The 528,657-nt window shown below is 48.3% G+C and overlaps 14 protein-coding genes across 19 annotated transcripts; 5 read left to right on the top strand and 9 right to left on the bottom strand.

Annotated features, from left to right (window-relative positions):
- The first annotated feature begins 10,186 nt into the window (after nucleotides 1–10,186).
- LOC131561415 (solute carrier family 2, facilitated glucose transporter member 5-like) lies at nucleotides 10,187–17,628 on the top strand. Its single transcript, XM_058810700.1, is given in 13 exon segments — nucleotides 10,187–10,211; nucleotides 10,214–10,392; nucleotides 11,293–11,391; nucleotides 11,847–12,007; nucleotides 12,091–12,215; nucleotides 12,463–12,608; nucleotides 12,689–12,821; nucleotides 13,168–13,355; nucleotides 13,478–13,588; nucleotides 14,734–14,835; nucleotides 15,444–15,519; nucleotides 17,041–17,168; nucleotides 17,389–17,628. Coding segments are annotated over 13 exon segments (1,713 nt in total).
- Nucleotides 17,629–33,265: 15,637 nt separating this feature from the next.
- POLL (DNA polymerase lambda) lies at nucleotides 33,266–44,369 on the bottom strand. Its single transcript, XM_058810545.1, has 9 exons — nucleotides 44,359–44,369; nucleotides 43,285–43,428; nucleotides 42,735–43,032; nucleotides 41,957–42,119; nucleotides 39,124–39,447; nucleotides 38,440–38,613; nucleotides 37,415–37,543; nucleotides 35,296–35,464; nucleotides 33,266–34,998 (listed from the first exon to the last, which is right to left on the bottom strand). The coding sequence occupies exons 2-9, from the start codon at nucleotides 43,397–43,399 to the stop codon at nucleotides 34,634–34,636; spliced, it is 1,737 nt and encodes a 578-aa protein (XP_058666528.1). The 5' UTR covers nucleotides 43,400–43,428; nucleotides 44,359–44,369; the 3' UTR covers nucleotides 33,266–34,633.
- Nucleotides 44,370–44,795: 426 nt separating this feature from the next.
- DPCD (deleted in primary ciliary dyskinesia homolog (mouse)) lies at nucleotides 44,796–51,921 on the top strand. The gene is made up of 6 exons (XM_058810751.1): nucleotides 44,796–44,873; nucleotides 45,118–45,198; nucleotides 45,782–45,906; nucleotides 46,697–46,830; nucleotides 50,467–50,569; nucleotides 51,731–51,921. The coding sequence occupies exons 1-6, from the start codon at nucleotides 44,810–44,812 to the stop codon at nucleotides 51,833–51,835; spliced, it is 612 nt and encodes a 203-aa protein (XP_058666734.1). The 5' UTR covers nucleotides 44,796–44,809; the 3' UTR covers nucleotides 51,836–51,921.
- Nucleotides 51,922–52,950: 1,029 nt separating this feature from the next.
- Nucleotides 52,951–112,483, bottom strand: FBXW4 (F-box and WD repeat domain containing 4). Of its 2 annotated transcripts, XM_058810521.1 has the most exons (9): nucleotides 112,102–112,478; nucleotides 101,157–101,252; nucleotides 98,254–98,439; nucleotides 96,952–97,084; nucleotides 94,354–94,448; nucleotides 66,781–66,846; nucleotides 54,240–54,380; nucleotides 53,948–54,089; nucleotides 52,951–53,696 (listed from the first exon to the last, which is right to left on the bottom strand). In XM_058810521.1, the coding sequence occupies exons 1-9, from the start codon at nucleotides 112,350–112,352 to the stop codon at nucleotides 53,580–53,582; spliced, it is 1,227 nt and encodes a 408-aa protein (XP_058666504.1). In that variant the 5' UTR covers nucleotides 112,353–112,478; the 3' UTR covers nucleotides 52,951–53,579. The 2 variants fall into 2 exon arrangements, with proteins under 2 accessions (XP_058666504.1, XP_058666505.1); XM_058810522.1 differs by lacking the exon at nucleotides 66,781–66,846 and having other exon boundaries at nucleotides 112,102–112,483.
- A 26,015-nt stretch (nucleotides 112,484–138,498) lies between these two features.
- Nucleotides 138,499–147,359, bottom strand: FGF8 (fibroblast growth factor 8). Of its 2 annotated transcripts, XM_058810611.1 has the most exons (6): nucleotides 147,210–147,359; nucleotides 146,458–146,578; nucleotides 146,337–146,373; nucleotides 144,121–144,301; nucleotides 139,816–139,922; nucleotides 138,499–138,875 (listed from the first exon to the last, which is right to left on the bottom strand). In XM_058810611.1, the coding sequence occupies exons 2-6, from the start codon at nucleotides 146,487–146,489 to the stop codon at nucleotides 138,594–138,596; spliced, it is 639 nt and encodes a 212-aa protein (XP_058666594.1). In that variant the 5' UTR covers nucleotides 146,490–146,578; nucleotides 147,210–147,359; the 3' UTR covers nucleotides 138,499–138,593. The 2 variants fall into 2 exon arrangements, with proteins under 2 accessions (XP_058666594.1, XP_058666595.1); XM_058810612.1 differs by lacking the exon at nucleotides 147,210–147,359 and having other exon boundaries at nucleotides 146,458–146,613.
- A 12,234-nt stretch (nucleotides 147,360–159,593) lies between these two features.
- Nucleotides 159,594–163,157, bottom strand: NPM3 (nucleophosmin/nucleoplasmin 3). Its single transcript, XM_058810806.1, has 6 exons — nucleotides 163,115–163,157; nucleotides 161,475–161,560; nucleotides 160,655–160,774; nucleotides 160,348–160,441; nucleotides 159,819–159,938; nucleotides 159,594–159,703 (listed from the first exon to the last, which is right to left on the bottom strand). The coding sequence occupies exons 1-5, from the start codon at nucleotides 163,155–163,157 to the stop codon at nucleotides 159,847–159,849; spliced, it is 435 nt and encodes a 144-aa protein (XP_058666789.1). The 3' UTR covers nucleotides 159,594–159,703; nucleotides 159,819–159,846.
- Nucleotides 163,158–164,633: 1,476 nt separating this feature from the next.
- OGA (O-GlcNAcase) lies at nucleotides 164,634–186,765 on the bottom strand. The gene is made up of 16 exons (XM_058811011.1): nucleotides 186,311–186,765; nucleotides 182,731–182,782; nucleotides 182,312–182,409; nucleotides 180,932–181,062; nucleotides 180,123–180,294; nucleotides 179,161–179,259; nucleotides 178,732–179,016; nucleotides 178,061–178,219; nucleotides 176,425–177,035; nucleotides 175,847–176,021; nucleotides 172,252–172,337; nucleotides 171,290–171,394; nucleotides 169,611–169,696; nucleotides 168,525–168,717; nucleotides 167,579–167,738; nucleotides 164,634–166,900 (listed from the first exon to the last, which is right to left on the bottom strand). The coding sequence occupies exons 1-16, from the start codon at nucleotides 186,495–186,497 to the stop codon at nucleotides 166,764–166,766; spliced, it is 2,736 nt and encodes a 911-aa protein (XP_058666994.1). The 5' UTR covers nucleotides 186,498–186,765; the 3' UTR covers nucleotides 164,634–166,763.
- A 3,629-nt stretch (nucleotides 186,766–190,394) lies between these two features.
- Nucleotides 190,395–233,108, bottom strand: KCNIP2 (potassium voltage-gated channel interacting protein 2). Its single transcript, XM_058811013.1, has 9 exons — nucleotides 232,991–233,108; nucleotides 195,100–195,199; nucleotides 193,859–193,979; nucleotides 193,414–193,483; nucleotides 193,246–193,316; nucleotides 192,633–192,740; nucleotides 192,243–192,347; nucleotides 191,926–191,988; nucleotides 190,395–191,605 (listed from the first exon to the last, which is right to left on the bottom strand). Exons 1-9 carry the CDS (start codon nucleotides 233,061–233,063, stop codon nucleotides 191,558–191,560), a joined length of 759 nt encoding a protein of 252 aa, XP_058666996.1. The 5' UTR covers nucleotides 233,064–233,108; the 3' UTR covers nucleotides 190,395–191,557.
- A 7,041-nt stretch (nucleotides 233,109–240,149) lies between these two features.
- Nucleotides 240,150–362,827, bottom strand: ARMH3 (armadillo like helical domain containing 3). 2 transcript variants are annotated; one of them, XM_058810571.1, is made up of 26 exons: nucleotides 362,638–362,827; nucleotides 355,728–355,839; nucleotides 355,204–355,260; nucleotides 354,932–355,078; nucleotides 353,047–353,154; nucleotides 352,122–352,214; nucleotides 351,176–351,250; nucleotides 350,441–350,527; nucleotides 347,147–347,203; nucleotides 346,127–346,170; nucleotides 344,530–344,590; nucleotides 343,533–343,579; nucleotides 342,792–342,867; nucleotides 340,082–340,175; nucleotides 335,182–335,283; nucleotides 330,696–330,754; nucleotides 329,320–329,385; nucleotides 328,167–328,236; nucleotides 326,639–326,699; nucleotides 323,977–324,065; nucleotides 311,183–311,265; nucleotides 310,563–310,689; nucleotides 307,846–307,921; nucleotides 273,856–273,934; nucleotides 248,190–248,306; nucleotides 240,150–242,496 (listed from the first exon to the last, which is right to left on the bottom strand). In XM_058810571.1, the coding sequence occupies exons 2-26, from the start codon at nucleotides 355,827–355,829 to the stop codon at nucleotides 242,404–242,406; spliced, it is 2,070 nt and encodes a 689-aa protein (XP_058666554.1). In that variant the 5' UTR covers nucleotides 355,830–355,839; nucleotides 362,638–362,827; the 3' UTR covers nucleotides 240,150–242,403. The 2 variants fall into 2 exon arrangements, with proteins under 2 accessions (XP_058666554.1, XP_058666555.1); XM_058810572.1 differs by lacking the exon at nucleotides 248,190–248,306.
- On the top strand, nucleotides 362,727–366,876 carry HPS6 (HPS6 biogenesis of lysosomal organelles complex 2 subunit 3). Of its 2 annotated transcripts, none has more exons than XM_058810569.1 (2): nucleotides 362,727–362,807; nucleotides 363,300–366,876. In XM_058810569.1, the coding sequence occupies exon 2, from the start codon at nucleotides 363,301–363,303 to the stop codon at nucleotides 365,746–365,748; it is 2,448 nt and encodes an 815-aa protein (XP_058666552.1). In that variant the 5' UTR covers nucleotides 362,727–362,807; nucleotide 363,300; the 3' UTR covers nucleotides 365,749–366,876. The 2 variants fall into 2 exon arrangements, with proteins under 2 accessions (XP_058666552.1, XP_058666551.1); XM_058810568.1 differs by having other exon boundaries at nucleotides 362,785–363,023.
- A 2,216-nt stretch (nucleotides 366,877–369,092) lies between these two features.
- LOC131561466 (prominin-1-A-like) lies at nucleotides 369,093–379,567 on the bottom strand. Its single transcript, XM_058810770.1, is given in 27 exon segments — nucleotides 369,093–369,214; nucleotides 369,575–369,592; nucleotides 370,518–370,630; nucleotides 370,899–370,988; nucleotides 371,085–371,153; nucleotides 371,425–371,505; nucleotides 371,865–371,918; nucleotides 372,030–372,119; nucleotides 372,251–372,322; nucleotides 372,568–372,711; nucleotides 373,045–373,129; nucleotides 373,352–373,443; nucleotides 373,595–373,718; nucleotides 374,189–374,341; nucleotides 374,597–374,756; nucleotides 375,027–375,090; nucleotides 375,392–375,466; nucleotides 375,545–375,735; nucleotides 375,981–376,070; nucleotides 376,484–376,547; nucleotides 376,693–376,813; nucleotides 377,214–377,419; nucleotides 377,649–377,704; nucleotides 378,723–378,925; nucleotides 379,125–379,198; nucleotides 379,302–379,328; nucleotides 379,364–379,567. Coding segments are annotated over 27 exon segments (2,772 nt in total). The 3' UTR covers nucleotides 369,093–369,162.
- Nucleotides 379,568–381,877: 2,310 nt separating this feature from the next.
- Nucleotides 381,878–407,270, bottom strand: LDB1 (LIM domain binding 1). 2 transcript variants are annotated; one of them, XM_058810318.1, is made up of 11 exons: nucleotides 407,175–407,270; nucleotides 387,880–387,982; nucleotides 387,240–387,284; nucleotides 386,954–387,029; nucleotides 386,621–386,723; nucleotides 386,270–386,442; nucleotides 385,917–386,039; nucleotides 385,663–385,746; nucleotides 385,226–385,349; nucleotides 384,668–384,816; nucleotides 381,878–384,304 (listed from the first exon to the last, which is right to left on the bottom strand). In XM_058810318.1, the coding sequence occupies exons 1-11, from the start codon at nucleotides 407,197–407,199 to the stop codon at nucleotides 384,074–384,076; spliced, it is 1,236 nt and encodes a 411-aa protein (XP_058666301.1). In that variant the 5' UTR covers nucleotides 407,200–407,270; the 3' UTR covers nucleotides 381,878–384,073. The 2 variants fall into 2 exon arrangements, with proteins under 2 accessions (XP_058666301.1, XP_058666302.1); XM_058810319.1 differs by having other exon boundaries at nucleotides 384,674–384,816.
- A 7,345-nt stretch (nucleotides 407,271–414,615) lies between these two features.
- On the top strand, nucleotides 414,616–424,759 carry PPRC1 (PPARG related coactivator 1). The gene is given in 14 exon segments (XM_058810578.1): nucleotides 414,616–414,643; nucleotides 414,646–414,938; nucleotides 415,057–415,212; nucleotides 415,609–415,722; nucleotides 416,090–418,826; nucleotides 419,238–419,291; nucleotides 419,671–419,731; nucleotides 420,081–420,166; nucleotides 420,333–421,131; nucleotides 423,182–423,355; nucleotides 423,522–423,585; nucleotides 423,801–423,922; nucleotides 424,058–424,209; nucleotides 424,512–424,759. Coding segments are annotated over 14 exon segments (4,944 nt in total). The 3' UTR covers nucleotides 424,616–424,759.
- Nucleotides 424,760–471,199: 46,440 nt separating this feature from the next.
- Nucleotides 471,200–504,754, top strand: LCOR (ligand dependent nuclear receptor corepressor). The gene is made up of 5 exons (XM_058810687.1): nucleotides 471,200–471,279; nucleotides 484,650–484,782; nucleotides 489,312–489,599; nucleotides 492,440–492,533; nucleotides 495,298–504,754. Exons 3-5 carry the CDS (start codon nucleotides 489,362–489,364, stop codon nucleotides 496,265–496,267), a joined length of 1,302 nt encoding a protein of 433 aa, XP_058666670.1. The 5' UTR covers nucleotides 471,200–471,279; nucleotides 484,650–484,782; nucleotides 489,312–489,361; the 3' UTR covers nucleotides 496,268–504,754.
- Nucleotides 504,755–528,657: the final 23,903 nt, after the last annotated feature.

Below are 528,657 nucleotides of genomic sequence, written 5' to 3'. Positions count from 1 at the left end.
GTAAATTGGAGAAAGTTTGAGGCTGGGCTGAGAAGGAAAGCTGGACATTGCTCCTGTCCTTCCATTCCTTCTCCCTCAGAGAGGCAGTAGATGGATACTGGAAAAGGGAGCTGTTAAAAATTTCATGGAGCTCTCAAGTGCCACCCTAGAGTGACACACTACACAAACGTTCTGGCCATGACTATAAGACTTTGCCTCACTTGAATGAGCAAATGCACACCCTGGAGATCGTGGTTGAGTAAAATGAGTTGGCCATGAGGACAATCATTGCATTTAGCAATGACTCCAGGCCAGTTCTGCAGCATTTTTGGGACTGGCTCCCTAGAAGGGGTTGAGGAGTTTTTGGTCTGCTTCTGCAACCTATGTACTGCCTTGCAGTTTAGGGACACAGGCTGATTAGTCCTTTTGCTGATAGCTGAGATGGGTCTTTGCTTTCTGGCTGAGACTTCTGCTAATTGTCATTGTTTAGAAGACAAAAATAGCCCTGAAGAGTAGGTACATGAGAAACAATTTGCATGTCTGAACTAGACAGAGGTCTGGGGGCAAACAGCTCTCTTCACAGAGCTGGAACAAATTGCAGCTGGCCTGCATTTAGATTAGAAGTGACTCTGTAAATCAGCCCCTGGCCATTCCAGGTTTAGGCACAGATCTTCTGCTGTAGGTATGGAAAAATCTCCACTGCTTTAGTGGGGAGTTGCTCTTTTCCCACAGCAGGAAATCAAGGTCCTTTGTCTATGGGCTGGAGGGCTGCCTGCTAACTGGCTTTGTTAACACCCTCTAAACTTGGCAGATGGGATTTTTTTTTTATAAGTATTTCTCATCAACTTCACTTGGCTGGGGAAGCTGTTGCATTGTTTCTAATTGCTTGGGATGTGCTATTTCCACCAATGAAATCTAGCAAGGAACTGGTCCAAGAGTCCCCAGAGAGCAGTCCAGAGGCTTGAGTAATTTAGGTAGGACAGACAAGAAAGCAGTGGAGTTAGGGAGGAGGGCAAAGCTGGTACTTGGGTAGTACCTAGTGCGTTTCCTGAAGCACACGGGCAGCAGTGTCAAGCATCTCAGAGCATGTGATGACACACTCCACTTTTCTGTTTGAACTATTCCTGTAAAAGGGTCAAACAGTTTAACAGCTCTGCTCAGGTAACAGTGACAGAGTGACTTACCTCTGCAGAGTCATAAATAAGTTCTGAGTCACCATGTTTATCCACAACTAATTTTAAGTCCAGGAAGGCTGTTTTGGCTTTCAGGCAGCTCTACATATCATGAATACTGCAGTCCCAAAGCCACAGTGGCAAGGGAGCAGAGAGAATCAAAGTTCACATCCCAAACTTGGTTAAATTCAATTTCTGAGTCTTAATACTATTTTAAGAGTCTCTCTAAGTTCATGTATTACAAGGTCTGCAGCATGGCTGCATATCAGCAGGGGTTTAAACAACCTTGGGTGAAGATTTAATAATTATTTTCCTCGGTTTGGTCATCCTCTGTCTTTTCCATTTCTGTTACTGTAGAAAACAATGATCTGTTACTCCAGCTGCTGAAGGCTGCAGAACTTCCTAATATTTTAAATACTTCTTTGTGGCAAATACCTTCAAGGATGTGTTGTATTTTTGCTGGTTGAGAGAATTTGGGAGAACTGGCAGACTGGCTGGCCAAACACAAGAGATACCACCACTGCAAATTGTCCTTGTTTGTCATAGCCCTGCTGCTCTATGCTGCTATTCTGTTGGGTCTTCAAGTGGTACCATACTTGGTACAGTGCTGTATAGAGCTCTTTAAGGTACATTTAGCTAGCAACTGCTGGAATCCATTTTTGGCACATGGTAAGAAAGGTGTGTCACCCTCAGGAAGGGACTTTGTGTAGGTACTTCAGACAGGACTGCAGAAGGGTGAGGATTCCTACCCCACTCCCTGAGTTGTACAAATTTTCTGATGGCTAAGAAGGAAACTGAAGTTAACTGATCTAACTTGAACTTGAAACTGCCACAGCCTGACATTTGGTGGTGTTTATTGTGCACCCAGGGAGGAGCAGTCTGGTAAGTAGATCTCCCAATGTCAGAAGAAAGTGGCTTTTTCAAACTCCCTTCCCTTCCCTTAGGATATGTGTGCATGTGTGTGTGAGTGTTCAAGAGTGCATGTGAGAGAGAGGTTTCAGCATGAACAGGATGGATAATTCCTCAACCAGATTGGAGTAATTGCAGAGTTTATAATGAAAAGAACTAAAACATGCCTGCTGAAAGGAGATTAAAAGGGCTGAAAGTATCTGTGGGCTTTAAGTGTTGCACATTGCTTTGAAATGAAATACCTCTGCTGCTTAGAGATCATCACTTCTCCCACAAGTAGGAAGCTCATGCTAACCTTCCACCTTGGATTATGGCATGGAAGGTGCTGGAGATGTGGGACAATCTGTTGTGGCCACACCATCTCCTGCGTGTGACTCCTTTGCAATAGGGCACAGTTTTGTGCAAATATTTCTCGTCCTCAGAGGAACACAGCTTGCTTTCAAATATGCAAACAGAAAATGGCGTGAAGGAGATTACAGTGAGATAACTTCTACAGATGTCTCCTCTGGAGCAGCTCCCTCTGCTCCCTTAACATTCAAGGACAGACACATCCACTGTTGGAATGGAAGGATTCAGGTGACAAGTTGAGAAGTCTGTGATCATCAGAAACATTGAAATGCTTTATGCTTGTTCCTAAACTGGAAGCTGACTTGGACCACCATGCTCTACCTACCCACCTCCTGCTCCAAAGGATCCTTTTTTCTTTTTCTTTTTTTTTTTTTTGAACACTGAAAAAGCTGGAGAGTATCATGCATATTTCTCCACTCCCAGCTATGTGTATCTGCCCCTTCCACATGTCCCTTCCTCAGTCTGAGCAGAGCTCCAGGCTTGGTTCTGAATTTTTTGGCATCCCACCTCCATTGGGAAGCACCTCTCTAGATTGGGCTCTTGCCTAACTTTGTTAGTTTTCTTTAACATGATTTTATATCTGCCTTTTGTGGCTTATTATTCCTTAATTCACTGGGAAAGGGCAATATTTGCATTTAATAAATCACAAATACTAGCAGCTCTCCTTTGCTAGAGAAGGGAACAAGAAGGAATGTCCAGTCTTCCTACTGCAAGCTTGCTCTTAACTGTGGGAGGAGAAGGAGGAGATGACCCAAGTGGTTGAAAACCTGGCATATGTGGGGATGGAAATGGATCTCTACAGAAGTGGGGATGGTGCTGAAAATAGATCTTTTAGCTTGTGTAGTTGGCTGTGAAAAATTGAGGTTTTCCATGATCAGAAGTCATCAGGAGGTGATGAAGTAAGGCCTCCAACTGTTGAACTTGCCAGCTGATGCCCCTTTTAGGATGCAGTGGAGACATAAGGAGAAAGGGATGGTCTAAACTATGACTGCCAAGAGAAGAATGAGCTTTGCCAGGGTCTCCAAGTGGCATGCATGATGCATTTGACATGCTGAGCTTTGCCCTACTGTTCCCCCCAAAATGATAAGCAGCAACTTCCCAGAAGGAGGGGGGAAACAGCAAGTGACCTAGCTGTCCTCAAAGGAGGTCTCCATATGAAATTTGTCTATCCTGCTGGAAACTGGGTTGATTGGCAAGAGGGGGTTACAGTCTTTCTGCCCCGCTTTTAATTCAGAGATGGGAGCAGCAGGTCCCTTGGGTGTGTTCCTTCTCCAAAATCCCAGTAATGTGTTGAGAGGAATGGCTACCTGCTGAGACTGAGCATTTGGCTTCCCCTCCATTCCCCCCTTGCCCCATTTTTTTTAAAGATGAGGTGTAGCCAAACTACTGGGCAAAATTCCCAAAGCAAATCCCATGGGGGAGCCTTGGCACACTGCCAGAATAGTTAATCCTTTGACTGGTCAGAAAACTGTTCCCATGTGTTTGTGCTTGTTCCCAGAGATCGCTGGGCCTCCACGTATCTTGTCCAGCAGATAACCCATGGGAGTTGGCAACACTGGTTGATCCTTGGGGTTGTTAAGGTAATACTCTTAAAATCAGAGGGATTCTGACGTACATGGATGTGCAGCACCTTTGGATACTATAGACAGCTCCTAAATAAGTCCCCTTTTTTAAGAGCCCTGAGAGATACCTTGATTTCTGCTCAAGCAGGAGCCAAGTGCAGCTGTGGCCAGAAAATCAGCATGAAATACAAGTCTTCATCCCAGAGCAGCTGTGCTCGTTCCTGTGCAATGAACAGGTTTTTGCCTTCACAGGCAAAGTGTTTTAACCTCCTGGCACTGGAGCACTGGTTTACCTCTGAGCAGAACTCCCCGTACAGGAGGCAGGTCAGTGGGCTGTTGGCAGTGGCTTTTACAAGGAGCTACCTATGAAATTTTTTGGGCAATTCAGTGTGAAAATCTGGAGCTGCTTTTGAGTGTAAAACTTTGCTTTGGCTACTGTGTCTTTATCATGCAGGCACTGCAGGACTTAGCCTAGCCCCAGTTTTAGCATGGCAGAACAATAGTGTGGACCTCAGCAAAGTGTATTGTCCTGTTTCTTCCCATCATTTTCCATCACTGCATTTAGGAGAGCTGCATGCCTGCCAGGCCAGCCTGTGCTGCATCACTCCAGCCTGCTCAGGCTGGGGGGGCTGTGGAAGTGGGAGAGGTGAGAAAGAACATGGTTTCTCCAGAGTTTTCTGTTTGTTACTCTGCTATATTTGTTATCTGGATTCTTAAGTAATGAGTGCTTTGAATTTTGTGATTATGTTACGGTGATGTGTAGTTAATGTACTAATGTTCACTTGAGCTAGGATCATGGTAACAGTGTGGTTTGTTTTTTTTTTTTTTTTTTTTTTAACTGTTCAGAAAATAACTTAAATACAAAGATTAAGCTGTGAATCTCTCCTGTTTTCCTTTTGGGGGGAAAGATGCTGTCAAAATACCAATCCTGTATCTTCCTCAAACCCATGTGTGTGGGTCACACTTCTGCTACACATGTACTGTACACAACATCTGCAGTGTGAACACTTGGCAGTGCTGGGGATGGAAGGTGGACAGCTTTGCCCCAAGCCTGAGGTGGTTGCAGCTTTACTGGACACAGAGTCTGCAGTAGCCAGTCCCACCTCAGAGCTGCTGCTCATTGACAAATGCAACATGAAAGACTGCCCTGGCAGTCAGAAAAAAAACCACTTATTCCTAAAACTACAGCATACTTTTTAATTAACACTCTCTCCATTCATAGTTAATGGCCTCTGGCTGGGGCAGATGAGTCTGCCCTGTGAGCCAGAGAGTGGATGGCACTGATAGAGAAGAGTTGGAGCCATCCTGCCCATTAAAAAAGTGCAGGGGAAAGCCTGCAAAGATTTTGTGTTTTTCTGGGTATTGTTGCAAGATCCTGGTAGGAGAAGCACAAATTTGTTTTATAAGCTAATCAGAATCCTGCTGTTCAATAATGAGTGAGTAATTGACATATCACAGCACCACCACACAGCTCCATGGCTGGGGATGCTTCCACACTCACCGCTCGCCCAGATCAGAAGGCAGGCACCCTCGCCCTCAGAATACCTTCCTCTTAAAAGTGCTCCTTGGATAGCAGCCTTGGATCTTCCCGTTTGACTTAACAGTCCCTTTTAAAACAAAGGCCACCGCAGTTTTAAGATCCTGACTCCAGGGGTGGTCAGAAAACAAACAAACCCCTGCACTCCCAACATCTCTCTCCCTGCTGGCTCCATTCTTGGCAGCCAGCAGGGGACTGGAGATTGGGAAGGCTCCTGCTTTTCTCAAGTGCTGGGAGCTGGATTCTTGTCACTTCCAATCTCCATCTTTCTTTGTGACAGGGTTCCCAGCAGCCCCGTGCTTTATTTGGCAAGGCTTTGGTGTTCATATGTATGTGTGGGTGTGCACACATATATAATAAATATTTTATATACATACTTATATATAATATGTAATATATATATTTGCACCTCTTTAACCTTTTCTGTTTCCTCTCTGCTATTTCTTCCCATCCAATAATAGATTTGGAAAAGGAGCTGCAGTGACAGGCTACATCCATTGTTTTGGATTGGTCTGTAACACAGAATGCAGCTTGATTTCAACAACCTGTGAGTGCCAGCACACACAAATGAGACCTCCATACCCACAGTTTCAGTTGTCTGTGTGTACCCAAACAACACACATGCTGCCTGCTCCCATGAGAAACAGGTTCTCTTTGTGGGTTATTTCTAGATGTTCCTTAGATAGCCCTTCCCCTTCTCCTTGATGTTTAAAGATGAGAATCAGGGTCTTTATTCCAGATTTCTAGGACTAGGACAGTGCTGTCCTGCAGGGCATGAGCTGGAAAACTTCTCCCAGGAAATATGGACTGGAATCCAAAAACTCAAGTACTAAAGAGAGTCTTTGAGAAAGAAAAGCAATCTCAATTGTAAATTTCCACTGGAAAACAATGAACAGCTTATCTTAAATAGATTCAGTGGTTAATTACCCTTTCTGTTTAAAAATGTGTGCCTTATTCCCACTTCAAATGAAGAAGGAAAGTAATGTTTGCCATAGCTTCAAATTAACAGCGTTTGATCAACCTACAGCTTTAAAATGAAATCTTCTCTTGTTTGCTGGTTTTTTATTGTTGTCTTATATACATGCTTTCAATAGTATAGTATGGTACTTTTTGGAAAGGGGGAATTGGCCAGCTTAGATTAGCTAGGATAGAAAGAATGTAATTCTTACAATAACTGTTTAGGATGAGTTTAGCAATTGGGGGTTTGAAGAGGATGATGAGCTCTCAGGAGAGAAGGCAGCGTGGCCAAGGAAACAAAAGGCCCTGAGCAGACAGACATGCTGTAATGCTGCCATATATTTCTGTGGGTGAGCTGTCTGTCCTGGGAGTAAGGGCTGTTCCTGGCTCCAGCAATGTCCTGGCCCCTTTTGTTCCAGGGCAGCGTGTGGCACAGCTTCCTGTGCCATGGCACACATCAGTGCCCAGGATGTAGAAAGGATTCAATGTTTTGAATCATAAGATGGGAATAAGGTGGGAACAATAAGGTGGAATAAGAATAATTTTTAAAAAAGGAAAACTAAGCTGCTGCATGCACTCTCCCATGCAGTGGGCTGCAGCCATTAGAGATCTCAGCCTGACCCCTTTGCCAGGTGATCCACGTCCAGCAGTGCATATCTGTGAGCACCAGCCACTTTGCTTTACCCTACAAGAGCTCAGACCATATTCATTATATCCTCAAGAGACATACTCTTTGTTTCACTTCCATGTTACCTTCCCATCCTGAGCTTTCTCTCCAAAATTATTTGCTGACATGCACCTGGCTGTAGGAGCTGCTAGAAATCTCCAAACCCACAGAGAGATTGCTGAGCTGTGAGGCTCATCAGCCTCACCACTGAAGAGGATAAGGAATATGAGCAGGGACACCTGGGCTGGAAAGGTCTCACCTGTCCAGGTAAATAGCCTGCCTGCAGATGGAGAACAGTCAGATGGGCTCTCCAGTGCAGGCAGAGACAGGGGCTGAGCAGGGCTTTCACTGGGGACAGCACTGACCTCCACAGTGGAGGCCACTGTGGTTTGAAGAAACTCAAGCCCCTGGTTAACATCACACAGCTGATGTATCCAAACTCCCTGTGCCATGCCCCAAGCACCCTGCTGGCATTTACCAAGGTGGATCAAGGAAGGCTTCTTCTCCAAGGGGCGGGAAGGTGGGGAGGTGCCAGACCATCTCTGTTTCTGCAGTGTCACCTCCCAAAGGGCAGCCCTGGCCAACTGCTCTGACCTTCAGAGTGGCACCGATGTCTGTGAGCAGCTCTGCCTGCCCATCCTGTGCTGCCCAGCTCCCTCTCCTCCAGCACAGGGAAAGGGCTCAGTGACTGCCAAGCAATGCATCTTTTTGCCTTTGCATGAGCTGCTTATTGCTTCCTTGTGGAATTTATCTAGTTTGGACTAGATGGTGCTGGGCAAACCCCAAGAACCAGCAGTGGGACCACATCCTTTCCAAGGGATTTCTATCTCATCTTGAAAAAGGGGACAGACCTCCCCGTGGGGAGCTGTCAGCTCAGGGAAGCCCTCAGGTGTCCCAACTGCTTCTCCATCCTCCTGGCCTCAGCAAATGCCATCACTCTGCAGGATGTGTGCTGGAACCAGCTACACCTGCTGCTCTGCCTCTGCCAGTTCTCACGGGTTTCTTTGTGTGCCTCAGGCACTGTCAGATGCCTTGAGGAAGGAGCTGTGTGAGCACCCCATGACATGGAGTGCTGGGGCAGGAGCTCTGGGAGTGACGATGGGTGGGGATCAGGGTGGTTTATGGGCTCACAGCCACTTTCCCAGCTACAGAGAATATTTTAGCCAGGGACACCTTGCATGGAGGCAGGGGAGGAATGCCTGTAAAATATGAGACAAGCTCCCTTGCAGCTCAGAGCAGTGGCTGTTTCTCACAGCCCTTGTCTATCGTGTGCCACTATCACCAGGTCAGGTCACAGGAGTGTCTCCAATTAACCCAGCCCTCTGGTGAGCCTCAATTGGCACTCCAGGCTCTCCTCCTCCCCCTTCTTGCACTTCTTGAGTTTCTCACCTCTACATCTGCTGCTAAGCCTTTGCTCCCAGCATCCTAGCCACTGCTGGGAAGCAGTGACCATAACCCATATTCACTCCCTAAATCAAGGCAGCAGCCATCCCCTGCCTTGGAGCTGTCCTGAAGATGTCCCTGCTTGGTGCCCAGCATCAGGCTGTGTGGCAGGAGGAGGGGCTGTGGCTGCAGGGACGAGCAGGGGGCTTGGGGACAGGTATGGGCTTCAGGGCAGAGGAGCTGGGAAGTTCAGGAAGGTTTTTTGGTAGGTACTTGCTGGGAGAGTACCAGGGTGGGGGAGGGATGGCTGCTGCTGCTTCCTCTTTCCAGAGACCACTGGACACATTTAACCCTCCACATGCTGCTCCCAGAGGTGAGCCATGCACCTGAATGACCAGAGTTGGAGCAGGCTGCAGGACACAGCATGGCCTGGCTCATCATCCGGTCCCAGGTTTGCTGCTTTGCTTGGGGTGAGTCCTGGGCATGTTTAGGGCTGCCCTGCAGCACTGCAGGTGCTTTGGGCATGGCTGGGACCCACAGGCTGCGTGTTCTCTTGCTGAGTCATCTCACCATGGTTAGGTCCAATAAAATGGATCTCCATCCTGCTGCTCTGGGAATGAACCAGGACCATCCCCAGAAGGACTGAGACTCCTGCAGGTCTCCCCCACTGTGGCCCTGTCACCAAGGTCTCTGCAGCCACCCAGCAGCACCTGCACAAAGGTAAGGGTGGTGCCCTGATCCAGATGTGAAGAAGCTGAGTCTGGGCAAGACACAGGAACTCCTGAGCAGGGGCCAGCCCTGGGAAAACAGAACACTGGCAGCTGGCAAGGGCTGGTGGCTGGGGGAGAGGCCCGATGCTTTCAGAAGAGCTGGAGGCTCATGGGCAGGGGGAGACCAGAGCTGGAACATCCTCCATGGCAGAATGTGGTGCCTGGACTCTCCCACAGCCCAGACAGCCCAGCTGGGGCTGGCACTGCAGGCCTGGGGGTGCCCGTGGGGCTCTCCCAGCTCTGCTCCGCTCTCCTGGCCCCGCGGGACCACCCTGAGTGGGGCCAGCCTGTCGGGACCTGTCCCTTTTAAGCCCTTGGAGCTGTTGCCAGCCGTGGCTTAGTGGGGTCCCCATCCTTTCAACTGGCTGTTCGGCAAATTAAGAGCTTGCTATTAGGCTGCTAATTAAAGCAACTTCATTAGCAGCAGGGGAGGCAGCTCCTGGCCGCAGCAAAATTGGATTCCTCTGAGCTGCCATGAGCCGTTCTCTCCTCTCCGGGGCTGGGGGCTGTGTCCCTCCGTGCCCGGGGAAGCAGCTGCCTCCAGCCCTGGCCGGGGGCTGCAGCCGCTTCCCGAGCGCGGGGGATGGGGCACATTTACCCCGCTGGGAGAGGGGCCGGGGGTGATGGGGGTGTCGGGTGATGTGGGGCCGCCCCCGCGCCGCCAGCCTCGGGGATGGGGCAGTGCTGCTGCCCCACTTACGGTTCCCGGGTCTCTCCCGTTTAGAGGGGACATGCCAGAGCTCTCAGAGGTGGCAGAGCATCTCGAGCATCACCTCAGTGGTTCCGCTGCCCCGGGCTGGGCCGTGACCCCTGCGCGGGCTGAGCAGTCCGGAGGCGCTGCCCCTGCCCCCGGCGAGGGGAGAGGCTCCCGGACTCCTCCTCCGGCCGCTCAGGCGCCTCCAATGAGCCCCGGGGGCTGCCCTGCCCTGCCTTCCCTTCCCTCACCTCCTCCTTCTTCCATCTAAAAATGGGAGAGACCGGCCGGGCCGCCGCACCGGGGCTGCCTTCCTCCCGCTCTCCTCCTCCTCGTCCCTCCCCGCGCTCCGCCCGCAGCCTCTCGCCGCCGCTCGGGAAAGGGACCCCGCGGCCCGGCGGGGACATCACCGGGGTGAGCTCCCTGCGGGCCGGGAGGGCTGCCCGTCCCTGCTTCCGTCTGCCCCACGGAGCCCCTGTGCCCCGCTAGCCCCGGGCCTGACACCCCTCGGCCTGACATCCCCCTCCCTTTTTTCCCGGCTTGGAATTCCTGATGGGATTAGGGGGGATTTGCTGTGCGTGAGCCGGGAGCTGCTGGGTGCTACGAACCCGGCTACCGTGCGGGAGGCTCGGGCTGTGGGAGCGGGGCTGCTCCTGGGGACACAGGCTGGTCCCATGTCCGCACCCTGCGGGGACATCCATCGCTCCGGACATTCACTGCAGCACCCCGGGCTGTCCCTGCAGCTGGGGCTGCTCTGAATGCTCTGAGCACCCCGATCCCGGGCCGGGCTGGGTCACAGCTGCGGGGGGGCTGTTCCCCACAGCCCCCGGCTCTCCGCAGTGAGGAGCCCAGCAGGAGCGGGAGACAAAGGTGTTGGAGGGGATGAGGGTTCAGGAGATGGGTCCGGGTGGTGTTTTGGGGTGCGCTGGGACCTTCCGCGGGAACATTTCAGCGGTGTTGGGCCACTCAGAGCAGCGCCACTCAGCTGCTCCACTGAGGTAGAGGGATCGGTGTCCCTCCTTTTTCCATCTGCTGCCCCTCCCAGCTGGGCAAGGGTGCCCAGGTTACCCAGACTGGGTCATCACCACGGTAAAAAACCTCACACCACAGCCACAAGACCAGCCACGAGGAAGCTGGATCAGCTGGGCTGGGTGCTGGGCACTGGCAGGAAGCAGTGCTCAACACAGGATTCCATTGCATTGGGGTCTTTGCACTGGGCCAGGGTCATCCCTGCTGGACAAGGGGCAGTCCGTGACACCTTGGCTCCTGACTCTGCTGGCCAGGACTGTGCTGACCCTTCTTCCTCTTTCCCAGCATCTCACCTTCCCCCTGCTGTCTGTCACCCTTCTGGTATCCTTTGGCTCCTCCATGCTCTATGGCTACAACCTTGCTGTGGTGAACTCCCCGGCAGAGGTAAGGGATGGGCAGCCTCTCTGGGAGCAGAGAAAACAGCCCTGCATCCCTCCCTTGGAGGGGGGAGGGACAGCTGTCCAGCAGCCCCACATCAAAACACTGGCACTTCCTTTGAGCAGTCACCCAGAGAGGAATGGCAGGGGAAGGACATCAGTGTCCATGTTCATGTACTCCAAACTTGTCCCCCTGGGAAAGCAGGGCCTGGAAAGGTGGCCACAACCTCCCTGCTCCAGCTTGAGTGCTCTCTTTGGTATCCCTAAGCCATCCTTAGGCCTCTCAGGTGCTGAGACTTGCTGAGCAACCAGATGCACATCCCAGTCATCCCCAAACACGTTCTGCCCTGCATCTCCTTTAATGCTGTTAAACCCACAATATTGTCCCTGTAGGTCCTCTCTTCCCTTGCCTTCCCCTTTCTGCCGGCACAGCTGGTGCCCGTGTGTGTCTCTGCCCTGCAGCACATAAAGACTTTCTACAACGCCACGTGGTCCCAGCGCTATGGGCACGGGCTGGGCCCTGCCCCTCTGACCCTGCTCTACGCCCTCACTGTCTCCATCTTCGCCCTGGGCGGCCTGGGGGGCTCGCTGCTCGTGGGGCTGCTGGTGGAGCGCTACGGCAGGTAAGGGTGTCCCACCAGGGCCAGGGTGCTCCAGAGGTGGGGTGGGACTGGAGGAGCTCCCTGCTGCTGCTTGTGCCTGCCAGGAATGGGGCTCTGAGCCGCAGCGCTCTCCTCGTCCTCCTGGCCGGCGGCTTCATGGGCTTCAGCCGGGAGCTGGGATCCCCCGAGATGGTGATCATCGGCCGCTCCATCACGGGCATCCACTCAGGTGGGTGCTCCCTGGGCTGGGCACAGCCCCTTCCTCATGGCTCAGTCCCCTACAGCCATTCCTAGGGGGATGAAGAGGGCTTTGTATTCCCCACAGGCTCTGTGGAGGGGTTCTCTGGTACAGCCAGGGCCACCTCCAGTGCCACGGGGTCCCCACTGTGAATGATGCTGGACATGGGAGGAGATGGGCCTAGGGTCTGGCTTCTCCCTTCTGCCTCTGCCATCCCAGCCCCTCCTGTGCCCCCCAGGTATCTGTCTCAGTGTGGTGCCCCTCTACCTGGGAGAAATTGCTCCCAAGAACCTGCGGGGATTTCTGGGCCTCATGCCCAGCATCTTCATCTGTCTGGGGGTTTTCTCTGCCCAGGTCCTGGGCCTGCCAGAACTGCTGGGCAAGGTGAGCACAGTACCCCAGCCCCCTCATGCTGGACACTGCTCTGCTCTCTCCATGACACATCCCATTTCAACTCCTCCCAGGACAGGTTCTGGCCCCTTTTCCTGTCAGTGGTGGTTGTTCCTGCCTCACTCCAGCTCCTGCTGCTGCACTGCTTCCCTGAGAGCCCTCGGTACCTGCTGATAGAGAGAAACGACATCTGTGGGGCCACCAAAGGTGAGGGGGTATCCATGGGCAGACTGGCTCTGGAAGGTGCAGGGTGCTTTACAAAGGTCCTGCAAGACCAAGGTGCTTCCTCATGACATTCTTGCATGCCCATACCTGACAGCCCAACGCAATCCTGATGGTTCAGCCCTTCTGTCGCACCTGGTTGTGCCACAGCATTTCCACAGTGCCCACCACTGTGGTGTGAGGACTTCCCCATTTCCTATGGATGCTGAGCCCCACAGAGAGGCTGCTGGGGAGGTTGGGCCAGGGTAGAATCAAGCCCTTACCTGGTGCCATACCTGTGAGCATGTGCCCTGTGCTGGGGACACGTGTCCATGGCCCGCTCTGCCCACAGCCCTGCAGCAGTTCCTGGGCAGCCCCGAGGTCCAGGATGTGATCGAGGAGATGCAGGAGGAGCAGCGATCGCTGTCCTGCATGGAGATGGCGTCGGTGTGGCAGCTGCTGCAGGAGCGCTCGCTGCGCTGGCAGACGCTCTCGGTGGCGGTGCTGAACGCCGGCATGCAGCTCTCGGGCATCGACGCCGTAAGCCCCACGCACTCCTGGCCCGGCACGGCTGTGCAGGCTCTGAGCTCACACCTGGCAGGGCATTGGGCATTTCCCTGAGTGCCCCATCCCCCTGTTCATGCTGTGTCCCCTCCTGGCAGATCTGGTTTTACACCAACACCATCTTCGAGAACGCCGGGATCCCCGTGTCCCAGATCCCCTACACCACCATGGGCACCGGCGCCATCGAGGTTGTTGCCGGGCTGATCGGGGTGAGTGAGGGACAGACAGATGGACGCAGCCCCTCCGTGCCAGAGCCCTCTTGGCAGCTCCCAGCACCACCAAACGAGGGGACAGAGTGGACCCCACAATATCATCTGTGCCCCTTTTCTGGGGGGCAAAGGATTTGGCGTGGAAATGGGAGATGGGATGAGACAGGCTCCATCTAGGAGTCACGTCTAGGAGTGGTGAGATAATTTTAGGGTATCAGGGAGGTTGGGTAGAGATGGCAGACAAAGAAAAGGTTGGAGATGATGGAGGGGACTAGAAGTTTGTTCTGGCTCTCGCTTTCATTGTCCCTCTGTTAGCAGAGTCACATGTCTCCCTTTCCCCCCGCCCCCAGCCAAGCACTGGCCTGGCCCCAGGCTAGCAGCCCCCCCAGCCCAGCCAGCCCTCATTTAGCCAGAGAGTTAGCACTGGGCCAGGCAGATTTATGGCCCTTGTCCCATCTGCAAGTGTCACCCAGGGCCAGCCCAAGCCACCCGGCACTAAATCCACTCCCTGACAATTACAGAGATGGATGGGGGTGGCTGCTCCCAGAAAGGAGGGAATGAGTGGGGGGCTGCTCCACTCTCCCACAGCCCAATCCAGAGCAGAGTGGGGTCCGCTGCCTCTCTGAAGGGTACCCCCTACTCCCCTCCCCTTTCTGTGGGGGTGTCCCAGCCCCCCAAAAGTCACCTAGCATAGAGCCAGATTGCTTGGGAGCAGCCCCACAAATGGCCCCTGATGGACATGCTGAGATTGGTTATAAAATTACAGGCATTTGTTCTGCTGTCAATACGCTGCCTGCTCCCACTGCCGCTGTGCTGCCTGCCCACACCCTGCTGTGCCCACTGCCCCACAAACACCCCATTCCCCAGCTCCTCTCCTGCCACTGATGCCCATGTGGCTTGTGGGTCTCCCCAGCCCTGCACCCTACCCCTTGCTCTCTGGGACCCATCTCCTGCCCCATGCATGCTCACCCCTGGCATTTTCCATGCCCCAGCCCCAACCCTGGAACTCTGAGCTGGGGTTGCCCCCGATCCCCAGATACCACCAGGAGCATCCTCCCACCTGCAGCTGGATCCGGGGTTCAGGGCTGGTCCCACCCACCCTGGAGCTGCCCAGCACCCTGTCAGTCTTTGCTCTCTCCTGGCAGTGCTTCACCATCGAGAGGGTGGGACGGCGGCCCCTCATCATCACTGGCTTCTGTGCCATGGGTGTCTGCTCAGCTGGCATCACCATCTCCCTGCTGCTGCAGGTAGGGCCTGGCCACTGCCCCCCCTGGGCAGTATCTGGGGCTCAGTGCGGGAGGGATGGCTAGAGTCCTGGGGGAAGGAGCGTGTGTGGAAATGAGAGGTGAGCTGGCTCTTCCAAGTCATGCTTTCCCTTCAAAGCTAAAGAGAAGGTAAATTTAGCACCAAGAACAGCAACAAAAAAAAGAAAATACAAATCCCTAGGAGAAAAATCCTGCTGCTTCTGGTAGCTGTTTTCCAGAAATCTTCCCAGGGAGGCAGATGTGAAATGCCAGGGCAGGTACAGGGTCCTTCTCCTGCTGTCCGCTTCCAGAGGATGCTCCCGTGGCTCTGGGCATTCTGCACCATCACAAGCTGCTGAGCTTGGCTGAGGCTGACCCTCAGCAGCCTTAGCCCAAACCACCCATTGCTTGTCTGCCTCTCACCAATGTGTCCTGTGTGGCCGCTGTTCCCAAGAGCCACCACCAGGCCGAGGGCACGCCTGAAGCCGTGTCCCAGGGGTGCTGGGTCAGGGCCAGCCCCAGCAGTGTCCCCAGCCCGGTGTCCCAGGGGTGCTGGGTGTGGGGCTCAAGGCCAGCCCCAGCAGTGTCCCCAGCCCGGTGTCCCCTCGCAGGCTGCCCTGCCCTGGATGCGCTACGTCAGCGTGGCCTGCGTGGTCGGCATCATCGCTGGCTTCTGCATGGGACCAGGTGGGTCTGGGCTGCGGGAATGGGGAGCACTGGGGTGGGAACGGGGTGGGAATGGGGGCTCCAGGAGACCAGCGGGGTTTGCAGGCAGGTGACAGGAGCTGAGCCTTGGCCCCGTCCCCGTGGTCCAGCCCTGGTTTATGATGCTGTCCCTCCAAGTGAAAGCCCACCACAAACCCCTCCAGCCCCACACATCCCCAGGGCACACTCTACCCCTCCTGCTGGGCCACGCTCCAGGAGGAAGCAGAGTGAAGCCCTGGCAGCCTTCCCCAGACCTCTGTGGAGGTGTCCCAGCTCCTGTCACAGTGCAGCTGGTGAGAATCGTCCTGCCCCTAATGGGGTGCAGGCTCCAGCAGCCAGGAGTGAAACCTGGACTGGTTTACCCAGTTGATGTATTAGCAGAGCTCTTAACAGATCTATAATTCATCCTCAGCCCAGACTTTATTCACTGTAATTACATCTTTAATTAGGATTTTAATGGCTCATTGTTCACAAACAATGATGAATAGGAGTTTTAAAACAAAAAAAATATATATCTCTGTTCTGGGCGAGCTGTGAGTAAGAGTCCGTCAGGGGCCCCACTCCTCCCTCGCTTCTTACACTTGGTTTTTGGTTCATCTTTTCCCTGCATTTATAAAGAGGTCCAGCCACCCCAATTTGAGGCACCTGGGACCCCAGGCATGTCACCATATCAAAAACAATCCCTTGCCAGATTCCTGTGTGTCCTGTGGGGTACTCTGGACCTTGGATCCTACCCCCCAACACAGGGACAGTCCTGGGACCCAGGACTTCTGGCTCAGTGACACTTGGCTGGAGAGGCTAAGTCCTTCTAGAAGAAATAGCCACACCCTGTGTCCAGTTTTCAGACCCCTTACAAGTTGGCTTGGGAAACACTTCCATATATTCTGGGTTCTTTCACTCTGCATGGGAAAAGCAGGTTGGAAAATAGCATTTCTGTGTCCTGCAGGAGATTGTGATGCTCAGAAAAGTGGTTGCTTCTTTCCTCCCTGAATCAGTCACAGTTGCAACAGAAGCTGATTGATATAAGGAAGTTTTCTAAACTGTTTTGATCAAGGGAGTCGGGAAAGGGCATTATTGGAGGGTGCCAGGAAGATGTTTCTCTATGCCTGTGATCTCCATGAGATTTAATATATCAGCATTTATAAACATTTTTGGAAAATGAGGATCCACATGAAATGTTCCACCTTTATTTTGACTCAGTCTGAAACTTCTTAGTCATGTAACCTGGGGAACTGGTCTGAGCACCCAGCAATGTGCCAGTGTGGTATGCCAGGGGACATCACATCACCCCCCATAAGACATATCCCAAGGGACACCAAGGGTAGGACACTGCTCCACCACTCCCTGTCTCCTCCAGCTCTCCCAGCACCACCAGTTTGAACCATGAGCCTTGCTGGGCTCCAGCCCCTTGGCCACAGGACTGAGGTGGGCAGAACCTGGTGGCCCCAGGGGTACCTGAGTCACCCTGTCCTCCATCCCTTGATGTGTCCCCTCCCTCTGCAGCTGGTGTCCCCTTCCTGATGACAGCTGAGCTCTTCACGCAGTCCCACCGCCCCGCTGCCTACATTGTGGGGGGCTCTCTCAACTGGCTCTGCAACTTCACCATCGGCTTCATCTTCCCCTTCCTGCAGGTACCAGTCCAGAGGGGCCCTGGGGGACAGAGGGAACGGACACAGCCCTGCTGCTCTCCCAGGATGGGGTGCCAAGGCAGGGATGCCTGTGCTCTTGGCTCAGCTCAGTGCTGGTCAGAGCCAGCCCAGGGCAGGGGGATGGGAGGGGGCTCTGCCTCGTGCCATGCCCAGTTTAGGAGTGCCAGGCAGTGTCTCTGCCTCATCCTGCTCTTGTCCCCAGATGTCAGCCGGTGCCTTTTGCTACCTGGTTTTCTGTGGTGTCTGCCTGCTGGTGGCCCTGTACGTCTACCTTGTCATCCCTGAGACCAAGAACAAGACCTTCATGGAGATCAGCCACATCTTCGCCACGCGCCGCTCTGTGCTGTCCGTGCCAGCCCAGCTCATTGGCATGATGAAGCTCGATGGCTACGGGACCTTGGAGAGCAGCTCCCTGGAGGGCTCAGGCTCCAGCCTGCCCTGATCTCAGTGGGCTGGGGGGATGGGGATGGGGATGGGGATGGGGATGGGGATGGGGATGGGGATGGGGATGGGGATGGGGAAGGCTGTGGGAGCCAATTTGTTCCAACCTGGTCATCTCTGGGTCTCCCAGGACATTTCTCCGTGGCACAGTCTGGGCCCAGGATGAGCCCCATTGATGCACCAAGGCTGCACTGACTGCTGGGCATGATCCCATGCTGGAAGAGATGCACCCAGAGAGACAAGGGGACCTCCTGAACCAGGGGGTGCTCATTACTCCTGGGTGTGGGGCCTTGGCAAGGGCTCCTGGCAGGAGCTGTTTAATAAAGAGCATTGTCACCAGAGCCATTGTTTGGCAAGTTTAGCCTGAAATGGCAGCAAGCAGGAAGGTGCTGAAATGGGCAGGTGCTTCTCCAGCATCAGGGAAGATTAGAATGGGAAGAGAGGCTTATCCTCCTCCCCCCTGTGACTGGCTGGAAGGGTCAAAGTCACCCCACATTTTCTAGGAAGGGTGGTCAGGATGGTTCCCAGGCTCTTGCATCTCACCCCAAGTCAGTCATGCAAAGCTGGAGGCTGTTGCAGAAGGAACACAGAGCAGCTCTGAGCTGGGGGTGACTGTCCAGCCACTGTGCCCCTCCAGAGGCTGCTGGGAGCCCTTGGTGCCCGGCCTCGTGTGCTGGCCCCACAGAGTGCTCCCATGGGAACTCTGCACACTTCCAAGGGATCCAGGATAAACCTCATCCCCTTACTGCACCCCGTGAATTGCTGTGGCCCCAAGGTGCTCTCCAAGCACAACCTCTCCCATGTCTCTGCTCTGAATCCTGGGGCTGTGTTTGGAGGGAGAGGCTGTCCTGTGTCCCAGGACCCACCACAGCAGCTCCCACAAATACCCTGGTAAAACATGGGATTCCCAGACCTGCCAGGAACTGTGATTTGCAGGAAAACTACAATATTTTGTTCTGGTGAGAGGTAAGCCCAAGTGAGGGGAAAGGGGGCTGTGTGGCCAAAACACTCTCTTGCCAGCACAAACATCATTTTGTGCAAATAGTTTAGCCCTTTTTTTTTTCCCAGTTTCCCTCTCTGTGACAGGTCCACAGCTTGGTGTTTGGTGTTTGTGGTCACTTAGTGAGGAGCCCACCCTTCCTGCACCCCTTGGCAAGGCCTCAGGGCGCTGCTGGGTGTGTGTGGGTGCTGGGCCCGTGGGGACAGGGCCATACAGGGTCCCCAGAGCCTGCTCCCATCCCTGCCATCCTGAGCCAGCAGCCTGGGGCTCTGGAGCGTGCTGGGCTGTGCACAGGCCAGCAGTGAGAGCAGGGTCAGGCTCTGCAGCCCCGGCGCTCCCCGCTCGCCTCCCCCGCGCCGGCAGCAGAACAGAGCGGTAAATATGTGCAGCATTACATATGTATAATGGAGTGTAAATAACCCCAAAAAGTGCATTGTAAATAGACTCCAAGTTTATCCTTTATTAATGAGGCACTGAGTGCCCTGCTGTTTTAGAGCAGCGAGACTTTGATAATATCAAAACCTAAATTACACTTGTGTCTCTCATTCCCAGCAAACGACAGCATCATTTCAGGCCTCTTTGCCACTTGTATTTATTTATTCTGGTATTTATCTATCTCTCCCACCCAGCATGTGGGGCAGCTTGGAGGATGCCCCCTGCCCTCCATGTGAGGGCAATGGCCCCCCTGGGACCAGCCCCCCATTCCTGATGATCTGGCATAGCCAAGGAGTGGGAATGTTGCCTTATGGCCAAGGAGTGCTCTAAGTGGCCAGAGAGATGGGGCAGACCTGGGAAATATGGGGTCAGGACCCATTTCTGTCAGGGTTTTAGATGCCACCAGAGCCAGAAGTGACCTCTTTCCAAGGACTGGGGGTCACTGGAAGAATTCTATGGTAGCTTTTGGATGCATTTGTTCCTGGGGACTCGTTTGAGGGTACCATGTCAAAGGACATGTCCATCCTCTTTTCCATCAGGGCCTGGGGGTGAGGAACCCCCATGCTCATGGAACACTGGCAACCATCAGTTTTTTCTGAGGCTATTTGGGGCACGATTTTTTGGGAGATTGTAGTTCAAACTGCCTCATGCCACTGACCTTTTACTCTTGCAAAAGAGGGATTTGGGCTTCCTCTCTGCTTGTCTTGCCAGGGAGACATTCCCAGCTGCTCCACTGCAGGCTTCTCAGCAAGGATATGGCTGGGTGGGCTCTGAGCTGCTTTTCCTTGTCCAAAGCTGCTTCCCCATGTTGAAATCCAGCTCCCTGGATTGAGGTCTCCAAAAGCACTGATTCTGTCTGGTGAGGATAAGGCTGTATTCTCTAGTAGTGTCCAAGTAGACCTTCAAAAACTGGAGAAAGTGCCAAGAAGAGTCTGAGAAATTACTTGGGCAGCTGGAAATGCTGTTGATCCTTTTAAGGTTTCCAGAAACAAAGAGGAAGGTGGGTCTCTCCAAATGCACAAGTGCCTTCTCCTGGTGTGGCCAGTGCCAAAGGCTGGGTGGGTTCAAGGCTGAGGTAGTCACAGGGAGGGCTGGGGCTCAGCCCTGGACAGTGTGGAATGGGAGACCCTGGTTCGAACTCTCCAGATGCTTTGAATGGTGGTCCTCAAGGAAATAGTCATGGCCCATCACTGGATATCTGCAAATCCTCCATGAACCTCTCTAGGCTTGAGCTCACCTGGCTCAAGGTTCTGGGTCACATCTCAACTGGAAATCAGATTAAGACTTGCTGGAGACACCCTGGTGTCCTTGTGCAATCACTGGGGATTGGTGAGGCCATAAGTGGCTGCAGAGAATGGTCAGACCAGAACACTCACACCTTGCCAGTGCCCTCATTCCCTATGGCTCCTGGAGGATGGATGCTTTGAGGCTGAACTTCTCACGCTGGTTTCACCAGGTGTTCTAACAGCAATCTGTCCCTGTCACCACCACAGGGATGCCTTCACTCCCCACAAACCTCACCTGACTGCAGAGCTCCACCAGGGACCAGTTTTGACTGAGGGAGGTTCCTGTGTGCTCCACGTCCCCCCATATTCCATGTGGGAAAAGCAGTGCTGGAGCAGCCCCACAGAGCTTGGTGCAGAATTGTCCCTGCCTCTGGTCTCACTAAGGCTGTCCATGCTCCCAGCTTAGCAGCCACAGGAGAAGGGTGCTGGACACAGGGAGCATTGCCTGGGGTCGGCTGGGTTTGGAAATAGACCCCGTGTTTGCAGCCTGGGCTCTGGATGTGTTTGAGACGTTCAGAGATCGATTCAGGGACTTGAAGGTGGATGAGAGGCTTGACCTGGCCCTGCAATCCATGCCTGCAGCCCAGGAAGACAATCATGGCCTGGGCTGCATCACAGGAGGTCTGACAAACAGGGCAAGGGGTTCTGTCCTCTAGTACACTCCAATGATTCCCAGCTGGAATACTGTGTCCACCTCTGGGGTCCTCAGCACAGGAAGGACATGGGCCTGCTGGAACAAGTCCAGAGGAGGCCATGAAGGTGTTCAGAGTGTTGGAGCACCTCTCCTGTGAAGACAGGCTGATTTGGCTGAGGTTGCTTAGCCAGGAGAAGAGAAGGCTCTGGGGAGGTTTCACTGGATAAAGGGGCTGCAAGAAACTGGAAAGGGACTTGGTAGAAGGGGATGTAGTGATAGGACAAGAGAGACTTGTTTAAACTAACAAAATGCAGGTTAGATCAGATATTAGGCAGAAATTCTTGACTGTGAGACTGGTGAGGCACTGGCAGAGGTTGCCCAGAGAAGCTGTGGATGCCCCATCCCTGCAAGTGTTCAAGTTGGCCAAGTGGCTGCCCCAGACCATGGGCACTGCTCATATAATATCTGCCAGGATACAAGTCACCCAGAAGGAAAAAATTGCACATTCAAAATTAGGACACCTCCTCCTAAATGGTGAAAATTCCTCTCCTGTTTTGACATAGCAGAGGAATATTTCAGTACCATCCCAGGGAAGGGTGATTCTGCCTGGGAATGGTGATTTCATTAAGGAATGGTTCCTCTTGGAGCCTTTTTTTGTTTCTCCTTTGCCTGGTGGTGTCAGGAGTTTCCCAGGGAGTGGAACGAGGACACAGAGGCAGTGCAGGTGTGTCCACTGCAGGTGTCACAGCCCCGTGGACACTTTTGTGCTATGATAAATTTGGCTCCCTCGTGGCTGGAAGTCATCCCCCAGCAGGACCTCCCCAGGCTGAGACCACATCTCTCATCTCCTTAAAGTGCAGAGCCAGGCCCAGCCTGCAGTTCTCATGGACTCTGATCAAGAGTCTTTCTGCAGGTAAAAATCTAAAATGGGTGGGATTTTTTCTGTGTTCTGGATAGCAGGCACTCAGCTGAAACCCAGCACTTCAGAGGGATGGAGAACAATGATTCAGATCTTTTAAAAGCCTAAAATATTTCCCTGGCACCAACAATACCCACTCAACTTCAGAAAAAAAAATATATAATGAAAAATATTTACAGTTGGGTGCAGGAGAGTGTTTCTTGCCCTGTGAGAAATATAACAATTCTGTATGGATGCCTGAGGCCCGTGGCTGGTGCCCTGCAGTCTCTGCAGCAATTGTGGGGTGCCAGGACGGGCCCGGGCCTGGTGGCCGGAGCCAGGGTGCCCGGCGGAGGGTGCACCAGCAGATGGCACTCCCAGAATTTATTGCTACAGCAAGCTGCCTCTCCGAGAGCAGTCATGTAGGAGATGTCCTATTATATGGGCAGTTGACTTTAATAGTCATTGTGTGCTTAAAGCACAGCAAAACAACAGTGGGAAAAAAAAAAATCCCCACTCCACTTGGATGGCCCTTTTCCCCCCAGCCCTGCTAGTCTATTTGTACAGTAAATTAAAAATATGAATCACTTCTCTCTACTGCCTCCCCAAACACTCATCCTGTCAGGCTCTGTGTTGTCTTCATTTGTATTACCTTAATTTAATGTTAATTATGTTCTTCATTTACAAAGAACAAGCATTTACACTCCCTGTCTGGGGATTTTCCACACTCGCGGTCTCCACAGACGGGAGAAGGAGCGGATAGGATGGAGCGGGGCCGGGCGGGGCCGGGCGGGGCCGGGAGGGGCCGGGAGGGGCCGGGAGGGGCCGGGAGGGGCCGGGAGGGGCCGGGAGGGGCCGGGCGGGGCCGGGAGGGGCCGGGAGGGGCCGGGAGGGGCCGGGAGGGGCCGGGAGGGGCCGGGAGGAGCCGGGAGGGGCCGGGAGGAGCCGGGAGGGGCCGGGAGGAGCCGGGAGGGGCCGCTCCCGGACGGGGACGCGAACGGGGCTGCCCTGCCCGGCGATCAGCGTTGTTGCCTTTCGATTTATGAAACCGCATCACTTCCTGTGCTCAAATCCCCCCTAATAAATCCTTTTTAAAAGGTCCTCGGCCAATGCAGGGCAGTGATTTATGGCGGGGAGTGGAGTGGAGGGAGGTTTGGTGGCAGAGTTTGCTGCCGGGGGTGTTGCGGATGTCACAGGGTTGGGAGCCTGAGCGCTGCTGGGCAGTCCTAAGAAAATTTCCTGCAGACTTTCCTTTTCCCTGGTGTCTGCAGACTTGTTGGATGTTGCTGGTGGTAGGATGACCTGTTTGATGTGGAGGGTCCACGGCATGGATGAGCACTGCAAATCCTTGCTCCATGCCTCAGTTTCCCCACCAGCATCTGGAGAAAACCACCCCCTCCTAGCTCTACCCATCCTCAGGGCTCACAGTGAGCCAGAGGCTGGGGTGCACTCACAGAAATGACTTATGGGGATGTGTGTGCAGCAGTGTGTGTTCATGGGCACACATATAAAGGACCCAGGTCTCTAAAAACACCCCACACCTCACCCCTAACCTGACTTTCCCATGCACAGAGCCTTTGACTGGAACGAGGAAGGAGAGAAGAGAAGAAAAAGAAGAAAAACAATGGAAGAAAGAGTGGTGAGCTTTCCTGGGCTATGGGACATGTTTCTCTTCACAGGCTGCCCTTGACCATCCCTGGGATGGGGGACATGGGGGTGAAGGCTCTGTGCAGCCACATTTTCACACCCTGAGCCCCCTGCCTGCACTCAGCAGGGTTTCAGCGAGCGCTGCCCACGCCTGCCTGAGCCCCGCCATGGCCTGTTCTTCCAGCACTGTGTCCAGCCACAGGTCGGGAACATCAGGGGATTTTCCCAGGGAACCTGAGGATGGGATGTGAGCAGAGGAAGCAGCATCTTTGGTCTCATTTGTGTAAGAGTTCCTGGAGTCATATTTTTCAGTGCAAATTGGGGTTGCACCAGTATATCATAGGAGCTGGGTATATCTAACTGAGATGCCCATCCCCAAATCTTAAAAAAACCCAAAAAAGATAATTAAAAAAAAAAAATGTGGCCCTCCAAGCCTTCATGTTCCGTATGACACAGGAACCCCAGAAAAGTCCAGAAAACAAACTCCCACTGCTAGGAAAACCCAAGATACCACACACCCGTTCTCCCAGTCACCACCACCCATTTCCATGGCAACAGCCACACATTCTGGTGTGGGGACCTGGGTCCCCTTGTCACTACATGGCCTCTGGACCAGGGCAGGTCTCTTCACTGGTTGCTTGGGGGGAACATCCCCAAGTTTTACCCTCTAGACTTCTGCCACAAGGCCACCTTGCAGCTGCAGAGCCCTGTCCCAAACCCTGTTTGCAGGGGCTGCAGCCCCACAGCCCATCCACACCCCACTCCTGCCCTTGGCCAGCTATGGAGCAACCCCACTGCAGGGCTTCCTTCCCCTGCCTCATCCTTCTGCCAGGTAGATTTGAGACCACCCCATGACAGAAGTGGCCCCACTATTCCCAGTGGGATACGCACGCCCCCGCTCCAGGGGGATGACAATCTCCTCCATCCTCCGCTGGCCATGCCTGCGCCCTCCCCACGTGCTCCCATGTGCTCTCCCTTATTAACAATGACCTTTCCACCATGCTCACCGCTGATTCCCCAGTCCCAAATATCTTTTAAATGGGTTTCAGGAGCTGATGTGAGCTCTGTTAAAAGGCCACCGCGCCGCACCCGCCCCACACCGCGCCCTCCTGTGCCACGGCCCCCTGTCCCCACGCAGTGCCACCCACACACACACTCACACTCTCACACTCTCACACTAACATTTTAATTAATGAAAACCCCTTTTTTTTCCCCCTCCCCTCATAAGCGCTTTAATGTGTGTTCGCAGCCCGGCTGATCCCCACAGCCATGGAAATATTAGGTTGACGGATGTGGTCTGTCGCCAGCGCTCCCTCAACGGGTCTGCCTGTCAGCTCGGCGATGATGACATTAACACGGGAAGAAAGTGATGACAAATGCCCGTTATCAGGGAACGAGGCCTGTGACAAATCGCACGGCGCCTCGCGAGCAGCCCCATTACGCTGTAATAAAAAAAGATGGATGGCTCAGCGCACCGGGGCCCCGCGCTAATGCGATTTCGCCTGGTCTCTCCGGGTTCTAATTAAGGCAGAAAACGGAGAATGAACAGGAGTCCCTGGTGCCCGGCTCCCACCTAGTGCCCCCCTCCAATGCCCCACGGGGACGGGCACTCGCCCTCAGGGACGGTGTCCCCCAGTTGCCCTGGTGGCCCAGAGCCTTGGGACAGGGCTGTGATGGGGATGCAGATGGACAAAGAGTGCAGATGTCGGGGGTGTGCAGGACAGTGGAGCTGGGGATCCCTCAGTCCGAGCCTGCCCCTCTTGCCTCTGCCAGGTGGGCTCAAGGTTCGCCCAGTCGGGGCGAAGGGAGGAGGGGGGACACGGCCACCGTCAGATGCGTCACTCGGAGACAAATGTCACCTCCACCATCTGCTGCAGCGTGTGAACGGCGGGGGAGCCGCGCGGCAGAGAGGGGACGGGGGGGACAGCGTCACCCCGGGAACAGGCTGTGGGGCAGGGACACCAACACTGCCATTGGGGTGGCCAGTGACGGGGCTGAGCGGGGTCCCTGGGATGATCACGGGAAGCAGGGATTGGTTTTTGGACAGGAGCGGGAGAAGGCAGCTGTGGGGGGGGTCAGTCCCTCCAGGAGTTCTGTGCGTCCACAGCCGCTGAGCACACCGATGGCTGTGCCCTTGGGGACAAGGACACGACCGCAGCTGCCACTGAGGTGGGAGCACCTGCTGGGGGAAAGGAGGAGCCAGCCCCTGACGGGGAGCACAGTGGGGATTAACACCCCACAACACAATGGGGTGCCCAGACTGTGCAGGCAGGCACTCTCCCCACTGTCGCCACACCTCCCCCTGCCACCCAGCTGCCTGCACACCCCTCACCCCCTCCCAGCCCCCCAGCAAGGAGGTAGATCTGGTCCCCCCTCCAGCTCTGCCCACCCACATCCCCGCCTCCTTGGCTGCTTGCACCTGGACAGAGAGATGTGCAAGTGACAGCTCATTCCCTGTCCTCTCCCCAGAGATCTGAGGAGCACTCACAGATGTGAGTCACACATGTGGGGTGTCTCAGTGAGCTGTGGAGACACCCAGCAGTGCCTCCAGTCCAGCTCCTGAGAGGAGCAGTGGCACTGCCACCAGGGCCCTCTGTGTGCCTGTACCCATCCCTGGCTGCACCTTGCAGATGTGCTGGAGGGCCACACCAATGGAGTTCTCCCATCTTTTCTACATGCAGGGAAGGTCTGGGCAACCTCCAGACCTGATGAGGGTGGTGCCAAGGGGATGCAGCCCCACACACACCCTACACCCCACAGAGCAGAGCTGCGCAGAGCAGCATCTCCTGCTGCAGGTCCTGGCCACATCCAGCACATATTTACCTCATGCCAGGCAGTCTACAGGCTCAGGTTCTCCATTCATTTGGCTTTGTGTCATACATCTTAATAATTCCAGGCAGGACACAGCAAGGTATGGGGAGCAAGTGGCACAGGGACCTGTCAGGGAATGTCACTGTCCTTGGGTGGTGGAGGAGGAGGCTGGGACAGAGGCTGGGAACCACATTGTGCTGCTCTGAACATGCTTTTGAAAGTACTTTTCCTTTTCAATGGAGAGCTAAGTTTGTTCAGGAAAGATCCCTGAATGATTCCTGTCATGTCCTGGGGAATTTATTGGTCATTTCAGGAAGCTTTTTAAGGCTTACACTTATTACAGCTCCCCATGCTCCTTTCACCTGCCCAGGCCTTCAAAGGGGCTTTGACAAACTTGAATTATTCCTGGAACAAAACTGATCCTAAATGGCAGCCACTGTCAGTGGGAGCATCCCAGCTCTGCTGTAAAAGCTGCTAATCTGAAACCAGACTCACGAATTTGTTGCCATCAACTTTTGTATCCCAGATTTAATTTTAGGCCTATTCAGAGTGAAAGCTGAGCAAAGTCCTCCAACAGCTTCTTCTGGATGAAACTCAGTCTCTGGTGCTGACTATCAACCTAGATTAAACCTGCTCTCCTGGATCCAGCAGGAAATGTAAGTGCAGAGGCCATGGAAATTATTTTGAACAAATCACCTTTGCTGAGAGCCAGCTGGGAATGCACCAGGTTCCTGTTCTTGCAGCAGGTTCAGCCAGGGGACTTCCCTCCTCATCTGGGAGAGCTCTGGATGCTGCACTGGACCTGGCAGAGCAGAGCTCAAGGGTGATGCTGAAGCATTAGCCTCAAGCTGCTGCTGCCTGAACCCAGCTTAGCCCGAAGAAGGACCCTAAAAAGGATAAATCACCCCTGTAACATTGCAAGAGCAACCTACAATGGGGTCATGTGGAGGACTTGACAAACCTGTTGGGGAGGGTTGCTCAGAAGGATGGGAGCTCTCACTGCAGCCCTGCGGAGTCAGTAACCCTCCTTGGCTGGGAAATGGGAGCAGGAATGGGGGCTAGCAGGTGGGAAGCACAAGTGGCAGTCTGGACACCAGCACAGCCTCCAGTGTGTGACCAGCAGCAGGAGCCTGGCAGGACTGTGAGAGATGCTCTGCACCTGTGCGATGGCCAGGCAGGGCCAGGAGGGGCTCACAGAGCCCTACCCAGCCAGGGGTTGGGGTTGGCAGCCTGCACACCCCAGCCCTTGGCTGTACTGTCCACCAAAAATGAGCCCATCCCAGCACAGGCAGGCAGTACAGCTTATCCCTGGGAAAGTCCTAATGCCCTGCTCAGATTTGTTTTGCTGTTCTCCCCCTTCCCAAGGAGAGAGCAAAAGCAGGGTCAGCAAAAATGTTCTCCCTTACTGCTGGACAGAGGGGAGCTCAGTGTGTGGCCAGGAGTGGCATTGGGTGCCTTTTATTGCACCCCCAAGGGCTCCCCTCAGCCAGCTTAGACCACCTAGGCTGGCAGGTCAGGCTGGCATCATGCTAGGGTGTAGAACAGCTGCCTGGTGGGTACATGAATACCCAGGTTTACAGCCATGTTCAGGTCTCAGCCCAGCAGTTGGTGCAGGCAGGGAGGGGGATGGCAGCTGATGGAGCTGTCCCCAAAGCTCAGCTCCCACAGCCTGGCTGGATGCTGGGCTGGTCACCCACAAATATCCTCACTGCCAGAGCACACAGGGAGTGTGCTGAGGTGGGGCTGAGTGACACATGGCCGTGCACAGGGGGGGTCTGGGACCTGGAGCTAAACCTGTCACAAGGGAACGGGGGGGTGCACCCCCACAGGAGATTTCTGCACCCCAAGACTCACAGATCAAGCAGAAGGTGAAAGCCACAGACCAAAAGGGGACATTTCAGGCCCTCAGCTGTGGCACTGCCCTCTGCTGTACCTGCACCAGGTCCTCCTGGTTCCTCACCCCGAGTCCTGGGCAGGAGCTGGGCTCAGACACCTGGGGCCCTCCCTGGCTCTGCAGCTATGTTCATGAAACCATCAGTCCATGTGTGTTCAGTTTCCCCCAGCAAGGAGCCCTTCTCCAGGCTTGGTACCACTGACCAGAGCATCCTGTGGTTAAAGCAGAAGGAGAGCATGGTCAGAAAGAGAGCTCAGGAGCAGGGGATGGGGTGGGGGGTACACTGGGAGCTGCACCTGCTTCACCCCTGCTGTTCAGTGCTCTGGGCAGCTGTGCTGTTGGAACTGGGATCCTCAGCACCCCCTGCTCTGCATCCCCCCTGCCTGACCCACACCAGCCACTTCACTGCAGCTGTAGCTCCACTGACCTGCCATTAGTTATGATGCCTGAGCCCAGGCACGAGGTCAGCCAGGCTGGCCCAGACATAAATCAGCTCCCTATGGGCAAGGAGACTTGGGGACAGCAGTGACAAGTGCCCACCAGTGCTGTAGGACCCTCCCACCCTGGCCCTGGGATGATTCCCAGGGATGGAGGCCTTACCCCCATCACATCCAGCCAGGCTCCTGGGGACCTTGCTGTCCCACCAGCAGCTCCTCAGGGTGAAGAGGAGCACTGTGTCCCAGGGAGGGACAAGGGCTTGCCACACAGAGAGGCAACGAAACAGCAGGGCTGAGACCCTAAAAGCCCAAAAAGAGGATTGAGGGCCAGCTCAGGAAGTGTCCACCACAGACCTGGGCACCCACAGGGCTGATGTGATGAGAGGTGACACCACGGGGCTGAGGGGACAGGCTGGGGCCACTCCCGCTGCAATGCCAGGGGAGGATCTGGGTGAAGAGAGCTTTCTCTGCCGCTTTGGGCCTCCCTGAGCTGCCCAATAGAGCCCAGCCCGGCCCAGCCCGGCCCAGCCCGGGCTCCCTCTGCTGCCCGCGCTGCCATCCCCGGTCCTCCAGCTCCCTCTGCTGCCGGCCGGGACTGCGGCTGATGGAGCCGGCCGGAGCAGCATCTCAGCCGCCCCAGGTCCCCAGCAAGGTCTCCAGGCACGGACGACAGGGCACCAGCATCTCCCGCAAGCCCCCGATCCGCTCACCTGCAGAAAGGTGCGGGCAGAGGAAGCTCCCGGCACGCTGCGGGACACGGGACAGCCGGCCCCAAGCAGCTCCGGTGCAGTGGGCAGCCTTGCCAGGACCAGTAGGTGGCTGCAGACCCTGGAGATCCCCTGGAGGGATGGACTGTGGCAATATCTCAGCCTCAGTCCTAGACTGACTCCACGCCGAGACTGCAGCTCCAGTGCAGGCATTTGCAAGCAGGTCCTTCCAGCCTGGGTGATTCCTTTTCTCTGGGCAGACATGTGTGTTCATGCCATGCACACTGCAAGTGTCAGGAGCTGCTCAGCAGCCAGTCTGTTTCTTTTCAAAACTTGACATAAGCAGGTAAATTACCCCCAAGTAACACATTTACCACAAGAGGAAAAATGTCGGTGCTGCTGCTGCCACCAAAGCAGGAGCTCCTGCCTCCCATTCCCCACGGTGACGGGGAGCCTGAGTTACAGCCCTGTTGGAGACACAGCAGGGCTGTAAATGCCTCTCTTTGTGCTGCTTTCCAGCCCAACCAGAGCCCATTGATCACCGGGACAGGAGTGAAGCCAGCGAAGAGAAGCAGGAGCTGGGATGGTGGAGACATGCACCCAGAGCCATGCCAGGAGCTGGACATGTCCAGGGATGCTTGAATCTGGCCCTCTGCATTCTTCTGCCTCTGTGAGACCCCTGGTCTAATGACACAGACTGCTTCTTTCACCCCTTGTTTGGCCAGCAACTGCAAATGGATTTAAGTCAGGAATCCACAGCACTATGGAGGAAGGTCCCTGTGCCAGTGTGGTGCAAGCACAGAGCCTTATGGCACACATATTTGGTGTGAAAAAAGGCTGGTTTGGGGGTGAGAACTGACCCTTTACTTGGCCACAACTCACAGCCACTAAATGGTACCAAGGATGCTCAGGAACTGGGATGTTATTTGCTCCTAGAGAAAAAGAGACCCTGCCCAAAGGAAAAACAGCCTCAGAAAATGCAAGGAGGGAAACTGAGGCACAGAGTGCCCATGTGACATGCAGAGACATCCTGGGTTTCAGCCAGGGCCTCAGCATGGGAAATCCTTTTACAACCTCAAGCATTTGCTGTAGCACAGCCAGTGCTGAGATTCAACCTGAGCAACCACAAACTGCTCTGAATGAGCTTCCCCCAGGCAGGCAAAGGAGGAGCCCTGTGCTGTGTCTGACCTGCACGGGGGCACACTGGGGACTCACAGTCCCTATACTGCAGCAGCCAGGCACATGGCTGCTGCCCCCATGGCAAAGGCCCTCTCTGGCACCCTGAGCCCTGCACAGAGTCGGGTGGCCTCACACAGTGGTTAGGGATGGCCAAGGGGCTGTGCAGAATTCTGAGGACATTCTGCTCATGAGATCCTACAAGGCAGGATGTTTCCCATAGCCCAGGCTGCAGGGAGCAAGGGAAGGTGCACCATCACTGCTGAGCCATGGGGAAAGCCATTTGTCTAGCAAGCATGAAGCCCCTGTGCAGACCTCTCCCATGGGATTGGGGTCACAGTCCCTTCTCCAGATGGTGGGGACGATTCTGAGGGAACACTGATTCCTGGCTTTGAGACACAGGCTCATGCAGACCACAAGACATGACCATGGCATCCTCTACTGAACATGGCCCAGCATCCTGCCACGTATCCATGCCATGTTCCCATCAGGGCAGCTCGGCCATCACCCAGCTGGATCTTATTCCAGACAGAGGAAACTGCTGGAAACAGGGGCTGCAATACAAACCATCACAGCAGGACCTGATGCATGCCCTGCTGCATTCCTTGTTCCTGCTGCCCACTGGCTGCCCAGGCAGGGCTCACTCTGCACCCACTGGCCCTGAGGGTGCCCTGCAGGGTGCTGTGCCCTCCAGGCCTTCTCCAGCCAGGCTTCCCCAGCAGCCCTTCCCTGACGCTCCGCACCAAGCCGACGTCACCCGGCCATCAATAGCGCTTGGTTAATTAATTTGATGGGAACAGCAGGGACCACACTTTGCATTTAGTGAACTTCTGAGAACTTCCAGCCTCATCTTCATAATTGGCCTCATAAATTCGAGGAAAGAGAGAAATCAGCAAAGCCAGAGCAGCGCAGGAGGCAGGAGAGGCCCTGCATGCGGGAGGGCGGGCGAGTGCGTGAGAAGTGACTCTATTTGGTGTCCTTATTTAATTTTATTGCACAGATCCATCTTCGCCCGCCCCCTCCCTGCCTAGCCCTCTCTCTCCCGCTCTCCCTGCTGAGTTCACCTAATCATGATAAATTCATATTCATTTCACTGCCTGCTCCAACGGGGGGAGCAGCAGCTCCCCTACATTCGCCCAGCCATGCTGCCATTAGCAAATATTTACTCATGAGCACAAAGTGCTGGAGTTGGAGGCCAAACTACCCTCCCTGCACCCCCTTCCTCCAGCTCCCTTCCAGGATGAGCAGGGCAGGTAAGGATGGGTGTCCTTCCCACAGCATAGGGAGCAGTGTGGGAAGGGCTACCTAACACCCAGAGCTTTTTCTTTGTCCAGAGATTTTCTTCCTTTTCAATGAAAGAGGCAGAGAGATGATGCTTGTTGGGGGGACAGGAATTGCCTGAGATCCCAATCTAGACTCACCTTCAGGGTACAGGGATGGCAGAGTGGGAGCAAGGGGCATCAGAACCTGAGGGCCTGTCCCAGCTCCACGACTTTCCACTCAGTCTCTAAGTGCTGCTGCTTTTTGTTTTATTTTTAATTTTCAGGATGATCAGACTCACAGCCAGGGAGAGCGGGAGGGGGTGTGCTGGGGAGGGGGAATAGCTGAAGCCTCTTCCTGGGAAGCAGAAACCAGGCAAGACCTCATTAGAGATGCCTAAAACCATGTTTGCTCTCCCTGCCTGCACTGATCCTGGGGACTCAGCACCCACCTCTTCCCAGACACCCCAGGACCCCACCCCTTGTACCTTCTTGCCAAGTGGGGCATGCTGTGGTTTAGAAGAGGCAGGAGGTGGGCTGTTATAAGGGGGTGGTGAGGGATTAGAGGTACAGAGAGGAGCATGTGTGGGGCAACTCTGTCCCCTCTGCCCAGGGCAGGGCTGACTTACAGTGGCACGGCCCAGCCCCTCATGTTTCTCCCCTTGCACCAGGATGAGGGAGAAGCAACATCCAGAAAGGTCACCCTCCAGCTGCTCTGGACAAGCTCCTTGTGCTCCTGCACTCCTGCCCCTTTCAACCCCCACACCTACACCCAAGAGAAATGGTCCTTATCCATCCGTGATCCACCTGGCTGCAGTTAGCCACATGAGGGCCCTCTGCCCCCTCCAAAGCTCCTGGGCAGGGATTTGTGGGGTGGGAGGGGACAGACAGACATCAGGCTCATTCCCTCACAGAGCAGGGGACCGGTGGGATTTCTGCCCCAGTGGCCTCTACATGACACATATGTCCTAGGGCCACCCCCTGGCATTTCCCAAGGGGGTGGGCACAAAGTCTAGCCCAGCCTCTCCCTAAATAAAAGCAGGACAAACAGCAGGGTCAGGTGCTGCTGCAGCACCCCTTTGCTACCTGGGTGTGAACTGTAGCCCTGGAGGAGGGATGACAAAGGGGAAGGAGTTGGGGGCAAGCAGTGCCTATTTCCCATACCACTGCTGATGCCTTCAGCACATGGTCCCACAGAGAAGCAGCCTCAGTGCTCCAGGAACAGCAGCTGCCTGCCCTGAGAGCCAGAAGTGTGGTCCAACAGTGTGACTGTGTGTTCTCCACCTCCACTGAAACCAGAGAAATGGACCGGCACAGGAGCTCCTGGTAAGCCACAGGAGAAAGTCCCAACAGTCACAGTGCAGAGAGCAAAAAGACAGAGACACCAAGGGAAAAGTAAGAAGGGATTTAGTTATTTATTTATTACACTTCAAATTTCAAAGCACCAAAACATGCCAAAAGACATTCATTTCCCCCAGGTGTCCAGCAGAAATGTTGGGTTGACAAATGCCACTGCTGGGGTGTAGGTCACCCTAGCAAAGCCCCAGCCCTGCTGGTGCCCAGGAGCCACAGAAATGTGCAAACCCACCTGGTTTGTGCCTGCCCTAGCAGCAAACATGCAGCTTTGTCACTGTACCTGGTGGGGCCAGATCCCCCACAAGGGAGCAAGAGCCCTGGGGGCCTGGCACAGAAATGCCCACCATGGCACCTCTGCCAGGAGCAACCACTGCAATACCTGTAACAGACAGAGCACTCAATGTCCCTGGGAAATTCATCTCCACAATATAAAACAGTTGAGGTTTCTTGAGATATAAAATTCACTCCCATGGAACTGGTGGGACCAGCCACATGCACCTGTATACACAAACACACACACACTTTCCCTGATCAAAGACTAGATGACTCCATGGCTTCCACACATAAAAAAGGGAAAAGTTTTGCTTTGTCCCAGTTCCAAATTAACTATTTCCTTGTGCTTTTTTCTGTCTCCATGCCTCCTACAGACAGACACACAGTGCTGCTGGATTACATTCAGTGCCAATACATTCAAATCTCTCCTGAGCACAGCTCCCCAAGCTGTGAGCTCTGCTCCTCTCCTGCACTAAGAAAGGAGGTCTTGGGCCAGACCAGGGCTCTGAGTAAATCTGGAGGATCCTCAGAACATGAGGCTGGGAGCAAGCAGGTACAGAACCTCAGGTCCCTATGTCTCTTTCAAGACTCATCTGGCATCAGGGAAAGCTGGAGGCAGCAAGAGCAGCCTGGCCCTGTGCAATGGGACCCATCAAAGGACACACCAGCTCAGACACAGCAGAAGGACACAGCAGCAGCACAGGTTAACCCCTTGAGGCTCCTGCAGTAGCAGCTGCCAGCAGTAGTGAGGAGGAAAGGCCTGTCACAGAACCAAGCTAGACCTCTGCTACCTTCATTCACAGCTCAGAACAGAAATTTCACAGTGTCAGTGCTCAGATACAGAGGAAGATGCACGCCACTTCCTTTGTTCCCAAGCACTGTCAGGGGCTGGATCACAAGGTTCTGCAACCCAGTCTTCCAAAGTTGGGGAGAGCAGGGCCAGGGTAGCTGATTGGCAGCAAGCCCTTCTGGTAGCCACACCAAGAGAGCACTTCCAGTGTGGTTCCAGCCCACAGCCTGAGCTGAGGAAGCCACAGAGCTCTGCCCAGCAGCCAGGCCTCACGCTTGCAAGGAGCCCCAGTTTGCTGGGAGATGTTCCTCAGCCTGCAGGCACCACAGAGCCTTTCCACCTCTGGGGAAATCAGATCCTTCCAAGCAGCAGCACAGCACAAGCCCAGGGTGACGCGCGGGCCTCACCAGTCCCGTTCGGAGGGCTCGCGGTAAGGCAGCCCCAGCAGAATGAAGACATCTCTCTCGGTGGGGGTGGGCAGAGTGTGCCCAGGGGCCACCTTGGCACCACCAGGGCCCCGCACCACGGCCGAGCTGAGCGCGTGCTCCGACAGGCTCATGCCCTTGCTCTTGGCCAGGGCGCGCATGGAGCGGTTGAAGTGAGCCGAGCCCGTGAAGTAGAGCAGGGCGCAGGCGAACTCCCGGTACGGCACCACGATGACGTCCAGGCGGCGGTGGCGCCGCGCGGGCCCCGGCAGGCGGCACACGCCCAGGTACTTCTGCTGATCACCATTGTCCTCCTGACTCACCAGGTCGTCTGTAAGGAAGCCTGCGAAGAGAGAACAGGCCAAGAGGAGCTCAGGGGTAGACGGACACCTCCATGCTGAACTCCCCACTGCCCAGAGAGCAGCAGAGGTGTCCCATAACGTGCTGTGGGACACCAGTGATAACACACTGAGCTGCAGCAATAGTCCCTCCTTAAAACTACAGCTGAGCCAGGTCCAGTAATTTTAAGGACAAGATGTCCCATCCTTAGGAGTAGTGATCACCTATCCTTCAACGAATGCCATCCACCTCATTGCCTCCTTGCCATGGCCATTCTAAGAGCAGCTTCCTGCCCTCTTACCGCTCCTGCGGAGGCTGCTGAGCAGCTTGCTGAACACGCCACGGTGAGACTGCCCATCCGGGTGAGTGACCAGCACATCCACATCTCCACACGTGGCCTTCCCCCGACGGTAGGAGCCACAGGCAACACACACGAGGCCAGGTTTGATGGCCAGGGCAGCTTGTCTGACCTTCAAGAAAGAGGATGAGGAGTCAGAGACCATGCCCTTTTCATTAAGGCAGCAAAGGATCTCGTGCCTGCCTTGAGGCCTGTCCTGCATCTCCAGATGCAGGCATGGCACACTGCCCCACCAAGAAGGCCGGCCTGCTGTCAGGGGAGGAGTGAGCCAGAGCGGCCTCCACCCAGTCCTGCAAACATCCCGCACAATGCCACACCATACAGTGATCAACCATCAGTTCTTGGGAGCACTGGGTTGGGACAAGCAGGAATATGAAGGGGCAAAGTACTGCACAAGCTTTCAGAGCCTTCAGTTTCTGAAACAGCATGAGATAAGAGGTTTTTCAGCAGGCCTACAAGAACAAGGCTCACCAGCTCTGCCCACAAAGCAAATCAGTTCAACAGGTGATGGTCACAGGCCCTGTTTCAAAAACAGAGTTGGGCTTGTGAAGTCTCCCCAGCAGGATCCAACACAGCAGAAAATCTGTGAGTACCCCTTGGAGTTCACTCCTGCAAGGAGCACTGCCTCTGCAGGGGAGCTGGGCTTCCTGACCCAGAAAAAGCACAGTTGTCCCAGCATTTTAGACCAAAGGGATGCCAACATGCTGCTGCCAGCAATCAAACACATAATAAGAACTTCCCCTATTACAGTCTTCTCCAAGCTGGACCCCAGGTCCTGTTTTGTGCAGACAGTGCTAACTCTGATGGCTTCATTCATTACATGTTTAAGAAAGGCTCCAAAGTCTCTGACAGGCCTAAAGTATTCTTGGCCTGATTGTGCCAATCACCCTGCTGGCAGCAAATAATGAGGGGCTCAGCAATTCCTGGTGATGGGGCCATCACAGAGGCTGGGGTTCAGCAAGGCAGTGTCCGTGCCCACAGCCCCTTGTCACTCTTGGGGATCATCCTTCATTAGCAAGAGATAAACCCATTAACCTTTGCCCCAAAGGTGCTCCAAGAAGCCACAAGCCTTTCTCATGCGGAGCAAGCCCTCCTCTGGTGTTTCTGCCCCCCTTCTGGCTTTAAATGAAGATTTCTAGAAAACTCCCAGCCCCACCCGAGAGCCTAAAAGCTCCTCAGATCTCACTGTGACAGGCAGCACAGACAGTGACTAATCCCTCATTCTCTCTCCAGGGCCTGGATCAGAGGTGTGTGTGTGTGTATGGAGGGCAGCACAGTAATCCCATCAAGATAACAATAGACCCACTCCCAAGAGCCAGCTCCTCAGGCCAGCCTGCCTGGGAAAGGGACCACTCACCACCAAAATGGCTAATCCGGCCCACAGGAGTGACACCCCAGCAGGAGCCTGGCAGGAAGGTATTCTTCATGGCCAGGCCCTGTGGCCGAGTGACAGGGTCACACTGGCTGCTGCTTCCATGGTGACTGGAGAGCACGGGGGTAGCAATGACAGTGTGTCCCCCAGTCTCTCTGCTCACATTAGGGTACACTGGCTTAGCACCCCACAGTCATGGAGTGCCACAGCATCCTACAGCAAGCAGCACTCGTTTGCAGCCTGGATCCCCTTTGCTTCCACCAAGGATATCCACCCTCTGTTCTCTAACTGACAACTAGACCACAAGGTGCTCACAGCTCCCTTTGAAGGAGCAGCACCAGGGACACCTCAGCTGAAAGCAGACACTCCAGACATGATGAGAGACAAGAAAGCAGAGCTGGGAACCTGCTTATCCCACCATGCCACATGCAGCCTTCTTCAAAGCAGTGTGTAGGACTAACCCCAGTGAAGTATCCTCCTCCTTGCCAGGCACTCAGACTGAACTTTCTTATGAGGCAAGGTAGAGGTCTTGTGTGCCCATGCCCAAAAAGGGTTCCCCAAGCACTGACCCCAGGCAGAGGAGAGGCTGAAGAGTTCAGCTCTAACACAAGGGCTATTTTCATAGCATGTACTCTCCTGTCATGTCCCAGCAGGTACTGCACTCTGAGGGCCTGTGGCCAAGCTACTCACAGTCTGCTCTATCTCTGCAGCTTCCTCCCGAGGCATGCGCTCCAGGAAATCCGCATAGTGCTTCAGCCCCACGGCCTGCTGGCTGGTCAGAGCGGCCTTGCTGCGGATGTCATCCAGCGTCCGGAAACCCTAGAGCAGACCAGGTGTGATATTCACACATCTGCCACGACTTTGCTCTTCACACACTTTCCACCAAGATTTGGTAAGATTGTATTTAGCCTGTCTCAAGTTCAGGCCTAGTCACAGCTTCTGAGATCACATGTAAAGAACACTTTAGGGCTGGTTCCTAAAAGAAGGGATTTAGGCAATGGCACTATCCATGCACACCTCTAATGTCCACCCCTCCACTGCTCTTAAGGCATGGTGTCTCTATACCCTGAAGGAAAACATGCAATGCAGGTAAAAGAACAACACCCACAACATCCCAATGAAGGAAAGCTGACAGCATGAACACAAATGTGTTTTTAAGTCAAGAATCCAGTCACAAACCAAACACTACAGGAAACCAGGCTTCAATAGCTCATGCTCAGGAGACAAACTGTTTTTAAAGAAGGAACCCACCCAGTGGGTTGGGCTGCTCCTGTTGGCACAATTATTTCAACCTCATTCTTCTAACTTTGAGACAAAATGGATGGCTACTCTGACAGCTACAGGCCAACAGTCAGCAACTGCATCAGGAGGTCTCATGGCCAAGATGTCCTGATTCAAGCCTGGGTCATAGCAACATCATTGCCATGACTACTGTGACATGAGCTCCAAAAAGTGATGCTAGAGCAGAGGCAGAATGTCTCCCATTCCTCTTCTCCACATCTTTGTCCTTTACCCATCCCAGCACAACTAAAGTCTCAGCAGGGTGCTGAGACACAATGGGACCCAATCTCATAGTTCCTCCCCAAAAAAACAGATTTAAATCTGACCTGTAGATATCAGCAATTAAAAACTATTTGTGAAAGTAAATCTCCTACACTCAGCAGCAGTCTTCAAACCATAACCAGAGAGCATCTTGTGTAAGGCACTGAACTTACCTGCTGGTACCACATCTGAGCTGTCTTGACCCCTGCTCCCCAGATGTTGGAAAACAACTCCAGCACAGGCACACTCTCACTGATGTGATCCAGCTTGCGCAGGTGCCCACTCTCCAAGATCTCCAGGATCTTCTCTGCCATCCGCTTCCCAATGCCAGGGATTTTACAGGCTTCCTGGAAAGAAACCAGAGCTGCTACTGGGAAAGCAAAGATCATGGACAAGCTGGGGAGCTGCTACTGACTCTGAGCCTGGTTAGTCATTTGATGACTGAAGGTTACATGGCAGGACTAGTCTTGCCTGGCGGTCTCCTCTCTAGCCCAGGCTTACCTTGGCTGATCAATTCAATTGGAAAAGGACAAGCCTGCAGAATGGGACTGAAACATGAACACACTGAACTGCTGGATTGCCACAGCCCCCAAGACTCATATCCAGCCAGTTTTACATGTTATCACTATCAATGGCCAGTTGCTGTTGATGAAGAGGAAGGTGAAAATGTCCCTGCATTGTGTCTAAGGAAGGCATTTATCTTGAGAGTGTCCAGATCTGGCCCTAAAAGGCTCAGATTCCATTTTTCTACTGTTCTGCAAACACTATGTGTGGTCAATAATTCTCAACTTGCACTTGCTATACAACTTCCATGGAAGGTCCATCTCCCTGCTCCACCTCCTGGGGAGGTGTTTTACCTGGTAGGAGGTGACTGGTTTGTGGTAGCTCTTAAGTGCATTGATTGCTTTGGAGTAGCCCAGAGCTCTCCACTTGTCCCCCTGGACAGAGTAAGCCTTTGCCAACACTTCCAGCTTCTCTGTGATGCACTGGTTGTGATTTTCCTTCTTGGTGTCGGAAGACTGGGCACAAACCCACTTGCTGGGAGGCTGGACCACTGTGTCAGAGCTATCACTGATCTCCTCTGATGATTTCACAGGGTAGTGGCCAGAAATCAATGCTTCCAGGTCTCCCTGGGTGACACCAGCATCTTCTCCTTCACTGTCTTCATCATCAGAGTATTTCTTTAGGGAGAGATCAGAAAACAGCTGTGTGAGAATAAGTACATGCCTAATACAAACCCTTGGCACAAGCTACTCCTGAGATTAGGAAAGCAGAGCACTAACCACCCTCCCTCCTGGGCACAGCATGCTCCAACTGCCACCCCTAGAACTGCACACCACAGTTCCTCACACCTCAAGCTACACATGCACATCTCACACTGCACAGGAGACTACACTGCTGTCTACCTGTGATTCAAGCACCCAGGCTCCTCCTACAGCCAAGGCCCTGAGGTAAGACACTGAATAAGTGAGCAACTGCTGCCAGCAGCAAGGTATGACAATGCCAAAATCCCTGACTGGCAGAGATGCTGACTCCCTACTCCCACTGGAAAACCTTTAGCTCATCTGGTGGCAGCATAGGCACATCTCTCACATTCAGACTCAGAAACTTCAACCCCATGATGCAGATGGCAGCAGATAGGCACTGAACTTTGTTTTCAGTTTACAGACACAAAATCTTAACAAGAGTAGTAAATTTAAACCCGCTCATGTTCCCCATGGCTATCTGCAAGAGAAAAGGGGAGGAAGGAATGACACAAAGGACTCCACATTCCTCAGTGACGGAAGAAAGAACCAATGTATGCATTTGCTGATACCCTCAGCATTAAGAATCCTCTGTGTAGACTTAAGAAACAATGAGCCTCGGCTTCAGGTAATGAACAAAAGGGGATAGAAGTGGAAAGCCACACAGGGACTTTGGAGACTGCTTTGCTCACTGGGGTCCCCATCTCCCCTGATGTATAAACACAGGAGTCTATGAAGATCCAAGAGCTTGTGGAAGTAACTCTGAGTGATGCAGGGTTGTTTGGGATCAGTCCAACAATTACATGCAGCACACCATGTTCTGTTATGAGTTTCAGCAGAGTGTGAGCCTAAGAAGAGCCACATCCTTACAGCCTCTGGTTCTGCTGCCTGAGAAGGTAGGAGGTCTGAAGACACATAGATGGGATCTGTTTTGCAGTCTTGTTTTATAACTTCGAAAACTGGGTAAGATTGAAGATTTGATAGATTTAATTAGTTTAATTTGTCTTGAAATGCAACTCCCTTCAGATGCTGCTCTCTAAGGGCAGCAAAGCCTCAAAAGGCTCAGATAAGTCAGTAAGCCCCTTAAAAGCATATAAAGGAGCATGTTATCCATTCACAACACAGAGAGCTCTGCAGCTGGAGCTGGAAGTAATTCCCATCCTCCTGGCCAGCAGTGTCACAGAGGTGAAACAGCCCTTAAACCCCTGACTCCCTACACTTTGTCAGCAAAGCTGATGGACTCTTTACAACCACATGTGCAAAACCAGCTAGTAGCAACAGGCTACTTGAGAGGGAGACAGGCAGCCTGGGGTGACAGCTCTGGGTTCACAGAGTAACTGGCACTGCTTACAGAGGCTGCCTTGCAGAGAACCACTGCATCTGCATGCCAGTCAAAAAGTGGTTGCTAATCTGACCGTAACAGGATTTCTTCACAGGAGTTTACATCCAAAGGCAACACTCCCAGATCAGTCTCTGTTTAGTACAAAACACTGACACCCATCATCTCCTAGAGAAAAAACCATCCACCCAAGCTAGAAAAGACTTTGTGCTTAAAAACGACTTCTAAACTAAGTTTCAGCTTTACTGCTGCAGCTGGGTCTCAAGTATCCCACTCCTCCCCAAATCACATATCCCATTCCTCCTCAAGTCACACACATCTAAGCCTGGGACAATGGATTTTACTGAAACATCTACAAATGTGGCTTTTGTGCCCTCAGAGAGCTGCCAGGTGAGAGTAATTTCAGGCTTTGAGCAACAACATTTTGGACTGTGTTGCCAGTAATACAAAGCAGCTGCTGGGGATGTTTGAGGTAACTTTGCTACAGACAGATTTGAATTACACAAATGCCCAAGAAGAACTCAGCAAATTTGAGCAAAAATGCAGAGAAAGGCAGGAAAGCTAACAGCGGGCCATAGATGCTGACTCACAGCAGAAGCCACTAATAACCCAACACAGATATTTCAAGAACACCTCCATGATCCTTCTGGTAGCAACCTGATCCACTGTACAAACATGTGTCTGAACAGGGTGTTTGCCAAGGAGTGGAGAACTGACCCATATGGCTCAGGCAGGAGCATGGGATGAAATATCAGAGACAGCTTCCTGAAAAGAAGATATTCTCAGACAGGGAATATTCCTCAAAAGGACATAAGTGTGTATCACCATAGTGAGCCTTGGCCTGATCAGAGCACCAGGACAGCTTCAGCTGGAAAGTTCTGATGGCAACAGCAATTTAGGGCCACTGTTTCTATTCTTAGTACCTAAAAAGGACAAAGAGAAGCAGTAACCATGCCCACAGCCCGAGTCTGGCTCACTGGAACATCCAAACACCTTCCCTTTGCTGAGAAAATCTCACATGGTATCCCTGCAGGGATGCTCTTAGCCAGGAAAAGCAGCAAGCAGGATCTGCTCACAGGGAGATGGATCTGTGCAGGAAATCCTCACCTCAGCCGGTCGCTGCTGCCCAAGGGTGCCCAAGCCTCGCTGTGAGGAATCCAGCTGTGATTCAGTGCTTGGTTTCACTGCTCCCTCCTCTGCTGGGGGCTGCAGTTTTTCTCTGTCCAGGATCTGCTGCTGTTCTTTCTGGAATTCCTCCTCCTCCAGGTACCTGCCATGGATCAGATGTCTCAGTACAGAAGAAGGAGGACTTCTCAACCCCCAGAAGTTTGACCAAGAAATCCTTCTGCATGTTTTGGGATGGACCAAACAACCCACATGAATTGTACTCTCTCAGATCACAGATTAATTACTCTGGCTTTAGCTCAACTCCCCAGTTAACATCTACCTTGCTGACCTGCAACTTCCACTCCTACCTACCTCACTCTTAGACTCTCTTTCCAAAACATTGCCAAAACATTCTGATCCTAATCTGTGCCTGCTGTTCCATTTTTTATTTCCTCTTGTGCCTAGTTTCCAATTTCTCTCTACCTTTCATCTGCAATAAATAAGAAACAGTATTTAATCCTCGGTATTTTTAAGAGATATCTTGTTATCACTGATGGATCAGGAAGAGGTGCCTTTAGCACCTGTAGCAAGTGACAGGACTTCTGGCAGTACTTCTGGGCCCTATTATGTGTTTTGCTACCACACAGAACTTTGAGTCAGGCTCACAGAAGCCACAAGGAGTTGCAGTCCAAGATTTTGAGCAGAGCTCAAACTGTAGTGCTGTTCAGTTTATTTCAGAGGAAATGCAGGGAGGAATAGCAGAGTGGCATTTGCCTACCTGTGAGGGATAAAGACGCCATAGCCAGCAGTGCTCAGCAGCTTCTGGTCCCTAATGCAGGCACTAAGCCAGGCTGCCTTCACCAGCTGCAGCCCCGGGGGCAGCTTGGTGAGCCTGAGGAGCCGGAGGGCGCGGGGGCAGTCCATGTGCTCGGCCACAATGACGTGTGTCACCTCGGGGCAGAGCTGGCTGTGAACCACGCCCCCGTTGTGCACAATCTGCCTGCGGAAGATCTCGGCCCTGGCCAGGCCAATGCCGGCTTGCAGCACGAAGGCAACGACTGGTTTCAGCCACTCTGCTAAGGAAAGCACAGGGACACAGTGACAACAGAAACCCCACCCAGCAGGGCTACATCTCTCACACAGGACTTGGTGGCATCAGCCCTGGCAGGCAGTCCTGGGGGGCTCCAGCAGGACACACCAAACCAAACTGGCCATGACCACTACAGAAAACACACTGAGGGCCAGAAAAAGCCCATGGGGAACAGCACTTGCAGTTAACACACCGAGTGTAAGAATTATATCCTGCATCACAGGGACACAGGACTTACCCTCTGGTGTCTCTGTTCCTTGCTCCTTCAGGATCTTTGGAGGGATGCTTTTCTCCGAGCCATCCCTCACCTTCTTTCTCTTGGGAAAGGCTTTGACAATCCCTCGTGGCTCCATAGGCCTGGTGGGAAAGGTAGCAGCAATTGCTAAATACAAATAAGAAAGAGGAAGGTTGCTAAGATCTTACCTAACCACAACTCAAGATTCACTCATGTTGTTCACTGTCTTTGTTGTTCTGAAGTTTTTTGTTGTTGCCTTCCAAAAATGCTCAGCTTGAGGGAGGCAACCAGAATCAAGAATGGCAGCCCACAAGGTCAGGAAAACCAAAATCAGAAAGTCACTTAAGTTAACCATACCTGAATGGCTTAGAAACCTCTACAGCTGAGTTCTTACAATGCAAAGCATTCAACTATTTTAACAGTTTAGAGCTTCTATCTGCTCAGCCTAAAGAAGCAACTTTATTTCCCAGGCATTTCTTAAAGCACATTCCCAAGAGGGAAACACTTCTCCTGCCAGGGCTGAAATCCAGTCACCTATGAGACAAAACTCTGATTGACACCAAGTGTTTCACACAGCCACAAGAGGAAAATTCCCAATTTGGCTTCATCTGGAAATAGCAAATTACTAAAGATTAACTAGCCAAGTTCAACATGGGTACAACTGTAGCTTTACCATGACAAGCCTTGCAAATGCAAACTTTGGAGCTTGAACTACCAGGACACAAGGAAGCTCAGTTTTTTGTAGCCCAAACAAGCCCCAAATCACTGTATATCCCAACAGCTCCCTCCCTGTGGCTGCAGCACTGAGTTCACACCAGCTTGGTTTCCTCTCTGTGCAGCACTCCGTGTTTCTCTTACAGTTCTCACACACAGTCCACCACAAACCTATCCCACCAAAGCTGGAAGAGCTGAAAATGGTCCCATCGGGCCATGTCTTCCGGCTATGGTCACCTTCTCATCTGAACACTAAACATAATCCTCTGAAGACCAACCCAGAGCTCGACTCAAGTCCTCACTTCTGTGAGGAAGAGTTCAGCTCCATGGGAACAGAAATCCCGCTACATTTCTAAAACTCACCTTCGCTGAAACGGTTCAGTTTTCAGGACGTTTTAACAAAAAAAAAAAAAAAAAAAAAAAAAAAAAAAAAAAGCCCTCTGGAAACAGTAATCCTTTCTATAAGATAAAGCAAAAGCCCCCACCAAAAGCCCGCCAAGGTTCAGGGTGCCCAAGTCCGTTGCAGGGCTGGGCAGTGTGTTTCTGCAGGCTGTATTTGAACTCCTATAAACCACAACGCACCGAACCTGCCTTGTCAGCCTCCTCAGGCCGCCAAGGTCTCAAGGCCACCAACCCGGGACTGGCAAGAACGACCCCCCAGACTCGCGGCTGTGCCCGGGGGAGCCGAGGGGAAAGGCCCCGAAGGAGCGCGGGCCCGGGGCCGGGCAGGGCCGCGCTCGGCTCGGCCGGGCCGGAAGCGCTTCCGGCCGGCGGGCGGAAGTTTCCGCGTTGCCGCGGCGACGGCGCGGCCGCTATGGCGGTGCCGAGCTGGCTGGAGCGGCTGCGGGCGGCCGGCAAGACGGCGCTGGTGCAGGACGGTAACCGTGGGGCGAGGATCGGGATAGCCGCGCAGTGAAGGGTGGTCCTGCAGCGAGCGGGCGCGGAGGGGAGCGCTCCTGGGCACAGCCCCGCAGCCCGGCCTCCAGGGAAGGACACAAGGCCGTAACGCGGGCGGTGGGACGGGGTCCCGAACCATGGAATAAGGCCCCAGGCAGTGGGACAGAGCCCTACACCCAGGGATAGGTGTATCCCGTCTCCTCTCACCACCTGCCTTGCCTCTAGGGAAGCGGAAGATCCACTACTTGTTCGAGGATGGGAAGGAGATGGCCGAAGAGTACGACATTAAGACTGGCCAGTTAATAAGTAAGTGTTGCTCTGCAGGGCAGTGGGTCTGTACCACCTGGTCAGGAACAAATCATCCCTGCCTATTTTGGGAGACAGACATGCCTGTAGCAGAATTTTGTAGGATCCAGCTTGCAGCCACGGTTCTGTGACTTTCATAGCATAGCAGACCTTGCTTTTGCCCTGGATCTCCCCCAAACATCCCCTCTGTCACAACACACTAGGATGGACTAGATGGGATTGCCAACATAGGTGCCAGGCACCAAGTCTGTACCACATGAAGGGCTGAAATACGCTTTTTGGTGGCTTCTGCTACCACAAAGTGTTTGTTTATGGCTCCTGTCCAAAACCACATCAGCTGCAGCACAGCACCTGTCGCAACCCCACCATGGCTTCAGCACCAAGTAGCAAAAGAGAGGCATTCAGCACAGGATGTCTGACCTAGGAATAGGCCAACTAGCAGATCAACTCACACCAAGATCGAAATTACTGGAATTAAGATACATGTATTCATATAATCTCAGTGTGCTGGGCAGCTTTTGCAGTCAGTTGCTGGAGTTATTGAAGAGCAGAAGAATGAAAACCCTCCTTCTCTCTTCCCCAGGTAGAAAATGGCGAGAGAAGAACACCCTTGGGGGCACGGGCAAGTGGCAGGTGGAAGTGGGAGAGCCAACCTCGCCACTCCTGGGAGCACTGGAGTCAGAGCTTATAACAGAGAGCAGCTCAAATGTATGTAAGGGTCTGCAGGTACCACTGCACCTAAAACTGCCTTGTCTTGTCCTTACAGCAGTAGTTGGTAGAGTGCAGATCACCAAGAGACAGCCTTAATGCAGCCAGCACTCTGCTACAAATCACCCCAGAACTGCAGGGCTGCGTAGAAAGAAGGAACAACTTAGGTTTTTTAGGAGTCTTCAAGACATTTGTAGTTTCCTTAAGAAACGAAACTGTACTGCTGTGTTGGCCAACTGCTATCCTGTCTTGAAAGAGCAGGGTGACAGGAAGGCCAGTGCCAGGACAAGTCAGGGGATAGAAAACAAAGGTGATAGCAATGAAAGGCACAGGCAGTGCATAGCAGGCTGCTCCCTAATAGGGCACAGCTTGTTTCATCTTCATACCCCTCTAGCTGAGGGCACAGCTGGTTTAGTCTCTCTTCATCTTTTCAGAAGCTGTGCTTCTGAAACACAAGCACAGCTCTGCACCACAAACTGGGGCAGAGCTAGCACTGAATCCAGCAGGTTCCTAGAGCAGGCAGAGCTCAGTATTTGGTTGTCTGTGACCCTGTAACCCTGTACTGGCAAGGCTTCCTGAGTAAACACTTTCAGCCTCCTGCAAGCAGTGCCCTGGGCAAAGGCAGAGCAACTTTAGCTGTAGGAAGGTGGTACTCAGGCAGCTTCTTGAGTTACTCCAGTGTGAAAGAACAGCTATCCCCATGTGGAGTCTCACAAGGTAGTAGAGGAAGGAGACAGGGAGGAGAGGAGACAGCTGGAGGGGCCTTGCTAAAGGTACTTGTTTGCTGTAGCCTATCTTCATGAGGAAGGATACCGTGAGCAGCTTCCAGTGGCGGATCCGTAACCTCCCCTACCCCAAAGAGGTCTACAGCGTCTGCGTGGAGGAGGAGCAGCGCTGCTGCGTCATCCGGACCACCAACAAGAAGTCAGTAAGGACAGCACTGCTGGTGCTGACAGTCCCCTGGGGTGGGCTGGCACAGGGGGCAGGCTAGTGATGGCACAGGGGGCTGTCCCCTCTTCTGTCCCAGTGTGCAAGGGCTCAGGGGCCTCACCTTGCAGCACATGTCTCCTGCTGCCCAATTTCCACTCTCAGCTGCCTCAGACACATTTGCAAGTAGGGCCCCCCAAGCTCTGCATTGGCCATTGCAAACTCATCTTGGCTCCTGTAGGGTGGTGCTTGCAGTGTTCTTACCCTGTCAAATATCACTTTCTCAGAAAAATAAAGTAGGAGCCTTGCAGACTTCTTGAAGCTAGAATATTCCATTTTCTCTCTCTGATTTTAGTCACTGCATCTCAGAATGCTGCGGGATTCAACATGGACAGCAAAATCGTGGGCACCCAAACAGATCTCCCTGCATAAACATGTCCAATAGTCACAGTGCCAGTGATATGATCTGGAGGTAGCAAGCAAAAAAAGGCAGACTGAATCTGGGAAGGAAGCCCCACAGTGTTCTGCCAAGAGAGATTTGAGATGGGAGGATGAAAACAGAAAATGCTGTTAAAGCCACATCTTGCAGTGTCAATACATGGCATCTCACATGGAATGAAACACACACCGTGTCCCAAAGCATCTACAGCTTCAGATAAGCCAAGACGAGCTGTAGTATTGGGAAGTGAGTGCACAGAACGAGCCTTGGGAACACAAGGGAAGCTGATGGAAGTGGCTCTAGGTGGTGCTGTCGGCACAGAACTGCGGCCCCTCTGCTGCCGAGGGCTTCGCGAAGCGGCACCCGCGAGTCTCCCGGCAAAGGGCTGCTGAAGCTGTGCACATCAGCACACCTGGGGGCTCAAAACCAGAAGGCTGGGAAGAGGAAAGGTAACCCATAGAAACAGCAAGAAATTACACCTCTAATACAGAAAGATGTTGGCCTAAATGTACACAGAGGGATTCACGGAACAGTGGTGCTTTAGTAGGGAGACCCACGTAGCAAAAGATGAATGAGATTCCCATCAGCCACACATGGATATCCATGGAGCTAGGACAGGAATGGAGTACTTGATCCTAAATCCAACCACATACTGTCACAGACAGGCTTATCTGCTCCCAGTCCTACTGATAGTTGTGTGTATGTGGGAATTTCCTGCTTAGGTGCCATAAGGTTATAATGTACCACTGAGGCTTTACCTATGCCCTACCTGACTTCCAGTTCTTTTGTACTGCTCTCAGGAGAGTCTTCCATGAGCAGCTCACACTTGTTCTCTCACAGACTGGTGCCAGAGGACCCCACAGCAACTCATGGCCTGTGTCTGACTTTTAGACTTTTAAGGACTAAAAGTCTAAAGGACTTTTAGAATTAAAGCTGAAAGCCACCTCACTGAGGACAAGAATGACGTTGCTGTCAGTAGGGAACAGGGACAGACACCAGCACTAGCACGCTTAGTACAGGCTCCAGGATATCTTAGATCATTTCTCCTGGGTCTCAGCCAGGGCAAGGCACCACTCAGCAACTAATTCCAAGATAGCAACAGCAGCATGGAATCCACAGAGAGAGCGCACATCACTACAGGAGAGAAAGGAAGCCTCGGAGCCTCTCCAAGCCTTGGAAGTCAGCCATGCTGCTTCTGAGCAACAGAGCTGTGCTGACCGCCAGCCAGAGGCACAAGTAACAGGATGGGCTGCCAAGTCACTACTAAGTAGCTCAGCTCTAAATTCTCAGCATACCAGTAGCAGTTTTCCCTACGGGCTAACAAAAAGTGGGTTTCCAGTAGGAAAATAATAGAGGTGATTTCACATACGGACTGTGGATCACGGGCCAGGACTCGGGCTCAGAGTGTAATACTGCCCCTTGGCCATGGGGTGAGAGGAGAGGGCAGAGAATCAGCTTGCATTGGCTGAGATAACCACTCATCAGCTACCTCCCCAGCCCAGACAGGAGCTCTTCACTTCCACCAGTCACTCTGTTCCCTCTGGCCACGGCAAGGGCTGCTCAAGTGGGATTTGCTTAAAACCTCTTGCTGTAAAATAAATCCATTAAACTGAACTCTAAAAACAAACCTAGAAAGCCACCTCCCCAAACACCAAACCTGATTCAATTATTGTAGTGAGAGGCAGTGGTAATGTTAGGAGGAGGAGGGGTTGGCAAGGCAGATCTGGTTTCCTTTGATCTTGTCACAGATTTTAGTTTGAGGCCAGCCAAAGCCATTCTTCTCCCCTTCTCCTTAGTCCTGGGGCAGCAGAATGCTGCTGTTTCATTGATGACTCCCAAGGCCCTTTGAAACAGTGGGTTTTTTTCTGTGTACTGCTTTTTTTTGTCTAATCGGTAAGAAGTTAACACTTCCTTAACATGTCTTTGTGTTCATCTAATCTCTGCTGTTTAACCTTTGACATCTCCCTTATTATCCATGTCTGCCACCTTTTCCAAATACCGACAGCAGTGACAACACAGAACGGTTTGAGCCCTGCGGTAACAAGCCGTGTACATTCCTCCCACTGCACCGGGAAAGCCATTTGCCCTTTGTAGCTGTTTTCACCGTGACTTGGAAAATAAACTGCACTTTGGGCAGAGGTAGCTCGAGAGGCCAAGCCTCACACACAGCCAGCTGAATTGAGAACCACCCCTCATGGTAACAGCCGCTACCTATTCCCATTCTGCTACAGGCACCTCAGTACCAGCTATAGGCTAATTCCTTGGAGAGGATTGCCCACAAGAGTGATGGAAGAGACTAAGAACCCAGCCCTGCCTCTGGGTGGGCACAGGACCACCAGCCAGTGTATTTGGTACAGCCCCAGAGAGAAGCTGTAGATGCAAGGCAAACAATGCCAAGCACAGAAGATCTCGGGCAAACACAGACACAGGTCTACTGCATTCTGGCTCCACAGTCTTAGAAAATCTCTTACCTGGCAAAAACCTCTCTGTCCTCTGCTTGGTTGTGAGAGGTTACTGGAAGACTGGGATAGAAACCAGGGAGAGAACTAGGAGAGCTCTAAGTGCAGAGGAGCACCACAGCCACCATGCAGGCTGCATGGAGACGCTGCAGAGCAGAGGCTCAGGTGGTTGTGGGCAGTTACACCTGGAGATCTGTGCCCGGGGTATGCATGAGCACCACCATGCCACCAAAGCAAGAAGCTACCTAGGAAGTGCAGCAAGAAGTTAAAAAGAAGGGTTTAGGAAGGATTGCAACACAAAATCACAGAGGAAAGTTACATGGCACAAGAGCTTTGACAGCTATTTTGACAAAAGCTAAAGTAAGCTGTTACTTAGAGGGAATGAGAGGCCATGGACAAGGAAAAAGACAAGGAACACCTTGGTAGGGCTGAGTAGTCTAACCTTAGCTGGCACTACACATACAGGCATGCTGGAGGGACCAAGCCTGCTGTCACACACCAGAACTCTTCAGGACTTTGCCAGCTCTGGTTTCCAGTTTGGAGGTTGGTTTCTAGTGCTCCTGCTAACCTAGGGGCATCGGCAGGCACACAACATGGCACAAGGGCCTCCTGCCAACCCTGAGAGGTCTGTTGTCCTCATGTACACTTTGTAGACCAGCAGGCTGTGTCTCAGCACTCCTAGTGGCAGAATAGAAACCCCACCTTTCTTATTTCTGTCTCCTCTCTCATTTGTAGGTACTATAAAAAGTTCTCTATTCCTGATCTGGACCGATATCACCTCCCCTTGGATGCAGCTGCCCTGAGCTTCACCCATGCCAACAACACCCTGATCATCACGGTGAGGTTTTAACCATGCACATCAGCACTCTGCCCTTCTCTTTATGTCCACAAAGAAGCTAAAGTTCTTACATGTGGGGAAATGAAGCAGAGCTGAGGGTCACCCATGCAGCTCCTTCTCTGTCACACAGACAGTGGGAGTTTCAGATTACACTGGGCGTGCTGACACTAGCCAAGAGATCCCAGGTGGCAGGAGAGGCCCTGCTTGCTGCTCAAGGTGACATGCAGGTGGAAGAGTGTCTGCCGTGCCCTGTTTTCCATGTATTATCTCCCTCAAGCCTGAGCAAGCCTCCACTCTCAGGGACATTAAGTTTCTCTTGTCTCAGAGCATAAAAGCCCAAGGACCTGCTGCACTTTGAGGTCTCAGAGTCTTAAAACAGTACAATAAAAAATAATCACCTGCTGCTTTGTGTCAGAGAGGGAACACTTCCAGACACATGGCAGAAGCAAGACACTAGGAACATGGACACACTTGCAACTTCTTGTTGCAAGGAGCAGACAGATGCTTTTGAGCAACAGGTGTTTGCCTTATTCAGTGCAGACTCAGCTACACAGAGGGCACACCCTCCATGAGAAACCTGGCAGCAGACCTGGGCTGCACGTGCAGAGGAGATGGGCCAAGAGGAGCACCTTGAGTCCTCCTGAGCTTCTGTTTGCTACTGGCCAAACCTTGCAAAAAGCACCTGCATCCACCACTAAGCTGCAGCTGGGTGAGAGGCCTCTGAGGGGAAGACAGAGGAACTGCAACTCTTCCTTCTCTCTGCATTAAAAAAAAAAAGAATGCATATTTTATATACATATATATTTTATATATATATATATATATATATATATATATAAAACACTTGTGATCATACAGTCAGTGAGCACAGCAAGGATCTGCTTGCCAGGATATTCCAGAGGGGTTGGTGGGGGCTAAGATTCCACACCTAACTGGAAAGCTTTACTTGCACCATAAAAGACACTCCAGAACTTGGCAAATGCCTTTAGCCTGATGGCACCACCTCTCTAAATGGGCTTCAGAGGCTGCTGGTAAGGGCAAGGCCTCCCTTGGCAGGAGGGCCCTTGCTGGGCTGGCAGCAACAGGCTGCAGTTGGTCTGCTTGGAGCAGAGGCTGAACAGAAGTTCAGGAGCGCTAAGGGCATTTCTCTCTGTCCTACAGTACCAGAAGCCGAAGGAGATCCTGGCTGCAGAAGAGCAGCTGCAAAAGGAGCTGAAGAAGATAAAGGCAGCTAACAGTGGGGATGGAGACTGTAAGACCCAGTAGGCAGTGGCTGCTAAGAGGTTGAGGTGAGGGGCAGCTCTCTGGCACAGCTTCATGGTGTTTATTTTGCCTTATCTAATAAAAATGGGTTCTGTTGTTAACAGAGTAATTTGAAGGAATCTCTGTAAGCCTAGGAAGATGGCAGGGCAGTTGACCTGTCTGCTGCCCTGGCCTGCTGATTTATGCAGACATTTCATAAAACTGTAGATTGGTTTGTGTTGGAAAGGACCTTAAAGGTCATCTCATTCTAACCTCCCTGTCATGGGCAGGGACACCTTCCACTAGACCAGACTGCTCAAAGTCCCATCCAGCCTGGCCTGGACCATTTCCAGGGATGAAATAATCCTTCTGTGAATTGTGGGAAGCTGTAGTTTGCAAAGGAAGCACACCACATCCACAACCAGCAGCCCTGTCCCCATCCAACATGACACCTTGGGAATTCCCCATCTGCCACCATTGCTGAAGGCAGTAATGTTTGGAAAACAAGAACTCCCTCCTCACAGCCATTACTTGCCTGAGATGAGCTTGGGAGCAGCTCCCTCCTGTGCAGTTATGCAGCTCCTCCATGCAAGTCAGGATGCTCTGGTGACTTTGCTATCTCTGCAAACAGCATCAATGTTTAGACCTGAGTGGGCACAGCCTATGAAACAGGGTAAAGAGGAAGACATGCAGCTGCTTCCTTAGTGCCAGCCATCCACAACGTGACAGGGCCGTGCAGAGGGCAGGGACCAAGATGCAGCTGCCTCCATTGGCATGGCACGGAGGGGAAGCAGTGGCAGAGCCCACTTGGATGTGTCTACAGGACCCCAGTAAATCACATCCAGGTGTTCATACTAGTCTGGTTTGCTGCTTCATTAAGCAGGCACCAAATGGGTCACAGATCCTAATTTTTGAATTCTTGTTTGAAAAAGTGACAGGAAATCCAAACTCCCAGGAATCGCCTTCAATGCAGCGGTGTCACAGGGTCTAGCCAGGGAGAGAGATCTATAAGACATGGAGACAGGATCTGAAAATAGGTCCAACCTCCCCCACCCACCCAGGCCCCTGCAATCAGCAGGTAACATCACAGCCCCTTCAGAACTTGAAACAAAACATACAATCTCTTTTGTTTCCTTTCAGTTTTATTTAGCAAAACGCGACCATTTCAGCCCTGCCAAGTGCATAGCCTGACCTGACGGCCAGCTTGGGGAGGCACACTGAAAGCAGGGCTGGCTCTGCCTTTTAGCTCAATTGTTGCTCTTGGCTGTGAAGGACAACACAAGCAGCTGTCAGAACAGCAAGTTAAGGAGAAAGGTGGGCCTTGCTCCAGGCACCCTTCCCTTCCACCAAATCAGTTCACCCCACACACAGCCTAGTCTTGTTTCACATGCTTAGAGCTTGGCTGATCTCCAACTGACCAGCACAAAGCTGATGGGGCATCCTGGCTCAACCTGCCCCTCAAATGATGTATCCACAGGAAAAAAAAGGAAGGAAAAAGAAAAAGAAAAGAAGTAACACAGTTAATAAAACAATTCCTGACTTGCACAAAATAAAAAGGGTAAAGACAATTGGCCTATTATTTTCACTAACAGGCAGGTACGGTTGAGAAAGTTTGGCCCTTTGTGCACTCTTCATTGTAGCTTTCTGGCAGGCAAAAACGTCCCTTCAGAAGCCTTGTGGGCCTTTCTCACCTCTCCTGCCCTGCAATTCCCTGAGCCAAGTGTCAGCTCTGCTGAGTTGGGGTCACCAGAAGCAGCTGTGGTGCTCTTTACGAGGCCGTGAAGTCCAGGACGTGCAGGGCTGACGCCAGGGCAGCGTACAGGTGGGTGGTACTGAAACGGAGGCAGTACACTGGGCTGCTGGTGGGTGAAGACAGGTGAAAGCTCTGCAAAAAACAGGAGAATCAACCTTTCAGAAACAAGGTCAGCCCAAAGATGCTGGGTGGTGTTACAGATCCAAAGGCTGAGATGTCTGAGAAAGCAGGTTTTCCCTGCATATAGGGTAGGTTTGCCATGGTGGACTAGCCCCAAAGACAGCCCAGCAGCCCCTCTTTCTTCTTCCCACAAGGCATGCACACTGGGCTGCCAGAGAACACTGAGAAGCTCTGCTGCTGCTCAGTCTCCCACTGGTGCTCACCTGCAGGCACCGAGTCTGCCGCTTATCCCAGAGGCGCACCACACCGTAGTAGGAAGAGCCGCTGGCAATCATATGGTTCTTATCACTCCTTATGCAGTACAGGGCACTGTCATGGGGCTCTTCCCACTCCTGGACGCACTTCCTGCAAGGGCAACACAAACCAGAGCAGGGCTGAGCCTCCATTCCTCCATGCACTTTGCCTGAAGGAGCTAATTCAGTGAGAGCTGAGTTCCCAGACGCTGCACAAGGACAGTGCAGGAGCCTCACGTGGGCCCCAGCAGGGCAGGCTCACCTGGTGCTGGTCCGTATGTCCCAGTAGCGGATGTAAGTGTCATACCCACAGGAAAGGAGAAGGGAGGGCGTTTCGTAGAACACATCCAGAACTCCAGCTCCACGGTGGAAGTCGGTCCCTAAACAGGTCAACAGCTGACCACTGCAATGAAACACATTAGGGGAAGAGTCATTCAGAGCGAAAAGCCCTTCCAGTTCAGCTGGCCAGAGCAGAGATGGTGTCACAGAAGTCTTCCAGATCTCATTTCTGTGATATAACAGAATACAAAAGCCCACATAGTTTTTGTCTCCCACCCCCAGCTTCTACTATTGGTTGGGCCATTAACCATGAAGGGTCATGAAGGGTGACCAGCAGGAGTCCCAGCTGGAAGAGGAAGAGCCAAGGTACAGGTGCAGCTGACCCCCAGCAGAATGGGAGAAGTGACCAGTATTCTGAATTATATGGCTCCACTTCCATAGGAGACAACTCCCAGCTTAGTGAGACTCCAAAGAGTCTACAAGAGCCATTTACATGTTCAATCCCATCCTATACTGTCCTTCAAAATACTGTCTACTGCGGTATTTCCCTAGATCTTTGACACACAGCACAGATCCACAGGCAAATCAGACTCTCCCAACCCAGTCTGCCATGGCTGCTCTCCTCACCCCCCTCCAGTTATACCACATCCTACAAACACCATATCTGGGGCTAAATGAAATAGGTCACAAGCAACCACCCCAATGATCAATCATCTGGAGATGACTTTCCAAAGGCTAGATTTTTCTCCTTTTCCTGACCCCTTCCTCCTTTTTAATTCCTTGCAGTGAAAGAGCAAAAGCAAGATCTCCATGAAGCTGTATGCTGAGTGCTTTGTGGTGGTATCACTCTGCTGCTTGTTTATATGCAAACCAGCAGCTCACCTGGTGGATAGTGTCTGGTGAGGTCCCAGCCTGCCAGACTTCAAGAAGAAGCTTGAGCCTCTTCCCTGGGTCACACGGAATGGCATCAGGTGCATGGCAAAGCCTGTCCCAGTGTCATTCCACCTGCTGCAGCAGCCACTAGTATTCAGACATGACAGACTCTTGGGAATGGAGTGGGCAATCTGCCCAGCTTCTTGAAATGGCCACCTATTGCAAACCCTCCTTTTTTTCCTTCTCCTTCTCCTCACACCCTTTACATCAAAAATGCTGGACACAATAAAACTTGAAGCACCTGCTTTTCAAACTCTGCTGCATGGCCACCCCTCACCAACAGCCTCCTGTTTCTCAGGACAATGAAGCAGTCGTGAAAGCCAACAGCACGGATCCCGCAGTGGGGTCACTCTCAGCATCTCCCTCCATTATTTTGTTACATTCTGCTCCTTGATCCAGCATCACACAGTTCTGAGGCACATCGCCAAATGCCTTAATTCTGTCTGTAATCTGGGCTAAAGCCCTCATCGGGGGATAAAGACCACACAAAAGGAGAAATAGAGTCCTGGGAGATGTTAAAACAAGTAAACACCTTTGTGTCAGGAGAGAGAAATCGCTGATAAAGCAGATTAGCGCCTCGAGCCCTGGTGTCCCCAGATCAGAAGGCGAGCCCTGGCCGATCTTTGCAGCCAGCACGCTTCTATGATCACAGAGCTGGCGGCATGCTGGGGCCAGCCTGTTTCCCCACAGTCACTCTCCAAAGAGCAGATTATGTAGAATAACAATTTCTTTGTGGCTGTGTAATTCCCTCCGTGACCGTGGCTGTGGGCAGCTACATTGGACCTTGATGCCAGGGCCCTAGCAACCATTTAGAGAGGCCAACCAGCCCTAGCAATGGCCCCCCCATGCAAACCTCTCGGACAAGCTTTAACATCAAGTGCATGAATTAATCCCCCCCAACATGAATCCAGGGGTGCTGGCTTATTGGACTTTGTGTTTCTCCAGGCAAGGAATCGAGGGGATTCCAGGCTTCAGCCCTTTGCAACCTTCTCACAATACATTAACCCTTGGAAGGTTACTTGTAAACCAACTCAGCAGTAATTCTGCACCTGTCTGTGGGTTGAGAGACTGAAGCACTCATGGTTTGAGCACCATGAGCAAGAGCAGTGGGGTTTGGCTGGCAAAGGTGAGTCATCAGATCCACTCTGAAGTGAGACATGGATGGACATGAGTGCTCTGGCACTCCCCCACCCTTCCAAGCACACAGATCCCCTCCATCTGCCATTCTGCAAAGCCAGCAGAACAGATAGACATGCACACAGCCCTTATCAAGGCTTCTGCAAAACCTTCTTCATCCTACAAGATGTATGTGTGGCCCAGAGTTGTAAGACACACAATAGAGGTATGAGGAGGAGTCAGCTGCTCTCCCAGACAAGAATCCTTGGATTACCTGTGAGATGCATAAGAATCTTCTGCCAGTTGCTCAGGCAGGGGCAAGGAGTTACTCCCAAGAGGTGAGCTACCCCAGCAAGCTCTAGGCAGCACCAGCAGCTTGGACCCTCAGCACCACCCAGGTGCTTCACTCCCAGTGTTTCTCCTTGCCTTCACACCTCACTGCAGTGGTAACCAAGCACTTCAGCAGAGTCACACCAGTTTTCCTCCCTCTGCTTACATTTCCATCCCAGGCAACAAAAATGAAAGAAAAGGCAACAAAAAAAAGGGAAGCAGAAAAGAAAAGGATTGGCTTTTCTCTGTAGGCATAAAATGAGCACAGATACTTGCAACTTACTGCAGCAAAGTAAACCTTGCTTTGCTGGTTTGTTAATCAGTTCAGTTCTCCTGGCCCAAGAACAGGTCAGCCAAAGCAGCTCTCAGGTGGGATCTGCAGCCTTTGGAAACAGGAGCAGCTCTTTGGCAATTTACAGAGGCAATGTGGTAGTTGCTACAGTGAAGCACTTAACCATCTGGCACCAGGGGAAAATTTACTGTGCTCTACACTGGGGACACAAAAAACCCACCAATGTGTTCTGGCATGGGCACACTTCAGGTGAAAAAGATGCAGAACACTATTACTATTTCCCCTTTATTCAGCAGGTTAAGGTGTCTCTGGACAGCTATCACCATGCCAGCCTAGCTCTATGTGCTGCAGCATACATAGCCATGCTGAACCCATGCTGGGAAGGGAATTCTGCCACCACAACTCTTCTAGTCTTGGGATCACAAGTTAGTGCCCACAAATTGTCCACTCTTGGTTATCCCAAATAATCCCTCCCCTCAAACCTCATACCTGAACAGCTTCCCCCTTTCTTGGGAGCAAAACTCACAGCTAATCCTTAATAACCCATAAAGGATCAAGATAACCCATGAACAGAGAACAGAACAGCAGCACCTACACCAGCACATCACCAATGGTTTCTAACAACTTAGACAGACAAAGATACCTTCTCCACGAGGGACAGAAAGAGATGGCATAGCTGTCTTGGACCTTTTCCCCAGCAGCAGCCAAACACAGCAGGAAACAGCCATCTTCTTTAATCGGTGGTCCGTTTTTCACCTAAACACCTTTCAAATCCCAGTAGGCTGATCCTCAGTATTTCAGAGGCCCTGTCCTTGTTACAGGCTGTGAAGGTTGCTCAGGAAGTGTCTGTGAAGAGCAAGCGAGCCCAAACGTGGAAGGACCACACCATGTCCCCACCCTGCCATGCCCCTCCAGCAGTAGCAAGTAGCTGTTTCACTCCCAGGTCTTTTTCAGGCAAGCCAGGTAGGAGATGTGCAGATGGTAGGAGCTTTGCTTGTCTTTGTACTGAACGGCCTGGGCCAGATAGTGCCCACGTTCAGTCCCAGTGCTGGGTGGCACCAAGAGAAACAACTCTGCACCAGTGGAGCTCGGAGAGGCAGAATCACAAATGTGACAGTGCAAGTCTTCTGGAAATACCACTCTAGAGCAAGAACTCTCCATTTCAGCCCTTTAACCACAAACCACCTGGGCCAATCCAGCACCTACAAACACACAAGTAAGCCTCAAGTGCTGAGGAATCTCATAATATTCCTAATTTTTCATACTTCCTGTTAAGCATCTAGATAGACTGAATAATATTGGCACTAATCCAATACCTGCCCACAAGGAATAGAGCCAGAGCAAATCCAGCAGCCTATTTCATCCCTAGTACAGGAAAGCTGTGTTGGCACTAGTCTCCAGACTCCTTGGTGATAGAACAAGATGTTTAAACCAAGTTGATGTGCCTGGTAAATGTATCCAACTGATGAGTCCAACAGTGAAAGGCATTTTGTTCAGACACTATAGAGAATCCTTTGATTCATCTCAATCAATTTCCAAGTTCTTCAAGACTTCTAAAAATTACTTTTTAAATCAAATATTTATTCAGGATTTCCACATTTCACTCTTTCCTTCCCATGCTAGAAATCTAGCCATGAGCATAGCTCTCCTGATACCTCCAGAAGACAGGCAGCCCGAAAGCAAAGTAAAGGGAAGAAACAGTCTGGTTTCTTTAAGCTGTTGTTCTTTTTTTAAAACAGCTTCAAGTTTTATTCCTTCTCAATCACTAATATGAAGACAAAATAAGGTCAGTCATGGCAGAGCCCAGATGGTTTCTTTCCAGATAACCCATGGAAAGTTGCTTCACCAAGTTAAAGTTATACATGGCCTCCCAAGCCACTGAAACTATTTGCATGGCCATAAAAGCTCAGGATCTCCCCGAGATCTTTCTCAAAGTCAGAGTCCAAAAGAAGTCTGCACCTACCTCCCTGGAACCTGCCCATTTGCTGAGTATCTTGCCCAGCTGTCTCCAGTGCACAAGAAACTACACTCCAAAAGCTGGAATGAAAAAACATTTTTCTCCCTACCCTCAATTTCTCGTGACCCAAATTTACTAAAATTGATATTATATAAATATGCAAACTCTAGGAAACTGCTGAATTTTGAACGTCTGTTGAAAACAGAGATGTGCAAAACTGAGGACAATTCACTTGCTCTGGAATCCTCATCTGTGAACTGTGATCATCCACCAAAGAGGAGAATCTACTGCACATAAGCAGATGACTGTTCAGAAACCAAAGAGAGCTGTAAACCAGTATTTCAGCCCAAATAACTATTTGAAACAAGACAGGTGGGAAACATATACTTTAAAAAAAAAAAAAAAAAAAAGGTATAAAGAGTCCTGTTCAGTTCCAAACACTGGGATATTTGATCTGAGTATCAAACAACAAAAAAGGAAAAAAATCCTTTTAAAAATAATTATCCCAAGTGTAGCATTTGCACAATTTCTGTCACCCAATTAGGAGAGTGCACCAAAACCAAAGGGAAGAGCTGAGCTGCTGTTCTTCTAGGTGCTTTGCAATAGCAGCTGAGGCACTGAGGAGATGCAGCAATTTATGCTAAGAAGGGAAAGGCTTGATCAAACAACATCTGTATTGTACACAGGGATCCTTAGCAAAGTTATTCTTCTATCCTATCCCAAAGTTGCCCCTGCATTTAGACCAGGCTACTAATTCCTGCAGGGAGGTGTGGGATTGGATTGGGGAATTTTGAGGGAGCACCTCCAAGTGAAATGGCTCAGAGATGCTGTTTCAAGTGATTTTCAGGGCAAATGCCTCTCTCTGATTCCTCAGTGCAGCTGAAGGGACTCGAGGCAGTAGGGGGGAAAGACACCAACGATGGTCTGAGATTGTGTTGAGAGGAGAGACAGAAAAGGGAGTTTTGCCTTCTTTTCTTCTGCTTTCTCTGAATTGGCCCACACACATTTTAAATGGTCCAATAAAAAGATACAATTTCTTTACCTTTCCAGCTCTGGGACCCTGTGAGTTTTTGTTGTTCGGGTTCCCGTAAGGTTAAGTTCAGAGGATAAACTGACACACTGGGCTATGGGAAAAAGCCAGTTTCTTCAAATAAAGCCACAACGGTGCAAAAGAGACCCTGCTGGGGCTTTTATTTGGGAAAACAAACAGAAATGGCAGCAAGCCCTTCTGCTTTACGAACCAATTTAACTATAAAACCAATGTTCTCCCTCTCAGGGGTGAGGAGGGGAGAGAGACAGGACATGACAATAGTCCAAAACGTTGAGGGGGGAAAAAAAAGAAGATAGGACAAAAAAGGTTGTCTATCCCCTTTTCTTTCTTGTCCACGGCTCCTTTTCTTAGCACACGTGTGTTCTTGTAAAAACGATTAGATTGCAATTTGTATAACATGGTGACCCCCAAATTCAGACATTTAACCCCTTTTCTCTGCAAAGAATGTCAAGAATGTCTTCTCTGTCTTTCTTTCCAACGGGAGGAGTAGGGGGGAATTCTCAAACTGTGATTTCTTGGAGGAAGAGAAAAAGAGGGAGGCGAGGAAAAGAAGCAGGGAATTCTCAAAGCCTCTCGCCTTTCGCCCCACTTGTGTGGGAACAGGCGGCTGTATTGCTCCCTTTCTGGACAGAGCTCTGCAGGTCTCCTTTACTGGGGAGACAAAAAAATTGAGAGTCCAAATCAAAACAAAGCCATCTGTTTAAATGAGCTACCATTAGCCAGTGACAGAGGGGGTTCCTCATTCACTCCTTCCCATTCTTCTCTCTTGCCTCTGTTGATTCTCTCTCAACCCAGGGAAAAATAAAGATTACTTTTGCTTTGGCTCAGAGGGATGAAACTGATTGATGTGCTTGGAGTGTCCAGCCCCCACCCATGCTCTCTGATTGTTCAGGGCCTTGTAAAGTTGTCATAAATATGCCTGAACAAGAGTTCAAAGGCTGCAGCATGCCCTGAACATGCACACATCCAAAAGGCAGGAGCTGGCCTTATGGTCCTTTCTAGTGGGACAGGGCCAAGACTGCCATGGGGAAGAAAGGATTTAGGATAAACACCTGTATGTTCTTCCTCTTACAATGATTTTACATTTAGGTTAAGATGGATCAGAGCCCTCTTAACAAAAAGAATGGAGAAGATGCCCAGCTTATGTGAGAGAGTTCAGAAACACAGTGTCACAAAATCAAAGCCCAAGCAGAAAGCAGTAAAGAACAACAAGGCCTCAGTTTTGAGAAAACATGCATACCATGGGAATACATTGCACAGACAAGACTGAAACTATCCATTATAGACAGGAGACAGAGTTCTGAACACAACAAAGTCTTCTAAAAGGGACAGTTATCCAAGGAACCATGACTTAAGAGGCTCCTGGCACCAGCAAGCTTTCTCCATAACAGGCTCAAGCTGGCCATGGGCCTGGAGTCCTGCTTCCAACAACACTCAAGAGCTCAAGGTCTGGATTGGTCATTGTGATTTAAAACTGTATTCAGCCAAGACAGAGATGCTGAGAAAGAAATGCAAGTCTGAAAGGAATAAGAAGCCTCTTTCCCACAAAACCTGGAGGAGCTTCCTTGGTGAAAAAAAATGCCTGGCATATGAATCTATAGAAAAGCAGGGCTGGAAAGGGTATTCCACATCTACTGCATTAACTCTGCTGCTCCCCAAATCCTGTGAAACTGGCATCAGTGACAGGGCTACATTTGCTATTGCTTGTCTTTCCTGTTATCAGATATATGCACCCACTTCTCTGTGACTGGATAAATCCAGTTTAAATGTCTGGGTGAAAGAGACACCCCACACTTCTTGGAGTCAGTTACCTTTCCTTTTGATCTACCAACTCCAGTTCTGAATATATGTGCTTCCTTCACCCAACAGCTCCTTTGGTGATTAAATTAGAGGGTCTCAAACTTGCATAAACCTTGGAGTTCAAAGTTGGGGAGAGAATGCTCTTCTGCAGAAATTATTTTAGAACACAACATTAAGAAGCCTTGAGCCAAGCCTCTACATTTAAAACTTCTATTGAAAACATTCAGCAAGACTTATAACCAAGAACTAGACCTGCAGATTTTCATTTCACTCACCTACTTCCACACAATTAAAAAACTGGAACACAACAGATGACAAAGTCAAGAAGGACTGGATTTAAACAGGAAATCATCAGTAGTGATCAGCTGACCATAGTGTTCAGTGCTATATGCTTCAACTCTCAATTACACTTGTTTAAGATCAGCACAGGGAGCACAAATTTTAACTCCATGGGCTCTGAAGAGCCACAGAAATGGATGCAGATCAACATAAGCTAAAAGTTGAAAAGACAGCAACTCATTCTTGCCCCCTCCACGGCCCAGACAGATGTAACCTAGCAATGGACCCATGGAAACACACACTAGAAACACAGCAGCAGCACATTAGCAAACTTCAGCCAGCTGCTTAAAGATGGTAACACTCATGCTGGCTCTTGGAAAGAAAGGGCAGAGTGCAACAACACTACAGGCAGAACAGATTAGTAACCTGCTCAGCAGCTGCCTGGCTACCTCAGACTCCTTCCCAACCCTCTGCTGAGGGCACCATCCATACACCTGAATCTCCCTTCTCCTCCACTCCCAAGTCCCTCTCATGAATCCTCTACCTCCCACCTCCCCAAAAGCTGCAGACATCAAAGGCACCTGCCTTGAACACCTGAAGAGCAGGGGGGCCTGACAGTCAAGAAATGCAACTCTGTATCTTCCCCTTCCATGCACTATTTTTTTCTTCATCTCTTTGAAAAAGGTGGCAGAGATAAATGGAGAACAAAGAAACAAGAAAAAGCCTCAGCTCTGGCCCACACCCTGCCTGTTACTTAAGGGGGAAGGAACTCTTCCGAAAGAGGAGGAAAAAAATGTGCTCTGACACAATGGCTCAAAAGGCCAGGCAGCAAACCGGGCCACTTTGTACTGCTAACAAGGGAAACCTAATTACAGGAAGAGGGCAAAGAGGGACAGATAAAAGGGATACAAAATTTCAACATCTGTTGCCATAAAGGGATAAGAAGTGGGGAAACGCAAAGTGTCAGTTTGGTGTCAGTGACGGCATAAAGCTACTTTCAAAGGGCTCAGGAGCAGGAGAAAAACCGAACAAGAAATTAGAGGGTTCTTAAAAAAAAAAAAAAAAAAAAAAAAAAAAAAACCCACAGAAAACAAACAAACAAAATCCCCACTCTGCCAAAAATACCTTCAAAAGGGGGGAGGAGTTGGACAAAGACTGGCTATTTAAAAGGCAGAGGAGCAGAGGATCTGGGTGGCTTGCAGGGCACAGCTAACTTTGGTTGTTTTCAGAGCTCTTGTGCCCTGTAGCATGTCATGTCACAGGAAAGAACACTGTAGGATTTGTGCATTTAAAGTGTTTATAGCATGAAGACTACCATGTAAGACAGATCACTGGTCCATTTCAAATATCAAGCTTTGCAGAATAACTCCAAGAGCTGCTGCAAAGAGACCTATGGATTATTCTATCTTACGGAGAAGCATCCTTGAGACAGGAGCATTTGTCACTTAATGACATGCAAGACCACCCCAATAACATGGGAAGCAACAGTTCTCTGCAGGCAAATGACAAATGCTGGCCTTGGAGCTGTCAGTGGTGCATGACCCTCATCTTCCAAGGAGTTTAAACTCCCAAAGGCAATAGAAAGAAGAAAAAAGAGGAGGAGGATCTGAATAAGGTTTCCTTTTCTCTTGCTTGCCATTAAGTGGCTGTTCTGTTGAGCCACACACTCACACTGGCAAACAAGACAGGACGGTCTGAATAGAGAAAGGCAGAAGTGAGCAGAGGAACCTGACCTGCAAGAGGGGCAGCTGCCATCATATCCTTCACTAAAGGAAGGACAAGGGTACTTGGAAGAGGACAAGGAGTCAGCAAGTTCTGATCCTTGATGCAAGGACACAGGTTAGTATCGTGTGCCCCATATCGCTCACTGTTCCCCTTGCAGGCCTCTAATCACTGAACTTACAGCTGCTTTTACATACACACACCTTGATCCAGAGTGGGAATTAGTGCACAGCAACTTCCCCACATCTAAAAGCAATCAGATGGCACAGGGTAGCATGTGAGGGGTGAGAGATGTCCTCCACAAGTGCAGCTAGCCAGCTTCAAAAGCATATGAAAAAAATCTAAATCCTCCTTCATTACAGGAGACAGGGCCAGGTGTAGCAGCAGCTGGAATTTCAGCCATCAGAGACAGTGTTTTGGCATTATGCAGTCATTTCCCTGCTTTAGACTCCCTTGACAATTGCTTGTTGCTGCCTGTTGTGGCTTTGATCCAACGCCATCATCTCAGCAGAGACAGAAATGAAAGACAGTTGTGGGAGCGGGATGCAGCAAGAGGTGTTTCCTTTCCCCACTAAAAATTTCCTCTGCACCAAAAGCAGTCAAGCTCTTTTCAAAGCACAAGACATATTTACAGGTGAAGACATTATCCCCTTCCTCTTGGAGGGATGAGAATGGCTGCCCCAGGGTCAGGGAACAGCGAAGGTCATAAATACAAAACATACCATGACCAACAGTGACAAGCACCAGCCAAGGACTTATCTGGCCTGGAACTAAGATGATCAGTACACAAAAGGTTATTTAAGCTTTAAATCCTTTTGTAGCACGTTCCAGATCTCAGCTGTTGGGTAAAAAGACCACCTACCCCAATGGAAGAGAATGGCACAGAAACTGTTGTACTGTTACTTACTCACCCCTCTGATGCAAAGAAAACTCCCCTAACTGAAGTAGCTGATCCTGGACAGCACTAAACACCTCAGTGGTGCTAAGGATCCTCTGGTTTTCCAGAACACATCTTATGCATCATTCTACCCTTCCCAATTTTTTTTTTTTGACAGAAATTACCTGGATTCTGTTCTTAGACATCCTTGCCATGTTCAGCCTCTTCGGGGCAGCCTCTGGGCCCTTTTGTGGCCACAAGAAAAGGGTAAGCAGTGAACTCAAAAGGCCCTGGTTCTGACTGCCAGATGTTATCAGGACACATTAAGCTCAGGAGGAGTTTTTAAGTCCTAGGTGGCTCTAAGATTTTAAGTTTTCATGCCACACTCTCAATCCTGGAGTCTGACCAGGGAGACAACATTCAAAAGCCTAAAAGGAACAGAAGCATTCCCTACAAGATCCCTTCTGGCAGTCACTGGAGCCTTTGAAGATGGATCCAAAGCTCTGCTGGGAAGATGAACAGTTTATGGAGAGTCAAGACCTGGAAGGATAGCTCTGTACTCCCTTTCTATGAATAATAACATCAAGCTTCACATGCTAGAGTCCCAGCCATGCTTTCTACTCAGCCTCCCACCCTGCACATGCTGACGAGTCTACCAGCTCACACACAGGTCCCTGCAGAGGAAAAGACCCAGTGGCATGGTGCATTCCAGCTGTGACAGGTGAAGAGGGAAGAATAAGTTTGACACTCTAGCCATTTCAACAGAGGCCCAGTGGCCTAGGTTGCCTTGGCTTTTTTATTTGCCTGTCACTCAGGCTTTTACGTTATTGAAAGATCAAACTCCGCTGTGCTTGTTCATTACCTTAATCCTATTTTCTACACAGCTTTATTATCTCTTCAGGCTTCCTTGGGAAAGGCTGTCAGAAAGGTTGGGGCAGGGGGGAGAGGGTTACCCATCTCCTCACCCCTGTCAGATGCCTCTATTCAAGAACAGCCAGAAGACTTGATGGGCAGGGGTATCACAGTACAGCCTGCATCCTTCTGGGGTACTCCAAAGGCACCACTGGATGGATCACTAAGAAACATGCACCATAACTAATGCACTGGAGTTCTTTCCTGCTCCAGCTTGACCTTGTAGGATGCATTGTTGGAAAGTATTTTTGTTACTTCAGAGAAAAAAAACTGCTGGTTTAAATTTGTATTTGATAGAGTTGACTTAAACAATCTAAACTATTTAAACTATAGATTAGAAGGTAACTGGTCTCAGACCTACCCTGTGCCCACACCAATCCTCCTCCATCCCCTTTCCCCAAATACAGCTCTACTGATATCCCTCAGGCCCCTTCTGCCATTGCTCACCTCACTTCTGACAGCACTCCTTTGGATAATCTGGGCCATGCCACTCCTACCCAGAGTGTCGTGGTCCTGGAAGGCAGGGCTGCCATTCCAATAATCCTGTGAAATATTTGCTATCTGTCCATCACTACACTAAGACCCTCAGGCTGAGAGTTTCAAATTTGTCAGCAGCTGAGTTCTCACATCAAGATTTGAGAACATTTCCCCAGTTGCTAAGGTCAGCACCTTCACCAAACAGGAACTACTCAAAGACCCCAAATCAGAGGCCACAGCAATTAACTTCCTCAGTGCTCATTAGGATAAAGAGAAGACAACGAGCCTAAGTCACTTCCATAGATAACCTGTTGCCACACATCACCTCTCTGAGCTACTGGAATTGCCAGGCAGGACAAGGTGACTTCAGAGCCTGTGTTTGCCTCTGGCTTCCCAGTACCAAAGAGAAATGGGTGAATGGGAGGATAAGGATCACCTTCCTCATCTCCTCTGGCTGAGGCATCAACAGAGACAGATGAAAAGGAGGGTGTAATGGGTATATTTTGACTGTATACAGGTAATGGGAAGAAACCAGGATGGCTGTGCCATCAACTGGAAAAGCTGAGAAGAAAAGCCAAGTTACTGAACCAGAACCACCCCCCACATACCCCTTTCCACACCAGTTTGCTTTGTCCCCCACTCCTCAACACATCTCATCTTCTATCATCCCTTGCCTCCATTGACAACATGAATAATACCCTTTTGCAGCATTTACAATATTGCATTGATATTCACTTTTCTTGTCAAGTCCCTCCCTGTAACCTGGAAGCTCACTCACCTCTCAAGGTCCCAGATTCTCAGAGGTGAGATGTGTCCACAGCAGGCTGTCCCTGTCACAAATGAGCTGTTAAAAAAAAAAACAAAGAAACAAACAAAAAACACTTACTAATCCTCATGTTCTGAATAAAGTGCATGAGCAAGACAGAAAACAGATTACAAGACAGAATTGAATTCTGGTTCAAGATTATTTCAGCATGTGCCACCATATTTCACAAGGGACAGGCAGCAGCAAAGGGAGAGCTGCCAAAGGACTCTCACTAGCTGAGCTTCCCAGATGCAGGAGGTCACAACTGCAGAGAATTCGCAGGACATAAAATGTATTTGTAAATACAAAGGGAAAACATAAACAGGAACATCTGTAAACAACATTTTCAAGTGGGTCAGTACAGTACTTAGCATGTTTCATATACAGTCAGTGCTGTAAGCTGCAGAAAGACCCCATGGAAAATTTACTGTTATTTCCTACTTCATGTCTCACTTCTGCTTGTTGGCAACTTCTGAGTGCAATCATGAACTGGCTGCAGCATCACAGGCCTAAAGAATCACAGAATAGAGGTCTCTGGTCCAGCCTGCTCAAAGCAGAGCCAATTTCAAAGCTGGATCAGGTTGCCCTCCCAAGTGCTCAGACACTCTGTAAGAGGCAGCAATATTTGGCTCCATTTACACCCTCCAGCAGGGCCCATTCCAAAGTCGTCTTGGCAATGTTACATCCCTGCTGCACATGCTGGCTCCAGAGGTCACCTGACACCCACTGGCCTCATACTAGTTCATAAGACAGAACAAATCCTTAAAATCAAGCGTGAGGAACATGGGTGCTGTGCTCTCCAAACCACACTGCTTGTTTGTGCCAGCTGGCCATTCTCAGTCCAAATAAGAGGAAGCAGCTCATCCAAGGATTTCTAAGTAAGTTACAAATTACCTCTCACAAAGCCATATTTATTGCAGCTACTGAGAATAAAATGCCAAAACTACGTTTAAGTCAATGCAACAAGGATAGCATGAACACAGGAAATGGAACCTGCTTTAAATAAAAGCCATTTCAATGCTTTGCCTAAAGAACTTTTGCAGTATGATACAGAGCTAACAGCTGAAACATGAAAGCAAAATAAGAAAACAATGTCATGTCTATAAAAATAGCAGTTAGAGTAGTTTTTAACATTTCTTTGATCCCCTACAGTATTCTTTCTTTGGTAGTCAAGGTGTCTGCAAGCTTCTTTTGTACCAGGAATGGATTCTTGCAGCAGCCTTGACTTCTGTGAGAAGCACTACTGCTGCTGCAAGAAAGCACTCAGCAGCCAAGTGGTGAACACAGGCTTAACTCAATCAAAGCCAGAGAAGGACCAGATGGAAGCAAGACTGGAACTCAGGACTCCTCCTACTCCTTTCTCTGTGGTTTAGCTGAGCAACTGGTTTCTCCAAACAATAAGGCCAAAGCAGCACTGATAAAACACTCTGCAAAAGAGGCAAGCAGATAACATCAAACCATCTAACCACACCATGGAGGTGTCCACAAGTTCTGTGAGCTTAGCTGCCCTTTAGGCTAGAAAAGGCCTGCAGAACTAGAGCTATTTCAAAGTGTCTCCAACCAGGATGTCTTACATGCAAAATTCCAGGTTCATTGGCAGTGCACATGCAATCAGCCAAAGCACCTGTAGCACTGGGCTGTCCCTACAGCCAGGTGCTGCAGAGTGCTCACATTCCTCTTCTCCATGTAAGTCCCTGACCAAAGTCTGAGAGTCTATGGAAAATCCAATTCCTGTTGCTGTGCAGCAGCTACCATGATCAATTAAGAAAGTGTGCAGCATTTCATCTTTGGAAACATGGTTTCTGCTCAATGCCTACCTTCTCTCCACCATAGTCCAGGACAGGAGCGAACATTTCTCTTTTGCCAATGGCACCCACCTCAGAGGAAAACAAGCAAAAGACACCCGCTTTGGCAGCTTGTCGGTCAAGCCCCATGTCTGGAAAGCAGCACTTTGGTCAGGAGGTCCCCCAGCTACAAAGCTAGGTGTTGGGTTTTGTCACCCCTCCCCAGCCATAATCCATTAATAACTACTAAAGTCAATTACTGTGGTTAGAAACACAATAGCAGTCAGGGAGTCAGTCAAGCAGGCAATTGGGTGCTTAAGAATTTTCTTTTGGGGGACAAACTGACTCTGTCCCAGCAGAGAACGCTCTCACGTGGGAGACAGATCCCTTTGTGCAGAAGGTATGCACAAGGCTTTGATGGTTGCCACAGGTCTAAATTACCATGGAGGCACACCAACAGGGAGAAAAAGGTGGGAGGAACAGCTAGGTTTAATCCTCCCTCATGCTGTCAGTTCTGGACTTCAGCTCTCCCTCCTTGGTCCTTACCCCCCACTCCTCAGAGAGAAAAAGAAAAACAAAAAAAAAAAAAGAGAGAGAAAAAAGCATTAGATAAAGAGATTTTTCTCCAGCATCGAATACAGGCCTCAGGGCCACAAACAAGTCTCTTCTGGGTAAAGCTGACTCCATTCAGTCAACAGGAATTTTGTCTCATACTTCAGTGGGATCAGGTTTGCAGGCCTTATCTTTAACAGCCTGAGCCCATTAGCAAGCAAAGATAAGACTTCTCCCACAAGAGCAGGCCACCTTCACTGCAGCATTAGAATGCAGCATTCACAAGACAACGTGCACAAGAAGAGGTACCAATAAGAAATTATTGAAGTCTGAGAGTGAACTGACCTTAAAGTCTGGATTCTAGGGCACGATACAGGGCCCCTCACCTTGAGTCTGATCTGCAGGCACACACCTTGAAGCCTCAGGTGTCTCATAACTGGGAGCCTCTCACAGGTGACAGTTTTACTTCAGGCAAAAGAGCAACAGAAGTCAGCTCTCCTATGTCTAAACCAACATGCAGATTGGAGGAAAGCATGTAAAGCTTGGCTCCAAAACTTCTGAAACCTCATTTAGTGTGGAAGATCAGGCTGAAGCCTTCTATCAGGCTTGCTTCTTTTCTATCTTCAACAAGGCTCTTTTGTCTTAGAGAGCACAGAGCACACATAAGAAAACACTTCAACTTAGAAAAGTGCAGCTTTTTCACAACCATTGTTGCCAGCTGCCCAAGAGAAATGACTGAAGCTGAGTTATTAGCTTATAGAGTATCATTCATTTTGCCACATTACATTCTACAGCAAGACTGAGGAGAGACTAGATTGGGAAGAGAGAAGTACAGGATACCCTAAATATATTAATGCAGGCATGACTCATCTACCTGAAGTATATACAACACGCTGATGTGCACTGACTCTGAGCAGATGCATCTACATCCACAATAAAAACTGCTATGGCCAGTCTCCAGATGGCCTTGGAGATGTAAAGCCCCTTCCCCACTACGCTTCCTTCTGTCCTTTGAAAGCTGCTGGCTACCACAAATACAAGCTCCCCCTAATAGGCCCTTCTAAGGGGAAAAAAAGCACCAATCTAGGTCTTCCATAACAGGGCATGTTGTCCTCACAGGGATCATCTCGGAACTAAAACCAAGCCAAAAACCAAACCAGAAAGGCAAGAATTTTGCACAGCATTGAGATACACATACTTCATAAACAGCATATTTTTGTTGTCCAACACAAGGAATCTTCCAACTCATCTGATACTTTGATGCCCTCTTTTTTTATTTGAAACTCCCTACTGACAGAGAGGAGAGGAATAAACAAGAGGGAAAAAGAAAAAAAAAAAAAAAACCAGAACAACCAAGAGCCTGCCTCTCCAGAAGCCAGACCTTCTCTCTGCTGCAGAAGAGACGTTCATTACACATCATTCCCCCACAACAGAAGCTGGGCCAGGAAATGAAAGAGAGCACACATCCTGGCAGTGCTGTTGGAAGAAACACAAGAACTCTCCATCTGACTGAACTGTGGTTGTTGAAGATCCCATGGCATTTCTGGCAACAACAGTAGTGCTCTGGCTACACTCCAGCTGCAATAATCCCATAGCTGCTCCCAAGGTGCCAACTACAGTTTGACTCATGTAGCATCCCTCTTTACCCCATCCTGGCCAGACCATTGCCAGATGTGAACAAACCAGAGGAACAGAGATAGATGCCCATTAGTCCTTTTGGAAAGAAGCTGTTTATCTTGAGGCTTGGAAGCAGTATCAGCTCCAGGAACACAAGTCACATTGAACCACACATATTTTCCCCACGATCAACTCAGCCTCCAGAGTGGGTCCTGCTTGAGCTGGGAATCCTGCAATGCAAAGTCATTGAAGGAACCTGGGTAAAACAGGTCATTTCCCATCTCAATACATCTCTGTGCCCCAGGCTTGTGCCCTTCCCTGTACTGTAAACAGATTGCTTCTCTAGTTCTATTCTGCTCTTCAGGGATTTCAAATCCAGAATCTGCTTGACACGTGCAAGAGCCCATTCCTTCCTCCTGGCGCTCTCCCCCGCCCCCTGGAATTGGACATCGTTGTTCCATTTTGGAAACTATTATATATGGAGATTCACTGGACTGGGAAACAAAGAAGTTATTACTTGACAGAGCCCTGCAGCTGGGAATGAGGAAGGTGGGGGGAGAAAAGGGGGAGAACCAAGGGAGACAGGATGGGGCAGTTGGTAGCAGTATTATGGAAGCAATCAACAGAAAGGACAGCTCAAAGATGGGAAACATCTACTTTAAAAAGTCTCAAGTGAGATGAGAAAAGAAGGAGAAGAGAAAGCAAGTCCAAAAGGGAGATAGGAGAAGAGAGAGAGCAGTTGGTGCCGATGGTGCCGCGGGTTAAACGCATGGGTCTGTGGGTTTGTGTAGCCTTTGATTCAGCCCTGACACGCTTTGGCAAGGGAGGCCACCGGAGCTGTCAAATCCTTCACCAACGTGCCCATCAATTGTATTCAGCTCTCCCCGACCCGCACTGGCATTTTAATTACTGTTGGGTAAACTAATTTGTACAAATGAAGGCAACTCTGCCTAATAGAATATGCAAGCTCTCTGACCTCTGACAGGCAATGACACAAGATACAAAGGAGGCAGAGGAAGGCTTTTTATCAGAGCCTTATTACTCTCTATTACTCCAATTAGTTAAGCTCCAGTGCTCCTAATTGGGGGAAAAAATTGCAATTAAATCAATTTTTGATGGGCTGAAAGTGGGTTACCGAACCGCCCTGCCTGTGAAACACTGATATTATAGCAGCAAAGGTCAAAGTCTTTGTCGGCACCTGTGGGGCCCCCACCTCCCCTCTCCAAGCCCCTCTGTGCCCCCCAACACACACACTCAGCTCGCTAAGGCGAATCATTAGAACATGTCATGTCTTATCGCGGCCGCCACCATCCCGCCAGCCTCATCAGTTGACATCATTATGAAAGGTAACTCCTCCGGCATGAATACAGTGCTAAGGTCACACAAACTTGATGGAGTCCCTGCTGAAGAGCAGATGCAACAGTAACAACATTGTGAAGGGGAGAGGAGGAGGTCAGAAACCCTGCACAGGGAGTTTTGCCACCTCCAGCATGAGACTTCTCCAACAGACCAGATCCACACAAAGTGGGAGAGACAGAGTGCAGGGGAGCAAGTGCTCCTTCTGCAGGGGCATTTAATTTGCAAGGAGAAAAAAAAAATAGCACAGCATCAGTTTAGCAACTTCTTTATGAGCAAGCAGGTACCACAAATATGCAAGAAATCCCATCTGCCTTAGATTCAGGCAATGCTGGACAAACCCAGGACTGGGTGGTCATGCTGGGCTGGTGTTGCCCCTTCACTGTCCCAGACCAGTTCCTTTGTACTTCTCACAGGATGACCAGAGACCTGAACCAAGCATCTTCAGTATCTCAGAAGTCAAGCCAGCTGGATTATATGTTAACATTCTGTAACCATAAATTCAACAAAAATCAACAGGTAAGACAGCACCTAAAGCTCACCCTGAGCAAGCAGAAGATACCCACTGCAGCACAGCCTCACCTTTGTTGAATAACCTTACCGAAAAGACCCAGCAGCTGAAGGCAAATAGCCAGGCTTGTTCCAGAAACAGACTGGAAAGCTCTGGCAGGTTTGCTGCTGCTTCTTTGAGCTCACGTGCATGCTACAGCATCCCCCAAGGCACCAGTCAACTCAGAGTTAAATTATGCTCCTGATATACCTCATAAATGTCACACAGAGAAGGTACAGAAGAGCTCTGCCACACCCCACCATGGACTCAGCACAGAGAGAAAACAAAATGCATAGAGAAGACCATGAACCCTGCAACACTGACAACCACTACTTCCCCAAGAAGAAATCTTGTGCTCTTGCAAGGAGCACCAATGACACATGTATGAACAGATGCACTAATAACTCATTCACATGCCACCTCAAGTGGACCACTGAAAAGTGGTCCCAAAAAGACAGCATTTACATTTTGTCCTGAAGGGCACTGTAGAGATGCTGGATTGAAATATGAAGTCACCTCTGAGGCAGAACTCCAGCTCACGAGATAGAAGAAATGCTCATGTCACTTCCTCCCATCTCATACACTTCATGCCTCATGACAGAGGGAAAATCAGCTTCACCTCTCCAACCTCCCTCCTTGGCCTCTAACTTCATGTCTTCCTCCAGACTTCAGAGATACTCAGGCTGAAGAGCAAAAAAAGCTTTTCTTATTCACATAAGCCCAATTCCTGGCATGGTAGACAGATCACGCCTACTCTAGCAAGCTGCTTTAGCAGATGTCCAACCTAGACACCTCCATCCTGCCTTCACTTCTTTGCAGTTTCACCCCATACTCTGTGCCCAAGTTACCTGCAACCTTGATCAGTGTCCCTTCAGCAGCCCTGCAGCAGGTAAGTTCTGTGAAAACAAGCCACCAGACAGAGAGCACAATCCTCATTTCTGGAAAAAAACTGAGCTCAATGACATAAAGACAAAGATTCCAGACAGGACAAACACATGCACACTCTTCCACACTACAGTATTGAATGGAAAATACCCTTGGTTAGAAACTAGTGATTCAATCCACAAAACAGTCCTGATGTTCCTAGGCATGTTCACATCTAAATATCAATGCTTTCCCCACTACTCCACATGACACACACTTTTAGGAAGAAACAAATGTTCAAAAGAGGACTACATTCAGATTAGCTCTATAAGAGTTGATTTAGGATCTGGAGTGTTCTTGTACAAGAGGAATATTTGAACAGTGCTTTTCACAATGCTGCTGTCATTTTTCAGAACTTCAAACAGAACTGCTTTTGTAGCTACAAGTATTTGACATCAACCTGCTCTTTTATTAAAAGTCTTGAAAATCTATTTTTAAAAATGCAAAGTACATATTTACATGCTATGTCTAACAATCTTTATCTTTCCTCATTTCCCAAACCTCTGGGCTTGCCAGGCATGGAGTAGTTGTTCGTGCAGAGGTCTTTGTACAGAAACTCCTTATCACTCGAGACCAAATTTAAATCCCAAATGATGCTCAAGTTATTACTGTGATTACAGGAAAAAAGAGACTCCTTAGCCATAACAGAAATTTAATCCAGAACATAATTCAGGCACTGATCTGAATAACTTGTACCAAAACTGATTTGTCTGTGCATGCCTACCAGGCCTTTCTGTGAGCAGAGCTCTCTGCAGGCAACCACTGGGGTTACATCTTAGAAGCTGAATAACAAAGAAACACGACTCAACTGAGAAATCACTTCTGAGTCTAAAATCTGGGCTGTGCAAGAGATACAGCTCTCTATTCCTACAACAGAGAGCTTTCTGTGAAAAAAGAGAAGGGGAGAAAAAAAAGAAGAAAAAGGACAAAATCTAGAGACTTTCAGGTCAGTTTGAGACTAGGGAATTAACACCACTACAGCACAGTTACATCAGCTTATCAGTAATCAGAACAAAATCTCAAAGAAAATATTTAATGCTCAGAAGCTATAACATTAGAAATTCAAAGAAAGTGGCTACTAAGGTACATTTGTGTTTTGAGGAGTTTAAGGTTTATTTGGGTTTTTTGTTTCTTTTTCAAGTGCGGGTGAAATAACCACATCTGGTGTCTCAACTTCCTTACTCACACAAAGCATTGTCTCTTCCAACATCACTACAGAAATCTCAGCCATCTGTAGCAACTTCATCCTATGCTCTACTCTTGCTCTACTCCCCAGAGCAGCCTTTCAAATACCAATGGGCAAGACTCCTGAGAGGTACCCACCAGACAGCAAGCTCTACCTCCAACTGCTGCACACGCCATCTGCAATACAGTACATGGGAATTGCAAGATAAAATCCCTGTCTTGAGAAAATTCCCTGGGTTTTTTTGAATGAATTGAAAGGAAGGAACAGGTGGAGCTGCTGACTGAGGAGCAGAAAAACATGATCCCTGGATGAGATACATGCACAGTATTAGACACTGGACACCATTTGTACCTACAGACCATCATGCACCTTGGGTAGATCTCTGAGGGCCTGGCACTCAGTTCTTACCAACCTGCTTACCCACTTCCAGCCCTCACACCCATCACATTTCCCCTCTCTACTCTGGTCAGTACTCATATCCTTCCCCCTCGCCCCCATGGGGAAGACACCCTGAGCTCAATCCCTCCCAGACCCAGCAGCCCCCTTGAGCTTGGGGCTCTGGGCCCACACACAGCCTTACAAGAAGCTCTGAACTCCAGCCCTCACTTCCTCAAAGCCTGCCCAGGTGTAAAGCTCCAGCGATTCCTTTTTCTTTGCCATTTTCCCTCCCTCCTCCCTCTCCTCCTAGCCCCACCAACATTTTCAGGCCACACAGTGAGCAGGGAGGCTGGAGTACATGAGGACCACTGCAGCAGTCGTGCTGTTTCAGGCCCCCCCAACTCAAGACAATTTCTAAGAGCCATTTCTTATCCTCCTCTCCGTGAAATTATTTCTGTTAATTGCCTGGTGGGAATCAGTTATAGGTGGGGGAGACTCTCCCCACACACACACCCTGGCCCCTAATTGGCTTATTGAAGTTTTAACGGGGCTTTCACCTGGAGAAGCTGGTAATTATTCCCTTCATTCCCCTCTTGCTCGTACCTGTAGCTTCACACTTGGGGCCTGCCTGGCTCCACGGGGGGGACTTTGTTCCCTCTAACTACAGGCCCGACACAAATGGGCCCAGCAGCAGGAAAACAGGCAAAGTGGTAATTTTCGGCCTGGCGTAATTAGCCAAGGTTCTTTCAGCCCAAACTGCTGAATGGGGAGCGGGCTGCTGGGGAGGGTGCGCCATGTGGGAATGGAGGACCGGGCAGACAAAGAGCTCTGGGGGCTCCGATGTGGGCTGAGCAAGAGGAGGGGTGGGAGCGGGACACTGCGCCTGGCACAGCTGGGGCATGGCCAGCACTGGGACACACAGCCCAGGGCATCCTTCCCCCAGCCCGTGCAACAGGCCAGTGCAGGATGCCAAAAAGCAGCAAAGGAGAAAAGAGATCCAGCGATGCACAACAGAAGCATGTGAAGGGGTGCGATGCATGACACATTCTTGAAGGCCTGGTGCAGCCTATCCTCCCAGGACAGGATTTCTAGTCTAGTACCCTCACACTGAGATTTGGAAAGGCAACAGACCCAGGGAGAATAAGCTGGCCAGTGCAGGTCCCGAATAGGATAGCAGGAACTGTGAGAAGGACAGAGTGAGGACTTCTATTGCTGAGAAAAATCATCAAAAAGTAAGTCAATTCCTCCAGCATCTGCTCCAAAAGTCAGGCAACAACCATAACCAGAAGGACAGCAAAAAAGGCTCCAGGTTCTCTTTTTGCTGAGGCATCTCCCATTAGCAAACCAAAACTGTTTTTCAAAGTGGGACTTCACTTGTGTCTCTCTGCTACAAGGCTTTGGTTTTGTAAAAAACTACCAGGAAACCTGCTCCACGTGGGTTCAAAAAACCTGGCCACGAGTGTATCTCTCCTGTGTTAAATCAGACTGATGTCAGATGTCCCACAAACCAGAAACCAGCATCCTGTGTATGGCAGGCTGCCTCTGCTGATCCTCAGAACTTGTTAGCATCTACACTTTTTTTGAATTATCACCATTGCCTTCAGGATAGAAATGCTTGTCCTGACTTGTCAGGTCTTGTAGACAAGTTAAAGCTGCTGCTCAGCTGGATTAATCATCACAGCTTCAGTGCAATGGGGTCTGGGGGATTTTTTGTTTGATTTTAAAGTTTTAAAAACTTCACCTTGTGTCTCTTATGATTGCAATATGCTACCAGAAAGCAAGAATTGTCATAATCTAAAAGCTTGGTCCTGATTCTGCAATGAAGACCAGGTGAAGACCCAGCAGGGAAGTGAAAAGATGCCACTATTATCAAAGGACAGGTTACACTGGAGTGCGGAGCAAGCCCTAGGAGATGATGCAATTACAACAATCCTGACAACAAGGAAAGGAGACCCTCAGGGACTCCAATTGAAGGGAGGGAGCAGGCAGGCAGCACAACCCCCAGGGCACAGACTTTTCTGAGCGGCCTAAAATACAACAGTGACACAATGCTGCAGCAGGTTGCAAACTAGAGAAACAAATTGCCTGGTTCAACCCCATGATTCTGGTTTCTTTTCAGGCCATATCTATTTCTATCACATTTTATGAAAGACTCTTCCAGAAAGGATCATTTTTCAATTTCAATCCTATTTATTTCAGCCTCACCCAAGATGCCTTAAGTACTTGTCACAGATAGAGGAAGTCAGGCAGATACTGTGTGCCTTTGACCCATCAATTTTCAAGACCTTTCCTTAGAACAACTTTTGACACCTCTGGACAAAGTATGCTTGCTGTGAAATCCATGCCAGCATCTGAGCAGCAGACACCAAGAATAAACAAAAGCAGGCCCATGACCTATTTCAAGCCTGTGCAGAAAAACAGAATGAACATTCCCTGCACCAGTGGGAAAAGATATGTAATGTCATCTCTGCTCACATTTTATCACAAACCTTATGTGGTCCAGGGCTTTTCCTTCTTATAACCTCACACCCTACAAGAGGACATGTGGAATTGATTTCATATTCCAGCTGTCACTGCTTTGGAAAACGTCTAAATATTTGCTCATGTATAGAAAATGCTTAAAGAATCATAATGCAAAAGAAGAAAATCTCTTCTATTTATAAAATACCACCTTTCTATTTTTTAAGGTCTGGGACTACCAAGACCAATCCTAGTATTTTTTCAGATGTGACTGGCAAAGTTTTCAGTTAACAAGTATTGTTTTAAAAATGCATGTATATATATATAGAATGACATTTTATATAAACTTTTCCATTAGAATCTATGACAGAAAATTACTTTTCAATAAGCAGCAATCCATGCATGCCAGTGAGGTCAGGGGGAAGGGAGAATCCTTTCAGGTCTGCCAGAACAACTAAAAATCAAGAATGCTTCAGTTTAAAACTGGAGGTGGAAGGAATCTCTTTTACGAGTGCCATAAGCCACAAATTATTTTTGTCTTTTTCCTTTTGCCATACAGACACATGTATAATAAATTCAAACTCTAATATTTAGGAGAACTTTGAAAAAAGTAATCAGGACGGTGAGGAAGAAGAGGAGTCAAACACATACTTTCCTTATCTTAGCACACAGGGCAGCAGTTCTTTCTTGATACCATGCAGAGGCAGGAGCTGTACTTGTTCATGCTTTTAGGGGAAAGAACCCAAATCACAAAAACCTCTGCCCTGTAATATTCAAGCAATTTACAAATTAAGTCTAAGTGAGTTCTTCATCAGGGGAGAGGGAAATAATACTCAGGGGGTTTTAAGAAGTCAAAGATCAGAAAAGGTGAAAGGGGAAAGGCATGTATATGGAGCACATGCTACACACAGAGAGGGCCAGGACACTGAGGCATGGAGACACAGGTGCTCTGTGGAGGAGGGAAGCAAAGCCTCATCTGGGGTTAACTCAGCCATGAAATGACTCCTAGAGCTTTCCTGTGCTGATCACTCCAGTCCTGACACGGACACGCTTGCAACAACCTTAATCCATTTGCCCCCAAAGCTCTGGGCAGCTTCCACCTCCCCAGTTCTCCACAATATGATTTGCTGCAGGGTTTTCATACTATGTGTTTGGAGCATGTCAACTCTTCAGCCCTAAGCGACCAAGATCCTGAATAAAACCCCTCCTCCCCATCTGCAGGTTCAGGGCATGCTTGGTTGTGAGCAAGCACCAGAGTGAGAAATCAAACCTGGCAGTCAGGCCAGAAAGCCCCAGCCCTCCATGCAGAGAAAGGCATACAAGGTTTCATTAACAGATTAACACACATCTAAGGCATAAAGATGTTTAGTGGCCACCTCCCATACAGATCCCAAACCACCCAAACACTCGCTGGAAAAGTTTTGCAGAAGCCAGAGTTCAAACCATGCTGACATCAATAAAGTACAGTTTCACAGCACAGATTATGACCTTCAGTATATGTAATCAGGCTGGGCTGCAAGGCAGGATAAGAATTATTACATTTCACTGATAACTGAGATAAGCCAGATGAAGATAGGAAAGTGATCAGGCAAAACAGATGGCACAGATATAGGGAAACGATAGGAAAAGAAGGTGAGCAGTAATTTATTACAATGCTTTATGTCAGTATATTGGGGGAAAACTACACATAAAATGGTATAAGAGGGAAAGGATTGCCTTAGAAATGACTGAGAAAAAGACTCTTTAGGCACACATGTCAAGTCTGCAATGGAACAGAGGATTCCCTAACATACATCGTCCTTTGATGACAAAAAATATCTGATAAAGGGATATTAAGTACCATACTGCCTCCTGCCACTCAATAAGCTCCTGTCCAGGTGAAGCAGGACAACCTGCTGGCAGTCAGTCCTCTAACACTTCAAGGAAGTGAAGCTTTAAGTGCATAGGCAGCTTTGCGGGCAGGAGTGTGAAACCACAGTTTCCTCCTTTCTTTTCCATTGCTTGCCCTATTTCCATGTGCTCTGAGAATTTAGGAAGTCATATCCAAAAACACAGCTATTAAAAGAACAATTTCAACTTGTTAAGTCAAACACCACACAAAGGAATGCCAAAACCAAGCTCAATCACACTGAAATGAGCACATTACTCAAACACCAGTATTTGATTCTGCAGCCAGTTACAAGTGTCCCAGTCTAAACTGACACTCATCTTTTATCATGTGAATACACAAGAACCAATTACATGGCCATCAATTCATGCTGGGCTGCATCTCTGTGGGCTCCAATCACAGGCTGCCCTGGGAGGAAGTGATGAGCTTACCACAGCTCAGGGATGCCTGGACTCCACTCCAAACAACAACTGGCCAGCAAGTTGTGGCTTGCTACTGCTTCACACAAGGCCATTGATATTAGAGTAGGGGTAGCTTGGGAAAAATATTAAAACTTTAAACAGAGTGAAGGGTATGCAGAGAGAGAAATCATTCACTGTATTACCACATAAGACAATCAGGCAAAAGGTTTAAAAATGGAACAACATGTTTCTTCTTCAGGACACAACACTGAATTTGAAAGGCGCCTGTGAAGCCCAGAACATTAACAGGTTCAGAAAAAAGAGATGAGCTGCTCACAGAGTTATCTTCTGCAAATATGAAAGAAACATTGGTCCAGATGAAAACTAGCCAGGGAAACCCTAACCTCTCCTCGCTGGAAGCTGGGAAGGAATAGGCAGGAAAAGAACTTTTGCTCTTGTTTCTTACCTTCTCCATAGACATTTACTACTGACCACTGCTGAACACCAAATGCTGGGATAGAAGTATGCTGGACTGACCCACCATGGCCAGAAGAAGAAGAGAAACACTCACTTTTGTCAAGCCATGGCCCATCGAGTTCACCTTTTTCATCTCCAGTGGTACTGGCCGATGCTGCTCAGGAAGAACATGTAAGCTTGGCAGCCTTCTGTGGTCATTCACGTTGCATCCACAGTTTCTGTATTAAGGATTTTAAAGAGTGTATCCCCATCTAGATCTTCATTATGTACCTGCTATCCATTAATTTACAAAATCGCTTTCAAAACTGCTGGCATCATTCACCTCCACAACCCTCTGCTCTGAGACCATCAGAAAACAGATGTTAGAGAAACATTACTGCTTTTCTAATATCTGGAGCAGGCTCCCTTGCTTCTCCACTGTCAAAGAGGAGAAAATCCAGGGGAAGTGTACAGAAAACGAAAACATGCTCTAGGCCAAGACAGAAAATCAGATGCAAGAGAGAAACTCTTCAATCAGACAGTCCTGCTCCATCCCTGTCTCATTAAATCAGCCTGAACAGCCAAAGCAGGTCACTGAACAAAGCACAGGTGTAAAGCTCAACACAGCTGCACCAGAAGGAAGAGACCAAGCACAGTAATAGTAGCAATTGCTGCTTGGCCCAGCTCAGTCTGCAATTGCTGCTACTGATGAGTTCACTTCTTTCAGGGGTGGGGAAGAGGCACACAGATTTCTTTTTCCCCTGAAAAAAACCTAAGCTGTTGGGTTCCAGCTTGCAAGACTCTTCAGCCCCCACAGTAATAAATCTTTGGCACTATAAATCACCTTGGTACAGGCCTCTCTTCACAAAGGAAATGGGCTCTCTCTTGTCATTAGCTGCCTGTGTCTACCAACCATAGCAGGGCCTCATTCAAGTCCTCTTTGATGGACGGTTAGACTTAAAGGAATATGTACTTCAGTCTCAGAGGGGAAAGAACAAGAATTTACTAATTAGACAGGGCAATGCCATTAAAAGCTGGCTTTAATACCTGGTCACAAATTAGCCCTGCACCTGCTAAGTGTGAGGATGCCTACAAAGCAGTAAGAGTACATCCCACATGTGGGGATGGTGAATGGAGCATCATGAGCCCACAAGACCTCCTCAGAGCAAGAAAGTGGTTGCAATGGTTGTGTTCCATGCAGTTGGGAGGGAAGGTAGAGAACACCTGACAAATCCTAGATAATGAACCACAGAACACAATACAGGCAACACTGCACAGAAAGAACAGATTTTCCACTCTGCCTTCCAGTCTGTAACAGTCTCACACTGCTCTGAAAAGAAACCAGAGGCAATGGAGCCAAGCAGAGAGCCAGAGCCACACAATTCCGTCCACGTTTCCAGCATCCGATTCAACTCACAGCAGATATTCAGGATGCCAGCAAGCCAAGGAAACTGAAGATTAGCTACAGGCAAGAGGCACTCTGGCATGCTCCATTTGAAAGTGTATTAGCATTCAAGCCAGATACACACATAGAGGAGAAATTCCCCTTCTTCAGAGGAACTGGTTTCCCTTCAAGGATGACTATCTTGTGTTACTCATTTGCTCCTCTCCAAATTTCAGCCTCTCTGGTCCTGTTCCCCTCTTGCCTTATTTTAAACAGTCTGCCAAGAATCTTCTGTGAAGACTGAAGTGGCAAGGAGAATGTTGCAATGGCAGACATCATCCTGCTGATATGTGCCAGACCTAATATAGGAGAAGCCCATCTCTGAGCCATGCTTTCATTTTTATCACTATTTTCTCTAAGCCTGAAGATACTCCTGGGGGCAACACTACGTTCAGTGTCAAAATGCCAAAATTCAGCAGTAAGTGATAAGTCAGAGATTTACATTTATAACTTCTGTAAATTCATATCATCTGCAACCTCATCCCAAGCACAGGGATGACAGAGCCTGCCCAGCATGAAGGCAGTACTGCTGCAAACATCTCCCCCTCTGCCAGGAAACACCTTCTCTGTAGACAGAACCCTTCCTTCAGCAGTTTCCTAAAATCCATATTGATATACTCATGTATTCTCTCTCCTTGAGCTGGAACAGAAAAGTTTGTAACTGTAGATTGGAAGAGCAATATACGTTGCATACCACACACCTGAAGAAAGTATGCTTTTCTCTTCTTCTTTCTCCCCCTTCTCCTCTTCCCCCTAGCCTTTCCTGAGAGCACTGACTGATAAATAATCCAGTCCATGCTTGGAAAAAAGAAACTGTCCCCCTCTACTTCTAACCATCAAAACCTTGTCCCTTGAATTCTCTTTGAGTTACTCCTTGTCCCCATTCACACATACAGATGTGCATATAAAGCACATCCATGTCTGCCTGTTCCTCAAGCTGGCACAAGCTATTTGGATCACAAAGCTGTGCACAAGCCCCAAAGCAGCCACCAGACATTCTATGCTGGAAGTTGGCCATTGTCTTCCCAGGCATATGTGCAAATTTCTGATGGATACAATAGCTCTAGTTATAGTAGAATCAGGCAAACACACATTAAACAAGTGTTTTGTGCAGCATGGGCTTGATATGCAGTATAAAACAGGCTTGAATTGACTCCATTGATCATAATCAAAAACATATCTCTTTGCTTCAAACAAACTAGTCCATTTTGGATAGTCTAGAAATTTGATTCAGCAATCAAAACTTGAATCAGAAAGTTATCATCACCTGCAGCCTCCTGTATACTTTTTAGTTTCCTTCAGGAAAACTAGGACTAGCAACTGCCTTCATGTGTACACAATCATTACTTTCTTGTCTTAATAAATAAAGAACTGATGCTTTACTATAATTCTTCCTCCTGCAGCAGTCTGAAATCTTTACTCTGATAAATTCGGTACTTTTGCAGTTCTCTCCCAAATATTTTTTTTTTTTTTACTTCTAGAAAAACCAAGGGCAGGGGGGAATCCTCCAAAGAGGCCCAGTGTTTCCCTCCTTGTAATGAAACCCTGTGATGGAATGCCCTGCACTCCAATTAGGAAGAAATGCTAATTTTCTCCAGTTGAGCACCCCTTCTAGATGTATCTAATTTGTTTCACTGCTTTCATCTCTCCCCTCCATCACATTTTCATTTAAAGGTTATGATCTGTTTGTGCCCTCCATGCCGCGCCCTGACAAGACACCCCTATGAGAGGTTGCAGGGGCCATGTCGCCCTTGCTAACCCCCTTCCTAAACAAAAACCAAAGCTTTTTTCCCTCCACTGCCTCTTTAAGAAATGCAGAAAGATGAAGGGGAGGAGCAGGGAATTGGGAAGACAATAATTAAAAATAAGAAGTAAGCCCGCTTGCAAGTTAGGTTGTTGGTTGTTTCCAACAAAAGGTTAGAGACCTTTGCACCAGGACCAACACCAGCATGACCAGTGGAGGCCAGCCAGGAGCAACAGCATTACAGAGCTTTGCTACTTCTGCAGATCCATTTAGGAACATCTGCCATGCAGAATACTCTTTTGGAAAAGGTTTTTAGATGCTTAATTGTTTAGCTCCTTGTAGGTCTTGGGGAATACATTTTGTCACATTTGTCACAGTGAGAGTCTGGTCAGAAAGGACATGAAGAGTTGGCTCAGCTGAGGAGGAATTCTCAAAAAAGCATTCCCACTCCTCTCTGAATGGCTTATGCCTTGTTCTGGAACTCTGTGTTCTGAAAATTCCTTTAGAAGAGCAGAGACTTCAGATGGGTAGCATGGGCCTTGGAATAACTCTTCATGGCACCCATAAATTTGTGCTGCCATGGCTGTGGCTGAACAGACATGTAAATCCTCAGGGCAGAACCCATCTGGTTATCCACCCAGAACAGCAGGCACCACATAGGGAAAAGACATCCAGATATCCTTTCTGGTGCCACACCACTTCCCAAAGAAATTTCAAAGGGCTTTCTAAGTCACCAAAAGACTATTACTGAACAAGAATATTAAAAAATGCAGACACCATCCTACCTCCAAGCAAAGCCTCTTTGAAGCCTGCTCCAGTATTCTCAAATAAAACAGTATTCGTGGATCTGAACCCACAGTCTTCCCTACATACAAACCCCGCTCCTAAGCCAAGCTATTAATTACTTGTGTTCAGCCTCTGCCTCCCTTCATTTCAATTTTCTCCATCAGTTCTTGTTTGTTAGAAAGGAAATCATAGATCTACACTCTCTAGACACAAGTTTCACCACCCACCTGTTGTCAACATCCTGTAAATAGAAAGTGACCGAAGAACCTCTTTGGAGGAAAAGCAACTAAGTGGGCCGTGATTGAAAAGGGGTGGAAACTGCTGGGTTGCACTGGTGGCACTGCCTGGAACAACCACTCTCTTGGAAAAAGTAGAAGAACAGCTGGACACGCTGCCCAGACTGAGCATTGAGTAGCCTGTTCTTGACAGTAAGATAAACATGGAAAAGTACTGCAGGAGCGTTTTCTGTTATTAATAGGCACTTTGCTAATACTGCTCAAGATGGTCAACTCCCTCTCAGTTATTTCCTGCTGCAGCCTCTGAATCCCATTGGTCACAGCACTGTATGGTCCATTACAAGCTATTTCCTCTCTATGTTTGCAAGCTTCCAAAAGCTTTTGCAGAAAGTCCTGATGATCTCCCTTCCTGTCTCCCTCTGCAGACACAACTCCCTCATAATTTGACTTTCTGGTACCACAAATGGGGAGCGGGTAAGAGGCACACAAAGATTTACTCTTCATGGACAGCAGCCTTGCCCCTTCCTCCCCTTCCAGGCCCCCTCTCTATCTGGTCCATGCAAACAAACCCTGAGTGGGAAAGAGCGTTTGGAAGAGGCCTGTGTCTGGGCCAGCCGCCTTTCATCCAGAAGATGCCTCCTCCCATTGGAAAATACAAGCATTGTGTGAAAACATTTTAATATATTCATGCACATTCCTATAGCTCGCAGGAACGAGTGGGTCTCAGCACCCTCCCCTCCCTGCCTTCCAAATGATTTTCATAGGCAACGATGCACTGGGAATACCACTTGTTTTCTCGAATGCCCGCGAGTATGTAAATTGTGGGAATATGCAGGCCAAGGGCTGTGGTTTTATTGTGCTGCAGAAAAGATTTTACTAATTACTTGCCTAAACTCCAAAGCAGTACGCCTGCTTTTTTACAAAGCGGGAGAGTGGGGAAGGTGGGGGTGGTGGGAAGAGGAGGAGGGGGACTAAAGAGAAAAAAAATAGCAAGGGGAAGAGAGAGTAAAGGGAAAGAGGGAGAAGGAAAGGGAGCACAAGGGATGCATTTCAAAGTTTCTCCAGCAATTGGATGGGGGGGAGCTGGGCCCAATGTGAAATCATAGAGGTCAAAGGTGGGTCTCCCTCCCTTGTGAGAAAGTGGTGAATCAGGACGGTTTATCAAACGATCATTTTCTTTTGAAACTGGGAGGCAGAGGCTGGGACAATTCTGCAGATGTGCTTGATGAGTTCAGGACAAAAATGGGCCGGCTCCTCCCCCCCTCCCCCCTTTAAAGTCTCCCATCAGGGGTTGCTTCTCCCTCCACTGCTTCCAGGACCCTCCCCTCCCTTCTTCAGTGGTCAGCTGAGACCCCCACCCACTGACCGCCTTTGTATTCCTGGCCTTTGGACACAGTGACAGGGCCCTTTATGAGACCCCAATCAAGACCCCCATGTCACAGGTACCTAGTAGAGATACCAGACCCTTTTCAAATGAGGAACAACAAGGAAAATATGCTGGCCCATTGTCCCAGCACAGCACCAAGGGAGATGAAAGGGACAGGCTGCTCCCTCTCCACAGACTGCCTGCCAATCAACCCCAGTTATTAAGGTCACGATGTGGAAATTCTTCTGACCTACACCTAATCAAAGATGCGCCAAGGACTTTTGAGACAACACAGGGGAAGATGGGAGAGCAAGCATCTCCCTGTCCTCTCCACCCATAAATACAGTGGAGCTTTCACAGCAAATTAGTAGGAGTTACTCCAGCTAGTGCTGCAGCACACTTGCCCCAAGTACCACTAGGGCAGCCAAGCAGAGCTTTGTGCTGGCATGCAGCCTCAGGAGAGCTTAAATTAAAAGCACTTCTCACTGAAAAATTACAGAGTGAGCAACACTGGAGGTGGCTCAGAAGCCACGATTGAGGACACTGTGAGACAAATACTAAGCATCCTCTTTCCTATTGCTGATATCTTTGGTTTGCATGGGCTGGGGGTTTCACCAAACGTGGTCAGCACCATCCAACAGAGAGTCCTAAAGAAAAACTCAGTAGATCTGAACTTCTGAGTCTCCAAAAGCTGAAGCACCTGCCATGAGTGGATAGATGCCAGTAGTGCAGAGCAGACATTCTGATTCTCCCCTTGCATGATACAGGATGAAGATACCAAGATGATGCTGATGGTGGCGGTTTTTAGGACTACACAGAAATATCTCACAGAAAGGAGGTAGGAGCCATGTGCACTACCAGTACAAAGAGATGGAGACAAAACAATAAGAGCATGGGTCAGATAGGATCAGAGAAGCACATCCCACCAGACAGCTCCAGAGCACTTGGAAAATGGACAAGATCAACTGCCTCTGAAAGGTTGTTCTGCATCACTCACTGAGTCATCACCATACACTCAGAACAGTCAGACATAATACTTCAACCTGACAAGTGACACAAGAAATGACAGACTACAGTCTGACAGTTCACACAAAAAGGAAAGGAAAAAATCCAAACTCCGTAACAGGAACATTATTCAGCATACATAGGATGCTTTTGCAAGTGCATGACTTTGAATTAGGTCCTTCAGAAGAGCCACATGGTACAAGCCATAGCCACCACTGGCACACTTATGATCAATCTTCAAGAATCAGAAATTTTTGACCCTCATCTTTATGCACCATAACTATGTCATTCAGGGAATACCCTTCCTGATCCCATGCCAGCTTGCTGCTCTCATCCTGTTGGCATTCTTTAAAGCCCACCTGGATGAAGGTCTTAGTGAAAGGAAAACAAATTTGGGGTGGTAGTATAGTGAAGCCATAGAAAGTGGAACAGTCACAGCAACCAAGCTGCAAGTTTCTTTATGCTAAACACTGCTCACGTGTTGGCTCATTTTCCTCTGTCTTTTAGCTAAAAGATACCAGTGCAATGCTACTGGAGCCCCCCATTCCTGTCAGACAGCCTGCAGAAGGTAAGAGCCTACCAGTGGTGACCAGCTGGGTAAGAGAAGAGAAGTGGAAGATTTCAAAAGAGCTCTGGGACAAAGACTCATATCTTTACACAAATCCTACTACATTGCTTCTCCACTGCAAGTCATTGACATTCCTAAAACTATACCTTTGTTCCTTGGCTTTTACACAACTGTTGAAGCAGTTGGAAAACAGCTTTTTTTTTTTTCTGGATGTTGAACCAATTTCTCTTATACCAAAAACTGCTTAGCCATGGCAAGGCATGGTCTGGTTTAGGTCATTGCAAGCCAAGATCCAAACTGACATCTCAGACACTGTAAGCTGCAGTGCTCAGAGCAGACATTACTTAAGGCCTGCAGCACAAAAGACAGATATTGCCTTTACTTGAGGGCAATATCCTCCACTATCACCCTCCTTTCAAATGCCAATGGCAGGCTGAGGGCCAGTCTCCTGCTGTCCTCGGAGTGAATCAACACTCCTTTAGAAGGGGCCAGGCTGCTATCTTAGGACACTACAGCTTCACTTCCCACCTCAGGGCATGAGCTTGCATCCTCTGAGTGACAGGTTCAGCCTCATCTGGGAGGAGTAACGGTGGAAGCTGAGCCTGCTTAGAGGCATCTGCACCTGGGGCTCTCACCGTACAAGAAAGGTCCATCCCTCTGTGTCCTTTCCCGCCCCCAAAAGCAGTCATTTGAAAGGCGGGGAGGGAACAGACACCACTCTAATTGTAGGAGTGAAACCTGGCATCCTCCTGCTCATCTACCTTTGCACTCCATTTCTGTTTCTCTTTGAACCTCTGGTACAGCTTGTCAGGTCGCTGCCCTCCTGAGAGATCAGAAAAAAAAATAAAACAGTGATTACTATTGTACACTGATATGCAAGCTGGAGAAAGAGAGAGAGAAAAGGAGAGAGAGAACAGCCTCCATGTGTCAGACTATGAAAGGGCTTCGACTGAAGCCACCTGAAAAACAAACCCTTAATTTAAATGTTAATGAAAGTGCTGAAGAGACATCAGAGGCTTTCATTTCTCTACAAGGAACAGAATCACCAGGTCTAGAATTTATGGCCCACTTCACCTCCCCTCTCTTCTTCTCTGCTCCATCAGCCACAGAAGTAAGGAAAGGAAAAAAACCCTAATTTTAACATTAACTCCACACTTCCACCCTAGGATGCAATTGCTAAATTATCTGTTGGCAGGACACTGATCAAAGGTGGAAAAACAAAGGCACACTGCACAACCGAGCAAAGGTAAACAGCAGCCAAGGTCTGGTGAAGTTACCTTCTCCCCCTGCGAACTTAAAAAGCAAAGAGAAAACAATCACAAACTGGAAATGGAAACCTCAAACCATAAGGTTGCCAGCCCCCTCAACTAAGTTTCTTCGGTCACATTGATTAAACAGTCATGGATTCTCCTGTGCAAACCATGCAGCACAAGAAAGATGCTTCCTCCAAGCTTTCTGAGACAGACTTTCCCCTCAAGCAAGGGGAAAAATGATAAAAAACTACAGGGGGAGGAAAAAAAAATTCAATATGCAACACAGCTCAACACAATTAGAAACAGATGTCTGCGTTCCAACTCAGTCAGCTACTGCCTCCCAAAACCTGCTCACCTGCTTGCAACCACTAGTGAGTCAATTCACACAGTCACAGAAAATATATACATTAGCTTATTGGCCAAAAGTGACAAAAAGGGAGGAAGCCATCAATCACGTGAGCTTTAGAGGGCAAAAGAAAGAAACTGAAGTGAAGAAAGGTAAGCTGCAGTTTCTCACTTCATAGAAATGTTTGCATATTTGTTTGTTTCTAGAGGAGAGGGAAAACAGACATGCATGTTTATGTGTTCACCCAGAAGAAGACCAAATAGAGTTATTACCACACAATAAAGAAGGTAAAACAAAGTCTTCTTCCTCCTAACATCAAGGGAACAGTCAGGGCAAATGGATAAGACACAGGTGTCATTTTAGCTCCAGAGGGGAGAAACTGATACTCATTTCCTGCTCCTCAGCTTTAGGGTGAAAGAGCACCAAGTCAGTTATGACTATTGCATATACCTAGAAACCCACATCCAGATCGCCCTCTGAGGTCAGTAAAAGATGGCAGTTAATGCCACCACTAACTCTGCACGTCCACTCTGGGATCTCACAGCTGAGCAGGTTCTTCCTGCCCTGCTTAAGAAACAGCTGCAGGTCAGAGTCCCCTCTCAATTATTCAAACCGACCAGGCTCTAGGAAGATCCCCAAGGACAGCAGAGCTATTGCTGCCGGCTGTTTTGCTGGCAATGCACAAACCCCAACAAAACTCAGTTACCTCTCCCAAGTACTAGCAGACTCAGAGAGGTTAACTGCACAAAGCAAGGTCAAAGGAGAGCACACAACGGCCAACAGCTCATCTTGATATGCAGTAGGAGAAACCTGCTGATAAAATCGGAGTAAGAAATGAGAGCAGGGGAACATTATCCAACATTTTAACTTCTACCTACCCATTAGGACTTCAGTTGCACAGTTAAAACCACTGCAAAGTTGCTCTGATTCAAGTGGGTTGTTTTGCTCTAAGGCAACCTGCAAGATCAGATTGTTACACTTTCACAAGAAGTTTCTAGATAACCATTAAAAAGAAGCCCTGAGAATTAATCATTTTGATCGCTCCCAATGGAAGAGAGGCCCATTCAGTAAAGTAACCTTTCTCTTCCTTCCTTTCCCCAATGAGTTTGGGGCATGTTTTTCAATTTGCCTGAAGTTGTCCATAGAAGCAGAGATCTCCTCAGATATTACTTCCTCATAATAATCCATGGGAGAGGCAATTAGGTTAAAATCAGCATGTTCAAATACAGGAGCTGGGTCTCAACTACAACACTGCATAAACAGAAGAGCCAGTCTGGCTTTTTTAATTTAGCTGTTCATGTAAGTACATATTTTCCTTTAAATTAAACATCCAATGCAGACAGCTAGTCTTCAGTACAAACGTTCCTTCTCTCTGCAGTTAACCTGCACTTCATCAAGGCAATATCCACAAGGAGAGGTCATCTCTTGCAGCAGACTTATGACAGAATCAGAAAAGAAGAGACTGTCTCTTGGGCTTACACACCCAAAGCATGTTTCTGTCATAGTAGGACACTTCATGATTGCCCCAAAGTGTACCAAGGGTTTTCTAGCTCTCTACCTACAGCTGAAACCTGGCATCATGCTGCTCATCTACAGTCGCACATTGTGCCTCTGTCTTCTCTTTGCTTCCTTTAAAATCTGACATGCTTTGAGTACAGCATCTCATGATAAATATTTAAATATTTAAAAATGAAAATAGCAAATGCCAGTGGCCAGGCCTGGCAGGAGAAGTCAGCTTAGATCTGAGTACTTTTTTAAATTCAACACAACAAATCTGGATCCAAGATTAATAATGAACCTAACATGAAGGTGCACTTTTTTCTTTCCCCTCCAGTTTACACTGTACACTGCTCCCATCTCTTCCCTGGCTACTGCCACCTCAGGGAACCACAAAGCATGAAGATTCCACTGCTCTACCAGAAACTCCTGAGTCTGCCTCACTTTGCACATTTGAATTGGTCCACTGCACTTAAGCTTGCCCTGGTCCCTGAGCACACATAAGTCACTGCAGTAAGCACCAGTAAATGAAAGTTTAACATCTGCGTGATGCAGAGTTCAAAAGGCAAATGAACTCGTGGGGGAAGAGGATTATGAGCAGCTAAGAGATGTAGTTTAGGGTACACAGCAGAGTAAGTACAGCATTTTACTAAGCCATGAAAAAGGACAGCTTCAGAGATCAATTAAACGAGTGGCTGAAAGAAGCTGAGGTACCCTCATTTTAAGTATCCTTCTTTAAGAACTCTCTCAGAGTCTCCTCTAGTCACTTATGAGACATGCAGTGTGTGACCTGTTATTCAAAGCACACCAACCAGCATAACTTTGCAGACTTGCTGAAAACCCAGAATGAACACAATGCCCTCCCATCCCCATTACCCTGCAGAGCACTGTTAGGGATCCCCAAAGCAATGAAGCTCCAACAACACACATAGATGTCAAGACACTTCCATGGCTGAAAAAGTTATGTAAAGGACTAAGCACAGTTTTCCCCAGCACAGTATGAAGAGATGATCCAATATTCTTGGTACCCTTTTAATATCTTTGCCCCTACTCAATCTCTCTTACAGGAATCATTCTGTTTGCAGATCTAGAAACATCCAGAATAGCACCACTACACTAAGAACAAGGAAGCCTCCTCCTCCAGCTCTGCACATCTACAGGATGATCTCTGTAGTGACACAAGGAAACTATGGACAAATCAAAACAGAATACCTATGGGAAAATGCCTGAAACCAGAGGAGCTGTGCTCTGAGAGAACAAGTCTCTAACATTTAGCCTGAGTGTACAGGCACTGTTCTCTAGAGTAGCAGCCCAGCAGTGCAGGACTACAGCAGGCACAGCAAAAACCCAGTCGTGGGTCAGAAGCATATGGGATACTTTGTAAGAAGCTTCACACAGAGGAAGATATCACTGAAAAGATGAAAAGTTTCAGACCATTAACAACTGAAGTTCAGTAAGAATACCACCCTGACTACTCTAGAGAGTCTAAGTCCTGGCAAACTTCCAGGTCAGGAAACTACAGCTTCTGCAAAGGAATTCTGAATGGCTAGAGATGGAGGAGCCTTCCTTGCTCCCACCCCACTGCACAGAACTGCTTTGAGCTCTGTGTGTCCATAGTAGAGACAGCTGCCATTTCTTAGCAGCAATGGGCCAAAATACTTAGGTGGTTGGTGCCTGATTCTCCAGCAGTTATACAGCAGTAGAACTACCTGTCCTTATGGAGGAGATCTCAGTTTACATCAGCACAATTGAGAAGGGAAAATCAGAAGGTCATGTTAAATGTTCAGGAGGAAGTGGAGGTTATAGGCCATGTTCAGCCTCACTGGGGAACAAATGTATCCAAGCTCTGGCTACAAGGATGGGGACTGCAAGGGAGGAAAAGCTTTAGACATAAGTGCATAAGGAGTGCATATGGGTGAAATATGGGCTCTTGCAAATAAAACAGAAACCACAGAGCTCCCCAAAGCAGACTTTCCTAGAAACCAGATATTATCTTTTTGATACTCATGCTCATTAGACAGCAAGTAATAAAACCTATTAGTGAAAAATTCATCTCCCCTGCCCCTTGCCCTGGCCAACCCCCACCACATGCCCTCCTGCTCTGATCCTCTCTCTCTTCTAGGATGGCTGCGATTTGTTCTGAGAATCGACAGGTTTATAGGTTAGCCGACACCTTCTCTCTGTGGAATTTTAATTAACTTCTCCCATCGTCAATATGTTAAGGAGCAGGGTTCCCATTATATGAGGTCAGCAGCGTGTTTCAGGCCCTGCTATATCAGCCGTCAAATTGAAGAATTAATGACGTGGCTAATTGGCTCTAATTCTCCACACCCCCCTCCCTAAAATATGGAGGGGTAAGGGGAGGGTGCAGTAGGCTGGGCTAGTGGGAGAGGCTGGTACAGTCCACGGTCTCATAAAAAATGAGAGTGCACAATTTAAGCCCACTTGTTCATGGGTTAGCTGTTCCACCACCTCAAATTTATCACCCTGCAGGGAGGAAAGGGGGGGTGGGGAGACTGAGGGTAAATATTGTGACAGAGAGTGTGCACAAGCACGCACACCGGGGAGAGGAACACCATCCTGACAAGAGGCCACGGCAGTAGGTCATCACTTAGGAGTAGGAAGCAGAATGCCACTGGCCTCTAACCAGCCACAGTGCCTGAGCCTGAGCCTGTCAGCCAGAAAAGGGAACCTTGCAGCACAGAAGACAGCAAAGGGCTTCTCTCTCACATCCTGCAGCAGCATTAATGCATGTGGCACCTCTTCAAAAACACTAATTGTCTCAAACACTCAGAGCAAAGGAACAAGGCAACAGCAAAATCACAGCAAACCTGGAGTGCCATTTCTTGATAAAGCCATTAGTTCTGTTCCACTGAGTTTCTGCTGCCTGCAAAACAAGCTTGGAAATCTAACAAGGACAGCAGTTGTGGACAGTATTTTGGTTTTGCACAAGCCTAAAATTCAGCAGTTGTGGACATCACATGAGCAGCAATAGCAGCTCTTCTTCCCCTCTTCTCTGAGGTATGCTGAGGAAGAACCTCTCCTGCATGCAGGCCAGTTTAACAGGGAACCAAAGAGACAGATCACTGCTGGTTGGTGCAAGATTTTAACAGTGAGAGTTTCTCAGATTTTCACTTCCTCAATAACAGGAGCACTTCAAAGAACACCTTGGAAGACACTGGTGTATGTATTGCCCTTGCCTCCCACACTGAAGCTGTACTTGTAGCATTCTGTGCACTAGAAGCACAGAGCTACAGGCAACATAGGCTGGAAAACCACATCCCTGAACTCTACTTCATCTTTGCCAGTTCAACATGTTCAAAAAAACCTGAGTTCTAACCACTGCACGCAGCTCTCAAGCAGGGAACTTTTTGCTCAGTATCTCTTCTGCCAGAGAATGAGAATACAAGTTGGCATCTTTTCAGCACAGAAAATCTCAAGAGGATCCAGCTCACTGTTTCTAATTAGCAAGTCAGCGTTCCTTCCTCAAGAAATAATGAACAGATCCCACCTGTGGCACTAAGAGGAACCCAGGGCCACCTTCATGGCCTCTTTACAAGGGGATTATTCTGCTGGTATAGGAAATAAGGACCACATGCTCTCCCCTGAGCTCCTGCTGCAGGCACAAGCACCTGATCAGCCTCCACACAAATCAAGTTCCTGAACCGTCACATTGGTGCCTCACAAAGATTTGTGGACACACAGCCTATGCAACTCCTTCACTTCTCTCTGATGAAAATTGAAATTACCTTAATAATGGGCTGATAGCAATGGACCACACTCGATCCTCTGTGTGCACTGTATGTAGACATTGACCAACTCTGCCCGCAGTCAGGGACCAAACCTAAAAGAGAGATGCATGTTATGCCACATCACCCAAAACTGCAGAAGGTAGGATGCATCCTGCCAATGTTGTGCTGGAAGAGCTGCCCAAACTGTCATGCTTATCCTCCCACAGACCCTCTCCCTCAATTACTTATTTTGGGAAGCAGAGCCTTCAATTGCTGGCAGAATCAAGCACTTGAAGTCAGCTTATAAGTATGACCTTCTACCCATTGGTAACAGAGAGCACCCCCATCACCACTTGCTCTCAAAGGGCAGCACTCAACACAAACTCCTCATCTTCTGTAGTTAAATAAATGACAACTAGGATTTGTTTAAATCTGTTCTCTTGAACAGTGTGGGAAGACTTATTAATGGAAATTTTTCAGGGATGCTACTATTAACTATAAAGTTAATCATTCACCAGTCTGTAAAATAATCTTCTTTTATAAGACCCCCCCCTTTAGACTAAATTTTTCAAGTGTACCCCAAGCTGCTTTCAAACTGGCTGCCCTTGCTCACTGACAGTATGAGAGAATTCCTTCCCTCCCCCAACAGTGCAAACACACACATCTCCTTCCACCAGTTCACCCCTTTGTTTCTGGGTCCTAATAAAGGCCCCAAAATTCTTGCTGGGGCCTCTGCTAGTGGCCCTCATTTTCTCCACCTTGCCATCATTCTTGGCCCACAGGACTCAAGCCCCCCAGTTGTCTGTAACCAACCCCCAGTGTTTTGCTTCAGGACTTCAAAGCACAGAGTGCCCTATTTGTTTGTTTGTTGATAATGCCCAGGATTGCAGGCTATTCTTGTCAGTGGGGAATTTAGCACCTAGTGTCAGCAAAAGCAGCAGAAAAGCTTAACTCCTTTAAGGCACCCCTATCTCCTACAGGTTAAAAATATTGCTCAGAGCACACTATCTGCTGCCTATCACACAGGAATGTACATTAACAGCTCTTCAGGGCTTAGTCCTAATCAACACTCAGCAGAGCCCTCAATAGCTTAGACACTTAGAGCCCCTTTAAAAGGTTGGTAGGGATTCCCTTCCACCCTCCAAGACTCTCATTCACGCAAACAAGACAGCCTACAAAAGGATGATAAAAAATAAGAGGAGAACATCCCCAGAGTATATGCTGCAGGGAGCACTGTGTGGGCAAGATCTCACACTAGCTCTAAGAAAAACAGCTTGAAATTCCCCTCTGGGCTTCAGGAATTTGTTCTCAAGGTCGAGGATGTCTGTCCTCCAGCTGTCAGAGAAGCAGCAAGAAGGCACTCTCCCAGAAAAGAGGATCCACAGACCAGAGAGGAGCAGCACTGCTGAAGTGTGAGACAAAGCAGCATCAAGGTCTTGCTCCCAGGAGGCAAACAGCAATCCCAAAATTGCCTCTTGCATTGGAACATTGCTTCCTTTATTTGGAAGTGATTTTACTCAGGAGTACATCTGTACAGAGGGACCAACAAAAATAAATGGGGCCATGCTGCTTCACACACTTCCTACAAAACCTTGAAAGAGACATTTAAGCCTTTCCTTGCTTCAGCTTCCCCTCTTATAAAACAGCAATTAGCTGGTTTTCCTCTTATTTCATGAATGCTCTATGATATAAACCAGGGACCAAGAGTGTCTATCAGCCTACCCAGAGCAAAAACCAACATATTCAACACACAGCAACCACTTCCAACAATGAAACAAGTGGTTGTGAAGATACTACAGGTACTGCATCATGCTAGCAGGATAAGGGTGAAACGTGTGTAGAGCTTCCTAAAGTGATCAAACAGAGCTGATTACAGCTCAGATGAACAACTCTCCAGGTCCACACAAGAACAAAGCATTGCCAACCAGATCCAGATGGACAAAAATCAACAAGGTCCTGCCCCAAAAAGAAATAGCCAAAAATTACGTGACAGGACCCAGTGATGCCAGCTGGAAGAGAAAAATGGGAGCAAAGAATTCTCATAGTCTGACTTCATTCCTGTCTTTTTCCATTCCATTCCATTCTTCATTCCATTTTTTTTCTCCAAGAACCATTGGAGAAAAAAAAAAAAAACAAAAAAAACCAAGAAAACTCCCACACAGATAACTAAACCAAAAAATTAGTAAATAACCATAGATTTGGAAATAGACCATCCTACCCTTTACAGAGATTGAATATATAACAGAGAGTATGTTAAACTACATTGCAATGTTAAACAAGGATGGGTTTGAAATCCATACAGCAAATTTCACATTAAGTGGCAAGCATCTCCACTACAGTGTAGATGGATGTACAGGGAAAGCAGCAAAACATCAGCTACTACCTTCTGCAATTCCAAGTTTAAGCCAGCAGCTAATGCTGTAAATTACTGCCAAATCTCTTTCTAACAAGCCTGGCAGAGCAAGCATCTTTTCAGAGACATGAGCCAAGACAGTCAGCATTCCTCCTGCAAGGAGTACAGGGCTCACAACAGTTCTGCTGACACTTAAATATTCATGGCACAAGACCTCTGAAGTGACCTCTACAGCAGCACCTGCTGAAACTCTCCCTGCTCACCTTCGCCGTTCGGTCCCGGGAGCCGCTGACAATGAGGCCGCCTTGGAAGTCCACACAGTTCACCTCCTGCTCATGTGCAGAGAACTTGACACTGTAGGAGCCATGGAGCTTGTGAAGGACAATACTTCCATCCCTGAAAAGCAAACCCACAGGCAGGGAGTTTGTACCTCTTGGACATGCACCTTCCACTAATGCTTTGGAGTGCTACAAAGAGTCCAGAACTGGTCTCTGATGGACTGAAATTCATGCAGCATTATTAACCCTCCACTCTTCACACATCACCTGTTCTCTTGCAATTCCACATCTGGCCAGTTAAAGCCTGATCTGATGCACATGAAAATTTTCCTGGCTATCTTTCCACCCTTCACTTAGTGTTAAGCTGCAGAAACTCTAGCAAAGCAGCCATTCCTCCTCCTACTGCTTGGAGCTTGCCAGAATCCTGTCTGTATGCTGAGTGGCTGGAGTAAGGGAATAAATGAGAGGACATTCTCACCCATGTCCAAGCCTCAGCTTTTCATTCATTTCAGAGCAGCCATGCAGGGTGCTGTGCTTTGAATTAACAACCCAGACATTTAGACCTTTTCCAACCAACACAGTTACTGGAATTTTAAATGCAAGCCTTCATTTTCACCTGAATTTTGGTCTATAGTTCACAGTGGAAAGGCCCACAGCACCCAGGACAGACGGCCATGCTAGTCTCTCCCAATTCTGTGCTTAACTGTTGTGTATATTTTTAAAGTTTTAGCCATTAATGAAAGTCCTATCACTTGCTGTAAGTGTAAAAGTCCAGTCATATGCAAAATGAACTGGAGAAGTGTGTGTGTGCTGGAAGGCCTGGCAGTTTCTCCCCTCTCCACAATTATATCAGTGGGTCTAATAAACACACACTTGTCTCTAGAAAACTTCCTGCACTACTGTAGTCCCAGCTAACCAGCAGTACTGATTATTAGAACAGTCCAGCTACCCTGGCTCTAACAGGGAAAGAAATGAAATATGCACAGCAGTCAGGTTTGCCTGATCAGTCATTCCCGATTCAACAATCCTGTGGACATCCACACAAGTTTGCAGAGCAAAGGACACCTTTTAAGGTCAACAGTATGAGACTCAGCTCCTTCACTGCTGCAGGAGAAGCTTTTTCAAGCCAGAACCAAAATTATAAGAAAGGAAGCAACAGCAGCTGACCACAGCCAAGCATAAGGATGCTGTGTAGCAAAACTGGCTCCTCTGCTCTGGGCTGGAGTTACACAGAATCTTTCCAACTTCAGCAACAAAACTCTCGGGCTCCTTCATCACCCAACTTACCCCCCTCCACTGACAATGTGGGAGTTGACAAGAACAAAGCGACACACGTCCTCCTGGTGGCCAGAGAAGATGGCTTGAGGGTGACGCTGCAAACCTGTCCCCTCTGCACAGAGCTGGTAGGCCTGGATGTTCTCCGCTTGAGACAGGTAAAGATATTCGCCATCCAGCTCCATCCAGGGCATCAAACTGCAAACAGATAGCGGGTTGGGAGCATGCAGGAGCAGGGAGAAGAAAACAAAACAAAACAACCTCACACAGAAAAAGAAAACAAAATTCCATATGCAAACATATCAACAAAAACAAACGTCTGCTCAAGAAAAGTCAAGTTGGAGTAGCAGGTGACATGCAAAAGCAGGGCTTAATATAGCAGCACAGCTACAAGTGAAGCTTCTCCAGCAACATAAAAAGCAGAGTACATTGCTGGCATTTTTCTAACCCAGAGCTGAGGAAAAGGAAGTATGGAATCTACAAAAGAGAAGATGGCCAAAAGTCTAGTGAACATAGATAGGAAATACTTAAGGGCCCCCGAACCTGCACATGAGCTCTGTACTTTTTAAGCAACTAGACAGGTGCTGGTGAGCTATGCTGAGCATTTCTAAGATGTAAGACTGTTGGTGCAAACAGCCACTCTTGATCCTGAACACTATTTGCTGGTGCCCAGCAGAGAACACAAAGCTGCCACTGTTCCTCACACCTCTAAGCAGGGGCGCATGTCACCAGAATACCACAGATCTTCCTACAGACAGAAAGTCACCTGCCTCCTGCACTCTGAGGCTACCCAAGAACTTTAGGCTCATCATACAGAGGATGTATTGTTCTACATTCACACTTCTTCCCCTGCTGAGCCATAAGCTATAGAGCAAGCTCTTGGTTTCTCTTGCCCATCTTTTAGAAAAGCCCATACGCCCTTTGTGCCCACTGCTTTATGTGGGACAGTGGCAGGTTTGTATGGAATGGACAAGGTCCAAGCCATGAGCAGTGGAGCCAAAAAAACTATTACAAAGTATTCTGAAGATTGATGTTACATATGGAAAATATGCTTTACTTTCTGGGAGATGAGGAAGAAGACAAGACACTCATGCAATATCTGAATCAAGTCTGACATCTCAAGAAGTTTATTTATTCTTGAAACAAAACCAAAATATAGAAGAAAATAGGCTACAATACACAGGCAGTGAGAGCTTTTCTCTAGATTTTGCTTTTTTGTAGCCAACAGAGAATCAGCAAATAAAATTTCTGGATATAGTGAGGCAGATACAAAGACATGGTACTCATGTCCTATGGGGCATGGACATGTGAAATTGTCTCTGCTCTGCAGTCATTGCCAGGTGCACCAATGCCACAGAAACACTGAGCAAATCCAGAGCCCTTCTACAGAGCAGCCTTTCAGTTCTCAAACTATTCAGGAACAAATGGCTTTGAGAGCAGTGGGACTTCTCATAAAAACCTGTCTCCCTCTTTTTTTTAGATCATTTATCCTCAGAGGTCATAGTTTTCTGTGTCATCAGAGTCATTACACACAGCCGTACCTTGTAGCATCACAATGAACAACTAGATACAAGCAAGAGGACAAGATTGCTCATTAGACAGAAGGTTCCAGCTTGCCTGTATTCATCTCCAGTAACAGGCCTTTAATCACATGGACAAAGCAGTTGAGTTTATAATATTCATCTGGGACTTGATCATATACATGGAAAAAGTAAAAGGCATCTTTAGAGCAGGAGCTCTGGGTTCAGGCAGGCTTTGATTTCCCCTTCCTTCCTCCACTCCTACGCAGTCCTCTAAAAGCAAGTGAATATCCAGCTTACCTAGACTACAGCCAGTTTCTGCAGTTCTCCTTTTGCAGAAGTTTAGCTTTTTACCTTTTTCTACAGCTTTTTCATAAGGAGAAGTAAAAAATCTGAAGTAGAATAAATGAAAATTAGGAGATGTCATTTGGATGGTGGCCTCATTAAATCAGTCCTTGCCTTTTCACTTGGGAAGCTGGTTTAGTAATGATCTCTAATATCCACAGAGCCTGTCTTCACAGATGGTTGCAAGCACTTCAAAGGCAGGTATACAACCTGCACCAAAACCCACTCTGCTCATTACAGCTGTTCCCAGGACTCTAGGCAAGAAGTGACACATTATCCACCACTTCAATCTACACAGCACAAAAAGGCATGAAAGCTCAGTAGAAGGTCCCTGTTCTTCAGCAGCTAACAAACCACAGTCTTTCTCATTTTTCCTTCAGTGTGATGATGTGAAGGCTGAAAACTTCGATGTGCAGCTCAGACAAGAGACCTATCTTATGCTTTGCTTTTAAAGCCAAGTACACCTTTGCAAACAAGAATTTAACAACAAGCTTCTATCATTAATGTCAAATATACATTTTTTTAAAGTGAAGGAGAGAAGCATGAGAATGAACGAGCAAAAGGCAGATGAATGGCAATTAGCATTTTAGATTTGTACATCCAAATCAGGATCTAGGATAAACCACAGGAGACAAACAAAAGCATTTTGAGAGAAGTGAAGCTCAGATGTGGACCTAAGTCCACATCTGGGATCAAGGTGGGCTCATTGTGAGAGCAGGACAAAAGATTGCTCATGGTATACAGTAGACATGAATGCAACATTTTGTAGTAAAGGTTGCTAAATGTGACTAAAACTGTACAGATCAGAACAAAGACAAATTCAAATTGCTAAGAAAAACTCTGGACACTCAAGCATGAATCCCTAGGGCAAGACAGCAACTCAGGTTACCCCACACCCAGCTAGCCAGGAACACCCAAAATAAGCCAGCAACAATCACTTGTAAGACCCCATGGAGCACAAAGAGCAGGAAACATTTCAGGGCACAGGCACAAACCCAAAGCCCCACAGCAGCTGTAACATAACAAAGAGAAGAGGAAGGAGCCACTTGCTTGCATTTCCATTTCAGGACTGTCTCCCTCCGGCAGCGTCCGTGCCTCCAGTTCTGAGATACCTTCACCCTTTCCTTCACTGGAATGCCAGGAGCTCTGCAGATAGAGGAGGAGAGACAAGATTAGCAACCAGGACTAATGCCTTCTGGATAATAAATGCATTCAAGATGGCCACAGGTAAGCTCTCACCCTGGTTCCACAATGGTGAACTGACATACACTGATGGTGCAGTGCCACACTACAGTGAGGACATTTGTGAGAGCTGACAAGAAAGGAACACTGACAACAGTGAGGCATTACCAGCAAAGAAAGCCACCTCTGATGATCACAAACCTGAAATATGATCAAGACTTGACCAAGTATACTGAATGCAGCACAGGTTCAGACAAAATGTAATCCAAACGAGATGACACAAAGAAATCTCCAGAAGAACCAGAGATATAGGATATCACCCTTTTAATAGAGATTGACAAGAGCCATTTAAGACAAGGACAACATCACACAAGAACAGATGGAGGAAACACTGGTCAGAAGAACACTGAAACAAGAAGCCAAAGAGTGTCTATCCAGAAGGACTAGTAAAGAAACTGTTCCAGAGTCTCACCTCTCTGACAATCCCATAACCAGATACAATAATCAGAAATAAAGACGTGTCTAAGCAAAAGACAAAATACATTCATGTGTATCAACAATCCAATGTACACACACCCTAAGAAAAACTATCCTTTGCAGCAGCTCACCAAAGGATAGAGAATTCCAGCATATCACTGGAAAATTCTCTCTTTACAGTCAGACAAAGCTACTAAAAGAGAAACTCTTGCTGGGCTACAAATCAAAGTTATTGGAATGAGCTGAGACAAACCAAGATCAATACTCTTCAAGATGTGACAAAAAGTAGGTACCACAGAGACCTGGGACCAAGGTCTCCTTAGAGTCTACATGAATATACCCAGCTCAAGCAGCTGTTCAACACCTGTTTTGTTTTCATGATCCAGAGATGATTAAAGACATGGGGAATGGCAACTTTAGCTCCCATCTTTCTCATATCATAAATTGAATTATTCAAAACCCTTACTGGAGCTGCTTAGATAGAAAAGATCAGAACACTACAAACAAGAAGAAACTCTAGAAATTATCCTTTGTAACTAGGGGTTACACTTACTAGGCTACAAGAGTTTATCCCGCATTCATGTGTTTCTCAACAGCCAGCACAGTGAGATTCATAGGGAGAAGGGAAGATCCTTGAGAGATGGGAACTGGTGCCTCATCAGAATCAGTTTCTTCCTCCCATCCCTACAGCCCCTCCAATCCCCTTCCCAAAAGTAGCATTTTTGGGTACTCTGTCATTTTTAAAACAAAGATTAGCTCCCAGTAAATAAACATCTCCTGCGTTAATGGGTGTAGGAATCTCTAACCTGGCCCTGGGGTCTGGCCAGATTCTTATTTTCCCAGCCTTCCTTCCATAGCCTCAGGCTCCTTTTTTTCTGCTCACCCTTCCCTCCTCTTTTCTATGCTTTCCGGCACTTAGTCACCATTATAATTTGACTGCATTCCTGGGCATGTGACCCATTTTAAACAAAAACAGAAACCACACACAGAAAAGCTTTTCATCCTCTAGAAAGCTTTGCAACTTTACGTTTATGATCAGTAGAGCCACACCAATTAAAACTGAATTTAGAAAGCTACAGGCTCTTTATTTTTCATAGCCATTTAAAAACAAACAAACAAAACCAAAATAGAGTTAGACTAGGCTGCAAGAAGAGGAATGCCTCATTTCAAGGGAGCACTTGCAAGAGCTCATGAGGCCAGATAGTGTCTGAGATGAGGAATGCACAGTACCAAAAAGTCAGGTCAGACCCACTCTCATCATTGCTTATTACTCTCCCAGACAGAGTCCAGGCTCTCCGCCTACATGCAATTCCATTCCTTACTCCAAAACACTTCTCCTCCCTACACTCAACCCTCAGTTAAGTTCTCCCCACATACAGATTTCAAGTCACCAGCATGCACAGTGATGGAAAACACACCCGTGCCACATCCTCCTCCCAACACATGCTGGCCCAACCAGACATTCTGAGCTAAATGCATAAACCCTACTAAGACTAGATGTAATTTCCAAGGCTCTGAAAAAGGTGACTCCAAGGTCAAAAAAGCAGCTTCCATCTTGGCTGCTTCCTCCTCCAAACGGACCTGCTGGTCTCTTTTCTAGCAGGCCTTGACCCTCCTACTGCTGAATATGGAAGTTCTGAAGAGTCACGTGTTGGCTCAGCCCAGAGCCCCAGTTCACTATTGCAGTTACTTTTGAAACAGACACCTCATTCTTTCCCACATATCAACAGTTCCTGTCTGGAGGGGATGAGGGTTGGGTGGGGAGACTATATGGGGGAGGTCTGATGGGATTTGGGAGGGGGTGGTCATGGTGGTGTTTTGCTTTTTTTGTTTTATTCTTAATAGATATATATTCATCCAGCCTTCCTCCACCATAAAGCAACTCTGGATCCAGCTAATTTAAACATGTCTTAAAAGTATCTTGCTTTTATATCCCAGACATTTTATTTATTCAAAATAGATGCAAGAAAAGGGACAGATGACACGGAGAAAAGATTATGTATAAATTGGACTGATATATCCCTCCCCTTTGTGAATTATGGGGCAGCAAATGCTGAAGGGCAGTGTTGGTCAGAGACATTCAATCCCTCACACCAGAAGTTAAATCAAGCCCAGCTATGGAATCAACTGCTGAGATACAATTTGATCACTTGATTTGCTTTCTCAACAGCATCCCCCCAGAGCAATTCCCCGAATGCATCAAAAAATGTGATGAGTATCACTGCAATGCCTGAGAACAATTCTCAAATCTTAGAAAGTTAAAAATGTCATCACCATATAAACTTAACAATTTGATAAAAAATTCCTTTTCTCCCCTACAAGAGCCTATTTTGTTTCAATCATGATCAACACACTTTCTACACTTGCAAACTTTTAACAATTTTTCTACGATGACCAAGGCAATCAAAAGACATCACACACCTGCACCGAGTGGTTGACTTAACTAGGTACCTCTTACTTCAGCAACTGTGTTGAACATCCAAAGATTCAGGAGACTAAACCTCCATATGAAGCCAAATGCTGCATAAAATGCTATGGAGGGAACACCATCCACTGGCCAATGAATACCGTGATCTTTCTTAGTATACAATTCCGAAAAATACTAAGGCACAGGCTTAAAATTCAGGACATGCTTAACTACTCTGTGAAATCAAGACCTTAGCTTTTGTGTTCCCAGAGAAGGCACCCAACAGTGAACTTCAAGACTGCTGAAGGCTGACTCACTGAGGAAGGACTGCTATTTTTAGTAGGACCTACACAGGCCTTCATCAGAAAGCAACTGAGGTACAGTCCAGCATCCTAGAAGGACTTTATCAATATTTGATAAAGTTACATTACTCAGGACATACAAGGCTGTCTTTGTTATTATTTAATTACCACCAAAAAGCACTCTATCAGGATCCCAAATCATAGTGCAATACATGACCTGAGCCAATGCATGTTTCCAATTGCATGCACTCCTGATGGAGGCTCCCTTTTCAAAGACTTGGTTATACTAAGAGAGAGAAGATGAACACTTCTTACAGCCTGAGAGGGAGCTCCAGGACAAAAATCATCCCAAGCAACCCATTATAAAGGATTTTTCATTTTCCCCTTCCTACCTCTCCCCACTCTACAAAAAAAAGCTAAAAGTATTTTGCTCAAATTATGAATTTCCTCTCTTTCTTGGCAGAGTTACCAAAAGAAATGTAATATTCCTTCTGGAGCCCACTTCCCAGCTGCTGAAGTAAGAGACTGGAACTGTCCCCACACAGCACCACTGACCCAGGTGACCTCAGGTACCAAGGCAGGTGCTGGCCTGGGCCCCAAAAGAAAGCAGTGAAGGAATCACCTCCTAAAACTTCACCTCCAACATATCTTGCCTTCAATGATCCCCTCCCCATCCAAAGTCCTTTTCCACCAGAAATGGTATTTCTGCAACAGCAAGAGCTTCTGTGCTGTGCTGCATCCCAGGGAGATTTCTGCTGGCTGTCTACAATTTCAGCATGTACCAAAACAGTGGTGCCTGCAACAACATAGGCCATGTTACAGAAGATAACAGAAGATAACACCAACATGTCATGCTGTGTATTTTCCCAGCTGCATGGGGCACCCTAACCCACCAAAGTCCTTCATGTTTTGCTACATCTTAAGTACTGAAGAGCTCATCTGGAAATGCAAGTCTGCAGAGACCTGCTGGGACTGAATTTCTTGTGTGGACAAAATCTGCTGTCTGCATAAAAGCTGTCACCAGCCTGCCTGAGGCCTGACTGGAAGGGTCATAGAGAGAACAAACAGGTCACAGTGGCTAAGCCCCACTATCAACCTTGGCCCTGTGGCAAGGCTGGCTAACACAATGACCAACTGCACTTATTTGTGTAGTCAGGACACACCTGTTGAGTGGCAGGGTCTTGGTGCAGCTACAAGTCACGGGCCACCAACAGCCAGCCGAGAGGGAAAAGCTATTTATGTCAGGAGCCCCTGTTACTGTCCTCAACAAGTCGGCTGGCTTTCTAAATGTCTCTTCCAGGACAAAAATTCCAACTGAATTCTTTTAGCACATGACCCTTACTTAGCTTACTGCCATGTTCAGCCTGTCCCCTGTGCTCCCCTCTCCCTATGGGACCTGGGTTCGAATAACTCCAAGATGGAAAAGAGCTCTGCTGACTGTTCCTCGCTGTTCCTTGCTTCCTCTGCTGTGTCTGTGCCATCTCAGATGTTACCAGGCTGCCAACTGCTCCACCAAGCAGCTCTTGTGAAAAAGTCACCTCATGAAGAAGGCAGAGGCTGTCATAATACCCAGAGGTGCAAACAAATTTCTGTGCACACAGCAAGGACACACACTTTCACAAAGGCTTCCCAAAAAATCACCACCACCAAGACTGAGCCAGGCCACTCTGCCACCAGATGCCCTCTCCCTTACAAGTGACTGCAATGGGATGTTGGCTAGAAACTCCTGTCAAGATTTGGACTCTCTCTGAGAGTTTCATAGGCTTTTTGGAGACAAAATCTGGGCTTCTTCTAAAATGCACTGCCCTGGAAAGATTATGAGAAAACCTGAAGCTGCTGAAGAAGTGAGAAATGTATTCTGATTTGAGAGAGTAGATTGTCAGGGAAGTACTTGGATAGAATGAAATAACCCATACCTAGTCCAACAGGGGTAACAGCAACAAACAAAGCACACATATTTTAAGCCCTCTACTACATAAAATTCTTCTTTCTCTTTGTACTAGCAAAGATCTTAAGGAAGGGTATGCAGGCCTCAAAGAACTCTTACAAACAACTTCACATTCCCAGAAAAAGCAGTAGTTTCAAGCTTGTGGAGCTGTCCTGGCAGATCTGTCCTGCTCAGCACTAACAGTTTAAGGCAGAGTAAGAATAAATGTAACAACAGGTTTATGAAAACCACCGACTTTTCCAGCACAAAGCAAGAGCTGCATTCCCTCATCCAAGACTTTTTTGTTACTGCAATATCCTCCCCAGAGTATTCCCCTCTGCATCATCTGCACCAGTTCATTGCCTTCTTCATTTCTGTCTTAAAAGTAATGAAAACTTTGTTTTTAAAACAAGTTTAAAAGATGAAGTAAACTGAAGCAGCTTTACAAGCATTCACACTCCCTCCCCCTCCAGTGGTGAAGGCTGAGGTCTCCTATGATGGCTGCAGTTTGCATTTGGATTTGACTTGCACTGATTGGCCATTTCCTGCTCCTGCAGGTACATACATTTTTCCAAAACCTGGAGAAAAGACAGCTTTTATTAACTCACCAAAATGCTTACACAAGCTCTTAAATACTAATAGATGATAAATCTGTCCATTAATGAATCTGCTTCTCTGAACTGGAGAATACACCATGATCCTAGTGGGCAAGGCAGAACAGGAGACAGGCAGAGAGAAAACGTGCAGTGGAACACTTCTATATTTTGATGTCTATTAATACATCACAAAGAGCAAATTGTCAAACTATTTAGGTTCCAACTTTTAACCTGCCCTCTAAAATTCCTTTGTAACAAAGAGGAAATAAGTTTAGCCCAGCTGCAACTTTACTCCTTTCTTCCATGCCTTAAATAAAGAATCACCTTACAATGAGCTCTTTGCCTCTCCAATTTCTGCAGTCCAAGGTGGTCCAGCAAGCAGGCCCTGGATAAAGGCTTAAAGCACCCTCTGCTATTTCTGGCTCTGACACTGACCTGCTGCACAGAGGGCAGCTTGGTTGACATCTCCCTGCCTCTCCTTCCCCTCCAGCCCCTGTTTACCCTGGCTATTTAGGCAGCAAGCTCATCAGGGCAGACTGCTCTTGCTGGGCCTGTACAACAGCTGGCAAAACAGACACAGACTACAGGACACAACTGTAATATCACTGTATCACCAAAACCCCCAAAGGCTTTGTGTTATTACTCAGCTACAGTTTAGCTGCAGAAAGTGTTGTGAAACCTTAACTTTTCTGTGATAGTTTCACCTCACATCATGAAGGCGTGGCTCAACTTTTACTTCAGCTGCTCCTGTGACTGAGTAAAGCAAAAATCTTAGCATAAGGACTCTCCTTTTACCATCCTCATGACGAGGTCTTGTAGCAGTACAAGTCTATACATAAAATTAACTTATTTATACAGAAAAAGTGACAACCTGATCTGGAGAGACTCACAGTTCAGATCCCAAGAAGCACATCATGTAAAGCCACTCTGCACTTCCATAATAGTGACACAATATTCTATTGGATATTTGGTTACCACTGATTCAATGCAGAAATTGCACATTTTTAACACTGAGAATGTGCTTCAAGAACTCTTCCAGCTCAGCCCCTACCATCCCTAACACAGAGGGACCCAGGTGGATGTGAACCTTGTGGTTTCCCTCTGCCAAAGGAAGGAAGTGTACAGATGCATCCCTCAAAGCAAACTTCTTTCTTCTCCTACAAGTGCACAATTGAATCCATGCCGTAAACACTTAACTTGGCTTACATCTGTGGCTCCCATTTGGCTGAATCTACCAGAAAGTGAAAACATTAGAGATTGTCAATATTGTGAATATGCCTTTCAGCATAACAGCTAGTGTCTGGGCTTAACTCCACATCTTCCTTTGACATCATTACCAACTTCATTCAATATCGTTTAAGCACAAGCATGTGTCCAGAGATAACCACAGCTGGCAATTTTTAAAAGTATGCAGCCAGGATGACAATTTAAAAAATTAAGAATTAAGTAATTTTGTTTTTACACATACTACTATTTTTCTTTTCCATGCTGCTAACAGCTAGGAGTTCGCAACCAGCTTCTTATCAATCTTACCTCTTCCCTATTTTGGCAGAAAGAAGTTTTATAAGCAAGCTGACTGTTCAAAAAGTTTTTTCACTTACAAGATAAAGCTTGTTACTTCTGATCCTTGTTGTGGCAATTATCTGAAGATACACCCAACAGAAAAAGCATTTTAAAGAAAGAGTGTCATTTTCAAGTTAATCACCTTTTTAAAAATGGGAAAGTGGAGGCAGGAGTTAAGTTTCACAACTATCTCCTTTAGGCTCAAATTTATTGCTATTTACACAGCATTAACAGATGGCTTATCAAAAGCCACTTAACAGCAGAAATGATCAAACTATTCTGAGATGGATTTTTGTCTTAAACTGTAAATACTCCCTAGACTAGTTTTTAACTTATGCCAGCCTCCCAGGGACCATCAGTTTAAGATCTAATGTGAGAACCATGCATGTTATTTCATTAAATATATTAACCATAAACGGTTCCAGCCTTTGCTTTCTCAACTGCACACAGTATTGCACAAAAACCACTCAAAAGAAAAAACTAGTGTTCACCTCATGCAACATTAGCCAGAACATGCAATAGAAGCTTCATCTCCTGAGTGAGTCAAAGCCAAGTTTGACAAACTCAAGAGTTATTCCATATCACTAAGCAAGCACAGTTATCAAGAAGGTCCAGCTATCCAACATCTTCATCACTGTTCTATTTTCACAGTAATATTTTAGCTTGAATACCTACTCAGCTCAAATTTAACCTTCAACGAGCAATATGCCAGGTTCCTACTTCAAATTGCTATTAAGGATGGTGTGCCCAGAAGCTTACCTAAACTCCCTCCCCAACTCATACTGATTATTCAAATAAAGCACAGTATCTCTCTGCAAACCTTACTCCCTCAGTTGCACGAGCAGCAATCTGGGAGATGGCTCTTGGTCTTGGAGACATGCACAAGGAGCAAGTGCTACAGAAGAGACCTAGCTAGTTAAAACCCTTGAGCTGCCACAGAGACTGTTAAATTCTTCTTCAGCCAAGTACAAATTTTACAGCTGTACAACTCAACACATGCAGCCATACTGGTTCTTCTAGAGATGTTCAGATATCCAGACCTCCTGGTTCTGCACCATGTCCTTGCTTTGTATCTGTTGCCAAACTCTGTATCCTACTGGAGTAAAGCTCCTGCAACTGCCCCCAGACGCAGGATCTCCACCCAGTGAAAATAAGCCTTTGTTTTTCAGGTATCCTCCATAGGATTTGGTACACTATTTCAAGGAACTGGAGATACTGAGACTTCTGTGAAGTTAAAAGTAATTAAAGGAATCATCCTCCAGATATATCTCAAGGTTTCTTCACAACCACTTGTAATGTAACTTAGTGTGTTACCTATGATTGAACTCCCCAGGACCAAGGAAGTGCTGACCAATGCTAAAAGCAGCTCTCAGTACTGGAGTTGTTTGAGGAAAACTTGAAAATAGGACACAGCACAAAAGTACATCCTAGAATTACTAAAAAAAAAAAAAAACTGTTCATAGCAAATCTAACAGCACTGAAATCCCTGGGAGTTCAAAACTCAAGCAGCCTTCCCTTCTCTGAAACCCTCTGACCTAGCAAATATCTTCTGTAGCTGTTTATAGACCTGCATTCCTCTGCAGGGGCAAGTGGTGGTCCTTACACACACTGCACCTGCTCTGCTGTACACCTGATCCCTCCTGCAACTGAAGGAGCCGAGTATCACCTTATTCTTAATGAAAAATACAGAACTTCATTTCCTCAGGAGACAAAACCATATATCACAGTAGACAGGAGTCCAAAGCACAGCCATTCCACAGTGCTTTTTCCTCTTGACTTCCAAGGGAACTGTGCTTAACTTCCAACCTGTGCACACCAAGCAGGCTGAAGTGCTGGCCTGAAAACCCAACATAAGGATTTTCAGCACCAGCAAAGTTCTGCTCCTGCCAGCAGAAGCCATAATTGTTTCTCTAAAGTCTATGCATTGATGAGACAGCAACATCAGACAGCAAAACAAGGGTCAAAACTTGCCATCCCTTCTTTTGAGTCATGTCAGCACAGTGTTTATGGAAACAACACTGAGTCACTGAATGACAAACAATGTCCATGCTGGCAGCTACAGAGAAGCCATAGGAAGAGATTTGTAGATCCTAAAAACACAAACTTCTCTTAGAATCCTTAAATGAGGAAGAAAGGCCCACTTTGTGAAGTTGCCTCCAAGTGGCATTTGGCACACAGCCAAATTTGAGAGAAGAAAGGCAAACTCTGGATCATCACCAACCATCGCCAAGGCCCAAGCCCCGGAGGCACTTCATTTAAGAAGATGACGGTGTCATACACACTGCAAAGCCCAGAGGGCTTGACCTTATTCCTAACCTGTGTTGTGCTGTTGAACTGGGGGAAAAAGAAAGACTCCAGGAAAAAAAAACTCAAATAATTCCTACTCACAAAACTTTAAAACTTAGAAGCCATGAAAAGTCCAGGAGTCACTTTGTCTGTGCCAGCCATCACCATTTATACCAGCAAGCTGCTCTGTGAGAACCTAAGACATGTGTTTCACTAAGCCCACTCTCCAGCCTTTCCCCAGGATGCTGTCCCAGGCCTTGCTCCCTTGCAGCTTCTCTGAGGTGTTTTCAAGACCATGGCAGGGATCACTGCTCAGAAGTGGGGAGGGTGTGTGGGCCTACAGGATCCTACAGGCCAGCTGCACACAGCAGCTCCATCCATCTCCTTGTGCTTCAACTTCCCCTAGCCCGAAGCCCCCAAGCCTCAGGGTTTGGAGGGTTCTGGGGACTGAGAAGATCACAAAATCACAGAACTATTAAGGTTGTAAAAGACTTCTGAATATAATCCAGTCCAGCCTCCCTGCCAAGGCAGTGTGACCTAGAGCAGGTTACATGAGTCCAGGTAGGTTTTGAATGTCTCCAGAGGGACATTCCACGCCCTCCTCAGCATAACGTTCTTGCTCCTGCAGAGGTGAAACTTTGTTTTAGTTTATGGACGTTGCTATTCATCCTGTTGCTGGCACCTGCCTTTGAGATACTTCTACGCATTGATGAGATCCTTCTCAGTCATCTCCAGACTCCCACAGTCTCTCCCCACAGGGGAGATGTTCCAGACCCCTTATCATTCTTCATGGCCCCCGCTGGACCCTCACCCATAGCTCCCTGTCTTGTATGGAGGAGGCCAGAACTGGACAGAGTTCTCCAGACGTGGAGAGGGCCTCACGCTCCAGCGCTCCCGCTGGGCCTGACAGTGAGATACGCCGCGAAGTCCCCGCCATCGTCGCGGGGACAAGAGGCGCCTCCCCCAACCCCTCCGGGCAGCGCCGGGGCCGGGCCCCGCTACCCCGGTGTACGCCATCGGCCGCTCCCTCCCAGGGAGGCCCTTCCCGTGCCCTCGCCGCCCCTCCTGGCGCAGGGAAAGGGCGGCGCAACCGCGCTCCGGGAATGGCCCCGCGTCCCCCGCCCCTCGCGGCCCAGCGGCGGCCACGCCAGGAGCGCAGCGCGGCCCTGGCAACCGGCTGGGCCGCGGCATCCCCGGCCTTTCCGGGCCGCCGCCGCCGCCGTCCCCCGCCTTCCGCCGGGAAGGCCGCGCTTACAGATCGGTGCCGAGCTGGGTGAAGCCGGAGTTGAGGCAGCCGCGGGCTATGCGCCTCCAGAGGACATCGCGGCTGCTGAGGAAGCGCAGGCGGCGGCAGACCTGGGCCAGGCGGCCCAAGGCCTGCACGTCCAGGTAGGAGCAGATGAGGAGCAGCAGCTCCTCAGGTAAGGCCCAGAGCGGGGAGGGGGGGGAGGCGGCCCGGGATCCCCCCTCCGCCTGGGGGGATCGGGGGCTGCCCTTCCTCCCCATGGAGCAGCAGCTCCCGCCCCTCCTCCCCGGGAGCCGGAGCTGCTGCTGCCCGGGGGAGGCCCAGCCATGGACGGGGCAGCCGCTCCCCAGTCACATGGGGCAGAAGCCGCTGCCTGTCACTGCCCCCTCCGGGGGAGGAGGCGGCTGCGGGACCGGAGGGGCACGGGCCGCCGAGCCCACCCTCGTTAGCGGATTAATTCATTAACGGGAGCCGCTGGGACTCCCCCTGTGCCAATCGCCCTCCCCCACACCCCCTCGCCACGCCACGAACGGCTCACGGGTCTGTATCTTCCGATCTGCGCTTAGCGGCGTCACCTGATCCGAGTATTCATTAATAACGTCAACAATTATGGTGGGGATGGCGATCCCAGGTAACCAGAACATCTGCCTCACCACCTGGAGCAACACCAGCTAGGTGCTGCACTCCTGCAAAGGAAGGTGAACAGCAAGGTGATTTAATGCTCATTAATTATCCTTGACCAGGGTCAGGAGCACCTGTCACCCACGAAGTGACGGCAGGGGTCATCTGATGCTGCACAGCAGTTTTCAACACTCCCAGATTCCTGTGACACATAAAAGAAAGGGTCTTCTCCACATAAGAGCAGGCCTTGCTACAATGGATTTAAGGCTGGCTTTTCACCAGCACCCTTCCTTGCAGTCCATTCCCCCCTCCCTCCAGGGCTCCACAGAGTGGGTGGGGTCTGAAAAGTGCTCATAGTTCACACGTGTGTGTACACATACACAAGCACACCACCTCGAAAGAGCAGTTCATAATAACTGAGTCATTGTTGCCATCCACAGGAGCCTGGAGTACTGACAACGCAGGATTCTGGTCCAAAATGGCAAAGTAGCTCTCCACCGACAGTGGAGCAGGAAAATATGAGTCTAGTGTTGTGTTATTCTTTCTTACAGTACTTTCCACTCTACAGAACCTGAAATGCTGGGGAAATTTCTCCCTCAGAATAAAAAAAAAATTGATAAATTATAAGAAGTTCATAATCTGTCTAGAATACTTTGAACGGGTATCACTTACCACCACAATCAACATCTCATTTTGCAGGGTGGAGTAGGATAATAAATTTTAGCATATAATGAGGTTACCATAGTATACAGGCTGCTTGACAGTACTTGCATCCTATTCCAGAAAGTCATCTTGTCTGTCTAATCTGAAGCTCCCAAATACTCCTATGAGTAAATCAACAGGTCTGGAAGCCTCGTATTTTAGAGGTTCAAAATTGCTGGATAAGGAACTCTCTGGTCCATTTACACTGAGTTTTAATATACCCTGGAAGTCAAGGAAGTTTCAGAAGGCAGCAGATTTTTTTATCAGCATTTTTAAGGAGTGATGTCTGAAGTAATTAAAAATTTCTCAACCTGAGTTTGAGCTCAGGTGAAATAACAGCACATCTAGTACAGGACTTAAGTAGCCAGCTGAAAGGGAGGTAATAAACAAATTTTGCTTAAGATTATGGAAACTTTGTGTGAATGCAGTTTTATGTCAATTTCATATCTTTCTGATGATATGAAACTTGGTTCTTTTTGTAACAGACTACAATATTTTCTGAAACATTAAAATTATTAAAAGCTGAGTGACTTCTCTGTCTGAAATTGTTATTGTAAAGACATACTTAGTATCAAGCAGGTCTGTTTCTAGCAGGATCCCACAGAAACTGCTTATGCACTCCACACTATTTAATATATTTACTAACATAATATTTACTAATCTGAAAAAAAACTGAAATCCTTCTTAGCAAAGCTTTGTAGGAGGCACAAAGCATGGAACAAGAGGCGAAGGATGCTTATGGCTGCACAGCCCTAAGTTTAGGCATAATCACATCATATGTATTTCAATCAAGCCAAATGTAAAGTCTCACATCTAGGAACAAAGAATGTAGGTCACACTGAAAGGATGTAACTCTATCCTGCAAAGCTGCAATTCCGTAAAGACTTCATTAAGATGAATAATCAGCTGAACGTGAGCTCCTTCTGCTGTGCTGTGACCAAAGGGCTAGTGCTGTCCTGGGAAAAAAAACAAGAGCTCAGAGTTCTTTTACCTCTGGTTTAGACTCTGTTGTGACTGTTTTGGAAATAATTTGTCCAGACAAAACTTCAAGAAGGATGTTTAAAAACTAGAGAGGTTTCAAAGAACAGTAGTAAAAAATGATTACAGGACTGTCAAACATGTTTTGTAGTAAGACCCAAAGAGCTCAATCTATTTTAGCTTTCTAAAGAGAAGGTTAAGGTGTGAGGAGATCATACCTTATGAGCACTGAAACAGGAAGAAAAACCTGGATCTTCCGTTTAACAGACAAAGAGATAAGATCTCTTGATCTTATCAAGAGAAGAGAAGGTAATGGGAAACAAATTTGTGAATGAGGTGTGCTTTTGTAGTGAATAAAATCAACTGCTGAAACAACTTACCAAGATTTATAGTAGATTCACCATTACTGGATTTATTAAAAACAATACCAGTTGGGTTTGGTTTCAGGTTTTTTTCGTTAGAGAGAGAGGCTCGACCACAACTGCTAAAACTTCACCAGGAATTGACCTGGAGAGTCCTAACTCAGGAGATCAGACCAAGACAGGCCAAGGGGACTCTTCTAGCCTTACTCTGCAGAGGCAGCATGTGCATAGTGCATGTTTCCCTGCACTGTGTGGCACCCAAATCCCAGTGGACAGTCTCCAGCCTCTGGCTGTGCTGTTTTACCAAGGAAAACTGCTTGGTACAGACCAAAGGAGCCTGGGTGCAAAGTACATGCAGTGTGACCCTCTGGGATACCAGGTCCAAGGTATGGACAAGTGTATGTGAAGAAGAGGGGCCTTAGTGCCTTCCAGTTTGTAACACAAGGTATAAACAACTATGAAATACTTGATTAGGATGAAAGGTGCTTACACCCAGTAATCTTGGAGAAGGTCAACTATGCTCCAAGCAGGGGATACAGAGCAGTATGAAGCAAAAAATTACATTCCTCTTAAATATGGCATTGTTTTCAAGTATGGGCAATTGTCTTACAACACAGTAACAATAGTTATTTTTTGCCCAAAATACAGATGTCATCCATTACTTTCCCTGGGTTCTCTTTTAAGAGAAATATACCAGCAACTGCATACCCTTGCACACACTTTCTCAGGCATGGTTTTGGATACTGCAGAGCTATCACAAAGCTGTGCATTGCAGACTGAGAACCCCATAGCCTTACTCTTTGCAGTAATGCCAAAGTAGCTGCTTATGTAGGTGCCTGCAGTAGCAAGAACTAAGGAAGGTTCTGAACCATTCCTAAAACTGTATGTACTGCGTGATTATTTTGCACTGCGTTGTTCACACTCCAGTAAAGGACTTGAAGCAGGTGCTCAGCGCAGTGTAAGCATAATAATGTATCTTTCCCAAATCTTACAAAGATCCCAGTGCTTTTCATGGCTCATGACCAGTCTGAACCTCTGGAAGAGGGGGTAGGTTCTGTGCTGAAGTAGCAGACCATTCCAGGATCACGGCTTGTAAACTAAGAATCGGGGGGCTTAAATCTGCAAAGCCTTAACAGCATAAGTCAATGAAATCCAGCTTGGAGAAACACCATTTGAATACCTGCCTGTCATTTTTTTTTTCTGTCTTCAAGGGGTTTTATTATTTGCAGTGCCCTCAAATACACCTTTCCACCTAAAGACACATTCATGTGGACAGCTCTTTGTTTTGTTTTTCCTTCTAACCAATGCTTTTGTGTATTTCTGAAACTTAAGACACCTCCTCTGCTACTACAGTACTTATCTGTAACACCATCGCTTTGAGGGATTAAAGCAGGTTACTTGTTACACACTTAGATCAAGAGTTATCTGAGTAGAAAGTCTATCCCGTTAGGGTTGGCGGAATCTGTTTTTGATCTTGAGTTGTTTTGATTTTCTCTAAGAGCAAGTAACATGTTATTTTAACTTCTGAATAAGGTGTGCTACCTGACTGTGTCTCTTCTGTTTGGCAGAAAGGATTAGAAACCTCCACAGAACTTGCACTCTATTAAAGCAGAGTGCTCACCATTGAGAACCAAGGAGCTGAATTGTTTTCAGATTATATGTGTGTGTGTGTCTTTCCCACATCAAAGACTTTGATGGAAGCTGTTCACGCTATTGTCAGGAATGCAGGGATTGGCACAAAGGTGATTAGCAAAATTGCTTTTCTGTAGGAGAAGCACAAAAATTATCAAAGGATTAAAGAGGATAAAATTAAAAGGTTATGCTGAATTTGGGGGCAAATTTTCTGCTTTTAAATTTTCTCCCAAATTATACATATTGATTTGGTTTTACCAATAAAATATTTGCCAGAAGAAACCAGGATTAGAAGCTATTTCTTATGGGTCCTGTTAAAGGGAGGTGAAAAAAATCTTCCCTTAAAAATATTCTCAATTGACCCTATTCCAAAACCCATCTCCAAAAAGCTTTTTATGAGTACTGTGGGCACACAGCTAGCAGCCGTCCCTACAATGTTCTTAACAGCCACAGGACTGGGACCTTTAGTCATGATTATGCTGAAAATTATGATAACAAACAATTCCATAAGTCAGTTTGTCATCAGTGATGCTGTTTGTTTACTTTTCTCACTACACTCTGCTGACAAAGATACTAAACTGAGGGGATCACTTTCATTATCCACTTGCTAGGCACATGCAATGCTTTTGTATTTTGATCAAGCAGCTGAGCTGCTTGAATGGTTTGGGAAAAAAGGCAATAAAAAGGGATTCTCAAATTTTTTAGTGTATCAAAAGGAACAGAGCCTTCCAGAATCTTTCTTGCTTGGCAAAACTGCAGTGCAATAAAAAAAATATATCACCTCCCATAGCCAGCAGAAGTGTCTTATCTTACTGGTTCAGACTGTTTATTGTGCATTTTATTTTCAAGTCCTCTATTATTTGCTAAGTACAAGCCATATACCTATTTCTTGTCTTTGCATTTTGAGTTTTGTTTGTTTGTTTTACTAACCTGTTCTTCCCAGGAAGTCACCCGGAATATTTTATCTGTTTTAAACCTCATTTATCAAAGTATTATCTAAAGCATCGGTTCAGAAAATGTTAATTTTAACTGTTTTCCCAACAATGACCTTCTTCCTCCCCCCCAGGCCACATCAAGTTGTCATTCACCAGACAGCTGTGGAATTTGGAATCATTCCTTTTAAACGCTTTACAATTCCAAATGGTAGATTTCTAATGGCACAATATGATTGCCACAAAGATCTTTAAATTTCCCAATCCTCCAGGCTTCAAAGGCTGGACCGTCCTTGATCTCCTGAAGGAATGCTTTTGAATCTTGTTCTTTTATAGGGGCTACCTATGAAGATATTTTAGGGGCTTTTTCCTTTTGTACTTAAAACCTGAGGAACTAAACATTCAAATACCTCTGGCATTTTTGGGAGTGAGATCAAGACATACAAAGTTGTTTCTAGGGATTCTCAGCTCAGTTTTTATTAATTCCACAGGTAGTTCCAAAACTTTTGGAATATTTATAAAGCCATATAAATATCTTCAGTGTAGCAGTGACTGTGATACTGTTTTATCGTGCATTTTCCTTCCACCTCCATGGCTACATTGTGCAGTTCCTCACCTGCCTTGAGCAAGTCTGACAGTGCCCTGACTCATCCTGTGTCCATGGGTACAGAGAGGTTCATTGCTCTTGGAGGATTCACTGCTGTCATATCACTTACAAGGTAATAATTTGTTTAAGGAAGGTGAGCAAACCTAATCCTACAAATGGTCTTGGGTCTGCCTTGACCAGGCAACCAAGACAGAGCCTAATTACCTGCAACAACTACAAATAAGCAAAACTATTAGAGTCCTAGGCTCACGTCTCTCTTTTTCTACAGTCAGAGGAAACATTTCACTATTTGTCCTTTCTTTCACAGTAGGATTTCTCAGTCTGGAAGCTGACATTTTTTATTTCTTGCTGGTTAATTCTATTCCTTACTACTGAAACACAAAATTCATTAATTTGAAGTTAAGAGACTTACAGTGCAGCAACAGGACTCTGGCTGGTGTTAGAAACAGCCTTTCTTCCTATTCAGTTCAGCTTATGCCAACCCATAAGGCAGGTTTTATCCTCTCTCCTCTTACAAATGAAGCACACATTTATAAAAAAACCAAGGACAGTATCCCACTGTCCAAACACAGTAGGTCCTAGTCCTGCAGCAGAGCACCACACTTGTGCACAGTCCTCCCACACAGATTCATGACAGATTTGGGGTCTTCAGCTGTACCCACCTTGGGGAAAGCACTGTCCTTTCTGTGCCCCTACAGTACCTCACACGACATGACCTCTGCTGTGACTGAGCCTCTCAGGTGTTGTTAGAAGGAGCAATTAATGCTTTGTCACTGCAGTAAGTGTATGTTTAGATACCCTGTGTTGGCAGTGCACGTGATTTTTAAGTAGTCTGCAGCCTAACCCCAGGTTTTGTGACGACAATAACAAACTGCAGGAACCACTGATTGCTAACCCAGTTTATGGGTCAGGGAACAGGCCTTAGATCCTCATTTACACAGTTTCTTATGATCATGTAAGGCCTCACTCTCCAAGACTATTTTTATTTGTTTGTTTAGATCAGTTTTAAAAAAATCCCAGGTCCCAAAATAGAGAATGTTTTCCTTTGGAACTGGAAGCAAACACACTTGATGGCTTTAACATCTGTTGGACAATGCGTGGTTGGGTGGTGGGCACCTCACACAGTTTTGTGACAAACACATGTGCATACAGCGTGTCAGATTATAAATCCAAGAATAAAGAGTCATTAAAACCTCCCTTCTCTAGCCCACCTGCCATGAAAATAGGCTTTTCACTCTATCTATTTAAACTGAAAATTGAGTATTCGGAAGAAAAATGCCGACATTCCAGGGATTCAAGTCAAAATCTCCCCCTCCAGTAAAGGAGGTCTGTCAATTGAACATAGATTGATCCATTGTCTGTCTCCCATCAGGACCCACAAGCCACCCCATGCACATATGCTTCTATTCTAGCTTGAAACAGACCTCACAGTCCCAGGCCATCCCAGTAACATTTACATCTGTTATGGGCTTGATCTGAAACTGCACAATTCTCAAATACCTTTCTGGTTTGAGCATGTGGTGCAGTTTTTGGGTGCAGATTCCAGTGAGATTAGCTTGCCACCCAGCAGAGCATGAGCCCCCTCAGCTCCACCATGAGTACAAACCTTCCTGCTCTTGGAAGGGAGAAAAGGAGAAAGAGATGCTTGCACACTGGATCAACTCTTATCAGAATTCACTTGACTGCCACAAGTGCTAAATTCTGTCCTATCCTTTTTCTTTTCCTCCAGTTTGTAATGTATTTACCACTGTTAGTATGCCTGAAGTGTTAGTAACAATCTATTGAAATGCATTTCAAGCACAAAACATCCAGGCTGGGCAAGATGTCCATGCCCCTCCAGAGGAGAAAAGGCTTCTGATTAACAGACATAGGTTGTGACTCTTGAAACTGAATTTACTAGTATGGTGAAGCCTGACAAATCACAGTGCTTCTAACAGATTATTCTCCTCACTTGTAATTGTGGTTGTTTATCTGTTTAGCCATCGTGAGCCTTTAACACACTATGAGCCTATTAACTGCATTAGTAATGCCAAGAAGAAAAAATCTTTCTAAGGTAGGTAAAGCCCACAGCACTTTTTCCCTTTTGGTTATGTTTTCTTCCATGCACACACATACAAATGTGCCTTTTCCTAGCATAAGTATCTGTACAAGGAACCAGGGAAGCCATCTCCTTGCTTATTTTCTGTTGCCCCTCTGTGGTGTGGGGCCCATTTGCTGTGTGGATGCTCTGGCAGGTGTTTGGATGTGCAGGTGTGTGCACAGGCAAAGTCCTGAGAGCAAGCACAAAGATTCAAATATCAGGACCTTTCAGCCTGAACCTGACACTGCCACTTTAAAATCAGAGATGTGGACATCAAAGTTTTCCACTCCCCAGAAGGAAAGGACTATTTTACACGATGTCTCTCATCTCTCTGCCTTTCCTACAGCCTTCTCTCTCTCTCTCTCTCACATACACACTTTTTCTAATACCATCCCTCCCTCTCCACTTCAAACCATGGGAAAAACCTAGGAAAAGAAGCTTGCCGACTAAGGGACCGTTTCACTGCATTGTGTTTTCCAGCTAGACCTGAACAGACTGAAATCAATTCAGCTCTCTCTTGCTCGCTCTTTCCCTCCCTCTCCCATGTCTTTTTTTGTTTCTCTTAGATCGTGCTCTCTGCCTTAAGAAAGCCTGGTTTAGTTATATCCATCCCCATAGCAATCAAGTGACCAGTGTTTTTTTATTGCTTGTAAAAACACAGTATCTTTTTCATGGGAGTCAGGTTCTCCTTTGGTTTGAAATGCCCAGTGAGCAGTGGCAACAACCTGCAGAATCTTTGATCAATTCTCACATATCCATTTGAAGTATCTTTAGTAGACCCATCAAAAGAAAGGGGCTTGGTAATTAATATTTTAATAGAGTGTACCAGCCTCTCACTGTGTTATTGGCAGGAGGCCTGATTTAACAGGAGCACACAAATACCTCTGTCTGATCTGAATTGCTACGTGCTCTAAAAAAATATACGTTATTAAAGCTGAAGTCCAGCTGTTGCTATATTAATATCCTCTGTTTTTTATTTGCTCCTACCTTTTGGAAGGTTTCAGTTTTCATTCTGAAATTTTCCAGGCTTGCTCCCAATACTGAGGTTATAACTGCAGGGTAAGAACCAGAGGAGAATGCAAGAAGGTTCACTGGAAACTTGAACAGGTGAGATTCAGCACAGCAGAGCCAGCAGCCCAAACAAGACAGAAGTGTCACTTAAATTTTGATTGTACAACCTGTTGACAAAAAGACAAAATTAAGATGTGTGTGCAAGCTGGCTCTTATGCCTTCCAATCTTTGGAACAGTTAATTCCACAGTGAGTATTCCCTTAACATATTTTTTTCTTTCCCAGAGTTGTCCAGGGTCTCAGGACCAGATGTGAGGGTGCTGTAAACAAGAGTTTTCACTAAGTTTAACAGAATTATGCTGCTTTATATTAAAACAGGATGTTGCCTAAAGTAAACACAAAACTTATCCACCTATCCATAACTTCCATAATAAAGAAAACACAGCAACTAAGACTAATCACAAAACAAATATCCAGTGAAAGCCAAACAACACAATTTCAAAACAGTTTAAGTAAGAAAAATGAAGGTGCTGTGAAGCTGCAGGTTATCACCAGGTGGGTATCACACCCAGTGGCCCACAGCCCCAGTCCTATAGGACATGCATAACAGTCTCCCAGGCAAACTGGGCTTGCAAAGTCCAGCCAGCAGGTAATGGCATGCCAAGGGCTTCTTCTCACGTAGCCCCCGTTGATCACAAAATGATGAGGTCCTGGTATGCTTTAATGGCAACTAGATCAAAACCAGCGTTGCAGAAACCTGATCACGACTTACCAGGTGTTCAGTTCAAGTCAGCAGCTGGTCCCAGGGCAGGTACATCCCATTTGAGAACTGAATTGTCACTTTCTTTGCTACCTGTGGTTTCCAGCTGGAGGCTGGAGCAACCACAAAAACAAGCACTAAAATCTGCCTTTAGGACTGACAAACTCAAAAGTCATTGGTTTGTCACTAGCTCTGAAAATCCTGCAGAGCACTGTTGGGTGCTCAAGACCACTGAGCACATTTTATTTAGGTGCCTAAATACTTTTTTCAGTGTCTAGCTTCTGACTCCTAACACTACTTGTGCTGTGTCTCACCTACCTTCTGCACTGTTTTGCTTGGTGTAAATTTTAATACTACAAATTAATTCCCAAACAGTTCTGCATATCCTCTATTTCCTCTACCACCTCAAATACACTGGTAGTAACAGTCTTGAAATGGAACCTACCCAGAATTTATAACCTGTATCCTAATTTTGCCTGCACCCAGAATGTGGCCTAATTATTTTCAGCTAGCTTTCCAGATCTTTATTCAGGAGTGCAGGTGATTAATTATGACCCTAATTTTATGCTATACAGACTTTTAGGTGAAGGAATTGAAGATCTTAGCTATTCAGGTCAGCATCAATTTTATTTGGTTTACACATGTCAGTGTTATGTGTGTGTTAATAAATATTCTCTGTATTTAATAAACAATGTATTCTGTAAATAGAGGTTACCTAGTATTTTTCTTAAAAATGAACATGCCTAGGAGTACAACAGATTCTGTGCAAAATTGCAGAAAGGGGCAAGTAACACTGTACAACAAAGAAATCCTAGATGATAATAGATATTTGTCTTGAAGATAAAAAGAGGTGCATAAAGTTATCCTTTCTGCAAGGTATCTCCCGATTTGAGTGCTTAATCATACAAACTCCTGGAAGCATTAGCAATGTTTTTTGGGTTTTGTTTCTCTTTAGAGAAAATACTTTGGTTAAAAAAAAATAAATAAAGAGAACTTAAACATGGGGCAAAGCTTTGGTGTGTTGTTATTGTATTTTCAGGAGGAGTTTCCCAAGAGCTCAGTCTTTTACATGCTGTGATTTCTTCTAACTTCTTATTTTATATAATACTCATTAAAATCTAAATACAATTTTTTCAAATACTTTTAGGTGCTGAAATTGCCTGGCAGCTTTAGTTGTCCACTTCCAGGTCTGCTGAGCTTTTCTGGCTTGCAAATAATTGTAATGATTGTGTGTAAATGCCATCTCTTGGGACTTCTGTGACAGATACTGTAGGAATGCAGCTCCCTTGCAAGTAGCAGACAGGCATCTACTTCCCTGCCCATCTAAAAACATTCTTTGGGAGAAAATTCTTTCTCTCCATCCAGAATCTCAATTATGTCCCTGAAAATCCTGAGAAGAGGGTTGAAAAACAGGGTACACTCTTCAAGAAAAAAAAAATATTGAAGTTAACAAGGTAGTAGGGGAGAATAAAGACATTTTCCAGCTCACATGAACAGATGGACAAGAATAGCCTTCTGAGCAATTTGAACTTTGTACAGGAGCATAAAGACAGCAGATGAACATTGTATTAAAAAGGCAGAAGAGTGAACTACAGTGAGAAAGGAGAGAGATGATGTTGAGACATTTTCGGGGGGGCAGGGAGATGATTCGTTGGGCCAAGTGACCTTTTCCCATCCAGCAATTTCTTCTGTCCCAGTGCAGAATGACAATGGGAACCCAATGGCAGCGCAATCTGACATCCACGTCCATACTGAAAGAGATTCAACTCGACCGTGCTGCATTGCTGTGGCTATGGGATGCTGTGAAACAAGGCAGACCAAAGTTTCCAACTTGCCCTCTTTTCTGTTGTTGTTGTTATTGCTGTTTGTTTCCATTCTCCCCCTTTTATTCTCCATTTTTTTCTGTCTTGACTCTGATGGGGGCTCTTTTTGTGCAAAACAAGCCCTTCTGATCTCTTTGAAAGGCCAGCTCTTGTCATTCTTCCAGATCATCATTGTATGACATGTTTTTATATCAGACTGACAAAGGAGCTATTTGATCAGGGGGTATGGTGTGTGATTGTAAGAAATTCAGCTAGCCGGTGGCAACCATTGTTCCCCAAAGCGGCTCCCTGACCCCATTCTATTCAAGGCAAAACTCCCTTGGAGTGGCCTCTATTCATTGAGTAACACCAGTCCGCAGTCTCACTCCAGGAGTATGCTCAATTCAGAGGTGTGTCACCGATATTGCCCATCAACCAGCCTTTAACTCTTTCATCAGCATTAGGTTTCCAACACAGCAGCTGTTATCATAGGATGAGGTGGGGAGGGGGGGGGCGCGATGCATTCCAGCGAGCTGGAGCTCTCCTTATCTTGGAGAAATTTAACCTTCCTTTTAAAAGTTGCCTTGGAAAATATCTGCCTGCTGCTTTCTGTAAAGTGCAGCCTGAGTCATTTGCCTTCCCATCCCCGCGTCCTAAAATGTCACAGTTTGTTACTCAGCTTCTAAAACAGGAATCTCTGTGCTTGCTCAGGCTAATGAGGGGCTTTGCATTGATATTAATGCTTTTTGGATTTGGCCTAAAATTATCTGTGACCCTCCTGCTCCCCAATCACACAACCTTTTCTCTCCCAGATAATCTTGCACCCATGTGTGCATCCATGGTATCAGTGCAACTGCTGGCTGTAAAAAAGAACACAGAGCCAGGAATCTTCTGTCTCCCTAGGAACCATTTCATCTCACATCATCAGAAAAGAAAACTTAGGGTATCCTCATGAGCTCTGAGAAGGCACTTCACTGAAACTGCTCCTGCTTCCTTCAACTAAACTCTGTGCACTAACATAGAGCATCCAAAACCAAGGGAAAGCAGTGCAAAATCTCATGCTAGGTGTCTCAGGGCCACTGTCCTGTGCTTGGAAGGTTATACAGCATTACCACCAGCCTGAATGGGATCAGAGTCAGGCACAAGGTGCTGAACAGCTGTGGATTTGGCACCACAGTGATTGATGGATTTGAACACTGTTGGGAGAGCTGTCCAGATGACAGGATTAAAACTGGCTGGCCCAGTACAAGTGCAGGTACACAGGTTGCTGACTGTCTTGAAGTAGCCTCTGAAGTAAATTAAACTCAGTTCATCCATCGTAGTGTGGATCTGCTACATCTGTTGATGGAAAATGTTCCATCGCTGTGCTGTGAGTCCGTCTGCTGGCTGCCGCAGGCCATCCATCTCTTGATGCTGCTGCAGTGTCCCAAGAGCAGAGCTCCTTGCGGGGCGTCTTGGCTCACCATTCGCTTGCTTCCCTGGTTGAAAACACAGCCCTGCTTTCAGTATCACTGCTGGACCCCTGCTCCTTCTGCTGCCTTCCTCCAGGAGCCAGAATCCTGCCAGGGGTTTGGTACCACCTTGATAGCAGCCATCTCCGGGATCGGGATCTGTTAATAAACTCGGGCTCCCTCTGCTGGGACAGAGCACAAAATACGGGAGGGGCTGGGGGGACGAGGAGCGGGCTGTCTGTCTGTCTGTCCTGCAGGACAGGGTGACTTCACTGCTGGGCAGTTGGCTTTTTTGCCCCATGACATTTCAGTGGATGTCACAATGAACTCTGCATTTTTCTCCACTGGGTGATAACGGTGGGATAAACAGCAATGCTTTGCACTGCAGCATCCTTCACTGCATGCTCCACAACCTCTGGGAAACTTGCATTAAACTCCCAGTGACCTGTGGAGTGAATTGGCACCAGCTCTGTTTCACACACGGGCAGGAGGAGCTCAGGTGATCGGCCACTTGTTCCATGTCCTGAGCTGGAATGTGTGAGGCTCTCCACTGCCCATTGAGACACATATACTCCCAGTGCACAGTGCTGAATTTTACACCTCTGGGAACAGTCCTTTAAAATGCTTCTGTCACAGACCTGCTGTCTTCCACTGAAGCCTTCCCATCCCCTCAGATAACTGCAAAAGTTGCAGCAGGCTGGGGAAACCTGCTCCTGCCCTCTCCCAAGAGCATGCTCTGCAGAGACCCATCTGTGTGCACAGGAAAATGCTTCTTGGAGGCTGTACTTGCCCAGCCACCTCTGCATCCCCACTAGCAGACACTTCCCTGCTCCACCTGCACCATGCTAAGGGCTCACCCCACGATTTAAAGCATGGGGGAAAGATTCAGGTGCAGCCTTACTAACCAAGCTATTCCCAGTGTGCAGAAGTGTCCAGGCAAGAGTGAAACCTGCTAGGAAGGAGAAACAAACCCAGTTCTTGAGTAGAACAGATAAAGCTGCATAGAAGACACTTCAGGGAGACTTTCCCAGTGCGTCTTGGACTCTTCCCATCTGCCACCTGTGAATTCAGCATGCTACAGTATCTCTATGACCTTTAATCCACCCCTAGTTACTGTGCAGAATGTTACTGCATCAACACTTTTTCCAACAAAAACTGCAGTGTAGATCAAATTAAATGCATTTCCTCAGCAAAGCTGCTGCCTCCATCGCTCACATCTGAGCTTCCTGCCCAGAGATCTCTGCTGAGGGTAAGCAGGCTGCTCTGCATACTCTGGTTTCAAGGAAGGTCAGACATTTCCTAGCAGGTCAATACAGGGAAATAATTCCAGAGACCTGTTGCCTTCCATGACAGCTCCCCCCAGTAAATGGTGCACCCAGCTTGCAGCTCAGTCTGTGTTATGGTCCTGCAGCATCCTGATGTTCACCTGCTACCTCAGGTCTTACCTAGGGCTGAGCCTTCTCTGTGTAGGCTGTTGGCAGAGGCATGGATTCACTGCTTTGGCAGGGAAAGGTTTGCTTCCCCACAATGCATGTTCCTGAAATAATGTACAAACTTCTTCAGAGTTCCTACCCTCATAGGTTCTCTTTAGGTTTAAAGCAGAGCAAGAAGCAACACAGTAATGTTTCTGGGGATGAGGATTCTATGCTATGTTGATGACTCTCCTCCTCCCCATCCTGAGCTCTTCATGTCCCACTGGCACCCACTCTACCTTTATCCTTATGACCTTTTGTAATATGACTGCTTCCTACACAGCCAGCTTCAAGTAACAGCTCCAAACCTGCTCCAGGCAACAGCAGTGGCAGATTATCCATCCTATGCATAAAATCCTGCCACTTGGCACACTCAGAGCTTTCCTGCACTGGCACCAAGGGGCAAGGCCAGATCCATGAGTACCCAGCAGTGCACAGTGCCTGAGATGCTGCCCAGACCCAGAGCAGAGTCTGATCTCAGTGTCTAACATCTCCCGCAGAAGTTAGTGCAGCTCCTCTGGACCATTCATCAGGACAGGTGATGGCCAGGTCAGCCCAGCCTGCTGTGCCACAGAGTGACCCTGCCCTGGGGTGGGGCAGGCAGCAGAGGAACAGTGAGCAGTGGGTGCTGCCTGGTAAAGGAGCCATGAAATAGCTGTCTGTGCCACACTGCCATTTCTCCCAGTGACAGTCCCTTGAAGCAGCCCATTAGGGGTTCACTTGGCCTCAAGAGCAGAGACTCCACATTTGTCATCTCCTGAGTGACAAGAGGACTGAAAGCCTGTGTGCTTCACTAACCAGCTCCAGCTTCCTTCTCCTTCCAACAGGTATTCATTGCCAGGAAACCTGCTTTAGGGAGCAGAGGATGGGACCCAAAGCCCTCCTCACCCTTCCACTGGCCAGCCCAGCTGCTTCTGCTTTTCCATGTAGGACTTGTCCACACTCCTGCCTGCTTTGTCCCCTTTGCTGCTTGTCACAGCAGCAGTACAGCTTTCCACACCCAAGGTAGCAAACACACAAAAGAAATGCCTCATCCACACCACCTGTAATGTGATCCATGCCACAGCAGTGAGGATTTGTCTGAAATCACAGAGTAGCACCATCAGGACAAAAATCTCAGCTGTAATTTTCTCTTACCTGTAGGGAAGTTTCTCATCCTTACTGAAGCTGGAGGCAAACTGGCTCTCCCAGGGAGCCCCAGACTTGGTTTGGGAAGCCCCAGCTGATGACCGGAGTGTCTGGGACCATGGTGGCCTGGAGGGTGTCACATCCACCAGCTGGCAACATGACCTCCACATCCCACACACCACCCTGGAGTTCGGCCCCATCCTGGGAATGGCACCACTCTTGCAAGGAGGTTGGAGGGGAGCACTGGTGAAGGACAGGCAGCTGCTGTGGTGGGACAGTCATCAAGCACAAGTCATCCCCCTGCACTGGTGTCAAGTGCGTGGCAAACCCACGGCTCTGCAGGGCGAGGTGGTGAAACTCTCAGCTCCTTGCAGTGATCCCTCTGAGAGGGAGTGAAGTGCAGACACCTTCAGGCCCCACAATGGAGGCTGCAAGGGCTCAGCACATGTCAGCAGCCACCGCTCTCTGCTCTTGATCCACCAGTCCTGTAGGGCCTGGGGATGCCCCTGTACCAGCCAGCAGCAATTGGTAAGAAAGAGCTTTTCTTATAATTAACCAGCTTGTGAGAGTGGTGGGATTTGGGTCAGAGCAGCAGGTGCTGCACACACTGCCACAAGCCACAGCCATAGCCTTGGGAATTTGCAGTTTCCACAGCACGTCCTGCCCTATTGTGCCCCTCTACATCTCGGTCACTCCTCAAAAGTGCTGTGGGACAGCATCTGGGGTCAGAGACCAGCTCCAGAAACACAGAGTCTGCCAAAACCCTGGGGTACAGGAAAACTTGTGCTCTCACTGCTGTTGCTGTGCCAGCTCAGTGTGAGAGAATTGCAGACATGGGCATGGAGGAAAATTAGGTCAAACCACCTTCTGCTCACATGTGAACTTATCCACAGTGGTTCTGGTGAAATTGGAGGAAAGACTGTGGCTTTGCCCATCACAACTGAGACCAAAAATAGATCAGATGTCTATATAAAGATGACAGGAGATGGAGTCCTCCTGGGAGGACACAAGATCCAGCATTTCAGATTTCATTATAAAATAAATGCTGCCTTTGCCTTAGAGATGTGCTGTGGCCATAGCAGCTGGATATAAGAGTCAGGAGACTGTAAGTACCTTACCTGCACCTCCTGTGAGGACCATCCATGTCTCTCTTCTTCAAAACAGACTGGAGTTATAGTGGTCCCATCTGAATGAGGATTACAGCTCCATGGTTGGTTTCAATTGCTCTGCAGGTCCTGCAAGAACCTCTTGGAAAGCACCAGCTTTGAGCAGGGACATCACCCCTGTGGGTGGTCACTGCATCTTTTCTCCTCTCAAGGTCCTGGACACAGTCAAGGCAACACCAGACTGTATTGCCAGATGCTGAGGCCAAAACACTTGGCTGCACTTCACAAGAGCTATTGACAGATGGGAATCAGCTTAAAAAATCCCTACAAGAGCTCAGAGAGACCTGGGAAACCTGCTTGCTCTGCCTGGAGAAACTTGGTCAGGTGGGATGACACTGTAGGCTAGAAGAGGCAAGATCAAGTGCTGTGAGTTGAGTTAGGCACTTTAGGCCAAAAATTACAAAGAATACTGAAATATGGGGTCTCTGCAGAATATCCTTTCTTCCTATTCCTTAAGTAAGAGCTGTGACTTTCACTCAGAAGGCACTGAGCAGGTTTCTCTCATCCAAGTATGGCAGAAGATGGGACGAACATTCAGAATATTCCCCACGACCTTGAAATCTGCTGATGTAACAAATCCAGTCAGCATTCAGGATAGAGTCCAATCTTCAGTCAAAGCTGAGGAATTGGACATGAGGTTTAGAAAAAAAATCAGGTTTGTGGTTTTGTACCTCATTTATAACTCAGATTATTGCATATATGCATTGCTTCTCCCACTGGACCACTGCCATACCTTTTCTTGGCCTCTTTACAGATTGATTCAGCTGATTTGCAGGTCTGCCAGAATTTCTATCAGATCTTAATCTTTCTGGTTACTGATTTTCCTCACATCTTCTCTAAAGAGGGTCTATGCCACTTGCTTTCAGCTCTGGCTGGGAGCTGCTCTGTGCTCACCCCGTGTCTGTGCAGAGCCCAGAGCAGCATCAACTGATGTGGCACAAAGAATAAGGAGGAATGAGGATGTGATACTTTGGCAGAATAGCTCTGGAAAGTCTGTGCTCTTCTCTTGCTAAATTCTGTGCTGAGGGTTTGGCTCTGTTTGCATTGGCTGCTGAAAGCTAAACCAGCCTGGTGATGATGGAGCATTTTTGATGTCTGAAAAGAGCCCCCAACAAAACCAATCGTTTCTGTTTATAGCTGACCTTCTCTGGTATACAAAAAGTCTGAGCAGGCAGAGCCCATCCAGCTGCAGCAGGCAAGAGGCACCCACCAGCAGCACTGGAAGGATGTGTTCAGCAGCAGCTCAGGGGGAACGGGACACACAGAGGATGCACAGACTGGGACTGCTGCAACTCAGCCCAGTCAAATGCATAACCTGCAAGTAAAACATTTGCCCACAGACACAATGAGTGAGAAAACTGGGTTGTCGGCTTGCCCCAAACTCCTCATTTTTACTTTTGTAAGAACCAGTTTCCTCTTGCACACACTGGAGGTGAAACCCTGACTGACCTACTGGATGCAGAGGCTCACTGCACATGCACTGCCCGGCATCGGGGAGCTTCAGCTCAACCCAGCCCCCCCAGTATGGGTGGCAAGGTAATCCCAATGTGGGAGAGAACACAGCTTCTTTTAGTAGGTGTCTGCTGAAATAAACAGCTTTGTCCTGTGTGCCCAAGGGTCTAATACAGCTAATTACAGAAAATGTGCACCATGCAGGGGAATGCACTGGTGGGAGTCTGGGATGGCCATACTTGCAGTGAAAGGACAGGAGAGCATGGCTCCAGGCAGAACCAGATCTGCACCTAGAGGGGCCCTGCAGGGAGATCTCTGAAACATCTGCATGGGTCTCAGGAGCACAGGTCCTGCTGAAAGGCGCCAGGTCCCAGCTCCAGAAACAGCTCAGGCTTCAGAGCTGAGGCCCTGGCAGGAGCCCAGGTCCCTGAGCACCCACAAAAGCACAACCACCATGGTGCTGGTCATCAAGGTGCTCACGCCTCATCCTGTGTTGGAGCCTGCTTTTCACAAAGTCAACCTCTGCAGTGCATCCTCTGCATGTTCAAAGTCTTTCCTTAACAGGTGGCTGTCCTCCTCCTCCCCAAACATGCTACAGCTTGAATCAGACACTTTGATCAGGGGCAAAATATCCCCAGGGAAAAAAAAGCTCTTGATGTAACACCAGCAATGTGTTTGAACCAGCCTGCCAGGGCACAGTGGAGAACCAGGGCCTGAAACTGTGGAGGGAAAAGGATGAAGACTTGGCCAGCAGCCTCAAACAAACCCTGCCTGAACCCAAAGTGTAAAATACCCAAAAAGTAAAATACAGAAAGAGTATTTTATAACTTTTATAGAGGTACTCACACCTGCAGAGGAGTCTCCATTGCCTTCCAGCAGGCACAGTGTCCCAGGCTGCTATGGAGACATCCCAAGCCTGCACATGCTGATAGGAGCTGCTGTCCCTGTGCAAGCTCCTGGCTGGTGGAGCAGATGGAAATGCTGGTTTGTGGAAACACCTGAACATCCAAACCAGATACATTAACCTGTGCAGGTTTGCTGGCTGGAACAGTAGCTGGACAAAAGAGCTGGACAATGAGCAGTTCCTACCCATGGGGGCCTAGAATGCTGTGATGCCCCCTGAGGATCAATGGCTGCCCTACAAAGAGTGGTGCCTGCCTTCCTGGAGCACCGTGTGGTGGCAGCCCTGTTCTGGTGGCTGCCAGCTCACCCCAACATATGCCAATGACCCCTACTTTAATCAAAATGGATAAGAGTTCTGGTCACACCCTTTCCTGCTCTGTTGGTGTGGGACAACTCAAACATTTGCCTGAGCCAGATGCATTCACAAAATTTTGGTTTTAATGGCATTTTGTGACACAGGTTGGCTCCTCCACTACAGCCCCAACTGCTGAGAAATCAATCATTACCAGCAGTTAGCTGTTTGATGGTTAACAGCCTGAACCCGAGCCAAACTGGTTGTTAATTGGGCTAACAACTGATTTCAAGGGGTTGTTTTGCAGGGCCCAACACTCCCAGCAATTGACTTGGAGTTGTAACTAGCAGCCAGGCAGCAATTAACAGAGCCCGGAGAAATTCGCAGGCCATTACCAAAGGGCTGGCTCCCAGCTGGGCTTCTGCTTCTCATGGGGAGATAGGGAGCACAGCCACAGCCCGGGCCGAGCAGGCACAGCCGGCACTCAAGCCCCCATTTCACATCCTGATAGTCAAAATTCTATGGATGCACAGCCTAGGTCTCATCCTGCTCTTCAGGAGGTTCTTAGGGTTGTTTTGCTGTTTTTTTTTTTTTTTAATTGTTGTAGTTGGAGTTTTCCTAAATTTTGCTATGAGCTTCCACAGGGACACCTTCCAGCTCTTCTTCAAATCCCTTCTCAGGACCCTGCTGTGGTAGAGTCATGCTTATGTTTATCTGGACAGCTTATGGCACCTGCTACAGTGGACCACAGGAAACATGATGTCTTTGGGACAAGGGCTGCTCCTTACTCTGGAGAGGAGATTCCAGCCACCAAGATGTACTACAGCAGAGTTTGCAAAACAATCACAGAAAGAGGCTGAGATTTTTTTCCCATCTCCTCCTGCTATCAATCTTTGAGGAAAACAATTAGAAAGCACTACTGGCCATATTGGCAGGAGAAGGCATCCAGTAAGCAAAGACCCTTCACAGTGGCATGGTCATGGCTAGAAGAGGTTACTCCATGGCTGAGCAGAGGCCTTGGATGGGAGCAGTGGCACAGATCAGGCATTCACCAAACTGGGGGGGCTCTGGCAGCCCTCAGCATCCCATTTCCAATCCACAACAACCAACAGCACAGCCTTAGCAAAGTGATAATACCTGGACGTGGCTGGAGTGGTCCTTCCATCACAGCCAAGCCTCCCCCAGCCTCTGATCTAGGATTTGATTTTATCTTGGACACCACACAGCCTGGAAGGACATTCCAGTGTTACAGATACTATGAACACAGGAGAGATGCTGTAAGTCACACGAAGCCCAAGAACATCCCCTCTGTTCCTAGAACAGCAAATCTGAGGTGCATTTCCTTGCACAGTACCTGGCCATTAGGCAACCTGGAGTGACAGCCATAACCTTCAGTGTTGCATCACACTGCAACATATTCCAATACTTCAGCCAATCCACACACGAGCCCTCTCTTGTCTGCAGCTGATGTGGGTACACAAGAGGTTCTGCTGGAGCCTGGCACCAGTTTCATGCTGACTTTGGCCCTGCAAAGGCTGCAGGCTCCCATTACCCCAGTCCCAAACATCCCTCCAACATCTCCCAGGAGCTCCTCTGCTGTACCAGACCTCAGGGGCCATGTCTCCCTGGGCCCGTGGCTTGTCAATACCAGAGGCCACAGCACATCCTTGTCCAGGAGGAAAGCAAACAGCAAGCTTAGCCATCAAAGGTCCTCTGCAGCAAAGCCACAGGAACTGGAGGGCAGCCCCATTTCTAAGGGAGAACTGATAGTGTTGTAGGTGTGCCTGGGGAGGGGGCAGAAACACTGCAAATGGGAGGCAGAGTGGTAATCAGGAGCATATGTGTAGGTGTTGGAGCATCCCAGGTGCTACAGAAGTGCTAAGTGTTATTACTGTGCCCAGGAAACTGGCTGTGAAAAACAACTGTACTCCACATCCCCCTCTCTGCACCTTCTCCTGGGTCTGGACCCAACTCCCCATCAGACTCAGGAAAAGAGGAACCAGCCTGGAGGTGCCTTTGGCTGCACCCTGTGGTCAGACAACCTGTGTGGGAAGGAGAGGAGAGGAGCAGAGAGGGACCAAGGCTCAAAAGGAGCATCGGGTCTGGTCCCCTTGTGGCCAAGGAGATTTTGTGCCCTGTCAGAGTATGGTGCTGTCCCTCAACACAAGTTGAGTGCTGTAGCAGCACAGAAGGATGTTTCCACATGTGAGACTCATTTTGTGGCCACCCTGCCCAAAGCAATCTATTTCATGAGCTCTGGCCCTGGAGGGCCATTCCCGTGTGACAGCACTGAGCTCATTTCTGCTCCGCTTGTGGCTCCCTCCAGGATGCTCCACTTGGTTCCTCACCAGGGCTTGCTGGTGCGGAGCAGGCACAGAGCAGGGCTGAGCCCTCCCTGCTGGCAGGATGCAGCCCACCAACAGCCAGAGTGGTTTGGAGTGGCCAAAATATGAGATCCCCCACTGAGCATCCTCGTTTCTGGCTATAAATCCCTCCCAAGGAGGAGTCTTTAGAGAGGGGGGCTGAGATGATCCACAGGCTGCAGCCACCCCCACCCCCTCCCCAGAGGAATTACTCTCACACAAATGAAATGTGTGTAATTAATGGGCAGGGGGCTGGACAGGTCTGAGATGAAAGCGTTTCCTGGACTTGTCCTTCATTTGCATGGTATCAGAAGCTGTTCAGAAGGTGTGACTTTTCCCACAGGGAGCCCGCAGTTCGGTGGCACAATAAAGCCAGAACTTCTTACCCAGAATTAATTAAAGGAGGGGGAGGGGGATGGCAGGGAAATGTTTGAAAGCTGAGCCTGATGCAATAAACAAACAGCCCAGTCGTCCTTCCCAAGCTAAAGCCTGCCTAAGGGAGCCTGGGCAAGCCCCAGCCCTGCCACAGCATCCTACAGCCCACCCTGCTCAGTGGGCACCCACATCCAGGCAGACCTCGTGGAAAAGTTGTAAACAGAGAAGGGATGAAAGCACAGACAGCATGTGCCAAAAGGTTTGGGGTTTGGTTGAAAAAGCAGGGGTGCAGCCCCTGCTCAGACAGCACATTCCCCTTTTCTTGCCACTTCAATTTATTGCTGCCTGCTACTCTATTTCTCTGCCATAGAATCACAGAGTGGTTTGGATTGGAACGGACTTTAAAGATCTTCTAGTTCCAAATGCCCTGCCATGGACAGGGACACCTTCCACTGGATCAGATTGCTCAAAGCCCCATCCAACCTGGCCTTGAACACTGCTAGGGATGGAGCACCCACAGCTTCTCTGGGCAAGCACAGCAGCATTTAACCTGAAAGCAGCTCTTTCTCCTGCCTGGTGCTGCCCTGGTGTGTCCACCCCTCATTTACTTCTTACCCTGTGTCAGCTGGCTGGACCAGATGGACTTCCCTGTGCTCTGGCAAGGTGGAGTCTCCCAGACGCTGCTCAGCTCCAGCCTTGTCCCTGTGTCCTCACGGTGAAGCCCTGTCCAGGCAGGGACACCACTGCTGGAGCTCAGGATGGGGATCATCCCTGCTCCAGCAGCCAGAGCAGCAAGGCTCCTCTCCTGCTGCATCTGCCACCTCCCTGCAGCCGGCTGGCAGCACCGAGGGGGCTGCAGGGTGACACTGGGAATGGTGGCATTAGCAACACCACCACAAGGACTCTGCTGGCTCAAAGCAGGGGTGTCTGCCCAAAACACCCATCTAACAGCATGAGTTAACAAAAGCAAGCCCCCCTCCCCAGCCCTGTCCTGCATCCAGCCCCATCTCAGCACCCTGCAGTCCCCAGGGCCCTGGGAGGGCTGTGATTCTCCAGCTTGGGTCACACACCTGCTGACGAAGAAGGAAAAAGGAAAAGTCCCAGGTTCCTGGGTTGATGATTGACCCTATGCATTCAAATAGCAGCCAGAGTTCCTGTAACTGTGGAGGGACAGCAGATGCCACCAGGGACTGTCCCCACGTCCCTGCATGGTGGTGGAAGCCACCAGCCCTGGGGACCCTGTACAGAGCACCCTGCAGGGCCAGGAAGAGCCTGAGCTCCTCCAGACTCACCAAGGATGAAGTGGTATCAGTGCAGAGACAGGATATGAGGAACCATTAATTAATTCACTTACTCATTAACTTACTAGAATTAGGGTCTTTAATCTTCCAAGCAATGGTGAAACAACCTTTGTTGACTAGGAGCTAAAGTCAGACAAATTCAAACAATAAACAAAGTCTTGAGCTGTAGTGCTCCATGGCCACCCAAAAGCCCTTCAATGAGAAGTGGCTGGCTAGCCATGGAGCAGGTGAGCTGGGATCCCTTCCCAGGGTCAGGCCTGGGTGCCTTCACTGTGACAGAGCAGGGAGCAGGATTTGGGGGCTGGTGTGGTGCAGAGCTGTGTGGGGACACAGGAGAGTCCATACCCACCTCAGAGCCCAGGCTGCTGGCTGCTCACTGCTCCAGCTCTCAGCTGCATCCCAGGGTGGCAGGGATGGGGGAACAGCCTTACTGGAGGCTGAGCACCCGCACCATGCCCTTCCCTACAATAGCCGGGGCGTTTGTAACAATACAGGAGACACGGGGCCAATCCTGTGCCTCTGCTGCCCGTACCTGCAGCAGGCACCTGGCACCAATTCACTCGTGTTCACAAAGCCATTAGGAAAAGCAGTTAGACAAATTAAAGGAAGAAAAGCAACCATTAAGGACTATCAAACACCATCTCTGCCTGGGGAAAGACCAGGAGCAATTCACTTTTAATTCCTGCCGTCTGTAAACCACAACAAAGTCTGCCCCCACTGTCATCCTCAGGTTTCTGCAGCCCTCGGGTCCCTCCTGGAACCGTCAGACAAAAACCATCCATGCTGTCCTGTGGCTCAAGCAACATCCCTGATCTCCCTGCTGCAGCAGCGATGCTCAGGTGCAGGCCAAGGCCAAGTGCCCGGCCCCTTCTTTTCCCTCCTTGAAATTATTGACAAATGCTGCCAGCTCAGCCCGGGCTGCTGTGCCAGCCAGGGCACGGCTCAGCCTCACACCCACAGATCAGCTCCAGCCTGAGCACTCAGGGATGCCACAGGCACCCCATGAGCATTGCAACAAACCCAGGGCTGGCACCGGTGATGCTGAGATGCACCTGGCAGGGCTGCCACACTCGGGCAGTTTAACACATCACACAGTTTTATTCTGGCATGCTTCCATACCTTAGAACCACTCCATATCTGAATCCCTGATTGGCTCCTGTAAGCAAGACCCAGCACTGCAGCAGAGTTGAGCATTCTCTGCAAGAGGGGATGCAATAGCCCATTTTGCACAGCAAAAGAGAGGAGCAAATAGCAGCTTTCTCTTGGAAAGTATCGCCCCATCCTTGAAGGCAGTGGTCAAGGCTCTGTTACTCTGTCCCCATTCAGCCTGCAGTGGGCCTTGCTCCCACACCTCAAGAAGGTGGCACCTGCACATTAAATCTGGAATCTGCTGCAAGGAAAACCACAATTTCCACAAGACTCATCTGGCTCTACAATCTTGGGGCAGTCTCCCATTTTCCAGAGCTGTTCCCTTGGGAAGGGAATTGCACCAACCAGCAGCCTCAGCCCCACCTGCACATGACTGCCATCCTCTGTCATCCTCTGTCCAGCCCCAGCCCCAGCCCCAGCCCCACCCTGGAAAGCATCAGGCTCAGTTAGACTAATACAAACTTTTAATGCACATATTAAATAAATATTTCAATCATTTCATATTCAATTTGTACACAACCGAAACAAAACAAAAATCCTCAAGGAAACAGGAAAAACCTCAAACAATCAAAAAAGATTGGATGAAAAGTCACCCCTGGTTCTGGCTCCTATCCAGTGTCTTTGTTTGCCCTCCCCGTGAAGAATAATTGGTTTAACCCTTTGGAGAGAGTCACAGTCCCAGGGCAGCATGTGCAGAGCAGGGCTGGCTGAGGATGTTCACTCAAGAGATTAAATGTTTCGTTTGGTTTGTTTTTTTTTTTCCTTCTAAATATAAAATTGGGCTTCTGTCAACACAGAAATTTTGAAAGAAACCCCCTACTTTCCTGGGGGGTCAAGGGTGGCGGTATTTCTGATCAGAGACCTGTAGGAGATGGTTGGCAAGGGAAGCACCAACTATTACGACAAGATACTGAATATCACAACAAAACAGCCTGAAATGGTTCCAGAATAATTTGTAAACTTAGTTTAATTTTATGGATGAAAACTTGCATCTCATAAAAAAATATAGACAGAAAAAAAAATCAATTTTTGGTGAGAAGTTCACATTTTCCACATGGGGAAAAAATAATACCAGTTATCAGCCCGCTCCACAGCAGCTGTACCTTAGTACTTTAAAACAAACCAAATGCCAAAGATGCTCCCGTGGGTAAGAGGTACCAAGTCAGTTCAGGACTTTCTCTGGGGAATCCATCACCCCTGTCCCCTCCTGAGAAAAAAAGTAAGTTGAGAGTTGTGAAGCCAGCAGCATTCTCAGAAAGACGCGACTTCCAGCAACCCCTTGCTCAGCCAGAGAAGTGGGCACGTCCAAGGAAAGAGAGCATCCAGTGGTCCTCACCCCAGGCATCACAGTCAGCCCCCACTGGCAGGGTCCCCACATCACCCAGGCTGCAGAAACCACCGAGGAGGCCTCCAACCACCTCCAAAACACATCCCCTCCTCTTTGCTGCTTTCCAGCTTCTCCATCTTCTCCAGCAAGCACAACATTAGCTCAGTTCATTTAAGTAGCACACCACTTCCAGATTTGGATTTCTATGGTTTTTTCCTTGTTTGTTTTAAACATGATTTTTAAACTCCTTTCCCTCTAGAGCTACAAAAAAAAAAAAAAAATATTACAAAATAAAGCGCAACCCCAAACAGACTAGAACATTTCTAAGTGAAGGGCTCTTCTCCCTTCACCAGTCTTTGAATGTTTCATTACTTTTAAAGCTGGAGTACAAAAATAGAGCCTCTCTCATTTTTTTCTTCATTTTTTTTCTTTTTTTTTTGTAAAAACCAAACACCCCCCCCAAAAGTACCAACAACTAGAGTGGGTAATCTTTTTTATCCTCCCCTCTCCCTTTTTTTTTTTTTTTGTTTTTTGTTTTCTTTAATACCCATATGGGAAAGTCTCTACATATAGTCCACCAAGCTCAGAGGAGCATCCTCCAGGAGAGATGCAGGCAGAGGAGGCGGGGCAGGCACATCAAGGGCCAGCTCTGGAGTTTCTAGTCCTTTTACTTCTCCGGTTGAAGGGGTAGTTGAGGAACTCAAAGCGTCTGTGGGGCTCGGTGGTCTGGTGGCCCTTGGGAAGCCTCTTCATGAAATGCACCTCGCGCTGGTGCTGCCGGGTCTTGGAGCCCTTGCGGGGGCGGCCCTTGCGGGTGAAGGCCATGTACCAGCCCTCGTACTTGGCGTTCTGCAGCGCCGTGTAGTTGTTCTCCAGCACGATCTCCGTGAAGACGCAGTCCTTGCCTTTGCCGTTGCTCTGACAAGGGGACAGGAGCAGAGATTTAAGCAATAGGCACTTTCTCAGAGGGCTACTTCTCACTGCCCCACCCTGCGCTGAATGCTGGCTGCAGAACTTGGGGGCAACCAAAGGCTCACTTCTCCCACTAGTCAGAATTGCCCAAAATTGCTTTTCCCTAACAAGATGCAGGAAGAAGGCATTGTGACAAACACTGCTCGCTGCTGCTTTTGTACCAGTCCAGCTGGTCCCAGCCTTAACTTCCACCACATCCATGGAGGAACATCCCAGCCTTAACTTCCCCCACATTCACAAGGGAACTTCAGCCTCCCTATCTGTGCTTTTGGATGTAACCATAAGCAAACTCTCCATCCCAATTCACCCACCCATCCTGTCCTCCTGGGGTCTTTAATAGAAGAGGGGCATCAAGGAGCATTGAGTGGCAGCAGAAGTGACACGAGGTCAGTGGTGATTGTGCCCACAGATGGTGGCGGGAGCAGGGGGTAGCCAGGAACTGAGCTCCCCCCATGATGGGCAGTAGCAGGACTAGAGAGGGACCCACATGGGGCTGCCCCCAGGAAGCAGCTGCTGTGGAAAATCCTTGCAGATAATCACTGGTCTGGAGGGATTTTGCATGTCCAACGCCCCCACCACGGGAAGGGGCATCAAGGCACGACAAGCTGCATGACAAACCAGCGGGTGGTGGGGTCTGGCCTTGGGGCCAGCCCCATGGAGCATCTTAACATTCCTGGCACTTGTACCATGTAATCGTGGAGAATAGAGCAGCAATCCGCCTATTTGTTCCGAGAGATAGAAGGAATGTGCCCCACACGGCAGCCGCCCACCTCTCTTGCTCCCCCTCAGGCTGCAGGATGGCGTTTCCCCTGCCCCAAAAGGCAGAGCTCCTCTCAGGGCAGTCCCCACTCGTGTCCCCTGCCCTGCCCATACCCCTGCACCCTACCTTGCCAATCAGCTTCCCCTTCTTGTTCATGCAGATGTAGAAACCTGTGGCTGCCCCCTTGATGCGCACGCGGCTCCCAAAGGTGTCTGTCTCCACAATGAGCTTGGCTGGGGAGAGAGGGAGGGAGGGAGGTCAGAGGGGATGTGGGATAGGGCTGGCACAGGTAAGGAGACCCCAGCAATGCAGCCTGATGCTGGGCGCTGCAGGCACCTGATCTCTGGCAGCTGGGCCAGAGAGCCCCAAAATCAGCACATGAGGTTAAGATACAGCCTGTCCCCCTCCCCCTTAACTTACCCCTCTGTCCCTGCATGACCCTGGACTTGTCCCTTTGCCACCTTGAGCTGTGCTGGATGGGGAGTAGCTCTGTTTTACCCAGCTCCACAGGGCTCGGTGGTTCAGGTGTCACAGAGGTGCCCCGGATGGATGCAGGGCAGTGAGCAGGGTTGGCAGAGAACAAGGCAGCTGCCCTGAAACTAAGGCAAGTCTGGGTGTGCCTGTGGGCAAGAGCCAGACAGCACCTTCTGGAAGTGCACAGTGTGCTGCCAGCTGTCCCAGCCCAGGGGACACCGCTCTGTGTCCCTCTGCCAGGCCAGGGCTGCAGGAGGAGCAGTGACTTTGCAGCTGGCAGGGGAGGCGTGAAGGGTACAGGCACCCTTTTAATGCCTTTCACCTTTGCACGAGTCGAGAGGGCGTATTGATTTGGGCTCAGTTTTTTAATGGAGGCATCGATCCACTTCCGAAGGAGCTATGCAAATTGCTGGGTCGATGGGCCGCCTATAAATAGACCTGTCACCTTCCCTCCCTGCCTTCACCCTGGGAAGCCAAGCCCCAGAGCCCATCCATTCCCAGGGAGGGGGGAGGATGGGGACAGGACATCCTTCTTCCCGCTCCCGCAGCTGCTCTCCCCAGAGCAAGCCCCGCTGGGAATGGTGGCTACCTGTTTGCACCTCAAAAGGTCTGTGCTGTGCCAAGCACCCAAGAATCCCCCATGATGCTGAAAAGCCAGCTGTGACTGCCCCATCACCTCTTGTCCAGCATTAGCCCACAGTACTGTAAGTGCTATCCAGCAAGGCAATCAGAGGACAGGCCGCAAAGGTTCCAAGCCTACTCTTATTATGGGTTTTAAGTCCATTGATGCCTTATTTATCCTCTCTGATTCCTGCACAAGGGCTGCTTAGTTTCTCAGGACTGCAGCTCACTGCAGCTTGCACATCTCTACCCCAGGATGCTCAGCCTCCAGCGAGCCCCAGCGAGGGCAGTGATGTGGCCCTGGAGTGGGAGGCTCTGCAGGAGGATGCTTTGAACGGCAGAAGGAGGCTGTAGGTGCACACACAAGTTAAACTGAGCCTAAATCACACCCTGGGCTAGGGGCAAATGCCTTTCTGTCTCTGCAGTGCCTCAACTCTGCATCTTATGACAGATGCTACTGAGGTCAATGGCACCAAGGGTGGGGACAGCAAGCAGGCAGTACTGGCAGCTGCTGAGCTGACCAATGGAAAGGTCATCCCCAAATTTGCTGGGGCCAACTGATTTGGTGCTGTTAGACAGGCCAAGCTTGATGGGCATGCAGGCACCCCCTCCCTGCACCCCCTCCTGTCAATATCACCCTGCAGCATCTCTTGTCCCCAGGCTGCCATGCACTCACACCCCCCTACTCCTAGACCGGCACAGATTGAACTCAGAGACAAGAAATTTGGGCAGAGTGAACTCCAGGCTGTGCTGATCAATGCCCAGAGCCTGACAAGCACCTAGCATCCCCAAAACCACCCACGGGAGCGATGGCACTCTGCAAACAAAGCACTGAGACAGTGACTCCCTATTTATCTATATTGGGGAAAGGGGTGGAATTGATCTTGGAGGCAGTAAAAGGTTTGAGGAGAATTGATTTTTCTCTCTGAGAGATAGAAAGAGCTGGGAGGGAGGGAGGGAGGCATGAAGAGGGATAGAGGGAGGGAGTGGGGAGGCCTTGGCCCCAGTGAGCACAAAACCCTGCTTTAAAGATGCACATTGCTTCTCTTTTGGACTTTTCTCTTTTTTTTTTTTTTTCCCCCCAAAGGGCAGCTGTGATTTACAGCCACCAGACGGGTTTGCTGGCCTGCACGAGCCCAGCCCATGTGTCGCTCCAGACCCCTTATCCACAGAGGATGAAGACAACCTGGCCCCAGGGACTTGCACCCCTAGACCCTTGCAGGCAACCTGTGAACCCTGCAAACTCCAGCCCCAACCCACAGAAAACCCTGGGCACAGACAAAAACCAGCAAGCGGGCAGAGAGCTGTGCTGGTGTCTCCAGCCACTCGTGGGGTCGAGTCCAAGCTCCAGCTGGCAGTGGTTTTCTTGGAGGCAAGCACAGCCTGGGAGGGACGAGCTGGGCTGCACCAGCCTCCTGCCTTCCCTTAGAATTAAAAAAAGTCAATCAAATATTGACAATTAAGACAAATAACTGAAAACACCGGACTCGATGTTAAGTCGGCTGTAAAAATGTCAGCGTGGGGAAAGGGGTCATCTGCGAAAATAAATCAACCCCTTTTACACACCCACCCCCAAAAATGAGACCAAAAAAAAAAAAAAAAAGAAAAAAGCAGAAAGAAAGGCTTGGGGAGGGCGGAATCTTTGCTACAAAAGTGGATTTCTAAATAACATTTGGGGGGATTCCTTTTTTTTTTCCCCTTCCTCTTTTGGAGAAGGGGGGAGGCTTAACGTTTTCAACTCTATTCTTTCATTTAAGTGACAGATTTATCCCAGTAAAATTATGTTTCATGCTCAAACTTTGAAGGGAAAGTGGCTACGTAAATGCTGAAAAAATGCAGCGAGACACACTTGATCCCCCAACTGGACTGCGAAGAGGAGAAAGTATTCAGGAAATGTTAAAAAAGGTGAAAGTAAGAAGCGTTTTAATAGTTCTTCCAGACATGGGGGCCTCCCTAGAGATTCATACAGAACAATCCTGAACCTCTATTTTAACATTTACAGACTTGCAACTCTTTTAAAATTTTACATCTGAAAAACTGCTTGTTCTCTTTCTGGTTTAGATCAGTCTTCATTTTCCTCCTTAGCTCTTCAAATGCTTAACCTTTTTTATTACATTTTAATAGAGTTTTTCAAGCCACCACCAGTCCCCTCCTTCTGGCCGTATTTAAACCTGGTTGTTACTTAAATATGCACTAACTGGTTTTTAAAATCCAGGCGTTAGAGGTCTAAAACAAGATGGGATTTTCTTTTTTTGGCTTCAGAAATTAGCTACTGCCCTTTCAAGTTAGAGCTACTCCAGGATGGGAATAATTCATTTGCAAGATTAATTCTGGATGTATGGAATATCACATGGAACCTGCACTGTGCTTGCACTGATAATGCCCAGCGTGAAGTTTTCAGCCAAAACAAAATGAAGAAAGAGCCCCCAAAAACCAGAAAGGCAAAGAAAAAAAATATTTCTACTAATCTAGCCAAGGAAGAAAGGGAAAATGCAGCTGATAGCAAAGAGGATCAGTTGTGATACCTGTGTGCAACGCACAGGATCACAGGCACTTCCCTGCCCCGGGTGCAGCACCAGGCCTCCCACAGCCGGCCCCACTGACCCCGGCGCTGCATCCAACCAGCCCAACACGTCAGGAGCTCATACGATCAAAGTATCTGGGCTTCGAGAGTCCCCAGCAGAGGGACTGGTCCCCTGGCCCCAGAGAGGGTTTTGGGGAGGGGGTGCAGGGTGATGCAGAGGGGCCGCGGCAGAGCGCAGGCTCTCATGCTTGCAGAGTCCCTGCTTTGTCTCTGGAGACACGGCAGCATCTCTGCCTGCAGCTGACTGCCTCGCTGACCCTTTCCCCGTGATTTGTTTTGAGAAGGAAGGGATGGGACAAGAAAATGCCACTTTAGACAGTCCTAGATCAGGGAAGGCTTCCAAGGCAGTCATTCCCTTTCTCCACCCTGCCTCTGCTTTTTCAAATTTACTTTACATTTCTGTTTCAAAAGAAAGTCTCAGGGATTCTCATTCCTGCAAAGAGCTGGGATAAAATGCCTTATGATGCTCAGGATGCCACAGCCCCAAGCCCACTGAGTCAGGTGCAAACTGAGAATTAAAGGGAAAGAAGCAGAGCCTATCCTTCAAGAATTGGTCCCTTCCCTTGGCACAGGGAACCTGCCCTCACCTTGAATCACACAGCTGCTGATTACTGACCTCTATGTTCTCCTCTTACAAGCCCCCACAAGCCAAATGATTTTAACGATTTCTGGCTAACAAACAGGACGGAAATCATCAATCGCCACGCTGGGCTGAGAACACCTCCCCAGCTCCCCCCATGGCGTGTCCTTACCGTGCACATCCCCATCCTCTGCCATCGCATTGATTTTCTTGTTGTCCAAGATCTGCACATGTTTCCCGCTGGTCCGGCTGTACAGCTGGTAGGTCCGGACAAGCCGCCGGCTGAGCTGATCTGTCACCAGGCTCTGCTCCCTCACATGCTGTGTAAAATTAGGTGGGGACTGAACAGTTACCTTTAGGAAATTAAAAAATATACAACACACCATTATAATCTCTACTCCTCAGCGGGGCAAGCGGGCTGAGCTGAGATCGCTGGCCTCCAGCTGGGCTTTACAGGAGGCCAGGAGCCAGGACCGCGGCGGTGCCTCCTGTGCCATCAAAGTCTCTCCAGGAGAAGGAGCATTAAGCTCGGGGACACAGTGACCAGAGCCCTGTACAGAGTTGTGCCCTCTCCAGACATGTCCTAAGCAGAGGTGCTGGTAGCTTGGGAGTAGAACCTTGATGCCCATCTCAAGGTACCCCAGTCCCAGTCAGGACTCGATAGGAGCTGGGAGCTGGAGGGGATCAAGGTGGGACATACAGGACAGCACTGTGTTGTCCTCTCAAGGAGCTGATGCTTTCATCCCACACCTCTCTCACCTCTGCAGGAGCACACTATGGCTCCAGCTGCCCTGGGCACACACCCCAACAGATTCAACAGCTGCCTGTCCTCTGGGTCTCAGGTTCTCTATTTGCTCCTAAGTACCACACTTATTAAACTCTTCAAACACAAAGTTCACAGAGATGATGGAACTATGAGGCATAAGAATTACAAGAAAACCATAGCCCAGCACAGGTATTTAGTGGTATAAGAGCCCAAGGATACCAACATGCTACCCTGCAAACACAGCTCCCATCCCCTCTCAGCTGTTTGCGGCCAGCACGGGGTCATCCCTGGCCCCAGCACACCAAGCCCTTTAGTCCCGAGCCGCAGCTGAGCCCATCCTCTCCAGACCCGACACTGCTGCTCCTGGGCTTTAAATGATTTTCACGAGCGGCCAAACCTGCTCCCCCCTCAGCCCCGGCTCGCGAGCTGGCACAGAAGTCTTTTTCCCCCCTCGTCTCAAATCCCTCTTTTAAGTCTGGAAAGTTTCACTGCTCCCTGACATTTATAAAGATGTATTCTGAGCAAATGTTAGGAGATCGCTCCTTTCAACATCAGAAGGCTGGGGCTACCCCCCACCACCCCCACGTCAAATGGGAAGATTTCCTCCTGTCTTAAACAACAACAGAAAACCACAATAAAAGCAAAAGCCGCTGCTCTCCCAAAGCCAGCTTTATAGAGATATCTCCCCTTGACAATGTCATCTCTCTCCCTCTGCTTCTGCCTGTGCATGTGTGTTTCCTATAGAAGGGTTTTGGATAATGCAGCAGGATTCTCTCCCCAGCTCTGATGAGGGTACCATGTGGAGGAGAGGTCATTAGCCATGCTGCTATTTGGTCTCCATCTCATACTCCAAAATATTACAGCTATGTTTTTATACAACTGCACAATCCCAGTGCCCCGCTCCCTTCACTTTTCAGCTGGAAAGTCCATTTTTTTTTTCTCCCCCAAGCTTCCAGGAAAATAACAATAATTTTTAAAAGTAGCTTAGAAGGGCATTTTAAAAAAGCTTCTGCACCTGTAATCTCAGGGGGAAGGGGGTTCACCCCGGTTTGGAGGCGCACCGCTCCCAGCGACGCGTGCCTGCTGGTATGCGGGTGTTGCACGAGCTCTGCCCGGGACGTTTAATCTATTCATGTCACTTCTGTCTCTGCCGATACAAACCAGCGATGCTAAAGTCTGACACTTTTAAGCTGAATCAAAACCTGCGCTTTTTGCTAAGGGCTTTTGCAGGGTTTCTTTTCCTTTTTTAAATTCTGCTTTATTTTTTTGGATGAAGCAATATAGTGGGGGGCAAAAAACGGAGCAGAGGGACGGGGATATCCGCAGTGTAATTAGAGGTCGGGGGGGACAGGAATTAAAGCTACTTTAAGATAACCCCGCGTATCTCCTTGAAATCTCGGTACTCTCTGCCTCGCAGCCGGAGTCCCCCGCACCTTATTTTGCGTCCCGGGAAAGGCGGGGTCCCCCCTCGGCTCCGGCTTTTTACAGCCAGGCAACTTTTGTCTCCTGGGTTTTAAACTGCTCCTCTTCCCTGTCTCCCTCCCTGCCCAGCCGCTCGGCGGCGGCGGGGCACCCCCATCCCCGCGGGGGGAACAAAGCCGGGCAGCCCGGCGGGCGCTTACCTGGGCTTGCAGGCAGAGGACGAACAAGTGCATTAACCTGGCAGGGGGAGAAGCGGGAGAGAGGTGTGAGCCGGGGGGGCTGCGGGCGCGGGGCGGGAGGGCTGTGGCTGCCGCTACTCACACGTAGCTGAAGAGCGAAGAGCAGGGGTCCATCGCGGCGCCGATGCGGGGCCGGGGGCCCGGCGGCGGCGGGGAGCGCCCGGGGGCCGCGGCGCTGTCTCAGCTCCTCGGTTCCTCTCGCTCTGCCGGCACGTCCGAGCCCCAAAGAAAGGAGGGCACAAGCGGCTACAGAGGGGAAAGGCCCGGCGGCCCCTCCGCCCGGCCAGCCCCCGGGGCGCTCCCCGCCCGCTCCGCGGCCCCGCTGCCGCCGCGGGAGCCGAAGCCGACCCGCAGCCCCGACGGCGGGGGCGGGCGCGGCCGAGGGGCGGCAGCCGCCACGGGGGAAGCCCGGCCGGACCCCGGCTCCCCTCCCGGTCCCGGCGGTACCTGCCGAAGCGAAGCGAGCGGCGGGCCAGGTGTCGCCGGGGCTTGGGGCTGCCACTAAGGGCCGGGCTCCGAGGCCAGTGGTCGGCGGGACTCCCTCCCCAGCCCGTGCCTCAGTTTCCCCATCCGTAAAACGGGGTTTAAGGGCTCGGAGGGTGGGTCGGGGACGCGGTTCCCCCCGCTGGGGGTTCGCCGCTCCGCGGGCGCGTTGTGGATTGGGAGCGGGCGGGCGAGCCCTCCCGGGACGTGCGAGACATTAAAAGGATTACCGGAGGAGGGGGATGGAGGGGGCCGGAGTTTCGAGAAGGAGTGAGGCTGAGCAAATTCGCAACCGGGCTGGGGAGCGGGACGCCCCCAATTTCTCCGCGAGCATCCCCGCCGGGCGCTTACCTTGTAGAGCGGGCGGGCGCCCTCAGGGCCGGCGCTGCGGGGCCATGGGGCCGGGCGGCGGCGGCGGCGGGACGGGGCTCAGCCCCGCAGCCCGGGCAGGGCCGCCGAGGGCTGCATTGTTCCGGCGAGCCCCGGCCCCGCCACCTGTTGCGCACCGGGGCGGGGGCTGCGGCGGGGCTGCGGCGGGCGGCCCCCGGGGCCGGTACCTGGCCGGGGCCGGCGCCGCCTGCTCGGCGCTGAGTGACAGCTGCTAATTTGCCGGCCGTGCCCCGCTGCCGGTCCCCGCGCTCCCCGCGCCCTCCTTTATCTTATCAGAGCCCATAATTACAATTGCTATTTTGCTTCCTCGAATCAGCAATCAGCGCTATCTGCCGCCGCTGGAGAGGCAGCTCCTGTCAGCCGCCCCTGAGTGACAGCGCGGCGGCTGCCCCGCCGCACAAGCACAGCCACACTCACACACACGCGTGCACGGCCCGCCCGCACACACAGAGCCACACTCACACACACAGAGCCCCGCACACACACGCACAGCCTCACACACACAGCCCCGCACACGCACAGAGCCCCGCACACACACACAGAGCCCCGCACACACACAGCCACACTCACACACATGCGTGCACGGCCCGCCTGCACACACAGAGAGCCCCCGCACACACACAGCCACACTCACACACACACACACAGCCACACTCACACACAGAGCCCTGCACAAGCACAGCCACACTCACACACACATGTGCATGGCCCGCCCGCACACACAGCCCCCCACACTCACAGCCCTGCTCACACTCACAGCCCCACACACGCACAGAGCCCCGCACACACACAGCCACACTCACACACAGAGAGCCCCACACACGCACACAGCCCCGCACATGCACACAGCCCCCCACAAGCCTATGCAGCCCTCCTGCACACACAGGTGCACAGGCACACACGCAACCTGCATACAGTCCCTTTCACACACACACAGCTGGCACATACGTGCAGCCTTCCCCCTGAGATGCCCTCCTTCTCACTCGCACCCCTCACACTCTGCACCCCTCAGCACAGCCATCCTCACTTTGCTTTGCTTACCCCTACCCACAAAATACAACCCTCTGCCTCACACACGATCACACCAGCTGCAGCCACAGTTCTCTCTCACACATGCACACTGACACTCAGCCTGTGCATTTTCCCCCTTGCTCAGGCTGCTTCCCCAGCAGCCCTAAACACAAGTGCACCAACACCTCTCCCCGCCACACAACGTGTCTCCCCAAAACTCTGCCTGCTGTCACTTCTGGGGATGGATCCCCCAGGGTTCTCACCTGATCTTGCTCAGCATCCTCACTGCTGAGGGGAACTGCAGGCAGGCAGGGGAGCCTGGGCACTGCCTCATCACTGGGCTGACCCCACAGGGCCCAAGGAGAAAATAGTCCCTGCATCAGCATTAAAAAACCCAGTACAGCACAGGATGACCAACTACCTTGTGCTGGCCAAAATTAACCCAAAATTCGGTTCATTGTTCATTTTCCTTCCCTTTTTTTTGGTGCAAAAAGATGTTTCTAGGAGGTTTCCTATGTGTAGAAAGAAGACTTGGGCCAAACCAGCATTTAACTGGAAGCATTTAGGAGGACCAGGAACAGGCACTGAAGGTGCTCAGCAGAAGCAGGAGCTGGTTTCCAAGGGCACGACACATTCACACACTCAGCTCATCAGTACAGCACATGGTCAGGAGAAAAACCCTCCAGGCTGAGCTGTGTGAACTGTTGATGTACCACAGCACAGGTGAGGTGGTTCTTCCTATTCACCTCTCTGCACTGCCTAAGGAAAACCAAGCAAAACCAGAGCAGGAAACACCAGACACTCCTGATGCTCTAAATTCAGGCAATCTGTACTTTTTGATATAATAAAAAATCAAGGAATTCAGTCTACTTCCCAGATGCTGCTCTCCTTCACCAGTGGCCACCTCTACTTTATCCCTGGTGGGCAGGGGATCAGGCAGGCACATGTTACCCTGCACACCACAGTCCACTCAATAGCACCATTTCCAGAACAGCCCAGACTGCCTTAAATTGGGAGATTTATGGAGTCCTGTACGGGGTCAGAGGCAGCTGCAAGCTGACAGTCCCGTGTGCCCCCTGCCCTCAGCAAACAGGCTCAAGTGCCAGTCATGGCTGTAAAATCCAGCCAGTGTGGGATCACACAGGGGTGGCCACACTTTGCTGACAGGGGATGACAGACGACGCTCCTGTCAGCCATCCTCAGGCCTACAGCCAGAGCCTCCACAGCCCCCATCCCAGCCCACCTTTGGGAAGGGAAAAGGAATGAGCAGGTCGGTGACAGCAGCCAGGGACAGGCAGCATCACGGCTGCTGGGCTCATCCCACCTCTGCTGCTGCCTTGGATCATGGCCACAGTCTGCTCCTTGCAGGGAAGATGGGGGCCTGCACAGAGGCATTTGCCTTCTTCCCTTGGTGCTTCCCAGCCCACCTGTGTTTGCATCAAGAGTGACACCCCCACCTCCTTTTGTTTTTAAGTAAAAAAACTTTTTGGATAGACTCTCCCCCGTGCCAGGAAGAACAAGGGAAATCTGCCTCCTGTCAGCTCCTTCACAGGCCATCTGAGATAAGCCCCCTGGTCCACAGGGTGAGGGTCCCCTCCATCCCCTGGCACAAGGCTAAATGGCTTGTCTGGCTCTCCTGGGGAGAAGAGAAACTCCAGCCCTGTGCTCCTGAGACCAGCTGGGCTTCAGCCAAACTGCTGTGGGGATGGTGGAGGAAAGCCCCTTGTGGCAGAAAGGCCTGGGGGGCTGCTGTGCCCCCAGCACACCAAGCAGCCACTGGGCTGTGATCCCTGGAAGAGGCTTACCAGCATGGTCCCACCAGATCTTGTCCTGCTGCCCCTCTGCTCCATTGCCCTGCTCTGCAGAACTGGGACCATGTTTAGGCTGGTCAGGTACAGAAGGGTATTCCTTCAGAGAAGAGCTCATGTTCATGTTCATCAGGGATGTTAAACACTGCAGATGAAGCATTAGTAGCAGAGATGTGAGCTGCAGCCCTCCCATCCCCTTCCCCACAAAGCTGAGGGTACCATGGTGCAGCCACAGGGCTACAACACCAAGAAGCAGGAGCTGAGAGAGGAACAGGACACAGAGGCACCTGATCCAGCCTGGCTGGGGTCCAGGTTTGGTCTCAAACTTTGCCCACCTCCTTCACCCCACACAGAACCTCCTGGCAGCTGGGGAGAGTGGAGGCAGCTCCTGGAGCAGCCTAGACTGAGATAAGACAGGAAGTAGATCAGGAGAGGCTTTGATATGGAAGGAGCAGCAGGTGAGGGACTGTGAGACCCTGGGAGGGGTCTGTGCCCCTGTACAGCAGGGACTGGAGAGAGCACAGCTGGTGCTGAAGAAAGCTCTTCCCATTCCCCTTGTGATGCTCAGCACGGCACCCCCACAGCCCAGGGCCACCCCAGCACCATCCCTTCTCTGTTCCAGGATCTCCTTTAGCACATCTGCAGAACAGAGCCAGATTCCACCTCCAACTTCCTGCCTGCTTCTTTACTTCTTTACTTCTTTACTTCTTTACTTCTTTACTTCTTTACTTCTTTACTTCTTTACTTCTTTACTTCTTTACTTCTTTACCCTGTCTAGCCCAGTTCTAGCCAGAAATGGTCCACATACACCCCTTTCCCTGTGCAGGATGACAAACAGTGGTGTCAGCTCCTGCTCCCCACAAGAGATCAAATCCAGCAAGGAGCATCAGCCTAAACCTCTCCACCAGCATCCTTCATTCAGAAAGGCAGAGACAAGGAAAACAACACCAACTGCAGCTTTAGGGGCAAGCAGTCCAAACTGGGCTGAATGGAGACAAGGGCTCCTGGCAAACAGGGAGTTCACATCATAAAGAGGAGTGTAGGAGAATTTGGAGTGAGGGGATGCCAGCAAAACACCGACAGGAGTTTTGCCTTGAATACCTCTTTCAAGTAGGGGGAACTACCAGGGGAGAGTTTCAGGGGAAACTATCAGGTGGAGAAGCAGCCAGACGTTGCTGTCACTCACAGAGAAAGGCCGAGAGGCAGAGTTCCCTGCAGGCAGGGACACAGGCAGGAGCACAGCGCTAATCCCGAGCGAGGGAGGAGAGCAGTACCTGCAGCAGCGCCGAGCCCCCAGAGGGCGAGGAGAGCTCTTCTCTGCAGGTGCAGAGCGCTCAGACAGGCTCAGAGCAGTTGCCTGGGGGACTCTGAAAGGTGACAGACAGTGTAGGCAGCAGGCTTGAGGGTTAGCCAGAGGCTGGGGCTCACAAAGGTGGGGACACTGAAGTGCAGGAAGCACTGCCCAATACCTGAGCATCTCTCCCTGCTCCAACACCATATGAAGAAGAGCCAAAATGCACAAACCCCAGAATCCTGTAACGTTTTACAACCAGGCCTGGAGGATGCTTGGCCATAAACTAACTTTTTCCAGCCCAAAATATAGACATGGAGGTTTCCCAGCAAAGCCAGAGGGATATTAGTCCACTCCACCCTCACCCTTTCCAGCCCCGTGGCCCAGTGCCCCCGGCCCTGCCTGCTGATCCTTCACTGCAGCTTTAATGGGCCGTTTCAGAGGCAACAGCAGCTCCTCCATGGCTGAGCAGCACGGAGTAGCCTGGGGCAATCCCACTGCTCACCATTAACCTGCCCCCACCCCCAAAGGGAAGGAACTTGGCGAAACCCCATTGGGATGTGTTACATGGGAATGACCTTGTCTTCCCTACCCACAGCACCAAGGCAGCCCCAGGGCAAACGAGGAGCGGGGAGGGGAGACACAGCCCACTCACAATTAATTCTTCTCTCTATTCAATTACTAGCAGCAAGACTGAGGCATGTTTTGTGGGCCAGGAGACTGTCCCTGTGTTCTGGTCACAGCCCCCTGTGCAGGACCTGCCTGGATGATGGGACCGTCTCTGGTCACTCTTCAGCAGCCTGCTCTCACAGCTTCCTTTCAGGGAATTGGGCTGACTCCTCTGCCCCTCACCATCTCCTGTCTCTCCTATCCAGCAGCTTTCTAGAAACACGGCCTTTGCTTCCACAATTTCAGTCTGTGCTCCTGCAATTGCAGGTGTCAGTATTGCCTTCACCATCCCCGAGTTGTCCCGTGCAGGCTCCCAGGCAGTGATGCTCCTGCAGATCAGAGAAGGCAAAGCTGGGCTCTGCTTTCCATCCAGGCTGGGCCCTGTGGAGGAGAGCTCACCACCCACAACAGCAGGGCTGCCAGCACAGCAGGGGCAGCCTGGGTGGCTCAGCCTGGGGCAGCTTCACTCCTGGCTCCCAGGCAGAGCAGAGGATCCTCCGTCATCCAGGATGGTCCATGGATTCCCACATGGATTTTCCAATGGTGTTAAGCATCCCCTGCATTCGGTCTGTTGAGGCTGGTGCTGTTCTCACCTCTGGCATCCCCACCCAGCACGTGGGGTGAGCCAGGCACATGGGTAATGGACTGGCAGAGCAGAGCAAGACCAAGAGCCTTGTGGAGGGCACTGCAGGGGAGGCACATGCTCAGGTCCCATCCATCTGCAAGGAGAGAGGAACTGGGATGGCTCTGCAGCTACCCAGCTCAGGAAGGCATCCCCACAGAGTCCTTGAGCCAGGCAAGCCAGAAACAAAGACCAAAGGATCCCAGTGAGGACAGTTCACGTGGCATCAGCTCAGGGAGAAGGTGACATCTCCAACCCTGCAGGATTTAAACCCCAGGCTGAGTATTTTTGTGCAATTCTGCTCTGCATTGAACAGGGGTCAGCAAACAAGCAGCCAGACTAGGAATGGCCATGACACGTGCATGGGGAAGGGGTCACACCCATGGACATGTGGATGAGGATGTGTGTGCTCGTGGGCCTTGGGCAGCTCCACTCCATTCCTGACCCCCTTGTACAAGCAGCACCTCCAAAACCTGGTCCCAAGGCATTCCTGGCTGGCACAACTTCCCCAGCATCACAGCTCCAGCCCAAGCTGGGGTCTCCAGGCACACATCATCAGGCAGGGCTGGGAAAGGGGGGGTCAAAGCCAGGCTGGGGAGGCAGGGGCTCCACTGGCCACCCAGGACGCTGGGAGCCATCACTCAATGCCAGGTGTCACTGTCCTGTCTGTGGGATGGGGTCTGTGGCTCCTTCAGCAACACGAGTAGCTGAGACAGAGACACAAAATGCTGTTCCTTTCTTCCTCATTTCCCAGGCAGCCCCATCAAGCAATTTGGCTGGGTTTGGGTCCTCTTAGGAAGAGGACTTCTACACCCAGCCCACAGTGGGGTTAAGCCTAAAACCAACACCATGGCCCGGGGGGGCTCCACGTTGCTGTAACTCTACCTTCGTTTGTTTGCTTACAGCATCCACCCAAAATGCCCGTGTGTGTCTCTGGGCCTCTGTGTCAGTGGCAGCTGAACTGCTGACCCCAGGAGTTTGCAAAACATCAGGGTTATGGCCCCTTTGACATCCCAGCCCAGATGAGCCTCAGCTCATCCTGACTCTGGCCCCGAGGACCCAGGCCCCAGGGCACCCCACATGGTCATGGGGACACAGTGGGGCCAAGGGGAGCGAACCCCACAGGAGTGCTGAGGTGGGCACACATGGTACTTGCTGCTGTCCAGGCTTGGCTGCAGCCCCCCATAATTCTGTGGAGCATCACAACACAGACCTGCCCCAAACCCCGGGCTAGTCCTTATCCATGCCCAGCCCTTCATCTTCTGTCAAGTCTACAGCCCCCACTGGCACGGGAACTGTGCCCCTTGCCAGCTTCCATGCCCAGGCCATGCCTGGTCTCAGTGCTGCCCTGCAGACCTCTGTGTTTTAGGAAGGTGGGGAACATATGGTCACAGGCAAAACAACAGCCAGAGCCTGAAGACAGCCTGTAATTGGTTTCTCCCCAGTTCCAGCTGTGATAGGGGACTTCATGCCACCCTGGAGTGCGGCCATGGCATGCACAACCCAAGCTGCCATCATGGTGCCAACACCATCTCCAGGATGTGCAGGGGTGGGTCAGGGCTGCAGGGAGTCAGCCTAGGCACAGGTGCAAATGCCCAGGGAATTCAGATGGAGTTTGAGAGTTCTCCAAACATTCTACTTCCATTTTTTTCTCCAGAACTAAATTCCTACCTCCCAATGGCCAGGCCCCACTGCCAGACCATGCTGCCTTCCCCTGTAAGCTGGGCATTAGGAGGTCTAGCAGGACAGACCTGCCACAGACAAGGTCCCTGTCCCCTCTGCTCTCCTCATCCTCTACTCTGCCCTTCAGCAGCAACCCTTCCTATCCAGCCCCCAGACCTCATGCACTGCAGCTCTGTGCCTGCCCAAGAGCCTGTCAGGGGAGCAGGGAATGGAGGTGTGGAGTAGTGTGAGGTGTCCCCCAGGCCCTGTGCAGAGATCACCAACAAGGATACCACAGAAGAGAAATCCTGCCCATCCAGGCCAGGGCTCTGCCACTGACATCCCTGAGAGAAAAACTCTGAGAGATCCTAAATCCCTTGGGACACAGCCCAGGTGCTCCATGCAGGCCCCGTTCCCTGGATGCCACCAGGCTGGCAGGGACACGTGGGCAGTAGTGGCAGTTGTGCCAGTGCCAGCCCAGAGCAGAGGGATCAGATTGCACCTCAAGGGTCTGAGGGCAGGACCTGAGGGTGCTGAGCACAGAGCTGCCAGCACTGCCCTGCTGTGAGGTGGCTGGGCAGGGGCTCAGGAGGGGACAGTGGGGACAGCTCAGGGAGCCTCAACCCAGGCTGCCCTGCAAGGAGCTCTCTGCCACACTCACTTTTAGCACCTTCCTTACGTGTCTGTGAATTTTAACCCACCCGTGCTTCTCCAGCTGTGCCCTTATTGCACAACAAAAAGCTACAGCTTCCTGCATTCTGGGCAGCACTGGGGCTGGGGACACGAGTCCACATCACATTATCACAGCCTGTCACCACCCTGGGCATGAGATAACTCCTGTGCCAGGGTGTGAATCCAGACATCTGCTGTGGAACTGGGAACAGGAGGAACCTCTTCTCCTCCCACAGAACACTCAGTGGGTGAACAGCCCCACATCCAAACTCCCAACAAACTTGAGGCAGCCTGGGGAGGACCCAGCACGTGTCTGAGCACCAGCATGCAGGAGATGACACCAGACCTGAGCTTTAGCTTTTCCAGCAGAGGCCATTCCCACACAGTGCACCAGCACCATTTCCCTTTGCAAGGCACATTGATGGGAAGAGGATGGGAATTACTGGCAGCGTGGCCCTTCCAGACCCTGCTGCTGCCCCCCTTGGTTGCAATCTGTCCTCAGCTCAGCTCTGCCCGGGCCTGCCCTGGCTCCCTGAGGCACTAGCAGAGGTACCCGTGCCCACTGCTGCAGGATGGAGCAGGGATGGCACAGTCAGCTAACGCTCCAGAGAGCAGGACACCCATCACACCCACCATCAGGGCAGTCCCAGCTAAAGGTGGCTCTGCTGGCCCTTTTTCTGGCTCCTGCTGCCACCAGGGTGCCACATGGCTCTCTGCCCCCTTTGCAGAGCTGTTGCACCCCGGGATAATGGGATGCTGCATCTCCTGTCGTGTCCCCCTTGCTTCCCTCGAAGCCCAGGCAGCCAAGACTCAGAGAAAAAGAGCTTTACCCTGGATCAGCGTGGGAACCAGCTACAGGGAGCTCATGGAGCAGGGGACCAGCCCCACCTACAGCACAGTCACAGCTGTGCTGCTCAGCCACCCTGGGGCCGTGGTCTAAGCCACAAAGAGTTGAAACCCAGCCAGAACTCTGATGGGGCAGGACCCGCTGGGGCATCAAAAGGAAAACCATTTCCTGGCCACGCTCAGCAGAGCAGCTCCCCATCCTGCTCCTCCATCCCTGAAATAGCAACTTGGACCTGACCTCTGAAATCAGAGCATCCTCTGGGAGCTGCTGGCCTGGCTCAGCTACCCAGAGGGAGGAGGCAGCCAGGCCCCAGCCCAGCGAGGCTGCACCTGAGCCAGGCCCTGCAGCAAGCAGCCTGAGCCTCTCACCAGGAGCAGCAGGCTGGTTTGGGAGGGCTGTGGTGTGTGGCACCACGGGTGCACAGCCACCCTCATGCAGGATGAGCTCCACATTAAGCTCCATTCCTCTGCTGCATGGCTCAGCCAGGGGCAGGGTTACCCACTGCTGCCAGAGCAGGGAGGGATCCATCACCAACTGTACCAGCACGCAGAGCCCTGAAGCAGCAGAGAGGGGATGCTCAGATCAAATCAACTCCCAGAGCAATCCTGGAGCCACCTGGACTGGGGCATCATTCGGCTCCCCAGGTACTGGCACCTCCACACCCTTAGGTGTGTCTCCAGCATGGGGAGCTCCCATCTGTACATAGAAACACAACCACTGGATTACCCCTCACCCCGTGGAAGGCAAGGCAGCCCCACACCAGAGCCCCAGCCTCACTCCCTGTGCACAGAAAGCCTCCTGCCCCCCAGGAGCACCGAGTGCCCCCCAGCCATGCCCGAGCCCACCTGCTCTTAGGCAGCCCTGTTTGTTTGCCCAAGGTATTTGCAGCCAGGGGCATCTGCTTTGATACCATCAGCTCCACCAAGGAAGCTGCTCACCTAGCGTGACCCCTGTAATCCCATCCTTCCCCATTAAGTGCTGTGTGAGCATCCCCCATCCCAGCCTCCTGACATTTCAGCATTTATCTCCCTCTCCCCAAGCTGAGCACATCAAGGCTCTGACATTGCTGGGGAGCAGGAAGCAAACCTCCCAAAGTCACTCAGAAAGGGGCTTGGCAGTACCAAGAGGCCCCAGCACCTCTACTGCTCCCTCTCTGCTGGGGGCACTCAATTCCCATGGGTTAGGGTTAGGGTTAGGGTTAGGGCAGCACTGGGGACGCCAGCACCCGTGGCAAGGTCTTGAGCTCGGCTGGTCCTGCAGTGGGGTGCACAAGCTTTGTCAAGCCTCCTGCCACCACCCTCATGTCCCCCACGGTGCCACCTTTGCCCCCTGGCAGAACAGTCCTGCCTGCCTCTGCTCCAGCTACCTAGACACCCTGCAGTACACACACCAGCAGCCTGAAATAATCTCCTTTTACTGGTGAAGAATAATCTCCTTTTACTGTTGAAGAGGCCAAATGCTCCTTCTCGTTAGCCCACACAGCCTCTTCCACTGTGTGAAGCAACAGCATCACCCTTCCAGGACTGAGCAGTGCCCACTCCCTCCACTCATCACTCCTCATCAGGCTGGGAAGCAGCTGCCTCCCCCAACCCTCCCTTCCAAGAGTGCCTTGTTAAAAATGGTCTGGCGGCTCCCGTTCCCTTGGAGTCAGGCTGCATTTCCTCGGAGCACAAGCACATTCAAGGTCTGGCAGACAGATTATCCCTGACCCCTTCCAGGTGCACGTAGCCAGGGAAATCTGCAAGGTGATGGGGTGCCAGCCCAGCAGGGGCTGGGCACTGCCCCAGCACTGTCCCAGCCACGGCTCCATCCAAAGCCCAGGATTCTTTTCCCGTGCCATCAGCACAGGGCACTGGTGCGTGTGCCCACCGACACCTCTCCAATATCCACTCCCCACAGGGAGATGCCACCGCCTCCCTTCACCCACCTCGGCTGCAGGAACGTCCCGCTACTTGCGACATTCCCAGGGCAACGGGATTTGCCGAGAGATCCTATGGCGCCCGTGGGCACGGGCACCGAGCGCCAGCCCCGGGCACAGGGGACGGCGGGGGAGGACAGGAGCCCTGCCAGCCACAGCCGCCCTGTCACCGGAGAGGAGCAGCAGCAGGGAGGGATGTCCTGTGCACCCTGCCGGGGCAGGGCGGCCATGGGCCGGGCAGTCGGAGCGAGAGCGGCAGTGCCGGTGCCCCGGAGCGGCGGGAGCGGCCCGCAGAGCCCGCCTGCCCCCTGGCGGTGCCGCGCTGGCCCCGCCGCCGCTGCAGCCCCCGCATCCTCCCCCGCGCTGCTGCCGGGCTCCAGCTCCCCCGAGCCAGCTGGTGCCCCCCAGGCAGCCGAGATTCCCTGGGGCTGGGATGCCAGCGGTCTGGAGATATGGAACTTTTTGTGTTGGACGGGACTTTTAAAGGCCATCTAGTTTAATCCTCCTGCCGTGGACAGGGGCATCTTAACTAGATCAGGTTGCTCAGAGCCCTGCTCAACCTGATCTTGAATGGTTTTGGGTATTGGGCATCTACCGCTTCTCTGGGTGATCTGTGCCATTGTTTTAACACCCCCAAGGGTGGTAAAAAGCCCTTCTTCCTTATATTTGATTTAAATAAACCCTTTTAGTTTAAAATTATTACCCCTTGTCCCACCACCACAAGCCCTGCTAAAACATCTGTCCCTATGTTTCTTACAAGCCCCCTTTTAGCACTGAAATGCAACAGGAAGATCACCCCAGAGCCATCTCTTCTTCACTCCTTTTCCCTTTGATGCTCAGGGCTTTGAAGCTTCATTCTGAGAGCTAAGCAAGGTCTGTTTGGGACCAGAAAGAAACAGTGAGTAGGTGCAAAGGAGCTGCAGCAGTTCCAGAGGAGAGAAACATAATCTAGAAAATAGCCTGAGCTGAGGATCCACCCTAGATTTCCTACATGAGTCCAGGCTACTGAGAAACTCACTGTCCCAGGGCACCCACAGAGCCAGCATGACAGAACAGTCCATGGTGCTTCTCAGGGACAACAGCCAGTGTCTCAGGCAAGGAGGACTGGGACAGGCATTGACACATGGGCCAAGAATGCAAGACTGATCGCAGAGAAACTGCCAGAGAAACATTTAAGGGCAGAACCAGCCACCATGGGTGAGAAATGGCACCTGGCTGAAGTGCAGAAAGGATCAAACCCTCCCCAGGTACCCAGGCCAAGGGGACACGACTCCTCAGCAAAGGTCACAGCTCAGACTTGCCCCACTGAAACATGCATGGGAAGAACCTGCAGCCAGCAGGGACCTTCCTTCAGACCCGATGGCTGAGAGATCTTTATTGAGTGTAAGAACAGTTCTTTACAATGCAAATTGACCCAGAACCTCCCCCAAATCAGAGAGGCTGTGAGCTCCCACCCCACCATAACCGCAGCTGAGAACAGAGCATGGGCCCCACTTTTACACTTCCAAGTATAAAAACCACCAAACTGTGAGTAAGCAAAAGCAAACACATTAGAATCAGTGAAAGTGCCTGTCCCACACTGGCTTTACACCCATCTGCTGGACAAGGGGCCAGGATTGAGTGTTTCACAGCCAGGAAAAGGGGGGGCACAGAGCAGAAGTCCAGGACAGCAAAAAGGCACAGGGTAAGGATCACCTCCTCTATCCCCAGCTCCCAAAACAGGGATCAGGGACAGGGGATATACCAGCAGCAGCCATCCAGTTTTGGGATCACCCTCCCAGGGCTGTGTGAAAGGAGACACTTCAGTGCTGGGAGCAGCCTCTGCTCCCCAAATAGTTAAAACAGCATTAAAAAAAAAAAAAAAAAAAAGAAAAAAAAAAAGCAGCAAATGTTGAGGTCGTGGGAACTGGTATCTAAGGTAAAAACCATCCAGGGAGAGAAGTCCCAGTGAGTACCTAGGGGAAGAACCAGGGTGAGATCAGCAGACTTGAGCAGCACATTCCACCCACACTTGCCACACCAGTATCACAGCCACCCAGATCCTTCCTCCAAGGCAGCCTGGCCCCTCACCTTGCCTGGAGACACCTCCTTCCTCCTCCTACTTCTTGGCTGGCATAATAGGAGGAAGGTCCTCCTCATCCTCCTCAGACAAGTCATCGTCCTCCTCAAAGGAAGCACCTTCCCTGTGCACTGGGACACACACAAGTAATTGTCACTCACCAGTGCATGTCTGTGCAAATACAGCTGGCCCATGAGACACCCCAGGAGCAGAGCAGCCCGAGGGGCTCTGAACCAGCTTTCACAGCAGCTAACAGTGGGAAATAAGCAGCATCCCAGCTGGAGGGAGGTCTCAGAGGGGAATGGTAACAGGCAGACATGAAAAAAGGGGACACTTTGAGACATCCAGACCCCTTTTCCCATGCAAGGCCTTATGGTAGGGAAGGAATTCCTGTACTGAGATAGCCCCTGGGTAATCAGCACAAAGGAGGGACAGCATGCATGCCAGGCAGCACCCAGCAGCTCCCTGGATGCTGTTGACACTGAAGCCCCTTTATCCCCCTCACTCCTCCCAAGCTCTCCCCCACCCCTCAGTCCTTACTGATCCTGTGCCAGCCAGCCAGGTGCACTGGGCCAGAGCCTGCTGCCAGCCGAAAGGTCACTGGAGGCTGTAGCTTGAAATTGTCCAGACTCAGCTGCAAAGAGCAGAGATGGAGCTGAGTTAGGGGCAGAGGCAAAAAGCAGAATTTCCTGTAGTTCCCAGTACAGCACCTGGCCCAGTTAAACATGTCCATCTGAGGGCACCTGCAGCCAGGCCAAGGGTACCCAGGGCATTTGCTGTGAGCTGCAGATCCTAGATCCTGTTCCCTGCAGCCATCCAGCCCTGAGTCCTCAAATCAGCCTCTTACCAAGGGCTGGCATGACAGCTTCAGGTTTGCCACAGGCACAGCGATCTCTTGGTTCTCATGGTTTCGCCCAACGACTTCCACCACGTTGCACTCGTCCTTGGCACCATCAGTGAGGCAGACCTGGGTGGGAGTGGAGACTGTGAACAAATGCTCTCCCAAGGGACACATCTGGGACAGCTGGAGCTCTCCGCAGGACAAGGAACCCACAGCACTGCTACCAGCCCAGATGTAATGCAAGGTGTGGGGATGCTGCTCCACAAGACAGGGAGAGCACTGAAAAACTCCATTGCAAATGTCCCCTGACTGCCCCAGAGAGGGCTCTGTGCCTTTCCCAGCTGCAACAGCTGTTACTGCAGTCACCAACATGGATGGCACCTGGGCTGCATTTTCTGCTGATCTGATCCATGCTGACAGGTTCTGTGCTCCCAGGATAGAAAACATCCCCAGGAAGAGCCAGGAATGAAGCCCTGCACCTATCTGGGCTTGAGGAGCAACAAGCCAGAGACCCAGCTGGTGTGGATCTGATGTGAAGCTCCAGCAAGGTCAAATAAAAGGGAAAATGGTGTTTCTTCACCACCTGCCTGGAGCATTCCCCTACTCAGCAGTCTCCTGCCAACACAGGCTTTGCACAAGCACCTCTGTATGATGGATAATTGTGACCACTCTGTGTCGTGCCCTGAGAGCAGCCAGTCCTGGGACCTCAGCCAAGGGAGTCCCCTGATCCAGCCCAGCCAAGAAAGGAGGATGAGCCTGGAAAAGGGGCATAAGGATATGGGCAACTACAAGAGAGAACAAGCACAGTAATTAACATTTCTCTTACCGTAGACAGTGCTAAAATGTGGTCAAAGTTGTCTTCTTCATCCACCTGAAATGTGTAGGATTTGGTACTGGCAGTCAGCTCACAGCCTAGAAGTAGGAGATTAAAAAAGCAGTAGCAAATATTACACAACAACATTCACTACAGGCAAAGGGGTCCTTAGGGGCAGCCCTGGCCAGGCAAGCACATGGCATCCTAAAACTATTTTCTCATGTGAGGAGCAGCATCAGACCAGGGCACCCTGGGCTCCAGGGTCCCAGAAAACCACAGACCTGCCTCTGCACCATGCAGGGACAAAACCTGGTGTCCCCAAAGCAGGCTGCCATGAAGCAATGCCCACGGGCACCCAGGGTTCCCAAGCACTGGCAGGGCAAGGCTCTTCCCCTCCAGAGAGCAGAACAGTCAGGGCACAGCACTGTGGGAAGCAGGAGGGAGCAGACAGAACAGTGACTCTGCTCATGCCATCGCCAGTTCAACTTTTTCTTGAATGGGAGTCTGAGTCTGGAAGCAGAGACAGACACAGAGTGCCAGACCTGAACGATGAGGCACAACCCAAGGGGAGGATGCCAGCCAAGTTGCAGGGAGCTGGAGTCCCTCAAGAGAAGTTTTGAGACATATTTTATTACATAGCCCAGACAGTTACAAAAACAAGGGAGATGCATAACTATGTCCTTAGCTCTTAGGATCAGGATTCAGTCGACTAAAGGGAGGAACTAAATTGCCCTGGGTGCGTTTACTTATTGCAGGATGATTCACCAATGTGAGGCTGACCGGAAAACACAGAGCTGAGCCCTACATACCAGTGCTGGCACTTCCACGGGAGAGGAATCAGCCTGCACAAGCACAGCCCGGGGCAGGACCCCTCTCTGCCATGCTTATATATTGAACTTACCGAGGGGAGGACCGAACGACCGAACCCCAGGTGCCCGAGAGGCCTGTGGGGCTGTAACTGCGCTCCTCCCGCAGGGCGCGGAGCCGCGGCCCGGCCCGGGCTCACACGGGTCAGGGAGCAGCGCAGGGCCCCGCCTGGCCCGGCCAAACCCCTCCCGGAGGAGGGACCCGGCCCCACGCCCCGCGACAGGCGACCACGACAGGCTGACAGGGGAGCGCGGGGATGAACCGGAGGAGCGGGCGAGGCCGGCGGGAGCTGGGGCTGCGAACCCGCCGCTCCATGAATCCCAGCCCTCTAAAGCCGCCAGAACACAAAAACCCCACGCGGCTCCCCAAAGCCGCCCCGGGACCCCCAGCGTGTGCCTGCTGCCTCCCGAGCACGGCCAAACACGTGTGTGTCCACGCCGTTCTTCCCCCACGGCACGATAATGCCCTCCACGTGTCTCTCCATTCCCACGTGTCTCCCTTGCCTCCTTCCCCCACAATGTCTCTGCTGTCCCCGGTCTCTCTCTGACACTGCCCCCCGGCTCCAGCTGCCCCCACACGTGTTCCCCCCCACTCACACGGGCCTTTCCAGCCTCCACCCAATACCCACCAAAGTCTCCTTCTGCCCCGTCTCTCTCCTGCCCCCAGCTCTCTCTCGTCCCCGCACCCCCGCCTCGTGTGTCACCTCTCCAATTCATCTGTGACCCCCCCCGTGTCTCTCGCTCCCCCTGGTCCGTGTCCCCGCTCCCCCGGCCCGGGCCGCTCACCGAAGAGGACGCTGCCGGGACAGGCGGGCCCATGCGGCTCCATGAGGCGGCGGCGCTGCGATCGCTCTGGCAGCGGGGCGGGCCGTGCAGAGCCGAGCCGAGCCGCTCCTCCTCGTGCCCGCCCCCGGGGACCGAACCAAAGGGTCCTGAGGCAGAGCCCCGCCGGATAGCTCAATGTCAGAGTATTTCCTGGCCACGCTGGGCCCTCAGCATTTACTGACCCCACCGCCAGCTGTGGAAACGCCACACCGGAAAAACGGCCCTTGCTACCGGCCGCTCACCTACCGCCCTTCTGTGTGCCATCCCGGCCCGCGGCAGCCCACGCCCGGCACTGAGGAGGAGACACACGGCACATGCAGAGCCCCCCAGGGGGCTGAGGATACGAAGAGGGGTATCGGGGGAACAGGAGGGTGACAAGCACGGAAGCAGGACGGCAGCTCTTCATCTCTATCCCTTTAAGCATGGGCAAGAGCAGCGTGACCCTGCACTGGGGACTGCGGCACAGGAGCGTTTGAGCACAGAAAGCAACATCCTACTTCAAAATCTACGGCAAGGAGGAGAGGGCTGGACTGGTCTTTCAAAGCAGAAAAGGAAGCAGTCTGCTTGGTGCTGCAGAGGAGCAGCCAAATTAAAACAAACCCCAGTAACAACGAGCTCACATTGCCTTCTGGGGACAAACCTGGCTCTGCTCCTACCGCAGAGACCTCTGCTAGCCAGCCACTCACTTTGCTTCAGCTGGAGCAGGTTCAAGGAAAACCTGACTGAAGGTTTGAAAAGCTGAACCAGGTCCCAGAAAGGAGCAAGTGCTCGTGCAGCAATGGTTACACAAGCACACCCATGTGCTTCTCAGCAGCTGCTCTGCGCAGCCACTGACCCTACCTGACCCGTCTGCAGTCACCACCCCGGGCGATGGAGGCAGGAGAATCCACTGCTGCATTATGCTCCCTTAAAGGAAGAGTCTGGGGCAACATCAGAGCCCAGTCCCTTTTCCCAGGCCCACATGTGTTGTACAGAGACAAGTATGTCATAACCTCATGAAACAGGCCTTAACAAAACATAGTCACCTATGTGCAACACATTACTCTTTTTAAACAGAGAACATTTACTGGGCCAGGAGAAAAGTTTTCACCTTGTAACTTCCCTGCTTGGTTTGTGTGTTATCCTGTTCTCCACACTGCACAGCTTCTGAACCACCACCAGTGAGTGCACCCATGCAGCAGGTGGACAAACTCTTGTGCAATGACCTTAGGAAAAAGCTGCTTTTCATACCCCTGGCCCATCCCTTTGATTATTAGCTGTCATTCTAGGGAGGAAGCTACTTGCTTTAGGTATCTCAGTATTTATCTTCCCAAGGTTAATTTTGTGGATGTACAGCTGCCAACACCAAAACCAGACACAAGCCTCTGACAGCTGATCCCAAGGGCATTAAACACTGACAGTGTGATGTAATGTACATTGCTGAACCACTTCTGGTTCTGGACCAGCTCATACACAAAATACACATTTATTTACATTCACTTCTCAATTTTTATTCTATTTCTCGCATGGTCTTCAAATACAGTTTTACAGGTCTTTTTCTGCTACAGATACTGTTGATCTAAAACAGATTAATGAAAGTGGCATTCCAACCTTAATGAAAATTCATAACCATGAAAGATATGTCAACATATCACGTTACAATCCTAGAATGATGGTATTGGCCTGACATTCCATAGGCTTAGACAATTAACTTCTATAATAATAACAAATTCATAGGAAGAGAAAATGTGGCAACTCCTTAAAAGCCAAGAAATAAGGCCACAAGCATCCTATGCTGTAATGTTATGCATCCAGATGAAGTAAGTCGAGTCTGGTATCCATGAAGAAACAAAACTCTCCCACCTGGTAAATCAAGGTTATCAGCTACTCAACATGCACTCAAAGCTGTATAAAAACTAGTGGCATTCAGCTTGGACTTAATGAAATCCCACAGCACAACCCCATACCTCTCTAAAAATGAACTTGTTTCAACTTAAATACATCGCTACCGCATTAAAAATCATTCACATTCTGCAGAAAAAAAAAAAAATAAAAAAAAAAAGAAACATCTTGCACATGACTGCACCAGAAGGCCAAACACAGCATCTCCTTACAGGTTGCAGACAGCATTACTGCAATCTTAATGCCATTCATTACAGGTTGCAAATCAACTTCTATGCAGCTGGAGGCTTGTAAGAGCAACCAAGCTTCCTTTGTGCACCACTGAAAAAACCCCAGGAAAATTTAAACGTAAAATATAGACAGCTTATGGCAGCAGGTGGAAGAAACAAAGTACTGCAAAGTGCATACCACTGTCCAATCACCTGTCTGGGACACTGGGACTACTGCAAAATACCATTTCCATTAAATGATCCAACTACCTGAATACCAGGTCCCATATGACACCAGTTCCAGCCCATCACCTAGCATGTCCATCCTGGGTAAAAACATTAAACTCTTGGAACATTTAAAAGTAGATAACCATTTAAATAATGTGTAAAAATGTGCTTATTGTGGCATTTCTTATAGAAAAGTTATTTGATACAAATGTGCAGGACTTGAAGACCCTGATTTAATCAAACTAGTACGAACAGGCTTTGAAACATGGTGACTCTTCCAAGGACAAATCCCAGCTGTGGGCCAGCTCTCTCTCCCTCTCACCATCTTTCATCCATAATCCCATGTGAACGTTACCAAAATTAACGGGTTCAGCAAAGCATCCTGTGAATTGCTGTTTCAGTCCCAGGAGAATGATACCCTCGAGCAGTGACAAACTGCAATCTGAAGGAAGGGTCATTGGGATCTGCTCCCCTCTCCCAAGATGGTCAGTACCTAGCCCTGGATATGAGGCACAGTAAGAAAGGTCAGTGCTGAGGACAGACTTGTTCTCGATTGTGGTTTTAGGTTTTTCAAAAGTGCCGTCTTGGACCTATACCATTTCACTTTTCAAAAGAAAAAGTTACAAAAACCAGTAAACAAAAAGTTAGTCAGCATACATCTAGGTTTATATACACTGAGATTTACAAGTTTGTCATTGAGTGACTTCTGCCACAGACCACTGCACATTTGTCCCTAACAAAACAAAAAGCTTGAATCAATGGTCATTAGAAGTGACAACGGGTCATTGCTTTATCAACAAGCATAAAGGTAGTAAAAAATAGAACTGTAACTACTTATCTTTAAAAATGCTGATTGACACAAGCAACCCCTCCCATTTCTGCAACTTGCAATTGCACATCCTGCTCTATGACAGAGAACAAAACCTGCATCTTTATAGGCATTCTGCCAGAGACCAATTTTCTGTTGACAGCTGAACACAGAGAACTGTCATCAACCACAGCACCGACTGAGAGGGATTCCTCTGAGAAGCTATAGCCCATGCAAGATTCCTTGGCACTTCACACAGGACCAGGAGAGGACAGGGTTTCTCTTTGTTTAACAATGTTTTCAGCAGCATTATCCCCTTCCAACAAATGACAGTCTGAATGTGTGATGGGTGATTTTCGCATAGCCCCTTTTACCAAGCTGGCTTATTGCTGGCTTTGTGCAGTTAGACCATATGAAGATCCCCACCACTACCTGCCCAGCTGTTAAGGGTCTACAGTACTGGAACAGTTCACTGTCAAGCACTTCAAAGGCTTCTTCCAAGGATAACAACATCCTTTGGAAATCCTTCCATTTTAGCAATTTCAAAACAACCCAGCTTGCTGTAAAATTCCAAGATTCTTTTATCATCTGGTCTCACTTCACAAAAAGCCCCACGGGAGCCTGAAGAAAGAAAAGAAACAAAATACTGTAGGGTAAGAGTTATCATAAAAAGCACAGACATCAAATATTACTAGAGTTCCCACCAATTTTATGAGGTAAATCAGTGATCCAATTCCACATGGAGCATAGTGGCCAAGAGTTCAGATTTATGGCAGCACAGCTGACCATCCCCTAAGGGGACTACACACTGCATGCATCCATCAGTCTGAACAAACCCTCTGCACACCTTTCAGTGCACACAAAAATATCTGATGTTGAAAAGCAGCATTGCAGGAAGGCACCAAGTGGCATAAAGGAAGTGTGAGTGTGAGGTGCACAGTCAGGGCAGGCAGCCAAGCACTTCCCATATTGAAGGTTTGGTAATTACCCACCAGTGCACACAGCCAAACTTTAAAAAAAGCATAATGACCAATGCCAGCAGGAAAAATATAGACTTTTGTGCAGTGTTCAAGATGTAAAGATGTGTGCTCTCAGTGCCAAATTGCTCCCTCAGTCCTGCCTATCTTCTAATTTGCAGGATAATGCCTAAAATGTAAAGCTCCCTCTTTCAAGGCAGGAACAGAAGTTAGCTGTTCAAAAGCTTTTGCAATTATTTACTCAAATCTTCCCAAGTTTGCCTTGCACTCTAGAAATGACATGTAATTAGGAAACAAGGAATTCTAAGTGCAAGAAATTTACCATTAGCCTTTAGAGAAGAGAGCAGGCAGGCCATCATACTCTTGGCCACACTTGGATCTGTCACTTTTTTGTGGATATCAATCTTTATCAAAGATGGGAAGTTAGCAAGGAACGATTCTGGCAATACTTCTTGTTCTTCATGGAAGCTTAGCATTATTTTCTGAAAAGAATATTAGAAACAGACATTTAATAATTATCCAGCTTTTAATTTTCATTCATCTTCAACAGGGGAGACTGCTTTGCTCATGGAGTGTACCCCAAAACCAGCAGGCTTTTCAGCTACACCTCCTAATGGCTACTTAGTTCCTCACCTGCTGAACTGCAGTCTGTACTGTCTAGACAAAAACACTGGCTAGAAAAGCTTCTCAGACCATCAAAGGAGGCATGCAAAGCTCCTTCTCAGTGACCCATACTTCAAGTGAAAGAAAACACAAGCCAACACAGAACCAGCAGTTTGCACACAGATACTTATTTCTTTGCCTTTTTAATGGGCAGTTTTAGGCTGCCTTGCACCATTTACAGCTGTCACACTCCACAAACAGCTCAGATTTTCACACCAAACCAAGTGCTCTTGAATTTGTTTTCCCTACTTAAACTGGTAAGATTTTCAGTGCTCTACCTGCAGCATGGGGAAACTAACACTACATTCTGCAGTAGAAAAGAGCAACACTTTACTTTCAAAATGTAATTTTCTCCAAATGAAGGTGCTTTACATTTACTGCATGGATTACTACTCAAGTACACCTCATGGGTGTATTACAGCACATAGCTGTATCTGACTGCCAATGAATAATTCTACTGTCTCCTTCTGATACATCAGCTGCTTTAATACATGCTCAAAGTCTTCAGAAAGGTGAAAAAACTGAATTCCATGTGAGCTCAAAAAAACAAAGACCCACTTTGCAAAGACTTCAGCATATAGTTCTGATTCACAGCTTATACCAACCTCTGCTTCAGACAGCTCCTTGTCACTATTTGGTTTAGTGTATTTTTCTTGCATGAAAGGGATCCAAGACATTTTGCATTTCTTAATGAAGGGAGTTACATCAACTGTTCCCAAAGCATAGCCACATATGCCATCCTCATCTTCTAAGACAAAGCAGTAATCCAGGCTGAGGGTGAGCAGACCTCCAACTAACCTGCAGAAAAAAGGTGCAAATTTAGTCAAAAGAAGGTGTGTTTGACCAAGTATGCCCTTCAGGTTCCACAGAGGAGACTCCAGAGTCAACCAAAGAAGCTGAGTCCGCCAGTCATGGAATTAGTTCCAACAAAGCACTAACTGACTGATCAGCTGTCAAAACTTAGCTATGAGCAACATCTGCACCTCAGGATTCCACTGTTTAATTCCATACACACTACTCTTCAGCTTTTGCTCTTAGTTGCTCTGCTGCCATTATTTCCTTGCTTTCATAATTGCCTTTGGGTATTGCTTGATACCAGTTACACATCCTTTCTTAAGTGCCTTTCTGCCACCCAGAGCAGACTGTCTATAAAATTCTGTCTAAATTAAACATCCAAGACGACAAAAAAAAAATCCACTCAATGTAGCTCATTTTTAATGCCCCATTTTTTTCATCACTTATCCTTTTAAAAAGTTTGTACATGTACTTCAGAAAAACTTGAGGCACTTGGCTGGGAGACTGCACCTCAAAACCTGTCAATTCTATTTTAAGAACTACAGTAGGTCATAAAAAAAGCAGAGGATAACTACAGACTATGGACAGTCTCATTATATACTTTCACAAAATCTGAAATAAGACACTGTGATGCACACCTTTCAGAATACAGAGGCTTCAGCTAAATTTATTTTCTAACCGCTCACTACAGGCAACCAGCACATGAACTGAGACATAAGTGTCAACAGCCTCTTTAAGAAACCAAGACCCCAATTTCCTGAGAGCAAATTATTTTATCTACTCTAAATGCTCTTTGTATTCTTCCCACACACAATTCTAAAAATTCAAATTAAATACACTATCAGGACTTCATCCTTCAGAACCACCTCTGCAGGACACTTGCTGCTAATACATACTTGTCTCCAATTAAATCTGGTAAACTATGGAAGGGTTGATCAGCTCCATCAGCATACATTTCTCTGCAGATCTTATATACAGATGCCTAAGAGGAGAAAAGAGATTATTTCAACTTAGCAGTCACATTCAAAAGAGAGTATGTCATTAACAGCTGCACTATAACCTAGTACTGACAGGCACCCAGTCACCAGAGATCAAAAGCATCCATCTATGCCAAAGGCTGGCATTCCCTCCACCTCCTCCCTGAAAGCAACTCAAAGTTGCCTTCAAAAACATGGCAGTTAAATTGGATGGCTGGGAAGGAAAGGCTAGAGGGCAACTTCCTGCTCTTGTAACAGCACCAGATTAATTCTGAGGGTCAGATACCTAAACACTCAGTGAAGACCACCACCATTGCTACAAAGTCCCTTCACAAAACCTCTGCTGCTCCACTAGGGCAACTCAACTCAACCTCTGCAAAGGACACATACATCCTGCATGTTAAAAGGCTTTCACCTGGAACTCTTTAAAAGAGCAAATTTGAATTAGTCACATCTTAAATAAGAAACTTCACCTTTTTTTTAAACAAAAATGCTTTGCATTTGAGACTTTCTTCCTTTAGTTAAAGGGTAACTCCTCAGAAAAAATACTGTTTATGACTGCATGCTTAGCTGCACCTCTAATTGCTAAGGTGGTTTAGAAATATCAATTCCATTTTCTACCAAAGAACAAGCTTAGGTGGAGTCCTGCACAAAGGTTTGGAAAAGGCTGCTTTACTGTTTGTGAGAACAACACAGGATAGAGCTGGCCCAGAACTGGCAGGAAAAGGAGACTTCATGTGTCAGCCTCGTATGTCTGACTGGCTTCAAAGTTAAGACTTGTTTGAAATCCTGCAAACTCAACTTAGAAATTCCTGTTTCATCTCAGTCTACCTACCAACACAAGATCTCAAGCTGCATTAACCCCTACATTGTTTAAACTGCATCCATAAAGAGTTAATTAAGTATTGGCTGATACTTCACTTTCAAGTATTCTCCGTACCAAGCTAATAGGAAAGAAACTACACTACAGATCCATTCAGAAAACAGAAAAGGTAAAAAGCACTAATCAAAAATGACTAATGGAATTTTCCTGATTTTAAAGCATCAAACACTCCAAAGCAGATCTGACAACATTCTTTCAAAATCAGACCAAAAAGCTTCCAACTGTAACTAAAACAGTATGAATAGCTGAACCATGATGCCACTTTTCAGCTCCATTTTGAGATGCAGTATCAATGTTCTGCCTATACAGCTCTGCAAGTACCAGCAGGTACCACAATAACCACTGACTCAAACAGGCATACACACCCACCCTCTAAGCTTAATTCACTGGATGTTTCCCTGCTGCAAGAATTCTTCTACCAGCTGGACAAATTTAACTTGTCTTTCATAAATAAGGAAGGCACTCACAGATTTAAAAGGGTGAGGGGGTGGGAGGCTGGGAATCAAGCTGTGGGTGTACACGAAGTGCTGCACAGCATATTGCTGAACCAGAGGCATATCATTTAACCTCAGTTCTGTGAGCTAGCATTTGTACTTTGTGCAAGACATCAGGACATCTGCTTCATTAGGGAAAAGGGGACTCAGCAATAATCGCTGCTGCCATGAAAGAAAGTGCATCACTAACAGCAAAAGTGACAAGTGTCAAAAGCAGTTACCTCATCTTTAGGGAAGTAGGGTCGTATGGTGTACACTTTGGAAGTGGGTGTTAATGGAGGTGGTTGAAAAAAGAGGTCATTTGCCCCATCAATAGGCAGCAAACGCTGTGAAAACAAAATATTTAATATAACTGTATGAACAACAAACCCCATCACTCTTGGGTGTGCACTGCAGACTCCCAAAATAACATTTGCTATTTGCTACCCCAAAAGAAGGTGGGGTTGGTATGCTTTACAAATGCAAAGACCTTATTTGAATAGAAAATATCCAATTGGTGTTCTAAAATATGCAATTGAAACAGCACATTAAGAGTCTGTTAATCTTAACTGCTTTAAAAACTTTTTACCAATCATATCTACACTGTCTAAGAACACAGAATGTCAGGAGGAAAGGTTTGGTCTGAAGAGGGTTAACTGGCCAGAGGAGACGCTTTATCCCAAAAGCAATGCGCTGATTCAATTTGCTGCGCGCAGAGCACCTGTGAGGGGGGAAAAGTACAGCGCCTGAAAAATCCATGAACAAATGTGCACATGGTACAAACAGCGAGCTAGGAATACTGGCCAATCGAATTCCTCGCAGTAAAGCACAGTACAGCATCATTTCAAGAGGAACCAAAATTTGGAGGACGATCCCTTTTGCTCATGGAATTCCCATTGGCAGACAAGCATGCGCGCATTGTGCAATTGCGGGCGCAGGTAAAAATGCTGTGCAACCTGCAAAGAAACAATGTGAAATGTACAACTAAAGCCGCTGCGCTTCGCATGCGCGTGGGACAGGCAGCATCTCCTTGAGAAATTACTGTAGAAAGGGGAGGAAAATTATTTTAAACCAAGCTGTAAGGCTAATGGGCTTTGGACCAGAAAGCCTTCGGCAGACCAATCCTTCCAGACCTCTGATGTGCAACAAAAGGTTTCTCATAAAACAAAGAAAATGTCATTCAGTTGTGAAGTCATATTGATACCTGGAACTCTCCTGCTAGACCACCTCTAAAGGCCCAGGGTTCTTGGTCTCCACTTAAGAACTGTGCTGAAGATTGACTACGACACCCTGTTGAGATCAGATCCAAGCGGAGAATGTTACGAGAAGGGGGATTTCCTGGGTGTCTTACATGTCCAAAAAGCTAACATACACTTGTGGAAAAAGCTCTCTAACTGAGCTAGAATCCAGGGCTTGGGGAGGGGGAGGGGCTGTAATAATGTATCATTTATAAAGCTTTTGTGCTTATGCACTAAGTGGCGTATTTCAAATTTTTGATTGCCTGTAACAGACAGGTGAGACAATTCAGCTACACACCTCATTCTAGACCAGAAGGCACAAAAATGGTGCCCTGCAGAACTACGTAGACTTCCCACCCATTTTGTACACTTTTTTTTTTTTTGGGTATTTGTGTTAGAAACATTCATTTAATCTATGAAAATCTGACACATCAAAGCTACGTGACTCAATAGATACTACCATAAATTTTAGATCAAACAAATGCCATTATCACAGCCCCTGAAAAAAAAAAGGACCTTTCTGAAGTCACATTTTAGTACTGATTGTTTCTAATCTTGTCAGAAAACTAGGACTAGCAATATATGTAAACAGTTTGGAACAGATCAGGCAGCCACGACAGCTGTATGAAACAGCATGCTTGCAAGAGACTACACAGATTTACATAATCCAAGCCACACCTTCACCATACTGTTGGCACATTAAGGAGCTAAGTAGTGTTAACTGGAATTAATTTATAATTTAACTAATACACCTTGGTGGCCACTATTAGCTTTGCATTTTGTATACTGATTTTAATTTCCACAAGCATACTGGATGCACCAGGGACCCTGCTGCTCAACCAGCAGCAGCATGCCCACTGCAGAGCTTAGCTTTAGCTTGCACTTGCTTTAGAAAAGAAGATTCCATTGGCTGTTTGATTTTTAACACTGTTCTGCCAGCAAGGCAGTGCAGCCTTCACCAAGTAAGATAAATGACAGCTCTGGAGAGACAAAAAAGCCAAGTGGTGGCTGGAGTGGAGATCTCAACTATCCGCCTAGTTTTCTGACAAGAGGAGCAGCGCAAATTCTCTTTTCCTTTTGTGGACAGCAATCTACCTCCTGTTCAAGTAACAGTCTCAGATCAGTACAGACAAGTATGTTGTGCTAGTCAGAGAGTCCCAAAGTGTGCCAAGTTTGACATTTAGGCGAGTTTAGGAATATAGGTTCAATATAAACTATCCTAAGTATGATAAATTTCAGAAACAATCCAAACACCAGAACTCAAATTTGGTTCACTCCCACATTTTAGAATTCTCACACAAGAAGAGATCCCTCCCAAAGAGATTTAGTCAAAAACTTGGAAGACAGTATCTGTCTGTCCTTTGAGACTACAACTTAACTAGCACTTCCAATAATTACAGTAAAGAGCTGTGTGAATGAAGAGCTGTATAAATGAAAATCATAGTTAATGCCTCAGTCGCTGCGCAAATGTGACTTCAGTTCATGCCTGCTGTACATCTAATCTATCTGAGCTGCCTCACAGACAAAACCTTTCCATTTTAATTAATTAATGACGACGCGCTGTGAACATCTGGCGCTGTCCATCCCATAGCAGCAGAAACTTGTGCTGAGGATTCTCCCATCTGTACACAATGGGGAAGAAGACAATAGAAGTCATTAGTAATCCATAGTACTGTACAGCCACACTAATTTAAGGGACTGAATGCTAGCTGGACTTGGGAGGAGAGGTGAAAAAAGTGAACATCCAGTGGACCATTGAGCACACCACTGTGAAAACTAACTTGTTTGGATTTGTAATGTACTTGACTTTATATAATGAGGCATTTTATCAAGGACCTTTACTCTGTATTTACACCAGTGATAAAACACAAGCTGAAGACAAAAATGGCCCCTCTCACAGAAGCACTGTTAGGATAAGATTATTAAATTGTACATGTGAAAAACCTTTAATTTTTCAACTATCTAATACCAGTGTGGGTACTGGAACAGAACAGTGCCAAAGTTAACAGAGTTGGTGTTTACTGAGTTGGCTTCTGCTGTGAACCACTCCAAATATTTTATGACACTTAGAGACTTGAACCTAACTTTACAGGGACACTGAAAACAATTTCAGCTGAATTTAGTACAGTCTGATAATTCTGAAATGCAGTCTGCATTGGGCCCTTGATGTTTTCAAAGCTACAAAAACCACTGTTCCCTTTATAGAGCTTTGGCCTAGAGTTGTAAGCAGATTAAGTTATCAAGAAGAGAGCATTTTGTCTAGCTAAATGTCAACATACAGCAAGGACAGTAAAGTTGGAGGAGATGTGTCACACTTAAAAATGCACAAACTAAGGCTTTAAAAACAGCATGAAGTTGTTCAAGAAATGTTAACATACTACAATGCTCTTGAGTTTTCCTCCCCCACCTGGTTTTCTTCTCTGTGCTTTGCAGAAGGCAATCTTAAAAGCTCTCTTCTTTATCAACTATGAGTTTAGAGATCAGATATTTAATAAGCACAAAACTCAGGAATCTGTTGGACATATAACAAGTTGATGATTTAATAGGTCTTCTCTGTCCTTGTTTAAATCTGTCAGTATTTAAGAATATAATTTAAAGACAATCCAAACACTAGGATTAGACCAAGGTTGTGTAATGGTTAGCCACTGTGAGGTTTGTGACAGCTACAGAAAGTGTGACTTGAAACCATCAGCTTTGCTGTCTGCTGTGTATATCAAGCAACTCCACAGCATATTCCTTACAGTTGGATTGAAACCTGAAAGTGAAATGAGGTGACTAGAATTACTCAGGCCATGCTGGTGCTATTTGCCAACTTAGGATCTCTCAAAAATCTTTCAGGAAAAAAAGCAACAAAACAAAACAAAGTGCCACACATTAAAAAAAAAAAACAACAAAACCTGTTTCAAGATTATTTTAAGTCTCAGACAAAATCTGTCCAGAGAGCTCCACAATTTCCATCCATTACCAAAAACTAAAATATAGATTAAAAAAAAATTAAAAAATCAGCAATTTGGGAAGTGTTTAAAGGAAATGATTTTGCACCAGAATAGCCTTATGCTAAAGCTCGCATGCGCACAGGGGCTGGGAGGATCACCTTCCTCATGGCCAGGCCCATTGAAAGGTCTGTTGAAGACAGCAATAATGTTATCAAGACAGAGCAAACAGCAGATGGCTGAGGTGATCACATTTCATAGTGTCATTTCCAATCAAAGATCGGGGCACCCAAGGAGTTACATGGCATAGTCCAGTGTGCATTCAGTCAAGAGTAAGTTAAAGTCAACACTTACGTGTCAGATGAGATTCAAGTTTCATTAGCCCAAGAAGAAAATCAAGGTCTCCAATCTTAAACATCCAGCAGACTTCACTTTTAATAGCAAAGCAAACTCACTGCAAGCATTGCTTCAAATAGCAAGACAGGAAAACCTTTAAAACAGGGTCCAACTAGACCCTCTGTCCAAGAAAACACATTCACCTAAATGCTTCAGTTTTCCCCGTGGGCTAATTAAAAACACACATAAAAAATAATCTATCTGGGATTATAATGGCTCCCAATGCACCTACCTAACCACTGCACAAAAGATTTCACCATTGACATAATACTCTTGATATCCCAGACGTAGGAGTACATGTCATAAAGGATTGTCCTGTTGGCACAATTGGAGAGGCGAGTGAACATGCCCATCACCAAGCTGCACATCTCTTCAAACTTGGCTGCTCGGTTACGCCATTCTTCTATCTATGAGAAAGATCCACAAGATCAAACACAGGCTCCTAGGGAGGAGTGGTTCTCTAAATATGGAGAAAGACTACACAATTCACTACTTCTTTTTACCAGGAGGGCTATAACACCACAAATGACTCACAGATAGTCTCTATGGCTGTTAGAAGTGAGGCCAGTACAGAGAACACTGGTCAAATGCAGATACTAGGCTGCCTTCACAGCTGCTTGGCACTACAGGGCTTAAAACGGTAGATTCCACTGGAGGAGTGAAAATTACTGTGACCTGTGCTTCATTATACACTACCTACAGGTCCTACTAAGTAGAATACTAAATAAAATTGCTTGGAAACAAACAAAACACTAGATAAAATTGCTTGGAATTTTGACATAAAAGGAGAGAAACAAGATTTGCACTCACTTTTTCAGCATCCTTTCCTTTGCAATTTACGCTGACAACACTGCTGTTTGCTCTAAGCCACTGGAATTCCCTCAGCATCTGTGCACCTTTGGGTCCATGTTCATAAGGAAGGTAAAACAAGTCAGCAAGAAGCTGTAAGTCCTCTAAAGTCACTGGTTCTACTGCGTAAAGAGGCTTTTCATTCGGCCCAGGCACAAAATGTTCTTTGTTAATTTGCTCATCAGTCTGCATAGGTGCAATGTCACTACCAGAGTCCTCCTGCATAGACATCTCTGGAGACTTTGACTCAACTATACTCTCCTTATCTGTATCCATTGGCTTCAGCTCCTCTGCCATCTTGGCTTCAGCAATATCTGTCAGTATCTGGTTTGCATTCTTGTCTGCATCATCTTGTTTTTCCACCACCATGTCCATTGGTTCCTCATCAGATTGCTTCTTCTCCTCCTCCTTGGCCAAGGCTGGTGAGTCACTGCTCAGCGCTGCACCCTGGCTCATGATGGGCTCCTGGTACACCGTGGTAACCACTGTTGCTGCATTTAAAGAAGATGGTGCCACCAGTGGCCCTACATCCCCTACAGAGGTTTTAGCACCACTGTGGGCCACTTGCCTACCTAAGAATAAAAAGAAACAAGTTTAGTTTTCAGTACCTGCCAAATAGCATTCAAATCAGCAACTCCTGCAAGTGATGGATGATTTTGTTACCACAGCATTCCATCAGCACAGCTTCCTTTTGGTACTTTGCCTGTTCACTTCTGTCAATGTAACTCTAACTATTGACTTTGAGCTTTGCAAGTTTCCTTTACACATAACTGGTAAGCAAAGATAGGATGAAGAAAAAGTTAGGAAAATTATTTAACATTTATTTTTAACTATGCCATCAGAATAAAAAGCTCTCCAAGTAACTATTTTTGCCTCCGCATCAAATGACTTGGTAAAGTTGTATTTGAATATAAAGGACAGCTCATAATAAAAGCTTAATATGATAAGCTGATGTTTAAATATTTCAAATTCAAAACTGTCTTTAACCTGGGGAAAAACTGAGACATTCAAAACCTTACCAGATACAATCTTGGATAACATGCTCTAACTCACCCTCCCTGACCAAGGTCATTAGACTCAAGATATATCCCAAGCTCCCGCTGTACAAAAAAAAGGCGTACGGTGCCAGAAGGAATTTAGCTGATTTATGCAGACAAACTTAGGAAAGTAAAACTATCTTAAAACAACTGGAAGAACAGGGAGTCTTCAGGACCAGGACTAGTTTTTACAACAATCCAACCTCAACTCAAAAAAAAAAAAATCCCAACTGTACTTCCTATTCTCTCAGGTTCCACTGAAGCTTAGTAAGAACTGGGACTAGCAAAATCTGGACCCTTTCCAGCCTTCTATCAGAAATGCCAAAAGATAATATATCAAGATTGCTTCTGTTGATCAGTCAGAGCATTACAAGCACACTGCAGAACATCAAGCATTCTTACTTTTTAATTAAGGTTCCCCAGTTACTAAGGCAGAAAATATTTCCAGCAGAAGTGTATGAATTGCCAGGATCTGTAAAATATCTTTAATCTAAACACAAATACTGAACATTTAACACCATTTTTCTACCAGCCTCAGAATGATACCAAATCATACTCACTGCTGTATTGCTGAGGTACTCCAAACTCCTGTAACCATTCTGTTAAGGCCAACTTCAGGGCCATTTGTGGGCTGTAGAGAACATCTGTTTCAATATCTTCATCACTCCCCTCATTTTCCAATTTAATCTGGATTGAAACCGTGCTGTCTTCAGTATCAGCTACAGAGACAAATTTTAAAAGTTATCATGCTAGTTTAATTTAAAATAACAAGGCATTCAGTAACTCAGGGGCTCACTTGACAAAAAGGACAAGTTACTAGATTCTAATTAGAAAAAAAATTAAAATTATGGTCACCACCAATGTCAACACAGAAACCAGACACTGACATTCAGGGTATCTTCTGATGTGAACTGCTTCTATTCCAATGAAATCATATCCATGGACACATTTCAAACTTGGGCATTAAACTTGCTTTCCAAGAGCATTAATTACATAACCTCTCCAGATGAAGAAATTCTTTGATATCATGTGCTACAGATGTGCCCCAGGAAGTCAGTAAAGCAAGATCATTATCTTTCAGGCAACTGCCATTTACTCATGGAAGAGAAAAGGCTAGGTGATCATAAGAAGAAAAAGTTGGTGAGGAAGAGAGAAAATCATTAAAACCACAGAGAATTGGTATGATTTATATGGTTAAGCACAGATCCAGCAAACAGTTATACATACTTACTCATCACCACATCTTTTCTCACTCCATTCATGTTAGACTTGTACCAGGTTGCAAGCGTGTGAATGGCAACATAATTGGCTTCAAATTCACAGTTTGGATTGGTCAGAACACCCTTGAGTCGAGGGATGAGCTCAGTTGACCGACCCTTGTAAGGCCCAAGAAAAAGCCTCTTCTGATCATAATCATTAGCATGAATGTTATCCCAGATAACTGGGGCTCTCCTGATGATCTTAGAAACTTCTTCAATGGATTCTACAGGAATGTCTTTGGATACAACTTTCGGACCTAAGCAGGAAAGAGGATGGTCAGAGGGCTTTGCATATACTCCAAGATTCAACCCCCAAGTAGCTGGACAGTTTATTTTACAAAATACTTATGAGAAAATACTTAACACCAGCAAAATAAAAGAAATAAGCTATCGATCTTTACCTGTCCATAACACTTCAATTCCAGGGAGCAGTTTTTCTCCTACAGTCCGTAAATACGGAGACTGGGCAACATTTGGGTAACAGAAAGTTCCACAGTACTCTGCACAGGAAAAGAGAATGTCACTGTCATTAGAAGGATGCACATGTGTGACAACATACCCAATTGTCCCACAAACACAATGAGAGAATACCACCCTTGGAAATGAAAAACATTTATAAAATTATTCCAGTAAGGCCCAAAAGTCTAAAGTATAAATAAAAAGGACATTATGAATGATATTCTGCATAAATATCAGAAACAAATGGTAGTGAATTATTTTAAATTGCTCAAATGTCAAAACTAGGAAAAAATTAATCAAGTCCTTAAGTACAAGGCCTGTTACAGCAGATACTATCCAAGAGAATGAGAAAACCCCAACACTCATTACAAAGTGCAAATACCTAAAAACTGTCACACTGGAACATATATCTCTAAAGTTAAGGTCTGCAACAGAACCACAGTGTAAGAGGATAAACTAAAAATAATTTTTGATAAAAAAAGCAACTCAGTGACTAGTGAAGTGAGCAATCTTATTAAAAATAGGAACCAGTGACAGCCATAAGCACAGACTACCTCTACTTTAAAAAATCTTAGAAACTAACAACCTGCTAATTCAAGAAGCAAAGATTTCAGTTCCAGTTAGGAAAAAATAAATTTTCCATTAGCCTAATTCTCAGTTCAAACTTCCTGAACTGTTCTATCAAGCTGCTTATTTGCTTGGCATTGAACCTTTCAGAGATTTATAAATTTGGAAAAATCTTTGCATACATCTGAATAATCAAACTTTTCTTTGTAAATCAATTTCTTCAATCAACCTCAAAATACTCTTTAAGGCAGTTATTAAATGTTAAACCAGGTTTTCAAACAGTAAGGTAACAGTCCCCCTCCTTTAAGGCTCAATGAAAATATTCTGCTTGTTTTACCTGTAGGACAGAAAAGGAATGTGTCTGGTTCTCCTAGATATTGATATATCTCATTTGTGATTGAGACTTGAGCATGAGCAAAAGAACTGAAAACTTCTTTGTCTGCTGCACACATGTTGTGATCAATATCATCAAACAGCAGTGCAAAAGACCTGCAGCCAAACTGAGAAACCTAATACAAGAGACAAGAGTAAAATGTTTAATTTGCTAAATTATTATTGTTTCTTTTAATCAAACAGTAGGACTTTTAGATCTAACCTTAGAGACAGCTACAGGAACAGGGATATAGCTCTATTCACAAGGAATGCCTGCCTCTGACCCATAGCTCTGCTTCTCTCAAAGATTAGATCTTTAAAGACATGCAATCTGTTCCAGTTTTAACCACCCAAAGCTGATCTCACAGGATGGACAGCTGGGAAAAAAGCTAATTCTGTAACAGCTCTTGGACAAAGGAGAGGAGTCAGGAGAACAAAGAAGATGTGCATGTCAGGTCTGCAAAGGCATTTACTGTGGGCTAGAGTTCTTCCTTTAGCAATGCATCTTGGCTTCAAGATTCCGAAATACTCTGAAGACAAAAATAGCCTTCAGCATCCAATACAACAGGAGAACTTTTTTAAAAATCAAAGTTAGCACTGGCTACTTTTGCAATGCAACTTGAACACATCCACTGGAATCATTCAGAGACACCCAAACTAACACCAGTGCTGAAAAGGTTCAAGGAGCTGGTGAAAAGCTGCAAGAGTGAGCAAGGAACTGGAGCTTCCAAATTAAGCAGCACTGGAAGTGTGCTAAGCTTGTGTCGTCCTTACCTGGTCCAGCTTACGCTTCAATGTGGACACCTCTTTAGGATTGGAGAAAGTGATGTCAAGTCCAGGTGAGATTGCATAGATGAATTCTATTTCATGTTCTCGTGCAGCTGATATTAGAGTCATTAGCTGCTCTGGAAATCAAATTAAAATATTTCAGAAGGACTCAATTAAAAAAATTTCTCAGGCATAATCTAAAGTGTTTTATAAAGTGCAGATACCTCTTCAATCATAATTAGAAAAAAGAATTGCTGGAATTTCTTGAAACTAACATAGCAAAGAACACCAAATTATTTGGAAGGTTTTTCAGCAATTATGCCAAAAGGAATACAACAACTGTCCTTGTATTCTCATTTTCCATGATAAAATTTTTATAAATATATTAAAAGTTTTCTTTATCTCAATGCTGTGAGACAAATATGGCTATAGTCTGTTTCCACAGTACATACATCAACAGTTCTAGAATTATTACTCACTTTTCCCACACATACTAACAATTTATTGCAGTAATATCACTCCATGTGACAGAGGTTCACACACCACTCATATGACTGAAGCTTGGGCACATGAAGAAGTGGGGTGTAGCGTCACCACGTTACTACTTCCTGTGCAGAAGTAGTTTCTTTAAGAAACAAACTTGCAATTGAAGCTTTCATAGAATGAATAAATTTTTTTTATAATATGAATAGAATGAATAAATATTTTTAGTATATTCAACAATCTCTGCTGTTATTAGATATTACCTTGCAGTATCCTGTATTTTTCTGCATTGATCCAAAGAGGCATCCAAGAAGAATTATTTAATTTCAAGAGAGTCTAATTTTTCCCCTCACCCAAGGAAAACCATAATCCCTTCAGTCTAATAAAACATCATAAATCCCATAAATTACATAGGTGGGTAAAACAACTCACACTAGCATGAACAGATCTTTTATGTTCTGACTAATTGGTCAAGAGCTGTTTTTCTAACAGGTACTCTTTTCATAGAGACAAGGACTTAATGAATCACATAAAAGGACATGCTGTTTGCTCATCAATCTTTTTTTCCTTTCCTAAAGCAAATAATTTCTACTACAAAAATGTTCAAAAGACATTCAAGAGCCAGAGGAATAAGTCTAAGCAACCTTTCCTGTGACAAAAAATAAATCCTGTAAGACAAAGCCTTAAAAGCAGTTTCAGAAATCATCTGCAGTTATAGCTAAAAGAAGTAAATCCATGCTTGTTCCAAAGCTCCCATAAACACACCTGCAGGGTATTAAAGAGGCTTTCAGTCACCTTTGGGAATGGCTACTGTGATTAAACACACACAAGTATACATAGCAATAACCAATTCATTCAAAAATCTGCTTCTAGAAAGCACAGAGGAGAAATAAAGGCAATTACCTGCTTCCTCCACAGAGTACATTTCTCGCCAAAACATCCTGTGCTTGTAGTCATCCTTTGGAGCATACAGGTAGGTATTCAGTCCCCACTTCTGAAGCCTAAAAACACAGGAAAAAAGCCTTCCAATAGCCTACAAATTCAGGAATTCTGTATTTTACTTCATGTTATTCTTTTACTCAAACTGCTTTTTTATTTCTTCACTGAACATTGTGTTATTTTATTAAGTCACAATAACTTTAAGCACAAATTATATTGGACAAATTTGGTATATGCAATATAAAAAGGTGAATACAAATCCCAAGAATACAGATATTAGGCAGCAAGTTGCTCTAGGTTAGAACAATTCTTTCCAGACTTAAGTGGAAGTTTATGATTACATTCCGATGGAATGTGCTGCAGTAAGAGGAAACATGACTTGCCTTCTAAAAAGTTCTTTCCTCTGCTCCATCACCCAAGGTCTTCCATAAAATCCTATGGGCAACAAGATTAGAATTATCCAGTTAGATTATGCCTGCTTCATGAAACTTTGTATTACAACTCACCATTTTTTTCTTCTTTTGCTACATTTGTCAAAAAGCTTCCCAAAGCAGAAAGGGAAAGAAAAATAGTTAGCATGAGGAAAGTGTTATAACCTAAAGTGATCTAAATTTTAAATGCAATTATAACTTGTTTTATCTCTTATGATCTAAGGTCTTATAATTTTGGCCACTGAAGCAATTAATTTTCAGAATGCAAACTGTGCTCCTGAGCATATGCCCTTGACAAGTCAAGTCAGCATTTTTACAGCAGCAGACTGAACAGTTATAACCTAACTAAACTACCACACCAAACACCTACAAAATAGATTTGACTTTAAGGTGAACACTGAAAACACTTGAAAATATTTACCAGCTCAAAAATGCTTAACTGGTGGTACAGACTAGGATTTATATAAGCAGAATACATAAACACATATTGCAGAAGTTGATGTGTAATTAAAAAAAATGTGCAAGTGAGTCAACAAAATGCTTAGGATTTTATTTCTTTTCTGTTTAATAGGATCTTTGTCAAAATTAAGTTGCAAAGTGATATTCTACTTTATAATTTCCACATTTTACAAGCTAATACTATGTCTGTGAATAATCATATATAAAAGCATCTACCCAAGTGATTGTAGAGTGTATTGAAAGTCATACAATTCCATGGATATTGCAACTGCTTCTGGCTTTAAATCTAATCTTTCCATTCTAGAAACAATACTTGTTTAAAGCACTCTCAAAGCCCTCATAGTCAACTCACTTAGACCTATGTGCAAACAGTTCAACCACAAGTGGGCACTTCAAAACAAAGCTTCAGCTGGCAGCCCCTGCAAAGACCAGAGACTAAAATAACATGAAATTTAATAAGCTCTTCCTTTCAAACAGCACAGCCACTCAGTGATGAACAACACTACTAACACACAAAGCTCACACGTCCCCATACTACACCAGCTCAAAAGGTAAACTGTATCTTCATTTCCAAAGCTATTCACCCTCGTAAATCTGTAAATATTCACTCTTATTGAGGACACAATCACCATTCTACCTTCAAAAACTCCAAACTGGTACAATTGAAGACATTTTCTATATATTATATTTCAGTTACATGCTAAGTGTACAATGCTCTTTTAAGTAGCTTAAAACAAGAGGCTCAAGTTTAAGAATTATTCTAAGAGTGAGCTCAAACTGCCTGGCACCACAACGTGGCAAAACTGAGCAGCTACTCCTCCTCACAACTGCCCAGTGCAATAGGGAACAGCAACAGAGAGCTGGGAGGCCTGAAAACCTCCCAGTTTACCTCACCCAGAAGGAATTTCTTATTTTCACTATAGTTTCCAAATTCTGACTGATGCTGCGCTGAGGAAACTCAGGAACTCACAAAAGAAGTGAAAGCCTGTGAAACCTAAAGAATTTCCCCTATGCCTCATAACTTCATGACACTTTTGCTTTATTTGTAATACTACTGTTTCAGACCTACAAGCCTAAAGCAGAGCACAGCCTACTATTAAAGAAAAAAAAAAAAAAAAAGAAAATCAGTTATCAAAAACTAATTAAATAAGGCTGAACAGAACTGGCTAATCTGCAGCAATACTTCTCCATCTGTCACATTTCTTAGGTTACTGCTGTCACCAGCCAAGTACAATTCTTGGTTCTTTCTCTCTAACTAAAAAAATCGACCTAGTTTTGTATTACTCCCTCAGGACTGTGTGTCAGGTTAATACAAAGTCAAGAGATTAAGCCAAAATACCTCATCCCATTACCACGCTCTCCATCACTAAAAGTCAGGACACCCTAGAGGCAGTGCACCAAAGCTTTGCACTCAGCAATCTCTTAGACCTTATTACTGTGCAAAACAGTGAATTTGGGAAGTGGCACACACTCTTCACACTCTCAGAGTGCACATCCAGTGTTTGGCCAATTGCCCTCTGCCATCTCTACCAAGATCCAAACTCTCCATCTCAGCACTCTAACCTCACCACACCTTAGTCTGTGTTAACCACTACTTTATATTTAAGTATTTATCTACACTTCTGAAGTTAATTCCTGTTTTTCTCTTAACTCTATAATGCCCTTGAGTCACTAACAAGACAAATGTTTTCATTCACTACCATTTACCTCCTTCACCACAAGTTTTTCTGTTGGTGGTGGTTTTTTGTTTGCCTTTTTTCTCAACACTCCCCTATTCCTTTTCTCCCATACACATATTATTGTCAGACTGGCAACTCCTAACCAGTGTTTGACACCTTCTTCAGGCAGAGGCCATTTTCTTGCTTTGTTTTGTGCACAGTACACTCAGGAACACCTGCAACAAAATATATGCTGAGGCAACCAACGATGTAACTAACATGACAAGAAAATTTATTATGGTATTCTCAGTGGTTCCAACAGAAACCTGGATGAACAAGAGACGTTCCAGGTGTATCAGCAGGAACATGAGAAAACATGTTGCTACAATCTGTGATTTTCTTCACTGTTATGTGTCTCCCAAACCCTTAATTTGGTATCTACCTTCATAGAATGAAGTCCATTAGCAAAAGAAGGGCATTTTTCTCCACAATGATCGTATTCAAGCACTACCAATTCACCTCTCATGGTCATATTTACAGAACCTGAACGATTTTTTAAAAAGATACAAACAGAAAACAGTCTGCAAAGCAGTGCAGATACTGACTTTGATTAACTGCCTGTTCCCCTCTCCATTCCATCTGCTAATAATTTTGTTTTCCTACTGGAAAATCATTATTGGTACGGGAAATAAACAATTTAAAACCAACCGTTATGCTGGGAATAAACCATTTTTCCTGCTGACTTTCAACCACCTACCTTAACTGACCCGTCAGAAATGCATTACTGAGAACTACAAAAAGTCCCTTTATTCTGCAGTTCAAGAATAATTTAAACATTTTAATGGTGCAACTATGCTACAAGACAGAGGATTATTCTACAACTAAAATGATACTATAAAATATGTTAGAGAACAAGGTGCATTTAATATGAATTACTGAGCAAAAGTCCACGAAATCACCTATTTCCTACTCAGGACTGAACGTGAGCCTCTGGAGCGCAGGAAGAGCACGCACAGCTGAGATAATCGCGCGGTAGCTCTGCTCTCGCACTTCCCCCTTTGGACACGTACGAGCAAGCGAGGCGCAGCACGGCCTCAGCCTCCGGGAAGAACCACGGACGCGCTGGGTGCCGGGCCTGCCCCCGCCCCGCCGCACAGCTGCCATCAAAGGGCGCTCCCCGCTCCGCCACCAGCCCCGGGGGCAGAAGCCCCGCCCGGGAGCCGCGGCTCCTCCCCACCCTGGCGGAGTCCCGGCCAAGAGCCGCACGCCGCCTCCCCGCCGAGCGGGCTCCTCTGGGCGGGGGAGGAGACGGCAAAGCGAAGCCAGCTGGGACCAGCCCACCCCCCGTCTCCCGCGGATACCGACCCCCCCGTACGCCCTGTGTCCCAGGGGAGACCCCCTCTGAAAGCTCTCACCTTCGACGACTCCGCAGAGGAAGCGGCGGGAGCCCAGCGCGGTCTCCGTCTCGGTGTCGGTCTCCTCGCCCCCCGGGACCGGCCCTGCCGCGGCGCCCGGCGGTTCTAAGGGGGCACCGGGCACCCCGGCCGGGTTGGGACTGCCTTGGGGCTCCTCCAGCGCCGCCTGCCCCTCCTTCTGCACCATTCTGCCGCCCGCCGCCAGCGCCGCGGCTCGCTGGGCCGGGCCGAGCCGAGCCGGGTCCCTGCCGTCCCCGCTCCGCGGCCCCTTTGTCTCCGCCGCTCCGGGGCCGCCGCCGCCGCTTCCTGTTTACGGGGCGCTGCGCCTGCGCGGGGAACCGGCCCCAACCGGTCCGCGCCGCTCCGCCCGCAGCCGCCCCGCTCCGCGGGACCGCCGCGGGGGCAGGGGAAGCGTGTGCCTCGGCGGGAAGGGAGCGAGGGACGCGGGCGGTCGGGACGGCGTCGGTGGAGCGGGAACAACGGGCTGGGGCGCGGGAGGCTCCTCAGGGAATGAGGCGGGCGGGCGGCGCGCGCGGTCTGCGCAGGCGCGGGGCGCGGGAGGGCGCGCACTGCGCGTGCTCGGCGGGGCGGGCCGCGGGAGGGGCGAGGCCGCGGCCGCCTCAGGGCGCTTGCGCGGGGCGGCAGCGTGCGCCCACGGCGCACGCGCGAGGGGCCGCAGGGACGGAGGGGGAAGCGGCAGTGGGATAGCACGCATGCGCACTGGGGTTTGTGTAGGGAAGCGGCGCGGAGGGGGGAAGGAGGGTGGGGAGGGAAGTGTTTACCTCCGCTCCGCGCCTGCGCCTCGCGGCGCAGCGCCCCGGCGGGAGTGCGCCTGCGCGGGAGCGAAGGGCGCGCGGGCTCCCGTGAGACGTGCCCTACTTCTCGCGCTGCCGCGCAAGCGCAGTAGGGCCCGCCAGGGACAGCGAGCGGCTGAGGGGGGATGGCTGCGACTCTCACGGCACGGCACGGCACGGGCGATGGCACCCCTGGAGGTGTGTCCGTGCCTGGAAGAGGCCACGGGAATGCTGAAGGTGGGACGGTATCAGTAGATCACAGGAGGGCTCTGAGGTCACACAGCGTCTCTCCTGCTGCAGCCGCAGGGGAGCACCCCAGGGCTGAGGTGGCCTCTCTTGTGACTGTGGGGAAATTCCGGCAAGGCGATCCTGCCGGCCTTCCCAGCGCTGAGGAGGCTGCAGCAGGTGCCAGCCGGCAAGGAACAAGTTAATAAAGAGCTGCCGCAAACCCCAGCTGGCGAGGAAGGGCTGGAGAAGGCCTGCAGACATCAGGGCAGACACCTCACGTTTCAGCCACGTTTCCACTCATTCCCACTGACAGCAGCTCGGGCATGACAGAAACCGAAGGCGGCTCCGTTTCCGGCACCGGCAATGAGCCTTGGCCAAGGGGCATCTCTAGTTACCACCATCAGCGGGCCAAAGCTTTCAAGGAGCAAAAATAGAAATTGTATAGGTACCCTAAATAGGAACCAGCTAAATTGTATTGACACACGAGCAGACTGTACTGAAGGGTTAGAGAGGAGAAATGCACAGAATCTGGGTGGAGAACACACACGGCTTTCACACACCTCCAGAGCTTGGTGGTGACCACAGGGTCACAAAAGACCGTGAAGGGGTGCTCATATCTCTGATCATGGCAAAATAAGCCTACAGTAATAGTTCTTCTAGTGTTGCAATCTCATCCTTTTACAAAATGCTTGTGTTTCTAGGCAGTGTTCAGGGTGCTGCAGTGAATCACTGCCCCAGGCTGCATCAGCTGCCTCATCCAGTTGCTCAGCTGTTTTACCACATAGCTACTAGTAGCTTTTCCTCTGAAAGCTGGGAAAAACTTGCCCTTTTCCAAGGATCCATCAACTCTTCTCTCTGTTCTCATCATAAACCAAATGATTTGGCTGTCCACCCTTAAATGCCACCTCCTACTAACAAAGGTTATCCAAGCCCTGGCTCACACGGCAGCTTCTCATGGCAAGCTGAAGGCACACCTAAAGGATCCAGGCCTCCCTGCCCTCAGGCCCTTCCTGAGGGCCCCTTTTGGGTAGAGCTAAACAGATTATTTTTGACTCCCAGCTCTCCCACCCCCATTTCAAAAGCTACACTCCCTGTACAAATCTTTTCCCACTTGGTGTGAAAAGGCTGCGGCAGCATTCGAAGGCTGAGCCCCCCAGTGCTGTTTTTCCCGATATCACCTCAGCCTCTTTCCTGCCTTTCCCCCTGGGGACAAGGACCCAAGGTGTCCCATCAGTGGCTCACAGCATCCCTGTGCCACAAGAGGGCACATCAAGCCCTTGGATGTCATTGCCCGAAATAGCAACCAGCCGAGCAGAGCTCAGGGGATAGGATATACCGGGGAAAGTGGGTTAGAGGGGAAAACGTGCTCAGGCCCATTCATACTGCCATACACAGCCCTGGGTGATGGCCAGCAGCCCAAAAGGGTCCCTGGAGAGTCAGAGGCTTTGGAAAGATCAGACTTGCTGCTTACCCACTCCCACAATGGTAATTCCCCCCACAGCCAAAGCCTGTCCTTTTAAGGCTCTGTTTGGTCTCCAGGCAGCTCTTTGCATTGAGCTTTCAGTTCCTGGACCCCAGTCTATAGAATGCTGGACCATTGTGCTGTCCCACATCAGGTCCACTGCTCTCTTGTTCTGCTACTTTTTTACTTACATGACTATTTACTTAATTTTTCCCAGTTTTCAATGATGGATTTTCCAACAGCCAGTAATTGCCATAAGAAAACCTCTTCCCAATCCATACCTACCTCCTCAAGGTGGCAGGAAACCATGTTCCTGTTAGCTCAGCCTTAAATGCCACATCCTAACAAGAGCCACCTGGTCCCAGGCTTGGGTTCACCCAGCAGCATCTGTGGCAAGCTGAAAGCACACCTGGCAGCCTGGCTGCTGAAATGTGACACACTTGATGCAAGAGCTTTTTAGCCTTAACACCTCCAACCTCTGAGCAAGAGAAAAATCTGTATTTACAGGACCACTGACAGCATGGCTAAGCTCAGGGTGCACCCTGTCCCTCATGCAACCTCCCAGAGCACCCATGCACAGCACCCCAAAAAAGATACCAGCCCTCTGCAGAGACCCCTCATTTTTCCTGCCCTCCCATCCCAGGCAGCTGGCAGATGCAAAGACAGAACAGTAGTGTGCATAGCGATTGTGGTTAGATTTTATTGGTTTTTTGTTGGTTTTTCTTTTCTTTTTTTTTTTTTTTTTTTTTTTTTAAACTCATATAATTGTTATAATACAAAATATACAGACTGGAGATGCCAAGCAGTTGGTGGGTCACCATGCCCCGGGGCAGGGGGTCACACCATGCGACCTACAGCGTGAGGGGGGAGGCGGCAGGTGCTCCACATGGCAGCGAACAATGGGTACCCCAGAGAGCTGGGAGGAGGGAGAACAGGGCCAAGAGGTGGAGGGGTAAGGCCCTCCCACCCTTAGGAGAAGGCAAGTGGGAGCTCAGCCCCACAGCAAACCTGGGAACAGGTCTGTGAGATGAACAGTGTGTTGAATGAACCTAAAAAACACATCATGTCTGCGAGATAAATAACATGTCAAACGAGCCTAGAAAAATGTGATATCTGCAAGGGCTGGGACAGGGATGGTCCCCCTGGGAAGCAGCCCCATAGCTTTGGCTCAGAGCCCCAGGGGTTAAATTCTAATGTCTCCAACCCCAGGGCCTCAGCTTGGGTCTGGCCCAGCGTGGGTGCTGATCCCAGACAGCGCAGCTCAGGCCAGCCCAAACCACCCCTGGCCAAGGATACAGAGAGTGGAGCCACAGTCGGGGCTGCCAGGTCTGGGTACATTCCCAGTGCCTGTGAGGGGCTTCTGGAGTTGGCATGGGATCATTAGCCCATGGGCATCACTCTCCCAGCTATGACTTGGAGTGGTACGTGGGCAGGACAGGCCTGTCTGCACACACCCATCTGCAAGGAGCTGGTGGTGACAAAAACACCCAAGGTCCCCATCCCCAAGGTCCCCAGGCAGGCTCTCACACGGCCGTGCTGGAAAAAGGAGAAAAGTCCCCTGCCCCAAGGTGACCCTCCAGCCTGCCAGCAGCATGGCAGTGACTCCTGTCTAACCCCAGCCTCGACTTTGTCCTCCAGGAGCTGCCAGCTCAGCCATGTCACCAGCACAGGGCTATCCTGTGGGGACACCCCTCTGCCTCATTGCTCATTCCCCCATTCCCAGGGCACCAGGTGGGCTGGGATGGGCCAGGGCACAGGAGCAGGGCAAGGTCAGCAGCAAGTGATGCCAGGCTGTGAGCCCTATGGGGCCAGAATGGCCACCAGACGCCAGCCCATCTCGCTCTTCCACACGTCCCTGTACCCTGGCTGTCACATCCTCAGGAAGGGTTGGAAAGGGTGTCTCTCCACTGGAGCCTCAAAGTGGATCCCTGGGGTCCCCATGTGCCAGCACCCCAAACCTGAGGGACAGAGGCTGAGGATGCAGCTCTCCCAGCCCTGCATCGTCCATCCTGGGGGGACAAGTGCCACAAGTCACTCGGAGTCCCTTTAGCCTCCACTCTGCCCCTGTCAGGAAGAGCCTCGTATTCTAACCAAGATCCCTGGGATCAGGGGATGCTCCCCATGGCTCACACAGCAATGACCCCCAGGGCTGGTGTGGCTGCCTTCTCCAGGCACGGCCCCTCTGCCCACCCACTGGCCCAGGACAGGGACAGTGCCCAGTGGCTCACAGTGGACACACCAGACATCTTCCCATGGCAAGGCACAGCCAGGGCAGGGGAGGAAGCCGAGGCACTGGCTGTGCCCACTGCAAGACTTTATTGGTTTCTAGACAGCATTGCTGGAGGATTTGGGCTGGAGCTGGGACTGGGGGCTCCTGGGGCTGGGGAGGATCAGGGTAGGCAAGGTGTGGCTGCACAGGGTGGTGTGCACGGGGAAAACCTCTACTGCAGCCTAAGGATGCATCTTTTCCACCGGGATTGGGTGCAGGGAGGTCCATCCAGGTGAAATTCTCATCCTTTGCCTGCCATGCCCATGCTCCAACATCTGGGAGCACCTGCTTGGGATTCCCCGAGGAAAGCAGAGCTGGGCCAGGGGAAAGGGAAGATCTCTGTACCGACTGCATCCCAGGGAAGGAAGGCCCCGTTCCATGGAGGTGTCTGTGCAGCCGGAGTAGGGGAGTCTCAAAGGAAAAGTCAAGAGAGAGAAGAAGGTTCTGGGCCCAGTGTCAGGAGAGCTCATCTGGAGGCAGGTCTAGGCAGGGAGCTAAATCACGCTGTCGAAGAGCTGCATGGATCGCATGATGTTCTCATCCTGTCAGGAGCAGGTGGGAAGCAGGCAAGTTGGGCACAGAACAGCAATCTGGGCAGCTCCCCCAAACCTGGCTTTACCCTCATGGCAGCTCTGGCACATGAGACAAGAGCCCCAGGGATTACAGAGCTCTACTGGGATCCATGGCTCTCCTCATCTGTACAAGGATACTGGCATGGGTACAGTTCCCAAAGGAGAGCTCCAGCCCTGCCCCTGGGAGCCCTGGCTTCACTCCCTCTCTGCAGGAAGGAAGCAGGAGGGACAAAGGTCCCCAAGGAAGAGGGTGGTTACCTAGCTCAGAGAAGAGTTGCTGGTGACTTTACCTTCTGGCAGGACTCCAGGAACTCCTCGATTGTCACCACACCATCCTTATTCCGGTCCATTTTCTGCAGACAAGCACAGCACAGGGAGCATAGCAGGGACAGCCTCAGCCCTAGGGAGAACCTGGTACCCCCTGCCCAGGTCCCACAGGGGCTGGACACAGTGCACCCCTGGCCCCAGGCATGCTCAAGCACCAACAGGACCAGCACAGCCCTGCTTCCTCCCCAGAGTGGGGTGTTTTCTACTGCACCCACTGCAGCTCTGTGCTGGAGCTCTGCTTCCCCAGTGCTCCTGCTTCCTGAGGATGTACCCAGCTCACCTGGAAGAAGTTCTCCACGTGCTCCCGGGGTGCTTCCTCCCTCATGGCCGGGTAGGTGTATTTGCCCATCATGTCGTAGATGGACTTCATGATGTCCAGCATTTCCTGATAGGAAGGGGAGCAGGGTTGCAGTGTCAACACAGGGCTCTGCCTCCACCTGGTCCCCAACCCACACCTTTTTCTTGATGCTCCTGAAGGACCTGTGGGGTGCTCAAATGTGTTTCTGCTGGCTCTTTGCACAGTGTGGGGCCATGTGTGCACGTGTATGTGCGACGGAGCCCCAAAGCTGCACACCACTCATCCACCTCCATCCCAGTGTCACACCAATGCTGTCCCTGCCAGGTGCAGACTTGCACTGGCCCCAGGGACCAGTCTGGACCCCCATCCCACCTCTTTGGTGATGCAGCCATCTTTGTTCAGGTCATAGAGGTTGAAGGCCCAGTTCAGGCGATCATCAATGGTGCCCCGCAGGATGGTGGACAGCCCAGACACAAAGTCCTGCAAGGATGGACAAGGCAGGCAAATGGGAGTTAGAGCCACAAAGGGCCTCAGAGACACAGGATACAGCCCTGCTCGATTCTCCTGCAGAGAGGAACTCAGCCCCAAAGCTGATATGCCCTGGGGCTGGGCTGACAAGGCGAAATGTTTGGTATCAAAAAGAGTTGGGGGAGAAAAAATTGCTTAACACTGTACATTTCCCACACTACTCCCTTGGGTCACAGCAACCAAGAGGACAATGTGTTCAGTCTTGTGTGAACAAGACCCAGCCATGGCTGTGTCTGCCAGTCTGGATCCCTACACAACCTTACCCAGAAAATACAGAAAGCCCCTTTTTTTTGCTTTGCATTAGTTTCTGTTGCCTCTGGGAATTTAATAAACTCCACTAGGCCTGCCAACTCTTCATCCATCTGCAATAACACTGCTGACCCCAGTCCATGGTCCCTGGAAGGCTGTGCTCCTTGCCCTACTGCACCCCATCGCCCCCTCCCTGGCCACAGCTCACCTCAAAGCTGACGGAGCCGTCGTGGTCGGTGTCGAAGGCGTTGAAGAGGAAGGTGGCGTAGGTGCTGGAGTCTGCAGGGAGGCAGACAGCATAAGGGGGTGCTGGGTGACCCTCTGCCCTGCAGAGGCACCCATGTGTATGGGGACAGGGATGGGGATGGGCACTCACCTCCTTGAGGGAAGAACTGTGAATAGATCTGCTTGAAGTTTTCTTCATTGACAATGCCACTTGGGCACTCCTGCCAGGGCAAGGTCACAGTGTCACTTCCACATTGCAAAAAGGGCTGAGCACCCCCTAAAAACCTGTGTCTGCCTTGCCTTGCCCTCCAGCCCTATGCACCTGGTGAGGTGGCTAGAAAAGCTGCTTAGAGCATCTCCCTGATTTTTTGGGCTGCACCCCTTGCTAGAGGGGCTCTGAATCCCAGGCACCCAGGAAGGGGCTCTGTGCACCCAAGGAAACAGCACAGGATCAGGTAAGATCAGGCTGTAGCCTCATGTATACTTTAACCCCAAAAACTTTCACAACCCCAAAAACTTTCACACACAAAGCACTACCCCGAGGTGGACATGGCAGCAGACGGGGGGGCTATCAAAGCTGGTCAAGGAGTACTCACATTCTTGAAGCCTCGGTACAGGACCTGCAGCTCTTTGCGGGTGAACTTGGTCTGCTCCTGGAGCTGCTCCAGCCCCTCGGGGCGGTGGCAGACGGTGGAGAGCTCAAACTCATCCTCAATACTGTCTGCAAGGAACCCAGGGGAAGAGAGGGTGGCTGAGGCCAGCACTGTCCTGCCCTATCTTGTCATGCCAGGGGGCAGAGAGACATCTTGCACAGCACACACAGTCCTCTCACACCTGCCCAGGTTGACACATTTTTGGGGTGCTCTGCTCAGCCAGAGCTGGGTCTATGCCAGAAGAGGACACTCAGAGACACCCTGGGTTCAGACCAGGGACTGACATTGGCAACAACCCCCCTCCAGTACAGCCCAGCTTGGGCACAAAAGAGGTGTGAAAACGCCCCAGTGCTGAAACCCTCCCTGCCTGCCCTTCTCCTCCCACCAGCACAGGCATCTGCCCAGTGGAGTTCAGACCCTTGATGTCCTGCAGCACCAGGGCTCACATCCAGCAGGAGAGTTGCCCCTCAGAACCCCCAGCCCCAAATGCCACCCCCGCCCCAGCCTTTCCAGATTCTTTTCTACCCACTGTGCTCCCACCTTCCTTGGCGGCTTCTCTCCATCACCTGCCAAGCTGCACAACCCCTGCCTGCAGCACCAGCACCCCGAGACCCCACTCAGCCAAGGGGGGCACACAGCAGGTACTCCCTCTTCGTGGGACGGCTCAGACCCTGCCCCTCCATACTCACCTTCTCCCGGGGGGATTGGCTTGCACCGTGGAGGTGGGAGAGATCCTGACCGGGGGCTTGGACTCTCCTAGGAGCCAAGCACTCCCAGTACAGGGGGTTAAGGGACTCTGCACTCACTCCCTGCTCAGCCTCTCTCATCACCCCATCACACCTCCATCTGCAGACCAACCCTCAGCTTAGAGAAACAGCTCCCCACCCCTCAGACCAGTGCCGGGAGGGCCCTGCTCCCTGAGCCAGCTCCCAAGCGGTCCTTGCCGCTGTGCATCCCGTGGGAGCTGCTCCAGGGAGACGAGCAGGGAGAAAACCAGCCTGTGAGCAGGTAACGACAGAGGTGGGTGCAGAGCCCATGGGATCGGACCCCTCCGGGGCAGGGCTGATCCTGACAGCCAGGGCAGGGGAGAGGTGGAGGCGTCCCCTTCCCGCAGGCAGGGCCAGGGCGGAGAGCAGGCAGCAGCACCGCCGGGGACACACACACAAAAAGGCAAGAAGAAGCACTTGCTTTCACTGAGCGAGGGGATGGATTTGGGCCGGCAGCAGGGCAGCAGTTTGAGGAATCGCTGCTTCAGCGCTTTTTTAGTTTGGACTGGCGGGTTGCCTGGAAGAAAGAAGGAGTCACCAAGCAGAAGAATTAACACAGCATCAGTCCCCGGTCCCGACGGGCAGCAGGGTTGGGCACCCGGCGCGGGGTGATCTGAGCAAAGGCAGCACATGCAGTGTGAGGCTGGAGGAGCAGGAAGGCAAAACCCAGCCCAGGCTCTGGTCGACCTTCCTGCTCAGTCCCAGGACAAACCCAGCACTGGAGTATCCATCCTGCAGAAGGATGAGGACAACCCTGCTAGGCTACCCACACCCAGCGCTTTTGTACACCCCCATCAAATCAGGGTGCCCTGGAGACTTCCAGGAGCCCAGAGAGTCAGGAAATGGCAGGGCCAGACTCTGTCCTTTAGCCTTGGGGACAATTACCCGCGCCCTGGGGACCCTCTCGAGAGGCTCTGCAGGGAGGTAAGGTAGAATTAAGCCCAAGAAGCAGCCTGTGGCAGACAAGGGCATTGCATCCTCGCTGAGCTCGGGCTGGGTTTGATCCTGCTGGCACCCAAGGGCTGAAGGCAAAGCATGCACCAGACCCCCCATGCAGCCCAGACTGCAGAATGCACCCCCACCCCAGTGCAACACTGGGATCTGAGCCCAGGGAGCTGCTTTGAGACAGCCAGAAGGGGAATGGGGCTTTGTCTTGGCCAGGCTACAGGGCTGGCTGAGGGACTCCCCACGCCAGCCTGGCCCATGGCCACTGCATCCAAGTCACCCTGCATTAACAGTAGGTCCCCTCACTGTACTGACCCCACTGCCACCCCCTGCTCCCCCATTTGGACCCCAGTGGGTTCACCCAGCCCCATCTCTCCCAGCTGGTGTTGCCCCATGGCTGCAGACCCCCTTCCCTCCCTTCCCACAGTGCCTCAAGCCAGCAAACTCAGCGCAGGACTAATGCTGCAGGTGGGGAAAGGAGGAGGAGGAGGAGGGGATGAAGGTCATGCTGGAGTCCTGCCTCTAAGGGGAGGCAGATACCAGCATGGGGACAAATGGGACAAAAGGTGCAAAGTCCCTTTCGGGCTCTGGTTTGTCACTGCTCCAAGCATCCTGTACATCTGCAAGCAGCAGATCACAACACCTACACATCCTGACCTCTGGTTTTGGGGCTGTTTCTCTAGGGGTCTAGCAAATGCTGTCAGAGAAGCCCCTTCTCAGCCTTGTGGGACTAAGCTGAGCCCCAGATGCCAGGAAAATGGTGTTGCATGGTAGCCAGCTCCAAGACAGAGACATGGGTCTGCATCCAGCAGCCACTTCTAGGTGGGCTGGCCCCAAAGTGCCCACAAGCAGAACCTGGCACCCTCTGAGCTCACACCAAGGCAGCTCCATCATTCTAGGGGATGGAGAATAGCTCCAGGAGGTCATGGATCCAGCAGGACATCACATAAAGCCACTCAAAGAGGGCAAATTCTCCCCAGGGATGTGTCATCCCCACCAGGGTGACAGCGAGCTGCAAACCTATAGGGATGAACCAACACCCCCTGGCATTTGTCAGGGGGTGACAGGGGCAAGGGTGAGGACCAGGATCTTGGCACTGATAGAACAGCACAAACTGGCTCCTGTCTGCTCCAGGGTTTGCAGGCAGGTGAGGAAAGAGGACTTTTCTTTCCTGGAAGTGGGCACCAGTTGTACATAAACCATGATTTTGTCCCAGCTACCCTTCCAGGGCCTTAATTTGCAGAGGGAAAGGGAAATTGCACCTTTCAGCCTTCCAAGGATGCTCTGGGGCCAGGTCCCTCCAGCAGAGCTGAGCTGTGGGACAGACCTGACAGGCAGAAGTATCCCCTTTGCTGAGAGGGAAGGGACAGGGTGGGCAGAGCAACACCCAATGCCAGGGTGAGGCACCCAGGAGGGAGCAGGGCAGGAGGGAAACCACACAGCGAGAGAGATGCAACAGAGAGTAAACTGTGGTTGGACTCACAGGGGCAGCAGGTATAGGCACGTGCAGTAGGTCAGGTCGGGTGCAAGTTACACTTTAGTTTGTTATAAAGAAGGAAAAAGAAAAAAATAAAGAACATGGGCGTTTTCTCAAGGAGGAAACCAAAGGGGGCCCAATTCCAGGGTCCCCAGGGCAGGGGGGGAGCACATTCAGCACATGCAGCTTAACAACAGGAGAGGGGTGACCAGGACTGGGGTTTTGCTGTCCTGGCTTTAGTGAACACAAGGGCTCTGCTGAGTAGGACACACCACCCTCCGTCTGTCCCCAGCATCCAAACCACAAGCAAGTCTGGGAGCTGCTCCTTGCTGGGAAACAGCTCTGCCCAAAGATGAGGAGCAGAGCGCAGCCATGTGCTGCCACTCTGGACACAAGGGACACTGCAGCACGAAGCCCTGTCCTTGCCAGCGACAGCTCCTTCTCCACCCTCCTGCAAGGGCCATCCAGCGGCCGGCACAGAGCAGCAGGGGCTGGCAGTGCTTTGTCTGCGGCGGGGCGGCGGCCGCGTTAAGTGGCTTGTCGCTTCCCAGGCATCGCTCTGCAGCTCGGCGGCTTCAAAACACACACACACAAGCCGACACTCCATCCTTGAGTAGCACCAGAAGGGGAAGGGATTTCCCAACCCCGCCTCCATACGCTGTTGAAATGAATCCCAAAGCCTGGCTCTACAGTGGGTAGATTCCTGCCCCCAGCAATGATTGCCATCAGGATGGCCACAGACCACTTTGTATCAAGCCACCAGCAGCTGATGTGTCCTTGGAGGCTGGATCCAGCCAGTGACACCATGCTGAGGGTTACCCAGTGCTGGGCTGATGCTCCCTTCCCATGGAGGACCCAAGAGGACAAGCAGGAGACAGAGTCAGTCAGGTGCATAACAATGTCCCTGCCTTCCCAGAGAGCCACAGCCACAGTGCCCTTCCAGTGAGAGCTGGGTGGAGAGACCAACCCACCCCTCCCATAGCACCCTCCTGCTAGAATACACCCTCAATAACAAACCAACAGGCAGTGCCAAAACTTCCCCATCATTCTCAGTAACCTGTCAATAAATACATGTTCATAATGGGTGGAAAATGTGCATCCCACAAGATGGGACACTCCCCAGTGTCCCCAGCCCCAGCACCATTCCAGGAGGGGAGCAGAGCACCAGCAGCCCACCAGTCATGCGGCATCACAGCTCCTGCTTGGCCCCGTGGGCAACACTGGGGCAGCTGGCAAGGCAGGAGGAGCTGCTATCCCAGGCTGATCTGAACCCAGCTGCCCCTATAAAACCTGTGGCTGACAATCACCCCCATGCAGGGCTCAGCCACAGCCTCGGGCAGTGCCATCGGCCACAGCTCTCTGGGGGCTGCAATGAGCTCAGCCCGAGGAAGAGTGAGTCTCCCCTGGAGAGGTCAGGATGTGTCCCACCAACAGCAGCTCTGCAAATGACCCTCATCAGTCAGCAATGCAGAGCCAAGTGTAGCAAAGGTGCCAGACAGTCATCCATCAGAGGAATGAAATCACAGTTGGCATCTCCCAGGGCCAAAGAGTCCCTGTCCTGGGGGTGGGACAGAGCTGGGAGCAGCAAAGCTGCCAAGCAAGCTGCAGTTTGTGGGACAGCAAAGGCTCAGGACCAGGATATTCTCTGGTGCCAGAGGGAGAAACAGCTGCACAACCCTTATGCTGAGCAGTCCCCAGGGGGGTGCTGGCCATGGGCCAGAACGGGCCACAGAGTCAAGTGGGGCTGGCAGCACTGCTGTCCCCACTGCCATCCCCAGCCTGTGGCAGTGCTCCCAGAGAGCCTGGCTGTGCCCAAAGGAGATGCTACAGAATAATAATTTCTTCAGACCACACCATGCACAAAATGTTGTGAGCAGGGAATGGGACAGGATACACATCCCAAGAGACAGTGGAGCTCAGGGGCTCCCCAAATGGAGCAGACAAAGCTGCAGGACTGGGACAGCATCACCCTGCTGCAAACCCACACACAGGGACACATCCTGCCCCCACCAGCACCTCCTCTGGCAGCAGGAACCAGCACATCCAAACTGCCAGAGGAGCTACCCAAAAAATGCCCCAGTGGAGCAGCAGCTCCTCTTGGCTGCAAGCAATGTGTTCCACAAGAGAGCTGGGGTTCTGCATTTCCATCATCCAGATGCCATCCATACCCTCCACAGTAGCCACAGGGACAAAAAGTGGATGTGCTTCAGCCACACACCGGGCAGCTCAGGGACATCCTCCATCAGAAGGAGGTTGAAAGCACCTCCAGAGCACAGCGCCCTCCTCTTCTCCCCTCTCTCTGCTCTACTATTAGTTGCTCCTCTGATCACTCCTGGCCGCACATCTCCCATTCTGAAATCTGGCTACCCAAGGGGATGTGATCTGCAGTCCTTTCATTTCACAGCATCCCCAGTGCCAGCAAGGATGCAAAGGGGGTGGAGGCAAAAAACCACATTCATGCAAAGTCTATTGGCAGCCCTTGTCTGAGCTGGGACTGTCTGTGGCACCGTCGAGCCAGAGGAAACAAGGCATCAGCACCATGCAGCTCCCTGCACTCCCACCCTCTCCAGGCACAACCAACAGGTGATGTATCCATTGCTCTGACATATTTTGGGTTCCTCTTCTTTGGCCAAATCCAGCCCTGTCCTCAGTACCCACTTGCCAATCCAGGAAGCCAACACCCAAAGCATCCTCTTCCTTCTCCAACTCTGGCACAGCTCCACAGGGAGGGCAAAGGGGCTCTCAGATATTTTCCCATGTTTTCCCCATAGCCACCAATTCCTGCAGCAGTGAGAAAGCTTTGCCCTGCATGGTGCTGCACCTCACATTCATGGCTCTTTTCTCCCAGTTCACAATTATCTCTTCAGCCCCAGCTACCTGCAGTGTTTTCCCCCATCATCTGACAAAGCCCAGCCCTCTGCATCCTATTGTCCTGAGACTCCAATAGCCCAGACAGTCTCCATCCCCCAGCACCCCACATGTCGCTGCACCCCAGTGCCTCAAGACACAGATATCCCCCACCCTGAAGCTCCCAGACATCTTAAATTTCTAGCATCCTGCACCCAACACCACACATTCCAATGTACACAAATATTCCCACCCAATATCCTAACACTCTGAAACACCCCCAGACACCCTCACTTCCCCAGTTCCCAACACCCTTTGCTGGAGTGCTGCCAGAAACCCCAATGCTCCCCCCAGCAAAAAAAAAAAAAAAAGTAAACCACACTAAGCCTTCAGAAACTCCCCTAAGCACCCTGCAGTCCTTGGAATAGGAGGAGCACCTCCACCACCACATCCCCATCTCCTTGCAACCCCATCCCCATCCCTGTCCCCATCCCACCTCCCCTGGTCAGGTCGATGATGCCCAGAGCATGGAGTATCTTGAGGCTGGAGCAGAGCAGCAGGATGATGCCCACGGTTTGCAGCCCCTGCAGGTCCCAGGGTGCCTCAGCAAGCGCCATCCCCAGACACACAGCCCCAGCCGGCAGCTGCTCTGGCAGCAACAGACCCAGCAACGCAGCAGAGGGGAGGGCAGGGGAGGAGAGACCTGTCTTGGCCCTCCCTCTTCCTGCCCTGGCACCCTCTGGGGTCCCCCGGGGCACTCAGGCTGCAGAGAAGCTGAGCCCAAGGGACTTAGGGGTCAGCTCTCCTGCAGGGCACCCCTGCACTACACAGCCTGGCACAGGAACCTGCAAAGGGGTGCACAATGGGCACCAGTGGGCGCATGGACGTGGAGGAGGCTCAGCCACACTGACTTCCACCCCAACAGCAGCTCGTGGTGGCACTGGAGCTGAGCAGCCTGCAGGGACCCTCGAGTTCATCACACACTACTGGGATACTGCTGTCACCAGCCCGGGGAGCAGCTCCACCTAGGAAATCCCCTCTGCCCCATCACAAACCACCAAACCTTCCCCCCAACAGTGTCCCCGCCTTGCATGGCACAAGTTCCCTGCCTTGGAGCTCAGCCTTGTCCACTGATCACCTCCACAGACATCTGCAACCCTCATCTCCTCCCTCTTCTTCTGCATCTCTGCACCAGCAAGTCAGTCACAGCCACAGCTGCGGCTGCCAGCCCGGGGTAGGGGTAGGCTGCTTGCTGCTGGAGAGAAATGTACTCCATAGGGTGAAAATGTGCCCCAAAGGGTGTACATGTGCCCCACAGGGTGCTGCCTGGAGGGAGGGCAGCACGTCAGGGACAGCCAGGGTGGGTGTTCCCCACAGCCCACCCAGCGTCCTGCTTGGAGGGCAGCAGGAGAGACTCCAGCCTGGCAGCAGGGGTTATCAGAAAGCGGCTTTCAGCTGTCTGTGCATCTCTCACCTAACAGCTGCTTCTGTTGTGGCCACCTCCTGCCCCAGGGCAGGCACCCATGGGGGAATGAGACATTCTCCTGTATCCCTGGCAGAGGATGCTGTAGCCAAGCATGGATGGCACATCTGACATCATGATATCAGCACTCCATGATATCAGCACTGTCATGGACTCCACACTCCCTAGAGCCCAGTCCAGGCCACTTCTCTTCCCACCTGTGCCCAGTCCCGGGGTCTAATCCTGCCCCTCACAGGGGAGAGGTGAAGGACATCCCAATGAGTTCCCACAGCACCCTGCAGCCCAACACAACCTTGTGCTAGAGAGTCACAGCCTCTCCCACTGGACATGAAGGCTTCACCCTCCACCAACAGAGCAGGACTATAAAGAAGGGCAGTCTATTCTAGGCTCCTTTGCTCTCTACATTTCTCGATTTTTCTCACCTCCCTGTGGCCAAGTGATCTCTGGCCCCTCTGTCTGTTGGCTCAGAGCCCATCCCAGGATGGAGTGGGGGCCCTTTCCCATGTCCAGCTGGATCTCCTTTTTCCCCTCTCCAGGCACATCAGCAACAGTAAGAGCAAATCAGGCCAGAGGGAATTGGGAAGGAAGCAATGTGAAAAGTGATTAACACAAGGCCGGAGGGGGAAGAGATTCAACAAGCTAATTAGGTCTGGCTGGGCTGAGCAGGACATGTCACCACGCAGCAGCAGAGGCACAGGGTGCACTACAGGTACTGTGGACCTTGGGGAGCTCAGGGCTGCTGGGAGAGCCAACACTGCCCAGCCCAGAGCCAGTGACAAACCTGCTAGCCTAGGGAAAGGCAAGGGTTAAATCCAGTGCAGATGGGGGAATGTCTGTTGCAGCCCAGCCCAGGGAACCCCAAACTTGCATCTGGAGCTGCATCCAGCTATCCTAGGCTGGATTTCAATGCTCCAAGATCTACTGCCCTGCATCAAGCTCACTCTGACCTCTGGGTCTGTCAGACCCACTAGGCTGGATGACACCCTGAGCCCAGGGACCAAAGCATCACACCCCAAAGGGCCACTCCCTCCTGCAGCCACGACACAGCACTCCTGCCAAAGAGGTTCCTGGAAAGCAGGAGGAACCAGGGCCTGGCACAGGACTTTGCTCTCTCCAGCACCTTGGGGACGCTTCCTTTCTCCCTCATCCTGAGGCAGGCATGAGGAGGGGTCCATTCTGCTCACTGCCACCACCCTCTGCCTGGCACCTTTCAGAGTAGTGCTGGCATCCAGGCATGCTGCTGCTCCCTCCTATTTCTCCCACATTCGGGAAGGGTTTGGCACCCTCCCAGCCCTGCTTCTCTCTCCCTGTCCTGAGCTGTACAGCAGCAGCAGACCCCAGGGAAGGCAGAGGCCAGCACACCCTATGCTGGGGGCTCTCCAAGACACCCCCAGTCCTGCCTGTCCCCCAGCACGTACCCTGAAGAGCCAAGGCAGGAACAGCCCTGGGCGGGCACCAATTATCCTGCCGACAGCAATCTGCCACTTCATTCAATATTAATCTGTGGCTGGGCTACGCGGGTGGCGCTCCCGCCTCCTCCCTCCCGCCATCCCTCCTCCCAGCCGGGACCGATTGCTCTGAGCTGAATTATTGATGCTGCACTTCAAGAGGCAAAATTGATAGTGTTTTTCTCCACCTGCCCCATCCTGAGCGCTCGGCCAAAGCGAGATCTCAGCAGAGGTCTGAGAGCCTCCTGCCTGGGTCTGCCAGGAGATCTTCGGGGCTGGGGACAGCCATGATGGCACTGGGCAGAGGTGGGATGACACAGTCCATCATTGATTATCCAGCTGTAAACAACATCAGTTCCAGCATTGATCACCTTGAAGATCCTGGAGCACAGTGCAATCACGGGGATGCTCCACTGCTGCTGCCAGACAGTGGCTGTGCCCGTGCCACCAAGGCTGTGGCAAGGTCCTGGGGTACAGTGCCAAGCACACAGGACAAGGGGTTGCAGACAGTCAGCACTTCTGTCCAAGCCCTTTTCCAGGGAAGTCCAGCTCCAAATGATGGGGTCCTTGGGGGCCTCATCCAGCTGAGTTTGGGAACCCAGCAAGCCTGGAATTCCCCCAGGATCTCATTGAAGATGCTCCCACTGAACCCTTCCCCCAGACTCAGAGAAGTTGGCTTGGTCCCTTCTGGAGCTGCTCCATTCCCAGCCATCACTGCAGTGGCACAGCACAACCTGGGCAGAGAAAGAGCAGCAGGAAGGGGAGCAGCAGGGAGGGCCTGGGCCAGCAGCTGGAGCAGGGAAGCAATGCCTGCAGCATCGATGGCTCGGAGCAGGGGCAGAGCCCCGTGTCCATTAGCAGACCCAAGCCATTAGTGTTTGGTTTCAGGCTCTTTGCAGTCTCTGGGCTGTCACTGTTGACCCAGCCATGGCTTGTAAACAACCCCTGGAGGGGACACAGTATTCACCAGCCCCAGACACTGCCTGGGACCTTCCCTAGAGAGCAAAATCCTACCTGCTGCCTCTCAAGTCAGAAGGGGCAGCAACCAATGCAAGAGCACCTCACCTCCATCCCAAACCACTGCCGCTCACACACAGGACTCCTTGTACAGTGCCCAGGGCTCAGCTCAACCTCTGCAAACCTCTACCCCTTAAGCAACATTTCCCTCTCCTCTGGGCACCTTCAGGCAATGGGATCCCCAGGGCACCTGGATCCCATCCCCACCCTCACAGCTGGGGCACATCTCCAGCCAAACCAGAGGGAACTGCAGCTCCTCAGCACGGGAATGTGGGTGGAGTGGGACAGGCATGGCCCTGTTCCTTCTGGAGGGGTGACAGGTGACCGGGACAAGGCTGGACACAGGACACCACATTTCCAGCATCCTGCTCTGGCCCATGCTAGGGAAAAGCCACTTGCAGATGGACAAGGAGCGTGCCCCAGGAAACAGAGGAGCCACACAAGACAAGGATTGGCCCCTGCCTTGTGCAGAGCCCCTCTGCAGGGTTGCTGCAGGGGCTGGGGGCAGCAGGGGCTGGGGGCTCTCTCTCCACTCTTTCCACCACACCTGGGAGCTGCAGAACAGCTGCAATCAGTGCCACCGATTTTGGACCAAAGCTTCCAGCAGCTACACAGGGAAGCAAAAGCACTGGGAAGGGGAAAGCAGGGTCTGAGGGAGGCACCCCCAAATCACCAGGAGGAGGAGGGGGAATCCACCCTGGGCACAGACAGCATGCCCTCCCCTGGCACTCACAAGGCAGGGTGTCTCACAGGTCAGCTCCTGCCTCAGTTTCCCTCCTGGTATGATCCACCTAGGAGTGCTGCTGCTGGAACACAGGGACTTAGCAAGCAGTTAAATAGCAATGAAAACTTCCACCCTTTCCTGTCCTGCAATCAGCTTCACAGGATCAGAGGGAGAGATCCCCCCATCTGTCCCCTCCCTCCCTATCCCCAGGCACAGCCATCCTGTAGGTGCAGCCTTGTGTGCTGCCTGCTTCACTGCTTGTGGAGGGGAGCATTCATCACTACACCCAGCTCGTGTAGCACCCAGTGCTGGAGAAGCACAGTAGATATCTCAGGGCACCACTGGACCGGGAAAACTCTGTCTCCTCCTCACCCTGTGCATGCCCCAATGCCAGGGTCAGGCAGGCTGCAGCATCCTTCAGAGAGGTGTGTGTGGGCATGGGCAGGGGCTGGCAGGGCTGGGGGGGACTCCTCATACAACCATCACCCCGGGAGTCCAGGGAGCATCCAGCAAAGCAAGCCTCGACCTCGCTCCCACCATGAACAAAGCAAAATCCCCTGGGTGGATCCAGACTCTGCCAAGTGCGTCCCGTGCACAGCACTCAGCCCATCCACAGCTGGACAGTTCCCTCTGTGTCCCCCACCCTGCCCAAGGGCCACAGGGAGCCTTGGGGAGAGCCAGGAGCAGGGGCCCAGCATGCACCCATCCTGCCTGAGCCTGGCTGCTGTGCAGACTGGTGCTGAGCACAACACCTCACGTGCAGGGTGAGGTGACCATGGACTCTGGTCACACCTTGCTCCTGTGGAGGTGCTGGAAAACACCCTGGTGCCCCCACACACAGTCACACACAGTCCCAGCCCCAGCATCCCAGCACACATCAAAGTCACCACCATACAGCAGACACCTCGCCAGCCCGGTCCCCTCCCTGCATCCCCAGCCACTGGGACAGGCAGGATACTCTGCTCCTTGCATCCTACGCCCCTACAAGCAGCCAGCGGACACCAGGACTCTCTGATGGATGCAGCAGCCTTGGAGCATCCTTGGGGACAGCTCTGGACACCCAGCACCTGCCCCTTGTGTTCCCGGAGGTGACAGCACCACCCACACCCGTTACCTTCCAAGGACACAGGCTCGAAGAGGCCAAATTGCTCCAGCACCTTGACGAAGAGGACCAAGACCACCAGCACTGCAATCATCTCAAGGCCTTCCAGGTTCATGGTGGGGGTGTCTCATGGCCCCTCACCCCTCCACCCCTCCCTACCACAGTCCTGGAGCCCCCTCACCCCAGCACCTCGCATCCCCAGGGACCAGGGCCTGTGTCCCTGGCGGGGTTCGGCTGTCACCCCCTACTCAGGGACAGCTGCCATCAGCCATGGGCGAGCGAGGGGTCAGCACAGGGCTGGGCAGGAGGCTCAGGGAGAGCCAGGCAGAGCAGGGCCGTGCCTGTGAGTGAGAGCGGAGAGAGGCCAGGGGGAGGGAGGCGTGGGGGGTGGCAGGGATGGGGGGGTCGGAGGGGGAAAGAAGGCATGCCCTCCCATTCCAATGACACCACCTCCATCGATTTGCTTAATGCAGTTGCTAAGGAAACGGGCCACAGATATTAAAAGGCACTCAGTTCCCGGGGGGGACACGGGGAGGGGCAGGACGCTGGGCACTGGCAAAACATCCAGGATGGGGATGACTCAGGTTTGTCCTCTGTGCCCCAGACATGTGTCTGCCCCACGGGGACCAGCTTGGCTAAACACCACAACATCTCCCTCCTGGAAAGTGTCTGGGGCAACAATTCCATCTGCCCCATTGCTGAGCAGGCAGATGGGTCCACCTGTTTTGCTGGGAACACCAAGGGAAGATGGGGAGCAGATCAGGGAGAACAGGCTGGGAGCAGATGCAGGAGTCCTAAGACACTGCCAGACCCCCAAATGGTGCAGCAACAGCAGGAGAGGAGGAGAAGCAGGGGCTAGGGACCCAGCCAAGGTCACAGACAAGCTGGAAACAGAGGGTGAACCTGTGCAACTGTGCCTCGAGCACACATCCACACACAGCCAACGGGGCTAAATGTAGCTCTTTTCTAACAGCATTCCAGCCCCTGCCTGACTGTTTGATCACAAACACAGGGATCCCTGGGGATCCAGGTACCTGTGGTCACTGCCTATCACCAGGGCCCAGCACCCCTTGGGGTCTTCCCCATCGCTTCCCCCAGGGATGCCACCAGCACTGCCCATCTCCAGGCAGACGATTCCCATATGGCCCATGATGCAAGACCAGCCCTAACTCCAGCACTGGTGTGGTAAGCAGGGACCAGGGCTGCCCCCATGCCATTGCAGCATCCCAACTCACCCCAGGAGCAAGGCCAGCTGCCACAAGTGGGGTTGCCATATGGAGCAGACCCCCGGCAAGAGCTCCCAGCACGGCTGCCTCACCCCAGTCTCCCAGGAACCCCCATCCCCAGCCCAGGAGGCTGAAGGTTTGCCCCTGGCAGGGGGTGGGGAGGGCTGGTGTCTCAGTCCAGGTCACAGCACAGCCTGGCTATCTCATGGCTCCATGCCACAGGGCTTGGCATCGCCTGCCCACCTGGGGCACGCTCCCAAGGCTGCTCTAACACCAGCAGAAGATGCCAGAGGTGCATCAGAGGTGTCTTGGGGAAAGAGCTGAAAGCCTTCCCTGGGGAAACATTCCCCAGGCTGGAAGTTTTCAGACCTCACATTTCCTTTTCTTGGAAAGAGCTGAGTTCCAGGCACTGAACCTGGACTTCATGTGTCTGCTTCCCAGTTTTGCCCTCCAGTCAATCCCTCAGAGCTGGGGGGGGCACAGACCTGTTGCACACCTGCAGGAAGTTTCTCACTGATGCCAACTGTGTTTTTAAAGCCATTTTTCCTGCTGAGCCCCAGTTACAGCCCATCCTCTCCTCAAGCCTCCAGCTGCTTCCAGCACCGATGCCTGTCCTGCAAGCCATGAGTCTATTTTTGCAATCTAGTTTTAGCCAGATGTAGAGGGAGAGGAGCCCTTCCAGCCTGATCCAGAGGGTTTAGGGCAGTTTCTCTGCAAAGGGAACCTGCTGAACCCATGTAAATGGACTGTCATTGGCCCCTCATGCCTCTGGCAGCATCATGGGATGCTGGGGCTGAAGCAGTGGCAGGTCAGTCACCAAGTGACAGCTTCTCCACCTGCCTTTGTGCCTCCCCCGTGGCAGCCATCCTCCCCAGCAGAGCAGTGATAATTCTCCCACTGCCTGCCCTGTCAGGATTACACATTTCTGTGCTGGAGCCATTAAAAAAACACTCCATTGTTTGCTGCCAGCATGACACAGAATCCCACCAGGACCAGCACAGGCACCCAGTGCCACACACTGTGCCCAGCTCTCAGCACCCCCAGACTCCCCAGGGTTTCTTGACCAGAGTTTATTCCTTTCAACCAAGGGCAGCTCCAGATGGGCTAGATGAGACCAAGGACCGTCCCTTCACCTCATCAAGGTCCCCAGGGATGTTACTCCACCTGGAGCTGCCCCCAGGATGGAGGAGACGCCTGGGACCACGTGTGGGAGGTCACCACTGGAGCCAGACCCACAGCTGCATGCAAGGGATGCTCAAGAGCATGTGTACCCCACCAGAAGTGTGGGGCAGGGCTTTGCCCCCCATCCCACTGAGGGGCATCACTCCCAGGGGTGCTCCCTGCCCCTGCAGCCAGTCAGCATTTGGCCATGGTGTGGGAAGTGCCCCAAGGCTCTGGCTGAGCTGTGCAGAGAGGGCTCACAGACAGATGGAGCAATGCACACCCCGGGCAGGAGAGGCTCCGCACATCCCCAGACACGTGAGGCCAGTTTCACCCCTCCTGCCCTGCTCCTTGCCTTGGGGTCTCACCCTGCAAACCCCTGGCACTCACATCCCACTGCAATGGGGCTTGGAGAGACCCTTCACTGGGGAAAGTGGGACCCCTGCCACATCCCAGAGCTCCCCAACACACCAGATGAGCACCAAAGATGTGGGTTACACCCAAAGGGACCCAGAGCCCCAAAACACAGATTGAGGCCCGAGCATGAGCTCTGGGCACCCTACAAGAGTGGGAGGCTCCAGAGAGTCCATCTGCATCCCCATCCCACAGCAAGGGGCAGCAGCACCCAACACCAGCAGCATGGTGGACCCGGAGCAGTGCTGAGCCACAGCTCAGCCCCAGGCTGCCACCGGCTGCTCTCACACAGCGGAGCAGGACCACGGCCAGGAGGAACTAATGAAGTCACTGAGGAGATGGAGCTCTCCCAGAGAGGCAGAGAGGGAGTCCCCAGTGCTCCTCTCCCACACCAAGCATCTGGCCCACCTCACTGCTTGGCTCACAGGGCCAGGCCACCCTGTCCCCCCACGTCCCCAGCCCCGTACCTTCGATGCCACTGATGATTTTGAAGCAGCGGGTGGTGAACCAATAGGAGATGAGGAGGAGGATGGCAATCAGGGAGGCATAGAGCAGGCTGTCGTTGTGCAGGGATGGCCTCTCCATGGCTCCATGCCCCGTGCCCCGCTGTGCTATCTGGAGCAGCCCTGTCCCCCGCCAGAGGAGCGGCCACCGCGGGCAGGGAGGCGGGGGGCCGCATGGGCAGGCAGGCAGGCAGGTAATTGGGAGCGTTGTGTGAGAGCCAGGCTCCCAAACCAATTACCTTAATTGTGCTCAGACAGCACATGGCAAACAGTTAAAAATAACCCTCCTGGCCCGGGGGGAGAGTGGCACCATCAGCCAGGAGAAGGAGGCAGGGGGCAGAGAACAGATGGGGCTCGTTACACATGTGGCTGTGTCTCGGTGCCGTGGGGCCAGCAAGGCATCATCACAGCCCAAGGGCTGCTCTGAGTTCCCTGATGATCTTGGGATCCTCAGGGCTCAGCTCCTTGCTGCCACACCACAGGTGAAGCTGGGAGTCCTGGAAAAGGGGCTCCCTAGGGAAAGATGCTGCCAGGATCTCTGCTGATGCCTGTGTCTGTCCTTGCTCCAGACACGAGGACTTGAAGGAAGGTGTCTCTGCAGTTCTGCCGTCCTGGAGAGCTGGGTCTGGCTCCCAGATCTGGCTCTCTGAATCCTGTTCCCCGTGTCCCACAACAGCAACTCCCCAGAGATGCCTGCAATCAGCATCTGTTTCTCTCATCCTGGAGTCAGATACAACCAGCCTGGTTCCTGCGCCATGATGCCAGGTGCATTTAGTGCCACTGTGGGTTTGGGCACACTCACTCACAGATCCCAAACCAAACTGGATTAACTGCACCTGTGCCTGAGACACTTCTGCCCCCGCACAGCACTTGGCCCCACCTGCTGTCCCATGGGACATACGGGTAAGGAAGACACCAGACCCAAGTGTTCCATCCCAAACCCTCTCTGCATATGAGATGTCCCATCCCTACCCTGTACCCACAGGCAGGGGTTGTGGCCAGCCCACTGTGTGAGGAGTACAGCACTGCCCCAGCTGTGCTCCTTTCAGGGAGCAAAATCCAAGCATGCAGATCCTTTCCTCCCTCTCTCCTCTCTCCCCCGAGATCAACAGCTCTGGGGATCCACAGGTGACACAGGACAGGATGGCAAAGTGGCCCTGGCACATGCCCATGGCTCAGCACTGGGGAGAGGAGCAGGCCCTGTAACACGGCCCCAGGACCAGGCAGGCCAGGCTGGCACTGAGCCCGTGCTGCCTGTCCCACTCTGGGCTGTGACACTGACGGCCACAAAGTGTCCCCCACCCAGCCAGCCCTGCCCTGGCTCTCCAGCACTGCCAGCAGCACAGCCCTGCCACACTGCTAAATTTAAACACCCTGCCAGCCACCTGCTGGGTGGTGTATAAATAACCCCTGCAGTGGGGGTTCTTGCCCAAAAAGCAGCTCCATGTCACAGTCACACCCAGAGCCATCAGGTGGCTGGTCCCTGTCTCCATCCTCCCAGCACTACCAGCAGCTGGGAAACTGTCCCCCACTGCGGGATGGAGCAGATGGGGATGGAGCAGGGCAATCACCCATTGTCAAGGGACCTGTCTCTTCAGGAGGGGACCATGCACCTTGCCTGTGGCCAGGATCTGCCCTCCTTGAGAGCCACCCTTGTGGCTGCCCCTAAAGTGTTCTTCACTCAGTGTCAGGACACTGCTTCCACAAAATGTGCCACGGGACCTGCTGGGTCACAGTGAGGTGATGGTCCCTGGGCACAGCTGGGCAGCTGCTGCCCAGGTCTCAGGTGCTCCTGACCTGCTGGGGGGCCAGCCTGATGGATAGGAATTTCTCCTTTTTTTTTTGGTTCTCGGGGCCATCATCCATTAGGGAGAGTTAAATTTAGGTTAAAGCTGATCCCTTATTACCTTGCTGCTAATCAGAGCGCGAGCAGATTATTAATAAGCACATTAAAATATTGGTGAAACGCTATTTTTGGGAGGTGAAGTCACAGTTTTAATCTGGTTAATTGATTGAGTCATTTCTCTTTGCCCTCTCTGGCAACCTGTCCTTGGCCAGCTCCCCAGGGCACCCAGCCAGGGGCCCCCTGCCCCAGGCCCACCTGGTCAAGCACCCAGTGCCTTCTGCAGTGAGCTCCAGGAGACGCCCTTCATCTCTGCAGGAAGGACAGGGGCTTACTGCCCCCCAAAAGGTGGTAGGATAACAGCCAGAGAGGGGTCAGCATCTTGGTGACCCCAGGATCGGAGCAGCAGCTGAGGAGGAGGGGAGCTGCAGAGGGGAGAAGGCTGTGCAGGCCCCACATCCCACACCCAACTCAGAGCTGCCCAGCTTTGGGTTTTACCCCACTTTGGCTTGTCTCAGAGCTTGGGAGATTACCAAGAAGACAGTGAGGGTAGTCAGGGTGTCCCACAGCCAGCCATGCCCTCTGTGCCCATCCCAATCCCATGCACACCCAGCAGGGCTGTAGGGAGAGCCCTTGGTCCTGCTCAGCACCACACATGGTCATTCCAGAAACCCAGTCCCAGGGGACACTTGCTACAGTCCCAATGCCACAGCACCCAGCTGTAAAGCCCAGGAAGAAGGACCTGCAGGATATCCTTGCAGGTGATGGGGTTTGGGAGCATCCCAAGGTCCCATTCCCTCCTTGCTCCATCACCTGCAGCTCTGCTCCTTATGCCCTGGGCTGCACTCAGCTGACTCATCCTCTGCCCCTCCACTCCAGGCAAGCTGGCTGGTGCCCAATGGAGCCAGCTAGCGGGGATGGAGCTGGCACTGCGTGTGGCACACCCAGCCTCCAGAGCCTGGCATGCTGCTGGGCCTGGGGACTGTGCCCCGCTTTGACCAGGAGCCTCCATCCCAGGGCTTGGGTCCCTGTGGGCAGGAAGGCAGCATGCCAGCTGGGCACAGCTCACAGGTCAAATATTGCTCCCACATCCCATCCTCCTGGGCTGTGCCAAGGGCTCCACGCTATTCCTGCATTCCTCTGGCCCCAAGGACGGGCACAGGCTGTGGAGACCCAGGGCTTTCCCCAGGCAAGGAGGGGACAAAACCTGGGAGGGGTTTTCCAGGCAGGCTGAGTCCTGGCAGGAGCAGTGCAAGTCCCAGTCCTGCCCTGAGGCGTGACGCTGCCACGCTGGCCTAACAAGGCTTTCCCTGCACTCATGGTATGGTGCATCCCTCCCCAGCACTGCTGGGCCCTAGGTGGGCAGCCCAGTGGTCCTCAGTAGGGTAAGGCCATGGGGATGGCACCTTTGTCCCTGCACAGGGACGGGGTGGGAGTAGGGCACCCAGATTCCCAGCACACACAGGCCCATGATGACCTCCCCAGGATATGCTCACTGGGTTTAGGAGGTGGTGCTGGGTTCACACCCAGAGGATGAGGTTCTGGGCAGTGCAGGGGCTGGCACAGGGGTGAGGGTCCTGCCATGGCAGTGACATCAAACCAGGAGCACACAGCTCTGTCCCCAGGACCAAGCATCCCAGGACAAAAGCACCAGCAGATGCAGGCACCAGGGCGTGTCCCTGCCCTGGCTCGGGGGGCACACCCATCTTTGTCCAGCTAGATGGAGGGCATGGCTCCAGCCCCAGAGGAGTCAGATTCCTTGACATGTCAGGAACAACCAGACTAGCTGCAATTTATTTGTACAGCAGTTTTCTTGCTCCACTTTGCATCAGTCCCCTCCCCAAATAAAACATCCCCCTCACACCAGGTCCACAAGGGGCCTTCAGGGGCTTTTGTTGCCTCCTGGAGCCATCTTCAGCTTTGCTCCACACGGAGCTCTGTGCAAGCCCTCCACCAGCATTTCTAAGCAGCATTTCTCCCCTCCCCAATAACCCCACAGAGCTCACCAGACAGACATCCCCAGCCACAGAACAGAGACCCCGTGTCCCCCAGGACGGTACCTACCTTGGGAGAGAGTGCCGGTGACAAACTGGTAGAAGAAGCGGATCACCCGGCCCAGCTGCCTCTTGCAGCGCTGCTGGCAGTGGCTCATGGCTCCAGCTCCCAGCGCTGGGGAGGGACCCAGTCGCACCCCCTCCCGGCCGCCAGGCAGCCCCCGGCTCCTGCGAGCAGCGGGCGATGCCCGGGGCAGCCCCGAGCCGCTGTGCCCGGAGCGAGCCTGCGGGCATCGGCGTCGCTGCGGGGCGGGCAGCGGCAGCGCGGCACCGCCGGCCCCGCTCCCGGCAGCGGGAGGGCAGCGGCAACTTTTGCGCGGGGATGCTCCGGTGCGGGCGGGCAGCGGGACACGGAGCTGGGCGGCGGGGCCCCTCCCGGGGCTGCAGCTCACGAAACCGGCCGCCGAGAGGGAGCGGGATGTCCCGGTTCGCCCCCCGGGCCGTGCCCTCCCGCCGGCCGCAAAGTTGCGGAGAGCGGCGGGAGCAGCGTCGGGGCGATGCGGGGAGCCGGGGAGCCCGGCGTTGCCAGCCAGCCCTCCGGCAGAGGCCGATGGACGCCTCCCCGGCCGGCAGAGCCTCGGGTTGCCCCCGGCTCCTGATCCGCCCCTTGGCACCGGCTCGACCCGGCACTTCACGCCCCGGCTGGCCGGGAACCAGAGGCAGGTTGGTATGGCAACCCGCAGACTCCACAGGTCCCGCTGACCAATGAGGCACCGCTGCATCCCAGGGCCGCCTCTCTCCAAGAGCAGGCGAGGATGCTCCTTCCAGAGGGAAGCCGGCACCGAGAGCATCCTGCATCCTTGAGCAGGAGCCACCCACTCCCACAATCAAGTGTTGTGAGCATCCTGCATCCCTGGGCGTCCGTCCTTCATCACTGCAAGTGTCCTGCAGTCCTGCATCTCCAAGCATCCACTCCTGCTGGCTCCACACAGGGGAGGAGACAAGGATGGATGCAAGGGTAGGAGGAAGAGGAGTCAGACTCTGAGACCACCCAGACTACAAGCTGCTCACTCCAAAGCTCAGCTGGCAGCAAGTTGCTGATTTGCACAGTATGTCAGAGCCAGCAGACAGACTGGAGTGTGGTGGCAGTGGGATTTCCCTGCTCCCAGAGCCAGCCTGAGACGGTCTGTGCAGCCTCAAGACAACATCCCTTCCCCTAGACCATTTTCCCAGCTGTGTTCCATCTCTACAGTGCATTCACACCCCACAGCAGCAGGATTCTATCAGTTCTGAATCCATCCAGACTCTATAATCTCATAAATTTCATCTCTTATTAATAGGGAAGGAAGTGAACAAAAAGGGACCTGATGGAAATTACAGCTTCTGTTCCCTCAGGGATGGAAAAGAGGGTGGAGCCATGATACAGCCAGGAACAGCCAGACTGTCCAGTCCCCACCAATACCTCAAGAAGGAGTCCAGAGGGAAGGGGAAAGAGCACCACCACTTCCCACCAACCCTGTACTGGGGTTGGCAAAGGGGAGCCTCACCTCCTGCTCCCCAAAAGAATGGCCATCCCCTCCAAACCAAGCCCCCTCTGTCAGCCTCCCTCTCTTACACAGGCTATGGCCCTGCCAAAGGGGCCAGCAATGTCCCCACACCACAGCATGACAGTGTCCCAGGGGAGGGGACCTGCAGCAGGGGATGCTGCATTGGCCACTGCACAGCTGAGCCAGGTTTGGAGAGATCCTAAACAAGGCAGAACACACAGCACAGCAGGGACATGCAACCCTTTAATAATACATCCACAAAGCCCCAGGCCAGGGAAGGGCTGCTAGGGACACCAACCTCACAAGAGGAAGGGGCCAGCCCAGGCCAGCTGAGGCAGATTGGGCAGCTCAGCACACAGAGACAGAGATGTAGAGACAATCTGTGAGTGCAACAACACCTTGACTGAATCTATCCCTGTGAACCTCTTGCCCCCAGCTGAAAGTTAGAGACTGGGGAGCCAGCAGTGCCCAACCCACTCCTGACACCTTCCAGGAACAGGTGTGAGGTTTAGGAAATTCATCCATGTTTACAGTACCCAGGAGCTCTGCTCCTGGCTCAGCCCCACAACACAAACACATTGGGACAGTTTCTTGCAGTGATCAGGTCCCATGAGCTGTGTGATACAAGGCCAGATCCTGTAAAGGCACGGTGTCCCCAGTGCTACGGGGACCAGCCAGCACAAACACCAGACCAGGGCAGCTGCAGCATCCCAAAGGCCCGCGGGACACAGGACAGGCGACACAACAGCCACAGGAGGGTGCCAGAGCCCACAGTACGTGGCAGCACACAAAGTTTGCAGATCCATCCCAAGCCCCACCATCCAGCTCCGTGACAGCCAGTTCCCATCTGCCAGGGAAAGTTACTCCATCCCAGTTTGTCCCGGGTGGGTGAGAAATTCAAGTCCTAACCCTAACCCTGTTCCCCCTGGCCGTGATGGTCATGCAGGACAGGGGACCTCCAGTCCCCTCCAGATCAGCAGATGTTGGCCACCCTGGTCACTGATCCTGTTCCTCCCTGGAAAGCTGAGTAGGAACTCAGCACAAATCAAAAGCAAGCCAGAAGTCGGGGCTATTGAGCGCACCCTTACACAACTTTTCTTGCTAAAGACCCCACCTGGGTCACATCCACCCACTGCAGGTGCACTGCAGGGTGCATCCTGCCAGCCTCCTGCCCTACAGCCCAGCCTGTGGTTCTCTCAGACCTGGTCCCTGATTAAGAAGGGCAGTGGTTGCCCCGCCCTGCCCAAGCTGCAGCCCCAGGTGAGCTCCATTCCCTACAGTGGGCAAAGCAAATTATCTCCCAAAAAGGTACTTAGAGTCAGCCTGTGTCCCCAGAGCATCTGCTGGGCCCCCAGAGGGGGCACACCGCTGCTGGAGCTGCAGCGATGGGAAGGAGGAAGGCTGTGGCTCCGGGCTCTGCCTCCAGCTCCTGCACGTGGTCCCCCCATGTGCTTCGACCCTGGCAAAGAGAGACACTGCCCGCACCTCCTAATGCTGAGCCTGCACCGGGGCCAGCCTGGCTTAGGGGATAAAGGGCAAATTCAGAGACACTGAAGAACAACAGTCCCGCACTTCCCTGCCCCCGTCCCATGGCGGCCTGCTGGCTGTGCTGGGACACCCCGGCTTGGAAGCACAGGAGCCGGGACGGGCAGTACAGGCCATGAGACACTCCCTGTCATGGGTGGGGACACGGACTGCCCACGCTCCCTGCCCCACACTCCCTGCCCCACACTCAGTGCCCCTCGCTCCCTGCCCCACACTCCGTGCCCCTCGCTCCGTGCCCCTCGCTCCGTGCCCCACGCTCCCTGCCCCACACTCTCTGTCCCACACTCCCCGTCCCTCGCTCCGTGTGGCCGCGGTGCCGCCGCCCGACGCTGAGAGGAGCCCCGGCACAGCGCAGCGGAGCGGCGGGAGGTGAGCCGGGGACACGGCTCGCTCAGACGGCGGTGGCAGCCGATGGCACACGGGGGACAGCAGAGGACACGTGTTGTTGTGTCGGAGCGTGGCCCTGCACGCGTGTGAGAGGACGCACGGGAACTGTAAAGGCCATGCGGCCACCACGGACGCGCGGCCACCACGGACGTGCGGCCACCGCGGTCCCCTGGCAGTCCCTCGGAGGCTGAAGGGACAATGACAACACCGCCGAGGAGGGGGACACGGCACATCTGCCCGCGCCAGAGCCACCGCTTCCTTCCCTAGCCGGGCCCTCTCCTGCCGAGATGCTTCCTGGCAGATCCATCCTTCCTCAGCCACCGACTCTCGGGCTGTACCTGGTGAGGGAGCGCAGGGAGCTGCCGGGGGAATTCACGCTGGTTCCCGGCCATGAAATATTCATTAGCACAGCCGTCAAGAGAAGGGAGGAAATAAAAGATAAACAGAAGGGGATGGGGAGAAGACATAATGCTTGCAGGCAGCTCAGCATGGCACTGACAAGCCCATGGAGTGGCTGAATCAAGGTCTTTATACCAGTCATCACAACGGTATGTGGGTCCCCTGGTGTCCATGCAAAGCCTGATTCACTGTAATGGATGTCGTGGGCACATAAACACCCTTAGAAAATGCAGCCAGGAAAGAGCAGAGCTTGCAGGCACACTCAGCATGGGTAGGGATGTGCCGACCATCCAGCATGTCACAGGGATGTGACAGGCACACCACCAAGGGGCACCATGCTGGGCTGGTGGTCAGAGACTGTCTGTGCCTGTGCCAGCCCTGGATGGTGCCTGGGCTTCAAAGTATTTCAGCTTGGGCTACAGCCCTCAGGGACAACAGCAGAGAAGGGCCCCAGCCCAGGGCCAACTTGGCCAGGGCATCTGTGAGCTCTCTGGAGTCATCCTGTGGCTGGCAGAAAGCAGATGCCAACATTTCTCTCAGCGAGGAAGGGCTGTCAGGATGGGAGGCACATTTCCAGTAATGAGGAAGGGCAATCAGGGCGGGAAGGAGGAAAATTTCCATTACCAAGGAAGGATAATCAGAGTTGGAAGGATGCAGGACATCCTGCGACCCTGTTCCAAGCCTCAGCCCACCACTGAGGTCCAGAGCAGCTAAGCAAATGCTCTGTTCTCTCTCTAAATAATTCAAACTCACTTTTTTTTCGGATGGAGGGCATACACATCCCAGCCATGCCAGACCCACAGTTGCTTGGCAGGGGCAGAGCAGGTCCTGGCTGGAGGGAGAGCTCAGCAGGACTCACCCCAGAGCCAGGACACGATGAGGGAGAAGGAGGTGGGCATCCCATCAGCAGGGATCACTTCAGGAGCCATGAGTTTCTGTTCCAGATACACCACCTCGGGGTGGGTGGCTCCGTGGGATCCCAGCACCGCTGCCACCAGCAGAGGAAGGCTCGGCCCAGCCAGCCCTGCGTGCTGCTGCTCTGCTCCTGCCTCCTCCCAGCCCGGGGAAACCGCAGCCTCCAGGCCTGGGGGAAGTGCTGAAAACGTGATGCCAGAGAAAATAAATAAAGCAGCTAATGAGGTAATTTGCATAGCTATTAGCAGTCAGGATTTGCAGCGGGTCTGACATGGGATGTGCTGTCACAGCGAAGCGCAGCCCGAGGGCTCTGCTGCGCTTGCAGAGGGAAACACACAACACAGCCGTGCTGCAGGGGCACACCGCAGGCACCCACCGCAGCACCGGGGCGGCCGGGGGGCAGCAGCAGATGCAGCGAGGAGGCGGAGGAAGGCTCGGAACAGGGCACACGGCCTGGGAGGAGCTGCGTGCTCTAACCGTGAGCCCCTCCTGCCTTTGGCCACGCAGCTTGGCCCTGGGATGCACTGGGCCAGCACTCAGCTCCTACCTTGCCAAGGCTCTGAGAGCATCCATGAAAGGACGAGCTTGCAAAGGCCAAGGAAAAGCTGCCAGCAGCCCAGGCTTCATCGCAGGGCAGCCCTACATTGTCACAGCCAGCTGGCTCCATGTGCTTTTCCATCCAGAGCGGGCCACAGCTCCCTGCACCCCTTACATCTGCTTGCTCACTTGTAAACCTGGCCCAAAACACATCCCAAGACAAGCACAAACCCTTTTGTACCCCAATCTTTGCTGCCAGCAAACCCACCTCATTCTGACTGCCAGCAGAAGGTGCAATTTTTGGGATGTAGGACTGTGCATGAAGCATAACTCCATCAACAGCTCTGCACCATAACTGCACCCACCCTTGGCTGTTCGGGTCAGGAGTCATTGAACCTCAGCAGGCAGGAGGGCACTGGCCATCTTGGCACATCCAGGAAGGCAGGGGCACATACCTGCAACCTGTGACACGGCTGGATCCCCAACCTGCTGTGCCCAGTAAACTGAGACAGAGAGGAATGGCACGCAGGGCCACTCTCCCCTGGCTGCCAGGGCACGTCTGGCTTTGATCACAAACGTGCAGTGACAGCTCAGCTCGTTCTCAGCCGGTGGATCTTGCTAAAAAATGCATGTGACGTGATCTGTCTGCCAGGGAAGGAGCCCAGCCCAGCGCTGTGCCGGGCTGGTTCCTGGCCCGGCAGCGCCCACCTGGCAGCAGGTGAGGGGCAGCATCCTGGCTCTGTGGCACCAGCTAGGGATGGCACATGCCAAAGCATCCCTGCAATGCAGGGAAGGGATGGGGCACCCCCCTCTCTGATGGCAGAGACAAAATGAAAGACCCAACGGATGGGTGGCTGGACAGACAAACAGACACAAACTCCACCACCAACTTGGGTGGTGTGCGTCAGACCAAGATGAAAGTCAGAGCCCCACAGGGTCCACCCTGGCGTGTCCATCAGCCCCAGAATCCTCGTGGTGGCCCTCAGACATCCAGATTACACTAAGACACTGAATGCTCCCAAGCCGAATCTTTTTTCATCAGTTCTGCTAAATATTTTAGGTATTTACAGAGAAAAGCTCTCTGTGCTCGGCGGCATGTCGGCCCCCTTGGCATCACACAGGCGGCCACAGACACGCCCCGCCTGCCAGGGAATGAATAATTCATTGACCCCATGAACAGGAGGGGGAACGGCTCCATCAACCCCGGCCCGGCTCCTGGGGTGCACCCCGAGCATCTCCATGTCCTGCAACAGGAGGGCAGAGAACTGCACCAGAGCTGCAGGGAAACAGAAGCACAGGGAAGGGAGCAGAGCCAGGAGCTGAACCCAGCCCTGGTTATAGGGCTGACACATCGAGACAGCAGCTGTGAGCAAGTAGAACCATAACCCGCCTGGACCATCGGGGGGCATCTCAGAGCTTTTTGTGTCTGAAAAGCACAGCAGTGTTGGGGGCACCCAGGGTGTATCAGGCAGTGAGGCAGCACAGCACCCAGGGGCTCCAAAGAGCGTGGCCCTCACAAGTGTGCACTTTGCTGTACAGGGGTGCACAGCTCACAGTGGGGCACAGCACAGACACAGCACCTCCTTATCCCAAAGCAGCATCTCTTTGCCCCTCAGATGCCCACCTTACTCCATGCCCATGGCACCCCATGAAAATCAGCAGGGATTTCTAGCTCCAGTCCCTTTCCAGCACCCATTCCAATCATCACCAGGGTCTCCTGAATTGAGAAGCAGAGAAAAATCTCATCCTGGTCAGAGGTGATGCCAGCCCTGCTCCCAAGCCTGCTCCAGAGAGGACATGGTCCGCAGCATCTCTGCAGCCTTGCCACCCTCACCGCCCCACACCAAGCCACAGAGATGGTGGCAGATTAATGAGCTCTGTGCAATCACACAGAGGTTGGGCTCCAGCAAACTGGAGGTGGCACCCGGCTCATTTCCTCGCAATCAGTGCTCGCTTGGCCACCGACAGATCTGTCTCGGCAGGGTGACGGGAGGAAGCACAGTGGGAACAGGCTGGGACACGACCTCGGCTCCCACGTGCTCAGGCAGCTCAGGCTGCCTTGGGCCGGGAGTGGGACCCCCTGTGTCACCCAGGCAGGCGCTGTCACACTGAGTGACACGGGCTGTTAGCGCCACCGCTCAGCCAGGGGCTCCGCACACGCAGCCTGCACAGCTGGGACGGGGAGATAAGGCGCCCAGAGGGGAAAGATGCTTCACATGGCAGGAATCTCCCCCAGAATGGACGTGGCTTGAAGGCACTGGGAGTGTTTGCTGCTATTAATAACTGCAGAGCTGTAAAGAGGAGCGTGCCCTCGGCTCAGGGAGACACAGCAACAAGGCAGGGTGGGAGGGCAAAGTGGTGTGGAGATGGGGCTGAGGTCCTGACCCAGGGTTCCTCACCAAGCCCATGGAGTCCCCATGCCCTGCCCTGAGGCCCCTGGAGAGGGGGCTGGGTGGACCTGCGGGGCTCAGGGCAGGGCAGACACACGAGGTCAGTGCTGCCCTTCCAACAGCCCACAGCCCACCTGTGCCCTTCTGCAGCCCAAGCCAAGGCACAGCACATCCCCATGGCTGGGCTGATGGCCCCCCATGCCAGCATTGACCCTCTCCCCACCTGCACCCTGAGGGATGGCTCAGCCTTCCACCCTGCTGCTCTCTGCCCCACGGGGCAGCAGGGCTGCCCACTCAGCATCTCCAGGCCACCCGCTCAGGTGACTGCCAACCCGGGGGGGGGGGCAAATACTGCCTTTTTAAACTGACATTTTGGGGACAGGAAAGCTATTTTCAGTTGTTTCAGAGACAGTGTTTCCATTGCAGCTTATCTGCCTCCACTGGAGGGAGGGATGCTCTCCCTGGAGGTGCCATGGCCACAGCTCTGTGTTGGGCTGTGACGCCCAGCACCAGCTCTGCACCACTGGGCCATCCTCATCCCTCCTCTGCCTGCCCACTGTGCTTGGGAGCACATGTGAAGATATCCCTGGGTTTCCAGCTGGGCAGGAGGGTCAGGAGCATCCCAGCTGGGAGGCATGGGGCAGAGCCTGGGGGCCTTGCTCCTGCCTAAGACCTTCTCAGCATCAGCAGCTTTTCTTCTACACACCTTAATGAGACAATCCCAAAAATGAGCACACAGACCTGAGCAGCACCCCCTCCCTGGAGACCCCAGGCACTCTTGATAGGAATAAATGTGCCTGGCAATTATGGAGGGGGAGTACGAGCTTCCAGTGCAAGACCTGCTGAGAGATTCAGAAATAAATATGTTAATAATCAAATATCCATCCTGTGTCTGAGCTCACGGGAGGACTTTCAAGTCTAATTAGTGGAAGATTTGTACCATTGCTGCCAGGGCTCGAGGGACAATTTGCCGTGGTTCCCAGGAAGTGAGAGGTTCTCTGTAATTAGCCAGTCTGCAGGGATTACCTCCAAATCTCCCCCGCAGGAACTCCGGGCTGGGGCAGGCAGGACCCGGGTAAGCCAAGATGAGAGATGGCCCCGGGCTTTGATCTGTGCACATCGAGCCTGGAGCTGCAAATCCCGGGCAGGCAGGGGGACAGGCTGTGAGCATGGGCAGCACACCAGGAGGAGAGCTACCCTGAGCCTGCAGGTCATCCCATGCTTCCACATCTGCACACAACCCCTACATCAGCACGAAACGCAGCTCCCCACAACATCCTGCCACAAAGACCAGGAGTGCCTCTAAACCCGCTCCAGCTCCAGACTGACGGTTTCCCAGCCAGGACCCCAAGAGCCAGGGCTGTTCAAGTGGGGGCATTTCTCAGTCAGACATGGTGTACATCTGCCCCCTGATCCATCACAGCAGCATGAGCAGTGCCCAGGGGAATACTCCTACCACCCCAGCCCATGTGGGTGAGCTCAGGGATGAGGAAGGGATGGAGACTGAGCAGAGGGAGCCACGTCTGCACTGAGGACCAACAGCACAACCGAGGATGCTCTGCTGAGCAGGGCCCATGTGTCTGCTCTCATGGGGATAGCCTGGCAGATCCTCTGCCAGAGACCACTGACCTGGCAGCAGCTGCCAGGGACCCTCATTAGCACCAGCTCATTGCAGGCAGAGGTGGCTGGCCTGGCAGCAGGCACCTGACCACACACTCTTCCCAGCCTGGTAATGGGCAAGGCTCCAAATTGAGGGGAGAATTATAGACAGGTGTCAGTGGTCACACCCAGGGCACTTCCTCAGGGCTGGCCTGGAAACATCTGTGCCAGAGATCCTGTGCCATGAACAACAAAGCCAGCACCTCATCCCTCCCAAGGGCATGCAGGTACCCCATGTTCAGCTCTGTTGCCCAAGCCAGGGCACAGCCATCGCCACCCAGCTCCTCTGCCAGCCCCAGGAGGCCTCCTCAGTGCCACTGGGCTGTTCATCCCAGCAAACAACGGGTCACCAGCCCCTCACTTCCCCAGTATTTAATTAAACAATGATAAAAGAGAAGTTGTATTACCCAGAGAGTGACAGCAGGTTGCAATTACAGCAGGGCAGGCTGAGGAAACAAACAGTGCTGAGGGAGGCACAGGATGGTGTGGGGCTGGAGGGACACCACAATCCCTTGGGACCCACATCCCTGTGCTGGCACTGTGGTCCAGGGCAGAGGTGGGACTCTGGAGTCTGTGAGGGATGGAGGAGGAGAAAAGGCTCCTTTGCCTCCATGGATGTGGTCCCAAAAGAGCCTCTCTCTCCAGCTTACTCTGCAGTGGGATGACCCTGATCCCAGCCCTTCCTGGGGGATGCTGGGGGATGACCAGTCCCAAGGAACAGCAGGTTTTCAGTGAGTAACTTGGAAATATTAAACACCATCTCCTTCTTCCCCTTTCTGCTTCAGGGCAGCCCCTGCACTGAGGGGCTGGCTGCCCAGCTGAGCCAAGGGCACTAAGATAAGGCACCCAAAGGGGCTCTGCCTGCTCCTTCCCCCCAGTCCCCCTATCCAGGCACAATGCCCTCCTGCTGGGTCACTCCAGGCTGGGGATTGAACCTTGCCTGGTGTCTCACACAAAGCACAGACGGTGCAACAGGAGGCACGGCCACAGTGCACACAAGCAGCTCACAGCCCTGTCCCTCCCCAGCCACCAGCAGCTCTCCCTGAGGAGGGGAAAAGCTCCATTCCCGTGTTCCCTGTTGGAGGGTACCATGGGTGCCATCACAGTGGCAGCTGGGACACATCAGGGTGGCTCAGTCCTAAGGAGAGCACAGCATTCCCTGCCCATCCCAGCCCTGAGGACAGCACAGCATTCCCTGCCCATCCTGCCCCATCAGAGCCTGTGCAGCCCCCAGCCCCAGCCACATCCCTTTCCTTTGTTAAATCCTCCTGCCCTCAGCCCAATCCTCTTACGCTCTCCCTCTCCCATCACAGCATCCTTAAATTAATGCCTGGCCAAGCGTGGGATAGAAAGAAATTAACCCTGGGGAGGAGGAGCAGTCTCTACAATGCCTCTTATCACCTAAAGCACTGTTCCTTCCCTTCTCCCTCTCAGTATGCAGGGGGAACACCAGATCTACCACAATCACAGCGAGCATCCCTCGAGCACAGGCTCTCAGCCCCTACACCCTTGGCTGGTGGGTGCCAAGAGTCTCCTCTGGGCAGCCCCCTGCCTGGGAGGCTGCAAGGTCTGCCAGCTGTGCTTGGGTTTACACCAAAAACAGCCAGCTGGGAACTCACTGGGAGCAGTTCCAGAGCTGCCTGCACCCTTGCTGGGACACTTTGGGGTCCCAGGTCTGGAGCAAGAAGTCAGTAGAGATTTGGATGCTGTGGGAAGCACTTGTGACACCCACAGTGTGGGGAGCTCAGAGGAGCTGCAGTGGGTAGCAGGCAGGGATGTGGCCAGAACCAAGAGTGCCACAATACACACCCTGAGCAATGCAGGGGACACTTCTTGCCTGTGCCACTGTGGGGGAGCTGGAACACGTCCCTTTCAGAGGATCTGTGTGAGGCTGAGCAGACACCAAGGCCGTGACAAACAGGTCCATCCCCCTGGCTGGGATTCAGGCAAGACTTGATGGCTTTTGGAAAAGTGCCTCAGGGATGCGACCCCACTGCTGCCAACCTGGCGCAGCTGTGGGAGCAGCAGGATCCCTCCCATGGAGCTGCCCTCTCCCAGGGCAGGGGTGGCCAAGGCCAGGAGCTCCTTGCCACAGCAGCGCTCCCGCTGATCCTCTCCGTTATGCAACAAATTATTCCACTCGCATTAATGACTTTGCGGCAAAGGGGGAAATGACATGAATGATTCCTGGTGCCGGGAGTGACTCACTTTGCACGATGGAGGGGAAGCAAACGGGGAGGGCGGGCTCAGGGGAAATTTGTTTGGGTCAGCATGATCAGCAGAGGGCTGGGGATGGGCTCAGAAGATCAACTGCTAGAAGTAGAGTGAAGGGGAAAGAAAGAGGCACTTAGGGGCAGATCCCACCGCTCAGGAGAGGGCTGAGATGCCTCCAAGAGATGCTGGGATCAGTCGTAACCACAGCATATTGTAACATCTGTTACTGTGCTGCCCAAGCCCCATTTCTCACACCCCTTTTCCACCTGTGCTGCGACCCCAGAACCTGGCACCAGCAGCACCCCTCCCTGCTCCAGGGTCAGACAAGACCTCAACCAAGTGCAACCAGGGCTGGGGGTGCTGTATCACATCACTGAGCCACCCCAATCCAGCATGCCCCCAGGAGTCTAGCAGGATGGGCAGATGGCCCTTGAGGCAGCAGGAGGTGGAGGCAAAGGGACCTGCCACACGGGCTGCAGTACAGAGCCTGGCATCTGACCCAGTCCCTTCTCCCTCACCTCTGGAGACTTCAATAAATCACACCATTAAAAATTAATGCATATTCCCTCGTGGAATAAATCAGAAGCTGTCAAGGGCCAGTGCTGCCAGCCACCTCCTGGGGACACCAGAGACCTGTGGAGACACACCGGGGACTCCAACAACCCACTGCCCAGCAGCCCCAGGGGGGCCCTGCAGGGACAGAGGGCTGGGTGGATTATTGCCTTTAAACCCATTCAGGGGCTTTCTGTAAGCAATGCAATTTTTAAAAATTCAATCTCGGAAGAAACGATTAACCAAAGGCCAGAACAATGGCTCGCCTGTCTAATCTCGTTAGCGAGCAGGCCAGTTCCCATCCCACCCCACCACTGCATGGGCTGCAGGAACTGGTGAAAGCTCACAGATGGCTCTTCCCTGGCTCCTGACCAGGCTCCTGATGGGTGTGAAAGTTTTCTGGTACCTCTCTGCATCCCACAGGGCTACAGCTTCCCCATGTGGGTGAAGGAAACCCCTCTTCCCCATGACTCTCATCCTGGCCAGACCATCACCAATGATACTCCATCCCTAAAAAGCACTTTTTGGTGTCCAGTCGCGTGGTTGGTAACAGGAAGAGGACAGGTAAGGGATTTGGTGCATCTCTGCTCTGCTGCTGGGGTCAGTGCCTGAAGCCAGGAGCAGGGTCCCACTTTCTGCCCCACAGGCTCAGTGACAGGCCATGCCAGTCTCTCATGGTAGCATCTTGCCAAGAAGCCTGCCTCTGCTTCAGACTGCAGAGCCCCTTCCCAGCAGGACTGTCACAGCCATGGCATGTATCTCATGGGGACAACAGGACAGACCAGAGTGTCCAATCCATCCAGCTCTCAGCAGGGCAGAGCTAAGGCAGCAGATTTGTGCCACCACCCCACCTCTGAGTTAGTCACTGCATCATTGTCCCTGACCTGCTTCGTAGAGAGGGACCACAGGTGAAGCTGTCCATCTCCACTGCCAGCCCCTGGGGCTCTGAGTGTTCCCTGCCTTCCTACAGGCACTGCTGCTGGTCCCTGACAGACTCTGTGAGCAGCCAGACCCCACACCTCCCTCCCATCAGGACAAAGCCATCTGCCCGTTCCAGGTCCAGCCCAGGGCTCTCTAAGCAGAGCAGGTTTGCCTGCAGGCAGGGTGTGCAGTGCCCCTGCTGGCACAGGGCACAACCCCTAAAACACTCACTGTGCATGAAGCTGGAGCAGGAATTGGGTGATCGCACATGCTCAGAGTGAGGCTCCTGCTTGCATGTCCTGCAGACCTCTCAAGGCCCCCCATGTCCCTAGGTGGAGTGAGCAGGAGCAGCAGGGATGGGACATTGACCTTCTTGCCCAGAGTCACCAGTATCAATGACAACACCAACCTGGGGTTGGAAGATGTGCCAGCTCCCTAAACAGAAGGGATCTCCAACCCAAAGGGTTCAAAAGCAGAGCACTTCCTGCCAAAATGGGGCTGGAGTAATCTGGAACCTGATGGAGCTGAGCCTTAGGGGCTGGAGAGGGCACACAAGGCACAGACACAGAATGGCAGCGAGTGCCTTCCCTGCCCAGCAGGGTCCATAGGTGACAAGCCCTGTCTGGACCACAGGGGAAACATTCAAGGCAGCCCAGATTCAGAGGCAGTGAAGGCGGCAGCCCTCCACATCCCCATCTCTGCCAACTCCTGTTGAAGGCAGCAGTATCCTGCCCCAGCTCCCTCCTGCAGGGCTCTGTCTCCAAACAAGCTAATTACTCTCACTGCTCCCCAAGGGCTGTGCCACCCCTTTGCATTTGAAGAGGAAGACAAGTTAACTTAAAAGCCAGAAGCAGCCAGAGCCACGGCAGCTCGGGGACAGGAGGACCCCAGTAAGAGCCTCCCGCCCAGCAGAGCCTGACTGCCACAGAACATTTGCCAAGCCCTCAAAGGGAACATCACTGGGACCGGGATCACTCATCCCCCATATCACTCTTACCCCAGTAGGAGCCTCCCACCCAGCAGAGCCTGGCTGCCACAGAACATTTGCCAAGCCCTCAAAGGGAACATCACTGGGACCGGGATCACTCATCCCCCATATCACTCTTACCCCAGTAGGAGCCTCCCGCCCAGCAGAGCCTGGCTGCCACAGAACATTTGCCAAGCCCTCAAAGGGAACATCACTGGGACCAGGGTCACTCATCCCCATATCTTGCCACTCACCCCCATGGCACGGCATGCACCCAGCCCCAGCTGCCAGCAGAGCACTCTGGCATGGACAGTGGGTTGAACATGACCCCTGCACCCATCCACAGACCCCGCCCCACGGAAAGGGGCTCCTCTGCCCCTTTGCTCCCACAGAAGCCGCTCGCAACAACCCCAGCAGCTCACTTGCTCAGCAATAACCACCCTCAGCGTTCTGCAGTGTTAGTGAAGGGCTGTGATTCCCCAGCTCAAGGCAGAGCCCTCACCATGGCATCAGACCACCCAGCTCAGCCCCCCGGCGAGGCACGACAGGAGATTGGTTTCACTGAGGGCTCATTTATCTGCGGCGTGATTAGAGAGCAGGGCTGGGATCCGGTGGCAGGAGAGCGATTTGCAGCAGATGGATTTATCATCTCGCAAGCACAGCAATTTGGCTTAAACAAAACCAAACCACTTCCCCTAATGAAAACATCACTAATGAGGAGTGAGGCAGAGGCAGCTCCATGAATGGGGTCTCTCCTGTCCTTCAGGGCTGGGGTGACCCACTGACGTCCGGGCTGTTAATGCAGGAAGCTCAGGTCCAGCTGGGACATAGGGACCCAGTACAGCTGGGAGAAACCAGAGTCTGCTCCAGGGACCAAACCTCCTTGTATACTGGCTCCCAAAGCTCTGAGGGCAACTGGTTCCAGCACAACACACAGTATGAGAACAGCACTACCAAGTCGAGACATTTTCCAGTTGTGACATGGCCAACGGTGAGGAAAAACTCTCTGCCCAGACACAGACTTGGTGAAAGAGGCTGTGCCTGGCCAGCCCTGTGCAGCAGGAGCTGTATCCCTTGGCCAAAGTTGCAACAATCCATGAATTATGCATCAGCATCTGTAGAAATCAGCTGTTTAACCAGCCCAACCAAATCCAGCAACTTCCTGTCAATTAATCCTGTCAATTAATCCTGTGCCACCAATTCCCCATGGACTCCAACCTGCCTTTGCTTGAAGGGATGCAGCAGCGACTGCCAAAACCTCAGCTCCAGCCCTTCCACCTGCAAAATCCAACCTGCCTGTGAGCAGTGGCACCCAGCAGCATCACTCACATGCTCCTTGCCCTGTGTGTGGCTGGGAGCAGCATCCCTTCCATCAGGTACCCTCAGGATCTCAGCAATGCCACAACACCCCATAAGAGAGAAGTCAGCAGCATCAGAGGGCTGCAGACAAGCCAGGACAGCAAAGAGGGAAGAGGAAGAGGGTACAGGTGCCAGAAGGAGGGAGACAGCAGACAGAGATGAGGCAGAGTCAGGCAGCAGTCCCATCGCCCCGGGAAGGTGCAGCAGCCACCGAGGGCAGGCGCTTTGGCACAGAGATGACCCACGGGAGCCCCTAACCTGGCACACGAGGGGAGACCCTGCCCTACAGCACCCCACCCTGACAGAGAACCTCTTGGGAGCTCGGGGACCTGAGGGTCAGTGTGGCTTCCAGCCCGGCCTCACTGCCAGGCTGCAGGAGCAGGAGTGGCAAGCAGAGGAGGTTGCACAGGGCAGCAGCAGGAGGGGAGGCAGGTTAGCAGGGGAGCAGGTGGATGGGCAACACAGTTCCCATGGGTCAGACTCAGACACCCAGGGGAAGGACACTGGTGGCAGTCACCCCTCCTGAGGGCTGCTGTTAGGAGGGGACAATCCATGCTTGGCAGTGACCAGAGGGATGCAGGTAGCTGGCCCTGCCAGACCCATGAGGACAGAGCTGTGCAGGGCTGTGTGCAGGGCTGTTCTCAAGAAAGCAACTGGGCAAGAGAAGGGCCTTTATTCTGGACGTGGGTGAGCTGGTTTTGGGCACAGTTTCCACCCCTGTCCCCCTCCTTGGGATCCATCCAGCACACAGGCACAGCACACAACCTGCCATGCACACTTGCAGCTGAGCTCCTGGCCAGCCCCTGCCTACCACCCAATGATCCTGTCACTCTATCTTCCAGCTGCAGATCCCAGTGCTTCCCCCTACACACACTATTATTTGGGACAGGCTACCACTGACACCTCCTCCACACTCTGGGAAATAAATTATGCCCCATGCAGATGAAGTCCTACGCCATGGCAAGCTGGTGGACATGTTTCCCCAGCTGGCTGATCAGGGGCTGTGAGCAGACACGACGAGCTGCTGGGTTTGCCAGCAGCAGAACAAGCCCCGGGCACAGCCCTGGCTCTGCCCATCACCTGGGGCCCTCCTGCAGCACTGCCAGGACACAGCTCCTCAGCTTTATCCCATGGCAGGGACTGGAACCCTGCTCCCATTGTCCTCCCACCAATCTGGCGGCCTGTTCTCCCTCTGATGTGTCTGTGGGGGACAGCTTGGCCCCACCTCTCCTTTCTTACTGCCATGAGGAGAAATACCTCTGAAACACCCTCCCTCGAGGTGGGGAGGAGAGCTCAGGCAGATGCTGTGCTGCTGCTACGCTGCTGCCTAGGGCTTCCATCTCACAGGGTGGGCTGCTAGAAGTGCTAGGAGCTGGGGAGTCCCCATCCATCAGCTGTGCCTCTGGAGACAGGAGCATCCCAAAGCTCTGCAGATGATCTCTACAGCAATTGCTCAACCCTGCAAACGCTGCGGCTGCCTTTGGGGTGGAGGAAAGCGGCTGCTCGAGTCCCCAGATCATGACAATTGGAGGAAAAAAGCAGGGGTGAAAAAGCAAGGGTGAAAAGTGAGCCTCCTAACCCTTTTTCGGGGACCCAACAGCCCTGGAGATAAATTCCTCATTTTTCCAAAAGGCAAAGCCCCACCCCAGGCAGCCTGGATATGGACCCTGTGCTGGCACACATGCTGTCCCACTCATGGGATACAGCATGGCTGGGAGGGGTTTGTCCCATGGGGTAAGACAAGTTCCAGGCCACCCACCCTTGTTCCAGATCTGAAGCTGGGGCAGCTGTGACACCCACACATCCCTGTGGAGCATCAGGCGGGAGGGAAACCCTTCTCCAAGCTCACTCACCTCTCACACTGCCGGCATTCAGGGTCAGGGATGTGGCACCTGAATTTCTTGGGACAAAGTGGCTCTGGATTCCCATTTCTCCTGCATGGAGAGCCATGGCCACAGCAGTCCTGAGACACTGGCTCTGGGCACTGCTTGCACTCTAATTGCTCATGCCATTAGAGGCAGGAGGAATAATGTAATTTATGGATGGCTTTTATTTCTCGCCAGCGTCATCTAAATATCCAGAAATGGACCAGTTTAATTTCCTGGTGTGTTACCTAAACACTTCCCTCCTCAGCACCAGGTGGGTGCCCAGCCTCAGGCTCAGCAGCCAGGCAGGCACTGCTGCTTCCTGCCCCACACAGGGTCAGCACAGGCTGGCTCCACCCTGGCTCACCCAGCGCAGCCCCTCTGTGTTCCCCTGCACAAGGAAACACACTGCTGCTCTCCCCACTGCTCACACACAGGCAGTCCTCATTCACTCGGGCCTCTCACACACACATCCACGTGCCCACACAGCCAGGGCAGCTGGGCATCTCTGGAGATGCTGCAGGGGGTGGGGACTGTCACTGCACCCTCATTCTCAACAGCTTTTTAAATTTAAAAATGAGTGGACATCATGGAGTGTGTCTACCCTGAGCACAGATGGGGGTCCTGCTTCCTGCTCAGCCCCTCTCCTTCTCTAAGTGGGTGTGCTAACCCTTCTGTGGGCATGCACAGGTGGGAATCACATTGCTCTCACCCGTGATTTTGGGCAGTGATGGGAGGCAGCAGGACTGACTGCTCTCCCTGTACACCCTGGAGCTGCTGTGGGGCTGCCACCTCGCTTGACACCAAATCATCTCTTGGTTAACAGCTCTTGCATGGCAGATTCCTCTAAACTCTGACACATCCTGGTGGATGGGGGTCTCCAAAGCTGCAGGAACACCCCAAACTGCTCATGCTTGACCCCAAGCAGAGCTGAGCTGCCAAACAGCAGGTGCCAGCAGCAACCCTCCTGTGTGCAGATAGAGCCCACACAGGCACTGCCAGCTTCACCCCAGGGCATTGCTACACCCCTGGGGAGGTGCCAGTTCCTCACCACATCTCCAGGATATCAGGAGAGCCAAGACCAGGTTAGAAGGCATGGGGCCAAGCTAGTAAACCCTCCCTAGAGTTAAGGTTGCATCCCCTTCCTGCCTGCATCACTTCCACACTTTCTGGGAGAAGGAAGCCTTCCCTGCATAGGGGAGGTCAGCTTCAGTGCATTCAGCCAACTCAGGGGAAATCTGGAACTAGCTCCCTCTCCTCCACAGTGCTACTGCAGGCTCTGCCCTGGCTTGACAGAGATGGGACATGAGTGACATGCCCTACAGGGCCTGTTTCCCACTCTGGGAAATGGGGCAGATATTTCCACCCTTGTTCCCCAATGCCCCATCCCTGTGGGCAGGGACTTGCATGGTGGTACAGCTCCTCTCCATTCATGTTTGCTGCACAGCTGGCTCAGAGGAAAGCCCCAGCATAAAAGGTCTCAGTCTTGGAGAGACTGGAATTTATTTTTAACTTTGATTTGATTTAAATCCATATGGACATTTTAAAGTTACCGGAGAAACCCAAAGTTGTGTGTGGGTTCCAAGTTCCTACACAGCTCAAAAATATCTTCCCTGCAGCACGTTTGGGCAGACAGTAAGCAGCATTTCCCATGTGTGGGGCTGTTCAGGAAAGCAGAGCAGAGGTCCTGCTCTGCTACCACCACCTATTTGAAATCCTAGAGCAAATCCTGAAATCCACCCCTTCCAGACTTCGGCAGGAAAAGCATCACCAGGACTCGGGGAAGCTGCCTGTGCCCACACAACACTCCCTGCGGCACAAGGACACCGAATCCCACTGGCCAAGGAAAGGTTCAGCTCCATTGGGGTCCCAGGAGGCAGCAGGGAACTGCTGCCCCATTTCACAGCTGCAACAGAGGCCTGAAAGAGGACAGGATTTGGCCTGATCTGCGGAGAGCACGTGGGGAAGGAGGGGTGTTGTGAGCTCCAGCCCAGCTGCTTCCCTATCGGACAGTGGAGGATGAGGTGTGACGGAGGGACAGATGTTGTGGGATGTGGGATGCTCGGCAATTCCCTCACCGGGCAGCGGGTGAAGGGGAATACAACAGGGTTACAAATGGGTTGTCTTAATCCTCTCAGTCCCACAGCTATCCCATCCAGGGGCAGGACATCTCAAGGGGTGCTCCAGGGGACACCGGGTGATGGTGAAGGCACCGTGGTGCTGCTGTGGTTTTCTGAGTGAAGTGAGCCTGTCCTCCCTGGGGAACCTGCTGCCGGGATGCTGCTGTGCCACCCCAGGGCGCAGAGAGAGCCCAGCGCCAGACCCTGGCGTCCCGATGGGCTTGGGCGTAACAGTGCGGGAGTGTGAACCTGGGGGCGGCCAAAAGCGGTCCAAGCATTCCACCCCCCGCCCGGGGCCTTTTCCTTGCCTCGGGACAGCCCCTGCAGGCTGGGACCAGCCCTATCGCCCTGGAGCACCTTCCCCTGGGGGTAGGGACTGATCCCCTGCTCCAGTGCCGGGGTCGCGGCCGTTCCCCTTCTCCCGAGCAAGGCGTGCGGCGAAGCGGAGCGAGCAGGGAGCGAGCAGGGAGCGGGCAGGGAGCGGGCTGGGAGCGGGGCTGGAAGCGGGGCAGGGAGCGGGGCAGGGAGCAGGGCTGGAAGCGGGGCAGGGAGCGGGGCAGGGAGCGGGGCTGGAAGCGGGCAGGGAGCGGGCAGGGAGCGGGCAGGGAGCGGGGCTGGAAGCGGGCAGGGAGCAGGGCTGGAAGCGGGGTAGGGAGCGGGCTGGGAGCGGGGCTGGAAGCGGCTGCCCGGGACCGCCCCGCGCCGTGTCCGAGTGGCTGCTGCACCTTCCCCGGCGGCGGCACTCACCCGTCAGCTGGTCGTAGGAGCCGTCCAGGTCGCGAGAGTCGGACAGGCTCTCCTTCCTGCCCTTGCTCCGCATCTTCCCGCCCCGCCGAGCGGCGGGGGGAACGGCGACGGGGCGCAAGGGCTGCGCCGGCGGGCAGGGGCTGCCCGCGGCCGCCGCCTCCCCCCGCCCCGCCGCTCAGCGCGGCAGCGCCAAGGGGCCGGCGGTGCCGGGAGCTCGCCTCGGCTCGGCACGGCTCGGCTCGGCAGCAGGAGCGCGCAGCCGCCCCGGTCCCCGCCGCCGCCGCCGGGGCTGGGCACCGCCGCCCCCTCCCTCTCGTCCTTCCCCGCCTCTTCCCGGGAACCGCCAGCCCGGCCCCGCCGCCGCGGGGAAACTGAGGCACGGGCTGGGGGCGGAGAGCGGGGGCGCTCCCGGGAAGAGGCGGGCAGGGAGGGAGCTGGTCCGCACCGCGCCGAGGTGCTGTGTCCGGCGGCTCGGGAGAGCTCGGGCATCAGGCACCGCGCAGGGACGGAGAATGGGACAGAGATGGAGAAGGCGCGGGACAGGAGGGGCGCAGAGCCCCCCAGCCCCCTGCGGGCGGGCGATGGTGCCCCGAGCCCTGAGTATCAGTGCCCATCCCGGGCTGCGCCGTGCGAGCCCCAGGAAGGGAAACCCCGGCCCTGGCCGGTCCCGCGGGGCTGTTGCACCTCCGCCCGTGGGGAGAGGCTGGATGAGGGGATGGGCAGGGTCAGGAGATGCAGGAGAGGGGTGGGGAGGGACAGCCAGGTCTCTCTGCCTGCAGCCAAGCACAGAAGTGGATCCCACTGCCGTCCCCATCCCGAGCATGGCTTTCCATGCAGGGCTGGAGTCTTTAGCAGGATTTTACCCCATCTCCTGCAGCCCCAAGGAAAGGGTGAAGCAGCTGCACACTCGGGGAGGCCACCACAGGCACCACAGGTGCTGCCAAGAGAGGAGCTCACAGCCCACCGGTACATCTGGCACTGGGAACTCGATGTCCCGCCGCTGCCCCTGGTTATTTGTTGCCATCTGTGCACGCAGCCATCCCCGGGGGAAGCCGACTGTGCTGGAGTCCCGTCCATGGACAAAGTCCCTGGCTTTGTACTGACAGGGGTCCCGGGCACATCTCAGGGCCCGTCCAGCTCCCAGCGCTTCCCAGCGCTCCTCCCTTCATTGTCTCACCCATGCAGAGAGGCAGAGGAGAGCAGGGGCTGCGGGAGGAGGCAAAGCATCCCGCCAGATGCCAGCCCGGCACACGGGAGCCGCAGGGCAGGAGGGAATCCAGAGCAGAGGAGGGAGGGCCGTGCTCACGAGGCAGCATGTTGTCAGCGTGCTTTGGTGTCAAGCCATGAAAGAAGCCGCCTTAGCGAGGCAGTGATGCTTAGCAACTGCCTGGATCTAAAAATAAGAGCCATTTAGCAAGGAAAACGCAGTGGAGAAATGCTCAGAGAACTAAACACATTCCCCCAGCCCTCCCTGTGGCCCGGCCAATGCACGGAGCCTGCCTGCACTGACTGCCCGGAGGGAAACTCCCGGGACAGCTCCGGCAGTGCCCCCTCTGCTCAGCCTGACAAGCAAAGCTGGAGCTGGCCAGCCCACAGAGCCCCTGCACTCCTGGCCTTGTCCGTCCTGCTGCTCCCTGGCCTCCTCAGCCTCCCCGCTCCAGCCTCTCCACCACGTGCGTGCCCACATTTCCTTGGCTGCCTTGGGGACCAGCAGTGTGCCAGGGAAGTGGGTTGGGAGCTCTGTGTGATCCATGCCCAGCCTCACCCACCAACTGCATCTTCCTTGGGGTCCATCCTGCCATGCATGTGGCAAGCCCAGCAGAGCTGCACAGGGAAGTTTTCACCTTCTGCCATCCCTGGTCCACTGGGAGGCAAACATGGCTATTTTTATCCTAGCTAAGTGCTCCTGTTCTAGCAGGCAAGCAGGAGATGCTTTGCCAGGCTGGGCAGAGGGGGGGAAGCTGGGCAGCTTGGTGGGTACCACAGGGGAGGATGGGGCAGACCCAGGCCCAGGCTAACATATCCCACCCCCCACAGTGTAGAAAAAGGGGGACACAACTCACTTGATCGCTGGTTACAGCTCCTTTCCCTAGCAGACATGAGGGCTGGGCATTCTGCCAGGATTCACAGCCTCTGAGCCTTTCTCTGCTTGGGAAAAATACAACATCCTCCCCTAAATGTTCCTCTGGGCACTGGGGGTCTGCAGGCTGCCAGGGAGGAGCAGCAGGAATGGCTCTGGTCCCTGCCCTCCTGCCCACACCCAGACAGGTGCCCTGCTGTGGGTGCATGGCTGCTGAGATGCCTCAGTGAGTGTGTCTGGACAGGGACACAAACAGCAGCAAAGTCACCCCAGAATGCTGAGCATCCCTTGCAACACGTCCCAATCTCAGCGGGACGTGCTGCAGATGCAAAAACAGCGGGCCAGGCTGAGGAAAATCACCTGAGCAGTGTCTGAGGCTTTAATCAAAGTGTGCCTTGTGCAGCCTGGCTGCTGCTGGCCACATCCACCACAAAAGCAATCAGCAGGCTCAGGATGGGCAGGAGCCAGCTGCAGGCAGGGCTGGTGGTCTGCACTGCGGAGGTGTCACTGGATTAACTATTTCCAGAGGAGAGAAAGAGCTCTGTCAGCTCCTGAGAGCCCAGACCCCAGTCACACAGGGTAACTGGGAGGAAGGGCCATACTCTAGATGGCCAGCACATGGCACAGGCTCCACAGGCACAGCTAACCACAAAACCCATGCTCCAAAGCCCAGGGCCAGGGAAGTGTGGAGGGCAGGCAGCAGGGAGATGGACTGAGCCTGCTGGGGCGGGCAGGGGTCTGGTGGATGCACTCAGGTCCCCAAACTCACTTCTGCAACAGCAGCAGAGAGCCATGAGGAAAACAGGGCCATGTAAACCAGCCCCAGGGCTTGGCACAGCCAGCAGAGGGGTGGGATGTGTAGGAGACAGAGGGAGACAGGCTGGGGGTCCAATGGTGCTGCCCCATGAGGTGTCCCCAGGCTGTGTGAGGCAGGGTGTCCCTGGCACCACTCAGACACCCTCCTCATGATGGAAATCACCCAGGCATGGTCCCTGAGTGGCCTCTCTGCCACCCTGTCAGCACAGCTTTGATAAGGGACATCTGCAAAGGATTCCTGCTGCCCCCCCAGGCAGTGAAGCTGCAGCCAGGAATGACTCTAAGGGTGAGAAGGGCTGGACAGAATGAGCAGGGTCACGCTGTCCAGGAGCCTTGTTCGTCCCCAGCTCATCATGGGGCCACTGCAGCCTTGTCATAACTGGGGAAGAGAACAAGTTTGGAAATTCACCAGATTAAGAGTCTGGCTGGAGACAGAACTGAACTAGGCTGCCAGCAGCCTCATCCACACCCAGGCTGGACCGAGCTGAGCCCACTCACAACCATCCCTGCTCCTCCTCCAAGATACTTACCCTGCAATACTGGACTGATCCCTTTGGCTCATCTTTGCCTCCTGCTCCCTGCTGGGACACCCCAGCTCTGGGGCCACAAGTCCCTATACTCCCCTGCTGAAAATCCTGGGCTTCACACAGAACCCAGACAGTCCCAAACCACAGAAGACGACGCTAGAAAGGAGCCAGGAGTGCTTGGGTCTGCACCTCAGGGGTGGAGGAATGCAGGGAGATCTCCCCCAGGCCCTCTGCTCTCTGCAAGCAGCCTGGGGTGGCTGTGATTAGGGGACAGGGAGAGGGAGAGACATAATTTAACATTTCATTAGGTAACTACAAGGCATTGATCTGCCCTACCATCCTGCACGCTCTCTAATTGCAAATCTCCATTCTTATTAGTTCTATCGAAAAAGCAGAGAGCAGCACTCAGGAGTCTGATCCTATCTTTAGGAAATTTCAAACAGAGATGTAATTGTGGAGTGCTCAAAATCATGGTGCTTTACCCACTGTTAACAGTATTTTAAAGCCATGATCATCAATAGCAGTCCTCGGGATGAGCTCCCAGCAGATGCCATTAATCCTATTTTGGCTGTGGTCACCTGGTGTCTCTGGGCTCAGATTTACACTTGGTGACAAGGGACAGCTCTGCTTCCCCAGCAGAGAGGGCTCCCAGGCAGCCCCCAGGGACTGGCTCCAGAGGCAGAGGGCAAGCAAGAGGAGCTCCTTAAACCAGCTTCACCCCTTGCAAACATGCCAGCAGATGGAGATGAGCAGCTCTGCACCAGGGGCTGGCACAGGGATGGATGTTCATGGCCATGCAGGGGTCTGGGGAGGGCTCCAGGCAGGGCAAATGGCCCCACTCAGGAATAAAACACGACATTTACTACATCTGCAGAGGAAATGGATCTGGGTGACACAAGACCAGGATGGGCCCCTCGGTCTCTGCAGAGAGATGGGAATCTTGGAACAGCTACAGCAGACCAGCAGGTCCCTGGGAGGTGATGCCCCAAAAGGACACCAGCCAGGACACACACAGGGGAGGGCTGCTCCCATCTCCACTAACCCACCCTGCAGGGACACATGGGCAGGTGGGATCCATGGTGAGATTCAGACCTGGGGGGAATTTCAGCTGCTGAAAAATCTTGCAAAGCTGGAGGAGGAACAGATGATGCTGCAAGCTTCTGGGAGAGCCCTGCAAGCAGGAATGCTGCAGGAGGAAGGGAAATTCCTCTGTCAAATGCAAACTAGCAGGTGTGAGAAATCTGGGTGTGCAGGAGGGAGAAAGGACTTTGCATCACACTCTGTATCCTCGAAAGCCAGGCACCTGCCTCTGCTTATCCCTCAGCAAGGAGGGATTCCCCAGCATGGCCTCACTGCTGGGTGGGCTGCAGGGGGGCTCTGTGTCCCCCCAGAATGTTTCTTAGCCACTTCTGCACAACAGATACAAAATCTGTGTGAAGAAAGGGCTTAGTCTGGGAAGTGGAGACTGGAGCATTCCTGGGCTCAGGACATACCCTGTGTCCCAAAAGCCCTCTCAGCATTACAAAGCGTCTCGTGTTTGTGTGCTCAGTGCCTGTGGGCTCAGGTTTTAATTAAAGAGGAACTAGATACTATTTCCAACCTTCATTTATGCCACGCTGGATGCCACACCAGGGACTCTTTGAGCAGCTCAGGTCTGCTAGGAGAACAGATGTGCATCTCTGTCACGAGCGAGTCCCCACTGCGGACACGTGTCCTCCTGCACTGCCAGGGCAGGGAAAGGATATCTCCACTGTGACTCGGGCCTCAGCACTCTGCTCTCAGCTGCCCATCCCAATCCATCCTATCCCATCCCACTGGCCTGCCAATGGTTGCAGCAAGGGGCTGAAAGCAGAGCATGGGGCTGGAATGCTGCTGGAGCCTCCCTTGTAGGCTGGGAGAACAACAGGATTGGAACTCCTGAGCAGCCACAGGTCATCACAGCATCCCAGCCCCTGCACATTGTTGGGAGGGCCCTGGTTTAACCCTGGAGCAGGGGAGCTCCAGCTAATTAGTCATTAATTGCTTCAGAAGGGAAAGGAGCCAAGCCAACCTCTGTGTGCCTGTAGCAGAGTGACCTGTGGGCCCTGGGACACAGCCAGCTGCACATCACTGAGCAGTGGCCGAGGGTCCATCTGTCACAGCAGAGCTGGACAAGCAGCTCAGCACAGTGGGTGTCCATCCCAGCAGCCTCCCCAGCCCCTTCCTGCCCCCATGGGACTCCTGGGAGCTCCCAGCCTCTGGCAGCAGCTTGGCAAGGCTCTGAGCTTGCTGCAGTGAGAGGCAAGCCCGGCTCATTTAATCTATTCAATTGGATTCAATTTCCAGCCACATGATTCAATTAGCCCTGGAGGGACAGCACAGAGAGCAGAAGCTTCAGAGCATGGTCCAGCTTGTGCTCTGGCAGCTGCCAAGCTGGGAGAGGGCAGCACTGGACCCTGTGCTTGTTCTGGTCCTCTGGGATGGGCTGAGATGTCAGGGGCTCCAGGGGAGCCCCATTCTGCCCCAGGGAGCAGGAGCTCCTCTGGGCACAAGCTGCTGGTCCTGGGTGATGTGTGGGCAGCTGGAGGGCACAGCTGGGGAAGCCCCATCCTGAACATCTCTCTTTGCAGCCAGTGCCAGCCCTGAGGGCTGACAGCCACACTGGGTCAGAGCTGAGGTCTGCAGCCCCAAGCACCTGCCAGGGTGGCCCAAAGAAGCTTTAGAAAGACAACAGCATCCAGCAATGCTCCCTTGAGGATGCTGCCTATCATACACATTTGGGATCAGCCCTCTGTTTAATCAGTGTCCCCCTGGGCACAACCACACTGTGTTGTACATGGGAGAACCAGGGCTCTGACCAGCAAAGGACCAGGGGTTTGCTACTACCTGCTCCTGGCAGCTCCAAAGAACACACAAATACCATTGGGAGCTGCTGGCCCATGCAGGGAAGACTCAGCTCCTGAGGAGCTGCCTCTCTCTCAAGTCTGCATGAAAAGTGGGACCTGTAAGAGCTCAGGAAAAAGAGATCAAAAATCAGTGGCACTTACAAAACAACTCTTAGTAACTCCCTCCAAAGTTTAGCTCAAATTCAATTCTCTTCCAGGTCATTATTTTGTAAAGTATTTGTCTCTCTGCAGCTGCTGCATAATTTAAAGGTAGCAATCTGACTTCTCCCCACACTCCCCAAGCCTCAGAAACAGCTCTTCCAATAACAGACAGAGTTATGAATTAGATATAACAAAATACACTCACCTGCTCAGATCAGATACAGGGAAGTTAGAGGCTGTCACACACATCCTGAAGCTGAACATTAAGATTTAAATGACTTTCTGCTCAGTTCAAGCTGGCCTCAAAACACAAATTGTAGTAGGGTGTTTAACAAAGCAGACAAATGTGCAGCAGAATCTGTGAGCAGGAGTTTGCTGACACCAGCAACAGAGAGCATCACACACAGGCAGGTCCCTGCATCCCTCACTCACGGGCTCAGCCTTGCTCATGGTTTCCTTAGTGCCAGCCCAGGGACACGCAGGAGGAACAGGGATGCTGAGTCCTGGGTGGTACCTGCACACTGAACCAAGGACAGAGCATCACTGTGCAGCACCACAGCCTCCCTCTGCTCAGGCTGGAAGAGCCCAAGGGCAGTGATAGCCCTGCTGCAGCCAGTGTGCCACCAAATGGTGACAGGGCCACTCCCCAGGCACCCCACTCTCCCTCCAGTGAAGGACAAACACTGCACACTCTGGACAGACGGGGCTCTGCTATTTATTGAGCTCTAGGTTTGTATGTACATCCATTTACAGTGCTTGGTTCAGTGACAGTGTGACAAGAGGACATGTATCACAGTCTTCCCCAGCTCAGACCTGGGTGAGGGCTGGGCTCAGGAACTGATCCTACACATGCCTGGGCTTCTATGATCACCCCAGCAAGGGAGCACCCTCAGGGAGACAGGATAGCTGAGCCCAGAGCAAGAAGCTGAAAAGTCCAGAGGCTGCCAAGTCAGAAGCAGACTCATCCCAAACCCTCTCATGTATGTGTCTAGGCTCAGCCTAAATGGGCTCAGAGAACAGGAGGCATGAGGACAGCTGGATGACTCAATGCTCCATCAGTCACAATGCTGGGGCTGTGCCTCAAGTCCCCTTGAGAAGGTGAGATCCCACCCCTCAGAGGGTGAGATCGCCCTCTATCCCCCCAGACAAGCACCACGTACTGCAAACAACTGCTCCTCATTTTCTACTGGAGAAGCTGCCTCCTCTACATGCCCTGGCCTGTTCTCAAGCAGTGATTTTATGGAGCCTGCTTGCTCTCCCCTAAGCACTGTCCCTCTGACACATACACATTCCCATACACTTGCATGGCAGAGAGCAAATAAATGTCTGGCTTAGCTGTTAAAAGCCAGACAATTCCCCGCTGAGGAATAGTATCATCTGCTGAGAGAAGCCAGTGCTCCCAAGGAAAACATAGGGATGTCATCAGTGTTGTGTCCAGTGGGTGGCCAAGGACACAGCTCTCAGTTTCCCATGCTCATAGCAGGTAAGATGGAACATTAACACAATTAACGCACAATAGCATGAAAAAAGCCTTGCCTAAAAATGGTAGTAAATGAGCATGACATCCACATTACTCACACTAACCTACAAGGCTAACAGCAGGACTAGGCACTTTTAAAAAAAAACATCTGTTTTCTAGGGGGAGGAAAAAAAAACTGTGGATCTGGGATGTAAATAACTTCTCTACTTCAGTCCACCAAGTCAGGCCAGATCCTAATATCATAACATCAGTGCTGGGAGCTGAAAATGCATGAGCAGGGAACAGGTGTGGAACAGGTGTTCATGTTGTGCATTCCTGAGCTGGGAGCCTGACACAGCACTCTAAACAGGCTCTGCCAGATGTGGGCACCTCTGCAGCACTGGCTCTGGGAGCAGAGAGGTGCCTGTGCCCCAGAGCATCATCCCAGAGCTGCTCCTTGGGAAGCCCTCAGCAGACACGGCTGAACGTCGCTTGGTGAAGACAGGAGGGCAGGAAAGTGAAGTCACTACTTCTCCAGATGCATTTTAACTGTGTGCTACACACAAAGGAAAAACTGGACACTTCTTCATTTATGAAGGTCACCAGGCACCTGCAAACATGTGCAAGGCAGATGTTCCCGTGAGGAAGAGGAGGATTGTCACAAAGCGGTCTCTGATGGGCAACAAGGTGAGTGGGGAGAAGGAGTCATCCTCTGCCCCATGAAAACCAAATGTCTAAAAATGTCCCTCTACCTTAGAAACAGCAGATGAGCTGGAGCTACCGGAAGCAACAGTGACCCCAAGCAGAGCTGGTCTCCAGTAGCAAAGTGCTCTGTTTGATGACCCATATTCTTGGATCCTGGCTCACAATGGACCCTGCAAGCCAACAGCCTTGGAAGCAAAGTTTCTCCTTTTCCAATGGCTTGGTTGAAGTGACACCTTTTGACATCAGGAGACAGCATTGAGCAAGGCCTGCTCCTTGGGGAAACTGTTTTATAATCCAAAGCCATTCCCAATGGGATGGCAATGGATTTGACTTACATGACAGGAGGACACGTTGACCCAGGCTGATGGACAAGAACAGCCCTCACCTGGGACCAAAGAGCTTTCCCCATCGAGCAGGTGAGCAATCTCTACCCAGAACAGTTTCACACAGCTGGGCTGGTTTTATTATTTCAGTTGTGAGCTCTCCCCAGCTCTGCTACAAAGGTTTCCAGTGCATTTTCCCTGAGGCTGTGGAGGGAATCTCCCATTGCTATGTCTCAGGAATGGCTGCCCACTCCCGTGGCACCATAAAAAGTTGCTTCCTCCTCAACATGCCAATCAGCTCTCCTCAGCCCAAGTTCTGTTTAAACACATTCCTTTGGGATCAGACACACAGCAGCAAGGCGTTCCCCTAAAAGAAACTCAGTCCCTTCCGCAGGCACAGGGGACCGGCCGCAGAGCGGAGTGTCCCTGCCCACCGGGGCCGCCCGGCTCCGCCCGCGCTGCCGCAGCGTCCCCGCCTCACGAGATCGTCGAGAATTCCTTCAGCAGCAGCTCCTGGCTCAGCGTGTTGAAAGCAAGGTTCTTCCTCACGTTGATGCTGATGGAGCGAACCTGACAGAAACAAAACGAGATGTTTTAGCCACGGGACTCGTCCTGGCTCCTCATGAGCCCAGCGGTTTTGACACTGCTGACCTCCAATGCCCAGCATGAAGCTGTTTTGCACTTCCAGCTGCACAGCAATTGCTGCAGCAAGCTCTCACTGAGACTCCAGCCTAGCAAGGAAATGCTGAGGTTCAGCTGTTTCTTGGAAAAATAGGAATGTCTATAGTGACATCCCAGCAAGGAGAGTAAACTCCCAATGAGACAGGGATGGGAGAAGATGCTCTGTGTGGATGCATGAGCTATGATGTGGTTCCTGTTCTGGGGCAAAGAGATGGAGGAAGTGAGCATTCCCAGGCTGCAGCTTAAAGATCATATTTTATCAATGCCCAGTGAGCATTTCCCAGATCAATGCAGTGCCATGGCCTCTGTCCTGCTCCAGAACCCCAGAGCCAAAGATACAGACTGAAGGGGAGGACAGAGGCCATGCCACTGTGCTGTAAACACAAATTATCACCCAGGCTGGCAAAAACCCCTGGGTTCAGAGCCAGCTGTGTGTATTCTGAGTGCTGTACACATGCAGCTGGCTCACTGGCTGTCTCTGAAGAAGAGACACCTTTATCCCTCAATGACACCCAGACTTCTGGTCACCCACAGAGCACAAAGAAGAGCTGGGCAGCCCTGTTGACAGCAGCTTCCCTTCCCCCCTCGTGCCAGCAGACTCCTTGGCCAAATACACAGGCCCCAGACTGGGCTCAGTCTCAGCTGCACTTGGCAACGAGAAAACAAAGTCAAACATCATCTGTGTCAGCGACTGTGCAGCAGTGACAGAAAGCAAAACTGACACAAGCTCATCCAAACAACAGGATTACAGTTCCCAGAGACTCGGAGCCTGTGATAATAAGGTTGTTGCTGACCTGGTTAGTGTTTTGTACTTTCTAAAAGCACTGGAGGAAGAATTCTATAGATGCATAATGAGGAATCCAATACCAGGGGCTGGAAGAGCACATATATATACACACTGCTGAGGGTCCCACTGCTACCCAGTGAGAAAAACACACTGAAAGGGCAGAAAGCTACCCAAAAGGCAGAATGTGTAAGAAAGGGAAGGAAAGCAAAACTGGGAAGGTTAACAGGGAAAGCTGTGAAATGAACCCCAGTGAGCCCCATTGCATAAACCCTAACAACCCGAGCACGCCAGCAAAGACGTCTACCCTAAGAGACAAAGTACTTGAGTTTTATGTTATCTGCAGAAACCACAAACTCTCCTTCATCAGGATGCTTGGCAGAGACCCCAAGCATCTTTGTTCCCTTGGAGCACCCCTTCAACTCTCTACTTTAGGTGTTTTTTGACTTACTCCATCCTCAAATAGTTTGGGACCACGTCTTGCAAGATAAGCACGGTTGTACCCTGTGTTAAACACCACTGCAAGGGATCTCCAGAGCACTGGCTGGCACAGGTCTGTCCTGCTGCCAGGCGACAGGAGTCCCACTAACAGGATTTGGTCCCAGTCCTGCCAAGTGCTCCAATGATCCAGTCAGTTCTTACAAGAAGGAAAGAACACAACAATGAGCTGTGGGGAGTTCTCTGCTCTGGGGAATATCAGTGCCTGAAGAAAAAGGGCAGATGCTATAAGCAGTATCCTTATTCTGACTAAAAGCATTTCTGTGGGTCCCAGCAACACACAGTACAAGCAGTAATGAGCTCCTGGCCTCAGGAGCTGCTGCCAGGACTCAGGCACCAGCAGCAGCAGATTCCCAGCTTGTATACACATCAAGGTCTCCAAGAAAGAGTCTCTGTAAGCCCAGAAAGTGAGGCTGGAGTGGCACAATGAGAACACAGGGCTTAGCAGAAATTGCAGCTATGGGGTAGAGCACAAGAAATTAATTAGCCTGATTAGTTTGCAAAGAGAAGGAGGAATAGAGCAAACACACTCGTCATTATGTAAAATGAGGTCAGAAAGAGAACAGTGAGTAATATTTATCTGGCTCCCCAGGGATGGGGCAAGAAATACACAGCCTAATTTAGACAAAGAAGATTTACACAGGAAAAGAGGAAATACTTTTAAAACCTATGGGTTGTGAAGCAGTGGAGGAGCTCACCTGAAGCTACTGTGGAGCCAGTTTCATTTAAAGACAGCTTCAGGTTACAAGAGAAGCTTTAGACACAAACTTTGGTCAAGAGCAGTCTAGATGAACGTAGATCTCCCTTAACACAAACTGGGAAGAAGAGTGGGCATGGTAACACACAGGAGTGACGTTTATACAAATCTCTGCCCAGCATTTCTTCTGCTGTGAGGCATCAGGCAGCCTGAGCCAACCCGCTTAAAAGGTAAGAATAGCTCAAATTAAAGTTAAATCAAGTTATCTCCAGCACCAGGGCTCAGCACAGGGAGCCAGAGCTCATCTCCCTTTTGGAGTTGGAAGACCAGACAGTTACACAAGGAGGTGTCAGTCTGTAACAGGGATGCATTTCAGAAGCTTCCTATAGTGTACCTAAGCCGCTCCATAAGGATACACCCCAGGACTCCTCCTACCTCTCGGTGCAGTGGGCAGCCCAAGCCTGAAATGTACCAGATCCCTCCAGACTTACACAAAGGCCCCAGAACTCCAGAAATTAAGGTCAGAGCTTTAACATTAATTCTGCTAGGAAGTACAAGCAGAGCACATGTCCTCTCTTGCTTCTGTATGGAGCATCCTGGAGAATTAGGGACAGAAGAACTCTAAAATTGTTTTCTTACTATCAGTCCACAAATGTTGAAAAAATGGAAAATGCACAAAATACTGACATCACCTGTGGAAGAATGAGTAAACGAAAGAATGGATTAAACAAGGGCATTAACCATGGGGGGGAAACATGATTAAATTTTAGTTTTGTGTCATCAGAGCTGGAAGTGTGCAAGGTTGTACCGACACTCCTATTTCACAGCAAGTCTCATCAACTAAACCTATTCCTAATCAACAAGCAGTCCTTAAATTATTTGTACAATGGGAAGAACATTTACACTGACTACTACACTTAATTAAAAGTCAAATTAAGATAATTTCTCCAGTCGAAATCAATCCTTAATCAGACTATGCTGAGACTGATGAAACCTATCTAACTGCAGAGACAGTGAATGCTTTGGAAAGATGCTGAAATCTCTTTCCACACATTCCTCCAGCTGCAATGTGAGGGTCCAAAAGCTCACATCCAAACCATTCTTTCTATCAAAGCAGCACAGACCTCAAATGACATCCCTGAGGCTTCAAAGGAAAAGAAATAAAAAGTGTAAGAAAACTTCTTAACTTCATTCCTTCAGCCCCTCAAAGGCAGCACAACATGCTGAAAAACCCAGCTGATAAAACAATCTGCACATCACCTTCCACCACAATGTGGCCGCAGTATTGCAGCCTTTGAAAACCTCTTTGTAAAGGGAATGGGAGAAGAAAGCAGATTCTTCTTTGGGATTAGCAGGAAAGAGCAGCACCGAGGCAAAGCAGGAGAAGTGAAGCAGTGAATTAGCAAAGCAGGTCAAAGGAGTGAGAACAAGATTTCTAAGCATAAAGGAGCCCCCAGAATGGCTTGGGGAAGCTTCTGCTCACCTACTTAATGGGAGCAAAGAGAGATAAAAAGGCAGCTGAAAAGGAAAATGTCTCCTCTATGTCATTCCCCACCCAAGAAGGGTTTGCTTTGATGCAAACATTTGCAGACAGTGATAAGAAAACCTGGCAGAATCTGGAAAGAATTACTTGCAAACAGATCCTGTCCAGGAAGACCTGATGGGAACAATGTGAGTTCAGAAACTTGTAGTTCACCACCAGCCCTGAACTTTTGGTACAGCTCACAAAGAGATTTGCAGCAACTTCCCTCTGCCCCCTCCATGAAATCCTGCAAACCTCCGAGGTTAAACCCAAAGCACTGGGTAGGGGGGTATTATCCAGCATCACACCAGCAACAGAAACTGAAGTAAAGACTCAAAAGCTTCACAAAAAGAAAGCAAGTACCTGGTTTGAAGGAACTATGGGAAGGACAGGGCAGATTAGGCCCTTTTTGATGAGTTGTTTGAACAATTAATAGAGCCATCAGTTACTGTGCACCTAGAGAAAAGCAGAGCGAGGAGGCCGGGAGGCCAAGTGGATTTGCTGGAGACAAATCACAACGTATCAGGTTCATTCCCCGCTGCGCCAAGGCAACGGCTTAATGGAATGCAGGGGATTTTCTGTAGCTGTGAGTAAAGAACATTTAATAGGGTCCCAATTCTCAGGGCATCTAGAGATGTGGATTAAACTGATTCACAACTGGGTCAAATCAGCACATTTATACAGTAATTATTCAGGCTTTTATATGCTCTTGAGGAGAGGGTCCCAGGGGTACCTGGACGGGCAATTTTCACCAGGGAGTTGACGGGCTGGTTATGATAAACAGATTCTTAAATGATACAAAATTGGGATTTTGAAAAAAATAGGAAATTGGTCTAGGAAGAAAATAATTTTAGCTGAAATGTTTCGTGGCTGTGATGATCATAGGACTGAGAATGTAATTTTAATCAATTGGCATGATTGGCCTGAGCTTCTGCCAGGCCAAGTGGAAAGTGGGACATGCAGGAAGCAGGGCAGTCATGTGGCCAAGGGGAAGGAGATGCTGGCTGAGGGTGGGAGCCCTTGGGACAGAAGAGATGACAACAGAAACAGGAATGTGTCTTATTTCTAGAGTTCAGTAATAGAAAAAGCCTGTGTCACAGGAAGGCTATGGCCAAATTTCTTTGCTGTATTCCAGGAAAGCTGTGTCAAACAGCAGGCCAGAGAGACAAAAACAGGCACAAAAGAACTCAGAAAAATAGCATGGAAGCAATTGCAAATGCTTTTGCCCATATACTACCTAATGTCGGGGCTGGAATGACCCCAAGAAAGTTAAAAGCATGCTGTAAAAGGAAACAAAACCATTTCAGGTGCCTGTTCTGGAGCAGAGCTGACAGAAGGATGCACAACAACATGCCCCACTCATGGAGACTCGTGATAGAGTAGGCAGGCATCAATTACTCATCATTCAGCAGGGACAGAGATGGGAGAAAGAATCAATTCTCAGACTGGTGGAGAAGGCTGCCAAAGTTAGAGATCCCTCCCTTTTGGTGAAGCTGTAATGATTCAAGAGTGAGGCTTTCCTCACACACCAGTCACTACAAAAACACTGCCTCCATGCTCATGTGGCAGTGGACATGGAAATTGCTCATGTGGACAAGAAAAGTTCCATCAGTGCTCTCTGGAGAAGGGTAAGCAAGCTGGCTTGCTGAAGAATTATAACTACCAACCTGAATTATTTAGACTCATTTTTGTCTTTGCTCTATAATTTTTGTGGGTCTTCCTACCATCAGTCTTCTCTTCTTGCAGAGGGAGACATTTCTAGGGAATGCCTTTACTTTCTATGCTTGGAAACCCTTTTTTTGTGAGTGAAGGAGGAAGGCAATGAGCAGGAAGGTGTTTTACTAGTCCCAAACTTCATGGTCCCCTTAACAACAGCAAAAAAGCCAAGTTGCTCTGCATGATTAATGCCAAGTGGGAGCAGCCAGCTCAGTCAGCTTCTCCCCATACAAATTTATGCCCTGTCTTTGGGGGCAGTCCAATGGAGTAACAGGACTGCTCAGCTACACCCCAAATGCTGCTGCCCAGGCCATAACAAAGGTTCTGAAGGGGGCTGTTGATTGCTCAGAGGCAGGGCAGCTTACCAGCTCTTTGAAGAAGGCAGCCTCCTTATGCTGCTCCGAGTACCGCTCGTACTGGTCCAGCCCGTCCTGCAGCTTCAGCGTCAGCGTGTCGTAGTTGGACCTCACCACCTCCAAAACCTGCCAGCAACAGCCAGACACAGCACAGGAATCAGCATCCACACACTCCTCAGCACAGGAGGAGCAGGGCTGAGATAGATCACAGCTCTGGCACCTGTTTTCACAACAGAGATGGCTTTAAACGGCCAGTATTTGGCTCATGATTAACAACATGGAGCTGGGCACTAAAGGCTTCCTAATGCCAAGGAACAGTCCTGAAATTTACAGAATTTCTCCATTCATGAGAATCACAGAATCACAGAATCACAGAATTTTCAAGACTGGAAGAGACCTATAAGATCATCTAGTCCAGCCGATGTTCTAACTGTTCAGCTAGATCATGGCAGCAAGTGCCACATCCAGTCTTTTTTTAAATTCTTCAAGGGATGATGCCTCTACCACCTCACTGGGTAAATGATTCCAGTTTCTGACCACTCTTTCTGTGAAGTATTTCCTTCTTACTTCTAATGATAAAACCTATATCCATGACAGCAGCAGCTTTCTGTCATCAGAATTAGACATATTAATAAACCAAGCAGCTAATTACCACATGTACACCCAGATGCAACACAGAAGCACAAAACAAACACAGATTTGCCCAGTCCCACAGTCCCAAGGTTAGTTTTGTCACCACACTTCCCTCCTGGCTCATGAATCATCACTCACAGCCTGCTAAACCACCAGCTTCTAGAGCTGCTCAGGTCAGCTTCATACAGAGCACTGCATGTCCCTCCCGATAGGAACAAGCTTCTGACAAGCAGCACTAAGAGAAGACCAGCCTTGGTATGGACCCTGCTTTTACAAAGACATGAATCCAGGTCTTCCTGCCCAGGAGATACTTTACTGTCTTCAGTTTTTACAATCAAAGCAGTTCCAGCTTTTATTACTGCCTTACTCTGCTCCCAGAATTGGGCTATACTTGCAAACTCACAGTTACACATCTCTGTTCTATTGAACCATCCATTTTCCTAACTAGGGAACACCAAGAGGGACTCGCACAATGATGTTTAGCTTTCAAGCATTGCATGGACTAACATATTCCTCAAAGCACTTAGGAGATGGTTGGTGACAACAATCTTCCTACAAGGAACCATAGAGGTTAACACTCCTGGGCAATCATATGCCTGAAATGATTCTCCTAAACGCAGGAACTTCACTCTTAGGCTGTTGCCATTTGCTCTGAGAGCTAAACAGAATATGAACATCTGAGGTTTGCACTGCAGTAATGCAAGCTCATGACAAGCTTCAGCCAGGAAGACAGGTGGTAAAAGGTGCAAAAGAAGAGGACCCTGCTCCAAGGCATCACAACTCAGAACAGATCCTAAGAAGAGCATTGCAGAGGATTGAAGACAGCAGTGACCAGAACAACAAGGAGCCCTTGGACTTCTCCTCTTGTACTCCCAACAGTGTAAGCACTACTGTCAACTGCTCCTTTAGGCAGCTGGCAGCTCCTGCCCTTTACAGATATCTTGTCCTTACATTTTTTATTCTAAGAAATCTAAAGTTGCTTAGGGTTCATTCAAAAGCTTGCTTCTCCCAAACTCTGCACGTGGCAGTGGTGCACAGACATACTCATGCTAGTGCCTGAGATGGCAGAAGCTACAGGGAATCATCCAAATGAGAATTGGGGGCAAAAAGGGGGTTCCGGAAGTGGTTCCCAGGTGAGATGGTCACACAGCAGTCTCTGCAGCTCAGCTGTCCTGCAGCATTGCAGACACAAGCTAGGGAGAGGAATAAGGATCTGGATGAAGGTCTCAGAGCCCTTTTCCAACTGCATTGATTCTGATTCTGCAATGTTATTTAAGAACAGCTTGCCAGTGTTGCAAAGGCTCACAGCCTCCTCTCCAGCACTCATTTCCTAATGCTGTTTTTTTTGTCAGCTCCACTGGCAGAAAGAACTCCCTGCAATGACATCCATCTCCAAATTCAGCCTGCCCTTCTTGCTCCTGTGTGCAGAAGCTACAAGAAGTATTGCAGAGCCACGAGCAATGATGAAAGAAAGCCACCTGGGCACAGGAATAACTATCCACTAGGGACACAGTGTAATAGCATAATGCACCTTCTTCTGAGCAATAAAGGATCTGGCAGCTTGCTCCTGTCAATCAGAGGAAGCCAAATTGATCAAGATTAATAAGCTGCAGAGAAAAAGCCTGGTTTGAAAGGTGAGGAGTTGAACAGGATTCTCCAGCAGTAATTCAAGAGCAAAGGCATTTCATTCAGGGTTACCTGACTCCCCAGGAACCCTCCCTTCAGTCTCCCTGTATTCCCATACACACAGGTGTGCCCTGTGCCACACAGTTGTGATTGCTCAATGGATGCACATGTTTCTTTAGGAATAATCAGAATTCCTCCTTGCTAGCTCTGAGTAGAGATCTCTTCAGATAGTCAAGAGAGGCATCCTCAAACCATGATGAAGAAAAGTAAACTCTGAGAGCAGTAGTGAGCTCTGTAACCAGAATCCTTTAAATCTGTCTGCTTGCATCACCTTTGAAAAGCATGGAACTAAGCTAAGAACTCAGTTTGATACTTCAGGATGAGGACAGGGAAAAAAAGAGGCCCCCAAAGTCTCTACTCTGTTACTTATTGTAATCTCTGCAGTGAGCGTGAGATCAGCTTATCCCTTCACTATGTATTTCATTGGCTTCCACTCCTTATCTCCTTTAATTATGAAATAGAACTTAAAAATAAAGGGTAAGTTAAAAATAAACAGCTTCTCCCCACTGTGTGATAATTTCCCTTTCTTGCTGCTACTGAGAAAAAATGCTACGTGGGATCTGAGATAAACCCACTCACAGATCATTTCAACCTCATACCTTGTAATGGATAGAAGCTATTACTGAGATTAGGACCTGCCATCCTTGAGATGACTTCATCTGCTCTTTAAGATGCAGCTGCTAGACAGAGGACAGGTCAAAGAGCAGCAGAAAGTATTAAGAATACCTAACAGGAAGGTTTAAAAGTCATCAACTTCCTACGCAGATGACAAAAAGCCTCACATCCTTGGTGTAATAGAAGACTGTATGTTAGCATCCTTTGCCCTTCTTACACATTGCTTTGACTTTTGCTCAGGAAAACTACTGCAGGAAGAACAGCCTTTTTCCTTAAACACACAAGATCTTTATCTGCACTTTCTGTCAGATCCAAAGGAACTAGAGCAATTTAATTTTGAGATTAAAGCATTTCTCCTTCAAAGTCTTGTTCAACCAATTCTTCTTGGAAGTCTCATGTCTAGAAAACATGAATTCCAAGATGGTCAAGTATGAGAAGGGAAAGGCTTTTTAGCTGTTCCTCCAAACAGATTTTAAATACTCATTCAGATTTTTACCATCTCATGAGAAGCTGGAAAATACCAGTTTCAGTGTCAGGCAAGGACAGATGAAATTGGACTGTAGATGATCTTCAAGGAGTTTGATGTGACACCCCTAAGACTGCAAGGATAAACATGCAGGGGAAGCTTTTTTCTTTTTTTAAAAATAGTTTACTGGATCCTTACAGTGGAAAAAAAACCCCCAAAAACACCAACAAACAAACCGTAATGGAGTTACAATCTAAAAATCTTTTTGTAGGTTACCTTAGGGGAATCAGAGTCTTTAAAAAGCAGTATGATGGAAGCAAGCAACTCAGACAGGGTCAATACAAGAGGAGGGAAGGCTGCTGAATTCCCTTCCTGCAGTTACCTGTATCAGCCCCAGAGGCTATATTTGCTAATTTTTTCCACTGCAACAAACCAGAACTCAATGGAGCTGTACCACTGTAATTTAAAGATAATTTGCCATCAAATTAACCCTCTATCACCACTCACTCTCTGACTGCTTTCCAGAAGTTCCAGGGAAATGCTGGAGATTCAGGTCCCTGCATGTGTGTCCCCAAACCAATTTTTCAGGAGCTGCTCTGAACAGCAAGTGCTTTCTCTGGCATTCAGATTTCAGCTTCCTCCTGCAGCCACAACTGCCCATGCCCCATAAAACTCTCCTTCCCCAGTCACACCCACAGCTTGTGAGTAGAGGCAACCCCTCAGGAACATGGCAGGAGGGCTGGCTTCCAACGAGGGACTGATGTGGGGCTCAGCTCTGTGCAGCATCCCACCCATGCCATGCCAGGTCACTGCACCCAGAGGAACAAGATTATTTCCCAGCTTGTGGCTCCTTACTTTGCTCCATCCACCAGCTCCTTCTACCACTGCCTTGCAAACTGGATGGACAGTCTTGGTCAGTTGGGTCAGTGGCTTCCTCTCACACAAGCTCTGAAACCATTTCCCCCAGAAGCAGTTGCCCCTGCCCTGAAATTTTCAGCATTCAAAACACAGCATCATTTTGCTGTACTAGTCACTACCACTGACTTTTTCCTTACTGCACCAGAGCTGCTCCCTCTGACTGATCCTCAGCAAGAGCCAACACACTGCACTCCCCCAGGAGAGACCAGTCCTCCTGGAAGATCCTGTCCTGGAGAAACACAGGGATTACAGCACTCTCCTACCCCCACTGTGCCCCGGAGAGCACTGCTGCTGTTAGCAGCATTGCCACAGAGGGAGCTGCACCAGCAGTAAAACCTAATGGGCAACATGCAGCTCTAGGGCCCATCTATCTAGCAGACATCATTTGCTTCATTGCTTAGTAACTTTTTAACCTGCAGAATCCTTCATCATCTGCATCTGCAGTCTCTGCCTTATTGGAACATAAAATCAGAGAGCACCAGCAATTCACAGCACCCAGCAAAGGACCTGGTGGTGGGTAGGTTCCAGGGAGCATGCACAGGCAATGACAAAAATAAAAGGAAAAACAGAAACAAGAACAAACCAAGGTCTCTACATTGTCTTTTTAATTAGCACAGGAAAGCACAAGAATGCAATCAGTCAGCATCACCAGTACCTCACTAAAACCTCTCCATGCCCATAAGACAGTTATTAACAACCATGACACAGATTGAATGATCTCACACCAAGCAAAAGGTAAAACAGCCCCAACAATGCCCAGGTTAAAATGCACTTGTCCCTTTACCAACTCCCAGCTGCTCAGGGATGGGGGAGTGTCTCAGGTCAGACTAGCAAGGCCCCACAGGACAGAAAAGCCAGAGGCTCTGTCCCATCTGTTCCATGCCAGAGGATGGAGCAGCCAGCCTGTGGGGCATGTAATGCCAACCTCTCATCAGCACTGCTGCACAACAGGGCAGGACTGAGGGCAGCCAAACATGCCTTCTGTGCACCCTGCAGAGGTGTGGAGACACTGCCTGTGTACCTCATCCAGAGGGAATTCAGGCAGTCCCACCCCCCAAACCCAGTCAAAGCACAAAGCACCACAAGCAAACTCAGCAGTCTGTCCCCTCAGCTCAGAGGGTGGAGGCTGTAGGAAGAGACTCTAGGGTTTTCCTGTTCCAGTAGAAATGTGCATTTTACATTGCAGTCATCAAATGGGCTTGTTTATTCCAGGTTTAGTACAAATCTTCCCCTTTTTCTCCCTCCTTAATCTCTACAACAAGTTAAAGTCCCTGAGTGTTTCTCTTCATGAATTCAACTGAATTGCAACATTTCTCATTGTAATGAAAAGGCTGCTGACACCTGGACTACAAAGAGGCTATTGCCTCTCCATAATAAAGTGCTGGATAATTGACATAAATTTTACAGTAGTAACTTCTAATTAATAGAGAAAACAATTTTTTTCCAAGTGCTATCACACTTCTCACAGAACAACTTTAAAGTTGCTGATGCAGGCTGAAGTCTTTGTTGAAATTAATCCCCAGAAGCACCACAGAGAAAGAACATAACTAAATAATTAGAAGTTAAATAAAAACACACACACAGCTGCCACATTTCCCAACAGACTCTGCCCAAACCCCAGCTGCACTCATCTCCTTCTCCCTTTCCTCTTTCTCTGTCTGCAGGAGCCAATTTCAGAGAGAGGCTCCACTGAGGCTGGCAATGCTACAGGCACATGATGGAAGCAGCTGCCACTGCCACTGGCTTCCAGAAAAGCATCCATCCAGGACTAGCAGCAGCTCAGAGCTCTTGTCTGACCCAACACCGCCCTACCTTTGCAGCTATCCTGGAGCTAAATGCAGTGCTGATGCTCTAGCACCACTCTTCACCCCCACACTGATCAAGCCATGACTGTTATTTCCATGTTCATGAATGCTAAGAGGAAAAGGAGGAGGAGGATGGTGCTATGATAGTTTCACAACTCAGATTCCCAGGACATGCTGCATGTACAGCACACATCTGTGGATCCAGAGGATGTGGAGTGGGTCAGATGGGAAAGGCAAAGATGGGGGCTGCAGATTCAAGGGTAACCATGCCATTTATGTGTAAGACTCACAGCACACTGCCAATCCAGCTCTGGTGTCCCAGATCTGCATCCAGCAGCTGCAGCTTGTACTACATGCAGTGAAGGAGCCATGGCCCTCTCATGCTGTGGGCTGAGAGCATGAGCCTGCAAGTCAGCCCCCACCAGCTCACACACCTGTCATTCATTCCCAGAGTAGAAGGCATCACCTTTTCTGCCCTGAGTACAGGAAAATTTACTGGAAGAAGGATATTTTTCCAATAGTAAAAAGTTCAGCCAGACCAAAAGATTAAGTGGAAGCATTGCAGGGCAATAACTGTAAGAGGTCACTGGGGAGAAGCACAGCCTGCAGAGGTGGGTGCAGCTCCCCATGAGCTCCAGGGTAACAAAGAGACATGAGGACATGCTCCAGCCCTGCTGTGGAGAGCCCAAAGCTGATGGAACTCATGGTTGTCTTGTTCAGTGTCTGGAGCTGGACACATGGACAAAGTAGAGCAGCACACAGCAAAGATGAGTGGAAATAGGGAGAGGAGGAGCCTCACCCTGCTCTCCACTGCTGGGTTGGTGCAGAGACCCCTGCACACAGCTCCCAACAGGTTTACTCTGGCAAGCACAGACTAACAAGTGTCCGTCTCCCTCTGTTCAGCTGACTGAGCATTAGCCAGGACATTGCTTCCTGGAGTTTGGAAGTGAACTGTCTCTGCCAGTCACTTCTCACAGTCCTGCTGTTTGCAGTGAACTGCTCTGTGCTCAGCCAAATACAGTCTAACTTGCTGTGTCCCCAATCCTTCCTGAGGCTGCTTTTATACATCTGTACTTGAGTGGTATCAAAATCCAGGCCTCATCACTTCCCTACACAAGGAAAAGGTTTTGATGGTACTTAAAAGATTATCATTATTATTATTTTAGTTAGCACATCAAGGAGGGACATTTCACACCCCTTTTTCTCACCTCAGCATAGAGCCAGTCTGTCAGGCTCAGATGATATATAGTAGCTCAGATGTTTGTTCAATGATCTCACAGGGATCTGTGATCTTTAAAGGAACAAGCCTACAAAGGCAACACTTTCTATCCATGGAGCGTGAGGGTTTGGTTACAGTCTTTTTCTTCTGCCCACAGGTGCCTCTTCTAAAGATAAATAATTTATAAGCTCACTCAGAAAATTACTGTTGTTCTCTGAACTCTGCTAGCAGAAATGGCATCCTATTTTAGGACAAGAGTTATCTGCTTCAGAAATGTTTTAAACCCACAATCCATTAGAAGCCTTAGGTGTTCAACTTTATTTAATGGTGGTAAAAAAACACACTGATCCAACCAATCTGGAAATCACTCAGCTTTCAGAAACGTCTCAAAGCCAAAACTGTTACCCAGCTCCACCAAGAAGCAACTGTAAATAAAACAGTGCCCATTCCAAGCTCCCACAGGACAGGCATTCCCAACACCCAACAGGTACTTTAAGAAGCAGTAAGGCTGCAGCCAAGGACAAAGGCAAGGAACAAGGAGATACACACACATGGTCTCTATGTGCACAGCTGGCAGGGCACTTCATTTGTAAGAGGTATAGACAAGCAGAACAGATTGATGTGGTGATAACCCTGGACATTCCTGCAGCCATCACCAGGACTAGGCAGGGCTGTGCTACAATAAACACCTTCTGAGCTCTGGCTGCCAGGTAGCTGAAAGCATGCCCACCTTACCAGAAAACCCATGCCAGGAATGCTTCTGCTGCAGAGTAATTTCAAGAAGTCATGTCTATACATGTTAAATGCACCTTGCTCAACCCATTCAGGTTCGGAGCACATGGAGCAAAATCGCATGTGAAAAAGCATCACACTGCCTTTTCTTGGCACAAAGAACCTGGTATTCTTTGTGGGACACTGGGTGCTCTTTCCCAGACTGTAGGGGCAGGCTCTCCGGGGAAAAAAAGGAGGCAACTCTGTGCTATTCAAGGAAGGAAAACAGGTTCAGTGGGCTTCTGCCAAGGGAACAAACCTCCATATACTGAGTAACGCTGGCACTTTCAAAACCCAGGCAGAGAAAAAGAAGTCAAAGATCCTGAAACAAATTATCTTTAAAATTATCAGTTAATAAAATAAGCAGTCTCCAGAGCAGACATTTAGATCTGGAAGGGGAGATATGAAACCGAATGAGGCCCACTAAGCTTGCCTGGTTTTAGAAATTTTGTTGAGAAAGGCAGGCAGCGTAAAGAAAGGCCAGGATGATGGCAGGAGCATAAAAACCTGAGATAGATAGATTTGCTATTTTGGAGTTACAGCCCATTTTGGAGTTGTGAACCCTTATCTCCAGCTGGTGGCATTTATGAAAACATTTCTCACTGCTAGGTATGTAAGAGCACTTGCAATTCTGCCAAGGCTCGAAATGCACTGCAGATAGCAATGGACTGGACCGTTAATTTTTTTATTTCCCCTTTGTGCTTACAATTAACTTAAGTGCTGAAAAGTGATGGGCTATTCCAAGAGAAGCTTTTTATCTACCAGCTGCATTCTCACAGAGCAGTAAATCAACTGCTGTCACCAAACCATCACACTAGAGGACAAGAGCATCCTTATGCTCACTGTTATCATTCATGTTACCCGTTCAGCCTAAGTGGCTAACCAGCATTCAGCAAATGAATGCTGTGATTTGTGTGCAACCTTTGGTGCAATTCTCTATTTACAAAAGACCTTGTCCTCCTGAACACCGAGGAAAAAACGGTCAGCAGCAGCTCTTCAGCACATTTAACTGACCAAAGCAAGACCAGTAACCTTGGTGCCCAAAACAAGACAAAAGAGTTTTAAGTTGGGAACTGCTGCTCCAGCTGAACTGAGAAGCCAAGATGTACAAAGATATTACAGAAATCAAAGACAGATAGAAGAACCTTAAAAATGGTAGCTGAAGATTTTAAGAAAAAGTTTGAAATAAAATCCTTGTAGGACCAGTAGCCAGAAAGCATCCTGGCAAATGCTTGAACTCAAATACACAGCTTTCAGCTGAGATTGCCTTAGTGAAATGACAACAGGATACCTGATGTACACCAGAGGAGACTCATTTCCAGCAAAGAAATTCAAATTTGCCCAGACGACAGCTAGCTCAGGAATAAGGCTGTCTAGAGAATAGATTAAGGCAGGATATGCAACAAAGCCCTTTCTGTTCAATCAAACCCAGACAGAAGTAAGTGCACTGCTCCAGCTCAAAGAAACCAAAACCTAATTGTGCCCAAGGAAAAAACAATGGGGAGCCTTATGCTGGGTACGGTCTAATCAAACACCTGCAGTCACATGAGGCTTCTGGAACAACGACACCTGGTCAGGTTCACAGAAATCAGCAGAGGATCCAAGAGAGCTTGTGCCCCTCACACAGCCACCATGGACTTCTTTGGGATATAATGATTGCAGACTAACGTAGAGATAAAACCAAATCAAAACTCACCAAGACATTGGCTTGAAGATCAAGACAAGTGAAAGCAGAACACAGACACTCCAAAAAGCTAGGGAACTTGGCATGCATTTTGATTTTCTTTTTGATCTTTTACAGCAACTAGCAAGCCAATGGCCTTTATGAATGTACAGTCCTAGGTCTGATGCTTGCTGAGAAAAAGTGGATGCTAGATTAGGTTTTTTTCTTTTTTTAATGATCAGAAATCTTTTTAAACTTGGTTTGCACAGCATGAATAAATTTAATTAAAGGAAGCAGCAAAACTAAATACCGACATGCCAAAAAGCTGGCCACAAACCAAGTGGATGCTTGTATTTAAAGTAAGTCAAATCAATATAGGACATGCTAGAGAAAACCAGCTAGGACTGGAAAAGGAAGGTGCACATTTGCAGGGGCAGACATTAGGAAGATTAGTTCCCTAGTTCCTACTTACATTTCAGCAATTAGTGGAAGTGATAAAAAGCAGTCATTCAGTGGCCTGAGGAGATGCAGTGAAGCCAAGAAAGAAGAAACACTAAGCTCACCTGCCTAACTGACTACATGTGGAAAATGAAGTGAAGTCTGTTCTCAGGGAAAATAAAAATTTTTGAATACAAGCAAGAACTCTGGATAGTTAAGAAACCCATTGAGCAAACAACTGTTTGATTATTTGCACTATTTTGCAGTTCTTTGGTATGTTGGATGAACTAAGGGCATTGGAATCAATACACAAGATTTAAAACATGGGTTTTCAAAGACTTACACAGTGAAAACAACAGTTTTTCTCCTCTATTTTTGTTCTCTCTCTAATAATTTCTAATTCTCTATTTGTCTTTATGACTACCGTTGAGTCTTGAGCCAACATTCCCAGGCCTATCACAATGACTCCAGGAGTCCTTTCCTGCATAACAATATCTAAAAGACTTAAAACTACAGTTTAATGATTCTGAGAGACTTACAAATTCAGTCTGCAAAAATGCCTTCTAAAGATAGAGCCCAAAAGAAATAGAAGATCTGTACTCAACCGGTTAGCTACAAATAGCTAGAAAGACTGTAGTAGCAGTATGTAAGGTAGCAAGCTAATAAGGAAAGGTGGGCAGTGCTTGGAAATTTGTGTGACTCAACCCACATAAAAGTTCTAGCTCTTAAGGCTTTTACAAATCTGGAGTTGGAACAGACAGCTATAAGCTGCTGGATGATTCTTATCCTACAGAAAATCCTGTAGTGAAAAGAAACCTTCATTTGCAAAATGTCTGCTCTAAGGCAGCAGTCCCAAAAGGGGTTTAAGCCAAGCTAAGTGCAGCTCACCTAGCCTGCAGTCCAGAGTCTGGAGTTCTTCCTTCAAGGGCGTTCACTGCAGAAATAAGACATTCTACTGTGCAAGTCAGAACTCTCTCTGTTCTAAACACAAGTACCAAGGATGCTGGGGACGAGGCAGGACTGACATCAGGAGGGACTGAGACGGTAAAGAAGGAGTAGAAATTATTAAAATATAGAGCATGCAGCTATGCAAGTCAGGTTTATAAGAATTACAGCAGTTATGGAATTCCTACCAAGACAAGGGGATCAAATCAAATCTATCCCAACTAAGTGACTCCTCACAACCCCCAGGCACACTTTGGGATCTCAGACTAATCTGCATTGCACAGCAGAGGAAAAGGAGTGGACAAAGTCTGTGGTGAGAGCAAAAATTAGGAAATCAAATAATTTCTGACATGCTGAAGGAGTGAAGCTTGTTAACATTTTAATTTGTTGAATGATTCCCTTTTGTGCTGTTGGAATGTGTCATTCTTCTGAAACTCCATCTGGGCAATGACCAGAACTGAAACAGAATGAGACCCTTAATGCTTGGAAGCATCCACAGCCAACACAGAAAACGTTTTCTGCCTGCAAAACCAGAACTGCTTCAACTTGACTGCTAAGTTAATTTAAAAGGAACATTTAAACAGCTATTGGGACAAATGGAAATGCAGGGGCTACTATCCAAGATAATCACTAGCAAGGGCAGGCCTGATGAGATGATGAACGCTGTAGGCTGAGACACTTTTTGACTGAAATGGATGTGCTGGAAAGCTGGCCAGCAGACAGCCAGCAAGGTGAAGCTGAGTGGGAGCAGAGCCTTGGGCATGGACCACACACAGAAAACAGCTCAGATGTTTCTGAGAAATCAGTCTGTTGCTTATTACTGTCCTTCTCAGAGAAAGACATCCATGTGCAATCTCAGGAATAAACACAGAGGCACCAAAGGTTGCTGACACTAATTTGTTTCTAGTCCTTCATCCTCATATTACCAGAGCCTAAGATAATAGCTATGCCTCTGAGGAAGGAGTGAGTCCTGGCATGGTTAAATGGCATCTTGCAATCAAAACATACTTGGAGAACAAAAAAGCCTTGTATGCCTTGGAACACAGTGTTTATCCCATAAACATTTCTTCCACTTATGTCCTTAAAATATCAGACCCACCACCCCTTCAGCACCAGCACTCTCACCATTCACATGCTCCCAGCAACAAGCCCCAACACTGTAGGAGACAAATCTCTTCAGAATGTGGAGCTGAGAAAGACTGAAAAGAGGCATCTTACCTCTATGACAGCGAGCTTTTATCTGCACAGACATTCAGATGCTGGATGGGCAGGAAGGACATGACACAAAGGTGAGGTTTATTGCTGACAGGCCAGATAAGATGACAGTGTTGGCTGTACACCCACCACTGACAATCAAGGAAAAGGTGACTTGTGCTGTCACCTGCTCTCTCCAAAGGATGAGGAGAACAAAAGAATACAACCTATGCTTCCTTTCCAAAGCACCTTTAGCTGTTGACTCCTCAAATTGAGCTGATCAGCAAGTTGAGCAGCAAGCTGGAGAACCACTTATCCACAATGTCTGCCCTCTGAATCAAGAGCATGCACCCTTTGCTGTCACAGCTCTAAACAGAACCTGCTGGCTACAGAGGTGGGATATGCTGAAGACTTAGGTAAAGACAATACCACTGTCCTGGGGATATGAAGCTGACCACCAATGCTTCTGCTTCCTCTATATATTTCTCTTTTGCCATATTCCATGGATCAGTACCTGCAGGATCTGAGATGGAAATATCATCTTCACTGCAATTTCTGCAGTGCTTGGAGGACACCACTGTTCTACAGCCTAAAAATCCCTGTGTGAGGATTTAATGCTCCCAAGTGCCTCTTGGACATCAAACATTTTCAAAACTATTAGCTCTGATGGGTTTTTGAATAAGGCCCAGGGAAGCCACTTCCTCAATATTTCTTATGAGGAAAAGGTAGCTCTGATCTGGTAGAATAAAAATTACTGAGAAGGAAGAAGAGAAGGAGAAACAAAGTCCACACAGCCCACATCACCTGTAAGCAAGGAAATGAGATTTGATTCACTCTGTGATCCTGAGGTGTATTCAATTTAAGCCTGAATTTCCACTGCATAAATTCAACTTGGCTGAGCAATGTCCCCATTAGAGACTGTCCAAAACAACCTAAAATTACCCACAAATGATCTTTGAAGCTGAAGGTTCAAAGCCTTGGTGAGGTGGGGCTTTTTAGCATATTTTTGCATAAGAAACCCATAAACCCATGTCTTCCCAGAAGTTTGAAGAAGACAATATAAAGAAAGCAATTAGATACAGTGCATACACAACTCCTTATTGTTGCCAATTAATCAATTTATTTATTTAGTTCACTGGTTTAATTTCCTCTTCCTACACCACAGAGAACAACTCTGGGTCTGTTTTCTATGAGTCAAAGGGATTAGATGACAAGCTGAAGTCACTCACTAAAAGGACTTGAGGGCTTCAGTTCAGGGATTAATAACTCAGCAGCTTTTTCTCCAGATTTTAAAACCTTTAACTTATATTGCATCAGCTGGTAGTTTTATCTGCAAAACTATTTTTGTTTAAATGGGAATCAAACCCTGCTCTTCCCAAAATGCTGCTGCATTGCCCTCTTGATATTATTCTCACATCCAAATTTTTGACTATATGTAAAGAGGATTTCATGCTTGCTTAGGAAACTTCTTAAGAAACTGCACCTTATACTAATACACAAGTTCAAGTTCTACTTGGCTTTTCCTGAATAACCAGACACAACAGCTGAGCAGTCCCCTCTGGAATTCAACACCACTAGAAGGGCTGGGTGAAAGCTTTGGACCAGGTCTCGCTGTGTCTTCAACTCAGTCTCACATTTCAAAGAAGATCTACAAAATGTTTGCCTGCATTTGATCACATAGTAACACACCTTTAAGGATAAAGCAGAGGGATCCATTCTCACCCTCACACCTTCAGCTAACACAGAATAAATTGGTACCACACTTATCTTGCTAAGAAAGCCAGTGGCAGAAGTTAAAGGGGGTCACATTTTTAATTACCCTGTAGAGACTCTGATCTTACAGTTCTAAGTATCATTTGCTAAAAGGAACTTCAGTGAAATAGTGCTATAATTTAACCCTAACACTTCTACATCTTAGACTCTATAAATAAAACACAGAAGCAAGTCTACAGGTTGAAAAATTCAGATACTTTAAAGGTCTGGGGTTTCTTGGAACCTGAATTGGCCTGACTCAGCAAAGACTGAATTTCTTCCATATGCCTTTTTAAGGCCCAGCTTGCGACTGTGCCTAAAGCTTTTATTTGGTGTATTTTCACAAACTGCAATAAGTAGAGCTGTTCACTTTGTTTACTGCTTCTAGACAACAACTGCCATCTACAATCAACTCAGAGAGGACAGCAGGGCAGGGCTGGCAGCAGCCACCAGATGCAGCACAGCAGCAAGTGATGGCTGTGCATTAGGAAAGGTCCCATCATTTTTCCTTCTCAACTCTCTAAAATATGTGAAAGGCACTAATTAACAGGCTACCCAAGTACCCAAGGCACATAAAAGCCACAAAAAAAAAAAATCCCTAGTGTCCTGTTAAGGCCCAATCCTAAAATGACTACCAAGGCTTTAGGAACCAACTGAACTCTCCCAGTCACAAGTCTCCAAAACTGATACCAGAAAGAATTCCAACATCACAAGAACTGCAGAACCAAGAAAAGCAAAAAAGAAATAAAGTGACCTACTTTATATTCTGTTATCACATGTTGAAAGAGACCGAATCATAAAATGCCAGAAAGGCACATGCAAAGGAATCCTCAAATTGCCTGCACTGTCAGCAGTGTGACAGCACTCAGCCTCCCACAGAAAAAACAAGGGCAGGGAAAAAACTCCACTCAAATACTGTGCCAGAACAACAGTACCCACAGAGAAGGGAACATACAGTAGGAGCTACAGAGAACATAAGAAGCCTGAAATGCCACTTGCCCTTATCCCAGCAGGCTCATCAGAGCCTCTCCCAGGGAGGGACACCGAGCGTCAGAACGATCCCAACGCCTTTTCCAAGAGAAAGGGACACAGGACAGCTCTCTTAAACATTTCTATTTCTCCAGCATCTGTTCCTGACTCAGTCACAAGTGGCAGGGCAGAAGAATGTGCAGCAGTCTGTAAACACCCAGGTACAGCTGTGTGAGGTGACTGCAGAGGGTTGACAGCCCAGAGTCTGGATTAACCTTTTCAATAACAACACTGTTAAGAACTGGAAAGTAAGGGGCTCGGAGAGCGTAGGCAGAGATTTTCACCCTCCATTCCCCAGGTTTCTACAGATTATTCCATAAAAATAAAAACCACTTATTCCCCAGATTTAACTTCACAGATTTTTGCATCATTCTTTCCTAAAATAAAGATCAGGGTCAAGCCAACTGGTCATTTTTCTTCAAGCATCTTAACCTGACCTTTTCAAACTCGTCACAGAAAAAGGTCTCCATGACATACCTAAGCTGAAGTCATGCTCAGTTATGATCTCATGTATGAAAAACACGGCAGCTTCAATCCTCATCTCACAACAGAACAGTTACCTGCATCTTCAAATCATACCTCACTCAGCTGAAGGGTTTCTGGGTGACAATGAGGGACCAGGCTATGCCTAAAGCTAACAAGATCACATGTTAACAACTAACTTCCTGAGCAATTAGGACAGGAGTGGTCAGTGACCAATTTCTCTATGCTAAAACATTTGGTATGACATTAACTGCCCAGCCCCAGTACCACTTACTCCCAGTTCTGATGCATCAACACACTAAATAGCAACAGAAGCACTTTAGGACTCAAGCAGTCCAGGAATATTATCCCTCTGGGCACTACTGAGGGTGGAAAGCTCAGCAAAATCTGCATGATGTGGAAATCTGTCACCAACCAGATAAATTAAGGTTTAGATCATGTTAATATTCTGCCCTGCAAAAAGTGTGTCACGCTCAGGTATCTGCAAAGAGGCTGAGATGAAGTATTACAGCAGATTTCTTTTTATTCTTCTGAGAAGGGGAGTTTAGCCCAGCAACAGACCTAAGTTTTCTTTCTATGCCTATAAAGTGACTTGTAGGTGGTACTGTAATTAAATAGGTCCATCCCTTAAAATAGAAAAGCACATCTTTACAGCTGAGGTGAGAACTAATGCTCTGTAGTGAGATACTTCCATCAAGTCACTAGTCACTAGTTTTCAGGAGCATAAATGACAGGGTAGAAAATTCCCAGCAAAGCAGCCTGGATGCAAAAAATATAAGCAGACAACCAAAGTCTGAGTTCCAGCATGCCTACCTCAGCTCCCTCACAAATCCACATTTCTGTTTTCATCAGTGGAAAGATTGTTCTTGTTCTAGTGTTTCAAAATGTTCAACAAAAATAGCAAACAAAACAGCTTTAAGAACTCTACACTGCAGTTCACAGCTACCTTTCTTAAGAAATGAAAGGGACAAAACCACCTGCAGATACAGTCACATAAAGCTCCATCTAGAACCACATTCTGTGCTGTAAGCTGTTTATAAAATGACAGATAAACTTGGTGGTGACAGAGATAGCCAATGTTTCCTGTAAGCTGAACAGATGCCTGACTCCAGCAAACCACCACCAAAACAGAGCTGAGCAGAGGCTGGTACCTAGGCTTGGGGAGGGGTATATCTGTTTCTAGTGCAGAAGAGACTGGAAAAGGAGACTCAGTCATTAATCAGCCAGCTAAGCACACTCTCCCTTTAAACACTTGGAAAGAGTACTGCTGGCAGAATGAGAGATATCTCAGGGTTCTGTGGGACTTTCAGATTCACATATGGATTGATTCATCCTGGGTTTGGAGCATTATTTGCCACTGAACCAGGAGAAGGCTGCAAAGCACAATGCACCACCAAAGTGAAAAGAGTGGTGCCTTACTTGCAGGAAGAGCAGTAATTTGGTTTACAACAAGCTGAAGAAATATAACCAGAGGGGAGTTGAGAGCAGTGCCCAGATTCCCACAGTATTCCCACAGCACTGTTACCTTCCAGCTTTCCATTGTTTTAAACATGCTCATGGGGCGCCAGTGCAGCTCAGTTTGCTCTGAAGAAAGGTATTGCAGACCTTCCTAAAGCCAAAGCACCCCAAGAAGAGTTAGCTAGCCACCTCATGTCAGCTCCCTGACACTAAATCTCATTGCTTTAATGATGCCTTGTCTGTCCCTGCAAGCAGCTGCTACTGTCTCAGAGACAGAAGCTCGTTCATGCCATCACAAATAGCAGAAGCACTCATAAGAACTTCTACAGTTTTCACATAGGACTCAAACCCAGCATTTTCAGTGGAGTCAGGAAGCCACAGAGTATGATTTCAACAGCATTCTCTGTGTGTTTTTACATCCAACTCACAAACAAATGCAGTCTGCCAAATTACAGCTGCTGAGGAAAATACACTTGGGAAACCTCGATAGGGTTTGTGCACAAATAAGCCTACAGCAGGACAGTTCATTAGTGGGATTCTGCACACAGTGACACTCAGTGGCAAAGTTTCCAGCTTTGGACTAAGGCATATGGCAGGAGTCACTGGAAACAATGTTATTAGGTGACAGTCTGCACATTACTGCCTTCTCCGATTGTTGAGATTGTAACAGGAGATTTTCCATACTGATCCATCTTACTGCCAGAGGTCATCCTAACTAAGACCTGTTTTCATGGAAGAGGAAAGCTTGCTAGTTTAAACTAACATTGATACAACTGTGACACACCAGTTAACACTGATACCAGCGATGCTTGCTGGGTCACATCAGCTTATTCTAAAACAGTATGTACTGTCAGACAATGCTCCACAACAATTTACCAGTTTCTTGTCTGGGAGACCAGAATACATTTCTCCTCTTCAAAATTCTTGCTGTGAAGCATTATTTGGTGGAGAACATAAATCTACAGATCAGAAAATGTGAAAGAGGAACTCCTCCAAACAGGAGCTCAGGTGAAAGCAAACACAGGGCTATGAATTAATCCTCCTGCAGGCCTACACCCCTGCCAGCTACGAGGCAGATGCTGCTGCTCAAACAGCATGTGCTGCCAGCATTGCTCAGCTCCCCAGGAGCTTCTCTGTGCCTTAACTGAGCCATGGGGGAATCCTGGGGCCTCTGACTAAGGCAGTGGAATTGATTTACAGCCCCTGGCACTTGGCTCATGAACCACCTTCCCCAGCTCCCATCTCTCCAGACATTCATTCTCCCAGCTTGCTGCCTTTTGAGTGGCACATCTTGGTTCCCTGAGCAATCCCAGTGCCTGTCCCAGATCTCCCATGAAGACAGGAAGAGTGACACACATCAGGGGTGCCATTCTCTCCACTCCTAAAAGGTTTGTCTTTGAGGACCCTACTGGGGACAATAAATTTCTATGTACTGTCTTAACATCCAAATGTCAAGTGTCAGAGAGCCAAAAAAACCAATCTTACAGCTGAGTGGAGCTCTGTTCAGATGTGGCACCTTTTGGCTCAGCAGCACTTACTCTCCTGCTCTGGGAGGGGTGGAGACCACAAAGCTCCATTTGTTTCCCACTCTGAAATCACAGCCATAACCCAATTTGTCACTTTTGGGAAACAGCTGCAGCTCTAGCTAGGATCCAGAAAAGGAAAGCAGAAAAAACATCATCTGTAACAGCAGGATCCTACCAGAGAGAAGGAAGAGCAGCAGTGTCAAAAGGCAGGAGTTTTGCCCCAAAGAAGCTCCAGAACGAGCAGGGCTGGCAGTCACTGCAGTCAGTCCCCTTCTGTGAGAGGAAAATGTGACTCCAGGAGTGGCTGATGACAGCCACACTGCTGTCTGTAGCTGGCACAGCAGGCTGTGCTCTGTCTGCTTTCAGGACTCCCAAATACAGGGACACTGAGTGTAAGGAAGCTTAAGGTGGAGCTCAGGACTAGAGTAACAAATCACAGTGCTATAAATCCAGCTTTACAGAGGACAGCCAAAGAAGTTTGCATGGTATCTATAGGTATTCTGGCAAAAGCCAACATCTATTGTTCCTGTTTCACAAGGGATTAAAGAACCTTCTCAATCTGAAGTTTTACAAAATGCAAATTGAATTGTGCATTCACACAAGCCAGACGTTGACAGCTTCTGCTTTAATCACAGATGTGCAGAGTTGTAATTTAATCTTTATAAATGCAGACTGTTTTGATCATTCTGTTGCAATCCTCTGTGGAGCTTTCCCTGCCCTATACAGGCACTTAACAGTGACAGGAATCCCTAACACTGCTCTGCACTTCCTCAGCAGCCTTCCCTGGCAGATCCCACAGCACTTCAAATGCTGCCTGGCTGCCCTCACTCAGGAGGACACAGGGCTCAAGGTTTGCTCAAAGCAGCACAGTGACAGCACAAAGCTCAGACCCCACCCTGCAGCCCTTTCCTCTAGCAACCCACAGCCCCTTTTCTAGGTTTAGAAGCAATAAAAAGCAAGTATGTGCAAAAGAAGCACATATAAGCAAATCTGAGAAGTGTTATGTGAAACAAACTCACTGGTAAAGAGGACAAGCACTGGGACTAGAGCAACATCAGCCTGTCTCCACAATGCAGACTGGAAGATCATTACAAAGCTGAACCTATGGATCATGCTCAGCACAGTCCCAGCTGTGAATCAGGCTGGGCTCAGAACTCACAGCACTGAGTGCAGCTTCTGTAGCCCCAGCACAGAAACCTTTCCAGCTCCACCAAGATAAGCTGCATTCAGTGGCAGCCAGCAGAGAGTAGCACCTCCCCAAGGCAGATCTTGCAAGCCACGTCCCCAGCACTCAGTGGTCACCTGCACCACTGCAGTCTTGGGGCCCTTATCAGTCCCTTCTGTAGTGGCAAAGCCAGGCCAGGATGTGAAAACAGCCCTAAGAATTGAAGGCAAGCCTTGCTTTGAAGTTTAATGGATTTATTTTGTTACTAGTTTGTACCTCAAGGCAGTCCCTTATCTGCCCAAGAGGGCAGCTCACAGAAGTGGTGGAAGCAAGACATGCCTCAGCATCTGCAGTGCACAACGGGTGGAAAGATTCCTCTGCTCCAGGAGCCACCCAGGTTTTTTGGGGTCACACTGCCTCTGAGGCCAGAGCAGCTAAAGTCCCACCAACAGAAAGAGGCAGGATGCTGGGGCAGCTTTGTGGTGAGCCTGAACGAAGGGAATGGAAGGGTGTCTCCCATTTCTTACTGGAACAGGGCAGCATCTCTCCAGTAGCAGCTGTTTTTAAAAATCCAAGTCCTTCTTTTGTCTCTCTAATGGCCTAGCACACTTGTCCCCCCTCCTCCAGTGACGCACAGTTTACTGCATTCTGCATGTTAATAAAAGGCACTACACAGCACAAAGTCACTGCTCCAAAGCTCACCTCCAGCTCCAAATCTCCTTGCTGCAAAGCTGATCAGACCTTGGAGCCTGTTCAGACCCATTCAGTCTGGCACACTGCATAAAGCAGACTGAGGTGTTAGTAAATAGTAGGGACATTTCTCTGATAAAACAAAAAACAACAAAAGCAACAACAACAAAAAAGAGGACAATAGCTAAACCAGAGAAAACTCCCATCAGCTAAGCAAACCAGCAATTTGCCAATTCCAAAAGACTTTTTATATAGATTCTTTCCAATTTCACCTGGTGCAGCTCTGATCTTTCTATTTAAACGATAAAATCTGTTTCAAGCCATTAGTCATGAGTAGGTGTCTGTAATGAGACCATGAAAGCCAACATCCCTGCTTCATTTGCAAAGACATGATGACTTTAAATTAAGGTCTTGCCTTGGTGATCCCTCCTTAGCTGGAGTTTCATATTCCCATTACTGTGTGCAACACACCCCCAGCAGGCTTGAGACCTTCTGCCCCAAAGCTCAGTGCATTCCAGAAGTGAAGCACCATTATGCCAACACCATTATAAAGTATTTCTCAAGCCCTCACAACACTTTATATTAATGTAAGAGATTAGGGGGATTTACTGTGGTAGCACCTAGCACTGACAGTACTCTGCATTTCAAAAATATCAAACGCAGACATTGACAAGAGGCTTTTAACACCACTGCCAGCACTGCTAAAAAAAGACAAAGCATTTGTTGTCTGCCAGTGGTTTTGCTACTAGTTATGGAAACCAGAACAACTTGAATAAACCCTGACATTGATGGCTCGGAATTAAAACACTTTAGGGCACCTAAAACCAACTACACCCTTTTGTGTCCTTCTGTTTTCACAAACCCCTTGTGGAACCTCCTCGAGCAGCACTGCAGGTTAGTCCCTCAGAGCCTCACCAGGTAACAGAGGCCATCTGGATGGCAAGGAGGAGCATTCAGCAATTGAGGTATGACCTCAGTGGCCTGACCAAACTGGATTGCAGCTACTGGAAGTGCTGGGTTAGTGCTTGGACTACATGATCGTAAAGGTCTTTTCCAACCTGAAACAATTCTAAGATTCTGCCTGAGTTACAAAGGTACTACAGTGTGAAACAAGCCAAGTGTTACACTCATTTGTCACAATTTCACAAGTGATAGAGTTGTCCTGTTTTTCCATCACAATCTTTGCTGGCTCCCAGCATTTTCCATCTGCAATTACCAGACATAAAACAGGTGTTCACAGCAGTCTCTCACACTGAACTTTACTTCCATTTTTGAGATGACATAACATCCCCACTGTGGCTGGGAAAAAAGAGGGGCTTCTCCTAAAAAAAAACCCACAGAAATGTTCCTGACTAACAAATATTATCAGTCCTGTGTGTCTGACATCTCAATTTTAAGACCCTTAAAGAGGAAATCATGGAGAGAAAAAATGCCAAAGAGAAAACAAGACCTCAGTGAGCAGTCTTCTAATTGGCACAAGACTTGATTGGCATGCAAGGCACCACAACACATTCCTACTCAGAGAAGATTCAACCCAAACTAATGGGTTCCTCTCACTTTGGCCTTTCTTCAAAGCTCTGCTACACTGCTATCAGGCAGAGCTGCCTTCTTACAAACAGCTGCTCTTTCACATCCAGAAAAGGGCTGATGTGAGACCCCACCTAGACCATTCATGCTGTGTGTTCATCCTTTCTGTTTGTCTGCTCTTCCAGAGAAACTCTTGTGTTGCTGTTTCCTCACTGCCTTGACCCTGTTTTCTACAACTGCTTATGCCAGAAAATATTTTGGGAGCTTCTCAGATCAGATATGGCACTGAGAAATTCTACTGCCTCCAACATATTAAGTACAAGGCAGCCCAATCATCTGGAAAGTACAGATAAGCCTATGAATTCATTTCATAAAAGGCTATTTTGCCCTTTGACTCAAGAATGTACCAAAACCTCTTTGAAGACATGGGAATAATCACTTGCATGGGAGAGCTAAAATTACATTGGCAGTTAATGGCCAACCCCATCTTTTGACTGTGCAGCATATTTCAGTCCCTTAAAGGATGTGCAGGGAGGAACCAAATGTGTTGAGAGAACACCACAAAACAACAAATTAACACTGTAGTCGGGTTTAACAAATTAGCAAATGAGGAAAGATGCCAATAACTAGCTAAGACATTCCCTGCTTCATGGTGAGGAACTACAGCAAGGTCAAACCAGCTAATGACTGGGAAGGATCCTGAGTTTGCCTCGGCAAGGAAATGCTTTGCAGAGGGCACTAAGGATCCCATTGTGTTTATAGGCTGAAGTGGATCATTGTTTGCTTGCCCCTGGGAATCTCCCACTCGTTGCTGGAGAATATGGGATGGAAAAGGTCTTTTCCCACTATTTCTGATAAGAACATTGGATAAACCCCACAACAGTCAGCAAAGCAGTTCCATGAAGTCTTACAAATATACCTGCCTAGACCAGAAACCTGCATATTCAGACTATGGTTCCTGGAAATCTCTAGGGCTGAGAACTTACAGTGGCATTAATAGCCTACCCTTAAAACAATCCCACATCCATCATTTTCAAGGGCCTACAAATCCTCCCAGCATGTAATATTGTTAAAATTAATGCTTGTAAATAAAAAAGAAGAAAGCCCTGAAATGACAGACTTAGAATAGTAATAAATGGACATTGGTAATTAACAAGGTAATAAAGGCTTCAATAGGATTAGGAAAAGAAAAAGAGCAAAATCTCTTTCAGCTGATTACTTAGCTACATTTAAGGACATTAAAACATAAAAATAAATAAATAATCTAACACATGAACATGGTGTCAGAACTTAGCTTCAGGTGAATTTGAAACAAAGCAGAGCAGCTGGAAATCCCCCTTCACACAAAGCTGTGTCAGACATACCTGCCTGATCAGCAGGAGATTACCACAGAGGAGTGTAAGCAGCCATACAAGAATGCAGAAAAAGACTGGTGTCTGAGAAGGAAATCTTAATTAAAAGGAAAGTTTTACCCTTAAAATTCTAAAAACAAATGTTTCCACTAAAGAAACATAAGTCTTCTGAAACTACCAGAATAACTCAAAGGAGAAAATGACCAGTCTCAAATGTACTATCTGTGTGTGGACACACAATCTAAATGTCAGCATTAAATATTTCAATGTGGTACACTTCAAAAGACAGGGCTATAAAGGATGGTGGATTCTGTGTAGAAAATATTTAAGGAGAACAGAGAAATTGGTAATTAAGTGAACACACAATTTAAAACAAAGGTACAGCTGGAAGGAAAAACAAAAAAGGAAAGAGACTGCAGCAGCCAGAAGGCAAGCTTGATCCCTCCCCTTCCCACACACATGCTGAACAGCTCACACAATGAAAACAGCAAATTCTGTTAGCCCACAAAAGCCAGAGCCTGGGCTTGATCTGGGCCAACTACCAGTATGGCTCATGCACTTACAGCCACTGACAGAGGGGAGACCACAGTCCAAACACACAGACCTGAGCTCACTGGCACAGCTGCAAGTGGAGGCAAGAAGTCTCCATCCCTCTCCTCCTGGTGCAGTAAATTGCAGGTGAATAAACACCCAGGGACCACACACTCCCTCACCACAGTGACATCTCCCTTATTTCTCTGCAGTTCATCTGGGGCTATTACTGCTTTATTTTGTTTTATATTCTCCCTATGTTGAGAGAAAGCATGAAGAGAGAAAAAAGAGAAATCTGTCTGCCTTTCAACTTCCTAATCATCTTCCTCAAAATGCTTCATGCATCAGCACTGATTTCATTATCTGCCTGCTGCTAGGGATTTTATTTAAAGAATAACACACAAGGAAGAAAGGATTTAACCTGACCTCCCTGAACTGCTGGTGGATGAATACTACACAGAGCTGACAGTGAAAAGCTCATTTCCTTTCTCAGACTAACTCAAAGACTATGCAAAATTCCCCTCTATCCAAGCCTCCTGTTTTAAATTGGGCTATCAAAGGCTTTTCTTTTTTAGAGGCCTGGGTTGATGTAATCAGTGTATCATCAATGAATGAGGATTGATAACATAAACCACCACAAAGCATAGCTATGGATACAGTGACTCTCAAACGCAGAACAGTAAGGAAAACTGAGTGAATTAAAACCAATGTTCTTCTATCCAACTATACCAAGAAGAGAATAGAAACCAGTAGGGGCCACCTTTTTCCCCCCACACTGCATCAGTACAGCATTCATCCTAACTCTGGGGTGTTACATATTACAGATCAAGTAGGTTACTAAATGAAAAGGTTGGTGGGAAACATGGAAAGGTATAATAAAGAAATAGTAAAAATATCATGGACAGAAAGAGAAATGATTGCAGAGCAGGATACAGCCAGGACCTTCTAGCACACACAAGGATGGGATCCCATCCAGTGTTAGGGGCAACCCAAGGTGACTTAAATGAAGTCTGTCCTGGACTGCATAAACAATTTCTTCCCCAGAAGGTCCAGAGTTGTTGATGTAGCTGTATCTGGGAGAATTCCCCAAGCTCTCATTGGCAGCTCTGCATTTTGTCCACCACATGCTTCTGCAAAGTCATTTATCTCTCTAAGAGTGATTAATGTATAATTCTGATATTTTATTTTGGGAAATAGGCCATCTCTTTCATTCCTGAGACCACTCACAGTAGCCTATTTTCAAAAAGCCACGTTTACAAATTTATGCAATACCAGCAGAACACGAAGATAGTAAACCAGGGCAAATTAAGGAAGGGAAACCTAACACAATCACCCTCTTTATTAAAAACCCCTGCTTTTTAAAATCTAACTCACCTGAATTCAATTACCCTAGAAAATGTTTACCAGTTGTTGTCAGAGCTCTAGGTCCCCAATACCACCATAAAAACCCCATCAAACTACATTCAACAGTTCTCTGATAACCAAGTTTGCTGCCAAAAACTTCCTGTCCCATTCTAAATGCCAGCATCCTCACAGTGTCCAAATACACTTGCTGACAATGCTGAATATTTTGCTTGTTTGTACCCATCCTTCTACATCTGCAGGACCAAAATCTCTCTATGTGGTGGTAAAATTGGCCAAAGCAATTCTTGCTTTTCTTTCTCTCACCCTCATCTGAACGAGGAAAGGAGAGTCCCACTTGCACCTCCTACTGCTGCCACATCACCAGTCCCAGGGAGCTCAAGGTATTCCTGAACACCCACATTGCAGAGGTCAACATGAGAAAAGGCCATGGCATGCCTGGCTTACCTGGTCCTCGGAGAGCTGTGATATGTGATTCACTGCAGCATAAGACTCTATCTTCGGGTTGAAGTGATTGATGATGGCTCTGAAACAAAGGAGGGAAATTTTCAGAGGTCTCAGGAACAGCTTAGAGATGCAGCAGAAATTCCCTGCCAGTGTAGGTGCACATGGAGCCAGTCCTGCATGAAATTCTTCCCTCACCACAAGGTAGTGTTTGCTGTGCTGATGGCAATGCAGATCCTGACAAAAGCTCACTGGAAGGTGCAAGCACAGGCACTGTCCCACACATGGGTGCCTTTGTCCCAGCAGATACTGGCCTGAGCTTGCTGCTCTGGCAGGGGGAATTGCTGGGAACAGGCTGCAAACTGCTCTGTGTTCCAGCAGAGCCACAGCAAACCCAGCCATCACTGCCCCATCCTGCTTAGGGAACTGCAGCCCTCAGCATGGCCTGGCATTTTGTGAAACTTTGTTGCCTGATATGATGAAGCTGATAGTTTATTGCTTTGGATTTTCACTTCATTTAAAATGTTATAGCTGGCTGACTTGCAGTCATCCATCACTACAAGCACTACATTTTGAATTCTTACCATAACGACTTCAGTCCTCACCCCAATTCAGATCATTAGAGAGAACTTATGTCACTGTCCCAAACACAGCAGCAAATACTCGTAACTCCTGTTCTTCTGCCTCATTTCTCTCACTAGCTGCACAAATCTGCACCACTCCCTTTACCTTCTAGGTGGATCTAGAAGCAGATGTGAGAAATCTGAAATTGAAAGTAAAATAACAACTGGGGGGAAAAAAACCCCCACCGAACTGCAGCTGGAGCATTTCCTTGGCCTTCCTTCTTCTTGTCAGGTGCTGCTGCAAAGATAAATGGCAGGACAGAAAAGACACCCTGGAACAAAGTTTGCAACTGCTCCAGTTGGGATATTACTCATGGGCCCCACTGCTGAGGTAAACATTCACCGTGGGAATAGGCCATGTCAGTGTTCAGCACAGATAGTTCTGACCGTGCCTGGAGAACACTTGCTCAGCCAGATTACACTGCAGCAGAGTCAGGGCTTCCACTCCCATATTCATCAGCATGAAAATTCAGTCCAGTCCTCCCTGTTGTACTCTAATGGGTTCCCTCCTCCCCATTCCTCCACCTGCAGAAGGACTTTCAGCTGCTTTCTCCAGACCTCATCACAGCTTAAGAGCTTGTGCCCCAGTCTAGGAATACTTGATATTCAATGGTGCCAGTCAGAACAGGTGGATAAAAACCTACCTAGAAGCATCCTTACTTTAAATACACAGTTAAAGAGTGTGGAAGGTGTGGAGAGAGGGAGTAGGGGGAACCACAACCCCAAAAAACCTCCAACCCAAACAGAATCTGCAATTCATAGACTCAAAGAATTGTTTCAGTTTCAGGGGGACCTGTAAAGCTCATCTAGCACAACTTCCCTGAAATGAGCAGACATATCTTCAACAAGATCAGGTTGCTCAGAGCTCCATCCAACCTGACCCTGAATGTCTCCAGGGATGGGTCATCCACCCAGTTCCAATGCCTCACCACTCTCATTGTTTAAAACTTATTTCTCATATATAATCTGTATCAACTCTCCCAGATAAAGCCATTATCCCTCATCCTGTTGCAACAAGCTCTGCTAAAAGCTCCCCTTTAAGTACTGAAAGGCTGCAATAGTCTACCCACAGCCTTCTCTTCTCCAGTCCTCTCAGCAAGTCGTCATGGAAGGGTTCATCCCTCTGAACACTCTCATGGCTCCATCCAGTGTCCATGTCCTCCCTGTGCTGAGGACACTAGAGCTGGACACTGCACCCAGGTGGGGTCTCAGAGCAGCAGGACAGAATGATCTCGCTCACCCTCCTGGCTGTGATACCCTCACTGCCACACTCCCAGCCACACTTCATCACACACCAGGGGCCAGCCAGCACACAAGGCCTGTCACCCCTGCAGCTGCTCCGACAGCATCCATACACACCTGCCACAGGGGGACTTCTGCCTTCTCACCAACCCTGACACATCCAGAAAACAAATTCAGCAGTGCCTCTACCAGGCTTTCTGCAACCCCCTTCCCTCTGGAGAAGGACAAACACCCAGGTGGAGACATGGCCACTCTTCCCATTTCAGTGTGACCACAGTCACAATCACACTGTCCATTACCCAGCCTCTCCAGCACTCTGGCTTTCAACTGCCAGCTTCATGCCTGGCTGGAGTCATATTTATACCCCTACAGGACACATTGCAAGTTATTGAAAGAAAATGGAACACAGACTTACAACAACTTAACTTCTGGCTTGACAGAAGGTTTGGCAGCTCAGAGGGGTTCAGTGCACTCCCATGGTTCCAACATTTACCAGGGAACAGATTTAGCATTCATTTGTACCCACTGCTGTGAAGCACTTCAGCATGGGCTGCCTGCTCACAAGTCTCCCCTTGGATCTGAGCTAGTGGAGCAGCACCTGCAATCACAGCTGGGCTTCAACAGTGAAAGCAAAACCAGCAACCAGCTGCCACTGCAGTGAGAATCAACAGACATCAAGGAAGGAAAAGAATCTGAGTCTCCTTCCTCATTTCCCAAAAGGTGAATGGGCAACTCCTCAGTGATTAGATGAAGTTCAACTATTTAATTTGTTTTAATTATGCAGAATTCCTCCCCAGTCTGACCATCTGCAGAGCTACCTTCCTGAATCCACAGGCAGCCTGGGGCAGAGAAGCATGAAGAGCTTGGATTCATTCCTGACTCTGTGTAGCCAGGTTCTTACTGCCCAACACACCCACCAAGGCCAGGCTTCGCACATGAGGCAGCTCCTTCTCATCTGCTATGAGAAATTCCATTGCTATCCAGGCCAAAAAACACCTTTCTGCATCAGCTATTGTCATACACCTCTGCTATTCTTCCACCTCTCAAAATACATCTTGTCCCTGCGGCATGCTTTTGGCAACTGGCCTCCTGGGATCTTCACTGATTAACAGCTGGAATTCACTTTGCAGAGATGCCTCTTCAATTTGATCCTGGAGAAAATGGAAGACCAGAACTTTGAAACACAGTGTTATAGACAAAAGAACCAGTGGTTCTGCCACCATTAGTTCCCACACCAGCACATAACAGCTGGTCCTTGGCAATGATTTATTTTTACACTGTGATTGCCTCAATTACTGCCACACCAGCCAGCAGCTTTGAGGAGGGGGAAGGGAGCGGTTAAAGCACTTAGAAAAGATTTGTGATTATGTGTTCCACTGAGATCTTCATATTGATCATGGGAGGCAAAAAAAGAAAACCCTTGTGTTTGGTATTCATGAAACGTGAACATCTTCAACACATTTGTAAAGCAAGGAAATGGTGAAGTGTCAACTGAAAGACAAAATGCTGCAGTTCCCACACAGCCTTCCACAGGATGGGCACTCACATGTGTGCACACTGCCAAGTCCCTCAGTGGGGCTGGCTGTCATGTGTCACACAAATTTCACAGCACCTGTGGGACACAATTCTCCAGGGACTGAGAGATGTCACTTCAGCCACACTGCCTCCTCTGACAGATCCACAGTTCAGCAGTGAACTGACAACAGGAGACTGTCACTGGGCAAAGGAAAGATGCTGAATAAGCAGAAGGCTCAGGAATTAAAAAAACGACTCTCAGTGTCTTGTCTTGAGATTAATGCTTAGTGCTCTAAGGCAGATTGCAAGCCATCTCCACATTCTATATTCCTCAATCTCCTGGGGAGAGATGTTATCTCCCAGTAAATACACAAGGCATACCAGTGGTCTCCAAAAAACACACATCTCACATCACTTCTTCATGCAGCTCTTCAAGCTACCTACACACCATGATGCCAGAAACATGTAGAGACATATTGAATGAACCTGCATATTTCTCAGGATAAACAACCTAGGACACTTGAATTTATGTGTTTTTGCATTTATTGCATATTTACTGCATTCATTTAATTCTTCATGAGAAAGAGAATGATTGCAGGAAAAATCACTCTGATTTAGAAGACTCAAAGTGCAGATGAATAATTTATTTGTACTAGCTGTATTAATCATGTTATTAGACAGTAAAAGCAGGTCCCACTGTAACAGGTATTGTACCAATCCAGAGTGGTGGAAAGCCTCTGTCCCAGGGGCCAAAGGTCTCAAATGCAAGAGAACAGGGAAAACATAGAAAAGCTCATTGGCAACAGAATATGTAACAGTGCTGCTCCTTACTGAGCCTCACAAAGCAATTCAGTTTGAGATAAACCATGGACAGAAAAACACAGAAAGTATACTGAAGGAATTATAGAGAGATAGGAAAAAGGAGATAGAAGGGCAGATAGGATCAAGATACACAGAGGTGAAAAACTGCAGAACAGGGAGGATCAGAGAAACAGCAACTCATCCCAGGGCAGTCTGTCCTCTGTAAACTGGAAAGCTCCAACTGCTGGAAAGTTTCTACTTTGGTTATTCTTGAGGCTGCAGAAATTGGCCAGTCCTGAAGTGACTGTTATTTGCCCTTTCTCCCTCAAAACCACATATGCTGGAAGGTGAGAAGCAGAAGAATTTCCATGTGGGCCTACTGATTTTTTGTTCCCCAAATAGGGACATGACACTGTGGCTCTCGCCTAGAGCTATAGTGAGAGAAGGAATCCCCCAGGTAAGCTGCATTCCCCCACCCTAACTGTGTTTACTGCAACAGGACTTGCTTCTGCAGTGGCTGCAGTAGCTCCACAGACAATAACATTTATAAACTTAGGTTTATAGTCTTTAAAAACTGCCTAGAGTTACTCCTTGATATAGAGAAACAACCAGTGCTGCCCTGCAGAGAGGCCCAGAGTAAAAGAACTTCTGAAGACACAAATTCTGCTGACTGGAAAGGGCTCCTATGAAAAGTAATATGGCATGCATGGAAAGAAAAGGTTTAAGTAATTCCTGAGTTTAATTCACCACTAGTTGTAACATCAGGTGTGAGAAGTGAAACACGCCAGCAACACGAAGGCACTGGGCCCACAATTAACAGGATCCTCCAGCCCAAGTGATCCTCCATGGTAAGGAAGGCCCCTCACCCTCCTTAACCTCCCAATGAGCTGGGCTGGGTCCAATGTGCAGGGAAAGCAAAATCACTTTGCTCAGGCAGGCAGCATTTCTTCAGCACGTTTTCTCTGACCTCCAGACTCTCCCCATCAAGTTATTGCAGATGAGCTGTCTAATACCCACTCTTGCCTGACAGCAGCTACATTGCCAGTGTCCCATAAGACAACACTGTCCTCTTATCCTGAGCAACAAAGTAAAGCACTGTGGAGGTGCTGAAAGTAGGCTAAGGGAAGAACAGAAAGGCTGCAAAGCTTATTATAGAGATGGGAATGCTGAGCCATCATTTGCTGCATGAACCTGGCCTTTGCACCTACCTCACAGGTCCAGCAGGCAGTGCCTGACAAAGTATCCTTATGGATTCCCAAACATTTCTTGCACAATAAAAGCAACACCACAAGTTCATTTCTTCCTACATTGTGCTAGAGTGGAACAGAAAAGCAGCAGCTCTTGGCTGGTATTTACCCCTTCCCAGGAAATCAAGGGTGACCTTATACTCACTGCAGACATTCATCTTCTCATCTGCTCAAGCCAGCACAGCACACTGGGCAGCAGGGAATGCATCTCAGTCCTCACTGAGTAAAACTGAATGCACGGCAAAGGCAGCCAGTTCACTCGCCCTCTGCAATGAGAACTGGCACGATCTGAGATGGACAAATACTCCAGCACACACTAAGCCACATGCATTATGAAGGCTAGGAATAGGCAAGCAGGAAAGGGCATAGTTGTCTGTCATCATACTCCACAAAGCTGCTTTACTTTAAAAAGGAGGCCTGAGATGAAGTAGTTGTTGTTCAGGAACAGGAATCAGTAAGTAAACAGTTTCTCTGTGATTTGCCACAGCAGTTCCCTCTCCCTCTCATACATCTTAGTTTCTCCTTTATGAAATGGAAATAAGAGCAATCACTTCCACAAAGTGTTTTACCCAAGGTGGTAAGACTCAGTGTTCTACTATGTGGTATGTTGGAAACTGCTCAAGCACAAGGCAGCAAGTAAATTACACACAACACAGAGACCAAAATGAACACAAACCCTCTCTCCTTTTCTCCCATACATGCCATCAAAACCATGGCTGCTGGAGATTTATGCAAAGCTTCCAAGCCAATCTTGCTGCAGCAAGCTGTGTCTTCTTCCTGCAGCAAGTGCTGTTTGGGGCAAGGATCTTGCTGACATTGCCCTCATAGGCACTCCCAGAACTCCAGACAATAAAACCCCATCTGTTCCATGCCTGCAACAATGAGATTGAGTTGCTTCATATGTACAACCCCACCTGGCAGGAGGTGAGAGGGTTTAGATTATTTCAACACACATCCATGAAGCATTGCTGTGAAGTACACATACCTACCATACCTAAGCTGTCTGCAGCAATTAAAAGCAAGCAAACTCCCTGGAACTGTGCACCAAATTCTTCCTTCTACTGTGGTTTAACTCCAGTCTGTTAAATTTCTTTTGCTCCTACAATTTAATGAGTACTGACATTAAGCTGAAAGTCCACAACTCACAGTGGGAGGCACCTTCCAGACACAATAATAAACTGCAGGGAAGAACCCAAGACAAAAGGATATTTTAGTCAAAAGCATTTGCTTTAGAGCACACTGAAAATATCCGAGTCAGCACTGCAGCATTTCAGAGGAGAAGCAACTGCTACACCTGTTCAATTCTGCCATCCTGAAAACTATTGATCCCAGTGACAGCTTCCATGGCAGAGGGAGATACATGCTCTATTTATGTAATAAGGAGGGGACAAAAGAGTGCACACACAGCAACTGAGCTTCTCCATTTCTCAGCATGGTTTCACCAAGCTCCCTTCTGCAGGGGCAGAAGCAGAAGTTGTGCTTTCTGAACCACCCGGCAGCTACACAGTGCATCTTGGCACTTCAGTGTTTGCTGGATACTAACACTCTATCACCACAGCTGCAGGATATGCTGATTTTCTCTTTTTACAGTTCATGGCTATAAATTTAAGTCAAGCAAATCAAATACCTCACTTAACTTCTATTTGTCTCCTTAACTAAGGAGATCCTCATGGGTGAGCAGTTAACTCACCTTTTGGAACAGCTGCACAACCTCACTTGAGACTACAATTTAGGGAATTTATCTACTCACCTATTTTCACGCAGCCAGTGCATCACTGGAAACTAATCTAAGAATCATTTCTGTTCCCTTTTCTCAATAAGTAAGCATCAGAATTCTTAGGTATATGTAACCAGTGACACTGATAGTTTAAGTGGTATGAATGACAAAATAAAAAATATTACCCAGGCACAGAGAGTGAAAATATCTATTGAAGCTCAGGGCACCAGACTGAGCTGTGTTCCTGCTCATCTCCCAATCTGTAATTGACTGTTCTACAACAAAGCTATCACTTGATAACAAATGCATTTCTCATCTCAAACATGTAATTTATGAGAGATCAAATGACATATTTTATGGAACATTACACTGCTACAAAACAGCTGGCTAGTAGTGGTGAGAGTGTGGCAAGAGTTTACATGTACCAAAGTAAAGACATTAAAAAGCCAACCCTTCACTACACCTCAATTCCAGAGAGCAGCAGGTAACTATAGCTGCTCACCTCTGACTACAAACAGAGCTGGAGCTGTGTGATGGAATAGAGGAACTCTGTGTTCAGGCCACCAGCACTAAAACCTGCAGCTCACTCTAGCATGTCCCAGGTGTGAGAGCCAGCCATGATTTATGTCAGCATACTGGATTTTAGGCACAATATCTGTGCTTCTTCCACATCTGTGTTACCAATTTTGAAGATTCAGACGACTTTGAAAATGAGAAGTCCTTCTTTGAAACTTCCTTAATATATGCTTTTAAAAAGTACCTTTTAATTCTCACGTACAAGGCAACCTGCTCTCTAAAACAAACAGCAAAGTATGAATAAATAATTCATCCAGAAGGCAAGGGAAAAATAAAAACTAAACAAAGAAAAAAAAGAGGGTAAAAAAGCACATTTGACAGTAGTTCACCATACATGTTTGCATGGCCACTTTCTCTGGTTAGGACCTGAAGTATAGCATTATGGCAAATATTTATTCTCTGCAAGTGCTATAAGTGGGTCAGCATCTACCCATTGCTTCATAATTCAGGTTACAGGATGCCATCCAAGCCTCCTGAGACACAAGACACATGGCAAAACCTCAAACAGAATCTTAACCTGAAGTTTTTTAATTACGTTTAGTATCTTCCTCAGTATTTAATCACAGGATGTTTAACTTTGTTGAGGAAAGCCTGGATTATTGGATACTGCATCTAGCACAAAATACTGTACAGATGCACACACCAGCTTCCAAACATATCAAGCTAAGAGTGAGACTTAGAAAGTTTATAAGTCATCCCAGTGGGACCTTTTAAAGCTCTCTGAGAAAGGCTCTGAGTAGGCTGCTAGTTTAATTAACTTAGTGAAAACTTGCCATCAACCCTGCATTATCTAGAGCACACTGGAAACGACTCCTATTAACTCATTTTGTCAGGTGTGAGCCAGCAGGTATTGCATGAGGTCCTGAACACCCTGTTTGCAGGCTGTGGCAGCAAGACAAACCTCTCTCTCTGTAGGTCATGGAGCACAACCTTATTTTACTGACTCAGAGTAAAACCTGTGCCTGCAACACAAGTCCCAGAGGGAAAGGAAGGGCCTGAAGGATCAGCATTTGTCTGTATTGAGTGAGTGAAGGGTTAGAACAATGCAATTGAGTCGTGAAGTAGCTGGATATTAAATTACAGAGAGAGGAAGGGAAGGAACACTGTCTAAGCAAGAATCAGCGACAGTCAAACCTACTTTGCAAAGGAAATTAAAATGAGTCCCACAACAGTATTTAATTAACTTAATTACACCAAGTGTCAGCTATGGCTGTACCTGCACAGCCACGTAAATCAGGGTTCACAATATCAGCCTCTGAGACACCACCAACTGCCATGCCAAGCAAAACCCATTATTTACAGTCCAATCCTCTGAAAATACAAGATGTTGCAAACCTCCCAATGTTTTTCTTGTCAGACAGGTGCAAATGAGAGTCACATTTGTTGAAAAATGTCTAGTGGAATTCAGATACTTCCAAAATCCAGGACCAAGACTGAAGCATGGATTCTGTTGACACTCCCAGACACACCCCAAGTGAATACCACATCCTCAACAAAGATGTCACCACACATCACCTGGGACAAGGTGAAGTTGGTTTTCAATGGCAAGGAAAGCTAGAGTCCAACAGCATTACAGCTGAATGAATGGTATTCTTTTCAGGATATTTATTTAATGTCTGAAGGACTGGAGGACCTGTAGTTGATTAAGATTCTGTTTTCCTGAGACAGGCTACCTGGTTTATGGACCAGTGGAGAGTCCATCTTATCTCCTTTGTTGTATTTCATGTATACCCATCTTCTTCCCCATTTAACTGCCTTAACCTGACCCATCTCCCTGAAAGCCGAGCCCCCTCCATCCCATTATCCACACATCTCACAAGTATCTACACTACTGAGATCTCTACTCTCACTAACAGCTGATGATCAGAAGCAAGTGATTTATTGACATTGATCAAGTCACCGACTGAGTTACTGGCAACAAGCATGTTGTAAATCCACTGTTCCTGCAGAGCAAAATGCCACAGATAAACTCGCCAGTGCCCACACACTCCCAGTTCCGGACCACAGGAGGACTGGGATCAACTCATCACAGCCCAGAGGACAAGGGGCAACTTTTTTTATTAATCTGCCTCACCAAGGGCTTCCAGAATCACTTCAACAGAGCTGGGGTTTTCTGGGTTTTGCTTTTACTTCACCCATCCCTATCCTGCAGTGGATTTCAGGCAGATGTTGACAAAACCCGTTCAGCTGAATTGGCTGTTGAAGTCCAAATCTTTGGGAACATTTTCCCATGTCACAGAAGTAGAGAAATTCAGTTTCTTTTCAAACCACCCACTATCATCCCTGACATGTCTATACATGCTCACCTCTCTCTCAAAACTTTGGGTTTGTAATTTAGACATAAGCTTTTTTCCTGCTCTGTTCTTTGTACGGGTGTTAGCAAAAGCAAGGCCAGTGAAGTGCATTTTCTATTTCAAAAGTGAAGTATGGTACTCCAGTCTTAGAAACAGCAGCACACCAAACATTTCCAAGTTAACTGCTGATGTTTACCCATCCATCAAATCAAACAAAAAGCCCAACTCCTACAGTGTTCTGCTACTGATATATCTCTCCTGCTTTAGAATTTAAGTGTTTTTCAAGGCTCTTTCAAAAACATAATGCAAAAAAAGGCCACATGATTTTTAACGAGTTACATGTGACAATACAGGTGGCCGAGGATCTGAAAAATCTAAGGAAGGAGCCCTGGACTTTTCTCTATGAAAGGAGAGCTAAAGGCTTGCCTCTGCCTTTTCCTTATAATTGCTAATACACAACTACACACGAGGGAGGAATATTAATTGTAACCAGGGCAGTAACTTTGCATAGCTCAAGCCAGTTTCTTTTTGAAGCTTAAGCTGCACAATTCTTATACCAACATTTCTAATGCAATATTCCAGGCTTTGAGTGAACCTCTGAGTTGAGCAACACAGTCTGTGTTTTATCCCCTTTCTTTTTGATATTTGAAACACAAAGCATCCGTGTATTCAGTTGGTGCTGAAAAGGTTTGTAGACACTCAGCATTTGGAGAAGACCACACAACTTCCCAATTCAGCAACCACACAAATAAATGTTATCCATAAACAAGTGAAAATGCAAGAAAAAAAAAACCCCACCAAACTTAATGAAAAAAGCAACATCTGTTACAGTTTTTTGAAAAATAATTAATACCAAAAAGGAAGTCACCCCACTTGGTTGTATTAATTTTTCTGAGCTCTATTTGATTCAGAATTGCTCTAGTGAACAACTAAATCTAAGCATTAAAAGGCTGTTGAAATCTTGACCTGTCATTTCACATTGTCAAAAATGCAGTGTTAACTACTTGTCAGCTATTTGATTTTCCTCAGTTCCTTTTAGCTCTTCCATTCAAAGACTGAAGGCAGCACTTCTCTGGTGGTCCAACCACTGCAGCAGGCTGATTCCTACTCCTGTCCCACCTAACCACTCTTCTGTCGGCAGGCCAGGGGCCAGAATCATTTCCCTGGTGTTGCTTGTGAACCACCATTAGCAAAATCAGCCCAGCACTAGAAACGTTGGGGATAGGAGTGCTGGCATATGCCATGAAGGAAAAGCTGCCCAATTTAAGCATTTTAGAAAACATGGAGGAACAGGCATATCTTTAAAAAAAGGCATTCAGCACATATACAGGTCACTATTACAAAGTTTTAAACTGTCAATGATTACTGCATGCTTTTGTGACACTGCAGATTCCACCACATTTAGAGAGAAAAAAAATTTTGCACGCCTTCTTTCCCTTGGCTAGCATTCCTTCTGAGCATATGCATAACTACTTACTATTGATAGACACACACTTAGAAATTTCTGACAACTTAACCCAGATCCAGCACTGCTCTAGGCTGACTGATACAGCATTTACTGCCAGGTAAAATCCTGTAAAAATCTTGCTCCAAAAACTCTAGTCCAATTTGCAGCAAAAAATGTGTTAGAGCAACAGAAAGCAATCAGACTTGCTCACTGTTCACCGACCAAACCCGGTTTTCCCTTCACCCACATTGCTCTTGCTTAAGACATCTTTTTCCTGACTGGATTTAAAAAGCATTCTTTGCCAGCAGCTCTCCAGCTACTCTAAGTTAGCTTGCATGGCAAAATTTTCTCATCTGTTGCAAGACTCCTGAAGGAATTAAATCATGAGAGTCATTAGAGAACTTTGATTATTCTTTTAAATTACAGATCAGATGATTACAGAACCCATTCAGTATCAAAGCAATTAATTGCTGCTTTAACAGCCAGGGTGGGTTAGCCCTGGCTAGATGTCAGATGCCCACCAAAGACACTGTCTTTTCCCTTCTCAGCTGAAAGGTGAGAGAATATATAATGACAAGGTTATGGATTGATACAAGGACAGGGAGAGATTACTCACCAGTTACCAACTGGCAAAACAGACTCAGTTTGGAGAAGTTAGTTTAATTCATTGCCAATGAAATCAGAGATGGGTAATGAGACTCCTCACACACTTTCTCTGCCCCAGTGTGGGTCTGTCCATCCAATGGGAGACAGTTCTCCAGGAACTTCTGCAATGTAGTCCTTCCCATGGGCTGCAGTTCTTCACAAACTGCACCCATGTGGGTCCCCTCACAGAGTGCAATCCTTCAGGAACAGGCAGCTCCAGCATGGGCCCCTTCTGCAGGGACAAGCCTGCTCCAGTGTGGGCTCCTCTCTCCATGGCACCACAGGTCATTCCTCAGTCTGCTCCAGAGAGGGCTTCCCATGGGGTCACTTTTGGCCTTCATAATTAAATTATCCCAGAAGCACCACCACCACCACTGATGGGCTCAGCCTTGGCCAGGAGTGGATCCACCCTGGAGCTGGCAGCCACTGGCTCCATGGGACACAGGGGAAGCTTCTGGCAGCTTCTCAGAGAAGCCACCCCTGCAGCCCCACCACCAAACCCTTGCCACAAACCCAATACAACAGCCAGCATGCACTCACTGAGCAATGGAGCAAAGTGAGATGGGCTGTGGCATTTGATGCTAATAAGCCACAGCACTTAGCAGTTTGCAAGAGCCAAGGCTTGGCAGCATGCTCATTATTCAAGAAAGCTAGAACTGTATAAACCTCTTCCTGGAACAAAAATTAGATATGGAAAGCAAAAAAAGATATAAACCCAAACAAATAAAACCATGAATGCTATCTAAAGGGCAAAACTGTATTTGGATTCAGATAAGCTGCATAATAACTAAATAAGAAAGGTGAACAAAATTTAAAAGGTTTTTTCTTTTCCTTCCATATTTGTCCGTAAATTGAGATGATTCAAAACTTTGGACAAAATTCAAGATTTCAGTTCAATTTTGAAACATAAGGTTTGGGGTAAAAATGACAAACCTGCATGTTGAAAGCATCCAGCTATGCAAAAAAGTGAGGTGATATTACAAAATAAGAATTGGCAAATATTGAAAAGTGTTTTTATTTCAGCTGTACACCAAAAAATGGTTACATCCAAGTTCTTTCCAAGCAATCTCTAAAATAAACCCCCTGGCTCCAGCACAGAGTATTTCCTTGCACACTGCACATAGACACAAAACAGAACTACCAAGGACTAATGTTTTGCCTCCCTTTCTAGCAGGACTCCTTGCCAAAGAGCAGGACTCTGTGGATCTCTAAGCCTTCAGACACAACATCCCTGCACTCAGAGGAGATGTGCAACTGCTCTGCACAAGGTGCTGCCAGGCTCCTGGCAGCAGGCCAGAGGTGCTGGTAGCAGGCCCAAGTTTGGGGTGTATTACAGGCTGGCATGACTGTTCCCTGCTCAGTGTGTTCATCACTCTGCCTTAATAGAAGCCAATATATTTCCCCCGACCTTTACTTTCCACAGTTCTCAGAAAGCCTGAAAAATTAATATTCAGGCAACTTCTAAGTTTCATTCTGCATAGTGATGAACAGGGAGTGCCAGCAGAGAAACAAAGAACCTCTTGCCTCAATGCCAGTGGCACAGGAGAGCAGGAGTAAACAGAGTGCTTAACCTTTTGAATAGCAATGGCAAACCTGAGAGCTTGATTTGGTGCCCCAAAACACCTCTGCCATTATACAGCAGACAGAATTAGGGGGTGGCACGAAAAGAGTGAAGACAGACTTGCAGCTTTTGCAGATTATCTGCAGTTATGTGCTGGGGCAGCTACAAAAAACTCCAAAACAGATTGTCCTGGGCTTTTTTACACCCTCCCTCAGAGCACCTCTTCATGACCCAGCAATAGATCTGCACCAAGTATTGACTGCTTTTCCTGCTTCCTTTAATGGTTTTTAACATATCATCAGTCACATCATCACTTTTAAGTATTTTTAACCATTCCAGGAAAACTGCAGTCAGACAGCTGCTGAAGGTCGAGCTCTCTTCCAGTCACAATTCACTGTGGCCAGCTCAGCAGTTTCCTTTCTCCTGGTGGTGGGCATCATTAACATTCAGTTTCCACCCTACTTTTACACACAAAGAGATGCTATGGGACTGCCAGCCGTGTTCTAATTGCAGAGTACCTGGATACATGGATACAGGGGGCCTCTTCTAGGTGCCAGTTTTCAGACCCTGAAGCTGATAAACAAGGTCCTCTTGTGCCAAAAGCTGTCTTGGCATCCTCAAGATCACAGTGCTCAACAACACCAACACTTAAGCCTACTCTAGATGTATGCACTTTAAAAAAAAGAGAGACTTTGCTGAAATAATCAGCATATTTAACCCTTCCTTGGGTTTGAGGACAATTCCGAGCATGATTTACTGCTCCTGTCCATTATTCCAAGACTTAACTTGGAAAACTGAGCAAAATTAATCCAGTAAAACCTTATTTTTAAGGCCTCTCTGAAGCACTCTAGCCTTCTTTTGCTATTACAACTGAGTACATAGCTCTTTCCATTCTGAAACACAATGGGAAAAATCCCTTTTCCCCTAAAAAAACTGAAACATGTACTCCTGAAAATTCAAATTACAGATGTAATAATTTCACTTGGAGGTTAAGCTAGTGAACAATTTCTCCAGACTCCCTTGCAGCACAAGTACTTTATCCTGGGCTCTACTCTCTCAGAACAGCCATCATGGTGACTGCAAACTGCAGAAAAATTAAAAGCTTGTGGCCTACTGACATCTCCTTGAATCTTACCTCTGTCTTGTGGTCTCAAGAGAAAAAATGCCTCAAAATAATTCTCAGGGTTGCCCTTCTGTTTAATTGCTCCCTGGATAAATTTCAGTATGCCTATGACTGATGTACTGGAGGAGAAATCTCTCATTGCAAAGATAAAAGCCAAAAGCACAAGAATCCAGAGTGAATTTGTTAAGTTTTAAATGCAAAATGACACCTTTGATCCAATCTACCTGATTCATGACACTACAAGTCAGTAGATCCGTTTATCTGAACTTCTGTACACCACATTTTTCAACATTACCATTACAGCATTACTCTCATGTCACAAGCTAGCTAGAGCACCTTTCACCAAGGTATTCTATTCAGACAGGAACAGGAGGAGAAAACCTTTCAGTCATTTACTGCAGTGATTAATTACTTATTAAGAAATGGTTATGTAACCTGCAGCTGCAATTTGGTTTCAGTGTCTAGCCTTACATTCCTTTTCTGTTTTGGTATTTTATCTCGTCAAAGACGCTCGGACACTTTAAAGAGCATACCACAGGTTTTGCTTTAAAGAGATTATGATACTGAAATCTTGAAAGCATTTTCACTAGTTTCTCATAACTGGGGCTTCTCTGTCCTTTCGCCAATTACTCAAAATCCTTTTTTGAAACAGACACCAGAAAAAACTGCAAAATATATACAATCATAAAATCACTTTCTGTCTCCTGTTAATATTTCTAGGGTCAAATAAACCTCTTTAGCTGAATGTTTCATAAAAGACCTACAGTAAAGCTGTTGGTCAATGCTTCTTGAAACACTTTTTCAACATACAGTCCCTTTTTGCAAGCTGGCACTTATTTTTTCAAGAACTGCATTTCAAGAACTGCCTGATAGGTTAAAAAGCAATTCAGATCACACGCTTCATCTACTTCATGATTTAACTTTCTGTCAGTTTTCCAGTAACTTGCAACATTCATAAGAAATTCTTATGTCCCTTATGATCACTGAAAAATTTATGTAGCAGTCTTTTCATGCTTATCACCTAAGAAAGGCACGCTCCTTGTCTTCTAGAGATGCTCCACAAGTGCTTTGTCACATCATTCACTCTTGGCATCTCCAGCATCGTCACCGATGCCCACTACCAGCTCCAAAAGAAATATTAGGAGTTCCATGTGTCCCTAGAGCCTCAGGAATCCCTGCTATAAAACTGACACACAAAGGCTCTTAAATATTACCTCTCTCTGCTGTCATGAGCTTTCCAATTGACCAGATGAGCTACAATTGTCAGCAAATAAATACCTGGGGCACCAACATCAAGCCAAGTCGCACCAGCAACAATCTCAAGGAGTTTTTTAGTCTTGTCCTGCACTGACATTCAAGAGCTCTCCAAGTCCCTCTATGCACCTGGAGTTCCTTCAGCAATGAATGCTGACATGACTCCAAATTCCTAAAAATTCTTTGCCAATGGACAATTGTTTCTATGGTGTGTCTGCTTTAGCCAAGACCAAGTGCTTACTGATAAACAATCTGAGGCAGAATTAGTGAGTTCTGGACTTGTCCCATCACTGTAGTCTGCAATGTCCTATTTGATCACATCAAGTGCAGAAAAGTGACAGGAAGAAAAGTCGCAGCTCTGACAATGGGATGCACCCATGTTTCCTCTCAATTAACAATGCTAATAGCACCTAGACACATTCTTCATCTTACAATTGTAGTAAATGCCAGGGAAACATTTATTAGAAGCAATTTATGAGCACACATTCTCTTTCCTCTACAGGAAGCACTGCACATCAGCTGATCTCTCCAATGCAGAGAACTCAAGAGGCCATGCCAACAGATGACTCTGAAGAAAAATCAGCCTTGATATGATAGATATTCTTAACTGAACAATCTAAGAAATATCACATCCCTTTACCTTTTTGCTTTCTTTACACAATTGAATAGAAGAAAAATCCAATTAAATTTCTAAAAAGAGGTCACCTTTAAAACTCCCATATGCTTTCTACAAGACTGCCAAGGAGTTCTCATACACATCTGGACCTAGTCCAACCTGAAATATATTTTGGTGCCCTAAAGCCCATGGAATTTCAGAAGGACAAAATATTCATCAATGTCCCCTATGTACTAAAATGCATTCGGCAATGTTGCTGGCACAAAGTGGCTGTTTGCTATGAGTGGGCAAAATGATTTATTTAGTATATATACATATAGCCTCTGAAGCACTGCAGTCCTGGTGACAAAGAGGCATACAAATGTTAGGATTATGCAAATAAATCACAGGCACAGGACTGGACTTGACTATACTCCCACTGTGTGTGTACATATATAATCTACAAATAGTTTCAGCTGAAGTTTTGTAATATTTTAACATTAAAAACTCTTGTTTCCATTAAAGTTGATTACCACTTTCAAATACCTATATTCCTGCCCCTGTGTATTGACTAATACATTAAGCTAGAATAAGACAATACACTTCTTGCTTCACAGCTATTGAGAAACTCCTAACCATGATTAGATTAGCTCTATTCAACCCAGACCAAAATGATTTCTGGAATGTTCCCACAGCACATTTCATCTAGTACATCTGCATTATTTATGGCATTTACACAAGGTGAATTGAAGGCTTTTATAAACTAAGACACAAATCAATACAAGCTCTTAGCAGATGGGGCCTTAGTAGGGTTCCACAGCAGCAATGTTCCACATCAAGCAAACTCTTTCAACTGAATAACTGGTAACACAGAAGGAAAGGTTTGTTTAGAAAGGCAGGAATTAGAGACACCCTCAGCACCCAGCCTTTCCAGGAGAACTGTACCTGCATCATTTATAGCCTAAACAGAAGGACTAGGTTTGCCTGCAGTAGGCAACTTGAACTGCTGCACAACATCAGTCCACAAGCATCACAATAGCTCTGTTTCATTTGCTTCCCCAAGCACAGATAAAAACGCTGTAACACAGATGGCTTTGCCTGCAAGAGGTACCATGGACTGGGGAGAAATGGATGGGAAGCAAATTCAGCCTGGCACTCAGTCAGGTCAGCACTGTGCTCCAAAGGAGACCCTTCTCAGCCCCCACTGTTGCTCTGGTGGTAGGGAGCACAGGCAGGGCTGGAGAACTGGCCTGTGAGACCAGCTCTGGGCAGGAGAACCAGCTGGAGCCACAAGGTCTCAGATCCTCAGCAAGGGAAAAATCCTCCCCAGCTCCATACACAGCCAGTCTGGGGACAACATGAGGATATGTGGCTACACCTGCTTTCAGGTAATGCTCCTTTAATTCACCTTGGCCGGTTTTCACAGATAAATGCTCATCACAAAGAACACATCATTATTTGAGGCACTTAGAGCAGAGATCAGATTATTCTGATCCCTTTTTTTCCTAACTCCTCTAACTTGTGCACTGAGAAGTCACTCTAGTTTTTTTTGTTTTTTTTTTCCTTTGGATTAAGTGAAATCGCAAGTTGTCTTCAGAGATGTCAGCAAAAGAACCTTTTATACATCTATTTATAGAGCAGTGCATTGAGATCTACAGTAGCCAGAAGGAAAAAGGAATGAATGATAAATTATCCAACACAAACTTCCTTTAGAACAGTAACCTGCAACAGAAAAAACCTGATTATATTCCTGCTCAATTCCTTGCTCTACAGATGCAGTAAAAGGATCTGTCCCCTTAAGCAAATTAAAGAAACACGGGGCCTTTAACTTTTAAATTTTAAATCAAAAAAGTCTCAAAAGGCTCCATCAACTCAGTTTTTTTTAGCTGACAAACAAGAGGCCACTGAAATTAAAAGACTTTTATATTTGGGTTGGGGCTAGCAAGGAAGAAAAAAAGACAAAAAGTCCTGTTAGTCTTAATTAAAATCATGTCTTGCTCAGCTGGCACGGGTTTTACTTTCATGAGGTTTCTAAGTACATGATCCTGACAGCTCTCCATGAGCTCTTTCTGGAGAAAAAAGGAACAGTGAGGATGACTGAAATCCTGAAGTAAAATCATGAGGGAAGAAAAATCTTCCATGGTTATTCATTCTACTCTTGTCTTCATCAGTGCTCCAGAAAATCATCATTCCCTTGTCTGCCACTCCCACAAAAGACCAAAAGGCTGCCAAACAGGAGATCAGCTCATGTTCTTCCTTAGACATCCCCATTTTAAATTACCACAGAATTTCCTCTGCACACACAAGAAAGAGCAACAAACCACAGAGGCTTGGAAGTCTCCTCTTCTACACACAACAAGAGTGTGGGTCAAAGTGCAGGCAGGAGATTCCTTCACCTAACAATGAACCCTTACAGACCCCTAACATGGGAGTTCAGCCTGCCTAACCTGCAATCAGAGACAGACTGAACACACCATGCACATAACCAGATGTGTGACTGAAAATAAACTGCAATGCCTCCGTCCTGAGAGCAGTGGAAGGGAGATGCTGACATGTGGATTTACCCTTGGCTAAAGACTTTGGAGCAACTTATTCCTGAGAAAATGCTGACAGATAAAATTTATGTAAACATTTAAAATTGCCATACTGAGGTAGCAAAGACCTTTGTGTCCCTACTTCAAAACTGTCTACAATTTGGAGCTCAGATAACAGTATAAAAGCAGACAAAACCAAAATGATACTGCGCCAGAAAGAACCCTTACTTCCAGCCAAATACACTTCAAGATAATATGTGAAGCAGAGGTGACATCTGTATGATCCAGCAACCCATGATTAAATTCTGTTCCATTAATTTGTATAATCATTGCTTTAAATTCATATAACTTTTTAGACATTTCACAGCTTAACTAAGCAGTATATCTTTGGTTCAAGCTTATCTGATCTTCTGATACACTCTCTTCTTACAACTCCCCTTCACCTTCTCTCTGACATTTGGTAATTTTTACTAACTCTTGTATAATATTCTCTGCCATCTCTTCCAGTCTGAAGACTTGTCAGGTATATAAATGTTCTTCATAACACATCTGGTTCCATGCCTTCAGTCATTCTTGATGCCCCTTTCTGAAACTTTCCTAGTCCTCCTATACCCTTTTGAATTTTCTAAGCTCTGTATAGATGGGAAATGAAAGACTAGGCTAATAAGTACCAAAATTGGCCTTACCTTTGGGAATAAATTCTAATAGAACATAACACACTATTTTCTGAAGGAGAGGGGTTAAACTGAGAAGAAATTTTTTTTAAAAAGTTTTTACAGCTGGGTAAGAGAGAAGCTCCATTATAGACCAAGAGATCTGAATGATTTTAAACACCACAACAGTATAATTGATGCATTTTACATATTTTATCTGGAGCGATATAGTAAAATAAACATTAAAAAATTAAAAATAAAGAAAACCAAGAATTTTCCAACAGAGCCTCTGTAATGCTACTGTGGGAACATTCAGTTATGTGCAAATCCCAGTCTTGGCACTGCAAAAGAATAGGGGGTTATTTTGTGTTTGCATGTGGGGGATAGCTGCACATGCAGTCAGGTCCCTGACTGAGGAAGGAACTAATATCCTAAGTTAATGAACTAATATCCTAAAGGCTGGGACAAGTTTGGTAATGAAAACTTAAATTCATTTTTTCTTAAATTTTCCTAAATTTTTTACTGCTGGCCTTCCTCAGTAACTGTAGGCTGTCACCACAATTCTAGTGCTGTTCAACTTCCACTTTCCAGGTTTTCAGGAAAAAATGTGTCTTGGTTATGGTCACTGAGTGCAGAGAAGTCCTCGAAGAACAAGGAAAGCACATATGGTTCTTCCCTCCAAATTTGCTCTGAAACATCAACAGCACAGAATACTGAACTTATTGATTTTCCAGCTGAGACAAAAAGCAAACATCCCAGCCACTCAGTGAGCTTTACACTTCTCAACAAAAGCAGAAAGCACAAAATTCCTGTTTGTGTAGCAACCCTGGAAATTTGTCTCCACGGCTTCAGTTCAGACTTTCTTCATTCTTTGTCCTAGACTGTCACATAATGAACCTGTGCAAGATTGGAACCATTTCTGGGTTTCAGCAGAACACCAAAGAAAACAGAAAAATCTCAGGATGTATCCTCTACAGAGTGTGATACTTCTGTAAAGGAACCCAGAGGAAAGAGGGCAGTGTGATTACAGAATGGTGGTCAAAAGAAAAATACAGACAACTTCCCTGAGGCGAGGAGAAAGTATGCTGTGCTAAACAATTTAATAATTAAATTGAAGAAGAAAATACCACTGTAATTAACATACAAAGAACCAGCATAGCCCAGCTAATCTCATCATGAAGAGATGGAATAAAGTAGCAAGCATTTTATGGAGCAATTTAATCTGGCAAGCAATTAATCGTAAGAGCACTAAGTCAAACGAACAGATTTCCCTTTAAGGAGATCACATTCATCATCTGTAATGTATTCTAAACTGCAGTTTGTTAGCCAGCCCCTGAATTTTACTGAAGACATTTACTGTCTTCCTTCAGAGGGAAAGTGATCCCTGACTGACAGGAGGGAGTGGCACCAGACTTTTGGAAGGGGCTCCCCCGTTAACAGTAACAGGTTCTCAATCACTGATGCAGGAAGCAAGTAACCTACATACAGTGTAAGAGCAGGTAAGAGTTTTTAGAGGCTTATACTGTAGAAAACCCTGCAATGGTATCTATCACACTCTGTGAATCACATCTTAAGCCATGGACCAACATGATCTGATCCATCTCCAATGCCCTGGAGCTGGTAACATTAGTGATGGGAGAGGGGGAACTAAAAAAAGTCAAACCCACAAAAATCCCCCACCTCTCTTGCTCACTGAGAACCTCTGCAGACATCTTTCACCTGGGTTACTCCTGGTGCAAATATAGGGCTCTGGCTCTCTCCAGTCTCTCGTATTCTCAGCTTCAAAATAATACTTCCTTGCTCAGATTGCATCATTCTAACTGATTACAGGAGTGCCCCAGCCTTTCAGTGCTTTTAATTTTAGAAAATCTTTCATTTCCAACTTTTATTTATTCATTATACTCCCCCCCATCCATTTGTTCCCATTACAAACAACCCTTCAGATTCAGAAGCTGTTCTACATCACTTTTGTTTTCCACTACATTAGCAGTATCCACTAGTTTTCTCTTTGCTGGATTGGGCAAAGCATGAGCCAAGAGTTCTTCAGAAAGAAATCATGATTCCTGTCCCCATACAAGTTTATCTTTATATAAGATTAATTTGAAGGCCTCCTCTCTTCCTAGGAAAGGAAAATACTTAACAGAAAGTCCGTCTTCCTGTGTAGATGGCATTATTTTTCTTCTGCCTGAGTGATCATGAAGATTAGCAGGCTGAAAGCAATCAAAGCTCACATCCTCTAAGTGCCCTTGGCCCAAACTGATTCATCTCCAAACACAGCAAATACTTTAAAAATAAAGTATTAGGAGGGAAAAGGGCCCTAAGAACCCCTCAGTACAGTTAAGTCTTCTCAGTGACCACTAAACTTCACTGAAAAATATGTGATAACATTTCATCTAGAAAACACACAAAAAAATTTCACTCAAATGAGGCTACTGGCCATGTGTGAACAAAAGCTTGCAAGAGACATACAACTTCTGCCAATGCCTTCCTGCCCTACTGTCACTCCAAATCAATTCAAAGGACAAATTTCTTCACAGTAATGACAGGATGAGACCTATGGCTGGCTGCTTTCAGTTCTCTTCCAGCTTAATTTCCCTTATGCTCCACTCAGACTGAAGGCATGAATATAAAGCAGCCCCATGACAAATCAAAGTTAAATATGTAGTCCTGGAGATAGAGTACAATTTAAAAAAATAAGAAAAAATCCCTAATCCCTTTAGTTAGTATCACCTCATTCCAGAAACAGTTAATGCAAAGCTTTTATTCAACTGATCATGAGAAAACACTGCTTTACTCCACTGTCAAAAAAAGCACAGGAAAAAAACTTATTAAACCAAAATTAATCAAAACAAAGATTTTTGTACTCCCAGAGGGGAAGAAGAAAACTCCACACTGCAAAAAGATGTAAAAAGTAGAGGAAAAACTCCTGATGGCTAAGCCTTTAAACTCCTCTGACCTGAACCCAAGTGCATGGAATTGCTCCCTGATGCCTTCCTGCTATATAACATCATCCTTAGACCAACACCACATTAAAATGACAGCAACAGTAGGCACAATTCATTTAACAATTAATCCACCCTAGCTATCATTTTCACTTGTCATTAGCTGCCTCTTAAATGCCCTCAATCCCATATAAGCACAGCCTCTTCCTTTAAAGGCACACACACAGGGGATGAGCCATTATGGGCATTAGTCAAAGCTCTGCTTTCCATGCCTGTCATCAAGCACAGCATTAATCACACAGAACAGTTTCTCCTCACAAATGACCGAGTTGTGTAGTTGGATCTCATTGGCAGGATCCAATTTAATGGTAAGATCACAGACAGCAGGCAATACTGGGCATCTGCAACAACACATACTGCAAGTTCTCTAGTTTTTACTCTTTAAAGACCTTTCAGGGAAAGAAAACAGATGCCAAGCATCTACTGACGTAAGTAAGTGCCCTCTCTGCACATCTAGCAGACAGGTCCAGAGTTAACACACAGCACAAGACAGTCCATGAAAACAAGCTTTCTTGCTGCTTTTACCATTTGACCATGCAGTGAAGAGACTGCTCTCTAAAATCAAATGGGTTAGGTTAAAAAGGACCTTGGCACGTTCCATGGCCCAACTTTGTACCCAGCACTGGGCCAGTTCACTCACAGCTATGTTCAGGCAAGGTGTGAACAAGTCCCAAGGATGGAGGTTGCACTGAGCCATCTGGTCCAGTATGGGATCACTCATTCTGAGAAGAGCCTCCTTTATTGCAATCTGACTTTATTCCCCAAGCAAACCTCAGATCCTGGACAATCTTGTTTTGGGACTCTTCATTTCTGACACTAGATCATGCTAAGAGTAAAAGTCACCAAACAAGGAAGAAAAATAGGTGCTACCCAGCAAGAATTGCACAGTCTGCTCCCTCAGCAAGGCTCAATAGATCACACGTGGGCTTAACCTCAAAGCAACCACAGCTTTCAAACCAAGAAATCAAGAACAATGTGTGGCAGATCTATTGCTTTCTAAGTTTACAAGGAAATGTCTGCCCCAGACAAGCTCATCTCAAACATCATAAAAAATTAATGTAAAGCCCAGACTTCAAAGCAAACAGTGTTGCAAAATTACAAGGAGGACAATAAATAATTAGAAAAAATGGTAGATAAAAACAATTGGCCTTCGTTCATGTACACTGCTTTGTTTAATGACCTCTCTGTAAAGTCTTTTCAGACAGACCATGAAGGACATTATAGGAAGTTTATCATATTCACACTTCTCTGCCAGCAGCAAGAGCTTTACATTAATTAACACAATACACAACTACACAATCTTCCAGAAGAAGGATCCAGTTTAAAATTCCTCAGGCAAAGTGTGTACAACATCACGTTTGTTTAGAAGAAAAGGCATTTATCCTGCCCTCAAAGCACTTACCAGCCACATTTTGTATAACAGATTGCAGCATTTTTTTTACAGTACCCAAAGCCATCACTGAAATTCAATGTTCTAAAGTTTGAAATTATCCTTCCCTTGGCCACAAAGGTTGCATTACTTCCCATCCCACACAGACTCAAAAACTTTCCATAATCCAACTAATGAGAAGAAAAATGCCACTGTAATTAACACACAAAGTGATGACCTAATTAATCACTAAAGCAGCAACATGAAAAAGCTTTAGGCTGTCAAAGTTTTCTAGCAAAGTCAGGCAAAAGGATTGCCAGGGAGCTTTTAAGGTCATTCCACTTCTGGTCACCCTGAAACTAAGATGCTTTTGAGATCATGCTTTCATATCCTATCAAACAGGACTTCATGGCAGTGAGATGCCTCCAATGAGTCAGTGATCTCCTCCTTCACACTCTGGACCCAGTAACACCCAAGTTCCCACTTTTTGGGCTCATAGTACTATTGTTTCAAGCCCAGTGCTTAAGGCGAAGCTTGAGGCAATGATGATGTTGATTTTAACAGCAAGAACAGTTTGCAAAAGCCACCCTGCACTACACCAGCACAAGCAAGAACATGTAAGTTTAGACCCTGCAAAGCATCACATCTGTGACCACTGATGACTCTGGACATAACCATAAAGAACACTTGATAACATTTCAGCTTAAAACTAGTTTAGCAGGTCAATGCTGCCTAGAGGGACTGTCCTGTTGTCCGTAACACTGAGCATTTTGTGCCTCCACCCTCTGCAGGCTGACACAACCAGTCACATGTGTGCACCCAATGAAGGCTTGAGAGCAGAGCCATATTAAAATACATTGTTTTGTCCTTTTTTGTCCTGCCTACAGAGTCTTATCCTGAGTCAGCTCTCTGGTCTCCTCCTCTACATGCAGCTGAATGATACAGGCTGCTCCTACAGAAGAGAAGGCAGGAACTCTGTCAGTTTTTACCTTCTCCAAGTGAGCAGAGCACAGGCTGAGGAAGCACACTTGGGGCACTTCTGCCAGTGGAACATCCTTGAACTAAACCCTTAACAGGATGAGATATCAGAATCAGGTACCCAACAGAGATGAATTCTTCATGAGATCACTGTTACCTTAAACTGGTTGGCTTTGATTGCTGAGAAGCAGCCAAGCACATGGGCATTTCTGACTGCTGAACCTTCAGTCAGCATCCCTTGAAACAGGCAATAGAAGTTTGACCTCAGGGCTAAGGGAGAAACTGCTACTGCTTGAGTATTATGGCACCATTTCCTTGCAGTCAGAATTTTCTTACAGCTGCAAGGGTTAGAAAAAAAATTAAAGACTACATAGGGTGGGAATAAAAGGTTGCATTCTAGGATTCACAAGCAGTCAATTTCATTCAGGCCACCAGAAACTCTGATGTATCTTAGTTTCAATGTGTACTCAGAGGTATCAGAGCACATAGACTTCACATTTTGGAAGGTAGAGGGTGGTGTGTGGAAATCACACTCACTCAAGTTCTATTTTTCCCCTCTCCTCCAAGCAGCATCTTACTTTCCTGGGAGTTGCAAAGTCAGCCCCTCTGCAGCCTTGATTTATGTGAGTGATTGCGCTCTGCCTCATCTGAAGAAGTGTGGCACCAGGCAAGAAATTGGATTTTGTTTTGCTTGACAAACAGGGTAAGACAACCTATTGGTAGGGTAAGACAACCTTTTCTACCTTCATGGCTGGAGCTCCTAAAAAAACCCCAACACTTTGAAGCTGGAACGAGTATTTATTTAAAAGAACAAAGTCTTAGAAACAAGATGTCTTCCTCTCACAGTCCCCTGGGAACTGAGCTCCAGATTCTAGTGCAATCTGGAGTGCACCAGGAAAAAAAAACAACAAAAAGCACAGACTGCAGTTCTGCAGTCATGCTAACAATGTATTATCCTGGGTATCAGTTCAAGATAAGGTAGGTACTTCATTACCTTAATGAGCAGATGTACTTAATGAGTGGGTACTTTGTCAGTTTAGTACTAAAGGAAGATTAGGAGAACAGGGCATTTACATTCCTAGAGCAAATCCAAATTTTAGGCCCCCCACTAGTATAAGATAATAAGAAATACATGTTACTGGCTTTTGAAAAGCTTTTCTTTAAGTACACATCCCACAGCCCAGACTTTCAGAGGGAATAATAATTCTGGCTGCTGCTGTGAGCAACAGATTTCTTTTAAACAGAAAGAGCAAAACAGCATTATACTACATCACTTTTCAAGGGAAAAAGGTGTTATTTAAGCTCACAATGATTTTTACATTGTTTGGGTTATGAAGAAAGTTGCTTAATGTTCCTTCTCCACTGAAGCAAATCTTGAAAGCCAGATTTGAGACCAGCAGAGATCAGAGTCCCTTATATTTACTCAAAGAATAAAACCAGCATGGATGAAGTTTCGACAAGCTATAAACAGCTGTTTCAAACTGTGCTTCAATCATGTTCCAGTAGAGCCAGTTCTTGGGGCCAAAAGAATCTGGTTGCTTCCTGGCTGCAACAGAGCAACCAACAAAGACATTGACTGTAAGGTTGAATTCTATCAATTAGGAACTGAACTCATGCCAGCCACAGTACCAGAGAAGTAATGAAGATTGTTCTCATAAGCAGAAGGAAACAATACAACAATTCAGAGAGAGAAACAGCAGAGCTCTCAGGATTTTGAGCTTCAACAAAAAACACAAGATGTTTACAAGTCTGCATCCTAGATTTGCAGCACCTGCTTTAATGCATTACTGAGCTCAGACATAATTTGCCTGTAATCCAGCACTGGGATTCACGACCAAAAGATCTGCAAATGGCATAGAAAAAAACCTTCTGACCAATAAATACTATATCCACTTCTGAAATAAACTGGAAGTACTCCCCATACTGACATATACTCTCCACTACTTTGATGTTTCTACAGAGAAAGGTATTTGGCAAGCAAATCAAAAAACAATTTCTTGCCTGGTGCCCCACTTCTTCAGACCAGGCTGTGCACAGTCACTCCCATAAATCAAACAAGAGACCTCAATCGTCAATTGCAGTGAGAAGCCTCTGACTTCTCTACTGTCTTCCCAAAGCTTCACTCCCCAAATTCATCGGCACAACAACTGAAATGATGTGCCAACATCACACTTCCAAGGCTGCATACACAGCTTTCAAAAAAAAAAAAAAATTGCTAGCAGCTTAACTAACTCCACCTTGTAAGCCTACAATCTGCACCCATGAGTCCAGCAGAGATCTGCAGACAGCAATTCCCTATTCACAGCAGTTGCATTTGACACAGAACAAATGAAATCTGGGTCCTAATACATTTGCAATGGAGGCAACACTTCTCACCAAACTGCTAAGTAGCCTACAGATCCTGCCTAACTTTGCAAATCTTTCACATTTCAAGGAAGAAATGTTTCCAATAAAATGTCCAGGAGGACAAAAGTTCACAAGTGGGCAAACTGCATTGAGATGTTCATATTACAAGGACCACATGAACTAGGAGACCAGCTGAAATTCAGAAGAAGCTGCCAAGCAGTGCCTGCTCTGCAGAGCAGTTTCCTCTCCACCCAGCAAACAATCCTCCTTGTACACAGGGCTCACCTCCCCAGCAAACCCTACAGAGCTGCTGAAGTACAGAAGTGGGTCCTGCTCCCAGGCCCCTCCTGAAGGCCAGCCTGTCACCTTTGAGACACGAGGAAAGGAGATGAAAGCTGCTGACACAATTGCAGACCTTGGGGAAAAGCTACAAAAGCCACTTAAGCAAGGCTACTGTCCTAGAAATAAATCACTTCAAGATTCCAACCACTCCAATCCAAAGAGCCTTGTTTACTTTGAGGATGAAATTTTAGTGATCTCTGCAGAATGGCATCCAAATGCACTGAAAAAGCAAGCCATGGCTATAGTATCTCAGACAGAGGCATTCTTTGCCACACAAACATCTTTGCTTAAAATCAGCATCAGCTCCAGAAAGAAAGTCACCACAGAAAGAAGCAAACAACAAAGAAATCAATCCTTTTGAAAACCTACTGAAAACAGAAGTTCATTAAAGAGAAAACAGGCTGGACATTGTCAGAGTCCCTTCATGACTGAAATGGAAGTAACTGGCAGAAAGCAGGAAGGTGAGCTGGGATGTACCACGCTGCTGTGTCTGTGGAAATGGCACATACAATGCCACTCAACAGATTTGCTCTCTGGATTTGGGCCAGTGGCAGAGACAACATTTAATTAAGCCACTGCTTAATGAGAAAGAATGAAAGAAAATTATAGCAGAATGAAATTGGCTATGGCTCTATAAAAGAAACACACCAAGATGAATCAGTTAGTAAATAAAGAGCAACAACTGAAAACTACTAACACTCCTGTCTTGAGAAGAAATCGGATCATGTACAAGAAACGAAGCACTGAAGTTACACAACTAGATGAAAGTTGTGTAATACTTACTTAAATACTTACAAAAATAACTGAAACATGTGTTAGACTGCTGTGAAAAGATGAAACATGGCAACTGAAGATAGGAATTTCCTTCTTTTTTGATTCTTCTGCTATTATGTTGTTAGTCATAAGGTCTTTCCCTTTCAATCTGCCTGCTTCCTCTGCTCAGGTGCCAGAACCTGTTCACACCAAGATCTGCTGCTCCTAGCAAAGGAACTTTCCCTACCACAATACTGCAAGGTGGAGTGAAAAACAAGCAGTGGTAGCAGGTGAATTCTGAGTAACCACTATAACTCTGTTATAACTACTGTGGCATTTCAGGAACTGTTTTGCTGTGCCCCTCTGCAGCCAGAAAAGCAAGCAACAAGAAACACATGAAATGACAAGAAGGGACTGCTACCTTTGCTACTTCTGTTAGGAGTGACCACAGATCACTAAAAAAGAACCAGAACAAAGCCAGAATCCTCATCTAAAATCTGCTTTCAGATTTTCAGATCAGAATTTTTCCCAGCTACCACACTACCACCTGAAAACTGCAATGAACTAATTCTTCAAATAGCTTGGATACACACACTTCAGAAGTTTTCTTATATCATTTTAGTAAGAATTTGATCCATAATCTTGTCAAGCTTGTGTTACAATTTAAAAGTACTGAGAAAATACATTGCTGAGTTTCTCTTTAGGCCTTGTTGCTCTTTTCTTATTACAAAAATAATTGTTGACTGCCTTGTACTATCCGGTGATCTGAGCTCAGTCAGGCTGATTAGCAGTGACAGCATGTCAGAGGTCATTACCATTAAACACACCTCAGTGAACAATTCAATGGAGTTGTTATTCCATCAGTGTAGTCCTCACAGGTGGTTTTAAGAATTGCAGGGAATGAACTCCAGATCACTGTGGGCTGTAACCTGCATGCCTGAGCACCCTCTGCTGCTCTGAGCAGCTCCACATGGTCCCACAGTCCCAGGGGATACATCCAGTGCAACCACACTGCTGGAAGAAACAACACCTGAGCATCTATAGCCAACCCTTGTGGTTCATCTGAGAGAGGCCAGAAACAAGGTTCTAGCTTGGTAGAACCCTGGTATTTTCAACTCAGAGATTATGGCTTCAATAAGCCTATTGCCAAAGGAAACATGTCTGTGCGTATGTTCTATATGTAAATAAATATATATAATTTAAGTGTATATATGTGTATATGTCTGTATAAGTATTATATATGCATTTATATATACACAGACATCCATATACGGATATTCACATTTATATAGGTGCATATACCTGCAATGTTCATACAGATATCTGTATTTCAACATACGTGCACTTAGATTTTCTTGACCATTTCTTTTTATGAACAGGCTTTAAGTTTGTTCTCCCATTTTCACTCTGATTCATATGGGCAAGAAATGTGTTTGTATGTCTATTAGTCTGTACAGAGAGGCAAGGAAGCAAGTGTGTGTGTACAGATATAAACACATATTTTGCACACAGTCTCAGCTGACTGTAATCTGTAGGTCACCACCTACACCACGAATACAGATGCATTTCTCTATCAGCAGGTCCACTTTCACATATCCTGCATAAAAGCCATTGCAACATGACTAGGTCAGCAGCATTTTGGCCTTCTCTCTCCTTAAACAAACGCTAAATTCCTTGCAGTCTGGTGGAACAATCCTGAAGGTATTAGCTGGACTGCTTGCAGTGGCCCACTTTCTAACAAATATCTGAATGGAGCCTTCTCCTCTGTCAAGGCTTTCAATAAATGCAGTTCTGTGAGTGCTGGTAATTTATCAGGAGCTATAGCTTCAAGGCCAGGATGACAAGTGTCTTACAACAAACAAGCACAGTCCAATTTGGCCTAGCTAAAATTGCCAATGTTCCTTCAGAGTGCTCCTACGTAGACTGGCACCAAGCATAATCATTTTATACACATCCATGCAACGCTCTGAGTGCTCCTCCTAAATCCCCAGTCTCTTCTTTACAACCCCAAAGGAGCCCTGGGAGAAGCAGCACCTTCCATTCAAGGAAAAAGCATCACACAGGGTGGCTCAAGTGGAACAAAAGTAGCTGCAAGATGGAAGAGTGAATGAGAGCACCCAAGCGAGGATTGCAGCTTATGCTACAACAGCACAGAAAACACCTAAAAAAAAAAATTTTCCTATCACCCAGTTCCATGCTACAAACTTACTCTCTGCTTATTAAAAGTGGTTCAGTGAGAAAAATAAAATTATGACAGGGCTGAATTTCAGACAAGGGAGAAATTCAGCCTATTAATCATTGAGTTAATCTATTTATTCACCTTGGAAAAATCCTGATCAGGATAAAGTCTATTAAAAGAATACAAGGATTCAGCTGCCACCTTGCTCACTGAATAGTCAATCAGAAAATGCCCCTTTGAACCCCACATTAATAAAATTCTCATTAAATGCAAATCTGCACAATGTTATCTTGAAGAGGCTCATTAGTTTTAAAAAAAAAACTAGTCTCAAAATGTGTTTATTTCCTCATAGGTGAGAAGGTGAGTTTTTAAACCACCAACTGCTGCACCTTCCTATTTCAACCTCATCAGTGCTGAGGCTATATCTTGCAGTCTATCATATCTCAATTATTTATGAAAACCACAGAGACAAATCCACAGACAGAAATTATAATGACTATTATGAGATAGGACGGCAATCAGAATCACTCATTCCAGTTTGGTATGTAAGATTTTCAGACAGATAAGGACATTATTATTCTTTCTTCTTCAATTTTTCATTTTCTTTGGGTTGGACAGAAATTATGAATTATCTGTAGAAAGGAAAGAAGGCAGAAATAGTCTCCCTGTCTCTTAACACTCAAAAAGAATATTCACAACTGCTTTTTTGACTGGAGTAAGGACAACAAAATTCAAATAATCAGCAACAACAAAACTCAGACCCTACTGGAGAATTTTTAGTCCAACTAAAAGGTGCTGTTCATACCATAATAGGACACACAAAGCGGGATCTCTCTGCGGCTGAGTTTAAAGAAGAACGTGTCTAAGATTCTCTAGGCATTACTCATCCTGTCTATTTAAGCAATTAATCAGCAGAGCTCATCAGTCCAGCACTGTGGGGTACAAGCAGGACTGTTTCAGTGCCTCCTCAATAGTTACTCCTGTAACACAAATGCATTGCAGCCTTGAAACACTGTAAATAACTCCTCTCCCAGCAGAAATGCACATAAAATTGTACACTAGGATTTAAGACACTTGTTAAAGCCCACTGTATGCATGCACAGGCAGATGCTTTTATATTTCTAAAACCCACTAAAAGCCCTTAGATAAGGAAATTGCAATGTTTATTTATTTTTAAATAGCTTGTGTAATGAGACCAAGATATAAACCAAAGCATGACTTTGCACTTCAGAGTTACAGCAAAAAGCAGGTAATCACTGCTCATAAAAACTTTACAGAATGATGAAGCAAGGGGAGGAAAAAATCCAGTGTGGATTTCTCTAAATTCATTTCCTTCATGGCAAAAGCATCCAAATAAGACAGCACACTAAGACCACTCTAAGGGAAAACCAAAGGGGCAGAAACAAACAGGAAACCCAGATAATGGGGAGCTAAGCCAGGTTCTAGTCCCTGTCACATCACACTGTCAAACACCTTCACAAAAGCACACTACCTTTGGACTTCTCTGGCTGCTCTGAAATCTATTCAGCTAAAGAACCCTTCAGACATAGTATTTCTACCACCAGAAGAAGACAAAACAGAAGACAAAACTCTCCTCCTTCTCTTTTTTGAGAGTGAGGAAATGGGATAAATCAGACTAACTTCTCAGAATTCTAATCCCTGTCAAGGCCTTGAATCATCTGTAATGTAGACCTTTACTGATTTCACTGAATGAAAAGCAGTCATTCATGAAATTTCAACATAGATGAGCAGTTGGGAGGAGCAGAGGAAAGCTACCCTAAGTCCAGAAGAGAAAGAGGCTCCAGTGAGTGCAGACATGAACACATCTGATACAGGTTATTCTTGAAGGTGTATCATGTTCATACCATAACAGGACACACAAAGTGAGGGTTTTGCTGGGTTTTTGGTTGCATCTTGTCTCAACTGCATGCTTATCTTCACAAAAGCAGTTGCAAAGCCAACAGGAAATAAGCCCATGCAAAGCCTGGTTCCACAAACCAGAGGTGAGCACAAACTCTCTGTGATCACTTGATTTTTCTCCCTTCCAAGCGTAGACTTCTCTCGCTGGTTACACTGAGCATTCCCAGAGCAGGCACTTTGTCACATTTAGTGACATTAGTCAACAGCCACCTGTTCTGCTGCTTCACTCCAAGTGCACTATCTACCCACACACGTTCACTTACATCTGTTTAAAAAACCGCAAAAATAAGGATAGCAGCAATATAAGTCTAGAATCATTTATGATGCTTACAGACTTTTTGAGGGAACCTTTAAGGTGGTTTACAGACATGTAGATGTATATTGACTTGAAAAATGCCCTCAGGGAGTTTGTCCTACACCATGTCTTTTGTAATGAGGAAAACAATGAGTACTAGCAATGCAAGATTACTGAGCTACTTGGTGTTGCACAGACACCAAGTGTCTGGAGTGACTAGGGAAGTGATATAGAGATTTTTTTTCAGTAGAAGTACTTTTATCTTTCATGGTTTCTTTATAAGCCAGAGCTAAGAAGTAAATTTTCCCTCTCAACATTCCTCCATTTTCCAATCAATCATATCCATGATCTTCTTGCCCAGTACCCAGCTTGGTCACTAGTAGCTGCCATAAAAATAAATTATTGCCATTATGAAAGAATACATACCTAGATTTACACACCTTAGCCTTACAAGTAAAGCATAATTTCTCCCCTTCTGCCCTTGAACAGGAAGTGGAGGTTTAAGAGAACATTAAAACATCCTTAAATAATCAGTTTTAAACACACAAAAATCTTTCAATGTTAAGAGGCCTCAAATCTGCTTATTACAGCAGGCTTACAGTCCCCTTCATAGCTTTGTGGAATTGCTATGGAATCACTCAACAGAAATCCATTAGGTTCACAACTGCTCTGCCAGCACAGCATTATTCTCTACTGCATAACTTCTCCCAAGAATGATATGAGGATTAATTCATTACAGTTTGTGCTATGCTTTGAAAGCACTCAGTCTACAGAAGAGCTGAGAGAATTATTAGGGGACAATCAAACCCTGGTGATCATTCCTTTATGCCTGCGAGCCCTGTCTGAGCAACAACTTAGCCCAACAAGTAGAACAGATTCAAAACAACATTCATTAAAACAAATGTGTAACTGTCACGATAAAAATGTAGTCACACACAAGAAATGAGAAACTTTAAAAGAGTAATTAACTTCTACTCCTTACCTAATATTGACTAATGCATGGGTCACCTTGCTTGCAGGCTCTTTCCATTGACCAGCATTGGTAGACAGCCTTAGAACTGAAAGGAGAAAACAGTTAACAGTGCTGGCACAGAACTGGCAATTTCATAATTCAAAACAGGAAAAAAAATCTGCTTTGGCAAGATGGCAGTCCAGGAACCACATCAAAACAAAGGTCATCTTTGAGAATCTGTGATCCAGGGTAGAAATTCCCTTCAAAGCCCATCTAAGAAACATAAGGAACATGGGAGGGGTGAGCAAAACAGAATAATGACTTAAGCCACAGGGGATGGGAGAACCTGGGCGCTCCAAACTGCTTTCACTGTCACACAGAGAGTTTATTTTCTCCAGAATCAGAGCAGCATCCCAAACCTAGAACAGCTCTTATTCCACACACAGCTGTTCTCCTTCAGCTCCTGCTAATGCAAGGTTCCATCTGAACTGGACTACATAGTGCATTTAAAAACCTCTCCAGCAATGAAGAATTCTTCACATGCCCATTTATCTAGAGCTGCAGAGAGAAATTACACACCAGGGTAAAGAAAAAGCACTGCCTGTAGGAAGAAGGGTGGTGTTGTCCTGCACAGATGGTCTCTGACAGACTTAAGAGCAGATCTGAAAACATTCTGCAACAGGAAGAACTTCTAGGGAATCCAATTCTTTTCTGCCAGAGTACCAAAAATACTTATTTAGGTCAAAATATGTAGTGTTTTTATGGTGGCAGTTACTTGCACAACTCTTGGTAAGCATCAAAACAATAACAGATCCTGTAGCAGATGTTTTGATTAATTTCCATCTTGCCTGAACAAAGGGAATTTTCTATGAATTTGTAGATACAGGGTTTTCTGGAGGTTAGACTCCACAAAAATTGTTCACCCTCAATTTAGAAGTGAAGGAACAGTTCACCACCCAAATTTAGGATCATCCAGAAGCATGGATTCTACAAGTGAATGGTTAAACACAGTGGTTGCATACTTATGCTTATAATTGAAGGACAGAACCTTTCAGTCCTGCAGATCTGGATAAAGTTCAGTTTCAGAACAAAAGAAAAAAACCAAATCAATTAGATTCCACCTCCACTCCCAACATGGCAAGTTTCAACCACATTAACAGAAGAACTAAAGGATTGAGTTGCTTTCTCATCTCTGCTAATACCCCAGGGCTAGGGGACAGAAGGGTCACTGTAGTCTCAGAGATGGGCTGACAAGCAAAGGGAAGCTATCAGGACACCTGGTAGCTTTCATTAGCTTGAGACAGTGCTACCTTCTCACCTTCTATTCTACCATTACATGCCATCTGCAGAAAAAAGCTGTCATCTCTGAGTAACATTGTTTTGTCCCACAGTAGGTACTGTGCTAGAATATCTGAAGCAATATATTCAATTCAGGCGCCTGCAAGAGTAATTCAACAGAGTTTACATAGGAGGATGGCAAACATTCATGTGATAAATTGTTTCAACAGCTCAGTTGTGCCTTTTGCAACCCAACTGAGGAAGTATTCGAGTGCTTTATTCTTCTATTCCACTTACCTTCTGCTTCTACAGGGGATGGGTTTGAAAAAAATATAACCTAGTAAGAGCACCGCACCTCACCTCACTAGCTGCAACTCTACTCAGGGAGTAGAAAATGGGTAAGCAAAAAATCTTATGCACTCAGAAGGTACAAAAATGGCCAAGCAATCCCTTATGTAACAGTTGAAAACTGTGGGAAATTTATACAAAAGGGCAGTTTGTTTCTGCTTGCAGTTACAGGGTGTACTCAGCTACTTTCATTTAGGTGAGGATGTCTCTCCCCCATGTCAGAAGAGGGCTGTGGCCCAACTGTCTGCCCTTTAGCTCTCCTTAAACATTTATACAAATTCCTGTTGTTCCTTGGGTGATCAGGCTGAGAAGGGAGCCGAGGGTGAAGGAATGAAAGGTCCTTTTGGAATGAAGCAAACAAAGAACACAGCTATATTCTTTTTTCACAGCTTCAAGTATGCAGCACACCAGTGCTGCTGCAGCTACCCTGGGCTGCAGGTGCCAGTGTCTAACACTGACTGATTATGCCTCCATGCATTCCTTGCTTTTCTTTGTTCCTCTTCCCTGCTGGGTGACACTTGGCTCCCTTCCCTCTCTCTTGAAGGTTGGCAGCTTCTCCCTGTTTTGCCAGGGGGCACATTCTTCAGTCCAGCAATTCACTTGTCACTGCAAGCAGGTTTGTGAGGGCTGTTTTCTTGGTTGCTTTGGCAATGAGTGAAGTGGATGTGATTTGTCTGGCACAGCAAGCCTCCTGCTGTAAGTTTCTCAAATTCTTTTCCAAATTCTTACTTGCATTCAGTGTTTCTCTATGCTGGGTAGTTCTGCAGCATGTACCTGCTTTTTGACTTGAAATTGTCAAATGTAACAGAAGAAAACTACACAAAATGCATGAAATACCACATACTCCATTGTGACAATAAATTTATATTTCCAACATTAGGTGACAGAGGTAGGGGCAAGGAGCCTGTTCGTATTTTTTGTGACATTAAAAAAACCTTATCCTTTTAATGAGCTTATCCTTCAATTCTTAATTTACTAACATGCCCTAGTGCACAAAAGATGTTCACTCAGCACAGAAGACATCAGTAGCAGGTAGACAGCAAACACTTGACACAAACATCCCTCTTCCACCACCCTCACTTCCAGGCAGCAGCAGCCCTGACGAGTCAGGAGGTACTCACCCATAGAATAAAGGTTGTCAAAATTCTGGTGCATGCGAATGATTTCATAATAGAGCTCATCATAGCTGCTGGGAGTGGGCAGAAATGTGTCTCCATAAGTGATGAACATGTTGAACAGGTTCACAACCTATACAAGTGAAAAGAAGTTGCAAGAGGAACACTTACCCCAAATCTATTCTGCAACAGAAGCAATACACATTATGTCAAAACTTTCAAAGGAATAGCTTGCAGTAGCAGCAGATTTTCTTTACAGTACCAAAGAGACAGACAAGAAGCTTAAATACTGTTTTATCTAGGGCCAGAAAGGCATGTTTCTATTTTGAATACAAAAGACCACAGAACAAAAAAAAAAAAAATTAACAAATGTGGAAAATTAAACTAGGCCTTTCCTCACACAGACTTCTTTATTTCACCCTATAGTGAGTCCAAGCAGTGCCCTTTCCAAACACCTAGTGAAACCAACCACAATATTCCTCTGCTTCATGGCCTTATTCTCATAACTCCTTAACAGGCCAGAAATCCTTTCTGGAATCATTTCAGCATTACAATTCCTTCCTAATATTAGTTCACAATTAAGTTGTTAAAATTAAGAGGATTTGTGCAAGGGTGAAGATGCTTACCATAAGAGCAAGGGTGAAGATGTTGTGCTTGGCCAGCAACACAGTCTCATTAGACATGAGGAACTTCAACAAGTTGATCAAAGCTAGGAGAAAATAATAAGTATTTTTAAAATACTATTAAAAGCAAAGCCATTCTCAACAACTTATATACAGACGCATTTACATTATCTAGTGTAAATTAAACTACTCACCTCAGAAATGTATCAATTTATATGCAGGATTTGGCGGTGCTTTTTTTTGCTAAAATACCTTGCCAAACAGGTAGGTGACAGTTATTTTACCTTCCCACATTTATTCTCCTTCACTGACTTACCAATCAAATCTACTCAGGCTCAAGGTACATCCCTTGCTAACTCAGTTCAAGATTTTTCAATCAGCTAGATCCTGGAGCGAGCTTTGGGGTTGGAAAACCCAACTGTCTCATTTCTGCTTCACATATCACCAACATGATGTATGCACAGGCAGCCCCAAACTGTCACTCTTGTTGATACCCGCAGTTATAAAAAATAAAAAAGGTAAGAAAACCCCCACAGCACAGCTTTTCTGTAGCTCTGTGTCAGTGCTGCTGTACTGGCAAAAAGGAGGATGTAGTACTTTATTGTGTCAGTTATCTGGGGCTGTGCCGTAAAGATTACAGATCTGGTTCACACTTGTCTTAAATAATAAAACAACAAAAGCTCCTGCTGTAACCACCCAGTATCAGTTAGTAACAGTGGCAATTAACAAAAAGGTTGGCTAAAAATGCTTTAATCAAACAGACTTTACAATAAACAACTGCATTCCATGCACTTGAATAAAATGTAAAGTTTCTTATCTATTTTTTTTCCTAGTTGTTGAAATTTTCAGATAACTAGTTTCTTCTGCATTATAGCTGTTCAGGAGTGAAAGCTGATGCCTGACTAGAAGAGGTTCTTAAAGTACTCTCTTCTCTGAAGTCAACACATTTCAAGACTTAAAACATCTGAATTAAGATGTCCTGAAAAGTCAATGCTGGAACACTGTACACATCTTTTTTAAAAGGTTCCTAATTATCTACTAATTAGTAACTTCATCCAACAGAACAATACCAAGCATTACTCCTATTTCTTACAGGCACAAGTAGAACCCGTTAATCCATTTTTCTCCACCATTACACAGGTGTCACACGCCATCCAGTAACTGGTGAGAAAATAAACTGTGGTTTGGGGGAACTCCACAGTGAATGCAGAAAAGACCATTCAGCCCAAGGTACAGGCTATGAAAGAGGAAGAGATAGAGCACAAGGAACAGGAATGAGATATGGGCAGAATTTCCATACTCATCCCCTTCAAGATTGCAAAGTATTCACAAAAGGTAAAATCAAAAAACCTACAGCAAAACCAAGCAAGCACACCAGTCTGATCTTGAATTAAACAAAACTGTCAGATTCCAAATGCAGTCCTGCAAGCTCTACTTTACAGTACTACAAGTTCACCCTGAGTATCACAAGTTTATACATGCACACCCAAAGGGAAGTCTACAGCCCAAGGTGGGTATTTACTCATCACAGGCAGAAGCTACTTCCATCTAATCTTCCAGCAGGTGCCTGATGCTGAACTGAAAACCAGGAATGAACAAAATTCTCTGCAAACTCCAGACATGCAAGTGATGCATCTTTCAGAGCTATTCCAGGATTAACCATCAGCAATAGCATTTCTCCCTTCCATGTCAGCAGCTCACCTCATGAAGCAAATACATTAACACCTTTTCAATCCAGCCACATAACTCTCTGTACCATCATCACCCCATCATCACACAAACTCCTGGGACCAAAAGCCGAGCCTGGATGCCACAGTAACACAGCTCTGAAAATACTCCTGTCAGTTCTTTTCCTGCAAAACAAACGTTTCAAAACAAAGTAGCAGGTACAGATGGGCTCTCCACCGGAGCAAAGATCCAGCTAAAAACAGGTTGCCAAGGTAACCAAAACTCCACGGCAAAAAAAGTCTCCTGCAGTCAGTCAGTGCCTTGGACTGCAGACAGCTGCCCTGCATCTCTGTCACAGCAGCTCATTGGCCATTTCTCCATCTCATGGTCACAAGCTTGGTTTTACCTCCTTCCCACCCACAATGTCCACAGGGCCACAGCCCGTGACCAGGTGCTGCTGTTCAATTACCAGCAGCTTGGCTTTGTGGAAGCAAAGTAGCAGAGCTCTGGATTTCCTATGACAAGTTGTGAGAAGCCCCATGTTCATTTCTTTGCCTCTTACTCTCCCACAAGAGCCCTGCTGAATGGCCTTTGTCAGCAGGTCATGGCATAGTGTGACAAGAAGCCACCACCAACCATCCAAAATCAGTGAACATGAAAGCTGCCCATGATGAGGAGAAAGTATTTTTAAAAGAACAAGTGTATTTGTCCAGAGCACAAGCACCCACCAAACGACAAGGACAAGCACCCTACAACTGCCCACTGCAGTACTTCTCATAAACCACCCTGAAGCACTTGTACTGCTCTATATTGGTGACAACACTTGAAGGAGAACTTTCTCTGTTCTAGCTCTACATTTGTTTCAGCCATTGTGATGAATCTATGTTTAATTTTCCTGTTTCAGTTACAAAGAAGACAAGAGATTAGCTCTGCTTGAAATCAGTATTTATACCTGAATTGCACTGAATCATAGCCCACTCAAAACTTTCTGTGCTGTTCCTTCCCTAAGAACTAGGAAGGAGAGGGACATGCTTCACATGAAGAAGAAACTGCGTGTGGGCTCAGAGCCCAGTCACAAGAACTACCCTATCAGAGGTTTACAGCCACTGTGTGCCCTGCACTGAAAAATTTAATCAACTGCTAGGAAACCACACATTCCTAAAAAGTTGCAGTGTTCCTAACTGGGATATACACTACATCAACACTAAAAGAGCAGCCAGTCTTTTTCCACACCAGCACATTCTGCAGCAGCCTCTACTCAAGTGTCTCTAAGGACCACAAACACTGTGGAACCTTTAAATCCCTTTGCCATGTCTCTGTAGTTTGTTTGTAAAGGCAGACCCTGTGCTGAAAATTAGGACAGCTATGCCCTGAAGTTTTCAGAGCTAGCAACTTTTAGATCTGGCTTCACATGCCTAGTGCCCTTCAGCAACAATTACACACACAAAATAAACCTTTAGAGGAAAGTCCAACTGACTGAACACCCCTCTGCCCTTGAGCTCCAACAGAGCACTGATGCTACCATTCCTAAACAATCTGAAGCCAAACCAGATGTGTCACATTTTCCCTGCTGCAATCAACTGCTCGCCTCTCACACCCCACCTGCAGACTGCCCTTTCTAGCCAGGAAATTATCTTTCTTTTTTTTTCCCAGCAGAGGAGCAATTCAGTCTCCCAGCTGCACAGGCAGACGCAAATGTGTTCCTTGCTTGGGCTCAGCCACCTTATCCCAAATTATGCACCAGGGTTTAACAGCAATGGATGGTTTGGATATGAGATCTATTTCAGCATTAACTGGAAAACAATTTTTGCAGTACCCTCTAGAGCCCTTTTTTCCTCCCTAAAGATATCTGTTCTTGGTATTTATTAGCAGGACCTAAAACACCCACTGTGTCTTGGAACATCCATAATTTCACAATACAACAGTGCCATTAAGATTTCTTTAGCAATAAAGGGAGAAGACTGTAACTAAAAAAGCAGCCACCAGTATATTCCTGTAAGTGACCTGAGCTGAGTACACTGGCTATGCTTCTTAACAAGAAGGGAACACAGCTTCGGACACCTGTGTTTAGAGCCTCAAACCAAGTGGACAAGCATGCTGAGTGGACACAGAGCCATGTGACAGGCTGCATGTGAAAACTGGTATATAGCACGTTGATTCTTGAACAATTTTCTCTCCAAAGGATAATTCTAGCCAAAGGATGAAAAGTGACATCACATATATCCTCCCTACTTTTTAAATTGAAATGACTGCATTTAAGTGAAAGAACCTCTTAGCTCTTTTGCTGCACAGCTGCTTTTAAAGACACTTTCCCTTATCAGCTTCTGTAGCCACTCTGTCTGCTAAGGAGCAGCAGTACACGCCTGCTCAGTTATTTGCTGCCCTCCCTCACGCCAGTCCTCTGTGAGAAGACTGTGGGCAGCCACCATCTCTCATTTTCTTCTACCAGGAAGGAGGTAATTCCTGCTACAGTTGCCCTTCACTCCCTCCTTCCCCTATTCCTATTCACACAGCAGACTTACCTTCTCTCCCTGTAAGTCTTGTTTCAAACAGACGTATATTCAGCCCCAGGTGAATTTGGATTCACACAAAGTTGGGGTTTTTTTTATTTACTGTCTCAGTGTTCTCTGTGAGGATCATGTGTAATGCAATGGGACCATGGAGGTAGGCCAAGAGAAAAGGGGGGAAAAAGAGTAGTATTATCCCCTGGGCAAGTCAGAATGTAGCACAGACTCTGCCAGGAGCATCAGAAGGCTGTGATGTGTTATTGCACAATGGAGCAGAAGAGAAAAGCCCTGAAACACTCATCAATGAGAGGTTGGATGGGTTGAGCACAGTACAGAGGCCTCTGTCACTGCATCTGCTGCACTTACAGGTCAAGGATCTTCTAATGGTGCATATAATGGCCCTCAAGAAAGGAGCAAGGCAGAAAGAGATGTGAGGGCTCCTCAGCTGCAGTATAACATCCATTAAAAAGATCCAGTGCTCTACTAAAATTCTCCAATTTTCTACCCTTCAACTTTCAGGGCACACGGGGAAGAACAGTGACTTTCCCATTCCCTCTAGAAGTTACCATTGAACCAACAGTGTATTCAGTGTCCTCCTTCCAGTGTCTCAAACTAGAATCCCCTTAGAAGGATCACAATCCCCTTAGAAGGATCCCCACCCATCCACCACTGGAAGGCAGCTGATCGTGACATCCAGACAACACTTGCATGCTGCAGAGAAGTCATCTGCCCACAAGTGCTTCAGCAGCACAGTAACCACCCTGCACCTTCTACAGCCATCCTGCTCATATGCAGATACTGGCAAGGCAAGGTCCACACTACTCAATGTAGCCAGATCCGGTTAAGGCCAAGTGCAACTAAGAACAGAGTGGATTAGATTCTCCATGAAGCAGCACTGGTCTTTCTGTGCTTCAGTTCTTCCAGCATACAAGAGAAAACAGGAGCATTCTGCCTGCAACAGCACTGGAAGTATAAACAGCAACACCACAAGCCCTGGCTGTACCTGGCCAGGTCAAAGCTCCACCTAAGCTTAGTGTGCTGTCTCTACATGGTCAACATCAACACTTGTTGAAAAACAATAGGCCAAACAATGCTTTCTAATATGTTCTTTCAGATTCCAAAATTCAGCATGATTCCCTTACACAAAGGAAATTACAGCACAGAATGTGAAAAAAGCAGATTCTCACAACATGCCAACACCATAACCACAGACCAGTCCACTCTCTTGTTACAGACTAGAAGTCACAAGGGCTAAGCTAGGATAACCGTACAGCCCACTGTGCAGCTATGAGAAGAGACCCCAGAACAGAGTAATCACTTCTAGAAAATGCTACACCTGAAATGCAATTCGGATTTAGGGAAGCAAAAGGCTCAAATATGACATTCTGAGATGACCTAAGTGTTAAGAGGGTGCAGATCTGGCCACATTCAGCTTTGGCAGGCACTCAGAAGAACAGTGATCAAAACAAACTCAGGAGATGAGAATCTACAGATTGGGTTTGACAGGAAAGAACCTACACAGGTATTTTCCAGATAGAGTTGTAGGAATAGGAATCCTGTCAGAGAAATAGTTACATTGCTATTACAAACTAACACACCAGAACTCCCTGAGGCACAAACTACCCCAGCACTCTTGGACAAGTGAAGCAATTACTCAGGGACAGCACTTGCAGCTTCCTGTCAATCACCCACAGCATTAGAACACAAGACTCTTGCACCAACACTGCAGTCCCCTCTTGGGACCAGGGGAAGCAATAAAAGCTCTGTCAACATCATGAGTCAACATGCTCCAGCTCCTTCCCTGTGCTCTGATCAGGAGGGAGCATCCAGCTACTGTAGCCATCACCTGCCTGGGCACTCCTCTACCCTCCCTCTTCGCTGCCACAGGCACTGCCGAGTTGCTCCTCAGCCACCACAGCTACAAAAGGCAAAAAGCAGCTGGCAACTGGCAGGCTCCCCATCACCAGCACTCTACAGCTGCCCTCTCTTTTGCCCATGACTGGCTCTCAAGGGCCCATCCATGAAAGCAGGCTGTTTCCTTAATGAGAATCAACAGCTTGCCAGAGGGCTGGAGCACACGCTGGCACGAGCCATCGCTCCCAGGATTAGTTGAGCAGACTCCTTCACTTCCAAGCCTTTACTCTCTTTATATAGCCCCCATCCCTGGTACTCACTGTTCCCACCTAAATGGAGCCAACAGTGTGAAATTGCAAGCTTAATGGAAATGCTGATTGCTGATGCCAGAGCAACGCTGCTAGATGGCAATCCAGCAAGCAATAAGAAATAACACAAATTTTCCAACTTCAGCTAAAGCTCAGATGAACAATATGCTTTTTTCTTACAAATAAATAATTCATTTGTTAAAAAAAACAAACAAACACACACACCCATAAGCTTCATCCCTCTTTAGAAGAAAGGGTAGTATTGAGCTCAGTTCTGTTTTGTCTGACAGTGTAGGTTCACACTGTTAAACAGTAGTCTTGGGAGTTAACATTGCACATTTTTGCCTTAGGTTTTAAAACAGAAAAGGTGGAGAATCTGGAGAAAGAAAGGAAATATTGTGTGAGAACATGGAAAGACTGCAAGGTAAGGAAGCCAGGAGTGATGCTGCTTGAACACAAAAAGGGGCATGGGATAAATTCTGAGTGCTGCATTCTGAGTGCTGCAATCCCTCCTTGCAGATAAAGAAACAGCTTTGACCAGCTGACTGTAACACTTCTATCATCAACGGAACCATTTCCCAGGAGAAATTATCACACTATCTCCACTAGGTCACTATGATCTGCAAACTGTTAATGATGCACAATCAAGTTCTCCAGCATTTGCTAGCTTTATTAAAAACACAACAGAGCAACATATCTGGATGAGATCTGCCAAGCTGAGGCAGGATGACCAAAACGTTGCCAGACTTTTACCCATGCAAATGACTAAATTCCATTTGTGCTTATCTGAGCAAGGCTATGTTGAGAAATTCCCACCCTCATATCACCAGGTGATCAGTAACAGCCCCAAATCTGATATTCTACTTTTTCTGTTCACTAGCTATCAGGGTCAAACCCTTTACCATCAATATTAAAATAAGTTAACATAAAGTAAAAGTAAACTAGAATTAAGTAAAAGCAGATGCTTCCTTAAAATGACCCATGCAGGGAATTTAGAACATCCTCCTTTACAAGAAGCCATTGAGTTTCTGCATTTCTTACACTATCTTCTTTAAGAGTTTAACACCAGGGCATTTCACTAAAGGCTGGAGTGTTCCCATGAAAATATTCTAGCTTTGGTTGAGGAGGTAATGTGGAAAGGTGAGCAGGACATTGTCCCACCAGCTGAGAATGACAGCAGAATACTACAAGCAGACATTTGCAGTCCTCCTTCTGACCTTCCCATCTTGCTGCCAGTAAGTGAGCTGTGTAAGATGGGACCGGGGTTTTCTTTGGGGTAACGTGGAGTTCTGCCACGAGTACAAATTAAATAAATTAATAACTATCAACCCACAACTCACCACAACTATAAACAAAAATTATTTTATAAAACCATCTTTCAATTTCAATCCTTTCCTGAATTCCTTCAGTATGATAGATATATCATACTATGAAATAGATAACAGGATTAACAATTGCATTCCTGAACCCAGCTTGGGCCGACACAGTACCACATATCACAAACACCAACACTCCTATAATAAAGCAAATAGAACCCCCTAAGGGCTGCAAACTCCCAGAATGTATTCCATGGCACACAAAGTTACAGCTTTTAGTTTGTGTGAGAAACTGAGCCATTTGCTAACTGGCCAAGCAGCTCTATGTTCTTCCAAACTCTCATGGCATCCAGTGACCAGGAACTTTGCCAGTGAACTCGACTGTGTGGTACACCAGTGTGTGAATCCTGCCTCCACAAGAGCTGCAAGATGATAAGCTTCCCTTGCCAGATAGCTGCTGCAGAAAGTGACAGTGACAGCTGGATTAGAGATGAAGGGAAGACACAACATCACCTGACTTCCAGTCTGTTCAGCAACATAAATCAGAGGGTTGAAGCAGACCTGATCCACAGTTGTAGAACCAGAAATTACATAGCTAACACACTCTCAGTAATCAACATTTCAGTCACAAAAATATTAAAACAAAGTGATTACACAATACCATCTTAAATATGCACTGCATAAGGGCAGTATTATATACACTGAAATTCGGGGGGGGGAACATTCTCCTCCACAAAAAATTGTTTCTTTAAAATCTTCCACACAGGAACCTTTCATGTTTTTATTATACACCCAAGAATTTTTGAATGCAGTACTATTCTTATTATAAATACAGAACCTGACAAAAAGATCTGAAGAGTGTACAAAAAGAAAAAACGTGCATTTTGTCTAGCAGCATTGTAGAAGTCTGCTTTGATAACCCTAAAATGAAAAGGAGAAAAATTAACTTCTTAATGGTGCTACATATTTGAAGTATCCTTATTTTAACAGTGCATTCTGCATCTACCAAATTAACTAAGCTACAAGATAAGGAACTACAGCCTTATGTTAAAACAATTTGAAAACTGATCTTCAACTCATCTTACTAATGGTAATACCCACTGTTAATCCTACTTTGCATTCAACTACCCCAATAAATAGCTATTTCATCATTATTATAATTCAGATTTTTTAGGCTCTACTCTTGCTATTAGAAGTCTTTATTAGTACTGCTTTTCTGTTTCTTTAAACATAGCTTTTGCTTAAAGCAAACCATAGCAACTGCAAAGAAGTTACCTGCACCCCCTAAGCTCAGCATGAATTGCTCAAGCATTGCTAATTTTGAAGGGGGAGGAGTTGAAGAAATTAGTTCTTTTTATATAAAAAGCTTAAATGACTCATGAAAACTCTTCTGGCATAGCTCATACATGCTTGACAACAACAACAACACATATAGCACGGTCCATCACTCAAGTGCTGTACAAACCAGCCCAAGAACATTGGGCATAACAGGCTGTTTCTGAGAGCAGTGAACTGGCTGTTCCCAAGTTTCCTAATTGGCTCTAGAAAGTACCTTACATGTGACATTCAATTAATCAGTGTTTTAAAAGAATAAGGTACCTGGCATAACAGTCCAGGAGATTTCCAGTTGGCCAAAATGTCTGCAAGCAAACAGGTCAACAGAGTCATATCCACTTAGAGCTTCTGACCTTGGCCAAATTTCCAGGCTAGTACGAGCAACAGTACGTGGTCAGTGGTGAAAAACCTGAAGATTTGCTTTAGCACTCAAAGGGAAGAGCTTCACACTAATCAGTGGTGGAACAGAAATGAACAGACTGCTGAAAAGGGCTACTAAAAAAGAACCAAGACCAAGAGACATTTCTCGATCTGAATGTCTGGTGTACCTAGTAACTGCCTTTGCCAATCATTCATAGGTTAATCAGATCTCACTCTCCAGCCCTCTTTTTAAGATGTTCCAGAATTTAGCTCCACTAGTGATCTGATATTTATTTTCACACTGCTTTTAGCTAGAACAAGCTTCTACACACTACTCTTGCCACCCACAGATTTTTCTTTCTGTCAATCCTGTTTCCAGCTCTCAAATCCCTGCATCTTTCTCTGTCACCTAAACATTCTTGGTCATCTGGTGGGCACAGCCAAAGATTTATACTGCTTTGAGTACTATTCCTCTGGTCCCTTAATGTGAAAAAATTATTCTAATAGAGAAGCTCAGGCTGGATCACATCCAAACACTGTAACAATATTGTTCTTCTTTAAGCTCAGATGTTGCAGAAGAAAGTTCAACAGAAATAAGATCATATGGAAACAATGTGCCAAACAATGGCATATCCAAAAAAGCATAAAGTATTACAGACTGCATAAACAGCATGATACGTGTCCTGAGAGATGCCAAAGCACCTGGCTCCACTGCTTTTCCCTGCCATCACTGCAAATTAAAATCAAACACTAAATGCAGCAACCCTCCAAGTGCTGCTGGCCTTCCATACTGAAGACAAAGCATCCACAAAGGAAGAGCATCAATCCATCAGATGACACCCAAGTGGCTTTCCTTAATTAGAGATTAGCTAACATTAGATTTGGCAAGTGAACAGAAGGCTCCATACACTGCTACTGCTTCCACCTCCAGCCTTTATCTCAGTTCCTCCGCACCCGATACCGACTCCCTGCCCCCAGTATTCTCTTTGTCTTCTTCTCCCACTCAATTTTCTGCCTGAAAAAACTCTCCTCCTTTTATGTGCCAGGTATAACTCTCTCCCTTTCTTTCAATACTTCCTTACACAAATTCCCTCCAGTTTCTTTGTTCCACTCAGCTCTGCTGGGGGGCCTCCACTGCTATTATCCACACTACACCACAGGGGCATTGCTAAAGTCATCACAGACTTTGTCATTCCAGAAGACAAGTGTGGGCTTGAAGACCTTCTGTGAAGCACACCTGATGGGGCAACCAGGTATCTCAGACCTTACAGTGAATAGCTGCTCCCTTTTGGCTGTTCATCCAGCAGTGATAACTAACTCTTTGATCCAAAACAAAAGCCTGATGGTCATATGAAGGACAGAAATTATTTCAGAAGTCTTGTGCTCTGGTTTGGAATTGTCTGTCACATAGATTCAAGACCACAGAAAGAGGCATTCTTTCACATCAAAGGCAGCGGCATTCTGGGTAATCAAAGAGACCCCTTGACAGGGTCAGAGTTAAGTATGAAACAGATCTCAAGACAGGGCTGGCAATTAGCATTTATTCTGCAACTTATGTAGCATTCTAGAAGCACACCTGGAGCAGCCCTGCCCTTTTACAGGTGTATGCACCATTTCACCCAGGGTCTTCCAGCCTGTATAAACCACTTATGCAGCTACAGAAGAATCTCTGTTCACCTCAACATCCTATTAAAAAAATAATAATTTTGAAACATTCTACAGTAGTTTACTCTCAGAAGAGGATCACCTAAAATACACAAAAATCTATCATAAGCATGGAGCTCTTCAGCTACATTGGGTGTGTCAATGTTTCAGCTCCTTCACAGAAACCTGACCACTCCAAGTGTTTTTAGATTACTGCTTTGCTTTCAAAGCATGTGCAGTACTTAATACTTCTGAGGCACTTTATGTTTCCAAAGGTCTATATAAACACCAGCTAATTAGAGACAGCTAACAAGAATATCCCAAGATGCTGAATCTCAATGTGTAGTGAGTATGTTAATTTTTTCTCCTTCCCTAAAATAGGGAAAGTTAAGGATTTAAAGATGCCAACGAGTGCTCCCTGAACTGTGGAACGATACTTTCAAGCAAAAAGTGCTATATTTCAAACTTCCACTCTGCCAGTATGTAGAAAAGCAGAAAATTCCATCCTGGCCAAATGGAAATGGCTCTGGTTCACTGTAACTGCTGAGAAGATATCACACACATTGCCAGATGCAATTTCCATTCACAACAGACATCCACATTCTACACACTCATCTCCTGAACTGGCACTACACTACAGCCATGCCTCTAGGGGCTCTGTTCTGAGGAAAACAACTGAAAAGGAACTGCTAATCCCTTAATTAGTGGCACCCACTTCACCTTCTGCAGGAATAATTTAGAAAGTCTAAATGGGCCACATGTCACATAAGGTGAAAATTCAGTAACTGAAAATTACTCAGGTTGTTGGTTCATTTCTCAGTACCTACATCTCAGCTGGGCAAAGCTACAGAAGGGAAGTAGTCAGTGTCAACTGAGAAGAGCCTCACAAACCACTGATCACTGCCTCTTTCAAAAGCCATCCTCTCAAATTTCTGATGAGAGTTGCATTACACCAGGCAAGTCGCTGATCCTAGGTCTCAAGCACAGCTCCAGGAATACACAATTAGGGCCATGTTCCCTTGAATTTTCATAAAGCTCTTGTTTAAGCCACAACAGCAAGGGGATTAACTGTACTTCCCTGGCTGAGCTACTTCACTGGCTACATAAGAACTGAAGCACAAACCATATCCACCAAAGATGCCTGTTAGGTCTCATCATCCATTCTGCTACTCCCCTCCCCAGACCTCCCACACAATGACTGCCTCACATAAGAGTCCTACAAAGCTGTCGACTAGATTATGTCAGACTCCACAATACTTATTTATCCATCTTGGAATGCAAGTGGCATGAACCAGACTATCTACCATCAACTCAAAGGTCAGAGTTAAAAGCCTCTCTTCCCTCACATTGACATTTCAAGGCTGTTCTCTTTAGGAGCTGCATAACTATTCTATGCGCGAGCATCTCTTGCAGTAAAAGGAAAAGCAAGGTCCATCTCCCTTTACCCAAGAGCCTACCTCCTTTCTACTCACAAATATCTGAGAGAGAAATACTACTCCATAAAACATTACTCCATTTTCTCCAATAGGTAAAGAGAGACCCAGGTAATGGAACAGAAAAACAAAGACATTTGGATACTGTAGCGAGCATGGAAGACAAGGAAGTAAATTAGCTACCATTATGATAATGAACTGGCTTTCCAAAGAGGCAATTTGCATGCAGCAACTAAGAAGCAACATAAAGATGCTTTAACAGAACTGCTGCTTGCTTTTCAACCCAGCAGCAAGGGAACAAGCAGTCATGGCCACAGAACAACCATCACTGTGGGTTTTTCCCATTTGACTGTCTCTGCAGAGGCCAAGTACCTGACCAGAGCTCCCTCCAAGTGTAATGAAGCCTCACTCTGCATTTCTTCTGGTAGCACAGCAGCTTGTGCACAATCTGAATGCACCGTCTGGAAAAGAGAGGGCAAAGGATTAATGACATTGTATCTCGCCACAATTCTACAGCAAGCCTGGAAATACCACTGAAATCAGCAGCAGGGCAATAGACAAATTCAAAGACTACCAGAGGAGGATGGGAGCTGTGACTTTTGCCTCCTAAGGGGAATCAACACTCACAAAAGAAAGAATCTGACCAAATGAAAAAAGGGGCCTGTATGCCAGTTTACACTCAACAGGATAGGACTAACCACAAATGCATGTTTGCTGTTCAATAAATACTTTTCACCTTTTGCTACCCTAACCTAGGGGCCTCATAAACTCTACAGAATGAGTTACTTAACTTGCAGTGAGATACTGCAAGCTGCTGTAAAATTTGGACACAATGAAGTTTCTGTGTTTCTCTGGCCCCAGTGACGAGGCTAAAGGAAATTAGGGTGTCAGAAAAACTACAGAATTTTTAGTTTGACTGAGGTGTATGGTTTAATTACATTAAAAAATAAAAGAAATATATTTCTATCAAATTTTCCAGTCTCCTTAATTTAAGTATGAGCTTTGGAATGTTCATGCAACACACATGCAAGCTCTGGAATCCCCCCACATACAAGAAGTGCACTTGTCAAGTCTCCAAATCCTGTAGGTCTCTATAGCATCTAATGTTCATACAGACTACTAAGTGCACAAACATTCTTCACAAATAACATCCAAACTAAAAATACAGTACAGCGAGTAAATTCTCCAACACTATCATTATGGACAAGACAAAAATATATACATATTTGAATTGGTCAGGCCAAGCTATTTTTAGCTATTGACATAGAGAAAAAATAGAAGGAAGACTACAAAACAGAAACATCTCTTTCCCCCCAAATCCCTATTTCTCAAAAACACATTATCTCATTAAAACCCACATCTTCCTGAAAAGACACTGATGAAAGACACTGCACATCAGATAAACATGGAGAAATTAAATTCTAAAAATTTGCATGGAATTTATTCAAAATGAGGTGAAAAGTTCAAGACAAGGCTTTAAAACAAGGTTGTAGTAAAAAAATATGATGCAGAAGGTATGCATCATTCTTTTCAGACCCATAGATAATCCCAAAAATACAATAAGGCAAGAACTGAAACTAACTTTGAATAAAGGTAAAACTATTTATAATCACTGAGCATGACATGCTGCATTTCAAATTGGAATCTCATTAATTCAACCAAGAAAAGAAAGCAAACCAGCTAGGATAGACAGCTGTCTTCAGATCAGGAACAGCAACCCCTATGGGAGAAATCTCCTGTTTCTGATGTAACTGGTACTGGACAATGCCCAGCACCTTTTCACCTCTGTATCTGCTTGGCTGTAAGTCAAGTTATGAAGTTATCTGTCCTGGTGGGGTGTCTCTGGTTTTTAAAAGTTTCGTGCTGAGGATTCATAATACAAATAATGGACAAAAAGTACTCTTAGTCTAAGGAACCTGGATTTCTCTTTTAAGTATTAATATGCCCAGCCTTGTGCAGCTTCATATCGTCACCTCTTAAATGCACTGCAGAGAAGTATGACACTACTTGTGCATTCAGAACAGACCTGCTTTGTCTGCAATAACTGTGTCTACTATGGGATGGTTTCAGACAGGAGCAGAGTGAAAGGACTGCACAAACATGCCAAAACAAATGGATACAAATGTCCACTGATGGTTGCTACTGTTCATTATTTCTAATGTTATGGGATTTCTAGATGTGATGCTACTTTTGAGTCCAAGCATTTCACACCTTTCTTATGAAACTTCAGAGGATTACATCCATCTATAATTAGTTCTGCAATTGTCATTAAAAAAAAGAAATTCTCACAAACTCAGTTGAACTGCACAACCCTTGAAAAGGCACTGTAATTGCAAGGTTATTTGGGCAAAACCAGAATATGCTGAAAAGTTACCTTAAGGGAAAACATCCTATCTTTATCTTTGCTCCAGAATATAGTTCACATCTTGGGGAAATTCAGCACTGTACAAACAGTCAGAGCAAAGCCAACAAACTGTCTAAATCCTACTTCTGCCCTCCAGGCTAAAGCAGTAGAAAGCATTGGAGAGGCCCCTGTGGGACACAGGGAGTGCTCAGGAGCAGCTCTGTCCTCTGGTCTCCTATTGTCCATTGCTGAGTTTTACCCCTTGCTGCCTAGCAGGCCATCTCAGCCTTAAACCTCCCTCCCTCCCTCTCCACACTGCCTTCCAGGCCTCGTGCCAGTCATCCTTGCTTTTTCAAAACTGTCTTTTCTGTTTCTAGACCAAGATTCATCTTCTGGGAAGTGGGGATTGCTGCAATGACTCCGTGTTACGAAACTTCTTTTAGACTGAAAAGCTCTTTGTGTTAGATCAAGTAGATTAGGGAAACAGTCTGAAATTGAATTGCTTTCAATTTTCTGGCACACAGAGGATTTTTGAAGTAGAAAAAGTTACTAGAAGAGTTCATGAAAAGCCATCCCACTCCCCACCAGCCACAAAGTGTTATTTCAGCCAGAAGATTGCTCTATGGGCAGGATTTTACCTAAATTCAAACTTCAAATGAAATCACGGTGAGTTACCCCACAGACACTTACACATAGAGATCCATAGGAAATTCTTTCATCATGTGTGTTACAATGAATTCCACCATCAAATCTGACAGAAAAAAAATTATAAAGTAAGTATTGAGCTGGCTACTGCTAGCTTTTAGTAGACTACAAGGAAGTCAAACTGCCCCACCTACCTATCTCTACCAGACAATAGTCCTTCTTAGATGAAAGGGATTTCACTTTTTTGTTTGTTTGTTCTAAAGAACAGTAGACATTTGCTAGAACTAGAAAAGAACCTACTGGAAACTAAGGGTACATACTGTAATTTGCTTTGAGGCACTGCTTCCCCATATGGTTTCCCCCACTATTAGTCAAATAAAGACTACACCATGACTTCTGATGTTTAGAATTGCTCTCATATTTCAAGCCCTGTCACTAATGGAAAATTCCATTAAGAAGCACATTTTAGAAATTTATTCAGAAACAATGCACAACCTAGATGCTACTTAAAGAGACATTGTAAATAACACCTATTTTTCCTAAAATAAATTCTGAAGCAAGTAAAGCTAGTTTGACCTCAACACAGGCTAAGCTTGTGCTTAAGACTAATTCAGGGAAAAAAGAAAAAAGTAGAATGTGTCTAACATTTAAGGGCCTCCAGTATGAATATAAGAGGCAAAGAGTATAGAAATACAATTGAGAGAAGCTAATCAATGACAACTGAATATGTATGGGGGTGTGTTCAACCCAACTTCAGCACAAAATATTCATACCAAGCCACAATTGTGAGCTGTAACCTCCTAGGGCAGTAAGAGCCCAGCAGTGTGACTCAAAAGTGACTAGGAACAGTGCAGGTGAGGAGTCTGTGGGATCTGAGAGCTCTAGAAAGATTCTTCATTCAGCTGTTGTGTCTTGGCTTCAACAATCATGTTTCAAAATGCTGAAGATTAAGACTGCTTCTGTACCATGAGGCTGAACAGCCATTCAGGGATGCAGGCTCCATCCATTTCTGAACTCACATGTGCTTTTGGCCTCCACAGTAACGGGAGTCACAACTTAATCATGTGCTGCATGAAAAGCTTTCAACTACGCCTCCATATCCACAGGCAAAACCAATCCTAGCTACTAACATTCCTGTTGTTTTTTGACTCAGAAAAGGCTCAATGCCCAGCAAACACGTTCACAAATATGTTTTTGTGAACCATAGGTCTGCCATCACCATATCATCTATAAAGTACTTGTCGTTGCTACCACACTCACCTAAACACTGAACTTATTAATCAACTGCCCTCCCTTTTACTAAAAACTCAGCTCAAATGGACCAAGCAGCGTCTGTAAAATTTTCTGTAAATGTATGGTAGGATTTATTGCTACAGAGCTGCAATCTTGGATTTGTCTGCAAGGTAGCCATGTACAAAGATGGGCATGGATTGCTGAAAACATCTTTAGTATGTAACTGTCCTTCTTTTAAGTCCATCCACTGCTCCATTTAATCCTCAAATCTCATATTTCTGTTGCCCAACAAGAGATGCTTCAGGAGCCACGAGCACCCAGGAGCTCTGCCAACACTCACCAAGCACTGCACACACCAGCGGGCGGCAGGGCAGGTTCTTGTCTGCTGCTTTCTTCCTGTGCCTCATCGGCTGCAAACACACCAAGGTGAAAAGAAGTCAGCACAAGCCTCAAGTGACAGTCTGTGTATTACTGTATTTTTCAAGCAAATAGTACGATCAGCACAGGCTTCCTTTTGTTTTTATATCCAACTCCATCTTATACGTACTAATCCTGAAGACCATGGCTGGAATAAAATTGTGCCTGCTTTCCAGCATGCTGATACTGGGGATTTCTTTCTCTAGCTGTGTATCTGGGAGACAACTGTTCTACTGAGGAGAGGGACCCCAATACAAAAACAAATCACACAGAAATTCCTCCCTCTTGGTTAACATACTGATTTTTTTCTGACCCAGAAGTCTGACTGGCATTCTTAACAGTGTGTACAGTAGTCAATGGCTTTGGCATTCATTGAAACAGACCAGAAAGGCAAACTGGATAGCAAATCTGTTGTTAAGGGCTAATGACTAGCAATTCTTGCAGTATGGTCTCCATAAACTAAAATGTTTGTTTCTTTCTTGAACAGTGAGTGACTTCCAATTGCTGCTTCACTGTCAGATGAGGTGGAACTTTGTGCCAGTACCACAAAGACAGAATGGATCAAGTTAGGATAACTATTCAACTTACTTGTAAGTGCAGAGCTTCATGAGCCAGGTAAGGACACTTCCACCACAGGAAAAAGTTCTGGAAAAAACACCTTCCTCCCTGAAGGTGAATTACTCCACCCAGAATAAGCCAAATAAGAGCACTCAGTGTAACTCCAGCTGGCTATTATGTATCACATGAGGGCTAATGCTTGCTGGAGATTAAGGCAGAACGTTCTCTCTAGCACTGATTTCCTCAGAGACTTCGTAATACAAAGCTCCTCGCCAGCTAGACAGGCCTCTGAATTCACTGACAGGGCAAAGAGCTCTTTGTTCTTTGAAGAATGGAGACATTCTGAGAGCAACTTCCAAATCATTCTGCAGCTACTGCATTTCTGACAGTATTTCCACATGCCTTAGCAATGTAGGTTAGATGACTGTGACACAATTCTCAACATATACTTTTCATACATACTCAAATCCTCTGTGTTTGGATTCTAAAGAGAAAACAATCTGGACGAAGAGACTCACCATTCTGTGTAGGTTTACACGAAAATTCATGTTGTCATCATGAAGAAAAGCATTAGCATATTGATCCTATTGAAAAGGGCAAAAATAGGGAGGAGATATGAAAAGCCCAACACCCTACAGCTGGCTTTCAAATCACATGTGTTTCAGTGTCAAACTCCCAAGATACAACCAACCACCAAGCTATAAAGCTATCTGTCCATTTCTTCTTGTCCCACCCATGTTTCCAGTCACACAAAAGTAAACCCCTCCTGATCCCAATTCCACATTAGAAAAATAAATTGCTAACAAAACAAGCAGTAGTTCAGTCTAACTTTCTCCCCATTTGCTCATTTAAACTCTGGACTGTACACACCATGGTGTGACAAGTTTAACAAGTGCTCCAGGTATATAATATAAGAGGTGGGTCTCCAGCACCAGTTCTGTGACTGTGTGGATAAAGGTTTCTTCTGGCATTTTGATTCCAGAAGCTACTACAGCACTAGCAGATAGGTTTATGAGCTGGTCCATCCCTCAAGCAAATCTCATTCCAAGACCACCTCCAAATTAAAGAGACTTCTCCAGATAATGCACAGCCAGAATAGCTAATAAATATACCCTCTCTTTAATATCAGAACCAAAGAATGCCCTTGTTATGCAGGAACAGAATTTCTTATCTTACATTATCTATGCAGCCACCTGAAGAACAAGTGCCAAAACCATTTAATTAGAAAAATTTTAAATGTAGATGATTTGTTTTCAGGCTGCACCCTGAAGAAACATTATTACAGAATCCTTACAAGGGCTATCAACCTCACTGCTTTTTATTCTTTAAGGACGAAAGGTCTTTACTTGCAAGCAAGCAAAATGTAAATGCCACACAAACACAACCACCATTCAGGACATCAGTCAGCCATTAGAACATGGTCCCCATAAGACAGGGCCCCATTCAGCCAGGACTGCTGACAGAACTCTGTGATGCTGCTTTCTCACCCTACTACCACATTTGCTACTTGTCTTGCTTGTAGGGACCTACAAAAAACATTACTTACTTTCAGCTTGTATCCTTCTTTGGCAGAAGGGATATGGCACAGCCTATGGTTACCATGAACAGCTCAGAGCTGAAAGCCATTAGCATATTACTCATCTAAAAGCCACACCACAGGGTCACTCAAAAGCTAAGAGAGAAAACGCTTTGGGTTCACTCTTTTCTCTACTCATCCCCAGAATTTGGTCAACTCCAATAAGATAATCCCATTTTCAAGTTTCAAGTCAACTTTAACAGTCCTGCATTAAGTAAGTGTCTGAGGACCTCACCACTCAGCTCCTGCCCACAGGAGGCAGGGGCATAGAGCCCTGTAACACACCATCAGCTGAGCAGCTTCACAGCAGCAACCTACCTCTGCTATGCACGTGAGGATGATGAGGCACAGCTTGCCACTGTGCAGCCGGTGCTCATCTGCAAAGGAGAGAAAACAAATCCTCCATGAGCCACATAAGACTAGCAAGGCTGAAGAGCAAGACAGCTGTTGCAGCAAAATAAAAGCCCAGCTTGGAGATTCTTCATAGTCCTACTTCCTCCATAACAGCTCATAGTACTCACTCTCCAGCCTGGCCACTAAATCCCACCCACTTGTCACCAGCCAGCACCAACAGCAAAGATTCAGATTTGAACTTCCAACAGCATTGTAACAGTCCACAATTCTGTCACATTCAGTTTTACTTCCACAGATATTCTAAATACTGTCCTCCTGTCACAGCAGAGACACACTGTTCTCTCTCTTAGACAAGGTGGAAAGCAGAACACCACCTTTGCTGTAGGTTATGAAACAAGCAGCAAAGCTTGCACAGAGGCATAGCACTGTGTAGCAAAACAACTGCTGACATTATGCTCTAAGTTCCAAGCTTTAACCCCAACATTGCAAGGCACGACCTACTTTGCTCTTTGCAAAACCATGAAAGAAGGGACTCTGCAAAGACTTAGCATTTTAAGCCAAGAGTTTCACCCTGATCATGTTCCACAACTTCTTATTCATCTCACAACTTCAAACAGCTTTTGCCTTGAATGACAGCTGGAGCAAAACAGAGGGACTAAGGCAGAAGAATGAAATTTTTATTTGGATTATCTAAAACCCCTCTCAACTTTAACCCTGAATATAAAAAAACCCAAGATACATATAGTCATGGAGTAACACAGGATAGAAGAAATTTCTGGTTCAATCCTTGCTCAAAGCATGGTCAGGGAAGATCATGTTGTAGAAGGTACTGTCCAGTCAAGCACATTTAAAAATCTTCATTCTAAATAATAATGTGCTTGGACCACACACCTCCAAAACCCACAAAAATAAACCAACCATAAACAAAACACTCAAAACTAAATTCTGAGAAGGCTTCACATTGTACATTCCCAAGATTTCCAAAAGCTGCTCTAAAGCACAGGAGTACAAACATGCCATCCCAGACTTCTGCCTTAGAGTCAAACTCAAAGGAGAGGGATATCTGAAACAGTCAAACACACTTTCATATAAAGCAGAAGACAGCATCAGCCAAATTCCTTCTTTGCAGTTGACTTTGACAAACACTTTGCTAGCTGGTGTGTATCTGGTAATTATAAAAACAGATAGAATGGGCTTAGCTAGCTGTTCTGTCTAGTTTGACACCTGTTTTGTTTTCTTTTCTATGCTGCTCAGGGACTGATATTTACTAACAAGATGTGCCCTGAAGTGTGCTGATTTCATCTTGCAGCACTAAGTAGGATGAAGAGGAATTTTGGAATGGAAGAGTTAAAAGCCTCTCCCATCTCCTTACCTCAGCTAAAACGTTTAAGTGTGAAGTTTTGTACTTCAGCAAGGAGGAGAAATGACCTAGAATAAAACTGATACACAGGAGTCTTGTTATTTTTATATTGTAAGGCTTCCCTGTATATTTCTGTAGGTGCTGCTACCACTTCTCTCTCTGGGGATGATGCTGTAAAGGCTCCTGTTCCACACCATGGACTCTGCCCTCTGTCAGTGTATTGTGAACATCAGACCATTTTCAGGAGCTGTGGGGCAGCTATGCAAGCAGTTACTTGCACACAGTTCACACTTTCACAGAACCCTTTATTAAAGCAACAAAGCAAACCACTTTCTACAGGGAGGCATAGCAGCACAAAACCTGTTTTGCAGATGAGAGAAAAGGACACAGAGGTTTTGTTTCTCCCAAGGCAGCTGCCACTGACTGACACAAGGGAGGGTAACAAGAGAAGGCTCTAGCAAACACAATCTATTAAATTATGCTCTCTGGGATAGGACCAAAACAACTGTCTAGTCCTGGATGTGAAAGAAACCAGTTTCCCCTGTAAGTGCTCCCACCTGTCTCAAGACACAAGGAGCAAATGAGAATTATTCATTCTTCTTGCTACACTGGTGTCACATAGAAGCACAGAATCATTTAGGTTAGAACAGATCTTTAAGATCATGGAGTCCCATCTTTAATCCAGCACTGCCAATCTCCCAGTAAACCACGTCCCTAACTGCCACATCTACATGTCTTTTAAATACCTTCAGGGATTGTGACTTGAGTACTTCCCTGGGCAGTCTGCTCCTTGCTTGATCTTATACAAGAAAAAAAAATAAGGCAGTGCTGCATCTATAATCAAAATAGAAGGACAGGAACATACCCACTAGAATTAATAAGTATTGGTTTGGAAGGCACACTTTTTAAATGATCAATCAGTGGAGTTCACTGCCATGAATTACTGTGGTGGGAAGGAGGTCTATCAGCTACACAAATTTCAGACCTTATACAAGCTAGAACCAAAGTAAAGAAGGAAACATCAACTCCTGTCTCATAACACAATAAACTCATCTCTCACTGGCTTGTTTAGTAAGGAATCCCTTCTATCAGATTTTATTCTATCTGAAACTAATCCTGTGTAGCAGCTTCCAAGGCCCTGTACAGACTTTCCATATTACAGTGACTAATAAGGGCAGAAGTTAAATTGAAAAATATAAAATTCTTCCATCAGAGTCCTGGATCAGCAAGACAGACCCTGAGAAAAGCAAATGAGAATGAGCAAATTAGAGAGCTGCTAAGTCCTTCTCACGTGTGTAATCTATTAAAATGACTGAGCCAAGACTGATGTGGTTTAGTTCAAAAGACAAAAGCAAGAGGAAACATGAAAGCAGACTTCAAATACGTAAGGGATGACACATAGAAAAAAGAAATAATCCATTCTCCATATCTATCTTGGAGAAGATAACTAGTAATTAATTTAAATCACAGCAAAGAATTTAGGAAGCACACAAGGCTTTCTCACAGCAAGGACAGTTAAACACTGGAATGGATAGGCTGAAAGTGGTGCTCCATTATCACAGTATCTTCACCCAACCTGTCAGCAAAACCTCTGAGAAAAGATACAGGTAAACCTGATTCTGCCTGGGTTCCAAGGAGTTATGGTTTAACCCCAGACAGCAACTAAGTACCAGGCAGCTGCTCAATCACTCACAATGCTTCTCCTCTCCCCACAGTGGGGAGAAGGATTGGAAATAAAAAGTAAATCATGTGGGTTGAGATAAGAACAATTTAATAACTGAAACCTCATCATCATAATCGTGATAATCATAATAATCATCAGCAGAGTGAGAGAGGGTAACAGAACCAAAGAGAAACAAGTGCTGCACAATACAGTTCATTACACAATTGCTCATTGCCCATCCCCAAACAACAATAATCTCTTTCTGGGTAACTCCTGCAGTTTATATACTGGGCATGACTTTCTGTGGTGTGGAATATCCCTCTGGCCAGTTCAGGTCACCTACCCTGGCCCTGCTCCCTCCCTGCTTTTTTGCACCTCCCCACTGACAGAGCACTGAAAAGTCCTTGACATAGGGTTAGTACTACTTAGCCAGGGCCAACATATCAGTGTGCTATCAATATCATTCTCATCCTGAATCCAAAACCACAGCACTGTACCAGACACTAAGAAGAAAATTAACTCTGTCCCAGCCAAAACCAGATAGGGGTGCATGAAGTTCCTTTTGATCCTAATTTAAATTATTACTTTTTCTTCACCTAGCTTGCTTACTGAACAAGTGCCAGACAGCAAAATACAACTTCACTGCAAGCTAGTAGATAAAAGGAAACTGCCTGCTCTCTTACTCAATGCTATGCATTCATGAAACTCAGTAATTGATGTATCATAGCTCTGCAGATATCTTCATATTTCTATTGTTATATCTAACTTAACAGCAAAAGTCAGTAACAGCCTGAAATACGGTGCAAAGATCACTTGTTATGTTCACACTGTGGTCCTGCCCTTATAACCACTGGGCAAAACAGCACCCTTGGGTACCCTGAGCAGGAGATTAAGCAATACTTCAGCTCCAGCAAGCTGAAATTAACCCCCACAGAACTACAGGAGAAACAAAAAGCACAACACAGATACCTTCTCAAGCAAATTACTGCCAGCACAGTCTAAGTTGCTGCTGCCCTATTTATAATAACAGAGCTACTTGTTTAACCAAAGGACAAAGGAAGTATTTCCTTCTAATGCTGAGCTTTGCCCTCTGTGTCAGTTTCTAAGTGTTCTTAAAAATATAGCTCTAGTGTCAGACTTGCCCTCTCTGACAGATAGTTGTATCTGATATACTCACACCTTTGGCACATAGACAGGCTTGGTTATTAGGTATTATCTTTTATTATTACATTCTTTCCATACCTGACATCTCTCCTACTTTCATAAGTCTTATCTAACAATAAGAAATCACTTAATTTTTTTCAAAAGGTGAAATCGTCAATTTTTTTATAAAGAGACTCCACTTCTATTTCTGGAGTCACTAGGCATGTTCTCGTGCCCTCCTGACTTCAGAAGCACTGTTGGCAGCATCCACAGACTTCACTTACCTTTTGTGTCCTGCATCACAATTGAGCTGTACTTCAAGAAGGTTATCAGCAGGTTACTCGTTTGCACATCAGCATCCAAAGGCAGCTCTGCAGAGCTTATAACTGGAACAAAGCAGATAAGACACATTTATCCTATACAAAAACAAGAAATAACTATACAGAGAACTAAGACACAGACTCCCAGGTCTGGGGTAGGTTCAGCCTACCTGCAGGGCCACCTGATCTCCTCCTCCTCCATGACCACCCAGGAAAGATTTTGTTATGAAGACTGGTACCCTCCCTCAGAGAACATTTCTCCTGCTCTAAGCACAGACTGTGGTACCCTGCAAAGTGATATCCTTACCTATCCTGCCCCTGCTCCTCCTTCCAGGGAGATGAGCCCACGGTTGTAGCACTCATCAACATCCCCAGCCTGGGGAAATTGGGATATTTGCACTGATATCCAATTAATTCTTACAAGCAACACAGATAACAGTCACACAATTCTCATTTTGTAAAAAGACATGCCCAGGAAAGGCCCTTCCCTGTTTCAGCAATTTTGAAATGCTAGTTCCAAAAGATCTGCGTCAATTCCATTCTTCCCTCTCAACAAGTTTCTCTTGCAGAAGCAACACGCAAGACATAATGTAACAATTATTACAGTACCAAAGAGATAGAAAAGGAAGGCAGAAACAGAAGATCTATAAAAACCAGGAAGTAAAAGCAGTCACAGCTTGTGCTAGGTACATCCCAACCCAGCAGGAAGCAGAACTGTACCTTCCATACCCTCAGCAGTTCACTGGCATTTCTCTGGCACACCAGCTGTACTTTTGACACCCTGACCGTGGACATCATCAGCCTTAGACTTTACAAGAAGCTATTTCATCTCCTCAGCTAATTGCACAATGTGCCTCCCCACTCATTCCCCCATTCCCCATGCACCATCTGAAGCACTGAGTTTATGAGCTGTCAAGCCTCTACCATGTGACTGAGCCACATTTTTACTGATGACTGAGCCTGAGCTGTCCTAAAGGGCCATTCTCTGCCTTTCCATTTGGAAAGCTTTACAAGAAATATTGAAAGGGAGGAGAAAGATCAGTGGGAAACATGCATCATGCATTTACCTGCAGATCCTGCCAGATAAGTCTGATGCCATTTAAGATAAAGTAGCTCAGACAAAAAAATCCCCAAGCTGATGGAGCTAGCTTAGGAACATTTCAGTAGAGTACTTAATACAGCTTTGTATAAAAAAATTAAAAGTGAAGGAAATAGGTGGGAACCCATAAAGAAATTTAAATTAAATTACATTTCTATTTCATATCAAAGATCTGGCAAACAAGATACAATTGGAGAAATTACTGGTCTGAGAAAAAATTACTGCTTGAATTCTGTAGACATCAGTTTAGAGAATAATTCTTTGTTTTTCTGTGTGACCTGGACATAAGAAGCAAACCTGGATATAATTGCTTGATAATGAACCTGCTAATGGCAGAAAGTTGGGATGTGTAAACACAGAGGAGTATCAGACTGCACACAAAGAATGGGATAAAAACAAGAACAGATAATAAACACAAGATGAAATTAAACAATGCAAGCCATAGGGTCAGGAATTTGGGGATTTATTTCCATGGCAAGCTGAGAGCTCATCAGCTGCAAACCAAATACCATGATCAGATCACAAGGTGACAAGCTACCAACATGAAGGGCTGAGGAGTGCAGTTCTACAACATATATCCAGAAATGCACTTCCAACAGAGACACAAACATTGTAGTGCCCTGCACAAGGTTCTGGTGAGGCCTTGTCTCAACCACTGTGCATAATTATGCACAAGCTGTGTTCAAAGAGGATAAACTTAAACCTGAACAAGTTTAAAGACAGGCTGGTATGTTGGCCAGAAGAAGAGATTACCTTTCTTGTGAGCAAAACACACAGGTGAGTAAACCAACACGTGAAGAAGAGCAACCTTTGTTTCAGGGGAGGCTTAACACCATGACAAATGGATAGGAATTGACAAGAAATCCAGGTTGCAAAGTTGAATATTTCTAACCAAGGAACAAGATGCCAAAACTCCCCCCAACAGAAATTATTGGGAAACAAATTGAACAGATTCAGTCAGAGCTTGATAAATTCAAGGGATTGTATGCTGATATGCCTGCAAGTACAGGGCACTGGGCTCAAGAGTTAAGGAGATCTTTTCCAGCCCTATGCAACTGTCCTGACATGACAATAACATGACTGTTCTGGCTGCCTAGAGGGTGAAACTCACAGGTTCTCACATTCAGGAGGTCATAGATGGCTTGAATTATGATTGACCAAAGACTCTCTCTTCTCATGCTATAAAAGCAGCCTAAGACAAGACACCCTTTGCACTGGAAACAGATTTACAGACTATCAGTACACACATCTTAAGTATTACATCATCTCTTTTCTGCCCATCCTCAGGAGTGCTCAAGGCTTTTCTCATCTTTTAGGAAAGAAAAAGGTATTTATCATGAGATTGGACCTTGTAAGAAGTGAGGAATCTGATTGTTGGATGACTAGGTTGGGGGCTCTGAGGCGAATTTCATCCTGTATACAGCTGTATTTTGGTTCAGAGAAAAGTCTGCTTTAATATAAAACACCTTTCAGAACTCAAGGCTTGTATCTCATAACCCTGTAATGAGGCAAGTAAGGCTTCAACTGGGGCAAGGGCAGGCACAGAAGGATGAAGGAGACAAGCCAAGAGTAAAATGCAGGATTCTTTAAACTGTGCAGTGAGAAGCCCAGAGTACAGCACAGGTTCTCATGGAACTCAGGATTACACAATCACCTTCAATACCAAACTGTAGCCCTTGGAAACAAGAGACCAAATAGATCAGTGTAACTTCACTGTTTGAATCACATAAAAAAATCATAATGGGGCTTTTAGGTTATAAAGGTTGCACATTCCCAGGCATGAACTGTTTAGTTTAGTCCATTCAGTCTTGAAGACCTGGGGTTCCTGACACATTACTAATGTGCCATGTCTGTTGGCAAAGTCTGTGCAATGAGTCTGGAAGCTTTCTCACTCCCAATATTATGAATAGCTCAAAGATTTAGCGAAAAGTCTGAAAAATGTATTTATATCCCCAGTGGATCCTTCTTGAGCTGTTACAATGAACGTAGTGAATGAATATTTAACAACAGTAAGCAAACTGACATTTAGATAACTATGGTGACAGGCACACTTGATTTACATATTATGGATAAACAGTTTCTAGCAAAAGCCTCATTTCTCAAAAAAAAAAAGGAAGAAATCACTCTGAAGAACACATCTCTGCTTATCCTGGTTCATGATACAGACCTTTTTAACACACATTTTGATACTTTACAAGGTCTTAATTTACACTATAGGTTAATAGCCAGAGAAATATCAAACTAAAATATGAACCCTTTTTTTATCCCAGACAAAGAAAAGCACCTGAAATTGATAGATGGATTTCTACATGTTAATGTAACTTGTAAACAGTACAACTACACATTATTTTCATGCAGTAAAGAGAAAGCAATCTTATCATTCCAAAGCCAAAAAGCCTCTTGTTAACAGGCAGCCATAGGCAAATTTTACAGCTGAGTTGCAAGACCTTAGTAAATGAGGAAAATTCTGACATCTCTTTAAAACAGCAGTACTCAAGCACCACCAAACTAAACCAAGCCAAGGGCCACACAAAAAAAAACCCCACATTGTAGGGATCAACAAGGCGACAGCAGATAAAAATAAAGCAACTTTCCCAATGCAATTGCTGCACATAAAGATCAGATCCTTTTCTTAAATTTAATAACCATCCAAGCCACAAGAAGCCTCAAACTTCTCAAGATCACTGCCTTGCTGAAAGCAGGATGGAGGTTTTGTTTTGTCTTGTGGTAAATGAAAAAATAAAGAAAAAAAAGTGCAAGCAAGCTGTAGATGTAGGTAAGCACAAATTCTGTCAGTTGTGTAATATGGTGTGGGGGTGGATACATTTGCAATGAACACTTTGAACAGAAGCCCACAAAATGCCCATCCCTCCACATTTTATGTTATATGCACACAGAGACATAGGGGACTCTTTATCTGAAGCTTTTGTTATCCATGGCAACCAGACAGAATTCATCCATGAGGAGGATCATCCTTAACTAGGGTATCAAATGACCTGAATAGCTGATATAACTGAGTAACCCAGGCTGCTTTTCCCCAGAAATATTTCCAAACTGTGCTCTACTCAAATTGACTCTGTTCCTTCATTAAACTCTCTTCAGCTCAGATGCCATTAAAGTACATGAAAACAGCCATTTCATTTCTTCTCTTCAACTAGGCTATATCTATCTATACCCTAAAATGAAAGGGGTTTATTTTAGATGATTTCAAAGCATATTTATGTGGACACATAACATCTCATTTAGAAGAGAGATCTCAGGTTAAGCAGTTCTTTACAAAGCCTATCAAAGAAAAGGCAATAAGAGGGAGGAATACTTCCACACCCAGACTGAATTCAAATCCCAATTAATTCAAAGCTGAGGACAAGTGCATTAACGACAAGCAGGAATCCACAGCAATTCTCTGTAAATCTGTTCCAATGAGAAATAATCCCAGGCAAAGGACCTGACACTAGAAATATTCATAAGTAAAAGCCTACACAGAATAACTAATGGGCTGGGTATACTTTCATGCAAATATTGGGGCAGTACTATTTTCAGAAGGAATATCAGCATAATTGCATTGAGCAATACACAAGGCAAAATAAAAATAAATTTGAGTCAAAGAATCTTGCTCATTTTTAGCAAGGCATATTACTCCAGGAAAAGACCACCAAGTTACATCTGCTCCAGACAGACCTCATTAGCTGCAGTCTCCAGAAAATAGTTTGCTAGTTATTTAATAGTTTTAAATTCTTTTTCCTCAGGATACCATTGCATTTTTACCATCTGAAGAAGGTGGGGTGGTTCCAAGTGGAGTGACAGGTGTGGTTGGAACTGGGCTCGTTGGTGATGTCATTAGGCCCATTTCAGGATGGCTCTAAGAGAAAACACAAATGCACAGGTCAACTGCTTCCCCAGGCACTAGAAACACAGATCACTACTTGTACTGTTCCATGCTCTTGCACAATAGATATGACTGAAGAAGTCTCAAGAAACTTCAACCTCTTCTCCAAAGAGCCAGGCCATGGTTCCTGACCTTGGCTGTCTAACAATTAAACTATACATCAATTTCTCTACTCCACAAAACACAAAAATACATCAAAAACAGAACATCAGAAAGTGGAGGCTCTCCCCAGCGGACAGAAAAAAATCCCCTTCCCTAATGTAGAATGGGAGAAGATTTGCAAAAGCGTACAATGTTAATAGCTTCTAATTCTCCCTAAAACAGCCCAAGGATGTGCATTTGAAGTCTTCCCCCACGATCCTTTTACTTCTATTTCTAAGAGCAAATTCTCCTTGCTCCTGCCCTCCACCTGTTCATATTCAAAGATAATAGCAATTTATTACTTTCCTGTCTCACTGTAAAGCCCTGCAGGAAAACAGTGCATAACATAAATAATACTATCATTATTGATCCTCTCAGCTTCCATCAGCCAGTCCCTCTCCCCATTTCATCTTTGCTAACAGTTGCCTGCCTAATTACTGCTTTGACTCCACTCTTTGCAGGCTTCCGGACCCATCCACACTGGTGGGAGTGCAGGCAATCTGCCATGCTATTTTTGAGCCTGGCTGCCAAGCAAAGTGTCCATTTCATAGGGCAAGTTTTACATAAATGTATCATCTGCCTTAATATATCATCACAATTTCAAAATAAAAGGAAGATACAGAACTGTTGATTTTATGTTAGTTAGTTCCATAGGATTTTTCACAAGTGGATATCCTCCACACTGCCTTTGAATATCTCATTTTATGAGCAACTATAAATGCATATATTTATATGCATATATGGGAAGCACAGACACACATACTAGAACTCAAAAATAATTTACATCCCTACAGCTACCAACTTACACTTAAAATATAATTTTTCACTGAAAGTCTTACATCAGCCAGATTTCCTCAGACAGGTTTTAGGGGCCTACCTTCTTTCTCCAGAACAATGACTGGCAGTTGAGAGACAAGAGTGCCACCCAGCAGCAAACCCAAGCACCCACGGCTGGTGAGCACACTCTCAACGCTCCAGATACGCACGCAACTGAATGCCTGCTCTTCCCATGTGCCACACAGCAGCAGGAAGCCATTCGTGCAGCCCCAAGCAGTGGACACCAGCTTAGGAAAGAGCATTCATCAGCTTTTATGAGTTTTTTTTCAACATGACATGACCTACCTTGCCCTCTCTTAAATGAAGAATTACAGACAATCCACCCAAGAGTATCAGTTCTCCAATTCAACCCACTGACCAGTGGCTGCTTCAACTTCTTTCACAAGTAACTAGAGTAACTAGTCTATCCTTTTACTTTTAAGAGCTGATCTGTAGATGATCTTTTTCTGCTCTGCTCTTTTCCTGCCAAATGCCTCTCTTCCCTCAGGAGTATCTTGCCCACAGAAAGGCCTGAGTTGGTATTACACAGAACTGAAAGAGCAGAAATCTCTGAGAAGTGGGAGGAATGAATAACCTGGGAAAAGACAAGCAAGGAACTTCAGCAAATTAACCACCCATGAAAGAGAAGCTTTCTTCAGAGGCTGTAGATCTGCTTATCAGCCCTCTTCCATCACCACTACTGTCAGGAGTCCCCAGATGTCTCCTCTATCATGCCAAGTGTCGAGCCTGAGATCTATGGCTGCACTCTGAGGACCTGAGCAAACTGGGGAAAGGTGTTCACTGCTTTGTTGATGTTCTTCTCCCATATTACAAGCAGTACCTACAAACTAAAATTAAAAGCCTGAACCTGAAGGTCCATCAGGCTACCCTTTCAGCACAATCACTGCATCAGACAGGCTCGTTATCTGCCTCCCAGCAGCAACCACCTCTCCAACCTCTCACAGTTAGAAAAGCATCCAGAGACTTGTGATCAGAGCAGCCTCTCAGAAGGCTGCTTCTTCACCATAAACAGCCCAAGGACAAATGCTATGCTCCAACAACTGGTTCCCATGCCAAAGGGGCTGGGCTCTTCAAGGAAGTCTGAACACAAAAGAGTATTTGAAACAACAACTGTCACATGTCAATTGGTCCCTAAGTGAAGAACACCCAAACAGACAACAACACACAGTCCATGCACACACATACAGGACAATCCATCCAATCTGGGAGCTGAATCGGCCTCTTTCTCTCAACCCTAACTTAACAAAACTGTGATATGCTCTGAGAGTTACAGCAACTGCTTTGCTCACTCCTTCCTCCCAATAAGTGGACTATCAATAGGGCACAGAAGGCACTCCATACAGCCCTTCCCATTTAGTGGCAAAAATTAATCATTTCAACATGAACTGTGACCTCAAAACACTACTCATTTACTGTCAAGGCAGAAAGTATATAATAAAAATTCTTCCCCTGGTCCTGGCCTGCTTCTGCTCTTTCATGCTGATCCTATGACAAGTATATAAGGGGGAAAAAAAAAACAAAACAAACTCTTTTCACCAATTCCATTTCTGACTCTCTGATTTCAAAGACATTCACTACAAAGAAATGGGGAAACATTCCACTGAAACTCACTTGTGCCAGAACTGTGATGAAATTCCTGTTTAAGTGAACAGCTTCATAGAGGGCCAGAAGGATTGCTTCATTTGTTCTGTGGGAAGAATGCAGACAAAGACACAGTTAGTGATCAGAATACCAGGAGCCAAGTTTTTTAGAAGCATGGCCTATCTGAAAAAACAAGAATTTTTTTTTCAACTATGGAAAACTCTGCCTCTACAGTTCAGTTGTTCTTCCAATTATTAGTAGCACTAATAATAGTACTAGTAGTAGCAACCCATAAAAGTAGATATTTTTAGAGCACAACTACAATCTTTGTTGCCTTCCCACTGAAGATGTCCCTAGTTGCTCAGTGTTTTCCATTTGAAGTCCTCTCCTTTAAGAGCATAGGGTTCTAAAGACATTAAAATCCCTCATATTTATCACTTGCCCCCTTAATTTAGAAAACTTTGGGGAGGGCCAGAGTGCACAAACTTTTGTTTCTCATGTGCCACCTCTGAGACACCTATTACATGTCATAAATACCTCATAAAAACCAATGGAGTTTTTTTTATAGACTTCATTACAAGCAATTCAGCCATGTCTCCTGCTGTACCCTTCTCACAGAAGGACAAATCCACAGTTTGCAGGGTGTGGTACCATTTTAGTGACAGGAGAACCTGCTCCTCTAGTTTGCTTTGTGACATTAAATAGCTCTGTGAGAGGACAGATAGCAGCAACCACTCCACTGTGTAAATAAAATAACATCTGTGCACTTACTGGACAGAGATCTTCTCATCAGCATCTGCTATGAACATGCTGCCCACCTATGGAAAGAGAGAGCATTGCACAGCAGGAATTTGGGAAAGCTATTAGACAACAACAGACAACACGTGGATGAAAATACATTTTATTTTGCTGTACTGTTACTGACTAATGCCTCACCTGTCGAATCACAAAAAGGACAAAAAAAAATAAGACTGGATCTTGAATCCCAGCCTGGATTAGTTTGCCATTTTTAAGTGGACAACAGAGATTATTTCCTCCCTGCTTGCCCCAGGGTGGATGCAGTTTTACCCAAGTCACTCCTGACAAAAAGCTGTCTACACTGAACTACCCTCACCTACAGGAAATTTTTCTGTCAGTTAAATCTCACAGTACTATGAAATCTCTGACTAAAGCAAAGTTAAACTGAACAAGAGGACCAGTGGATACTCTTTACAAGGAAGAAATTCACAACTCTTTTGAAGGGTACCTCTTCAAAAATGCAGTCAGTGCCCACTGCAGAACCCAAGCTCTACTCCATGGCTAAAGTGCATCCATGCTTGAAAACAAAACAGTAAAGAAACAGAACCTCAAAGACTAGTGACATTCCAGACTATGTGCCACTATGTTTTAGGCCACATCACCAGAGTAATAAGTAGTTTTTAAAAATGCATAGCTGTTTAAAAGGATTAAGAAGTTAAAAACATGATTAAAAGTTTAAAATAAGGTGATTTTTAAAATAAAGTCACCTAGAGTGAAAAAGATGCAAGAAAATAAATTTCAGCTATCAACACAAGAGTAGAGATCAGAGAATCCTTCGAAAGAGCTTTCCCAGCCAAACAACACATTCCTCAGAATACAACCCCTTCAGTTGTATTTAGTTTTGATTTGTTCAATCCATCTCTATCTCCATAACTCACATTCCAAAGTCAAACTTTTTAGAAACACTCTCCTGCTGAACTTGCATGAATGCACCTTTGTAAGAATGGAAAAACATTGTTTCCTTGCTTACCATGTTAGTTAGGGCTGAGAAGAAACCAGTCTGATGCTCCTCTTCTTTATCTTTGTATTGCCTGAACAAAAAGGAATAAGGATGAAGTTTCAGGATTAGAAATGGAACCAGGGCTACTCCCCCTAAATCTCTATGTATTAGTCCTGTTGGACAAGAATACAGGATGAAGGAAAGTTGAACATTCAACAGCCTTTTTCAAGAACTCACAAAATAAGAGACAAAGTGTATTAAAATATTTGTAAATTGTGTAGAGTTGAAGTGAGGCTGCTGAAAGATGTGAAACTTGAACAATGCTTGTGCTGTTACAGAGAACACAAGCAGTTTGGGCTAACTCTGAAAGAAAGGGATCAAGTGACTTCAGAAATTTTGTCCTGCACTGGACAAACAGTAATAAGCCACACGGGCACACAGGGTCAGTAACCACAGAACAGTTTCACTTCATCCACTACAGAAAAAATCAGAGTTGGTCACTCTACTGAGTACAGAAATGGCCAGCATGGTCCACATGGACCTTTATGGTTCATGTCCTGATCCCATTTTCCTGGAGCAAGAGAAGAGGCTGGAACTAGAGCAAGTGAAGTCAACAAACAGGTTGCATACCTCAGATTTACACTACACTGCTTCATCTGGCTCTCAAAGGGACTAGCAAAGCTCACACAGCCATTTATTTTGTCTGTCACACAGGAATCTGATCCCACATATGTAACATGTCAAGAAACCAACTCTAAATTCCTGGGAAAAGGGGAAGGAATGAACTAAGCAAAACAGGCCATGATCTGAGACAATTTTTGTCAGAATGAAGGAAATTGGGTGGGTGAAGTTTTTTTCTGCTTTACTGTAATCATTTACTCTGTTAAATACATCTACATGATTTGCTGATTTTGCAAGTCAGCTGCATAACTATCACAGCAGGCTTTCAAAGGAATTAAAACATTTTTCTGGATATTTTGAGAATCCTCCAGCACAAAAAATTCTTGAGTTTCCTAGGTGAAATTGCTGTAAGTTTCCAAATTTTTCTAAAGCACTTTCCTCTTAGAACAGCTTGTTTTATGCTGCTACTTATGAAGTAGAGGCTAAGAATATGCTACCCTTTCTGCTGACTTTCTAGCTCTTTTCTTCAGCAGGAATTACTGCTTTCCACCATTTGGAAGAGTTTACATCTCCTAATCATCTCTGATCTGGCATGTGGACAGCCCTGGATACATTTGTTTGTTTGTTAAAGATAGTTTTTTGGCTAAATCAATTTTTCATCACAGAAGCTGTCAGCAAATTATTATCTTTTCACTTGTGATTAAGATTTTACACAAAATTCATAGAGGTAAAACCTATGACAGTAGAAACAGACAATGGATATCTTCCCCTACAGCAAGATCTCTCCTGAAGCACATCAGCCCAGCTGGTACAGATGCACTGAGAATTGCAATGACTGCATCAACTGAAGCAAAGTACTTCAAAAAATAAGATTATTCCCTGCCTCTCCAGGTGCATCAAGGCTGTCAGGTGATAAACAAGTGCTTTAAGACAAAAAGAAAATAAAGTTTGTGAAAATGTACAGTAACTATCATGCATTGAAAAACAAGACACAATTTGGTTTTACCTGTTATATTCCGATAAAGCCTGGGCAATTACAAGTCCCATTCCCTGAAAAAAAAGCATTTAAAAAAAACTACACATTAAAATCTCAAGGGAGAAAATCACACACTGAACATACATTGCAATGCTGCCCTCCCCAAGATAACCTAGCATGCTATTCAGAATTTCCCTTGAAGCTGTTTGAACTATTAAGATGTGCTATGATACAACAACATTATAACACAAAAATCCAGACAACCAAATTGAAAGTTATTTACTTATTACTAAGTTATACAGAAAGCATCTCTTCTTCTTAGACCTCCAGACAGAGCTCTCACTCAAGAAGTCTCAGTAAAGCATCAAGAAATTTAGAAAGAAAGTGGTATCAGAGGAAGGACATCCAAAAATTCAAAACAAAGAGTCATAGACATGAATAACCTTGGACTTCTTGCAAACAGCCTCCACTATTACAGAACTACTAACAGTTCTCACCCTTATGGAGCTTGCTTTCTACTGCTGCCTAAAGAGCAGCTTCCAAGTCCAGAACTCACATAACTCAGTCTGCTGTCAATTTTAATCCAGGCCTGGATATAAAATTCATAGCTGCAACCCAAAATATACTGCAGGACTCTTGACTCAGTTACAAGCTTCCACTGATTTACAAGAAATTACTTGTGGAATGATAAAATCAAGTGACACAGCACCAGAAATGAGATTCCCTTTGGCATAAATCATCCTGTGCCTCTTTGGCACATGACAGCAAACAGTGCACAGATAGCTCATGAATGCATAATAGATCAACTTTAGCATGTTCCTTGCTATCTGTTTTTTAATCACCATGTAACTGGTGATCAAACTGTCCAAATCATGAGCTGCCTAACCTATTGCAAGAGCACAGGGCTGAACACCCACTGCACTGTTGCTCCTTAGAGCAGCACTGTTCTGAGACATGATTTTTACCATACACCATGCTGGCATCCATTACCCTACAGCTCATGTGAAAGAACATCTGCAGCAGCACAGAGGAATCAAGCCAAGTACTCACATTGAGTGTGGCCTCATCATCCACAATGGACAGCTTCACAATGTAGGGATTCACTGACTGCTCAAGGTGGGGCAAAAAAGAAAGAAAAATGGTTTTAAGTTCAGCTTTCAGGGAAAAAAAAACACTATTATGTTTCCAAGTTTACACAACCACCTGGGCAGAATCTCTGTCCTGTCCCATAAAACAGAATACACATAAATAAGCAGAGTCACAGCACATGCTAAGACCACTAGGCCAGGGACATGTTCCCCTTATTGGCTCAGCCAGGCAGTCTCCTGATTTTATTGAGAAGAGAAGGGAGTTTCTGTCCCTGCACCAGCTCCTCTGTCAGTCTGGAAAGTGGAGCAGCCATCCTGCAAGCCTGTTATCTGTGACACACACACAGTTTTGCAGCAGGAATAGCAGTGAGGCTGGATGCAGCATTAGTGCTCTGCTGTCTCCCCTCTGCAGCACCCTGCAAAGATTGCTTAAAGAGCACCCAGGAGGGCAGGACAACATTCTGGACTCATCTGCTGCTGGGTTAGAGAGCAACACTTTGTTTGCAACCCCAAGGAGCTGGAAGTCTCTAGAGAATATAAATGCCTTGAATTTAGCTGAAGAAAAAACACAGGTTTCATCTATAAAGGCAAATGCTACTAATTTGGGAAGCATTTCAGATTAGCAATGCACATTTTTCATGGGTTTTGTATGTCAGTGTAAAACTAAAAAAAGTTGATTTTGAATCAAGACACAAAAGAAAAGTCTCATCTGCAGGCAGGTCATTTAGCAGGGAATTGGAGCTTGAATAATTACTTTTTTGTTAAATAATTTTTTTTAAAAAAATAATTTCAGTTATGCAAGATCTTTGGGAAAAAAAAGGAAAAACACATGAACTTTCTGATTCTCCAAAGCTGTGTCTTTCAGCATCTGTAGCTGTCTATACCAAGGAGAGGCGAGTGCACAAAACTGGACATGAAGAGTTGCTGGATACACTATATGCTGCCAGACAAGCACACAAAGGGAAAACCCCACATTTTAACTATTTTATTTCAGCTCTAACAAAAGCATGCAATTCTAGCAGGTTGAACATGATGCAAACAAACTTCTGCCTAGATGTTATTAATGAATATGTATTCAAAAGTCACTACTTGATTTTATGTTTTAACTTGCTATCCTATCAGCCATCCCTTAAAACACTGGGAAAGTCATCAAATATTTTTTTTTTTCTCACAGCATTTTCCTTCTCACAATATCAATGCAAAAGTATTTTCTCTGAAATCAGGACTAGTATTAAAAAAAAAAAGAAAATATAGCTGATGGCTTGGGTAATTATATAGTTGGAACAACTTCTGAAAACTATTAGGATTTCAATCAAGGGTATCCCTTTAAAGGTCCCAAGTAAAGAGATGTAAATCCCTAGAACAGAAGTCAATAAGCAAGCCAAGATGTCATCAACATGGATAATGACAACATGGAGAGATACTCTCCAAGGAATTTCAGAGATTACAAAATTCACATCCCCAAAATGGAAAAGAACACCCAATGTAAAACACACTGATATTTATGCTAAAAACAGACACAAAATCATAATCAGCTAATGAATTTTGAGCCTGATTAGATTTTCTTAAACAACTGGAAACACAACTTAACCAATGGAGTTCAGACCAAAAGAGAACCTCTTAGCTGCACCACAGTTAACTCAAAAGTGAACTCCTAAGCACCTGAGGCATGAAGGTGTGCTACAATTGACTGACAACCACCATACTGACCCTAAGGACCAAAGAACAGCAAATGAAAGCAGCTACTCAAGGACAAAGATGATGGCTGCATTACTGGAGGCTTGGCCTGTAGCACTGCTACCAAGGGCAGTGCTGGGCAGCTGTCACATAAAACCCTTCTGGGAGTCACTTTCAGCCTTGCCAGAGGAGCTGCTTGGGCTGAAGTTCCCCTTGCTACACATCTGCTTCAGCTGGATTGTATCGATTGCACTTTCCAAACATCAGCACAACTTCCTTCAGAATGCCCAGTTCCAAGATGTCTCAGAGTGTGCTCCAAAGCACTTGACCCCAGCTCAATACTCCCCAGAAGCCAAGGGCAAGCCTCCTGCACTCACAGCATTCTACCTGACTAAGGACATCAACTGCAGTCCCAGGGATCCCTGCCCCAGGGATGGCACTGCACAGCTCCCCAGCATTTGTCTGAATGTTGCAATGAGACCTCTGGTCTTCCCAGTCCACCCTCATAAGTAACCCCACTTACAGATAATTCCCAACAGTTTTCCCTCATAGCCATATACTGAAATCAGGCTCCATGCTCCTGTTCCATGCTACCACAGCACAGAATGCTGACGAGAATCTGCAATTCATTATTCTGACATCATTGACAGGAATGAGAAATTGACAGGCATTACTTTGACACCAAGTGTAGTTCCTGTCCTTGCATATTCTCTCTCAGGTCTATTCATAATTTAGAACAAGATCTATTATAAAACCAGGTAGGTTTTGAAGCCTGCTCCCTCCTAGTAATTCTGTTGAAGAGCAGGTTATTCCAGAACTTTCCTATTTGCTGCCTAATGAAGTATATTAAGATATTCCTATTTATGAAGAAAAAAACCCCTGATCATGAAAGCATTATGCCTCATACAAAGAAAAGCCAAAATTAGGTGTTGTTCTGACATCTGAGATGGTTTTTTTTCAAGCTGATGAATAACAGAAAAAAATGGGAATATACCATAAACATAAAAAGGATGATGAATAAAGTTCCTCAAAGAGGAATCCACCAAAGAGAGAGAGAGAGAGACTTCTCTTGGAACTACTACCTGTGATGTTTCAGTTCATTCTTTGGCCACAGCTTCACCATCTCTTCTGGGAATCTGTGCTCTTTCACTCAGCTAGTCAGGTCCTGAATCACAAATTCAGTCTGAAGCCCAGGATGACTGACAGCTCATTTCACTTTGGAGATTATGTATAACCACACACACACACACAGAGGCAGACGTGTGGTTTGGCACAACAGCAACTCTTCCAAAAGGACCTTCCTCAGAATATTTCCACAAAGACAATGCAAATTCCCTAGGTAGTTTCTTTCATGCTGGCACAGAGGAGCTGTAGGAGTATCACACACATTTGATTGTACACATACGTCAGAGACAGACACAGGGACATAACAGGGCTGCCTTGCAAAGCTTCTCCTGCTCCACTCTGATGCCCTGATGCTACAGTGTGCTCTGCTAAAAACTGCACTGTGTGCTGCCTTCATAATCCAGAGGCCACTCTAAATCAATAAAGCAGAGAGAAGTGATGTTTCTACACCTACCTCATACTTTCTGTAGTTGACCAGCAAGGCCAGAAGGACAACAGCATCATACCCATGCTCCCTGCGACTGAGAGGGCTGGACAGGATCTGGAACAAACAACCACACTGTTCTGTCAGGCCTCCTGCAGGAAGCTTGAAGTGACTCAGAGCACAGCCATGAAATGTATGTGCAAGAGCAAATTATGTCCTATCTGAAAGAAGATATTTGGGTGAAGGGAGTGTCAGTGCCTCAAGGAAGTTCTGCACACAGAGAAGCTCATTTATCACAGACAGGATGCACACAGGCTTTCAGGGCATAAAGAGCACATATATTTCACAACAGCATTGTATAGTATCTCATCATAAACTGTGAAAGTGTTCTGCGTTTCTCCAAGGCTCAGTTCCACTGAAAAAAGTGTAATTTATCCAAGAGCAGAAAAAAATATATCCACACTACCTTTTGAAAAACAGTTTCTCCAGTAAAGAAATTCTGTGTGAAATTAGCCCAGAAATCTGTTCAGATTCTAACTGTGCAGAAATGTCTCAAGTGAAAATACTTAAATAGTCAGTAGTGACTAAAAACAGCAGACTAGAGTAAAGGGGAGAGAACATTACAAAATATATGTATGACTGAGCTATGAATGGATGCAGCAACAGTACCAGTGAACTACATTGCAATGAAAATGCTGAAAGGCAAACACATTCTGAAAGTTCTCACTATGGAAGAGCCTCCACAGTAGAAGGAAGAACCCTTACCTGTAAAATGGCTTCAAATATGCTGTTAATCATCACATACTCCAGGATGGTGTTCTGGCTAATGTTATCTGTCACCTGAGTACAAACACAAGTTTTAAAAGCTCATCCAAAATCTCCACCAATGCTGTAGCTGCCTCTGGCACACATTGGGAACCGGAGAGTTCTGCTTCCAGATGGACACATTTATCCAGAATCTCACACTTAGCAAGTCAAGGTGTGACTAGCAATAGAGCTAGACATGAAGTAAAAGAAATCTGTCCTGCCTGCCAGCCCTTTCTCTGCCAAGAAGCACCACCCACGGACTAAGAGCTCCCCCACTCCTCCACACGTCGGTATTTTACACAGCTGCATGAATGACAACAGCCATCAGCTGCTGCAGGCTCCACACAGGAGGCAGAGAATGAAAAACAGGGCACGTATGCTGCACTGAGAAGCTTCCCATCGTGAAGAGGGCAATGAAGAGCTCCACCACTCTCACTTATCTCTTATCACAGTCAAAATAGTTCACAGCTGACCATCTCCAAAAGCTGATGAGTGGCAATTTATTACAACGTCCTCATTCTTCACATCCTCACCACTCTGGTTTTCCACACCTTCTGTCTTACCTCAACCCTTCTCCCTTCCTTTCCATTCATCTGAAACTTCTTAAGTATTTTTTCCTTTAAAAAACCCACACCTGTGAATCCAACTGATACTTCCTCCTGCCTCTCCCTTTTAGCCCTAGCTGGCACCTATCTAACAGGATGAAAAGTGTCTGCTAGTCTGCACTGGCATCATGGTTGGAGCCATCATGCACATTCTGGACTGACACTGGCTCTCATTCACCATTTCTTTCTCCTTCTTAAGCTTCACACTGCAGCATTCTGCTCAAGTTTTGAAACAGCTCCATCCCTCAGATGTGGCCCATATAAGCCCTTAAGTTATTATACAGCTGTTAATTACTTACTGTCACCAAGCAGAGAAGTAGCTTCAGACACAAGCTTTTGAGGCTTTCAGAACCTTCTGCACAGAGGAGGGAGTCCAAACTCTCCATCAGATTCTAAAGAACAACAGTCACATTATTTAAAAGTAGTATTTTAAATTATTTGAAATGTTTTTTATATAAAACCTTCTGGAAGATTCAAGCAGCAGAGCACCAATTTAAAGCCATGTTATTCCAGAATCAATAACTGAGCCATTACTACTGCTACCCAGGCCATATTCATACTATTGCTTCTCAACACTATTTGTGTTAACTACAACTTAATGACTACTGGTAGAACATCATTATCCTTTTCCATAAGTTTTCTTCAGATGCAGCAGCACAGCTCCAATTCACAATACATACATAAGTTATGATTAAAAATCTGATAGGCAAACTACTACTTAATGTTTTCCCCAAATATACTACAGTTTGTATAGAGAAGAAAAATTGCTACTCTTGTAGAGAGATGAAAGATACAACAAGAATTCAGCTTTATCACTGGTTACTTTGTCATTTCCTAAACTCAACATCTTTACAGTGAAGAGCATCAAGTAGGTTTAAAACAGTACGTGCACTGATGGAGTGTGAGAACAGAGGGTATGACTCTCAGATAAAGAAAAAGATGTGAGGTTCAATATTAGGTTCAATAACCTGTGACAGCCTTTCCTGGCTTTAACAGCAACTACACAGTGTGGAACTAAAGAAAAAGAACATGCTTTGTTATATTACTAACCAATCCAGGGACCCCAAATGTCTGTGCTACTGACAGATTCAGCTATTTTTAGTAAGTGGCTCAAGTATTTCCCCCAAAAGCTGCTGCCTGGTAGACACACCCATGTACACTCACTGCCCTTGCAACAACACAGCTGCTGTGCAAAACTACTTCTCTGCACTGCCAGGGCCTCACCTTCATACACAGCTCTGCCTTGTCAAAACCCACAAGCATGTTGATGATGTCAAACCCAGAAGTGGATTTGTTCTTCTGATGGACACCCCGGATCAATGCACACAAAGTCTGCAAAGGGAAAAAACAGAAGGTGAGATGTAAGGCAACACCTCCAACTCAACAGCAAAACCCACTGCATGATCCTCTCCTAGCACTGGCAGATACTGAAATTAATACCACCAGCCTGGAGGCCATACATTTTGTCTAACCTCTCCTCCAGCTCTGGCATTTCTAAAAACATATCTTGGATGCTGAAAATTCGTAAAAATTGGAGAAGAATAGATTTGTCCGTATTTTTTTTTTTGTTTGAGCACAAATTTCTGTTTGGTTACCACATTGCTATACCAAGTTGGACCAATAAACTGTGTCTTTGTCAACAAGAGGAACCAATCTTCCCACAAAAAACAAAAAAGGTTCCAAGTCTATTAGGCAGCTTAATTACTGCTTCATTCCAAGTTCTTGAAGATACACAGGTATCAGCACACTATCAGCAGACTCTCTGGAAAATTTATAGGCAGCAAATTACTCATTTGTCCGAAGAGACAAAGATGTCTGGGGTGACTTTTGTCATCAAGCACATCTCAGGCCCATGAAGAGGGGAATGATCAGGAATACAACCACTGCAGTTTTAGATTCCAGCTTAAATTCACCAGTGAGAGGTAATTAGTTTCACATGTAAAGCTGGAGACAAAACAGACCTGATGGAATTAGCAGACCTCTAGAACCACACAAAAGCAAAAAGGTAAGGTAGACATTCTTTTCTTGGTTACTGTCAGAAACAGATACTGGGCTAAACAAACCTTTGGTCACCATGCTGATTCTCAAAAAAAAGGATTGCTTAAGTAAGTTTTGGCTTCAGGATCACTTTCCACATTAACATAGTCAGGTTAAGGGAACACTCTCCCAGTTTGAGCTCAGGATGTGTTACCTGGTTCCTATTTACATGCACACAGCAGGATTCTTGTGACCTGCCCTACATTATTCCAAGAGTATGGACATAAGTTTAAGAATTTGGGGTTGGTCTAAGCTGTCTATGTAGCTATAACTGTTATTTTAGTAGCACCCTTTCAAAGTAATTCTAAAAATAACAATAAAACAATGCAAGATTGTACAGAGATGTAATATTCTGTTTTAAACCATTTTTTCCCAGATCACTGCTGGTCCAAAGTCTCCTACAGATGACTTCTTCAGACCTGAATTTCCTATCCTGCACTCCTAAAACTGAAATGCATTCTGCATACTCCTAAAACAAATACATTCACCAAACTGTGAGAATCAGCTTGTGAACTATTAACATCAAATATCAAAACTGAGGAGGGGAGTCTCCCACACAAGATATGGAGCAGCAGAGCTTTGGTAAGGAACAACCTGCACAAAAATGGCTATGAGTTCTGAGTGATAATTCTTCACAGCTTCCAATTAGGAAGTGTCCAGCTGAGGCAATTTCCTGCGTAAATTTCACACTAACTTCTCCAGAGCTTTATTTCTTTTTTGACCCAAATGGAAATTGAAAAGGCAGATGAAATAAGGTAGAAGAGGTGAAAGTAAAACACAACTACAGAGCCTAAGTACTTTTGAGACCCCAAACCAACAGCCTGCAATGTGAACAAGCTCCTTTGATTCTTCACTGCCATCCACTTCATCCTCCATCACCAGATCCTCATGAATTCTGAAAGCATCTATTGCTGTGCCAAGAACAGAGACTAGGAATGTTTGGAACCTCCACAGACAACAAGTAACAGCTGCCATGTAGACATCACTTCCCAGTAACAAGAAACAAGCACAAGGTGTTTGATACCAGCATCTGAAGTAGAAAGACAGTGTTCCCTGTCCCCCAGCGTGGTACCTGTAATGCATTCACCACTCTGATTGGGTGCTCCTCACCCAGGGCCTGGATGCAGTGCTGAAACAAGCAGTTGATGTTGTCTTTTATCTTCATTAATTCTTCCCCATCCAGAGCCTCCAGCTTGCCTTCTAGATACTCCAGGTTGACCTGTCAGGTTAAGAAGCAGTTCAGGCACATTATACCATCACCAACACCTTAGAAACAGAAGTCCTTGCACTGACTGACTGCCACTTTGTAGGCAGAACAGCAACAGGATGTTCAAGGCCTGTTACCTTCATGAGAAATAGCTCCTCCCAAAACCTAGGGTTGCATTTACTGGGGTCCTCTGTCTGTAAGGAAAAGGAACAAGCATGAGGGCAAAGAAATCATTCAGGCAGAACTTAAAGAAAGTCTTTATCATAGGTAGCTCAGAGTCAGCATCATCTGCCAGATGACCAAGAGATCTCAAAGTGCAGAATTCTGGTTACAGAGATTCCCAGAAAAAAAGAAGGACCAAGAGAAGCAGCTCTCAATTGGGATGCCTCTGATTATTTTCTGAATTGTTATTTGAAAAATGCTGGGAAAGCCATGACTTCCCATAGATGGTAGGTTCTGGTAGGCAACAGGACACAGAGACATTTTGGAAGAGAGCAGAATACAGAGTTCTGCATGACAGCAGGAGAGCCTGTAGCATGTGCCTACACTGTGCAGGCCTTACCTTAAGGAAAGAAATCCACTGGAAAAAAACCCTCAGGACAAACTAAACCAAGAAAATGTAACACAACCCTTTAGAAAAAAGAGATGCTCAGCTGCTTACTGTGAAAATTTCATCATACATCAACACCACTTTCTCTTTCAAAGGCTTCTTGGAGGCTGAAGATTTCCGGAGCAGCCCACCTTTCTTCTCTGTTTGGGCCATGCTGTATACCCTGAAGGGAAGAACAGACAAAAAAGCTCAGAAAACTTGAACTTTTCTTCAAGGCATATCTGGCCTGCCTCAACCATCAAAGATTTTTTTTTTCACTGCACTGAAATACTAACAGTCTCTCACAAGCTCTAAGTAGGAGCATTTATAACTATACCAGATAAGAAATCAGATCAAAGGACCTATCTAGCTCTACATCCCATTTCAAAGACATGCAGAAGTCCACACACAGGCAGAATCAGAATAAGCTCCTTATGGATAAATTTTAATTCTTCTCTATTAGAAACTGATTCATTATCCAGACCAATGCAGTTTACATTTAGAAAAGTATGTATTTTTTAATCTCACTGGAGGAATTGTGATACTTGATAACAAATAGGTACCCAGTCTTTTTTTATGCTGGTCAAGCCTCAAAAGCATCTGGTGACATGAAGCTCCTGAAACTATTTGAAAGTCTCCTCTTTTCTGATTAATTTGCTGCCTATAAAGCACTTCAAATTCTGCTTTTTGTACTCTGAAGTGGCATCCAACATAAGGAAAGTCTCCCTCTGCACCTTTAGCATCCTTATCTGGGCCAGCTGCTCTGCAAATTAAGCTAGACAGGAAGCCCAACCCCAAAAGCATCCCATGTTCACGGTTCAGTTTTGAGAGGAGGATGCAAGACAGAGGACAAGCTTTACAGGGATTTTTTTAAACTAAATTAATTTAATTATCCATTTGACAGCAAAAGTTTTTCTAAAACCACAAAGTTTTACTATCATTAATTGGTGTCTTACTGATTATACTATTAAAAAAAAAAGGAGTATCCTTATTACAGAATAAGCCATTACACAAAGTAATGTGGTCCTAAGCCTTCTGTGAGAGACAACCCACTCGAGGGGCTGAGCCAGAACACACAACTTGCCACATATTCTCAACCTCATGTGTGATGCTACCAAGCGCACACTACTCTGACCTTGCAAATACACATTTATTCGCAGTCACAGATTTTCCTGGCAAGCATCACAGCTTTAGCACTGTTCTAACCTCCTCCATCACTGCAGCATGTCACAAGTACTCAGCAGAAAGAGAATGCCATCCCTCCTCATGCCCCTGAGCTCCCAGACTTTCTCCCATACCTCCAAGGTAATTACACACATGGCAACAGCATCCCACACACAGAGGCTTGACTGAAGTCATGCTCCAGGAAAGCACGGGCAGGCTCCTGTGGTAGTTGCACTCAGCCATGACGAGCCGTGGACAGAGAGGTAAGTTCACTGCTCCAGTCAGGGCCCCAGAGCTCTCTGAGCTGGCAGCTGTGGAGGCAGCTTTGGATGTAGCCTCAATCTCAGACTGCCTGAACCCCCTGCCACAGGATTAGATCTGTCTTTCCCTCAAAGACCAAGTTCTACCAACTACTGAATACCAGTTCCATTTCTCCCTTACATTCTTTCCACTGCAGACAATTTTTAGCTGACTTACAACTCTGTTCTCAACTAGGACTCTCAGGCTTCCAGACACAGTTATTCAAACATCCATCCCTTTAGCCACAAATCTTGGTTCTAAGGGGCAGAAAAACATTCTCAGGCCTGGAAAAAGCATTCTGCTGCAAAAGACCCTGCCCCAGGTGCAAAGGGAAGGAGCTTTGCCGGGATGGGAAAGGACAGAGAGCAGCAGATCTCACACCTGAAAAGCTAACATTTACATAAGGAGAGAGGTGTTGTCTTCCCACTGGAAAGGAACCAGCTGGCTGGTTATGGGCTGGGGTGAGAATGGAAAGAGCTCTAAGACACCCTGACAGAAGAAAGCTTAGCAACAATTACACCATAACCTTCTGTAAAAACCAAAATTATTCCCATAGCCTAGTAAGTCTATGTATCAAAGTAAGATAGAAGAAGGTTTCCAACTAACAATTAAAAAATAAAACATTATTCAATCATCTTGATAGCTTCTCTTTTAAAGACTTTGCATTATTTTTAAACTGTCGAGGGAAATAAGACATTATTCTAATTAGAAGCATAACTGGAAACACTGAGAAATCTATTAAAAACCAAATCAAGAGCGATGTCACTTTTAGCCTAGGAATACAAATCTTGGATAAGATTGCACAAAACAATTTTCCTACTAGAACTGTAAGTTTCTGAACCTAAAACAGCTGTCAGCCCCAGCACACAAACACATCCATCAGTGTGCTTCTAATTGAATTAGAGCTAACGAATCCCAATGTCAAAACTAATAAACTAACTCTCAGTGCTTCTGGGTCAGCGTTCTCACATCAAATGTGTACGTGAATGGGAGGGGATCAATAAGCTCTGCTTAGTCCCTGGATTTCAGAGCTGTATTTTAACCCTTCTCCTACATTTCCAGAAAGACAGAAAAATTGAAATACATCAAGATACAAAGGGTGAGCACCAGAAGGATCACATGATCATGTGAAAATTCTAGTCTCTGTCAAAATGGGTCTTAGGATTCACATTCTCTCAATCAAAGCTGCACAGAGCACATACAAAGACAACTGCTAGAGGCTAGGATTAAATAATGTTCTTGTTTATAATTTGCTATTCTACAAATGAGCATATGGAGGAGCAAGGAGAGAAACATAAACCATGCCTCTCATGCCAACGCTTTATTAGGCCGTGTTTGTTTCGTGACCTATGATGATCAGGTCATATAAATGGTTTTTTCTTTTCACTTTATGCAATTACATTTTCTAGATGTCATAAAGACAAACAGAAAACTGCATCTTGCTAATGGAGACCTTCTACTCAGCTGCAGAAAACAACAGTTAAATGCACAAAACATTTATAAATAAGTTGCAGAGGTGTCAAATTATCGTGATGCCTTGACAGCTTATGAAAACAACAACACTGATGATAATTAACAATTTTCCTTTAAACACCACATTTAAAAGACATCAGTGCATTTTCCACATTTTACGTTCAAATGGATAATTTATTCTGTCAATAGGTCATTCCCATTAACACATGCTGCTAAGTGAATCCTGCTGTATTCAGTGACTGCACAGGAGAACTGCCCCTCAGGGCCACGAGAAGCACACGCATGGGGATTTTTAGAAAAACAAACACTTTGCTGTGCAGCAGAAAATCCAAGATGCTTCATCTGGAACTAAAAGAAAACTTGACAGAGCATGAGTCTTGGCAGCTCAAAGGCAGCAAGATAAAAGACACAAGTTCAGGCAGACTCTTGCTTTATCTCTCATCAACCCCAGGATCAGCTGATCCAGTCAGGAAGAGATGAGCACATCCAACCATGCACCTCCTTTTTGTTTCACTCCAAAACTCGTAACAGAGATTCCAACCAAACATATGACATTCCAATGAACACAGCTCTGTTAGCTTTTTGTTAGAGTAGCCACAGGGAAAATGAACCTGGTATTTTGAGTCTGAGATTTACTCAGACTTGTGCACACTGAGAACTGCTGCACTATGCTTCATATTGTCACTCAGCTCCTGCACAGACTTATTAGTATTCCATAGACTGCCTTTTAACAGCAAAAATACTGTCAAGAGAATAACACGAATGCACATCCACACCATAATGACATCAGGATCCAAAACTTGTAACTTGTGTAATCTTGCATGCAGCCCATCAAGCACAGCACTTTGCATTCAATTGCTTTGGCTAACAAACCTGAAAGTTTCCAAGATTATAAATGCACATACACAACCCCCAAATACAACCAAACATGAGTAAGTGTATTTTTTCCAGTGTGGACCCCTTACAAAATATACTGCAACACTTCTCGGCTAGACAAAAAGAATTACAGATGATGCAACATTGTATTTTCACATAAGACTTACTTGGCAAACCATTTATTCACTACCTGGAAGAGGCTGTACAAATGAAGTGATTAGTTTGTTAATGTCAAAGCAGTGAACCTCAATCAATTTCATAAGGACTCTGAATAAGAACTTAGATACTTCTGCTTCTAGAATCCAAGGTCCCTTGACTTGCCAGAGCTACTGAGATTGGACTCACCTGTTCAAACATTTCAAAGGCAGTAATTGCCTCCTCTCTCCCTGAGTGTATGCACCTGGGACTCAGTGTGATCGTGCTTTGCTTTCAAGGTGCTCTGCAGGTACATCACTCAGAATTAAAGGAAAGTTGTTCAAAAACTGCCTCCATCATGCAAGAGGTGGGGAAAAACCCCTGTCTAAAAGTTAACTCACAGCTTCTAAAGCAATGTGCTACAAGCCAAGCACTCATACCTCAGTGAAGTACCAGGAAAAACTTGCACTTCATCCATGTGATGAATGTGCAGAGTGAATACTGGACCTGAACAACAGGCAGTTACAACACAGGTCCCAGAGCCCACCCATCGCTGGAAGCAACAGACAACCTGCACCCAGCACAAGAATTTATGAATCCCAAGGCACAGGGAGTGCATGGACCCAGTTCCAGCTCCTCTGTTAAAACCCCCAGGACCACCCATCAGCAGCCCACTATTGAAAACAAACAGAGCAAGAACACATAGAGCTTTTTTCAAAGCTTTAGAAACCATCATGGCCAAATTTCTGCCATCAGCCTTTGTGCAGCTTATTCCCCACAAACTCTTGCATTGGCAGTTACAGATTGTGCAAGTACATCCACACTGCTTTTATATTCCATCCATTGTTTACAACTTCATTTGTATATTGGCCATTGGAATAAAAACTGCTCAAACTGTGCTTTCCTCTACAACTGTAAGGTGCTCAACCCACCAACAAGGGAAGCAGTAACACAGCATGCCAGCTTTGGAGCCATGCTGCAGAATTTCCAGGTGCCTTCAGGCAGTACACAATGAGAAACATATTCTGAAGGCGTGCTGATGACAAAAAAACCCATAGAGATCCTATTTTTTCTGCAGTACAAAGCAACAACCCCCAGCACAGCCACAGTGTATATATATACATATTTTACTAGAAATTCCTTCTATCCCACTCAGAGCAGTGTATGTGCTTCTACATAGTACAATCTAGTTTTATTATTTATGACCTATTTTTTACCTCTCAAAAAATTAGAAAATTACCTTCCTAATGCGAATACAGCCACATGCTACCTCTCCCATTGCACCTGCTTTAGCAATGACATAAAAGAGTAACATTTGAGCTACAATTTTAACACTTCATGCATAACTGCATTAATTTCTATATGTCCAGTTAAAATAACACCCAATCCATCAACTTCACACTACCAATTAGCTATGCTTTCTCCTGTCAAGTCCATCCAGACAAGCATTGCATGTTTCCACCAGCATCTGTTCACACCATTTTCATACAAGGTAATTTTTTTCATTTCACCACACTTTTTCTCTGTATTCCTGGCTACCATGACCAGCTCTCTCAGGTCAGAAAATTACTTTGGGTTTTCACTTTTCAAGCCCTTTAGAATCCATCCCACATAGTTTATCATGAAATATTCTGCACTGCCTTTACACTCCCACCTAAAAGCTCATGTCACCTGCAGACTTTTTCAAGTGCCTTCCTTCTGAAGAAAAACACTCTCCCTGTAACCTTCCCCTGCCCTTTTCCCATGGCTTCAGCTGGTGGTGTGGATCCAAGGCCCATGCTGAACACAGTGCAGCTGCATGACCTCAGCTCTGACTTCTGAGGTAGCTGCTATGTTCTAAGAAGCTGCATAGTAAAGTCATGCCAAGATAAGAAAAGTGGAGTTGCAGAGTGGGCAGCATTTTTGAGATACAGACCATCAGCAACACAAGTACTCAGGAGTTAAAATGCAAACATGAAAAGGTGTAAGTTCAAAAAAAAAAAAAAAAATAGGGAGCCAGAATATAGCAACTCAACAACTCTGAGCAGCAGAGGCTGACCCTTCCCCTCCTAAGGGATGTCTGCATGGCTGCCTGGTGTGTTAGCTGGGGGAGGGAGCAGATGAATGCTTAGGCCAGCAGCCCATTAAAGCCTCACTGTTCCTTTTGTGCATGCTAGCCAATAACTGTTTAACTTTTTTACACTGTATGTACCCTGCCCACAGTATCTCTTTGCACAGAGCCAAAGTGCTATAAATGACACTGTGGATCAACCTATTATCACTGGAAAGCCAAACTGTTGTCCTTTCCTCCCCTTGAAATTCCTCTTGTACATTTTTGTCACATTTCCTACTAGAGCTCAAACAGCTGGTGAACTGCAGCCACCACGTATGGCAGTGACTCAAATCATCTCGTTGCTTTGCATATTCCACCCACCCGCTCCCCCTAACTGGCTCTCACCATACATTCGGGTTACAGTCTCTGCTGATGAACAAACTTTGCTACAGTGACATACGCAACAGGGTTTGACCGAGGCCGCAGCTTGCTCCTGCAGCAAGCTCCCACTGCTTTGCCCCTGCTGCTGTTCCCCTTTGCTTTGCCCGCACAAGTGTTGGGAGAAGGGCGAGGTAAACCACACAACTGGAATGATCAGCGAACGTTCGTTCTTTCCCCAGGAGTTATCTCGAACCCCAAGCACCGGCAGGCAGCCGGGGTCGGTGCGGCCCACGAGCACCGAAGGGCTGGGCTGCGGCAGGCCCCGAGGCCTCCTCGGGGCGGCACCCGGGCACGCACCGGGGCACCGCGCCGTTACCGGCGGGCCATGAGAAGCGCCTCCCGCTGCACGGGCTGCGTGCGGGCGCTCCCGCAGCTAACCGGGGTGGGCAGCGAGCGGCCCTGGAACGGAGCGCCGGTACCCGGCGAGGCCCCTCGCGGCGGGGAGCGCACCCGCCCCGCGGAGCCCCCGGCGCGGCGGAGCCCCCGGTGCCGGAGGGGCAGCGGGCGGCGCCCGGCCCCGCGGGCGGGGTCCCGCGTCCCCCCCGCCGCTCCCGCACTCACCTGCGGGCAGCCGCTCCCCGCACACCGCGCAGGCGCCGCGCGTGCGCCCGCCGGTTCCCCGCGCGGCCGCGGCTCCCGCAGGCGGGGCGGGCGGGGAGGCTCCTCCCCGGGCCGGCCGGAGCTCGGCTCGCCCCGCGGGCACTGACACACGCACGTACACACGCACGCCGGTAAGAAATGGCCCCGCCGTCTGCGGGGACCCGCGGGTCGCCCTCGGGACGCGGCCCCGCAGCCCGCTCCGCACCGGCGGCGGAAGTAGGAGCGGGCCGGCCCGCGGCGGCGCGGAGCGGCTCCGCCCGGAAACCCGCGGCCCCGTGACTGCGCAGCGCTGAGCGGAGCTGCCGCTGGCCCGGCCCGGGCCCGGCCGTCAGTCGCCGCCGCGGCAGGTGGGTCCCGGCGGGAGGGGGACCCGGCGTGTGCCCGAGGCAGCCCGGAGTTCTCCCGGGCGGCGCTGGGTGTGCGGGGAGCTCCGCGCGCGGCCGGTCTCTGGGAGTCGCTGCCGCTGAACCGGCTCACCGCGGGGGGAAGATGCCCGTGGGGGCCTCCTAGAGAGCCGAGGGAGCCGGGTGCCGGGAGCAGGGTGTGGCGGGGCGCCGGGAGGGGCTGAGTGCTGGCTGTGGCTCCGTGCCCCAGCTCGCCCTGCTGCACGCTGTCGCTGACAGGATGAAGCTGCGGCAGGTCTCCGACTTGAGTGACTTCAGCCGAGGCCACTGGCTGCGGGAGTTGCTGTGCCGCGGAGAAGAGCCCAGCCACGTCCAGTCCAGCCCCGACGGGCAGCATGTCCTGCTTCTGCAGAAGAGCCGCCCGCCCGCCCTGCCGCGGGTGGTGGCCTTCCAGCGCCACAGCATCGCTGGAGCCGACCTGGAGAGGAGCTGGCAGCCGCCCCAGCCAGCCCCTGTGGGACTGCTCTTCCTGCAGAGCCCTGTGGTACCGGACTCGTGGGTGTTGGCCGTGGTGTGGGAACACGGCCGGACCGAGGTGTGGCACTTCGTGGTGCCCGTGGGCTGGCAGCTGCTGCAGACGCTGGAGCTGTGCCAGGGTGCCCGGGCACGAGTGGTGTCCGTGTGCAGCCAGGGAGCCAGCCTGGTGTGGTGTGAGGAGAGGCCGCCACTGGGCGCTCACTCGGACGTGAGCAAGTGTGCCTTCAGGTTCTGTGTCTGTGCCCGTGCTCTGGAGCTGGGGGAGCAGGGCGTGCGGCTGGGCACTGCAAGGATAGTCCTGCACAACAGCCCCGAGTACCAGGTCCTGGCCTCTCCCCAGCATGTCTTCCTAGTGCCTGCTGCTGCCGGCCTCGCCACCACTTCCAAATTCCTCCTCATCTGGCATCCAGAGAAAGCAGAGTTCACCATCACAGCCCCCTCTGCAGGCTTCATCCACAGCAAGGTGCTGCGCTCCAGCAGCGAGTCAGACTTCAAGAAGCTCCTGCTGGGTTCTGTGGGCCTTCTCTCAGGTTTTGCGCCTCTGGACATTCACACCTCCACTGTGTCCAACACTGGGGGTCTGCTGCTGGTGAGCACAAAGGGTTCTGTGAGTGTCGTGGAGCCAGATGGGACACAGAGGCATATCTTTGACCTGGAGGGCAGCCCCCTGGCCCACGGGAGTCCTGTCCAGCTGAAGACTTTTGGCAGCATCCTGGCCTGTGTGCTGGCTGGAGTACTGTACCTTGTCGACCAGAACAGTGGAAGGCTTGTAGAAAAGGAAGTCCTGAGCATGAAAGAGGTGCATTTCCTGGAGTGCCAGGGAGAGGAGGATAGTATCCAGCTCCTCAGTCAGAGTGGCATCTACAGCTTTAGCTTTTCCAAACCTGAGGACAACAGCAGGCCTGAGCCATGCCTGGTGGAGATGGTGTTTGAGGAGGCCTGCAGATATTATCAGAGGAGGAGCCTCAGCAGCTCCAAGCTGACGGTGGAGAAGTTAAAGAAGGGTGGTACGTTCCAGGCTCCTGTAGTCCTTGCTGCCATCCTGCAGCACAGCCTCCAACAGAAGCAGAAGCCAGCCCGAAGCCTACAAGACTCTTACGCCAAGCTGTTGAGCACAGTGAGCCTGGAGCTGCAGAGCTACATGAGCCTGGAGCTCCTCAAGACTTGCGTGGTGTGCGCCCCAGAGAGTGAGGTGGAAAGCTACTGCAAGGAGCTGGTGGAGCAGGAGGTCAGCCGCATTCTGCAGTCTGACATGGACAAAGACAACTTGGCCTATCTGAACTCTGTCTTTGCCTCCTTCCCCAAGGCTGCCTGGAAGGCCACAAGGAGCTGCTTGCAGCTGCAGCAGAATGGAGATGGCCTCTTGGTAGCCAGGGCCACCCCAGAGGTATGGAAGAAGGTCCTGTGTCAGCCGCAGCTGGAGGAGGTGGGTCAGAATGGGATGGTCCCGTTCTTTGAGCTCATTTGTGCCTCCTTCCTGAGGTTCAAACCCAAGTGGCTGCCCAGCTTTGTGGAGCTGACCCAGCAGTACGTTAGCAGCTCTTGGTCATACGGCAGCAAGGAGGGCCCAGAGGGCCGGGTGCCACTGTACAAGAGAGCACTGGGAGTGCTGGCCCGAAAGAACAAACACGGCGAGGCAGATGAGGAGATGGAGCTGGAACTGCTGCTCTGCAGCAAGAGGCCTAAGGCTGTGCTGCAAGCTCTGCACCTTCTCATCCATCTGAAGCGGTGGCAGCGGGTGGTGGAGGTGGCAGAGAAGTTCTCCAAACTCAGCCCCTTGCTCAACAAGGAGATATTCATCACACTGCTGGCTGAGTTTGCCCAGCACCGGGAGCTGGACCCTTACCTGGACAGGCTGTGGCCGCTGTGCCCTGCTGAGCTCACCGCCTCAGACATCCTCACCACGGTCCTGCAGCACCTCCCTCATTCCCAGGAGGAGCCAGTGCCCTTCTCCAGCGAGGGGAACCAGCTGACTGTGGGCTTGCTTAAGCCACTGCTGCAAAGGGTTGTGCAGCGTCCCAGTGTCCAGGACGAGATGTACTCTGATGCCCTGCAGAGCAGCACCTTCCCCCCTCCCACCCCACCCCGAGAGCACAAAATCCCCTCCAAAGCAGCGGCTGATGATGTTCCTCAGCCATCTATGGCAAGGACTTCCTCACCCTCAGCACTGCTACAAGATGACAGTGTGTGAAGGGGGGAAGGACAATGTCATCCCAAGCCCTGGGTGCACAAGGAAGGGAAATCCTACCTGTGTTGGCAGTACAGAAGCCTGCTCCTTTCCGAAGCATCCCTGCAGCATCTCGAAGAGCCTGTTGGTGGCTGAGGTTGGGGGATCTCTGAGGCAGGGCAGGCTTTCTGGTTATTCCTAGCAAGTGCAATTGTGTGTGTGCCAGTGGAGGAGCAAATGCCAGGTGCATTTGCAGATGAAAATGCTGGCTGCACTACAAAACTACAGAACTGCTCCCTGCCCAAAGCACTTTGTTTTCAGTTTGTTTGGCTCCTTTCTAGCTCCACTTCTACTTTCCTGATGCTCTGGTACTGGTGGTGGAGTGGTAGGCAGTACACAGTCTTTCCCCCCCATTGAACCCCTCAGTGAACTGGGTGGTACCTCCAAACTCTGCCTGTGAGAAACAGGGCATGTTTCCTGCAGCTGGGTCACTGAGTGCTGCTGCTTTGGGCTCAGTCAGATGCTAAAGGCCAGTGTGGCACAGCTCCATGGCACTGGGGATCCCAGCACACACGCTGGCAGTTGCAGCACTCCACACATTGTCTGGCCACAGCTCCTCTGGGATCAGTCCTGTAGCTGTGACTGATTGCAGCTACTTAGCTGAAAAGAGCAGCCTAATTCCCTTATCTCTCTGTCTCAGACAGTACCCAAACTCTCTGCTGAGCTGAGAAGCTTGCAGCAGGCTATGAGAGCTTGGGGCTGGCCCTGCCTTTCCCTTTCCTTTGTGGAAGCTTAGATTATGCTGCAGGACACCCGAGCCCTCTGTTCCCATCTCCTCTACCTTTGCCCTTTGCATACAAAGGGGCTTTGTCAGGGTTGTCTGGCTCATATTGTGCCTCTGTTTGCAAAATCGATGTAACTTGAGAGCAGTTTGTGCAGGAAGATCCAGGTTCCAGCCTCTCTCAGGTGCCTGGTCCCTTCCACCCAGAGGGAGACCCTCACTGTGGCTTTGCCCCTGCATTCTGGGCTCTGATGTAAAGGAGCTGTCTGGTGCCTTGTTGGGCTGCGGGAGATTCACCTGCATTAATCCTCTTGAGAGTGGTCTTAAGCGTGGAAGACAGACTCCTTTTAAAAATAAAGGTTCCTAAAGCACTGCTGAGGTGGTGGTGGATGTTATGAGGGTACACACCCTCAGGAGGAGGGCAGTCTTGTTTTGCCTCTGGTGAAAAGTGGCCAGGCTCATCTCCCTGGTGCTGCCCAGCATGGCTAACAACTGGTAGAGCTGGGCTCAGACAGCTTGCCCAGACAGCTCATTCCATCTGTGGTACTCAGCTGCTCACCACTGTGAAGCCACGGAGACAGAGTCTGCACAGGCAGGCTGCAGCTCTGTGCCACAGGGAAGGGCCATCAGGCCATGCACAGCTGTGGCTGGGCCCAACAGAGTTGAGGAAGGGAGGATTTTTTTCTCAAGCGCTGCAAATTCTCTATTTTTTAGGAAAACGAGCAACAGAGAGCACCTGGCTGGCCCAGCAAAATCCTGCAGTGTCAGAGCTGCCGTTGGAGAGATTATTGTTTGTGAAACCACTGTAAAGATGTGGCAGGGTCTGCCCCAGAGAAAGGCTTGGCTGTGGAAAGTCCCCATGGTGGAAAAAGGCCTGGCAAAGAGGAAGAGAAACTGCTGCAATGGTTCCCTAGAGACTGGCTGGTTATTGATGAGACCTTCCTTGGAGGGGTCCTTGTGCTGTGGCCATGGGGCACCGTGAGTTTCCCTCTCACTCTGGCAGCTGCCACACGTGAGCGGAGGGAGTGGGGCCTGAAAGGAGAGCTGGTGGCATCCACTGTGGGCATTCTGTAACAAGCTGTCCTTGCCTCCTCTCCAGGCAGCTGGTGGCCTTGCCTGACTCTGGTCTCAGCCCCCTCCCAGGGCTGTTTGGGAGGAGGATGATGGATGGAACCCAGCACCTCTTAGAGCCATGGCTCCAGAGATTGGAACACTGCCCTGGAGCTGCACTGAATGGGGAGCTGCTGAGAGCAAGCCCCACACCTTAGCAAAGGCTGTGCAGTCATTTGGGGGGATATCTTCATTGCCAGGGCTGGGTTTGGGTGCAGGTAGCCACAGTGACACAGTAAATGAGGCTGAAGCTCCCTGCCTTCCAGCACTGGCTCTGCAGAAAACAGAGCAGGGAAGAAGCAATGCCCACAAAGCCAGCAGCAGTGCTGTGTGAGACACAGCATCCCCGAGGCACAGCAAGGGAAGAGGAAGTGGGAGCATGACACAGTAGGGACAGCCTGGGGCCTGGGGGCAGAAGCCTCCATGTATGGGCCCCAGACAAACAGAATTCCGGAGGCTGAGGGTCCAGGGCAGAAAACTGAGCTGAGTGCTTCCCAAGGGGTTGCTGGATAGCTCACACCAAGAACCAGGAAGCATGAGCATCCTTGGGGGAAGCAGGGGCCAAAGCAACCTGAAGGACAGATTGAGCTGACTTACAGGCAAGCCCAGGGCTCTCTCTGCAGTCAGATTCTGCTGGGAGGAGACAGCAGGAGGTAAGGCTGGTGCAGCCTCAGATAAAGGCCGAAGGAAAAACTAGCAGTTGGATCTGAAGGCAAGTGGAAAAAGCAGTAAGAGATGCACCTAGTGGAGGGAGAGCTGGCCTGGCCCTCATTCTGCTCCAGAGAAACTTGGACTTTGCCACAAAGGAAATGAGTCAAGCTGCTCACGTATATCCCCTGTGCCTGACACAGCTTTCGGGATGGGCCCTGCACTTTCACCAAGGAGCAGCACAAAGCAATACCTGAACTCAGCCCAAGGCTCCAGACCAAATCACCCTTGATTTATCTGTGCAGAGCACAATGTGTGCAGGGGTGAGCACAGAAAGTACCCATGGCACCATATCTTGCAGAGAGAAGGTGTAGGCTGCAAGCACCCTGTAAACTCACTGGAAATCCACACATGATACATGCTAGGGTTGCCAGAGGGAAGGGTTTAAGTGCTGGGGACAGCTTGGGGTGGCACTTCATAGACAGGAGGCTCTTTGTGCACCTTATCCCAGGGAGGGACCTGGCACTCACCCAGTCAGAGGAGCAAAGGGCTGCCCAGTGAGGGGACATCACCCAGTCTTGGTGACACTGAGCAGTGATCCTGTATCAACCCATAGGCTGGATGTGGGCAGAGCACACTTGGGAACACCAGAAAGAGCCCTGTGGTCCCAGGCACAGCCTCAGCCTGTGGGGAACCTTCCAGCCCCTAGCCCTGCTTACTTTCATCACTGCTAGACCTGAGGAGCACAGTCACATCCCACAGTGCACACAAACACACCATTTATTATTTGACACCAAAAATTACAGCCCTGGAAAGAGGCAGGTTCCCTGCAAAAATAAATAATCACATTTTTCAAGTGGGGGGGTCTGTCCATTTCCTCCATCTGTGGGTGATGGGAGCTAATGCCTTGTGGAAGGCCTGGGGATTTTGTAGGAGTTGAATGTTGGTGGCCTGCAAAACCAAGGTCACATATGTCAGCCACAGAGGGGGGTAAGGGACAGCTCAGGATGCACTGGGATGGTTAAATATCATCCCACTCCTATCACCTAGCCCCACAGGAAATAGGGTACGGAGACACCTTTCCCAAACCCACCAGCTTGGGAGAGTGGGACCAGCAGCACCTCCAGTCTTGGGAGTGTGGGAAGATGATAGGGGACACCACAATTGCATGCACTACACAAGTCCCACCTTCACAGCCATCCCCTGGTACCAGCACACTCCTTGGTCCCCACCCCCTCCCTCTGTCCCCTGACCCCCCTGTACCTACAGGGGCTGCCCCCCACCCCACAAAGGGACCTGTAAGTAGCTTACATCTCAAAGTCTTCATTCCTAGAGGGGAGAAAAAAGAGGGGACAGTGTTAGTGGGGCAAGAAGATGCCTTGTGGGACAGGACAACAGCTCATGGTAGGACACAGTCTCCCATGGGTCACAAAAGGAGAGCAAATGAGCTTCAGGGTGTTGTGATCCCCTCCATCCTGGCTGTCTGATCTGATCAGAGAGCAGTGGCTCTTACAGGCCCCCAGATCATCAGTGCCCCTTCCCCAGGCAGGCAGAGCAGGGCCCCACGCTCAGCAGCACCAGCTCCCTGTGCCTCAGCTTGAGCTCCCTGAGGTTCCTGGGCAGCTGAGCCCATGTCTCCAGCCAGCTCAGAGGGGTGGCAGGAGCTGGGGAACCCCCAGCACAGCAGCTGCACCACAGGGCCACGATGTAGCCCTCAGGAGTCAGAAATCCAGCTAGAAATTGCTCACTATCCCCAGGGGTCAGTGCCTGTGCTGGTGGTGGAGCTGCCAGGCAGTGTGTCCCAGAGGGCTGGGGGACAGCCCCAGGACACTGGTGGCCACAGGCATGTGAGCAATCACTGCACCCTCGTGGCAATGCCACCAACCACACAGCACACTGCATTCTGCACAGCATCCCTGGGCTCCCATGCCAGAGCTCCAGCACAAAAATGGTGCAAAACACAGTGAGTCAGGTGGTGGACTTGAGCCAGGCTGTGGCTGCAGCCCTGCCAGGCTCCTTCCTCCAAAGGGAATGCACCTTAGTCTGCCCTCCCTACCAGGAGGTTCAGAGCAGGCAGAGAAAAGCTCCAGAACATGCCCATCCTCAGAAGCTGAGGGCCCCAAGTCACCTCTCAGGTTCTCCCCAGCCCACATTGCTTTAGCATGAGCCCCACAGGCTACCACAGGACATGAAGGAGCAGGTGGCAGGGGGACCCCAGACGCAGTGTGGTCCCAGGGGCGGGGCTGCTCCTCACCTGTACACATCAGCAGTATCCATACGGCGGTAAAACTTGGCAAGTCTGACAGACAGGACGATGCTGGGCAGCAGGAACAAGGTGCACCAGCCCAGGCTGAACCAGAAGGCATTCTGCATAGGGTGCAGGAAGAGCCATGAGGTCCAGAGAGTGACCGGGAGCATCTCTTCTGCTCCCAGTGCTCCCCAATGACCACCCACTCCTTCTCAGAGCCTAGCCCTTCCTCTTAGCCGCAGCACTTTGCTGGGCAGGAGCTGAGCACTGCTTCCTGTGCATCCCTGATCCTTCCCTGCATCCCTTATCCTGTGCATGAGGAGGACAAGAGGACCTCAGTGCCACCCCGCAGGTGTGTGTCACTCTACACACCGCTGCCCCACTCACCACAGAGTCCATGATATAGTCACAGCCAATGATCTCCACATCATCCAAGGACTGAGCTATGGGCTTGCAACGTGCCACATCTTTTGTCACCTGGGGACATGGTGGGGACAGCATATGTCAGCATCCACCAAGCCTTGCAGCTCATTCTCCCTTTCTCTCCACTTCACTGAGGAAGGCTCAGCTTACCCTGCTCTTGGCCCATGAAATGTAGGTCTCAAAGAAATCCAACAGCTGCTCCAGGAAGGCCAATGTCTCCTGGAGGGGCAAGCACAGAGTGGAGATGTTGCACCACCAGCCCCCTCCATGTCAGGATCGGGGGGCTCTCAGACCACCTCAGCCCAGCAGCAACAGGGCTGAATGCTTCACCCCACCCTGGGATGCCATGAGGGAAGGGGGCACCCAGAGATGCAAGAGACACTCAGGGAAGGCAGGATGAGCAGCCAGACAAGGTTTGGCTTCCCTGTATAGAGGGAGGTCTTGGTGAGGGGGTCTGGTGTGACCTGACAGCAGGGCAAGGCAAGCTCACGTTCTTGATGATGTTTGGCATCTCCCTCTCCAGGAACTCCTGGGTTTTGCTGGCTTTGTCCAGTGCAGCTGTTGTCTGTTCCTGAGTGAAAGGTGCTCTCAGCACTGTGATCTAAGAGGGGTCTCTGCTCTTCACCAGCCCTGCAAGCAGCACTCCCTGGGGCAGAGCCTCTCAGAGCTGTGGTGCTCCCAGCAGTGACACACTGCTAGTGCCAGGTACACATTGGTAGTGCCAGGTACCTCAGGTGGAGGGAGCCTGTGCCTGGCAGGGTCCATGGCCTCCCTCCACCTTCATGGCCTCCATGAACAGCCCCTGCAGCACATGAAGAGTGCCACAGCAGCCCCCAGACTGCAGGTCAGCCCCACCACCTCCACTGCAGGACCTCGAGGGTGCTTTGCAGGGTGCCCAGGACTGGCATGCACTCCCCTTGTGCAGCTTACCTCCAGCTGGGCAGCCCCACTCTGCACTGAGTGGATGTTCTCCTTCAGACTTTGCTGGGGACAGAGAAGGGGGATCAGAGGTGCAGCCCCAGACCCTGCCAGCAGGCTCTGAGCTCTAGGGAAACCCAGCCCAGCATCCCCAGGACGTGCCCCAGCGTTGCTCACCAGTGGCCCAGAGAAGTTCCCCTGCATCTCCTTTTCCAGATCCCTCAGTTCACGAGCATTATCTTCCAGGTCCTTCTTCACGTCTGTGCCCTGGAAGTGCTGCAGTCAGCAGTGCCCAGCTCTGGGCCTCCCCTCAACACCCAGGCAGGCACAGAGGAGACCAGTAACCAGTGGCTTTGGGGACAGGCTGGCTATGGCCCTGGGGTCTCATGGTCTCTCACCAGGTTTTCTGCCAGCTGCTCCAACTCTGCAGCCAGATCCAGGAGGCTTCCTTGAGTCATATTCTGATCCAGCTGGAAAAGGCAGAGACAGAGCCATGAGAATGAGGAATGAGGTTCACAAGGGGAGCTAAACCCCTTCTTTGTGGGACAGAGTGGAGCCAGGGCCCTCTAGGCAGAGGATGTGCCTTGTTACCCTAACAGGGTGCACAGATGGCAGAGGACTCTCCTAGCAGCAAAAAGGAGAGTGCAATAGAAGCTCCTCAACCCACATCCAATCCCCCCACCCCAATCCCAAGACCAGGCTACACCCAGCACACCTGCTCCAGGGTGAGGGTGAAGTTGGGAGGCTGTGCAGCCTGACTGGCCCTCAGCAGCAGGTCCTTCTGGCTCTGGTTGAGCAGGTAGATGGGGCTTAGGGTGATGTCCATCTTCTCAAAAGCTGTGGAGATGTCTCCTGCGTACTGCCAGAGCAAAGGGGGCCATGACGGGACATGTGCTGGCCCCTCACTGTACCCTCAGCCCTTGTGCAAGAGTGTGAGTGTGAGCAGTGTGAGTAGTGTGCAAGAGTGTGAGTAATGTGCAAGAGTGTGAATGACTGTGCAAGAGTGTGAATGACTGTGCAAGAGTGTGAGTAGTGAGAGTAGTGTGCAAGAGTGTGAGTGTGAGTAGTGTGAGCAGTGTGCAAGGGTGAGAGTGTGAGTAGTGTGCAAGTGTGCGTGTGAATAGTGTGAGTAGTGTGCAAGAGTGTGAGTGTGAGTAGTGTGCCCTCAAGACCCCGGCACCCCCATGCTCACCTGGCTGATATTCAGGAGCTCGTCCAGGGACACGCTCTGGTCCAAGTGCAGAGTTTGCCACAGGGACGCGTCGTGCTGGCACTGCCTGCAGGATGGGCCATGGGGTTTAGAACAGGGCAGGTGAGGCCACCTTCTCCCAGGAGCATGTCCTCACCTGTGCAGGTAGGCTGCACCTTGCTCCTTCCCTGTGATCAGTGCCTACCCACAGCCTGGGAAGGCAGGGCAAGCTGCCCTGCTCCTGGAGATTATCTGAGGGCATTGAGAAGCTCTACCCCACCAAGGACACAGTGTCAGGGCTGGGACCCACCTGTATATCTCTGAGAAGTTTGTTGTGTCACCCTTCAGGCCCAGCAGCTCTGAGAGATTGAAGTTAGGGATCTTGCCAGGGGTGTCCAGGAGCTAAGAGCAAGGAAAGAGATGGAGAAACTAGACATAGTGCAGGACAGGACACCTTGGAAGAGCATCTCAAATGGCTAGTGCTGCCTCTGCCCCACCAGCAGCCCTCATTAGGAAGCAGTATCTCCAGGCAGTTTCCCCACAGCAAGCTTACCTGGAAGAGCTGCTGGTTGTGCCAGGACTCACAGAGGAGCATGTAAATGTTCCCCCCCAGCACGAAGATGATCATCACCAGCAGCATGAGCAGCCAGTAGAAGATGAAACTGAAGCCAACCCCTCTGCCGGGACAGAAATGCCGTCACCACCAGCAGCCCAGCACTGATGCTGACAATGCCCCAGCTTGCGGAGCCCAGGGGCTGCACACCCCTCACCCCCACAGTTGTGGGAACACCACCCTTCCAACAAGCTTGTCTCTGTTCTGCCTTCAGACCCCAGAGCACAACCAGGCTCTGCCCTGGAGCTTGGACTCCACAACAGCTCTGGAAGCTGGCACTGCCCCGCAGAGCTGCAGGGCCCACGCTCACACTGCCAGGCCTCGCTGCCATCATGGGCCAAACGGGCTCCCCTCAAACGCCTCTCACCAGCACCATGATTGACCCTCAATTTACCACCTGCACGGGGAGTCACCATGGGGCAGCCATTAAACTGCAGCAAAATGATGATTTAGGAACTTGAGTGTTCCCAGGGCAGCCCTGCCCACCCATCCCACCACTCCCACACATGGCCTTGGCAGCCAGCTGAACCTCACGCCATGAAGAAGTTCCCGCCAGCATTGGAGAGGCTGCTGCGCTGTGTGGGCAGCACACCTTCCTTCAGCCCCAGGGGCCCCAGCAGGAGCCCAAAAACATTGCAGAGGACCACCAGCAGCACCGTGCAGCACAGGAGGGCACACAGGATCAACCTGGGGCAAGACAAAGGGCGGGAGTCAGGCAGCAGAACCTGGGACCCTCAGCAGCACCCTGCAGCCCACCGGCTGCCTTCATGGGGAGGAAAAAGGTCCCAGACAGCACAGCAGGGAAGGGGCATGTGTCTGCAAGGCACAGCTCTGAGTACCCTGCACCCACAACCCCACCACCCAGTAAAGCCCCACCTCCAGCAATGGGAGAAGCAGGAGCCCTAAAACCCCCCAGACAATGGGGTCCAGCCCCTCTCCCACCTGAGCCCATCCCAGGCCACGATCGGCTCCCTGTACTTCTCCAGCATGGATGTGGCATTGTTCACAAAGGCGCCAATTTTCTGCTCCACATCCAGGAGTGGCAACCTTCCCTGCAAGTTCCTGATCTCCTGCCTGATGAGGAGCAGCTGGTCCTGGCTCTCTGCAAGGAATGGGGGCACGCTGACATTCTGAGCTGCTGCCCAAGTCCTGCAGGGCAGAGGGGACTCAGAAAGGATAGGAAAGGGGCAGTCATGGCCAAGGATGACATTGGCATGATGGACCTGGGGACAGCCAGGGCTGCAGGGAAGGCCTCCAGGAAAAAATGGCTTGAGAAGAGAGGAGGGAATCCTAGAAGAGGGAGAAGTCAGCACACAAAGCCCTGGAGGGAATCCTAGAAGAGGGAGAAGTCAGCACACAAAGCCCTGCTTACTTGCCACCACCTCTTGGGACTGCTCTTGCACCTTATCAGGGGTCATGCCCAGCGTTGTGTTAACCTGCATCCAGGGAAGCACAGCATGAAACTCACATCCCTGCCTGCAATCCAGGGCTGAGCAGCACATCCCCTTGAACCCAGATCCTAGTAACACACAACAGCCAGGCTCCCCACAGCACCCAGTCCACCCTATCAGTGTGCAGGGATGGCTGGGACAGCGAGCAGACCTCTGGCCAGCCCTTCCCTCCGTGTGACACACTGAACTCCTGACAGAGCTCTTCCCCACCCACAGCCTGTCAGCACAGCCTCAGCAGCTGCAAGAGCACCCAGCTTTGTGCCTGGGTGAAGGAGACACCCCTTACCTCCTCTAAATCAGACTTTATGTTTGACTCAGACACCTCACGCAGTGCCTGCAGCTGCTGCTCCACACCTGGGATCTGTGGGGAAGAGCCTGGGGTGAGGGAGCTGTGGGGGCTGGGGCAGGGGGCCCCTCACCCACCCCCTGCCCTCCTCACCATGCTGAAGTTGGCACTGAAGGCGAGCCCCTCCAGGGACACTCGGTGGCAGGGGAGGCCACATTTCTGCAGGGTGCCATTGAGCCTGTCCCTCAGGCTGACCAGCCCCTGGCTGTAGCTGCTCTGCAGCTCCTCGAGGTCTGAGCAGTGGATGGCAATCTTGGCAAAGGTGTCATTCAGTGTCTCCATCCCTGGGGAGAGAGCAGGGAGCTCACATCCTGTCACTGTGGCAGGGACTCCTTCTCATCCAGCTGAACCTTGGGAACTCATGAAAAAAGGCAACATAGGGGCACCCCCAAAGTCATGGCACTTGCCCCAGGGTGTGGTTGGGAGGCTAAAGGGACCCACCTCCATGGGATTCTTACCCAAAAATGCACCCACCCCTCTCTTGATCCCCCTGAGTCCCTTGCCAGTCTCCCAGGGATAGGGCCAGTACCTTTCAAGAGGATCTGGAGAGATCCCAGAGCCCCATCCGTGCTGTTCCTGATGCGGGAGGTGATCATGCTGCCCAGTTTGGGCCCAATGTCTGCAGAGATGGGAGAGGTGGTGTCAATAACAGGTTCCCTGCAAGGTCCTGGGGCTTGCAGGAGAGCTGGTGAAAACTCTGACACCACCAGCACTCCTCCCTCACCCACCCTCCAGGTGGGGGGCAATGGGAATATCACCAGTCTCCCACCACCCACATCACCCTTCCCAAAGAGGAGCCTGAATAGGGAAAAGCAGAAACTGGAGCAGAGCTGGAGCTTGGAAGAGCCTGCAGACCCAGATCCTTTAGACATCCCCATAAGAACAAGCCCAGTGGCCTGCAGGGTCAGCAACCACCCACAGGGCAGAAAGGTAAACCCACACAACACTCCCACTGCCCAAGAACCCCCAGCCCTGGGGCAGCTCCCACAGGGCCCTGGGGATGCTCCAGCCCCTCCCGTCGCACACCCTCACCCTGCAGGCTGCGGTTGGCATAGCTCAGTGGGACATCGCTCTTGTCGATGACAAAATCAACTTGCTGCAGGGACAGAGATGTGGTGTCAGTGAGGGTGGGGAGCTTTCTCTGCTGCCAGCCCCTCTGCGGCCCTTCCCCCGGGGCTATTTGGGCTGCTCCTCCCGCCTGGCCCCTTGCCCCCAAGCCATGGCAGGGGGCCCGTGCGTGCCTGGGGGATGGAGGCCAGGTAGGTGTGGACGTTGTCCAGAGTGTTGTTCACATTGGGGAAGGTGCTCTTCACAGCCTGGGAGAAGCGGCTGTTGCTGATGAGGGCACAGACACCACCAGCCCTACAAGGCAAGGGTGGCAAGGTCAGTCCCAACGCTCCCCCCAGCACCCTCCAAATCCACCCACACAGACCCCAGCCTGCAGGGTCTGGAGCACACCAGTGACTCCTGCTCCCAGTGCATCCCAGCCCGTGCCCTGCCCCGAGGGACCAGAGAGGAGTGACGCAGGGAACTGGGTCAGGGCAGAGCCCGGCAGCCGTGGGGAAGCTGCGGGGAAAGGGCTGCACGGTTTGCAGTCCGCAGCCCCCCGGGGCCAGCCCCCCACCGCCGCCGCTTCCTCCCCTTTGTCCCGCCGTGCCGCGATCTACTCGTGAACAATGGCAGCTTCCTGGCACGGCCGCCGAGCGCCGGCATTTCCAGCCACCCTGGGCTCCATCCGGAGCCTCCCGGGCCGCGCACTCACAGGAGCAAGGCGGAGAGCAGCAGCACGGAGGCCCAGAGCGCCCGGCGCCGGCAGCGCATCCGCCGGCGCTGCTTCTGGTACATGCGGCCCCCGCAGTGCCCGCAGCAGCGGCAGCAGCAGAAGCAGAATCCCACCAGCGGCACTAGGATGATGAGGAGGACTCCAATGGCCGCGCAGACCAGGAAACCCAGTTCGTAGAGCAGCAGCTGGGATAGGAAGAATGAGAAGCAGCGTAACATTGGTGTCCCCAAAGGTCCCTCAGCTCTGCGCACCGTGTCCAGGCCCAAACAGACAAAATGGGTCCCCCAGGGAGCAGAACACGTCCCCTTGCTGCTGCTTGGCAACCAAGGCTCAGTCTCAGAGCAGCACCCACCAGTATCCCCCAGTCCACGGTGCTCTGGGGCTGCCAGCTCCCCACCCCAGCTGCCTGCTCACCTCATTGATGTCATCTCGGCTGAACCCACTCTGGGACTGCTCAAAATTAATCAGCTCTGGGAGACAAGAAGCACAGAGGGCTGTGAGCAGGTGCTGGGCCCTGTGGAGCTCTCCAAGAGGGTCCCAGACCCTGCTCACCCCTCCCAGCCCAAGGCATCACCTGCAGCTCAGACCAGCTCTGAGTATGGCATTTTTCTCCCTTGCAGCTGCCCTCCCCAGCCATCACATCATGCAGCATTTTTGCACCTAGGAAAAGTGCTGCCAGCTCCCAGGCTCTCAGGGGTTCACAGAACAAGGGAGCTCCTCACCACTGTGGGCATAAGGGACACTGCCCTGGGGCTGCCCTCCTGCAGAGAAGTCCAAGGGCACTGCCAGTCAGGACTGAGTACAGGGGCAAAGGCCCACTGCTATGCTGCCTCTTTCATTCCCAGGGCTCTCCCTGCCTGTGCCACATGCCCTCGTTACAAGCCTTGCTGGCACCTGGGGACATTGATTGTACCCTGGTGTCTATGTGACACAGGTCCTGTGCTGCCAGCCACACCTTTTCCAGCATGTTGATGGTGAGCAGGGGTTGAAGCCAGTGAAGGAGGACTCACAATGGCAGTACCCAGAGTGGCATTTCCCTCCAGGTGGGCAGCACTTGCCCCATGAATATGGAGCAGCTGCAGGGTCCAGGTATCACCTGTGCAAACTTGCAGCTGCTTCAGGACAGAGCTGTGACAGCGACAGGAGCAAGGGCAAGTGCTGGCAGGCAGGGCAGTGCACAGGGAGAGCATGCTGACACCAGGACCCACTGCTTTTGGTGGCCAGCAAACACAGAGGGCTGCAAGACAGGCAAAGAGCCTGCAGGCAGAGTGGGGTTTGCTCTGCACATTTTTGGGGGCTTAGGATTAAGATACCTAGAGGGAGGATGGGGCAGGACTCTGCAAGGCGGCACTACCTCTAACACGTGTCCCGGGGCCCAGCTAAGACAGCCCCACAGTTGTTATGGGGCATGAGCAGGACACGGCTGGCAATCCTTGGATCCCATTCCCGATGACCCCAGCCGTACCAGCCCCCTCTGCCAGCACCCACCTGTGGGCAGGGCGTTGGGCTGCACCAGCCGCAGGAAGCCGTGCGCCATCGCCACCAGCCCCGGCGTGCTGCTCCCCGGCGCCTCGGGGCCAGGGCCGTACGTGGGCTTCCAGACATCCCCCAGCTCCATCGCAGCAGCTCCTGTGGACACCCGGGCACCGAGAGGAGCTGTCGGCGTCGTCGGGGCTCACCTGTCCTGCCTCCTGCCTCCGACCAGGAAATGCAGAGAGAAAAAATATCAGGCACCTGCCCGCTCCTGCCCGGAAGGACCGAGCTGCGGGAGAGCACCGAGGAAGGATGGGTGCACCCATCCCCACCCCTGTCAGCAGCGGGGTGGGAAGCCAGGCAGGAGGTACCCACGAGGGACCGGGGGCTGTGGGGGGCGAAGCGGATCCAGAGCACTCACCCAGTCCTCTGACACCTCTGCGCACCCACCGCTGCGGCAGGGTCCGGCCGCAGTGTGCCAGCGCCCAGGTCTGCGGTTTATTTAAGTTTCAGGGGTGATTGCTGACAAGCTGTTTGCAGGGGCAGGCGGTGATACGGGGATCGCCCCACCCTGCCCCTTACGGCTCTTGGCACCCGGCCGCCTCCCTGTACCGGGCTCAGGGTCACCACCGACCTGTCCCGACGCAGGCATGTCCCTCTCTTCCCTCTCCGCTAAGCTCCCCTGCCCGTGCTGGTTTCCTCCTGCCCCAGCCCAGGAACTGGGTGGCCCGGGGTGATCCCGAGGGCAGCCGTCCCGCCCGCTCCGCCCCACACCATCTGCATCCTTTCGGGATGGGGTGCGTGGAGCCGTTCAGAGTTTCAACACAAACAAGCTGTAGCCACAGAAGCGGGTTTTGCATCTAAAAACCTTCCGAAATGGGGCACTGCGGCAAATCCGGCATTTTCCACTCACGTCCCGGTCCCCCCAAGCGGGGAACAGCCCCAGGAATCTCCAGACAGGATTTTTCCCAAAGGCTGGGCCCCCGCTGGGCTCCATCCCCGCTCCCCGCGGAGCTTTCCCACGCCGCGCGGCTCCGTTCCCACCCCGCCCGGAGCTCCGGGAACCGCAGCCGGAGGCAGGGGCGGGAGGGGCCGGAGGTCGCTCCCGGTTGTGCCGCGGACGCACCCGGCGGATCCCGGTGGCCCGGGGGTCCCGTCCCGGCAGGCGGAGCTCCCCAGCTGGGCACGGCTCCGCACCGAGCCCGCGGCGCGGGTGGCTCCGGGAGGTGCGGGAGGGCCGGACAGAGCCGCCCCTTCCGCCCCGGCCCGCCGGGGTCCGTCCGGCCGCGCAGGCCCCCGCTTCTGCCGAGGGGAAGCCCTCTGCCCACCCCTGCCCCGCTGCACCCTGGCAGCCCTCCTTCACCCGAGGGGCAGCCCTGCTCCTGTCCCAGCCCATCCTGGCATCCTGCATCTGCCCCAGAGACCCCGGCCCCTGCCCTGTCCCGCATGAGAGAGCCGGCCGCCCTCTACCTGGGGATGCTCTCTCCTTGTCCAAGAGAAGCAGCACTCACCCCACACTGCCAGAGCCACTGCTGGCCCCTCCGGCAGCCCCCCCTGCCATAGCACCCTGGCCGAGAGCCCGACCCGCTGCCCACCTTGCCCCTATGGCAGCCCTCTGCTGTGCCCTGTACCTCTCACCTCCTGCCCCAAAGTAGTGGAGCCCCCAGCACGGTGCTTGGCCCCTGCCCTGTGCCCCTGCATGTGTCCCCGGGCTTTTGGACAGGACCAGCAGGGACTCTGAGTGAGCTGTACCTGCACGACCTTTGCATTGGGGGGCTCCCTGCCTCTCCAGCACCCACGGCTTGCTCATGGCCACCTCCAGTTACTGCTTAACTTTCCTTGGCACAAGCAGGCACCACCGCACTCCATGACCTTAGGTGAAGGTGGCCCAGGGAGGAGGGCAGCCCTGCTTCAGGTTTTCTTCCTGGGCTGGCCCATGCTGCGTGCCAGTGTCATGTGGGACCCTCTGGCACAGCACTGGCACTGGGCAGAGCAGCAGAGGGCACAGATATATCCCAACAAAAAAAGGGGAAAAAACACCCCAACAACTAGTGAGTTTCCCGCAGCACTGGAGCTGATGTGGGGGAAGGAGGTTTGGGAGCTTCACAGGTACCCTTGGGCTTTCCAGCTACGACCTCAGGCCCCAAGTGTTGCCTTGGGGCCCTCCAGCAGCTCTTGGGGGCATGTGCAGGATCCAGCCAGGCATATGGAGGATCCATCACAGATGGCAGGATCTGATCCTGCAGGGCATCACTCCCTTCCCATCCAGGGCATCCCATTGAGGCCTGCCAGAGCTTGGGCATGTCAGAAATGAGGGTATTTATTGATGCCTCAGCTCTGGGTGCCACACCATGGGCTCACCGGGGCCACCCTGCCCTCTCCTGCCCAGCCATGAGCTCCTACCACAGCCCCTGTGTCCTGCAGCAGCCCAGCCTCAGCCCTGTCACAGCCTGGTGACATCCCTCACTGCAGATGTCAACCCAACCCCTGCTCCTGCTTTGAAGATAGAGGCCCTTCCTGCTCTCACCCTCTGCTGCATCAGCCCTGTTCTACAAGCATGGTTTCCCCCCCTATCCATAATAAAGCTGGCACAGGGCACCCCAGCTTCTGTAAGGAGGTTGTTATAGCCCCCTGTCCCTCCTTTGCTCCCCCCAGGACACCTCCATGGTGCTGAGCTGCTCCTGCCCTGCTCCCAGGCAGGATTACAGGGCCCCCACTGCTCCCCAGGGAACGTGCCCATCACCTTGGTGTCCTGGCAGGCCTCGAGCTGCTTGTTTGCTCTGCCTGGGGGACTGGGGCCATTTCCCAGCAACCCAGCACCTTACCCTTGCTGGGATTTCTGCTATCCATGGCATGGCAGGGAGCCAGCCATGGCTGTGGCGTGCCTGGGAACCAGCAGGCAGAGGCAGGCCAGCATCATCCAGGGAACACAGTGAGCCCTGTGCCCACACTCCCTGCCAGGGTACCAGGGACATGAGGGGACAACTCCCCTCTGCCTTGCCCACGTCAGCCTGGTCCCATGCTCAGATGTAAGTGATCAGGACAGCTTCAAACCAAAAAGTCATTTTATTGGTACCATACATGACTCATAAATGGCACAAACTATGGAGGGGAGGAAGGAAAAAAAAAAAAAAAAAAAAAAAAAAAAAAGGAAACAAAAAGGCATTACAGTGTGCCCATGGCAGTGAGGGCTCTGCACCCTCCACAGCAGCCGTGCAGCATGGCATGGAGAATCGTACCTTAACTGTGATGCAGAGCCCCCCTCCCTGCCACACTGGGCTCCCACTCCTGCCTGTAAAGGGGCTGTGGGGACCCCTGTGCCTGGGGGTCTGAGGGGCTGAACCCTCCAGCTCCAGCCTGCCCATGGAGGGGCCCAGGAGCCAACACAGGCATCTCTCCAGGGATCTTCAGCTTGAGATCACGCCAGGGCTGACTCAAGGCTCTGTCTCCCTGCCCAACCACATGGACAGCAGAAGGAAAGGACACACAGGGTGACCCCCACCCCACCTCAGCAACCTCCTGCAGTCTCACCCAGGAGTGGGCAAAGCATGGAGTGAGTGCTAGTAGCACCCCTGCAGCAGCCAGAGCCCTGGCACAGGCAGGCCCTCAGTGACACCTGCCAGCCCCAAGCCCCATGGAGCAGTGGGACACAGACTGTGGGATCCCCAGCAGGGAACTGGGGGTGTCTGACAGAGAGAATGGAGTGCACCCCTCACTCCCCCAAACTTCAGGGCTGCTCTGCCTGCCCCAGGCTCCCTTACGCACGCAGACAGACACACAGACCTCTCGCACACACACTCTTACATGCACTTATACCCCCACTCGGGCAGTCCCCTCCCACAACAGCACTTGCTGCAACCCCACCATGGGGCATGCCAGGGTGTTCCCACAGGCAGCCCAGACTCCCACCTTCCCCCAAAACCCCACTCCAAGGCTGCTGGGGTGAACTGGTTAGTTAGCACAAACACCCTCCCCTGGCACCTCCCATCTTCTCCTTGGAAAAAGCCTTGGAAGGGATTATTTTTTTTCTCTTTTTTTTTTTTTTTTTAAACCAAAAAAAAAAAACCCAAAAATTATTATTTTTCTCATCATTTCCCCTAACATCAATGGAGGCACCTGCTCTAGTGATAACACATTGAAAGAACAGTATCGTACACACTGTCTACAGCGCGGAAATGTACAAGCACGAGGTACACGAACCCGAGGGGGGAGCAGGGACAACAGCACACAAGATTTACATTGAGAAGAGAGGTGGGGGGGGCTGCCCCCCGGGCCTCTGGAGGGATTAGAAAGGAAGTCTGCAAAGTCTCTCCTTGGTTTGAAGCTCTCCGAACTGGATATAAAATGAGACTTCCAAGAGAAGAAGCCTGTACAAAAGTCAGGACAGGGTAAAAGGGTTCAGGACAGGAGGGGGGAATGGGCAAGGGGGCTGAGGGGGTATTTTTCCATTTTTTTTTTCTTTCTCTTTTTTAAACTTACAATTTAATAATATTATTTTTTTTTTTCTTAAAAAAAGACAAAAGTAGGAGGTACCAGGAGCCAGGGGTTGCAAAGGGGCCCCAGGCAGACTCACGCAGGGTGGAGGGGAACACAGGGGCTGCAGGCAGGGAACAAGGGCACCGGCTGCTCCAGCAGAGCCGCGGGTCCTCTGTGCCCCCCAGCCCCCCACCACGCACTTCCTATATACAAGAGTCCCCCCATGGCTGTGCTGCGCCCTCGCTCTGGGGAGCGAGGGGAAGGGGAAGGTGCAGGAGAGTGGGAAAATGCGACAGGGCCCTATCCTCAACACCATCCCAGCACTGCAGGATCTGACCCTGGCACAAGGAAGCTCCGTGGCAGAGCCCGAGGCACAGGGAAGGCTTTCCATCACTGCCCCTCCCAACCAGCCCCACCTTGGACAGGGGATGTGCAACCCCACTGCAAGTGGCTGCTCAGCAAACACCAACCACAGGGCCCAGGGAGGAGGAGGGTCTCTGCGCTGTGCCAGACCCCAACACATGGCATCTGGTAACGCCAGCCGCTGCCAACACCTCCCCACTAATTCCCCCTCGCTCGGCAGGGAGGGGTTGGGCATGTTGGGACAGGGATGAGAAGCTCTCTGGGCAAGAAGCAGAAAAGAAGAGCGGACGGGGAGTAATGAAGCTACGGCCCCGGAAACCCACCCTGCCCTGGGGTCCGTCGGGGAGGCGGGCGTGGGGTGCGGGGAGGCGGCGGGGGTGACGCTGGGGGCTGCCTGCCCGGTGTGCGCCCCATCGTTCACGTGGCGCTGATCCGCCCCCGGTACCTCGCCGCTTCCCAGTCACTCTCCGTTGCAAATGTACAGGTAGATTGGTTGGGACTGAGTCCACGGGGCGGCGGGGGGGCCGTTACTGCGACGCCTGCGACGTGGGGTTCTCTGACTTGCTCTCCTGGCTGGAGGGCGGTTTGCTGTTCCAGGGGCTGTTGGCCCCCAGCGCCGGCGAGTTGTTGAAGCTGTCCTCGTCGTCGATGCCGTTGGCGGCGTCAAACTGCGTGTTCTCCAGCCGGGTGATGAGGCGCTCGTCCTCGTCCCCAAACTCCCCCCCCATCAGCGTGGGCTCGCCTACCACCATCACATCCTGAAAGGGGAGACGGTCCCGAAACATAATCGAGGTGGGGGGAGCCTGGGCCACTAGACCCCCCTCTCATCAGCGCAGCCCCCTCTCCCCAGCTGTAGTGTCACTTCCTCATCTCCACTGCAGAACCTGAGCTTGGGCACTGAGTGGGGCAAACACATCCTCACTCCCTGGCAGGAGAGCAAAGGGACTCGGGGAAGGCAGCTGGGACACCCCCTCCTTCTTTTCTCCACCACATGGGAAGAACTGGGGTGGCTCAGATACGCAGTCCCTGGGGGCCTCCCCCTAGCAGCTCCCAGGGGCAGGGGCAGGGAACCCTCCCCTCCACCCCAGAGCAGGAAGAGAGAATGGAAACGGGATGCTTACAGGTACCTGACTGGACAGGGCAAAGGTGCTGGCTGGGCTCTTCTTCTTGCTGTTGCTGTTGTTGGTGTTTCCCCCACCAGAGCTCATGGTGCTGCCCCCTGACATCTTCCTTTTCCGGCGCTTGCTGGGCTGCTGCCGTGCTGGCTCGGCTGGTGAAGGATGGAGACATACATGGTCAGTGCCAGCAAGAGGAAGCTGGTGCCCCCCAGGCCCTTTTATGCAAACCCTACTTCTTCAAGGAACACATTCCCCCTCCAGGGAATATCACCACCCTCCTCACCTCCACAGCTCTGCTGTCCTCCTAGACCAGAGGACAGGTGAGGGGGCAGGAACAATTCCACCCCTGCTTTGCTTTCCACAAGCAGCTGGCAGCCTCAAGGCAGGGAGTACTGGCTGCCTGCAGCCCTGCTCTGCCCCACTGGGAAGGCAGACCAGCATAGAAAGAAGCCAAATGCCTGGTTCACCACCCCCAGCCTTATGAAACAAAGTCAAGAACAGCTCTGGGGCTGGGAGAAGCCTGCACTGACAGGCAGTCCCAGCAGACAGTGTGAGACTCACCGGGAGGAGCGACCATCCGCTGCCACTTCTGGAAGAGGCAAGTCTTGAGGCAGTCCCGGGGACTGAGGCTGTAGGTCTTGTGCCGTGACATGAGCTCCTGCATTGGTTCTAGGATTACACAGAGCTGCAGAGAGCAGACAGACTCTGGGTTAGATTGCAATGCTCTGAGCCTCAGCCAAATGGAGACCCCATAACCCTAACCCTACACCTCTACAGGCAGACGTCTGTGCTGCAATCACCCAAGCCACGCCGTGGGTTTTTGGGATTTGGCAGACCCACTGCCTCATAGCTCTCTACAGAGCCTCTGCAAGATCCCTTTTGCAAAGCCAGCCTTGCAGCCTACCCACACACCCCAGGGCAGCAAGGCATCAGGCAGCTGAGAGTACAAGATGTGGCAGAACTGCAGAGCTGCAATCCCCCTCTTCTCGCACACTTACTCGGAGGTAGTTGAGTGTGGAGTTTGAGAGCCCACAGCGTGTGATGTTCTTGGATAACTGGTCCAGCATCTGGGGATCCTGTGCCTAGGAATGAGAGGGACAGAAGGCTCAGCTGCCTCCAGGCTGGGAACAGCCCTCCCGTGCCCTGGCCCGTAATGCAGGACTGGGTTGAGATCCCCCACCTGCAGGGCAGCCTGAGGAGCTCACAGCCCCGTGTTGCCCATGCCCAGGGGAGCTCCTGGAGCTGTACTCACATGCATGGCAAGGATGCTGCGGGGAATAAGTTCTCGATGCTGGCGGATGCTGAAATGCCACGTCTTTATCCTCATCATGTCATCAAACATGAACTCCAGGTAGAGCCGCCCCTCCACACACACCTGGGCAGGCAGGGCACAGGGTCAGGCACAGGCTGCCCCAGCTTCCCCCAGCCCAGAGCCCCTGGGAACCCCTGCTGCACATTGGAGCACACTCACAGTGGCTCGCCTCTGCCTCTCGCAGAATCCATTCCCATGAGCCCAAAATGCACAGCCCCATGGGACTGCAGCCACCAAGAGGGCACAAAAAACCAAGGCAGGAGGGCAGCAGAAGCTGCGGGTGCTGGCAGTACCTGGGTGAACATGGGCTTGCCGTGCTGGGTGACCATGGTGCACTGGTCACAGTCCAGCGAGACAAAATTGTTGTGGAAGGATTCCTTGGGGTGCTTGAGCACGTAGTACAGCTCTGTGGCTCCCCCTTCAAAGATGCTGCGGAAGTAACGGGGAATCAGAGTCCGGCCAATCGCTGCAGCAGGAGAAAGAGGAAAATAAGGTCAGTAAGGAATGTACATGAAGAGGGTCCCCCCATACCTTCTAGCTGGAAATAGCTAAGCTCTGACATGCTACCCACATCCCCCATAGCACACACTGTCTCCTGCTGAAGGGCAATGCCCCTAGGAAGGAGGGCTCAAGCTGGTACTCACTGTATCTCTTTGGTCCATCCTCCAAGCAGAAAGTGATTGTTAACATGGCGTCATCCTCAAAGAACTCTGTGGTAAAGGCATCCCACCACAGATTGTCACATTCCTGGGGATAGCAGAGAGATGCTAAATTATAGGGAGGAGAGAGAGACAGACAGACACTGGCTGCCTGGCACAGCAGCCATGTGCTCAACCCAGGGAAGACTGTGCACCAAGCTGAGTGCTTGGAGACGGGGGTGACAAGCCCTGTCCCATGGCCACATATGGCAGAAGGTGGTGGGGGTCCCCACTGCTGAAATACTGCCCTGGCCAACCCTCACCCTCCCAGCTGCCTACCTCTGTCCAGTTCTGCAGCCGCTTGTTGAGCTCAAATATCCTGTAGTCGGTCTGGTTCCCGTACGGCGTGTGCCTCCTGCCCAGAGAGCACAGCAAGCCATCAGAGGGGAAGGCAGCCACAGGCTGTGGAGGGGCCCTAGGCCCACAGGGGGAACACATAGAGCCCCTCCAGGGCTGGCAGAGTCTGAGCAATCCTCCCAAAAGCCCCAGCCAGACAGCATGCTGGCACCCCCACCACAGGCATGAGCTCCCCCCAGGCAGGGTCCACACCAGCCCCCATGCTTACCCGATTCCAGGCTCCAGGTACGTTGGTGGGTACATAGGAGTAGGTCTAGCAGTGGAAAGAGATGCAGGCATGTCAGTGCTAGCAGGGATCTCCCTGCTCACCACAGTTCCTACTTCCCTGGCTACAGCAGGCAGTCAGACTCACTGGAGCTGAGTGACTCCCCACAGTGCAGACTGTACTCTGGCTGCCAATATTTGATAGCCCCATGGGGCGAGCTGTAGCCCAAAACTGGGCTCTGATCCCACAGCATTGGCTCCTCCACCCCTGAGACCTAGCCAACTGCTCCTTGGGGACATACCCAGCTCCTCTGCAGTACTGACTAGTGCCAGGCAAGACAGACATTGAAGAAGGGACTGTTTTGGCAGGAGCTGGGAGGGCTCCCTGTCACTCCAGGGGCTTGGTCAGGCAATGGGCTTGGCCTGACAGAGCTCAAGACCTGGAGGCTTCCTTCATTCCAAATAGCACTCATTCTCAACCACTAACACCTGTGCCTGCTCCAATTCCCTCTGCTCTTGTGCTAACTGAACTCCATGCACTGCAGTCTCTGTCTGCTGCTGGGAAGCACAACACAGAGACAGACCCTGGGGTGCAAACTGCAGTGTCCTCAACGTTGCAGACCCCTCCCTGGGCCCCAGCTCACCCCACATCTCGATCCAGCATGGTGCCTGGGTGGAAGGGGGGGAAGGCGTTGCCGTTCGGGGGCTCCTTTGGCGAGTACAGCTTGAATGACTTAGAGGAACAGCCTGGAGAGAGAGAGAGGGGACATGGGTCAGTCGGGGCACCCTGCGAGGAGAGACACACTGCTGCTGCGAGGAGGAAGAGGAGGAGGAGGAGGCAGAAGGATGCACTCCATCAGCACAGCCCCATCCCTCCTCTGCTCCCCCCCAGATGTCAGCCTACTCCCTTCATCCCACACACAGCTCCAGGCCTCCCCTGTGCAGGATGGAACTTACAGGGTCAAGGCTGAGCTCTCAGGATCAGCAGCCAGAGGGGCCCAACCACATCCCAAGGGTTTCTCACCAGTACCCAAAGTTTGTCAGTTCTCAGCTGGCTGGGCTCTGGGGATGTGCCCGTGGGGGACACTCCAGCTGGTGAGCCTGAAGAGGGGCTGGGCCATAGCCCTCCCTCCCACACTGCTCCTAATCCCACTGACCGACCCACCCGGGAATCACACAGGATCTTTCTGCTGACCTTTCTATCGTCATGGTGACGGGTGAATAATTGCCCAGAGGGATGGATGGCGGGTCCCCAGGCAGCCACCATCTGCCGCTCAGGCAGGCCAGTGGCCACCCGGATCCAGGCGGACAGACAGATCCCACACGCCAGCCCCCAGCTGTGATCAAACCACCCCAAAGCCTCACTGCCCACCAGGGCAAAGGACAAAGAGCCCAGAGAGGGGCATGGGGTGTGATGGGGTCTGCAACAGAGCACAGGATGTGTGAAACCAGCACACATCCTGAAAGCAACCTGGGGGCGCCCAGACCTGCCAATAGGAGACACTAGGTATGGTGGGCAGAGCCAGCCCCATCCAGACTCCTTAGGGGCAGTCAGGGGCTCCCACACTCCCCAGCCCACTGGCACACAAGGGCAGTTCCCGGCAGCAGCGGCTGCCAGCAGCACTCCCGAGCCCCGCGGGGCCGGCAGGACCCGGCACGCCGCGCCAGGACGCTGCTGAGGCACGCGGCTCCCTCCCTGCCGGCAGGCAGGCGGGCAGACGGGCTGACCTGGATGGGGCGCAGCAGTGGGCGAGCTGCCAGGCAGCTCCGGCTCCACCGGCTCAGCCGGCCCTGCCGAGCACAGACACGTCTGCCCCGTCCCGCCGCAGGCGCGGCCCCGGAGCCGGCCGTGCCGTGCCGGGCCGGGCTACCGCGGCAGCCGGGGCCAAGGCGGGATCCCCATCGGTTCCCGCCCGCTCACAGCCCTGCGACAGGCACTTCCCAACGCCCACCAGCCGCCAGGACTGCAGAAAGCCAACCCGGCGCCCCAGAGATGCCACCACTGCCCCCCTGGGCTCCACGGCCACGCTGTGCAGAAGGGTGCTGGGACAGCATCGGAGCAGCAGCTCGACTGTAATGGATACGGCAGGGGAGTAAAAAGCACCAGAGTCAAGGAAAGCAGTGCCACCAGCACAAGGACTCAAGATGTCCAGCTTGTTGCAACAAAGAGCTCATTAGCCAACAGAGGTGAATAACCAAGGCATCACCTTCGCCCCTGCCCAGCCATCTGGGACCCCAAGTCAGCAGTCACAGGGATTGCACACACTGCTGAGCAAGGGCTGGTCAAAAATGGAAGGGGTCACCTCCCGAGCATTAAATCCAACTTGCAACGGGGGAAATAGGTGTTTTACTTCTTGATTTTCTTGGGGCCTTTTCACCACGTTTCCCACAGCAGCTGAAGCCAGCCTCTCTCCAGCACTCACCAGGATCTACCAGTGCTGTGGGGCTGGAGCCAGCCCAGCCACTCAGCCGTGGCTCACTGTTCCCACTCCTGCCCGCCTGCAGTGAGGATAAGTGGGACATGACACAATTTCTCATATGGCTGCTAACAATGTCGGCCCCTTGCTCTTACTGAATGTTTTCGTAGATAAAACAATTTTTAATAGGGAGTTCAGTGCTAGTCAGTTGCTGCTGCAGAGGAATTTTTGCTTTCTGCTTTATCTACATCAATTTGTGCCTAACATACAATAATTCACCCCAAACTGTACTAGAAACACAGCTTTTCTATTTCCTCCATTCTGTTTTTATACAACATGATGCTGAAGCATGTTCAGCACATAGGAAACTTCCCAAAACTCCCAAACTTCTGTTGAAAACAAACAAATTCATTAGGCAGAGACAGCAGCGGCTGATGCACTGCTTGTTTCTGGTCATCATGTCCTGAAGGGCAGAAAAAAATCAGACCCAGCAGGTCTCATCCTTCAAGTCTTTGTTTTCATTCACTGATGAGACATGGGAAAACTAAATTCCCAAGGCTTTTTGCTATCCTCAGTCCCTATCTTGTTTTTCAGGGTGCAGGAAGGTCTCCTGGGGTGGTGAGACCAGGGAGACTCATCACTCTCCATCCAATGTGCTTCTCATGCTCTTCCCTAGCTCCCTGCTGCTGGAGATGGGACAGAAGACAAGCCAAGCCATCACTTCTACCCAAGCCTCCATTTCCATCCTGGGCCTTTCCCAGCAGGTTAATATGGAAACACCCTGCTTTTGGAGCTCTGAGTGACCTGTGCCAGATCTACAGGAGCAGAGAGAAGCCTGTTATGTGATCTCAGCAAGACTGGCATCCTGACTAAGTATTATTTTTACTGCAGCATAAAATATGTCACTGGATTCAGTGGTTTGAAATAACACTAACAGCCTTAGGATTTGATACAAGCTGTCCAAATTCTACATTCACTATAGACACACTACACACATTACATGAAGTAACACAATTACTTTACAGCAGCAGGAACACCAACTTTTACCCACACATAGGCCATGCTGCCTGGTCCAGGACATCCTTTCATCACCACCTATTTTGTTCACACTGCCCCAGCTGCCTGCCAGCCCTGTCCAGCCAGGTGCAGTGACACAGAAACGCAGATGTGGCCCGTCCCAAGCACCTGGTCCAAGTTGCTGTTTCTGCCTGCTCCTGCTCTGAGCACAGGACCTGGGCAGGCTTGGTGATGCAGGCAGGCTTGGTGCAAACAGGGATGCTGCCTGGTGGCTGAGCACGCAATGCCCGTGTGGAACATGAGGCAACAGGAGATGCTTCCTGTGGCTGCTCACAGGGGCTGGCCCAGCGACACAAAAACATTCAGCAAGGGAAAAAATCAGGCTGACGCTGCAGCTGGTGAGCTACCGGCCCAGGCAGGTCTGGGCAAACAGCACAGTGCTCGTGGCCAGGTGGGAGGGAGGCTCCATGGCTCCTTCTCAGCATGGAGGTGCAGAAGGGAGCCCCGGGAAGGGATCTCACAGCTCAGCATCCTTGGCCGAGTCCAGGTCCACAGACCTGCCACAAAAGCGTGGGCAAGTCAACAGCTCCAGGTGGGCACCCGCCCAGGGAACAGAAGGCAGGTGCTCTGCCCGTGACTCACGTACAGCCCAGCACTGCCCAACCCTCCACATGCCTTCTCCTCTGCTGCTCCTGCTTGTGAACTAGCAGCCCTTCTGGTGCACTGTCCGGTGGGTTTGCTGGAGCAGGAATGATTCACATCCTAGCCAAGCTCACAGAGCTGGGGAACATCAGATTTCCCAAGGCACCAAAAGCACAGTGGACACCTCACAGAGCCAACACAGCCAGGAGACAGCAGGGTACTGTGAGCCAAGACCAGCACCTTGGAGCTACCTGCCTGGGCAGGGGACATGGAAAGCAGGAAGAAAAGCCCTGCCTGAACTCCCATAACTGCAGTTCAGCATCAAAGAGCAAAGAACTGCTGAGGACGAAGGCAAAGCAGCATCATCTTGCTCCTCCTATACCTGTGACTGCTGGCAGGAATCAGTGCCCCCCACCAGACAGGAGCCACCCCTGCCTGGGCAGCCAGTGTGCTCTCTGTGTAAGCAGCAAAGCTCACCAGGAAGGCAGAGGCTAAAAACATAAATTATGAAAAAAAATGAAGAAGTGGGGCTTGAAAGGGGCTGCAGGGTTACAGCTCAGCCGGGGAGTGTCCTGTTCCTCCCAGCAGCCCGGGAAGAAGAGGCCAGTCGGGCTGGTGCTTCCCGGAATGCTCCGTGCCTGCTTCCGTGCTGCCGAACGAGGCTTTAAAGTGTAAATAGCGGCATTGTTTCACACGGCTGCCTCGATGGGGTGTGGGCGCCCTGATAGGGGAAGGAATACATCTTCCCAGGCCAGTACCGCTGGCATGAGGGTGGTATCTGGGACTGGGTGCAGGGCAGCATCTCAAAGAATTCACGTGGTTTTGCCCAGTGACAGTGCCTGCTGTCCGGGAAGTTGGCAGGGCTGGGAGGCAAACACGAAGTATTCAGAGTGACTCAGACAGGCAGAGGCACATGGAGCAGACCATGGTCTGCCCCCACAAGCTTGCCTTCACCTCTTCTTCTTTTCTTTGGAATAGAGGGGACTGGGAGAGGCCAGTTGCAAACTCAACGCTATTGTTAAGCCCACAGAAGCCCAGGTGGAACCCACCAAGACATGGCCCGAGACATTATCAGTGACAATATCAATTTGCAGAAACCCCATTTGCTTTAAAAATGCACAACCGGTGAAGCTGAAGCTCTCACGAGGCTGGGCTTTCCAGGGAAGAGGAGATACCACTTTTGGAGGAGACCATGTGCCACGGACTCAGTGGCATCCAGAGGCTGACCCCAGCCAGGACACTGCCTGGCCCTGACCTGTCCCAAGGCAAAACCTGCATCGCCACCTGCATGCAAGGGATTGCTCTCTCTCTTTTCCCATGCTGCACATCCAAGCCATCCACAGAGCTTATCTGGACCACAAGCTGCCTCCCTGCGCACACCACACCACGTGCATGGTGTCCCAGCCCCAGGTCAAATCCTGCAATATTAGTGCAAAAGTCCCCCACGGGAGCACACAAAGCATCTGAACCCAAGGGTGCTCTTCTCTGCGCAAAGGGTCACAAATTTAGGGGGACAGTCAGAGAAGGGACAATTACGTGCAGCTAACTATTACAAAGTGACAATCCTGATGTAGGCAGCAAAGCAGTGTTATCTGAAAGCATCAGGTGAGGAGAACCTGCCCGGGATGTGGATTTACAGGTCAGGGCTCAGCGCAGTCCCACAGCCCCAGCTCTGCCAGGGTTCAGGGTCTCCTGCAATGTCTAGGGACAGGAGGAGTCTCCCCTTTCCAATTTTCTTCCTCAGATGATTCAGACACGTAGACAGGGAATTCTCCAGGAGGGAAAAAGGGAGAAAAGCACACCCTGCCAATTGTAAAACAGCCAGAAAATTGAATCACGTTCACGGCTGCAAGCCCCAGATGCAATCCCACAGATAACCCAGTTTCAGCTCCACTACTATCAACTTACCACGAGGCAGTCATTTCCTGCAACTCTCAGGGAAATATCCCACTGTCCCTAATTACTCCTTTCAGTTCACTGTCTCAAAGATGATCCATAATCAAACACTGTCGGTTTCAGCCTCAGAAATGCACCTTTCAAATTTTCAGACACTTTCCCTGTCTCCCAGACCCCTTCACCCAGGGGCCCTGCCACTCTCACATCCCACCTGCAGCACGCATCGGTGCAGCACTGGCAAACAATGTCGAGTGGGAACCATGGGGCTGGAAAAAAAACCCTGTCAGCATACCTAGAATAAAAGCCTCCTGACAAACTAGGATTTTCATCATCAAAGGTTTTCCAGGCTCTGCGGCAACACAGAATAATTCAGTTATAGCTAACCATGCCGATGGCTCTGCAGAACATGAAGCCAACATCCCTGCTCACAGCTGCCTGCCACGCACATGGTGGAGCAAAACTAAACAGCTCTGCATGTCATTGTGAGCTTGCTGCTCAGGGCAGCCCTCCACAGAGACAAGATTTTCCCAGGAGAGCTGGAGCCGAGAGCCACGCTGCAGGGAAGTGACAGCAAGAGGCCGAGGTCTGTGCGTACACCGAGAGCGGGGGACGCGCAGCGATGCCCCGGCCGGCAGGACCCCCGGCGCCGCCGCCTCGGAGCGCAGGAGGCTGCCAGCCCCACGTGGCGCATGGAGACCCGCGATCCCGGGATGCACCGCTCCCCTCGCTCCCTGCGCTGCCAGGCGCCGAGAGCTGCACGCTGGGACGCGTAGTCTCCGGAGACGCGGCCCTGCCGCCGCCGGCCGCCTCGCTCCATGTTGCCTCCTAGGTGGAGCCCCGCAGCCCTGGCAGCCGGCCAGACGCCCGCGCCGGAAGGGGGAAAAAAGCTGGATAACTCCCGCGGCGGGGATCCAGCTGGCCTCGCTGGGGCAGCGTGCGCCCGGGGACAAACCATGGCGCTGGTGTGCGGTGCCTGCCACAAGGTCTGGAGCGCTCACAGATGCCCATGGAGAGGAGGGGACAGTGCGAGCATGGCAGGAACCTTCTCAGTGCAGCTCACAAAGCACCTCCATTGCTTCTTCGAGCTGCCAGGGCAAGTCTCTGCCCTCCTGCTCAGGCAGAACTTCTCTCTTCTCAGTGCTTGGTTCAAAGGCAACATGGGAGTTGCTGAACAAGGGACAGGCAGGCTGCCGGTAGCACTGGGGACAGGGCAAATGCAGTGGTTGCAGGACTCCCACCTCTGAACAGGCCGCAAGTGCTGCCACTGGTGTCAGGCCTTTGGACAACCAGCGCAGGACAGGGCCAAAACCCCAGGAAGCAAAAGGACACAGTACGGTCAAGCACACTTGCCCAGTGGTCCTGAAGGCAGGAGGAACCCAGCCCCAGGGAAACCCTCTTACCCCGGCATCCCTGGTTACAACTCCACCCAACACAACAGCAATCCACGGGGCAGCAAAACCTCACTGCAGCAAGCGTGACAACCCACAAACACACACACAGAGCAAACAACAGCAGCAGCACTCAGTCCCCAGATCACCCAGAGGATGGGAGTTTTTCCAAGGGAGAGGACCACGAGAAGCGCTGTCTTGCTCTGCCACCACAGAGCACTTCAGGTTTGTCTTGTTAATGGACATGTCAAGCTCACACCAGTGCAGAGCTGTAAGCACATGAAAGAGGGCACACTGATAGAGACCACTCTGGACCAAGCACTGCTGCCACCCTACCAGCCATGGAACAGGAATGGAGTCCTGGGGCTGGACTGGTCCATATCATCCTCTGCTCCTGCATCCTGAGGAGCTGGGCAAGCTCAGGGCCTGCAGCTATCGCTGCTCTCTGAAAAGAAGCTGAAAGAGGTTCCAGGTCCCCAGACTGGGGGACCTTTGCCTCAAATGAACTTCCGTGGCTTTTCACTGCCCTTTTCCTATCTTACATGGATTGCGACCTGCTCCTGGTGAGGAGAAAAGTCACCAAAAGGCAGCAAAACCTTTGTGCCACCAAACCTTCCAGCACCAGCCTGTCCCCCTTGGATCACAAGTTTTCCACTTTGAGGCAACACAACTTTATGTCATTCTGCTCAGCAGTACTCACTCTTTAAGGGGTTCTGAGATCACAAACCTGGGATTTCTACAGGGAGTGGAAAGACCATATTCAGTTCAAACCTTAACTTCCCCCACAATGAGAACACTCCAATACCTAAAGGAACAAGGACACTGATATTTACTCATACTTGCAACAGAAGCAGTAAGAGTTGATACCTGACCAGCACTGGAGGAGTCGCTGCAAAACTGCTCAGAGAAGGTGCTACCGAAAGCACGTTGGAGAACAACTGGGAAGCCCCTGGGAAGGGGTGTTTGCTCTCACACCTGCCTGGCCCAGCCTCGAGCAGGCTCACTTCCTTCTCCTGGTGAGAAGAAAGCAGGTGACAGTTTGCAGTGTGGGCTAGGTGCACACTGTGTGCCCCCAGAAGGTGACTCCCTGTCAGACCCCACAGCCTTGCACCCCTTTACTCACACCTCACCCTGAGAGCAGGTGACACCTCTGGTTTTGGCTCCTGCTGCGGCACTGGCTTTGGCTAGGGACAGGAGTTGCTCAGCAGGTTCCTGCCTTGGTGCCTGCCAGCTAAGGCTGCAGGGATGGGATTTGGACTGCCCAAGCCAAGGGAGCCCCAGGAGCGCTTATCACCCATCGCTAGCGGGCGGGCTGGCAGGGACTACCAGGCCAGACACCTGAGATCAGGGCAGCCTACCACAGCAGGCTCTACCAAAGGGGCTCCAGGAAAACACCCGCCAAGCTAAGACACCCCTCCACAGTTCTGGCATGCATGCTGACTCCTAAACTGGAGCTGATGAGGCTTCCCCACTCCCGAGGATGCTGTGCTCACCCTCAGCTTGGTCCCCACTTCTGGCTGGCCCAGGTAAAGCCAGTGCTTTGTCTGCCAGGGAGAATGAGCCCCCTATGCCCACGGCCCCCTGAGCCTGGACACCCAGCAAGGCAGCTTCTGAAAAATGTGTGGCCCTCATGTGTTTGCACCTCTTGGACCTTTTATTCCCTTTGCACCCGTGGGAGGCTGGCGGGACCCTTTGAGCTGCGAGCAAGGATGAAGTTGCAGCAAGCAGTGAGGTGCGGCAGGCGAGCAGCCCCAAGCGCCGGGCACTGGCCCCGTGAACCCCGTGACAGCAAAGGCAGGAGGAGCAGGAGGGCGTGGGGCAGCTGTCAAGGGGCTTCGGAAGGGGAAGGAACCCGGAGAAGAACAAAGGGAGATGCGGGCTGGAATGGAGCAGGGCACGGCAGGGCATGGGGGCCGCTGGCAGCACCCCACCAGGCTGGGGGTGCCGCTCCAAAAGCCAATACGTGGTGGAAAGAAAGGGGAGCCAGGGGAGGGGAGGAACACCACAGGCAGCGAAGGGGAGGCCACACATGGGAGCTAGAGAGGAGGGAACGAGCTGAGGGGCCAAGGATGCACTGAGCAGCTGGGGAGGGATGAGGAACGGGAGAACTGGGTAAGGATGGAGAGGGAAACCGAGGAAGGAGAGAGGAGCTGAGGACAGGGAGAGCCGAGGAACAGGGGGAACAGAGAGCGGGCAGGGGGCTGCCGCGGGGACCCCGGGCCGTACGGGGCCCCGGTGGGGAGCGGCGGCGCGGTGCGGCCGCGCACAACTTCGCAGACGCGGGGGCGGCGCAGGCAGGACCCCGGCCCTCACCTCCGCCGCCCGAGCGGGGCCGCCACCGGGGTGGGGGGGACCGGGAAACTTCCGCGGGGGGGCAGGGGGGCGCGGGGGGGCGGGGTGACTCACGGCGCGGCGGCGGGCGGGGGTCCGGCGGCGGCGCGGCGGCGGCGGGCGGGCGGCGCGGGGCCGCCGCGGGGCGGGGCGGGCGGGGCGCGGGGCGGGGCGGGGGCGCTTCCTTTGTCTGCGCCGCGGCCGGGACCACAATGGCTGCGGCGGCGGCGGCAGCGGGGCCCGCTCCCCCCGCACCGGCTCCCCCGCCCCGCGCCGCCCGGGGGCCCACGGGCCAGGGGTGACGCCCGAAAGGGGGTCCCCGGAGAGCTGTCTGCCCCCGCCCGGTGCCGGTACAGGCACTCCCCGGGATGGGGATCAGGGAGCCGCGTCCCGCTGAGGAGCCCGGCACCAGCCGGGGCAGGGATTCTTTCCCTACTGCGAAAGTTTGAATAAAAATAGACTATCTCCCTAGCTTGGTTTCGGGGTGTCTGAAGTTTTTTCAGGATTTTTTTTTCTTTTTGAAACTTGTTTCCCTTTCTCTCAGTTTCAGACGAGAAAAAAATACAACCGGTTTGTTTGGGAGGGGGGATGAAAAATAAAATGCTCCAGTTTGCAATTGCCATCATACCCCCAGGGTCCCCCTTCCTTGATAAAACTGCAACCTCTTCCAGTTAGAAGATTTTAGAAAAAAATCCATTATGAAAATTTCCGTTATTAAAAATATCCATTTTCCCCGTTCCCCTTCTGCCCCACATCTGCCCCTTGCAGCTTCTCCTGCCCTGGCAAGTCAGACTGGCACAGACCTTTGCTGCCAGCCGGCAAGCCCAGGGGCTCAGTGCACGCACACACACACACACACACACACACACACACGTGTGTGCTGGTACAGCTCACCCTGCACACATGCACTGCTGTTCAGGCCGATGGGCTGGCATGCACTCGCATGCCTTCCCAAAGGCCTCCCGGCACAGCCCGGCCGGGTGTGCACCCGTGCCTGGGGCATGCACACCCTCCCACATCCCCCTGCTTGCAGGGCCGGGCCCGTTCCTCATCCCCTCCCCGAGCCCTGGGGTAATGCAGGTACAACCAGTTGGATCCTGCCAAGCACACTCGCTTCCCCCCTCACACGAACAGAGCAGAAAGGGCTGGTGCAAATCCTCATCCATGAGGTTTTGGGGGCTTCCTCCCCTCCGTGCTTGTGCACACCCAAAGCCCGGCACCTGAAGAGTGGGGGCAGCCCCCTGCTCCCCAAGGATGTGGCTGTCTGGGACCAGCACTGCAGAGGGACAGGCAGCATCCCTCACTCCTGTCCCCGACACTCATCGGCTGAGTAGGCTCCAACCTTGTCCTGCTCCACATTGCACCACCATGATTTCCCCTTCCGCTTGCAGGCTACCCTGGAAGCATCATTTTCCACAGCCACATGGCTAAATAGACTAAAACTCTTTGTAAACCCCAGATTTACAGAGAAAACAATTCACTGTAAACCTAAAAACCTCTGTGACACCCTACTCTGTGAAAGGCACATGCAGCTGGAGGTACCCATGCTCTCAGTGCCTTGATAACTGGACATAGGGATGCTGTGAGTGCCCCAGCATGCCGGCCCTTCACTGCCGTGTCCTCCTGCCAGCCCCAATCTTGTGGCACTGGGTGAGATGGGGCTGCAGCATGCTGACCCCCACCATCATTAGGCCAAAAAAAGTTCTGGCTGTAATGTTGGTGACAGCTACGGGATGGCACAGCTCTCCTGGCCAAGACTGCCATTAAACGCAGTCCACCCGCACCCCATTCCCACTCCAGGCACAAAGACACACAAGGCACAACCACCCACCAGCACTGAACACCACGCTGCTACTGCAAAATACTGCAAAACAGTGAAAAAAGGGTCATTTTGTCCCCACATTAGAGACTCCTGGCACCAGTGCCGTGGCCAGGGGATCAGAGAGCAGCCCCCATTCATCCCCAGGCCCCGTGCATCCACAGCAAACATGCCTGGAGCAATTTATCCCGGGGCTCAGCAGCCCTCCGGGACTGCTCACGTGTCCCTGCTCAGCTCTGACGACAGCGCTGGACTGGTCCACGTGGCTGCAGCAGCCCCAGCTGTTTATGGTTATAGCCGAGTTAATAATTAAATAGACGCTGGATGGAGAGCAGAAGGGCTGGGATGCAGCTGGGAAGCGTGTGTGGCAGCAACGGTGTGGGGGAGCCCCCTCCTCACCAAGCACTCATGTGAGGGGAGCACAGGGCTACCCAGTTTTTGTGCTAGGGCACTACATCCCCCAGATCACAGCCTCCACTCTCCCCCTAGCAAGGGCCCCATGCCTGCCTGGTCTCCCCAGAGTGCAGCCCTGACCCAACACCTGGTACAGGTCTCAGCCCAGGGAGCTGGCAGCAGCGCGAGAGCAGGAGTGAGCACAGGGATTCCTCCCAGGGAAACGGATGGGAAGAGCCCGGTGGGGACCGGGGTAGCCAGGGGATGCCCAGGTGTCTCTGATCCCTGTGGCCATGGCTCAGTGTGCCTGCAGTGTGCCTGAGGGATCCCAGGCGAGCAGGGCAGGAGGCAGGGCATGCTCACACTGACTCCCGGCCAGGGCCCTGGCAAGAGCAGGCCTAGAGCAGGGATGTGGGCACGCGCTTACATAAAAAATAATAATAAAAATCTGCTAGCTCTGCAAACAGCACAGCCTGCACCGGGAGATGCACTGGCCAGGCACTTCCAAACCTCACAGACTTGTCCAAAGAGCAGCCAGACCTGGGCACCATCACATGCATGCAGATGCAGCCTGCAGCACAGCATGCATCCTGGAGCCCCCCCTTTCCAGAACACAAGAGCCAACCCTGCAAATCCTACCATCCTTCAAACAGAAATATGCTTTGTTTCCCTGTTTCTCAAGGAGGGGCTTCTTTCCTCCCTAAAGCTATGCATGACCAGATAAAAAGGGAGTTCTGGAGCAGGAGGGGCCCCTGTTTTTGGCTGGAGAAGCCACAGATCCATCTCTCCAGAGGAGGTTTGGGGGAGGCTGGAAACTACATGGTGAGTCATGCCAGGCAGGCAGCAGATCCTGGGGGCTCCTGGGATTAACCCTTCGAAGGCAGAACCACTTCCAGACACCCAGAGACAGAAATAAAGCCAAGGGGCTGGGAAAAAGCTGCCAGAGCAGGATGAGAAGTTACAGGGCCACATCTTGAGCATCCTGCATGGGACAGAGAAATCAATCTGAATATGTGAGCAGTGGACAAGCAGCAACCGAGTGCATGCACTATCCTCTCCAAAACAAGAGGATGTGGAGAAAGGTTAGAGAGGGGTGCAGAACCCCAGAGTGCATGAGGTTCACATGGGGTGTCCACCCTCACATCACACCTGGTTCTGGTGTCATGGGTCACCCTCAGCACCACTGGGCTGCCCAAAGGCTCCAAGGGGAAGGTGCAGTCCACAAGCAAGCTTTGGCACATCCTGCTAGAATGGGGTTTCCCCATGGCACCAGCACAGAGAAATGCCCCACAGTGTTCCTGCACCATCCCTGAGACATTGCAATGCACGTCCTGCAAGACCTCAGCCCCAGCATAGCCACCCACAGCAGTGAGCCCCAGTTCCTCTGCAGAAGCCCGGGGCCAGCCCGCCAGAGCTGCAGGGTTTTAAGGCTCCTCCAGAGCCTCCAGGTGGATTCTCTCATGTTACAAGAATGGCTCGTTTTACAGCCCCTTTCCTGGCCTGGGAACCCACAGCAGGGAGGGGTGACTTGCAGCATGGCTGCACAGCTTCAGCATCTTGTGCCTGCCCTCTGTCCCTCAAGAAGACCAACAAGGGACAGGCACTGCTGCTTCAAAGACAACCAAAGCAGAATCCTCAACACCCAGCCCTGCAACTACAGGAACTCAGCCCTGGTCAGAGAGCATCCTGGTCTCTGTCCCACTGTTCCCCCTGCATTTCCTCCAGTCTTGTCTCCCAAGCCACAGAGGACCCTTGGCATCCATAAGAGATTTACACAGCCAGGAGCTGCCACCCACCAAACCCCCCCAACTAAGGCTGCCATCCCTCCTGGTACACACATGTCACTGTGCCCTCCCACACTAGAAGCTCCCCTGGGAGAAGGTAAGGGACATCTTACAGGGCCATGGCTGTACATGGTTCACTCGAAGCAGGTAACTCCAGCAGCTAAGCCCACCCCCTGCCACCCCCCTACACCGTGCTGCTGAACACTCCGGAGCAGCTCTCCGAATATAGCAGCATCAAATAGCTCCATCAATAATGCATTGCTTCTGCTTCCTCTCACTGCCGTGTTTTTGTTGCTAACATGCGTGTCCTTCCTGTTAGCAGCTGCCTCCTCCCCACCAGCTAGGCCAAGCAGGGACACAGCCACGGTGGGATGGTGATGGCAGCTCCCACAGCTCCAGGTCCAGTTCCTGTAGGGATTGACACAGAGCCCCATCTATGCCACCCGGGGGCAGCCTGGGGTTCTGGGGGGGAACCCTGCCACCGTCCAAGCCTCCCGCTGCGCACGCGCTGGCAGCGACGACAGCATGCCGTGGCTGCCCAAAGGATTTGGCAGGGGCACCAAGCTGGGAGGAGCATAAGGACATCTCCCCAGCCTCAGCAGGGAAATGCCCCTCTGCAAGGACTTCTGGCAGCCTGGCACTCCCCGTACCCATGCAGCACCCCCATTCCATGCTCCATGCAATGCCGCACCACATCAGCTCCTCCAGCAGCTCTGTGTTGCCATCCCCAGCAGGGAGAGAGCTCCCACTGCCGTGCTCTGGCCTGCCCCTGCCCGCAGCTGCCCCGGGCTCACCCCGGGCCCGCCCTGGGCCAGTTGAAGCAGGCAGGTCGGGGTGCCTGGACCTGCCCCATGCCCAGCAGAGTTGCATGCGTGCAACGCCATGAGCTGCCATGGGCTCCTAGTAGAGAGGCAAGAGCTGGTGTAGGCACAAGCTGGCACCCACCACCCTGCAGCTATTCAGAGCATGCAGGGGCAACCTCTGCCCTGGAGGGCAGACCCCCAGGCTGCACAAGACCTTGGTTGGAGGAGAATGCACATAGCAGAGCAGAGTTTGGTACAAGTGGCTGGTGTAGAATGGTCCAGACAACACCACCAATGTCCCAGCTTGGCTTGAGCTGCAATCACTATGTACAGACACCTGAGCTGTACTGCAGAAACCTGGCTGCATACACAACACCTGTCCCTTGGTGCGTAGTAGAGGGCCTGAGGCTGCTTCTCCTGCAGAAAGCAGGGGCCCTCCCACCCCCTGCGTGCCACCCTCTCAGCCACAGGTCCATCCTGGGGCACAGGCACCGTCACCTTGGTGCAGGGTAAGCTCTGCTACCTTGTGGGTTCTACAAAGCTGGGGCAGAGAGACACCCTGCAAAAGCGGGGCTGAAGCTACATGCCACAGGGCCCCCCAAAGGAAGTGGCAGCAGAGGGGTGTGGGCAGGGTGTTATCAGTCGCCCTGCGGGCAGGGCGGGTCAGGGCTGGACAGGGGCCAGCGCCTGCCACAGCGGAGATTGCACCTCGGGTTTAACGTTCATTCCCATCCATGACCTGCCCAGGAGAGAAGGGGGTGGGCTGCACTGGGAGGCTGGTCTGACAGCTTTAGAGACTCCTGAGCTCCACCAGCACTCCTGCTCAAAAGAGACATCCAACAATGGTGCACAGCCCACTTTCCCACACTCCCATGAGCACGCAGCAGTGAACCTCCCAAAAACCTGCAAAGCATCACCCCTGCTGCAGCCACCCCAACTGTGCCCAGCAGAGATCCTGGGAGAAGGGCAGACTACTGCCAGTATCCCCGCTCCAGGTGGGGCACAGGAGCCCCCTGGCAGCCCTGCCTGCTCCCCAGCACCCTCCCCCCAGCACCGGCAGGAAACCACAGCCGCAGCCTGCGGGCAGCTGATAACGGTCACCCAGCCCCATCCTGCCTGCACCCACCAGCCGGGGAGCTGTCCCCACACCCACTGCTCCCAGGCCCAGGGGTGCACCCACACTGTGCACAACAGCAGCCCCAGGGCCCAGTGTCACCCTGCACAGAGCTGGGAGCTCTCGCTGATAGTGCAGCTGGGGCACCAGGACACACCAACAGTTGTTGTGCATGGGCACCATGCTCCCAAGTGTCCCAGCATGCTCCTGGCACACCATGCAGAGCAGACTCATGCCTCGCGTGTTCTAGCAACATGGATATGGCGGGAGAATCTCAGAGCAGATTAGGGGAGGAGAGGGTGGCATGAAATCGAGTGATCTGACCCAAAAGGGATGGGCAGGGGACACTTGAGCTGCTTTGGCTCCTGCCCTGCCGGGGGCACACAGCCACCTGGTCACAAGGTACCTCCCTGCCCTGGAGGCCCCATCCCCCAGGGGCATCCCCTCACTCCCAGGGGAGCAGCTTTCACAGCAGTTTGTGCCGAGCAGGTAATAACATTCCTGGAATAAACCTGGGGCCCAGTGCAAACACACAGTGCAGAAACGGCTGGCATTGGTGTGGAACTAACCCACGCAGGATTCTCCAGGCAAATCCTGGGTGAGCTCACAATGGCCCCAAGGAGTGTGATGGTGCCTCACACCAACAACAGGACCCCTGAGGAATCCCCTCACTGAGCACCAGACAGCCACAAACCCATCACAACTTTGCTACAGCATGCCAGAAGTGTGCAGGCAATGCAGCACACACGGTATCAGTGCCAGGCACTGTGCTGCTGAGGGGGACAGGGCAAGTAACACGTTTCATCCAAACATCACTGGTAACGTGAAGAAAGCCTGGACTAGAGCGCACCAATATGCACAACGAGGCCTCGGGACCCCTACTGCTCCCCTCCTCCCCAGCAGGCCCGGGGCACCCCAAGGTGCCAGGCACCCCGGGGCTGTTTGGGAGCCAGAGTGCACAGAGGTCAGGGCTGCCTGCCCCCCCGCCGCGGCACTCAGCCCGCTCGCTGCCATCCCTTTCCCAGCGCATCTGTCGCAGAAGGCATGTGGCACAGCTCGGCCTCGTGACAGTGGGGGATGCACGGCGCCAGCTCGGCAGAAGGGAGGGATACGGCAACGGGCTGTGCCCTGGCTGGACGTGTCCATGCCGGGACCCAAAGCATGTGCCCTGGGAAGCTCTCCCTCCAGCCATAGGCGTGCACAGGCTAGTTCTCTGCAAGGTGTCCCAGGGAAGGTGCTGACCTTGGGAAAGTTGCCATCCCTGCCATGAAGCTGGAGCCAGCCCCGCAGGGAGGGAGAACAGCTCTACTCTGCTTCGCTTCCCTCCTCCCCCCTTGCACTGACACCATCACTACAGGGGGAAAAACAATGATAATAATAAAAATAATTAAGGAGGAAAGTGCAGAGCATGCTGGGAGAGTGAGAGGTGCCCCCAGGGGTCAGGGCCCCGCTGGGGTCTGGATGCCAAGACCTGTCTGCCGGCCCTGCTCCAAGCAGCCCTGGGCACAGCACCACCGGCACCAGCACCAGCCAGCTGCTGCCCCAGCCGCTGCCACCTCCTCTCTGAGCCCATTACGCTCTTGCTGCTCACCTCTCCATATGTGAGGTGGGGGGCAAAGCCCCCCTCAGGCCTCCACTTGCCCCAGCAGCTCCCCGCTATCCTCGGGGACAAGAGTGCACCAGCCTCCCAGCTGAGCAGCCTCCCTGCTCCAAAGCTCTTGCAAAGGGGAAGAAAGGAGCAGGGAAACATCTCCGGAGGGGTGCAAGAGGAGCTGCAGTGGGGCAGGAGGCACCCCCAGGGATAGCAAGGAGTACATTATCCCTCTGGGAGGGCACAACTTGGAAGGGGAGCAGCCAAACCACCCCCCCCCCGGCAGCAGCTCCCAAGCAGGAAACTCCTCCAAGTTAATGCAGCCCTGAAGAGCAGCCTGGGCAGAGCGGCTCATTAAATGTTTCTGGCTGGCGGGAGGCCAGCGGCAGAGCTTGTTTTTTCTATATTCCGATAAACAGTCCGGGGAGGGGAAGGGGGAGGGGGGCGCAGGCTCTCGGCGTGCCACCCAGCCCCAGCGGGGGAAGACGCGGGGGGCACATGTACACTGCACGGCAACACCGCACAGCAGCCTCGTGTCCTCCCTGCCCTGGGGCAGCGGGCAGGGGCGGCATGGGGGGGACACAACACATGAAGCCATCCACAGGGATACTCCCAGGTGAGGGCTGACCCCACGGCTCCCCATCACCGCACCGAGGGAGGACCCCCCTCTTTGCATCCACCAACATGCCGATGACATTCCCAGTGGCGTGGGGCCAGCTCCCGGGGAATACGAAGGGCCCCCCGTCGGCCGTCGCACGGCCTTTGCCCCGCCGCGGCGGGAGCCCCGCCAAGGCTGCGGGTGTCGGAGGGTGCCGTGCCCCGGTGCGGGGTGCCTGCGGGGCGGGTGCTGTGGCTGCTCGGCCTGGCTCGCAGGGAGGTTCACGTGACTTTCTGCTTGAGGAAGCAGCGCTCTGGCAGCTTCCAGTGGGAGATGGAGGAGGAGGAGGAGGAGGATGGGGGAAGGGGCCGCCTGGCTTCATAGAAACACGGCGGCGAGGCGCAGGCAGCGCAGGGGCGGGGGGCCGCCGCGCAGGGGCACCCCTTCCCCACCCCGCTCATCCAGCTGCAGACCCCTGGGCAGAGGCGGCGCCGGGGGAGGCACGGGGACCGTGTGCTGTCACAGCGCCCCACAGCCTCCAGCAGCCCCCCAGCATGGGCTCCTGGCCTAGCAGGAGGCTCTCTCGGGACCACAGGGATGCTGCCACGGGAACTGAGGAGCATCCCTGCTGTTCCCGCACAGGGACCCCATGTGCCAGATGCCCAGGGAAATGGCAGAACCTTCTCCCCAGGGTCCCCCAAACTTGGCTCCCTGTCTGCTGGCCAGCGCTACAGGGACCTGGCGCTGGACAAGGTTCCAGCAGCCCTCCGGGACCCCTGCCCTGCCTTGTTCCTGACACAGCAACGTTCGGCACGCAGCAGCAAGCGATGCAGCCAGGCCAGCTGCCCCAAACCTGCCCCCAAGCCCAGGCGTGCAGATGAGTATCCCTGCGGCAGCACCCTCCCAGGTGCTGAGACCTCACCAACTCATCACACCTCCTATGTAGTCCTGCAGCCTTGCCAGCCCGCAGGCTCCAGAATTAGGAACAAGCTCTCCAGCAGACACCCCACAATGGCCATGGTGGGGGGCCGTACAGCATCCACGTCCACCAGCAGCACTGGCAAGCCTCTGCAGGGACACTGTGCCTCACACCTACACGGGGAGCTGTGGCACCCCACAGACCTATTGCTCTGGCCACAGGGGTACTTTGGGGTCACTCTTCACAGTGCCACCTGCATGACTGCCCAATGCCCCTGCAGCACTCTGCCAGTGGGGTCCCATTTCCAGGCTGGTACCAGCACCCATGTGCTCTTGGGTCCCAGATCTCTTAGTCCAACAGATCTCAGGATCCATGCCATAGGAACCCCAGCACCTATGCCATAGAGTCCTAGCCTCACAACCACATCGTAGCACCCATGACCATCGGGCTCCAATCCCACAGTCAGACCCAAGTGTCCACGCTCTAGGGACTCCAGACCTTCAGCTGGATTCCAACAGCCCGTACCATGGGGACCTCACCCCCATGGCTGGACCCAATAGCCACACCATAGTGACTAGGACTCCAGTGTCCACACCTTGCTGACACCCATAGCTTATCCCCAGCACCAGCACTATGACCAAACCTCAGCATCTACACTGAAAAGCCCCCTGTGTTGTAGTCAGCTCCCAGCAGCCATGCCCCAGGAACCCAGCCCCATAACCAAACCCCAGCACCAATGCCACAGAGACCCCAGCACCAGTGGCAGATGCCAGCACCAATGCCATGGAGACCCAGCACCGACACTGTGAAGACCTCAGCCCCACAGCGAGATCCCAGCACCAATGCCATGCAGTATCAGGGACCAATACCATAGAGAGACCATCCCCATAGCTGGACTCCACCACCAATGCCTTCAGAGATCCCAGCATTAATGCCACGGAGACCCCAACACCAATGACACGGAGACCACAACACCAACGCCATAGAGACCCCAGTCCCGTAGCTGGAGATCTCAGCCCCAAAGCAGGACAGCAACATCAATGCAGTGGGGACCCCAGCCCCACAGCCGGACACCAGCGCCCATTCTTAGGGGACCCCAGCCCCACAGCCAGACCCCAACACCACTGGGGCCCCCACCCCGTAGGTGGCCCCCAGCTCCCCACCCAGCCCGATGCCGCGGGGACCCCAGCCCGAGGGGCAGCCCCCGCCCCGCCGCCGCGCACTCACCAGGGCATGCACAGCCCACTGACATCTTCACATGCCTGGCCCGGCCGGGGGTCGCTGCGCGCTGCCCGGGCCGCGGGGGTCTCGCATGGGCGGCGCGCCGCGGGCTCCGGCGCGGCGGGCGACGGGTAGCGCCGCAGCCAGAGGCTGGCGGGCGGGCGCGCCGCGAATCGGCGGAGCAGCGGCGGCAGCGGCAGCAGGAGCAGCGGCGGCGGGGGCGGTCGGGGCGGGGGCCGCGGCGGTGGAGCGGGAGCGGGGGCGGGGGCGGCTGCGCCGGCGGCGGGCGGGTGGGGGCGCCTCTGCGCGTGCGCGGGGCGCCCCGTTTCCCCCCCGCCGCGAGCGCGTGCGTGTTGCGTGCGTGCGCGCCCCCCCCGGCTCGTCGCTGCCGCGGCTGTCCCGCTCGCACGCACGCGCCCCCCCCTCCATTTCCCCCTCGCTGTGAGGGGCGGGGGGATCCCGGTGTGTGACCGGGGGGTCCGTGAGGGAGGACACGAAGGGAAGGACGAAGGCTCCCCCCTCCGCTCTGAGGAGGCTCTCGGCGCTGCCCCCTGGGGTTTGCGGCCGTCGGAGCGGGGGTAGCGCTCTCCCCAGAGCCCCGTGTGTGGGTGAGGGTTCTCAGGGCAGCGCAGGGCTGAGGCTTCCGTCCCCCCCGGCCGGGGCTGCTCTTCCCAGGGCCTGAGGGGGACTCAAGCGGAGGGACGAGTGCTCAGGGACTCACGCCCGGGGTGGCCGATGAGCACCCCGGGTGTCTCAGGGCAGCTTGTTGGGGTTTCCACCTGGGAGGCCGTGGGGACGAGTAGAGGACGCCGCGGCTGTTCCGCATGGAGGAGCCTGCTGAAGGATTGTGCTTTTTGGGACCTTGCCAGTCCCCCGCCCCGGGGCACGGGAAAGATACGGCGCTGTGGAGGTTGTGGGTGGGAAGGAAGGGGGCAGAGAGGGCCGGAGGGCAGGAAAGAAGGGGGTTCGCAGCAGCGCTTTGCACAGTCAGAGTGTGAGCTGCGATTGCTGTGCCTTGTGCAGCAGGGGATGGCAGAGGCTGCTGGACAGGAGTCTGGGAGCTGCTCTGGTCTGTGCTGCACCCTATGTTGGAGAGATGTGCTAGCATCCCGGGTGAGGCTGGGGACCAGAGAGATGCCAGGGCAGGAGCAGAGTGCCGTACGGACAGGGTCTCTCAGGGGGACACCCACCAAGAGGACCTCACCAGGGATCCTGGCCCAGCCCCACGCAGTTCTGCTCCTGCACACCAGCTGTAGGGACAGAGCCCATTTTGCAGAGGCAAGCATTGTCCCTCTACTGCCCTGCCAAGATGCAGCCCCAGCCCCACGATGGGAGTGGCACCCTGGGCTGAGCAAACTGCCCCAGGGAGCCAAAGCCTTCTCTTCTCTCTGAAGGGCCAACTTCAGCCATCTGCTCCTGCCTGGTTGGGACACACATTCCTCTTTACTGAGTGGAGTGTCCTTTAAGCATTACATGGTTTTGGGGCTCTCCTTTTCACGCTGTGCCTATTAGCCCTGAGCAAACTGCCCACCCTGGGTGATGCACAGGCTGAAACTGGATGGCGTTGAGCAGCATCTGGCTGTGCCTGGCCAGGGAGTGGTCACAACACAGAGAAGGAAGGGAGGGGAGCCAGGGATGTAGAATGCGCATATTTCTTTCTGGCTTGTTGTTTGTTTTTCTTGTAAACCGGCAGGAATGCCTGGTGTTGCCCTGTGCCAGGAGTGCATCCCTGCTGGGGATTGTACTGGGGGAGGGAGATAACTGCAGGTGGGACTCCCTATGGTGACACTCCAGGGACCCTATGTGCAAGGAATATGGTTCCACTTTACAGGATGCACACCAGGCCAGGCTTGCTCTGTCAGAGATCAGCCTTGTTGTGCCGCAGGGTCCTGGCACACGCAGGGACAGAGGGATTAGGCGGGTCAGTGTATGCCCTGGATGTGCCCAGAGGAGAGGACATGACAGCAAAGGAGGGTGTGGCCCAGGATAAGGAAAGCTGCAGGGCTCCAAGGGGAACCTTTCTCCACATCCCTGTCAGCAGCTCTCTGGGTGCCAGGTTATAGACAGCTTCTCCTCAGGCCAGTGGACAGAAACGTTGACATTTGAAAAGTGACTTGTTCCTTAACTACATCTAGGCTGCAGAGAACCTGGAACACTTTCCCAGCCTCCTCTGCAGTGCCAGAAGCAGGTGCTGGCCTGAGGAGCCAGTTACATTCAGCAAAATCCCCCACACCCCAGCAGTGTGCTCACATTCACCCATTGCAACAGGTGTGCTCTGCAGCTCTCAGACATGGATCCATAGCCCTGGAGAAGGACACAGCCACCTGCCTGCTGCTCAGACAGCATTTTGCCAGATACAAGTGTTGGTGAGAAGTGCTATGGGTTCCTTGGACGAGGAGGTGGAGGGGAGCAGCTCCCTGGACAGAGAGCCTGTTTGTGGCTAGGGAGGGCCACACTTGTCACAGCCCCTGCGAGGCAGGAAGTGACAAGTGATCACATTTAAAGTCCCTTGTGGCAGGAGTGGAAGGAAGGAGAACAGGATGAGGCTCCATGTGTCTGACATAGTTCAGTCCAATGACCAGGCACACAGGGCCGAGAAAAGCAGCTCTATCCCGTGGATCCCCAAGGGAATCTGGCTGGGGCAGGCCTGTGCTCCAGGGACTGATGTAGAGAAAGGGAAAATTGCTCCCCGCCAGGTAAAACGTGCACTTCAGGGCTCCAGTGACATGTCCACACTGCACCTGTGCTGCTGTAAGCACATCCCTGAACTTCATGAAATGATCCTACTGTCAGTCTGGAAGACAGAAGAGCCAAAGGAAGTGACAAAGAGTCCCCAAAGGGACTCTGGGCTTCCTGAACAGAGGGCACCAAGCAGGGCCAGGCCAAGCACCTGTGCACACCAGCATCCCTTGCCTTCTTGGGGAGCCAGGCTGGATAGCAACTGTGTCCAGTGAGCCCAGTTTGGCTCCCTCACATTTTCCAGGTGATCTTCTGTGTGCCAGCTTTGGAGAACAGCAAAAGCCTAAGCAGAAGCAGTGACTTGGGTATCCTGCCCGGTTGCCATGCCAAGAGGGTGCACGGCAGCTCACGGTGCCCATCCCTCCTCTCATACCCGATAGCTTCTTTCATCCGCCCTGTGCCCACCACACTGCGTCTCACCTCCACCAGCCCCACACGAGGTGGGGCTCAATGGAGCACCATGGCACAGGCACCTCAGGCAGAGGGAACGCTGCTCACAGCCTGGAGACGGCGAGCCCACAGCAGCTCTGCCGCTGCTTTCCGGGAAGCACGGGGACACGCGGCTCTGGCGCGCACACGTGCGCGCCAGAGCCGGCGGGGCGGGCCCGCGGCGCCGCGGGAAAATGCGCGCCTGCCCCGCCCCCAGGGGGCGCTTCCCGCCAGTCCCGCCCGCGCCGCCCCTCCAACCGCGCGTCGCGGGGCCGGGCCGACCCTCCTCGCCGCCGCCCGCCGCTACGATGGCGGCGAAGCCCGAGGGTCTGCCCGCTCTCAAGATGGCCGCCCGCGCTGCCGGGGCCGGGCGCCCCCTCAGGCTGCTGCCCGCCTCTCGGCGCGCGGCCAGCGGCGAAAGGGTGCGCTCCCGGCGTGCCGCGCGCGGAGGGGCGGCGCGGGGGTTGCCGGGAGCTGTAGTGCGGGGCGGGCGGCGGTCACGTGGCGCTCTCGGCAGTGGCCGCGCTGGGAGCAGAGGCGCCAAGATGGCGGCGCGGCGGGGCGGAGCGGTGTCCGCCGCCAACGGGGCCGGGGCCGGTGGCGCTGCCGCCGCGGCCGCTCCGCGGGGCCTGGCGAGCGGCGGAGCCCTGCGCGAGCCGCCTTTCCGCGCCGGCAGCCCCCTGCAGGTAAGGGGCGGCGGGGCGCGGCGGGCCGCGCCGTGACACGTGGAGGCCGGGCGCGGCTCCCGCGGCCGCTGCACCACGTGTGCCGGAGCGGGCCCGCCGCACCGGCGGCGGGCGGGGGTCGCAGCACGGGCCAGCGCCGCCTCCGCTGGTCCCGGAGTGGGGCGCCCTTTCTTTGGGTGGGGGAATGGGGTGCCCGCAGCTCTCCCGCCGGCGTGGGGCGTCGGCGCGGGGAGATTACGGCGTTAGAGGGGCCGGAGCACGGCCACGGGACCCGGCGAGACGGGTGGCTTGGTGTCCCCTGCGGGAGATGACACCCCGGCCTTGGGTAGTGGGGGACAGGGGGATGCCGCTCGTGTCATTCCCCCGCGGTCCCTCCATCCCGGCGCCGCTCTCTGCCACCTGCGGCCGCGGGGAGCTGGGGCTGGCGCGGTTTGGGACACCCGCCGGTTTCGGTGGCAGGAGCTCTGTTTGCACAGCGTGGCCCGGGCCGGGAGGGGTTCCCCCAGCCGTACCGAGAGCTGATCCACGGGAAGCGGGGCTTTATCCCCAGCAAGAGGTTCCCGCGCCGGGCAGGTGTGGGGCGCGGCGCTGCCGCTGTCACCGGCCCCGGTGGGCGCCTGCCAGGGCCGGGCTGGGTGCGGGTCCCCTGCTGTCTGACGGGGAGCGCGGGGATGCAGCACCCCGGGAGGGGACGCGGGGGCACCTGCGTTGTGCTTTTGCCGGGATTTTTTTGGGAAAGCCCTAGGCTTCTGCCTCCGTCAGGGTTCTCCTGCGTGGCTGAGGGGCTGCGGGGGAGACACCCCTATCCCGACCCCGGGCTGGAGGACGCCAAGCCCGCCTCGCCCCTCCCCGACGCGAGCAGAGTGGGCTGCGTGTGGGGGAAGAGAGGTGTGTTCCCGCCTGATGCTTTCCGAAAGCAGCGGAGGAATGCAGGGAGCATCCTCTGGCTGTGCTGCGCTGGCCGGGCGGAGCCCCCCGGCTCCCGGGCTTACCCCGCGCCCTTGCCGGCAGCTCCGGCGCTGTAGGAGCAGCCTTGGCAGCCAGCCGGGGACCATGGCCGCCCTGTGCTCGGGGCGTAGCCGCAGCACGCCGGGCACACGTGTCAGCAGCGGCCTGCGGGGGCCTCCGTTGTCCCTTCCGGGGAGCAGAGCAGCGAGCGCAGTGTACCCTGCGCCGGGTGGGTGCCGGAGGAGCTGGTGGCCTCGCTTAGACTGTGTCCATTGCAAGCAGTCAGCTCCAGTCCCGGTACCCGCTCTGGGGCTGTGGGCATCCTCCCTTCTCCCCGGCAGTGCTGGTTGCTTGGGCACAGCGTGGTCAGAGCCGAAGCCTGTCCTTGAACATTCCCGTGACCCTCTTTCCCTGCAGCGCTGCTTAAAGCAAGCACGGGGAGCTGTGCAAGAAGGCACGGCGGGTTCCCCCCTTCCCTCCGGGCTAGGAGTGACAGGGGTCTCTGGCAGGGAGGAGCGCGGGCAGGGACGCTGGAGCAGGCTGGGCTGGTTCGTACCCCCGCCCCGACGCACAAGCGATGCTCGAGTGATGAGGGCTGCAGGAGGTGCCCGTCCCCAGGTGGATCAAAGGGAATCCTGGGGGAACACAGCCCAGGCCGGTGACTCACGGCTGTGAGACTCCTTGTTGCAAGGCGCTGAGTCAAGGGACTCGAGGAAGGCATGGGAGATTGCCCGCCCTCCCTCCCGGGCTGCGGGCAGGAGCCACAGGAAGAGGCCATTTGAGTGGGAGGGTTTTACTTCCCTCCCTCCTAATGTCCAGCGCTGATCACAGCTGGAAACCTTTTATTACATGTTTTCTTTGGGGAGAGCCGCCCTGTGGCCAGATGAGCAGGGCTGTGCAGCCCGGGGTGTCCTTCGGATCCCTTTGCCATCTACAGGCAGGGTTCAGATGGTCCCTGCGTCCCTGATGCTCCCTCCTGCTGGCTCCTTCGGTGGCCCGGGTACCTCTGCCTGCCGGTCACCGCTGACTCAGGGTTGCACTCGGGGCTGGGCGTGTGAGCCTGGATGTCTGCGTATCTGCGTGAGGATTGGTCGGGAATTGCAGCCAGGCTGCGCCTAGAGGGCCGCCAGCAGGCTCTGCGCTGTGCTCTGACCGGCAGCCAGCACCGGCAAGGGAGGGGACTGGGGATGCTGAGCAGGAAAACTGCTCTAAAACTGCTTCATAGCCTGATCTGCATGGTGGGGTGGAGGGGTGCCCTGCTGTCACTGGTGGGCTCCACTTCCAGGCAGAGGGCCCTGGAACAGGCTGGTCTGGGCTGGCAGCATGTCTGCTGAGCCCCAAACTACTGTAGACTCCTGGTCCTTAGGGCTGTCATGTCACAGACTGGGGGAATTTGGGATGGGTAGCTTCGAGGCATTGCTGTGAGTGTCCTGGCTTTGATTCCCAGCCTGGTATTGGAGTGCCTGTGTTCTGGGGTTGCACGGAGCTCCTGGCTGTGCTGTGGCCAGTGGTGCCTGTTTAGTCTTATCAGAGGAAGTCTCTGAAGAGCCCCAGGGACCAGGGGTTTGGGCACGTGGCTTTGGTGCTGTTGTATTTTAGAAACATCTATTTTGTGAAATGCCTGCTGTCTCTCCGGTGCTGTTTACTGCTTGCTAGAAGAGGATTTCAAAGTATTAGCAGCTTCTCTCTAGGGACAAGGTACAGTTTGTTCTGCATGGGCACAGGCTCATGCAGGCTCCGGTACCTACATGAAACAGAGGTTAACTGCATCATATGTGCATCCCCCAAGGTTTGGCTGTATTCTCACAGTGCTGGTGCTGCTCCAAGGGCAGGAAGATGGGTCACAGCCTGTTCCTGGCTAGCTTTGGGAGGGAGGTGTACTCTCCCAGGGCTCTGTCCTTGGTGCCCTTATCTTCCCAGCCTCCATTATCTCTCTGCATAAGCCCATCTACAAACAGGAATTCGCATCCTGTCTCATGCCGGTGGCACGCCTGTGCTGCTGCTCTGCTCTGTGTGTCCTGTGGCTCTGCTCAAGTGGGGGCTGCAGCCCCTTCCCTTGCCCAGCATCTGGCTTTTCCTGGCTGTCCTGCAGCATGGCTGTGTGACACCCTGGAGTACAGTGCAAATACTTTTTTGAAGTTACCCAAGCATCCCTGGAGGTGGCTGGGGGACTGGAAAGGATGTGGGGTTGGGAATTTGGAGGAGGAAGAGTGACAAAGCTGGTTTGGTCCTGGATTGCAAGCACAGACCATGTCCTCTTATAGCCTGCAGCAGAGGTACTGGGGTATGGCTCCAGCAGTGGCAGCTGGCTGCACCCCTCTTGCTGATTCCTGCACTTTTGTTATGAGTTTCGTAATGGTTTTGGGCTTATCTGAAGCACCAACAGCCGGAATTGGAGGAGCGCGTGACAGTCCATGAGGTGGCTGGAGCTGGCTTGTCTCCTCCCTGTCCTGCAGGACCATGTGGGGTGTTGGGTAGAGCCTGGTGTTTTATCCATTCATCTTTCCCAGTCATGCAGCTGCAGAGTGAATCAGGCAGAAATTTTCGGTGTGGAGACATCCTGGGTAATTGGAAGGGTCTCGGGCTGAGAGCAGCACAGGCCTTTGTGCAGTGGACCCTCCTGAAAGCAAGGGGGAAGGTCCCCTATGCCACCTTCTGACCTGCAGCTGCATCCCCCTGCTTCCCCTGCGTGGTCAGGGTGCTGGGGGTGCCCTGCCACAGTTTGCAGCACAGGCTGTTCAGAGCCTGTGTGTACTGTGAGGAAATCAGTGCTGGTAGGGGGGCTGTGCAAAGTGTTTACCTGGCTCCCCGTGCTCCTCAACAGTGCTTTTCCCTTGAGGACGATGACCTGAACTTAACATCGTTGGATGCAGAAACCGTCTTAGAGGCTGAAGAGATCCTGGGCACAATGCAGAACTATCTTGACTCCTCTGTGATCTCCATCATTGAGGATCTTTCTCTGAGTGAGGTGGGAGCTTACACACAGATGTGGGGTGTGGCATGGGTGGGGGTGATGGCAGTGTCCTCAGTGTCCAGGTCTTAGGGCTGTGTCCCATTGCCCTCTGAGACCGTCCCTACCCTTACAGCAGAGCAAGGCCTGCCTGGATGCTCAGAATGAGCTGTCCCTGCTGACTGCCATCACAGAGATCCTGGACAGCACAGATGATGAGACCTTGTCCCCCTTTGACACCATCATGGATGCAGAGCTGCTGACCTCACCTCGTGAGTGGGAGAATACCTCGGTAAGTTGGGGGGCAGATGCAGCCTGACCCCAGAGCCCATGGGAAGATGCTCTGGCAGGGCTCTGCTAGGTCCTAGCATGAGGGTACCCTGAAGTAGGCCAGTAGGACCCTGGCCTCCAGTACGCTGGGATGAACTCTCATGACAGTTCCAATGTGAGAGAAGTGCTTTGGAGGGCCATGCCTCCCCCTTGAGTCTTTATAAAGAGCCAGAGATGTGCCAGAGGCTTTGGGGAGCAGCATGTCCCCAGTGGGAGCTGTGTGCAGTGTGGGTGAAACAAGGCTGTTTGCTCTTGGGCTTTGTGGGGTGAAGTGTGTGGGCATTGTGGGGCTGGGGGTCGCCTGTCCCCTCCAGCAGCGTAGACCTGCCACTGTCTCATCTTCTGTCCATCTTTCCAGTTTCAGAAGTTTCTCACCTTATCCCGCCCATTGCTGGAGTGTGAGAGCCCTACCCTGGAGCAGCCTAAGGCTCTCAGACCTCTCAGCAGCAGCAGTGTCTCCGTGGCTGGGAAGGTGAGCAGCTGAGCAGGGCAAGCTGAAGCAGCAGTGTTGGGGTGGTGCTGGGATAATTGCCTCTGCTGCAGCCCCCAGCCTTCCCTCCTGGCATGGGAATCCTTTCCTTGAGACAATGCTTTTGCAAGGTACCAGTGGCAGTGGGAGCAGGGTCTGCCTCACGTGGTGGGTGCCAGGGACTGGGGATGCTCCCATAGGAGCATCAGATTTCCAGCTCTGTTGTGTTTTACTGGGCAGGTCAGATGTGTCCCAGCTTTTTGTCAGCCGTGGGGCTTTGCTGTAGAGTTGCAGCAGACCCAGTTGACTGTCCTGGGGGAGTGCTGCTAAAAGCCCAGGAACTGATGTTTGCTGTGGTCCTCTTTCCCAGACCGACACAGATGTGGCCTGGGACCGTGCTACTCATGGCCTCGAGGACCCAGTGCTGCCAAAGAAGCAAGTCTGCAGTACCCCGAGAGTGGAGAGGAAGGTGGGCTGGCACCGAGCCCGAGAGCAGCCCCTGCCACAGCGCAGTGATGGGGAGGAAGAAGAGGAAGAGGCTGTCTTGAACCTGGAGATAGACAGAAGCATGGAAGCTGTGAATTTCTGTGTGAGCGAGGCAGGGGTGGCGCTGGAGGAGCATGAAGACCCCTGCATCATCAACACAGGTGACGTATCCCTGAGCGAGCTGGTGAAATCCATGCACCCCTACTGCCTGCCCACCTTCACTGTGTGCCTGGACCCTGACACGGAGCCTGTGGCCAAGGAGCTTCTGAGCAGTCCTGTCTTGCTGGAAATTGTGCCTGGAGAGGGAGAGAGTGTGGAGATCCCTGTGGTTCTGCAGCCCTTGACTCCCAACTCCCCTGACCTGGAGCCCCAACTCCTGCGAGTAGAGGAAACTACCGGCGAGTCAATCCCAGAAGATCGTGGGGAGCTGCCAGGAGCTCCAACCCAGGAAAATAGGTTGGAAGAGGAGAAGGAGGAAAAACTGCCTGGGAAGGAGCCTTCATGCAGTACTGCAGAGGCCACCTCCCCAGTGGAGACAGCAGCACCTGGAGCCTCAGGTCCCAGCAAGAGCTCCTGGCACAGCACAGAAGCCCCAGCAGGTGGAAAACGTGAATGCTCTGAGAAGGGACGGGGCCGTGAGAGATCAAGGAAGAGTCGGAAAAAGAAAGCAGCAGAGGACCAAAGCAAGCAGGCCCGGCCTGGCAGGGACTGTGTAGCCCACCGGCTCCGTTCCGTTGGCTCTGGACAGCCCCATGCCCAGCTAGCCATCAGCAGGCAGCGGGCAGAGTGTCCCTCTGTTCAGGTCTCAGACTTCCTGGCACAGCAGCTGGAGAGAGCCCGGAAGGAGGGGCAGATGGAGCTGCATGCTGAGCGGGCACCTCGGCCCCGGGGCAGGCCTCAGAGCACAGCAGCGGCTTTGCTGCCCAAGAAGGTGAAGCAGGAGCTACAGAAGGAGCCGGCACCAGAAACCGTGAATGCGACCCTGGAGAAGAACAAGACTCTGGTGTCCCTGGAGAAGACTGCACCAAGCGTGGAGGGGCAGCCAGCAGCTGCATGTCCCAGCCCGACAGACCAGGCTGAGGGCCAGGCAGATGCGCAGCCATCTGCCGGACAGAGCAGTGGGGTCTCAGAGGCTGCCTCTCAGCTCCCAGAGCAAGGTGCTGGGCTGGAGCCTGCCCAGAGGGTGCCAGCAGCAGAGCCAAGTGGGGGCCTGTCTAAGGAAGCCAAACCCAAGGCCCTGAGCCTGCGTGAGTACCGCATCCGCATGCTGCACCGTCAGCCCAGCGCGGGTGACAGCCAGGAGGGCAAGAAGCAAGTGGCCAGCAAGTGGCCCAGTGTCCCTGAGCCTCCGACAGAGCTGGCGGAGATCCCCTGCCTGGTGTCACCCATGCTCTCTGCCACCGAGGCGGACAGTGCTCAGAAGGGACCGGACAAACCCACCAGCCCTGCTGCTGTCCCTTCTCCTGCCAGCAAAGCTCCCACTGCTCTGACTTCAGCCCCAGCACCTGCCGCAGCTCCACCACCGCCATCAGCACCAATGCCTTTTGTCGCACCAAACGTGCCCCCAGCTGCTGGGGTGGCCCCCACTGGGATGCCACCAGCCTCTGTCGGTGCTTATGCCCTTTACCCACCAGTGCCTTCCTGGCCCTGCTTCAGCCCGCAGCCCATGGGCTGCCATGGTTTGCTCCCACCACCCAGTGCCAGCTCCTCCAGTGCTTTTCACATGGTGCCTGGCCTCCCACCTCCATCCATGGCCTGGCCCCCGCCACCTTTGCCACCCCCGCCTCCATTTGGCCCAGGTGGCCCCTATGCCCCGGTTGGGTGGGCACCACCATCCTACTGGCCTGGAATCCCCGTGCCGCCTCCGGTGCCTTCCCTTGCGTACAGGGACCCTGGAGCAGCAGTGCAGGCCACTGCTGCCTTCCCAGCTGGCAGCCACCCTGGCACAGCCCCTCTGCATGGGCAGTCTCCTGCTGCCCCTATGCTCAGCTGCCCGGAGCCACCAGCCTTCCCTGCCCAGTCACCTGCTGCCCCGAGCAGTGAGATGGGGCCTGCAGGTGGCCCGGCCAGGCCGGCGGCTGGCAGGGTGTCAGATCCCAGGAGGCAGGCAAGGCTGGCAGGAGAGAGCTCCCTCCCCAAGGCCCCTGTGGCCCCAGCCCAGCCCCTGCCAGCCCCCTCAGCTGCCACTGCCCAGCCCAGCAGGGTCCCTCCTGCAGTGCCAGTCCCCCAGGCTGTCCCCACCCAGCCTCCAGAGGAGTCCCAAGCTGCAACTCCCAGCCAGCTCCCAAAGGTCCCCCCAGCTGCCATCTGCTGCCCAGCAGAGGTGTCTCCTGCTCCTGTTGGGGAGTCCCCTGGCACCCAAGCCACGGAGAAGGCTGTAGAGCCAGGGAAGGAGGCAGCAGAGAAAGCCCCATTGGAGCCCAAGGTAGCTGCCGGGCAGGAGGTGCCTGGCCAAAAATCCACCTCCCAGGCTGTGGCACCACCACGGAAAGCAGGTCGAGAGAGCAGCCTTCCCACCAAGGCACCCACTGTGCGGCCATGGAGGCACCAGCCACTCCTCAGCCCAGCCCAGCCCAGAGACAGCAGCAAGGACATTGTGCAAGCCTTCATCAGTGAGATTGGTGAGTGGGAGGGCTGCAGGATGCTGGGCTGAGTGTCAGCAGCCAGCAAGGCTGCAGTGCTGCCGGCAGCCTGGGTAGCAGGACCGGTTCCTGGCATTTCTGGGGGTGAGGGTGGCAAAGCCATGCCCACAGGCTTGCAGTCTCTTCCCAGTGCTCTGCTGGGATGTTGCCTGCAATGGATGGTCTGGGCTGGCTGTCTTGAAACTACTTCCTTCTGGGACTGCAGAGCTGGCTGCTCCTGTCCTTCTGGGACTGCAGAGCTGCTGCAGGCTCTGTTACTGCTTTTCCTCCCCAGTGCTTGTCCCACCATCCAGGGAGGCTGATGGGGGGGAGAATGGGGTTGGGGTGCATCACTGTGGTGCTGGGGGAATTCTAGCTGATCTGACTTGCTGTGCTTTCTCCCTGGCTCAGGGATTGAAGCCACCGACCTGTCCAGCCTGCTGGAGCAGTTTGAGAAGTCTGAAGGTGCGGATCTGGCATGCCATCCCCTGCAGGGCTCCCTCCGTGCCACGCTGGCCTCCCTGGGCTGTCCATGCTCCCTGCGTCAGGGTGGTAGTGGGAAGGCTGTGATGCTGCTGCTTGTGGGCTCATGTTACCCTGCCCAGGTGTTTTGTCCTGCAGCTGTCTCTGCCTCCATCTCCTTGGCCTGTGGAAATATCTGGGGGTCCCCATGGCAACCAAAGGGGTGGTGAAGAGTCTGTGAAGGAAAAAGGATGTGCAGCTCCTATCTTGAGGGAGCTGGGTTTCAGGAGCTGTGCTCTTCCAAGCTGTTCCTGGGGTGCTTTGTTGACCCTGTCCTTCAGCCCTACTTGTTGCCCCTCTCACCTACCTGTTCTCTTTTCAGCCAAGAAAGAGGAAACTCCTGTACAGCCCCCTGAGGAAAGGCAGCTGACAGGGAGCTCTGGGTGAGTATCAAAACCTTGGCAGCTGGTGCCCAGCATGGAGCCCAGCAGAGCAAGGGCACAGAGCAGCTTTCAGTCCTGGCAGGATTTGAAGTGTGGTGGTGCTGTGTCCATTGGCCCAGGAGGGGCTGAGCTTGTTGCTGGCCTGGGACAGAGCTGGTACTTAGGGGGAAAAACTGGGACAAGCAGTGATGGGCATGACAAGGCTGTGCAAGTTTTATCCTAGCAGCTCACTTGGATCCTCTGTCCTCGTGAACTGGCCGGTAGGGCAGATTGAGTGGGTGCCCCAGGCTTGGGGAGTGGGGTTGGGCTTTGCTTGCTGTGTTTGACAAAGCTCTTTTCCCATTCTCAGACCTGAGATCCAGCAGGAAGCATCAACCCAGCAGGACAGGAAGCCCACAGATGGGCTGCAGGCCTCTGAGCTGGCCAATGTGGCAGGTAAAGAATATTTGGGACAAGGGAGGGTAGTGTGCTATGTCGTAGCAGGGCTGTTATGTGTCTGGGGGGACACCTTGGGGAGTGAGGGGCCTGGGATGTGAGGGAGCCCCAGCTGGGTGGGTTGCGGCAAAGGGCTGCTGTTGTAAGCATTCTGGTGCTCTCCCAGGCCTCACGCCCCCAGCAACACCTCCTCACCAGCTCTGGAAGCCTTTGCCTGCTGTCTCACTGCTGGCCAAGACCAAGTCACCTGGATCCATGCCCCAGGAAGGGCCCCAGAAGTCAACCAAGCTGATGAAAGCCAAGCCACTGCTCCCAAACAAGATCCAGATGAAGAGCATGGTGCCAGCCCCTGCCAGCACAGCCCCCAGCCACGTCTGCTCGGGAGACCACGACTACTGCCTCCTGGGTGCACCGCAGCCCGAGAGCAGCCATGGCTCTGGCACGCAGCCCCCTGCTGAGGGAGGCTCCCGCTGGAATGTCAAACACCACCAGGACATCACTATCAAACCCATCTCCTCCTTAACCAAACGGACGCTGGACCCACCTGAGCCCACCCCTCCAGCCCCCGACACCACCGTGGGGCACAGCCCGGAGCCCCTGGGGATGGCCTGCCCAGCTCCCCTGGATTATCGGACTACCATCCCCAGCAAGGGCAGCACTGGGTGCAGCAGTCCCCCCACCTCAGTGCTCCTGTCTCCAGCTGCATCCCCCTGCCGGGAGCAGGAGGTGCGGACTGCCAGTGCCCAGCCCAGCCATGCTGCTGCCAAGAGGTCCCTGCGCTGCTACCGGAGACCCCAGGACTCACCCAGCCCCTCTGCCGACAGCTGGAGGGCTGGCCGGAGCCGTGCCAGCCGTTCTTTCAGCTCCAGTTCGGATGGAGCTAGCGAGTCTTCATCTTCATCTTCATCCTCGTCCTCCCGTTCCCGCTCACGGTCGCTCTCCCCACCTCCCAAGCGGTGGCGAAGGTAAGCAGTGCATTGTTGCTTGCTCTTGGGGAGTGTCTTGGTTTGAAAAGACAGGTGTCTGGTAAGGAGGGCAGGAGCCTCTCTTGAAATGGAAAATGTAAACCCCCTCCCTCCAAATTATTATAATTTTGAAATTAAGGGGCTCTCAGGCAAAGATATGGGAATAGGAATAACAGTTCTTTACTAGGAAAATTAAAATAAAATTGCAGTAATACAAAAAAACACTGACAGAGTCAGAATACAACCTGATTAGATGGTGGCTGCTGTCCTCCTGGAATGACAGGTGTGGTTCTGTTGAAGCAGTGATCCTGTAGAAGGATGTAGTTTTCCTCTGAAGGTCCAGTGGTGGTGTAGATGGGCCTGGTCTTCCTCTGGGAATCCTGTGGAAAAAGGGTCCCCTGGGTTTCCAAATAACAGATTTTTCTTTGGGTAGGAATGCTTGGCTCCTCCCCCTGGGTGGAGCATCTCACAATGGGATGATGTAATTTTATGCAGCGAGTCAATGGCCCATTAACTGGAGATATTTCCCTGGATGGAGGATGGGTCATGGAGGAGATAAAGAACACTGCTCCCCCTGGTTTCAACAGGTGGTGGTAGAATACCTGTAGTATTTCAGGTTACATCTTTCATTGCAACCTAAAACAGGCAGTTGTCCAGTGGCTGGTCTTTTGCAAGAGCCCAGACACATCTTTATGGTCCTGCTTAGATGGCTGGATTTGATGCTTTTGTCCTTGTGGACCTTCTGAAGAGATGTTTGGCTCACAGAGGGTGGGGAAGCTGCACCCTGCCCATCCAGTTGTGGCTGAAGCCTCCATCTGGGCCCATATGCCTGCAAAGCCTCCAGTGAGCCAGACTTCCTTACTCCTTCAGAAACATCCAAACCATGTTACAAGTCCTTGGCTGCATCTTTGCTTTTGGATGCTTTTTCTGGAGTATTACAGCAGGTGTTCATAGTTGTGCTGTGGGACTGTTGCAGCCCTTGGTATAGAAGTGAGAGGAGCCACAGTGGAGCTCTCCAGGGAGCTGCTGGAGGCAAGCAGAGAAAAACCTGTCTGGCTTGGCTGCCTCAGGGGCTCCCTGTTCTCTTTATGCAGGTGGCTGTGTAGGAAAGTGGGACAACTTGCACTCTGTGGGATTCCTTTTGGAGCCCTTGTGCATCTGAGTGATGTGCAGCCTGTCCCAGCTGGGCTGGGAGGCACTGGAGGTAGTGAAGGGTTTCTCCTGTAGTTCTCTTGGTGTTCAGCCAGTTCTGGAAACATCCCTGGGCATGAGGGGCCTGTCCAGCCAAGACCCCTTCATTGATAGCCAGTAAATGCAGAGGCTGGAGCTGGAAAGACCAGGTATAAAAGTGCCGTGTTTTGTGGTTGTGCAGCTTGGGGATTGTGAAGCAACACATCTGGCTTGGCTTTCCAGCAAATCAGCTGGCCTTTTGCTGGAAAATGTCCCCGTGTACTGTGCCACCCTGACTTGCTGTCTTCCAGGAGAATGTGGCATAGGAATATGTGGCAGAGTCAGGCAGCATGCCCTGCTGGGGTTTGCCCATGGCAGGGACCACCTATGGCCAGCATGTCTGGAGAGGGACTGTGCTCCTGGCTGGAGGCAGCACAGCTTAATCCCAGCTGTGTTTTGGTCATGCTGTCCTTAAGGTTTCCCTCGCCCTGCTGGAGAAGCTCTTGCAGTCTCTGTTCACATGGCTGTTGAGCACAACATGGATATAATGTTGTCTTGTGCATCGTGTGGGGCTCAGCACTGAAGTCCCAGCCCTTTCTGAGCCCTCCCAGGCACAGCCCTGTGCTTCACAGTTCCCCCATGACTATTTCTTGTTCTTTGGAAGCTGTGCTTCCTGTGAGCCTGCTCCCTTTTCTCTGTGGCATTGGGAGCCAAATGGAGCAGCATTTCTGTAGTCTTGCTGCCCTGGCAATCGTGCTGGGGATGGGTCCTGTCCAAGTGGGATGCTGAATACCATGGGGACAATGGATATCTTTTCCTGCTTTGGAGCCTTATGATGCTGGACAAAGGGAGGGCTCAGCTGTATCTCTCCTTCCCCCAGGTACCGCTCAAGATGTTCCCACAGCTCCTCCTCTCGCTCCAGCTGTGGGTCATGTGGCAGGTCCCGGGACAGGTCCTCATCCTCATCATCAACATCCTCCTATTCATCCAGGTCCACATCCCGCAGCCAGTCCCGCTCCCCCTCGCCCCGCGGGAGGAGTAGCAGGTGGAGAAGGTGAGCGTGGCCATCCTGCAGGGATGTGAACTCTCCCCAACCCATCTCCCAGCCTTCTGTGGAGGAGGGATGGACCCACTCCTTCAAGATCTCCCTTGTGTTTGGAATCACTCTTATGACACCCCCATGATTCCGTAGCTCATGTGTCTGGTTTCTGCCCTGACAGATACAGCTATGATGCACAGGACCACTACCAAAGGCAGAGGATCCTCCAGAAGGAACGTGCAATAGTGAGTCATGGAGGGCTGGGAATCTGGGACTGGAAATTTGGGGGTTCATAGCCCCCATGTCACTTCAGAAACAGAGGGTGTTTCTGCAGGGGGGTGAGCCTTGCCAGCAGCATTGCTGGGAGGCCCTGGGCAAGGCACAGTGTGGTGGGAGGCCATGCAGGGAGGGTGTTCTGTGTGAGAGGTCCTGCTCACGGATGGGCCATCCCTGTCCGCAGGAGGAGCGGCGAGTTGTGTTTATCGGCAAGATCCCCAGCAGGATGACACGGTCAGAGCTGCGGCACCGCTTCTCTGTGTTTGGGGACATTGAGGAGTGTACCCTGCATTTCCGCTCCGAGGGGTAAGAGCTGTGGGGAGATGGGTCAGTCCCTTCTCAGGGATGACTCCTCTTGGCCCTTTTCCCATTACTCAAGGGGATGTTGCAGACCAAGGGGGGACAAACATAACTGTTGCTGCTGATCTCCTCCAATGTCAGGGATAACTATGGCTTTGTCACCTACCGGTATGCTGAGGAAGCCTTTGCTGCCATTGAGAGTGGGCACAAGCTGCGGCGCCCAGACGAGCAGCCCTTCGACCTGTGCTTTGGTGGCCGCAGGCAGTTCTGCAGGAGGAACTATGCTGACTTGGGTGAGTTGCACAACCTCCAAGTTGAGGGTTGCCCTCCCTGGGTCCTTCTCTTCTTTCCAGAGGCATAGGAGTCCCCATCCTTGGGATCAGTCAGGGTTGGCAGCAGAGCTGCATCCAGGAACTGTCCTGCCCTGAAGGATTGAATGGGGGCTCCCTGTCTCTCCAGCACTGTGTTGGAGGCCGGCCCAACTCTGGGTCTAGAGGCTGGCAGGTGAAAAAAGATAAGAAATTTGCTGTGGGAATGGCCAGAACTGTGCCATTGTTTCCACGAGCTCAAGACAGCCTCTCCCCATCTCTTCCAGATTCAAACCGTGAGGATTTTGACCCAGCTCCCGTCAAGAGCAAGTTTGACTCCCTGGACTTTGACACTCTGCTGCGGCAGGCACAGCGCAGCCTGCGGAGGTAGCGGCAGGCAAGGCGGAGAACCCGCCCCCACTTTTATACTCAAATACAAAAGGCAAAAAAAGAATGGAGAGAGAGATGAGATTTTTAATAAAATGAAAAAGGAAAAAAATTTGTTTTATAACCAATATTTAAGGAGGATGGGTCATTGGCCTTCAACTGGAGCAGTCCCGGCAAGTGGCAGCCCTGGGCTTGCCCCAGACATATAATAAATATGGATGCCCAAACAGCAGCACTGCCTTGTTTCCTCTTTTGCATGGGCTATTCCCAGGTGTGGGCTTAGGCTGTGCCCCCCTCAAGACCCCAGGGACTTTGCCTGTGTATGGCCCCATCAACTGTTGTGCAGGTCATGGACTGGGCACAGGAGTGGGATGTCTGGGGAGAGTGGTGCAGGATTGAGGTCACCGAGTGTGTGACTGTCACCATGGCCTGGCACGGAGTGAATGCCTCTCTGAGGACCCCTCTGACAGTCTCTTGGGCTCTGCTGGCTGCAGGACTTGGCACCCCGAGGCTCCCAGCAGTTTTGGGGCCACCTGCACCTCCCGCAATGGCCACGGGGGAGCAGTGTAAGATGCTCCACCGCCGCTGCCAGCAGCGGGCTGGGAACCGGCTCAGCCCTTGGCCAGAGCTCGGGCACGGCTCTGCTCGCTCCGAGCCCACTGCCCTTCGAGCCTGCTTCTTGGTATTGCTCCGGCTCGCCGGAAAGAGAGGGGAGACATCTCATCTCTGGGTTTCCCCTGAGGGAGAGGTGTCTGTGTGACTGCAGAGTTTACAGCTGTCTGCAGGGGCATGGTGCTTGGCAGGAGAGGATGGCCAGTGGCAGGGATGGATGGATGGTGCCTGTCTGGGCCCTCTCAGTGCACTGCAGCTCATGGAGGAGAGGAGTGATCGCAGGGAGCCCCCAAGGGAGCAGGCTTGGGCCTGCTGCCAACATCTTTTCTGCTCCCTGCTCTTGTGCTGGCAGTCAGAGAAAAGCTGTGCCTTGGACTGCTTCTGGGCTGGGACAAGCTTGGGCATCCCTTGCAGGTGGCAGTCCTGACTGGGAATGCTGAGATGGCATTGAGTACCCTGGCTTCAGGACTGGGACAGGCTTGGGGTGGGGTGCAGTGTTTGAGCCCTCTCTTGGCACACCCTGGGTTAGGAAAGTCTGCAACTGCCCAGCTGGACAGTGCAGAGCTGGGAAGTGTGGAGGGAAGTGATGGGAAGGGGATGGACCCCCATGCCATCCCAGGGTTTTTCATGGTGTTTAGGGTAGGCAGGGGCTGGTCAAAGTCCCTTCAGATCCCTTACTTGGTGGAGGCAGCACCCACTCCAATAGTGTGAGATCAGGGAGGGGAATAGGGAATAAACCCTGGGTGGGGGAGTTCAGCCAAGTTGATGCTGATGTTGCCACTTGGATCATGTTCAAGGCTTTGAGCCCTTTGTGGCTGTGCCTAGGTGTATTGCAGCACTCTTATGGACTGGCACTGTGGCTGGAGCTCACCTCTTCCCTGGTGCTCTCCTAGGTGGAGCGAGGTGCTGCTGCTCCTGCCTGCACACTGGGGACTTGTGCTGCTGCACTGCTCAGCCCAGGGAGGCCTCTGCAGTACCCAGGGATGTGGGGTACAGTCAGGCTGCCTGCAGGTGGGCCTTGAGTAAGCTCCCACCTTGTTCTCTCCTCCTGGCCCTGGACTTTGCACAAGGGAGGGTCCAAGGAGGCAGCTGCAGGCAAGGATGTGAGTGGGATAGAGGGAGGCAGGATGGGGGCTGTTAATCAGCAATGCAGTTCTTCCAGGGACATTGAAGGAGGGAATGACAGCCAAGGCCCAGTGGGGTCTTGTGGGGAGGATGTGTGTCCCTTTCTGTGAGTTCATGCAAAGTCCTGTGGCTGCAGCACACCTGCAGCCCCTTTCCTGCCCAGAGGTGCTGGGCTGATGGTGGTGCTGACCAGCATCTCCCTGGTCTCAGAGCTGCCACAGGAGTGGCAGATGTGGATCCAAGCATTACAGGGAGACCATCTCTTAAATCAGCTTTGAAAACACTCTCTAGCTGTTGGGTGATTCAGACCTGAGGAAACTCTTGTATGCCTTAGAGCTGGGCTTGTTCCTACAAATACTTTAGGTGATCTGAAAGTTTCTTTACAGCCTTTCCTTGAAACTGTGGTGCATCTGAAGAGGCAGGCAGGAGCGGGTAGTGTTATAGGCAAAGTGGAGTTGGACATAGGGGATGTCTGCTGTCAGCAACCCTGGGAACCCCATGGCATATGGTATTCCATGCATTTGGGCAGCCCTGTGAGCATGGCATCACCCCAAATATGTGTGCTGCTGACTCTTGCATGAGCAAGGCTGTGTGCTTGTGTTACTACAGCTGGGCTGCACATGGTCCCCTCTCCTCCCACTGCTCCTCTGGGTGACGAAAGGAAGGGGGTACAAAAGCGTTTGTGTTGCCAAAAGAATTAACACCCTGCTGTTGTGCCCTATAAATCTTCTGAGTGTTAGAGGCTGGCTTTATTCCCCTGTGTTACAGTTTAATGGTTTCCGTTAGCAATAACCTGCCCCTGTGTTCTTGGTTATTGATTTAACGTTTGTTGTGGAGGGTGTGAGAGTTGCAGAAAGGTGTTTTCCTGCTGTCCAGCCAGTGGCAAAGGCACTGTTGCAAAGAGTAGGCAGGAGCATGGAAAGCAGTGCACAGCAGCTCTCTGGAAGCAGGGGTGCTGGTGGAAGCTCTCTGGAGAAAACTGGGGACAGTGGCAAGGAGCAGCACTTGGAGCATATGCTTCACCCTGGCAGGCAAGCCAGAGGTGAGGAGCAAAGATGAGGTTTTGTAGGAACCCCAGCTCTGTTGGAAACAAATCTGCTTCACCATAGGATAGCCAACCTTCCTCCTGCAAGCAGCAGCACCCTTTGCTGCCTGTGTGAGTGGCTCTGCCCCGAGGTGCTGCAGCCCATGGCTGGGAACCACACAGAGGGTGTTTTATGAGAGGTCACTAAGCAGGAGCTGAGGTTTTCACTCTATTTCTCTTCAAAGCACTCTCAGCTTTTCCCTTTCTGTTCCTGCTACAGACTCTAATCTCCAGCAGCTGTCCCTTTCTGCACCAGGCCCTGTTATCTACAGTCTTCTTCTGGACCAAATCTCTAAGGGATTGATGCTGATATCATATCTTCTTTCTCCCTTTCCATTTTAATTCTCTCTTGCATTACTATGTTCTGAACATGATTTCCAAGCTAGAAAGCAGCTAGAAGGGCATCCAAATTGATCGTTCATAGTGGGTAAAACCCACAAGATGAGGGACTTGTGTTCTGTGCATAAGCTGTTTTGGAGCCCACGTGCAGAAGGCAGTGGGGCAGCAGAAGAGTCTGACAGCAGCACTCCTTGCACATCTCTGCCCAGGGCTGAAGACTGCACAGCCCTTGTCTTCATTTCTTTGCAGAGCTCAACATTTTCTCAGCAACAGCACAGTCCCATATCCTCAGGAAAGTTTATTCCGGGTCCATGGAGTTGGCTGCTGCCACGTGTGGAGTACTCACATTTCTGTGAGGTGGGTGTTCTTTCTCACACTTAGGATATTCACACTTAGAAGTTCAGCATACTCATCCTGAAAGTTGACAGGGACCCCTGTGGGCAGAGGTGCCAGGCAGGAACCTGGCTATGGTTCTTGCTGTTGACACCCATTTCAGACCCTGAGACCACCAGTCCTTGCGACTCAGACTTACTCAATGCACCCAAGGGCTCAGAGCTCCTGACCCAAAGCAGAGGTTGCTGCTGTGGCACATCTGTGCCTCCCCAACCTGGGTTCCCTTCACCAGGAGCCTCACAGGGGTACCCAGCTCCAGGGTGCCTGCTGAGAATGGCCATGGCAGTCTGGTGCTGGGATCGATGCAGGTGGGCTCAGAGGAGCCCCAGAGGGCTGGGAGAGGTGCTCACCCCACTTTTGCCTGTAGCACCCTCAGATTTGGGGCTCCCTCACTCACCACACTTTCTCTGCTCTCTTACACATTCCTCATCCTAAATCCCTGCCTGCCTGCTTGTAAATAAGCCCTGGAGGTCAGCCAGTGGTTGTGTGTCCTTTAAATCTGTGCTTGTAGAGCTGAGAGCCTGGGTTAATGCCCCTGTTTCCTCTCACAGCCGCTGCTGCAGTTACTGTGTGTGCTTGTGTTCACATTGGGAAGTCCTCCAGGGTCACCCTGTAGTCCAGTGTCTGCAGCTGGGAGTAAACATGCAGTGAACATCCTGTTGGTGCTTCTAGTCTGGACACCTGCTCCTCTCACCTCACCAACCAGGTGCTACAAGTGCTTTCTGACTCCTCTCAGAAAAAGACCTGCAGCTGTAACGTGCTACAGGAAGCAGGCAGGAAGATTAGGGGACCATTGGTCTGCAGCTTGGCAATAGCAGAGAATTAATGAAAAAAAATTACATAAGGTCTAGAAAATAGATGTGAACTTGGGGAAGTAAAAACCCAAAACAAAACAAAACAAAAAGGCCCCAATCAAAACCACACACACACAAAAAATGCAACCGCAATTTTTCTGTCAATCTAGGAAAATTCCCTCCTGACCCTAATCTGGCAATAGCATTAAGCCTGATGTGTGAGCAGACCTCTGGGACTGTAATGCTAGGAGCACCAATGCATGAAACCTAGAGTTTGCCTTTAGTTTCCCAAAGGAAGGAAAACCTCAGTACCTTTAGTAGCAAATTAAGAGGGAAATTATATTCTTCATCATCACAATGCCCAGCAGAAACCCAGAAGCCTGGGGTAAAGCAACATCTCCTCCAAATACCCTTTGTACTGCTGACCCCTTGGCCAACCTGGATCTGTATCCCAGGCTGAGCCACCCATTTCCAGGGTTCCTTCACTTATAAATTAATGGAGGGAATTCTAACAAAGTGTATGTTAAAATGATGCAGGCTTTTCTGCCTCATTACCCTTCTCAGAAGGCTGGTCCAGAACATTAATCCTGGCAGGGGTATAAGCTCTCTAATTCACCATCTAAACTTATTAAATATTTTTTGCCATTATTGTACATCTTGCATATTTTCATAACAATTTTATTTATAATTTTCTTTTGGTGGTTCTTCAGAAATATATCTGTCCCCTCTCAGCCTGTCTGGCCAGAAGAAACCAAACTCTTTTAGTAGATTCTTAATCAGCTGGTGTTTGTTTGTCTCAGCATCCAAATTGTTTCTCTCTGTGCAGTGAAAATTTATCCTTCCTGGATGTAGAGCTGCGAGGATATTCTGGAGGAAGTCTCACAATGCCTTGCGCAATGGCAATAATGTTTCTGTCTCTGCTAAAAATAACTTGTCTGATGCATTCTAGCATAGTGCCATTCCTTTTCCACAGAAGCATCATGCTGCTGCTTCATATTCATCCTTCAGTGCAGTAAGGTCTTTTTATTCCTTCGGAGTGTTCATTTCATCAGTTTGTAGCAAATGCCCTTGCTGCTGGTCCCCAAGTGTTTAATCTGCCCTTTCTGCCATTAAATTTCACCCTGCTTCCCTCATCCCTTGACAAGGTCAAGATCCCCTTCTTCCCCTATGAGGAAATATTACTCTCAGCACTTGCAATACCTCCCAACCGTCTGCTCCCTCTGCATTTTGGGAGTTTGCACATGGCTCTTCTGAAATTACCAATGGATTTACTAGCCTGAATTTATTCTCAGAATCTGTGGTTCTATCCTGCAGCCTGGTCATGCTTGTGTCTGATGCAGCCTGGCCAGTTTCTTGTGTATCTCCTCTCCAACCCTGGGACTGATCTTCACCTTTAGCAGCAGTTTCTTCTGATTTGTAGTGCACCATCCTTTACTTTGAATTGAGTGCCTCAGTCTAAGAAACTGGCAGCCCCATCTAAGGGATTATTTCCGTTGTGCTGTTCCTGTTTCACTAGGTATCTCCTCACTCCCCATGTTCCCTTCATCACCTTTACTGAAACAGAGTTAAACCCACTTTTGGGGTTTGATTGCAGCTGGTTCATGTCTCCTCTCCCCTCACCTCTCTCCCTGCAGGGGTACATTTGGTGTCTGCTCCTCCTTACAGGTCTGTTCCCTGACTGATGGAGTAGGCTTATCACTCAGTGAAGCTGTGTCTGAAATGATGTTGTGGTTTATGTTATACTGAATCGATATGGAAATTTGCTTTCTGTCTTGTCAGAGGATATCTGAGCACTGCTATTCTGGCACAGCCTGGCATTCACTGTGAAATTAAAGACTCCTATAATTGCACAGTTTCTACTCTTTATCCATCTTGTAGCCTTGAAGACAGCACAGTTTATTCTCAAGGCTGTGTCTGGTGTATAAGTAGCCAGCCCCTGAGAATAAGGACCCTGTGCCACCCTTTCACACACCTCCTCAGGATGTATCTTATCCATAATTCCCTTTTATGTCCTTACAATGACCTGATTTACTAGCAGTGCTTTACGACTTCCTGCTCTCCTCCTACCGACCAGGTGCTGCCAGCCAGCTTCTCCTCCCGCTTATCTCTGCGGCTTTGTTCCAGGTGGCACACTCTGCCCGTGCCAAGCATTCCAACGCATGCTGGGATGCACCATCCTCTGGCTCAACACCTTTCCAGTATGCCAGCACTCTGGCTTGCCTGATGTGGCCACAGCAAATGACAAAACTTGGGCAGAAGCCTACAAAATCAGTAGCACAGGCTGTGACAAAATCTGAGAAGGAGAAAAAACTTGTATGAGGAATGGATGACTGAGATAAAGGACATGGTGTTTCCAGTTTAACCTCAAAAGATTCTGGTTATGGGATGACAGAGCCTTAGGTGATAAGGCTGGTTGGACAAATGGCTTAACACCTCTCAGCTTAATCCAAGGGAGACCCACAAGTCCGTGTGAAAATGCTAAACAAGGTAAATTGAGTGTGACTGGAAGGCTTAGTCGATGGGTGAGTTACAAGGTTGTGAAATTGTGTACGATATCAATATAGCATACAAGCACTGTTCTCAGGTGAACTGGTATTAGAAACTGCACCTTCAAATAGCATATTTTTAGAGGCAGGAAGTATGTAGAGAAGTAGCAGAAAATACACTTCTTCAGTTACCAAGAGACAGTTGGAGCTTGTCCCTAAGTAAAGCAGCTCTCCTTCAAGTACCTGGGGGTAAAGTGACTCCTGCATCCCACTCATTCACTAGAGCAATGCTGCATAAGCTCAGGAAGCAGGACTTTACGAGCTCCAGCCATGTGACCCAGAGCAGACATGACTGAGGGCGTAATTCAGGTAGCCTGGAGCACGATGTCTATCACTTATCAAAGGACTCATGAAGGGCACAAAAAACACTGACCGTGTGGTGCAATGAAGATGTGGAGACTAGGCAATATCTGTGTATCAGAACTTCCAAGACTTGGGATTTCACTTAGCCTGTAGGCAAAGCACTTAATTTGTTATAAAAATTAAGTGAATAAGAGATGATCATAATGTTTGGGGAAACACCTGGTACAATGAATGAGAAACTACTTCAGGCTAAATTTGTGTTTTTATAGGCTTTGAAGTCTGGCTAAGGGGCAGTTAGACCTCACTGTGGTCCATTTTCACCAGTGGACGAGAATGAGTTCTACTTACAATCTCATGTGAGTAAAAAGACCTGCAGGATGTATCTGCTCATGAATTGTAGCTGCCACTGGAGGAAAATGAATATATCAGACTCCTCCAGATGCTGGTGGAAGCAGACTTCAGAGAAGGCAATGCTATTAATGGCCCAGATAAAAGGAATAGGTCAGAGCAGGACAGGATCTCTGGAGTGCCAATAGCAACCAGGGAAAGAGGGGACAGCAGCCAACACCACTTACTGCTATGGACAGGTGTTCTCTTAATCCCTATCTCTATCAACATCTCTAAACATTTCCATGCAACAGCAAGGCTGGTGAATCCATAACCCCTCCCAGATCCACAAGCTGGGCTCAGTTTTGTCTTTGTATTCTCTCTCTCCTGGTGCTTTGACTAGTAGCTAATTCCTCAGACCTCGGTGCTTCCCATTTGATGATTCACTTCAGAGCTATCTATTAATGAAATGTAAGTTAACAGGGACTAAAACCTGATCTGGGACCCTCAGCCACCACCTTATTACTTCAACAATATCTCCCTCAACATGCTGCAAGCCACATGTTGGAGTGAGGCAATTACAAGGCTGGACCCAAACTTGATAGAAATTTTACATATATCCATTGCTTTTAAACCACAGCTAAAAAATGTTTGGATGTCCACTACTGTGCTTGGCGACAGTAGTCTGTAGTCAAGGTAATTTTTCTGCACTGTTCTTCCCTTAAAGCTCTCTGTTGGGCCCCTGAGTCCCTGTAGGCTTCCCCCTACTGTGTAAACATGTCTTTATTAGTAATCTTCATGTTTTTAAAAAGCTGCTCTTTGAAAATTAATTTGGCTGGCTTAAATGTGTTGGGTTGTGGGGTGTCATTATTTATTTATTTATTTAACTTGGCAGGCTTTGGGGTTTTCTGTATTTCTTCTTTGGTCATACTTTTTTTTTTTTTTTTTTTTTTTTTTTTTTTTTTTTTTTTTTTTCCTTCTAAATATCATCTTTGTTCTACTGTTCTACTTTGAGTGATGCCAATTTAAAGCTTTAAATGAAGGGTCTCAATATCATTGCAAGCATTTGTCCATTCATTAGCTACCTAAAAATTCTTCTTAATTACTCTGCTGACTTCTACACTTATTCCCTTTGGAAGGAGAATATACTCATCTCCTTTTTAAATTACATTGCACTGCAGTGTACTTTTCTGTTGCTTTTTCCTCCCTGGCTATAATACTGGATTTGAGCACAGTGTGTTCATAAAGACAAGGTGACTCTTCATTATTACATTTCAAACTCCCTCCCATGTACTACTCGTGACTAAATCAAGAGTTCATCCTCTGCTTGGTTCCTCTGAGTGGTCATTCTAAGAAATATCCACTTATGAGGGCTAAAAATGCAGTCTTTGCATCATTCTTTGACATGGAGTCTACCCAGTCTGCATGGGGGAAATTAATGTCTCCCATTATCATTATGTTTTCTCCCCTGACAACCTCTCAAGTCCTTCAGATGCTTTTTATTCCACTATTCTAATCAGGTGGTCAATAGTTTATACTCAGGATCGCTTAGGCACATGTCAATGCAAAATTGTTCTCTAGTAGTTTAAACAACATCCCAGGTGTGCTTTTTTCTCCCTGTTTTCCCCATCCTTTTCCTTTTCCTTTTCCTTTTCCTTTTCCTTTTCCTTTTCCTTTTCCTTTTCCTTTTCCTTTTCCTTTTCCTTTTCCTTTTCCTTTTCCTTTTCCTTTTCCTTTTCCTTTTCCTTTCCTGGATGAACATTCTGCTACTAGCCTGAATAATTTTCTATGGCTTCATATCTTGAGCTGCTTCTCTGGCATTAATTTTCCTACTGGAATGAGACAAAACCTTACATTGGCCTGGGTGGGTTTTTTGTTTTGTTTCTTTTGTTGTTGTTCCTTTTTTAAAATAAAATTCATGTCTGATTTCTAGCTCTGGACTTTGCTCCATGAAAATGTCTTCTTTCACCAGCTGTTTTTTCAGTTTGCTGAATGTACATTTGTAACTTGAAAGAAAACTTTTATCACCTTGGAGAAGGGCAGAGATATTTTCTATCTGCCTGCAGCCCCCTCCTCTTCTGTAATGCAAGAAGCATTTTATGGTCATTGCTCATAAAAATTAGCTTACTGTGTATGAAGACAGCTTTTTTTATACCCACACCCACACTGCTCTTCCTAGGGTAATGGGTATGGTGACCATTCCCTAATTTCCTCGATCTCCATTCAGAAACTGCAGAGCATTTGCACTTTTCACTTCTTGATTATGAGAACCAGCTTAAGCAGAACATAGTACACTGCATCAAGTAAATCAGTGGTTTCATATCTGAAGGGATTTGAAGTTCTTGATTAGTCACTTGTCATTGAGCCTCCAGCACCTCCCTCATGCTTTCACAGTGACCACAAACCTGTTTAACATTGAGCAGAGTTTTGAGTGTGGCTGTTGACTGCAGAACATGAACATCTGAAGCCATTTTGAGTGCTGCCTTCATTCTTGTAGTCTATATATATATAGAGAGAGGTTTTATGATGAGCAACTTTAAATTTTCAAACTCTTTGCACACTTTATTTTGGAGACACTGCACCTGTCGAGTTGCTGGTGTGGAAAACTTGTAAGGTGCAACTGCTTGATCCACTTGCCTGTCTCTTAGGATGCACCAAGCCTTCCTTGGAGTTACCTGCACGTTTGGTTGAATTGTTTTGTTGCTTCTACAGCATTTATAGTTTTGGCCAAGCTCCTTAATGAGCTGACACACACAAAGATGCTGTTGTCTGCTAATCATAGTGGCCCTGGAGCAAGCATTCACAGATTCACAGAATGACCAGGTTGGAAGAGACCCTCAGGATCGAGTCCAACCCATGCCCTACCAGCTCAACTAAACCATGGCACCAAGTGCCACAGCCAGTCTTTTTTTAAACACATCCAGGGATGGTGACCCCACCACCTCCCTGGGCAGGTCATTCCAGAACTTTATCACTCATCCCATGAAAAACTTTTTCCTAATATCCAATCTATATTTCCCTTGGTGCAGCTTGAGACTGTGTCCTCTGGTTCTGTCAGCTGCTGCCTGGTGAAAGAGACCAACCCCCACCTGACTACAACCACCTCTCAGGAAGTTGTAGAGAGTGATAAGGTCATCCTGAGTCTCCTTTTCTGCAGGCATTCAGAGCATGAGAACTGACTCAAGTCATGCTGCAGTCTCAAGTCAAACATGCTGTGGACAACTTGACTGTTCCAGTTCCAGCTCTACCCTGGTTTCAGGTAAATGTTTCCTCATCCCCCAGAAACAGTTACAAGCTGACCTAGTGTTCACCTTGATTCAGGGTGCGTCACCCTTCCTTTTATTACAAAGATGATCTTTTATAGTCCATTTATTCAACTGTCCAGCTTTCCTGCTCCTTTAATGGGGATAAACTCCCTGCTGTAAATCCCAGATTATTCCCATCGACCTTACAGATCTGTTGCTTTCTATTTATATTTATATTATAATTTCTGACAACACATTGTCTTGTGCCCCGAAATCCATCCTAAACTTAATGATAATCTCTCTGCTTTCACACTGATAGTCTGTCCATCTCCAGTGAAGCTGCTATTGCATGCAACAATAAATTCCTTTGAAAAAGGGATCAAATTGCTTCCCTCTTCATCCATCCTGCACACACTCCATAGTGTTTCTCAGGTTCCTGCCCAGCAGTGTAAGTCAGTGTTTCCCTTACTATTATTTGTGGATCATTGTATATGTTGCTCCGTGCTGTTAATGCCCTCTTGTCTTCCAGACTCATCTCTTGCAGGATGTATGATTGTACTCGTGTCAAAACCTGGCACACAAACTTTGCTTGGATGGAGTGACTTTGAGCACTGAACAAATGCTAAATATGTTGTCAAAAGTTAATTTTGTGTCTCTTCTCACTGACTTGGGTAGACTTTCCAAAGTGCAGTGTTCCTTTTGGTGGACACTGAGTCTCCTTAGCCTGTGATCAGTCATGGCCTCCTCCATGATGTCACTTTCTACCTCGTTAGGATTTATTTCAGTGTAGGCTGACACACTTTTGTATGAGCTCCTCCCTGCAGTGGGCATGGCACAAGCACTTGGACTTGGCTTGCATTATTTTAACTGTGTAATCCAGTTTGCTGCAGGGAATAATCCTGTTCTGGCAAGAAAATGAAGAGTTAGTATCTCTCTCTCATTGCTATAAATCATTTAACAAAGGTGATATATTGGAAGCATCCCACATTCCTCAGAAGAAGGCATGTTTCCCCCTAACTTTCAGTGAGGTCTCATTTGTTGCTCCACTTGAAGGGATGTAGTTTGTGTTTGCTTCTGCTTGTCTGGGGCTTCTCAGAGGACTAGGTCACTCCATCCAAAAGCTTGCAGAGTCTGGATAGAAGCAGAGTTTGTGTGATATGATAAATATACTTTGCTGATAATGGGGAGAGGGTTACAAAATTGAATTTGTGCCTTTTTCTCGCTTGTCTTTGTTCATACTTATGGTTCAGTGCTTCCTTCCTGAGACTGTGGTACTTCACACTTACACAAGACAGATATCTTTCTCACAGTTCTTTGCTTCCCACACTATCTCTCCACAGCAGGAGTTCTGCCTAATCTGGGCCCTCTCCAGTATGTGAGGTATTACCCCAGGGAGAAATTCCAGCCTCCTGGTCTGGGACCCACAACAAGGGCTGACTGAAGCCAAGAAAGCTACCACACATCCACAGACTATTTTGTACCCTGTCTCTAAGGGATCAATCACTGACTTGCAGGTTTGCATGCACTTGGCCACATGCTGCTGCCTGGAGCAGATGCACAGAAAAGGTTTTGCTGAAATACTCACTTAAGAATGAGGATAGTCCAAGGCTGCTTGTGCAAGTCTCACTTTCCTGCAGCTGGCCCCTTTCATTCAGACATCTGCTGTGCTGACGGAGAAGATGCCATGTTCTGAATGGCGTTGCCTTGAACACTGGCCACACAAGAATCAGGCAAAACAGCAATTTAGTCTATCCCCTTCTCCCATTCTGGTGTATTCCTTCTGCAGGACCACAGAAGGGGGCAATTAATGGGACAAGAGGGTAAATCATGTTTGTACTGAGTCCCATAAAGGTCATGTGATTCTATAGGGCCATTTTTAACTCTCACTGTTTCCCCACCTCTGGCATCTCTGGGACTGTCATGATATTGGGTGTGGTGCAAGACTGTGAGAAGAGAGGTTTCTGCTCATATGTCTTCCTGAGTATTTTCTGTTCTTATGGCAAAACAGATGTTGGAGAGACCTGCTGTAGGATCTGCCCTGAAAGTCTTACCTCTGAGATGCCAGGCCCTGCTCGGGGTTAAGTGAAATTGTCTGCAGCTCATTAACATCAAAGCATTTTCTCCACTGGGCTGGGCAGCTCGGTGGTAACCAGCGGACAGGCCAGAGCACAGCTACGCTCTCCACTAAGCTTTGTCTGCAAACAATTAACATCAAAGGGGAGCCACTGTGAAACAGGGGGAAAACAACATTTCAAATGTAGCAAATCCCATGGCTCATGGGAAATGGGGGGAGGCCAAAGCTGTGTCCCAGCTAGAGAGCTTCTGCTGAGACGTTTATAGGAGCAAGGACAGGAGTGGCTGCTGGGGCCTGCTGATGGTCCTGGCCAGGAAAATGGTGGATCTGCTTTGGTTTAACAAACCTGCCTGACCGTGTTGGTGGCAGCATGGTGCAAGCTCTGGTTTATCAAACTTGCTCCAGCCTAACTCTAGGATCAAGTCAGATCTGCCTGTTGCCTTGGTAGTTTCATGATTACTTAGCTGTCACTCTTGATGAGACTCTTGAGGCCAGTCCCACTGCTCTTTATACCCTTTTTCTCCATTTCCCTGAACACAAAAGTTTTAGCTTGTGATTGTAGAAGATGCTGCTCTTTTATAAAGTGGACCTTGGCCCTTTGTTTGCCCCTCCTCACAGGAGGCCTGGGGTATTAAACCATTTTTTAGATTACAGGACTCTTGCCTTTCTCTAGCCCTCAAACACCTCCTGCTTTATGTACTGGATCTTCTGGTTCATGCTTTCCTCATCCTCTTCCTCCCTGTTTTCGTGGTGGGTAAGAAATCCAAATTATTGGTAGTTATCATGCTACCAGTCAGTGGTTAGCCCTGGGGAGGGCAACACATTATAGAAAATTAATTAATTTTTATATGGGTCCCAGTCAGGTATTAGAAGCTTTATGGTAGGTTCAATACCTGCACAGGGTAGAACCGTGGGGCTGTCTCAAAGAGTTTGCTGTCTAAACATCAGTCTAAGAACAGAGGATTGCAAAAAAACCCAAAACTAGAACTCTCTAATAATTAGTGCTGGGAGTTCACCCACTGTTCTAGCTGCCATGCAGACTTCAGATAGAAGTTACCTTCTGGAGTTTAGACCATTCATGTTGTAATCCCTTTGTTTAGGTTATCTACCTCTCAGGAAATGCACGCTTCTGTGATTAATACAGTGCCTAATAGACTTAGGAACTCAGGCTTTAGTGAAAGACATGCCCGGACTTTGAGTTGAATGGAGATTCCCCACTTCTGGATGTGAAGACATGTAGGCCACAATGGCTGATCACACTGAAAAGAGGGTGGAACAAAGACCAGGATATCATCAACAATTGGAATGAGATGCAGCTAAGGGGATCATTCATGAGCAGGGGTGCCCAAAGAGCTTTCCTGCTCTTTGTGGTATAGAAATTCTCCATAGGTCATGCTTTCCTTGTTTTCACTGTTAATGGCTTTCAAACCAGGACTGGGATTCCCTAAACCTGTCAGGTCTGCTCATGAAAACAAGCTTCACCTTGCCCTCACATGGAAGCTGCATCTTGAAATGGGCTTTTGCCTCTTGCTACTCTGGTTGCTGTCTGCTCTGGCAAGTTCCACCTCCCGCAGTAAGAAATCATCCTCTGACTTCCTCCAGGAGAGTACTGAGAGACAACCAATAGTCCTTGCTTATACTGCCATTGGCCTTCAGATAGCTCTGTCCATCTTTTCCCACTGCAGCTTCCCTGGTAGATTGGCAGGGTAAGTACACCTTGGGTTTGCATTCCCTTTGCTGGACTAGCCAAACGGAGCTGTCCTGATCTCGTTTTGTAGGACAGGTTCGTTGCTCTCCTACCTGCCTACACCAAGTGCCTCTTGGTGTTTCCTTTGAACAGGACAGGAGGCTTACTGCAGCTACAACAGCAGCTGAACAGTAGCTCAAACAGTACTTTCTGTCCAGGAAATACTTTATCTAGGACATCCTAATACTGCAGCTGCATTTGACCAGCCATCTTTGCACAGCCAACTTTGAGCTCCATGCCTTTTTAACTCCCTAATCATGTGTGGCTAGGCAAGATGAGGGTAATGGCTTTAGTGGTTAGGATAGGGAAATAAAGGCTCATACACCTTAATCTCTGGCCTTATGGCAAGGTTTGTTGTAAGAGATTTCACTTTTCAGTCTAATCCCCTGAGCTTGAAAGAAGTTGGTACTGGTGTTCTTGTCCTCCTGCACAGGCACAAGGCAGTGCCATGCTTTCCCTAGACTGTCAGTGTATTCTCTGCTTGCTGTCATCATTGTTACTACATCACCAGTGCCCGTACAACATCTGAGCTCACCTGGAGGGAAGGCCTTGTGCTTGTGGTGCAAGGCTGTAGCACAGGAGGTAGACAAGTCGTGGAGCTGTCTCTGCAGGACCTCCCGGCCACTGCAGGCACATGTGCCTTCCCTTTGCATCATGGCCACCAACAGAACTGGTGGTTTTATAACTACACGGTGGAGCAGATGAGATTTCATCTTTTCCTGATGTGATCTGAAATGGCCCCTCAAGGAAGGATTGCAGCTCTGGGCACAGTGAACCCTCAGGAGTGGGCTGTCCCCTCAGGACACAGTGTCCTCTCATGGGTGGCACGTCCCCTCAGGACATGGTGATCCCACAGGACACGGTGACCCCTCACAGGTGGCACGTCCCCTCAGGGCACAGTGTCCCCTCAGGACACAGTGACCCCTCACGGGTGGCACGTCCCCTCAGGACACAGTGTCCCCTCAGGACACAGTGACCCCTCACGGGTGGCACGTCCCCTCAGGACACAGTGTCCCCTCAGGACACAGTGACCCCTCACGGGTGGCACGTCCCCTGAGGACACGATGACCTCTCAGAGCACGCTGACCCCTCAGAGCGTTCCCGCGCCCTCACGAGAGGCTCCGGGGTTGCACAGCGCCCCCTAGCGCACGGGTGCCGCGCGGCCGCACGTGCGAGCCGCTGGGGGACAGGCGGCGCATGCGCGGGGCGGGGAGAGCGCCGAGCGCGAGTGGGCGTGCCAGAGCGCGGCGCGCGCGGCCCTCCTCCCTCCCTCCCCCCCGCCCCGCCGGCCGCCACCGCCCCCGCCCCGCCCCCGCCCAGAAGATGGCGAGCCCGTGCGGGCGGCAGCAGTGCTCCATCCAGAGGCGCGGCGTCCGCCACCAGCTCGATTCGTGGCGACACAAGCTCATTCACTGTGTAGGTGAGGGACGGCGGCGCGGCGGGGAGGCCGGGCCGGGCCCCGCGGCGGCGGGAGGCTCCGCCGGAGCGGGGGCCGTGAGGCGAGCGGCGCCGCGGCCTGCGGGCCCGCCCCGCTCCCCCTCCCCGTCTGCCGCCGTGAGGCGCCGCGCCGGGCCGGGCCCCGCCCTGCGCCGAAGGGGGGGAGCCGGGAGGGGGTCCTGCCCTGCCCTTTTGTGCGGCCCCTGTCAGCGCCGCGCCCGCTCCTCCCCGCTCGGCACGGCCCGGCCCGGCCGCGGCCCCTTCAAACTTGTTTACGGCGGGGCCGCGCCCGGCGGCGGCGAGCGGCCCGCCTGTCACTGCCCGGGGGCGAGCGGGGGCCGGCCCGCCTGCCCCCGGCCCGGCGAGGCGGGAGGGAGCGAGGCCGCGGAACCGGCGGGAGGAGCGGCGGGGGAGGCGGAAAGTTGTGGATCGCGGTGCCGGATTGACGCCTGAATCCGGAGCGGGGCCGCGGGGTTAAAAGGATGTGTGATTGCTTTTCTGTTCTCCCTCCACCTCCTTTTTTTCCCTCCCCTCCTCCTCTTTGCGCGTTTCTTGTTGAGTAGGCTCCCTGCAATCGAATGTTTGGGGTTTTGAAAAGGAAGTCCCTTTCATCTCGAGTAACTTTTTCCATTCAAAATACAGATTTTGTCCTCTTATCTTTCCCTGCTTAGAAATTGAAACCTTTTCAGTGGGACCCAACATTCACATAAATGTCAGCTCTAGGCCAGTAATTCAGTGTCTCCAAAGAAAAAAGGTTTGAGAACAGTAGACTGTGAACTTACAGAGCAATCGTAAAAATCCCTGTCTGGAGCATTGGTATGTTTCATCTTGTTTGGCCTTCTGTTTCTAATTGAGCACATATCCTCGTTTTATTTTTAAATATGCAAATATGGCCATAATCTGCCAGTGACTGCTCAGCATAGGTAATCTGTAATAACAGTCACAGATTCACTTTAGTTCCTTGTGTGCACAGTTAAACCTCTTATTGTCAGTTAGCTCAGCATCCCAGTTCATTATCAGGGATTTGAAACACCATTTTTGGTTACACCAGGATGTGTAACTGCTGTGTATATTTCTGGCTTCATCTAGATGTTTAAATTTCTGTAATACAAAAGTGTGCTCTAGATGCTTGTTAATTTCAGATTAATTCAAGCAATTAATTTGTTTTATATATGAAGCAACTGAAGGGCAATATATTACTGAGAAACTCCTACTACATAAAAGTGTTGGGTTTTCTTTCCAATGAATAATTGATATTTCTAAACTCAGTTTGTGGGATTTTATTTTGATTCTATCTCTGCTACATTTTATTCCATGTCTGCTTGAACCAGATTTATTTTACTTCTATCTCTTTTTCTCAATTCCTCTTACCTCAGGCTGCTGGGGTTCAGCTGTTCTGGTCCTTTCTAAACTCTCTATTTGCAGCATGGCATCTTATCTTCCTCTGAGTCCCTGCTGCTCTAGCACTGGCTCCAGTGGAGCTGTCCTACTGCTCAGAGTTTAACATAGCTGTGAGGAGTAAATTTGGAGGGAAGAAAAGAACCAAAAAGGAAGTTTCAAAGCTGCTGTTGAAGATACTGTGTTGGGATGAAATGCAGGAATTGTCTCTATTCATTGTGCTGCTCTTCGGGAAAATCCTGGGCAGAAAGAGAAGTTTCTGTCTACAGACTCAAGGAAAACACTACATGATTGAAGTTCTTAGCAACCCTAAGTGCTAAAACTTAAAACAAACACCCCACCTCCACCCCCATTAATACACACCCTGTTCCATTTCCCTAAAGCCATTTAAATTGCCAGCTTCTGGTGAAGTTGCTTCCTCCCCTCGTCTCTTGCATATCTCTTCCTCATACCTAAACTTGATATGTTTTCTTCTTCCAAAAGATTTCTCTCTCTGAAAGTCCCTCTGTGTGTGTAACAAAGGGTACTGAGAAACCTTTTAAGCACAGAATTGAATGGGGTTTTTTGGAGGTAAAGTACAAAACCATTTTAAAAAAAGAAAGTCCAAAGTGTAACAGTGCTCTGTGACTTTTATCTTGATGGCAGTGTGTCGTAAATAGTTTCAGCTTCAAATTGATCAGTTTTATGAGGTTTCAGGACCTGCCTCGTTCCTACTATGAATCTTGCATAAATTGTTGGGTCATGTAAATGTGTTAATTGTTACCTTTTTTGTTTTCATATTTTTATAAAATTATAAAGGATTTATTGCACTTGCCCACAATCTCCAGCTGAAATTATGTTGTGATCATAACCCCTTGTTCTAAATATATACCTCTGTCATCTTTTTAAGTGAATTTTGATAATATTCCATGAGATTTGGAAGTAGACTGTTAAATGATGTAGTCTTCTGTTTCACCTTGGCTGTTTGTAGAAGTCTTTGAGATTTTTTTCCTGTAATAAACACTCTACTTTCCAGTATTTATGCACCAGGATGTGAAAATCTTTCTTGTAGTAATCAGACATACTCATTCATATTTAGTTCTGAAAATAAATGAGGTGTGTGGGATTTTCTGTGTTAACATCATTCCCTGAAAAGTCATTCTAATACCACACCATGTGGCATTCAGAAAAATATACCTGTGGTTTGAACTAGTGCATTTGGCAATAAATATGGCTTAAGTAATTCACTTTCCCCTCTGGTTTCTTGCTTCTGCAATTGTCTGTTCCTTTGGACTGTGGGTTCATGACAATTTGTCAAACTAAGCTTGTGCTCTTAAGGGAGCAAAACCACAGAGGGACTGACAGACCACCTGCCCACAAGGAGCCAATTCAGGGGAGCTGTCCTAGCAGAAAACATATTTTGGAGGGAGTAAAATAATTTTATTCTGGTCTAGAAGGTCAAGCAAATACCAGCACTAGCACGAGGAAGAGTGTGAGAATGCAAAGCTGGTGGAAAATAAGAGTGACAACAAGGCAGCAGAGATACAGATAAACTTGAACTGCCATAGAGTTGCATCGTTGGTTGTCCAGTGTGGCCTTTTGTGGGAGATAGCTCAGGAACTGATCTGGCTGAAACCTTCCTTCACTGTCATGCATTTCATCCCCTTTCTGTGAGGAGGGAGATGGTGAGGCTGGTGCAGCTCACACAGGTCTGTGGGCAGTTCTGTTATCAGTGCTGAAGGTGAGGGAGCAGCATGCCATGGCCTGGAGGTGAAGGGACTGTGCAGAAGGGGTGTCTAAGCTCTCTTAGCAGTGAGTTGTAATGGGACTGTGAGCCACAGGGCAGGGATAGCTGGGACTGGTGCATGGATTGTGTGCCCTGGTGGCACTTTGTAGGGACACAGTCTGCCAGGTCACAGCTATTTGATGCTGCCATTCGTGTTCTCTGTACCAGTCTTGAGTGCTAGTGTCTTTTTCAGTGGTCAAAAGCAGATACCTAGACATAAAGGCATGTGGTGATTTCAATTTATTTTTCCTTCTCCCAGCCTCTAATCATCTTGTGTTCAGGCACTTACTGAATTTGAAACGGTTGATGAGATTGGATCTGCTAAGGAATGGGGAGTTTGAGGAATGAAATAACCCAGAGATCTCTGGAACCCTCCTGCCACCTTTGCTGCAGGCAGTTAACAGCATGGCAGTGCTGTGATCACTGCAGTAGTGTGAGGTGATCGCATGCATTTCTTCTAGCTGGTGATGCTTGGCCCTTTGTTAAATATTAGCTGTACTCTTGGAGAGTCTCTGACTGATTTATGCTCTGTGGTGGGGGTGTGGGGGCAGGGAGAGAATGGTTCACTACCCTTCAGAAGTGATCCTAGTTTTGGGAGCAAAATGAGGATTTCAAGGGAAAATCTGTCACATTCTCATCAGATTTCCAATCATCTTGAGCTCTGCCAGTGTTTCATTGAGATGCTGCTTAGCTGTTAAAGTTATTGCTGCTGATTAAATACTGCAACTTAAGTACCTGATCTCTTTCTGTTTAGTTCATTTTATGCTGGTGGTCTTCTGTGACCTTGGATACTTAGGACTAAAGTGTGGATTCTGAGGAAGAAATATGATACATCAGGAAGTGTTAGAATACAATAATAATCAAGAGAAGGTGTATAGCAGTTGAATAATTCTGAAATCTTTATTACTTTCCTTATCTTGATTATGGCTCCTGTATAGCTCCAGCCTGTGTGTGATATGAATTAGCTGCTGCTTCCACAGTTAGCTGTGTTACCTTGTTTTGGAAGTAGGCTCGAGTCTTCGAGTGTTTAACGTGGTTCTAGTTCAAAGGTCAGATTGTATTTCTTTGTTCCAAAATGAGAAAGCTTATTATAGCTGTGGTGTTGATGAAAAATAATAATAAAAAGCAAGTTAAAGTTTAAATGTAGGGCTGTTCTATCCTAGTGTTTGTTTTAGATACACCCCCAGCCTTGTCCTCAGCAAATATGAGTGGTACTGTTTGCCTTATCTCAACCTGCTTGCAACGTAGCTGCAGATTGTGGCTTCTTTTATTAATGTAAATCCATTGTACAGCAATTTTACAATTTAGTAGCTGAAGGCTTGCTCAAGAATATCTGTTCTATGCTCCAACGTTTCTGCTTGTTGGCAGTATGAGTAGAGGGAAGGAGAATTACCCTTTTATTACAAAGTTATGCCAGGAAAAGATTGAGGCAACTATCATTTAAAAATGAAAATCTTTCATTGGAAGAAGTAAAATTTACAGTGGGATTTTAAGTTTTACTTTAAATGTGCATGGAAGGCTGGTATGTATCTGAAGAGCAGGAGAAGTTGAACTGCAGGGGATGAATCTTGAACAGTTTCAAATTCAAATTCTTTGAATTCACTACAAATCACTCTGGATTTGCCCTTTTTTCCCTGCTTGCACATGAAAAATATTTTCTGTTCTTTTAGGGATGATGTCAACCAATCAAAAGCATACTCAAAAAATTATTGATAATCACTTTGAGTGATACCATCTTGAGATATTCTTCTGATGCCTGTGACATGAAATTTCACACTAGGCCTAATAATTTGGGTTTCTTTCACATTTCAACAAAAACGTATTTTAATTTGTGTGAGGTAATAACAATCATTGCAAGGTGGGATGTTTCCTTCTTGGGATATGTTTGTCCTGCAGCAAGTATAGGCATTTGGACTTTTTAACTAAGAAATAATGACATTCAGAATTCATCCACTCTAATAGAACTTACAGAATTAATTACAGTAATCCATTCCATGCATGTAGAAAATAGTAAAAATCCACCTAGCTAAAATCTATTTAGCATTTATGTTGGGATGTAGATATTACAGATTTACAGCTTTGTGGTACAGTACCGTTTTAAAAGAGTACCTGAAGGACTGTTCCAAATTTTTAAGCCATTTCTTGACAGTTTGTGCCATATGTTGATGATAGTCCAGATGCTGTTATGTATGGAAGTCCAGTAACTGCACTTTAATGAATAATGGGTGATAAAATAATCCTAATTTCTGTGCTCAGTTGTCCAAATCCTCATTGCATGGTACTTTAGTGACTCAACAGTCTGCCATCTTAGGCTAGTGTACATCCAGGCAAGTACTGGCATGTGTCCTTACAGGGTTTGGGGGGGTTTGCTTGTTTTTGTTTGCTTTGTTTTTGTCTGAGAACTTATGTTATTTCAATGCTATTGTAAAATCACAACGAGGATACTTCTTAGAAATCAGTTTAGGCAAGGTTTGAGGAAAAACAAGCATTTAATAGGGTTAAAGAAAATTAGCCCTGTCTTACAGGTTGGGGCAGAGCAAACACTACTGCAGTATTTTACAGGAGACTTTCCAATCCTCTTCCTCACCCTTCTATGTATACGTGTTTTCACTTTTAAGGAGATGAGGCTTTGGTTCTCAAAGTTTGCTGGGATGGATATTTATAAATCTCTGAGAAATACAAAGCTTTTGGGATTTTCTGAGAGCAGGGTTGGATGGGATGGGCTGAGCCAATTTAGGGTCTGCCTCTGGCTAAGAGGGGCATTGGTGTTTATTTTTACTAAACTGACAGAAGTCTGCAAAAGCAGCTCATCTTCTGGTGATGTGCAGTACCCTGAGTCATCCTAGGTGGGAATGAGATGATCAGGAGAGCTCATCTGAAACGCTGATGGGGTCACATCTGTGGGGGAAGGGAAGTGGGTAGAATAGTCTGTTCCAAAGACACAGAGTCTTCTAGTTTGTGTCTTGTTTCTTATAGCCATGCTACAGACTGTGGTTATGTCTGACAGTAGTGCTGTCTAAACTGGCTTAAATAGTCCCCTCTGTTCAAGCACAGCTATGTGTAGCAGCTGGGTGGATCAGTTCCCTGACTAGACCTGACTGGAAAACAATCTAAACAATCTTTTTTTTTTTTTTTTTTGGCTACAACATCTGCAGAGGAAGAAGAGGTACAGAGAGTGAGGAGTTGGTGAGGAGCTGAGACTATTCAACTGGTATTGTCACACATGCAGAAATACATCTTTAACTGAGTAGGTGTTAGTTTTTGTGTGCTTCATGTTCATTGCAGAAGTAGGAAGATTGAAGCAATCTCCCTCTTCATGCTCTCTCCCTGATAATGAACTGTGGGCTTTGCTTTCCTAACCAGTTTCTCTTTAATAAAGTTGCAGCTTTATACCTCCTCTCCTTGTATCTCTGCAGGCCTCTGGGGTTTCTCATTTCTCTCTGATAAATCTGCATGGCCATTTTGGGAAATGAGAGCTTCAGCTTCTTTCTTTTTCTCTTGAAGAATGCCTTACTGTTATTTCTCTGGATATCTTTAAGTCATTTACTGTTTTCCTCAGATTTAGTTCACCTTGTGTGTTGTGTGTAGTATCACATGCTCTTTATGGTGAGTTGTCAAAAAATTGAACTCTCAAAGCTACGTAGGACATTTGAGTTACACATCAATGCTGCTGACACATGAAAGATGAAGTAGAGGTTATGGTTTTGTGACATTTCTGCAGGATGCCAGTTCCTCTGTGGTAAAATTGCTGCTAGATGATGTCTCCATCTGGTTTTTTCCACTGTTCTTACAGAGAAGAGAAAGGATGGCACTCCTCTTGCATTTTCTAGGAGGGGTGGCAAAGTGGCTGCACAGGGAAGACTTGCAAGAAGACAAAGGATGTTCCTTATGCCCTGAGGACCATGATATTTTATGGGAGGGAGGAGAGGGGGAGAAAAGAGGACTGGACAAGAGCCTAGTATTCATTAACAAAGGAAGCTTTCAGAAGCTGAATCCAGCAGCGTGGAAAGACATCAGAGGCCACCAGACAATCTTAAATCTTGAGCTGAGTTTACTAATGAAAACTTTCCTGGTTGTGTTTGATTGCTTTTTGCATACACCTATAGTACAGGTATTTCAGTGTGTAACTGGAGAGGTGAGTCCATCTGATGTCCTTTGCCCTCTGCTGCTGCAGGGGTGGTGGTCATTCTGAAAATGGATTAACTGCCAGAGTAGGAAGAGGAACAGGTACTCAAGAGTCACAGTTCTTCATTTCTTTATTTCTTTTTTTGTTGGTTGCCCTAACAAAAGGATGTGAAAGCTTCAGCCCACAGCCTGTAGTTCCCTGCTCTTATAGTACTTCGAGGCTGGTTCTCAGCACTGAGGCTCCTGTGCTTGTTGTAGTGTCTGCAGTGAGTCTGTAGCAATGTGCTGTTTGGCTCCCTTTGCTGCTGTGTTTGTGTGACAGGAGGCAGCTTGCTGTGTTACCTGTGTAATAAACTCCTGAGTTCAGCCTGCAGCCTTGCAAGGACAGGATAGTCCTGCAGCTGTTAAACTTTCCACAGAGATTCATTCTCCACGGAGATTCATGTACACAAAGCACTTTGGTGGTGTGCTTGTGCTCCATGTGCTGGCTAACTCACGGGTCAGTTTTGAAACTTTGTCGCAGGTTAGTCAGAGTAATGGAGTTCTGTGCCTGTGCACTTCAGATGGAGAGTCTTGTGATCAGATGAGTCCTCTCAGCCTGTGCCTTGTGTCCTGTAGTCTTAGGTTTCTGAAGAAATATTTTTATATATTTGAATTGATTAAATGGATCAACTTTGGTTTTAACAGCAACCTGGCTTACTTCTTACCTTCTTTGGGAGTTATCTGGTCCTCAGTGTGAACAAGTTGAAGATAAGCTAGTGTTAGAGTAGACCCTTGTCTGAAGTTTCGGTCATCTCCTGGGTTAAGGTCTGTCATTGTGACAAAAATGATGGGAGCTGCTGTGTAGGTGATGCTTTATCATGGCTTTAAGATGTGTTTCTGAGAACATGCATAAAGAAAATTTTTGCACAAGTGGATGCTTAACTTCCATTTCATTCTGCAAAAGCAAGAGAATAGGAAAGCATGGAGGTAATTTCTTTTTCTGATCTAAACAAACTTAAAAGCAATCTTCTAAAAGCAGTGATTCCATTTACATCCTTCAGAATAGGAGGAGCACTGCTATTTATCCCTAGCTTTCTCTTCTATTTTAAAGTCATTAGTGAAACTTAAGTTTATATGATACCAGAATCTCTCTTCTGGGTTTTTCTCTCAAGGGTCTTACTTTTATCTTATGAGGAAAAAAATCATCTCACAGTGATCATTTCCAAATGAGCAGTGAAAAAACTTTTCTTAAAAAAAAATTACTGCACTTTCTTGTCAGTGATCATTTCTTGATCTAATTGTCCTCTTTGGTAAGTAAGAGGAGTGTTCCTTGCTGGTTTTAAATGTCCTTTGGAAAAGTTGTGCTCTTATTCAACTAGAAATTGAAAGTTTCAGTTACCTTAGTGGTTATTCTTTATCTGCATGCTGTACCTTACTATCTTTCAAAATATTACAAGATTAGGAAAAGGATGAAGACATGTAAGGGAACATATTGCAGAATGTGTTGTGTAAGACAAGTGCACTGAGTCTTTGTCAAAACGAAGTGTCAAAGTCTCTTGGAGGGGGAAAAAGTAGTTTTTTCCCTGAAATATTTCCCATGAATGTTTAGTTTATTCTAACTTATACTTCATGGCAAAATTGTATCAAGTATAACACTAAATTTGGTATTTCTGGTTAAATGCCTAACTACTGCCCACACATTTCTCTTGGTTTTTTATACTTTTCTGTCATCCTTGTCAGTCCCGTGCATTCATACAAAATAAGAAAAACGTAATCATCTGTAACTGTATGGTAAGATGCTGTGAGAACCTAGTTTTTCTATCTTACAGGAGTATTTTTGTAAACTCCTCACAAAATCTAGTGCCTTGGTCTTGCCTCTGCAGTTTTCCTTGAGTGATGTACAGTCATTTGGGAATGAATGGCTTTAATGCTCAGTTGGCGTAGGCCATGCAGAGATCCATTTTGCATATGATCTTTTGAATTCAGCAGGGATGCTGCATTTATTTCTTGAACAAGCCTAAACCATTGAGAGAACTGTGTTTTGCCAGAGCTCTCTTAAAACAGTGTTTTTCAATCTGAAGTTGGCAAGAAGCAATTGTGGAAAAACAAGGCTACTGCCAATAGTTTAAATTGTGTGGCATTTTATGCTTTTCAGGATTCCACAACTTGAAAATTACTGTTCTAAATTATTTGTAAATGAGGGCTATTTTTCCTTTCCAAAGTGGCTGTAGGTTTAAGGAGTATGAGCTGATACTTAGTGATCCATTAGAATAGGACCGATTTTTATCTTTCCTTCCTCTTCTCATACTTTGCTATTTAAAAGTATATTTTATCCAAAAATGGATATCATGGTGGATACTAAGTCTGGAAAACTTCAGTTTGAAAGCTGACTTCTGAAAAAAGGTTAGAGTGGTGTTAAGTAGGTCTGTTTACAGAACTGCACTCTGTGAATGTAGAGCTTCTGTATTTTCCCTTCCAAGAATCTTGCTATGAAGGCCAAACTCCTGCTAGCTGGTTTAGATGTGAAGATTTCATTGCATTCCTCCCTCACACGATTGTGAAAGAACTTTAAATGTGCAGGCTTGAGCGTAAACTGAGGTATTCTCCATGCAGTGCATTGGCAGATGCCCTGAACCAGCAGGTAAACCACCTTTCAGGTCTCAGGAGGACATGGATTTATTTATTTTAATGACTAGAAGGCATTTGAAGTATGGGATGGATTAGCTGTTTGCTAATCCCTTGGTGTACTGCTGTTCTGGGTTTCAGAACCCAAATAGTCTCCATCCTGGCCACTGTCCACCTGACTTTTTTTGCTAGAACCATAGCTGAGGTCACAGTTTGAGCATGCTAGAAGTACAAAATTGAATAGAGTTCAGAGGTTACTCTGCTCAACAAGTTACTCAGTTTTAAAATAGATTAAAATTTGACTTGGTAAGTTAAAGATGCTGCAGAACTGTAGTTGACTTTGCCATGGAGGCTGCTCTCCTTTCCTAGAACAGATTGGTTCTTGTTCTTAAATCATCTGTTTGCCTGTGACTAATCTTGAATTTGTATCTTTCTGCTGCTTGTACTTTGAAGTGAATTCTGTGCTCCAAATAAGAGCAGCAGTCAGGGCTTTACATTTCTTCGGCTCCTTGTAGCCCAAGGACTGCTCCTGGCCCTAGGGTCGGAAATGCCTTACACAGCTTGGTATATGAGGGGAGGTGCTTGAGAGGAAGGCAAGAAGTCGATCACAGCTGCTTTGGTCTATACTTACTGGCATGGTGATGAACTTTAGCACCTAAATGCGCTTGTGATGACACCTCACAAACTTCAGAAAGTAAGCAGTTATTTTTGGAAACTTTTTTCCCCTCAGGACTAAAACTACTAAACCTACTTAAAAAAAAAGTCTATGCAAGAGCACTTTTTCCCAAGAAATCGACACCTTCTGCTTATCGTGTTTGTGGGCATTTCAGCATCCCAACCCTATTGATGTTCCTTCTTGTCTTTCTAGTGTCTGAAAGTTGGAGGGATTTCCCTTGTTGTAGGGAAGAAGAATAGTTATTTCCTATTCAACTGGAGGAAAGAGATAAGCAATCCTCTGATCTCATCTTGCCATGGTGCTGCCTAGGGGGGTCTTCATGATTGTGCTGGTAAGCAGCAAACAGAGCTGATTTCTGAGTTGGTTTGTACTAGGAGACTTGAAGGGTTAAGAGTGCTGAATTTATTGTGCAGTTTTGAGATTCTGTTGGAGGTGTCAAAAATTTTTTTAATAAATAAATAAATCATGCTCTGAACACTGGTTTGCTGCCCCGTAGTGTTGCTGGTGTAGCTCTATTTGGTCTGTGTTTAAGCTGGGTTGTGAAGTCAAGGTTTAATCAGCCTTGACTGTAATGAGAAGTCACAGGCTGGTGTGAACAGAGGCTGTGGGACCTTGGCTGTGAGTGGGCCAGAACGAGAGCCATGGATGTGGGTGTGTGGAGGAATCCCTGTCAGGGATGTCCTTGCCTCTGAGCTGGGAACCGTCTGTTCTCAGAGGCAGTGAAAGGACACCAGTGCCTGCAGGAGCACCTTGTGGTTGTGTGTGACAAGTGAGCTCTCCTGAGGACTCATTCCCGCTTTCTGTCAGCGTGGCAGCCAGTGTGGAAATGTGCTTTGGCTGGAGTGCAGGAACTGCCTCACCCCCGCTGTCAGTCCACACGCGTGTAGGGCTGGGGTCTAAAGCAGCTTGGGTCTGCTGCTCTTAGGAAATTGATCTCTTGCTTCAGATGACCTCACAGAAGGTCATAAACTTACTCTTGTTTTCAAAATGACCTGTAATATCCTTGTCTGTGGGCTTTCAAACTCCTTGGTGAGGCATTGTTTAACTCAGATGGTTTCTCCCTGCTAGTTCCTTTTGAGGAGAGGTAGAGGTGGAAATTAACTACCAGGACATCATAGCCTTGGAATATCCCAAGAGTTTTTCTTCTTAGAACCAGTGAAGGAAAATGAATATTTCTTCAAAACTAGGTCTCTTGAAAATCCAGATTTAGCATAAATGAGGATGCTTCACAAAGAATGCTTTTAGAAAAGGAGATAATGAGCTTTAATAGCTGTGGAAAGACTAAACTCTTCCAAATACCTCTTGAAGCATTTTTGGGAAATCAAAATATTTCCCACTTCAGAGGAAAAAAAGAGTTTCAGGTAACTAACTAAGGTAGGATCAGGGATCAGGGATCTTCCCATCACAGAGAAAAGTGTATTCATCTGAAGCCTTTGCTTATTAAAGTTCTAATGTGAAACTGAGGGGGCAGCATTTGGGGAGGCACTGGTGGGAGAAGGCAGCCAGGTTCTGGTGGGTTTGTTTTGGTTTTTTGTTTGTTTGTTTGTTTGTTTTTTGGTTTGCATTTGGTTTTGTTGTTTTAAGCTTAAAAAGTCAAGTTGAAGTCTCCATGAAAAAGCTATTCTAAAAACATACTATTTCCAGTTAAATGTTAGGATGGCAGAGGGATGTGCTTAGATAGGTTCTCTGAATCTTTTTTTAAAGGAAATTAACAGAAAATGGTCCTCAAGAATATCTAATGAAATTACTGTTGGCTTTTGAGCCATGAGTTATTCTTTGTCCACAATTAAGTTAAACATTATGCTGTTTTTTAAACTGTCTTGCATGACGTTAGGCAAGTTTCTAGATGGTCAGATTTCTGAAAAGGCATGAAATTACATTCTTTGCAATATTACTGTTTTGGTGAAAAATATTGAAATGTATTGATTATCGTTTATATACCCTAAAAGTGATGTTCAGTGTTTGTAGAAGGTGCTCTAGGAAACATTAAGTAGACTTTATTCCTTTTTAAAATAAAGGAGAGGTCATGCTAGAGCAGCTGTAATAAAGCATTTCACCCTGTTTTTGAAGAAACTGCAAGTCCAAATTTCGGATCTTGCCAAACTGCAACTTAGTGTTATATTTAGAGTAGGTACAGGTTCAGGCAGTAACTCCTACCATAATTTCTGAGAAATCACAATTGTATGTCTCTTAACCTAAATGAGCAGTATGGGAGATACAATTGTTTAATGCTCACCAGTTTATAAGATTATTCAGGAAAGATTTTGGTTCCACCACAGGTAAACAGAATACGTGTCCAAGGGATGCACAGCAGTAGAAGTGAATTTCTGTATAAAACCAGAGTTCATGGTTGCACAGCAGTTTTTACTCTCATGTAGATTTAAAATGCTGCAGGAGAAGGGTGATCATACCACCCCCTTTGTGCCACTGCCCTCACTTTGTGTAAATGCATGCTGGGTTGGATCAGGAAACTGATCCCTGAACCATCTTGTCGTGTTACTGTGCAAATGCGAGATGAGTGAGCATCTGGGGGGTGGGGAGGATGAGTGGGATCAGCTCTTTCAGTGGAGAGGTGGATTTATCACGGATTAAAGTGCCAGGTGATCAGTAATCATAGCTTCAAAACATTGAAACATGCTGCAGAATGAACTTCCCTGGTACAGTAACCTTCAGTTTGCAGTAATCTGTCTTCTAGTGACTTGGGATAAGTGAATTGTGGAATTTTGTGTTTTCTTACTCTGCTTCTCATAGCTAACAATTTTTGCACAGTATATTTTGCAGTCATACATTTTGCATACACATGCATTTTTACACAGTGCTGTTTAATTTTTATCACCCTCCTTTAATGCACTTGAGTCAGGCAAGCCTCATTTTACTCCTGATGCTGCCTTATTAGTCAATGTGCCTTAAGTTGCAGTAAGTCTTGAGTAGATAAAGATCTTTATCCAATATGTTTGTTTTTCATAAAATTAACAGGAGGTTAACTGATGCTGCAATGGGGACATTAGGGTCATCACTAGTTAGCAAAAAATTATTTTCAGGGATGAAACCAGCTGAATCTATCTTTATAGTCATTCTCATAGGTATTTCCTTGCTCTGGTTCCTTTGACATAGTGGTAGTCTAAATTCTCCTTTAGACTACCATTCTCTCGTTGGGTAATCTGTGTTTTTGGGCTTTAACAAAATGACAACAATCTCTGCTGGGGTACCTTACACCTTAGGTTTGTGTTGCCAACTGGGAAGATGGGCCAGTGCTGAAACAGCTTGTTTGGGGTCAGTGTTCTCCCAAAGAGCAGGGGCAGTGGGTTTCTAACCTCTAGAACCTCCTGGACCTCAACCCCTCATTACACCAGACTTCAGAGCATTGTTGGTCTAGTGCAGTATCTTCCATTTCCAGTGAAAACAGTCCCTACTACAGAGGGATACATAGGTTTGGACTGGACTTTTTATGTGGTCAGCCAGTGAGAATGCATATTCAGCACAACTGCTGGTTTTTAGGGATTTTGTGTTAAGACAAAGTTTACAACTGCCATAGGGCTTGCTTCCAAACCAGAGTCATTAGGGAGAAAAAGCAGGTAGAGCTAAGGGCAGTTAGCACTTGTGCTGAGTTCATCTGAGATCATCAGCCAGCATCTCCTGCTGGCTGACCAAGGAGTGTGCCAGGGCTGTGTCAGACCAGCTCTGCGTTCATGAGAGAGAGCTGGAGTGAGCACCACTCCCTGCTAACACCTCTGCTCATTCAGCAGGGTCCCACTGCCTTCCATAAGGGCTCTGTGATCTGTGCTGGCCTCTCCTACAGGAGCGTGGCTCTGTCCTGCTCCTCTGTGTCTCACCTGTTCTCTGCAGCACACTGTGCCAAAACCTATGCACCATGGAATGTTGTTGACTCTCTCTCCTTTCTTTGATTTTCTTTGCTTTGATTTGATTTTCTAGCATCTTTACTGTAACATGCATCTCTCATGGATTTCATTTGCAAGGAGTCCAGTGCAGTTACACACCTGACAAACTGGAGTAATTGCATGCTGTTCTTTAACAGACTTCTAAGCAGCAGCTATGCTTCTCCTTCTGAAAAGAGGTTTTCTGTGATGTGCTGGCTGTGCTTTTCATGATGGCATTGGTTAAGTCATCTCCTTGTATTGCCACTTACACTTTTGCCCTTATTGGAATTGGGATTCTGGGCTAGGTAAACCTTTGTCTTAACCCTGAACACCCGTTCTCATACAAGGTGAACTTACAGAAGTTACTGCTTAAAAAAGAGAGAAGTGAGGGGTGTGTGTGCAAAATCACTTATCCTTTCTGCAGTCTCATGAACTTCTAGCAGTGTAACTGATGCAGTGTAGGAGTAGGAATGAGTGATGGAGTAGAGAAGGAAAGGGCTGCAAAACCTGCTGTTGCTACTGCTCCAGAGACTACTTTGAATCTGTGAGGTGATTGGACTTTGCCTCTATGAATCTTGCCTCATGCCAGCACCGATCTTTTAAAAGGGGCAAAAGATTGCAGAGATACTTTGCTAGTGTCCTCTGGTGCAAAATCAGAGATTAATTTTTGTTACATCTGAAGCCATGCATCTTCCTGAAATACACTGAGTTCTTCAATGAGATTATGTGGTTCTTGGTTCTGTACTGTCTTTATAGTTTGAACTAATTTAATACCCATGCTGTGTTTCATGTGCCTTTGGCTTGAGGGATACCTGGCAACATGTTGTTTAAATCTCCATTGAAATGTGCAGGGCTAACCAGTTTCTGTCAAAGATGAAGCAGACTGGTAGGAGCTATTTTGTTCTTGCCATCACACCACGAGCAGCAGCTGAAGATGTGCACAGGATGATTTATTTCAGAAATCACATAGTTGTCAAGGGGAAGGAAAACCTTCAGTCTCCTATTTGCTTGTGATGGGATGCATAAACTGGAGCAGGAGTCTCCATGCTGGAGCTTCTCCTAATGTTCAGCAACATGATAGGCAGAAAGATGGCTTCTGGTAAAATGTTGAACCTGTTGGTTTGGGATTTTGATTTTTTATTTTGTTTTGTTTTTTCTCTTTTTTTGTCTGTGGACTGCCATGAGTACGAACCATCTACATAATTGCCTCATGGAACCCTTGTTACCGAGGAAAACAAATTCTGTAAAATTAGCCTAGTTTGTTAATTTGGGAATGAATCAGAAAAAAACTGTTCTTAGTTTGTGTCTAGAAATATTTCTTAGAAACAAAGACTTGACAATCCTTGGAGATGTATGCTGGTTACTGTAACTTTTACATTTGCGTTTGTCTGCCCTGGGTGAGGAGTCTCTTGTCTTTCTGAAGACAGAGTCCATGCTTTCCTCCTGTTATCTTTGCTATTAAAGCTGAATAGTGCTGACATCTGCCTTGATGGATGAGTGGATGTCATTCTTGGGAAAAGTAAATTTAAGGTAAAAAATAAATGGTGAAGGATTTTTTTTTTTAATTCTTCTTTCTTATTAGTAGTTGAACTGACAGTTTTGGTTTATTTTCTCAAGGACCACAGGAATAAATCTGAACAATGCAAGGTTGAGTTGCACCTGTAAAAGTGGATTCATTTTCTTAGCTTCCTCCTGTTCTGCACAAAGCCACAAGCAGCAGAAGTACTGGAAGAGCCTGCTGCGTAGGCTTATGCTAACCGTATGTTAACTTTGCTTAAAAAAAAATTAAACCCTACCTCCTGCAGAACTTGATTTGCCATTGAGAAGAGCTTTCCACTTGCTGGGCATGAAGGGGAATTTTTCAGTCCCTGGCAATTGTGCAGAGAGATGGCTATTGTTATTGCCTCAAAGACTGTAGAAAGAACTTTAATTTCCCTGCTCTGTTTGGTGCCTCTGCAACTCCAGACTGTCTTTCAATGCACGTATTTAGCTGACTGTCCACTGTTGCTGCTTCTAGGTTCCTTTCATTTTATGTTTTATTCCACTATCCTTGTGGTTCTTCTACATTGAGTGTTTGGAGTTATTTTTCATGAGGTGTTTTTGTTTCCAAAGTAATTTTATTTTTTCTCTGGGTCATTTATGTATTTGTCTTCACTAATGTTTGCAACATCTCCGAACATAGTATCCTCTGTGAATTTAACTAACGTGCTGTTTACCCTTTCTTCCAGATCCAGTTTCTGATCCTACTTCCACATTTGGGAGTATGCAAGGGACAAACACAACTCTTTGCGTAGCTTGACTGGATATCCCAAGACTAGGATGTTAGTATATTTAAACATTTTTTTTGCATTAAAATGTTGCCAGTATCTTAATTGCACATAGACTATTATTTCTTAAATGTAATTAACTTTATTGGCATTATGCATATTCAGAAGCTTGCTGGTAAAAACATTCTGCAGTCTGACTAGTGCTTATTGGTGACTTTAAAAAGGGTGCAGGAGTAAAAAGAATTTCAGGGTTGCTTTTTTAATGAGCTTATTTAGTGTTACAGCTTTAACACTCATTCTTGAAAGTGTTGGCTCTTTGTGTAATAAGATTAACTACAGGTTAATCCATGAACATATAAAATCTTTAGACTATGTTCAAGATAGTTATGAAAGACCGTTTCAGACTTATGAATGCATGAAGAGAGATTTTTAAATACCTGAAATAGTCAAATATCTATAGAAATACTTGCATCAAATAAGCATTAGCAAAACCCAGAATTGCACACTGAAGTCTTCCTTGATTCCCTGCATTGCAGGTCATGTTGTTATTCTGGGTCTCATAAGGAGCCAGTTGTCTGAAAGAGTAAACCCTATGCTAAACTATTTTTGCAGATTTGATAATGCAGTTCCCTTAAAAATGTGTTTTGTGATCATATCACTACTGCAAAATGAGGTATTGCATGTTTTCTGTTATGCAAGTAATTGTATGGAAGTAATTAGCAATGCAAAGACAAAGTCAGCATTAAAATATGTGCTGTTTTGAAAAATGTTGGTTTTTTGACTTGGCTACTCTGTTCCATGTGTTCCAATACTACTGTATGTAATTGAATTATTTATTGAACACTAGGCAAGCAAGTATTTAAAATACTGAGGTGACTAGGATACTGAATACAGGGTTCATTGTGGAGCTGTGGATTTTGCAGGTTCCTTTCCAGCCTTAGTTTTCCAGTGTGCTTCTGTTGTTTTTCCCCTGTAAATGAAAGGAACCTTCTCTTCATGAGATTTGAATTTCTTTTGTTAAACTGCTGCTGACCTTCTTGCCTGTGATTTTACAGTGATTAGGTATAGTTTCTCTACTTGGATTTTAATTGATACTGTTCAGCTTTGTACATGGGTAATAAATCCAGTAAAATTGCAGTTTTTCTTTAGCTTGGCTACTTTGACAAAAGAAAAACTGGTGCAAGTTGTTCTGCAACACTTGTTCTAGTATCCCACTGCATTTTGTTTTAGTGTCTGATTTCCTTCACTCATACCTCTGGTACTATTGCTGTGGTTTTATAGAAAAGTGTGTTATGGTCACCACAATGTGTTCTAGAAGTCTAATATTCCTTGAACTTGGAAATATTTCTGGTGTCAAAGATAATTTTTTTTTTAAATTGGCTATATTTGAAATAATTTCCAAAGTACTTAAGATATAAAATTGATGGTAGTGGGGAGCAGGGCCCTCACGTGAGGTAGTTATTAATGCTTCTTGCACACACAGTCATCAGTAATTTACTGTTCCCTCTTTATGCCATTCTTTGTTCATTACGTGTGCATGATAGTCTTTTTCTTTTAGAAAAGGGAGAAACTTATGAGGAATTCTGTAGGGGAAAAAAAATTACCTTAGGGGAAGATATTTACAAAGTGTCTTAGATATCAACAAACTGAATAGTTGTTAGTGCTACTGTAGACTTTTAATCCCTTAGGATCAGATAATTAGGGTGTAGCCTGCAGAAACTCAGTTTGCATCAAATTTCTTTGCTGTTTATATGGCTGTGCTGCTGGCAGTTCCTAGCTGTGCATTAGGAAATCCATTTCTGAGATTTTGCTCTGAAAGAACAATTAAGAAGTTACAAGAAGAGCTGCTTTGATTATAAGGGCACAGTGATACTGATCTTAAAAGTTGAATCTTCTAGCAAAGCAGCACTCAAAATTGGAAAGGGTTTCTATTGTTTCTTCTTGTATAGGTTGTACCAGATACTTCAGTTTCTGGTGAATTTAGCAGTACAACAGAGTGGGCAAGCTTGAGAAGATTTGTATATAGGTTACCTGGAAAATTGAATTCTGATTTGGAACAAAGAACTAACTTCTGATTTGGAAGGCTGAGTGCTCCCCCAGTGTTTCTTCACTTAGCATGAAAGAATTGGTTTCAGATCTTATGATCTTCCTAGTGATGATAGTGACTTCATTCTCTGAAAAGATCTGAGGGAGGTTTAGCAGGTTTACTAAGACCTTTTTATTGAGATACTAACTGTAAAATAAAAACTGTAAACAGCAAGACTGGCTGTTGCAGAAGTCTTATCTTCAGATGTTCTGTCTTTGTAACAGTTTGATGTTCTTGACTAGAAACCTGTAATTTGTTTAACTGTTAGCATATGCTGAGATTCTGCTGCAACACAGTGACATTGAGAAACTTAGTGTGCAGAAAGTATGGGACTGCTGTCTTCTCTCAAGTTCACATCACAAATGATGCTTTGAAGCAAGAACTTCAACTAGAATGAAAGCAAATGTATGAGGGTATAGGGTGGCCTCAACCAAAGTACAGTGGATTAAACATTTGACTAAAGAAGGCCAATAATATATGCTGTATTTCAGGAATTCCAGAAGGTCTGGAATAAATAAGATGGAGAAGACATCAGTGTCAGAAAGCTGCACATAACTACTTGGTTTGAGGAACACTTAAAGATGATGATAGGAACTGAAATTACTATGTATATAACTCAGTTAAGTGCACTATAAGCTGTTAAATATACCATTAAACACCAAATTCACTGTAGCTATCCAGGAAAGGTACTTGGGAATAATTTTGAAATCCTGGATGGCCATCATGAAATCTGTGTTCTCTATCATGTTACTTTTGCATCAACCAAATTCCAAGGGATCTTTCCTGGCTATGATCTTTACTTCTGATGCAGTATTTATATCAGATATCTGTCTTTAATCTGAATAAGGGAAACGCAGTCTGAGAGAGCAAAACACTAAATTGGACAGATCTTGATTTCTGCAGTCTTGTCTAAGGTTTTCCTCCCTGGTCCTGCCACTTGTTCCTGCTGATGTAACTGGACTAAGCCAGGAAATTGTTACCATCTAGAAAGAAGTCAAGCAAAAATGATTATTTTTTAAAATCTTCTGTATGTTCTTATGTAGTAATTTATATTGCCAGTAAAAAGTGTGATTAGAAATGCTGATGGTCAAGCAGTCTGAGCTCAGCTTACAGAATTGGTGATGTGTGTCTGAGGCAAGACTCCAAGAGTTGTGACATGAGATGATGGTAGACATTATGTGACATCAAAAGTGAGAGAGAGATTTATCAGTCACTTGCTCTTTGGGAAAATTTCACTAAACTCCAAAGGTCAGGCTTTTTTACAGCTATTTACTGTGGGTCTCTGGCATCTGATTGTAGTTATTTTTTTAGAAAAGGTTTACTGGTCCTCATCTACACTGAGTAATGTTCCATCACATCTGGCAATTTCAGTTCCCGCAGTTAATTTCAGCACCAAATTGTTTTTCTGCTGTAATATTTTGTTACAAAGTTGTCAGCAGCTGTGCTGATGCTTTTCTGTTTCCAGAGGAACATCAGGGCTTGCAACTTCTTCAGTGCATTGGCATAACCTGAGGTGTGACTGCCGGATAGCTTAAGAATATTTCTGTTAGTATTTGGTTCTGTTGACACAAGAATAACAACAGTAATACAGCTGTATCTTCCTTGCTGTATGCAAGGGTAGTCATGTGCTTACTTTGTACCTTTGTGTTCTTAATACTACTGCTGTGCAAACAACCATAAATCTGGAGAGGATTGTTAGGCTTAGTTTTGCTTCCTTTGGGTTTGCACCTTGTGTTGTAGACTCATGGTCTTGATGTATACTTGCAAGTGTGACTTCAGTGATGACAATTAGTCACTATAACCTGCCCTGTAGCTGGTGTGAATTCTGTGTCTTTCAGTGTTAAGATACTCCTCTGTGTGTGTTGATTTGTTTTCAGGGTTTTTGTTTAAGGTATATAACTTGTAACTCCCTGCCTTGCTTTCATTTACCCTTTCATTTTTGTGTAGCTGCCTGTATCACCTTCTGATTTCATCTAGATCATTCTTCCTATTGAGGCAGAAATGAGCTGTCCATCTGAAAAGGCTAAGGACACTTTTCTAGCATTTCTGGAAAGCCTTCTCAAAACATCACATGTGCTTCATATTCACTGTAGTCATTATTCAGCTTTCTTACCATGATCTAGAGCTTTCTTTGCTTTTGTTAAGCTTCTTAATCAGAATTTAGATACTCACCGATGTGGTGAAATAATCACTTGACTTAATAGTGTTGTATCTTTGTATACCATAAGATTTTTCAGGATGCTGTGAGCTAGATGGAGTCAAGGTGTACTGTTCATTGAGGCAATTATGTAATGGCTTATTGAGAAGGTTTATATTATACCAGACAGACTTACAGTCACAAAAAACAGAGTAAAAATGCTCTTGGCAATTTTTACCTTACAGGTAAACTCAGTATATTCACCTCTCAACTCAGAAATGTTCAATTGTTTTCATGGGTCTGTTCATTGAAGGTCATCAGATGTTCAATGATTGGTGATGGGATTATGTTTAGTTTCCTAAAGAGAATCATGTTTTCATTCCCATTTACTGATTACTTGAATAGATCTGAAAAATCTCTGTAGAGATGGTGAAAGGGATATCTACAACTTGAGAGCTGAAGGAAAAGAATAATATATTGAGTTAATTCAGTAATGAATCATGATATAAATGACCTCTTGTGGTAAAGAAGTTGAAACTGAGTCACACTGCAGGAGTTTTCTAGATCACAGCTGTGGTTTGGTAGATGCTTTTTCTGCTGGCAGTTCTTGTTTAAGTGGATTCAGCAGCTTGTACCTACCATTTCTGGGCTGATTTTTAGCTTTGAATTATTTCAATTAATGTGGTTTCAGTAGGTGAATGTGTTGCAGACAAGGAACAAAGTCAGGCAAGACTGGGTTGCTGAGGGAGGCAGCCCTCTTCAAACAGGACAGTTGTGGAGTATAAAATATAGTTCCTATCTCAGCCAGTTAACTCATCCTCTAATGCTTCTGCACTGTGCCAATATCTCTTGAGGCTGGGCTGCAGGTCACTGGTGTCCTGTGCTTCCACACAGACAGCTGCTGTGGGACAGGGGGGTTCTTCTGTGCTTTAGGCTGGCTCGGCCCTCTGCTGTACCTGCTTGTGGCAGGTTGTTCCTGATAGCACACCTGGCCTGGTCTGTGACACGAGCATTACTGTGGCCACGAAATAAAGCGGAGCAGAGAATTGATGCTGCTGGAAATCCTATCTTTTCTGTGGGAGGCATTTTCCAGGGAGATCAATTTCATCTACTGCAAGGCTATTCTTAAGTTTGTGCCTTAGGAGCATGGCACATGGGGATAAATAGTGGTAGTTAATGAATGCCACCTTACCTTTGCTTGGGAGTGAAGCATTAATGGATTGTCTCCAATGGGGAAAAAGTTTCAAGGTTTTTATTTTGCTGCAATATGTAATGCAATACGGTTAAAAATAAAAAAAAATAGCCTCAAGTTTGATAAATGTTTGGGTCTCTGTATTTTGGTCCATGCTGATTTGTGCTAGTGTGCATTGTCATTCTTGACCTATTTGACTTTTCTAATCTGTAAACTTCCTAGCTAGTTCTTACAGTTTCTCATCAGTGAAAGTTGTACCTGGTTGCCTGTTGGAACTCCATACCTGGAGGTTGAACAAATAAGAGCACTGTCTTTGAACTGAGATACTGAAAAGCAAATCCCACTTCAATTTTTATTTAAAAAATTCATATGCTTGGATTTTCCTTTAGTTAAGTTCTTTTTAAAAAAATTTAGGTCCTCTTCTACCATTAAGGAAAACCTTTATATTTTTAAGGATGCATAGAAAGTTGGTAGTTACTGAAACTCCTCTGTTGTAATTCTTTGTAATTTTGTGCTGCCTGTATTTTCTGGTTTATTTTCTAAGGTAATAAAATGCAAGTATTTACATGAGAAGATTCCAGTTAGGTTCTGCATTAGTGGTGACTGACTGTGAAGGAAACCAGATCGTCGTACAATAAATCTCCTGATTTTGAGTTAAATGTAAACCAGAAATCCACAACCCCTGACTTGAGCAACTAGCCAGATTAGTGGTGCAGTATCTATAAATTTGAGGATCCTTTCACCCCTGTAAATCCATATGAAAATTGCAACTCAGCCTGCCAGAAAAATTGGTGCATCTTGAGGGGATCTTGAGACAGCCATTGCAATGTCCTTAGCTTTTCTTGAATTCTGCTTGAGACTTTTGATTGGAAATAAGAAGTTTGCATGCCTTTGTGTAATTCTCTTCTTGATATCAGATCGCTCACACAAAAATACTCCTCGTGGGAGGGAAGCAGGAGATGATCCATATTTTGCTATACTCTGCACTCAGGCAACAAGCTTTATAACTTGTCACTTCTGGTTTTTTGGGGTTGAATTTTCAGTTGTAATCAGTGAGATAACCTGCCAGTTAGAGTGCTAACATTGGATGGAAAGTCTCCTGTTTCCATTTCTTGTACTGTGACACAAGCTGGTAACTTGCTTTGCTTCTCTGCTCTTCCTTGTAGAGCAGAGAGATCTCCCTTGTTCTAGGGTGTTTGTTTGGCAAGGCACTTTTCTGCTGTGAAGGCAAGTGGATTGCAGCTCTGTAGTTCTGATATGTAGCTGTTATATTTAGCTCATTAAATTTTAAATGCCTTGCTGTGAGTTTAGGATTGCATCAGAGAAAATGTTCTTAGACTTAGCTCTCAGAGGAAAAGGAATAGCTTGGTTTAGAGGGATGTTTGGAGAGCAGAGTGAGGATGGTCTGCTGCAGTTTTTTTATAAAAATTACAAACTAGTAGTGGAATTTTAATTAAATCCTGCAGGATTGATGGTCAGTCAGAAGCACTTCTATCAACAGTTCTTGTGGTTTTTTGCTGTTTTCTTGAGTCTCAGCTTACTGCTGCAGTAAGTTACTGTAACAGTGATGTAGTGGCTGTTTGGCAGAACATGCGCCTTGTTCGCTTCTTGATTGCTTCAAATGAAGCTTCTTTACTGGAGATGCTCTTCTACAGTGAATAAAGCATTACTCTAAAGCCAAAATTCTTTTTCTCTTGAGCTCCAAGTTCCTGTTTAGGGACTTCAGCACATTATTCTGTATTCTGTCTTGAGAACGGAAGGTGTTTTGGTGCAGAAAGCTACAGAAGAGCTGTGTATTGCCATACAGAGCTTGGATATATCTGTCCTTTTAAACAGTACCTGTCTTAACATCCTTAGTTCTTTTCTTTTTTATGCATGTGGCTATATTGCTCTTAAAGAACCAGGTTGATATTTAAGGTCCTCATAATCCTCTGGAGCAGGAATGTGTGCAGTAAGTCCCTGAACAGTGCAGTTTCATTAACAAGAATGGGGAAGCATGAAATTTGAAAAATTGGTTGAGATGTTCAGCTTTTACTTTGTTCCCCAAGAAGCTAAAGCAAAGTTGATTTACCTTGTACTTGGAGTCCTTAATTGGTCTCCATGCAGATAACGAGATCTCTCATCATAGGTAGATGGGAGTTTCTTATATTTTGTTGCATGAATAAAAGAATATTCACAACTTATAATTATATGCATGTCATGAGACTTAGTGTGTATTAATAACTGTCCTGTGACTTTTTTCCACCTCCCTTGTTGCTGGGTCTTGCTTTTCTATTAAGATGCCTGTGACTGAAACATTCAAGTTTAATAGATTTTTGTCCTGAAAGAGACAGAATTCCCGTGTTACACATAGAGTGTAGGATTTTTCTGAATTAATTCCTGCTTCAAATCCCATAGCTGTGGATAAATATAACCAATCTTGACCAGAAAATGTAGGCACAAGAAATCCAGTAAAAACCTGATGTGATGGTGGCTCTTGGTTCAAACTAATGAGACTCCTAGCATGATGAATCCAAGTGCTGGGAGAGAATGAAAGGGAAATAGATCTCAGCAAGCAGCCTGTGCTTTCCTAAATAACACCTTCAGAGTCCTAGAGTAGGGAAAACAATGATCCAGTCTTTGGGTGCGTGTCTTGTGTCTTCAGTTGGACCCTTGTAAAATTAAAGAGTGTCTAATGTCTGGCTGAGTTTGATCAGCTTCCAGTTCCAGCTGCTGGATCTGGGTATGTCTTTGAGAAGCTGTTTTTCCTGTTCCTAGATGTGTGATTTGTGGCTTTCTCCATTCCCCCTACCCCCCTTTCCAAGTAGTGTTTAATTGCATTTGCTTTCGTAAGCAGCTTCTGTGACCTGGGCCTTTTGTTAATTGCTGCTCTTCCTGTCTTTGTAGCTCCAGCAAATTTAGTGACTGCTTTCTTCCAAGTCACTGGCTAGGACTGAAATGGCAAATGGCACAGGGCCAGGAACCAGTACCTGATGTACCTCATTGCCAGTAGTTTCTCACTGCCACCAATATTTTAAGAGCTGTCACTTAATTGATTTTTAGTGTTTTGTATTTATTTAACTGATTTTTTTTTCCCTTGTTTGCCTTAGGGTTTTGGTGTTTTTTTAATTTTGGGTTGTTTTTTTTTTTTTTAAATATGTGGCTTTAGTCAAGATGTGTCATGCCAGCCCAAAAGTCTAAAAATATTATATCAAACCCATTGTTAATTAAAATTTTAATTTTGTAAGACTCTAATAAGAATTTCTGTAAGCCCATGTTGATTGACACCATTTTTACTATCAATTCCTGAGAACTATTCATTGGTTTTGAAACCCTTTACCAGTTTGAGACCCTGGTACTAACTTGTTTAATGTTGTGACATTTCAAAGTGATTTTTTTTTCTTTTTTTTGAGCCCATTGGGACTTCCACAATATTTCAGGACTTTTTGGAATTAAACACTGCTGCAAATACTCTGAGTAACTCAGAAAAAAACCCAGCACATGTCCATTGAATATTAAAACAATTAACTTACAAATGTTAGTAACACCACCTTGATAGATTTTGTGGAATTATTGGCATTCTATTGAACATTTTGTAATATACTCCCATACTCCTACATATTTTATCTAAAAATTCCAATGTATATGTGCCTTGATTTTGATTTTATCTTTGCTTACTTTAAAGCTGTTTGCATCTCCTCTCTGACTTTTGCAACATTTCTGAGTTTTGATTTAACTTCTCTGCTCTGAGTCTTCCTGTCCATCATCCAACTGTTTGTCTCCTCTTTGTGCTTTTACTTCTAGTCACTTGGGTTTGGGTTTTGTTGTTTTTTAAATTTTTTTCCCCCATTTAGCAGGTCAGGTTTTCTCCCCCATGGGTTTGATGGTTTCTCATATGTTCTTAGATGGTTCATAAATTTATACAAAATATATAGCCCACTAATGTCTTGAGTGACTTGACTAAATTTCCAGCTTTTTGAAGTTGTCCTTTTAATGTGCAAATTGCTATATATTTGGCTGTTTATTATAAATAAATGCTGATGAATCACTTGTCTTAATTTCTATTGCAACTGGTCCATTGGAGTTTGATTTGATCCTTGTGGATCACTTCCAACTCTGGATGTTCTGTGACCTACTGTACTTAACTGCTGGCCTGGGTAGTACTCATTAAGTCTATTGAGGTTTAGTTTATAAATTGATATTCACTGATTGAATTTATATGCACAGATAAGGGCTGAGGAGTTGACAACTCTTTATGTTGCTTTTAATTTTCTGCCCTTGCTGTGCTGATTTTTTTTTTTTTGAGTTATTAACAATTTATGTAATAATACCTTCAGAGCAATAGTAGTCTGTGGTTTTTTACTTCCCCCAAAATGATTTGTACCTGGAAGTTAAAGTCAGGCTTTACTGCTTTGACTAGATGCATATCTAGGGCTGAATTATGTAGTAACCATTCAAAGGCATATTTGAGCTGTGCTGTCTTGAGGGGGAAAAAAGCATTGTTTGACATGCTAGGCTCTGTGTCAATGGCACTCCAGAAGTGCATCCCTATCTTTTTCTGAAGATCTTGCATTCCTGTTTTTATAGTAGAGAATGTGTCTCTGGCTGATTTGCATTACTAGATACTGTTATCCCAAGGAGCCTGGAAGCTACTTAATGATCACAAGGGCTCTCGGTTTTAAGGGAGAAGATGGCATGAGGGCTTAACTGTTTTTTTTTCTTTGTTTTAAATTGTTGTCTTACACCATTAGCCATCAAACTACAATTACAGTTTAAATTTCTGACCAAATATTTGCTCATAGACGGGTAAAAATGCCAAGAAAAGATGAAAATGAAACTGTTTAGGTGCAGAGAGAAAACTAGTGAAAATTGATCATGCTGAAGACTGCATAGTCAACCTTACCCCCTGCCTTCTCTTTAGTTTTAATTTCTTTCCTTGCTACCCTTAGTAGAAAAAATGGCATGTATATATTCTGATTTTTACCAGAGGATGTTTTAGGGGAAGCTTTACTTGTTTACAGTTTAACTGTTGTGAAATGGGAATAAGTGTGTAACAACCTCTGCATTTAAAAAGTTATTCCACCATTGCTTCAGTACTAAGGATTTTCTTTCTTTGTTCTGGGATTTATTTTTTCTAATTCTTCACTTCCTAGAGAGCCTTCTGGAAAAGAGAGATGTTTTAAAGTTTATAAATTCAGGGGGATTTTTTAAAATCAAAATATTTTTTTCTAAATTCTTCTACTAACATCCAGAAAGTGTTTTTCATTGGAAACGTCACCAGTAACATTTGTGAGAGTTAAATATGTGGCTGCTTTGATTGTGAAGAGCATATCAGAGATCTAAATACAACTGATACTGAAAATCTAATACTGATTTCTAAAATACTGGAATTTTCTTTCTTTTTCTTTCTTCTAATTCTGTTATTCCTGCAACTTTTCCACTGGCTCTGCTCTTCAGCTGCTATAAACTATCAGACACTGAGACACAGATGATGAAAATATAGAAAATGGAATTTAGCAGAGAGAGCCATGTTAATTTCTGTTCCATTTGAAATGCAGGAAAATATCATCTGCCAAATGGAAAAGGACAATCGGTGGGAAAAGAAATGTTCTTTTCAAGCTTCTAAGAGCAGTGACAATGGAGAGAAAAAATACTATAAAAAGTAGGCAGCTCCTTTTTCAAGATTTTGTTTTCCATGTATTCTGCATGATTAACTGTACACAGTTGCTCTTTTGGAGCCCTGAATGACTGAACACAACATCACAGGGCTTAAAATGCCTTTGCTGCATTGCACTTTGCATTTGGGGGGAATAGGGCTCAGCTTTATGGCAGTTTTACCAGTCTCTAGTATAATTTTTTAATACATTCATACTTCCCTTATTTGCCTTTTTTAATGTCAAACATTGCACATAAGATGTTCTGCTGTTGCTATGCAACTGCTAAATCCAATATTTAATATTAATAAAACCCGAGTGGCATTAGCATCACTCAGAACAGTGGGCTAGCAAACTACGATCGTACAATATCCAAGCTGTAAAACTTGGCAGGGACTTCAGTGTGCAATTGCATGCATGGCAAACTGTGGGGCATGAGTCACTGCCAGTTACTATTAAAAGATTGATGAGTTTGAGTAAAATTTCTGAGGTCTTTTGATTTTTATACATATATACATATATATATATATATATAAAATAGAAGTTCTGAACAAAAAGATCAAGAACAAGGTTGGTTAGCTATTTTCCTTAAGGTTTCATTTCAGAGTCAAATTCTGAGGGTCTCTACCCATATGTTAAAAACGTTATAAACTATTCAGCGTTATAAACCTATGGGTCAATACCCTGATTCTCCTATTTTTCTTCTAGGTCAGGTTGGTCGGCCCTTTCCCACTGTTCCTGCCACTTCCTGAAGCCTGAATTGGCTTTTTTTGGAGGCAGTGCTACTTCTCTGCCTGACAAGGTGCTGTTCAATGGGATGTGTTTCCAGTTTCTCCTCTTCCACCTTGTTTTCTGATTTCTCCCTATTTCCCTTCACTCTTGACTGTTATTTCACCTTTTTTTTTTTTTTTTTGATTCTTGGTTCTTTCTGAGATTATATTTTTAGTGTTGTACCTCAGCAACGCTTTTGCCATCTAACTCATGTTGCACCTTGCAAATTCTGTAGCATCCTGCATTGGATTGCTGAAGATGTTGGTGCACTGACACTCTTGCTGACACCCAGAGGGATGAAACACTGTTTGTCATTTCCTTTTGAAGACTGCTTTCCAAAACATAACTTAGATATTAGATCTGGATGAAGTCAGAATTATTTTAGAATTACTGCTCTTTTGAAGTGTAATAAACTATTTCCTTCATAGTACACAATCGTTTAGATTTTGACTGATATCTTAAACATTGCTATTTTGGGTAGTTTATCTGTCCCTGATTCACCCATGCAAGTTTCTCTAAATTTAAGACCATACTTTTGTTTCTTAATTTGTTTTTTATTTCTTCTTCTGCCACTCAAAGATTCAAAGAAGTAGGAGAAGCTAGAAGCCCCTAGCTACTTGCAAACCATTCTTAAAGCTACAAAGCAAAAAGTATTGGAAGGGATAGGGAAGGGCAGGCAATAGTAAAGTTATAGTCCTGAATTTTTCTGGTTATTCCATTTTTATACATTTTTATAAGGTGGAATTTGTCTATCACCCCAAAAGTAATCTCTGTACTTTTCACACTCTGCTAACCCATCTTCTCACAGTACTGCGTGGTGAATAGCTCTCTAGATTTTTTACTGCCACCAGGGGGGTTAGTATAATATTGATTTAACTTTTCCAAATAATGGCAATAATTTTGGTGCACATTTTCCCTCTTCTGGAATAAACTTAAATTGATTAGATTTATTTTAGGTGAGGTATAAATTGTGGCATTGAAGTAGATTGGACTGTGTGTGTCTTGAGTGCAAATCTGTGATTGAAATTTTATTCTGTACTAATATGGCAATGCTGAATCCTCCTCCTTTTAATTTTCTCTCCTCAAAACTGCAGTTCTTGAGGAAACACTGATTCTAATGTTTACTGAAATTCAGAAAAGTAACTGAATGCCACTGAGATGTAAGAATGTATTTTTGAAATTGGGAAAATTTACCTTCTTTCAGTTTTGAGGCTTAAATGAAAGTATTTTTGTTTGCGTAGAAATTACTCGGCCGCGTTGTAGAACCTGCAGCTTCCTATGTTCTTTTGCAAATGGTTTATTTCCATGTTGTAATGTTCTTTATTTTTAACCTAGCTACTTAGAAAACTGCAGGAGTCAGTGGACTCTGGGTTGTGCTCTGATTTATCAGTAGTTCAGTCATCACAATTGACCCGTGTATCTTGTAATACTTGGAGAAAACGTGTTGAGCTCTGTTCTTGGAACAGATAAATATAGAACTGCTATTGTGAATATTGTGGTGACGTACTAATCTAGAAAGCTAACAATTCTTTTATTTGCTTTTAGGGTTTGAAAGTATTCTAGAAGGCCTGTTTGGACCTGGATTATTAAAAGATCTCAGTTTGTTTAAAGGTATTCAATCTCTATGTTTGTATCTTGTTCTGCATTTCTAATGACAGAAGCAGCCTCAGCTCTGCCTCTAGAAAATGTGTGTTACCGTGGTGATTTGTGCTTTTTTTTCCCCCTCCCCCAGGCAGTGCTCACAGTTAGTTTCATATTGGCTAAAATTACTAATGAGTGTGCGTTCAGCTTTATGTAGCTGGGAGTGTATTTTGCAGTGCTCAGAAAAACAGATTTGTTGTGCATAGATAAAATGTATATAGTTTGGTAATCTGGGGATTTAGAAAAATGGCCGAAATGAAGCCTGAATCCTCAGAAAGCAGGCAAGAATGTTGTGAAACAGGTATTTAATTCAGCATTTCTCTTTTGGCTCCAGTTGTGTCGTGGTTTATGAATATGAAGTAATTTGCTATTCTTCTGATTTACAGACTGTGAGCCTGAAGGTGTTTCTGATTGGTCTTTTGATGAAAATTGTCTTTTCTGCTGCCTGAGAAGAGAAAAAGTGAAGGTAACAATGCAGATGTGTGAAGCTAGTAGTTGTAGGGGAGGGACAAAGGGAGGGAGTTTGCTGCTCCTAGTTAACTGAATATGGAAAATCTGCAACCTCCTACCCCTTTCTCCTTTGGAAAAAGGTTTTCTGAATTAAATTATGCAGGTTAATGAACAGACTTGCCTCTTTCTCTGCAACTTTTTCTTTGTAGTATGTAATGCAGGTGGTGGGTTTCTCTTTTTCTTCCCTGTGCATTAGCTCTTTCTGTTTGGTGTTTTTATTTGTTTTGTTTGGGTTTTCCTGAGTTCTTTGTAAGGGATCTTGTTGGGAATCATGAAACCTTTCCCAAGGGAGCTAGACTGTGGCTTGTGCATGTTTACTACAGTCAGATGATAGGCTTATCTTCAATATGGAAATGTGGTCCATTTTAACAGTCTAGAATCTTGTTCTGTATCTTGGAATCTTCTTCCCTGTGGGCCATATCCTTTTATTAAAGTGCTCTTGTGCATGGTAGATTTTTGTACTGTGCTTGTTCACAATGAAGTCAGAACCTAAACATGGACAAGTCAGGTTTGCCAACACAATAAACTTGCAGTTTATTTTCTTATGGAGATTATAGTTGTATATAAAACAAAAGCTTTGGTGCTATACTGATTGTTGTTCAGCCCACGTATTGAAATTGTGATTGTTCTATAACATAGGAAGGAAGGATCATCTGTCTTGGCAAAACTTCCTTTACTGGAATTTGTAACTACTGCTTCTTCCTGCACAATGTAAAACAACACCAGAATGGATCTCTATCAACTTAGGAATTAAACAAAAGCACTCTTTCCTCTGTAGCAGCTAGCATGTAGCTGACTGGCTTGTCCATAAAGGAAGTACCTTGTTGACACTGATATTTGCCGTGCTGCCAGTTCATGCATGTTTCTGTATTAGAGCTTTTATTAAGGCACAAGAGGAGGTTTAGGAATGCTTGCATTTAGAACAGATGTAAGTCATAGTTATTTCATTGAGACTGACAACAGGTAACATGTATGTATACTTGTGAAAGGAGCTCTTTTTTTTTCTTACCTCATTTCATAAAAGGACAAAATCCAGTGTTAAACACAGCTCTGGATAAGCCATTGAATTGATTCAGAAATTAATTTTGTGGTGAATGAGAGGCTGGTCATAGTGTGGGCCAGTGTATGGTAGGTATTCAAAAAGGCAGTCTTACTGCCCTCCAGCCTCTCTGTCAATTCTGTTGGGTTTGGGTATTTTGGCTTTTTGGCTTGTCTTTGTTTTGTTTTTGAAGGCATAATATGTGTCCTTTTAGGTCTAGGGTTTTTCTGTGTCATCTGAGAGATGGTAGGGTGGGAGTGCTTCCTTTCCCCTGTGGGTGCAGCAGATTGCTGCCCTGCTGGCACTGATGTCATTAGCTTGCAATACAGAGTTAAATATGATTCTTTCACAAGAGCCTTCAAAAAGTGTGAATTTGACAACATCTTAATTAGAATTCTAATATGTGAGACTAAATTGTTGGAAAAAGGGTTGTAACTTAATTGGTATTTAGCTAAATAATGGACAGTCTTCAGTTAATTCAGTTCAACTAAATTTAGAATGGTACTAGTTTTTTTAAAATCTCTTCCATTGAACATCTGGACTGATCTCTAATTCTTTAGGGAGTTGCAGGCTGTTCATGTGCATCCTGTCACCTTGTTTGGAGAAGAACTGGGCAGGGTGGCATGGTTTGGGTTGGTGCTTGCATGAGTGCTGAGTTGCAGAATGAAAAGGTGTGTAATGGATTGTGTAGCTGGGAGCTGGATAGCCACAAGCCATGTATTAAGATAGTGTGTGGCTGTGGCTGGCATGCTTTTTGGGGTTTTTTTGAGTACATAATTACCAATACCTCCTTTTGGATTAGTCGAATAATCAATCAATCTACTTGATTTTCACCTGTAAGTGACATGTAGATACCTAGTGTAACAAGTTCAAAACCAATAAATATCTTCAGGGTTTTTTTCTGGATTTCATTTGCCCATGAGAATTACCTGTAACTTAGGAGACCAGTGGCTGTGCATAAGTAAAAATGAGTTCTGGACTTGCAGGATGAGAATTGGAGGCCAGTATTTGTTTATTGGCAGAGCTGCTTATGGGGTGAGAATCTACATTAGCTGTCCCACTCAGTGATAGTTGTTAGTGCTTCTGCAGGCAGTCAGGTTCATTGCATGACTTCTTCAAAGGATGGAAAACCACCTTTTGAAGTATTCTAAAAATATTAATGTATTTGTACCAGCAGTTCTAATTGCAACTACTGAGCAAATACCTGCATTTTTGGCAGTCAAAATACAAGACAAGTTTTGATAGAGAAATGGACTTAAGTGTTTTCATTTGAATGAGGTAACAAAATACAGACAAAGTAGGGAGCCAGCATCTTCCCGGACATTTTTTCCCAATTCCAAAGTGTTATGTGCAGTAATGTAGAACTTTTAGAAACTGGATTTTTTCTTTTCATCACAGAATGCAGAATACACCATTGTTTCTGCATGGTGTGATAGGAGAATAAGTGGTTACCTAAGGTGCTGCTACCAGGTTATTAATGTGGGTGCCTTTGTGCAGAAATGGACAGGCACCTTGAAAGACAAAAAAAGCCATTTAGCAGCTCTGGCTGCCTCCATGAGGTGAGAGAAAGATTGGGATGGGACCAAATCTGACACCAAATCTGACAAATTCACATTTGGATAATGTGCAGTTGTGGTAATTCTCTATTGCTTGTGGTCTTTATCACTTTTCCTTCTAAAAGGTTGTGGTACAGCCAAGACTCATCAATTGAGATGAATTGAAGTGTACTTGCCTTATCTCTTTTTAATTATGATTCCTAATTTTTCTGTGTGATTTGTTAAATAATCTGACTGAGCTATCATTACAGAAGAAATCTTTGGCTTCATGTAGAATGTTTGTATCAAATGAGGTGGTCTGTAGTGTCATTTGCTCATAGTTGGAGCTCAAGCCTAGTTTAAGAAAGGCCAGAAGAAAGGAGAAACTGGAAAATGAATCCTTTAAGAATATTCAGTTGAATATATTCATGTAGAAAAGAAAACACTGTTGTCTACAGTGACATAAAGCAATTCATGTGTATTAAGAGAAAAAAGGAACACACATACATGGATACACAGCTAATCTCATTGGTTGGTGAGAGCAGAACAAGAAGGATAATACTCCTAAGCACATTAACTATTTTATAGATATATTTAAGCTACAAAAATAGCAAGAGAGAAAATTACTTCTAGGAGCATATTCTGGATTCATAGGCTGCTTGATGCCAGAATATTGATTCTGGTCTGCAAAGTTCTCTAAAATACCTGGGCTTCAGTGAAAGGACCTCTCAAAATTCCTTCATTTGTGAAGAAGTGTGTTAAGGTACAGCATTTGAAGAAGTTATTTTAAAATTCAAAATTACTCTGTTATGATTTGGGTATTTTTAAAAGCTTGTAATTATTTTACACGAATCTGATGGCCTTTGACTGTGGAGGAGCATAACGAGTAAGATATGAACTGTGGTAAATGTCTGAATAATTCTGAAGAGAAGTTATCACTCATCTAAAGCATTAACTTGTAGAATAATTGAAGGTGGCAAAGGAAATATCTAAAAATGAGTTGAAGTTGTAGAACTCCTACAATTTTTGATGGCTTTAGAATGTGTTTAAGCTGTGTACAGAGTTCCCCAAGTGTGCTGGAACATGCTCTAAAACATTTTAAATGGATTTCATCACTTAAACTCAAGCATTTAGACTGTCACTTTTGTATTGTGTCATTTTAAAATTATTTGATATGGAGACTAAAACTTGAAAATATTGTTTGTGATAATCTCCAGATGTGTTTAGCAGTAATGCAGGGTTGCAGCTTTTCTTGTGCATCAGTGTTAATGTAAGCATGTTGTGGTTCCACACCGCAGCATGCTTACATTTATATTTCACTGATATATTTCTTTTTCCCCTACTATAGATAATAAATGATAGTCAATAGCTATGGATCAAGTTGCATGTTTTGAATGTGATAAATATGATGTCAGTCATCGTACTGTAAAAAAAATATATTCAGTAAGTGAGGGAGGTCTTAAAACTGATTAAACCATCTGAATTTTGTTTAATACTAAGCTGGGAGCAGTTGTAGTTGCTTTAAAGGACGTGCTCAGAATCGAAAATTATCTTGATAAATTTGAAAAACAGGACAAGACAGACCTGTTTTGTCAAGTCACAAGTTTCAGAGGTCTTAAAAGTGATAGGAATGTGAAATTGGTAAATGACTTCATGGACTGTTTCAAGAGAAGAATTTGTGTTAATACCTGGAGAGGAAAACCTGAATGCTGGTGAAGCCTCAAATGACTGTAGCATTTTGAGAGATGTAAACAAACTGAGTATCGTTGAAATGAAAGCAACAAAATGATATTTTCTTGCAAGTAGAAGGGACGAAGAGGTCTGCTACCCTTAAAGCTTGTCTACAGAAAATTGTTCTCCTTTTTGTTGGCTATGAATTAAAAAGACTGTACAGTCTTAAGGAAAAAAAAACACATTGGAGAAGACAGCCTAGGGGTGTTTAGCAGTCCTTTTTTTACTCAGTGTTCCTGCTTTTACAATGAGGTAGGGTGGGAGGCTGGAGGGAGTCCATGGGATTGACCAGTCAGCCATGGGTGGTCTCTGGGCAGCCTCCTTTTTTTTCCCCGAAGATGGATAGGAATTATCTCATCCTGTTCTAGCTTGTGGGCTCTTCCCATTCCATCTGTGTGTGTGCTGTGGCTTAAACATGAAACTGCTGTTTGCACATCTACACCACAACAGCCTGCATCATAGAGTTCTCTTCATGTCAGCAGTTCAGCATTGGAATTGCTGTATCAACATTTCCTGCAAGGAGGCTCTCAGTGAGCATCCAGCAGTAGTGCTGACAAGGCTGGGCTGCCCAGGATAGGTGTTCTCACAAGGTCACACACTGACCTTGCCTTTTGAAAACCTCAGCTCTGTATTTCTAAGGCTCTTTGACTTAATTACATTGTTATGCTGTTTATCTTAGTGTACAAAAAGAGCTTTAGCCCACAAAGAGCATGTGCAAACCGCTCCAGGTATCTTTCTCTGAAGGTTTATTGTTCAATAGAGTGATGCTGCATGTTCACTGGTGGATTCCAGGAATGCTCTGGGGCATTCTCTTCCCACCTGAAGAGAAGCACAAAGAGAATAGAAAGAATCCTATGTTATAAATAATACCTAAAAGTAACTGAATGGCTATAAATACCCTGAAAAAATGCCCAATGAAAATACTATCTAGATATTACTGGGTTTTTCTTCTTCCTATTACCTGCATCTTGCTACTGAAAACTTAGATGTGATTTAGGACTGTAGAGCAAGTGAGTAAACCTGAAAGTAGTGGTTTTAAATAATGGTTATTGGGAAGAAATACTAGAAAATGTGAAAAAATGACACCTAAAAAATCAACAACCCCCCACCCTAACCAAACAAAAAAAAAACCCCAACAAAACAAAACAAACAAAAAACAACAGAAATCAACCAACCAGACACTCCCAAACGAAACAAAAACACCTCACTTTTGGAAGTAGAATAGCAATCACAATCAAATACTTAGTGTGAAAGCTTGAATTTTCCTTCTGGGGTGAAAAATCCTACAGATTCCTGGCATAGTTATGGTACAATAGATAAGAAAACAATTGAAAAGTGCAATAAGCAGAACTACTCCCAGTATATTTTGTCTCATGTAGTCAGTGCTGTACTGAACATGCCCAAAGACTTTTTTTTTTATTCGAAGAGTTTAAATCTGACTTTTTACATAACTGTATTTCTTTGTTTTGATGTCTTAGCATGGACACTGATAAAAACCATACATGGAAGGAGATGCTCCTTAATTTGGGGGGGTAAAAACTAAGCACTGCCATTTTCTTCCTATTATTCCTCTTCTCTCCTAAATGCAGATCAAGAGATCCTTTACTATGCTGTTCACCAGCATAAGCCACTTAGAATTCTTTCTTCTGGCTGATCCCTTTTTCTTCATTCCTTCTCTATGTAGCAAGTGTACAGCTTTAGTTAGTTTCAGTAGATTAAATGGTACTCTTCTTATGTTGCCTTTGTGTGAGTAATATAAAATACATTTGTTTATGGTGAGGCAGGGTGCTACTGGACTATTTTTCCACTGAGTTACCAGGCTAGTACTTACAGTGTCTTGCTATAGATGCAAAAAGTACTAGGAAGATTTGAAATACATTGGCCAAGGGTTTTTTGTTTTGTTTTTTTTTGTCTTGGCCAAGGGTTATTTTTATTTTAGGCTTCTTCCAGAGCTATAGTCTGTTAAAGAAGAAGCTTCTCCTGTAGGAGCAATCAGGTTTGAATCTCTGGTATGGAAGAAAACCTCAGTCATTTTGTGAGGCCTTCACTTCTGCAGGCTCTTACCTTTGCAGAATCAAAGATGTTTTTACTCACTTGTTACCTCTGTCATTGCATGTTCTGTTTGTCATAAAATACTGCTTTGTGTCTGTCTGAGATAGTATCTCCCTTTTCTTTTGATAGAGAGCTTTTGGAATCACAAATATGGTGTGAAAGCCCATCCATGTGGTTCAGGCCAGAGCATTTGGTATTATTACCCTTAGCACACAGTTTGTGTGACTGCTGCGTTTGTTAATTTACTGTGGGCTTCTCATATAATCTTGCTTCTTAAACCTTTTGAAGTTGAGACAGTGGAAACTTAAGATTTGCTTATTTTTCATTTATTGTGATTTTTAAATGAATTTCCAGTTCTTCCCTTCTAGTTCCATGAGTCTGAAATCAACGTATACAGTAGAGGCCAAAAAAACAGATGCAGCCTAAATATTATGGTAACTGATACTTTATAAAGGTTAACAAAACAAAACACTCCCTGAAGCCAAAGAGTAGCTGTGTATACATTCCTGCAGTAGGTAAATACAGGTATCTTTAATATAGCTTAAAATGAAAGTGGAAGGAGACGGCCAGTAAAGAGATTTTTCTCCTGAGCCAGAGCAAGGCATTAAACTGATAGAAATGAAAAAAGGTGTGTGCATCTGGGGGTGGAACCTAAGCATTTAGATTTTGTATTTTTGTAACCTTGCCTTCTAGTTTCTTGACTGTACTTAAAATGAATGATGTATCCTGACATCTCACGTGCTTAATTATCCTAGTTTGAATTTATTCTTGAGATTACTCAGCTGCTTCCAGTTGTGAGAATGGATTTTATTTTGTTGTAGGTGTTGTAACAGCTAACTTAAATTTATTTCACTTAAAAGTAGCTACTATTGAGATTCTTCACAAAAGGTCCTGTTTGTTGATAATATTTGGTCATTTTTTACTTAGTTTGCATGGATATATGGAGTAAGGAGAACTGTGGATATTTTGCCTTCAACAGTTATTTCTTGAATCTAAAAATAATAGCCAAAGAACAAGTGCTAGATATGAGATTTGCAGCCAAATGCTTTTCTTCTTTATAATGCACTCTTATTTTCTGTATTGTTATCAAATCTTACATTTGTGTAAGATCATCATCATTTATGTCTTGAGTTGTAGTGTAAGGTGTCATCAAAGTATGTATTCTACCACCACCTCCATCACCTTCTGACGAACTGTTAGTGATAGGTCCTTTGTATCAGCTGCATACCCCACCGATGAGCTGGGTGTAGTGTTCTCTTTGTTACACCCAGCCCATCTCTGCTAATGTGCCGTCAAGGACTCCCCAAAACATCCTATGTCTTACAGGATTGCATCATTCCATTGTAAAATTCCCTGTCCTGGGGGAGGTACTGAATGTTCCTGCCTGGATTTGAGGGTGGTGTATGATCTCAAGGTCTGGGGACTTGGGGGAACCACCACTGGACCCCCAGGGAAGGAGCAGACCTTTCCACAGGACCACTGCTTTGACAAGTCCACATCCATCATTTCAATGGGACTGCAGCCACCATTTAATCAGACTGCCACCCCCACCCTGACCAAGAGGGTGCCAAAACTCTTTGTCAGTGTAAGCCAGTGTTTCTGTACTGTTGCCTTTAATGTAACTTTCCTATTAAATTGTAGCTCCCTGTGGAAATCACTTGCAAGGTATTTGTGTGGGGTTAATTCCTCCCTCTGGTTGACCTTCAAACCAGCACATATTTTGGCAACCAGCGTGCAGCATCCTGAGAGACATCAGAATTGCGGTTTTACATTGTATTACAGAAACTGCCTATTCACCATGATGCTTGACATGTTTGCATGGATGTTGTACCTTGCTCTCCATATTTTTCTACACATGGGGAAGTATTTGCCAGTTGTGATATTCCTTTTGAGACCAGGGAATGCTATGAAAATTGCTTTGTTAGTTATTTATGTATACTGCATGATAATATCAGAAGCAGTGAACCTCATTTAGATGATATATTCAGTTTTGTTCTCCTGTCCTGGTCTGGACTGCTGGTTATGGGGCCTTGTTAATAATCTCACCCAGCCAGTGGTGGGAAGAGTAGAGAATGGTGTCTTCCAGCTTTTCAGGCCCAACACAGCAGTTTTTGAAAATACTGTGTTTTGTCTGGATGTCAAGGATGGCATAATCTTGTTAATTTTACTCAGTCTTCTCTGTATGGCCTGTGCTGTGTACTCCATGCTTGGAGTCAGGACCAAGCTTGGTGTGATCCAAGCATATTCAGGAGGAGGAGGAGGAAAAAAGAAGCCAGTCAGCAGGCCCTGTCTGAGCCTGTCACTGAGCCAGGACTGTCACTGAGCCAGGACAGCCTAAGTCAGTGGCAGTTGCCTCTGTTCAAGAAAAGGAAATTGAAGAGCAAATCGGTCAGCAAAGGGACTCATGAAGAGGTAGCAGGACCTTCGTACCCAGGTGGAAGAGACAGAGCTGGAGATCATCACTCGGTCTCTGTCCCTGGGTGAGTTGTGTGAGCTGCAGAGTGAGTTCACACGGCAGCTAAACAAGTCCATTCTGAGCTGGCTGCTGCACATCTGGGACGCTGCAGCCAATGACACCTGAAAGGATGACATTCTGAAAGGATGTGGGCATGTCTGTAGCTTGGAAGACAAAATTGAAGAAGGCCACCAGAAACTGAGGAAGGAGCTTAAGGAAGGAATTTACCACATCTTGCCAGAACCAAAAAGAGTCTCTGTCATTTGGACCAGATGTCCTCCAGCCAAGGAGAGAGGATACACTCCATGAGGTAACCTCTGTTTTTTCCTTCAGGAGAGTGGAGAAGACATGAAGAAGTGGGGTGTACCTCTTCCTTAGCCACCCAGGTACATGAAGTGAAAGGAGGAGCAACAACTGCAAGAAGCTCATCTAGAGTCAACGCTGCTTTGGTCTCTCTTAGACAAGGCTCCAGGTGGTAAAAGAATGATGATATTACCGACCCTTTTGAGGGGACATCAAGGTCATATTTACTGGAGGAGAGCAATGTGTGCAATGACCGGGATTTAGAGGGGCCCTGCCTTTAGCCAGGTAGGGGACGGGGACAATCGAGTCTATTGGACTGTGTGGATCCAGTGGCTTGGCATGTCTGACCCACAAAGGTTTATGGCTTTGGTAGACACCAGTGCTCAATGTACCCTGATGTCATCAAGGTATGTGGGAGTGGAATCCATTTCCATTTTTGAGGTGACAGGGGGATCCCAGCAGCTGGCTGTATTGGATGCTGAAGTGAGCTTGACTGGGAAGGAGTGGCAGAAACACCCCATTGTGACTGGTTCAGAGGCCCCATGCCTTGGCATAGACTATCTCAAGACTCAAAATTACATTGCTGGGCTTTTAAGATAGCTGCTCTAGAGACAGAGCAAATCAGACAACTGAATACCTTGCCTTGTCTCTCAGACAACCCCTCTGCTGTAACAACAGGTACCAATCACCACAGCAACAGTGCACCATCAGCAATATCACAGCGCCGAGACTCTCCCATCCATAAGATGATTCCTGAACTGGAGAGCCAAGGGGTGGTCAGCAAGACTCATTCACCCTTTAACAGCCCTCTATGGCTTAAATCCCGTAGAAAATGGAGCCTGACAGTGGATTAACTTGGCCTGAATTAAATCCTGCCACCGCTGAGTGCTGCTGTGCCAGCCATGCTGCAGCTTCAGTACGAGCTGGAGTCCAAGGTAGTAACATGGCATGCGACCATTGACATTGCCAAGGATTTTTCTCTGTTTCTTTGGCAGAAAGAAAAAGCTAATGCTTTCACCTGTAAGGGTGTGCAATATACTTGGAATTGACTGTCCTGGGGGTGGAAGTAGAGTTCCACTGTCTGCCATGGACTGATCCACACTGCACTGGAAAAGGGTAAGGCTCCGGAACATCTGCAGTGCATCAATGACACACCATCATAGGTGGGAACGCAGCTGGGAAGCCTTAGAAAAAGGAAGATTATCCAGTTTGTCCTGAAAGCTTGCTATTAAATGAAGTAAGGTTAAGAGACCTGCTCAAGAAATTCAGTTTCCAGGAGTAAAGTGGCAAGATAGACATTCCCAGATTTCAGTGGAAGTGATTAACAACATCTATGTCTCCACCAACCAACAAGAAAGAAATGTAGGCCTTCCTAGGTGCTGTGGGCTTTTGGAGGATGCATATCCCAGAGTATACAGTACAATTGCAAGCCCCCTCAATCTCATGACACAAAAGAAAAATTATTTCTGGTGGGGCACTGAACAAGCTTTTGAATTAAACAGGAGATTCCCATGCAGTAGCCCTTTGGTCAGTCAGGACAGGGCAGGATGTAAAAAATGTGCTCTACACTGTGGCCGGGGGAAATGATCCTTCCTGGAGCCTCTGACCTGAGGACACCCGAGGATGACTGCTGGGATTCTGGAGTTGGGGATACAAAGGGTCTGAAGCCAGCTGTACCCCAGCTGAGGAAGAGATTCTTGCAGCCTACAAAAGGGTTCAAGCCACCTCAGAAGTGATTGGCACTGAAGCACAGCTGTTTCTGTCAACCCCACTACCAGTGCTGGGCTGGGTCTTCAAAGGGAAGGTTCCTTCTACACATCATGCCACTGATGCCATGTGGAGCAACTGGATCGTGCTGATCACACAGGGAACCTAGATGGGAAATCCTAATCTCATTGAGATTCTGGAAATCATAACAAGATGTCCTGAGGGTGAGAGTTTTGGACTATCTTCTGAAGAAGAAGAGGAGCAGGTGACATGCGCTGAGGAGACCCCACCAAATAAACAACTACCAGAGAATGAAAAGCGATAACGCCCTCTTCACCAAGGGTTCCTGCCCAGTTGTAGAAACAAACCTGAAATGGAAAGCTGCTCTGAGGACCCTCACACAGAAAGCTGCAGCAGCTACCACGGGACAAGGCAGATCAAGTCAACTTGCAGAGGTTAAAGCCATGCAGCTGGCTTTGAATATTGCTGAATGAGAGAAGTGGCCAAGAATCTACACTGACTTGTGGATGGTAGCTAATGCTCTGTGGGAATGGCTGGATCAGTGAGGAAAGGCCAAATGACACCGCAGAGGGAAACCCATCTGGGCTGCTGACATCTGGCAAGACATTGCTGCCTGGGTAGAGAAGCTGACTGTGAAGGTCTGTCACATCAATGTATGTGTACACAAAAGTCAGGCTAATGAAGTAACAACATGCAGGTGAACTTTGCTGCCGAGATTCAAGTATCTCAGGTTGATCTGGACTGGTAGCACAAAGGAGAATTACTTCTAGCTTGTTAGGCCCTCAATGCCTCCAGTCATGAGGCAGGAGATGGGACATACCGATGGGCCTGTGACCAGTCCTGTGGACTTAAACATGGACAATATCTCTCGTGGATGACTGTGAGACGTGTGCTGCAATCAAGCAAGCCAAGTGGATGAAGCCTCATATGGTATGGTGGACAGTAGTCAAAATACAGGTACGGGGAAGCATGGCAAATTGACTACATCACCCTTCCCCAAACCTGCCAAGGCAAGTGCTATGTGCCGACCATGGTTGGAGCAACCACTGGAGGGCTGGAAACCTACCCTGTGCCTCACACCACTGCCCAGAACACCATCTTGGGCCTGGAAAAGCAAGTCCTGTGGAGACATGGCAGCCCAGAAGGAACTGAGTCTGACAGTGTGACTTGTTTCAAGAGCAAACTTATAAAACCCTGGGCTAGGGAACATGGTGTTGAGGGGGTGTACCATATTCCTTATAATGAACCAGCTGCTGGGAAAGCTGAATGGTGCAGTGGACTATTAAAAACCACCCTGAAAGCATTGGGCAGGGGGACCTTCAAAAACTGGGAGTTGCATTTAGCAAAGGCCACCAGGTCACCAACAGCCAAACCTCCGTCAGTCAAGCTGGTCCTGCCCAGTCAGAACCCTTGCACATTGTAGAAGGAGATAAAGTCCCTGTGGTACACATAAGAGGTATGTTAGGACAGATAGTTTGGATTAATCCTACATCAGGGAAAGGCAAATCCATCTATGGGATTGTTATTGCCTGTTTATACTTGGTGAGTAATGCAGAAAAATGGGGAAATCTGTTGTGTACCTCAACACACCTAATTTTAAGCAAGAACTGTGTGTAATGCTTCATTGTGTAGGGGTATATAAAAAAGGGTATTAATTTGGATATAAATGGTGTAGAATAAGGGTTGAATAATATCTTAGGTTACAATGCAAGGTGCCACCAAAGTATGTATTCTACCACCACTTCCATCACCTTCTGACGAACTGTTAGTGATAGGTCCTTTGTATCAGCTGCATACCCCACCTGTGAATTAGTTGTTGTGTTTTCTTTGTTACACCCAGCCTGAGGGTGGTCATTTCTGCTAATGTGCCGTCAAGGACTCCCCAAAACATCCTATGTCTTACAGGATTGCATCATTCCATTGTAAAATTCCCTGTCCTGGGGGAGGTACTGAATGTTCCTGCCTGGATTTGAGGGTGGTGTATGATCTCAAGGTCTGGGGACTTGGGGGAACCACCACTGGACCCCCAGGGAAGGAGCAGACCTTTCCACAGGACCACTGCTTTGACAAGTCCACATCCATCATTTCAATGGGACTGCAGCCACCATTTAATCAGACTGCCACCCCCACCCTGACCAAGAGGGTGCCAAAACTCTTTGTCAGTGTAAGCCAGTGTTTCTGTACTGTTGCCTTTAATGTAACTTTCCTATTAAATTGTAGCTCCCTGTGGAAATCACTTGCAAGGTATTTGTGTGGGGTTAATTCTTCCCTCTGGTTGACCTTCAAACCAGTCCAATTTACAACAAGAAAACAGGACAAAGTACAATGTTCTGATGCAGCCAAAAAAACAAGGTTTGATTTAAATAAATTCAACTTTGCTGAGTACCTGAAAATGTTTTGAATTTAGTAAAATATTGAATGCCTAGAGAACTTCATGAATTTTGGAGTCTGGAAGATCTTACAAATATTAAATATCTTTGCAGGAACACTTAGTCAGTCTGGATGAGCCAGCCTCGGAAGCTGGACAAGAAGCTCTGCTTAGACAAGAGCAAGCAAAAATCATTCGTTTTGAAAGGCAAGCGGAAGAGTTCCTCAATGCAGTCTTTTACAGAAAAGGTTGGTTTTAATGGGGGAGGAGGATGTGGGAAATGGTCTCTCTTGTGATCTTTTTGCATGCAATATAGGTATCAAAGATCTGATGTTCAGTATTTTTCAGTTATCTTCTTTATATATGTTTATCAAGGATACAAATTGATTCTGAAGTAATGTGGCAACATAACAGTGTGGGCTTGGGACAGTGGAAGGGAGTATTGATGCCTAGGGAGCATAAAACTGTTTAACCCTAAACCAAATCTCTCCATGAGATCACTGGTGTTTTCACTTTTGGAGAGATGACTCAGTTCTTACCCCGCAGAACTGTTCCCCATAGCCAGTGTTTAGGTGGGTGGACTGTTTGGAAGGAAGGTCAAGTGGCAGTGGTGGTTGTAGGCGGGTAATGTGTTTTCTTATTTAAAAAAAAAAAAAAATTATTTTGATGGGATATGTACTAATGCAGTTTTTTTTAAAGGCCATCAGTCTTTTCACTATTGGTAATGATTACCCACCCTATTCCCAACAATCTAGAGTATAAAATATTATTGGAATAGTGCTAAGGGGAATATATGAAGAATTCAAAATGTGGTCAGCAAAAGAATTGCTGTAGAATATGCCGAGAACATGCTCAGTGCTAGAAAATCACCTAAATATTTTCTGGAGAGTTGTTGCTTAAACTGCTCTTAAGGAAGGCACAGAGCTCATTTCACTGTTTTCTACAAATCTGAGAAACATTAATCCAGAGGTTGCTTCCAAATGCATCCTGAATGAAAGTACATCGTACTTATCAGTCTAACCCATGTGTGAGAAAATCTGCCAAATCAGTAATTCCAACCTATCTGCTGGGGCACAATGCAAGGCTTCAGTTTAACAAATTAGAAATTGCTGTAGCCAGTCCTCAGCCCCTCCTTCCAGCGACCAAAATATTTAAAGGTGTTTTAAGTAGATAACAGTATCTTTGCCTTTCTTTTATAACTCAAATGAATAAATACAAGCTATACATTATGATGCTTCTATACTTTTTGCAATACATGCAGGATGGTAGGAAGGATAGTCATTGCATTACTACTGATAGTTCAGATAATCCCTTTATTCCAAGGCTTCCTTTTTAAGTTTTCTTTTTTTCTTGTAAGCTTAATGTTTCCTTTTGCTTTTGAGTTTATCCCATTTATCTTCAAATCCAGAAGGAATTTAAGAAAAGTAAAGTCTAGAGAAAACAGTTTTTTTTATGTTGCTTTTTCTGGTGACGAAAAAAAAAAAGCCTTTCCATCATTTCCAAATTGTTTATTAAAGACCTCATTCATTTACCACTAAACTTAAAACATGTATGACATGTGTCTTTTAGGAAAGTATGCTTTTTTAAATTCACTGAGGAGCCAGCAGCAGATACTGCAGTGTGTTAATGAAGGGTATAATACTCTGTCCGTGGCTTTATACTAGAATAAAGATAATGAAACATGTCAGATTTTTAAGAATCTTTGAGATTTTTTTAAAATATACCCTTGTTTTTCTTCCTTGGACAAAGCTGTGCTTGGTGCAAGAGTAACAGGCGAGGGATAGAAGCCTAGCAGGAAGTCAGTTCTGAATCTTTAATGCATGATTTTGAGCTTGCTTGTATTTAGATTGCTTGAAATCTAACTCATGCTACTACCATAAGATCCCAAGGCACTGTCATACCAAAGAGGACACAAAGAATGGCAGAACTCTAACGTTCCTACATTGCTCAGAGATGCTGAGCTCTCCTGGCTTCCTGCCAGCAATTCGTTTTTTTCTTCTTTCCATCCTCACTGCCAGTAACATTTGAGATGGGTATTTTGTAGCCCGGGTAGATCAGAGAAAATGCATCTGCTCTCTGAACACTGGCCACACATTAATGTACTGAGCATGAATGGGGAATTAATAAGGTCAGCAAACTTTTTCAACAGGTTTACTGTTCCTTAATCCTAGTCCTTTCTCTGAAGTTTGTGTCCCTGGCACTCTGACCCAGTAATGCTTCCTTCAAATACTCGTATTTTTCCAGTCAAAGCAGAGTGGTAGTACTTAGTTGTCTGTTACCTTTACTTTGTGGCAGGACAGGACCTTCTTCTGGTTTAATGAAATAATGTGTTTATTTGTATGATACTGCCCTTTTAAGATTTTGATATAAAAATACACAAAAGCTATTAAGGCTTTAAAGCTCAGAGGTATTGCTTCAGACTAGGTATAGCTGATAATTTTTTGCTGTATTTTCTCTTCTCAGAGAATTTCTATGTTTTAGTTAATTTTAGTTTTATTTTCCTAAAAAAACCTGGACAGGTGGAGTCAAGATAGATATGTGGTTGATTTCAAGTGATGCTGGATGGGCACCAGCACATGTTTTCCACTCTTGAACAGCTTTAATCCTCAGCATGCAGGCTTTATATTAAGCAAGAAGCCTTTAATGTGCTAGGTACCTACCCTTCTGCTTGGAAACAGAGTTTTGTGACCCAAATTAGTGCATTTATCTTGAACAGCACTAGAAAGTTGTCATTCTGGTCTGATTCTATGAAGTTGCAGCTTACAAGGATGCATGGCTGTAGGCATATGTAATATTTTATTTCTGAATGTGTAAATATGTTCAGATGTAAGCATTTTTGAAATGAACATAAGAACATGGTGCACATTGAAGGCCTGGTTCTTTGTTCAGAAAACACAAGTGCCATAAAGCTCTGCATTCCTGCCAGCCCCACTTGTGTATGCTGCAAGCACATGTCAAACAGTTGGTATCTGTCTGGTCATGCCATCAAATTGTGTCTCTCTGGGCCTCCTTAGAGCCTTTCTATGTCCTTCAGGAGGTCATAGTGAAGAGATTAGAAAAGTAGAAGAAATGTCACCATAGCAGAACAAAACCTTCTCGCTTTTCCAGGCTGGTGTCCTTGTGGACCATTTGGGAAACAAGTGAGATTATAAATGTACCAAAATTTAGGTTTGGTTAATTTTTTGGTGTCTTCGTAAAACTGTAGTATTTGATACTTGAGAACAAGTAAAATCTACAGGATGTTTTAAAGAAAATGGTTACATATTTACATAAACATCCTGGAAATTTATAGGATTTACAGAAATTTACTGTAAGAATGTACATGGTGACTGTATAAGATCTTAGGTGTAGAAAGCTGTGCTTGACAGAATGGAATTCGGGCCTGATAAGTATTTCAAGCTCAATATGGTGTTTCATCAAGAAACAGGCTGCTACTGCTGCTCTTTGATTTGTAGGCAGCTCTGCTCAAACCTTCATGTCAGTCGTCCTTTACACATACCATAAAGCTGGTTTGTTGTATTGATGTACTTTTGACAAAAATGGTGGCAAAAGGTAAATCTAACACTGAAAGGTCCCACAGAAGATTTTCCTAATGCTTCTAATAGCTCAATCTCAATAGATTACCTTTCAACCTGGGCAATTTTTTTAAAAGAGGTAGTAAACACTTCTCTATTGTTCCCTCTTGAGAGCTGCTTTTAAAGATTTATTTGGTCTTCTACTGTACAGTTGTTTTCTGAATGTTTCTCCGGTAATAGAAAATCAAACCTTTTGAGCCATTTCTGGAATAGTGGTGTGATTTTCAGTGCTTTGGGGTTTTTTGGGAGTAATGTGGGTAGTTAGTTTTTGTTGTTGTTGTTTTGGTTTTTGGGATTGTTTGTTTGTTTAAAAACCACAAAGCTGATTTGGCCAGAGAACACAGTGTTTCAAGTGAAGTGGCAGGACTTAGCTTTTGTGATTTAGGAGTTACAGATTTACTTTTACATCACAAATTACTACTGGTCTAAAATACTACTGGTCTAAAATAGTGATTTTTGTCAATAAATTTTTGTGCTGTCCACATGCCCAGATACATTTTTATTTATACACTATTTCATAGAAATAAATTGCAATGTCTACTTGTTCTTTTTCACATCCGTTACTAATAGATTTAGCAGCTCCTCTAGAAATAGAATTACTTCTCATGTGACACATTTTGGGGTTTTGTGTATATGCAAGTTCTTTGGGTGATCCTGCATTGATTGCGTTGTTAGAAATATCAAAAGGAATACATAGAATGAGATGGAAGACACTTGAACATTTGATCTTCATGCAAATTATTTTAATTTATCAGAACTACAGGGCTTTATTTATCAGTAAACTTATAGGGGACTGCTGCAAATTTATTTTCCATTTTACCTTTCTGTAGCTGCAGGTAAGTTATGCAACTCTTCCACTGTGTAACCTGTTCAATATTTTTGGATGAGCTCCATTACTTGGCACTTTAGTTCTCCTTTCCATTTCCACACCTCTTAGAGGTCTGGTAGAATATATCTGTATTTTAAAACAAAATATGAGATTGTATATTTCTTTTAGCAAAGTGTTATTTTGGGAAGATTGTACCACAGTTAGCAATGGTTCTTATTCAGGTATTCTAAGGCTAAAGTACATTTTCTACAGAAACTATTTTATCTTTGGGGGTTTTTTTCCTCCGGATTTGTTTTGGTAAATAAACAATGATTTAATATAAAAGCTGTTTTACTTAAAGTGCTTCCTTAAAAGAAATCTCTGATATTTGCAGACAGTCCTAGGGTCTCTGACCCAAATATTCCCCTAGTGGCCCGTGAGATCATGCAGCGAATGATCCGACAGTTTGCTGCTGAATATACCTCAAAAAATAGCTCTACTCAGGACTCCAGCCAGCCCAATAGCACAAAGAACCAAAGCCTGCTGAAAGCATCTCTGGTCGCCTCCTCTCCCACGGCTGCAACTGCTCAGAACCCTGTGCTCAGCAAACTGCTCATGGCTGACCAAGACTCACCTCTGGACCTTACTGTCAGAAAGTCTCAGTCAGAACCTAGTGAACAAGGTAGGACTCTTACCAGTGTCTTGCATCCTGTGGCAGTCCCTTAATGGCATTCTTGCAGAACCAATTAGAAGGTTGCACTTTTGCATAAAATGTAAAGTGGAAAAGCAGTAGATGTTTTTACAATTAAATAATGACTAGTTCAGTATGGCTGGGAGAGAAAAGACTTTTTGGAAGAATGTAGACCCATGAGAGATTCTTCTGAAGAAGGGCAAGGGAGATGGACATGGTCTAGTCTCCAAGGATGAATGTGCTGTTCCTACTGGTAGCTGCAAGAAACAGTCTTCCAAAATAGACTGTACACTTGCTGATAAGAGAAGTTCACATGGTCATGAAAATCGTATTGTTGTCTCTTCTCTGAAGATTTAGTGCACAATTTGACTGAAAAGCTGATTTATTTTCTTTCTGGTTGCGTGTGAGAAGAGTATCTTTAAAAAGTCTGTGAGAAATTGCTTTGTGAGGGCTATGAAAATGATACCCATGAACTGCACTAAACTTCCAGGTTTGTGTGTTTGGAAGAAATGTCTCTTTTCTACCTTAAAAATAGACTTGTTCTGCAGAGCACAGATTGAATAAATCCTAACAGTGTTTCAGAGCTTATTTTAATTCAAAAACCTTCCTTTCCATCAATAATGCTTTTTTTTAAAGAAGCAAATTCTGTGAGTGATATAGTATATGAACTTTTCTTTTCTGAAACTGTTGAATCTTAAGTGTATCATACTGATTAAAATTAGACCCTTTATCCTTCTTCAGAAAAATGTTAGTGCTTAAAGTCATTCTGTCACAGTAGGCTGTCCATCTGCAAATGGAAAAGTTGCCTGAAAAAAAGCCTTTTTCTAGCTATGACAGAAAAGTAGGTATCCCTTTATTCTTTTAAATTTGATTTATGAAGCTTTTTGTCCACAAGTGAATTTTATGTGTCCAGTAATATGTAGCTTGGACATCTGGACACATTCTGCACTTATAGGACTTACTGAAAGCTGTTATTGCACTGCAGTGAGAGGTTGAATAGTGTCTCTCTTGAAATATGGGTCTCTGCAGTTATCTGATAGGCATTTGTTTCTAGCTGTCTTTATTATAAATGCATTTTGTGAGTGTGTTTTGCATGTATGTTTGTAAATGTTAAACTGTTCTCGTTGTTAAACTTTTTGCTGAAAGAAAGAGGGAGAGAATTAGTTTTGCTTTTGGTTTGTTCCTTTTTAATTAGAGGATGGTGTGATGAAGAAAAAAGCATGAACATGAACTGTTCTTTAGTTACCATGTGATGGAAAAAGCTGTAAGATAATGTATGGTGTTCATAACGCTCATTATGCGAGTAGAACATGTGCATATTGAATTATACAGTAATCTGTTTGCTGATGTAAATTTTTTTCCCAATTTACATTTAATGTAATTGGAAAGAGATTTTGCCAAACTTGTTAATGAGAGATTTCAGAGGCTGTCATGAAAGATTGCTAGTGGTGCTTTGTGGTATAGTTGGTTCTAGGGGGTTGAAGGGAACCCAGCTAGTTGTACACTTCTCCCTGGGGTGTGAGGTTGGCCCTGCTTCTCCTCAGGGGCTTCTAGGTCATACCGACTCTTCTGAGGGAGGAAGCATGGATGCAAGTTCCTCCAGCAGCTGCCTGTGCTGTCCAGCCTCTTGAAAAGAAAGACTTGATCCAGTCTGTGTCTCTTGTGCCTGAATAAGTGTTGTTCGAAAAGAAAATTTAATTTTCTGCTTGCTTAAGTTTGGGTTATGGTGTTCCCAAATGCAGTGGGTGGAACAGCTTTTTGTAAGCTAATTCTAGTTCACTGTTTATCATGTTTTTTTTCTCCATATGTCAAATGAGAACTTTAAGCAATGCGAAAGCTGCCTTACATTGTTCTTGTGTTGGGTGGTATTCACTTGATTAGATGGAACGAGTGAGGAGCTCTCATATGTCTCAAGTTCACCTTGCCAACAGGTTTCATTTATCTCTGCCTCATAAATTCCTCGTTTCAAAGTTTCCAGGAACTTCAGATGTCTGGGCTGCTTCAATGACAATGCTGCCCTTATTAAAATGACCAGAATTTCAAGCTGCTTCAGTGCAGCAAGAGCAAGACTTTCCTGGTGAAGCATGCTCCCTTTTCTGGTGCCTGTAAATGCAGAGTTTACATAAAGGTTTGCAGGGGAGCATGGGGGAGCTTGAGGATGTGCCATTAGTGAGAGTGGAGGAAGCAGTCTAACAGGAAAACCAATTTGGCATATGGAAGAGAGGGAATAAAACGACACAATAGGAGGAGAAAGGCAGCAGCTTTTCCAGTAGGGACCCATTGGAGATATGAAAAAAGAAGATGAAGCTGGCTGCCATGTGAGAAGAAATCTCACATCTATGTGTGTAATTATTTAATTTCCAATATGAAATTCTCAGTGAATTTTCCTACAAGAGATTTGGATAAAAAAAGAAAAAATTCCTAGTACTGGCTTGCAGCCTCCCTTTAAGGAGGGGAATATCTCAGATTGACAAATCTTGAAGATTGTCTCAGTTCTGGACCACTGAAAGGTAGTTATGTGATAGGCTCTGTTGTATCCAGAACTGTCACTTGTAGGTGATTTGTTATGCTATGTCTCCTGTAACAGATGCACTTTTAATTTTGTTAATTTTTATTGTGATTTCTGAAGACTATATTGAAGTCACATGTAAACCATATTGCAAAAAAAAAAATCCCAAGCCTTATTTTGTTTAAAAATACAATAAACCAAAAAATGTGTGCTAAAAATGACTTCAGCTCAGAAGACTTGCTTTGTCTTTTCAGCTGAAGACAAGATCAGCATGGCTGATCCTGCTTCTTCAAACACTGAAGTCATTCTTTTGTCTCTACAGACGGTGTGCTTGATTTATCCACTAAGAAGAGTCCTTGTGCTGGCAGCACCTCTCTGAGTCACTCTCCAGGGTGCTCTAGTACCTCGGGAAATGGGTAAGAGAAAGCAACTTACTATGACCTTTTAAAACAGTTTTTTACTAAAAATGTGTGCTTAGCTCCTGGTAATTTTAAGTTTCTTTTGGTGTTAACCCTTTGGAGTAATGTGTTTTCAACTTGTACCTTTGGCAAATACCTTCACCCCACCTGCCAAATAAGAGTTGTTGCCAACTGAGACAGGTTTAAATTGCAGTTAAAGACTCTAATATCTGGGTTTTTTTGCCAAATTGGTGCTTATCCAGAGATCCTTCCATTACCTGTTTCTTGGGGTTAGTGATAGGTTATTGCTGTTAACATGCAAGTTCAAATAAGTGCATGAAGAGTCTTAGAGGCTTTGCAGTATATTTAGACTTCATTTCACTTAGGGCAAAGTTAGCTAACAGGAAAGTTTATTTTAGAGGTAACAGTGGTTTGGGTGATAAACCATGCTGAATTAGATTTAAATCACTGTGTGATTTTTGTTAATATTTCCTCGCATAAACCACAACTTAGAAGAGGACATGGGGCAGGAAGTCTGGTCGTTCAGAAAACTTTAAATGTAACTTTGGATTTGTGATTGTTCTGTAGTGCTGAACAAGTTTTTTTAAAAAATAATCACAAAGTATGTGGTGTACTACTCTTGCCTAATCAGTTTAAGGTGTGAAATACTGTTAAATAGAAAAACGATCTTTAGGTTTCATATTTCTAATGGTCACCATTTGCATACATTTAAAAACCCTTTACTCTTGGTCAGGGTGGTACTGGAGAGGCTGACTGGGACAAAGAGGGGGTTTGGGTCTTGATTATCTTGAAGCTGCTGTGAACAAGTATTTTTTACTGAAGTACAGAAATAGTATATGGTTTAAAGTGCTATTTAATTGCTGAATTTAGCTTTATGATAGCCTTTGAAAACTTCAAAATCTCAACTAGCAACCCTCTTCCACCACCATTCCCATGTACTGCTAACAGCTGATTGAATTTTTGCACTTCTCTTTGGAAAAATATACGGTCTCGGATTTCTCCTTTCAAGATTACTTTTCCATTTAATATTTCTATTAATAAAATACTTCAATCCCTCTTTAAAACTTAAAACTTTTTACAATTCTTTAGCATAAACCTTCACCAGCAGTACTTCTCTAATTCTGAACAGGTTATTTCCATCTTTATTTTCCTAGGAAGGCAGCAGAAGCCACTGAGGCTCTGTACTGTTTGTTCCCTTGTTTGTGAATCAAGTGAGGGCCAAAGTCCAACACACAGGGATGGCAGGGCCAGCATCTGGCACTGTCCTGCTCAGTCCTGTGGGTCCAGAGAGGATGTGGCATACTGGCACCTGTGGTTACTTGTCCAGGTGTGTGGCATATGAGGCTGGCTGCAGTTTGTTCAGCATCACTAAGTCGGGTGTAACCCTCTATTAACTGCCTGTATGACCTCTATTTAGGTGTAGAATCACTGGTGCACCCTGTGATGCTGATACATGCTGTAGAAGGGGTGGAGAATGCACATTGTCTGAGAGGGTTCTCTGGAACTGCAAACTTTGATCCATTTCTCTGGATTTTGTTCTGAATCCTTGTTGACTTTTGTTGTGCACATCCTATGACTTGTTGCATCCTGGAGAGAAGTGAACAGCATGTGTATCAAGCATTGTGTATGTTACATGCCAGGTTCTTGCAATGGACGTCTTTTCTCTAAAGACTCTTTTTAATCCCAGTGTGATGTTAAAAATAATAATGTAGCTTTTCAGCTCTATGTATCCTATCCTTAAGTAATGCTGACTTAGCCAGAGGGCTTGACGCCAGTATAACGTCCCAGAGCATTAAAATAGATTCTCTTTGTTAATTTGTATGCTGAACATGGAGAAATTTGGAGGTGGATTTTGAAACCAATGTGACTTAATAACTATAGGGGGCTAAGCAATCAAAGCATTAAAATAGATGTGACTCTCTGCAGCAGTAGTACTTAATTTCATAGAAAGAACACTTGTGATGAAAGGGAAATGGTAAAAATACATACTGCCTTTTTTTTTGTTAACTCTTGATCTGAATGACAGTTGGTGCTTAGATCTTCCTTTTCCTAGGCATGCTTTTTATCAAATGAGATTCAGGGCTCTGTCTATATGCAATTAGTTGTTAAGAGAGCAGTTTGGTAAGTCTAGTGTAAGTGTTTTTCTTTGTGATCTGCAGTATCCAGCTTTCATATTTGGTGCTTAATGAAATTCAGGCAAATGCCTCTGAGGCCTGCTAAGCTTTTTCTTTTATCCTGAGCAGCAGTTCTTCAATATGATGTAAGCAAACGTTATCCAGGGTTTCCACCTGTGTGTAGATACTGCAGGTGGCAGTCATATTTACATGTTGAATATGTTGCACTTTGGCTTACTCTTTTATTACTGTGCTTGTTTAGTGGTAACGTCACACCAGTAACACAGTTGTGTGTAGATCTATGGCGATTGATTACTACTTTGTAATTAAGGTGCTATTTTCAGACGCTTGCGCGAAGTCTTTTCTACTCCGAGAATTTGTGAACCCAACCAGAGACCAGCCAACAGGTTTCATTTTTCTTTGCCCAAAAAGCTTCTCTTTTTTTTGCGAACAAGTTTTAAAACTGACTGATGCTGAGACTTAAAAAAAAAATAAATTAAAGTAATAAAAAAAAATTTAGAGAAAAATAAATAACACAAAAAGTGATGTTACCCAAGCAAGGCCTTCTAATAAAGGAGTGGCCCCCTCACCCATCCCTCCCTACCTGTGCAAGTCCTGCTCACATCAGTTTCCTTCCATCCAATTAGGCGACCTGGGAGACCCAGCCAGCACCATCCGGAGGGACTACAGAGTGGTGATGGGGTACCTCCAAGAAGCTTGCAGGATGGAACCAGGGAAGGTTATGGCCACTCCACATCTCTTAAAGTACCGCTGGCTCGATCACTCCAGATTAGTGAAGAACTGCTGAGCAGAAACCAGTTCTCTGCAGCTGCCAGCCATGGGCCATCTGGACTACAGAATCATGGACAGCACTTAATATTATCCAGGGAGGCTTCTTGGGCAAAACCACACTACGAATTCAATTTCAGCCGCATGAAATTCAGGGGAAACGGTGCACTCAGCAACATCAGTGACCTTCCTTTTCTTACAGAAAACTCTGCCTTTCAAAAAATGGCACTTCAAACTAAGCAGGATGGGAAAAAGGACGTGAGCCATTCATCTCCTGTGGATTTAAAGATACCACAAGTTCGAGGCATGGACCTTTCATGGGAGTCCCGCACTGGTGACCAGTTCAGCTATAGCTCTTTGGTAATGGGTTCACAAACGGAGAGCGCGCTTAGCAAAAAGTTAAGGGCTATCCTTCCAAAACAAAATAGGAGAAGTTTGCTGGATGCTGGACCAGATTCCTGGGGCTCAGATGCTGAGCAGTCTACCTCTGGACAGCCATATCCCACCTCAGATCAAGAGGGAGATCCTGGCTCCAAGCAACCTAGGAAGAAAAGAGGGAGATACAGACAGTACAACAGCGAGATACTGGAGGAAGCAATCTCTGTGGTTATGAGCGGGAAAATGAGTGTTTCCAAAGCTCAGAGTATTTATGGGATCCCCCACAGTACACTGGAGTACAAAGTTAAAGAGAGGCTGGGCACTTTGAAAAACCCTCCAAAGAAAAAAATGAAATTAATGAGGTCGGAGGGGCAGGATGTTTCAGTAAAGATTGAATTAGATCCCCAGGGAGAAGCAGCACAAAGTGCGAATGAATTGAAGGATGAATAGGGATGTTGTAGAGTGCCAATTACTTTGCAAACTGGGTGAGCACTACTGCATAGTTCAACCATCACTGAGCGCACCTGAGTCTCCTGTTTACTGCAATGCTCTTTCCTTTGCAGTTTAGCATAGACTTATGTGAACACAGGTGAAAGATGTGCTCTGAATGTCACATTTGTAAATTTTTCTGGCCTAGTATGGCACAATTTCCCTCCTTCACCTGCCCACTTCCCTCTTTCTTTCTTTCTTTGTTCCTTTTTTTTTCTTTTGCCTTTTGCATGTTTCTCTGTAATAGAGAATTGAGTTACCTCACAAAGAATGCAGATCTGTAGAAGTGGACATCTTGCCTGTAGAGCCTGCCTGAACTTCTGATGTTGGATTTTTCATATCTGCCTTTATAGAAATAAGTCCACTTTGTTAAACTGACACTCTCCTGAAACCAGGCAATTTTCAAATGAAAATCAGACTGTCATTCTTCAAAAATGTTTCAGAAATCTTTTTTTTCCCCTTCTTATTTTTTGTTGATCCAGTTGATTGAAAGGTTTGAGCTAAATCAAATTATTTAGGAATGGTACCTCTCTTGAACTCAGATTTGTCAACTAGATTGATAATCAATTGGGTCTAATTAGGCTCTCCACTGTTTTCTTTCTAAATTAACCGTACTTACCATTTGCTGTCTGCTTAGTGCTCACCCGGAGGGGAGGGGAGGGAAAACTTACATACACTACCTTCAGAAAATGTCAGTTTATTATTTATAACACTACCTTCACTGTAATTTTATTTGGTGTTTTTGAAGGGTGATATTTACACTCACCTGCTTGAGGATGTAGCCTTATCTCACGGAAGACAAGCTTCTCACAGTCAGGAGCAGTCAGGGTACACTAAATGATGTATTAGGGTATGCCTCATTATACCAGAACTATGGTTCTTTGTGACCTTTACACTTTTACAGACTTGGTTCTGAGTTTACTAAACTATGTGGTCCCAACAGCTAGTTTATATGACTCTAATCCAGGGATGGGGGATTTGTGTAACAAACTACTGTGATACTGGGAGAAAAAAAAAAAAAAAAGGAAAAAAAATAGCCCACAAAATGGTGATCTCAAACGTTACAACCTCAGTAGTCTGCCCAAATATCCACATTAGTGAAGGAGCTTGTTAATGTTCAGGGAAGAAGTAAAACACTGGTAGCCTGATCTAATTCAGGCTCTGCATCATATCTATCTGTAATACTGTCAGGGTCGAACACTCAATGAATGGGTGTTTCCTTTTTAAATATTACAGTTGCCAGTAGCAGGAATTAAGTCCTGCTTTTTTGTTGTTGTTTTTATTTAATCTATTTTGATAGTGGTTTAGCACATGCTAGAATAAGCATTTAAACACCATAAAAAAAAGCACTCCGTAAACCACAAATCTGGGTTTTTTCAGTATGGTGGTATCTTTATGCTTATATGGAGATCCAGGATAAGTTTTGTACTGAACTTTTATCTTTGATACTTTCTGCGGGAGTGGTCAGTAACTAAATGGAACTTACTGGACTTAACCACAACATGACCAAATCATAATTGCTGGTTCTTCAGGTAGAAGCAATTTGGTCTTAATCTGTGCAAAAGGTAGATAGACTTAGCATTTTTTTCCCCATTTGCACAACCAAAAGAAGCATTGGAGTTTTTGTGTGAGAGCATTAAGTGATGTCAGTGAAAGTGGTCTCTCAAAGTTCATGGGAGGGTGACCTAGGTAGCCCTAGGGATGCTGAATGACTTCTGGAACAATTGAATCTATTAGCCTCTCCCCCTCCCCAGCAACTTCATATTTTCAAAGGTTAGGCACACCATTGCTGTTGTTTTAAATATGCACTGCTCATTCTTGAAATGGACTGGGCATTTGGCCCCAAGTATACTTTATTTTTGTTTACTTAATATATTTTAGTCCTCAAAATCCTGGTTCCTTGTAGCTTTCTAGTTGTCATCTTGGCATTTAAAGCAGTTTAAGCTCAGTAGCAGTATATAAACTCTGCAATACGTTCCAGTTTAGCTGGTGATTGCAATAAAGGCGCAGTTTAAGGCGTGGTTTCATCTGCTGTTGGAGGTTATGGTAGAAAGTTTGTTGCAAGTTAAAAAAAAAAGTAACACAGTTTTACTCTTGAGAGAGGTTTAACCTTTTGCAGTTGTCCTTATTTAAGAAACATGAGTTGAGTTTTATAAAACTTGTCACTGTAGTGTATGTGGAGTGCTCATTTTACTAACCTAAATATTTTGTATGTGTATGTTTAAGTGGGTGACAATCGTGCAGCAGAAGAATGGTGTGCCTACCCTTTAATGCTGCAGTTTTAAAAGAGAATTTGTCTTGTCATTTCAGACTGTAGGCTAAGAATTGTAAATAGATAGTGAGAAGTTGAGTACTCTTTATTTGCTTTGGTTAGGAAGTGGATTTAAAAAAAAAAAAAACAACAACAAACCAAACACGTAACTTTCTCAGTTTAAATGTCCTGAGACCTGAAGATTGTAATACTCATAACTGCAAAGCTTTTAAACACAACACTTGATCTGTGATAACTTAATATTCAGGTAATCTTTCTTTTTCGAGAAGCTTTTGAACAACCATATTTCCTCCAAAGGTCTCTGTTTAAAAAGGAAAAAAAAGAAAAAGTGTAGATTATTTTTTAAGCACTAATTGCATTACATTGGTAACTGCAATATGAAATAGCCATTATTGTTTTGTGAAGCATGGTTGAGATTAGTTAGTGGTCCCTTTTTAAAATTTCATGAGCCTCTCAAAAAATAAAAACAAATTTAAAAAAAAGCTGCTGAATATTCAAAAGATATATATTTTACCTTATTGTAGGTTTTGTAAATTTAGTCTGTAATATTCAGGTGCACCTTTTAATATTACTTTTTTGTTTCAAAGTCCCATCTAACATATTTTCTCTGAGGTGATTCATCACTTAAGACTAGTATCACTCTAAGTGCTGCAGTGATCACTAATATTTTGTTTCATTTTCCACTACATATATTTTGCAGGCGCTTTCAGTGTAGCTAACTAGTAGTATTTGGGATCATTTTAAATATATGATTGGAATTAATGTTTGTCCATTAGCATGCTTAATTTTCTGCTGACCAGCAGTTTGCATGGCCAAAATCCCTGGTTGACCATATTTTGGTGTGGGAAGGTGTGGTTCACTGCGGTCTTTGTAACAAAAGCCTTGTTTCTCATCTTATTTCTGGTAAGTGGATGCTTATGTTACTTGGATCACTTGGACAGGAGAAAGATTTTAAAGCCTTCTCCTGCTGCTCTTGTGAGATGGCATTAACGTGTAACATAGACAAACTGCAACCCTGTAAAAATCGAGACGTTGTTAGGAGGAGACCTTTCGGGTATTTTTTGTCACTAGTTTTCTCTTATTCCCGAGAATGTCCATCCAATGTAGTTATTGGACTTAACAGTATTGTTGTGTACTACGTTGATGTAGCTGAAAAAGCCTGACAGCAAGAAACTGTGAATTATATTTGTGGCAGTCTCTGAAAACTAGTTTTTCAGTCCAAGTACCATGAAGGAGAATCCCCCTCCCCTACCCCATCCTAGAAAAGTAATTTTATATTTTGTGTGTATAAAGTTTTAAGAATCGAAGTTTCATATTGTACTGAAGTTTAGGTGTCGCTTGGTAAATCTTTGCTGCAGCATATAATTGAAGATGAGTAAGGCTTAGTGTGGTAGGGGTCCTGGTGTGGAGTTAATTATCGTACAGTTCTGGTGGGAAAGCCCAACATGTATGAATTGTGTCTTTTTTTTTTTCATTTGGATTTGTAAGATGTAAAAGTGCTTTTTTAGAACTCTGACCTATTACAAACTATTACCTCACTTTCAGCCAGCTGGATCCTCATTCCACAGTGTTGTAGGCATTATTGTGGCTGTAATGCTTGAGTACAGCTATAGAGTTGAACGTTTCCAGTTAGATATTGTAGGGACACGTTTCTGGACTCATTTTTATTTCTGTCTAAAGATTATTTATTTTCCAGTCATTCCCTGATTTTTTTCTAAAGGTTCCAGACAGTTTCCTTTAGAATTTCTCATTTTTTCCCTGTTGCACAGGAGAAGTTGCTGCATAAGCAATACAGGTATGCCTTTACTTTCTTTTTTGTTGCAGAACTCATAACTTGATGCTTGCATTACCAACCCTACTGATAGACCTGAATTCAAACTCTGAACTTTTTTGGCAGTTGGAGAAAAAAATATTTTTAACAATGCAGGGATACAGATAGGATAATGCCTCTAGTAAGTGAACACATTCAGCTTCTGTGTTCTCTCGCAACTCCTGCATGACAATTTTTGCAGAACTTTCCACTGCTGGAGGATATTCCTAAACACTGGAGGTAACTGCATTTGTGTTTAGACTGGGTAAGAGCAGACAAGGAATAGTCTGTGCTTTGTCTTGTGGCAGGCCAACATTTGCATCTAAATATTTCTTTCGTGAGTACTCAAGAGTACATTGCCTTTCCCTGGAAATTCATGGGAGCTGGCAAAGTGATTTAGGGGCTTTAGGGTTGAGTAAGCTTTGTGAAACAACTTTTTAGTTCTGATTGATTCGCTTTATGTTTCATCTGCAACGATTGTTATACAGGCAAAACTGGAATTGCCATGTGTTTCTTTCCAGTTTACTTTCAAGTAATGCTCTTAAGATGTCCTTGAGTCTTAGGAGAAGAACACAGTGTCCAAGGAGTGAAGGGAGCATTCTGCTGTTCCCTTTTTTTCTCAAAAACAGTGTGGCTGCATCTGTAATGTAAAGACCTCTTTCTTCAGTGAAGACAAAATTTGAACTCTTCAGTATAAGAATGCATACTCTTATTGCAGTCCAAAATCTTATGAAGGCAAAATTATTAACCTTACTTAAAGATTTTTCACAATATTCTAAATAGCTTAAATTCTCTGCCAAATGTTAGAAGTAGGATGGGAAGGGTTGTTTCCCTCATTTTCGTGAGGATCAGAAACCTCTAGGTATTCCCCACAAATGTTTCAGAAATTAAATGTAATTTCAGTCTAGGTCAATGTTGCTTTTTCTTGGCATCAGTACATAATGTTGGCTAATATTGTTTTAGAAAGCTGTAAGAAAATAATTTTGAGACTTGTTTTGGTACTATAAAGGTTTCTACTTGATCTTGAATTATATTGAAAATTCAGTAATTGGAACCTTCAGAAACCTGAAAATCTGCACTGCTAGTTGTATGCAGTTCTGATGAATGTAGCAGATAAAGTAGCCACTATAGTAACTCATTTCAGATTATCCAGTGTATAAACACAATGCACTGTGATGACCACTAGGCAGAGAGATATTTCAAACCCAAAATGATCTGTAGATCCACTTCATGTGTACCAGGAAAAGCTGTTAAGTACTTAGAGCATTCCAGTGTCCATCTCTCTCTCTTTCCTGTTCTTTCTTTGATTGGGGCCAATTCTCTAAACCAGTATTACAGCAGCAGTTTTGGACCTCATGTCCTACTGAATTATGCCTATATTCAGGTATTGTCATAAAAACCTTCATATTAAGAGAGCTCTATTTAGTTCTTACAAAAATCTCTCAGCCCAGTTGCAAAATCAGTTTTCCTGGGTGATGTACTAGAAAGGAGGATTTTTTTTTTAGCTTGTCCAGGGCATTTAATCTACCTGCTTAAAAACAAACATCCCCACCAGTGCCCCTGTGCTTGTCTCTACTGAATTGGTAAGTACAATTCAGGAGGACTCAAGATGATAACTACCTTACAGAGCAGGGATTAGGACACAGGCTTCATTTTGACTGGAGCAGGAAAAGTTAACATCCAAAACAATTTCTCTCATCATCACCTAGCACAGTTTATCTTAATATTTTTTTCCTACTCAGAAATAATGAGGATACTGCTAGAGCTACTTAAACAATTTATCAATTACTTGGTGCTACATTTCTCAAATAGTTTTGCAGATAATACTTTTTATGCCTGCGTGAAAACATGTAAACAATAAAAAGCACTTGTCTGACCTATTCTGAAGTACCAGAAAAGGGATAAATAACTGCAGCACTTTCTCTGTTACAATGCCAGAGTCTTAATTAAATCTGGTCTTCAGGTTATGAAATACTTCAAATATACAATCTAGGATCATGAACAGCTTGTCAGGTCAGATCACAAGGTTTCTTGGGATATTAATCTGTCTTTTAAAGACTAGTACAACAAAATATTCTGGAGTTCAGGCAGGGGATGTATATATACATGCCTGGTATTTTTTACTGATCATTTCAGTAGGCCATTTCAGGGCTTAACATTGGGAATCTGGGATGATGGGTAGGGAAGGGAAGTTTCCCAAACTGAAAAAAAAAACATTTTGGACCATTGTTTAATGTTCAGTTTGAAAACTATATCACAAGAAAAATGGGTAGGGATTCTTTCTCCCTTATGCCTTCAGGGAATGAGTAGTATTTAGAATCTCTGGCTGAAATTCAAGCCTTTTTACCGTGTAAATTTTTAATATAAACTCATTGACATGCTTTTTACATCTGAGGACTGAAAATGGATCTTAATGTTTAAGTTGTGGAATGGTATATTTCTTAAATGAAGGGGGAACATTTAAAAAAAATAGATTAGAATACCAGCATTAGTGAGCTTAAGGAATTTTAGTATGTAATAGCAAAGTATAGCAAAGTATTTGATTAAAAAATTAATCTTGAATTGCTAGTCTGTAACTAGGTGCATTCTAATTTAGCAGGTGAATATTCTTTACTTATCGATATATGATGGGCTTTTTGCAAATAGAAACCTTTATCTGAGTCCCACGTGTTGCTTGTACTGATGGGATGTATGCTTACAGCAGCTTACTGCTGCTTTAAAATGTATAAAATGTTTTGAGTGTTTGCTCATAACTCTTTTTAACCTCCACTTGTTAAATTGTCAGACATTGGTATTTTATCAGTCCGCAGTGTAAGTTTAAACTAATGTTCTTAGGAATCCAACTTGTACACACACTGTTTAAAAACCCTCAGGGACAGTTTACACACTATCCTCACTCAATTCAGGTACTTGTACTCTCTTCTTAAACCTAGCAGTGACTTGTATTTTGTTTTGCTTTTCTTTTGACGTGCTGATAGCACATCCTTGATGAATGTCAACTTAAAACTCAGTTCAGGTATCCAGGTATAACTCAGCCAAACGGATTTTAAAGCTGCATATTTACTCTCCAGCACACAGTGCCTCAGACACTTATAGTGGCATTCTGTATATTCAGTTATTACTACTGAGCAGATCGCGTGGGGGTTCCTGGTATGTATTGTAAGAAATTCCTATGTATATTATATAATATGTATTATATTATATACATATATAGTATATATGTTATCTTAAACTTATATATTTTAAAATGCCACTACTAGCCAGCGCAGCTAAAAATGAAATACATTCCCAGCTGCTTCTGCGAACAGCAGAGGCAGCTTCTTAACGTGGCTCTTGCTTCTCTCTCACCATAACTACTTCTAACCTCAAGCACGGGTCCTTGGCTGTCTGACCTCTACACTCTAGTTATGCAATGTCCTTAGAGAATTCTGTGCACTGGCCACTGTGATGGAAACCAATGGGCCGGGAGTGCTTTGAGTTTATTAGTAATTGTTCTGCCAAAGTTGGTGTTTGTATGACAAGCGTGTAAACCTGTCAGATAATCAGCAGAGGTCCAGGTTGTCTGTAATTAATTCCACCTCCTGGGCAGGACCAGAGCTCACGAGGCACCTCCTTTCTAAGGCTGAGCACTGTTCACTGAACACCTGCAGTGCCAGGCCTCTGTGGTGTGCTCACCTGGAGGCCAAGCCTGAAACTAAAATCTGCTGTTCTGCCTTCATGGTGATCTGTTGGCAGTCGCAAGTCAGCAACACCTCTGCTTTATTATTTGACACTTTACATCTAAAAAGTCTTCTCTTTCTATTTATGTAACCCATAGTCTTTGAAGAGTATGGAAAATGGCATTTCTCTCTGACCTCTAGAAGTTCAAGTGTCATGGGAAAAAAAAAAACAGGAACCCCCCCCCTTTACTCTTATGGACCTCATTTCAATATACTGTTTACAGTTTGACGGAATTGTATAATTTAATATTTCTCTTGTACTGTAGTTTATATTTATTTACAGATTTTTTTTGTACTGTGTGATTTGAATTTTTTGTTCCTTGCTATGATCAATGTTTTATGTAGTAGAGCACTTATGATCACAAATTAAGGTTTTTGGTTTGATTGCACTACATTAATTTTTTAAATGCAGTTCTGATTTTTTGACTGGACTAAATAAGCTGTGTCTTAATGTATGTGATAAGTACTTTTAAATTTTTATTTCATGTGGTCCATTTATTTTTTGCATTGTATGTCAAAGCGCTAATTCTCTTGTTGTGCATGTGTAAGATTTAATGGCTCCATTGTATTATTTGACCATGTCATTTTGGAAACACATTCCCAGCTGTAACGTTGTGTATGGTAGTTTTCACTGGATGCTAGACTTTTCAAAACCACTATTCTTCTAATAAATTTTGTTGTGAAAAACTTCAAGGGGTTCCAATTCTCTTGTTCCTAATGTGTTTTCTAAATGCTTGTTACTAGTAGCCCAAGGATATGAGATGGAAGCTATCACAAGGGGGGAGAAGCAGGGGAGGAAGTGAAAATAGAAGGTAAAGCAATTTCTGGCTGAAGGACTGAGCTTTGGAATCTCCATACTCCGTTGGGTTCCTGCCCTAAATAGGATTGACGGTAAAGCCGCTTTAGCAGCTGGGTAGGGAATACATGTGAAAGCTGAAACGCTGTCTCATAGCAGCCTGGTCTCATGAACTCCCCTACTCTTAATTTGTGCTTCCCTACTGGCTACTTTAATATCCTTAATGGTAAATAATTTATCCAGTGAAGAACAAACAGCCTCTCAGAAGGGAAAATAAAAGGTGGTGTAGTGATGTTCACTGAGCACTCAGTAATGAGCCAGGCTAGGCATGGAGGTCGTGAGAGCGTGGCCAGAGCCCCGTGTGGGTCGGTTTTGGGCTGTGGGGTGGCAGCAGGCAGAGCTCTGGCTGGGGCAGTGGAGCTTAGTACTGGAGCACACATCACCAGGCACAGGCACCTTGCTTAGCTGCCCACCAAGGCACTGCTGTTGCTTTTATTTTCTCTGCAGCTTTATTTTCTCTGCTCTTCTTGCACAGAGGGGGCAGGTCCCCAGCTCCCCATTAGCACAGGGAAGGTTCCAGCAACTCCATCTTGCTGTCCCTCTGCACGGGGGCACACGGCAAATCCAGCAGTGACACCACGCTGCAGCCAGCCCTTTTCCAAGATCCATGTTTACTTTCTCGTGCCTGTACTTGGGGTTGAACGACTTTTGATGTTATGCATTATTGATACTGAAATGCTGAATACTAAAAAGTAGGTTACACTAAGTGGTGTATAATGGAACCCACGTGAGTTTAGGCATTTCTGCTAACCTTTGTGTTCAGTTCTACAATGATTTTGAGAGTGATGCATAGGGATTTCCTAGCTTTAGGAAAATTCATAATGCTGCATGGTATCTAGCCCAGGTTTCTTTTCTCCTGAGAAATTGCCTTTCTTAGCATGTGCTATTGAAAAGTAGGTAATTTAGGGTTTGCATTTTTCAGTGCCTTTTTTGTTTCTTAAAATCCTTAAATAACTGTTACATTACAAACTAATTATTGTATTTCTTGTATACTAATGCCGTTATTAAAAACAAAAAGCAAAATGGTAATTGGGTGCTGTCACTGGTTTAGCTTTACCAGGCAAATTTCTCTTAAGTAAAAAACTTGGTTTAACTAGAGACTACATCCTACACTTACTCAGGAATAGTGAGTTTTTATGTGTAAATAGCTTGAAAGCCTTGTGCGGTAAACTATCATTTATAATATTTTTTTTCTCTTTGTCTGAATACATCTGTCAAATCTATGAAAATAGCCTTTGAAAGTGATGAACCATATTCCCATCTGCCATTCTTTAGGATGCATTACACTGTGCAGGCTTGTCCCAGAACATTCTTAATTGACACTTTTAGTCCTGCGATTATCAGAAATACCATGTTTTTCTGCTTTTCCTGAAGGACTTGCTGATGGTCTCGCACTGCTAAGATGAAATTGTTCAAACTTAAATGAACACAGTCTTGATTTCTTCTTTTAAAAGCTGTTTCCTGTATCATGACAAGATTTCACAAGATGTTGCACCCAGACCCAGACAGAAGCTTCCATTCTGTTGTCTCTTATAAAAGTAGAAAAGAAACACAATTAGCCCTGTTAGGCAACTTTAAAAGTCACCTTCTAATTTCCTTCTGTTTGTTTGGACTCAGGGTGGGTTTTGAGCTGCTCAGTCTGTTATTGCAAGAGGCAGCTGCCTCTTTTGTACCTGCAGGAGCATATCTGGTCACCTTCTGAAGTAACAGATCCTTTGTGGAATAGCTGTGGACTGTACCCCCACAAACAGCTGGCTCACTTGCTACAATGCAGATACTCCCTCAGATGTGGAATGAGAGGCTCTGCTCATTGCTCCTCTGTGGAAGTAAAAGCTGCTGGGAGGGGAAGAGCAACTCCCTGAGCTCAGCATGAAGGATCTGAAAGCTGGAAATAAGCTTAATTTTTGTGAGTGAAGCTGGTTTAATTAAGGGAATTCCTGAGCATGAGAGTTTCACCTTCCCGTGTAACCAAAGCCCGTGTGGTGTGGCTCCTCGAACACCACCAGTGCAGAGCTTGCTCTGGTGTCTGCAGTGAGACAGATCGCCAGCAGCTTTCCTGCCTGAGCATGCTGAGCTCTCTAATTTCCTAGAGGCATGACAAAAGTGGGTCTGGGGGAGGGGGAGGATTTAAATCCTGATTCAGGAAGATACTTCAGCAAATCACCGTTTTCTTAATCTGCCAACTCTGCTCTGGCAGATGCCCAAACAAGGGTACTGGCTGAATGGAGGTTTTAACTGGAAGTGAATAGCAGGTTCTTGGACCTGTTTAGGAATATGATTCATACACAGAGGAACAGAGCTACAGATGAAAAGCAGTTTCAAAAAACTGAGCTTGAAGTGTTAGGGTAAATCTAGGATTATGGATTTTGATACAATGAAGATGGAAAAGAGATTAAAGAGAAAGTTTATCTTTTTAATGTAATTATTCTTGAGACACTTTAGTAGATGTTACAATGCTGGAAGGATCCCAGTTTGTGAGAGTGTTGTTTCCTCTGATCTGGTACATTTGATGCAGACTCTGTAACTTGAAATCCAAGATGTTCTCAGCTGTCTAGTAGGAAAATCAAAAGAAATGTGAATGACTTCACACCTATGAATTATGAATTAATTAAGTTCCTTCTTACCCACCTACTTGAAAACCGCAGACAACACAATCTTTAAAAGCTCCCTTTTGGTATCATGAAGAGGGAACACAAAACAAATGCATCTTGTTTTTACAGGTCACTTTGAATGTCTTATAATTACAGATCACATTTGAAATAGAACTTCTAAAAATCTTCTCTTGCTGCCTCCTCCTCTGCAGGTGTCTAACAGCTCTGCAGGAGTCTGTTCCCAACACACTTAACTAAAAGGCAGATTTTCGTATGAGATGGCTACAGCTCAGATTTCCAGGAATTGTTTAAAAGCTCAGCTAAAATTAGAAGTGCTTAAGGTATCCTTCAGAGCACAGAAGCACAAGCACTGCTGCCCGAACATACAAAAGTTGCCTGTATGAAAATACAGCTGCATCTCCTGAAGGAGCTGACCGGAGTCCTGGACCACAACCCACCCAGCCCTGACATTAACACCATGGGGATGGGGCAGAGGCTTCAGCTCTTGCCTGTGCCCGAGCCTGCAGTGGATCTGTTGCTGTGTGGCTCCTGCCTTGTCTCCCTGGCTGTGCTTTCCAGGGCTGGCTTGGTCACAGCTTGCTTGCCTGCCTTTGCTGGGCTCCTGCTCCAGGTGCAGATCAGCCAGCCGTGTGCTGACAGGAGGAGTGGTTTGTCTGGAGAGGATTATCAGCAAACTGCCTGTAAAAATTACAGTGCTAAATAGGTTACACCTGCTCAGGTTTGGAAAATTTTTTTGCTGATATGCAAGATCCCATTGTCTCATGTCCCAGATGCCTCCTGCCCAGCTATTAAAGTGTGGGGCTTGCTTAACTCATTTGGAATGACATTCCTAACTTTGAAAAGGGCTTTTATGGTTTCCTTTCTTAAAGCTGAGCCTTTCTTCTCCCTGAGCTTTGGAGGAAGGCCCTGACACTAATTGTTGAGTTACTCTGGGACTGCAGGGAACACCTGACACTAGGAGAAGTCCAACAGCTTCCCCCATGTGTGGAGGGGTTTTTCATACACACAGCCAATATTTGTGCTGGGTCCCTTGCTGTAATCTAAGCCTGAGGTGGTTGCTTGGAGGATCCACTAGTTCCACTACGTTCCCCTTTCAGGTGAAGATGATATTATAGTTTTTTCAATGCTTTCAGGTGCACTGTGGTCACACATGGTATCTTCCTCAGATTCCTTTCAGGTCTTTAAAGCAACTAGCTGCATGTGAGGTGTTACCAAGGGTTTAAAAACAAACTACTTGATTTTGAAAGGAGACCGTAAAAAAAGAGTCAGTAGGATTCTGGTTTTGCATAAGAAGCTACCATAGCAAATACACTCTGTTTGTACAGAAGTACAAATTTTTTTCTTGTTTCTATTCATCAAACATCAGCTCAAGGTGCAAAAGCTAAACAAGCTTACTTGGTACCTGAATTGTGGTTGTTAATAACTAAATTCTGGTCGGGCCATTGTGCCTGACCTTACTGTTCACTAAAGGTCTATCAAGCTGGAATTCAGTGAGCTTTGCTGCTCATGCTCAAAAGCAAGTAGAGTTTTGCTCCTGTTTCAGGCCCTCTATTTTTCTCTGACAGACACAAGTGTGTATGGTAAAGTTGACCACTCATCTGCTCTTTAGTTCTAGCCACCTTGCACATACCTGTCCTTATGTTGGTGTATTTACTTGTGTTTGAGTGTAGACTGGATTTCTAATTGATAAAAGGAAAAATAACATAACTCAGGATTTAAAAGAAATATGCTCTGCATTCAATTGTACTATTGAATTTGCAATAATAGTTATATAATGTAATATTGTAATAGAATAACAATTATAAAGCTTAAAATCAAAGTGACAAAGGTAGTGCCTCAGTGCTGGCAAAAAGCAGATTGATTTGGCTTTTTCCTCTCTTCTTTTGTGTCTCATGAGCAAAAAAAGGACTTCCATTGCAAGATTTATCAGAGTGGCAAGGCCTCAGCAGGACAATAGGGAATTTGGCAGTCAGCCTTTTGTGGGTCAGAATTCTCACAACATGCATTGTTTGGGCTCTGGTGTCACTGTCTGACCATCTGAGTTGCTGTGAGCAGGATTTTTCAGAGGTGGTTTAGCTGCGATTTCTGGGTACAGCCCCGTTCTGTATTTCTCTGGTCATAAAAAGCACAGTGCAAATGGCAGTGTCCCGTGAGCATTGTTGTCTCATTACAGCTGCGTGGTTGAGAGTGAGTTCATTTCTGTGAGCTCTCAGGGTTTGCATAGTGCACTTACTGCTAATATGATAAAAAATGTCTGCAGTAGAGGAGAGCTGTGATTGGTTGATGGGCAGGATGTGCTAATGGGTCATCATCGCTTTGGCTTTCTCTGCAAAAGTTAGGGACTCATTTTCCTGCTGGAGGGACCAGGAAAGCACAGAAGTCAGAGGGAGGCAATCTGTGGAGGCATCTCGGGGGGATCTGCAGGGCTCTGATGCTTGCTTCTTCCTCGCTGCACATGAGGAGTGATGAGTCACCTCTGCTTTTTCCAAAGGATCTGTTCCTTTGCTGGCATAAGCTGTTGTTGATGATTTTATTTTATTTTATTTTTCCTTTTATGACAAACCACCAATTGATGGGTTTTGTCACCAGTATAAAGAAACAAACAATGCCAAACATTATGCTGTGTTAAGGAAAATCACACAGAGATAAAGTACATTTCAACTGCAGCATCCATTTACAAAGGGTAAAATGCCAATTGAGGAGGCTTTAAATATGGAAAATACCCCTAAAGTAAACTGGGTGTATTGGTAGTGATAGAATGTTGCATACTAAGCAAGGTGTAGTTCCCTACCTCAATTTACCACGTAGCTGCACAAATACTGCCTGTGTGGGGGAAGATGGAACCTTTCTTAGTGGACATCTGCCAGGGTCAGATGTGGTTTGAATTTGTCAGTCTTCCTCTAGCACTGCAATGTGTGACAATATAAAGAAGGGAGAAAAATAATTGTGGGCCAGGATATCAAGGTGAATTTTTGAGAAGAAGAATAGACTCTCTTAAAAGAGGGAGGAAGGACAAGAGTGTGTAATGACAAGGGTTAAAAAAAAGACGATGTGAGGGATGTGCTGAAATGGAAGGATGAGAGGTTTGAGCTGAAGGGGAGGGGTATGCATTAGCGCAGAGGAAATCTCTCCTCACTGGTATGCACAGAGACATTTCCTGCCTTATGTTTTGGTTTCTTAATAGTTATCTGACTATAAAATTAACCTACATCATTTAATGGTAGTTGAATGGCAGCTAAATTAACCCACTTTCAAAATAGAGCTTACCTAGCCCGTCAGCTCTGAGACAGCCTTGTCCCCAGGCATCCAGGGCTGCAATCCACATCTCTGCCTTAACCTATTTCCCAAGCAACCAGCCAAAGTGGTGCATCAGAAACAGGCTTTGCTGCTCAGCCCAGCAGCTGACAGAGAGCAGGGACATGTATCAAACTGCTAATTCATATTTCACCAGGCATTCCCCTGCAAGCAGGGCTGGCTTGGCATATGGGGAGTGCCGCCCTTAGGAGTTGTGATACTGTTTCTATTAACAATGTGGCCTTGATTATCTGAGGCCCAATTATCTGAATCTCCAGGTTATCTGAAATGGGGTCATATCCCCCAACATCTGTTAATTACACCCAGGATACCCTCTCCTCTTCAGATCTCTCCACTGGCCCCTCCCAAGGTTTGGTGACTGGGCTGTGCTGAGTGTGGTTAGCTCTAGTGAGTGCTCAACCAAGCTCCTGCATTTGGTTTCTCATGTCCATGTTGGGAAAATACCCCAACCTGGATAATTACAGAATCTGAAATCCTTGAAGACTTCTGGAAGTAGGCAGTAGCTGTGCGTGGCAATGTGTCTGTTGGAACTGGGACCAGGAAAGTCTTAGGGGAGGGTGTCCAATGCATTTGAGTTTTCTTCCACCTTTCAGTGTACGTTCAGCTTAGGAGGGGAAGGTGGTATTTCTCTCAGCACAGCCTATCCTTGTCACAAGCCCTCATTACTGCAGATAAGTGCACTTTCAGTGGGAGTTTGACAGTTGTTGAACCCCTGCAGTTATTACAGTAACTCCAGCAGACCTGTGTGTGCATGTCTGAAGTTTGGGGAGAGAGAGCTTTGTCCCCAGGACAGACAGGACTGACTGTGATGGACACAGAGCAGGGGAGAGGTTATACACCTGTGTCACCTCAGGTGCAGAGCCAGTATATCTTCCTGGAATGGTTAAAGACACTCAGGGCATCCCTCTCTACTCCACAGTCCCTGTGGTTCATTCCCCCTTCTCTTAACTGGGTGCTGCTTTTTATAAAACATGCAAAGCTGTGAAAATCATTGTAAGAACTTTTTTTTTTTTTTTGCCCTGCATGCTTTTGTTATCTGTCTTCTGGTGCTGTCTGTTTTTCTATCTATTCTGGTCTTCTGGTGCTATCTATCCTTTTGGAGCACCTAGCTCAGCAAAGATTCTGGGTACTGCCTCAGAAGGAAACAGTCATGGTAATTTTTTTTTCCTTAAAGGGAAGATCCCAAATGATCTTGATAATTAGAAAAATTAGCAAGGACAATTCTGGAAAGGGTTTGAAAGTTAGTATGTAGAATAGTATTTCCAACATGATAAATTTCCCTTGGTTTTAAAGCAATAGCTCAGTGGTAACATTTTTAATTAGTCATTAAATATTATATTAGAAATATTACAATGATGATAAAGTACTATAGAATACAGTTGGGTTTTGGGGAAGGTGGGAGTCAAGGAAGTTATGACAGGAATATAAAAATGCAAAACTTATTTGATGCTGCTATTGGTTTTTTTTAATGTAAAACCAGCTTTGGTTTGTTTGATTTCTATTTGGTTACAGGTGGGGAGAAGTGATTTATAATGCTAAACTAGTTTAAAAATAAATAAACAAATAAAAGACACTACTCTGAAGGGTTAAAAGTGTGAATCTATAATGGATGTCTGTTACTTGTCCAGTCACTTGGCTGATTGTACAACCTGGATATGTCGATGAATACATGCAGCTGACAAAAAAACCCAGCCAAACAAAACCCACCTATAACTTGTTTCTTCCTGCTTTTCAGCTGAAATACAAGCTCAGTCCATCCCCAAGTGCGTCACCAAGGATGGAGTAAATTCTGGGGCCTTGAGAACCTGGCAGCAATATTTCCATAGTTATTTTGGCTGTGCTTTGCACAACTTCAGCTTTTAATTTAGAGGAGAGTGCTTTTTCTCCTTCCTAGCTGTTATGTGGAGCCACGGCTCTTTGCATGCTGCTTTTCTATTTTTTTTCAGTGCAGTGAGGGAGAATTACTGTAGCACCCACAGAGGTGTGAAGGGACTCATTCATCTGTGTGGGGAGTGTGAGGTGCCAGGCATATTTCTGAGGATTGAAATACAGGCATTTAAACTGGTGCATCCAGTGTCAGCCTTTTAATTGGGACTTTGAAAGATGAGCTCCAGAAAATCTTGCTTCAGTGGCTTACACTGTTCGTGCCCATGGCTGGTTTGCCCATCCCCTTCAAGGGGACATCCATTCTGCCAGCAGAAGGAAGCACATCCTGCACCTCTCAAGGCACGAGGTCTGTGCTGCAGCTATGAGTGGAGATGGGTTTGAGCACAGTCAGATGGTCCCATGCCTTTCCCAGCATGTTTGCTTTTGCATGGCCATTCCAACAAGCTGAACTGGGACTGGCAGAGAGCCCATTTCCCCCTTCTGCTGGGTAAGATCTCTGCATGCAGCCCTCCAGCACAGGCAAAGCAAGCGTGTCCTTGGGAAGCCACGGCACAGCCCCTTCCAAGTGCACGCTTGGCATGCGCTCCTGGGGCTGGGCTCAGCTCACCTGACTGCCAGCAGTGAGCAGGTCCCCTTTAAGAGTCTGTTCTTCCTTTGCAACCCTTCAAAAAGGCATTTCCACTCACCCTGAAAAATAAATTAAGTGGTTGAAACCAGCAGGGCTGGAGGTGCCACCCAAGGGCAGTGAGACACTGCCTCAGAGCTTGGGCTCACAGTGGGCATGGCCAGTGCTTTGGGTTCAGCTGATGGAGGGCACTGCTCACCAGTTAGGCTTTCTTCTTAGTCATCCACATTTCTCAAATCTCTGCTTTTAGTCAGGTTTCCAAGATACCTTTCAGCCTGGTGGGGTACTCAGGAGGTACCTCTGGTTTTGGGGGGTGCAAGGCACCTCTCTGCCAACTGGCACGAGTCAGCTGCCTGGCAGCAAGAGAGGGAGGGGAAAGGTCATCCCTGTAAAAATACTGAATTGGATTTTATAAGTTTATAGCTATGTTTTGTTTCTTTTACAGAACTATAATCCTGGTGCTTAGAGTGGTCTGAAAGGAACAGAAACACTTAGCCTTGAACTTTTGTTCTGCTGCTGCTTCTTGTGCCTCTGAGGTACAAAACATACCTGTAAACTTATAATCAATCAAACCGTTGTTCAAGGGCTAAAAAAGGAAACCTAAAAAGGGTACAGGCTTCAAGTTTAATAGTGAAAAACTTGGGTTAGGCAAGCCAGAAGATTGCAGTTGGCAATTGACAGGTTTTCGGAGACTGTCTTCCCAGGTAGGTTGGTATGAACTAGCCGATTTCTTTCTTTCCTCCCCTCTTGCTCCCTGCCCAAATACACTATAGAACCAGAGGCAGGCTGGGCTGCCCCTAAAACTTTTTTTATGGCATTCACAAGCAGAGCAAGCACAGCATCACCCTTGTACAACAGGAAGAGATATGACAACTCCACCAGTGGGCTGGGGGCTCTGCAGGAACTGGGAAAAGCTCCTCAGGCTGTGTAGGGAGAAACAGATAACTTGGCCCTTCCTCTCCGTGCTGTAAATGCTCTATCTGTGCAGCCTATAGGTGTTAGGGACTGACAAACCTCTGCCTTCCCCCAGCCCCTTCATCCCCAACTGCGTGGCCTTTGTTGGAAGCCCCAGGTCCCCTCCAGCAAGAGCTGGGGGAGGGTTGACTTTAAACTCCACTAAACAGTGGAGGCACAATGCAAACAAATGTATTGCAGCACGCAGCTATGCAAATAGCTTCAGAGCGCAGCATGTTTCCCCAGCATTAATTGCTGCACCGCCGGGGTTGCGTAGCAACAGCTCCGCTTGTGCCTCTGACAGCTCCTGCCCCTTGATGCCTCTGACGCCTTCTGTGGCAGGCAGGCAAGGGGAAGAGAGCAGGGCTGCCCTGGGAAATCAAGAAGGGCTGGGAGGCAGTGAGGGGCTCTGGTGATAAAATTCACTTGGGACACTGGGGCTGTGTGCTGCTGTCCCAGGGTAGTGTGTGCGGTGGGGCTGGAAGGAGGGTGTGGAGCACAGGAACAGAGGACATCCTGCAGCTGCAGCCCTGTGAAGGCAGCATTTGAGGCTGGTGGGCAGAAAGGGCAGATCTGCCATGTCCCAGGCTCTGCAGGCAACCCCACTGACAGGTGGGCTGTCTCTCCCACTGCAGTCAATCCTTCTGGAGACCCCACACAGGTTTCTGACTGCACCTACAGCTTGGCTAGAGGCATAGAGGGTCCCCAGATTGTCTCTCACTGGTTGTGAATCTCCTTTTGACTTGTGGCTTTTCCAGCCCTTGAGAGAGATGGCTCGTTGCTCATGCACACCCAATCCTAGGAGAGCCCTGTGGGAAGGGGTGAGGACAGGCACCAAGGAGAAGGCTGTGGGTGGGATGGGCAGCCCTGGGCACCTTCGCTGGTCTTTCCAGTCCAGCAGCTTCTGTGGGGCTGGCCTGTATCTCCCGAAAGGCAGGACTATGCCTGCCTGTCTCTTCAGAGGCAGGACTGGCTGCCTCCTGAGAGTAATTTTTCCTCCTGTTCAAAACCATGTTCCCAATTCCCATCCTCTGTGCTTACCAGTGAGTCTTCAGCTTGTGCTTTTGCCGGGCTGAGGAACATGTTTGCACCTGGCACCTTTCCCTGGAAAGACACTTCAGCTCTGCAGTCAGCTCACCTCTCCTCTATTCTGATAAGCCACATTAAAAAAATAGTTTCTCTGCAACAGTTTGTACTGTCCATAAGCTACTCTGCTTGAAAATGTGGGGCACTTGGTGAAATTCTGCTCTTACATGCGAGCCAGAAACAAGCTCTTCTCCAAAACTGCCTTAAGTAGGGAGCATGTGGGCAATCTACATCCATCAGCTGCCTCAAAAGAGAATGCCCATGGGCATGTTTTACTTATTAGTGATAGCCAGAACACTAGCCAGGACAGGAATAGTGGGAAATGCTGGATAGGTACCAAGGCACACAGATTAGCAGGCCCCAGGGAGCACAGAACTCTGTGTGTCTGGGAGATCTGGGGATGGTGAGGCACAGGCTGCAGCTCAGCACCCTTGGGGGCACAGGGAGAGAGGAAGGACAGAGTTGGGACCTAGGCACCCTCAGAGCCTTTTCACCGCAGGTGGCAGTGAAAGCTCTGCCCCAGGGTTATCCTTAGACACCCAGAATAAGGTAATGCTGCCTGCAGTACCCAAGCAGGGATGGACTGGAGAAGGAGCAGATGAGCTCAAGGTGAGGAGTTGCAGCCTTTCTTTGAGCTGAAGTGGCGTGACACCAGAGGACCCTGAACACAATGTGCCAGGTGAACTGTGTCACTGAATTCAAGATGGGTCTTCTAAGTAGAAAGGGCATCAAAACTGAATGGATTTATTTCCTTTATCAAGTAGGAAAAATGTTTATCTCTGTTTTTTTAAAATTTATAGCTTGACAAGTTCTGTGTACCTCTGATTGTCTCCCTGGAGTACAGTAGGGCAAATAAGGTGACAGTGAGCACGAAGGCCTCAGTCACACTTCAGAGGAAGAAACTGGGTGAAAGGCAAGGCAGAAATGCTGCTGGAACCTTCAGGATCAGGGAGCCAAGGTCCCCTCTGCCATACAAGCTGTGCAAAGCAGGCATGACCTGCAGCTGGCTGTGCTCAGCATCACAGCTGCAAGGCAGGAAAGGACAGTGCCCAGCCATTTTGGTCCCTTCTCCCACACCAGGGGCTCTGCACACAGGTTTGCAGCCTCCTCCTCACCAGGGGTCACCCAGCCTCTCCTCTCCTCTCCTCTCCTCTCCTCTCCTCTCCTCTCCTCTCCTCTCCTCTCCTCTCCTCTCCTCTCCTCTCCTCGGCAGTCACTTTGCCTGTGCCATGGATTCTTCCTTCACAGCCGTGGAGTGCAGCACCCGAGGGTGCCCCAGCAAGGAGTGAGATGGCTGTTTTGCCACCACAACCCCTTCCCGCAGCTGCCCAGGCAGCATGGCACTGGGGGGGCCAGGGCAGGGCCCCACCTCTGCTGCTGTCGTTAGAAATTTAGTCTTCCCAGGGGAAGATGGCTGCTTCTCTTGAGAGCTGGGCTTGTGAGTAGGTAAGAGGAGTCACCGCCCTCTTTGCAAAGGTGGAAAAAAGATTACGCTCAGCTCTGCCTCTTCAAAAAGCCCCCTGCTCCAAGCCCAGGGGGGTTGAAAGGTTTTTTTTTCATCCCCTTTTGTTATTCAGCAGAGCGAGGGGAGGAGCTGGGCCGTGTAAGAGATCCTGGCTGACATAACCCTTCCCATGCAGGGCTCTGGAGAGGGGCCAGGTTGTACCTGGGTATTTTTATTTAAACTAATCCCAGGCGTTCCAAATTGAAAGCCATCGCAGCGCCAGGTAGGACCAGGTCAGACGGTTGCTGGAGGGCGTTTTTCTCACCTGGGTGTAGTAAAGCAGTCTCCAGGTACGTGTTTATTGCTAACCCCGGGAGTGTGTTCTGGTGGTGTTGGGACACATTTGGCAAGCTGAGCTGGCTCAGCCTTTCCGGGTGGTTTCAGGAAAGTCCAGCCTAAGAAGCCTTTAAGGAAACTGAAAGGCTGGGCTTGGGAGGCAAAGCCTCATTACTTGTAAAACACGTTGTGCCTGGGCAGACTGGAGAGCAAAGGGCTGAGCAGAGCTGCTCAGGGCAGGCTTGGCTGCAGCCTGGCATTTCTGGGCAGAGAGGAGACCTGGTCAGCCCTGAGCCTGAAGTGGCCCCAGGTGTCTCCCCCTGTCCACCAGCCCAGGGAATCAGGGCACTGGAGGTGCCTCCCTGGTGCGTGTCAGTTCAAAGAAAGCAGCCAGCAAGCAGCAGGTAAGGAGCAGGTGAGGGCTGCCCAGGGCAGGCTCAGGTGTGTCTGATGCCACTGAGAGCGGCTGGGTCCAGCCACTGGCTTTTGCTTGTCCATTTCTCTGCTGATGGCTCCTTCAAACTGGTGCTCTTCCTCCTCATCCACCTGTTGAGCTCTGTGCCTGGCAGCATGGAGAGTGAAAATCCACTCTAGATGAAGCTGCTTTTCTCCACCCTGGCCCTGAACTCTTTGATAAGCGTTGCCCCCCTTGACCCAGCTGAGTGAGTGAGGTCAGTGTCTGATGCTGGTGGAGGGGGCAGGCAGAGAAAGGCTGCAGGGGGAGAAAGGACTTTCACTCCTCCAGTACAAGGCCAGGAGGTGCAAAGTGCAAGTGTTGCTGCAAAGCAACCCTACGTTACTGGTAAAGTGTGGGTGGCAAGTGTGGGTGCCAAGACGTGGGGCCCTCTCGGCGTGGTCAGGACTGGGTGGGAGTTGCCTGTGCTGCTGTTGGGAACAGATATGGTCTCAATAACAGCACCTGGCATGGCACTCGTGATGGGTTCATGAAAACACTGGGTAATTATCCCCTAACCTCTCCACCAGTAAGTCCTAATTAATTGCCTCTGCCAAGCAGGTAACTGATAATGGCCTGGGTTTGAGCGCTAGCTAGTGGCACTGACCCTGTGCTGTAGAAGCCCACCTTTCTGCACAACCAGTGTGTGCTGACAGCCCATCGGCTGCAGCAACACTTGATTAAATGGCAGCTAATCAAAGGTCAGTGCCAATGGCACAACACCACACAGGGTGCATTGCTGCCTGCATGTCCTGCAGGCTGGGAGCTCACCAGAATTTCTGTGCTGACTACAGAAGAGGCTCAGATCTGCTCAGTTTGGCCCCAGACCCAGCTTCTGCTAGAGGTGTAAGCAGGATTTTAAGACTTAAAGTAGCTGAAGATTCCTGGCATCTGGATGCCCAGCTGGGATGCTGCTCTGCTCCCACCCAGCTTGGCAGTGCAGAGTGAGGGAGTGGAGGTATGCAGCCATCCTAGAAATGCTGGGCCTTCCACACCAGGTGCCATGCAGATATTAAGCCTGATTCTTTTTAGGTTTGCTTTGAGCATGTGACATGGTGCCTACACACTGGGATGTCCTAGGCAGAAGTGTAATTATGAGTGCTCTGGCAGTGGCAGACAAACAAAAATGCAGTCTGTGTCCTGCCAGCAGTGTGCACATGTAAGTGTGCATGCTGGGACTGAAGGAACACCTGCCAGCCCCAGGAAAACAGGATGCTTGATCTCACCTGGAGGTCAGACAAGGGATGTGCCTGACTGGGAGGAGAAGGGTTATTTTGGTTTTGCAGCATAAGCTAATATTCCCTAAGACATATTAGTGACTGCTTCTCTCTTTGTCTCCCTAGTGAGGATCCAGCAGAGACAATAGCAATAGACTCTAACAATCAGCCGAAGTCTCCACTGGAAAAATTTATGGTCAGACTGTGTACACATCACCAGAAGCAGTTCATTCGTGTGCTAAACGACATATACACTGAAGTACAGCCAGACTCTGACGGCCAACAGTTATCTGAATCTGAGAGCATGGAGGCCTCTACTTGTGGCTCTGGTTGTAGCCAGCAAAGCACTGAAAATCAGGATAAGGGTGCTACTTGTACTGAATCAAAGCTCCCTTCTCCATTGGACCCAGGACAGTCAGGGGCCAACAGCCCCCTGCATGTTACGGGACAAGCCCCGAAGCAGCCAGTGGAACTGAAGTCTCTGGACAGAGCAGAGAACTCCAGTCCTGCTTTGAGGAGGGACTTCTGCGAGCTCCCCATCACCAGGCTTCGCTCTGCTAGTCCAAAGGATAGCCCCACCCAAGGATACCTCAGCACGTTGAACTCTTCCTCTTTGAATTTCCATCATGCCGCAAAGAGCCTGGAAGGGCAGCAAGCTGCTGGACACGAACAAGAAGCCGCTGTCAGGAAGTGTGAGGATAATAAAGAGCAGCTAGCAGGTAAGACTCTCATGGAAGGTTATATCTCAGTCAAAGTGGCAAATGTGAATGGCAGTGAGGACAGCTTAGACAGCTGTCTGGGGTCCCAAAAGAGCTCTTGTAGGGCTCTCCCAGAGGAGTCCTGGGATCCTGGCTTTGCAGTGACGCCCGCTCGCAGAGCCGACAAAGAGAACACTTTGCAATGCGGCTCGAAAGCATCTTTGCACCAGGACTTAGATGCAAAAGAACAAGACGTGAGACCAAAGCAAGAAAACCACCTGCATGCCATGGCCAAGGGCAAGGCAGGCTGCCAGCTGCACCCAGCCGACAAGGGCATGCTCGACAAGTCCAAAGAGGGCTGGCTGCCCACTGGCGCCATGCCAGCCGCCCACCGCCCCCCCGGTGGGCACCCCCGCACCAAGGCAGCCTCCCTCAGGCCCTCTCGGAAGAGCAAGAAGGCGTCGGGGCTGAGGATCAATGACTATGACAACCAGTGCGACGTGGTGTACATCAGCCAGCCCATCACCGAGTGCCATTTCGAGGCGCAGCGCCTGGTGTCGTCCCGCAGGACGGCCAGGAAGAGCACGCGGGGCTATTTCTTCAACGGTGAGTGCTGCGAGCTCCCCACCGTGCGCACACTGGTGAAGAGCTCCCGCGCCGAGGAGAGGGCGAGCAGCCCGGCACTGCGGACAGAGACCCTCGTAAGTGCGAAACCGCCCCTGGTGCTCTCGGTGGAGGGGTCTGCAGGGGCAGGACGGGAGGGTGAGAAAAGGGTTTCCCTGAGGCTTCTGGCTAAAGTGGCACCAGCCGGTCGAGAAACGAAGGAGAGAGCTGAGCTGGGCTCCATGCAGCTCCGGGAAACCCGAGCACTGCGATCAAGGGAAGCTGCTGTGGCCATGCCGTTCTTCTCTCTCTCTGCTCCACCCAGCCCCCAGAAAGAGGACAGCTTGGCCAGCTCGCCGCCACCTGGCTCCCCTCCTGCTGAAGGAGGGGAGTCACCTCCCCTCAGTGCCACAGTGGGAGGCACTGTCACCTGGGAGGCTGGCAGTAGCCTGGGCTGCTCTGGGGATGGCAGCAGCAGCAGCAGCCAGGCTGCTGAGGTTGCTGCCTTTTCAGTCTCAAAAGCACACGGTGAGGAGGAAGGTTGTCCAGGCTCTGACATACAAACTATTCCAGACCCCCCTGCCAGTCCAGAGCCAAAGTCCTCCTCACAGCCCTCTGCTGCTACAGACACAACACCTCTGCCCTGTGATGGTGCCAGGGATCCTGCCCAGCTTCCAGGCTCAGGGAATGCTGAGCTCTGTGGGCAGTGTCTGGCAGAGCCCTCCACATGCTCTCCAGGCTCACAGGCTCCTGATGAGCCCCCTGCCACCATGGATGGGAAGAGCCCCCTGGAGCCCCCTGCCACCATGGATGAGAAGAACCCCCTGGAGCCCCCTGCCACCATGGATGGGAAGAACCCCCTGGAGCCCCCTGCCACCATGGATGAGAAGAGCCCCCTGGAGCCCCCTGCCACTTTAGAGTGTGGGGATGTGAACAAAAGCATCGATGCTAAGCCAGAAGCCGAATCATCGGTCATGGTGGGTGACAGCCCTCTTGAGCAAGAGGATGCTGTGCTTGTCAGCACACCCCTCCCCAAAATCTTTGAAGTAGAAACAATGCAGAATAACAGCACAGCAGGTGAAAAAGAGCCCACTGAAGGGGAAATGCCACCTGACCCAAACAGCTCAGACTCTGTCTCTTCCAAAGACAGTCTAGACAAGAAGCGCAAGAAAGGCAGGAGGGCGCTAGTGGCATCGGACCGGTGTCTCCGAAGCCAACGATCCCCATCACCTGCTGAGGGCAGTGCTGAGGACTCTGGTTCTTCCAGCTCTGGGCAGCTTACTTGCCTTCAGATCAAACTCTCCAAGAGCCCTGGTGCTAAGCGGTTCAAGAGAGAAGTGCAGCTGGATGAGGCAGCATCCATGCACTTCCCCAATGACTGCTTCCCCAATGTGCTGCTCAAAACCAGCGAAGAGCCCGGCACTGGCCAGGCTCCAGAGAGCATCACTGAGCAGCAGCCAGGCAAGGAGAATGGTGTCACTACCAGACGAACCTATAAAAGCATCTTAGCAAAAGAGACTGCTGCAGAGGGAGAAAATTCCTCTAAAGATGACTCCTCTGCTAACAGCAGCCAAAGTCAACAGGGTGAGATGCTGGAAATCAGCATCCAGGCTGATTCTGAGAAGAAAAACATTACCCTCCCTCCAGAGAACACTGTTCCTGCAAATGATGCTGAACAAGTGGATGTAAAACCAGTCAATGCCAGTGCAAAGGACAAGGAGAGCTCTGACAGTGTCAGGGATCTGGCCAAGCCAGTGAACTATGAGCTGGTGACCAATTTGCCTCCATGTCCCAGCAGCAGAGGTGGAAGCAAGCATCTTCCAGCAAAAACTGCAAAGCACAAAAATGTTGCTCTGCAGTTTTATAACTTACGACATGCACCCGCACCTGTAGACAGTGCAAAAAAGAACACACCAGGGAAGGAGTCTATGCAAGCAATCCCCAAACTGAGGGATGAGCACAGTTCAGGGAATGATGACTGCCCAGCACTGGAGGACATAGACATGGCTGACAGCAAACCAAAGTTCATGGAGTGGTGTGCTGAAGAGGAAAACCAGGAGCTCATTGCTGAGTTCAACACTCAGTACATGAAAATCCAGAAGGGCTGGATTCAGCTGGAGAAGGAGGTCCAGCCAACCCCCAAGGTAAAGAACAAAGCCGACAAACTGAAAGAGATTTGGAAAAGCAAGAAAAGAACACGGAAAAGCAGAGGCTCACTGGAAGTGCAGAAGCTTTCTCCTGTGCAGATGCTGTTTATGAAGGCCTTTAAGCTGTCTGACATATGCCAGTGGTTTCTGGAGACAACTGAGACCAGGTCTCTAGTGATTGTGAAAAAACTCAACACCCGTCTACCGGGGGAGATTCCCCCCATGAAAGTCCCCATGCAGAAATATTCTTCCTCTAGTCTCTACCCCAGCTCACTACAAGCTGAACGTTTGAAAAAACATCTCAAGAAGTTTGCCGCCACTACCCCGGCTCGGAATAACCTGAAGAACCAAAAGCTTTGGGCCAAAATTCGTGAGAATGCAGATAAAGCAGAGGTTGAAGAAGCCACCGCTCCCAGCCAGACATCTCCCACTGATGCCAGCACTAAGGAGCTGAGTGAGGACAAAACCATCCCGCCTGCCCTCAGCTTGCCCACACAGGCCAGCACCAGGATCCTGCGCAAGTACTCCAATCTTCGGGGCAAGCTGCGAGCCCAGCAGCGCGTGGTGAAGGCAGAGAAGCGGAGCGAGGGCTCAGGGGACCAGCTGTCCCTGGAGAGCAAGCAGAGCCGGAAAAGTGTGTGCATCAACCCCCTGATGTCTCCAAAGCTGGCCTTGCAGATCAAAGCAGCTGCCTTTCCTGCTAAATCTCCCTCAGTGGATGGAATGGGGAAGGGGCGAAAGGGGAAGAGCAGGTCCCAAGAGGATCCCTTGCCCAAAGTCGACCTCCAGCTCAGCAAGAAGAAGAAGATGCTGAAGGAGAGCGGGAGCACCCAGGAACGATCCAGCTCTTCCACCAAGGACAAGCTGCCTGCCAAGAAGGCCAGTAAAATAAAGCATTCAGAGGGCAATGTGAAATCTCCCACCACCCGAAAGCAGACTGCCATGGAGAGGAGCAATAAGCTGGCCAGAAAAATTTCTTTGAAAGAGAAGAGAGTCCCGAAAAAGCAGCTGGAGAAGCGGCTCCCCGTGCGGAAGGGCAAGGAGAACACGAGCAGACGGGCCGCGCTCCCTCCCAGTCACGAGGAGTTGTCCAAAGCCCCAAAACAGAAGCCCCTGGGGGAGTCCTCCACACGGTCACAGAAGATGGCCAACAAGAAGCACAGCAGTGGAAAGACCTTGACAAGGTCCATGAAGAAGATGCAGGAGAGCAGTGTGTCTCAGGGCAAGAGGAAGCTAAGGGCAAAAGTGGACTGTTCGCACAGCAAACGCTCGCGACTTGACCCGAAATAGCAAAGAAATGGTAGCCATGTACAAAACTGATGTATAGTAGTAACCCTTTACCATGCATTAACTAAAGCTGCTTTTATAAGCTGTAGCAAGCCTTTAAAAATCCGCAGTTAAAGGATAAATACCCATGATTTTAGGCATCAGCAGATGTGTCTTGGACAGAGAAGAGGTTGGTCTGTCTGGCTCTGCTGTTCAGAAGGAAGTTTCTGTAGTTTGAACGTTCCTTGGGTTCTTTTAAACTTAGAACCAGGCAGTTTTTGTTAAAAGTACAGTGCCTTATTTATCACTTTAAAAATAAAAATAAGAAGCTCATCTGTGTGATTTGGAGGCTTGCGTTTTATACTTGAGGCACAAGCACTTGTACTGTAGCAGAAAGAAAACCACCTTCGCGCACATGAAGTAGCTTTTGTCAGCCTTTGGGTGCACACAAACATTTCCCTTTCTTTCAGAGTCCTCCTTCTGTCTGTCTTCTTAGTGGCATTTAAAGCAAAACCAAAACCATTTCGCATCACTAAGGGAGAGAAAGGCGAGTCTGTCCATTGTCGGTTCACTGGTAGCAGTTGCTGGTGTCCCAGACTGTCACCTGCATGAGAATGTGAAGTAGCTGCTGGAGTTGTACTGCTGATGGCTGCCTGCTCCTCGCTGCACACCCGTGGGTGGGGAGGGCCCGCTCAGGCTGGGGAGATGCCCTGGGGGTGCCAGGTACCAGGCTGCCACACCCGCTGCTGCCGGCTGGGCAGGCTGGGCTGTATCTGTCTTTTTTCTTGCTGGCTTCAGGGATGAACCGTTCTTGCCATGCTCTGCTTTTGGACAGACTTCCTTTTCCTAATTCCCTGTCCTTGTGGTGATTTCTGTGGTCTCTGTTGGCAAAGCTTTTCTGTAGTGCTTCACTGAAGGTTGAATCTCTCCCTTTTTAAGGGCTTGAGTTCCTGATGTTAGTGCTCTGCAGGAAGGGAACTATGGCCCTCACCTTGTGCTTTTGTGCATGCCTTGCCTAGTGCTCTCTGAAGCCAGGATTTGCAGTTGAAATAAGGCTGGGATAAGGGACTGGCTTGTGTTAATTTTTTACCATAATTTGCATTTCACCCTTTTACCAGCAAGGTGCAGGAGGTTTGTCCTTGCTTGTGTCACAGAACAGGGTCATAGTGCCTGTCTTTTCTTAGAAAAACCTGTTAGAAGTGCATAGAGTGTGTGGCTGTGCTGGTTCTGCTGGGCAGAGATGACCAGCAGCTAGGGAGGGCTGTGGTCTGTGCTAGGGAAAGGTCCCTGCTCAACCATTGCATCCCCAAGGCTTCACTTTCACATTGCTGTAGAGTCCATTTGCAGGAATTCCAATGCCAGTCTCCTTACAGACATAAAGCAGCAGTGCCTGTCAGGGCACTGTGTGGACCCTGAGGCTGCCAGACCTTTAACAGCTGCCTTGCTGGTCCTTGCTCAGCTGCTTGTCCCTGATGAGAGCAAGGCTCTGGTGCAGCCCATGAATTCAAGAGATGCTGGCCCCTGGAGCAGAGGCTGAAAAGGGATTGCCTGCAAAGGGAATTGCTTTTTGTGGTTGGCATTGAACCCCAGATCTCAAAGCCTGGGGGCGGGAGGTGAAAGACAGATAATTGTGTTAAAATCTTTCATTGTACCCCTTTAGTACAGAGGATGAAACCAGGTGTTTGATTTGCACTCCCTTCACAGAGCACCTCTGGCTCTCTTGGAGGTACTCCCTTTCCCAAGCATTGACACTCACAATGCTGCGGCACATTTTTCTCTTTACTGTGAAATGGCTGATTTAAAAAAAAAAATCCTCTGCCTTTCCTTTGAATTGTGCTAGAGTAAGTTAACTCTCTGAACAAGTAGGAAGTGATTAAATCTAGCCTGTCAGTCCCTGTACAGATTAATATGAAGCTATCTATTACTTTAATTTTTACTGCATGCATTAAGTATGTCAAACATTCCATCAGAAAAGATTTTAAAGCGTTTCAAGAGAGGTGTAAGGCAGGAGGGCACTGATGGCAGTTAAGTGACTGATCTGTACCTCTTTTGCAGGGTATCTTTCCCTCTTGCTTCTCCATCCTTACTTTTGGTCCTTCTCCAGCCTCTGGCTGGGGCCCAGCCACATGGGCCCAGATTTCCTCTTCTTGCTCTGGGCCAGGTGTACATGTGAGCACACCTCTTACCTTTGCTGCTCACGCCATTCCCCTGTAGCAAATCCCCTCTTCCCGTCCTTCACCATCACTCCTGAAGCGCCTGCACCGGTCACCATGCACCTCCTTGAGGCTTTCCCTCTCTCTTCTCTCATTTTTTAGCTGCTGGTAAATGGTAAATGCAGGCTGTCCTGCTCCCTGTCTTCTGTGCTTCTGGGAGCAGTAGTCCCATTAGGATAGAACCCTATACATAGCAAGTGGAAAGAGTCTTTCTAGATGGGATGCTGCTGCTCCAGTGTCCTGGATTTCTTCCTGCACCCTGGTGCTTCACCAGCACTGACTGGCTGAAGCATGGCAAGGTTGGAGGACAGCAGGTGTCATTGGTGCTGGAGTGGAGCAGCTTCTGGGCATCTGTCCCAGCTCAGTGTGCACGGCTTGGCTCAGGCAGGGTGGGATCAGAGCACTGAGCTTCCCAGCAGTGTCCCTGACAGGCAGGGGTGACGTGTGCTCTGAGGCACAGCCCCTGCTTCAGAGCAGTCTGTTACCAATAAATGTGGCTCTTACATCAAGCAAGGGATGCACAGGGAGCTGCAGATGAGCTTAATGAATGGAAAAAAATAAGCAACATGATTGAGTACCTTATTCCACATGGACATGGAGTGTGTTTCCATGTGCTACAGGCGCAGAGCTGCCCACTGGCACTACCACAGTGCCATCCTCAGATCCACAGCCTCATTGCGCTCCTCTTCCCCTGGGCTACCCCACAGCTCCCTGCTCTGCTTCTTCAGCTCTGGATTTCAAGAGATACAACGCACAAAGCAGATCTCTTTCTGTTACTTTGGCTTTTCTTGCTGGCTACTTTCTCATCCTATTGAAATTAGTTTCCATCATGCACCCTGGTCCATGAACGAGGAGCAGCATCCTCTTAGCTCTGCACCTCCACAGATGTCCTCACTGTCCCTCTGCTGCCACCCCCCTCCCTCTCATTTGCATGGTTACCTTATTCTCTCTCTTGTCATCAGCAGCTCTGGGTCTTCACACTTCACATGTTCAGAATCCGTCCATTTTAATAAAAAACCACTGAGAGGAGCTGTGTTTGCCAAGCTCAGAGTAGAAACTTATGTTGGTGCTGTAGCAAGAGCAGTTTGAGCCCGGGATGGCTCCTCCTACCTGTAGCTGTTAGGATCTTGTTAAGCAAGGCCAGCCCTGGAATGGGTTTCCCTGCTGACAGGGTGTGTGATATGTACCCAAGGTGTGCACATATTTATATTCATCACTTGCTCATCCCTGGCAAGGTCCTGTTTGCCGGTGTTCTCTCTGTGCAGTGGGGTTTCTGTAGTCACCTGCCAGCAAGTCAGGGAGACAGATCTGCAGCAAAACTTCTCTGAAGAGCTGAACCAGTCGGCGCTGATGCTTCTGACAGACTTTCTGCTGCATTGCTGCTCAAGGTCCATGAGCTGTGAGAGCAGGATGAAACTGTTCCTGCTGCTCTCTGCACCCTGTCCCTTCAGTGCTGGGGGTGCCATGCAGGGCTGGACTGAGCGGGCTGGCTGCCTGCCCACACCACTTTCTGCTGGTGTGCAGATGAGCAAAGCTGCAGCCCAGCCCATGTCCCAGCTGGTCTTGTGGCACCTCTGGAAATGCTGATGTTTCCAAAAGCTCTGCCAGCTCCCAGGAAATGGACATGCAATCAGATATACTGGTGCCCTGTTTTTAAGATTTGCTGATGGACACTTTTTCTCTCCAACTCATAAACTTTCAGCCTGACAACTGCATTCCCAGCTGAAGGTGACTGAGAAAGCTGTGATTCCCAGCCTTCCATGGGTACAGGTAGTGCTTTGGGCATCATGGAGGTGTGGGTGGCCATGCAGGTTGGGCTCTTACCTTTCCACCATCAGCAGTCATGCCGGGGGAAGAGGGCTGAGCCCCAGCCAAGGTGTACTTGGGTCTGCATCCTTGGGCTCTTTGCCTGGACAGCCCAGGAGCAAGACAGGGATAGGCTCCTCCTTGACAGGGAATGCCACTGGAGATTTTCTTGTAGCAGTAGGTTTTTTGAGCAAACCACGAGGCTATGATGTCCCCATGTCACGTGTGTTCCCCCGCCGTGTGTCGCAGCATCCATTTAGCCCATCCTTCAGCTTGGTGGTTGTGAAATGAATCCATCTGTTCTAAGATGTTCTCAGGAGTTCTTGTTTGTATTAAGCTCACCCCTAGGCTTAGCAGAAGTCACAGTCCCCATCCTCCCTGCTCCCCTCCCCGCAGACAAGCCCTCTCTCTCACGAGCACTTCCACCTTCTCCCCGAAGGGCAGCAGAGGGCAGCTGGCGGTTTTGATTCAGGGCACGTTGGCAGCTTTGGGGCAGCCGAAGGAGCTGGGATGCAGCTGGCCAGCATTTGTGACATGGGTCTGGAGGCCAGGCGGTCCCACGGGCTGTATTGCTAGCCAATGTTTTCTAAGTCTGTTTTTAAGAGTACCTAATTTTAAAATGAAATGTGAATATATATTATGTGTAGGTGCCATGTAAGATAGTGTTGTGCTAGGCAGCAGGATGCTAACCTACTTTTTAAGCTTTTTGGAGGCAGGAAAAAGCATTTTTCTCTCACTTCATGCTCACAGATCTAATATTGTAAATAGGTTTTTTAAATATTTATTTCATGGGCTTTCCACAGGTTCTCGTTCTGACTGGTGTGTGGCGGGTGGGGCTGCATTGCCCAGCGTGCCCAACCAAAGGGCTGGTGATGGCGTGGGGGCTGGGGTGGGGCGGGGTGGGGTGGTGGTGGTGCTGTTCAGTTTGGGTTTTTGTCAGAGCTGAAGCATTAATTCTCTTCATCTCGTTTTGATGATGTCAGACCTGGTCGATGGCCACGGTCCCCAGGGAGGCTGTGAGCTCCCATGGC

The sequence above is a fragment of the Ammospiza caudacuta genome, chromosome 9, assembly GCF_027887145.1.
Source record: "Ammospiza caudacuta isolate bAmmCau1 chromosome 9, bAmmCau1.pri, whole genome shotgun sequence".
Taxonomy (NCBI): domain Eukaryota; kingdom Metazoa; phylum Chordata; class Aves; order Passeriformes; family Passerellidae; genus Ammospiza; species Ammospiza caudacuta.
The sequence above is the reverse complement of the archived record's forward strand: the minus strand, read 5'-3'. Positions and strand labels throughout refer to the sequence as shown.

Bases quoted from the DNA above. Each gene is read 5' to 3' on its own strand.
- LDB1 (XM_058810318.1), bottom strand. From the start codon at position 407,199: ATGTCAGTGGGCTGTGCATGCCCTG. The intron at 385,350-385,662 runs GTAAGTGTGCGA...TGCTCTCTGCAG, and splicing joins CCACACTCAACTACCTCCGA to CTCTGTGTAATCCTAGAACC. The intron at 384,817-385,225 runs GTGAGTCTCACA...ATCCTTCACCAG, and splicing joins GCGGATGGTCGCTCCTCCCG to CCGAGCCAGCACGGCAGCAG.
- LCOR (XM_058810687.1), top strand. From the start codon at position 489,362: ATGCAGCGAATGATCCGACAGTTTGCTGCTGAATATACCTCAAAAAAT. The intron at 489,600-492,439 runs GTAGGACTCTTA...TTGTCTCTACAG, and splicing joins GTCAGAACCTAGTGAACAAG to ACGGTGTGCTTGATTTATCC. The intron at 492,534-495,297 runs GTAAGAGAAAGC...CCATCCAATTAG, and splicing joins TCTAGTACCTCGGGAAATGG to GCGACCTGGGAGACCCAGCC.
- KCNIP2 (XM_058811013.1), bottom strand. From the start codon at position 233,063: ATGCGGAGCAAGGGCAGGAAGGAGAGCCTGTCCGACTCTCGCGACCTG. The intron at 192,741-193,245 runs GTGAGCTGTGGC...CCATCCTTGCAG, and splicing joins ACGGCTCCGTCAGCTTTGAG to GACTTTGTGTCTGGGCTGTC. The intron at 192,348-192,632 runs GTGGGATGGGGG...CCTTCCTATCAG, and splicing joins ATGGCTGCATCACCAAAGAG to GAAATGCTGGACATCATGAA.
- ARMH3 (XM_058810571.1), bottom strand. From the start codon at position 355,829: ATGGCCCAAACAGAGAAGAAAGGTGGGCTGCTCCGGAAATCTTCAGCC. The intron at 346,171-347,146 runs GTGAGTACTTGG...CTTTTTTTTCAG, and splicing joins ATGATGAGGCCACACTCAAT to GGAATGGGACTTGTAATTGC. The intron at 324,066-326,638 runs GTAAGTGTCTGT...TCTCTTTTCCAG, and splicing joins TTTCCTATGGATCTCTATGT to ACGGTGCATTCAGATTGTGC.
- NPM3 (XM_058810806.1), bottom strand. From the start codon at position 163,157: ATGGAGCCGCATGGGCCCGCCTGTCCCGGCAGCGTCCTCTTCG. The intron at 161,561-163,114 runs GTGAGCGGCCCG...TCCTACTTCTAG, and splicing joins TCCCGGCAGCGTCCTCTTCG to GCTGTGAGCTGACTGCCAGT. The intron at 159,939-160,347 runs GTAAGGACTGAG...TGTGTGTCCCAG, and splicing joins GGCTGGCTGGCACAGGATCA to TGCACAGGGAAGGTGCTTCC.
- FGF8 (XM_058810611.1), bottom strand. From the start codon at position 146,489: ATGGACCCCTGCTCTTCGCTCTTCAGCTACGT. The intron at 139,923-144,120 runs GTAAGGACACGC...CTCTCTCCCCAG, and splicing joins AGAGGATGGGGATGTGCACG to CCAAGCTCATTGTGGAGACA. The intron at 138,876-139,815 runs GTAGGGTGCAGG...TCCCCTTGTCAG, and splicing joins AGGGGAAGCTGATTGGCAAG to AGCAACGGCAAAGGCAAGGA.
- POLL (XM_058810545.1), bottom strand. From the start codon at position 43,399: ATGGAGCCACGAGGGATTGTCAAAGCCTTTCCCAAGAGAAAGAAGGTG. The intron at 38,614-39,123 runs GTAAAACACCTC...GTTTCTTTCCAG, and splicing joins AACCAGTCACCTCCTACCAG to GAAGCCTGTAAAATCCCTGG. The intron at 34,999-35,295 runs GTAAGAGGGCAG...CTCTCTTCGCAG, and splicing joins CAGCAGCCTCCGCAGGAGCG to GCTTCCTTACAGACGACCTG.
- DPCD (XM_058810751.1), top strand. From the start codon at position 44,810: ATGGCGGTGCCGAGCTGGCTGGAGCGGCTGCGGGCGGCCGGCAAGACG. The intron at 44,874-45,117 runs GTAACCGTGGGG...CCTTGCCTCTAG, and splicing joins GACGGCGCTGGTGCAGGACG to GGAAGCGGAAGATCCACTAC. The intron at 45,907-46,696 runs GTATGTAAGGGT...TGTTTGCTGTAG, and splicing joins TAACAGAGAGCAGCTCAAAT to CCTATCTTCATGAGGAAGGA.
- FBXW4 (XM_058810521.1), bottom strand. From the start codon at position 112,352: ATGGGGAGGAAGGGCAGCCCCCGATCCCCCCAGGCGGAGGGGGGATCC. The intron at 101,253-112,101 runs GTAAGCGCGGCC...CTCTATCTGCAG, and splicing joins ACCCAGCTCGGCACCGATCT to AGCTCCTGGCATTCCAGTGA. The intron at 97,085-98,253 runs GTAAGTTGGGTG...TTTGCTTTTCAG, and splicing joins CACATTGTCAGTGGAGGGGG to GGATGGAAGTATTGTCCTTC.
- OGA (XM_058811011.1), bottom strand. From the start codon at position 186,497: ATGGTGCAGAAGGAGGGGCAGGCGGCGCTGGAGGAGCCCCAAGGCAGT. The intron at 180,295-180,931 runs GTAAGGACGACA...CTCTTGTATTAG, and splicing joins TGAAGCGTAAGCTGGACCAG to GTTTCTCAGTTTGGCTGCAG. The intron at 176,022-176,424 runs GTGAGTGCAAAT...TCTTTCTCATAG, and splicing joins AAGGAAAGGATGCTGAAAAA to ATAGAAGAATGGCGTAACCG.
- HPS6 (XM_058810569.1), top strand. From the start codon at position 363,301: ATGAAGCTGCGGCAGGTCTCCGACTTGAGTGACTTCAGCCGAGGCCAC.